The sequence below is a fragment of the Plodia interpunctella genome, chromosome 2 (genome assembly GCF_027563975.2).
Source record: "Plodia interpunctella isolate USDA-ARS_2022_Savannah chromosome 2, ilPloInte3.2, whole genome shotgun sequence".
Lineage (NCBI taxonomy): Eukaryota > Metazoa > Arthropoda > Insecta > Lepidoptera > Pyralidae > Plodia > Plodia interpunctella.
This window is the reverse complement of record NC_071295.1, coordinates 136,065-712,780: the sequence shown is the minus strand read 5'-3', so window position 1 is coordinate 712,780 and position 576,716 is coordinate 136,065. Positions and strand designations below refer to the sequence as shown.

General features: G+C 35.1%; 17 protein-coding genes and 1 long non-coding RNA gene across 28 annotated transcripts; 4 read left to right on the top strand and 14 right to left on the bottom strand.

The window, feature by feature from the left end:
* Positions 1 to 15,612: 15,612 nt before the first annotated feature.
* TppII (Tripeptidyl-peptidase II) lies at positions 15,613 to 40,193 on the bottom strand. Its single transcript, XM_053762095.1, has 26 exons — positions 39,960 to 40,193; positions 39,096 to 39,277; positions 38,882 to 39,013; positions 38,205 to 38,391; positions 37,617 to 37,767; positions 37,073 to 37,236; positions 35,802 to 36,045; positions 34,559 to 34,689; positions 33,458 to 33,620; positions 32,734 to 32,804; positions 32,004 to 32,143; positions 30,981 to 31,158; positions 29,786 to 29,951; positions 29,331 to 29,497; positions 28,619 to 28,797; positions 27,346 to 27,563; positions 26,891 to 27,002; positions 26,416 to 26,538; positions 25,864 to 26,019; positions 25,338 to 25,426; positions 24,468 to 24,685; positions 23,931 to 24,042; positions 22,734 to 22,806; positions 21,917 to 22,002; positions 19,602 to 19,755; positions 15,613 to 19,121 (listed from the first exon to the last, which is right to left on the bottom strand). Exons 1-26 carry the CDS (start codon positions 40,105 to 40,107, stop codon positions 18,912 to 18,914), a joined length of 3,954 nt encoding a protein of 1,317 aa, XP_053618070.1. The 5' UTR covers positions 40,108 to 40,193; the 3' UTR covers positions 15,613 to 18,911.
* On the top strand, positions 39,448 to 40,649 carry LOC128679739 (uncharacterized). Its single transcript, XR_008405779.1, has 2 exons — positions 39,448 to 39,691; positions 40,582 to 40,649. It is a non-coding gene; the product is annotated as an uncharacterized LOC128679739 (long non-coding RNA).
* Positions 40,650 to 42,758: 2,109 nt separating this feature from the next.
* Positions 42,759 to 43,536, top strand: PolZ2 (DNA polymerase zeta subunit 2). Its single transcript, XM_053762148.1, has one exon. The coding sequence runs from the start codon at positions 42,759 to 42,761 to the stop codon at positions 43,347 to 43,349; it is 591 nt and encodes a 196-aa protein (XP_053618123.1). The 3' UTR covers positions 43,350 to 43,536.
* Positions 43,364 to 45,012, bottom strand: LOC128679720 (gamma-butyrobetaine dioxygenase-like). Its single transcript, XM_053762139.2, has one exon. The coding sequence runs from the start codon at positions 44,735 to 44,737 to the stop codon at positions 43,511 to 43,513; it is 1,227 nt and encodes a 408-aa protein (XP_053618114.1). The 5' UTR covers positions 44,738 to 45,012; the 3' UTR covers positions 43,364 to 43,510.
* An 858-nt stretch (positions 45,013 to 45,870) lies between these two features.
* On the bottom strand, positions 45,871 to 61,544 carry shop (shopper). 2 transcript variants are annotated; one of them, XM_053762108.2, is made up of 11 exons: positions 60,545 to 61,544; positions 59,721 to 59,875; positions 58,025 to 58,148; positions 53,347 to 53,525; positions 52,760 to 52,913; positions 51,742 to 51,925; positions 49,799 to 49,933; positions 48,842 to 49,034; positions 47,814 to 48,014; positions 46,981 to 47,153; positions 45,871 to 46,637 (listed from the first exon to the last, which is right to left on the bottom strand). In XM_053762108.2, exons 1-11 carry the CDS (start codon positions 60,568 to 60,570, stop codon positions 46,509 to 46,511), a joined length of 1,653 nt encoding a protein of 550 aa, XP_053618083.1. In that variant the 5' UTR covers positions 60,571 to 61,544; the 3' UTR covers positions 45,871 to 46,508. The 2 variants fall into 2 exon arrangements, with proteins under 2 accessions (XP_053618083.1, XP_053618090.1); XM_053762115.2 differs by having other exon boundaries at positions 49,799 to 49,930.
* Positions 61,545 to 61,681: 137 nt separating this feature from the next.
* LOC128679713 (gastric triacylglycerol lipase-like) lies at positions 61,682 to 63,581 on the bottom strand. The gene is made up of 2 exons (XM_053762128.2): positions 63,404 to 63,581; positions 61,682 to 63,005 (listed from the first exon to the last, which is right to left on the bottom strand). Exon 2 carries the CDS (start codon positions 62,995 to 62,997, stop codon positions 61,708 to 61,710), a length of 1,290 nt encoding a protein of 429 aa, XP_053618103.1. The 5' UTR covers positions 62,998 to 63,005; positions 63,404 to 63,581; the 3' UTR covers positions 61,682 to 61,707.
* A 1,727-nt stretch (positions 63,582 to 65,308) lies between these two features.
* LOC128677637 (uncharacterized) lies at positions 65,309 to 67,857 on the bottom strand. The gene is made up of 2 exons (XM_053758623.1): positions 67,516 to 67,857; positions 65,309 to 67,407 (listed from the first exon to the last, which is right to left on the bottom strand). The coding sequence occupies exons 1-2, from the start codon at positions 67,682 to 67,684 to the stop codon at positions 65,309 to 65,311; spliced, it is 2,268 nt and encodes a 755-aa protein (XP_053614598.1). The 5' UTR covers positions 67,685 to 67,857.
* A 1,120-nt stretch (positions 67,858 to 68,977) lies between these two features.
* LOC128677630 (lipase member K-like) lies at positions 68,978 to 70,767 on the bottom strand. The gene is made up of 2 exons (XM_053758608.1): positions 70,686 to 70,767; positions 68,978 to 70,176 (listed from the first exon to the last, which is right to left on the bottom strand). The coding sequence occupies exons 1-2, from the start codon at positions 70,765 to 70,767 to the stop codon at positions 68,978 to 68,980; spliced, it is 1,281 nt and encodes a 426-aa protein (XP_053614583.1).
* An 880-nt stretch (positions 70,768 to 71,647) lies between these two features.
* LOC128679681 (gastric triacylglycerol lipase-like) lies at positions 71,648 to 73,763 on the bottom strand. 2 transcript variants are annotated; one of them, XM_053762076.2, is made up of 3 exons: positions 73,663 to 73,763; positions 73,044 to 73,251; positions 71,648 to 72,925 (listed from the first exon to the last, which is right to left on the bottom strand). In XM_053762076.2, exons 2-3 carry the CDS (start codon positions 73,060 to 73,062, stop codon positions 71,691 to 71,693), a joined length of 1,254 nt encoding a protein of 417 aa, XP_053618051.1. In that variant the 5' UTR covers positions 73,063 to 73,251; positions 73,663 to 73,763; the 3' UTR covers positions 71,648 to 71,690. The 2 variants fall into 2 exon arrangements, with proteins under 2 accessions (XP_053618051.1, XP_053618058.1); XM_053762083.2 differs by having other exon boundaries at positions 73,055 to 73,251; positions 73,663 to 73,762.
* A 3,385-nt stretch (positions 73,764 to 77,148) lies between these two features.
* On the bottom strand, positions 77,149 to 79,154 carry LOC128676993 (leucine-rich repeat-containing protein 74B-like). The gene has a single exon (XM_053757497.1). The coding sequence runs from the start codon at positions 79,083 to 79,085 to the stop codon at positions 77,400 to 77,402; it is 1,686 nt and encodes a 561-aa protein (XP_053613472.1). The 5' UTR covers positions 79,086 to 79,154; the 3' UTR covers positions 77,149 to 77,399.
* A 6,653-nt stretch (positions 79,155 to 85,807) lies between these two features.
* On the bottom strand, positions 85,808 to 91,526 carry LOC128677222 (peroxidase-like). The gene is made up of 10 exons (XM_053757922.1): positions 91,369 to 91,526; positions 90,883 to 91,073; positions 90,452 to 90,644; positions 89,633 to 89,833; positions 89,314 to 89,458; positions 88,976 to 89,132; positions 88,621 to 88,785; positions 88,022 to 88,220; positions 87,202 to 87,307; positions 85,808 to 86,410 (listed from the first exon to the last, which is right to left on the bottom strand). The coding sequence occupies exons 1-10, from the start codon at positions 91,511 to 91,513 to the stop codon at positions 86,239 to 86,241; spliced, it is 1,674 nt and encodes a 557-aa protein (XP_053613897.1). The 5' UTR covers positions 91,514 to 91,526; the 3' UTR covers positions 85,808 to 86,238.
* Positions 91,527 to 132,894: 41,368 nt separating this feature from the next.
* On the top strand, positions 132,895 to 222,874 carry Corin (corin). Its single transcript, XM_053752947.2, has 17 exons — positions 132,895 to 133,037; positions 143,376 to 143,483; positions 161,006 to 161,087; positions 165,248 to 165,452; positions 165,778 to 166,440; positions 176,420 to 176,560; positions 181,466 to 181,660; positions 186,314 to 186,446; positions 186,926 to 187,078; positions 188,983 to 189,201; positions 190,624 to 190,765; positions 191,147 to 191,331; positions 213,252 to 213,432; positions 213,847 to 214,000; positions 214,326 to 214,449; positions 214,903 to 215,051; positions 217,326 to 222,874. The coding sequence occupies exons 2-17, from the start codon at positions 143,468 to 143,470 to the stop codon at positions 217,524 to 217,526; spliced, it is 2,943 nt and encodes a 980-aa protein (XP_053608922.1). The 5' UTR covers positions 132,895 to 133,037; positions 143,376 to 143,467; the 3' UTR covers positions 217,527 to 222,874.
* Syn2 (Syntrophin-like 2) lies at positions 217,346 to 249,153 on the bottom strand. 2 transcript variants are annotated; one of them, XM_053752965.2, is made up of 14 exons: positions 248,505 to 249,153; positions 248,019 to 248,162; positions 247,576 to 247,735; positions 245,584 to 245,709; positions 244,920 to 245,035; positions 244,500 to 244,602; positions 243,759 to 243,829; positions 243,020 to 243,136; positions 241,942 to 242,142; positions 241,242 to 241,351; positions 236,321 to 236,408; positions 229,998 to 230,113; positions 229,222 to 229,312; positions 217,346 to 217,465 (listed from the first exon to the last, which is right to left on the bottom strand). In XM_053752965.2, the coding sequence occupies exons 1-14, from the start codon at positions 248,538 to 248,540 to the stop codon at positions 217,445 to 217,447; spliced, it is 1,500 nt and encodes a 499-aa protein (XP_053608940.1). In that variant the 5' UTR covers positions 248,541 to 249,153; the 3' UTR covers positions 217,346 to 217,444. The 2 variants fall into 2 exon arrangements, with proteins under 2 accessions (XP_053608940.1, XP_053608934.1); XM_053752959.2 differs by lacking the exon at positions 217,346 to 217,465 and adding an exon at positions 223,505 to 228,794 and having other exon boundaries at positions 248,505 to 249,148.
* Positions 230,072 to 235,956, top strand: LOC128674451 (potassium/sodium hyperpolarization-activated cyclic nucleotide-gated channel 4-like). The gene is made up of 6 exons (XM_053752972.2): positions 230,072 to 230,840; positions 231,592 to 231,752; positions 232,190 to 233,142; positions 233,545 to 233,631; positions 234,267 to 234,373; positions 234,856 to 235,956. Exons 1-6 carry the CDS (start codon positions 230,674 to 230,676, stop codon positions 234,962 to 234,964), a joined length of 1,584 nt encoding a protein of 527 aa, XP_053608947.1. The 5' UTR covers positions 230,072 to 230,673; the 3' UTR covers positions 234,965 to 235,956.
* Positions 249,154 to 250,199: 1,046 nt separating the features above from the next.
* LOC128674921 (cell adhesion molecule Dscam1-like) lies at positions 250,200 to 383,297 on the bottom strand. 4 transcript variants are annotated; one of them, XM_053753924.2, is made up of 39 exons: positions 383,072 to 383,297; positions 367,865 to 367,977; positions 355,308 to 355,479; positions 329,777 to 329,919; positions 311,208 to 311,366; positions 309,163 to 309,312; positions 308,791 to 308,911; positions 277,759 to 277,978; positions 270,852 to 271,098; positions 270,429 to 270,582; positions 269,831 to 269,982; positions 268,941 to 269,031; positions 268,048 to 268,214; positions 267,541 to 267,686; positions 266,887 to 267,022; positions 264,541 to 264,660; positions 263,970 to 264,146; positions 263,346 to 263,490; positions 262,675 to 262,823; positions 261,992 to 262,208; positions 261,265 to 261,410; positions 260,643 to 260,805; positions 259,985 to 260,133; positions 259,346 to 259,492; positions 258,876 to 259,028; positions 258,658 to 258,787; positions 257,874 to 258,049; positions 257,336 to 257,515; positions 256,442 to 256,630; positions 255,784 to 255,972; positions 255,408 to 255,553; positions 254,944 to 255,085; positions 254,401 to 254,545; positions 253,888 to 254,039; positions 253,480 to 253,623; positions 252,551 to 252,685; positions 251,899 to 251,965; positions 251,495 to 251,572; positions 250,200 to 251,348 (listed from the first exon to the last, which is right to left on the bottom strand). In XM_053753924.2, exons 2-39 carry the CDS (start codon positions 367,908 to 367,910, stop codon positions 251,297 to 251,299), a joined length of 5,595 nt encoding a protein of 1,864 aa, XP_053609899.1. In that variant the 5' UTR covers positions 367,911 to 367,977; positions 383,072 to 383,297; the 3' UTR covers positions 250,200 to 251,296. The 4 variants fall into 4 exon arrangements, 3 of the variants coding, with proteins under 3 accessions (XP_053609899.1, XP_053609917.1, XP_053609909.1); XM_053753942.2 differs by having other exon boundaries at positions 252,551 to 252,655; XM_053753934.2 differs by having other exon boundaries at positions 253,480 to 253,620.
* A 3,077-nt stretch (positions 383,298 to 386,374) lies between these two features.
* On the bottom strand, positions 386,375 to 390,862 carry LOC128677310 (glycoprotein-N-acetylgalactosamine 3-beta-galactosyltransferase 1-like). 3 transcript variants are annotated; one of them, XM_053758061.2, is made up of 7 exons: positions 390,708 to 390,862; positions 389,543 to 389,871; positions 389,062 to 389,200; positions 388,364 to 388,463; positions 387,784 to 387,910; positions 387,080 to 387,234; positions 386,375 to 386,649 (listed from the first exon to the last, which is right to left on the bottom strand). In XM_053758061.2, exons 1-7 carry the CDS (start codon positions 390,761 to 390,763, stop codon positions 386,515 to 386,517), a joined length of 1,041 nt encoding a protein of 346 aa, XP_053614036.1. In that variant the 5' UTR covers positions 390,764 to 390,862; the 3' UTR covers positions 386,375 to 386,514. The 3 variants fall into 3 exon arrangements, with proteins under 3 accessions (XP_053614036.1, XP_053614049.1, XP_053614042.1); XM_053758074.2 differs by having other exon boundaries at positions 390,669 to 390,843; XM_053758067.2 differs by having other exon boundaries at positions 390,500 to 390,842.
* A 1,950-nt stretch (positions 390,863 to 392,812) lies between these two features.
* Positions 392,813 to 396,027, bottom strand: LOC128677286 (glycoprotein-N-acetylgalactosamine 3-beta-galactosyltransferase 1-like). Of its 2 annotated transcripts, none has more exons than XM_053758021.2 (7): positions 395,889 to 396,027; positions 395,160 to 395,500; positions 394,512 to 394,650; positions 394,238 to 394,337; positions 393,830 to 393,956; positions 393,426 to 393,580; positions 392,813 to 393,159 (listed from the first exon to the last, which is right to left on the bottom strand). In XM_053758021.2, the coding sequence occupies exons 1-7, from the start codon at positions 395,942 to 395,944 to the stop codon at positions 393,025 to 393,027; spliced, it is 1,053 nt and encodes a 350-aa protein (XP_053613996.1). In that variant the 5' UTR covers positions 395,945 to 396,027; the 3' UTR covers positions 392,813 to 393,024. The 2 variants fall into 2 exon arrangements, with proteins under 2 accessions (XP_053613996.1, XP_053614004.1); XM_053758029.2 differs by lacking the exon at positions 395,889 to 396,027 and adding an exon at positions 395,797 to 395,836.
* Positions 396,028 to 396,634: 607 nt separating this feature from the next.
* On the bottom strand, positions 396,635 to 518,359 carry LOC128679895 (cell adhesion molecule Dscam2-like). Of its 2 annotated transcripts, XM_053762403.1 has the most exons (37): positions 518,229 to 518,359; positions 515,994 to 516,044; positions 461,134 to 461,302; positions 443,870 to 444,012; positions 429,767 to 429,928; positions 423,914 to 424,063; positions 423,307 to 423,424; positions 422,613 to 422,823; positions 419,676 to 419,886; positions 413,476 to 413,629; positions 412,741 to 412,889; positions 411,296 to 411,386; positions 410,500 to 410,681; positions 410,271 to 410,416; positions 410,024 to 410,159; positions 409,718 to 409,837; positions 409,420 to 409,596; positions 408,927 to 409,071; positions 408,163 to 408,311; positions 407,772 to 407,982; positions 407,122 to 407,276; positions 406,940 to 407,010; positions 406,456 to 406,690; positions 406,021 to 406,148; positions 405,503 to 405,671; positions 405,055 to 405,181; positions 404,716 to 404,888; positions 404,118 to 404,300; positions 403,377 to 403,556; positions 402,879 to 403,067; positions 402,311 to 402,598; positions 401,802 to 401,937; positions 400,758 to 400,912; positions 400,205 to 400,399; positions 399,698 to 399,826; positions 399,032 to 399,170; positions 396,635 to 397,816 (listed from the first exon to the last, which is right to left on the bottom strand). In XM_053762403.1, the coding sequence occupies exons 2-37, from the start codon at positions 516,031 to 516,033 to the stop codon at positions 397,765 to 397,767; spliced, it is 5,568 nt and encodes a 1,855-aa protein (XP_053618378.1). In that variant the 5' UTR covers positions 516,034 to 516,044; positions 518,229 to 518,359; the 3' UTR covers positions 396,635 to 397,764. The 2 variants fall into 2 exon arrangements, with proteins under 2 accessions (XP_053618378.1, XP_053618370.1); XM_053762395.1 differs by lacking the exons at positions 429,767 to 429,928; positions 443,870 to 444,012; positions 461,134 to 461,302; positions 515,994 to 516,044; positions 518,229 to 518,359 and having other exon boundaries at positions 399,032 to 399,167; positions 423,914 to 424,044.
* Between the last annotated feature and the right edge of the window lie 58,357 nt (positions 518,360 to 576,716).

The window sequence follows — 576,716 nt, the reverse complement described above, 5'->3', positions numbered from 1 at the left end:
ATAACAGGGTTAAATCTTGCAAGTTATTTTTCCTAGTTAAGCTTAACCTAATGGTGGATCCCAATAAGGCACCCAGGATCGGATCCCAACAAGGGAACTTCGTAACGGTTTACTGCAAGCAGATGATTTTTTTTGTCCCTCATTGAATGACAATGACCCCATTGTACCCCCTTTTGACCCCAAAACTGTTCACGTGTGTAATCTGTCTCTGTTTTTTGTTTATGCCTAACTAACTAACAAATTAACCGAAATCATCGAAGCTTTACGCATTGTTAGACCTAACTTAACCTAATTTCAGACTAAAATCTTTTTTACGGGGTTAAATAATTCGTTCGACAGCCTAAATGAAAAAAAAAATCAAATATAGACACTACGGCACTGTATCAACAAAATATCAGTAATTACGATGAACAAAAAAACTAACTATAATTATCAAATGTATATAAAACAATTTGTAAGAAATATGCAATTGTTTTTTAACTTGTAGTATGATTTCGTAAAAAAGTTTAGGTACGAATAATATGGTCAGTTTGTACAATTCGTGGTAAAATGTTCGACATTATCCTGTTGCAGAAACAAAAGATTTATTCAGCTCTAAAATATAAACAATCATTCATGATATTCGGTTACGAAATACGTGGCTCTTCGGAGAATTTACAACCGTTCTGAAATTCATTGTGTGTATTGAAAAGTATGTGGATTGGAGTGAAATGAAAAGCGATGCGGGAATAAAATAACTGCCAGAGCCAATCGCCTGCGGTGACTTCAAAACATTTCAGAACGGAAAAAATATTCCATGTGTTTCTTTTAAAAATACTAGTGGCCCATTCCGGCTTCTCTCGGATAAAAACAACCTAAATCTTCCTCAGAAATCACACTTTCAATCGGTGAAAACTGCATGAAAATTCGTGCAGTAGTTTTATAGTTTATTGCGAACAGACAGAATGACACGGCAGAGAACTATGTTTTATAATACTTCAGGTGATAAGGAGATATGAGCCGGAACTAGGTATAATGTACGTATTATGGTAAAGATATTAAGCATTACAATGCATAACTTTATTTTTTCTTAAATATTCTCACTTAAAAATTCACTAAGTACTTAATAAAATTCAAAACGAACGGGATCTAATTTGAAAATAGCAGCCACTCCAAATCAAACCCGGTATTAACTAGTATTGTTTTTGTACTCACCAAATAATGCTATTTTCTTTTTCTTCCCTCTCGGCTCCACACCATTCTGGCCAGCAACATAGCAAATTGTCACAGATAAAATAAATAGGATTAGCACTGAAGATCGCAAGTTCATTTTGTATCTGGCTATCTGAGTTTTATTTTTAAATGATTTCGCTCTATTCCGATTTGAAATCCTTGTGTTCTCTTGATTTTATTTTTTACGTAATTTATTATTTTAAGTTTCTTTTGTTTTATTTTTAAAGTAGTGCGTATTGTATCATTGATAAAAACGTTATGAACAATATGTACTGTCGAAGTTTTTCATTGATTTTTGCTAAATATGTTAATGAAACGAAAGTTACAGAGTCCCCTACGCACTTTCGACTAAACCAAGTTGGTTCTAAATATACTAATCAAGTTACGGTGAACTTGACAATGGTGAAAATTGTTATTTGAAAGTATTTTGTTAACTATTTTGTTATTGCGTAACATACTTTCACTGAACATTTCAAGACTTAACACGTAATATGTTATGTATATTTATAATATTTTAACTGAAACCTGTTCATGGGTGAATTTCACGAGCGTTTTGAACGCCGCCGCGGGCTATCATTAGTGTTTGTTAAATTGTACCATACACAGTAATCAATTTAATTATCCTGTTTTATAAATAAGTAAAGTACTGGTACAATGTTAATTTTATAAATGATTAATTAAAAAAAAAAAAAAATTATTTCAAAAAAAGTGTGCGACACTAATGAAACGGCACACGCCGCGCTCTGAAAAGTTTTCAGTAAAAGTACATGACATATTCTGCATAACAAGCTTGTTTGTTATTTTACATCAAGTGGAATCACATACTTTTTCTATGCTTCTAACTGTAAATAAGTTAAAGTATCAAAAATGATTAGGTACTACATGAAATTAATTAGACACAACTTATGGCTATGATAAAAACTAAATAAAAAATTTAAGAGACACTCTAAGTCGCTGGAAGATCTAATCTACTAGAAAAGAGTAGACGATTTCCAAACGACTGAACGCACATTTTCCAAACATATTTAAGAACACTCTTTATTAAATTCTCTTTCAAATAAAATAATAAACTTCAAATAAAAATAATAAAAAAAAGATCAAAATTTCAGGTTGGCTTGGCTTCAGTTCGGCTGCTATGATGACACGGACAGTGAGACAAACATACGTATAGACACACAGACACGTTAAACTTATTGTCCTCCATCCCTCGTCGGGGGTTAAAAAATACAATCAAATTGACATTTAGGTCCAAAATCGTGATTTCCCTAATTCAATAGGAAGAGTCATTCAAAGTGATTCTACAGGAGACGTTTAAAAGGATGAAGCCAACTGTAATGAATTATCTTTTTCACAAAATACCCGCTCCTTGGTGTTAATATTCTTTTCTGTAAAATATATTTCGGGATTCAATGCCTTTTTTGTTCTACTTGTTTAGCGGAAAATAGAATAGGAATACCGCTTATCTTTTTTTTATTTTCTTATCTGCTGTTTTGTTTTTGGAAAAATTATTCATTTTTGTAACAAAGATTTCCTATAATTTACGCCACACATTGTGAAAGTCGTTGAGAGATAGACATAAGAATTCTTATGTATTCTCATAGTGTATGACATAAAGTATTACATATTTGGATCTTTTATATCAAAAAAGCAGGGTGTTTCATTATGAATTCATACACAATACATTCCATACTCCTTATCTATCCATAAGGAAGACCAGTGCCCCAACAGTGGGGCCATAAAATGGTTGATAATGATACGATGTTTCAAACAAATCCAAATTTTCCAATACGAAGCAAACTTACAAACATTTGCTCTTAAATAAAATTTATAATTTTTTTTTAAGAAATCACATCACAATGCGAGCAAGACCTTAATACTAAATAGAGCGTACGTGAGGGGAGCTTACGATATACGTGACAATACCTAGCCATGTTAAATGGTATGTCCGCGCTCTTTATTCTGTAACTGATTTCTTGTAACCACTGTTGAATAGTTAAATGTGTATTTGTTGAATAGTTTTGTGTGTATTTGTTTTATATATCAAAGAAATAATTTTACACGATGTAGGACGTCAATACGGCAGATGATATAGCGATCTTTTATTAAAAGTTTTTTTGTTTGGTTAATTATGTATATATTTAATTATATATTTAATCATATGGTTAATTATATATATATATTTTCCTTTCATCAGCACTTGATCACAATCATAATATGTTTCAGTATACCTTTTGACCATGCACTTTATTGTGTACTTACATGTTATATTACTGATAAAAATTATACATAAATTTATATTTAAAAAATTGTAATATAGGGACCAACACTGTTTGAATGAGTTTCTTTCGGCATTTCTTCTCAGCAGTGGTCGTTCCGAAATGCTAGTAGTTTGTAGCTTTGGTAAACATAATTTAATTTAGAATATGACGTGAAAAAGTGCCTGCGAAGGCCTAATTTCTGAATAAATGATTTGATTCGATTGGAGTGGTCTTATTACCTAAATGGCCATAACAACACAAAAAATAAAAGTATATTTTGATTATTGAGAATTTAGGTAAACGATCTACAACAAAATTAGTTTGGATGTGTACACATAGAAACTACAGGATTTCGATGTGAAGCTTAAATTAGAGATATTTTACTAGTGATAGAGTAGGTACTTTTTATCCCGAAATTAAAATGAGAGCATTAGGAGTGAAGCCCCAAGTTACAAATCTCATTGATCCCAACAAGACGAGTCTAAACAGACTTTGCATTCGAAGCAGCCTGAATTATTAAAACAGCAAGGCACTTGTTGTCTGCTTTATCTTGACGCAAACTTCGCTTGCGCAAAAAGCCATATACGCAGAATGTCACTTTCATAAAAAAACCTTCCGCTCATTTGAGCGCTTTCCCCATTGGTTCCGTTGCTATAGAGTGTCGGAGTCCAGGGTCCGCTTCCACTTCTCCTCCACTCAGCATGGTCTTCAGCATCCCTAGTTATCAGACAATTGGCATGCTTATCATCCTTGATGACATCAAACTTGATGACGTAAAGTGCTTGCCTCTGAACCGAGAGGTCCCGGGTTCGATCCCCGGTCGGGTCATGATGGAAAATGATCTTTTTCTGATTGGCCCGGGTCTTGGATGTTTATCTATATATGTATTTGTTATAAAATATAGTATCGTTGAGTTAGTATCCCATAACACAAGTCTCGAACTTACTTTGGGGCTAACTCAATCTGTGTGATTTGTTTTAATATATTTATATATGTAACTTTGTAATTTATAGTTTTAGTAATGTTATTTAGTAAATATTATGACTCATGGAAATACGTAAATACATTAATATGAAAATGAACTTTTGACATGCGAAAGTGACCAAATTTTTCGCGATGGCATCTTGTGAAAATGACGATCCGCGTTAAGACAGTCTGCATTCGTTGTATTAGGAATAAGGGCCGCTTTAAAGATTTAATAGAATTGCATAATTCATACGATAGAAGTGCCGGTTCCGCGTATAGCTACGTATGGTAATAAGATTTTTCCAATTTATCTTCACGGGGAATAAAATGAGAATTTATCGGTTTTTACCCGCTACGGTGAAGTGTGTTTATGTTAGAGATTGTTGTCGTGTTGTGTATAAATAAGGAATTACGCCTTTTTTTTTCAAATACGGCGTAGATTTTGTAACACCACATTTCATGTATGTATTGTAACTTTTTATTTCTCATAATTTTTCTTCTATACAATGTACAGTCGACACAAGACGAGTTAGCAACTAATTGTTTATAGCTAAATATTTACGGCGGTATTAAGCCCATATTACCGCTGCATAAACATTTAGTTGCTAAGTTTGCAATGGATTTAGGTAGTGATACGCAGTTGACTGTACGTCCAAATTTTAACAGTAACTTGTGGACTTTCCATACTTGAGTCGTGCCAACTATTTTGGTATGCTAAAGCCCAGGCTAAGTTGCCTAAGTAAAATTTCAGACTTGGCGGAGTTTAAGGAACTTAACAATTTTATTACAGTTAAGAGGAGCTTCCCATTTGTGAAATGGTGAGCTTATTTTTCTTTTATTTTGTACTTTACCGACGGTGTCTATTCTGTAAGATAAAATCCTTACTATAAAGTGCAAAAGTGAAGTTCTAGTATCTAATGTCTAACAGGACTTATCACGAACCATTTTACTGACGTTTTAACAACCTTTCAATCGGCTATTTCCCAATTAGTGATCAGAGGGCGAAGTGAGAGTTTGCATTTCACATCTCACCATCGAATCGATTCGAATCGAGACGCAGCGATCCAATCACATTGGGCTGTGGTTGTCCTTAGTCGCACTACGTACATATAGGTACTTTTTTCTAATGTCTAAAACAAAAAAGTTATATGGAGCTTCTATGACAGCCTGTCGTAACAGATTTTGAAGCATTCTTAATGTACCTACTTCAATCAGAACACAAAATAATAAACAATAATTACAATAAAAACAGATGAAGTAAAGCGATATTTAATTGTATAAATACGTTTATTAATACACTGTTACTTTTAAACCGGTCAAATAGCTAATTACTCGTGTGACATATGAAAAAAAGTGCGGAAAATATACAAGAAAGATTTGTATAAAAAATTACAAGTTATAAACCTCATTAACTACCACAAAAAGTCTCGTTTCAGTGCTCATTACGTGACACCGATTCAGGTTACTTCAATTAGATCGTAGCCTGAACCTGAGCAGCACTTTCGTGTATTAATTAAATCAGAATGTCTGAATATTTGAATAAAGGCATTTTGCGCATGAAAACGTTGTGTAGATATTTAGATTATGTCATTTTTATACATACAAAGACTTACTACTTACAGGCGTACAACCAATATTGTACATGTGAAAGTTTTCATATGTATACATTTGTTAGTCAATCCCAAAAAAACTTCTGAATTCAACCCCACTAATATTATACAGGCAAAAGTTGGTGAACGTTACTTCTACACGCCCAAACGGCCGGGCCAATTTTTATGAAATTTGGTATTGAGGTAGTTGATACTTTGGATTAACACATAGGTTACTTTTTATCCAGAAATTCTTATTTGATATCTAAATAGGTATATATCTTTACATATAATAAAACAGTAAAAATATTTTGTCTGTATATTTAGTATCTTTGACCGAAACGGATAGGAGGACACTTAAAAAGAATAATAAAAAGCAAAAAAAAAAAAACAATTTTTTTGGCTGTACGTATGTATGATCACACTAATCTCCGAAAGTACTGGACGGATTCAAATGAAACTTTTTTTGTTATTAAACCTGGTCAACATTAATAGGGTATAAACTATTTTGAAAACTGGAACACCAGACGGAGAACAATGATGGTACATCTAAACTATAGGAAATATGGAAATGACGCCTTCACAAAAGTTTTTCAGCCTGATGAGAATTTCCTGTTGAAGTATAAAAATTTAATTGAAGCCGAGATTCTCACTGGGAGTGGAGCTGGTGAAACTGTACTTATCCCGCGTATACCACCCATAGCGAGTTTATGTGGCTTTCTCCGGGGTGAGTAACTCTACAGGTTTTTTTATATTGGCGACCGAAGAAAATACCCCCAATATTTATAATATATAAAGATTTTTTTTAAATCTCTCTAATAATTTAACTCTTTACCAAAATTGTTCGGCCACGCGAACGAAGTCACGGGCATCAGCTAGTGAGATGCTAATTTTAACCTAAAAACTCGTAGTCAAATTAGTTGTAATTATGTACCTTCCCTTCCTTCAGTAGGTTTCTCGAGAAATGAAAGCGGTTAGTTACTTATACAATTTAATGAATATTACCAAGAAGGAATATTTTAATTAATTAGGAGACCAGATAGGTACAGTCGGTGGTACCGACACAAGGCACAAACGAGCAGACAAAACGCTGATTGAAGGCAATGATAATGTGAAGTTATCAAAGGGAAAAATATTTATTCAGATATCAAATTTCAAATAAAAACATACAACAAAAATAACTAAAAGATGGAGAGATTGCGTACGAAACATTTGTTTTCGTGTTAAAATGGGGAAAAAATTAACGACAGATAAATAAATTCCTATCCCAAACCAGTAACATTTTTGGGATAAATAAAAAGCGCTATATTTAGTTTATTTAATTGTGGTTATAATTTCAAAAAACTTACTTTAAACGAAGCCGTTATGTGCGCAACATCATTATTTTTCAGTTTTCAGAACTAGGATTTTTCAAACGTCACATGAAAAATTCCTAGTTTTGAAACGAATCTAATCGCATTAATTTTTTATCCTATCCCAGGGAAACGGGATTCGTTTTAATAGTCCGTTACTGGATTATATTATGTGGAAAATCTCATAAAATTATATTGCGTGCACAAAAGAAGGGAAATTGATTTCGAAATGAATGTTCGCACTAGGTATTTATTGAGATTATACATAACATATTCCCAGTTTCTTCCTCAGCCGTTAAGCAACGCAGGAACTATATGTTGAATAACGTGACCTATTAACAAAATAATGGATACATAGATATTTGGGTAACTTGATGTGCTGTCGACTGTACATCTCGAATGAAACACTATACTTTACCTCTAGTTAAATACACACTTTTAAATATGACAATTATATACTATTATATACAATTATAATTATATACTATATTTAAACGTGGAATCAATACTTTCAAATCCTCTGCCATCACTTGGGATTCCAGATTTAAAACTATTTCGATGACATTTTGGTAATGGTAACTTGGATTTAAGAATTTAATTTCGCTCTGAAATGGTACCTACACTTAGCCTTAGTATAAATACAAAGAAAAAAAATCAATTAGTGACAGGTTGCTAGACGATGTACTCAATGTACTTTGTGTAATATAATAAGCACCACATCATGTATAGCTAATAAAATATCAGCATGCATAGCTCAGCTGATAATAAAATATCAGTAAATGATATCAAAAACGCTAAATCCCTTCACTTGAGCCTTGCACCGCGGCGTAGCGGAATGGAGGACACAGCGATGGCCACTCTAAAATTTAATTAAACTATTTAATGAATTCCCATACGGGGCCTCGGCTTTTACGTCGTTTTTTATGCTGCAGCTGAGCTTATGGCGGGAATCTTGTTATCTCGGATACAGACTATATAAAGTTGGTCTGAAAGAAAATATTTAATTGACTAAACAAAACATGCAAGTCATATTTGACCAAGTTTTAATACAAGTTTTATTTGCATGGACGCGGACATACTGGTTTCGGATACTCCAATCATTGCTGCAAGCTGCTTCTTCTTCAACCGGGCATCTTCCAATACAAGTTTTTCTACTTTTTCGACGATTTCCGAAGTGGTGGCCTCAATTGGCCGTCCGGTGCGTGGGTCATCTTCGATGGACTCTCTTCCTTGTTTGAAAAGACCATGCCACTTGTAAACCATGGTTTTTCCAGGGGCAGAGTCCCCGTAAATAGCCAACAGCTCTTAAAAAATAATCTGAGCAGATTTTCCTTGCTTGGTAAGGAACTTAATAACGGCGCGGTGTTCAATTTTCTCCATACTGGCTGATTTCTTCCCGATTCAGTTGTTTACAGGTCGATAACACAAAAGTTAACGACCCGATTACGTTCAAACTTGATATATATACTCGTAATGAGGTGCTCAACTTGTAATTACCTGGACGAGTAAACCTACCCCACCAACCCCTCCATTCCGCGAACTTATTGACCTCCCCTCGTAAAATACTAAACACATCTAGTACTTTCTAGCTTTCTAGGAATAGTTTTATAATTGTCATTCTTAAAAGTATGTATTTAATTAGAGGTATTAAAATATTTCCCTGTCTAGCAATTTCCCTTATTATTCGTAGTTTGTCTAGAAGATATTGCTTGCAGTGATAAGGCCACCTTTTGCACAATGTATGTATTTATATTATTTTATAATTATTATGTCATACGATATGTGATAATATATTTTGTACTTATGCGTACTATCGATACGATAAGAGAGAAAAGGGATCACCAAAAAAGTTTTCCTATCTTCGTCGAGACATTTTTTCCAGACAAATATATCTCGGCCATATCTGGCATTAACTAAGTTAATAAATTCATGGTAAATACAATAGATATTTCTGTGAAACTGCCAAAAATTAAGCTGCTCCGGATAAGGCGATATTCGAGCATAAAGTTTTATAAAACGAGTTCAAACACTATTTTCTCTTGGCATTGTGCTAAGATGGATGACGTTCTATTGTGCCGTGATAGCCTGAATGGACCGACACAAAATAACGAGAAAGGAGAAAAATTACTCTCTCTCTCTCTCTCTCTCTTTCATGCCTGCATGTTACCGGTTTCGTTCGGGGCAGTGACGTCGCGAAACCTGGGGTCAGCGTAAAAAAAAAAAAGAAACAATTTAATCTAATGAAAATCTCAAAAGCTGAGATTTTAAACCAACGTTGGCAAAAACAAGGACCGAAAATAATTTGCAACTTCAACGGTAAATCAGTGTCGGATGAAGCGAGGTTAAATTACGATCCAGTTGAAATTTGACTTAGTAATTTGATGTTAGGAGAAAGACAAACCCAAAGCACTGTCTTGATGTCATCAAAGAGGGCATTATGTGTGCCAATGGTGTCACAATGAAGAAAAACAACACCGAAGAATGGCGAAGTCCGTGCGAAGTGGAGAAGAAAACGAATGCTTCCATTCGTTTTCTTCTCCACATCCCAGCAGCCCTGAGGTCTGATACTTATCCTAATACTTTGTAAGTAAGTTCGTTTGTTTGTATGTTACCTCTTCACGGTATATCTACTCAACCAATCTTCTTGAAATTTTGCATACATGTAGTTTTGAAGTGCGAAGAAGGACATAGGGAAATTTTCATCCCGAAAAAATAACTGCATCCATGTGAAATTTACGCAGGCGAAGCCGCGGACGAAAGCTAGTAAGGACTATAACCGGAACAACCACTCTGATTTTCCGTGTTCTCCTTATTGTGTATTTTTGATTTTTTTTTAGATTCCTGTAATAAAGATAAGTTTCTGGCGATAGGGCTTCCACAAAGAAAAATCGATATGCCATTAAGATTATTCTAATAGATTTCCATATTAACTCCATTATTACTGCCAACAATGCGACTTTAGGATTTTATAGGAAAATAGGAAGAAAATCTGGAAGCGACACTGTTTTAGAATAAATTATGAATAATATTGAATTTATATTGAAGCGGTGGTGGTGTAATTGTTAAGACGTATTTGGATCGAAAGGTGCCAAGTTTCAATCCTACTCGTGTCACATGACTTTGTTCACATTTGTGTGCGTTTTTCTGTACACATGATTTTTATATAAATATCTCTATTGCAATCCCTTGCAATAGAGATATTTATATCCCAAATTTAATCCCAAATCCCAATCATTGGAGATCATACTATACTTGTTGAACACAAGTATATGAATAAATAAACACAAGTAAATGATAATGATTATTTATAATTATCCCATATACTTTGTTTTGTGTATATGAATTTGTAAATAAAAGATCAATAAATTTACATACCCACTATATTGTTAGCCGAGTTATTAGTCTAGAGTAAATAATTAGTCGAGTTACATAATTAGTTGAGTTATTAGTTAATAAGTTAGAGTCTTATGTGTTGTTGAGATACTAACTGATCGACACTATATTTCATATTGACTAACCAGACTCAGATCAATCAAAAACAGAGCATTTTCCTGACCTGATCTGGAATCGAACCCTCCTAAGTAGCAGGCATAACGACCGTTAGGCCACAGAGGTCGTCAAAGTTACACCTATTCAAATCAAATCAAATCAAATCATTTTTATTTGCTCAAATAGGGTAGGTTAATACAATATCCACATGATGGTTTAGAACAAGACTATTTAGCCGTTGTCAACACCATGCAAATGTTAATAATGGCATATTTAAAAAACTATTAAATTACATCAGATTAAATTAAGATAAAACGAAACTTACAATCTACATGTATGTTAATTATTAATGTTATTGCAATTCAAAAAATCTTTGATTGTGTAATAACATTTATCAAGTAGCCATTTATTTAATTGTCTTTTAAAATGATTTAATTGCAATTCGTGAATGAATTTTGGAATCTTGTTGAATATCTTTAAAAACCATATTTAAATATTTAAATAATATTTACTGAAAAGTGAACTTGCAGACACCTATACTATTATAATAATTATTAATAATACTTCAAGAAATATGCCCGGATAATTTCATAGAGAAACTCAGGCGAAATGTGGCCGAAGTGAATCTCGGCACATCTCGTACGCCTGCCGAATTTGTAAGAGCAAGATAAAAATACGTGCGGGGAAAATTTGGAAGCCACTACCACATGTTGCACTCGCTCGCACTTATGTACCTAATATACATAGGTATGTTGACGTTAGTATGTTTATTACAAGCTTTTATTTAGTTTATCTGTCTGTAAGAAAATCTTGCAAGTTAAATTTCACCTGTACGTACTTACTTCTGTTGAAATTTCCCAAGTTTTTAAGCAAAGTACCTTAATTAATTCAATTTCAGATTGGGAAAAAACTCAAAATTATTTTTTTTTTAAACTGAGGTTTCCTTTTGTGTGCATTATAATTTTTACTTATTTAAATTACAAATATAATAAGCTAGCTTGGATATTCTATCGAGTACCAATAGTAATAATAATTCTAGCCTATATTTTTCATACATACACGGCTCTCCTAACAGTAAATATATTCAAATCGCAAGCCTGAAATTCGCATATTACCTACTTCCGGTTGGCCATTTTCCCAAGTCCCTACACGTAACACGTACCGCAAAAAATATGCGCCCGCTTTTCTACATTTATGTGCGTTTTTCTGTACTCTTAGCATATTTAAACAAGGGTAATAAAAGACAGTAACTAACTGAACACTGGCTTGGTCTTTTATTGATTGACTTATTATTTACTCGCTGCGCCCCGGGGCTTTACTCCCGTGAGATTTTCATGACAAAAAGGAGGTATGTGTTATTCCAAGTTATATTTTACCCGTGTACCAAATTTCATAACAATCCGTCCAGTAGATTTCGCGTGAAAGAGTAACAAACATCGCATTTCTATTATTGTGGGTTGCATCCATAGATAAAATAAATATATATTGCACCAGTCAACTTTCATAGGTATTAACTTTAACCTGCGTAGAAAAAGTACCTACGCCTAAACGTGCGCGGGTTAAAGTCAACGTCAAAGTTGACTGAAAGGCTCAGCACAGCAGTGGGCAGAAAGTGGCCGAGATTGATGACAATGAAGCTGATACATGTGACTTTGTGTTGCAACATGCAACCTTGTAACCTTCAGAAGAAGTACCTAACCCCTAAAAGTGACTAAAGTACTCGATGTAGTCATTATTTCACAAAAATACAATTTGCAAAAGTACAAAAGGCAGATTTAATGCTAAAAGCATTATCTAACAACAAAACCTTTGGGTCATACAGAAAATATTATGTGATATTAGACTGATAATATAACAAATAAAGATGGCGAAGAGTTTACGAAGTACTTAAAGGAGAAAAGACCCCGATGCTCTGTGACTAAGGAAGTAACCGGAAAAACGCGCAAATGAGAGAGACAGAGCGAAACAAGCATCAACAGAATTGGCCACATATCGGGCCGGTTGCATTTCGTAAAGCAAAACCCCTCACAGAAATAAAATTTACCCGCTGACCTCTTCTGAGCACCGGAAATTTCGTCGCACGTTTTAGGACCCATATGAGTCTGTGGTTGGGCGACCGAGAGATAAAATAGAGTGTGTTTTGATGTCAGATAAGGACGGAAAACATACGAATGTAACCCCCAAATTGCTTTTTTCCTTTTATAAAGAGACATATCGCATTACAAAACAATAAAGGAACGCCTTTTATTTCAGAAATGATATGAAACGATAATTTTGCACTGATACGCCATATTGTTTGTACTTATGAAAATATTTATTTATTTGTTTTGTCAAAATTTAAACTGTATAGGTTTGTAAAACGTTACTGTTGAATATAGGTAAGTATAACAACTTGAGGTTACAAGTGCATGTAAAAGTCTAATTACTAATTTCTAAAAAAATGCTTTGATTTCTAGATGATTTACTTCGTCGGGGATTCGTTTATATTTTGTTCTAGTAATCGCCTTACGCAAGGACGAAACGCAAGGAGTTTCTGGACGGCTTATTCAAAAATCTTAAACTATTTTCTACTCAGGGAAAAAATATATAAAGCTATAAATCCTCTACGCCTTAGGGGATTCATAGATTAACAAAAAGAAAATTTCACCTACCTAGGTCATAGATTAACAAAATGAACACAAATACCTACCTAGGTATAAACCATTTCAAGTTGTCGCGTCGATCTAACACTTAAATCAAATGAAAAGCCATTACCAGCCAAATCGGAACTCGCTCGATGGAAGAACATTGTACTTAATTCTCGCCTCATTAAACCCCAAATCACTGGATGTCACCAGAAAATCAATTAGACATCCCCAAATCCACTTTGCACCCTTGCTTTCTTCGGTCGAGAAGCCAAAGCGTGTAATTCATTAAATTTTGATGGGCTTTCATCGAGTCACAATCGCCGGAATATCGATTCAGATTTGATTTTGGAGACGACGTCCCGTTATTAATAGGGATGTTATGAGCTCGGTAAATGCAGAGCTGCCTACGTTTTCGGATATCCGAAACAATAATAATAACTGGAACTACAGGAAATAACTGAAAGTACAGGATATCCGAATTAATGCAGGTATCTGTTAATAACCTTGAATATACCTACATTTTTCTATGTATGTAAAATGTGTCGAATAATTTCGCTTATTATGAGGTTTATTCCGTTGCTTAGCACTAACAGTGTCGGTAGGTATGTGTTGTTCCTTTGCCTAATTCAACGGAATTAGGTAGTTACTGAAACGTCAATAACTACCAAATTTCTTAGTTACAGCTATAACTTTCTAGGTACTAAAACTGTCTTTCACGCCACTATCCGTAATCGAAACTAGGTAGGTTGTTACACTAACGAAAAATCGATAATAATTTCCTATCTATAAATCTGAAGCCAATAAAATTTAAATCGAGCTATCCAGATCCATAATTTGGTATCCGTAACATCCTTCCTTATTAATCGCATTTTGAAGTTGACTGGACCATTTACACTTACAAGCTCCAAAGCGAATTGTTCATCGACTGCTTTTCAAATTTGTTATGGCAGCTTCACACTGTCGTCAAACTCAGATGCCGACGCGAATGCGCGAACATTGCGTAGGTAGTATGTGCAATCACACGATTGCTTTTATTTACCGCAATGAAAGACCAGCAATGTATAACGAATTCGCTAAAGTTCGGTGAAATTTTAGCGACATTGTGGAGCATTGCTTTTTGTGTGTAGAATAGTACTTAATGTACACTAGTTCTTTTGGAGGTTACTCATCAGTAGACCACCACTTGCTTGCGGTGAAGGAAAACATTATCGTGAGGAAACCTGCACACTGGTTGACAATGTGTATACAAGTAGTCGCACTCGTCACTAGTCGGTAGGTAGTCGTAATTCACATGATGCTTTTAGGCGGCTTGAATAAAATATGACACACTCGATAAGAGAGTAGACTTGCCTTTTCACATGGCTCCAACCCAATTAACATGATACTATGGTGATACCTAACAAAATGCAAAATTTCAGTCCAATCGGACTATGGACGGAAACAGGCTTAAAATTTTAATTCTGTCTAAATTTAGTTCTGTCATTCGCCACATCCATCGATACTCCTTTTCTGTTCATACTATCCTTGACACACTCCATCCATTTCTTCTTAGGTCTTCCTAGGCTTAGGTAAAATTTAATTAGCAAGATTTAATTGCCAGCAAAGGTCAGGATGACTGAAATAATACGTGCAAGCAAAATTAAGTACCTTTCGAGCAAGAGACGTGAAATAATATGTAGCTCGACAATAAAAATTCAACACTTTGCAGGTTTTTTTCGCGGAACTAGATATTTTTGCTAAGAGGTCTCTCCCAAGGAGGTAATAGGGTCCCTCTCAATCAGTTGATGGTCGAAGTACCCTCAACGGGGAGGGTTCTCATCGCACTCTCACGTCACTCAGAGGCACTCTGGACTTATACAGTCTCCATTTATTTATTTTGTGTTTCCACTTTTGTACATCCGTACAAAACCGGCCAAGTGACCGGATTTCTATAAATAAATACAAGTTTGGGTCAGTAGAAATGTTTAAAGAAAATGTACCTATATATTTTTAAATGTATATCAGGTGACGCACACGTAGACAGGAAGTTATAAACACCGTTATAATTCTTCCACTTCGCTAATACAAGAGATTGTAGCATGAGAGAAAACGCACGCTACAAAAATAAGAAAGTCAAAACTCATCAAATAATATTTTATTACCTCGTCGATCAACAATTCGCTTAAAAATATTGCCTTTATCATAATCACGAAGCACGACAGTGTCAATACAAATCAAATGTAGCAGCTTAGTCAACTGCAGGTTTGTGTGCCAACATCGTACACGACACGTACGGCTACGGGGTAAAGTATGATGAAACGAAAACAAAAATATTCTATCAAATTATAATCCCTGAAGTTGAAAGTTTTCAATTATATAAGTTGAAGTTTGAAATTTTAATGACCCACTCTCTGCCACAAGCACATCGTGCACGAAGTTCACAAAGTTTGCTAAAAAAAACTAATATTGATATTACCTAACCTTAAATGCTTTACAATAAATTGCGAATATTTTCAATTGCTTCGCCACCCTCGTGTTTCAATTTTATTTTAATTCGATTATGGCAAGATGCAAAACATATGTAATGAAAACAATTTATATATTTAGTATGATATATTCTAGCGTATTCGTGACACGTCCGCAGTTGACGAAAAAAAATCCTAAAGATAAATTTGACTACAGCCGCTTGGCTAGCTTGACGCACCTGAGATAGTAACACTAATGAGGTCATTTGTTAAGATTTAAAATAAAAATCGTAAATTAACTATATAAAAATACTACACGGCCAAACAAACTATAATAGACATAGGTTTGGTAAAACTTTTAAATGTAGTAGAAATATTTTCTCATTTAAATTAGATGGTCTAACAAATGAGAAAAAAAATTCTCATTCGTTCGACGATCGAACTAATAAGACGAACCAAGGGGTTAAGTGCCGGTTTGCATTACACTTCTCGCCATCGAATCGATTCGAAGTGAGACACAGCGAACCAATCACATTGCAGTGTGGCTATCGTTGCGTCACAATGGCGCAATGTGATTGGTTCGCTGGTGAGAAGTGAAATGAACCCGCACTTCACCCACTAGTAAAACTAATGAACAAACGAGGTCTTTTAACTGAGTCCGCGCGCGGGGTAACGAGAGGCTAGACGAAGGGAATCGGTGTTCAGCATATAATGGATATTTTACGCTGACCCCGGGCTTTGCAGCGTCACAGCCCCGAATGAAACCAGGAACACGCAAGGATTAGAGAATCAATCTTGGGGTTCGCTCTTGATTCACTTTGTTATCAGCCCTCACTCGCCTGTCTCCATGCAAGCAAATACGAGTACCGAGTAAAAGATCTAGTATAAAGATCGGTATCGATAATAATAATTGTACCGAACTAGTGTAACTTTCAAGTATTCACTGTTCGACCTTGGCGATACGTACGTAGCATCAGAGCAATGTTTTCTTTTTATCTGTGTGGCTTAGAAATCGACTATAGCTCTGAATAAATCTAAGCACAAGTTAAAATAGATTCTTTCTCAGTCATTTTATGTTCTGCCATGACCTCGCGCCGACTTTGATACTCGTATCAAATTTATATTTTCAGTTGGAGTGATTCAGTTGGATTGGACAATCTCCATTTTTCGTTATCAATACATGGTTGATCAGACAGTCAGTGGTACGTATTCGTTCACTAAGTTTTCTTAGCACAAATTCAGTCACATATTAAAATATTTCAAACTTATATTAAACTTTTCTTACAATAGATCGAAGAGCATTTGCGCAAATTCATCCTCATCCATTCGTGGAAATTCTAAGAAAAATAAAAATTATATAAATGTTTTCAACTTATTATTGAAAATACAAAATAAATGACCATTCGATTGAGCACACAAAATATGTTTTTGTCACCTCTATCAAATCCGTTGAACGTGAAATCATTCTTACTTAAATTTCTCCGTCCAATGAGAAACGAACTAATATAGCAATGTCTTAAAAGTAATTATGTAATCATTAAAACAATTCGGTACTAAATGTATTAATTATACTATTATTAGTCACGTGTATTTACAGTACAGCTGGTGTACGTTAGGCAATTATAAACCGATCTTACAAAAGAGGTTCTCATATCTTCGGTTATTATTTTTTGTAACAATGAAATGAAGGCATTGTTAAGAAAACCATAAAAGTTAAGTAAAATTTGTTTACTTCCTACGTATTAAAATAAGATACTGTATTCAGATTTATTTGAAAAAAGTCAGGGTCAAACAATAGAAAGTGAAATATTTTAGTTATTATCAATTATTAAGGTAAGAAAGTTTAGCAAAGTCATAACACTCTAGCGTCAACAATCTCACATAATTTTATTATACTCATTTTATTGTAAATAACAAATCTTGTGTGTGTATACTAACAAGAATTTAAAATACTGTAAAAATTTCATACAAAATTTATTGTAATAACATTTAATAAGTGCGCATTTAGATTTGATTATAAATTTGTACGAGCATTTTCCCACTTTGATTTTTCTTACCGATTAGATTATTTGAAAACATTTCACGGTAAAGGCATTTTAACTATGTATATTCAGTCAAGCGAACTATCTAAATGTATTTAAGTTGATTTATTATAATATATAACATCTCTATCGTGTAAATATATTGGTATATATATGTATAACATCTAAACGCGTGATAGGTTGAATAACAAATATTACTTGGGCATAAAACGACCTGTACTATTCTTGAATAAAATATACTAAATAAATGGTACATCGACGAGCGTTAAATGAGTTGTTTTGTTATGATGTTAATGTTTATCCAATTCAAATAACGATACAAATCGATTCACGCTCGAGTAAAATATTGCTTTGACTCTTTACTCTTTCTATTCGAATATATTATGACTGCTTTATGATTGTCATATTTAATTATAAATCTGCACAGTAATCGTATTAAAATAGCGCTGCAAAAAATGCAAATTTTATGAGACTTGAACGTGAGAATTTTGAGAAAAATTAATTTATACAATTTTCTTCTTCTATTTTTAAATTCGTTCTTGTTGAACTCTAATGTGAGTCAACGACACGAATATGAAAACATAAATTAAAAATGTTGTTATTTTACAACGCACGGATGTCGTGATGATGAAATATTATATTTATTTTACTTTGTGTGGAAAATGATTCAAGCATTTAAATTAATGTGCTTTCAAATACTACACGCCAAGAAAGACGAAATCTAGGTGTCCTGCACCCATTGGTATACATAATTCTTGTCACACTATCGTTGGGAGCTTGAAGGATTTAATTTCATTACGATTTGTTGAATATGACCAGATTTCTCAAAATTCCCACGAGCGAGAAACGAACAATAAAACATCTAAATTTCACTGTCAAAATGAAACACCTTATGAAAGAGCAATAAAAACTAAGGCGAAGGACATACGAGTTCAGAAAGGCCTGTATCCACTGGGATACTTGATCGGCATCTGAAGCTGAGCGGAGGCTGCCAGGTGTTTCCATCCCAGCTGTTCGTAGCACTCTATGATGCGTTCTTCTATCTCTTTCGAAGGTCGTTCCTCTTGGATTTTGGTGAGCAGTTTGATGGCGCGACCCCAGTGCTCCATTGTGAAGCAGTGCCATACGCCGTAGTGGATTGCCTGGTTGAAGAAATTAAACTCGATAAATAATCTAATTATGACGTGAAAAAGTGCCTGTGAAGGCCTAATTTCTTAATAAATGAATTTGATTTCCATTTTGATAATCAGATGTTTTATTATATCAACTTAAGATTTAATTCATGATAATAAATATGGTTAATATGTAGACAAGTGTTAGTTGTGTTGAGATACAGGCTCTGCTTGCTGAAAGTTTCTCTTTAATATTTCGCTTTTTGCACAAGTATCATAAGAGTGATTTTTATGAACAAAAAAAAAAGAGCAAACTATCTTCACAGAGCCATTACCAATCAATCTTTATTTATCACGATTACAGACTACCTAAATAAAAGGTAACGAACACAGGTGAAACTAAAAGACTGCAGTTTATAGCCATTAAAAATCAATTTTAATGTCTTAAATAAAAGGTAACGAACATCAGGACAGGTGAAACTGAAAAGACGGCGTGTTGTGTGACAATACCTTAGTGTCGGCGAGGTCGGTGAACTTGAGCAGGTCGGCGAGGTTGCGCTGCAGCGCGGCGTCGAGCGCGGCGCCGAGCGCGCGCAGGCGACACAGCGCCACGCCGCGGTGGCACAGCGCCTCTATCAGGTACCCGCGCAGCTTCTCTTGTTCTCTGTTCGTCATTTTTATATTTCTTCATGTTCGTTGTATTTAAAAAATATATCCATGTATACTATTATTATAGAATGAATTTTCGAGCGTTTCGAACGCAGTCATTATCCTCCTTCAAAATAAAGAACCATTCTAAAATCTAGAGCAATAATAAAATCTTTGATCTTTTTCTGATTGGCCCGCGTCTTGGATGTTTATCTATATATGTATTTGTTATAAAATATAGTAACGTTGGGTTAGTATCCCATAACACAAATCTGGAACTTACTTTGGGGCTAGCTCATGTGTAATTTGTCCTAATTATATTTAGTTATTTATTTAAATGCTATTTAAATTCAAATCATTTATTCAGAAATTAGACCTTCACAGGCACTTTTTCTCGTAATTTTTTATATTTATAGTTATTTCTCACAAGCTACAAACGACTGGCATTTAGGAACGACCACTACTGAGAAGAAATGCCGAAAGAAACTCATTTGAACAGTGTTGGTCCCTATCATGCCAGATCGGCTTACCATTATTGTTTCTTACAATGTTTTTTTTTCTAATAATATATAATGTACATAATGTACATAATCAAAAGGTATATCAAAACAGGTTATGATTGTGATCCGAGTGCTGATTATAATATATATCGATGTGAAACAATCACTTACACTTACATGAAAATATATGAGAAACGAGATGACCAGTTCCCTCTGGCAGCACCCGTTCACGAGTTGAAATTTTAAAATTTACAATACCCTCAATACAGGTTATTATTTATAAATTAGAGAAGTAAAGTTTCTTGTCTTTGTTGAAATTTGAAGAAGGGTAATGACGGCGGTCAAAACGCTCTAAAATTCACCCTATAAAGAGGTAAGCGTTTATGGGTGAATTTCACGAGCGTTTTGAACGCCGTGAGCTATCATTAGTGTCTATTAAATTGTACCATACACAGTAATCAATTTAATCCTATTTTATAAATAAGTAAAGTACTGGTATAAAGTTAATTTTATATATGTTTATTTAAAAAAATATATATTCTTTAAACAAAAAAAAAAATATAGACGCTACACGCCGCGTTCAAACAGTCGTGAAATTCACCCTCGTGAGTTTGTATGTTTGAGGGGAGTAATCTCCGAAACTGCCGAACCCATTTCAAAAATTCTTTCACCATTAGAAAGGTACATTATCCAAGATTGCTATAGGCTATAATTTATCTCAAAATTCCCACAGGAGCGAAGCCCCGGGCAACATCTAATACTAATATAAAGAGAAAAGATCTGTATTTTTGTTTCTTTGTTTGCAACGAACAAAAATAGAAAATTACCGGGCCGATTTCGATGAGATTTGGTACAGAGATGTCAGAGGTTTGTTCTATCAACTTAACCGGCCTATAATAATGTGACATAAGTTTGATTGTAAAGAAAAGCTGTATTGATCATGTCACGATATATGTCTCGATGTAATTTAAAGGAATTCATCACAAACTACTCGTAAGTTACCATAGTACCAGCGTTTAAAGTTTTAAATGCGTTAACTCTGCTTTCGGTTAGTTTTTACAAGAGACAGGAAAAAATCAGGGTTTACATGGTATAATAATTTTTCTGGTGTAATTAATATATGCAATGTTACATAATTTAAACGAAAACTTTTCTGTTGGCTTGTAGGAAAATGTTTGTATACTTTAAGAGATTATCTGGAAAATATACATTAATATTATATGTACAATCATTTAATAATATTGAACTATATAATAATGTGATAAGTTCATAATTAGTTGATCATAAAATCTGATATAATCGTTACAAAACATAAACGTAATTTAAATTAATTTGACAAATTTTACTGTCTGTTGCATGTCAGAAATGGCTTAAAGTGTGAAACCTAAATGTTAAACAATCCACCTATTGCACCACGTTTAAAGCAATAAAGTCATTCATTCATTCATTCATTCTTTCTATTATTTCAATTATGATTTTGCCCGAATCCGGGGCGAGCTGCTAGTTGTAGTGCACACGGCACTACGCTATTTATTTATTTATATATTTATTACAAACAACTACAACTACCATTACAAGTTTGAAGCGAACGCGATTCAAAATTCCTGTGAAAAGGCCTAATTTCTGAATAAATAATTTGATTTTGATAGATTTTGATTGTATAAATAACAAACTTACTGTTTAATTTTATTAGCGTCACTTCTCGTGTCATTCTTCATGCCTATATACGCTAACAATTTCTCCTGGTCGATTGCGTTGATTACCTGGACAAAACAAAAAGGCAAATGTTCACAATAACAAAAATAGTGATTGAATGAAAAGTGAACTTTAAAGCGTTCACAAATGACACACTTTGCGTCGACAACGCGAATGATGTAAGCGTTAACACCGTCAATCTAATGTATGTCTACAGTCGACGCCATAAAGCTCATATTTCAATAAACAACACCCTTTGACGGCTAGAAGCGATGTCATTTAAATCGCTATGAGTAGAGAAAAATTTACTTAAGAAGGTTAATTGATAATAGGGTTGTTAAAGATTTTAATTTTTATTTAATACTAGCTTTTGCCCGCGGCTTCGCCCGCGTTTGAGTGGGTCCGCTCATAATTTATTTTTGTCTATATCTCTGGCTCTAAGTAACGTATCGCGATGAAACCTGTATAGGATTTTAAGTTACCATCCATACGATTGTGAAAACTAAATCAAATTCTATCCAGTAGTTTTTGCTTGTGCGAACAAACGGACAGAAGGATAGGTAAACAAACAGACAATAATAATAAAAAATGTTTTTGCCTCTATTAGTCCCATGAAGTCTCCCCATTAATATTTTTCTTTAATATATCCTATGTGCAGTCAAAGCACCGCTATTACCGTAACTTGATGTGCTGTTGACTGTACAGACATAGCCCACTTATAGTTATATAGGTATTTTATGTATAGACCTTCCTTATAGATATTTAAGTAGTTAAGAAAAAATGAAAAAATATATAGTACCTTGTCTGCTATCGAACTCAATTGTTCACACCAGGCTGTCGTCACATTCGGGATTTCTTTAGCATGAGGTAATCTGGAACAAGTGGTGATGAGAAATCATGCAATTCCAAACATATAATTTCCATTTACTGCAGACCTACCATCAACTTTTACAGAACGATTCCATAGCAAATCAGTACAATTTAGGCACCTAAAATGAATCGCGTTCATACTAAAATTAAGTCGGTGGTACGAATTTGCGATGCAGTTCAGTTTAGGTCGTTAAGTGGATCGCGTTAAGAGGGGGGGTATGATAAGGGGGGGGTGTATATCGACTCGTGGATGTCGTACGACGCTATTAAGGGACACAGCGTAAGCAGCTAATGGACGACAATAGCATTCCCAAGAAGGGCTGACGGCGGCCGGTTGTAAAATCACAGCGTAATCTTAAAAACTTTAAGGTTAATTTGTATCGACAAATCACAACCCCGAAAGCATCCGGGAATATGCAAAAATGAGAGAGAGAAACTGAGAAAACGGCGAGAAATTTACTAAGTGCACAGAAAGTTTCTCAAGATGTTATTCTTAGTTTCTCGTTGTTTTTTAAGCTATTTCATTGAATTATCGGTCAAGAAACGAGAGGCAGGCGGCCGGTTGTAAAATCACAGCCGAGTCTTCATAATAGGGAGCATTACTGCACATTTATCCCGCCAGAGTACAGCACTGTATCGTTAGGTAGCCAGTAAACGGTCGAAAAGAAGCTCGGAACACTTCACACGTGTAGACTTATTAAAATATGGACTTCATACAGGTAAGATCTTCAGTCAAAATCAAGTTTATATCAGTTTATGATCACAGTTGACCAAATAATGCAGAACATAACCTAAAATAGTGTTATTATTTTCAGGATAATCCACTAAATCCTTCCTTTTACCTTTAAACTCGCGCCACAATTGCGTAGAAGGTATTTTGGTCGTAAATCTGCAACAATATTGAAAATTGGCGCTTTTTGCCTCCATTGGCAATGTATGTGTATCTTAGTTGTACCAGTAGCGCCCTCTGCGCTGAGCTTTGCGTAATATGCCCTATTTTAAGACTATTTTTCGCTAACCCCGGGCATCAGGGCTTCACAGCTCGTAACGCAACCGGCAACATGCGAAGACGAGAGAATCTCCCGCTGAATTTTCTGAAAATGACGTTTAGTATCAATCTACTCACTTCTTAGGGTCCGTGGGCGAATCAATGCCGTGTAAGTACGCGATATGCGCGCCGAGGTATCCAGGACATTTGTCTACTAACTCTTCGTATACTTGCTCTAGTTTATCCCCCTCTGCAACAAATGTGTTTGGTTTACAATTTGATTAAAACTAACGTGAGAAACAGACATCATCAATAAAAAATTTAAACATTAATAAATTTTGTCCCCGACTTCGTTACCATGGGAAATCGCACCTAGCGTGTACTCTAATACACGCCAGGCGCGACTTCTCGAATGAACATTTAAAAACGCATTCTTCATAAATATTTAAATAAACTGCTTGATTTGATTGAGTAGCTAACGAAGAAAAGGCAAATAAATCTTTACACACTATCGATGATTACACATTTCGAGTTTTGTAATTTCGTGTATGAGTTTTTGTAAACATTAATTATGTATTACCTGTTAAATCTAATTGTTTATTATGAGTCATACCACCCAAAATATAAGGTTCAATATCTAAAAATTTAGCTATAAATAAGTAAGGCTTAACTTGCCCAATTTCGACAGCCAGTTGGTAGCGAACTCCTTATACGCATCCAAATACTCTTCATGTTTGGGTTTATCCTTATCCTTGGGTTGCGACGGCCGCTTGGGAGGTTCACACGGCACGTAGTGCAGAGTATAGGAGTCCACTTTACGCCCGAGCTCGTCTTTTGCGAAGGTCACTGTGCCCGTTAGTTGGTGACCTATTGTTAGGTTTGAGCGGCTGATCCTGTGTTCAAATGTTACTTTAGGTTCTAAATTATTATTTTAAGAATTTCCAGATAAAGTTACTTAAACTTTATTACACACATTAACATACGTGACTTACAAAAGGTTAATTATTACACACTAATAATTGTGTTTAATTAACCTGATAATTTTATTTATTGATTTATTTAATAAAGCTAATGTTAGCTGTATGTATCTAACTAAGAATATTTAAAAAATATATGTATCTTAAACTCGAATATGACTAGACCAGTGTTTTGACTATGTGAAACCAACCATCCATACTAAAATACTAATATTCACGTCAAAACGGAGCACTGGATTGTGAAGATTTTTGATTTGGAAATAATCGGAGAGCTAGAGAGAGAGAGAGAGATAATATTTTTTATATACATACATAAAGCTAATATTAACACGCCACTCTTCAGTGTCACACTACTTTCGGCAACAGCTAATCTATATTATTATTAAAAAGAGGTAAGCGTTTGTGAGTTTGTATGTACGAGGCGGGTAGTCTCCGAAACTACCGAATCGATTTCAAAATCTCTTTCACCATTAGAAAGTTACATTATCCAAGATTATAGGCTATATGATCTCAAAATTCCTACGGGAGCGAAGTCCCGGGCAACATCTATATAAATACGTCAGCTTACTTGTCGGCGGGCACCGGAGCGAAGTACACAGGTAGTATTGTGCCACTTGGGAGTGAACTTGAGTTGAATTTCTTGCCACCAGTGAGCGCCTAATAATACAGTCCATATTATAAACACAAAACATCACAATATCAACATTGCTTTGATGACAAACAACCGCATCTATAACATAGAAACCACGAGAAATCCTTGCCTGAGCCAACAATCTAAGGATACCTCACACATTTTTTTCAGGCTTGGAATTATTGTGGAACAAATAAAGAGACATAGAACATGCATGAACTCTGAAAGCGATTCTTAAATATGCTAAGTGTTTGTGTGTAAAATGTATGGTTTATTTTTACACAGCTGACTTCACGGCCTCGCAGCCCAAGGGGAACACGCTAGGATGAAAAACAGTTTATATATTTGTACATGGCTCTGCAGAGTCACATTTGAAAATAATCTTTGTTTGTATGATAAACACATTCATATGTAAAGATTTCCAAAACACTACGAGCGAAGATGTGGGGCAGTGTTATAATACCTGAGGCTGAGAACAATAGACGTCCAAGGTGATAGGTTGAGCCAATCGTTGTTGTATTAATACAGGCAACTCTTGTAACCTCTCTAGTAATGAACGGTTATCGTGACGGATGTTCAGACGAAGCACGTAGTCGCCTTTCTCTAGCTTCACTGAGTACTGAAAATAATGCTCTCATTAATACTTAATTTATTATTTTCAGAAAAAATTGTTACTACTATATCTTAATATAAATATGACTACTATTATTACTAAAGACCCGTAACATTTTATGTCATATAAATGATCGTTTTAAATATGGCATAGTAATTTAGACGGATGTTTTCTGAATTGAAAACGTTATTAAAGATTTTATGAGTAATTACTTTTGTCACGCCTCAATCAAAACTCAATTCCCGTTCCAATCAAAACTCGCCTAGCGTATGGAAGACTGCTTTCATACAACACGCTAGGCGAGTTTTGATTGAATCGGGCGTGTTGTTAAAAGATAATATTTGTGGCTAGTGGGAATTAAATTATATTTACCTAGGAAATATGATTTTATAAAATACTCACTTTGGACGGATAAGCGTCGCCGACGGCCATGAGCTGTTTGCAGCTGTTGTACAACATCCACATCTGGGACTCGAACTCAGATTCGTACAGCATGTCGCACAACAACGATACTATTGGGGTCACCTGTATGTAAAATGTTTATTTAGATATTATTAAGAAAATTAAATAATTTAGAGAAGGTGAGTTCACCTTTACGAGAGAAGTCAAACATTGTAATGAAAACTTGCGCACCGGTTGACTATTTAGTTCACTAGTGTGTATGCGACTACTTGTTACTTGCTAGATGGCAGTAGGTAGTCGTTAGTCTTAGAATAGTTGAGTAAAATTGACCAGTGTTAGCAAATAACACACATAATAAAAAGAAAGAGGTTCAAATGTGAAGTTTTTCCCAACAAAAGCATTCGTTTTGAATAAATAAAATATTGTAAACGTTATAAAATACAATATTTAATTATTCATTATTTCAGATTCTTACGTCAGTGCCCTTGGCTATGTGGAAGTTGTACGTGTTGATCAACTGATATATCTGTCTGCTGGGCGGGATCACGTCTCTCGCTGTGAGCGGCATCAGTTTTGATTCCGACGGCCTGAAAAAAATACTGAACTGTCAAACAAGTGACGTTATAGAAATTGAAGTACAATTATTTCACACAGACGACAATCTTTTTTTTTTTCTTTTCTTCTTTGTGGCAATTAAACTTCTTCAATAGAGCTTATTTTTGCCAATGTCGAGTTACATTGTTATTGGACGATAGGATAGGACTTAGGCGGTCGGACGACAATCATCGTAATTTCAAACTTTTTTCAGAGAGATCAGAGAGCAAACACTATAGAAATTGAAGTACCATTATTTCAGACAGACAGAATCATCGTAATTTGAAACAAACTTTTTTCAGAGAGATCAGACACAGCAAACCCTTAGTAGCTGACCTGGCCACAGAGTCGTGGTGCCGCAGACAGGCGCTGGGCGCGAGCTCCTGCAGGCGCAGCGCGAGCACGCGCGCGCCGCGCAGCCCGCCCGCCGCGCGCACCACCAGTCGCGCGCCGAAGTCCGGCTTCAGTCCGTGGAACTCCACGCTGTACTCCACCACCAGCTCGCCTATGTTCGCCCAGTACTTCGCGATCACTATTTCTAGCGTTACGCCGCCCTGATGAGACGGAAATTGATTCATTTCAATGGTTTTGTTATATTCTGGTTATATTACAACTAACGTGAGAAATTATTTCAATGGTTTTGTTATATTCTGGTTATATTACAACTAACGTGAGAAATTATTTCAATGGTTTTGTTATATTCTGGTTATATTACAACTAACGTGAGAAATTATTTCAATGGTTTTGTTATATTCTGGTTATATTACAACTAACGTGAGAAATTATTTCAATGGTTTTGTTATATTCTGGTTATATTACAACTAACGTGAGAAATTATTTCAATGGTTTTGTTATATTCTGGTTATATTACAACTAACGTGAGAAATTATTTCAATGGTTTTGTTATATTCTGGTTATATTACAACTAACGTGAGAAATTATTTCAATGGTTTTGTTATATTCTGGTTATATTACAACTAACGTGAGAAATTATTTCAATGGTTTTGTTATATTCTGGTTATATTACAACTAACGTGAGAAATTATTTCAATGGTTTTGTTATATTCTGGTTATATTACAACTAACGTGAGAAATTATTTCAATGGTTTTGTTATATTCTGGTTATATTACAACTAACGTGAGAAATTATTTCAATGGTTTTGTTATATTCTGGTTATATTACAACTAACGTGAGAAATTATTTCAATGGTTTTGTTATATTCTGGTTATATTACAACTAACGTGAGAAATTATAGCCTTTTATTGACTACACATATGTTTCATTGTACAACAAATCTTACTTCTACTTTAACATTTGGTAGACACCGGTTATTTGTCTTGCGTTCCCGGACGTGACATGACAAATAGACATCTTTACAGAAAAATGGTTTTGTTATACCTCATAAGTTCGATATCGAGTATTGATTTTTTTCATGTCATTATTATTTTCAAAAATAGTTGAAAAATATGTGTGTCACACATCCTTCAAACAATCAATTCATCAACAATCAGAAGCTCAAAGCGAAATAGAATTATTTTTCATAATCATTTGTGGACTCGAATAATAAACCTTACTATTTTGAGGTATTAAGTCGTTGTGAGAACTTACATATAACTGGAAAGGCAGTGTTGTAGGCGCTTCGGCAGTGACATTAATCATTTTCTGCGTCTCGTGGCTGCGACACGACTTCCTGGGCACAATCTGCATCGTGTGGACCAGAAAGCGGCCAATCTTCTCTTTGTCCTGTGTCGATATTCTGAGCACGCCCCACGTAGCTTCGGGTGGCACTGCCGAACAAATTTTATTTTACGCTAGGCGCGTTTTAACATACAAGGCGTATTTTCATAGGAGATTATTTTTGATTTCTGAGTTTTAAATATGATGCCAACAATTACAAATTAATTTCGGCGGTGGTGATACAAATTAACTATTTTAATAACAAATACTTGTAGCAAGTAAACACCTAAGTGCATTGCATGCCGACCCCCATGAGAAACAATCGAGATAATATTGTTATTATTATTCATTTATTAATGTGTAAAATATATACCTACATAAGAATATAATTTTAAAAATAAAAAATCTTAAGTGGGTCATACTGGTCTTTCGTACTTCTTCAAAAGAAAATTTTCCACGCAAAATACGGAAGAGGCATTGGCGACTTCTAGGTCGCCAATGCGTGTTAAAGAGAATAATTATTTTAATTATATATTTCTATTCACAATTTTGTTAAAAAAAAAATGTATTTGCGAGGTCTACGTTCGCGGCGAACAACTAGTTATTTTAATTATATATTTCTTCCAGTTCAGATGTCACTCACCAATAACGAAGTGCCTCTTGATTGTGGCGGGTTTGAACAGAACTTGCGTTTCGTTCAACTGCGGACAAGATGGCGCGGCGAGTTCTAAAGGCTGTGGTTGTAACACTGTAACTGCTACGCGGAACACTGGCCCTTTTTCCGGACAAGCGACGTCATACGCATTTATACTGTTGAAAGAAATATAAATTATCATTGTTAGCGAAAGAAGCGAATCAGCCTACTGAATTTAGGTTCAGGTTTCATATTGACAACTTGTAAACACACAAAAAGATTTCGTAACGTTTTATTTGAAGAAAAAATACATTATGAGAAGTTCCACTTCTGAAGAAATACATTACACGAACATTATTGGACAGTAACACGCGAGGATGTTACTACGCCTAAAATAAAACTGACCTAGCGCATTACGTAAATCCATTTGAATTTTTATCTCGAAATTCTGAGAGCGAACATACCTAGTGAAATGCGCCCCAGGCGATAAGCTAGTGGGGTCGACGCGGATGGAGATGGACCTGGCGGCGTTCATCATGTCGAGGTGCTGCGGGATCGAGAGCCAACCGGCCTCGCACGTGAGCGCCAGCCGCACTGAGAACGAGATCTGCTTCGGAATCATGTCCTTGTCTGAAACCAGCGGGACGCTACATAGATTTTGTTGTATCTGTTCTGTACTAGATGATTCGATGTTACTTATGTAAGAAATGCAAACGCTCAGATGTGTGTGATACTCAATCTAGAAAATGTTATTGGAATTTAGACGTAATTTGGTGCTTGAATAGATTATAACCTGGAATAGCATTTTTATCACCAAAATCTCATAGGACCAAGGCCACCACAAACAAACTTTTTAAAAATAACCCAACATTCATACTCTTACGTCAAAAAGTTCAGTGGTCGGTCGTTACATGAATGTAAGTAGATGGAACAGACGAATTTCCTTGACCCTCTCATACCTTTTTCGTACAATAAAACTAAAATATTATTTTTAATTTCTCCAGAAAAAAAAGCACATAATCATATATTCTAAATATTATTTCATTTGTTTTTGTTAAATACCGATAGATTGATGCCTAACTAAGTCTGAATACAGAAATGCTCACCAACGGACGAGCCCTGTTGTACTATATAATTCTCATTAATCTAATATATAATTCTTATTAATTATTCGTAATTTGTTAACGTTGATCTTAACAAATATAAGTAATTAAATAATAATAGCGTTGTTGAATAACAACAATAAAGTTTGAGAAACATTCGCAAAGCAAATACAAACACAAATAATGTAAAGGATAACGTAAGGAAAATAGTTTTAATTTTCAATAATAAAAATAGGACATTGCAGGAACATAAACAAGAAAAGAAACATGCCTCGTGTGCTCTTGCAATACGCCAGGCGTGTTTTATTAAAAGAAAAATTCATGCTATCAATACATCAGTTAATACAGTTCCGACTATACAAGTCGTTTGTAATCACTTTTGAAAAAAATTGTATCAATAAAAGACTCCATCAAAAGGTTCAAATTTTACATACAATTTTAACGAAACAACCAAATTGAAAAATTGTGAACAGCGCTGTATCTAATCTTTAACATAATTTATGTACAACATAATTATAAAAATACCCACATAAAAAATGTATAGTCAGAAACTTACTCTCAGCATCAAGATGATTTTGCAAGAACTGCGGCTCGACGGTGATCCCAATATCTTTCGGTACATCGTCGATTTTCGGCCGTAGGAATATGCCCTTATCATTACTGGCGCCGCATTGGATGTTGAACGTCACGTCACGGTCGGGTTGGTCGTGGTATAAGCTTAGGATTTCGAATGCCTAAGGAAAAATATATGATATTAAAAACATGTTCATCAACAGTGACAGTTCTCAGTTTAAACTTTAATAACTATATCGTCTAAACTTTTCGCTGTGAAGCGCACCCAATCAGTGAGGCGTTGGGTTGACATCACGTCATAATGCCACATTGTGATTGGGTGGCTGCATTTAACTGCAAAGGTTATATGACTCGTAACTCAAAACTTTTGACGACCTCGGTGGCGCAGTGGTAAGGTTCTTGCCACTGAACCGAGAGGTCCCGGGTTCGATCCCCGGTCGGGTCATGATGGAAAATGATCTTTTTCTGATTGGCCCGGGTCTTGGATGTTTATCTATATATGTATTTGTTATAAAATATAGTATCGTTGAGTTAATATCCTATAACACAAGTCTCGAACTTACTTTGGGGCTAGCTCAATCTGTCTGATTTGTCCTGATATATTTATTTATTTATAACTATTCTATTTTATTACAATGCAAAAACAAACATGTATATGAAACTCGTATGACAGTGATGTCATGATTTTGTAAGTAAAAAATCATTCCCAATATACTTTAATTTGAAAAAAATTACGTATTCAACGAAAATAAACATTTGACATTTACCGTCTTGTGGCTATACACTATAGGAAAACAGTTCGCCAAACATTGACGGATTCGGCATACATGCTGGGTTTTTCATTGCGTTGAATAAAAGCACGCATACAAAGCACACAACATTCGTTCGTTTTCGTCAGCATCTTAGTTCGGCGATAGCGTGCAGCCGGCATTATGTATTTTTTTATTAACGTCGCGAAACTATTGTCACACCATTAGTTTCAAAACATTAAGGTCTTTCAACATACCTTTTCGATGTTAACAAGCCCGTTGCCCTGCGCCCACGGCTCCACGTGATTCAGATACGTAGCAGAATTCTCTAAAGCCCTCTTCACTGAATATGGCGAATAGCTCAAATTCTTTGCCTTCATCCCGGATATTAGTGCGGCTAAAGTGTAAAATATTTATACAATTATATTAATATATATTTTATTTATTTATTAGGCACATAAACAGTTTACAGACAATACAGTACAGAATAATCCAAATATAGTTTCATACAAATCTATAATCCAATACAGATAATACATTTATTAAATAAAAAAGCCTTAAATATATTCTAATATATTATAATACTAATAAATTCAAAATTAATGACATTCGTGATAATCACATATCTAATGGTACAGTTAATGATTATATTCATTAATCCCAACTAATATTAGACATCTGAAAGTAAGTTTGTTTATTTGATACCTTCATCACAATTTATTTACTCATCCAATCTTCTTGAAATATCTCATACATGTATTTAAGAGAGATATAGGCTACATTTCATTACGGAAAAAAGGACATATCTCGTGGGAAATTCACGGTCTGTTTGACTTTTACAATTTACGAGGTAAATGTCCAGTTTATAGTGATGATGCTTCTAAACATCACAGCCTAGTAATAAACCCGGAACAGGGGACAGGACTTATTGCCCGAAAATCATAAAAAATAAGTGCTATATTGACTCAAAAAGAGTTTTAGACATACCAACTACTCCGGCGACGTGTGGAGCGGCCATAGACGTGCCGTTCATCAATTGGCAATTTCTTAGAGTGAATCTGTTAAGAAATTAAAGTTAATTTTTTATGTAATTTGGCACAGATATAGACGGCGAGCCGGCACACACCTCTAGTATTATTATAAAGGGAAAATATTTGTAGGTATTTTTGTTTATCCCATTACAACTAATATTATAAATGCAAAAGTAAGTTTGTTAGTTACTTCTTCACGCATTGTCTACTGGACCGATTGTTATGAAATTTGATACACGTGTAGAAAATAACCTGGAAAAACACATAGGGTACTTTTCATTCAGCAATTCCCTCGGAAGCGAAGCCCAAGATAACATCTAGTAATGAATTAACTCAAAACCTATACAATACAATACTCTTTATTGCACCGAAAGCGAAATATACTAAAATAGAAATAACACCATACAAAATAAAATAAAAAAAGACCCAAAGGCGGACTCATTGCTAAAGCGACCTCTACTGGGTCGATTCCTATGAAATCTATACTATTATTACAACGAGGTAAGCGTTTGTGAGTTGTATGTTTGAGGCGGGTAATATTCGAAACTACCGAACCGATTTCGAAAATTATTAAACAATTAGAAAGTTACATTACCCAAGATTGTTATAGGCTGTATTTTATCTCAAAATTCCCACGGGAGCGAAGCCCGGGGAGCATCTAGTTTTAGCAGTGACATTACCTGGCGACGGAGGCGATGGCGCCGCCCGGCGCGCACACGGCGACGCCGGGCGCGCCGTCGGTCGCGGGCCCGCGCGAGCTCCAGCTGAACGCGCCGCCGCCCAGCTTCGCCCGCATCGAGTACGCCGCTGACATCATTTCCGGGGATACGTATGCGCCTACGCCTGTTGGCCGTTGTTCTTATTGATAACTAGTTGTTCGCGAACGAACTTGGACATCGCGTAACAAAATTTTGAATATTTCAAAAACGATTAAACGATTTTAATGCCCGACGGATTTAAACGATTTTGTTAGACAAACTAAAAAACCCCCCGACTTTCAATATTCATTTAACTACAACTTTTGAAACGGCTGAACAGATTTTCATGAAACATGGCTAAGAACACTCTGGATAAAATTATCTATAACACACAAAAAAAACTAAACGAAAATCGGTTCATCCGTTTGGGAGCTACGATGACACAGACAAATACACAGATAGACACGTTAAACTTATAACATCCCTCTTTTTGCGTCGGAGCTTAAAAATCCTTACCGGTTTCACCACTTTCTGATACGATATACTTACTCTGACAGATAAACTAAATAGCCTACTAGTGCATACTAGTGCAGATGTGATTAAATAGGTAATAGACAACACTCAACGGCCCACACTACGGACAAAACTTGTATCGCAGATCCGAACGACGCAAACACAGAAACGGGCACTAACTAATATATATTGTTTTTTTATTTATTTAGCTATCTGACTGCTGGGCAAAAGCACCGACGAACTGCCCTTTGATAAGGGATGGCAACAAATATCAATCGTAAAAGCAAAAGTTTGTGATTATGTTGGGCCAATTTTTATAAAATTTGATATCCGTTAGATTATCTATCGCACATTTGTCCTGAAAGTATGCGATTCCCGAAGGGCTCGGTCAAAAAATATGATAGTCAATGGCGCTTCATAAAATAGACAGCGATACTGTGCATAAAAACGTTTTCATGCACAGTATCGCTATCTACTTTATGAATGCGATGTTACAACATATCTTTACAAAATAACCACGGCGGGTAACACCGCGGGACGCAGCTAGTAATGGCATAAAGTATATCATACCGATGAGCACGGGCTGCGCGATGTCGGGCGGAGCGCCCACGGTGCACAGCGCGGGCCCGTGGTTGCCGGCCGACACCACCCACGACACCCCGTAGCGGTTCACCACCGAACAGATTATGTCGCCGATACGTCTGCCGGGTTACACTTGGGTGTCAGCGGTTTCGTGCCCGACCTTCCCGACGTTGGCGGGGAGGACGTACCCTTCCCCACGTCTGTCACCCCGCAGGAAGGTCGCGCACGAAATAGCCGGTCTAAAGATACTAGTCTTTTGTAAAACTCAAGATAAATAAAAATATATTTGTTTATAGATTACTTTTTCTACGTCTTTTATCGTGGTCGTTCAAATGAAAAGGGGCCTTATGGCGGCTGGCACTTAGGTCGTAAGTGCCAGCGCACACATTGTCTCAAAAAGCTATAGGGTGGACAATCAACAAGTTTTTGATCTTATATCAAGTAGATACTTAATTTATCATGTACTAAACAATAAATAAGATTTGTAATAACCATCATAATATAGTAAAATTCAATAGTACAATCTACTTTATCAGCCAAGATTGTGCTATTTAGACAAGACTGCAAATAAGTACAACAACACAAATACGACGACATTTTATACAACTACAAATCGACATTTTCCATTTATGATGGAAGTCCTTGTATAACTTATTATATATTTTGCAATCTGCGCAAGAGGAAATATAACTGAAATATTCTGTTGGTCTTTCGAAAATAAAACTTCATTTTCGCAATGGTTGATTGATTCTGTTTGATTGGTTGGTTGGTTCTGAGATCGTATCGACCGCTGCGGCCGCGGTGTCATTGCGATCCATCAATTTTCCCTAGGAATCATTTCCAAAATCAATCACTCATAAAATTGTCATTACAACATTATATTGATGTCAGATAGTTAAACTAATTTATTAATAAATAATTAACATTGTTAAAATTTGAAAAAAATGTAATGACAGCGCGGCCGCGTCGCTCGAAACTCTCTGAGAAACACCCTATTATGCAAATAAATCCCACAAATATTATAAATGCGAATGTAACTTTGTTTGGTGCTTCTTCACATTCTTTCTACTCAACCAATCTTCTTGAAATATTGCATACATTTAGTTTGAAGTACGTCGAAAGACATAAGTTACCGTTCATACCAGAAAAATAACTGTTCCCGTGGGAAATGGAAGCCGCGGGTAATGAGGAAATGTATTAATTAAGAGTTTGAAGAGAGCAATCCACTCACCCAGCGTTAGACCAATGCGCGTGCTCCCCATAGCTCATGTTGATGACGTCGATGTTCATCTTCTTGGAGAGCTCCATGACCTTGATGCAAGCTCTGACGAGCGCAGTGCCGGTCTCCATGGAGCCCAGGCGGCTGTCGCCGATGGTGAGCGACAGCACGCGCGCGCCCGGCGCCACGCCGTTCTTGTCCGGCTCCGAGGGGAAGAAGCCCGCCGCGATCGCTGCTACGTGCGTGCCGTGCGTTGCTGGGTGGAGGTTTTCTTATGTTAAATAATGAAGACATGTCGTCTTGCTAATATCTCGCCTGCATGCGAGTTTAACTCCCCCACATTTACACTCAGGCCACTGCCACTACTCCTGCCGCTGCCGGAAAATATTTCCCTAAATACTTCTGCGGCAATAACGACGCGAGTGAGCGTTTACGCTCAGCCGACACACAGACAGACGTCGATATTGTCGAAGTTGCTGGTTCGACAGCATTATGTCTGATCAGTATAAGTCATCACATATTACCTGCTCAATTTCGTAAAGTTCTAAAAAAAGTTATTGTTTTTTCAATTACTGTGTGTGCCTATGTGCCTATGTGCGCCGGGCAGTGGCAGTGACATTAGCAGGGACAGCGTGAGTAAGTAGTATATACTCACTGAGTGTAAATATGGCATTATGCTAGGGTAGGGCCGCCCTCGCCCAATCACTATATATCATTATCCTTACATATTATAAAACAAAGTCCTTTGCCGCATCTGTCTGTCTGTTCGCGATAAACACAAATACTAATGCACGAATTTTCATGAGGTTTTCACGAATAGCTAGTGTGATTCCTGACGAAGGTTTAGGAGTATAATTTATTGTTTTTCTCCGAACGAAGCCGGGACGGGTCGCTAGTATAGTATAAAACAAAGTCGTCTGTCTATTTCTAAACACCGTTGCTCATAATCATCGGAAGATTATTCAAGCGAGATTTTATTAAAGGTTATTTGTAGCGTGTGTCCTAGAATAGGACAAGACTATATCCTCCCTCGATGGGAGGATATAGTCTTGTCCCATTCTAGGACTGGATTAGGCTGCCAAGGCTTCGAGGTTCATTCTACACTATGAAACTCATAGCATAGGTAATAATAACATTCACAACACAAAATATTTATCTAAAAGTGAATCTTAAGCTCGGAAATAAAATAAAAATGGAGTTAATTTCACAGTAAAATTTTACTCCCGACGATAGTTCGCACACCGATGTCGACCGTACACATGTACATAATCAATGGCACTCACAGCACATGCCGACCACCTCCAGCAGAGCGCCGTCGTCGTGCACGTTGATGCTGACCGTCATCTCGTCCAGCGCCGTGAGGTGCTGGTGCTCGTGCGTCACGCTGTACTCCCCCAGCAGCGGGCCCGACGATAGATCGCCGCACTCCGATGTGTCTATACACGCCCTGTGTTCCAAAATGACATTTTTTTACGTCTTCTTCTTGGCATGTCGACTCGGTGAATCATATTTGTGAAGACTTATAATACACTACTGATACAGCAGTATCTGTGACGTCATACAGATCCATCAGCTTGCAAGTGGTAGGACATGCAGAGCAAGATAGCATCTGTGCCACGGAGTGGGGAATTTTATTTTTACTGGTATAATAAATTTAAATGGCTACTTAAACGAAATTTTATTTTTTTATGTACAATAATAGAGATGTTACAATATCACTACCATCACTACATAGTATAAAAAAAAATCACTTCAATGTAGTTTGAATCCACAATTTAGGAGACAAAAAGCATTTCTACAAATGTTGTATTAGTTATAGTTATTTACCTCCAAACTGTACCGTCGTGGAACAGCACACAATCATATGTAGGCCCGAGATCATTGTATTTCTTCTCTGCATTCTGAAGGACCTCCACTCTTGCCTCTAGTTCCTCTTTTAACAATTTGTCTTCAAGACTAATGTTTGAAGATTTGGACACTGAAACAAACATTTTTTATGAAATGTACTTACTTACACATACTGCTAGCCGTATTTGGCTTATATTATAAAGGCGAAAATTTGTGAGTATAGTCATACTCACAAATTTTCGCCTTCTTCATAACACTCAAATGACTAGGCCAGATTTTTATGAAATTCAGTATTGCAGTTAGGTAGCCTTAGATTAAAACAGGTACTTATATCCTGAAAGTGCACAACTCACGTTGGTGTTGGTCAATCAGGCAATGGCGCTTTATAAGTTTTTTTTATATAATTACAACCATGACAAACAATGTGGGCAAGTAGTAGTATATAATTCAAAATTTGACATGAAAAAGTGCTTGTAAAGACCTAATATCTGAATAAATGCCGCCTAATGGTAGCAATTATCATATTATATTGTTATGTTAAATACAAAACAATTAACTTATACCCACCAACTTCAGATTCAAAGTCCTGCAAGAGTTTGGTAGCCTCAGCCAGTGCGGGTTTGTGGCCGACGTCCCAGGTGTGCTCTTTACGGTGCTCCTGAACTCGCTCCTTAAGTTTAGTCGGGTACAGACTGAAAGGGTGAAGCACACCCACCCTCCAAGATCCAGTGGGATTCTTCCATGATTCTGGTATCTAATCAGTATAAAAAGAGCAAACAATTAAGAGCCTTTTTTACAACTTCTTGATATATCTGATAGTCTATATATAACATACTTACATATTATAAAGTGAAGTAACCCAGAAAACTACTATAACTTAGACAAGATATATTTACATTTTCCACCCACCGACTTCACGATTATTTAGTGTAATCTGTGATTCTTTCCAAAGATTACAAATTTTAATTCTAATTTTTAATTGGTAACCCAATTAATTTTATACCCAACTCTAATAGCCCTAATAAGAACATTCATAAAGAATCGGAAGTAAGCAGTGAAAACACAACACTTGGCACAGTCGGATAAAAACAGCTGTAAATGACATCTGGTCTGAAGTCAATGACCCCGCGTAGCTGTCAGCTGACAATATCTCTATCATGATCAGAACAGACAATCATGAAATCAAATTGCTACTGCATATGATGTCAACAGTTCCACCATTGAGTCATAAATGATGACTTTACCTTCAGTTTGCGACCAGTAACGCCGGTGATGCATCCATCATTCAATTTTTTTATGACTGTACTAGTATCCACATCACCGCAACCACTGCAGTCGAATCTCTCAATTACTTTAGTCTGGCCAGTGGACGTGACCTAGAATAAATAAAAATGCTGAAATCGGTACATAAAGTGGTAAATCATCAACCAAACAAACAGTGACAAGACAGTTTTTTACCTGCAATCCAGACGCCGCAGGGTCCACACCCGAATCAAAAATTGCAATAACAGTGTCTCTGCCATCATAATTTGGATTTTTAGTCAGAAAAGATACAACCCCTGTTTCTTTTTTCGGCAATAATCCCCACACGGGGAAATCACAGTCGATCGGTACGTCTGCCATTTTTGATGATTTTATATCTAATGTTGCAAGCAAACAAAAACATATTTAAAACAATACCCTTCCTTCCTTGGCAGTCGGGTAAAAATATTTAAGTAGGTAGGTACCATGGTCCCGTCAAGGAAAAAGGATTATTTTCTATCTAATCCATGGAATTAGTAGGTACTCCGTACACTAAGTACTTTTTAAATCCATGATCTAATCCTATCACAATACTGGCCAATTGAAGATTTCCCTAAATAAATTTCAAGTTTTGACATTAATTTGTCAAGAAGACAAATCTATACTATTGTTTGCCAAACTTATTTTAATTGCATTGATATAAAATCGAAACTATGTGGTTTAATATTATTCCACCAATGGCAATAATAATTGCCAGTTTGGGACTTCCAGGTGCAGGGCTTTATTGGCTACATTACTTAGTTTTAGGGAATGTAAGTACATAGCCGCAAGTTTTGAACGGCGGATAGAATTTGTTTCTCTAGTTTGTAGTACAAATAATCCACGGAGCACGGATATTGTATATGAAATAACCTCATTTTTCATAAGAGATTTGTTAGTTACCTACATACTTCTCTCTCATATTCAATAATATGGACTATATAACCATATTTTTATAGGTATGTATCTACTTATTTGTATTGTAATATGGATTAAGAAAAAGCTCCCTTATCCTAAGTAAAATGAAACTACTAAAATTACCTGGTTTTTGTTGAAATATTCTTAAATCAGAATCTGGCAACACACAGTTTACTGTCATCCGCTTGATGAAGATATTGAGTGCGAAATTATTTGTGTAATTTATTCGATTAGACAATATGTGGTACGAGATTTTTCCCAGTTTCTTCATAATAACTGCAGCTCTAGGCTTGCCTGGATGGGGACTTTATCACATTCACAACTTAGCCCTAGGAAACGTAAGTACACAAACACAACCTATTAGGTAACACCTTATTATTGCTGGATCTTCTATTTTGATAAAGCATCTTCACCTTAGTCTGTGGAATTAACTACCAGACTACCACAGTGACCACAGACATTTTTTTTTTTGGTTTAGTTCAGTTTAGAGTATAGAGACAAAACATTTTAGTTTAAGAGTATGTTTAAACTTTTTTATGAATACCTAATAGGAATGGAAAGGAACCACAGACAAAGCTTCATTTATTTTATTTCAGTTGCCATTGATTACTAAATGTTTATTTGAAAAAGGTTTATTTGGCAAATATTTTTGTTTGCATTTTAGGAAGGAAAATTTTAGGAAAAGTATTGATTACAAATTCATAAACATAAAAGTCAGTAAAAAAGAAAATTATATTTGTTCCAGCACTTCAGACGCACTATGATTCAACGTTGGGATCGCATTGCATACCAGCGAGATCAAAGAATTACTGGGGATCCTTATAAAGTTGCGGTAAATAATTTGTAAAACTCTTTAATGGTAAAGACAACGAGATAGGTATAGGAATGTAAAATCAAAACATAAAAATTACCCTACCAATGAGCTTTTTAGTTTTTACAGCTTATTATAAAAAATATCTTACCTTTCATCTCATCATACAAAAATAGTTGTTTGAAAGTTACAGAATTGCCCTCATTTTCATAAAAAAGTAAAGCTAAAATATGTTTTGTCTCATTCTGTCAATGTCTAATGTTGTAAAGTGTGATAAAATAAAAAAAGTGTGATATTGTAAGATGGGATAAAATATTCCTTAGCCTTTTTTATGATAAAAGGGTAGGTATATTATTCATAGCTTTTGTTTTCAGGGACTTGAAACAATTCCAGACAAATGAAGCAGTGGTAGGTATATCAATCTCTTAACATCAAATAGCATGGTATTAAATAAAAATGTAAATTATTTGAAGTTTTTCTTAATTCCATTTTCCTTTTAGAATAGACAAGTCTATTCTTTTCTTCCTTGTTATGACACTTCTATTTCGCTCATCACATATCACATATAAATAAATGAAATTGAAGTGTCTGTCTGTAATTTCAATATAGGTAACTACATTTTTTAGATTGTATTGAATTGTTCACCGATTCCATTACCGAAACAATTTTTTTTTAGATTTTTATGTTTGTTTACCAGTTTTGACAGAATACCCAAAAGAAGAATAATAATCATTTGATTATAGAGATTAATTTTTTAAAATAGGGAGTATTACTGCATATTTATCCCACCAGAGTACAGCACTGTATCGTAAGGTACACAAAAGCTTTGCCGCCTTTTGCTATGTCGATTAAAACATTTATTTTAGAGTACTTTATTAATCCTTTCATTATGTAAGCATTCGTTTGTGAAAATATACAATAATGTAGCATATTTTGTTTTAAAATCGTTTTCCATAAGATAAAAAAAACTTCGAAAACTATGGGATACGCTTCACGCTGTAAAATTTTCGAGCCAGTAAACGGTCGAAAAGAAGGTCGGAACACTTCTCACGTGTAGACTTATTAAAATATAGACTTCATACAGGTAAGATCTTCAGTCAAAATCAAGTTTGTCAGTTTATGACCACAGTTCACCAAATAATGCACAACAACCTAAAGTAGTGTTATGTATTGGGGAATTTTCAACAATAAATAAGTTTTGACGTCACTACCGTTGTTAAAAAAAAATAGTGTTATTATTTTCAGGATAATCCACTAAATCCTTCCTTTTTTCTTTAAACTTGCACCATGATTGCGTAGAAGGTATGTGGTCGTAAATCTGCAACAATATTGAAAATTGGCGCTTTTTGCCTCCATTGGCAATGTGTACCTTTAGCGCCTTCGCCATCTGCGCTGAGCTTTGCGTAATATTTGTTGAAAAATGTATCGTTGCTAAACCTAGTTGGATTTCGTCTTAGTCATGGGTCTTCTAGATGACTACACTTCAATACAGATTCCTAAAAATATTCATTTTTCAGAAATCAAAATAAAACTTACTAAAATTTTATAATTGCTACATGAAAATTTGAAGAGAACAGTTCAACATGTGTTAATAATACAAAACCTGTGATACCTTATATAATACAAAATTCAGAGTATGATTCATTATAGATAAAACTAACCAAAAAGGATTAAATCACGATGACGTTTGACTGAAGTTTATATTACTACACACTACATCACGCTCCTGGCAAATCATGTATGTACACCAACGATTAAAATTCGCGCACCAACATATCACGATGTTTCAGTCAATATGAGCGGTCTAGTAGTACCTAGTATGAGTATATTTTCCATTGTACCGAAACGGCTGGCTGGCTGAAAGGTAGGTACCTACTTATGATGGCTGATATGATGATAATGTCATAGTCAAACTGTCACTGTCACGCAGAAAAATTGGAAAATCTAGGTAACCTAGGTAGGTAGGTAGTGAATCTTGTTTGATTCATTTGAAAATTAGATTTTGCGCGGGACCCTTCTAATTGCATTTCGTTTCGGTTTGAAAAACTTTTCAAACGACGTACGGTTGTATTGTAGGTACCTACCTAATTTCAAAACATTTTCAGAATAAAATGGATCCTTGTTTTTCTGAAATAATGGTAGAGTTTCTCGCCGTAGCCTTTCACAACATTTTATATTATGCGTCAGTGTACCCACGAAACATATTCGAGACTAGAAAAAAATACAGTATTGTAATTTATCATTGTGTCCACCCAGAAATCAAACAATACATAGAATTGTGCTTGAAAAGTGCATCCGAGTGCCTGAAGGCTGGTAAACTCCATCGTATATTATTCTCCATAACCAACAATGATTACAAGCCACTGTTGAAGTTTGTGTTCGATTTGAGTAAAAATGAAGAATTTAATGACACGACCGATGCATATTTAGTGCAAGCAGAGCAGAATCTACGGGCTTTCTGTTTAAAATTATCGACCATGTCAGATAAATTCGAAGGTCTTCCTGAGGATGTCAGTTTTGCTATACACCTTCATACCACAGAGTCTACTGCAGTTTCTCTCGCCACAAATCCAGATTTTGAAGAGTTTCCTTTAGTTGAAGTTGATGAGATGGCGAAAGAAACAGATATGATTATACCTATAAGGAGATTTTCAATCAGAAAATTTAAATTGGACACTTATATTGAAGTGCAAGGAACTTGATTAAAAAAGTATTATTTATGTGAACGGCTTTTGAGTGTATTTGGATATAAAACAAAATGTTGCAATACACGTTGCAATCACTAGTAATGAAATTAATACTACTGATTTTTAGACTAAGTTTTATATGTATGAGTTACTTAACGGTAATGCAGAACTGTATACTAATAAATTCCATCCAATTTTTCAAGTTTCACTTTCAAGCAACGCAATCTTGAGTATATCTCATCCCAGTCCATATATGCACCAATCAATTTTCTTACATTATTATTGTTATCTTCATATGCATTCCTGCCATGCAACAGTCTAATATTATCAAATGTGAGAATATCCCCATCAGTTGTTTTAAATTTAGCTGCACAACGGTGGTTTAATTCTAAAAACAATCCATGAGCTTTGTACCATGGCTCTACTATCTCTAACTGCCCAGGGAAGTGGCTCCCACGCTGTGGTATAGAGAAATTTATTCTAGTAATTTCTCCAAGTTTGTTTATGCATATAACAGGCCCTCTGTGGAGTTTGAAGAATTCATTTCCGTGTTCTACACCAATATCACTCCATTCCACTTCTACTTCAGTTAGCAATCTGTATTCTTCTGGATGGTTCTGTTTCATGTAATGGGCTACATAATGACAGTCTGAAAGCAAGTTCTCCCCTCCAGTACTTTTTGTTTGCACTAAGCAATGCAACAAATTTGTACCTGGACAGTATTCATAGTATGGCAAGTCAGTGTGCATCTGCAAGTTACTTGATAGGTATGCAACATTGCTTGTGTTTTCTACATTTTGCACTATGAACTTGATGCCATAATGCGTCCGTTTTGTGAAGCCGACTCTGTCTACAACAGCATCGATTGCTGTCTCAGAATTTGGAGTATTCTTAATTAATGCAACTCCATATTGTGCTAACTTATGCAACCAATCATGCAAGGCTTTATCAGAATGTAGCACCTCATTGTAATCATGTCGACTGCATATCTCTTCAAACTGATGACCGTTCCAAGTAATCTTGCCAGGTTTAAAAATGGCTTGCTTATATTGTTGTTGATGTTCTGGACTGAAATTTCTATACTTGAGCCAATTCATTCCATACTGTGAAATGTGACCATCGGTCCATTCCACTTTCATTGAATCTGAGGTTTCCACCACTTCTTTTGGTTTAACGTTAATGTTAAATTTGCTCCAGTCGAGTATCCTGCTTTTGGCTGATTTGTGGAAGCATTGATCACATTGGCAGTTATCTCTAAGCCAGACATAGGGAAATTTTAGCTGTTCCCCGTTTATTTTCACTTGTAAAACTTTACCTTTCGAATCAAAACTGTGTATTTTTCTTATAAATACGGTAACTTGGTTTAGTATTCGCGCACTTTGGACTCGCTTTGTAACAAACATGATCGCTTCTCTCGCTACACTGGAATACGGCGTATCAGTAATTATTTACGTAAATATGCGATAACATTTGTAGAATTAATTAAAGCTAGTTGTTACATCATTTGTTTTAAATAAACAATTAGATGTGGACAGATGGAAGACAGCGTAGATTTAGAAAGGCCCCGTGCGGCCATTATGTCACAGATAAATAAATAAATATATTAGGACAAATCACACAGATTGAGCTAGCCCCAAAGTAAATTCGAGACTTGTGTTATGGGATACTAACTCAACGATACTGTATTTTATAACAAGTACATATATATATAAACATCCAAGACCCAGGTCAATCAGAAAAAGATCATTTTCCATCATGACCCGATATAACTAGATAACTAGTACAAATTTGTATATGCACAGACCATTTAGCTAAACGGTCTCTGGGTATATGATACGCCACGTTTAAACAAGTTTGTGGGTCGTGATAGGTAGATGTATTAATGGTGTTGCGAAAATTACACGTAGGTATGCAACATAATAGGTACTGGCTTTATATAGACATATTAATACCGGCTATACACTATTGCCGAACTCAGTCAGATGCTGACGCGAATGAATCAACGTTGCTTGTACGAGAACTTTTATTTACCGCAATGAAAAACTAACTATGTAAGTAGCAAAGTTTGAAGAAACTGTCTATACATTTGGCATAAGCATAAACTCCCACCATTTCGTTTTAATCAATTTCATTAAGTATTAGCACTACCTACGTATTATTACATATATTTTTACAGTACATAATTTAGGATTTTATTAGTCAGAAAGTATTATAGTTTTCCATTATACAATTTACGAATCCGAAAATCCGTGGACATCAAAAAGAGCTCAGATTACTTAATTCCTTTTTCGCTAATAAAATAACCGATAAAAATGTTATGGTGGCATTAGTGTGCGAGTTTGCGGAGCCTCAAGGAACTATAGTCTGTCACAAAAGTAAAGAAATTGAATGAGGGCGCTGTCTCCTGTTGGCTGACAACACTGAATGTACAATATATTTGGTATTGCAATAGCAAAAAAATGTAGTTCGTTAAAAACCCATTTTCTCCACTTTCTCGACTGACTATAACTGTTGGGAGTGAAATAAAAAATAGAAGTACATCTCAAAAATATCTATGATATGAGTAATTATATAAATAAGTTAACAGTATATGAATTCGCATTTATCTCTCTTACTTTTGTAAATTTGCTTAAATTGCAATTGTATTGCCTTAAATGCTAGTGTACTTTGGCTTTAAATCTACTGACATTTCGAATAAATGACGCAACAATTTATAATATTTATAGTATAGCACCACAAAAAACTATAATGTCCTAAATTATCATTACAACTCATCATATTAATTGTTTTCATAAGTCGGGCATATCCAAAATATTTTATTCCATATACAATCAATGCATGAAGTAAGAGGTATGTACTATATAGAAAAATATATAATACAAAACGCCTAGTAGTTTCATAATATTTTTTAAATGTAGTAGTCTATTGATTGGTTAGACAGTTGCAACGAAAATAATCTTATTATTTCCAAGCTGCATATTTTTGGAAATCCCAACCCCTACGGAGGTGAGAGTAAATAACAAAAAAAACTTACCTTCCCACCTACGTGCGAGTCCAAGTCGCACTTGACCGGTGTTGTCAATACTAACAGATCAATAATAACAAAACGCACCAAGCCAAAACAATAACCCACAGCGCGGTAAAAGAACCTACACATTACTAAGTAGTTACAATTTAATGTTTTAGTTTCACTTTGATTCTATGATACGCGTTGCTGAGGATGCCTCGAATGTTCCAGATGTCTTCGAACCTCTCCGGTTGAGTGTTGAAGTTGCTATCAGTCGCTTTCACCCATATTTCCATCTGAAAAATATTGTACCTGTAAGTTGTGCAAGCTTCCATGTTAGTCTCTCATCGTCGAAGTCATTCGGAGCTGTGAATCCACGAAGTCCAAGGTCTTTATAAAAAAATAATTTATACATATATAATTCATAATCTATTTCAAGTATATAAAACTCAACAACCCTAAGGTTTATCTCTACATTTCTATAGATAAAAAACCTCAGCAATCCATATAACCCTTCTTTCTTTACCCGAAAATGGCCTTAATTCTCTTGTAGTCTAAATTTGAACGCGATTTGACGTAAGACCGGCCGATGCTTAAACAAAAATGAACCTTATTCCCAGTACATAGAACTCAACCAACCTCGCTTTGGCTTTTGTCTACTGGAACATCCGCAGTCCATAGAGTCCAAGCGTAATGTTCTCTGGGTGGGGCGTCGTCGACTGCGACCGGTGTTGCTTCTAACCAAGTTTTGCCATGGTCTGTGGTGATGTCTACTCTAAGAATTTTCGCCCCACCACCTGAGTAAGCGTAACCTGTTGAATGAAGAAAAGCTTGAGCTAGATGTAAGGAATATAAACGAAGGAATAGGTCTTAAATAGAACAGGAAAAAAACGCAACATTCTTAAAACTATTGAAGGAAAAAGATAGAAAATGATATGTAACATGACACGACACGACGACTATTTAAGCAACAACATTGATGGAGTCGTAAAAGTAAACGTCGTCGTGTCGTATCAAGAAGTAAAACAGTTGGTAATGGAAAGAAATACACAGAAGCCTAACCTAGCATTTAAATTTTGATGATGCTGAGAAGAAAGAAAAGTGGAATATTTTTCTTTTAAACTAAAATATTTCTGGTCTGGATAAATGATCGATTTAGATTTTAATAGATTGTTTCAAGTTGTCATTCGTCATATTGTCATGGAGTGTGATTCCTAGAATAGAACTGCTCCAGTTTGATTTCTGCGCAGGTACATCTGTGTAACACAAAGAGTTGGTATTTTATATGTCAAAATAGGATAATAGGAAAGAGATAGCAATATCTGTATGTTTCATCAAAAAGTTCTTAGTAGTGCTGGCTCCAGAATTACCTACATCTTCATGATATGTAGTTCAGTCTTTCTTTCTTATCGAATATGTATTTCTAACACTGGTGACAGATTTTATTTACATCGCCCATAGTTCATACTAACCTCTGAGCTGTATGCGCCCTTTGACAACCTCGACGGTGTCCCCGTTCTGGGGGTCACAGATGGCCGACGTCACGGGCAGGCTGTATACCGGCGGCGCGGTGCTGAAGTCTGCGGTGTCCCAGGTCTTGGAGGGGTTGAACGCGCGGTAGTCCTTCTGGTGCCAGTGCGAGGGGCTCTCGTCTTCGCCTATCGTTATTGACTCTGTGGAAAGGATTAAGCTTGTGTCGAGGGCGATAGTAATTTGATAGGGTTGACGCTGTCGCGCTAGAATATAGCGAGAATATTGTAAAGGAACGACTACTGAAAAGATGTGATCTTAAGGATTATGGGGAAATATCGAGGGATTCAATAAAATATATTTTGGTTTCGTCGTCTCCGTGTAATGCCAAAAATCATAGACCGTTTTTTCCTTTGACAAATAAAAAGGCGGTATTTTGTTGACATTGACAGCTGTCGTTAGACAATTACTCAAGTTAATATTTATTTAACTAAGTTTACACTCCCGATTTTTGACCTTATGAAACTTTTTGAACCGCCACTAATATCGCTAGTATGGTAATGAAAATTAGGCATAAAAACAATACTATATATAACGGTTGTATTGCTAAATTATTTAATGAGAAATTTAGGGCAAAAGCGCTTCAATTGGTGGTTGTCGTTGACAGTCATAATACAATACCCCCTTAATATTAATAAAAATCAATCATTAATAGTTATTCTAAGAACTTTTTGTCTCGTTCGTTCAATGCGATATACTGAAAAGAGCGAAAGGAACAAAATATAGGACAACTAAGCCTATATAATCAGAGATTTCTTATAAGCTTGTGAGTAATTTCTATTTAATATAAAAATTGACGTGAGAAAGTGCCTGTGAAGGTCTAATTTCTGAATAAATGATTTGAAGATTTAAGAAGAATTTTTAAGAATTTGAGAAGATTTTCAGAAGTTGTTTAAAGTAATTAAATAAACTGCAACAGAAAACAAATTACCTAGAGGTTAATTAACTGCAATAGAAACTTTAAAATTACCTAGCCACTTGACGCTGCGTACGGCAGGCGCTCCTGGCACGATAACCCTCAACGGGCTCCCGTGGTCGCGCGGCAGCGGCTCCCCGTTCATGTGCGTGGCCAGCAGTACCCTGGCCGCCGGATCCACCGCGTGGCTCAGGGGTATCGACGTGCTGAAGTTGACTCCGGTGGCGTCCATGTCGGCGCCCGTGAACTTGGATAATTAATGAAAATAATACGTGCCACGTGTGGTTTACAGCCGTGGAATTGGACCACTCGATATCTTCCCGTGGACGTCGTATGAGGCGACCAAGGGAAGAGGCGACAAAGCCTTGACATGTGTAACAATAGCATTTGTAAAGAGGGTTAACGACAGACAGGCGTCGGTTGTAAAATCATAGCCGAATCTTACATATTTAATGGCGATTTTTTAACCCTACCTCTGGATTAGATTAGCGTAACACTTTTCCGTAGTGTTTTACTTTTACCCGACTGCAAAGAAAGGGTATTGTTTTTAGAGAGAGTACCTAATCATGTACGAAGATATTGATCAGTTTAAAGGAAGCGAGTGAGATTTGTCAGGATTGTGGCAAGTGCCCTACTCCCATGGGAAACAGGCATGATAATATACAGGGATACATCAAAGCAAGCAACTTTTACAACTTTTCGTGATACGTAGTTTTTTTTTCTTATAAAAAAAAAACAATCTAAATTTCGATTCTACACATCTCAACTCTATGTAGGTAATAGCCAAGCAACACGAGACAGTACAGTACCGTTATATGGCGGAATCGAACATAGAGTTAACGTTTTATAGAAACGACATGAAAACAAAAAAAGGAACTATTACATTTAGACAAAAGTCGTAGAACAAAATATGTTACGTCTCCATGAACCATATGCGCCTTTGGAAGTTTATGCGCTAGATACCAGTAACCCTGTACATGTGTGTTTTATATTTTCTACAGAAAGACTCACAATGACATGCTTGCCCCTGGTGTCGGTGAGGTCGACCCCGCAATGCTGCAGCACGAGCCGCAGCGGCACACCGGACCACACGGCGTTGCTGACGGCGCCGCCGGCCCAGCTGATACCCTTCACTGGCTTGACCTGCTATGAACGACGACATTGTTAACGAAACTCCTAATTTTCCAACGCTGCTAGTGTCTTGGGCACGTTGCCTCCCTGTGGCGCGTTGATAGATTATTTTTATTTATAGTTTCCTTTTTCCAACAATTTGATTTTTGTAAGACGATAATTGAATATAGTTTTCAAAGATGTTATTTTCGTTTTGTTCGTTCATTACTGTCGTTCGGCTCTATATATTAGTAGAACTAATCGGAGAATATTATCCGTTAATTTCTGTTAGTTAATATTATTAGAAAAGGCAGACCCAGAACAAGATGGCGGCGGGACGATATTGACAAATTTATTAAAAAAATAATTATATTAGTACAACAGAACAGATAAACTAATCGTTACTTAAATATTACCCTACTTTACTAATTAATAAATCAAACAGCTGCTATATTATGAATGTGAAATTTGTGTTTGTTTGCTCGTCTTTCACGTGAAAACGGAGCAATGGATTAAGGTGATTTTTGGTGTGGAGATAGTTTCAGAGCTGGAGAGAGGGAATAGCCGCGGGCAACAGCTAGTTTTAGCATATACATATACATATATTACAGATACAATACGCTTATTTTTAACTAAGCGAAATTCACTCGGTTTAAGCAGTGAACTAAGTTTAGTAGTTAAATATTATGCTACCTATCAACTTCCTTCCTTAGTAATTCGTTGTCAATGGATTAATAAATTTTATTACATTAAATATGGTTAGTACATTAACATTTAACAAAAGATAAATGTTTGCACTTTTGTAAAGCATGTCTACAACAGCTCTCTTTGAGTTTCAAACTTATAACCAGCGTGCATTACAAGTATTTTCTATTTTGCAAAAACTTTATATCACTACACATAAATAAAGAATATTAATAGGCTTTTAAAGTTAAAACTACTTTTGATTAATTTATTATCAGTTTATATACGCTAAAGCAATAAGGCTTATGGTAAAAAAGCCCATTCGCATACACAACATACCTACACTATAAAATAATAGAGCACTCACTAAAATCAAGAAATCGCAAAGAAACAAAAACTATTAATATAGGTACTATTGTCTACATCATATTTCGCGTAAAAACAATAAATACACACACACAAATTGTTTCTTCTACATCGAAGAGTACTTACTGATACGCACGCAGACGTCGGACCATCACAGAGGAACAAAAAATTACATTAAAATTTATTTTTTACATAGTTACTTTAAAATACGGACCTAAGGTCATTAAACGAACATTCCAAGCTTGAACATACATGGTGTGAGACGCGTTGTGTAAATATATATAAGAAAAATGTATCAACAAACTTACATATTCATAAAAAATACGGGTATTTCACTCACGGAAAAGTCGACCATAGTTTTAGTCTCTTAGTAGACTCACTTCAAGACGAACGCGAATATGTCCGCGCCGCGGCTTAATAATTACTGACAGATAGCTGTGAATATCTATTTCTGATTTTTCATGAATTTTCATTATATTTAAAGTAACGTGAGTTACGTTACTTTACTTCTTTTCCTAAATTTAAAATTTAAAAAACCCTCCGAAGTTTTTGTCATTTATGTGCTATAAAAGAGCTGACGATTTCCAAACGACTGAACATTTACCAAATATTAGGAACATTCTCGATCATATTCTCTTTCAAGTAAAAAAAAGCTAGATCCAAATCCGTTCAGCCGTTTGGCTGCTACGACGCCCCGGACAGACATACACAGACGGACACGTTAAACTTATATCTCCTTTCCTTCGTCGGGGTTGAAAATTAATTTTACTGGTGTTTAAAATATTTATAATTACCTGGTTCATCTCACTCCGGCGATTCCCCGCGCACATGAGCGCCGCCCTGAGGGAGTGCCTCGGGAACTGGTCCAGCTCTCGCAGCGAGAACTGACGGGAGCCCGCGCCCTCGATGTCGACGCGGAGCTTGTGCGTCTGATCCAGCTCCGGCACCGGCATGTGTTGCCGGACGTAGAACAGTTCGCTATACACATTTGAGGTTATGTTTCTTGTTGTAGACGTCAACCGTCAACACATGCTTATTGACTAAATTCTGAATATTTTTTAAACGTCCGTGTCGCTAAAGGGATCGACAGAGCCGAGAGTTGCGAAACCTTATAAAAGTCACAAATGTTTATTGGCTAAATTTGGAAAATGTAATTACATGAAAACAATCGGGAAATGAATTGATAATACAGTATTACGTCTGTATCCGTTACGGGGTAGACAGATTACTCTGCCTATCGGAACGTGAGAAAGAACGAAATAGATGAATACAATTCGGCTACGAGGCCATCGACATTAACGAAAATTGGTTGAGGAGATAAATATTTCTTGACTAGCTTTTGTCCGCGGATTTGCCCGCGTTTGATTCATGTGTCCGCTCATAACTTATCATTATCAACATCTCGGATTCTAAGCAACGTATCGCGATAAAACTTGTACTAGATTTTAATTTAAACCATCCGCTGTATAACTGTGAATATCGCACCAAATTTCATCCAGTATAGTTTTTACGTGATGCGCGAACAAACATTACAGTTTTATTATATAAAATACATATACATAAAATACATAATATAGATATACTAGCTTTTGCCCGCGGCTTCGCCCGCGTGATTTCACACGGAGGCAGTTATTTTTCCGGGATGAAAAGTACCCTATGTCCGTACCAACTTCAAACTCATGCAAAATTTCAAGAAGATTGGTTGAGTAGATAGAGCGTGAAGAGGTAACAAACAACCTTAATATAGTTATTATTATAGTTAGGATATAGAATGATGTAGATTACCAATATATATGTACATATAGTACGTACTTGGGCGTATCGAAGTGGTCCACCTGGTGTCTAGGCGATATCTCAGCATTAAACGGCTTGGCTGTTTTCACTATAAGCCTCTTGTCTCTGAAGGGTTCCTTGACCCATAATTCTTCGTCGCTATGATCTACTATGTCGTCGTCGTGAAGGTTTCCTGGAACAATGGAAAGGACCAATTTAAGTACATATATATTTATATTTAAAAAAATTATAAGTCTTTTTGGCACGATATGGACCAAATGGATGGTGTTGCGTTTTCAACGTTTAATTTTCCATTAAATTCAATTTCGCGCGGCTTATCGATGTATTTGTCAAATCGCACCATTCATATGGTAATGCATTCAATTCTAGCCAATAGGAACGCATGTTCACTTTGCCGATTGTGTTGTACAAATAACCACTGAAGTCGGCATATTGTGAAAAATTTATAGATGTTGACATAGACGTGTAATAAATTAGACTGACGGCTAAATCTAAACTATGTAAAGTACTTACATGGTTTGTTCATACGACCCGGGCTGCTAGGACAAATCTATTATATATATATATATATATATATATTTCTTTTACCTACGGATCAAACTCACCTATTCTAAAAGTTTCTAAGAGCTCAAACACCTCCTTAGTCTTGTGCATGCCATAGACATTCCAGAAGGGCTCTATGCTGAGCCCCGCCGCATTGTAGATCTGCTCCCCGCCGGGGTGGGAGGACACGAACTTCGTGACGTCATACACGCCATGACGGTACGTCACCCAGAAGCTGTTCCTGTAACAATGAGAAAGAGCTGTGGCGCTCAAAAGAATTGGCTATGATTTTACAACCGGCCGCCCGCCTGGCGTCAACCCTCTTTGCGAATTCTATCGTTGCCTATAAACTGTTATGGCTTTGTGTCCCTTAGTCGCCTCATACGACATCCACGGTAGGATATGGAGTGATCGTATTCTAGGGCGGAACTACTCGCCGCACAATTCCTGTAACAATGTGCTTGTTAGAAATTCTTATTAATGGTCTTCACAAATCAGAAGAAGAAATAATTTTAATATTGATGCGTGTTTAACACTAGTGTGTTATCGTACAAATGTTAATTGGCAAGAGCAACTATTCTATATTGATGCAGTATGAATAGTATTCATGCTCGACGGTACTTGGTGTTCGGCCCGACGACCAAAATTGGAAACTTTATCATATTAAATCATTATCTTAACGTTAACTGTTATTGTATTATAATTTTAGCGAATTCTGTGCTCCAATCTGCTTTATGGCTGATAAAAAATGCTCACATGCTTTAAACATATAATAAAGTATTCGTATAACAGCGGATAATAGTAAATAAATAAGGATCCCATTTAAAAAATAATTGCGCTTACGAAACCGCGGGAAAAGCAAACAACAAAAATAGCTCTTTCTAAACATCAATCAGCATTAAGTATTTTTAATTACTGCGTTAATTACGACCACAATTGATACTAAGACGAAGATTTCAAGATTTACTACGTATTGTCTCACTAACTGTAAACAGTTTTATGAAGACATAACTTAGAATACGCAATGAAAATTGACCGACTGATATTGTTCGTCTGAAATGATAAATGTGAAAAACTGGCTGTATCGCGTGGCTAAATGTCTATCTATGACCGCAAAATGTTGACCGCAAATAATAACTTAACATGACTTGACCCGCTTGTGTGTATGGGATAAATTTAGTTGAAATATTTCGAGTATAGTTATACAATGATGATAGATCAATAGTGCATAGGAATGTAAGATATTTCGCTTCCTAGGCCGCAGCCTATTTAGCAAATTCAAATTCAAATTCAAATTCAAATCATTTATTCAGAAATTAGACCTTCACAGGCACTTTTTCTCGTCAATCTTTAAATTTATAGTTATTTCTCACAAGCTAGAAACTACTGGCATTTCGGAACGACCACTGCTGAGAAGAAATGCCGAAAGAAACTCATTTGAACAGTGTTGGTCCCTATCATGCCAGATCGGCTTACCATTATTGTTTCTTACAAAAAAATTTTTTTTTTCTTTTCTTTCTAATAATATATAAAAGTACATAATGTACATAGTCAAAAGGTATATCAAAACAGGTTATGATTGTGATCCGAGTGCTGATTATAATATATATATATATATATATATATCGATGTGAAACACAATTAACTTACATGAAAATATATGAGAAACGAGATGACCAGTTCCCTCTGGCAGCACCCGTTCACGAGTTGACGCATGGGACAGCCATCGCGTAGCTCAACCATAATAGAGGGAACCTCACGACCCGGCCCACGACGCCACCACCAGATTGACCATTTGAGTGAGCATGACACACTCGATTCCCATGACTTCATAATTACAATTCTTATTCGTCGAAATAGAAGTATAATTCAGACACTTGAAGATCACAAATCACGTACATGTTTTACAAATAAAATTTAAATGCCATACGAATTATTATAACAAAATTCAAAATTGTGAATAAAATAATAAAAAACAGTAAAATAAAAATTAGGAGATCATGTGTGGAGTGGCAAAGTTGTCGGGAGGATCCAAGCGTTTTTATCAGTCAAATAGGCGTTAATTGTGTAATACGCTTTATCCATTAAATTTTTCTTAACATAAATTTTAAAATTTTTCATTGGCAGATTAATAGCCTCTGCAGGGAGTTTATTGAATAATTTTACACTTTGACCCACGAAAGACCGCCGAACCTTTTTAAGCCTGAATCTATTCATACAAAGTTTGTGCTTATTTCTAGTGTTTACACTATTTACTTCGTTTAATTTTTTATATAAATGTAAATTTGATTTGACAAAAATAAGCACATCAAAGATATACTGACATACCACAGTGAGGATGTTAATTAATTTGAAGAGTTCTTGAAGAGAATCTCGAGGTTTTAACCCATAAATAAAACGGATAGCTCTTTTCTGTAATACAAAAATTTTTCCTATGTCAGCTGCATTACCCCAAACTAATAGTCCGTAGGACATAATGCTATGAAAGTAGCTGAAATACACAAGTCTAGCTGTATCTATGTTCGTACACTGTCTGATCCTTCTCACTGCAAAAGCTGCCGTACTAAGTTTTTTGGCCGTGATTTCAATATGTTTATCCCACTTTAATTTGTCGTCCACAGTAATGCCCAGGAATTTAGTACTATGTACCCATTCCAGAGCTTTACCATTTACTGTTAAAGGTATAACATTGTGCGAGTTATTTAAGAGAGAAAATTTAATACATTTTGTCTTCTCTGTATTTAGAGCTAAGTTGTTGGTTGTAAACCAGTTAAGCACTACCGACATGCTATTACTTATAAAGTTATAGTTTTCACTTTTTCTATCGACTTTAAATAATAAGGATGTATCGTCTGCAAATAGAACTACTTCGCATAAATGTTGGGCAAGGCATGGGAGGTCGTTAATATAAATCAAAAATAAAAAGGGACCGATAATGGAGCCTTGAGGTACGCCTATGTGAACAGGTGCACTATCGGAAATTGTTTTGTTAATTTCTACTCTCTGTGTTCTATTATCTAGGTAAGACGAAAGAACACTAAGAGCCGCGCCAGTGACACCATAATGTTGAAGTTTATTTTTGAGTATATTATGATCTACACAGTCAAAAGCTTTCGATAAGTCACAGAAAATACCTACGACATCTTGCTTGGATTCCCAAGCTTCATTAATTATTTCGACTAAAGTGGCTGCTGCATCAGTAGTTGAACGACCTTTGGTGAAACCGTATTGACGATTATGTAAAATTTTATTTATATTAAAATACGACACAAGTTGACTGAAAATAATTTTTTCAAATATTTTACTTAGAGTGGGTAATATAGAAATAGGTCTATAGTTTGTGGGATCATGTTTAACGCCTTGTTTAAATAGAGGAATTACTTTACTTATTTTCATTAAGTCTGGGAACACGCCTTCAGATATACATTTATTGAATATTATGGTTAGGTGAGGAGCAATCAGGTCAATAATGCTGCTCAATACTGAGACGGAAAACCCCCACAGGTCCTCAGTGTTTTTAACATTTAGGGCTTTAAAAGCAGATATAATTTCATCTGGTGTAATATGTCTGAATGTAAAAGTGGACTTAGGGTCCGGTAGCCTAAGGGTTATGGTGCCACCGAGTGAATAGATCTGTTTGTTCCTTGTCCTACTCCTAGTGGGGAGAGGCTGGTGTTCTGAGATACAGGCTCTGCTTAGTTCAGACACCAGTTTCTTACTTACATTTCGTATTCATAATAATACTTGTATTAATTATATTTAGGAACACGGTTCTAGAAAGATTGTGGAGATAAATAAAGATTTTTTGAATGTGAACTACTTTTTTTTAACGAGGTGAATATACCTTCGCATATCGTGTTCGTATCTCGCTCCCGACAGGAACCGAAGCGAAATGTGACTTGGACCCACTAAAATCACCCGGGAACCTCTACGTGCCAATACTGAAGAGCTGAGAACGGTGTGTATTAGCTAGTGATGAGATGTTTCATTAGTTTATGTGTCTCTATGTCCGATGACGTGTTGAGTGAGACGTCAGCTTCACCTGCCATATCTATATCTATACTATTATTATAAATAGATAAGCGTTTGTGAGTTTGTATGTTTGAGGCGGGTAATCTCCGAAACTACAGAACCGATTTCGAAAACTCTTTCACCATTAAAAAGGTACATTATCCGAGATTGCTATAGGCTATATTTTATCTCAAAATTCCCAAGGGAGCGAAGCCCCGGGCAACATCTGCCCGGGGCGGCAATAATGAGATTTCGATATCATTTTATCTGTAACAAGCTATAAATTATAACGAAACACTTCGGCAAACTTTGACGGAATCAGCATTGCTGGTTTTTCTTTGCGAGAAATAAAAGCTCTCATACAAACTATACTCAATGTTCGTGTTTTCGCATCGGAATCTGTCCGAGTTCGGCGATAGCGTGCAGACGGCATATTATTTAGGTAAATATATCGGAATTTTTGGTGTGCATAATGTGTCACAAAATACATTATGGGTCACACTTGTGTCAAATTTACGAGCTACCAATAAAATATACCTAAAGCACTTAGGGAGGTAGGTAGGTTAGGCTTAAGGGAGAATCAAAGAGAAATAAAAGTTTTTCAAATTTTGACGGGAATGTAGAAAGGTGGTCACTGGTGATGTCACGTGGATAGAATGCAAACCATAATTAGGGGCATTTATATCTCACATCTACCAGGCTCTGGATAAAAAAAAGTATTGTACTTACTTGCTATCATGTTTGCTGACCTCCTCTACTCTGTACACCGGCAGCCCTGGCTTCTTGTCTCCCGCTACGAAGGTTCCTTCCTTAATGCTTGATTTCTTGTCAAGTTTTTGCACTGGAAACTGATCTGAAAACAAAAGGCAGGACACAAATATAAGATTGTCCGAAGTATTCATAAGGCTTGGGCTGAGGCACGGTCACGTGGGGCAGCATTTAAGATTGCCTCGGGCGAGGCACGATTTGCCAACCGAGGTAACTGCCTCGTTGCTCTCCTCGCCAAGCTCGCTCTGTCACTCGGCTATTCAGAATGTTGTTAAAACCACGAAAATAAGAATATATATTATTGCTGCATGTGCTTCTAAATAAGTACAACATTTAAAAAAGCATGATTAAAACCGGATGGCATGATTGTGTTAACACAAATATACAGTTGAATAATTTACAGCTAAATATAATTAAATCATCTTTCTCTATTATTATTACATAACACTAAAGAACTAAAAAACTATAAAGAACTTTGTATTGTATTCCTAATGGTTAACTGGACCATTTTTTTTTGTTATCCATTTTTTTGTAGTATGTTTTCAATTGAATAAATAAATACACACTACAATACTACTAGCTACTGAAAATGAAAACAAAAAATGAACAATACACACAATAGAAAGACACACTACAAATTCAAATTAAAATCATTTATTCAGAAATTATTAGACCTTCACAGGCACTTTTTCTCGTCAATTTTTATATTTATAGTTATTTCTCACAAGCTACAAACTACTGGCATTTCGGAACGACCACTGCTGAGAAGAAATGCCGACAGAAACTCATAACTACTACAATAATTAAACATGGTAAATTAATATCGATGACGCACAATATGACAGCAAGTTGGGGTTGCCCCACCTGTCAGGTCTCCAAATTGGATATACCTGAATCTTGGGGCTCTCTGGATAGAAGCCATTTTGTTTTTCGTCTATTTGATATAACTGTAAATTAGTAAATAGTTACCTGTGGCATAAATATTGATTAGATTTATTACTTACTATGTCGAAACCTAGATTAAATCCTAGCTGTTGCCAATAAATCTACCTGCTGTTGCATGTTGTTAGAATTCTTGACATTTAACTATATTTATCAAATCTTTTTTATTATTTTTTATATTAGGACAAAACACACAAATTGAGCTAGACCCAAAGTAAGTTTAAGTTACCTAGACTTGTGTTATGGGAGACTAACACAACAATACTATATTTTATAAGAAATACATATATAGATAAACATCCAAGGCCAGGGCCAATCAGAAAAATATCATTTTCCATCATGACCCGACCGGGGACCGAACCCGGGACCTCTTAGTTAAGAGGTAAGCACTTTACCACTGCGCCACAAAGGTCGTCTAAAACAGCCTATGTGATTTAGTTACAAAAGTGTCTCACAGATTAACTTTCGTATTTATAAATTAGTATGGATTCTCAAAACCAGATGCCTTCTATTTGTATTTTAAAATTTAGTTGTTACACCAAAGTACCCAAACAATGTCATTGGACCAGCTCATGTAGACATCAGCTCCATATTAGGAAATAAATTAACCAATCACTCTAATCCTTTATTTGTGACAAACAGATATAGTAAGATGACAGAATTAAGTAGGTACATAGCTCTGTTATTCGCTTTACATGTAAAGAAATTAGCCTACCTTTAATAGCAGTGCCAACCAGCACAGACCCAAATAAAACGGCAGCAATATGTTTGGCCTGTATCTTCTTGCCTCCTCTGTTATTTGTTACATTGTCAGAACTAGCATGCCTGGCCACAGGGGCACTCACCACAAAAACATTCCTTTTCACAGACCTAAAAATTACAGTAAATAAATAATTTTAAAATTACTAACAACTTAATATACAAAAGAATGTAATTTTTTTTTAAAACTCTTCATGTTAGGTAATATTGGTGATTGATTTTATAATAAATTTTAAATGCAATTTACCAGTGATCAACACAGCACCTATTTAAGTTAGATACAAACCACACACAAAATGTGACATGGTAATAAGGTACAGTTAAAGAAAAAGATTTCTTTTTTCTGTTGTAGCAGTTAAGTACTATGATTTTACACATGCAAACATGAGGTTGTGACAGTCAACATAAAATTTATTAACAAGAATTTTCGTGTTTGGGCTATGGACCAGAAAAACTAATTATAATACTTTAAATAAATATATATGTAATACTTTTATTTTTATAATTTTAAATTTAGCAGGAGTGTGACTTAATGGTAAAATTAAAATTATAGAGTATTTTACTAACTACAAATTGTATTTCTTGCAATAAAGCTTAATTAAATAAATATATATTTTTATCGAACTAGCCGCAAATATTGAATTATTTAAATATTAACCATGCAAAATAAAATGACATAATCGCATTATTATTTAATTAATTCATTAAGTACGTACATGTAATGAATTATAATTAACATGTATTTCAGACGAGAATTTAGTATATTATTTGGCAACTTACCCAAATAACAAAGTTCTGAGCGACATGATGTGTTGCACTGATTATAAATAAATGACGAATGCCGAAATTATCATTAAATTTGTTTATATTAACCTTGACGTACATATAAATATAAAGACTTGGATATCTATTACGTTAATATATTTTATCAGTTACAATAACACGTCTACATTGAGAAAGTTATTGAAGATTTTACATCACTCACACACAAACAAATCTCGCCAATGGAAATACTTGAAAGAAACTGTCAAGTCTCTAGGGCATACTTTACCGAACTGACGTTTTATATTGTGTCAGCTTTGACCTTGGCTTTGACAGCGTGTAATTTATAGGAACAGCAAAGATTTTACAATACGTACAGCTATTCATTAAAAACTTTATGATGTTTTGGTAGGTACAACGTAGAATCCACTATAGGAGATCAGATCAATTAGTTAAAGCCTACTATAGATAATAATTCCTTATGAAGAAGGTAGAACAGATAGTAGTTATTTTACAAGCAGTTTAGTACAAGATTGTGACCAATGATAAGTCTAAGGCACAGTCAGCGAGACGCTTTTCCCTGAAACATCTTTATACTTAGTAACTACCTACTTCTACCTAACTGGGAAAAAATGTATAAGTACAACGATATTAGTAGGTACTCCACGGAGTACCTACTAATTCAATGAAATATAACTAAATGTTCTGTTCAAATTGTGCAGCGTACAAAATTCGCAATTTGCAAAAATCTATGTTTCATCTAGAGAGAAGACTCAAGTAGCATGAAATTTAAATTCAATTTGAATAGTAAACGTCTCATGCATGAGGTCTTTAAAAACTCATTACGAGCTACGGGGGCCAACCTTAACGATCTACATTATGCTTTCGGTTCTCTAAAGTAGTATTAATATAGGTACTTAGCTACACTACCTTTTATTATAGGGATAACTAGTATACGTACATGCAGTTCACTTCTTTTTTTTAATAGTCTCCCATTATTTGGGAAAACCTCTCCAAGAATCGGGTCACAGTTATCTGTGTTACAATTTATTATTAGTTACTATTTTTTTAATTTTTTCTTAAAATTATAGAATTTCACGGTAATACCTTAGCTTAGTACTTAGGTACTTTGGATATAACTTTTAGGAAAACTAATTAAAATTGCAATTTATTTTAATGACTCATATAGTACTAGCTAGATCGGTACCACATTTATAAGAGCCAGTCTCAAAATAAGACAGTATTTTGGGGGTAATCAATTCAGGAATGCTATCGGCGTATAGGAAGTCCAGATGACCGAAGAGCTTGTCTTCAAGAATGCACATTTCAGCATTTGAAAGCACATTCACCAACTTCTTCTGATCTCTTGGATCACCAACAAAATCGTTCAAACTAGCCAGGAATACCCATTTCATCGACACTGCACTCAAATCGAATTCTGGAGGAATCTTTTCACCATATTTTACTAGGTTCCCTTTTATCCCGTAGTCATATTTAGTGAATCCATTTTTCCTGATCTGTCCCCAACGGATGAAATCTTTCAAAGATGTACCAGCTGGAACGTGTCCTGGGAGAACTTTTAAAACATCAGGCTTGATATTGAATTTATTGAAACCCAACACCGAAAACAGAAGGAAGGTGCAAAAGGGGTATTCGACGTCGCTGAATCCACATAAGAAATTACCAGCGGTTTGGAAAAGCCCACCATTTGCCAGAATTTCTATATTCGTTGCATTATTGAATTCATCTGCAAAGACGGACAGTACTGCCTCTAGGAAGATGCCTATGAATCGCGAATGATCCAACCAGGCAGTTGTTGACAATCCAAATCCTACATTAATTTTAGTATTATATTTCGGTTGCTCAGCGCAAAGTAGAATCAAATTGGATACTCCTTGGCTGTGACCTATAAACGACAACTGTTCTTTCCCCGTAATGTCTAGAATATAGTCTATAATAGCTGGCAAATCTTTAGTAGCCATGTCGTCCCATGCGAAATTCCAGAACACTGCATCTTTATCCGGGTTGAGAGTTGTGTGATTTCTGCTGTAGCGGTTCCCGCGGTTGTTGGGAACCCAAACGTCGTAACAGTTATCGGCATAGATGTAGCAATGGGCTTTCCCTGGTCCTGGGATAATGCAGTCATCTCCGCTCAAGTAAAGTCCATGAGTGAAGAGAATGGGAAGTTTGCTACTGTTTTGTGGGCATGAATCTTTGAGGGGTATTCTGTAGAGAGCTAAAATATACCCATCGCTTGTTGTTACATAGTGCGATTCGCTTAGGTAGCCGTCGTACTTTACGAGTTCGGTAAAGTTGAGGTTTGTACGTGGGGAGTAGCCAAATAGTTCAGTGAAGTTGACGAGACTACTTTTCGCCGTTTCTGCATTTAGTTTAGATTCCACTACTTGCACTATATTTGCACGTGCCACGTGAAGTGATATCAGTGTTGGAATGATTTGTAATAAAATCATTTTGTTTTCTGAAACATAAGAGGTACTAACATCGTTTTCGAATCCAATCGAATGTGCACGCAAGTGTAATTGGCATGCATGTATTAACACCTCTACCTACAGATATATCACCCTGGGGTCTGCCACTGAAAGTTGTGAATATAATCACCCGAGGTCGATAGGGTCCAGGTTCCAATCCTAGTCGTGAAAAAAAGTCATGAAAATATTACCTGTACTCTAATAGACTGTCTAATAGACTGTTACTTTACATAGTTGGTGCAGTCACAGTCGTACTGCTGGACGGCAATACTAGAGATCCAGTTAGGTCAGTCATATTTCTATGGACAACTTGAGAATAATCTGGCACCGGGGTTAACTAATACAACACGGATCTATAAAAGGAAAGATTGATTTATCTATATCTTACCTAATTAAACCAGACCAATAACAAGATACAATGATGTCAACCATGGAAACCACAAGGAAACTAACTGATTGAAACGTTTCGTATGTGCATTTATACTTTATGTAAAATATTTTTTGAGCAGTGACGAAGTCTGCTATAAATTAAATGATAACGTCGTAACTAAGCACTTGTTTGATCATTGTCATTGTAATTTTAGTAGAATATAAGTATCTATTTGCCAGCATTGGTTTCGCCATTCTGTATATAATTTTCAAGGCCACGGCGTGTCATGAAATCGATAAATACCTAATTTTGATCCACAAAATATATTCTTGTAACCATAAGACAGTTTTAATAACATTGTTACTAACATTTATGTACAATTTTTTTGTTATACTATTTTACTTAATATTGTCCGAAATAAAGAATGAGTTATTATAAAAGCCAATGCTAGATTAATACCTAAGTCTGTGACGCATAGATAGGTACACAGAATAGATACAAGTTTTTAGGAGTTGTTGAACCCTAATAAAGTTGAATTTATTAACAAGTATTGAGTGTATATTGTACACATTTTTTGTATATCGAAACCGGTCTGTCAACCGATTAGAAACAAAGAAATGTTTCAATTTTCTTTTTCGAAAAGAGGATTAGTTCAGACTTTTAACTTCCAAGGGGGGTTCACGTCGGGCAGACGATTGTGTAATCACAGCCGAATCGGCCGAACGGTCTCACAACACCGAACGATACCACGAACATGCGGAGATGAGACATGTTATGTATGTATATATATAAGTCGTCACTGTCGCACTAAATAAGTATTATATATATATATATATATATATATATATATATATATATATATATATATATATATATATATATATATATATATATATATATATATATACTTATTTAGTGCGACAGTGACGACTTATATATATATATATATATATATATATATCGATGGCTCCCACGTATACTATAGTATGTCTAAAAATACAACTTTACAGGACAAGCAATTAAGATGATTATAATGTATAGTTTCTCTGAATTTTAAGCTAGGAATATGATTTTTTAATTACAATTAGTTGAACTATAGCATATAACAATGTAATAACATTCATTTATAAATATATTATAGTTTCCGAGATATTGTTGTTACGATTGTTTACATTGGATAGAAGAAGTTTTAAAGATTGTAACTCAACTATACGACTATTTACTTGGCATGGTTTATCAATCAAAAAATCGTAACTCAGCTATACGATTACTTACTTTGTTTATGTGTCGATAAAAAATGTGGTATGAATTACTTACTGCTTTTTACAGGAATATAAGATATATTTTTCAGTACGTATGTTATGGGATGTTTTAAATGTCTATAAAAAAAAAATACAATGACTATAGGCAGAGTGTAAGGTATTTACTATATACATACTTAATCATAAAATCAATTGATATTTTTGGAATGTTTTATTCATAATAAAAAAATCACCGAATCATTTTATAACAGTATTGTAACAAAACTATTTTGTTTTCTTATAATTATTTTAGAATATAACAATTGTGACATAAATAAACACTTTCTCCAGAGTTTAAACAAATAAACAGTTTCATTCTTATCATCTTGATAAAGTAAAATAATATTTCTTACTATTATCTTAAATCTATGACTTCAGTACTCAGTCTTTATGATTTATGAGTATTATTTATTAATGTGAACTACGCACTTCAAAATGAAATTGGAATAACATAATAAAAATATCTCCCAATCAGCAAATAATATATGAATATCCCTAAATTAACAAATAAAAAGATTAATGAAATAAAGTTCAAACCTTGGTTAAGCTACATATTAACTAAAATTAGTTTTTTTACTAAAAAAATATTTTAAATAAATTCTAATCAATTACAAAAGAATATTTAATCTGAATCAGTATCAGTGTTACGAATAGCATTATGGGAAATTACAGAAAGACTTTGGTAAAAGTTATGATGAACTGCTGGAATGATTCCACTATTGCAAAGACTTATCAGGTCATTCTTTTTAGCTAAAGATATGGGCAGTACATCATCATAAAGAGGGGGAATATTAGTGTTATCTTGCTGTCGTCGTCTAGTATTCGTTCTAGTAACAATAGTCATGTATTGAGACTCATCTAAATTATATTTATAAAGAAGTTTATTGGGATCAGAAGGAAAAACCTTTACTTCTTTTATCTTTGTCCATTGAACTACTTCTCCGTTTGTATTTTTAGCCCAATTTTTAGAGGCTAAAATTGATTTATAATCTAAAAACTTGGTATGATCCATCTCAACAACATTGTACGGTTTTCCGTCTTGCTTAGCCCATCGCACTAATGCAAACCATTCCAAAGGAGTATAGATACATTTATTTTTGGCAGATCTTTCAATTAATGCATGTACACTATCTCCTTCTTGTTGCGTATGTCCTTTTTCCAAAAATGTATGTTTAATGATAACATTATATTTTTGGGCTAGCAACATGTAAGCTGCGAAAACTATTCTATTCCGGTTTTGCCCTGTGGCATTATCTGACCAAAATCTAAATTCAACTGCCCCTGCATCTACTCCTTTAGATATGAAATCTGACAGACAACTTGATACCTCATTCGCACCTCGTTTACCTTCTGCCTCATGCCACATGTAGCAAGTCGCTGTTCTTGGGGCTAAATTGAACACGGTAAAATTCATGGTAGCTAATTTTCGTTTATAATAAAATACGCTTATTTCACCATAAGGGCAAATCAGTACTTTTTGAAAATCAAACGTGGCAGCGACTATTTTGCCACCTGAAGATATAGCCTCCTTTTTATCTGCAGTCTTTAAACCACGTGCCGTATTTTTATTAATAATATGATTGGCATAAGTTTCACGATCCATCTCAGTGCGAGATTCACTGATCTTATATTTGTGACATACGTCACATTGATCCTTCTTAGGTTTAAAAAAACTGAGCTTAAAGCTATCGTTTACAATAGTTTTATATTGACGCTCTGTTTCCGCTTTACATTGGTAAATAATAGGATCAAACCATTCATTGTACATAACGAAGAGCTTATGAAAGTTTAAATCACTATCTAAGTATAATTTAGAGTTATCCTTTCGAGTATAATGGGACTCTACTGGTTGCAAGCATTCAATATGGTCACATACACTTTTCTTGACATCAGCAGACATTTTGCAAGGATGATTTTGGTGCTTGCCTCGATTATCAGTAGTAACAGTACCTGTTGAAGAGTCTGTCTTCTGTATTGCTGTGTAAACAAATTGTTCACTGATTGACAACGTAGATAAGAACTGTTTTTTGCAAACTATCAAGTTATTTTCATCTGAACTATCTGAATCGGGAAGAGGTAATCTATATTTCATGGTATATTTTCGCCGGGACTGGGTATCAACATAAACTCTACGCTTATGATTTTGGCTTACCAGGTTGGATACATAAATCCATTGCTTATGATGATCGCCTAATTTCCAGAAAGCCTCAAAAATTGCTTTTCTTTGGTCAGTTGATATTTTTTCGAAACATTTTAATCGGCATTTACATGGCGATTTTATTTCTTTTTTTGGTTTATATATACCTTTACGAGTCACGTACGCCTTACCGAGATTTATCTTTTTTTTCCTCTTTACATCCATCCACTCATTCTTGTGCTGTCTTCTAATGTTACCCTTGTCTTTTCTTGTTACCTTTTTTCTATCGGGGGTAGATGTAACATCACTAAAGCACGTTAACGGCGTGTTTGCTTGGGGTGTCGAATAACCAGTAAAATTAGATAGTTGAGACAGTGGTTCGCGTATCTCATCACCAATAAAGTACGGGCAAAAATCATTACAACAATCTATATCTAAATGGTTAGTAGTACATTCAGGAGAAGACGGGTAATGTGTGTCTGAAGACCTTGGTGATAAATCGTCAGGTATCTTATGAACAGGTGAATGCTGCGAGAGATCACTTAAAGTTGCGGGCAAATTGTTGTTGTCGCTTAAATCTGTTCCTGAAAAAATAGAAAATGATGTAGTGATATACATACCTATTAAAAAATAAAAATGCAATCATCGTATCAGTAGATGTTAAGTTAGTCGTAAATATTGCATAAAAATACCAGCATCAAAGCTGATCATATTAGAAATTGCCTCAATTTCTAATAAATCTGCTCCTTCCGGCAATGGTGAATCTGAAAAAAATAAAAATAGCAAGTAAGTAATTCCATTAGCATTTAAGTCACGTCTGTTTGTCATGTTTATTTTAATAAAATTATACATAAGATACATCTTTAATTTGCAACTAAGATGTAAACAATCGTAACTAAAAATTACAATCAAATAAATATTATAATTAAACAATGTAAACTACCGTAAGTGTTCATACACTAACGAATATATCAATATAAACCACGTAAATAACCGTATGTATTACATACGATAAAAAAAAAGTTTTGTGGACAATGTAAAAAATGGTATGTGAGAAATACGATACTTTTTTAATTCAAATGAATGACGTAAACTATCGTATGTGATATTTACTATAGTTTAATATTTAGCTAGTGGCAAAAGATAGGCAAAACTTAATAATAATAAAAAACATTGTTATTATACTTACCTAGTACTCTTCCGATTTCTTCTACATCATTAATTAGCAACGCCAAGTCTTCGTTATCAGAAAATGATTCGGAAACAACAGTATCATTTCTTGAAGTTGTCGATTTTAGTGCTATTTCGCATAATTTTCGACCTCTTGAATGTAGTTTTGAATAATCTTTCTTATACTTATTACTCATTTTTAACACACTTCACTTTATTTATCGTATTTCGTATAAATACTGCAGACGCGTTGTACGAAAATCCCGTGCCTCTTTGCAGCGTACCAAACCGCAAGTGACCTTTACTATTCCCAACTCCGCTCCCCGCGCCCCTGTAGACGATCGCACAGGACATTGCGTCTGTATACGGCGCGCGTGTCGGTAACATACGATTGTATACGTGTGAAAACTTTTTTATTTTAAATTATATATTTTTTTTTGTTTGTGGATTCGATAGTATGTAAGAAAATATTTATGAAACACTAATAAAACGAAAATGGCTAATTTGTGGATTACAATAGTATACGTAGGAGCCATCGATATATATATATATATAATACTTATTTAGTGCGTTTATCTTTAATCATTTGTCTGCGACATAGTTTCTTTACACAAGTGTTTAGTACCTTCTTACCTAATAATATTTTCTTTATTATCTGCTCAAACTCCAATATTTGAGGGTGAGTTGCACCAGTCAACTTTGACGTTGAGTTAAAGTTAACCTCCATTGTCGCTGTCCTGTGTTTATTAATGCTTTATGTATCTTCATTTGTTTATTTGTTATTTTTCAGGTGGTATTTTATATCGTAGGTAGGTACCTACTTTGAGATTAGTAGGCATTTATAAAGGTGTTTTGGGTAGGATGTGAACAAAGCTTTGGGTATTGTAAAATTTTCTTATCTTTTGTTTAATAAGGTTTATTATTTATAATTGTTTAGAAATCTTTGATAACGCCATTGCGATGATATACCTACTCATTAAGTAGCTATTGATATTTGTTACATGTGAATTTACCAGTTTTCAAGGTCAGCAGTATCTGAGGGGTGACGTATTTGGTCAATGTATCAGCATAAACGAAATCTAAATGTCCAAAATTTTCTTCTTCAATTACACAAAACTCAGAATTTTCTAATTGAGACGCCAACCTTTGGGCGTCTTTTACATCAGCGACATTGTCTTGTAGTCCAGCTAAAAGTATCCACCTAACTTTCACTGGATTAAGGTTGAATTGAGGAGGCATTTCTTGATTATATTTTTTTAAGTTCCCTTTAGGACCGTGGTTGAATTCACAAAAACCATATTTTTTTATCTGTCCCCAATGGACGAAGTTTTTCAAAGATGTGCCATCTGGTATATGTCCAGGTATAGCTCTCATGGTATCAGGTGTAATCTGGAATTTTTCATAACCTAAAGATGCAAAAAGTATTGATATGCAAACTGGATACTGTATCTCTGAGAATCCACATAGTCCAATAGCAGCCGCCTGTCCTAATCCTCCATGCGGGAAGATCTCTGAATGAGTTTTATTGTTATCTCCATCCAATAGCTTTGCAAGTGCCTTCATGATGCCTAAACCAAACATTTTAGCATCGTACAATGAGGAAACAGGCGACATAGCAAAACCTATCTTAATTTTATCATTATATTCAGGTCTTTTTGCACACATTAGTATGGATATAGTTGAGCCTTGGCTGTGAGCTACAATAATAACCTGCTTCTTATTGGTGACTTCTAAAATGTAATCGATAGCAGCTGGCATATCCAACGAGGCCATTTCATCAATGGAGAAGTTCCAAAATTCCGAGTCCTTATCTGGATTTAGTGTAGTGTGGTTTCTGCTATACCTGTTGCCTCTGTTGTTAATTACCCACATGTCGTAGCAAGCGTCTGCAAGGTTGTAGCAATGAGATTTCCCAGGTCCGGGGAGTATGCAGTCGTCTCCACACAAAAGAAGTCCATGGGTGTAAACTATCGGTTCTCTTTCTGCGCATTCCGACGGACAAGAGTCACTGAGGGGTATTCTATGTATGCCAAGGATGTATCCATCTTCCGTGGTCGCGTGGTGAGTTTCGCAGCGGTATCCGTCAAAATTTGTCAATTCTTGGAAATTGAGATCTCTTCGTGGAGAAGGTCCAAGACTTGTGAAATCAATAAGATCGCTAGAAGCCACCATAATCTGTATAACTGTGATCAGAATAAAAGTCAGTAATTGAAACATTTTATGTACTAAGTTTGGAGATTTTTTCGTACATGTAGTAGGTACGCAGACGGTGCTATATTTCCAGTGATAAAGGCGAACTACAATAATAAGATTATACCAGTTTATATTTAATTCAATGAACTTGTTGACATATTTGTTACAAAACAGACGACATTTCTGTATGTGTTTAACCGCTAAGTGTGTCTCTCTGTCTGTGTACGTAACACGTATAATAAAACGTACAAACAAAAATTCAAACAAAAAAAAAACACACGTACACCACGCGGTACGTAAGTATGTGTTTTTTTTTGTTTAATAGCTTATTTTTATGCGGTGGTAGATATGTTTGATCAAAATCGGTTTAGCCGTTCAAAAGTTGTAGCGAAATGAATATTGAAAGTCGGTATTTATATCAGGGCCGACTAGTCGCTCGTAGACCGGTGTGTTGTCACGGATACCGCTGGAGCGATGTGGCGGAGATGGACCTGCGTACTGGGAACTGGTGACGACTGGTGGCTGAGCTGGCGCAGGACCAGGGACGGGGGCGTGCTCTTATGTTGAAGGTCAAGACTCATTTTAGGTCACTAAGCCTGGATATGAAGAAAGAAAGTAGAAGTAATATCTCTACAGATTAACTTCTGTAACAACAGTTAGGTAAGTACAGAACATGTGTTTTTGTCATTTGTTCCTAGCACATAAATTAAATTAGGCACAGTCTGGTTACATCAGCCAAATGCAAATATTTTTTCCATAGTTTTTTTATATTGGCTTTCATAACAGATAACGAACTTGCGACAGGAGAACCAACTGCTGTGATAGTATTTGTTCGTTGGTATTGGTACTCCGACTGTACCTATCGAGATTATAAAGGTCAAAAATAGTACTTTTAAAATAAAAAAAACCGAACAATTTAACAATCGAGAGATACTTACTCATATAATTTAAGTGAATTTACTTATTATATAAAAGTTCCTATGATTTTTTTCGCCTACCTATGTAATTTACAAATTTATTCCTTCTAAAGATATTTTAACAAGCACCGGTAACCATGCTTGGTCCCCACTCCACACGGCGGCGGGTGCACTCTTCGAGGGTGGACACAGCCCCACATTCATGCAGTTTAACCACTGGCTGGGAGGGCACTGAATTATAAATATATTTTAAAGAGTCTTGACAGAGTGGGGAAGAACAAAGTAATCACAGGAATCGTTTTTTTAGCTATTAAGGTACAGGTATCTAAACAACTGTACCATGTTGTCGAGAAGTTCTTACTCAGTTATCTAAATGTGGAATCTGTAATTATGATAATTCATTAATAAATTCAGAAGCATTCCAACCATCCAACCCACAACCGAAGAGGCACAATGCGTTATGACTCTGTGGTTGTGCATAGACCAGGGGACAGGAGTATCAAACAACTAGTGTAGCAGAGGAGGAGGAAGAAAAAATATGATAGTTATTACATTACATAATTTTATAAGAAATATGCTCATCATTATCAATATAAATTACAAGTAAAGTTACAAGTATCCAAAGTCCTCAATATTTGTGGGTCGAGATACACGGCTAGATTGTCGGCATAGATGAAATCTAAATGGCCCCAGTTCTTGTCCTTAAGCACACAGAGCTCAGCATTCGGCATCGCCGACACCAACTTTTGAACATCTGCCACAGGTGCGACATAGTCATTCAAGCCAGCGAAAAATATCCACTTCGTCGTAACAGAGCTCAAGTTATATGGAGGAGCAGTTTTTTGACCATATATTTCCAAATTTTTCGAAGCACCGAAGTCGTAATGATTAAAACCATTCTTTCTCACTTGACCCCAATGAACGAAATCTTTCATTGACGTACCGGCGAGAAAATGACCAGGTAAAACGTTTATCGTATCAGATTTAATTTGAAATCTGTCGTAGCCCAAAGCAGTGAATAAGAGGGCCATGCAAACTGGATACTGCAGTTCGCTGAGTCCACACAGGAATTTGCCCAAGGCTGACGCTGGACCGATGTGGCGTAATATTTCAAAATTAATGTCATTTTTTCCTTCAAGAGCACCAGCTACCAAGGCCTGAACACCAATAACGAAGAACTTGGAGTGATCTAACCAGCCCGTTGGGGAAAATCCGAATCCATATTTAATTTTGTCATTATATTCGGGCTTTGCAGCACAGAGAAGATAAGTGACAGTCGCACCTTGGCTGTGACTCACGATAACTACTTGAGTTTTCTTAGTCTTTTCCAAAACGTAGTCGATAATTGCGGGCATATCCTTCCTTGCCATTTCATCGAAAGAGAAATCCCAGAATGCTTTATCTTTATCGGGATTCAGTGTGGTGTGGTTTCTGCTATAATGGTTACCTCTGCTATTGGCTATCCATACGTCGTAACAAGCATCAGCAAAATTGTAGCAATGAGATCTGCCTCGTCCCGGGACAATGCAGTCGTCTCCGCTCAAGAAGAGACCGTGGACATAGATAATAGGTTCCCTATCGGCATAATCGCAGGGACACGAGTCATTGTGAGGCGCGGTGTTGATCCGAAACAGGCCAAGGATATAGTGGTCTTCAGTGGTGACGTAGTGGCTTTCGCAGGGATACCCATCGTATTTCACTAGTTCAGGAAAGAGGAGGTCTCTCCGAGGAGAAGGACCAAGCGCTGTGAAGTCGATGTTATCAGTCAACTCCGAAGAAACCAAGCTGAATGTGAACCAGATGAATATGTTGTGCATTTTGCCTGTGAAAAGATATAGGTTTTAAATATTTTTTAGTAACCTAAACAGAATACAAAATATACTTTTTCCTCATAAAAAAAATGTTATTAATTTAGTTAAAAAAAAAACGAAAATGCTCACGTTTTACGTACCTATTCATCGCCCAAGAATTTGCAAGACTAATGTATTTAAATTTCTACTTGTGACAGGAGATTGTTGAAACACTTGAGACAATGTGTGCATAATGTGTTTTATTGATGTGCAAACAGCACATCAATAAAACACATTTGTGTGTACTATTAGTGCCTCAGGGATCCGCCCACAGTACATCACAATTATTATCAAAGTTCTACACAAAAAAAAAAAAACACTTTTGTTATTTAAATATTACGAATTGGGATGTCATGTAACCTAATACTTGAATATGTAAAGTTTGGCTTTCGCCAATCCGCTTTTAGTATCTGTTAAAGTTGACAAAATATTAAAAAAAAATCTCTGTTCAGTTTTATTGGTGGACTGATCATGGAACTAATAGGTACCTACTCCGTACGGAGTGAGTAAGTACCTACTAATTCCATGTGACTGATACCGAATGCCACATAGGCTTTAAGTATACCATTTGAACATTTATGTCGTAATCTTCTAAGAAAAACAATAAAAAACGTTGCACAATGTATCTTTCTTGTATTCATTTTGATTAATGTAGTTATTTATATAATGTATTATTAAGTTATTACAAACAAACAAAAAAGACATGTACACGAAAATATTAGGTTATGAAATAAAATTAAAAATCACCAGCGGACTACGGAATACCTCGTGCAAACTCAACACTCAGACAGCGGGATGACAAATGATGATGAAATCTGTTTACCTGCTCTTCTCAAAGTGATAGATCAGTCCACAAATTTATATATGGAAATCGGTTTTGCTTTCTGTCGTGTCGTCATTCTCTAAAATGTTATCGATGCTCGCTTCACACACACTCTGATTGGAATATTAGGTACACAGAGCGTTTTTTATAATTTTTATAACCTTTAATTTTATTCAATTTCAAGAACCTTAGTCACATTATATGACGGCCATGGGTGGATATGGAGTGGTTCTCTTCTAGGGATCCATAGATAGGTTTAAAGAACTTTATTCTCATAAAGACACATATCCACTTACATGAGAATTAATTTAAAAATACCGTATAATGTTTAAAACGCACTTAAAAAGAACAGATTATTCCGTATATATAACAGTACAGTAATTTTAACTAGGCCTAAAAAAGATAAAAAATAACCCACCCAATTGTTCCGCATTGTAACCAATTAGATAAACATAACTACAACTTTAAAATATACTGAGCTAGTTTTGTTTTAAAAGCACCAAGAGATTGGATATTTTTTTTTATGTCTGTCCGTAGCCTATTATAAATATGTGCTCCCTCAAATGTGAACATTCGCTTACCGTAGTTGGTTGGTTCGGACTTTAGGCAGAATAAGGTAGCTAGCACGTCGTGTGAGTCGCTTTACCACGTGTCTTGTTTGTGTGAGTTTGATTGAGGTATGAATATGGTTTTGTTCAATACGAGCACGAGATAAAAGAATAATGTGCGATCACACGCCACATTTTGTGGGTTGCATCTGAACATATATACTAACCATATCGGGATATCGGTATATAGGTAGGTTAGGTAGATAGGTATATTAGTTCATTGTAGTAAAACGAGATTTCATTCCTAGCATTCTGGACATACTATCGATTCTGCGGAGAAACGGGAGAGCGAAGAGAACGAAGTATCATTGATGCGGCATATTTTTAGGTAGAAATTTAAACAATATTTTGCAATATTAATAAGGACAAATCCCATATATATAGTTAGCCCAAAAGTAAGTTTGAGACTTTTTTTCTACGATACTAACTCGACACTATATTCTTTAACATATACATATAGATAAAGATCCAAGACCCAGGATAATCTGACAAAGATCATTTTCCATCATGACCTGACTATTATTAGGGAACACCAATGAGGGAAGTTTATTGTTAAAATTTTATATTATTACTGTCAAAAGACAGACCCACATAGCATAATGTTGTTTATCACTTGTCTTTGCCACAATTAAATAGGTAACAATTTCTTAAAGAAAAGATACAAATGTTACAAACTGTGAGGAAGCACTTTAAATATGCCACATCCATAAAAAAAATTCTAGACTTGTTCCTCCATGGTCCGAGACCAATATCAGCACACGAAACATTCCTAGTTTGTCGAGCACTACACGACCCGACCTCATATATACTCGTATAGTAATACACTTGCATACATCTTCAACATCGATTCATATCATTCCTCTATTCCATAGCGTTTGCTGTTGAAATTAATCAATTTAGGAACTGGATGGTGTAGTCATGACCAGTTTTTTTTTCTTTTTGTTGATCTATGAGTTAGGGTTTTCCACTAATTCTGTGTGTACACATTCGCCGTATCGATTGATGACAGCGAGCTCAAGCGCTATTTGGAATTGGTCGTTCGGGATCGCATATTTTTGGAGAAGACATGTATTAACAACATACTAGCTACGCAATGCAATTTGGGGATAAAAAGTACCCTATATTCAAATGTTGTTCCAAGTTATATTCTAGCCGTGTACCAAATTTTACAACAATCCGTGTAGATTTTGCGTGAAAGAGTAACAAGTTGAAAAAAAAATTGTATTAGTTTAGTAACATAGTTATTTATTTTTCAAGAGAAGAAAAATATTGTAGACCTCATACGTTACCGTTTACGAGAACTATTGAGATATCCACTCTTTGGTAGCCAATCCCCAGGATTGGTAGCCAATCCTGGGTGCCACAGTCGGCTCAGTAGTCATGAGTATAAGCGAAATTCCCCTCACCCCGCGCAGTGACAGCGTGGTAGGAACAGTGAAAATATAATTCCACTTGTATCTACCAGGACGGACAGCTGGTAGGGACTAGTGGACGAGCTGTTTATACTTGTCTTAATAATGAGCTATGAAAACAGAAGCGACGACGTAGAAAGTTTCCTCTGTAGGACAAGTGTGCAACCAAATTTTGCCAGTTAAATTTCATCTACTTGGTAAAATTTTAACTTGCAAGATTTGATTGCGAACTGACGTGTCAGGTGGAACTAAATAATAAAAGCTTTTAACAAACAGTTAATTTTAAAAGTACTTTGTAATATAACAATGACCGATGACAATCTTACCAGTAGGTCAGAAACAGAAATTAAGACTTTATGATGATATTTTATAGGTATTATTACTTAGGGCAGAGTGGTAGATCATGGAACTTCAATAAGGATGCTTACTACAAGTGTCCTATTAATGGCGAACTCTTAAAGTAAGTAAAATTTCAGAAGAATCTGTTTTCATTTGTACTTTACGAAGCTGTGCTTTAGTTTCACAATTAAAAAACGATATACCTCAAGTCTATTTGAGTGTCGTCTGTAATACGATCGATGGCAGATAGCCAGAACTTAGTACTTTAATTTATATTGTTTTCTCGGGGCATTAAAAGTCGGTTGTTTTCCGCTGGAGTCCCAGACCCCGGTCAATAAAAATATGCGGGATGCGGCGTGACGGGAATACAGCGCGACGTCGCGTGGGGCCGCGGAATCAGCGTGCCTATCAAAATTTTCTTCCAAGGACCTTTTTAATTATATACCAATTACTAATTTTCATGCGAATTTCCATGAAAGAAAATCATAGAATATATCAGCTGCTTCTACTCCCGCGCAGATTGTCATCAAGTCATCAAGGGAAGGCTGTAAAGAGTTTTTTATAGGCGTTGGGCTAGCAACCTGTCACGATTTAATCTAAATTTTACCAATAAGCCCACCATATAGCTAAACGTGGCCTTCTAGTTTCGCAACTCTAGGCTCTGTCTACCCCGTAAGAGATGAAGAAGTGATACTGTATCTGTATGAGTTACCAATTACTTACTTAATAATTAGGTCTATAACCCATGATTTACACGGGCCCTTATCACATCAATCTCGTAATATATCCATGCGGATTTTCCGTAATTAAGTTAAAATTTTACATCTAAATAGTAAACGATAGAATAGTAATTTTGTGATTTATGGACACAGATCATATGTCATTAAGATCTGTTTTTCTTAATGAATATTTATTGCAAAATTTCAAGACAATTTAGTAAAAAAAAATATATCAACTAAACAAATTACACTATTCATTTATTATACAAGTTTTTTTAAAAGAATTATATAGTGATGCATATCCTTGATGTCTGATATGTTTGGCCGTCAGGGATGCATGTACAAAATAAAACTTAATCACAGATACCTAGACAGATAGATAGATAGTTAACTACTCATTTAATAATAAGGCTACAGCATTTTATGATATTACTAACATACAGTACCTAATCTTAGGAAACAAATCTCTTACATGTTCTTCCTATAAGAGGCCACCTAAGTCTTGTTATAGCTTATAAAAAAATAAATATATAAAAATAAATTAATCACTTTTTCTTATTTTTAGTAGTTTTCTTATTTTTAACACCTTTCTTATTTTTCTTCAAATCCGGTACAGGTTCTGGCTCTGGTGGGGGCGTCGGAGGTAGTTTTCGGTCTGGCCACTTGCGTTTGAGATAATCTACTATCGCAGCTAGATTTATCAATTTCATTTTCTGAGATTTTGGTCCAGGAAACCAATTAGCCAATTGTTCAATCAAATCGTCATCTAATTGCGCGCCTCTATCCCTCACTATTCTTGTGAAAAATCTAGTACCAATGGGCGATGGATCATCCCTGTACAATTCTTGAATAAGTAAAGCTATATCAATTGACTTTTTCTTCGACTTGCAAATCGCTTCACATCTGTCAAAGATTATTTCTCTCATGTCTTTGGGATGACATACAAATATCTTATCAACGCTACCATAAGTGATTACAGTGTCGCTTCGAAAATCGCAAGAAAGTATCTCTTCCCGAAGTGTCATGAAGAATTCATTTACAATTACGTTATCAAGTAAAAGTCTCTTTAGTTTCACTCTGCGTTCTTGTAAACGTTCCAACAACTTTATTGCATCATCTCGCGATAGCGGATTATAAGATAAATCTAATGTTTCAAGTTTTTTAGCCTTACGTAAATTCATTCCAATATCCTTAACGGCTTTTCCTGCCAATTTATTATTACTCAAGTTTAACAGGCGAACTTTTGGGTTTGCTAACAATATCTTTATGGCATTGCCCATATGATCACCGTTCAAACTGTTCCAAGACAAATTTAATTCTTCTAATGACAGATTAACCGATAATAGGGTACAAAGAACAAAAAATTCCTTCGGAGAAGACGATATGATATTCCAAGACAAGTCTAAATGAGTTAGTTTGTTATTAGCTTCAAACGCTTCAGATAAAACTAAGAAGCTTCTTCCTGTTATTTTATTGAAACTAAGGTTCAACTTTCTAAGATCAAAACCTTTCAAAAAAACGTTAGCTAATAATTCAACACCTTGATCCCCAAGCTCATTTTTGGACAAATTTAGACTCCTAAGCGTACGATTTAAATGAATATTATTCAAAAGCATCTTAGCTCCCTTAACACCCATTCTACAACCGGCTAAATTTATTTCTGTTAACGTAACATTATCCAATAGCATCTCACCCAAATGGAAACAGCCATCATTACTTATCCAATTATCAGTTAAGTCTAAAATTTTTACAAACGAATTCGTTTTCAAAGCTTTCGCCATAGGTCGGAAACCTTTCGGATTTATACCATAGTATCTTAAATCTATTTTCTCTTGCAACAATCCCCGATGAAATGCCCTCACGGGACAAACATCAATTTCTTTACATAGATCCAAGTACAGGTCGCATCCATCTGAAGGATATTGTAATTTATATTCAGGTTTCAGAAGAGCATCCTCAATTCCTGGGTCCCTGATCCCAGGATAGTTGTAATAGACGTGACGGAGCACAGAGCTGGCCGAGAGAGGAATATATTTAGTGCATATTTCACCACTTCCCGGATCGTAAAGTCCTTCAGCTTGCTTCTGTCGCTTTATATTTTCATCGGGAACTTCATAATCAAGTGAGGACCATTCGTCTATCGGGGGTTCCTCCGAGGAAGACAGCTGTTTCTCAAAAATCACTTCCACAACTGAATTTGTGATTTTATCTAACGAATACTCGCTGGACATATTGAGTTTATTAATGCGCTTAAAATACAGACCTTATTATAATTATTTGCTTATGTATCAAATACTCTTAGCTTATTTGTATACCTACTGAAATAATAAATTTTCAAATTTCAATCAAAATGACATAATTTTGAATGTCATAATTCCTATTTTTTATGAACTAAGTAACAAACGGTCCAAAAAGTTTTATATTATATTGATGTTCAATATTTTATTATAGGGACCTTAAAATTAAGGCGTCTTTATAATGTACAAAGTGGATAGCAGAAAATATGTAACCTTTTAGTTACCAGTCATGCTATACTACGTATACTAATATTATAAAGGAGAAAATCTATCTGTCTATATCTGTCTGTCACGATATGACGGGTAAACCGCGGCTGTGTTGATGAAAATTGACTAGATATAGATATAGTAAATGAATCTTGAGATCTAACATACCACGGGCGGAGCTGCGGGTAATACTACCTAGCTATTTTCTCATAAACTTACATTGTACATGATCTTGTTCTTGAAGTATGAGCCAGGCAAGACTTCCTCTGCACAGGTAGTTGAGGAGTGAATTGTAGCGTCACTGTCAACGTCAAGTAAAACGAGTGAACGTCAAGTAAAACGAGTGAACGATAGCTAAATAGCTAAAGATACAGAGGATGAAGCGTGATTTGCAATTCACTTTTCACTATCGAGTCGATTCGCAGTGAGATGAGCACATAACCAATCACAGTGCGCCATTGTGACGCGGAGACAACCACACCGCAATGTGATTGGTTAGCTGCCTTTCACTGCGAATCGACTTGATAGTGAGAAGTGAAATACATTAATCGCTAGCTTAGTGGCCGTAATAAAAAGGTTTCTCCATTAGTTTCGGAGTTTGTATGACAAGCTACTTCATTTTTGCGAATCCTATTTCTTTATTCCGTTGACTTGGTTAGCTTTTTCCAAATTGTGCAGAGAATTTACGAAAAGCATTATAGTCCAATGCATACTTTGAACTAGCGGCCCGTTGCGGCGTCGCTTAGATAATCTATATAAAATTTAACACCTAAACCTTTTTCAGGAATCCCACATCTATTGGTAATTCATTACAAAATCCAGTCTGGTAATTATTGAGTTTATCGCGTTCACACAGGCGTGACGTGAAATCTATGTTATAACACTCGTATGTAAAGATATCAGATTTAACAAAACAATCCCAAAACATGTATGATGGCGAAAATTCAACCTAAACCCGAATTATAAAAAGGCATTATTAGCCTTAGGAGCCATATCCTTTAGGAGCGGCGGAAAGGCAACAATGACTGGCCTCTTAATAGCTTATAAGAAAAATTTAGGCGATAATATCCATTGAGGGAAAGCAATCGGTGTGAAACGACATCCTCGCATGAGCGACGTGGCGATTAAGGGGATTACACAAAAGCAGAAATTATAATTTTCAACAATTGATGTTGTTTTCAACCCAACTTTTTGTGAAAACCCATCAGCAAACTCATGGGAGGTCTGATCTGGGTAGCCGCATGCTCCTGTTAACAATATGTGCAATACATACAATTCGTTATATCTCATCTCGGGTGTTTTGGACATATTTGACGATAGCTTGAATGTATTTAAACATATTTATATATTTTAATAAAATTTGATCAGTTATTTTGAAATCCATGGTAAACGTTGTGTATGTAATTGGTGTAACCTGTAATTGGTGTTTACATTAGAACTTAATTTTATGTGCTTTGTGTCGAATGTTGTATGTCAATACTGTTGGTGTACCTTAATAAATAAATAACACTGTATCTGATCTGAAGTAGGGAACTACTATTTTAATTTCATACACTTTTTGATTTCAGTTCAGATTAATTTTTACATAGAAGTACACTTAGAAGTTAAAGGTCGGTCGTGACAGCTAGATACAGAATTGATGTTAAATGAGAATTAGGTAGGTACCTACTTATAGGTTTAGCAATAAGTATATATATCAAATAACGTGAATAAAGTTTCGTATAATTTCTACATTAGGTGTTAAATATCTAGGTATGTATTTTAATATATTTCCTAATAATATTCCTATAAGTATAGATAAAACTTGATACACTCTTCTGAAAATAACATTATACGTACATGATAAGCCAGACTTTAGACCAGAATTTTAAATTTACGTTTTGTTTTCTAGTCTTAATAGCGTACCATTATTGGACACTGTTATCAAGTGCAGAATGCTGCTCCAATGCAACGCCTATTAAAACGCGCCTATTAACGCCAACTAAATAATAAAACAACTAAGTATTTATATCTGTAAATAAGTATGCAAGCATCCTAACTATGTTGACCTTTAAACGCGGCAAGAAGCTTTCCTGGAGCTTACAAAAAGCCACGGGCTGTCCAAGAATTCGTGCTTTTTGCTTCGCACGCGGCCTACCCTTGTTATTGTTAAAATATTTTGGGATGTTACATAAAAGGGTTAGTTTTTTGCGTTAGGAAATATAGGATCTTTAAATAATAAATTATGAGGCAATAACTTTTAATATGTCTCTAAAATTTTAGGTGATGTAGCTTGTAGATTTTAGGCATAGGTATCTCTATTATACGAACTGTTTTTTATTTACATTCTATTGAGATATATTTATCGTCGGTAAGAATTTGGTGTAAACAGATATTTATTCCAACTAGTAAGTACCTAAATTAGGATCGTAAAAAATGCTGTATAAATTATTATTGACGATAAACGGATGGAACTATTTTCATATAACTTCTTCACAACATTCACAAATACATTTTGTGTTATCTATTATCGAGAAAAGGTACATACCTTTTATCGAGAAATGGTACATACCTTTTCTCGAATATTTTAGAACATTCTAAAACTATAATTCACAAATACATTTTATGTTATCTAATATCGAGAAAAGGTATGTTCTAAAACTATAATTCACTCGCAGTACCGCAAAAACTCCACATAAGCTGAAATTATTTTCTGCCAAGCTTAATGCACGCTTTAGCTAAACTCATTTAATTAACACCAAGTTCATGATGCGCTTCAACAAACGTTAAACCTATGGTAGTAGGGATTGGAATAGAATATTTTCAAGTTGAGGATGTTTGGTTAAACTTGTTGCATATATCGGTATTACAGGTCTGCCAGTGAAGCTTCCAGATTTGTTTTAATTGCGGGTGTAAGTTGCTTATTAACTGAAGTCTGCTGCGCTTGTGTGGTAGAATAGAATATTTTAATAAGTTGCTGTACCTACCACGTTTTAATTTTACGCCACTGGCAGATATTTTGATAAGAATACATTCATCCCTTACGGGGTAGACAGAGCCTAGAGATTAGTCAAGTATCTAGGTGGATCAGCGCTTATCATGGCACTCTCACATAGAGCTGTTAATGGGAAGAATAAGACAGCTAATGTGGATATTTAAGTAGCAACTAAATCTCTGCTGAGACAGATCTATATAGCGATGGGACAATCGATTCTATTGATATTGTATTATAGTCTGGGGGTGTGCTAAAGACTACATTCTTGGAGTTGAAAGGGCACAAAGATCTCTACTAAAGGTTTTTAACTTTAAGCCCTATCGATTTCCGACTGGTAGTCTTTATAATATTAGTGAGGTTTTATCTGTAAGAAAGTTGTATGTTTTGAAGGCTGTATTAAAAGTACATAGCACATTGATATTTAACCCTAATCTTTTAAATAGACGCAGAAATTATGCTGTAGCTTTAGTACTTAGTGTTAAAAGTGTATACGCCCGAAGGCAATGTACGCACATGTCGCCATATATATATAATCTTATAAATAAATATATATTCTCTGACACCTCGTAAATGTAAAGTAATTGGTTAAATTCTCAAACGTATGAAGACATTGAAGCACTGTTGTGTAGGGTGCAATAATGTAACTTAATTCTGTTAGAATAAAGCAAGTGAGGTAATTATTAAATATATATTTTCAATTAGCTTTAACATAATATTTTTAAATCTTAGGGTACTTGCATGGTAAATGGTATTGGTTTAATTTGTTTTTAATTAGCTAAGCGTTAAATGTACTAGCTTTATACATATCACAAATTATACAAATAAAGAGCGGGCCTCCCTAACACAGGTTATATAACTTGTAGGTAGGCCCAACCTGTGTAAAAGTTTATAAACGTAATGACAACAAAGCATTTAATATTATTTAGAGATGTGAGATTCGAAAGCCACGCTTAGCTGTTTGGTGGGCTTATTGGCGGTATTGATTTTAAGTATTGAGAAATAAGACAGGAAGAAATATTTGCCCATTCTTCTTCTTCGCGTTAACTTTAATGATTAGACTGTATAGCCAATTTTGCCTAACTTATTTTTCTAAAAATGTTTCAGAAAAAAAAAATGTCAGTAAATATAAATCGTCACACCTCCCATCATTTAGGTAGGTATATTTCTATGAGTTAACACTTTTCCTTCGTAAATATAATATTATATATCTCCGTAATATCGAGTTACTTAAAAGAATTTTCAAAATCAAACAAATGATCGCGTTGGAAAGGATTGGGAGCGGAATTATCGACATTAGAAGAGTGGCCTCCGGGTGGTGATGTTCCCACCGTGTGATCACTGATCTATGATAGAATAGAAATCTGAATCTATCTTTTTTGGGTACATAGCAGGGTATTACATGGTCACCAAAGGTAATTAATAAATAATAAATTAATAATTTAAAAGACACTAGAAAAACACGCTTTTACAAGTGCACGTATAAGCCATGAACTGTTTAGTCTTTGATAACGAAATATTATTGTGCCTATCGTCCGGCTTCATCAATAGATCTTGAAATTTCATCGTGGCCAAAGTTAATTATAAGACTTTTCTAACAAGTCCAAACACAGCTATGATACGACGTTTTATCATGAAGTTCCAGTTTCATAATTTCTTACATACATACAGGTTAACTTAATGAAAGCGTGTTAAAATTAATAAACACACTGGTTGAAGAAGCGAGTTTTTAAGAATTAATGTTTGGCTTGAGAATGTTGGTTGCTAGTATATCTATTTTATCAGCTCTGTCATTATTCAGAAGCAACCTAGAGTGTTTGCGAAGGACGAGTGAAAATTCACTGGGTCTTAACTGGGCTGTATATCTACTTGTTGTTGTCCGGAAATCTTCACATCACGTTATAGTACGAAGCAGAATATGAAACGACTATATTACGACTGAGATCTGTCTTATTGTATTGCTGCAACACACACTTAATTTCTTGTGTTTTTTATATAATAATTATCTCTCTCTTGTTGATTTTTTTTACCTCAATTTGTATTTGTTTTTGTAGCTGTCGCAAACAAAGATTGAGACTTCAGAACCCAAGATTTGTCATAGCAAATAATAATCCAAGTTGAATTTTACAAAAATTTAATTAGTACACAACCTGTGAATACAACCTATTGGCTTTGTAGATCTGAATGCCTCAATTAATTAAAGTTCCTTTATATTAAATCATTTTATTTCTCTTCTATTTCTATCAGCTACATTTTAACGTCTTACAAATTTAAACCATTTTTCACAACAACAATGTCACTCTATGAGATAACCATAAGCAATATTATAATAAAATATAATCTTTAAATGTGGTGGCTGTCCACTAACTTACTTATACTCAACACAACTGTATGTTGTAAAATCCAGGGATACCTCACAAAGTATTTAAGCAAGTATTTAGACAACCTCGGTGGCGCAGTGGTAAGATTCTTGCCCCTGAACCGAGAGGTCCCGGGTTCGATCCCCGGTCGGGTCATGATGGAAAATGATCTTTTTCTGATTGGCCCGGGTCTTGGATGTTTATTTATATATGTATTTATTATAAAATATAGTATCGTTGAGTTAGTATCCCATAACACAAGTCTCGAACTTACTTTGGGACTAGCTCAATCTGTGTGATTTGTCCCAATATATTTATTTATTTAACTTCCGTTAGCACACAATGGTAAAAAATGTAGGGTTAGTGGCTTTATTACCATTTTGAAACATAGTTAAACACAATGTTTTATTACAAGACCACGGAAGATGTTGCGTGAAGCGTTATTACGTATCTACAATACATTATTCAAATTTGCAATACAATACCATTGTGATGTCTACAGAAATCCTTTAATCCTTTATACACTTGGTAGGCTCAATCAAGCAATTAGATGATATATTTGTTTGTTTATAATATATATGTAGCAGAAAGACTAAAAAGTTTATTTTTGTTAATGGGTGTTGTTTACGCGTGATTCTAATATAACCTACTATTTTTTTTTTTTGTAATACCTAGTAATCACTGCCTTGTAATCATGGTAGCCACCGTGATATATAAAAAAAGGTCACTGAGCGTTGGAACGTGTTCTCTCTTTTTTACACGTTGCGTATGCTATTTGTGGAAATGAGACAGTATGTGGACGTAAGTAACATATTTCACAACATTTTATTAAGTATTTTCCACTGCGCTCTTATTGCTAACAAATAAATTAATTTAGACAAACTGTTCTTATACTTATCACCGGGTCACCAATACGTTGCCGACTTTTTGAGAAAGCGGATTATCTTTTTTTGAAGGCCTCAAAGTCGAAACTGTTAAGGAACACTGCTGCTGTGGAAAGTTGCTTGGCCGATTTGATAAAAACTGTACGATTGGACAAACAATGATTTAAAAAATGTAAAGCTTCTAAAACGTACATACAAGAAGTGTTGATTGATAATAAAGAACAAACACATAGGTAGTTAACAATTTCGTGTTTTATTTAAGGAGGAACATTGTTATAGTAAGCAATAGTAAATCAATGTTCATTGTAGAATTAAATGAAACAATTATATAGAGGTGGAGAGAGTACAGTACAGCCTGAAATTCACTACGTGTTTTTTTTTGTTTTCACAGTTTGTTTTACACACTAGTATAGTCACGTCTTGCATAAACCAGCAAATCACGTAGGGTGATTTGCTGGTTTGGATAATGTCTGGCTGTACCGTTTACGCCAAGTCCTGCCAGAAGGGGCAGCAAGAGGTGTCGGTTTGATGCCAATAGTCTGCGCACTGATGCCGAAGACCGTGCAAAGTGGAGAAAAGGAAGATAATAGAGTATGCTGAGGAAGAAACCGAAAAAATGCTCGCAAGAGAGAGGATAGAACGATAGGTTCCCACGTCGAAGTCAATTATTTATTTTCGACATAAGCATTCCAACTGTAATCGACATCAGAGTGGGGAGGGTGTTCGTCGATGATATTGTTATGATCTTTGTCATGGTCGTCCTTCTTCTGACACTTCGGATCTCCCCATTTGGTGAGGTCTGCACCAGGAATCTTTTTACAGGATACCAGTTGATTTCTGTAAAAATTAAGTAAGTAAAACTGTAAAATTTTGAAGATAAAAGCACGGATCAGAAATTAATTACAGAATCTTATTATAAATAATCAAAATTAATTAGAATTTGATGAGAAAATGAAACGGTAAAATAATGGTGATGAATAATATAGGTTGAACAATTTATTAAATAGCGAGTTAAATGGAGAAGATACGCTTTCTCCATCTGATCTTCCACTAACTTCAAAACCATTATTTGGATCTTATTATTTTGTTGTTTTGTCTCCAGTGGAACTAGTGACAATGATCTCCAAATCGGATCATTCTCACTAGTTTCACTGGCAAATAGTTTCATGGAAACAGTGAGAATTTTTTTCTAAGTAGTTCCATTGACGCTTCAAACTACTAAGAAAAAAAAAATCTGACGCTTCAAAGTCAATGGAATGTCAAAACTACTGAGAAAAAAATAATTCACTTGTTCCATGGAACTATTTGCCAGGGGAACTAGTGAGAATGATCCTCCAAATCCTTCCGTTGATGTCATACGATGCGACGAAGGGTCACTGTCTGGGTGATAGTCAACAGCATTACCAAGCAAGGATAATTCACGTCACACACAGCCTGATGTACCAGACCTACGATCTGGTCGAATAACCTTGAGAAAATTAAGCATTATTGTCAAGGCTGCCCCCAGGCTTTGTGACATTATGGCCTCACAAATATAACTGGAAAGACGCAAAGTTAAAAGGGAGGTAGCTGCATTTGACAGTGCGGCTTCTATCAATACTCTCTTAATATAATTACTAGCCACTTACTCTTTGTCTATATTAAGTAGAACTTGGGGTTGAATTTGTGTGACTCTGACCGCGCTGTCGCACATCAGACGCGCGTAGCTTGTCTTTCTGATCTCATGTAGCTGAGCTGTAACAACAGACTACCTTAAACAATGTTTACCAAGACGCTGAATTTAAAATGATGTCTTTGATTGCCTGCTGGTATCTTTCTGGCGCCAACTTTCAACCATTTAACCTACAACGAATTAATGCAAATGCTTAGTTGAAATAGTCAGAAAGAGGTAGTAGGTAATGGAAGGTTTTTCAGGAAAGGAAATTGTAGGTCTCGTTTCGGCCTATGAATGGCTTTGGTTATCCCGACGCAAAAAGAGGGTTTTAAGGCTATCTGTGTACGTGGAACCGTACATCATCAACGGGTGAACCAATTTGAATGCGCTTTTTTTATTTGATAGCTAATTTTTATGCGGTGGTTCTTAGATATGTTCTTAGATATAAATATAAATAAATATTTAAATATAAATATGTAAGGACAATTCACACAGATTGAGCTAGCCCCAAAGTAAGTTCGAGACTTGTGTTATGGGATACTAACAAATACATATATAGATAAACATCCCGGACAACAGACCCGGGCCAATCGGAAAGAGATCATTTTCTATCTTCACCTGACCGGGGATCGAACCCTCTCGGGGACCTCTCGGTTCAAACGCAAGCACTTTACCACTGCGCCATGAGGTCGTCAAAATATGTTCTTAGATATGTTATTAGATATGTTGTGTTTTTTTTTACTTTGTCTAAACTTATTGTGCTTAATAGTTTGTTAATTCGGCTTATTACTTACGCAAAGTCAAGGCAGTTGGTATATCTCCATGCTCAAAGAAATGCCTGTCAGATTTCCTCCACTGCACCAAGGTCTGTGTCATGATGCAGAACAGTGTAGGGCCAACGAAAGCATCTTTGAGCCACTTCTCGCTGTAGATTGCGGGCATCAATTCTAAGTCATTTACGTCTTGGTAGAGGCGTTTGAACTGTTCTAATTTCTAAAAACAGGAAACATTTATATTTCTAGATTACGACTGATAGATACATCTTTACATGGGGTTAGTATCAGAAGGTAATGTTTAATCGCCAATATTAAAATTGAATATTTATGTCACTAGATAGCGATATCTAGTTTTAGAACGCGCTATCGTGTGTCGCTCCAGTTTTTTTGGCTTAACTTCTTGATCATTACACGGTTGTCACAATTCTGAAGTTTATATTTCTGTTGGACCTCACGTGTATTTTTGACAATCAGCCGATTGTTCAGTAAATATATCAGAATGGCTAAGTATATCAAAAAGATTACGTATCTAGATCGTCTTTATAAATATAAATATTATAAATAGCATAATGACTAAAGTTCAAAATGCATTAGTAGCAAAATGACTATATAAATACATCAGGAACAATCTCCTTGAAGTCTTCCCATTTGCGGGCAACGGGCAAACCACAGAGCTTCCTGTAAGCATTGTAAGAAGGTACACCATGGTCGCGACCTCTCTTGATGTCTATGGCACTTAAATCTGAAGCTCGTTGTAGACCATCGAAAATGCGCTCTGCCACCTGAAATTTAAAATACTTAATCTTTGCAATTTTTTGTGATTTATTCTTGCGGTGCAGATTTTACAATTATTTGAAAATTTTGCCTGCTATCCATTACGTTTTATGTATGTTTCATATTCGTTCAGTCCATTAACCATGACTTTAAATAGCATAAAATTTAATCAATATTGTTAAGAATTTTGTTACTTACGTCTGGATCTAGGTTGTAATCAAACCGGGCAGCAGGTTGTCTGAACGAACCCTGGTTAAGGTCAGCCTCTGTATTGTTCAACTCGTAAATGCCTGATCGCAATGCATCATCAATGATTGTTCTGGTTCCTAAATACTCTCCTTTGTTATTGTATAGACTGTAAAAATAAAGTATATTAATTCTGACGATTAATGTACCAGTATTTTTGTTTTATCAATGTGCTATAATGCACAAATAACATTATTATAAACATATTATAATAGTCAAATTAAGTTATTGCTTTGTTTGATCTATATAACCTAACTTTTCCCTTTCAATCAAATGAATTCTTTACTTACTCCGATCTTCCCTCCTGGAAAGTGTGGAAGTACCTGCCACCCAAAGCATACTCGTGGTAGACCCCAGGTTTGTATTTCTGGTCAAAGTCATTCACGTAGCCGTCAGTGTTGTAGATTATACCAACTTCTAGTGCATTCTTCGTTCCTATTTATAAGAGATATTCTGTTGTATTTATTTATCTTGTTTGATGTTAAAGAATTTTAATGCTAAATATGATATGAATGGTATACGTAATAGTGGACACATTATGAAAACGTCTTTAACTGTTTCGAATGTAGAATAATTTAAGAAGAGAAATAATACAGAAATGACCCTCACCAAGAATCAAAGGCATCATCTGATAGTATGTCAGGTATTGCCACTGCGCTATGTTGATCTCCCTGGCAGTTTTAAAGAGTTCCTCGTCATTCCAGCATGCGTTGATCTCGGCTAATCTTCGGGCGAGTCGATTGTGCTCTCTGTAGAATATCAAGCTGCTCTGTGCAATACCGGGCAGAGTGTTCCCGTCAAATGAATCACCTTTCATAGATCAACAAAAACAAAAATATTTTCATTTGAAAAAGAAGCAATAGCAAGATGTAATGTTTTGAGATATTCCTCGAAGCGCACTTGTTTTGAGTGCACCCGTCGAAGCACACCAAAATTACTCTTCGAAGCACAACAAATCGTATTTTTAATTCAGTTCGTTGAGGACCCAGAGTCTATATACATACATATATGATATTAATAAGTATCAAATATGTGGACGTCTATGCTGCATTATCTTAAATAAGTTATAAGCATTAAAAAATACCTCTCTTTTCAATTTTTCTTTAATATGGGTAGACTCATGAACTAGTATTTCTATAGAAATTAGTAGTATGTTTGTATTCAGTCCCTATTTGTAAGTTTTATATTTGTATTGTTATGCTTTGTACATAAATTAAAGAAATAAAAATAAAATTTAGACTTTTGCGGTTGCATTAATGTACACACATATGTGACGTTGGCTGCGAAGAAAAATTGACGTAATAATTAATCAAAACTATACACTTTTGTACGATGTCGTTGGACAATATTTGCGTGCGTTAGTAAACTCAATTATAAATTTTGTAGGACTCATTGCAATCTACCTGGTATCAATAAAAATTATTTTACCGAACTCGAAGCAAGCGGTTTCTCTAGGCAGCTTATTAGAAATGCACGTTGGAGCATTGCCGGGGGGTCTCTCTACTCCATCTCTGAACTCCGACCTGAGTAGACCGTTCTGGTAAGTCCTGGTTCTTGCTGACTGCTCGTCTGTGTTCCCGTAGATTATTGACAAGTCTAGCAATGGAGTCGGGACTGATATCTAAAACGAGTAGCAGCAATTTAGTTAAAGATATTTTCACTAGAATGATTCAAACTTCCAGACATAGCCAAAGTTTTTGCTCAAAGAAAATGGAAAATGACCACAGAAGACAGATGATTGGAGATCTAGACAGAATGTTGAAACATAGCTTCTATTAAAACAATTGGATAAATATATAAAGCATGTTCATGAGAAGACCAACAACAATGAACGTATAAAGATCGATAAAATTACGTACTCGTTCAGCTGGCAAGCTGTTCGGTATACATTGGAAGTCTTGGAAGGTGATAAACCTGGTGAGGTTCATGCAGCGTACGCCGCTGCGGCGCAGGAACGGGTCATCCTCGGGGACCGGGATCGCGATGCAATCAGGACTGGCGCGGTTCGGAGTGTTGCCCAAACAACATTCGCTGGCAACGATGTATCTTACTGAAAGAGCACATTGATTTTGTAATGTTTTAATCGAATGATACATAGAATCTAGACAGGCTTATTTATAATTCTTATACAGTAATTGTCATTGCTAAATTCTTTATTCAGACTAGAACGTGCGGTTATATCAGATCTGAAAGACATTCACCATATCATTTTCCTTCTGAAATCAGAGATGAGTAATCAAGTTAAATCTAGAGAAATGTTTTTTAATACTAATGAACAAGCAATCGGGCGTGCGGTCCATATGGAAAGTGGTCACCGCAGCCATGTTAGTATTTGGATTACTTACAAAGGTACAATACGTCTAGAACATCGATAATAGAAAGTAGGAGGAAGTTCGACGCCAGGAGAGTGAAGTGATGTTCAGCGTGGTACCCCTCGCTCAGAATCTTGGTGCGGACGAGACGAGCTGACGGCAGCTCGGAGCCGTTCATAGCTGGTCTCAGGGTGTTCCCTGAGGAACGTTTATTATCCCTTTCAATGTATGTATCAGTCTGATCGAAGTACTTTAGTTTGTTGATTGTTTTCTTATACAAAACCAATATTTAGTAAAAAAGATTTGTTTTCTTGTTTGTATTAGTAACAATATAACAACAAAAAAAAATGCAACAAAGAAACAAACATAGCGATGGTGAACTAGAAGGTTCTTCTAGCCATGTGCAAAAGAAACACATAATCATTATATAGTATAAAACTATGTAGTGATTCTGTGTTTATTATGCTTAGATATTTAAAAGCACGCAAGTGGATTTTGATGCGAGTTTCTTTAATAGATTGTGTGATTTCTGAGAAATATTTAGGTGTATAATTAATTATGGTTTTACCTGAGCGAAGACGTGACAGGTCGCTAGTTCATAATAAAATACATTATATATATAGAGAGGGCAAAAGAAGAAGCATTACAACAACATTAAATATAGTATCATAAGTTTTAAAATATTTTAGTTCCTGATTCATTGAACCGTAACCTCAGAGCTCCGTTTATTAATTGACTTGACTGGTAACTTAAGACAACAAAATCGGTTAACTCGTTTTTGAATTATTCACAATTTTGTAAAAATGTATTGTGTTCGCGAGGTCTAAGTTCGTGGCGAACAACTATTATTATATTATTACCACCAACGTACCAGAACAGAACGTACCAGAATGTAGACATTAAGATACTTGCCCATTCCGAACTTGGCGGGCAGCATCCTGAGCAGGGGCGTGGGGGAGCCATTTCTGGACGGATACTTGGGGTTGACGCAGGTGCCGTCCACGCCCCCCCCGGACAATAGTTATCTGCTATGCAGATGACACAATGGTGGCTGTCCGGGGGGAGCAGTTGGAGAGCACCCTTAGGGCTGCGGCGGTCGCAGCAGACCTGATGCTCACACGCATCAGGATGCTGGGACTAAGGGTGGCCCTTAGCAAGTGCGAGGTCATTGCCTTCGGCAGGAAAAGAAGATGGAGACCGCCCTCGAACGAATGCGTTCCCATCGGCGGGGAGAGAGTCCAGGTGAAGCCGTACATAAAGTACCTGGGCATCATCTTGGACTCACGCTGGGACTTCGGGGAGCACTTTCGTCAACTGGCTCCCCGAGTAATAGGCGCAGCGTCGGCAATGAGCCGTCTGCTGCCCAATGTTGGAGGGCCTGGCGCCTCGTGCCGCCAGCTGTATGCGGGAGTTACCCGCAGCATGGCGCTGTACGGGGCGCCGATCTGGTCGGACAGGCTCTCCACAGCCAATAAGGCCCGGCTGCGTAGGCCACAAAAAGTGGTGGCCAATCGCATCGCCCGGGCCTATGTGACGGTGGCTTGGGCAGCAGCTTGTGCTCTTGCCGGAACCCCGCCATGGGAACTAGAAGCCCAAGTACAAACGGAAGTGTACCGGGAGCGGGCCAGGTGCAGGTCACTTGAAATCAGGCTCGCTCCCAGGGAAATGAGGGCGGTCAGGCAGCTGGCCGTGGACAGATTGCGCGAGCGATGGAAAGTCGAGCTGGAGAACTCCCCATATGGTGTAAGAACCATTGGGGCGCTCCTGCCATCGCTCGCAGACTGGGTCGGAAGAGGCCACGGCCAGCTGACCTACAGGTTGACGCAGGTAATGACCGGACACGGGTGCTTCGGTCATTACCTGCACAGGATTGGGAGAGAGGCGAGTGCGGTCTGCCATGAGTGTGGAGAGCCGGATGATACGGCCCAACACACTCTGGCAGACTGCGAAAAGTGGGCTGAGGAGAGAGTTGTTCTCGTCGTGGAACTGGGAGGAGACGACCTTTCGCTGCACAGCGTCGTAGAAAAGATGCTGTGCAGCGAAAGGTGTTGGGATGCTGTGGCTTCCTTCTGCGAGGCTGTCATGTCGCAGAAGGAGGCCGCCGAGAGGGTGCGTGAGGCGCAAGCCGACGCCCCTCTGAATAGGAGAGGCAGAGGTGGCAGGCGGCGGGCACGATACGCCCGTCGTCTGCTACGGTGAGGACGCCTGGCGAGGCAGAACTGGGGGGCGTCGTGGTGAAATTTCCGCGATCCCATGGCGCCCCCATCAACGGTCGGTTGGAAAACGCCGCAGGAGGTTTTAGTGGGTAGTCTGGGCCGGCAGCGGCCTGGGAGCCCCACACTCCGGGGGAGATGTTCTTCCCCTGGGTCGCCCGTAAATGGGTTTCCTCCTGCGAGAACAAAAAAAAAAAAAGGTGCCGTCCACGCGCCGGCCCTCGTATTTGTTGCATGGGCGCACAAGTATGGTGCATGGACTACAACAATATTATCTACATTAGTGAAAGATCTAACCTTATTCTTCTTGATGTGATTGTTCTTTGATTGATTGTTCTTCTTGGCCTGTCGAAACCATTCCAACTATAATAATAATAATAAATAACTTTTATTTCTTCCTTGTTTATACATTATCTCCTGATTGGGATCACCATTTAAGTTTTAATAAAATTTGTGTTTGGAAATCCAACTCTTACAACGTGGCTTGGCATCTAGCATTCCAACTAGGAATCCCTGAGTAATTTTTACAGCTGAATCAGAACGACATATAAAGGTTTAAGATATTCTAAATGTTACATTTAGGGAGAAATTTCACACTCGGAAAATGTCGTGAGTATAATCTACATGTAGTCAGACTGTGTATTGAGCGTTTTTCTAACTGAGCCAATACAGAATACTGTCCGAGGCAGCTTATTTTGTTACGATATAAAGTTGTTTTGTTGACAATTTTAATTCTTTTAGTCAAGCAAAAACTTCTCCATACATTATAATTTTGTATGTCTTTCTGTCAGTCACGCTTTCACGGTTAAACCGCCGATTTCGAAGTGAAAATTAACATCAATAGTTAAAGACACGAGATCAAACGCAGGCTGTAGACAACAACCAGATACACCTATATATAAAAGAAAATATGACTAACTCCGTACGTTAAATTATGTTTCGACATCGTAGACAAGAAATATGCATCGTAAACGACCTGTGCCCTCACAATCTGTATTAACAACACACAGATCACTTGCTTCAAAATCATGTTTATTTATTGATAAATTTCGTTATACAACAGGTTTTATATTACTTATGCCAAATGAGTCGGGTTATATAATAATTGATAATTAATAACTGATTGATTGTTCTGATGTTAATTAGTAATTGTATGCATAGAAACTTTTAATCATTGCAAATTAAAATGGTAGGTTTATTGGCTGCGTCGATTTATTGATGGATAATATTTTCATGTAAGTTAATTGTGTTTCACATCGATATATATATATATATTATAATCAGCACTCGGATCACAATCATAACCTGTTTTGATATACCTTTTGACTATGTACATTATGTACTTTTATATATTATTAGAAAGAAAAAAAAAACATTGTAAGAAACAATAATGGTAAGCCGATCTGGCATGATAGGGACCAACACTGTTCAAATGAGTTTCTTTCGGCATTTCTTCTCAGCAGTGGTCGTTCCGAAATGCCAGTAGTTTGTAGCTTGTGAGAAATAACTATAAATATAAAGATTGACGAAAAAAGTGCCTGTGAAGGTCTAATTTCTGAATAAATGATTTGAATTTGATAACAAAGGCCTTTTAATTGATGGTCGCATGCATAGAAATATAATTTTTTAAACTCTCATTGATACGTTCCAGATAATCTTAAGGTTATACTCGTATGGTCCTTGTTCCGGACAAATAAACAATCCAATTTTGTTTTTTCATTCAGGGCCTAGAGATCCAATTTCCAAAAATATGGCAGAAAAAAATAACGTCGGAATCATTTTCAATTTGTATTTATTTTCGGTAACCGATACCGACCATTGTTGCACAAAATAAAAAGAGAATTCTCAAATGTTTAGTTTCCTTTTGTAGCACAGGTAGAATAGACAGTATTTTCATAATTCTACGTAATATACTTAATATATAATATTATAAATGCGAAAGTTTTTCACGCAAAATCTACTAGAAGGATTATTATGAAATTTGGTACACGGGTAGAATATAACGTGGAATAACATATAGGGTATTTTTTGTCCCATAATTCCCACAGGAGCGAAGCCCCAGGGCGCAGCTAGGTTTTTATAATAGTAGTATGGACATTACATATATCCATATATGTGTCGGTGGTGGTGTAATGGTTAAGACGCCCGCCTGTGGATCGAAAAGTCCCAGGTTCGCATCCTACTCGTGCCACGTGAGTTTGTATACCAATCTAACTCGTGTATAGTAGTTTTCATCACTACTTGCTTCCGGTGTAGGAAAACATCGTGAGGAAACCTGCACACTGGTTGATTCTTATTAACTTGTGTGTGAAATGGAGAAGGCAATGGCAAACCACTCCATTAATAATGCCAAGAACGTTGTTGTGTGTATTTCATTCCACGTAATGACTACGACCCTCAGCCATGAGGAATACGACTATGAAGAAGAACTACATATATCATAATAAAGCATTATCCGTATCATTGTTGTGTGAATATCGACGGCCGAGTGATTGAACTAAATTATACTTTAATCAATTAATTATTTTATAAATAATTTGAGCTAAAACTACATAAAATTGTTAATAATTCAATTAGTGAGTTAATTTATTGACGTCTATAAATGATTAAACAGTAATAGCTTGTATCCTTTTATTAAGTAATAAATTATAAATATTTGAAAAAACAGGCTTCGATTAAACAGAATGCTAAATTAAGGTGAAATATAATTATTGGCATATTAAAGGTACAAAATGTGAGTTATATACTAAAGTATGTAGCTGTACAACGTCTAGAAGAAGAAGGGCCCAATTCACGGTTTAAATCTGTTGGATAGAACATGATTATCAGCTTTGACATTTTCAAAGTAGGTAGGTATTTACTAGAGGTGAAAATTACCGAAACTTTCCAGTAATGCTTCGAGAAATATTCGCGAAATCTTCCGAAGTTAATTTTGGAAGTTTTCATACCTAATCATTTGATTTTGTTTACAATAACATCAGTAAGAGTATCAATAAATGGTATCAAACTCGTGAACGTAACGTAAAGTAACGTAAGCTTCGATTGGTTAAAACTATAATAAAATATAGCCTATGTCACCTCTAAAGGTTTCATCTATCTCTGTGCCAAATTTCATCATAATCGGTCCAGTAGTTTTTGAGTTTATTCATTGCAAACAAAAATACAAATCTTTTCTCTTTATAATATAAATGTGGATTGTCGAAGATTTTGATATTTTTGTCTCTGCATGGAACTTTATGCCGCGGTTATAAGAGCGAATTTGCAATGAATTTGCATTGCTCGATATTGCTCACTCATGACATGTCGCGTAGTAGGTTATACAAAATCAAAATCAAATCATTTATTCAGAAATTAGGCCTTCACAGGCACTTTTTCACGTCATATTCTAAATTAAATGATGTTTACCAAAGCTACAAACTACTAGCATTTCGGAACGACCACTGCTGAGAAGAAATGCCGAAAGAAACTCATTCAAATAGTGTTGGTCCCTATTATGACAGAAGGGCTTACCATTTTTTAAATATAAATTTATGTATGTAAATACATGAGAATGTTGTCCTTAAAATTACTTCACATTATGTACCTAAATTTGAATGGCTTGTAATTAACATTCAGCGAGTGATCTTGATTAGTAAAAGTAGGTACCTATAAAAAAAAACCAAATCAATTATTTTTAATATTAATTGTTTTAATACCTAGGTTTTGTAAAAAAAATAAACCATGCCATAATTAGTTTTTTTTTTAAACTTTACAAGTAACTTTTAATTCAAATCGATTTCATGAAAAAAATATGTAAATTATGAATTAATTACTTTATTATTGACTATTGCAATAGAAATCAAATTTTTAAGCTGTCAAATTTATGGTCAGAATAGAGAACATAACAAAACACTAGTTTATTTGTTAGTAAAATTAGAAAACCCCCGACTCTCAATCACTTCGCTACAACTTTTGAACACCGATTTTCATGAAACAAGGCTAAGAACACTCGGTATAAAACTACCTATGACACAAAAAAACAACTAAACGAAAATCGGTTCATCCGTTTGGGAGCTACGATGCCACAGACAGATACACAGATACACGACGTTAAACTTATAACAGCCCTATTTTTGCGTCGGGATATTAATAACTAACGGCCCGTCCCGGACTCGCGCGGGTAAAAACATAATAAAGTAGACATCTAAACCTCAGAAAACACCGTTATTCAGTCGATTGAAGACACAAAGGGAAGACTCTTCTTACTTGCAATGGCTCGATATCGTCTGCAGCTTTAGGGTCGTCGACAATTTGTACGACTACTTATCCACGTAGATATTAATCACAATGTGCCTAGACATGGTCAATTCAAAAATCAATCCAGGAAACCAGTGCTAGTTTCTGTGTAGCGAGCCATGTTGAACGATCTTTATAATTCCGTTGTCGTACCCTTGTCATCCGTCCGTCTCCACATTCGAGATTATTCTGTTGACCCTACTGTGAGATTTAGTTGACATTTCTTTAGGTCGTTTAAGATATTATAAGCGCAGTGATGTCGGCAAGAGAATGTTTTAATTTATTTTGTGAAACTCAGATATCATAATGTTTTATTGTACCTTGCGTCTAGTTTACGGAGGCCAAAACACAATTCGATGTGTTTTGTTCAATACATTTTCAGGAAAATTGTGATTGTACTTGTTTAAATGTTTTGTAAGAAATATAAAATAACTAAGTTCTATTGGTTGTGTGAAACTTCGCTCCGTCTCGCTAAACTTTTGTGGAATCCCAGCAATAGATTCAGCGAATAGCGAAGGCCGCAGCCGGAGTGTTTAAAAAATATTACAATATAAGATAAGAAACACTACAAAAGTCCATACTAAAATACTTTATTTGTAGTATCAAAAATACAATACAAGGTATAATAAAAACTAAATTAATCTAAGTTCGGGCATCATCATGATCAACTAATTAATTTAAGAACTTTGTTCTTGTCGGTGGAGCATTTTCCATTTTTTTGTTCTGTACACAGCTATCGATTTCACCTCCCTATACGACACGACAGTTCGTTCGGACAGAAGTGCACAAAATTTCGCAAGAATGCATATTAATGCGACGATTCAGCAGTCACGCGGCATTGCCGTGTGTGTCGTTTCTGCTAGCTCTCCTTTCATCATATTGGCAAAATATAAGAAAGAAAGAAAAATTGTATTTGATAAAAACGTGACTTAAATAAAGCCTAATACCAGTGTTAGCAATAACACACTCGACCTGATGATTCTGCCAGTATTATCTATATAGCCTAGCCTAGCTCCAACTATAACAAGCGCTATGCCAGAGATATCGACAACAAACACAGCACATAAAGTTATGGAGGCGATGAACTGGAAAACTTCGGCAAAGGTCCGAAACAGAGTTGTTTTGGAGCGAAAGTTCAATACTTTTAAGTTAACTTATTACTAGCTTAGTGTCAAACTTGTTCCGAAATCCTGATTTTATACCGTTTTTGACTTTGTATAATGGTATCCTAGGTAATTTTCATAGACACACCTACCTCTCTACTTCGAGCGTACAAAAACGTGAAGTTTTAGTAAGTATAGATACGAGGCTCGAATATACAGAATTTTAAAGTTTTTTACACTGACTAGATTTCGCGGCATTATTACCCTCGGGACCACGCGAAATTGAGAGAGATTGACGAACATAACGTTTTAAATCACAATAAAAAAAGCCAATATCACACAGTCGCGTAAACGCAAACACAACATCCAAGTAAACACAAGAATACGCAAACAATGAAATCGGCCCATCGAGCGGATCGTGTAATAGTGTCGAATGTTTCGCAAATCGAATTCCTGAGGCCCTCGTTGTCCTCTGTAACGGACATTCCTCAGATACAAAATATACAGTGTACAAAATTGTTGAATGTACTTAAGTCCAGATCAGAGTTTTGTTTTAGTTTCAGCCCGTTCCGACTTCGCTCGGGTAAAACCATAATTACCTACCAAAACCTTCCACAGGAATTACACTATTAAAAAGCCCGCATAAAAATCAGTATTGAAGTTCTAATGATCTAAGCATAAAATCTCCTTACGTGTCCCAATGAGAGACACTAGGTATGTTATGATAATGATAACGATGGCCCATTGCTACGTAGCGACGACGCAGACCGTTGTATCTCTGTTGCTTTCAATAAGTTTTGACATTGACGTGTGTGATGTACAACAAATTAAAGTTCAATAGCGTTGATCGAATGAGGCATCCAATTGGCTCTTCCGCTGATGGGACATCAACATGAGCGGAGTATTTTGCATAAAACTGTTTCGTCAAAAAAAGTAAATAAATGGTGAGATTACAAAGACGCATGTCAGTCTACAGCGGAGTTCAGGAGACCAAAATATATTTTATTTCGTAATATTTATGTACCTAGTTAGGTACTATTGTCCGAGAGACCATTAATAACCGGTATGAATCACCTGGAGTTTTGCGAAGTATTTCAGCTCGACCCTTATCTCTTACGGGGTTTACAGAACCTCTGAAAATAGTGTCGAATTGTATCGAGATTATATTCAACGTCGGTTTTATGTTTTTCATCGTTAATAACCACAGACCATTTAACCTATGGTCTGTGTTAATAACACACTCCGGGGCACAGCTAGTATAGATATAACACATGTGAAATACTTTTGTATCACAGTTTTGATACACAAAGTTATTACAAGTAATTTTCCTTATAATCAACATAAATATGCGTTTAATTAAATAAGAACAGAAATTGTCGGAAAAAAAAATACGGTAGATTAGGTTTTGCCCGCGGCTTCACACGTTTTATCCACGTAAGGTAAGTAAGTAAGGATATGCATAGGGTATATCCTTCTCAGTACTTCAAATTACATGTTAGCAAAATTTCAAGAAGATTGGTCGAGCAGATAAAGCCTGAAGAGGTAACAAACAAACTTTCGCATTTATAATATCACTAGCCGCCCGACCCGGCTTCGTTCGGGTACATCATAATGAACCTAATCCTTGCTCAAAAATCACATTATCTATTAAAAAAACCTACATAAAACCCGTTGCGTAGTTTTAAAGATAATAATAATCAAATCATACATATGTACAGACTGACAGCGGGAAGCGACTATGTTTTATACTAAGTATATAAATAATATATATATATATATATATATATATATATATATATATATATATATATATATATATATATATATATATATATATATATATATATATATATATATATATATATATATATATATATATATATATATAAGGACAAATCACACAGATTGAACTAATAAGTTCGAGACTTGTGTTATGGGATGCTAACTCAACGATACTATATTTTATAACATATACATATATAGATAAATATCCATGACCCGACCGGGGATCGAAACCGAGACCTCACGGTTCAGAGGCAAGCACTTTACCACTGCGCCACCGAATTCGACAAAAATATAAAATAATATAAAAAATATATAAAATAAAAGAAAATCTTTGAGATAAACGTGTCATGGACGCCGAGAAAGTAATGGCTGCGTTTCAAAGAGCGGTCACATTCACACATCGAAAAATATCACAATTTTGTAAAAAAAATATCTATTTATAAAACTCCTGTCTATCTGTATGTATGTCTATGTGTACTACACTCGTCAAATAGTCCGAGAAATAACCGGAACGCGGGTAAACAATATGGGTGAGCAGACAAGGGTGAACATTCATTTCCATAAGAAGATGGACGCTCTCTGTAGCACTGTAGTCTTGATACTTGCAAATACTTCAGTGTAGATACTTGCAAATAGTTTTGTGAACGCGAGTTGAATCGAACTGGTCATTTTTCAGCGACTTTGATAGGATAAAGATTGTATGTATGGGTGTCTCTTTCTTTTCTATATCGGTCGCCAAAGTTTGCATTGTTGTGTTTCGGTTTTGAAGGGTGAGAGAGACAGTGTTTGATTTCAATGTGCTGGTAGCAAAAGATCCTAATGATCGATTTATCACATCATAACTGGTAATATATTGCGTTGCGGATGCATAATCGTGCAATAAAATGCATCACTTCCTAATAACACAACTGTAAACAGTTCGTAATTTTTTTTCCTAACGCATTATAATTATTATGTAATAATTGAATGATAATTTACGTTCAATTAGCATATGGACGGTGAAGAATATTTCCTCAATTTTTATCAGTACAGTGCAGTGTACAGTGCAGAGTAACCCAGGACGGAAACTAGTGGCTCCTGAGATATAATTCGAGGAAGGCCAACCCCAAGTACGAGTTATAGGCACAGGCAATGAAAAAATCGTGTATAATATAGAATAATTCAATCGAATAAGTGGATTTAAAAAAAAATACATTATTGACAAAAGCTTTTACTGTCACCAAAAGTGATATTTGTCAAAAATATTTTTTTTAAACATGGTCCGTGCAGTAAACCGTTGTAGAGTTCCCTCGTCGGAAGCCGATCCTGAGTGCACCATATCATAACAATGCATTAGTTATTTTCATATGTTCTGTCGCCCAGGCACTGAATGATGAAACGAAATGAAACGATGAATTGGTCCATTTTTAATTTTCCGATAATTTATTGCATAGCAAAAGTTTTTTAACGATTATTTGCTATGTTGCCACAGTAAAAATTAATTTTCTCGATTCTTTGGGTATGTGTGTGGGCCGCTGAGTGTTGTTTAATCGTCTTCATTATATATATATATATATATATATATATATATATATTTGTATGTAACCAGTTAATAACCAGTAAATGTAAAATTTATTTCTTGCCGAATAATGTAGGTATTTCTTTATGTAAACGTCCACAGCATCTAAAGCAGTTTGCGTTTTAGTAGGAAAGAATCTTACATTTATCAATCGGCAATTAAATAGTCGTGTAAATAAAAAAGCCACATTTTTTTAAATGTAATTACACCCTTTAATTCCGCCAGCAGACTACGATAAAAAACACCGGAGCGCCATTTAACTTTTATTTTGTTCATTTTGCGGCGAGAGCCCTTAAAATAAAAATATAATGAATACCCGCTCCATTTGAATGTCTAGAACAGACAGGATGGCTGTTTCATGTTTTATCAGACTTATATAATAATAAGAAATTTACGTATTGGCAGTGGAATATTCTTCAAAGTGACAGTTACATATTAGAACATAATATACAGCTATATTTTAGAACATACACACGAAATTGGAACCTCCACTTTTTGTTGGAAGTCGGTTGAAAACGGTAAAACAGTTTTCGTTTTTTTAAATGTTGTTACCTACCATTTCGATAATACTAGTTTATAATTCTGAAATCGCATAGTGCCTACTTTTAGGTCATATTTATCTTTTGAAATTCTTTGTTTACTAAATAACACCATATGATTTTTATTTGAAATGTTTGTAAAGGACAAAACTTGAAAACCACTGGGCCGATTTTAATAAAATTAGACATAGACTAGACCCTCATGAAGCGTCTTGCCTATAAAGAGATATAGCACTATACTAAAGTATTTTTGTCTCGTTTTTTCAATGTCAAATATTGTAAAAAGCGATAGTGACAAAACATATTAACCTTAGCTTGAAGTATACTTAACTTTTTTATTCAAATTCAAATTCAAATCATTTATTCAGAAATTAGACCTTCACAGGCACTTTTTCTCGTCAATTTTTATATTTATAGTTATTTCTCACAAGCTACAAACTACTGGCATTTCGGAACAACCACTGCTGAGAAGAAATGCCGAAAGAAACTCATTTGAACAGTGTTGGTCCCTATCATGCCAGATCGGCTTACCATTATCGTTTCTTACAATGTTTTTTTTTTCTAATAATATATAAAAGTACATAATGTACATAGTCAAAAGGTATATATGTACACAATTAACTTACATGAAAATATATGAGAAACGAGATGATCAGTTCCCTCTGGCAGCACCCGTTCACGAGTTGACGCATGGGACAGCCATCGCGTAGCTCAACCATAATAGAGGGAACCTCACGACCCGGCCCACGACGCCACCGCCAGATTGACCATTTGAGTGAGCATGACACACTCGATTCCTATGACCTCACAATTACAAATCTTATTCGTCGAAACAGAAGTACAATTCAGACACTTGAAGATCACAAATCACGTACAGTTAGTTTTACAAATAAAATTAATAATGGGATATTTCAAGACTTTATGAATAATGGGATAGAACTTTTATGTAACCTGAAAAAATAATGGCAATTTATATAAGGATCATAATTTACATAGGTATAATTCATGATTATTCAAATCCATGAAGATTATCGATGACATGTCTGTTTGGAAGCTTCCCAATTATTTAGACAGTTCTCAGACTGTCAGATCGGGCATTATGTGATGGGCCAGATTACAGTGATAGGATTGTATGGTTAGCCGTCCTTCGACTAATGGATATTAACATCGATTTGATAGCCCTTCTCTTGGATGTTTGGACTTTTGGCCTTGTCCCTTAGTCCCTGATTGCCTTGATTATTAGCAATTATTTATTAAATATAAACAGTCGAGCATATAAACTCCTCTTTTTAAGGAAATCGATTAAAAATTAGTAAAAGGACTTGTCGCGCGGCCTAAAATGTTTATGGGTAGATAAACAGTCGTGGCGCCGCCGAGGTCGTCATATGACCTAAAAGTATGAGACCAGCTGGGTCCATTATTTTATATATATTCTAGTCCAGGTCTAGCCATGCTGCGGTGAAGTTTGTTGCGCCGCTTCTTCTTCACCTGCGCTTTGGAAGCCGGCAGTAGACTTAGTTTAAGTAATTTTTTTGACGTCAATAAGTGATGTATATCATCCTAAATTGAATAAAGAATTTTGAATTTTAACTTGAGCCGCACTTCGGAGTTTAGCCGTAACATATATGCTTTTTACTTATAGAAATATATGCATTTTTTATTTCGACTGTGTAGTAGCCCAGATAATGTACTTTACTGTATTAAATATATACATATATTATTAATTTATTTCCTTTGTTACGTTGTGTATTTGTTTAGTTGCAAGCTTCCTTGAATCTCTCATTTTCTCTAGTATACTATCTAATAAAAAGCAATTTATTTCTCGTTACGACGAACTATTACCGAGTATTTATAATATCTAGATCTAGGTCAACAGTTATAGCCCTGAAGGCGCACGTTATTTCTCTTATTAGAGTTCCGTATCAAAAGGGAAAAAACGGAATCCTTCTAAAATCTCTTTATCTCCGAACATAACAGCTTTAATTTGTTATTTGAATTGAAATAGGTATAAACTGTACAAGCCGACGATGAAGACGATTTTTACGAGGCAGTGTACATAGAATCGCCGATTGGGTTCCGCATCAATTGTCCGGTACCGTTTGACGATAAATAATAATTATAATAATTAGCAGTTCTAGAATAAGTTGTATTATATAAAGATTTATTTCTAGGCAAGTGGGGGAGGGATGTTACGTATGTGTAGGTGTGAGTGCTGTGTCACTACCTTATAAATCCAATAAAGTCATTGTAATAATGGCAGCCGTCTGTTTCACTCGTCCCTTTGCTCGCGTCTTCCCTATTTAGTCGTCCCTATTTAACGTCGTCCCTATTTAACGAATTGGAAGGATTTCCAATTATTACATGTGATGAATGTTTGTTTGTTAGTCTGGCTTAAATTCAGCTAGTTCATGTCGTGTAATAACCGCAGAAAAACAGGAATACAGGACTCACACTACCAGTTTGGTGAAAACGGTAAACAAGTCCGTCTGTGATTTTGTGTTCATTAGTATAGTATGCAACGTAAGTACGTACAAATGCTAGAGATACGAGACAGATAATTTATTTTATCAACCTTTATGATTATTCAGTACAATGATTGAAGCGCCGGTGGTGGTCCTGTGGTCAAGACAGTCCACCTGTGATTGAGAGGTTCCAGGTTCTAATCCGTTCTCGGATCACGTGAGTTTGTATACCAATTTGACTCATGTACAGTTAGTTTTCATGGACCACAATTTGCTTCCCGTGAAGGTTAAAGGGAAAATTCAATCTATGAGTTCGATTAAATTATTTCTATTGTGTTGTCATTTCCTGAAAATGAAAACTGTCCAAAATTAAGAATTTAGGGAAAATTTATCATAATAATTCACGATTTATATTTTATGTCATTTAAATTGTTGCATTTGTATTATGTACAAATATTAGCACCTTTAAATTTTAATTATTAATTTCTATTTACACTATTTGATCATTGAATTATGTTTGCTTGCGTCCACGCTTAGGTGACAGCTGAAAATCAGCGGTTGCTCTCCCCGGGCAACATTGAGCTGAGCTGTAGCCTGTTTGTGCGCCTGTGCACACTTATTGCATGTTAGATTTGTAATCTTTAAAATGTTCTTAAGATTGTTATTGTATGTTGGTGTGAAATAGTAGTACGAATAAATGATTTATCTATCTATCTATCTAATAATCCTTCGGTAAAATTTTCGTACGCAAGTTTAGTCGACGGAGCCAATACGCACACGCCACTTCGCCTATACAATCACAAGAAATTTCCAATACGTTAACAGGTAAATACATAAAAGATTTCCTTAAACTTATTCTGAGAAGAACAAAGTGGGTTTTCATGTAACAGCGAAGTTTGCCACTGTAAGTATAATGTTATATGATTTCAACTCTTCATCACCAATTCAACCATTGTCAGGACCAACAATATAAAGATCACTCTCAGTTTCTGTCATTTCTCATTTTGTTCATTTTCATTGTAAAACCATACCACGGAGCTTCATTTGTCGATAGGAAATTTCTCTGGAAGAAATTTTGCGTATCTATATCTCATTATTGCCTAACGCCCCAAATAAAGAAATATTTTTTTCCAAATATCACGTTTATAATTTCATACTTAAAAAGATTTCAAGTGTACAAGAGTTTTATTCTTGAAAAGCTCTTCAGCATCATAGACGGATTATTATTTTTCAAGTAGCTTTAGTTCATAGAATTATTTGCTAAATTATTTGTTCTTGGCACTATTAATGGAGTGGTTTGCCATTGCCTTCTCCATTTCACACACAAGTTAATAATCAACCAGAGTGCAGGTATCTTCACGATGTTTTTCTTCACCGGAAGCAGGTGGTGGTCGATGAAAACTACTATACATTAGTAAGATTGGTATATAAACTCATGTGGCACGACTAGGATTCGAACCTGGGATCTTTAGATCCTCAGGCCGGCCTTAACCATTACACCACCACCGCTTCAATCTAGTAGAAGTAATTAATTATAATTTAAAAGTAATGTAGGGCGTCATAGCTTCAGTTAGTGTAAACAAGCGTTAAGGAAAACAAACTACTCTCATCGCTTTACATTCAATCCCTCAGAGCAAATACAATCTCCAATTGATCTCAGATTTGTTGGAACATTTTGAAGACTACTAACGCCTCATGTTCGCCTGGTACACGTCGAGTGGAAAGAGCAACGTATTGAAAATTTCTGACGTTGGATTTCCTACAATGCTAAGAAAAATATTTTACAATAATCAAGTAGATACCACTCGTTGTGACGTTCCAAGAAATACGGTGCATTGCAAGCTCGATATTGATGTAATATTTGAAAGGCGTGTCGTGTAAGTTTTTTTAATTATTACATTTCATAAGGTACTACTTTTGATTATGTCGACCTCGGTGGCGCGGTGGTTAAGTGCTTGCCTCTGACTGAACCTGCCCGGATTCGATGGAAAATGATCTTTTTCTGATTAACCCGGGTCTTGGATGTTTATCTATGTGTATTTGTTATAAAATATAGTATCGTTGAGTTGGTATCCCATAACATAAGTCTAGATCTTACTTTGGAGATAGCTCAATCTATGTGATTTGTCTTAATATATTTAATATATATTTTATTCTCTGCCTGTGGTAGTTTATGTTTGATCTCATTCAAGGTGATCAAAGTTGGCGCAGCGTTTGGTCGTGAAGGCGCGATGGTTGTGGATATATTTCAAATATAATTAGTTCACTACTTTGATCATCGAAACAGTAAAAATAGCGTTTCTGTATATTGAAGATATTTAAATAAAAAAAAATGAGATCGATAGAGAATCAGTAATAGAATAAGAATTTAAAAAAGTCTTGTCTGTTTGCACACGCTAATCTCTGAATCTACTGAATGGATTTAAATGAAACTTTTTTGTTGTATAGCTATAAAGCCTGGTAAACATATAGGGTATAAATAATTTTGAAAACTGGAACACCTGATGGAGTACTATGATGGTACAGCTAAATAATAGGAAATATTGAAATGACGCCTTAACAAAAGTTATTCAGTCTGATGAACATTTTCTGTTGAGATATAAAAATTGAAGATCTGGAACACCTGAAGAAGAGTCATAATAGTTCAGCTAAACTATAGAAAATATACTTTTTCAGTCTGATTAGCATCTTCTGTATGTATAGGTATCGTTACATTTGTCTGTACAATTAAATTTCTCTAATAATTTTGACTCCTTACCAAAAATTGTTCGGCCACGCGAACGAAGTCGCAGGCGGCATCAGCTTGTTTCAGAATAAATTGATAACGGAAAATATGCTTATATTCTTTTTTTTAACCCATGTTTATGAAGTCAGAGTACTTTTAATCTGTTAATCTGTCGGAGTATATCCTTAAGTGCGTAAGATCTTTGCGAAAATTTAAATTCGAGTGATGCTCGCCTCTCGGGGCCGCCTCAAGGACTGTAACAGTAAACGTGCACAAATTGGACGCTAGGACACTGGTCTCAAGTGTTGAGATACCTGATCGAAATAGATGTTGCTTGCTTTACATTAATTTTCATTTTTTTTTCTTTAGTTCTCCTTAACTAAAGGTCAGATCTATCAGTAATTTTTGACGTTAATTTTAACCTACGCAGAAAAACGCAAAGTACTGATATTAGTCTAAACGTGTTTATTTATATTCAAAAGTAGTTATATTCGCATAACCTATGTTCTTTCTTTTTAATGATCGCGCAAGTTAATGTTATATGTAAAAAATGACTTGTGCAATCCAGTGTAAGTTAATCAAAGCCTCCAGAGAGCAATAAAGGATTGCCCAAATTTGAATTCGAGTTTTGGGTACGTCATCGAACTGCCCTAGTTGCCGGCATTTCACCATTTTTAATTTACTTTTTACCAAATCTTTCAAAATTTTGGTCTTTAAAAAAATACTCTGTAAAATACTGATTTTACATCGAAAGAACGAGACAAGAACAGAAGGAAACCAGATTTGTAAACCAAATCAGAGATTAAATTTTCAACAAAATATTAATCTTAACGGTTGGGTTTATATTACGTGAGAGGGCTTGTTTTTATGGCAACTTAATATTGACGTAGAGAAAACTGAAAAACCTTATGATTTACCGCCATTATAGTATAACACACGTAATGCTACATTGACCTGTTTTAAAGGTCTATTAAAATCGCTTCATCTCGTAACTTGACATAAAACAGACATGAAAAACATACCCTTGACTTGGGCTAGAAATATTTTCTTCAAATGACAGATAAGATAGAAAAATGAAACAGATAAAAAAATCTTATTTAACTTGCCCTGTCTGAGTCGTTGTTAGTGTGGGTCGAACCCATGCTATTGTCGTGCAGAGTGGATTATTTCCACATAGCTTTTGTTGAAGACACCTCAAATATTTTAAGAATATTTATTAAACAAAAGAGAACGTGTATGTGTAATAATAATTATGTTTTGTATTCATATTAATTTATTTAAGTTTCAAATGAAATATTTTTTAAAAAATGGGTAGGTAATACAATATCCGCAATTTAGAACAAGCCTATTTAGCTGTTGTCAACAGCCATGCAAATGTTAATAAATTATTTAAAAAAATATAAAATGACATCTCATTAAAAATTATATACTTACTAAACATTAAGAATAAATTATTCATCATGATGAATAATTTATAATCATAAATAAATTATTAATCATGGTCGGGTCATGATGGAAAATGATCTTTTTCTGATTGGCCCGGGTCTTGGATGTTTATCTATATATGTATTTGTTATAAAATATAGTATCGTTGAGTTAGTATCCCGTAACACAAGTCTCGAACTTACTTTGGGGCTAGCTCAATCTGTGTGATTTGTCCTAATATTATTTATTATTACTTGGTTACTTTATTTAAGCATAGGTACACAATTTCGCATTTCGAAAAAAGGGTTAAGTAAGTAGGTAAATAGAACACCATTTTGAATTATAGTGTGTGAGTGAGTAGGGTACAATCTATCTAAAAATATCTAGAGGATTAATGGCGCTGTTAGTGTTATGTATAATTTAGTCTTTCATCCTAAGTTTCAACGAAGTGGGACACTTATGATTATACCAAACTTTAAGCGAATAAAAACGTCAGCTCGCTAATATCGTGTGACGGCAGCTGTCGCCTGATGGGGGCATCCATCAGCGCGAGGCAGGATATACAGCACAAAGTAAGGAGCTTACGAAAAATACTTCGATTACTCAATTAGAAAGAGATAAGATATGTTTATACAACATAGATCTATCAGTAGGTGGCCAGGGTAAAATATAAATGCAAATAAATACTATATTTCTGAAAGAAACAATAGGAACGTTTGTCAAAACAATATGAATATGAGTAGAAAAGTTGAGATGTCTACTACTACTAATCTGTGAGAATTGGGAGAATAGAAAGGCGACTACGACTCAACTGTATGGCTATGGTAATTAGGTGACAGAAACTATAGTCGACTTTTCCGTCGATAATCACACGCGCGAATGACCTGTATTTTTCATCAATAATTGTGACGAAAGCAGTGTAATTATGATCATATATATAAAGGTAATTTAAGGGGCTTCGACATCGAAACAAAAGGCAAGGCTTATGTTTTTTGCTATATCTCAGTCGTCGTCAGTCTTGGTCCGCGTCTAGTCATGAACTCAGTCCCTTTCTTCTTTCCGTTTTAAGTTATAAATAATAATTGAATCGAATTGAGACAGAACGCCACGGAGTACTTTTTCTGCATTATCGTTGATTTACAACAGGTACCTGTGTCGTGATATATCTTAAAGTGGAATTTAATATTGCTTGCTGGTTTGTACGGGGTACTTGAAATCCAAGTAAGTGGAATGTTTTCATAGAGGCAAAATCCTCCGTTGATTTGACGAAGTCAAGGTGGATTTAGCGAATTGCTAGCCAATAACTGCCTGGAGGAGGGAATATTGTCGGCCTTCTTAGAATTCCTTTGTTAAAGTGAATAAATAAGCAATCGATTGATCCAAATATTTTTCTCTCTTTAATATGATTTTAATACAACACAACACCGCGAAGTACATTCCTGGTTTCTTCCTCAGCCATAGAACGTCGGAGCTCTTGTGAATGAATGATCTTTATTGCATAAAACATGGTGCGTTATATTTTCTAAATCAAAATATTTTTTTATTTATCCGACCGATCGCATGCACAATACATTTTCACTAGTACATATTTTCACAGGCGGAGCTGCGAGAAAGAGAAAAAAAATATTTATTTCAAATTTGCATCCATAATTTTTAGGTTTATATTATCACAAACTTCAGCCCCTCTCCTTTTTTATAAATATAAATATGTACCTCAAATACGTAATTTAACAGATAATTAAAACTTTGAATCATACCGATCAATCTATCTTGAGTACCCTCTGCTTGCATTAAAGCATTTCTTAATTAATCTTTTTCAAGTACATAAAATAACGGATTTGCGACGATAGGTACCACGACCTGGCTCGTCGTCATAGTAACTCTGTTCACCCTTTAAATGTTGTATTAATCTAATACAAACATAATTCCATTTACCTTTAATTAACAAGTTTAACGATTTACCAATTCCTCTAACCAATAAGACAGTTTAAATTATGCAAAATTAATCTAACCTACTCGTACGCTCTGGTGATAAGGATCAATTTTAAGAAAACTCATGCAAATTGTTTGTGTTGTAATGTGCAAGTAATGTTACTCAAAGCCTGTAGTGTCGTGGTTTCGTGTAATTTCGCATGTTTAATAACACTAGGATTTGTTTGACATGATTTGTTTTTGTTTGACATGTTTATTACATATATTTTGACATTTACTTGTAAAACATATACGTGATTTGTGATCTTCAAGTGTCTGAAAGTAACATAGGTATCTATTATATTAGATTATGGAGATCGAGTATGTCATGCACACTCAAATGGTCAAACCGGTGGCGGCGTCGTGGATCGGGTCGGGAGGTTCCCTCTATTGTGGTTGAGCTTCGCGATGGCTGACTCACGCGTCAACTCGTGAACGGGTGCTGCCGGGGGGTAGCTCGATCTTTTATTAAAAGTTTTTTTTTTGTTTGGTTAATTATACACATATATATATATATATATATATATATATATATATATATATATATATATATATATATATATATATATATATATATATATATATATATATATATATATATATAGGTATATATATTTTCCTTTCATCAGCACTTGATCACAATCATAATATGTTTCAGTATACCTTTTGACCAAGTACTTTATTGTGTACTTACATTGTTATATTACTGATAAAAAATTATACATTTATTTATATTTAAAAAATGGTAAGCCCTTCTGGCATAATAGGGACCAACACTGTTTGAATGAGTTTCTTTCGGCATTTCTTCTCAGCAGTGGTCGTTCCGAAATGCTAGTAGTTTGTAGCTTTGGTAAACATCATTTAATTTAGAATATGACGTGAAAAAGTGCCTGTGAAGGCCTAATTTCTGAATAAATGATTTGATTTTGATTTTGACAATAACATTTTCTATAACAAATAAATCAGAAATCTGCGTTTGTGTGGTGTGTTGCAAACAATGGCCCATTTGACTACATGCCCTGTGTGTCCAAACAAATGCACGCAGGCGGACCTAATGACTTCCACCGACAACGCGAATAGGGTGGCTAATTTCTGGGCCGCAACAATTTAGTGTTTACCATCGAAACCCTAAGAAGAAGAAGAACTTCTACCAGAAGACTCTAATGCTGGCTTTACATTATCGCGATACAGTTCACCGAAGTTTCGTGGAATCGGCATACATTGCCGGTATTTCATTGTAACAAGTAACAGCTCTCATACAAAAACTTTTTATACTAAATACTTACTAGCACATAAAATGAAGTTAACTAATAAAAACATTTTGAGCGGTAATCGCAAAAACTCTTTCGAATGTTCCAGAAAACTTGAGAAAGTTCTCGAAGAGACACCTGACAAAGTTTAATTAAAAATGTTGCAAAATTATGTTCAGGAATAGCAGAAAAGTGCCTAATTCAAAAGCCCTTTCTTTAATGTTTGACATAATGCGTTTATAAGCCCTTTCTTTATTCTTTGACATAATGAGTTTATTATTTGAAAAAATAATTGGTATCTGACATTACTTTTACGGCTACCTAACTCATGGCAAGTAATCGCATGTCACACTATTCAAAACCAAATTCAAAATTATTTATTTAACTTTAGGATGATATAAATCAGATAGATATTAAAACTAAGTCTACTGCTGACTTCCAAAGCGCAGGTGAAGAAGAAGAGGCGCAACAAACTTCACCGCAGCCTTTTCTCCAAAGACGTCCAGAGAGGAAGCCGGAACGTACACGAGAAAGCTATTGTTATACAATATCACAAGGAATTCGATTAAAAGGTGTACCGAGAAGATTTAGATCATTAAAGATCAAAACAAGTATTATAGTTAATCCGATCGAGTGGAATCGATATTCGCCGTCTAATGACGACTTGTGGCGAACCCACATCGCCATACGACCTGATGAGGCCACTGGGGACCAATAATATGTAACGTTGCGCTTTTGAAATTCGATATGTAATAGATACAAATTTGTAGGTTATGAATTCCTTTGAGAATTACACACTAAATATTTCTATACTTGTCATTTATTTTATGTTAATCGATCATAAGATGCGTTTCTAATGTAAGGAAAAACAAAATACAAATCCAAAGAAAAAAATACCAAATATTACAACAAAAAAAAAAAATTAAAGAAAAGTACTATTTCAGATAAAAGTAAAACAAGCCTTTCTAAAGAAGCTGTATAAGTTGGACAATAATAAAGAAACAGGAACATAAAATACTATACAAAACATAAATGAGTCCAGGTTATCCGTGAAGATATAGGTTTTCCTAAGGCTTCGGTCTGTCACCAACGGGTTCGATTCTAGCTATAAAGCCTTAATATTTTTAATTTCACTATTTAAAATTATTTTGAATAAAGCATTGTATAACATGTACGCATATACCAATATTAAAAAAAAAAGTAATTCTCGAATGTCATTAGTGTTGAATAAAAAAATATCATTTTAAAATAACTTTTGCAAGTTTCCATTACACGTCGTCACTACCTTCTGAATATATTCGGAAAAAAAATAAAATACTTTCTTTTATCTATATGGAACGGCCACTTTTGAGATAAAAAAAAATATTTAACATTACTTCTAATTAAAGTTAAAGTACTTTTAAGAAAAAATACATTTTCTATGCTATTATTATAAAGAGATAAGCGTTTGTAAGTTTTTATGTTTTAGGCGGGTAATCTCCGAAACTACCGAACCGATTTCAAAAATAATTTTACCACTACATGTTATACGGGGCTTTGCTCCCGTAGAAATCTTGAATAATGCACCTTTGCAATGCCGAAAGAAATTTTTAAATCGGTTCGGTAGTTTCGGAGATTATCCGCCTCAAACATACTTGAAATTCAATAATGTCTCCATCGATGTCTTCAATGCTCTCATCAAAGTTGATAAGAGCATTGAAGAACTTAAGAATAAAGACATTTGATAAAACTACTCCGGTCCCTAGTTGATATACAGTTCGCTCATCGCTTTGAGCCAAACCGCAGCCCAAAAGGGCTATAGCGTAAGAAAAATAAACCGTAGGAGTAATCGCTCTGATAATGGGGGTATTCGAGGAAAATGGACCACATGTTACACGTGTACCACCACTATACTGACGGTTATTTGTTTGGCGATCTCGAGAAATCTTACGATATTCATACGGCTAAGTATTACAAGTTCCCTTTAGCAACAATACAATCGAAAACTTAATAAAATATATGTACAAAGAACCGCACAAGGATTTCCAATATTTTGCTTAGTAAGATTGGGGTTTATGTATACAAAATTGATATAAAATGGGTATTTAATTAAATTTGAGTCATATAATTTTTATTACCTATCCGATTTAATTAATTTTAAGTAAGGAAAATTGAGATGGCAATGGAAAAAATATATATGAAGTTCGTCTTTCTTTAGCTAAATTTACTTTAATTTGGTTTTACAATTTAAACAGCTGGTTTGGTGGAGAATCTCTCTATATTGTAACATCTTCTGTACATATGTTTCTAAAATACAGTGAACTAATATCAATTGATGCAACTGCCACTATATGGCGTATCAATAATTTAATTATCAAGATTTCAAAGATAAATTTAATCGGAATTTTAATCTAGTAAGATTCATCAACTTTGATTGGAATGCATCAAAGACTTGACCCGAGTATTTCACCAATTTCATTCTGATGTTTACATATTTACTTGGCGGTGTTATAAATTCAATGAATTTTATCCGATAAATTACTCTCTTATCACCTCGAATTTAAAGGTTTCCTCGCAATATTTTCTGGTAGTACAGAAATTATTTCTTCCTTTATTTCCTTAATTTTAAGCTGGTGGTGGTCCAGTGGATAAGACTTCCGCTTTGAATGGTCCCAGGTTCATATCCTGCTTGCGCACATTTGTATACCAATCTGACTCATATATTAGTAGTTCTTACTTACTTTCGGTGAAGGAAAACATCGTGAGAAAACGTGCACAATGGTTGACAGTTTAAATTCACTATAGCGTGTGAGTTTTTGCCAAGTCTGTCATCACGTCGGTAGGTCGTTGTAAAAAGTAATGTCAGATGCTTTTATGATGCGATGCGACAATCTGACGCTGGTGTTAGCAAAGACACTCGAAAAAACCGAGACAGCTGCTTATCGTGCCTTCTGAAACACGGAGGAGTACGAGAAAATACATTTTTGGTCACCCATCCAATGACCGACGTTTGGCCGAGCACGCTAACTACTCCGCTATAAAGCTCCTTGAATATATAAAAAGTTAGTGACAACCCATTTTCTCGGAAAACCCGTGCAAATTGAATGCACAAAACTAAGTGCTTAAGCCGTTTAAAAAGTTAAACTCAGACCACAGAATGCAGACTTCGCTGAGTGGAAACGACGGGAGTTTCGAATAGCGTGAAAATGTGCTAGTTCCTCCATTAAGAATAGTTAAGAATTCTACTTAATATTCTTTTTGTGGTATCCTGGGAAGTTTAAATAACTTTTTTTGATACTTTTTTTACGTAGTTCTCAGGTCCCACTGCTGGGACCTACTTTCCAACTCATTTAAATTAGATACTCTAGTCGGCGTAGTCAGAAACGTATAATATAATAATTATAATCCCACGTATGTTTATTTCTTTTTAAATATTAAATGGCGGCAAATTCTTGTTTTCTTGGTTAATTTGGTGGTTGCAATTCGATACGTCTATTCAAATTGTAACGAATAAATTTCAATTGACAACAAGATACTAAAATTGAAGAAAAGTAATTTACACAATAAAAAGTCCTTACAAAGGTAATTAAAGTTAATTTGAAGTATTATTATAGGACTAGCTTTTGCCCGCGGCTTCGCCCGCGTGAATTGCATAGCAAAATCTCAGTATTTTTTTTATTGCGTACCTGCTCTGTAAGACTGGTAAACATATATATGATTTAAATTCGCATTTTTTCTCATGTTTAGTTCAATTTCCTATTTCCCGCTGCATGTCTCGTCCCGCAAACTTGTCCAATCCCGCTTCCTGCTATGTAATGTAAAGTAGATATCCCGTACTGTTTCCTACATATTGTGCCATCATGTTTTTCGCAATGTGTCCCGTCCCGTTTCCCACTACGTGTCTCCTTCCCATTTCCCGCTCCGACTACCACTCCCGCTTTCTGCAACGCGTGCCGTCCCATTTTTCATGACGTTTTACGTCCCGGTTTTTTATTAACCACAAACGTAAATTAAACATTTTTGTATTTACTTACTGCTATTTACTACAAAAAGTAAGTGTCAGTAAGAATTTTCAGCTATTTATCTTGAAAATTGTATTAAGTCCCATACAATCTTTCACCGCCCATTTGAAAGTTGAGGGTTAATTATCAGAAAAATCTGAAACACGTATTAATTAATTTGTCAACTAAAATCCAAATTTTCAAATCACTGACTTCAACGGTGTAGAACTTTCATATTAACAGTTTTTCATCCCTTTTTCTTTCTTTTATTTTTTTTACGGGAACCTGTCCATTTACCGGCATGAAATGTATCTAATTTTCCTACAGGACCCTCCTCGTTTTTCGGGATGAAATATCCATAAGATGTTAACCCGGGATTCTGAGGCATTTTTGATTCATAATTAGTTTTTCAATTATCCTACGGGAACCTGACCATTTACCGGGATGAAATGTATCTAAGATGTTAACCCGGTATATAAGGTACCTACATACCAAATTTCAAGCAAATCGGTCCAGTAGATTTCGAGTGATGCGCGATCAGACAGACAGACAAAAATTTCCAAAACTATATTTTCGTCATCTATATCAGTAACTAAGTATATTCCATGAAGAATTAAAAAAAAAAATCCAATGTACAAATTTGACCTTTCTTCAATTTTATTATATGTATTGATTTCCACGTAATCGAAGTGAAAAGCAGAGTATAGGTAAACCTCGATCGTGTATTTTATTTGTCATTTTCCCTCGGCCTAACTATCTCGGATGTAAAAGCCTCATGCAAAATGTTTCGCCTTACGATTTAGGTGTATAAATTCACGTTTTTTCATGTGATGAAACATTTTAAAGAGAATAATATGTTTATCATTCCAAAATACCCTATAAGAAAGAGACACGATAAAGCTTGTCGGAAACAACCGGAGACACGAACCCATTCGTTCAGCGTATGTAGTTTCGATTTTGACATTTGACACGTGTTCATAGCGTCTTGACGTTTGAATTGACATGTGTATTGTAAGACATTTCAAAGGTAAATGGAGACCAACTGTTAACTTTAGTTTGGGCACGTTTCTTATTTTATCATTGGTATATTTTCATATGCGTATTCTTTCCTAGATTTTTCCTGAGCAGATTATGCAAGGAAGGCCTTCTTCTAATAAGCGATAGTATACTGTCTTCTTGTCTTCTCATAAACTCAGTAGATTCCGCAACATTTGTCTCTGTCTATCCTGTAAGAGATAAAGTCTTATCAATGTATCTTTGTAACTAAGGAAAAAAAATCTCGAAAAAAATTTGTCTCAAGTATTTCTTAATATTTTTTATTAAGAATATATTTTATAGCGTTTCTATCTACTAAGCTAACCAGACGCTTTTCATCTTATTTATTTGAAAATCACGATCGTGTGTAATATAATAAATCTCCAAGCTCCTACAATGCAAGTGAGACTACACGTGGTGGTATTACCACAATATCTTTACACTTCAAATAACCTCTATCACGTAAATATAGACATCAAAATTGGTTGTTTCATAGACTTTTATAAGAAAGTCACTATCGCAGATTTCCACGCTCGAATGACCCTTATTACCTGGTATTAAAGTTGATATTGCGAGAGACCTTGGAGGTAACAAGTGTGCCGTAGAAAATTTATTTTATGCTTTCAATATTAGTCTACTTTCCCGGTAACAATTGTCGTGGTTTAATACATTTTCAGTCATAAAACTAACATATTATACACAAGCCAAATGGCGAAAAATTGACCTGTTCAAAATTGGTTAATAAATTAACTAACAGAACCTTTATATGTTTCGGGTTTCAAACCTTGTAAATTCACGGTGGCAAAAGTTTTTCTGTCCATTCGCTATCTGGAGGACTTCGGTTCGATTTCCAGTTGTTTACTGATATTGTGTGTCCATCTGACCCGTGATGGAAACTCAGTGTGGGCCGTTGATCCACATATTATTTGCTTATTAAAGACTGGCTGCGCCCCGGGGCTTCGCACCCGTGGGAATTTCGGGAGAAAAAGTATCCTATGTGTTATTCCGGGTTATATTGAACCCGTGTACCTAATATTAAATTTCATAACAATCCGTCCAGTAGATTTTGCTAACAAACATACACACAAACTTTCGTATTTATAATATCAGGGGATTAGCCTGTTTTAGAGGATTTTGACAGGAGTGCATTACAAAATATATTTAAATAATTACTGGTATGAAACACATGCTTTTAAAATTCAATTTAAATAATGAGATGAACAATGAAACACTAGAAATGAAATGTAGAAATTACAGATTCGTTTCTCGTTCGAATCCTTAATTTTGTCATCACGTTATTTAAATTTTCCAACATGTTATTGAATTTCGATGAATATTGATGCACATACCTGTGTAAAACCTATAGCACATTTTTCTTTTACCGGCTTATTCCTCAGTCGTTAAGCGTCGAAGCCACACGTTCATACTTATTTGGCTCGCATATACTTGACATCAAGCCGTATTGGCTTGTTGTCTTACATTGGATTCCCTTTCTGTCAGGGCCAGACGGGAACCAGACCACTTGTTCCCTACGTAATTTGCCGGTCCCCAAGGCGTGGCCGACCTAGTGCAGGCGAAGATTGTCTGCTATCCTACAGCACATACTCGTATAGTAATTTTACCACAATATTCCTGCCGGGGTATAACTTTAGCGCAGTTAATAAAAAGCGAAGCTGTCAACATCTTACGCGCTATTTTACGGCCGACGGCGAATAGTAATAAAAAAAATGCGCTAAATAATATTACAGGAATGCGAACATGTTCCAGTTTTACGATACATTTTACGACGACATGTCTATTCGATTCGATAAAACGAAGGCTGGACATTTAATGGTCTCTGATACAAATGGGGTATCGATCGGCAACGAGCGCTGAACGCAACAGGAAAATAAAATGGTCAAGCGTGAACTGCACTTCGAATTGCCACAGGAATCTCAACCTAATAATTGATTAATCAACAGCCATTGAGCTCCTCCATAAATGATTCCTGGTTGAAATTTTGATATCCTGAAAACCAACTAAAACTATGTACCAATAGAGTAGGTGCGCGTCTACAGATATAAAGCGAGAGCACGCATATGAACAACTTCAAAGTAGCAGGACCAGCGACACAAGGTCAAAATGTTTATTGAAAATGACATATCCGAATTCCGGATCTAAATGTGACTCCTGCGAAACGATAAATATATATAAATATATTAGGACAAATCACACAGATTGAGCTAGAGCCCCAAAGTAAGTTCGAGACTTGTGTTATTGGATACTAACTCAACAATACTATATTTTATAACAAAGACATATATATAGATGAATATCCAAGACCCGGTCCAATCATTTTCCATCATGACCCGACCAGGGATCGAACCCGGGACCTCTCGGTTCAGTGGTAAGAACTGTACCACTGCGCCATTGCGTGACGCGATTGCATATTACTATTGACAGCTACACATCTATATATACAATTTATAGAACAGTTGCTTCGCTCCGCACAAAGGCGGAACTGCAATACTAGCGCTCTGTTTGTACATATTTATACTCTTAGAACTCAGGTAAAGTGCTCCTAGGCCGAGGTAGTCTAAAATCCTGGCCCCTTTTCCTAAAGACAAAGACAAAGATTATTTATTTGCAAAAACATGAGTTTACATATTTTTTACAATGTGGTGTTAAAAGAAAAACTTAATTCTACATGTTTCACCGTCCACGGGTATGCAAATTTAAATGGAGAGCATACTGTCATCCCGCAAAACAAAATCGAATAAATAAAAGTAACTAAATTAACTACATTTTTATCTAAATCTATCATTTAAAAAATCGTTCCAATTATAATAACATTTATTAATGAGCAAGGACATGAGGTGCTTTTTAAATAAATTTACATTCTGATCTTCAACTTGTTGAGGAATTTTGTTATAAATTTTAGGTGTCATACATACAATACTTTTACTGAGTGATGCCGTTTTAGAAAAGTGTAAACATAGTCTATAATTATCCCGATGATTTCTGAACACAACATCACAAAGGCGTGGGAATAAATGAGCATTACATTTGACAAATATTGTATATAGTGAAGGAAGTGTTAGAATTTATGTTGTTTAAAAAGCGGCTGACAACTATCAATATTTATACCTATGTATTTATTTATAAAAACTGCTTTTACTCATTATCCTTGTGATCTAGGATCTAGTAGGTAGGTCCGATGTTCAAGATTTGTTTGTTCTTAACCTAGCACCGTCTTGTATATCGTACTTTTGTATGGAACCTTTATAACTAGTATGATATGTAGAATGAATCTCTTCGCTTTATTCGGAGTTGCTCGTGTTTTTATATATTTATTTTACATTTAATCCAATTATCTTAATGTGTGTAGATCCTTTGCCAAAGTCAATTGATTTATTAATTCAGAAATCTGAACAAACTTTCACATTTATAATATTAGTATGAAGTAAGACAACGCCGAAATATTTAAGTGAGATTTTTGGCCAACAGTGAAACACAATTACATCATACATAACTTAAACTGTCATTAGACTATGTAGCTATATGGTGTAATACAAATGAGCGTGTCAACAGCGGGTCGTATCCATCATAATGAGATGCGGAGACCAATCCATTACGGGGCTTGAGTCTCGAGTCGACTCTAGTCGAGGGCCTGTTGTATAACATGGCGTTTGAAACGTGTTCTGACCCCTTCTTACTTCAAGGCTGCACCATCTTACGTCAGAAATGTTTCACTTGCAAAAATATTATTATTAATACTAGTTGTTCGCCACGAACTTAAACCTCGCGAACACATTATTTTTTTGAAGAGTTTTTACAAAATTGTGAATATTTCAAAAACGATTTAACCGATTTTAATGCCTCGCGAACTTAAAAATTCCATTGACAGATCCTATATACCTTTTAAATGTCATCAAAATCGGACCAACGGTTCGAAAGTTATCGCTTACAAACATACATACATACAAAAAATGTTTGTCCCAAGTAGAATGTAAGACTTCGTTCGCTTCGCTCGCTCGGTTAATTAATTAAGGGCATTGGGTTAGCTCTGACAGAAATTTCTAAGAGATGACTAGGGGTGTCTATGTTTCGGTTAATTATTCGAAGTCATTTTATATTTACTGTCATTATCGTTTCACCTCTGTGTGCTCAAATGATGTATAACTAATTGTATTAGAATCTTAAACATTTCTTCAAATCAAGCATTTCAAATGTCGAATCATATTTTTTCGTGTAGTAACTACGAACTATCTTCCGGATATTATGGAAATAAATAAATTGCGCGAAAAACACTTGAAGCAGCGTGGAAGTATCGCTCAGATTTGTAGATTTTATTTTAATTTCAGAATATACTATATTCAGAATTACCCAATGCACTATATTTAAAATATTTTTACTAAAAGAGATATGTGATGAAGTCTATTTTATTGCGGGTTATAATTTTTTTCCATGCTGTGAGCTAAAATAAAACAAGAACGTTTCGGCTGCTTCCTTTCACTATGGAATAAAGGGTAAGGGATATATTGTTTAAAATATGATAGTCATATTCATTAAATTAGACCTTCACAACACTTTATACGTAAGTAAAAAGTGCTTGTGAATGTAAGTTCTGAACAAGTAAATGTTCTGATTTTGCCATCCACTGAAGATGCTTCTATAGGGCTAGTAACTAATGATTATTAATTATCGTGTCTCCAATAAGCCAGACAAACAGCCAAATATAGCCTTTGACCCGTAAGGGATAAACAGGGTACTGTACCTACCTATGTATTAACGTTATAGATAGATAAATTATTTATTTGTTCTGCTGTAATACACAATTTACATAATAATAATTTAAAGAAGAAACGAACCATACTAAACACGTAATAAAACTGACATGCATTTGTGTGGCACAGTGCACAAATTACCATGTTATCTTGTACATACAAGACGACTGTTTAATCATTAGGGAACTTTTGTCTAAATGCTCAGTCCATGGTACTGACACTGGACAACTTATAGCATGGCAAGCAACACCGAAATCGCGAAAAGAAATTCAGGTGAGCCATAAATTTTTCTCAAGTTAGGTATTTGATTTTGAACGTACGGGACATCTGATTTTTTTTGTTGAAAATGTCAAACTTTAGGTCCCACACAATTTTAAGACATGTGAACATGAAGACGTGAATATGAATGCCCACGATACTTCGATCGTAAAACTTAAAAAGCAATTTCATACCGCTCAGTTCCTAGCGTCTATACTTCAAGCCACATATTGCATTTTTTACGAGCGCAATTTGGAGAATACTCGGTGTTTTAATGGGCGTCTTTCATACTTCGCCAAATACCTATCTCTATTGGATTTCGAAGTTCTGAATCGCCAGCGTTCGAATATAATGCAGTTAGTTCCAAGAGGTTGTTTATGATAAACGACACGATTTGAACACGATCTAAGCAGCTTTCGAGTACTGATTTTTCAATATGAAAAGAAAAATATCTTAGAAAAATAGGTAACAATTTGTCTGAGAAAAAATTTCCATTTTAAATTTGTTCGAGAAATCACACTCGATTCTCTGTTACAATATTTTGTTAGACTGATGTGACACAGAAGAGCCACACTAGTAGCAATAATAATAATTTCTTATTTTATTTTCGCGGTAATAAAGTGTTTCTACTTACCACATTACTAGTAAGTAACAAAACATTTTTTTCCTTCACAATCACATTAAGTGAAGGCCAATCCTGATTCATTATAGCAAGATTGATCAAGTCGCGACAAGCGTAATGATAATCATTGATAAACCCGTCCATCTGGTCTGGCGTAACTAAGTAACAAACATTCACACTTTCGTATTTATAATTAACTGGAGTAACTGGAGTCCAGGCGAACGAAGTCGCGGGGATCAGCGAGCTTGATAATATTTGTTTTTATTTATTTATTTATGTACATAATATAACAGTGTAAATATAAAACTTACAAATAGGTACTTACTACCTATTTGTAGAAATAAGTAGTACCTATGTACTTACATAGGTACTACTTATTTCTATAGAAATTTCTTCGCGAATGAAAAATGAAAGTAGAGGCATTGGAGTGTACAAGATAAAACTTATTTAAATAGTTTAAGTAATGAAAATATATGTTAAAAGTCCTCAAAAGTCGTGTACAGTGAACAAGCCTCTATTTTCCGGTGTATTGGGGACGGGATTAAGTTTTAATCGCTGCAACTGCGCCTCCGATTTACAATGCTAATAGATTGCCATTGTTATCCACACGCGACCAAACGATTGATCTAAATATATTTTTTGTTTCAATATTTGCCTTGTGGTTCCGTCCTAGAATTGGACCTAGAATTGGCGATCAAGGGACATTCAACTTAGATCACAAATAGTGTATCAGCGTAGCTCAATAAAACAAAACAACTCAATTGTTTATTTTTAAACAGAAGAGAGACATTCTGAGTGTCCGAGAATGTTCTGTGACTTTTAACCTCAGTTTCGAAGAAAATTCATTCCATTAAGAATGCGAAAGAGATACCAGCTGGACGAGCATAGAACCGAAGAGAACAATCACAATATTAATCTATATATATAAAAGCGAAAAACACTCACTCACTCACTCACGTCACGAAATCTCGAAAACTACTGAGCCCATGAAGATGATATTTGGCTGAAAGGTAGATTGTGACTAGGAGACGTCCGCTAAGAAAGGATATTTCGAAATTCCAACCCTAAGGGGGTGAAATAGGAGTTGCCAGTTTGTATGAAACTTTGTTATTTTTGAAATGAGACACATGAAATTTTTGATTGAAATTTGTTGTTGGTAATAAATAATAATGCTTTAGTTCGATTTTGAAAATTACATCCCTATAGGCGTGAAATAGGGATTGCAAGTTTGTATGAAACTTCGTCATTTTTGAAGTGAGACACATGAAATAGATTTTGAAAATTGCATCTCTAGGGAAATGATGTAGTGTTGGAAATTTATCCGAAACTTTATTATTTTTGAAGAGAGGTCCATGAAATGTTCGACACGCGTCGGTTACGGGAAGCGGGAGTGGGACACGTAGCGGGAAATGGGATGGGGAACGACGCGGGAAAAGACATTGCAAGACAAGTTTCGGAACGAGACACGTAGCGGAAATCGTAGCGGGAAACGGTGAATTAAACTAAAGATTATAAAAATACAAATTTGAATCATAGTAATAAATACATTTTACCAGTTTTAGAATACGCGATAAAAGAATAACTGAAATTTTACTTAGATTCCTTTTAAGAACTGAAAATCAGGCGTGCGAAGCCGCGGGCAAAAGCGTTGAAGTCCCCATTTACAAGTGAATTCAACGTGAATTCTACCACGAATGTTTGTCAAAGATAGCATTTGTTCTTCATTTAGATGCTAACTCCATAAGTTCTGAGCTCCACGGGCTCTCAGCTATCCACCGATCTTAATGAACGATTCCATTTCTAGCTGGCCGCTCACAATTTTGCATTGGGATGATTTAAGTAGAAATCAAAGAAGTTTCGTTATGTCGGTTAGAGATGCATGTTGGAGCGTCCGTGGTGTGGTGACAAAAAGGCATAGTCACAGTATCACAGTGCTTTTATTTATTTATTTATTTTAATGTACGCTCTGTGGCTGCTCAACGCAATATGAGCTCCGTGCGGTCGCGCACGCCTTTTTATAGGGCGTAAACAACAGACAGGTGGTCGCTTCGAGAAAAACACAACGTGTTGTTTATAATTTACATAATTAGGAACTATCGTACAATTGTGACTTAAATTATTATAATAATATTATTTAATAATGTAATTCAAACTTAAATCATTTTCAATTTAATCATATTAATTAAACTATTGTTTACAAACTATTATTAAATCAGTATAAAAAATCAATAAATAGTGAGTTATATCAATTATATTAATTTATATGTATTATATGAAACTAAAAATAATTCAATCGCCTTGGCTATATATATATATATATATTTAACATAACATAATATAATATTTATTACATAAGTTTGCACGAACACGCAAAATACAAACGCAAAAATTGTTGAGTCAAAAGATACAGCGGAAGAACAAAAAAGGTTAACAACGTAATCACAGTTTATAGTATTACTTACGGAACACCCTTTTTACAACCATAATACCGTCTTTAATATCTCGCTGTCTAGGGCTTCCACATCGATAACGGATAAAGGTCTATATCCACTAAATTGTTGCCAGGTCGAACACGCGTTTGTCCTTACATATTATAAAAATATGACCCTGTCGCTAATAACTATTTACATACACAATTTGATAAAACATATATAGAATCTTGAATTGATTCTAAATTCTACATTTAAATTCTACATTTTGAAGTATCTGGTAACATAAATTGTGGAGATAATAAAGAATTTTGAATTGAATATGAATATATGTATATCTGAAATCTATGGATGCCGTCGACCGTGCACGTCTCCACTTGGAGAAAAGTAGGAAACCAGACCCTGGGCTCCGACGCTCAACAACTGAGGTAGAAACCGGGAAAACGCTCAGATTATAAGAGAGATGTATACCAAAATTGGTTCAGCATTTTAAAGGCGTGACATACTAATAATATTAGTATTAATAAAATAATCATTGTGTAGTGTAAAAAATCTTCTGATATTGTGCAGTGGGCAGTCAGCTTAAGGGATCAAAAGTGTTGTGTCCCTTTATGACAGTGCTGTCCTTTACGTTCGGCCGGCGTCAAGTAACGTTATCAGTTTTTTGACCGCTTACATAAAACCTAAAGGTTTTTGTAATACATAATAGTTTTTATCGCGTACCACGTGGCAGGTTGCTATTATATTATATTAACTAGTCACCATCGCTCACGTTTCTATTGTTCCACAGACCATTTAACCTTAAGACCACGCTTAGATACATTTTAGTATGAAAACGCAATCGCTAAATTGTGGTGGGGTGCGGGGGAAGGTAGCTTAGCTCTCATTGGAGCGTTCAAAAATACGTCAAAATTGACGAGGTTTTGACAACTTACTAGTGTTGGGAATTTCTAAGGCCAGACACACATGTCCACATTAGAAAGAAAAAATAATCTTGTCTCGAACAGAGTACGGGAGTCTTAAGGTTAAATGGTCTGTGTATCGTTCATATATGATTAATGTCACTATTTCGGAATCTAAGCATTTTATTGCGAAGAAATCTTTACAAAATTTTAAGCGCTTTACAACTGTGACTGTACTGTGCTGATAATCCGCTATACAACTGTAAAAAGCGCTTCATATCTCATCTAATAGTTTTTTTGTGAAGTACCCACAAACATACAGAGAGGAAGTGAGACATACAGACGAAAATTCAATATTTTTTTTTTGCTATTATTCCCATAATCAGTACCTTTTTAACATATTTTCTATTAAGAAATGTAAAAAAATATTCTTCATCTAAAAATATGAGAATAAAAGGATATTTGAGATTCGTTTCATGGCCGAAAAATTAAATAAATATATTAGGACAAATCACACAGATTGAGCTAGCCCCAAAGTAAGTTCGAAACTTGTGTTATGGGATGCTAACTCAACGATACTATATTTTATAACAAATATATATATAGATAAACATACAAGACCCGGGCTAATCAGAAAAAGATCGTTTTCCATCATGACCCGACCGGGTATCGAACCCGGGACCTCTCGGTTCAGTGACAAGAACTTTACCACTGCGCCACCGAGGTCGTCATTTGGTTTAGAAAGATTTTTTTTTCTGAAATGTGACTTCATTTATACTCGAAGGCATAAAATAAACATATCAATCGGTGATTCATGAACACGAGCACAACCTACAATAGACTCGCATCGAAAAGAGATCAGTGGCTTGAAAATAATACAGATTTATTGAGTAACACACCCGTGAAGTCTTCATGATACCGCTGCGAACCAATCGTATAGAGTCGACGTTTGAACGTGACCAGGTTTTTCATATAATCCACTGAATTTTAAGTTTGTGACAATTTACACTGTACTAGCGGTCCGACCCGGCTTTGCTCGTATATGATTAAATTAATTCCAACTATGTGAGTCTGGCCTTAGGTTCTGTATCCCGGGGCTTCGCTCCCGTGAAATTTACGGGATAAAAAGTACCCTATGTTTTATGCCAGGTTATATTTTACCCGCGTTCGAAATTTAATTACAATCGGTCCAGTAGATTTTGCGTGAAAGACTAACAAACATATATACATCATCGCAAACTATGATATTGCGGTTCGCGCTTGCCTTCAAGTTTCGCGACTTTTGTCTATCTCTACCCCATATGGAACAAGGACAAGATTTTATTGCACAAGACAGGACAAGGACAAGACTGTATTTTTATACCGTATACAAGATAAATATTTATAGCAGCTTAATCATATATTTCAATACCTACTTCTAGAATATCAAAGAGCGATGTTAACAGTGCCTTTAAGTCCTCTGTGAGAGCGCTGTGTATAAGCCGATATTGTAAAGCACAAATTGTGCAAGGACGGCGGTAAGACGGTCGTGAATGCCAGGCTTTATGTTGTGTGGAGCGTGACGATAGGTAGATATACTGTTGGTTTATTGCAGTCACTATTATATCTATATATATAATATAACTGTTATTGGATTATGTCTGTACAGAAGAATTATTATGGCAGGTCATTAGGGGACAAATAGGCGCCAAAATATAGTTTTTTTTTAATTTTTGTTTTTTATGTATGTACTAGCTTTTGCCCACAACTTCGTATGTGAGTAAAAATCCGTTTCCCGTGGGAATTTCAGGAAATCTCTTCTTAGTGCTCCCCTACACTGTTCTAGGAACTTACACACCAAATTTCAGATTTGTACGCCCAGTAGTTTCGTCTTTGCGTTGTCTGTCAGTCAGTCATTCAGTAACGCAAGAGTTTTATATATGTATTTAGATTTTTGTTCAGTTAACACGTAAAAAAATATTAAATTGAACTTGATGCGGTTTATAGCAGTTTGTAGCACTTAAAATCTGGTATAGGTTTCATCGCGATATGTTGCTTAGAACCCGAGATGTTGACAATAATAAGTTATTAGCTAACGTACGTTATAAACGCGGGCGAAACCACGGGTAAAAGCTAATCTTTGCACTTATTATTGATACCAAGAATACATGGATACATGGTGAGAGAATCAAAATTTTGGAAGTTCTAGATCGTCGCTTCCAAATCAAACTTCGTTTTGACAACCGGCGGCGGGCTACATAACGTCAAGCCTTTTTGGGAATGCTGTTGGCTACTATCCGTTAACAAACTTTAACGACTAATACGAACATCCTTCAGAAATCAAAGTTAAAGCATTCATTCATATACTAGACCTGCACAGGCACATTTTCGCGTCAAATTTTATAGTACCTATATAGTTTTTATCTAAGATTTGAAGTGCTCCTATAGTAGTAAGATGCATTGCATATATGTAAATTTACACCTTACACATATCCATTTACTAAATACATAAAATAAAAAATACTTTTGCAGTACCTATCTAAAAATACCTATAATCATTGCAAAATTCGTAATTATCAAAAACAACGATAAGATTACACGACTATCGACACAAATTTCTTCTTATTAAATCAAAAATTTTAAGTAGGTTAAATTCACTATAGAAACCAAACTTCAATAATGTTCGAATAATTGGGAGCCGCTACGAGAGTGCTACGGTGCTACGCGTGGGCGTAGACGCGCTACGCCGTAGTACGTTGACGGGTGGGCGTATTTTGACGCGGTGTGACGTCATGCACAGCTGACTGGTTTGTTTTGGCGAATGTGCTGTGGCGTTTAGTGCCATAATTTTGTCGCATCAGTGAGAATATTATGCAATTTTTTCAATATATAGAACTAATATTGATCGCTTGTACTTTTTAATTTAATTCGGTGGTGATACGACATGAAATTTTTAAAAGTTTTTTTTTTAATTAATTAATATTATATTAAGTATATATGACACATATTGCTATGATAAAGTGACTAAGTCCGATATTTACATTTTCACTTAATTACTATTATTCAAAAGTTCTATGGATTCAAGTTTAAAACTATTGGATGGTTCGGATTTTTTTTTAATAAACTAGCGAACCGTTCCGGCTTCGCTCGTATATCATCATATTTTTTAAAAATCCGCAAATTCCGTTGCATAGTTTTGAAGATTTAATTAAACACACACAGCGGAAAATGACTTCGTCTTATACCGATGTAATGATTAAAAAAAAATATAACTTAAAATCTGGAATAAAACAAATGTTTATACAATGATCAAAGTCGCTTCTTACAAATATTAGGCAATTAATGATAAATATCCGATACAATTGATGTTCTCAGAATTGGCGTAACAACACACTTTCGGAAATGAGATATACAAAAAGGGATCAAATCATTTAACAGATATTTGTCTGCGGTACTGTGTTGTGTTTTTGTTGTCTTTGTTTTGTTTCCCGATACATTTAGATATTGGAGTGAGAAAACGAAATAATTATATTCTTCTCTGTTATAATACTAGCTATCGCCCGCGGCATCGCCCGAGTTCATGCGTCATCATCGTGCGTTCGTGCGTTCGTGCGTCCGCTCATAACATTTTATTATTGTACAATATCTCGAGTTCTAAGCGATGAAACCTATACCAGATTTTGAGTTGGACTATGCGCTATACAACTATCAAAACCACATCAAATTACATGCAATAGTTATTGCGTAATGCGCGTACAAACATACATACAGACAGACAGAAATATAAATTGTGTCCTCGGAAGACCAGCGTTGTTACTCACACCGCCATATTACGCTGAGACGAGGCCTTTTTGGTATACACAAATACGCCCAGGATGTTAATTCCTATAGATTTAAATATAGATTTAAGTTTGTGATAACAAATAAACAATTTTTATTTCTTCCTTTCGAAATAGAAAGATAGATGGACAAAAATATAGTTTATTGGCTTCGACATCTCCTATGTACAGACAGACTTAGCCCACTTACAGTTTTATTATATGTTTAGAATATGTATAGATTATTCTTTAAGTTCCTGTGGAGCAGTTTCACGCTCGGCCTCACTATAGGCGGATAAGCTCCTTGTACAATAGTTTAAAAATATCTTAAACTCATTCTTATTTTGGTAGGCATGTCTTGGCTATATTTCAGTCGTTGACATCCACCAATTCGCACTGATCATCATATCGAGTGTGTTATTGATAATACTGGGGGGCTACCATCATCTATTAACGCGATCCCTTTTACGATCTAAACTGAACTGCATCGAAAATTCGTACCATCAACTTACTTTTTAGTATGAATGCGATTCATTTTAGGTTCCTAAATTGAACTGAGTTGCATTGGAATCGTTCTGTAAAAGTTTATGATAGGCCTGCTGGTGTCAGATTATATTTCAAGTCGCCTAAAGGCATCTGAGATTACTTTTACGACCATTTACCGACATTCGATTTACGACCAATCAATCCACATTGGACCCGTAATGACCGATCAGGTTTCAGTTCTTGCTTTTTGAGGAATGGAGTTTTAAAAATTATCAATAGTTTTATTCATATATCGGTTTTATTAATATACTAGCTTTTGCACGCGGCTTCGCCTGCGTAAATTTCATTTCCACGGGAACATTTAATTTTCCGGGATGAAAGGCACCCTATGTCATTGTGAACTTCTTGAAATTTCGCATACATATACGCATAATATGGAGGACACTCCACATTTAAAGGTACCAAAGGATATGTATGCGAAATTTCAAGAAGTTGGTTGATTAGATAGAGCGTGAGAAGATAACAAACAAATTTACCTATTTGAGGTTTTACACTATTCCCTACCAAATTATTGAAAACCTGTATAGGGTATTCAAGTTTTTTAACAAGTAGTCACTAATTAATAAAAGTATTTTTTATTAAAATTATTCCGAAGACCCAAATATTTCATTAAGGCAAGTTAATTATAATTTTAACCTTCAAGTGATAACTTAAGACGTTGAACCCAACCTTACCGTGTTCAAAAGAAATGCAGATTAATTTTGTATTATATATATTAACGACCTCGGGGGCGCAGTGGTAAAGTGCTTGTCTCTGAACCGAGAGGTCCCGGGTTCGATCCCCGGTCGGGTCATGATGGAAAATGATCTTTTTCTGATTGGCCCGGGTCTTGGATGTTTATCTATATATGTATTTGTTATAAAATATAGTATCGTTGAGTTGGTATCCCATAACACAAGACTTGAACTTACTTTGGCGCTAACTCAATCTGGGTGATTTGTCCTGATATATATTTATTTTATTTATATATTTATTAGTTCTTAAAAGTATTCCGTGGCCTTTACTCACAAAGCAGGCACAATTCAGGAGTCCAAGCTAATAATAAAGTTTCGACAACCCCAGTACAATTTTATTGATATTTTTATGAAAGAAAAAGTTTTGATTTGTAATTTTCTCTGTAGTTGTAAAATAGTTGAGCGTCCTTTGCTTATTCGCTTTGCTATATCTCATCTGTAGCCTTGGGATTTATTATCAATACATATGTATGGTAATATAATAATAAGCTCTTTAGGTCTCTAATTAAGCAGACACTGTTTTTAGAATAATTGTTATTGGACATCACGTCGGAAACGGTGATTTTGTTTATTACCATTTTAACACAAATGGTATGAACAGATAGATTCTGAATCCATACTTCCATTTCCATAATGTTTATAGTAATAATATTATAAAGAGAAATATTTGTATTTTTATTTTATTTGTAAATGAATAAACTCAAAAATGTACTGGACCGATTTTTATGAAATTTAGAGATAGATGAACTACTTTTTATGGTTTTATCCGAGCAAAGCCGGAACGGCCTGCTCGGAGTGCCACATTGGTATGAGATATTTCTTAATTTTTATTTTGTTTTACAATTCATATCAATTTTACAACGACATTACTTACATAGCCAGTGAATATTCGTATGAAAATTATGATTAGTGAATTTACAGGAGATCAATCAAAAGGGATCTGCAAGAATCGTACCAAGTGGAAATCTATATTTTAAGGAATATTAATATGGGTTACAATAAGATGGTTAGTCGAAACTAAATCATCGATTACATACATCACAGTTTCAGAACAGCGGTTAAAATTTCTACTAATTACACAAAGGGATTAAACTCTTTCGCAAAAATCCGTCGGCGGGTAACCTGGGAGGCGTCGGGGCGGGGGAGGGGGACGCGGGGCTCGCCCAGACGACCGCCTACGCGCGTTTGAGCGGACGTGTTTACATCGGCCCCGCGTCGCCCGCCGCCACTGCCTCGCCCGCTGCAGGGCCGCGCGCCCGGCGCGCTCAGCGCGTTCCAAAATTCAAATTTTATTATTTTTTTTTCTAGTCAACCTGACGTCGAATGGGTAAGTTGACAGTTCGTTTTTTCGGCTTGCTTGTGTTTTTTTTTAACTCATTTATGAGGCTTTGGCGTGAAATGTTATTATTTGATTTTGTCGCTTTTACTATGCGATTAGTTGCTTTTTGAATATTTTGCGAGAACCTTTATTCACTAGTTTTGTGTCTTTGTTGTTCTTATTATTTTTATTTGAAAACTTGTGTGTAGCGTAACCTATAACAAATATTATTGAAATTATTTATTGCAAAATATGATTACATTATCAACCCGGTACGTACCATTTATTAAAATTTTTATAGGGTTAAAAAGTAGTCGTTTATTTGTAAGTATTTTTTTCAAATCTTGTACAGCCTATAGTCGTTAAAATGTTTACTTTTTCGTCATAACTTATTAAATACCTACCTACATACAATATAGTTTACCTAATTTTTTATTTTAATACATTTTATTTATTTATTCATTACAAATAATTTCTTTTATAAGCTTATTGAACATAAAATGAATACCTATCTAATTTTATGCAATGTGATTTAAAGTATTTTTTTAAAAGTTGAATAAATTTTGGATAAGTCTATTAACAAAAGACTAGAGCAAAAGCCGAGAGAGTTGCTAGTATTTAATACATTGACAGACAAACAATCAAAGAAGCAAACTCGATATAAAGAATAGTTTAAACAGGAAAAAAGAACGGTGCCATGAAGTAATTTTTCTAAATACCCAATCAACATTTTCCCGCGGCTCAAGCGACATCTTAAACGAAAATTCCTAAGGCGTTATTGATTCCATTATCAGAAAAGAAATAAAAAATATATTATCGCTAAGATCGCCAGTTTGCAATTTGTCTCTGGCTTGGCAGAAAAATTATGATATTTGCCGAATGTACAGTTAGCTACAGGTAAAAAGTTATTTAAAAATATATTTTTTTAAACTAAACTTTACCTATCTCATTTTTATCTTTGCGTGTTCTCGGTTGTATTCGGGGCTGTAAAGCGTAAGAGTAAAGCCCGGGATCAGCGTCAAAAGAACTATTTTAAAATATTGAAAATTCTACTTTGATTTTAGTACCAGCCTGAAGTCGACCCTCCTCGGGAGAGCTATTACTACCTATCAGCAATGATTGTAAATTATAGCTGAATCTTCAAAATATAAGGGTTTTTTACGCTGATCCCGAGCTTCAGGGTATCACAACCCTCATCACGTAACCATGAACAAGAGAGAGGCTTAAACGCTGTAAACTGTACCAAAAGGAAGGTAATCTCTAAAACTTTCCTTAATAAGGAACTCGTAAAGTAAATTGAGGAGGTATAAAAAATCTGCCGTTTTACGAAATGTAATTTCGGATTATAATTTCCGTAAAACATGGCCCTTTACCTGGGTCATGCGAAAAGTAAATAGTATTTTCTTTTATTTAGATATAGCACCTATTACGTCTTTATATCACTTACGGGATAGACAGAGCCAAGAGGCCACGCACGCTCCAGTTTTGTGTTAAGTTTGTATTAGTAAAATGTTTGTTGGGTATGTGTATGCAAAAAACTTACTCTAATCAAATAGTTGTTTAAACTCGAAAGCCACGGTTTCTGTATAGCGAACCACTTCCAGTCAGGTGGGCCAAGAGCCTGTCTGCCTGATTAACAGTAAAAAAAAAATTATGTGTCTAGTTTCTGAATAAATGATTTTTACACCATAACTCATATAAAGCCTTCACTTTCTGTTAAATGAGTTTGGAAAGTGACAAAAACGTCGTCGCGTTCATTTATCACCAATATGGCGGCGATGAGTCGCGGTATCTACTCTCGAACGGCTATGAATAAAAAATTGGTTCTTCTGTAGAAATAGTTGGTAAAATATGAAACGTGGTACAGCAACGTGGTACCAATTGAAACGTGGTACAGGTAGAAATCATAGAGACTGGTACATGTATTTAATTCAAGAATAGCGTAATAAGTATATAGCACAGTCCTTAATCAGGTTTACATAAATCATTTAATTCTTAAATATTCTTTGATTTCATTATTAAATTTAAACACATTTATTATATTTTTTTTTTACACAAATGGTAAATGTCAAATTTAATTTAATTTCAATTTCATTTCATTTCAATAAAATTGTATACGTAAATAAATATAATACCTACACTTTATTATGAAAGTGTTAAATTCGATTTAAATTTATAAAAATAAATACCAAATTGACATAAAGCTAACTGGATTTTAATATTAACTTATGACAAGAATATAAATGCTTTCTTTATATAAGAATTGATAAATATTTTTTATATTTGTATGCCATCACAGGTTGAATGATTGGATCTAAATGAAGACTATTTGTACCCAATGAAAATAAAGATATTCTTATTCTTTAGAACAGTTAATTGTGAGGGTGAGGGATGACAGCCAGGTCGGTAACAAAATTACTTACACGTAATAAACACGGTAAGGTAATTAAGGTAATCAAAGTGTTTCTAATCTTTTATAATAACAATTTACCAAACAAATCCCCACAATGTAAATAATCAAATCAAGGAATTACAAGAGAGACGGCAAAATATTACGCCCATTTTCCAGAGTAACAGAGCGAGAAAAACATATATTTCACGGTGCCCACTTGATGACGAAGTCCTGCGATTTATTCTGTTAAGCAAATCCCGTGGAATTGTTTTCCGTTGGTAAACCGGACCCAATGTCAAACGTCGAAGCTCAACCTTACTCTATCGACATAAAGTTTCTTTTAAAATATCTAAATCACGTCTCCTCGATGAGCATTTACTTTTTAAATGAGTATTTTGTTAAACAACAGCTATCTTGGAATAGAAGAGATTAAAATCCGCGATTATTTGAGAAGTCATTTATCATTTTATTTTCAAAGTGGGATTTTTATTTAAAATTGTAACTTAGTAGAATTATAAATAAACTCGATAAAATGTTGAAAAGAATTTGGACTTTTTAAATTTTAATCCATATTTCCTCCTTTTATAAAAAACTAAAAAAATATTTTTTATTTAGAGTAATAGGTGTTTTAAAGAAAAATGCTTTCTTTTCGCTAAGATATTACTCTATTGTGACGTCACTTTAAAGTTTGGAGCGTTTGGACGAGTACAAAAATGTGTGATTTTATTTTTGTCAGTATCTTTGAAAGTATTATCATTATCACGGTAAACTTTTCTCTTGTTTTTAATAATATAAAGGCCTTCGAATAGTCACAAAAATAAAAAAATATAACTTTGAATATAATAACGAGATGAAAATTTTATGGAAGAAATGAGTTAAAGAAGCATGTCTAACAAATCCACTTAAAAATTTATAGTCTACCCTATTACGTTAACAAATGTTGGGTCCTTATGTACAGCCAACACATATCTAACTATACCATCTAACAATCATACTAACACAAGTGGGTTAGATTTAATTGCCCTCGACTGTACTTCACATCACACCGTAATAATCAGCAATGAAAAGTTTGAAGAGGTACAAGAATTTCAATGCCATTCAAGTTTATCATATCTCCCACTATATCTACGCGAAACAGGTATGATAAATATGTACAAATTATGTACATGTATCACTGAGGTACACTATGTGTCCAGAAAAGATATAAAAAAATGACAACAAAATCCGTTTCGTTCTTAGACCTTCATGAAATACATTAGAAAGGTTTACGGTGCTTCCAGTTTTGTTTCTTTCTCTTTCTTATTCTACTCGAAAGAGCAAGATGGGAAGCTCGCCCGCGACCCCCAAATTAGGTCAAGTTCAGGCAACATCTGTAGAATTTAGGCTTTGGACACACTTTCTTGGCTTCTGAGTTAGATAACAATTACAGCGAAATTTAATAAGCGTGTTAATTTGATTGATTCTATAATAAGACGAAACATAAGTACATTTACGGCATAACATAAGTTACCATTTTAGATGTGATGTACTTAGTACTAATAGTAGTAGAAACAAATAAACTTAAAATAAGTAAACTTGGAAATATATTTCAATAATAACATGTCCATACATAATTCATAGTAAATAAATCTCCACAACTGAATTTATAACTGGGAAAGGACGCATACGCGTATGCAGTATGTGTTGGTTGAGACCAAAGATTTAACAAGTACTAAAGGTCGAGGATAGTTGGTAGTAAAGTGAGAACCAGCTCTAAAATACGCTTTTCTCATATTCACCGGGAATCTAATTTTATTAATATGCGAAAGTTGAGAAGGAGGACAAATGTGTGTATGTATGTTAAAATTTGTACATGGGTAGAATATAATCTGGAATAGTATATAGGTTACTATTTATCCCGAAATAACCACGGGAGCGAAGCCCCGGGCCGCAGCAATATAAATTTAACTGCATCAAATACTTCTGCCGGTATGGACTTATGACAAAATGAACGTTTTTACATTGCTGTCGTATATAAAATGAATACCAAACATTTCTGTTTACTGTATCTTTGTGTTTTCTATAAAGTTATATTAAACAAAACAAACTTTTTTTATAATAGAAGACAAACCCATGTCCGCAGCCTTACGGTCGTTAGTAGGCGAAGTTAACCAATAAATATTGGCTTGTTGGCTGTGTCCCACCTCGCAGAAGTTTCTGTAATTGATGACACGTATCAAGCTATTCGTTTCGATTAGGTGAGGCCTATTAGTCTACTTACGAAGTTTTTGAGGTTCTAGTAATGATTCGAAAATTGGCAGACGATTAACCAAAATACATCAAAATATCAAGTGAAAGTTTTTTGAAAAAACTATTGATTATTCCTAAGATTACCTACTATAAATTCACAAAAGCTTCCTCTTTATAACATATAATGACAATATTGATTGACGCTGAGTTCGACATTCGGAGTAAACTGGTTGGATTTCCAATCAATGGAAGTTGGTACAGATGTGGTTAAACAAATCCGTCTTGTATATAACAAAGGCATTAGACCGAACCTTTCACCGGAATCTTCTGGTGTAGTTCCTATCTTGTTTACAGGATGTTACAGATTATGAACATTAATTGCCCATACGTTACTAGTTAAGAGAATTATACGTACTTGTTGTCAAGTTAATTGAATTATTTACCAGAAGATCCTGGAGTCCCGCAAGGCTATTTTACTACGAATAATTCTGTTATTGGTGTAATTATTTTCCTCTTGGTCAGATTCTTTATCATCATAATTATGTGGAATGAAATGTGTACTTTCTTGGTATCACTATAGAACTGGTTTGCTTATTATGTTCTTCATCTAGGTGTGTACCTAGCTGATATAATCATCGATGAGAGATCCGGTTTATTGACGATGTTATTTTTCTACGGAAGCAATGGAATTCCAGCAAGTTGAAAGAAAGAATTCAAGTATTCAGGAAATTTTATTCGATTAAAACAACTAAATACACGATCAGATTGAATGAAAATTCATACAAAATGAGTAGTATTCAAACTTAGGACCTTTTAGTTCACATGCGAGTGACAAGTGACTGATATCATCAATTTTATGATGCACTTTTAATAAACACCTTACTTTTAAACCAAGATTACTTAAAAACATTTGGCACAGATCAGGAAGGTTATGAAGAAATACTTATTGTTCTTTTATAGGTGTAATCTGCGGTGATTCAAATCGATTGCGTAACGTGTAATGGATTCGAACGTGGCCCGGATAGGTTTCTGCATCAACTAACTTTTATTGTTTTCCCGAAAAACGTTAGAAAAGAAATCTGGAATTGATCGTTTTTGCTTGGGGTTCAAGAAAAGAAGCCAAAGTTTTGGTCATAAATAGGCAGATTGTAGCAATGAGATTTTGAAACTACGATAATAGTAGTCAGTATTACAGAATTGTAGATTGCAGTTATGAATTTATTTTGAACGATAAGATTGACTGTGATCTTATGCGCGGCTATTTTTTGACCAGTTCTTTGGAAGTCAGTAGTAGACTAAGCCTCAATTAAAGTTTTGATATCAATAAGTGATGTTTCATCCTAAGTTATATTAAGAATTATAAATTGCGATTAGCTACGACTCATACAAAAGAATATATATCCTATCTATCGATATATATTATCTGTGGTTCAGTTCGACGCACCTGCCCGACTGAACAATAATCCTTCTGTTACTACATACTATGTCTATTATGTAATGGCATAATGCGAATGTGATGTCGGGATTTAGGTATTAGGGGTTTACTCGACATGTTAATTGTATGTTTATAGAATGAATATAAATTGTTTAATGAAATATCAATTACATTAATTTTATTCTTAGGCAATGTGTACAAAAATGTAATTATATCTAAGTCTACCGCCGATTTTCAAAGCATATAGCATAGATTAGAAAAAAGTCGAAAAATTGATCCCAGATGTTTTTGCAGTCGTTAAATCTCACCCACGGGGTGGGTAACGGCTCATGCTCCTTATCCATTCAATAGAAAGGCCTGTGAGTAGCAGAGAAGAAGTTTAAATAGCTAATGATGATGATGACGGGGCATATGTAGATAATCATCCAAAACCCAGGTTAATCTAAAAAATATAATTTTTCCATCTTGATCTGACCAGGAATCGATCCTGGACCTCCAGTGTAGCGGTCCGGCATGATGACCGTTATGCTACAGAGGTCGTTGATCACTTCGTATGTGTATTGTCTACGATAGCATGTCTACCACTAGCCATTTCGATTCTATAAGTCATTACAATCCTTATCTATCTTATTGTTATACTATACAATTACATTTGTAATCGCACGGTATATCCGTAATCTGAGATTACTGTGATTGGATTACATGAAGCTTTGTGTATTGTGCTCACCTCAGATTAATTGTCACATAGTATATAATATATTGTCATGTAATTTTGAAACAGACGACGGGTTAGTTGGCAATTGGTACTTGACACATAAGAGCATGTTCCTAATCACATAAGTGTCTCCATTTTATGTTGCGACTAATTTCAACAACATATTTTTACCAAACTTTCGTTCAACATGCAATGTGTGTATGAATATCTATGCTCGGGTGGAATTTAGCAACTCAGTTGTGAAGCATATATCTTCAACAGATTGAGTTGCAATTTCATTTACACGTTTAGTTTAGGTGACAATATATGATTTGATGGTGCACTCAGGATTGGCTTCTGACATGGTAACTTCTCAACGGTATCCTGCACAAACATGATTTTTTTATGTTGAATACGATCTGATGACAAGAAAAGGTAAAGTAAGTTAAGGAGAAAAGGCTGCGGTGAAGTTTGTTGCGCCGCTTCTTCTTCACCTGCGCTTTGGAAGCCGGCAGTAGACTTGGTTTAAGTAATTTTTTTGACGTCAATAAGTGATGTATATCATCCTAAATTGAATAAAGAATTTTGAATTTGAATTTAAGTCAAAAATTAATGTTACAGGAAAACTATTTTTAAATATGACATTTTGTATTGTTATCACATTACTACACGTGATTTTTACTTTTACTTTTATGTCCACTCGGACATTATGTAAAAATGGATTCGCGCGGTTCGAGAAAATATTTTATCAGCTTCAAATTGCTCTCGGTTGTAATAAATCAGTTTTATGGTCGAACCCAGGTGTATGAGCACACACATGGATGTTTTCATTAATTCTTCAATGAATAAATGCCATTTTTTTATTTCTTTCTTTACTAGGTACCAGATTTTAAATTAAATAAGTTATTTTTGGTACATGCCCACTGTGATTAAGGCATGTGATCGAAGGGCTCCAGGTTCGAATCCTAGTCGTGCCACATGAGTTTGTATACCAGTCTAATTCATATTTAGGAGTTTTCACCACTTTCTTCTGGTGAAGAAAACATTGCGATGAAACGTGCATATTGGTTGACAGTTCAGTGTTTACAACTAGATAGGAAAGTCATGCCTTTAAGCGAAGAATAGAATTTGACACCAGTGTAAGCAATAACATATTCCCTAAGATTTAAATCCATTCGTCCATTTCCATTGGCTGCGGTTTTTACTTTCCATCAGGTAATCTGCATACTCATTTTCCCACAATACTACAAAAATAAAAATATTGAGGGTACACAGTACTACCACTTTTATAAGTTACACCGATGTACCTGCGCAGAATTAATTTTCTTTCATCTGCGCCAATCGCTATTGGCTAATGCGTACGCGCCATGTCTGGAGTTGCCCTCAAGTGTATTATTGTACAATTATTATGAGCGAGATAGCACGACTCCTGTTGTTTTTGGATTAAAAATCTTATGTAGTAGCAATAAGTTTGTTATTTCACTAATTCGGTCAGAGTTGGCGGTCGGTTGTACTGTTCTGCGCCGTCGAACAATGCCGAGGTTACTTATAAACGTGGTAGTACTGAACCATATGTTACAACGTGGAATGGCGTTGCAAGTATTAATGGATTTTCAATCATCGACTCCATCAGAGATTCCATTACTCTGTTGACATCCTTTTAATTAGTAAAATGCAAAATCGCCGACGCTCTTATAATTGACAATGGCGAATTGTACAGTTAATGCATTTATGGTCGTCTATATAGCAATTTGAATGAAACAAGTTGTGTGGTCGTTACTGGCATTAAATAATATTTTTGATAGATAATGTTACACAAGTACTTTTATTCAAAATCCATCTATTCATCTTAAGGCACTATCTAGCCGCACACTAGTGCCACCGTCACATTTTAATCAATTTCTTTTATTTCTTGCCATACGATATGACACAAATGATCTTGATGAATGGAACTATAGTAGACAAACAGGATAACAATTTAGAAAATATTACAGTTTTCTATTACAAAATGTAGTCACAGTTGACTAAATCGAAAACGGTAACCACTAAAATCTGTGTAGTCTACGTTTAGTATTTTTTTATTATCGATGTTGTCTTTCCTGGGCAATGCTATGATTAAATGATATTTTATTTAATCATAGCATTGCCCAGGAAAGACAGAAGAGTATGCGCAGTCTAAACATTAACAAATTTTATTAAATTTGTTAATGTTTAGACTGCGCGTACTCTTCTCATAATTTTCACAAGCCGATGCCCTCGCGTTGGCAAAAACCGGAGAGTATTTGGAATCGTTTCACGGCGAGTCGCAGGAAATGAATTTCAGAGGCGTCGGCAAACACGACCGAACGTTTTTTCGTCAATTTATTATTTTGTATTCGTTTTATGTTGGTGCAAAATTTTAACAGGTTTTTCTCTGTGTAATAATATTCATTTCTGCTATTTTTAATAGGTGTTTTTAATTTTTAACTTTATTTTAATGGTTTGCTATTGTACGAGTTAATACTCGTATAATAGCAAACCATTATATGATATATTTTAATATTGCAGTAATTAAGATGATTTTCACCGTATCTAAATGCATTCGTGTCAGTGCAAATTTCAGGTACATGATTGCATCTTTTGTCTTATAAGTGAAAATGTGGATCAATTTTTCAAATGTATTATTTCCAACTTCCTTATTTAAGAGAAAACAATTACGGATAGGATATTTAGGGATTTACTCTGTAAATTTTGATAGAGCAAGCTAATGGCGTCGCGGCGACTGTCCGTGGAAATAATCTGGCTTTGAGATTAGCCTTCGCTTTTTAGGCTTCGGCACCCAAATATTAGAAACAGAACTGATATAAAATTACTCATTTATCTGTTTGTCTGTCCATTATTTATGATACATACCTACTATGTTATGATTTTTGACGAAGTAAAAAACGAGTACATGTAGTATTGTACAAAAAAACTATGATAAAGTATGCTAATTATGTATGCTTTATTTTAATTAAAAAAATATATAAAATTTCACATTTTTGGATAGGTACGTACGTAGTTAATTTACTTTTTGTATGGCGACCGATGTAATCGCGGTGATGGTTATAGCAAGGACATGTTCTAAAAGAAGCCGAAGTATACGTGCTTCGTTTCAATAGCTTGTTTGTGAGCCTCAGCGTCCAAGCACCGTGTTTAACTTGGAGAGTTGGAGACGATATTGCTCGCGACCCACATCTCAAGTGGCCATTTATTGAAAAGCCATCGTCTTTTACGTTTATTGCAACTGCGGTGCAGAGAATTGTATCCGTTTTTCTGTCGTCAACCATCAATACTCCATCGGGTCTTTTCAACTTTTGTGAATTGAATACATAACTAGTTACGTTATATTTTATCGATATTTAGCATGAAACTTTATAATTTAATATTGATATTCTATCATCATAATCACATAAAGTTAGACGTGTATTATAAATGTTATAGAGTTAATCAAGGAACTTAAATATTATATAGCTATTTACAAAAAAAAATGATAATGAAAAATACTTTATACTTTGGCAGCTTATGTTTGGCAGCTTTGTAAACTTATTAATAAACAAACAATTAATATTGTTACAGGTAATCGCTTCAACTCCAGTTGACTGGGAAGCCTGCAACTGCTGATATAACTTCAAAATAAATGAGCGGCGGCGACGCGCCCCCCATACATCATGGCCTCTTTCAAAGGTAAGTCTTCTGCTTTTGAAAGTAATATTATACTGTAAAAAATAAGTCTTACAATATTTTCAGTAATATAGCAGATATTAGAGGTTGTGTATACAGTCGCCAATCAAGCACTTTTTATATAGACGTTGAAAGGTATATCATCTAAATAAAAATAATGTTCAAAAATGTTCACATGTAATAGTGATAACTGGATAAAATTGATTAAATTTGATATCCTAATATCAAAAATAAGCAAAAATGAAAAGGATCAGATAAGAAATTGTCGTTAATAAGCACTTGCGTAATGGTAACAGCAGCAATGGGATGAGACGTAACTCTTCTCACACATCGAGCCTCCTTGTAACGCATACATGCGCGAGTATTTAGTGAATGTCACATTCATCGTCTGTAAATTGGATGATATTTGCCCGGGCCCGAATCCTGGCTGCTTAATTCATTATTACACATCCCTATTTATAATCCTCACGTTGTAGGCTATTCAAGTAACGCGGCTTTGTGTCGACTGACGCGTGGATAATTTGAAAGTGTTTTGTCACATTTTAATTTTTTTGTAGTTGAAAATGATATTTTGTAGTGGGCAGTAGAGTAGACATTTTCGTTTTAAAGAATATAATGACATAAAAGGAAATAAATCAACGGAGGACCTCAAGAAAACTCATCTCCTATTCATTGTGCTTTAAATTTCACGATAAATTATATGCAACATAATTTAATTTGCTGTATTCACGATAGCTGATTAATTTAACAATTTACGGCTGATGAGCTGGAACCACCTGGGAACCGGTACCGTGATCGATTGAGACAAGGTTGTCTGTTTGCATTTTGTATATTGATTAATTCTATATTAGCTATTACCAAAATACGGAATAATTCAACATATTTCTTTCAGAAAGAAATACATGCATATATTAATGACCATCAATTTATTACATGTTATTAAATAACAAATCATGTGTGATATGTATAATAACAAATTCATTTAAATAGATGTTTGATTTAAAGGAACATAATTTCTTACCTGTAACAGTGAGGTATGTTGATTAGTTAAGAGTACCTACTACTCTCTAATGAAAATACTGTGTACATCAGCGTAAGACGTAAAGAGATTAATTAATTCGGTCGAACTGGCATGGTCTCTATAGCTCAGTGGTTAAGAGCATACAGGGGTATGGGTTCGACTTCTCTTTCCAGATTTGTATTATTATTTTCAATATTAAGAAATTTGATATTTTAAGGTACATTTAGATCATTAACTTCTATCCTTTGGATAAGGATAAAACTACTAACACATAGCATAAGTGGTGAACTATAAATCTAGAATTCTAGACTGAAATGAAGCGTATGCATTCCCTAGTGGCTAGACCTTTTCAGCTATATCTGAAAGCGATTCAACTTTCAAAGACTTAGGCTTTAGCCTAAGTCTTTTGTTTCCTAGTAATTTAGAAATATTGTGAACATATCAAAAAATACGAGTCAAAATTAAGAAAGTAGCAAATTTGATGTTTTATTAATAATTCTGTATCAGTATCAGTAAATAACTATTCTGTATCAGTTATGCAAAGCAAAATACTTTTTATGACTAAATTATGCAATAATATCAGTCGCATTTCACACCAACCCGTCAAGGAACAAAATAAATTCAGACAAATTCAGAATTAAACGTAAACATTAGATGTCTGAAGTCACGAGATATCTGGCTTACGTTTATCAGACCGCATTCCAGGTGGCTCAGAAACTTTCCAACTTAGCTTCATTACCATCTTGGAAAGTCGGGAGATGGAAAAACGTCGTCCATTCTAGCTGTAGTTTGTCTTTGCTGTCTCATACTTCGAATTTTTAATGATACTTCATGTTTGCTTTGACAAGTTTCTTTTTTCTTTCGTTTAAAGTTTCAGATTCCAATTTAACTCATGCCTTGTGAATTTGTATATAAAATGTAGGTTGTTATTTGTTTAGTTATATCAATAAATCTCGACCTCACTTTTAGGTCAATTAATTTTCTTGCATAGATGGATTTCGTCTCAAAAATTCCGGTGCAAATCCTACTCTACTATAACATTGCACTAGTCATTTTGGGATTTATTTAGAAATATTATTAATAAAAATTAGAATACTAGAAGAATTACCTACTTATTGGAAACCACTTGATCAATTTTGCAAGAAGGTCATTATGTGTTTCATATTTCTCTTCTCTTTTCTAAGCAATGAAACCCAGGATCTGATAATCATTGTCAAATTTTAACCTGGACTATCATAAACAAGAAATTCATAATCGCGTTATTAACACAGTAAAATTAGTTTCACAATTCGCCGAACATATAGTCTTCCATGATAACCATAATCTGACAACAAACTCTTGCAAAGTACCTACCCTTGGAGCAAATATTTGCCGCAAACATTTGACGAACATCGTTGACTGTTCCCGCCAGAACAAATTTTTAATATCCCGTTAAGTAGCAAAGCTGACTCAAAGTTTTTCAAACTTCTCCCCTCTCCGCCATGTTTTGTAATCTTTATTATCTGCATCGAGTGTTTTGTTTCTACCTAATAATATTGAAACACGGCGTACAGAAGCAGCAACTTCAAAAGAAATGTAAGGCATAGTGTACGTATATATTATACACAACGAGATAGCATCGTTCTGTCAGCATATAACGTTATGTCTTATCTCATCCATTGTCATAACCGTTCCCCACACTGAAGTAAATATTTTTGAATTGAAATGAAAACCCAATGTGTATAAAAAAGAAAATTTTGATCTAACCGAAGTTAATTTAGGGTAAGGATATTTATATTTACGTAGAGCGCCATCAACTCTGCCTCGATATTCAAATATGCGACCTATTCGACCGTAAACATCTGCACGAACCCTTTTAGAGGCAAATCATGAAGCCAAAAGGTTTATTTTTTATGCTTTTTGACCCAAAAGATCCATATTCATGCGGCTACATGGATAAGCAATGATACAGGACTTGTACAAATGACATTGCTTTTATCTCCATTCGTTTCGATTGTGTTGGCTTCCAAACCGATGTTAGATTCGTTTCGATTATGTACTTTTGCCAAAAATGGAATAAATTATAAAAATCTCTTACAGATCTCAAAAAGTGTGAGTTCTTTATCGAGTAATTTCACCGGGCAATGCTATTTTTCTATGTTCTTTAGAAGAGTGGCCGAATATGATAAACATGGTTTATTATTATCTCTTTTGTGTATATTTACTTATTGACTTTGAATTTTAATAATAAATATTTGCCGATATTTTCAAATCATACACATTCAACATTTGACTCTAGCATCGTCAAACAAATTCAAATTAAGTAATTATAAACAAGATATTTCACATGTTAGGGTTCCAATTTCATACGAAACTGTATCCACGCATTTAACATTTCTTCGAAACTCGCCCAAAAATCGAATAACAAACAAGCATCCTTAAATTTCAAAACATATAATGATAGTTGGTAAAACGTAAGCGTAAGGAAATACACGTCCCAGTATCTTATAAACTTGAATACCAGCTACCGGTACGTGTACATGCTAGCTGTTTTCCCGTTTTACTTGCAGGCGTGTCTTGCCTTGCCCCATTGCTCAGTTGCATTGCGACGAAGCAGCACGTTGTAGCTTCGTTGTTTTCCATAGGTTTTGACACTGACGTGCATTGATGTACGTCGAAACTTCATAAAATTTCTACGTTGATCTGTTTACGAACGTCAAAACGACGAAGCGCTACTGAGCAATGACATGGCTCCAATTCTCTTGCGAACGATGAAAACGCATTCCACTCGAAATGAACCGAAGCGATGTTCGCGCCTTGCCGAAGTTCATGACCACACTTGAGATACTAGTAGATGTTTGAGTTGGAACAAACAACAGTAATTAAGGACTGACTAATGGCTCCCTCTCCCGGCACAGAGCAACGTCTGTGCAGACCAAGGATTTATTTATTTGTGGAGAATAAACAATTTGAAGTCAATCGAAAATGAACTGATAATATGTCGTTGTGGAGAAAAATAAAATGATTATTATGTTTCTCCAATTAAATTCACGGCACTAAGTCCGGTCCTTTGAGAAGCTTGCGTGGGGATACAGATCCAATACCTAGAGGCCCTTTGGAGAGTTTTGATGTTGTGTAGGTCTCCCGCCAATTATTATTATTAATCTGGATGTTGACTCTGTGTCACACAGATTTTTTCTTCGCTGTCACACTATCTCGTTCTGAAATCTGATGCATCTAGATAATACTTTAAGAAGTGTTTGACCTTGTAGTATTGCCGTTCATCATCATCAACAACAAGGTGTAATGCCAAGAAGAAAATTAAATTATTGAAAACTAACTTTGCCTAGCCTGTGTCACTCTCCACTCTTCTAACTATATATCTGCACACAAAAAATATTGCTCCGTTTTAATATGAATGAAGGATAAATGAACACAATTTCGCATTCATTAATATGAAGCTTCAATACTAATCAGTTTTTTCTCTTTGCTCACGGACATTGCAAGACGACTTTCTCCACAAGGAATTTTCTAACTACACTACAGCTGAGACTCTGTAAACGTATCTACTCCACACTCCGACCGAGTATTTATATGAGGGTAGAGACGTTCAATATTTACTTTGAAAACATCTCAACCGGACAATCAAAGTGAATCAAGTACACCTGAAAAATGTATGGAGGGTAGTACTACTTTTTAGTAGACAACAGTGAAATGAATCAAATGAAACACTTTTATCAAATGGAAGCGACAATTAGTGTAAATTCACATAAAAAAAAACATATATTATTGCCGTAATATTAGATCTGATGTCCCCTTTTTAAATTTGCCGGACTTCAAAGCATCACGGCCACGAATGAAACCGGGAAACATAAGGATGAAATACCGACAGTTGAGCGAATGAACGATTGAGACACAACACACGTAAAGTTAGTATATAATAAATGTTATACTTTAATTAGGTGATAAATATTAGTATAACGATGCTACTTATTTTAAAAGAAATAACTTCGAGTAGTGAGGTGGAGGACATTAAAATGGAACTGGGCGGGGCACCTGGCTAGAAGGAATGAAGCTGTAACTGAGTGGTACCCCAGAACTGGAAAACGGAGCGTAGGACATCCGGAAGTTAGATGGGTCGATGATGTTTTAAATTGCTGGCAACAACTAGATGAGGATGGCCCAAAATAGAGATGGTTGGTGTAGAGAAGAATGCCTATGCCCAGTGGGTCACGCAGATGATGATGATAATGACAGAGGTGGTACTTTGATTAGATACTATATACATGGAATTGTTACTAAGTTGTGTATTAAAACTAACTTAATACGTTTTGTAAAAGCCCAGGACACAGATAATTTAATACTAAACCACTCCGGGCAGCACGTACATCGAATAGAGTACCTATCGGTCCAAGGTTATCTCCCGGACGGACGGACGTGACCAAAAATTCCCGATGTTCATAATGAGGTTAGAAAAACCCAGCCAATTTTCTTGCCTCTTAATCAAGGGCACTTGATGGAAGGCTGTATTATGATACTGGCTTTGAATTTCTGGAGGAAAAATATAGTTAATTATGTTATCATGTTTATACTTAATATCTGACTAAAATGGTGAATGTGTTTATTGGTAATATAGTTTCTTGGGAATATTCTCGGTAAAAAAGGCATATTAATTGAGATTCATACACAAAATCTTACAATGTTCTCTTTCGCGATTCTTTTCCTATATATTTTCGCAATAAAGAGTTCACAAACCAACAAATTAAAATAACAATATTAGAATCGAAACGTGAGGTAGATTTGTTGATTCCTGATTGATCTAATGAAAAAGTAATAGGTTATCGGCTAAAAGACGAAAGGAGATAAAATAATCACCAAATTGGCATAATCTCGACAGATTTCTGATTGAGAGTAGATACTATAAATATACTAGGACAAATTACACAAATTGAGCTAGCCCCAAAGTAAGTTCGAGACTTGTGTTATGGGATACTAACTCAACGATACTATATTTTATAATAAATACATATATAGATGAACATCCAAGACCCGGGCCAATCAGAAAAAGATCATTTTCCATCATGACCCGACCGGGGATCGAACCCGGGACCTCTCGGTTCAGTGGCAAGAATCTTACCACTGCGCCACCGAGGTCGTCAAAGAGATACTATAATGTCTGGGCTGGGACATTGTTTCGATTCCCGCTCGATCCATTAACTTTGAAATAAAAAAAATCGCTATTTCTTTACACATTACTCTTGCAGCTCTCAACCCCAAACTCCACAATTTGTTATGAAACTATCAAGGCTAAACATTTGTTTTGTCTAATTAAAATCCCCTATAATTAATAACTTCCCAACAATACACACACACTATCACTGGGAATTTTGGGCTTCGAAAGGCAATATTAGGAATTTTGTTCCCTAAATTCTTGATTAGATATTATGTTTAATGGATAGCTAGCTCATTATATGTTTCAGTACAATACATACATATATGAATAACAATATTAAAATATTATCACGCTATCATAGCATATAATAAAATGATCTGGAAAATAATAATAGGACAAATACCTCGCTGCTGCCAAGCGTTGTATAGGTCTGTATTCGTGTAGTTGGAGTCTATAAGGCAGCACACTAAATGGAACAGTGAACAGCGTCCTTGCTAAAACCCAATTTCTCCATATTCTGCTTGCTTTAACCCGCATGTGGTGTTCTTGGAATTAGTAGGTGCTCCGTAGTACTTACTAATTCCATGAGCTTGTTATGTATGTGGCATGCCATTTTGTCTAAACGTCAGCGCCGGTTAAAGTCAACGTCAAATTTGACGGTGCAACTCACCCGTAGACTTCAATATTGAAATGACAATTTACACTCATGAGGAATTGTACTGAAATCCCTTTGAAATGAAAACTAATATCTCTAATTGTGTTCGTAAGTAATCCATTGTCTTGGAAAGCCAATATATTTGAGTCGAGCTGCAATGAATATTGAATAGTAGGTGCGATGGGTCCACTAATAGGGCAAAGTCAAGGCCCTTTGTAATTGACCCGATCTCGATTCAATATAGTTCGGTCGTGGATGACAGACCTATAGCGATGGAAGTGCTCAGTCTTTGGAAAATATAGAATTTGTTCATCGTGATAAATATTATTACAATAAAATCAGTCACTAGTGCCTAATTGTTAAATTGACAAGAAAGAATACAGTTAATACTGAATATGTCACGCAGGAAATCATTAACCTATCCAGTAAGATATTGCTTTTTGTTCTTTTTAACTTAACGTCATCAATATAAAGGAAATAGGGTAGGTAGCTTTTTGCGAACATATTACCATGGATTTAGTAAGTACTACGTTGTACGTAGTACTTACTAATGCATGTTTTTTTAAATTCTTTAATACAGATATAATCGTGCCTTTATCTCTTACGGGGTAGACAGAGCCAAGGCGTCTGAATACGTGTTATATCCAGTGTTTTAACTCTTCAGACTTGAGTAATAAATCTAAGGAGAGAGAGGCCCGACCGCTGTCCCTTTCGTAGCAATTAAGTTTGCAATCTTCTGAAGTTCTCTGTTATAACTGTGGTTATAAAGGACGTAGACTTGTACAATTAGACTAGCCTAGGCTGAAACCTCTCTCTCAGCTTGTCGTGTTCGTGGGTGAACTGACAACTTTGAATCAGATATTACATTTAGCGCAAGGCCGCCATTGACACTAGTAAACTTTATAAGGTAAGTTTTACTTCTATGAGCGACTTTTGCAAACGTAAACAAACATTTAATAGAGTTGAAAGTAATTAAGACAAGAGTTAAGGTATATTACCACTCTGTTTTATGCTTATTATTATACTTATTATTAACGGCAAAGTTTATTTAAATTGACATAAAATTTGAATTTACATTTTATCAATAAATAAAACTAAATAAATATAATGAAAACTATAATTAAATTAAACTTATACTGAAGCTTACAAATTCAATATTTACAAACATGCCATGGGACTGGCATTTTTCTAAATTTCGAAGTAAACAAGTTTTATAATATCGTCGTGTCTGTCCGTCTGTCATCGGTTTATGTCATATGTCAGCGACTATTGGGGCTAGAAAACAATAATTTGGTAGATAACATATTTATTAATCAATTGCTTATAACTGTAGAATAAGAAAATCGACAACTTTATTTATACAGTACTTGCATTTTAATAAAGAACATCATCAGTAAAACCATTCACACCAATATCTCTTTTATTAAACGGTCACAAATTTCCAAGCGTAGTTTACGTCGTCCAAGTTTGCTTGTCTTGCCGAGAGCACGCACCAAACTTAAACAAAAAGACATTACCTTTGAAGGAGCACTCTTCTACAACAAATCACCTCCACGTATAAAAAATACAGACTCCCTACAATCTTTTAAATCCGAGTTACGTGACTATATTATTAAAAACTGCTCACTCTATGAGAATTAATTTTTGGTATGACATATTCTTATTTTTGTTTGTTCTTTGCATTATTCTTTGTGCTTGTTATCGGCATTTTTCAACTTAAGAAATGTTTAGTATGACGACCTCGGTGGCGCAGTGGTAAAATGCTTGCCACTGTACCAAGAGGTCCCGGGTTCGATCCCCGGTCGGGTCATGATGGAAAATGATCTTTTTCTGAATGACCCGGGTCTTGGATGTTTATCTATATATGTATATGTTATAAAATATAGTATCGTTGAGTTAGTATTCCATAACACAAGTTTCGAACTTACTTTGGGGCTGACTCAATCTGTGCGATTTGTCCTACTTAGTGTATTTATTTATTTAGTATACCCTAGATATTACCCTTAATTAAATACGGGGCTGCTGTCTAGTTTTAAAAACCTTTATCTTTTTTGTTCTCATGTAAGTGGATTTATTGTAATCTTTTATGAGAATAAATTCTTTAAACCTTAATTCGTCTGATATATCCTCTAGAAGTAAGTTATCGTAATTTCTTTAAGCAAAATTTAACATAACGTAACCAAATTGCTGATCTTCCTTGCAAGATTATCTATCTCCCTTAGATCACCCGAATAGCATGTTATAATATATTGATGATGGTGGAAATCCATAGTCTCTGAATACACTCTAGAGAAACAGCCGTGATAATATGTGTGTAACATTTGACTGCCCGTAAGTTGGTGCACAAATTTGGGAAATAACTTTCAAATTCAAAGGTGGTATATGTACAAAATTTATTTTTGAGAAGTCTATGACAACACGCTATAGATGTCGGTTGTACCTACACCAAGTTGTTATTGTGCCCGTCGGTACCCAGGGCTTTGTGTAAATTTATTGGATTAATTCGATTGCGGAAACGAATCTTATCTCGTTAATATTAAATGCAAATGATTGGTTGTTTGTCATTGATGCCTCGACTGTTGTGTGGTTCTGATCCTTTCATATCAGAAGCTGTGTTCATGAGCAGAAGTATCATTGATCATTTCGACTGAAGGTATCCTGTAATTCCTGTCGATGGCAGCCTGTTGCCGCCCGCAGAAACCCATCAATATCTGGTTATCAATTTCATATTAAAATAAATGCGCTAAAAGTTTTCTTGGAATATTGTAATTCATAATTTTGTATAACTGAATACGAGTGATTTTGCACTACCTACGTACTATTATAAAATGTTTATACATACATACAACACACAGCATAGAGATAGGCAACGGGACTAAATTCTTGATTTTAGTAAAGAATCACTTTGATGGCATTAACAAATGTATAGTAAAAATTGCGAGAAAAATTGTCTGTGACGGCCTAATTTTTAAATGAAAGCTTTGACTTTATTATCCAACGTCTTTCCCAAGATATAACAAAAAACAATTTACATATTTTTGGCGATTGGCAAAGAATTAGAAAGGCAAACCCCTGTCTCGACGCTTTTATGTTCGCTGTGGCTGGAAAAACAAAACTTATGATAATAATATGAATGTTGAAAATTTATTTATCCAACTTAGCATTGGTATATGTGAAGTTTAATAGAGTCGGCGACACTCCAAATACTTCCAAATAGATCCCTGAAGAAAGTTAACCCTGGGTTCCGACGTTCAGTAGATGAGAGAGGGATGATGATCGAATTTGATAATTTTTTTTAATAGAAAGTTGAAGGTAATTGCAACCAATTGAACCCTCATTTTAGTCGTCTCTTTGGAGGTTTTTCTTAGGCATAAACGTTAATTTTCTACCCTCAATATAGTTATAAATTGGCTTATGTCGCGGTTTAATAGGCAAGCTTTACGAGCTCAGCTCGCAGTATTGCATACCGGTGAATACATTATAGTAGATCGTTTATCAGGACCTGAGGGGACAATGACACGAGTTAGGGCTGTGACTAGTACAGTGGCGCCCTCCCTTGATCGAAAACAAACAACGTTGATGGGTTATCATTTTTATTTTATCTAGCCGGTCGATGTGTCCCACTGATGGGCCTTTGCCTCGCCTTCCTTCTTCCACAAATTCCTGTCGATGGCAGCCTGTTACCGCCCGCAGAATCCCATCAATATCTGGTTATCAATTTCAAATTAAAATAAATGCGCTAAAAGTTTTCTTGGAATATTTTACTTCATAATTTCGTATACCTGAATACAAGTGATTTTGCAATACCTACGTACTATTATACAATGTTTATACATACATACGACTACCTAGCTGTTGTGGAAAATTAATTCAATCAAACATAAAATGATTATGGATGACGATTTTTACTATAAAACTTTATTGTTCCTAGTAAAACATTCATTTGCACTGATTTTGCACTCACAGCCGCGTCCATTTCAAGGGATAGAGAGAGAGAGAAGCAGAAAAACAAATTGTCGATGTTACTCGAGCAGACTGATGTCACTTGATATTTTTCCAACATCGGCGTGAACAGCGCGAGTTTAATTTAATCCAATTCAATTCAATCCCATTTCATTGCTCAATGTAGCGGACGGCGTTAAAACGAAGTGGTTTACCTACCGAAGGGACTGCCGCCGACATGTTTAATACTACGTACTTTGCTGGACAGTCTACGGAATAATATTCTTTTTCAGTCACCACCTGTGCGAATACTCTAGTATGATTTACTCTGTACTCTGTACTACGATGTGTGTCACAGAAATGCGACAAATAATACGCACAGGACCTCACAGTCTGGACCTATCCCAGAATTCAGTCCATACTGAAAGTTCTTTAAGAAAACCTCTGATATTCAGAGTAGGTTAGGTTCATAGGTCGCCAGCACAACCTGCTCAACACTAGTAGTCAGTGTTAATTTTGAAAGTCCTACGTTTAAACTCAACTCTCTTTCGACAACCTCTTTGGCGCAGTGGTAAGGTTCTTGCCACTGAACCGAGAGGTCCCGGGTTCGATCCTCGGTCGGGTCATAATGGAAAATGATCTTTTTCTGATTGGCCCGGGTCTTGGATGTTTATTTATATATGTATTTATTATATAAATATAGTATCGTTGAGTTAGTATCCCATAATACAAGTCTCGAACTTACTTTGGGGCTAGCTCAATCTGTGTGATTCGTCTCAATATATTTATTTATTTATTTATCTCTCTCTTTCTGTGCGTGTTATAAAAAAGGTATTTCTTTAATTTTGAAGATTCGACTGTGTTTTTATGATTGGCCGTCTGCCTGACGTCAACCCGCTAACTAATTAACAGGTATGAAACGCGCACATAACTTTTCTATTTCACAGACGTTAAAATAATTTTGATTAAACTTTATTATTCCAACTATTTGGAAGAAAAGAGAAAGGAAATTTTGCGGCGCTTCAAAGCAGACAATGAAGATTACTGGACAGTACACAATTTAATACACAGTATGTTTTACTTTCATAATTATTAATTTATAATGTGAACATTATATGACTATGGGCTGTTGTTGAGAAATGCCGAGAAAACAAAAGTATAGGTAAAAAATAAGGTTTTTTTCCGGTTACCTTGTCCTCTAATCTGCTTCTTCTGTAGTTCATAGAGGATCAGAATAGAAGACAAGATCTTACAAACACGAGCCGATAAATCTGATACTACACTACATCATCGAATCGTCAGCAGTTATATTTCAATCCAGTAAATTTATGTAATGAGGTCAGTGGAATTTTCTGTCACAGGATATAAAGTGGTCTCCCGGTGAGCAGGGCACGTGGTTTAAATTAATAGACTTTTTATGGGTACTGCCGCCCTAGTATAAGACCACTCCATTTGTTCAGCTAGATGTCGTACGAAACTACTAATAAAACAATAGTATTCCCAAAGAGGGTTAACGTCAAGCTAGCGTCTGGTCGTAATTTCAAAACGGCAAATGCAATGCAAAGAAACACGGGAGCTTGAGTGGGTATATATATTTTCTAGTTGAATGAATATCCAATCCTCATTATACCTAATCACACGCCTCAAATAAAAATAGTAATATCTACTATCGTTGCATAATTAAACAAAAAAAATGTTTATTTTTCGTGCAGACGCATTTCGTTTCATCAAAGAGGCTTTTCCTTTTTGACAGGATTCTGACAAGAACCCTCCAAAATATTCTTTTTTCTAACGCGATCCCATGGTATCTTCATCTGACCCTCTTCAAATCTTCGTATCTTGCAAATCGAATAGAGCCGAAACTGGGACGCTTTACAAAAAGTCCGCTTTTTATTTTTCATTGTACGAAAAATTTAAAACATGTTTTGCATAGAGATTAAGTTGTGGTATCGATGTAATGTTATATTTTAGTAATTACCTTATTACCTATATCATAGTAATTATCGTATTTTGTGAACTATTAGAACAGAAAGGAGACATTTTGACAAATCGGTCGTTTTCCCATCGCAGCTTGCATAATGTCCAGACGATTTTCATAAAAGCATTGGAAAGGTTTATACGGATTTATTTTTTAAGAATATGTTACGGGGTTTTTACGAGTGTTGGATTATTGTATTGTCCGTAAAATTGTTCGCGTGCTTTTAATGTGTATATATTGTGTATCGTCTTGTTTTTTTCTCTTTTAATTACACTTTTGAAGAAGCTGTCGGTTAAAATAGTTTAAAACCATGGTTATTCTATATGATATTATAAAAATCAAATTATTTTTACCTAGCGGTCCGTCCCGGCTTGGCTCGGGTAAAAACTTAATAAATTATACACCTGAACCTTCCTCAGAAATCACACTATCTAATGGTGAAAACCGCATGAAAATCTGTTCAGTATTTTTCGAGTCGAATCGTCGAATCGCGAACATACAGTATGTAAGGATTTTAACTGAATGTAATATAGTTTCATAAGCCAGAGTCCGTACATATGTAGATGTATGTGGTTATTCTGATTAACCCCACAGACATCGGAATGTAGGCTACTCTGGCCTATATAAGAGACACATTCGGCATTCAGGCCACACCATATCCTCCCGCAGATGTCGTACGAGGTGAGAAAGGAGCGTTGATGTCAGGAAGCCGGTTGAAAATCACAGCCAAATCTTTCAAAATTTTAAATTATATTTTTTAAAATTTGAAAGTTTTTTTTTAAGCTGACCCCGTGCTTCAGGCGTCACAGCTCCGAATATAACCGGTGACTTAAAAATGTATTCAAAGAGAGACCGAGCATTATTATTTATTTTAATTTATGGAGATTCTTAAAATAAGTCATTTATTTACCTCTCAATAATAAAAGAGTAAGTTTGAGAGTATTCAAACTTAACGAGCCATATTTTTTATAGTCAGCCATATTTTTTACAGAAGAGCATTAAAGATACCAATGAAGCATTTTATTTCGTGTTTTCGCCAAAATAATTTAATTTAACTTGGAAAATATTTATTTGGACCACAATGGGTGTTGCCATGGCGCCGATTGAGATTTGATCCCTTGTGTTAAAGCCCTTTTTAATTAATTTAATTGGGTATTTGGCTATTGTGTGTTTGATAATGCAAATGAAAACAAAAGGCAACGTAAAAGCAAATAGAAATAAAAAAAATCATTTTGAAATTTACAAATTAATTATAATTAAAAGTGACTCGCGTCTGTTATTTTGAATACAAATATGGAAGTGCGATGCTTTATTCCGTATCGTTGTCGGCTATTCATTGTTATCTCTGTTTCAAAAATAGACCACCAAGAATCACCTAAAACAAACTATTATCCTATATGCATATTTGTTAACAATAGAAGAAAACAAAAAATGCTCTTGATGCGCAGATCTGCGCAAGAATGTAAGTATTGCTTAAGTATTGTTGTGTGGTGTTCCAGTATTACGAGGCGTTAAGCCATTTTATACCTTAGTCGTGTATAGTATACAATATCCACATGAGGAAATGGAGATGTACCACCACCGCAATGAAACTTAAAGGCGATATTTACATCAAATAAGAAGTCTTATTAACTATCTTCCGAATCTGCTCGTGAAAAGTCAAAAATGATTTTCATTCGATATAATTTTCCCGCGTCAATCCGTCATCGGTTTTCGGCCGGTCAGACATTTTCAAAATGGCGCCTCAGGTGATTTTTTATTCGTATCGGGATTACATAACACTCATTCATTGATTTATTTAACGGGTGTACGATTTCGTTAGCAACCAAAGTTGAGGACACCTATCCACCAAAAGCTATACTGCGTAGCTATAAAAATGGCGACGTTCGTTGAAAAATGAAAATTACCGTCATTGGATTTATTTTTCGAAGTGGCAGTGACATTCAAAGAATATTTTATTGAGGCAAATGGTATCAATCTAAATGTGTACACAGCTTCTAAGTAAAAATATTCATATTAGCCGAACACTACGCGAGAAAAGCTGGGAGAACTAATACATGGGCAGAAAGGTTCTCCAATGGCGACTTCGAATGAGCATGCGCAGAATACAACACCCACCAACCAGGTGGTCTGGTGACCTGAACAAAGTTGTGGATGCAGGCTGCTTTCAACCAGACATTTACAAATCCTTGGTATATAGCTAATAAATATCTTGCCGTTCATCGATAGATTTTTAGGTGAATATCCGACAAGGAAATTATGGTTGACACCCAGATATATCAGCTTTATATTGTAACGCAGCTATGCTTTGTTTGGAATCTCTTTCGATGTATTTCGCCTGTGCTGGCACATTTGGATCGACTGTCATAAATTTTAAAATTCTAAATCCGCTCGAACACTTTGACGCGTAAACATTACGATCAAGCTGCTAGCTGTCCGATCAAGCTAGCAAGGCAAGAGGGTGGCCGTGATAAATTTATAATTATTAAATAAAATATTAAGAACAGACCCAATAAGGGTAAGTGCTCCATTTATTGTGAATATATACAATGTATCATCAATCTCTATTTTTGGGTTTTTAATTTATATTTAATTATTCTAGGTCTTACCTTATGTTTTATAATAAACTGACTTTACTACCTACTGCCTAGTGCCTATTTACTATCCAACCCATGATAAAACCCCGACAATATGGCACTAGATGTTGCCCGGGGCTTCGCTCCCGTGGGAATTTTGAGATAAAATATACCAAAATTCATACGCGAATTGCCATTAAATCGTTTTAAAAGACAATTAAATTAATGGCTTCTTGATAATTGTTTTTACACAATCAAAGATTTTTTGGATTGCAATGACATTAATTAACATACATGTAGAATGTAAGTGACATTTTATCTTAATCTGATGTCATTTTATAGTTTTTTAAATATGCCATTATTAACATTTGCATGGTGTTGACAACGGCTAAATAGGCTTGTTCTAAACCATCATGTGGATATTGTATTAACCTACCCTATTTAAGCAATTAAAAATGATTTGATTTTGATTGTTTTTTTATTTAGCCTATAGCAATCTTGGATAATGTACCTTTCTAATGGTGAAATAATTTTTGAAATCGGTTCAGTAGTTTCGGAGATTACCCACCTCGAACGTACAAAGTCACAAACTCACAAACGCTTTATAATAATAGTATGATTAGAATAAAAAATATAGCGTAGCGGACGCTGGTTAGCTGTCCTAACCGGCCCTTTGTGTGATATCATACACGCCTTAACTCGGAACTCCCATTTATTACGTCGACAATAACTCAAAATTCTTAACAAGATGTCAGGAACAGCTCTAGGATCCAACTGAATACACGTGGAGGGCAATGGGTGGGACTGTGTGTGAGAGATGTTTTAACTTTCAAGATTTATTCGGTAAAGAGATAAATGTTAAATAACACCTAACTCTCATAACTAGAAAACTGATATCATGAACAGAAAAGTGGGTTATATGAGTTTAACTCAAGTTTATTTGTTAGACAAATCAAAACCCCGACTTTTAGTATTCATTTCGCTATAACTTTTCAACGGCTGAACCGATTTTGACCGAACATACCAAAACCAAACATATCTAAGAATCACCGCATAAAAATTTGCCATCAAATAAAAAAAAACCGTATTCAAATTGGTACACCCGTCGATGAGCTACGGTGCCACGTACACAGACAGACACACTTAGCGGTCAAACTTATAACACCCCTCTTTTTGCGTCGGGAGTTAAAAGTGAGTTATACGAGTTTTAACATGAACAAAATTACATAAGATGAATTAGATTTTATTATTTTTCAATGTCCTGCCCTTACATTTTTTGCCATTTCCAATTCTTCTCCAACACACACAAGCACACAACGCGCATTAAGTTTATATTTAAATCCATACATACATTAAAACTGAAGGTGAGCAATGTTACAAACATTGCATTGAAAAATAACTATGGGAGATCTTTAATACTACTACTAATAGAAGCTAAAATATATATTTTTTAGAATTTTTGTCTGTCTGTTGTTTGTTCGCGCATTACGCAAAAACTACTGGTTGGTTTTTGATGCGCTTTTCACAGATGTATAGCGGATGATCTAACTTAAAATCTGTTATAGGTTTTCTCACGACACGTGGCTTAGAACCTCAGATATCGACAATAATAAGTTACGAGCAGACGAACCAACAAAGTTACGTGGGCGAAGCCCCTGGCAAAAGCTAGTAACCAATAACGAAGGGTGAGTTGCACCAGTCAACTTTAACGTTGATTTTAACATGCGCGCCGCCGACGTATAGAATGAAAAAATGGCGTACTTTGCGTATATCTGTAACAGGTTAATATCAAAATTGACTAGTTCGACCAACTGTAACAAATATTTTTAATACACATTCGATATACTTACGACACAACATTGGGCGAGTTTAGGAAAATATGAAATATGCAGACTTTTATCAGCTTTTCCCCGGAACTCTGTAGGGAAATCGGTGTCCGCGGAGATTTCCATGTGAGGGAATATATTTAGCTAGGTACTCGTAGATTTAGAAAGGTCCCGTAGACATTGTTAAAGGTCTGAGTAATATGTTTCCTTCTTTGGTTATGAGTAACAGGAGAAATAGGTCTATTATTTGTTTTTAATTATAATTTTTGACACAAGTAAGCTATTATTGTCAGAATAAAGAATGCATTTAGCCGATTTTATTTATTTATTTTTTTCAATAAAAATTGTTTTATTTTAAATGTTGTCTTGTTCCAGACTGGCTGACAGTGACGTGGGCCCAAGGCGGCATGCAGCTGCAGCCGGACTCTGCAGACGACATCGACCCTGGGAAGGGAAGGTTTGTTCTTTTCTTGTCTTCTTGTGGGCTGTGGACTTCTAGAGCGGTTATCAATTTGTGAACGCCAGCTGAGCTGGTCTATCATCAATTCTTGTGGAACTATTCAATAGCAGTTCGTTCTGAAATCGTGATAAAAGTTGATTTGATGGTACGAATTTGCGATGTAGATGAATTTAGGACCTGGATGGCATTAAGAGATGTACGTAAAAGATGGCGGTTGCCTGGTAGCGACTTGAGGCGTATCGTTCAACCCTTCGAATAATAGCTGAAGTTCACTCCATATTCTCCTGTGGCTGTTGTACGAAGCGACTAAGGGGTCTTGACAGCTGATATAATTCTCAATGAGGGTTAAAGTCAAGGAAGTTGCCGGTTTCAAATCGGCCAGCTGAATCTTCGATATTTCGGTATGTTTTTACGGTGACTGAACTGAACTGAAACCCAAAAGAAACACGCAAAACTTAGAGAGACATCATTACAAATTATTACACTTTGTAAGATCGTACAACTTACTTTATTCAATAGTACAATTCACACTCAGCCGATTTTTATTGTTTCAAATCCTATATAATGTATTCATAATCCGTCGGAACTCCAAACTTTATACTTCCACGAGTAGGTACAAGTTCTGAGTAAAATTTAATTGGGAAATTCCCTTAACAAACTTCCCAGATTCATTGTTACTTTCTTCGGAGACAGTTCGAAAAGTGTGGATTGGAATATGATCAAGGTTTTCTCGTGTCGATGACTTAGATTAATTGAAAGCTTTATTTGTTTAAATGCAGCTAGGTTAGTGCAGGGAATTGTAAAGGTTCAACTTTGACGTTAAGATTAACTTGCGCATCAGAAAAGTGCTGCAAAGTACACCATTTTGTATAAACATCAGCAGCACGCAGATTAAAGTCAACGTCAAATTTGACTGGTGCAATTGACCCTGTGACAATTGCCGGCGACAAAAGAACTTCACGCAAAGTCACAGAAATAAATCCAGCAAATAACAACATTGCGGCAATTAAATGAGCAATATCACTGTGTCACTCCGCAAATTTGTCCGATGACATTACCAATGATTAATAGCCAAAGTTCCGCAGAAAGTTGCCTACAATGTGGGGGAACTTGGAACTCGTGTGTGTGTGTGTGTTATGTGAGTGTGTAGCGTTAGCAGTTCTTGTTGTATGTTTATATGGCCAAGTTCTGGAAATATTTTGAAAATAATAATGAGATGAACAAAATCTGGAATCGAGCGGAAATCGAACCCGGCGTGGGTTCGATTTCCGCTCGATTTTACCCTTAACCACTGAGCTATCGAGATCATACCAGTTTGGCCGAAGATTTCATCTTACGCCGATAAACAGTATTTTCATTACCAAGTAACAGTGTTAGACAAGCATCAGCTTACCTAAATCTTGTTCGAGGCTAATTTCACCGAGCTCGGAAGATCATAATAGTGAAACCACGAGTAAGTTGCAGACGTATTCTCAAAAATTATCAAATGTTTGAGGGTTGCAAAACCCTGGAAAAAAATGTCGATTAGAAAGGTAGGCAGAGGAGCCGAAGGACGGCAAAATTAATTTGGAAATATCTGTAGTTTCTACCACTAAAGTATCAGTAAAAGGTATATAGGTACAAAGGTAACCAGTAAGGACAAAAGATTGCAAAAGACCCTAGGCTACTATATGTATAAAGCGAGTGTGACACCCCTAGTTTAAAAGTACCTTAGGTTGCGGTGACGCCACGTGTCAGGTGGGCTGGACGCCAGCTTGCCCACTTTGTTGTATAAAAACCATCACTCAACCGAACAATATTGTAACATAATTAGTGCCACAACACAACACCTGTGTCTAATTTATTAGGTTTCCAAGTACAGGATCATCTGTAGCTATGTATATGGGATTGTTTGTGATTTCCTAAAGTGCCGGTGACAGTTTATTAATCTCGCGTCAGTTGCCGAGACGAGCGAGATCTTAGATACGCTGTGTTTACATAGTCACCAGTTTGCTTATGACAATACTTACAAGACTTGTATTACTGGAATTGAAAATTATGATTCTGTACAACACAAATGGAGACTTTAGCTGATTCAACAACTTCTTCTTGTAGAGTCTAATATATAAGAACAATAAATGGCTACGCTTATGGTTCTATCGATGGCCTCGTTTAGTGCCTCCATTGTAAAAATAAATAAATAAATATATTAGGACAAATCACACAGTTTGAGCTAGCCCCAAAATAAGTTCGAAACTTGTGTTATGGGATACTAACTCAACGATACTATATTTAATAACAAATACATATATAGACAAACATCCAAAACTCGGGCCAATCAGAAAAAGATCATTTTCCATCATGACCATGGATCGTACCCGGGACCTTTCGGTTCAGAGGCATGCACTTTACCACTGCGCCACCGAGGTCGTCACCGTACAAGACAACTACAAGTTTTAGTATGGAATTCAGTAGTAGGTAGTAGGTATTAGGTATTCAATGCTGCAAATTATTTAGATATACGTGTCAATGGTCCGACAACATTAGAACATGTGAAGTGGATGTCAAAACATAGGAGAGCAAGCTCAGGACCGGCGCCGGTGCTCTATGGCAGTGGAAGAACCATGAAAACGCTCCAATGAAATATAGATTCAATGTTACAAAGCATTACGTCCTTATTATATAGGTAGCATGGCAACAATTTCAAAGCTTAAATGCTTCGCAACTCATCTTCTTTTTAGCAAGTCGACTCTGGTCTTTTAGTATCTCGCCACTGCTTTTCTTTGAAAAGCTCAGGGAAGTACAATGTGACTATCGGTTGCAATAGAATTAGGCTTCAAATCCTATTCGCCACAATTTATTTTCACATTACATTGCAATTCTAAAGTGTATATAGTATAGTGAATGTACAGGATATTCCGGATGATGAGTCTACCATAGTGACCGCACAATCACAGTTGACGGTAATAACGTCCACGACATTCATTACACCGGTGAGTGTGGTTCAATGAATGGGAAATGTGGCTACTGTCTGATGGGTGCTCGTCCACCAGATGTGTTATCTAGCTATGCTGTGATTAAGTATGTGATATAGCTCTTTGGACAAAGCTTACCTGTTTCGTTTTGAATATATAGTAAGATAAAACTTACTTAGGATGAGTTGCACCAGTCAACTTCAAAGTGGACTTTAACTTGCGCGCCGCCGACGTTTACACAAAATAGCGTATCTTCCGTTTTTCTGCACAGGTTAAAGTCAATGTCAAAATTTACTGGTGTAACCCCCTCATAGAATTCAGCTAATAGCATGGACATCAAAAATGGCTCTTCTTGATGACCTCAATTTCGGAGAAACCTAAATATATTTTTTAAAAGATTTCTCTAAAAAACTTCGTAAAACCTACAGACAGACAAAAAAAACAGTGGCAGTGACAAGGGCCCGTCCCTTAAAAGACTGTAAAAAGCAACATAAAATAGGTATCTATCTAAAAAGGGTACTCTAAAGAATAATTTTCTTGTCTCATCCAACATGCCTACAGGGTAATCGTCCTACATATTCGCGTAATTTAAAGCCCTTTAGGCTGTTATCTCAAACAACTGATACAGAAACAAAACTCATATGTAATGATGTGTAAATGTGAGCGGAATTTTGTACAGGATTCAATGTACTGGAAATATAGCGAAAGGTTACAGAAATTCACACGATTATCGAGTTTATGGATCATAATGATTCTGCAGATTGCCTCCATTCATAACATTTTAAGATGATGCTCTTAGTCTATAGATAAACAGATACTTCTTAAAGAATTAAAGACCCAATTTCCGGCCCCATGCATTGGATATAATCGAAACTAGAAACTGAATAGAGCAGTTAGACCACCAGTTCAGAATTCAACAATCAATTGTTTCCCGCAACAATAACTAAAGTCAATTCAAAAGCAAACTTGGATTCGCTATTTCTTATTCAAAACATTGCGCAGAGCAGAACCCCTTTATCTCTCCCTCGCATTGGCATGTTCCAGGTTACATTCAGAAGTGTGACGCCACAAAGCGCAAGGTTTAAATAAAAAAAGAATCACTACATTTCGGAATTGGGCAATGATTTTACAACTGCCTCACTGAATATGTGATGTATGTAAATAATTATATTTTCAAAATTAATTTAAATTTATTTGTCCTAGATGCGGTCGCGCCGGCAGTCTAGCAGCGACTCCCGGTGAGAAACTCCTGGAACTACTCCGGCCGAGCGCGGGCACGCCTCGCCGACATTCCACCGCTGCCTGCGCACCGCAGCCCCAGCGACCTTCGGGCTTCGTCTACTGTCCATCAGACGCGCTACCGTACTGTCCACCGTCTAGACTAGCGCCACCAAGGCCCATATTGAAGGTAACGGGCTATCCTTACTGGTAGAAAAAGCCAGATATTAAAATGTCCACCATTTATATTTTACTAAAGTTAATTTATTGAACATATGTTAAGGACTTAACTCCTACTAAAGCAAAAAATTTAAACAGGTGATAAAAGTCACATTACAAAGAGTGTCAGCTTCTTTGTGAAATATATATGAAAAACTTTAATCGTCCCATGTTGCAAAGAAAGTCATTATTGCAAAACAACGCACGGCAACCCTAAGAAAAGAAGAGCAATTGTTTATTTTTCATTTAAAATCTTGAATACCACTATTGGATATTAACTTCCAAAGTTGTTACAGCTGCAGCCGCCACCGCAACAGATCCAGCCACAAATCGTGCCGCCTCCAATCCAGACGCAACCGCCTCCCGTCCCGCAACGCACGGCACCCGTCACCCCCGCACCACTACCAGTACCACCACCCGCGCCACCCCGCAGATCCTCCCCACAACCACCCAGAAGGGTGCCCCCTCCGACTCCACCCAGACCAGCCGCTACAAGCCCTGCGACTGATCCAAACGGCAACCGACGCACAGTGGTCCCAGTACCGCCACAACCACGACTGGATTGCAACAAAAACCCACAACCGCCAGTCCCAAGAAGACCTCCTCAAAAAATACCTGATACTCCGTTCACTCCAGCTCCGTTGCCCCAAAGCGCAATGAAACAATCACCAAGTTCCAGCTCAAATATTAGCGTGAGACAAGATTCAAACGTTTCGTCTGACTCGTTTAGTCAGACATCTTCTCCCTCTTACACGACAAAGACAATGGAAGCCCCGTTGCTTCCACATCAGCACGTGAACAAAAGTCTAAATGCTAAGATAGCACGAGGATTACTCCTAAAAGAACAACAGGAGAAGGAAGCCGGCAACTCGTCCATTACGAAGAGCATGTCGACGCCGGCGTCATTGCAGACCATCGTAAGGTTCCAGAATGGAAGCAACATGTCTCTTCATCACAGGGTAAGTGGATAAAATTATTCATTTACTAGTGTAAGTCTTGCATACTCCTTGCTTATGCTGACTTACTCTTATAAATGACTTACATACACGAGCCTTTACTGAATAAATGACTATTACTTTGCTTATTTTAAACAAATAAAAATAATTTAGATTGAAACGGTTGAAAAATAAAACTTCTATTTAATTTTTTTAACTTAAAAATAACCTATCTAAAAATTAGTTAAAACGAATAGAACAGAAGTACAACTTAAGAACATTTTTCTCCGTTTGAAGCTGCGCCTGTCGCTTAAGAAAAACCATTTACTTAGCGCTAAAAGTTTATGTATTCGTAAACAAGTTCAACTTAGCCAACTGCGATTTCCTAGCGAATTCACCGAACAGAATTTAGTTTAATAGTGCAACAAAAGAACTGAGGAAATAAAACTACTATAAAATTTGGCCGCACTAAACGTTTGCTATCAAGCCGAAACAGAATAAATATTACTGCAGTGCAACCTGGTACACAACACTGGCAATAAATTTTATAGGTAAGCTTTGATTTAGTGTAATGTTTTCTTTTAGTAAATATTTAAAGGTTAGTTATATACACGTATATTTTTATTTGAAAAATAAGTTGTATTAAATAAGACAATAAGAAAATTTTGACCGTAGACAAGATTGCCTTCTCAGCAAACCTTGAAATCCTTTTGCAGCTTTACGAAATCTATAATCAGAATTGGGGAGAAAATAAAAGCAATTTATTTTTAATCAACATTTTACTACCACACCTGTAATACCAGGCGTACCAGTGGCATTGCATTACAATTATACACTAACAATACAATTTACTGATATTCCTTTGGTCTGCATCAACATTGAAATGGATTAGGAATGTCAACTTTTATAAAATTCCGCTGCGTTAATCTGCACTTTGCTTCATTCGCTTCTGTATTTTAGAGCCGCAATGAAACCGTAGTGCAATGTTTGCTGCACGTGCGCAAATAAAATGGCGCGCGCTGGAAGCACTTTGTTAGAATTGTGGCTTGTTTCTGACGACATTAATTACGCAGTAGATGAAATGGATGTATCCTACTAATGTTATAAATGCGAAAGTAATTTTGTGTGTTACCTCTTAATTTGCTTTATCTACTCAAGCAATTGTCTTAAAATTTTGTGTACATGTAGTGTGAAGTACGGAAAAGGACATAGGGTGCCTTTCATCCCGGAAAAAATAATATTCCCGTGGGAAATCTCTCTGGCGAAGACGCCAGCATAAGCTAGTTGAATATATACTAATTTATGAGATAAACCATTGGACCAAGTAAATACTATGGTATAGCTAATATTTTATATCCCATCAGAAATATTGACATAAATATTAAGTTTAAAAAAATATATAAATTATGTAAAAAATATTTTATCATTTGGACAATCTCTTGTTTTGTGGATTAAAAAAAATATTGGATCCAAGGGTCCACTATTACCTCCTTTTGCGCCTCAAATATGAAAATATTTCGTAATGTTTATCTTTAATCTTTATTTTACGTTTGAACTCGCTTCGTATGTCTATTTTTTAATTTCGCGTCGAATTCAAATCGTAGTAAAAGAGTCTGGCAATTATTGGCTTCGTCTCGTCTGGGCCAGTTACGTACAAAACTGAGTTAGGTATAAAATAGTAATGAAAATGTTCTGTGTAAATTTCAAACTTTAATTGGAATCCTTGATCGTACATGTCAGGTGTTTGTGAAGCTTGTTACTCGTATGACTTAACGTGAATATCATTTGTTGGATAAAAATAAATACAAAGCATAGGCCCACTAAATCATAAACGTTATATAATGGATAATACGTGGATATTTCTTACAGTTTCACGAAAAAACTATTAGACGGAATTAATTATGGAACAGTGCCATAGGATTTTAAATCAAGACAGAAACCAAGAGGCACTCTTCCATTACATTAATGGGTTTAGGTACAATGTATATATTGTTTTGTCTTAAAATATATCTTGTTACATAAAAACCTTTCAACGCTTTTAAGGTTTCACTTAAAGGGTCCTATTGATATCTGTTACAGCACATTTTAATCTGTAATTCTGTAAAAAATTTTATTCAGTACATAAAATGTAATCTTTAAAGGAAAATGAAAGGAAATTGAAAAGAAAAATCGAGTAATCAAATGGTTTTGCTAACATTTATTTTTAAAATACCTCAAAAGAATATCCCATTCTAAAAAGACTAATCTATCGAAGATAATTAAAACTTATTTCCTTTGCAACAGTTGATTGGTCAAGAATGTAATTAATGAAGATGGAGAAACTCAGATCAACTGAGCTTGTAAGGGGAACGTATCCACAGAGTAAACACTGCTTTAATCAAAGAGCCACAGTCATAAGACAAAGGGAATAGACTACTGGTAGTCCTGTCTATGAGTTCAGCGGGTTTACCGATGCGCAGTCGAGCGGAGTGTATTAGATTCCTTGACATCGCGTCTGTTAGAACAGATGAGACACACGGAAACATTGTCAGAATATAAATATTTAAGTTTTCTTAAATATGCATATCATATATGTTAATTGCAGAGCCTAGGGATCTATCCTACAAAATTTCTCAATATTTTATTATTTTGTCGATAGTTATGTGCCATTGTAGACAATTTTTCAAAACATCAAACAGAACAACTAATTTCTGAAGTCAGTCAATACGCTAGTCAATAAAGAAATTTACGCACTGCACGAATTACGAAAATTATGTACCTATAGTTTTTTTTAGTACAGCCAAGTACCTACTTACGTTATAAGTTCGCTAGTACCTCGTCTTTTTTATTTAATTAAAGTCCTGGGACGTCCAAATTCCAAGCAGAATCGAAGTAAGAACAGCGATTTGAAGGCAGTAAAACGTTTAATTTGCTTGAAGAAGTTCCATTACACAGTTGCGATAATGCCACTCAAGCGAGCCCTTCAGAAAGGAGTGAAACTTTCAAGACGAAAGTTTTAAATCCCTTATAATGAATGTGACAAACCAATCTTGCGACTGACTGGCTACTTGCCATGACTCCATTTCTAGCTATGTTTTCTTCAGATTTGTATCAAGCAAGCAGTGCCAATGACAATATTTAGGATTAGTGGATTGTAGCGGTCAACTTTGTCGTAACCGTTAACATTAACCTGCGCATTTACGCTAGTTTTCGAAGCTATAGAAAAAACATAAATGTATAAACAACAAAATTAGAAGAAATAGAAAATATATAAAAGTAGGCAGCTAGCTGCATCTCTCATGCAGTTTGTAAAATAATACAATCTATGGTTATAATACAATATTCGCAAATCTTGGTGATGACTAACGTCATACTATATATAATATATTGTTAGAAGTTTTATTCTGCGAAATTATCGCAAAGTAAATGTTCTCTCAGTAAATCTTCTCCTACAAAATTTAACTTTTATTATATTTATTGTTTTGGATGGAAATAAAATACATAACTTGTGGATTAATTTACGAAAAGAAGAAAGTGACGTGGAAACGTAGGTATGCAATTTTATTTTGCGTCATTTGGTAACATACAGAAAGATCTGGACAGGGACAACAAAACGAACATATTTTCCCTTCTTAAAATACAAGGTGGCAGCAAAGTAACCTGACAGACAGACTAACGGCCAAATTCATAAGGATTCCAGCTACTGTGAGTACTGAAGTACTCTGTGTTGCTGAGGAATTGCCAGACCTTAACTGTTCTTTGTTAAAATGCTGATCAGGGGGGCTGCCAAGAAGAAGTTAGTGTGGTGTGGTGGTATAGTGGTTATGTTTTGTCGTAGGCCTTCAGGCTAAATAATCTACAAAGAAGTAAACTACAAGAGCTAAAATATCAACCAAAAACACTGTTCATTGAAATAAAAATAAGTCTTCAGTCATTTTAGATAATTTTCTTGGTTTCTTGAACATAGAGGATTGGAGTCCAGGGTTGGTTTCCTACTTTTTCTCCTCCAATTCTTCGGCATCCAACTCAAGATCGAGCTAAATCTACACTATAATGGGCAAGTTATTTTGATATGTTGATTTAAGCGATTGTAGGTACATTTACTTCAGCTAAAAAAAAAACTTTAGGTCCGCTTTCCTGTTTCTCTTTGTTGGCTATTTCCTTGTAGTCTGGAAAAATTGGCGCAACTAGACGAGATTCTAATAAGAAACTTTATAAAACTTGTTCTTTCTAAAGTACTTGATAAATCTTTCACCTGAAATTGGATTGTTTCGAAAATTTCAGTTCTATTCCCTTCTATACTCATAGCAAATGGGTGCTAAGCCTTGGGAGATTAAGCTGAGTCTACACTCGGGGTCGACGAACTTAGTTGTGTTTGTCTTTACTCTAATGGTCTCATCTCGGAAACTATGATGTTGTAATTTTGAAAACTAGTATGAGTTGGGACTCGTTCGTTTGAATTTCTAATCATAAAATCTTATTTATGCGAACTTTGCTCTTAACGAAGTGTTTTCTTTAAGCCTACTGAGCGGTTGAAACCTTATTGTAATATGCATTGATGATGTTTCTACTTTTGTCATGATCATTTGGTGATCAATCACTTTTTGAAAAGACTTCTTCATCTTCATAGTCATCGTATTCCTCTTAGCTGAGGGTCGTGGTTATTACGTGGAATGAAACACACACAACAACTTTCTTGGCATTATTAATGGAGTGGCCATTGCCTTTTCCATTTCACACACAAGTTAATAAGAATAAACAAGTGTGCAGGTTTCCTCACGATGTTTTCCTTCACAGGAAGCAATTGGTGGTCGATGAAAACTACTATACATGAGTCACATTGGTATACAAACTCGTGTGGCATGAGTAGGATTCGAACCTGGGACCTTTCGATCTTAACCATTACACCACCACCGCTTCGATTTAGATACCAATTTTTTTGGCTTTCTGTGGAGAAAAAAGAAAGTAAGAAAAAATACCTTCAACGTTCAGAGTGATATACTCAAAAACAGTAAGAATATTGTGAAAAAATATGATTTAAAAGCAAATTCTTTAAAATGATTACTACCTGAGATAGATAAAAATCAGACTCGTGTTGGCTGTTAGCTCAAGTCCAAGTGCAATACCAGTCGAAGACGAACAACAGTATTGATGCAATAGATGCACTTGCTACTGCAAAATAGCAACGGTGCAGAAATTAAACTTGTTTGAAAATTATTTTTTTTTAATCTGTCAAGTAATGGGCTAGAATGCCCCAAATACTCCCATTATAAAAAAAAAACTAAATTATTTTTTGCATAATCGAATAGGTATTCTAGAACTCTTCTATGGGTAGGTCTAATTAGATATTAATAGAATATTTCTAGAAGGAAATATTATTGAAATATTCTATAATTGACTCTTGTATTGTGAAAAATTGGCCATAAACATTTCATTAGCGGGACTCACCAGATACAGGTTTTATTAACTTAAATGTTGAGACCCTGCTAACCTACCTGTACCGAAATCTTTTGTAATGAATAAATGAATAAATTAAAGACGAGATTGGAAAGTAGTCAATTAAATAAACTGTAGTCAGTTTAGGTCAATAAAAAATCTGTATTCAGTTTATTTCATGGACTTTCTATCCAACTAACCTATTTTTCTAATGTCAACAACAAAAAAATATATGGTGCTTGTTTGACAGTGATGTGCTATGACGTCACGATTTTTGGAGTGAAACTGCGTTCTTTACTTTAATGAGAACAAAAACATAGTAAAATGATCAATTAAAGGGGCATTTAATTATTTGTATTTGGTTATCATCTGTAGGGAATATACGATTTAAAGAGAATACTCGTTAAAACAATTTATTGAAAAAGTGCAACTTAAGTACAGAAAGTGACATTTGCGCGCAATAGACAAAAAGTTCCACGAGCGGGCCATAAATTATAGAATATTTTTTTTTTTAAATGCTTAGGCGTTGTTTATATTCTTCCTAACATCATCAATCAATACATATAATAAAACAGTAAAAAAAAGTTTTTCTGTACATTGAAGATATTTAAATAAAAAAAATGAGATCGATAGAGAATCAGTAATAGAATAAGAATTTAAAAAAAAGTCTCTTCGTCTGTTTGTTTGCACACGCTAATCTTCCAGAGATTAGCGTGTGTAAACAAATCTACTGGATCTACTACTGGACTGATTTGAATGAAACTTTTTTGTTGTATAGCTATAAAGCCTGGTCAACATATAGGGTATAAATAATTTTGAAAACTGGAACACCTGATGGAGTACTATGATGGTACAGCTAAACTATAGGAAATATTGAAATGACGTCTTCACAAAAGTTAATCAGCCTGATGAGCATTTCCTGTTGAGATATAAAAATCGTAGATCTGGAACACTTGAAGAAGAGTCATAATAGTTCAGCTAAACTATAGAAAATATACTTTTTCAGTCTGATTAGCATCTTCTGTATGTATAGGTATCGTTACATTTGTCTGTACAATTAAATTTCTCTAATAATTTTGACTCCTTACCAAAAATTGTGCGGCCACGCGAACGAAGTCGCAGGCATCAGCTAGTTTATATACATTTACGTATTTATTTTTTACGTATTCAAGTAGATATAACTATTTATATTTTTTATCCCTTACTAGATGCTGCCCGGGGCTTCGCTCCCATGGGAATCTCACTAACGCACCTCATTATAATAATAGTATAGATGAATGCAGAAGAACCCAGTATTGCGAAGTGTTTTTGTTGGAATAGAATATAATTGTCTTAATTGTGAACATGCACACTAATGTATAAAGAAAACTCAAAGTATTATATACCTGAAGTTAAGGTTAGTTTTGGTGGGTTCGAGTCCCACGTACCTGTCCGGCTCCCCGTCGCTGTATGGACGAGACGAGGGTCTTTCCACACGTTAAAAAAAGGTTGGTCTAGTCGGCCAAATTAAGATTCCAAATAGTGTTCAAAATGATTTCCATTAAAAAAAAAAGTAAAGAGCTTTTAGAGCTTTTCTCCGGTTGACACAAATGCCGCCCGAACGAACTGGAAATGTTGACGTGGAACGGGATCGTGAAATGGAAAGCTCCGACAGCTTTCAGATACACATATGACGTCTGTAACTACTATTTGCTAGCTTTTATTTTGTTAGCTTATTTAATTTTATATATTAAAATTCTTCGTGTCTAAACGATTCTGGATACATATGTTATTATTGTATAGATACTTATTATTAGAGGTCATATTTAGCGTGTAAGTGAAAAACGGAATATGAATAGTGAAAAACACGAGATATCAAAATGGCGATATTTTGCATGGTTTATTCGGGTTAGCTTGTAGCGTGACCCTCAACATTTCAAAGAAGTAGCAGCCGTGTTAAAAACACTAAGTTTTCGAACGATATCGTTAAGTTTTCGAACACTTCACTATCAAAAATATGCGTGCAAATTAGGGTAATTATAATTTTAAATATTAATATTACATAGACCGAAGCTTTGCGCTGCGCTGTTGCGAATATCCGATTTTACTGTCATTTTTCCTTCGCACATAATATGTGACAGGTGTTCCCGGCCTTCACACTAGTGACAGTTGGTAAATTAAACTCCCAATTTTCTGGTATTCGATTGTAGAACTTAAAAGTAACTTTTGCAATAGTTCCCTACATAGTATCCCTGAACACAGCCAGTCTCGAACGCTGAAGATATGCTGACAATGCGGGCGGTATCCCGGATGTAACCAATCTAACACAAACATCTTGTTACATTTCATAACTGAGATACGTAGGGTTGCTTAATTTCAAGACTTGTACTATTGGAGGCGAATTTCGAAATAACATTATGTATATTTCACGTCATATTTCATACATATATTACAGAATACAGTAAAAATTTTGACTTTAACATGCGCGCCGCCGTTGTTTAGATAAAAAGGCGTGCTTCGCGTTTTTCTGCATGGGTTTGTTAACGTCAATGTTGACAGGTAAAGCACCTTTTACAATACATAAATTTTACTATTGAATGCCTCGTTTATATCTTTGTATATCTCGCGAGGTTTTCTTGATGACGACAATGACAAATGTTAAGTTGATAGTAAAACGCTTGCCTCAGAACCGAGAGGTCCCGGGTGCGATGCCCGGTCGGGTCATGATGGAAAATCTTTTCTGATTGGCCCGGGTCTTGGATGTTTATCTATATGTGTATTTGTTATAAAATGTAGAACGTTGAGTTAGTATCCCATAACACAAGTCTCGAACTTACTTTGGCGCTAGCTCAATCTGTGTGATTTGTCAATCTGTGTATTTATTTTATTCTTAGATGATGAGCTACTTAATTAAGTGGTTCTTTGTAATCTATACGAAATATAAATCATGTATACCAAAAAGAAATAGCAGTTGCTACAATAATAAATAGTTAATGCCATTCCCGATGTAGTCAGACATACAATGTAGTCATACAATTTTATATAACAGCACCGGCTGGACCCAACTTCGCTCGTATTAAACCATAATTAATTTTACACTTAAACATTCCTCAGGAACCACACCCATGTATATTGGTGAAAATTGTACAAAAATCCGCCTGGTCGTTTTTGAGTTTACCGCGTACAGACGCGACAGGGGCACTTCTTTTTAAATTATGTAAGGATAAGGATAATTTCCAGTATTTATTATGAACCTATTCACAACTCAGGAGATATACAAATGCGCGATTAGCTGTTATCAAACAGCATTATTCCCGTTGGAACTGCATTCAGTCTTAGATCTCATCGTTCCCAATTGATTCGTATACAGAATAGTCACAAGAATTACTTGATTCCAAATCCTAGCTACAGTGTTTACCACTGCCTCAGAGACTAGACTTCAAAGGAGATTTTGATTGAGTCCCAAATGTCTGAGGGGATCGCGCGCTCACACAGTTTGCTTACCGAGGTAATTCCCGCTCAGAGCAACTGATTTCAACGTTGTTATCGACTAACTTCTCTTTCACAGTTCACTGGATTAAATCCGATGTACTTTTACGTAAATCCACAATACTGTTAGCATTTTCAGAGTCCTCATAAGCGTATTTTTCTTTATCATTATCTATAAACATTTAAACTTTATTACACAACTTAAAAACTAACATTAGGAACTTAAATCTTTAAAGCATTGTCTACTAGTCAGACCTTTGGATTGTGCTAAATCCAATTTTTTTCAAAATCCATCTCATAGATTTGGAGTTCATTGCGTTAGTCTGTATGAATGATAAACTAAAAAACTAGGTACTTGATGGATTGGTCGGCCGTGTTAGTATGTACAAAGGCGACAGAAATGTCGTAATATAAGACATTTCTTTATAATGTGTAAAGTCGTATCAAATAACATACTCGCATCGTCGAGCTTCAATAAATCAGACAACACGACTCCCCTCTGCAAACAGAAACACGATGCATCCACATAACGACTTGTATCTTGTTCTAGTCAGATCGATAGCCGCCGCAAATTGTCTGCTGGTGGATCGAGAACATTTTATAATCTTGATGTACTTATTCGAATAGTTTTGATCAAAGTATTCTCATCAATTTTCACAGCGGATTAGATTTATGTTTGCCTGAGGCTAGTAGAATAAAATAATACCTTTTATGTACTTATTTTTCGGATGTTTTGAGTATGATGTCTTTAGCTGAGCAAAGTTCTTTTGCTTGCAATCGTCTTTCTCCATTGCCGGCTCCGGAATTTTTAGAATTCAGTTTCATTTCCATAGATCTGTTTATCGATTAATCAATTTCACTTGGTGATTTGTGAAATTTCTAAAGAAAACAAATAAGGTTAAGAAACGATTCAATGGTTTTGAAAATTAAATGTTACATAAAAATCTAATCATGTACTTACCTAATGAAGCTATTAATAACTTTGAGTCCTATGTGATTGTTTAGGAATTGTTGTCAATTAGTAACTTTGGTTTGAAGAAAATGAATATCAGTGTCCAGTTTTTCGTTTACCATAGACACGCAAAGAAGTTCAAAATATAAAGCAGACAATCTTCCACAGATGCTCCGAGATATGCGCGGCGCCGGCAACGAAGGCTCCCCGCACAAATTCAGGGTGCTCCAACTGGCTCTCAATGCAGTCGCTCTTCTGGCGATTACTGGAGCGCTATTCGCGTACTTCCGAGCCAACCCTGCGGTCCAGGTGAGGGAGAACAATGCTAATGCTATCACAATCGGAACTCTATTATGAATAGATGAGTCTCATCCGTTGTCAACGCGGTCGTGTCGCTTTCACTCAAAGTCAAATCATTTATTCAGAAATTAGACGTTCACAGAAACTTTTTATCGTCAAATTTTAAATTAAATAGTAGGTATTTCTCAATTCACTTTTCACGTTCTTTCAAGCTCACTCTGGTAACATCCATGCCTCAGCATGCCATTTTGTTAAAGGGTCTGGGGAGTCACAAAATGGTATTGTAACCGCACAGTTCTTTTTGACATGGGTAGGATAGTAAGTAGATAAACGTTTCTTATTATCGTGGACTGAATCATCAATATAATTTTTGAAATGACTGTAGATATTTGTAACAATTACCTTTAGTCTCTCCTGAGATTTGAATACGAAGGGAGTTTCGGATAAAACTTTACAAAACAATTGTCCACAATTAGGTATAAACGTTGTCAAATTGTCAAACACAAAACCGTAATTAGCCAACGTCAAATAAAGGAGTAATTCAGAAACAAACTCGTGAAACACAAGAAAATTCACAGTCATTTTCCGTTCTCGCTTCACATTCACACGTACGATCCTCAAGATCTTATTGCTTTGGTGATAGCGGCGAATTTCCCTTGCATTTGTATAGATTTATATGTTGACTGTACACAAAGGGCGTTTGTCCCACGGCTTCAAAGTTCCAATTCATTTTCGCAGAGCCGCAGTTAAAAACAATCGCGCTAACCTGACGAATTTGTACGAATTCCGTCCTTAGAAAATTTTATTGTGCCGTGTTTTATTGTTCCATTGCCGTCTTTGTGTAATTTGCTTTTGTGAAAAGTTGAAAAAAATATGGTCGTAACCTGCGAGACACCTTTGTAGATTCGTTTACAGAGGTTGTTTTATTTCAATGTTTTTGTTGCAAGTTGAAAGAATAAGAAGAATATCAATTTATGTTAGCTGGTTAGCTGGGAGAGAATGCTTATAGCACTAAGTTCGCCATTTGTTTATAAGTATGTTATTACTTGGAAAAATAAAGTCTTATAAATAAATAAAAATATACATTTCAATGTACAACATAATTTAATATAAACGTCTTCTACTTTACAAATGACTTAGGTATTATTATTTGTCAATATTTTCAGTTAGACTTTTACAAAATTATTATTTTGATCAAGGTATCCAATTTATAGTATTGCCAACAAACGCAATTATAAAAACTGAATTCAATCTTAAACTTAGTCAAGTCTTTTTTGTTTTAAATAATATAACATCAAAGTTGATAATAACACACTAGATAAGAAAGTGAGAAAAGAAAGAAAATGGCCTTTTTACGATAATTGGTTTAAACACGCAGAAGATACTTTCAAGTGTATGTTATTCAGATGCAATTCCACTAAGCCACGTATTACCAGCCGTAGCGTAGAAACTTAAGCTGTTATTATATAGTTCTAATACAGCTGCGACTCATGAGGAAACTTCTTTAATCTCATGAAGCACTGTTTACTGTAAAACATTGGTTTCATTATGAACAGAATAATACTCTGAGTAACATATTATTGCATTAATATCACCCATATTCTCTTCATAATAGATTTACAAATTTTTGGTACCTAGTAATGTTAGTAATCTTTTAAAGGTATAAAAGTTTTACTAAAGGTTTCGACGTGCGTTTCGTTTTATCAAAACTGTATCGAAACCACGGCTAAGACTGCATCTAAAATATATGCAACCTCTCCAAGAGAAGCAGCTGTTGTGTTTTGACACAGCCCAAGTCAACTCCTGTGAAGTATTGTGCGATGGATCCGCCCGCCATCATCTTGAAGCTCTGGAAGCTATAGACAGATGTGCCAGAAGACTCGTAGATGATGAAACACTTACGACAGAACGGCTTCAGAGCCTCGATCATCACTGACTAGTCGCTACTGGTTTGCGTGTCTACAGGCTGCACGGAGTGTGCTCAGGAATCACATACTTAGTTTGATTATCTATGCAACGTGCCTTTATCGAAGGCGATGACTGTCAGGTCATGGTTTTCATCCACATATGGTCAAGAAATACGATGGAGAAGATTTCTCCATATCAATTTGCTTCCTTCGGGAAGTAAAAAACGTATAGGACAACTTTTTAGCCGTCTAGAGGTTCTGTTATAAAATAAACTGTTTCAGTAGGAAGGTTGTTCTCGATTCAGTGAGTGTATGGTAAAACGACTCTACTTTGATCCTCTTAACTTTTCAACTCCGCATAGGCCCACTTTCTATTCTAATCACCTAAACACAAAATAGCGAAATCATAGAGTGTGTGTGTGCGCAAACCCTCTTTTAATTTTAAGATGGTTATTTATAGTTATTGCCAATAATAAAATTAATCTTATGGAATTCATTCTCTTGCCTTTCGCCGGTATAATCAAATCATATCAATCACTTTGTTTGACATCACTTTCATATCTTGATATTGGATTAGAGTATACTTGACTTGAATTGGAAATCCAATTTTTATTATTCAAGAATCAAAGAATCAGAAACTCATAGTGTGCGTGTGATAATAACGTTTGTTTAATATAACTTTGATGCACAATGGATCTTTCTCATGGTACCGGTCTCTTCCAATCAACTAACTAGCAACTAAAAATACAGAGGGCAAAAGAAGAAGCAATACAACAAAAAGAAATTAAGTGAAAATTAAGCATAATGCGTGTGTCTTTCTGTGGCGTCTTTATTTTATGACACATTCTAAGCCAAATCCCACTAAGGTGGACCGCTCTCAGCGGGACATTATATTCCGGACCCTTTGAATCAGGATTTCTCGAACATTAAGATTTGGGCGCACCTTTTTATTTTTTTTACTTTATCACTCGTTCGCTGGAGCGGCCCGCATTCAGTGTTAATGTTCGCGGACCGTAGATCACCGTTATCTTGGAGATTTCCGCTTATGTTGCATACTATATAATATTTCTTTTTATCAAGATACTATTTAAGTTTACTTGACCAAATGCTAATCGTTTCATATTCTCTTTCATTTTACACACATCAAACGTTGCTAAGAATTCACAGAAAGTTTGACAACGTATAAATCAATGTATTTATTATATAATAATTATAAGAAACAGAAAATACAACTACGTAAGTAAAGTTGTCGGTCTTATAGATAAGACCGTATTCTTCCAGACAACCGACGCATGACAATGAAAAACTATTTCAGGATCAGGATTTTATAATTAAGTTCGAAATTCGAAATAAAGTAAAATAAAAATGAAAAAATAGAGATGATTACAAGCATAATATATTATTAAGTCATTTAAGATACTTCGTAGCAGATAAGTTAAATCAAATCATCTTAATCCATGTCATCTTAGTCCATTAAGTAGACAAGAAGAAAATAACATCTTGATTAAAAATATGAAATAATAATTAAATTTTATATATATTTCTTATAGTATTATAAATCAGAGTTAATTAGGTACACGTTTTTTGTTAATCTGTTTTTCCGTCTTGTTAAGGAAACTCTGTCGCCAAATGGAAAACATTTTTAAACCGAGTAAGTTTAATTACTGGCATATCTTGCAAAATATGCGTCAGGGGAAAGCAATTTCACTGCAAGAATGCCAGGTATTATACAAACATTTCATTCAAAAGTTAATTTTAGCCAGAGGCTTCTTTTATCACTGCTTTATAGTATTGTGGCTTTATATCTGATTCTACTGACAGTTGAATGTTTTGATTTTGTCTATGCGATTGTCTTTATTTCTTAAAGTCCTATTTGTTGTCTGTAATCTCTCCTCATGATTAATTTGTTTGTTATTATTACGTTTTCTCTTCGATATGTAACGGAAAGAAATATCAACATAGCTAAGTTCTATCTTTGGCAAGCAATCACACACATCTACGAATTTAAGCATATATTTACATTCAAATATTGCCGACATTGTCATACACATTTACTCAAGGAAACTTCCCGAGGCCCAGAATTATCCACATCTTATATTAGATGCTCATGTTGGATCTGTTATAAATGGAATCATCGTCTTTACAAGCATTTATGTTGTTTTTTTGCGACTAATAATATTTTTAAACAATAAAGAAGACAATTTTATCGAAATACCTATTATGTATATAATTATATAACAGCCGTTCAATGACATTGTATAGGCAAGTCACGGTAAAGCGATGGATGAGTCAGTCATAGGGCTGTAGGAAGTAACACAGAAAAAGGGAGACGCAGCAGTAGTTTGAAGTAGGCTAGAAATAATGAGCGACCTCAAATTCAGTCTGCGATTTTATTATTCAAATTCAACGCCACCGTATTATATTTCAGACGTGTCTTAAGTCGTAATGGTTCGTAGTTTAATAATTGCGAAGCAATACATTGTGCTCACTCTAACTCTTGTATACTATCATGATAATAGATTATCATACTTATCTAAAAGTAACATATTAAGGTATACATTAAAATTTCTACTTAGGCATAGTTGCAAATGTAATTAGACTAATCTATACTTATGACTGGACTATGTCTGTATATAGGAGATATTTACGAAAAACAAATAAAAACAAATAGGAGAGGACTATTTAGGGTCAATAGAGCCAAAACATTTTTTTTCAGAATGATTTTTCGCATCACACAAAATCTACTGAACGGATCTGTATAAAATTCGTCACAGGGATAGAATGTGGACTGGATTAGAATATAGGCTACTTTGTATCCCGAAATATTTATCCCGAAGGGGAAGAAATTGGGAGTAGAAATTTGTATGAAACTTTTGTTATTTTCGAAGTGAGATACGTACAATTTTAGATTTACGTTCATCTTTAGGCTGAAGTTTCAAAAACAAGTTTGTAATTATTTATTTTATAAGTAATTATTTCGAAATAAATTGTAATATGTATCCACCAGTACGTGTCCCAAGTGGTGAACCGCTCGTCGGTGGTGACGTGGCCGGCGCCCACCGACCCCCCCGCGGCCCGCAACCCCGCCCCCGGCGTCTGCCTGCCGGTCATCGTCAGCTTCTGTCAACAGCACCGCATCTCGTACAACTTCACCGTCTTCCCCAACTACATCGGACATTTTGGACAGAGAGACGCGCAACAAGTAAGTACCACAAATTATTCCTTTTTTATTTGGCCAAAAGGTCACCGAAATCTGAAAAACCCGTACCTTGACGGTTTTCCCAGCTTTCCCGGTTTCTTCCTTAGCCATTGAGCATCGGAGCCCAGGGTCTGCTTTCCTACTTTTTTGCCTATTACTGATAAAAAATTATACATAAATTTATATTTAAAAAATGGTAAGCCCTTCTGGCATAATAGGGACCAACACTGTTTGAATGAGTTTCTTTCGGTATTTCTTCTCAGCGGTGGTCTTTCCGAAGTGTTAGTAGTTTGTAGCTTTGGTAAACATCATTTAATTTAGAATATGATGTGAAAAAGCGCCTGTGAATGCCTAATTTCTGAATAAATGATTTGATTTTGATTTGATTGCCTCCACTTTGCGCGGTCTTCGGCATCCCTAGTTGTCAGACAATTAATTTGTGATATGTTGTTGTTTCAATTGTAGCCTAGTGGATAGTGTGGATACGATGATTCTTATTAGAAATTCACATTAGTGTACTTCCCGTCTTTGATTCAAAGGTCACTGGTATCTAACCTATGACTTTTAAATAGCAAACGGATGTACCAACCCACGCCGTCCAACGCCTGTCTCATGAGATTGTTAATAATTCTGGAGTGTTGATTGAACCATCACTTCCCGTGAAGGAAACAAATAATCTTGCAACCATGAAATGAAATAAGTAACACAAATTCTCTTGTTGTTCTTTCTTCTTAGCTCTGTTTGCTGTTTCTTATATTATTCGATTGTCGCCAATTGACTATGCGTGCGCATGCTCCTTTCGAATTACGACAAAAACAAGTAAGCGGGAACTTTAGTCCGACGCCTTATAACTGAAGAAACAAGGAAGAGGTACAGATGAGAAACTATTCCCATAGGTATTCCGCGCAAATTACTTATTAATTTAGTTATTAAACTTTATTATTCCAAGTAAAATATACTTGATACGTACAACATATGGCGAAGTTCATACGCATAAAAGCAATCTCTCCCAAAAACTGAGAATTTTGTGCAACGCAAAAAAGTAACACAATATTGCTAGGTATATTATAATAAATTAAATGAGTTATATAGAAAACAAAATTAACAACATTTAAAACCCCAATTAATTACCTAGGTATTCCAGTTAGATTTTATTTTGTTTATAACAAAAGTAGCGGCGTAGAAATTGTACTGACCGGCAGACCATCGGTCAGGTCGTTAGTCGGTGATTGCTTTCTAAGGTGACTCGTTAAAATATCATTAACAGGGAATTCGCCGACATGGCCGCCTTTCTTACTAAAGTAAGGGTAATTAAAACGTCGATAAATAGCGTGAATGGCGGTGATGGATTTAATGAAATGTTAGCTGTGCTGATCGAATGCTTTCAGAATTTCTTGCAACTTTTTAAAATTTCGATTCATTGATTATAGCACTGTGGGTTTCTCATTTTGTTAAGTCTGTGAGTAAATCGGCGGCTTTTTCATTTCCTCTTCATTTTATGAAATATAATCTAGATTCTGTGTTGAAATGTCTTCAGTGTGCGCTCTCTTTGGAGTTGATTTCTCTCTCGAGATAAAGTCTATTTATAGAACTCCCCCGGAGCCGAAAATACTTAATATAGGCACAAGTTATTTTATTGATTTGTAAGATCGTACAAGAAACATAGAACAAGAACAAGATGCCATGAAAAATTCTCTCGCGTTCAACGGATATAGGTACATAATTTGCGAAAAAGAAATTCTAGTACTCAGATCGTTTTTTTATGTTTATGTTTTATGCAAGGGTGGGTCAGAAGATATTGTGGAAAAATGGAAACGTTTTTTAAAGGAATTCTAGTGAAACAGTGGTGCTTAATAGGAAACAGTGGAAATTTCTAGTATCTGAGGCCAAGACCCTCTTTGAGACGCTGAGTCATCGAAGTGAGTAGGTAAGTTAAATATTTAGGATTTGGTATTAAGTAAACTGATAAACGTAACGTTGATGTAAATATTCTTCTCTCAAAGAATAATAATAATAAACAAAGATCTAACATTAAAGCTAGGTTTATTACCTATCTAGCCTGATACTAATGCCGTCCTAAACTCGTCAAGCCGACATGTTTCGTATCTTCGGCAGGATCTCGGCCTACGCAACAATATCGTTAGGCTATTGCGTGCCGAGCCATTCGATAGATAGATTAGTAGGCCTCTAAGCACACAACTTAATTGGGTTCACATTTAAGCAAAACGCCCGGAAATAATCGGATTTTTGCACAACCTTTGAAGACGGACTGAAAAAGTATTTTTTTCTCTCTCCGATTGATCTGAAGCTCGCTGATCTTCGTGTTATTCTTTTACCTATTTTCCTACAGACCGCTCAATCGAAACGGATTTGATTAACCTGTGTTAGCAAGATTTGTCAAATCAACTCAATATATATGTGCATGTGTGTAAATGTGATTTGATAATTTCAAACATATTTTATTTATGCAGTTTGAAAATTTAACGGCCGCTAAAAATAAAGAAGATGAAAAAATAAATTTTAAAAAAGGGATTATTCACAAAGCTGGTCCCGGGAAACATGTAAAAGTTTCGCTTACATCACGTGTTGCGAGGGGCGTGAACGCGTCAACATAAAGTGAGCGTGCGTGCCTTGCTGACTAACCAACATTCGCAACATAACCAACATGTAGGTAACTATATACTATACTAAGTATATCGTGTAACTCTTCATAAGCGCGGCCACACAATTAGGTTACCGAATCCGGAAACCCAATATAAAAAAGCGAACGTCTGCGCTAGTATCACAGAACTTCGAATCTGAAAACGTAATGCTAAATTATTATTCTAAATCATAGTAAATTGTCCAAACCATGATTGAACCACGAAAGAAAATATTATATATGCCTGGCAGAAAACCGTATAACCCACTAGACAGTAGTTCTAGACTTGATTGGTACACGACGCGTGACCTTTGGAATAATGGCAGAATACAACATGCTCTGAAAATAAAACACTCCCTTATTGAGCAGTCATGTACACGCGGATGTGAGGTTACCATCCACTGAACCTAGTAGACAGGAGGGACGTCACGCTGACGCAACACCAATCATTACCAGGCTTTCAGCGGCAGAATCAATCATTGTCACTACACAATGCACGTTTAAAATATACAGCCGTGCTGAACATTATTTATTGACTTGTTCACACTGGGAACAGTCGGTGTCCTATCTTCTTTTCAAGTTTCTTCTGCAATTTAAACAAATGAATATATATGTGAATCATTAACCTTCACTGTCAGACAAACCTTATACTGTCTTCTATAATATTCCTGATTAACAAGGATTCACACTGCATTTTCCATGTCTTACACAAACTGTGTTGAGCTAGAATGCTTGTTTCCATTCATTATTTTCCATCATCGAAATCGGTACATTGAAGGTGCCAAGTTCTACTTGTTAGTGCATAACTTCTCAACTTCTTCCTAGCAACTACTATAATATAGTGGTTGCTAGGAAATTGGTGTTAGGAGTCATATTGTTGCCTCTCAATTCCAATTCTCAAGATTCTAATTTCCTTGTAACATTATCTACAAAGCGCGTCTTTTCTGCTAAAATTAATTAATTCCTGCACGATACTTCACAATAAATATTAGTTAAATGCTGTGTAAGTATTAAATATGACTTTAACGCTTTCTTAAAAAGAACGCGACGCATCGATGACTCGTGTCGGGTTGCTGGTGTCCATGAGCTGCGGTATTTGTTTAACATCAAACTATACTCGTTTATCCACCAAAACTAATTTGTACTTCACTTGACAGGCACGTGTATCAGTGCCCACTGCCAACATCATTGGGCATTAGGATCTCTGACCACAGCCATCAGAACACTGCCATTAAACTGGCTCATTCCACTCGCTGCGTGTAAATTTATCCTAAATTATAAAATCGCATCTTTCACTCGTTAATGAGCGTGCCGGTGGGCCTATTGTTGCTTTAATGTATTCTATTTAGAAAATCTGCTTGGTAATGGAGATATAATGCATTAGATTGTTCAGATCGACTCGATTTATTTCAGCTGAAGAACAATGAATTTAAATATTTTATTTTATTTAAATGTCTAAAGAAAACACCTAAGGTACCTAATAGAAAACATTAGGTACCCTCGGAAATTTTTATGGGTCTAATCTGAACAGATCACTGGGAATTACGCGCGTGCTCTTTTGAATCCGTTATTCTGAAGTTAAGCTCAAGATAGCAGTCTCAGTTAGCACATTATGGTTGAACGAGCCAAGTTTCAGTGGACATATGTTTACACTATCGATACGCAAATTCTCGTTTGCGTTCCTCAAATGTTTGTCCAAACGATAACTTGAGTGCCGTCAATATTATTATCATAAATTTTAGAAAACTCAGAGATAGAAGCATAATATTTTTAGTTTTTGATCTCGTATTTTTCAACATTAGTTCTATGTTGTAATTTTTTTAAGCTTGCTAGTCATTTAAGTTGAAATTTTGTACTCTATGGAATCGGTCATACTGACAGATATTTGGCGAATAACCCTTTGGATGGCTCCATAATGCACAAAATAAAAATAGATTCTCTTAAGGTAATACCTTATAATGTTTCTTCTTTCTATTCCAAATACCACCTTGTTCATATTAGTTGTTCTTGTCCAGGACCTAGAAATCTACGACGCAGTAGTGGACGTGCGCTGTTACGAGCTGACGGCGCTGTTCCTCTGCTCTCTCTTCGTGCCCAAGTGCGGTCCGCTCGGACACATGGTTCGGCCCTGCAGGAGCTTGTGTCAAGGTGAGACCAGCTAAGACCTGTGAAATACTGGTGAAATGCTCGGTTATGTCACGCTTATTCGATAGCTTACTTTGTGTGAGGCTACACTACTTACTTTAACTTTGATTTTAAACACGTGTTTTTTGACTTTTTATATTCGCTTGTTCTGTTATCTAAAGACGACTGGAATTACTTCAAATGCACTTTATGAATATTTTTCTCATAAACCATTTACTTATTAGATAAAATAAAGATTAGTTTTTGAACCCACGTAGGGTTCAAAAACTAATCTTTATTTTGGATCGGTGACTTTGAGCGCGAGCCTTTCGAATTGACAAAGCAAATTGAAGTTTTTGAAATTCGCAAATTACAATTAACCGTTTTGCCTATTGATATAACATATTATATTCCGTGTCAATCTCAACCTTGGCGTTGGCAAAATAATCATTTTGGCGAACAATGGAGCCATGAAACTTAAAAAAAAACCGTTTTACCAACAGAGACGATGCGGCGATGCGGTTTCTTTCTGGAAGTGTTCGGCCTGTCGATGCCAGACTACTTGCAATGCGAGATATTCCCGGAGTCTACGGACACCGACGTCTGCCTCGGGAACAGGGAGGTCAAAGAGGCCAGATTCAGAGCTGCCAAACCTGGTAAGTTTTTTAAGTAAGTACATACCTAAGTGCATGTTTAACATTGAGTTGAAATAAGAATTGTTTAATTTTGAATTGAATTGACGATAAGGAGAAATTAAAATTCATAAACTCAATCGATTTTTTTTAATCCAATTTATTATTAATTATCCATTTATATACATCATTCATTGACATCAAAAATTACTTAAAACCTTTATATATATTTCTTTTATCTATGTCTAAGCTAAGTCTCCTGCCATCTTTCAAAACGCAGGTGAAGAAGCGGCGCAACAAATTTTACAACATCCTATTATTGAAAGAAGTCTATCAACAAATTTGATTTTATAAGAGTAATTAATATTTATAAATAATTAACTATTTGCTGTTTATTTCGAAAACTGGGTATACAATTTATTGGAAAACTCCGATGCAGCTGACACTGTATATAGATGCAATTTTCCCCGTCTCGTATCTCAATGCAGTAATTACGCGCAAGTCGCAAGGAAACTTCATTACGTCGATTTAATTTGTCTTCATACTTGGTGTTATTACGTAGAAATAGGGTTGCCACTTCTCTAGAATTTGAGCGACAATTTAATCTTCCAAAAAACATGGACAAAATAAGTAAACAAGCTTATTGCTAGATTGATGAAAGTGACAATAACTGTTTGGAGTTATCAGCGCCCACGCGCGCGTATGTTCTCAATTTCATTTCATTTCTTCAGTTTATACGAATGTACTTTTTCAAATTCAAATTTCAATCTTCTTCATAAACGTATTCCCCATGGCTGAATTACGTGGAATGAAACATATACAACGACTTTTTTGGCACTGTTAAGTGGTTTGCCATTGTTTCCTCTATGGAAACAATGGCAAACCACTTCACACTTTAATCAATCAAAGTGCAGGTTTTATATAAGTAAGTTATAAGTCGTTGAAAAGTAATTCATGAGTAAGATTGGTATACAAACTCATGTGTCACGAGTAGGATTCAAATCTGGGACCATTTGGTTCACAGGCGGGCGTGGCGTCTTAACCATCGCTTCAAGCTTAGCCAACATATAGATGTGTGTTGGCTATGTCAACATATATTAAAATTTGAGTACGCAGCCCTACGCAGAACACGGTATTGTGAACTGAACCCTTACAGTCGTGTCGTGAAACAGAGACTAATTGGCGTGAATGGCAGACACGCGTGCCATTGGCTAAATTATATATTTGATTAATTTCATTAAATCACAATGGTATTTGTCTACTGACATGTTCTTCTATGAGATGTATTTTGTCAAGGTCGATTAATGTTAGTCTTTAGGCAATAATTGACGTAATTTTTTATATGAAAATATCTGCCGATTCGAAGATTTGTGGCTAATTTTGAGAGTATGATCTAATTCTTAAGTGCACAATAAATTATGAAATTGATTATTAAATAAATAAATTATCAAATATAGTTATCTCCTGCCATCAGCAATGTCCGCAAAGTATCACGCAAATATATTTTCATTAAATTTCATTAAAAATGTGTAATTCTACATGTCTATCAAGATGTCACGCCTAAACCGCATAGTATCATATAACGTCTTTTTCTTAGTATGCATGCATTTCTTCTCAGCAGTGGTCGTTCCGAAATGCTAGTAGTTTGCAGCTTTGGTAAATATAATTCAATATATAATATGACGTTAAAAAGTGACTGTGAAGGCTTAATTTTTGAATAAATGATTTGATTTGATATGAGTCAATGCCCCTTTATCCTTAATGGAAGAATTTCTACAGAGAACTGGTCCCTTTGTACTTCATTTCCTATTTGAAATATTTATATTTACACTGTTATATTCTGTACAGTTGGTGATAGATAAAGTGGAGAGTTAAATTTATTGGCACCAACTGTACATAATTAATTAATAACATTAATTCCCTCTCAGTGTGCCCAACTGGCTTCCAATGCGACGTGAAGCGCTGCATCCCCCACGACTGGCGGTGCGACGGGCACGTGGACTGCCAGGACAGGTCTGATGAGCTGAACTGCAATCCTTGCAAGAAAAGCGGGGACGTCCACTGCGGGAACCGCCAGTGCATATCCCAGTCTCACATGTGCGACGGGAAGATCGACTGCCCTTGGGGACAGGACGAGAGGAATTGTTGTAAGTATGCAATACAATGTTCATCATCATCATTACTTATCTTATACCGTTATCTGTGTTCGGTGCAATATGTCTTTCCATAACTCCCTATATCTTGTTGTATTTAGAGCCTCCCACAACATGCTTATGTCTCCATAAAAGAATCTATCCATCTATTTTTATAACCATCCACTTTCATAGTTAATGCCTTTTCATATTTAATGCCTTTTTATAGTTAATTCTCTCATCATCACGTGTCCAAATCAACTCAATCTAATACTTATAATCTTATTATCACGGTGTCCTGTCCATTCTGGTCACCCCGCATATTTCCGCATATACAATACAATGCCATGTGCGGATTCATTGTGTAAGCAGTCGACAAGTGGCCTGCTGCTTTCAAATTTATTTGGACTGTAACCTAAGTAGCTTACAGTCTGAGGAAAATGCTAAATATACTTATATTTGACGACCTCGGTGGCGCAGTGGTAAGGTTCTTGCCACTGAACCGAGAGGTTCCGGGTTCGATCCCCGGTCGGGTCATGATGGAAAATGATCTTTTCTGATTGGCCCGGGTCTTGGATGTTTATCTATATATGTATTTGTTATAAAATATAATATCGTTGAGTTAGTATCCCATAACACAAGTCTCGAACTTACTTTGGGGCTAGCTCAATCTGTGTGATTTGTCCTAATATATTTATTTAGTAAGTCTCAGTCCATTGAAACCTACGCTGCTCTTACTTGGCTGGCTTTTTTCTTTGTACCGACCATTACATCAACTGCAGGATATACCTAACCCTCCTCTAATGCACTCCAGCTATTTCGATATTTTGCCTTTCTCCTCCAAATCGATGTCATCAGTGTCAGCTAGTGGCTTTCCTCGGGTTTTGTGTCCCATCCTTGGTCTCAAATCGAGTAATTTTTAAGCTCATTTCCCACTTTCATTTCCAAATAGCCTAACTGCTATATCAGAATTTAGGAAACAGAATAACTTCCACATTTATTTATGTTCTTTGGTTAATACCAAGAGAACAGTTGATCACATTAATATGTGATCAACTTTCAAAGTACGTTTGACTAATAACAGTATGACTAATCTCCGAGCCCTTATTAAATCTGGTGATCTTTTAGCATTACAGTGCTCTTGACATTCAGATTAATTAGTTGCTAACCTGTTTATTATGTTTAGTAATAACATCGAACCCGTACAATCTAAGCATGCGATTTATTAATACTTCATAAACTTTTGGTGAGCTTTTATACGCGTAAAATGTTGTTAAAATGTGGGTCCTGTTAATTTACAAAACTTTTATTTTTGATTTTATTATATGTCGCTGAGTCTTAGATATCTGCCACTAATCCAATCATTTACCTATTATATAAATCAAGAATAGATTACAAGAGAGAGAAGGATTAAAATAATAATTTTGTTGACGATAGTGAGACTAAGTGTAGCCAACGGTGACGTCGGGAGCGGCGTGCTGCAGGTGTACCGCGCGGCCAACCAGTCCTGGTTCCCGGCCTGCCTCACTCATTTGGACGACAAAACTGCGCTGAAGCTATGCTCCTTGCTGGGATACTCGTGAGTTTCTGCAGACTTGTTTATTTGTTTTCTTTGCAATAACTTTATTGTACAAAAAATAATTTGGTACATTAAAATTAACACAAGAAGGGTATACGTACGCCGTTGTCAAACAAGACATCCCTATTTTTAAAGTCAACCGGCGATACGTGATAATTATATTTTAAGATTTCAACTTCGTAACTTGCACTTCATTTTGTGGTGGCAGCAGTGGGATCCTGTTAGATTCGATCAATATTGTAAGTAATTCCATAAGCATTACGATTAGCAGATGAAAGGATTTATATATTATCTCCTTAATATATAATGGTTATAACATTATCCCACAACACAAGTCTTGAATTTACTTTAAACTCAATGTCAATGTTGTCTACACACCAGGCAGGTGAACAAGAGCACTGCCCTTGGCGGTTACAACACCGGTGTGTTCTCCCGAGCTGGCCACACGCTCATTGGAGCGGCGCAGTCATACAGGGACTTCTTACGAGGAGAAGGCGGACTGTTGGCGGAGCTGAAGCAATGCCGTAGCGACACTGTCCGGGTCGAGCTCAAGTGCACTAATTATGGTGAGTCTATTTTTTTATACTATCAAGTAGGGAAAAATACTTGCGGTCCACTTGGTGAGATGTGAACACCACAGCCTATGTAAGCTTGTGATGCATGAGGTGTGACACGCGAGTTTCCGACTTTGTGGTCTAGGGTCTTTGCGACACTACCCTGTAAGTATACTGTCTTATTACCTTCGAACCGGAACACAAGCATTGGCTTAAGGCGTGAAATAAAGCTATTTTTCTTTATTTTACAATAATGCAATCAGTTTTCTGTTATTGCGATCCTAATTATCGAGCTGATTAATAAGCGAAAGAAAGCGATAAATAAATAATTAGTATTCTATTTTTGGAATAGAGATGGACGCCTCGACCATTCCTAAGGACGAGGAGGTCATAATTCTGTTTGTTAGTGGTCAGAAATATTTTCTGAAAAGCGGTTACTTAGTTTGATTTCATGAAGAAGTTGACACGTAAAATTACGTGAATGGTCAAATAGGGTACCCATTTTTTTGCAGCTATAGTGAATATACACGTACACATATACCGACGAATATCAACGTAAACGCAACCGTAACCAAATCCACAGAAAATAGTGCGTCAATATCGAATCTGGAAGTTTATTACAGCGGCTCGGGAACCGAAGTCGAGAGCCGTGAAATTACCGACAAGGCTTCGTTGCACCGAGCTTCTAGCTAATAACTCTTTCTGCGTATTTTCCTCTCGATCAGATATGATTGGCAATTAGAATGTAGGTATACTTTTAGACAAGAGGCTTGCGTGTGCTCCAGACCTAATTTTAGCTTCCCGTAATGTGTGTAGATTGGGTTTAAACGTACTGAAGTTAATTTTAAAAATCTATTTATTTTATGCAGTAAAATGCCTAGATACAAGTGGAAATAGTTGTCCATGATTTAACTTGGTGGAAATTATAACTTCACAAAAATATTACACTAGAAACATTATTAGGATACAGGATTTATGAAGTTTAGTCATATTCTAGATCTACGATTGTGTTAAAATTAACACCCAAAAAGAGAAAATAAGGAAACTGATTTTTATCTTACTTTCTTTACGAGTGTGATAATTGAATGAATGAATGAATGAATGAATGAATGAATGAATGAATGAATGAATGAATGATTGAATGAATATTTATGCCATAAAAATAAACACCACTGGTGTCAGATTTTATTCAAGTCGCCTAAATGTTTGACATGACTTTAACGACTTCTCGGAGCTTCCTGTCACAAGCATTTTTGCTCAAAAGGAGGCCCCAACTACTTATATTTAATGTATAAATTTGCTACCCAATAAAAACTTTTTTTTTTTTATTTACCGCGTCTAGTGGCAAGTAATCTCTTACACACTTCTGTACTTAAACTGTCAATCAGTGTGCACGTTTCCTCATGATGTTTTCCTTCACCTTTTTTCCTTCACGGATTTATGTAAATATTTTGATATATTTAATGACATTTTAATTGCGTAATTCCTGTTGGAAGTCTGATGATTAATGAGTCAGTCATGTCACCTGAACACCATTAATAATGCCAACTTTATTTATCCTATCAAAACTTTATCATTTACAGAATTATGTAGGTGTTACCGCCCTTTACTGAGTATAGGCGTCTCTTTCTTTTATACGCCAACCTTCTCTATACTGTGCTGATCTATTACACACGATTGTGATGGAATGTGAGACGAATAACCGTTAACAATTCATATTTTTTTTAACGTAACTTTCTTATGATTATCATCACGATGTTATTGGTTAGCTTCCATATAATAAATACAGACGTTCACCAATAAGAATGGCTACGTAAGCCATATACCACACCGGCGTGTTCACAATCTCTGAAGTTGTCGCCACGACCGAAGTTAGTCGGGCGTCAACATTATCATCACATCAAATAGACTCAGTACGCTCATCTGACCATTTTCCTAGTAAGATAGTGATGAATCACTTTCGTATGTCGTCGTAACTGTGTTACAGCATAGCATTTCCCTAGGGATGTAATGTAATTGCGGCTTTTTCTACCAAAATCAAAAATCAAAATCAAATCATTTATTCAGAAATTAGGCCTTCACAGGCACTTTTTCACGTCATATTTTCATATTAAATGATGTTTACCAAAGCTACAAACTACTAGCATTTCGGAACGACCACTGCTGAGAAGAAATGCCGAAAGAAACTCATTCAAACAGTGTTGGTCCCTATTATGCCAGAAGGGCTTACCATTTTTTATCAGTAATATAACATGTAAGTACACAATAAAGTACATGGTCAAAAGGTATACTGAAACATATTATGATTGTGATCAAGTGCTGATGAAAGGAAAATATATATACTTATATATATATATATATATATATATATATATATATATATATATATATATATATATATATATATATATATATATATATATATATATATATATATATATATATATATATATATATATACATATATATATATGTATAATTAACCAAACAAAAAACACTTTTAATAAAAGATCGAGCTGACCAGTTTCCCCGGCAGCACCCGTTCACGAGTTGACGCGTGAGTCAGCCATCGCGAAGCTCAACCACAATAGAGGGAACCTCCCGACCCGATCCACGACGCCGCTACCGGTTTGACCATTTGAATGTCCATCACATACTCGATCTCCATAATCTAACATAATAGATACCTATGTTACTTTCAGACACTTGAAGATCACAAATCACGTATATGTTTTACAAGTAAATGTCAAAATATATGTAATAAACATGTCAAGAAAATATATAAATAATAATAAAAAAATTAAAATCAAGTGTGAGAGGTGGAAGTTTTAGGAAGGGTCCAAGGTTTTTTATCATTTACCTTACAGCGACATATACTATGTAGATGTTTGTCTCTGAGCTCAGATTAACTGTTTATCCCATTAGAACAGAACATTTTAAAATTCATAGTCAGATACAAAATGCAACTGAGTTAGCAAGATACCCAAATTAATTTTGCAAATTTTGAAAATTATATTGAGATGAAAATATTTTAGGAATCGAGCGGGAATTGAAGCTACGCCCCTGTTATCTATAATTGTTATTTTAAAAATTAGTTAAAAAGCAACAAAACTATTTAGATAATTGCAATTTGGTTGCTATCAGCACTCGCTATCACCACGACATAAAGATCCTTGCAGCAACTGTACTCTCTGTACTCTCGTCCCATATTATGCGATATGAACCCATAAACATGTACAATAAAGCAGCAAACGCCATAACACAGTTGTATCTAAACATAAAGTTAAGAGATAAAACATATCTGTGCGGTTTCAGAGTGGCAGAAAATACTTGGATTCAATTTTACAACCTTATACAAATATTATCACAAACGTGGAAGGTAACACTCACTTCTTATTAGGTAAAATATATATATATCCAATTTTCCTTTACGTGTTCCTGGTTTCTGCCAGAATCGTGCACTCGTTGGGAACCGATCCAGGGTGCACAATCAACTCTTGCTTGAATTGTCATGGAAATTGAAACGATGTGGAAAATTTAAATGTATGTAAATTGTAAACTAACGTCGTGTAAAGGTAAAGGTGTATAATTATTATGGTTTTACCGGAGCAAAGCCGGGCCGGGCGATTAGTACTTCTTAAAGCATAGTCTGGTTTTAATTTTTTTAACTTATTTTAAGTATTTTAAATATATAAAGGCATATACTAATTATATCAAGGCACGGCTAAACTTCCTTCCAGACTGAAAATCTACGATTGTGCATCGAATTTTTTCATTATTTCATTTTGACCTTTCCAAAAGCTGCACAAATTTTAATTCAACCGGAGAAAAATCAGCTGAGAAAATCCTGCGATTCCTTAAATCAAATAAGGCAAAACTTATTTGATAACTTAGTTGTAATTAATCACAGAAGTTGAAATCATAAAGCGAACAGAAGTCTGAGTGAGTGGGCTGAATAAAAAGACGTGTTATTTGTTTACTTTTAACAACGTATATCACAAAGTGATGAAATCTATCTTGATCTAGTATTTTAAAGCCTTGACGGCTAAGACAACAATGGCATTCCAAGAAGGGGTTTTGCCAGACGAGTCGATGGTAGTAAAATCACAGCGTAATTTTCATAAAGATTTTTTATTAAGCGAAATCTAGGCACGCTCAGATGAAATAAATAGGGAGAGAGGGAATTAGATTCTTAAAGACCGGCCCAATTGGTACGTTGCGCTCTGTCGGATTCCTTGACGGACGTCAACGCAGAAATTGTATGGAGTTGCGACATACGTCGACGCACGCCGCCTGACGTACTTCAGGACTTGCGTCAGACGGCGACAAAATATTGCATCTTTACGACATTTCTACTGTCTTGTTATTCCTAATTTTGTGTAATTAATTCTACAAGAGAATGCCTGTAACTTTTAATTTCTCGACAAAAATGTTCGCTAACTTTACCAATAAGAGGCCGAACACTGGAAATTTCGAATGATTTATTTTACATAAATTCTAATGAGATGTTTCTTTCAACTTCTTAGCATTGAAGATTTAATTTGTCACAATTAATTCAATTTGTGTAATTCAATGACATTAAGGATGAGTTGTGCCAGTCAACTTTGACGTTGATTTTACCTGTTGGTAAGTTTAGACAAAATACCTTGCATACCTTTCGTTTTTCTGCGCAGGTTAAAGTTAATATCAAACATAACTGGTGCAACCCACTCTACTCGTATATGTGTGATTTGAAATGTTAGGTAACGCCTACCTTACCACAATCATTCTAGTAATTTTTACTTTTATTATACATGAAAAATAGAGCTAACCTTACGATACCGGTTTAATGACATACCCTTGTATTGATTGATATACTACCATATTTCATAACAATCAGTCCAGTAGATTTTGCGTGAAAGAGTAACAAACAACTTACACACATCCAACCTCACAAACCTATGCTAACCTAAATCCTAGAGGCTATTATCACTATTATAACTATTATCCGACTAAATCATTAGTAACCGAGACACTATAATATATGTTAAATAAAAGACTGTCAACGCGCCCAAGTTATTAATGCAATTGAGACTACACTACACGACATCCTCATACGCGCCCGCTGGTTGCGTCCGGTGCGTACATTTAAAAAAAAATCACAAACGCTTCATTTTATGTAAGCAAAATAATTAATAATAATATTTGCAATCTATACTATTGTTATAAAGGGGTAAGCGTTTGTGAGTTTGTGTGTTTGGGGCGGGTAATCTTCGAAATTACCGAACCGACTTAAAAATTATTTCACCATTAGAAAAGTACATTATCCAAGATATATAGGCTATATTTCATCTCAAAATTTCCAAGGGAGCGAAGCCCCGGTCAACATCTAGTCTCGAATGAAATTATTTAGGTCGAATCATCTCATATACAACTTACAAAGAATGTGCCGTTATTTCAAAAGGAATTTATTCAATCCCTAATATTATTTTGCTATCGAAATCTTATTCAGCTTATTCATTTAACAAAATAACGAAAGCAATTCCAAAATGTAGGCACCTACTGCCATAAAATACAGTAGCAAAAACAAAATTTCAAATAAATCTTTTTATAAAGCCCTCTCGAGTAGCTCGTTAAAAGTGCTAATTAACAAGATGATACGATACAATACGTTCACGTACCTACATCAAAGTAAATTTAATTTCTATGTTGTATATGATTTTCGCCGTTTTAAGGTATAACTAGAAGTACTCATTATCCATCTGTGGATGTCGTACGAGGCGATTAAGGAATAACAACAGCTTTGACAACTAATGGGCGAGGGCGACAAATTCATCATTACCTATTATATAATATTATATTATTATGCTGGATGTACGCATTCTTCTACCATTTTCATATTATGTTATATAACATTACCTATATTTAAATATAATGTAGTTACTGGGAGCAAAATACTCAGTGACGGTGTGATAAACGTTTGATAGTCATTAGGTACATTACTATGTAAAACAAAGTGATCGCTGTTTCTATGTATCAATTTTTAAAACTACCTAACGGATTTTGATGCGGGATCTTTTAATAACTTGGCGTGCGAATGAATTTAATTTTAATATACCTAACATGTGCGCATCAAGTAAAGTGTAAAACAAAACTTTTGCTTTTGTCCTGGTAGAAACCGCTGTTTATTGAATTTCGTTATAGACACAATTCCACTGGCTACGTTCACTGGCTTTGTATTATGTCTATTCTGTCTGTTTTATGTAGTTTTAATGTATAGTAATGAACAAGTTTGTTTGGGCTAGCCTGTGGTTGGGACCACAGGAATAGGAAAATTATATGTAGAAGAAGGATCGAATGCGTTTACAAGCTTTTGAAATGTGGTGCTGGAGGCGCATACAGAGAATTAATTGGACAGATAAGAAAACAAATGAAGAAGTACTAGACAAGATCAAAGAGAGAAGAACGTTATTGAAAGCAATAGAGACAAGAAGGGGAAAGATGTTTGACCACCTTATACGTCACGACAACTTTATGAAATATCTGATTGAAAGAAAAATTGAAGCAAGAAGAGGAAATTGAAAGCCAAGAAGGGCATTCCTAGACGAAATAAAAGAGAAGGCAGAGCTCGTGTCGTATAGGGAGGTGAAATCGGTGGCTGAGGACAGAATTAGATGGAAAGTGCTCCACCGACAAGACCAAAGTTTCTTAAATTAATTGATGATATGCGAAATTATATATGCTTCTTCTACATATATCAGAAGAAGCATAGATCATTTCACAACCACTTAGTTTAATATGAAGCCCCTAAAATCACTCCATATTTTTTTGGAGTGATCGACTAAGAACCCACTAAAAAATCATCTTAAGAAATCTTTTTTCCTTTTGATCTAGAGAAACATAAAGGCCAGATATGAAAAGGTAAACAAAAATTATTAATTTTCCCAACTTTTCAAATATAAAGGGAGCTTTAAGAGGATTTATGTAGGTGTACGTCCTGAGGAATTGAAGATTTCTTTTCAGTTTTAAGGAAACCTCCACATGGAAAATTTCAGGCTCGTCGCAGACAAAGATACGAGTAACATTTTAACTTCTCTTTATAGGTCAATTAAAAAAAACCTTTTTGTAATGCTAGTTTTCTTTAATCTAAGCTGTTTGAATTGTCGCTTATTAGAGGATTTTGCAGAATATCAGTTCACGTTTTTTTCAGCTGTGAAAAGTTACACGGTCAGAGTTTTCTCAAATGCTGAATTTATAGTTCGATTAAAATTTAGCACTACTCATATAACTCGTAACAAAAAGACCCCCAAAAATGCGGTAACGGAAAAATATACGCAAACGTAGGTACTTACGTAATTTATTTCGAGGCCTTTAAAAATACCACGTGTTTTTCTGCCGTCATACGGAGAAATGACGTTTCTGCACTAACTTGAAAACGGAGAAAAAAAATAGTTTGTGATTTTCAATTTAAAAAGTTTGCTGCGCGAAAGAGGTTAAGATATTATATACTTTTACGGTTGTAAAATGTGTAAATAAGTGAGATCTATGGGTATACGTATTTATTATATTTATTTTTTATTTAATATCGTTAATAATTAAAATTTTATTTTTCTTCTTAGTAAAAAAAATATAGAAAAATCTTGAATACTGTATTGAAAAGACGTATATGGCTATATGTGTCTTTTCAACTCAGAAACTTTAAGAGCCGTCTTTACTACTTAGTAAGAATGTAAAAATTAATTGTAATTTACTATTTAACAAACACATTTTTAGCCATTAGCTGCTGTTCAAGTTATTATTACTATTATTAAAGAAATGTATTATATTAAAATTTTTCGTTTTTCATCTTTGAATTGGAGTTTAAAACAAAATGAAAAAAAAACACGTTACGAAATAATTTATTTTATATTGACATAATAATTAAACATCACAAAAGTCTAATAAGAAATTATACTTATACTGAAAGTTTGCAAATTTTAAAAATTTACAGTACTAAAACGACAATCACAGCTTTGGTAGCTCAATAAATTCAGAGTATTAGTATACATATGTTCCTGAGAGCCCACTTCTTGAAATTCTATGAAATTATGCTTGGGATTTAGTGAACATTCCAAAAGAATTGTTTGAGATCACTCCAATTGAAATCAAATCAACTACATAAAAAACTTATTCTATTACTTCTTCTTTCTAATTAAATAAATGTTTTCATGGCTGCTTAATCCCTATTAATCTTGACTTAGTAATCATATTACATCCAGGTTTTAACTGATACTTATTTTCCATATTTGCAATTTTTTCCATTTGTTTCCTCTGTGCTGGTGTCTTGTCATACTTTTTACGTTTCCTAACTTGCCCTTTCTTCATTAGATTTTCCAAACTATCTTGATCAGACTCTTCGGGTGACTCCGGAATGATAATATTAATCGGCTGAGAGTTAGGAATGATGTCCATTGAGCAGTCTGAATCTTCGGAACTTTTTTGCAGTTCTAAACTTGAAGGTATAAAATCTTTATCAAAAATTGAATCGTCTGAATCAAAATCCAATTAAATCAATTTTTATTTTAAAATCTCGTCATTCAAAATCTCGTTATTCAAAATCTGGCTATTCAAAATCTCAAAAGTATCATTATTCAACATTTGGTTATCCATAGCATCGTTATTCAAAATTTCGTTATTCAAGTAATTAGTTTCACTGGAACTAGTTGGTTGTACTAACGAAATTATTTTTGAGCACCTCGAAGATCTCGCTTGATTAGACTGTAACAATTATAACCAAAACCTAAATTTTTAACTGGGAACCAGGCCAAAGCCAGGATGCGTATACTTATGCATAATAATAAAATAAATATAAAGTAAAATATAACCTATAGTGGGATTACTTATGCGTAAATATTCATACATATCACCATCACCACCACCACATTCAGACATACCACCCATCTAAACCCGTGGCGTGCCGAGGCAATTTGTTTTATTAGCAATTATTACTTTTTTAGGTTAATGTTGGATAGGCAGTAACGTTTGCAATGTCATAAATTTTATAAATTGAATATTACACATGAAAATATCGTGCATATACTTACCATATTTCCGTAAAAAACACGGAGACGAGCGTCGCATAGACGTCGTCTTTCGCCTCGGCTGCCTAGGCGCAACTGATTGTGCGGACAACGTGCCACGAACTCCTCCTTTACCCCGCAGTCCCCGCACATCAAACGATACTACGAAAAAAGGACGCTACTGCCACTTGCGTCTAGGTAGTTTTACGCCTGGTATACATAAGTGAACAATGCTAACATAAAGAGGCACATCTTCGCCAATCCGACTTTTCTTTTTATTACAATATAGAAATGCCTTTTCATTATATGACACATTACAAAAACTGTGTTAAAAAAAGACATTTCTATTTAAATATGTCTTTTCAATTTATTATAGAACAGAAAGGTCCATCCAAATTAGTATCATTAGTGAAATATTGCAGATACGTCCTATTTTGCAGTCAGATTTTATAGGTTGCGTTTGTTTTAGCAAACTTTAAAAATACTAGCAGATGCGTCTTATTCTCCTGATTCCGAATCAGTATGAAACTCATTTTCGATAAAAACGTCAGATGCGTCCTTTTTCCGTATGACGGCAGTTTTATGAACTACTAGCAAATGTATAAAAGGCCAAGTTACAGCTGCTCTGTTGAACTTCATTGGAAACATTGAAAATTTCTATTTTTCCCGGACCTTTTCCCATAACAGTGTGAGCGATGGTGCGATTGAATTAAATAGCAAAATTACGATGGTAGTTACCTGTAATGAGGTGGTTCCCGACATAAAGGAATTTGAACCCCATTGCAAAGATCACAAAGCTTCTTTTGCGACGTATTTCTAAAGACTTATATTTATGACAGCTTATGAAAGTCTGACGCAGGCGTTTAATGGTTAAATTAAGTAGTTTATTTTTTTTAATTATGTGGGTAGACGAGGAGTTTTACAAGATTGGTTTGGTTTTTTTTTTTGTTTGATTGACATATTCATAAAATAAACGTACATTGAAACTATTTGTACAACATAACCAATTAGGTATGTCAAAACTGCCTTATCTTGATTTTATGTGAATTAAAAGGCAATTTTACTAAAAGCAAGCTTCATGTCAACAAAAACTGATAAATATTAACTTAGTATAAAATGCTTACGATTATTACTATGTATTGTTTATTTTTTTAGGGTTCCGTACCTCAAAAAGTAAAATGGGAACTCATAAATTCACTATATTCAATTGTCCGACTCAAATACTCACTCGCTAACTAGCTTTTAGTTGCGATAACTAATTCGTACTAAACAAATGTTTGTATTCAACTTCGAATGACATGCTTACATCACTTATTGTTGTGAAAAATTTACTTCTAAGTTAGTTAAAAAGTATACCTATGTTATATTTGTTTTTGCTCAAGTGCTGGTAAAACGCTGGTAAAATGGTTATGTGATTAACCGAACAAAATATATAGGAATCGAGCCGTTCTTTTTCTTGTCAGCACCCGTTCACGAGTTGACGCGTCAGCCATCCCAAAGGTCTACCATAAAATAATCCTACTAAATGATATTGCTAGCGTAATGCAATTTCCAGCGCTGTACAAATTGTGTTTGCAACTTGTTTAAGTTATATTTTCCACTGTATTGCCACAACCGAGAGCTGTAATTTTATTTTATTTTTCATTAGTGTTGAAACTAGACATTGTAATTTTTATTACCCATAACATTCTTGTACTTTTCTTTGTTTTCTTTCATTACACGTAGCGGTTATTCCATTATGGCGCTATGGAGTCGCGCACTAGAGCCACCATTGCATTTTTATCAATTTATTTTATTTCTTAGCATAAAATTGAAAAATCTGTTATAGAATACAAATTCAACGATATGACAAGAAAATTCATTGTGACTGGTGCAACCTACTCTATGTAATATAATACTTATTTATTACAATCGTCGAGAAATAGCTGAGCCCAAGTGTATGACGAAGGTACTGTCTGTGGAAAGCCAATAACAACGTTAAGAACGCATCTCGGCTCCCGCCATTTGTAACGGCCGCATCTGACGGGGAAATATTACGGCTTGTTCAGTCGTTTCGCGACGCAGACGGATAGATATGCCCTTGAGTCGTTGAAGTTTGTTTTTTATGTCGCTTATTACTTTATCGCGAAACAGTAGTTCTTTATTGTGGTAAATAAAAACTCCTACTACCTATACTGTTAATATTAAAAACGCGAAAATTTAGATGTATGCGTGTATGTTTGTCATTCTTTCACGCGAAATCTACTGGACGGATTATTAAGATTTGGTATACCTAACCTGGAATAATATATATAATTATTTTTATCACGAAATTTCCACAAGAGCGAAGCTCCGGGGCGCAGCTAGTATCTTATATGTCTGGATATCTTGTAGACTTTGTGGTGTGAATCCAAGACATGATATTAATGCTCAGTATAACCCGATTAAATTACCTCAACAACCTTTAACATCAACAACGATAACATTAAACGAATAAATATTCAATCAAACCAACCAAACATTTTGGAAAGTTATCAATACAAATTTATGCAGTGGCTACATGGGTATTACTTCATATATTGTGGGCATGTCATGGAGATCGTCTGTCAAGTTATCAGATTAGTATAATCCGGAGCTGCGTTGATCACCCTATTTTCCCATCAGCCGTCAAATGACATAGGTTAATGAAAAGGTAAGAAGGACCCTCTTGCCGAGATATCTGCTCTGTTCACTTAGGTCTATTAACGAGATTATTTAAATAAGTACCTATAAGTAGTTATATTGGGATAGGTACGTAGACAATATGATTTGTTTGCTTGCGACCAACAAAAATAAACAAGTGCAGACTTTTTTTCCCACGTAGGTACATTGAAAAAATAAACAAGAACGAATTATAATCTTAATATCAATCAATCAATATCATCATCAATACATATAATATACATATTATAATAAAACAGTAAAAAAAAGTGTTTCTGTACATGTAAATAAAAAATATTGAGATCGATAGAGAATCAGTAATAGAATAAGAATTAAAAACAAAGTCTGCACACGCTAATCTCTGGATGTACTGGACGGATTTGAATGAAACTTTTTTGTTGTATAGCTACATATAGGGTATAAATAATTTTGAAAACTGTAACACCTGATGGAGTACTATGATGGTACAGCTAAACTATAGGAAATATTAAAATGACGCCTTAACAAAAGTTGTTCAGCCTGATGAGCATTTCCTGTTGAGATATAAAAATCGAAGATCTGGAACACCTGAAGAAGAGTCATAATAGTTCAGCTAAACTATAGAAAATATACTTTTTCAGTCTGATTAGCATCTTCTGTATGTATAGGTATCGTTACATTTGTCTGTACAATTAAATTTCTCTAATAATTTTTACTCCTTACCAAAAATGTACGGCCACGCGAACGAAGTCGCAGGCATCAGCAAGTTTAATACTAAGCTAATAAACATGAATAAAGACAAGAAGTTCAACGAAAATGGTCACATACAGGTCTGAATCCCACTCGACAAGAAGACGTGAAGTCGGCTATTTGTGAAATTTGCGTGGTAGAGAAGTCTCCAGAGTCCAGACACGCCAGTGAAATGATTATTTAAAGAAGCTCCAAATACCTAAGCGACTAAAACCATATTTTCATAAATGAAATGCGTAGGATTTTAGGATTAATCAAGCCCTAAATCTAAAGCGGTTGATTGATCGGTTTGAAAACATCGTTAACAGGCTCTTGGGATAAATTATTTCAGCCTTTTGTCCCGTGGAATTTAATAAAAATTGATATTAATCTCGCGCAAGACTGAAGGTTTATGTACGGGGAGACACGTTACCTGGATAATTTTAATATGAACCGGTGGAATTTCAATAAAACTACATTGTTTGGTGTTGAACTATTGTTTTTAGTAACAGCACTCAATATTCCGGTAGGGTATGGTCCATTTACCTCATAGGGTTTTATAGTAGGTAGTTAGATGGCCGTGTACCTACGCTAATTGACAAAATCCTACAGAGCCCGTTTCTACTGGTTGTTACGCACTTTCGTCCCATTTTCCTGCCACACAAATTGCAAGAGGAAAAACGAATATGTCAGTCTTCATAGAGTTGCATTGTAGGTGAAGATACTGATTTATCGGTTGGTAAATAAAACAGATGTAAATGTACCTAAATGGTACATTTATTCCAATTCCAATTCCAGTATTAATTTCCAAAAAAAGAATTTACGTTTGTTGCATAAACATACATTTTCGATACTAATGACATATATGGGTCGAAAATATTAATTAAATTATCTCTTGTGTTATCGAGTGTTGCACACGTGTTAGACATTAGTACAGCTGTTTTGACTATAAACTAAGAGAGCCTTTGCTCTCTTAGCTTATAGTCAAAACACACACACAATTAATACAACAGTTAATACAATTGCAAGTTAATACAACAGTTAATACAACTTTTTGTATTATATTAACTTTTCAACAGTTATTATACCTAATACAAACGCGTGCTTAACACCCGTGTCGAAGTTTCGCAATAACCTGAGCAGTTTGCCTTATTCCAATCTAGTAAACACCATAACCATATGTACTTAGCAACCTACTAATATGATAAATGCGAAAGTGTGTGAGGATGTATGTTCGTTACTCTTACACGCAAAATTTACGGGACCGATTTTTATAAAATTTGGTACACGTAGGTAGGTACGTATTATCCAGAAATTCCAACGAGAGCAAAGCCCCGTTGCGCAGCTAGTTCACAATAATTATACTTTTCGTTTCATGCATTTCTATCAAGAATGCGTTGTGCCTACTTTGATGAAGTCTTCGAAAGTATCACTGCAAGAAAGCCTGAAAGTGTCGATTTAGACCAGCTTTCTTGGCACTAGTAATGAAGTGGTTCAAAGAATATATATGTACTTAATTCACTACGTTTTAGAATGGTTTGCCATTGCCTTCTTCGTTTCAGACACAGGTTAATCAACCAAAGTGCAGATTTCCTCACGATGTTTTCCTTCACCGAAAGCAATTGGTGGTCAATGAAAATTACTATACATGAGTCGTTATGGTATACAAACTTACGTGGCACGAGTAGGATTCGAACCTAGGACCTTTCGGGCCACAGGCGGGCGTTTTAACCATGCCACCACCGCTTCTAACTACCTAATAGTCTACCTACTCTTTATTAAACTGTGGCATACCACAGTTACCAGTTACCTACCTAATAGTATCTTCGAGAAGAGCAGAGTATCAAAATCAGAGTATCAAATAAAACATGTGCGTGTGCTCTGAGGGCCACTCTCTCGAATTTCTTTGAAAACATGTTCAGGATTTAGTGAAGATTCCCAAAGAATTGTGAAAGTTGGAACCAGATTTTGTGAAAATCAAATAAGGGAATTATGGGCTTTAAAGTTGGACCCTCAATCCGCACATAGAGGATTGAGGGTCCACTTGTACCGGATAAACTAAGGGCACTAAAGAAAAAGTCTTTACGCCAAAATGTAAGATAATGCCAAGCAAAAATTGCGGACACAAGAAATTACAAGAAAAACATTGTATTATTTTCCATACCTGCGTTCAAAATGGACCCTCACGTGGAAAGATTATTACGCTTATAATAACAAAACCATTAACTTTTGGCTACTCTTTGAAACCCTATATTATAGTATATAAATTGTGACATTTTGTGAAAGAAATAACAGATCACGATATCATGTTGGTTAAAAATTATCACCTAGTTAAAATTCGGACCCTCAGTCGTCCACTTTTTGGTTTTCGTTTTGTTTCGCTTAACGTATGATAGCTAACAAAAACACAAAATTGTCTCCTTTTGTGGAAAAAAATGTGCTACAAATACAGTACCATTGGTTAATAAAAACATCTTTTATTGTATAAGAAAATCAATTTTAATTTAGTATGAAAATAATGAAATAGGGTGACAACATTTTGCATAACTTACTAAAAATTATTACTAAAAATAGCTTTTTCAGAATGTTTTTTTTTAAATGTCTAAAATTTGTAATGGAAGCAGCGTTGGACTTCATTTACCCTTTTAAATAATTGATATAATTTGTTAATAATAATAATAACGTTAAAACAACAAATTTTAATTTACACTGAATTGACTATTAATGTATGTGGGTAGGGTGACATTAATTTTGTTTTTGCCCACCTTTAATTTTTAATGTAGGTAGTGTTAATTCTGAGTGATGTTTTTGTGTTGCACAATAGTCGCTATTAGTTTAGTAAGCAATATCGTTTATGTGAGTGCATCGGAAGTGATTGGTGATAAGGATTTGTTGCGAGTTCTATGAAACAGTGATAATTACGTTAATGCATTTATAAATATTTAATGTGCAATCGTATCTTTGTACAAGCAAGACACTCGCGTTCAAGGAAATCAAACTTTTGATTTAAAGTAAGTCTGATTTCGATATGTACCTACCTAGTCTTATAATTTAACAACTACTATTAGGTACACACTAATTAAATTTCTCCTAAAGTTGAATATACTGCTATGATATTGATTTTTTTCACGTGTATATCTGACCTACACTGATGTCAGATTTTTCTCGCCCAGGTATCTATAATGTTTTAACGCATAAGTGCCTGTTATAGTGTACTATTGTAATTTACCAGATGTATGATGTCTTTATTATGAAATTTGATTAAAATCTTCTCTAAATTATTGATAACGTATATTTTATTTAATAATATAATAGGGATTTTTCTCAACAGACCTATAACCATGCCAAGAGGACGCATACCATCTGTTCCAATAGAAGAACAAATATCATTATTTACAAAATATATAGCTAATCTGCAAGATGTACACATTAAATATAACAATCCAATATTTTTAAAAATGTCTCAAGAAATTAATGGAAGAATGTCTAGTAAAGCTCTGCACATGTCATTCTTGCGGCATCGCTGTTCTATAAGTACAGAAAACCTGTCCAGCGATGTTATCGACACCAACCCTTCAATAGACACCACAACAACTGCTGATTCTGTGTCTGCTAAAGAGTCGGTCAATAATTCTTCATCATTCTCGTTTGATATTGATGTACATGAGTGGGAAAAAATTAAACCCGTTCGATCTATCAAGAAACGGTGTGATTCTAACCGCTACAGGACTTATTTAACTTTACCTAAATTTAAATGGTCGACAATGCTAAAAGAAAATATTTGGCTGAATTCAAAATTACCGTGCACATGGGTTCTAAAGACGAGCAAAATTTCAAGTGAACAAGTCGTAGTTAAAGGCCACTGTTCTCAGTGCAATGCACAAATCAATGTTAATATTTTTAAAAGGACTCACAATTTTCATACAGCCTCCTGCAGTGTATCGAACTTTTGTCTCGAAAACAAACACAATGTCTTAAAAAAATCTAAGCTGAGCCCGTATAAGCGACAAAAGTTAGCGAAGATATTAAAACACAGACCGGCTATCGCAGTGCACAAAGATTTAGCTTCTGAGCTATTATCTGAGGGACCTGATGATTTAAAAAATGTATCATCTCCACCGGTATTACCAACTATTAGTGCCCTACGGAAAATTAAGTCAGATGAAAGGATTGGCCGGCAATTTCACAATGATGTCGTTTTATCTTTGTTGACTATGTCTCATGACGACAAATACAAAAATTTATTTCGCCAAATTATTACATTTCCAAATGTTACTGTCCACTTTTGGAGCCAACAACAAGTTGATTTCTACAAAGTGTACTGTGAAACAACAAATAGGTCAACAATAACTATTGATGCTACAGGCTCAATTTTTAAAGCAGTTTCTCTTCCAAATGGTGCAACTATTACCAAACGTCTGTTTTTGTACCAAGGACTAATCACGTGCGATAAAAATTTGCGTTCCGTCCCAATTTTTCAGATGGTAACTGATTCTCATAGCCATGTATCTATTTGTAATTGGTTAAGGATCTGGAATTATAGTGTAGATGGGATGAAGCCTCAAGAAGTCATAACTGATGATTGTGCAGCATTAATATCAGCTGTGATCACAACTTTTACTGAATTCACTTCTACTAAAACATACATTGAACATTTATTTTATATTTTGAGTGGAACCAATCTAGAAATGCCACCTGTTTATGTTAGACTCGATACGAGCCACTTCATCAAAACGTTGCACAATTTACCATGTCTACAAGGAATTGACAATGAAATCAAATTATTCTATATTAGATGCATATATTATTTAAAAAAATGTGAAGATTTTGATAATTTGAAAAGTACTATTAAGGACATATTAGACGTGTGCTACAGTAAAAAAATATCTTTTACAAAAAGAAAACTCGACAGCATTTTAAAAAATAAAGACGTTTGTTCTCCACCATTAGATGATAATGAACACACCGAGAGTATAGATTTTGTAATTGAGGAACATGAAGTTAATAACGATTTCTTTTCTTGGTTTGATAAAGAAGTTCTTTTAAAAAAAAACAATAACGATAATCACGATACTGATGCTAGAGAAGACAATCCATTCTATTTGCCGACAATTGCGGCTACACTGCGTAGGATATTATTCAAACTTCCACTATGGTCTAATATATTAGTTTCTCATTTTAAATCTGACAATCTGACTCCATCGTCTGCGGGTGTGGAAAGCTTTTTTAAAACAATTAAACATTTAATCTTCAAAACTAAAACACAGAAATACAGAATAGATGAATTCATTCAGATTTTTGCACAATATATAGAAGGTGACCTTAAGTCCTCAAAAGTTGACCTAGAAAATGGAGTTACCAATAAAGTTGTGAAGAAAACAGGTGTTAATAGAAGAAAAAGGAAACATTCTCAGAAAAAACAAATTATAAAAAAGGCCAAGTTAGTTAAAGTACTTAATGAGGACTCCGTTTTTTCAGATAAGCCTTCATTAGTTGAAAATTGGAGAGGAGAAGGTACAGATGACGATACAGCTACTAAAATACTTAAACAAATTAAACATATGCAAAACGGTAACTTATGTTCTACTGTTGAAGTTAATAATAGACAAACAAAAATTATAAATACGTGCGGACTAGATTCAACATTTTTTCTTTTGTGTTTCGGTTATATTCAAAATCAATATATACATGATTTGATTAACATGTTCAGCTCTGAATTAATCTCAATGTACATTAAATGTTTGGCAGGTACAACAATAAGTTACGATCCATACAAAATCCGAGCAGATTTAGCACTTAAACATTACTTTAAAGAATCTTTACTAAAATTAAATAACGACGTCGTTATTGTTGATTGCCAAAGTAATGTGGCAAGTTTTCATGAAACTGTTCTTTTGAATCATTTTTATAGTGCCTTATTTTCAAAACGATGTGTTAACGAGTTTTGTACATCGATTTCAATTGAAAGACAATTTGCTTTCTTACCACTCAATTTGGATATGTTATCCGTTTTTGGGATTGAGTCTTTGGAGGACGCGATTTGTTTTGACGAATCATCGAAGTTATGTCTTCATTGTGGCTCTAACGTATCTGTAAATTACGAATTACACGTTATAATTACAGTTGACTTAAACGGTACCGGTGAGCATTGCTTATTGAATATTCCATATACAATAAGAATAAAATCAAAGGTATATGAACTCATCGGAGCTATTCAATTTGTTCCTCCACCCTTTTCAGATAGTATTGGTCATTACAAATGTCATGTTTTAATAAATAGTAATTTCCAATGTTATGATGATAATAAGAGAAAAATCGAACCAAGTTTATTAATACCGATAACTCTACATTTATTAATCTATGCTGCAATTTAAAAGGGTAAATGAAGTCCAACGCTGCTTCCATTACAAATTTTAGACATTTAAAAAAAAACATTCTGAAAAAGCTATTTTTAGTAATAATTTTTAGTAAGTTATGCAAAATGTTGTCACCCTATTTCATTATTTTCATACTAAATTAAAATTGATTTTCTTATACAATAAAAGATGTTTTTATTAACCAATGGTACTGTATTTGTAGCACATTTTTTTCCACAAAAGGAGACAATTTTGTGTTTTTGTTAGCTATCATACGTTAAGCGAAACAAAACGAAAACCAAAAAGTGGACGACTGAGGGTCCGAATTTTAACTAGGTGATAATTTTTAACCAACATGATATCGTGATCTGTTATTTCTTTCACAAAATGTCACAATTTATATACTATAATATAGGGTTTCAAAGAGTAGCCAAAAGTTAATGGTTTTGTTATTATAAGCGTAATAATCTTTCCACGTGAGGGTCCATTTTGAACGCAGGTATGGAAAATAATACAATGTTTTTCTTGTAATTTCTTGTGTCCGCAATTTTTGCTTGGCATTATCTTACATTTTGGCGTAAAGACTTTTTCTTTAGTGCCCTTAGTTTATCCGGTACAAGTGGACCCTCAATCCTCTATGTGCGGATTGAGGGTCCAACTTTAAAGCCCATAATTCCCTTATTTGATTTTCACAAAATCTGGTTCCAACTTTCACAATTCTTTGGGAATCTTCACTAAATCCTGAACATGTTTTCAAAGAAATTCGAGAGAGTGGCCCTCAGAGCACACGCACATAATAATAAAACATACGAGATACCTAGTTGCTTACAACGTGGTGGTCTACCTGTAATTGTCCCTGTCATAATCTAATCTAAATGATTGTATCCTGATTTTTACCCATCTGAAAAGTTTTATCCATCGAAGGTCCAATTAAGAAATTAGTCCTAAATGTACCTAATATGTGTTTACATAATGTACCGGGTAAGTAGGTACCTAGTTTAATTAGGTAATGTTTTGAAGTGTCCATTGTAATGTAAGTACCCATCTTATTGACAGCTCCCACTAAATTGTTTCGAAAACCCCATTAAATAAGTATTTCTCGTTTTTAAAAGCATTCCTCAAAAGATTTCTATATAAAACCTTTGCAAATAAATATAAAATTTCGCAGACATTTTCGCAAACAAACCGGGTAGGTATATTGGGTGCGAGTGACTAATACATTCACTGCTCAGGTGAGATATCGGATCCTTTTTCCATTTATCAAATATAATTCAGAACTTAAGTAATGGAATTTGTGATCTTAGAATATCAAGCGATTGTATCTTAGCAGATTTTTCTCTTGCTTTTACGAGCAATCAGACTTTTTACTTTGTTTTCCATCGTACCTATTTCATATTTCTTTTTGAGTTTTTTTTTGACGTGACAACGTCTTAAATTAGGTTGCGGCTGGGAGTCACTTATGAAAAAGTGTAACGCCCGGTAACGTTACGATGAGTCACCGAACGAGAGAGAGGCCCGCCGAATGCCTTGCGTCTCTCTCCCACTCAACTATGATCGGTCTGCCGCGCGCGTAAAAAGACGTTGTCACGTAAAATCTTCGCCCGTAAAACCGACTTTACAGGCAACCATTTTTTTATTATCAGATTTCATTCAAGTCGCCTAAAGGCAAAACATCCTTCGACCCAACCTCGGGAATCGCACAGATAATATAGCGGGCGGTTGTGTAGTGTTTGTGACTGCCGAAACTTTCATTAATGTTTTTGTGAAGGACCGACATTAAGGCGGCAGGTGGGCTCTGTTTGGTTGTGGTACAAGCCATGAACGTTAGGTGGAATTAAGAGAAATTTTAATAAAATAAATATTTTCTGCGATTTATGTCAATAAAATCCTTCACTGTCTTTTGTACGCGACTCTTCTACATATTATTAGAAAATATGTTTATTTTTAAAGCCGAATTGAAACCCAACGCCTTCCTAAATTAGACCTTCAAGAGCACCTTTCTATATAAAATTTAAAAATAACAAAATATATATTTTTTTTCTAATTTAGCTTCAAATTGAACTGATTATGAGCTTTAAATCAAGTGAAAAACTATAACAATAGTATAAATGTACAGTCTGTATACAACTTATGATTCTCCGGCTCCATTTTGACCCAATCTAAAGTTTAAAACAATGTCGGAACTATGTCTCGGGCACAAACAAATTTGGTGCCTACCTGTTTACTTTACCTTAACAACTTTGTTGGTGAATTCAAACGGGCAATGTGACAGGTTTCTCTTTGGAAAATATCATTAAGTACATTGTTTATTAACAACGAAAACATTGGAGATTTAATAACAAAAATTAATACTTATCTGTATAAATTGTTAGTTTAATCTTTCGTGTTTTAATTAAATTCTACATCCAATACTTTCTTACATCCAAGACGTTTCGAGTTGTGTTATAACGATCCGTGGTCCTCACTGAGGGACTGATGCTACTGCACCGACTGCCAAGTAGGCACCGTTACAAAACACACTTAAGTACATAACTTTGCTGTCACCAACAAAATAAGTTTGTGCAACTTTGTAGGAACGAGTGAATTGCTCTAGAAACAAAAGCGAATGCTGAAAGAAACAAAGATGAAGTTTCTATACTTATCGCTATTTCCTCGTAATTTATACCACAATATCAACATTTTGTTTACCGACATCCTGAAAAGGGTTTTTGCTTAATTTTCAATTTGCGTTTCAGTCGTCGGTCGTCAAGGTGAAATGTATAACTAAAGAAGTAATTTTAACTTAATTAGCTTAGCTCCGACTAATTTGGAACTAAATTAATCTAGTTAATTAAATAGCATTTTAAATCATAATTTAATTGAGGTTTGAAAATTCTTACACGATGTCGCTTATAAGAACAAATCTACTTACAATATAGGTAATATTATGGACTTTTATTAAATTTTACTTTGATTTGTAGAGGTAGAATATTCATCCAGTTAGAATATTCAGTACATATGAGCTCGCCCTACAGTAGAACCACTGTAGGTATCTCCTTCTTCTGGTTCTTCCTCCAGTCTCTTTCCAAGAAAGAGACACTGAAACACTGAGAGTGATCCCTTCTGTGGCTACAGCAAGTCTGTTCAGATGACAATAAGCAATGTATTACAGAATGCGGCAAGCGTCGAACAAGAGGGGGAGCATCGAAGCGAATAGTGGGTGGAGTGGAAGCGTCTCCTGGCGACTGGCCGTTCTTGGCTGCTATCCTCGGTGGGCCTGAGGAGGTGTTCTACTGCGCAGGCGTGCTGGTCGCTGATCAGTGGGTGCTGACTGCCTCGCACTGCGTTGGCAAGTTAGTGGAAGCTCATCATCGATTATCTAAGAATTCAAAAACTAGGTCCTGTCTGTAGAGTATGGTACCCGTAATATTGTACGGCTGGAGTATTCTCCACAGACAAGTTTTTCAATTAGGTGTTTAGTTACCGGTAAGCAGGAGAACGGAGTCTATGTTTATCATTCTCTTCTTTGGATAACAATCCCACCGCTGTCACCTTTAATTGGTAAAATTGGTAGAAAAAGCACTGGCGACTGGCTGCTCCTAGTTGCAATTCTCAAATAGGCACGCCAAAATTCTGTATGAGATGATGATAGTCTAGACCTAATAATTATCATCAGTCGGTTGCAGCTTAAGCGCTTGAATGTTGTAAGACTACTGAAATAAAAGACATAATAACAGTTAAACTGTAATCTAATATTTTCTTCCTAGTCACTCAGATGTGAATGGCTGGACCATACAACTGGGCATCACCCGGCGTCGCTCGCATGCCTACTACGGCCAGAAGGTGAAGGTCCGGCGTGTGGTGCCGCATCCACTGTACAACGTCGGCGTCGCACATGACAACGACATCGCGCTTTTTCAGGTATATTTACTTCGCTGGGTCAATAATGAAAAGATCTTGGCTTCCGATATAGAGTGTTCCATTATTTTCCTTACATATTATATAATATAGTCTTCTGCTGCGTCTGTCTGTTCGAGATATACGCAAAAACTGCTGCAGGGATTTTGATGCTGTTTTCACAACTACGATGAAGAAATAAATATTAATAATTATAATTCGACAAAGGTGTTTCCGCTTCTGTTATCCCCAACAATAATTAGTTGGAGATAACGCTGATTTTCAAGTAATATGAACGGTGTAATTATGTTTTCACGAGTTCTTTCAGTCAACAGTTGTTATTTTCCAGCTGGCTGTAAAAGTGCGATACCACGAGCAGTTGTCGCCAGTCTGCTTGCCGCCGTCCAATCGTATACTCCCCCCAGGAACTCTGTGCACTGTCATCGGGTGGGGCAAGCGGGATGATAAGGATAGTGAGTATTTGATTGTATCACGACATGCCTGATGATGTGGCGTAGACACACATATTTCGCTATCTTGGCATTGATTATATTAACCAATTTCTACAGAAATGTGAGTTTAAATCCCACAGCTGCTAGTTATTTTATTTATAAAGAAAAAAAATCATTGCAAATTCCAGATAATTTCACTGTCAAGATTAAAACGTCAAACTATAAATATATCCACTAGGTGTTGGGATAATAGCTAAAATCATATTATTATTATTTTTGACGACCTCTGTGGCCGTGTGACGATCATACTGGACAAAGGGACTGCTACATTAGTCACGATGTAATATGATCTCTTTCAGATTGACCTAAGTTTTGAATGTTAAATATATTTATTTATATAACAATATGTCTCGGACTTACTTTGGGGCTAACTCAATCTGTGTGATTTGTCATATATATTTATTTATTGTTTAGTGAGCGAATACGAGCCAGCTGTGAACGAGGTGGAAGTGCCAGTCTTGAACCGGGACCTCTGCAACCAGTGGCTGGAACACCGCGACCTGAACGTCACTGAGGGTATGATCTGCGCTGGATATCCTGAGGGAGGGAAGGACGCTTGTCAGGTACCTATTACTTCTAGATCTTAGATACAGACATATTTAGTTAATAATTCAATTCTCACCGGGAACAGTTTTCCGGAATGAAACCACTTACCCTTTGTCCTTTACCGTATTGCAAATTATACGTGTATGCGAAATTTCATGAAGATTGGTTGAGTGGATAACCCAGGAATGCCTTTTACACATTTCTATATAATTACCTATATTAGTGGACGTCTCACATCAAGTTTAAGAGGTAGAAAATATCTCTAAACTTTAACTTTACGAACTCGAACGATTGAGTATATCTCTATATGTATTGGAGGGTTACAAGCATACATCCTTAAATGAAGTTAAAAAAGTCCCCCTGTCATGTCTGTCTGTATGACCGTGATAAACTCGAATGTATTATTATCAATTAATTAATTGAACTTTGTTCTTGTCGGTGGGGAATTTTCCATCTAATTCTGTCCTCCCTCAGCCATCGATTTCACCTCCGTATACGACACGACCTCGAAACTACTGGACGGATTTTTATACGGCTTTCATCAAGAGATAGTGTAATTCATAAGAATTTATTAAGCGAAGACGGCGTCGCTAGTAAATGATAAAGTGTGGGTTGAACTTATGCGAAATGACATGATTTATTTTACTTGGACTGGAGACAACGTCCAGGTCTCATTTTTCATCGGACAAGGAACGTACCTATATTCTTGCGTGGGATTGAAATCTCTCCTTATAAAAGCGGATCAAACTCCCAGAATTATTTGAGACGCCTACAGAATGATCTATCGTCAATTGGAAATTTAGTTGAACTATACCTACGAAAATCGAAGAAGTTATACAAAAAAAAAACAACCTTGTTAATTAATCTCAATTTCTTTTACCGCATCGATCATGTAAGTAGATTTGCAAGAAATTTGGTCTCGAAGAAAACCTAAGTGGAGGAGAAATTAAGAGGTTGGATACTTACAAGATAAGATAATTTGTTCCCGCCTAATTAAATTTGCAGCAAAGCGAAGTTCTTAAACGATTTGTTGAGAGAGGGGATGTTTATCTGTTTTCTTCGGAACTCAGTCAAATAAACGATTATGAGTTGGGTGGTAAAGTCAACACTGCTCGAGACGAGCTAAGCGATCCCATTTTTCAGAGCTTCGCGAGTTACGTTTTATGGTAATTTCGGCACAATATAGATGCTCGAATAACGTTTACACAGCGTCCTGTTTGCATTCATTATCTGAAAAAAGAAATCGTTATGTGCCAATATGACCAAAAAGTTTAAATCATATCGTCGATCAACTGGAACAAGTCCACCGTGCTATCCCTGTTTGTATTCCTTGTGTTTATGTGGTTTCTTTTATAATAAAGTTATATCAAACAAACAAATAAACATGTACCTAAAACATGAATACTAAATCAATGAACATGATTTGATGTTATTGAAGAATGAATCTGCTTTTATTCAGTTTATTAAATTCTTGGTACAATAATAGGTACCTACATAAAGTACATAGGTAGGTAATCTTTGTGAACGAACAATAGATAAAAACAAAAGAAAGTATATAGAAGTAAATTTCGTTGTACGAAAAATAGGTAGGTATCTAATGAAACAAAATTTTGACTACATAAAACGGGATCTCGAAAGGAAAAATCTGTTCGATTGGTTTCTCCTCGAGTTTATTGGATAGCAGGAGATGGGACGAGTTGTGTATTGTCGGGTTATTAGTGGATCTTATTGGATCCAGACGGTACACACATATTTGAACAGTGGGTTTTGCAGCCTTTAATTTGTTGCGAACGATATTAGAGTGTATGTTAATCCTTTATTTTTAAATATTCAGTACGATTACAGCATACGTGACTATGATTTTGACAAAAACATTATTAGGTACTATTTAATCTAACTTCTAAAAACAGAATAATTGATTAGAACAATAAAATATATATTTTAGAATTCGTGTTTTCGAACATTATAAACAATTTAAGTTTAAAAATATCATCTGTGAGTGAGTTATCATTTGTTTATTGATTTTATTTACTCATGTTTATATACCTTTTTAACGAAGCTTGTTGTGGATGTATTGTATAAGTAAAATTAATTTTATGAACACAGTTTGACTTGTTATAAATAAATAAATATTTTGTCCTAAAGAAAAAACTTATGAGAGTAAAATAATTTACTATACAGATATCAAAAAAAAAAAAAAGTCTTGACTTGATCTAACGCCCACACGATAAGAAACCCCATTATCAGTTTCTTATATCCGACTTTTAAATTTGCTTCATTTGAATTTCCAGGGCGATTCGGGTGGTCCTCTCCTCTGCAAAGATCCTGAAGACCAAACCCGATGGTACGTCGGCGGCATCGTCTCTTGGGGCATCAAGTGTGCCCACCCTCGGCTACCAGGGGTCTACGCTTACGTGCCCAAGTACATATCCTGGATTCAGAAGCAGATCGATCTGTTCAATGATGATGATGCGAAGTCTGAAGACATCTGAGGATACCCCATCCTCTGGGAGAAGAGGCGGAGGCAAGGATACGGCAATGATATATAGGAGCTGTCGCGTTGAGTTCTCTGGTTTTAGTATCGAAATAGTAATTGACAAATTTTACGAATTTATCAATTACAATTTCGATATGACTGAACATATTGCTTGGATTCCAATTGATTTTCTACAATTGCCAAGATATTATAATAGTTTTTTTTAGTTGTAAATTCCAGATAACCTCCGCGACAGATTGCTGTATGCTAAATAAAATATACAAAATTATTAAAATTTCTGACAATATTCTCGATTGAGACAATAAATATATCGACAATAATACAAATGACGATGGCTAAATATTTTTACATAGGTATCACACGATTTTCGTGTGAGAATTGTAAAACTGTGATATACGAAACACGTTTTGTGAAGCGACTACGCCGTTTAAAGGTCATACCTCAATATAATCTCACCGATTTAAGAAGTTAGAGGAGAGCTTGCGCTGGCTGGTGGTAAACCAAGATTTCTAAGAGTTTTTAGGTGTTGCGGTGCCTTTATAATGAGTGGTGACCACAAAGGTTGGCTTTCAATCTTTGACGTTTATTTCATAATTAATATACTTTTCTCGAATACTCGAGATATAACTGTTAAATGTGTAATATAAGCAGCTTAATATAAGAGAGTAGGGTTCCCAAGCTTTAGTCTAACTTTTAGGGAATTTTTATATCAATCCTTGATTTAATTTCTATTCTGTGTTGTTGGACGTTTAGTGTCATTAGTTCTAAGTGTATGTTTGTTTGATGTTTGGTGTTAGTAGTATAGGCGAAAGTGCTTTTATAGAGTAATATTTATTTGAGCAGGACGCCTGTAAACTCGATTTTTTTAGATTTAAGAGCCTGTTGTCTAAGAGGTTTCGATATCGTATTCACGGGATTCAGATTCAGCGTTTTACGCCAAAGTAATATGACCCTACGATGATTGACACAGATCCTACTTTTGTTTGACATCGTGATGCCGGTTGAAAAATAATGACGATTTCGGAATTTTAAGATTACGGGCCAAGATTTCTTCCCGAAAGACAAAAAATTTTTAACTTATATGACAATATTCTACATGTAAAATTGTATAAAATGAATAATGTTATACACGTCGCAAGTGACAATAATTGTTATGAAAAAAAAAATAGATTGTAATTTTCAATGTTAGTTGTCACGAACGGAAATATAAGTATACATAACGGTTAAAAATCACGTGACACATGACAATAATTAATTAATTTTTGACAATATTTATACATATATAGAGAGTAAGCTTTGTTAAAGATTACTCAACTATACAATTTTAATGATGTATCTTTTTGATTTACAAATTCTGTTTTCTGTAATTAGGTACCTAGATAGCGGATTCCAACTTATACTAATTGTGAAATTAGTAAAATAGCTTTAATAGAATGTAAGGTAGGTAATTAATAGGTATCTTATCTAGAGGGTTGTTAGGGGTAGCTATTATATAAATTCAATTTAGAGTTTTAATGTACTACGATCATCGACAATCATTATTCACAGTAAATTTAATCGTGAATAGACTATGTATTTAAAAGAATTATATTTATTTAAAACAATTATTATATGATATAAAATATCACAAAAAATTAACCTATATTTTAAAAGATGTCTTTTTTTCTTTTTGAATATATAAGTATCAAATGTGCTCAAAGACAACATAAGGAAATCATTAACAAATCAATGTCGCGTTTAGGTTAGAACAAGAAAATATGGTTGTCGACTTCTTGTGAGTCCCCTTCTTATCTCGAGCTTTCTATTAGTATTAGTAGAAATATATAATTATATAAGTATCTTATATTAAAATGTATGTCTGTTTTGTTTTGTAATGATTGAAATTTTATGGTGTGAAGGGTTAGATGTTCTATATTATGTAAAGGATAATTATATTAGCAGTAATCACTACGTCTTAGCAATACTGTCCTTATCAGAGTACCTAGGTATTTCATGTCTGTAGCATTTAGGTATAAGGAACTGATTTTTTCAAACTTGATACACTTCGTTTAATCATACTGAATAATTGTTATTTTGCTAATAATTACACTTATTATGAAAAAAGTAAATTTCAATTGTTACAAGGACAGTTGACAATATTAAATTTAATGGTTTAATCCATTTCGGATAACTTTTATAAATTATTTTTGACACAATATTGCTAAGATGGTAAGTTAAAAAAATCGCTAAAAAAAAAAAGAAACGGCTTAAATTTCTTTAAAAGACCCCTGAAATGTGTGTAGTAAATAATATATTCATAAAGAATGGTAACTATTTATATTACATTCGAGAAAATATCTCTGAAAAAAAAAAAAATTGTGTTACAATATTTAAGTAGATATACAATCAAATATTTGTAGGTTATAGATTAAATATAGGTTATATTTAGTCCTAATGTCTAGTCCTTCGGTGATATTTTTGGCATATTTCTATTATTGACTTTGTATTTTAAATTATATCCCTATTTCCCAAGCTATCTTTTTATATATTTTTTTAATTAAACCCAAAATTTGGCTAGTCCATATATCAGTACACGATATAATATAAGGATAGTTAGGAAGTCCAAAGGCTGATTAAAGAGGAAATGTAAAAGAATAAAGGAAGCTTGACTGGGTGATTATTTTATGTTGTATGAAAGCTATCGAGTCCAGAAACGATTTTTATACATTTATCACAATATAATACCTATAGGTAACATTATATAAGTATATAGGGTTACTTTTCAAACATCGACCCCACAGAACTAGAAGACTGACATCATAAACAACACTCTTTGTGATAAGAATTTTGAAATAACTTACCTAATAACATTAGATAAAAATGATTTTTCAAATTGAAATGTTTTTGTTATACGAATACATGTAACATGTGCTTTTTTTTTTAAACAATAATGAAGGGGGAAAACATCTGGAATTAGATTTTACGAATCATATTTTCAAAATTATTTTTGATATTGGTTATTATTGTCCTGTGCTTACGCACGACCCTGTGTTTGGTCGCGTCGACGGGTAATGAAATAACGATTTATTTTTGTTTTGAAACTAAAATTTTACAAATTATCTTTGAATTTATTGTTGTTTATGATGTGACGTCAGCCACATAGTTTTCCGATATCATGTTTAAAAACAAACCTTAACTATATTTTACTCATATAAATTACAAAATTTATAAGTATTCACTCGATTCAAAAATTATGCTTTATTATGAAATATTAAAATTTCCGTATTATTTGATTATGAAGTTTCACTTCAACTGGACTCGGGCGACGTGTGAGTACTTTTCTTATTAAGCGCTATCGTCCTGTGTTAGATTAATTTATACCCCATCAACTTTATTTTCTATCGTAGAGTGCTTGAGTAGTGACAAAATAGATTCAGATATAATTTACGACGATACCTAAAGATTATATATAAAGAAATGCATTGGTATTTGGCTTTATATAGAACGTGTAGAAATACATGTTCAGCTAAACGTTACATTGTAGGTGTTACATTGACGTAACAACAGTAACGAAACATATGTGTAAAAGTGTATAATTATATCGTATACCGTATTAAAATTTGTAGATATTATTGCTGTTTGAAAACTCTAATAAAGTAGAAAATATTCGTGTTCAAGACTTCTGCGAGTCTCCGTCGACTCTTGCTCATAGAATAGGACAGATTATAATAGGTAATTGTAAATTATACTAGCAATTATTGTAATTAGCGACAATAAAAATATTTTGATATTAATGAAAGATGAAATATCATTCTAAACTTTATACTTTGTAATAAGTGAAGCTTGATAGTAAATTCGTACCTATCCTGTTGCTTTCATGTCCCCTGAAAATGATATTTAAGATATTTTTTTGTAAACAAAGATATTTGCATACTGTATATAAAGACAGATAAAAAGGAATTAATGTGCAATGTGCATCGTTAGGTAATATGATCACGTTTATAATGAATGAAAAGAAAAAATTAAATCAATGCAGTGAACATTTATTCCTTCACAGTCTGCTAATATTCCAAACATATAACAGGCTACATAAAGGTTGTGTACTGTGTGTTTAGTGTAACACTTCTGTAGAGGTCACTGTTAGCGCTGAAGTCATTCTGGACGTTAAATGTTGATCGTTGTAGTTATTTATTCTTAGTGATATATTTATTTGCTTGTCACTAATCAGGTAAAATACTTAGTCTGCCTAACTATAAAAGTGGTGAAAAATATGTTAGAATTTTACAAGAATATATCAAACGAATATCAAATAATTAATCATATTTAAAATTTATAGTCAATTTTACTGTCATTGAAGTTAAAATATAAATTATTGAAAATTCAATTATAACATATCGTATTTCAAAATTTATAATATGGACGACAATAAGTGACCAGACAATATACTTGACAATAAATGTCAAAAAATGCACCATGTTCAAGTTTGTATTTTTTCAACATTTAGGCTCGACAGCACTGGCTGTAATGTAGTTTAGCAAATCGTCAGTAAGTAAAAGTTAGGTGTTCGTATACGGGATACAATATTTTATTTCACATGAATGTTAGAATGAATGATTTCAATGAATGAAATCATTCATTCATTCATTCACATAGAAATAATGATAATAGAATTAAGTAAACAAGAAAATTGTAATCGAAGGTTCATTGGAAATTAAGTTATGAAAGTATCATATTAATTGTTATGAAAGTAGTGTCCAATTTCGGTATCATTTAATTATACGTTGCGTTAAGAAATTGAGTCAGTTTCAGTTCATAATTACCATAATTCATAAATTGTTTCAAATTTCACAGATAAATTATATGTGAACTAGAAGAATAACGTAATATCCCGTATATAACGCTAGCTGTCTGTCTGTAAATGTAGCCACGTAATAGATACGCACAAAATCTGTACTGTACTCGTAAAACCATAGATCCTGTTTGTACGCCGGGAGGCAACTGTGACATCGGTGTTACTTACGTGTTGTAGGACGGTGCTTTCTCTGCTTTTTGTACTCCTATGCGATTTACTTGAGCTGTATATTTTTCATTATACTTAAATATTCATTGTCAAAAATGTATACTATTACAATGAAATTTTTTACAAATAGTTTTTTATTTATATTTTAGTGCAAACACATATTAAAATAGATATTTGTTCGGTTTTGTAATCTAATAATAATAATATGACAAATCACAAAAAAAGTCTATTTTTATATCCGATTGTACATGCTGAAGCTTCACGTTAATGTGTTTAGTTTTTATGTTTCTGGAATTTGGTGTACTTTATCAGGCTAGACAAAGACAGTTGATTTTATTCACTTCTGTTCTTCAAAAATATTTAAATTGATCAAACGCAATCTTAAATCATAATCATTTGATTATTTTATTATAAAAATTTATGTCGTAAAAATGAACACATTAATGAAGCATTATTCAAAAATTTAATGTATTATTAATTGGCAAACATCATTTAAACATAGTTTTGTATGAAAAAGGTGAGAAACCGCTTTTCAATAGTCTCCTTTGTAGTCTTTCTGTTTGCTTGCATTAAATATTACAGTAATTAACTTAGTTTTATTTAAAATAACCACAGAATATTATATTTAAATTAACCAGAATATTTTGACAGTTCAATTTTGGTTTTATCCATGGAATTAGTAAGTACTCCGTACTTACTAAATCCATGGTATTATATTCTATTAAACATCCATAATGGCTGTTTAGATATTTATGGAATATTCGGTGTTCACATCACACCGAAGATTCCATAAATAAATTTCTTCCCTCTGCACGTCGAACACATTAATTTATTGTTCACCATATATAGTTTCAGAACACATTAACAGAATGTTCCAAATAGAAAATTATAATTTTTGTGTGAAATATTTTTGTGTTATAATAATAAAATAAAGACAAATTAATGTAAACAGAGAAAGGAAGGAATAAAAATAATTTCATAATTATTGCATGTTATATTTCACTAATGGATACAATTTAGTTACATTAATCAACAATAGGTATAAATAACTAGGTTAACCGATAACTAGTACAAGACGTGGTTACATGTTCGTTGCGTCGATTCGACACATACCTCATAGCTTATTTTAGCCTTTTTTTTAGGTAATTATTGTTTATCTACACCCAAATACATTCCACAATGGACAGGTTACACAACAGTTGGTCTTTGTAATTCTTTAAAATACCATAATTTTCTAATTTTTTAAAGTATAAAATTTTACAAAAAAAGAAAGGCTAAACTAAGCTATTGAAATAGCATTTTGTTCAGAGAGAAATCTTTATCAGAAAGGGATTTAAAGAGAGTGCCTAGGCTCATGTTGTCAATCTCATTATTGCCAGTTTTCAAGGCACTCCCTTTTTCAAAGAGAGACAGATTAAGCCAGGATATATTTGCAGATTCGTACACAACATCCATATCAGTCTTGAGTATTTCTAAATTGACTAAATGTTTGAACAATTTCATTATTTCCAAAGTATGAAAAGGACGTTTGGGGATTTATTACTATTCTGGATATTTTTTAATCAAATGCTAAAGCTACACTTCTGCGATAAAGTCACTAAACTATATTTTATTATTTAAGTATTTGCTTCGTAATTTTTTGTCTATTTATGTAAATGTTACTGCAAATTTGAAATAAAAATAATTGAAGGAGACCGACAAATAGTCACCTAGTCTAACCAGTATTCATTTAATGGCATAATTTGATTCTTAATATGTCTTCGCATATGAATAATGAAAACATATTTTAGCGACTTATCACTACACCGTAATTTATATATATATATAAATTACTCAATATATTTACCCGTATTTTGAATAAATTACAACCAAGATTATCTCCCGACTTCACACGTTGGAAACAATTTCTAATGCAACATGTAATTTATATAGTGGGAGAGAATACGCAAGCTCTATAAGCGAATAAATTTACAAATATTTGTAAATTGGTAGCAAAGGACGGGATTGTGCGACAATTAGAGCGAGAAAATTTCACTTTGTTAAATTTAATTGGTGTGAGTTCACATTAATTTTTTATATTATATTAATAATTCGTTGCAGTAATTTATCTCCCATGGAGTCGATGCAAATCTAGACAAACAAAAGTTGAAACATATGTGATAATATTCCGATTTTCAATGGTTGTTGTTTTTTTTTAATTCGATTGATAATAGAATAAAATGAAATGATGATTATAATACACTGTCAACAATCCAACAACACGACAAAAATCACACCATATGCTATATACTTTATACTATTTAAGTAAAATGTGGTACTACGTATCCATGCACTAGAACACACGAATTCAAACACAGAACCGAAGCACAATCCCAAAAAATCTTCTTGTTAAATTAAAATGCGTTTTGCAACTTTCTTGATTGTGATTAATTTTAATTTTTCTCCGTGTTAGTTATATCGAATAATACAATATTTAAACAAATGTTCATATTCATAGGCAAACCTAGTCACGTTAAATATCTGAACATAGAAAATTTGTTAAATATACTTTATTTCGAATCCTCTGACACGCACTGGCTATTAAATAATATTATATTCAATAATTTGTTTTTGAAATTAAAAACACAACCACAATTTAGTTAACTATGAGAATAGCAAAACAGTTATAATACCATTGAAATAATATCTAGCAGCAAAATATTTCAAAGATCTAATTCAAACAAGTTTATTCTTACCGTTAAATATTTTATTTCAATACTACGTAGTAAAGAAACAATACCTACGTGTGAAGCCCTGTTGCTTTTTTCCTGGATTTCAAAGCCATATTCTCAGTATTTTATTTATCCTATAATATAATAATATTTATCTATTAACCGTTATTTTCTGGATCAGTTTTTATAATATTTTACATCATTATTGTACTTAAATATTAAAATATACAACATGAATAAAGCAACAAAGCGCCACACGAATTAGAATATTATGTATAATTAATAATTTAAAGTATTACAAGTACATTACAAATTGACGCACAAGGCAACTATTCAATCTACAAATACCAATAAAAATTAACAGCCGAAACAGCTAATTTTAACAATATTACATCACTTCTAAACAGTCAAATAAATATATTTTTTATAATATTAAATATTAGGATTATCTTTTGTGTACACAAAACTTCAAATTAGTTTTAAATTATATTTTAATGTTCTATTTCATAATTGTTTCTTAACCAATTCGATGTTTCTTTTGTGATTCGAGTACCTAAATAAAATAATTATAACTTTGATTATAAAATGAAATACCATTCGAGATATTCATAAATTTGTTAGTATTTCATAGACAATTTGAAATTAGTCGTACACAAGAATAATCATTTTGTTTAATTACAGTCTGAAGAGTATATTCTGATCAGATCTAATATAGTCTAAAAATAAAACAAGTTGATTTTTTCATAATACAACGACTATAGACAAAAATATATTAAGGCAATCTAGCGGAAAATCCAATTGTAATAAGTTAATGTTGTTATTATGTATAAAATATGTCGACGGTTTATGAAATGGCTTTTCAAAAAGCTAGCAAACAAAAAAAATACTACTTTGAATATCAATCAAATATAAAAATAAAATTGATAATGAGACACGCTTGCGGGTGTCATGACAACGATAGAAATCATTTTCTTGGTTTTAAAAATAATATTTTCATAAGCCACATGCTATAATAAACATTATCAGTACTCCGTCCATTAAGTTTAACTTTGAATTAATTTCGGTATATATTTTTTGCCATTTTGCATCGGGCAGATCCAAGATAAAATATGAAACTCGTGTCAACAAACACAATCCACATTTCAACACAATAATATATCGATATAATATATTCATATATTCCACTTAAATATAATGATATGACGCAAGCGCAAAGTTGCATATAACATATACGCTACTATTTTTTTTATACTTCGTTTCAGTTTGATATGAAACATTTTCCAAACGAAACTCTTTTCCTTTTGTTTTTTTTTTTAAATATAACATTTATGAATAAAAATTCCTGTTTTTCATTTTGATAATAATGTCAGACAAAAAATGTGTTTACACTTATGAATATATTTTTGTTTTTCGTGTTTTATTTTTAGTTAATAATAAATAAATAAATATATTAGGACAAATCACACAGATTGAGCTAGCCCCAAAGTAAGTTCGAGACTTGTGTTATGGGAACTCAACGATACTATATTTTATAATAAATACATATATAGATAAACATCCAAGACCCGGGCCAATCAGAAAAAGATCATTTTCCATCATGACCCGACCGGGGATCGAACCCGGGACCTCTCGGTTCAGTGGCAAGAATCTTACCACTGCGCCACCGAGGTCGTCAAAATAAGGCCAGACATAAAAAGAAATGCGTATAGAATAGTTGTAAGTGGTAAGTTTCAGTTTCACTCCACACAAGCACTTCGATTTAGTAACAATGAGATTATACAGGCGTTCGATTTGAGTATTACATGTCAAAATCTTTGGTAAGTTCAGTGATGTATTCTGGAATCGAATCCAGATATCATTTTCATCCGATATTCATCAACATAATTGATTGATGACACGGGCAGGCGGTATGTTTGAAAAAAATATATATTAACCTTGCAACGATTTATAACATTTAAAAAAATATTAATATGAACACAATATTGCACTATTTGTAAAAAAATATAATATTGAGAACGTATGAATATTTATTTCACATACAATAAAAGAAACAGTTTTGAATTGTAGGTTCTTAAAGCGACAATCTGCTACATATCTACTATGATTAATAAAATATAAAACTTACGAGATAAGCCTCTAAATTGATTCAGTATAAATAAAGTGATTTAAGGCAATTTGTTCGCACGTCAAAGCAATAAGGTTGTTTCAATATAAACCTTTTATGGTTTTATTTTCGGATTATAGGACATTAGCGACTGTAAAATATGCTTAACATTATTCATTTAATTTATTTAATTTGCAAGGACAAACATGCAACTTGGCTGCCGAAAGGACATAAGTCTACTTGAAAAATTACTAGTTAAAGTTAGTTATTTGTCGTTCATTTGTTCACAGTGATTAAATCCACTCTCAATCCACTAAGGCTTCGATAATTTTCTGATTCCCTAATTTTACTTCCCCAATGCGTTTCGTTTTTAAACTATTCAAGCGAAACGCAATAATAGTAATTAAATATTTTCAAAAAAAAATAAAATACTAAACTAATTCCCGGTTTTTATCCCTCTAATCTGATTTTCTAATCAACCTTAGTGAACAGCGCAATTTGCAATTTACCGATCGAAATACGAAGTTAAGATTCAGAATAGTAAATCCAAGAAAGTCTAATATTACAAATAGAAGTATAGTAAGGAAGACGTTATGAGCGGTGCGTTAGAGTCATCATATACTACGACTGACGTCGATAAGTTTACTTCGTATAAATTAAATTATATCTTTTACCGATGTAATAAGTGACTTCTGTGTTAGGAAGACCTATAAGTAACACAAAGTACATTTTTATTTTATTGCACAATTAAATAAAGCTGTTTATATTCAATGCCTAAAATATTTCGTTCTGAAGTATCGCGTTATAATTACTTATTTTAAAATTAATTAAACATTTCCATCACGTCAGCAATAGAACTATGAGCTTTATAACAACGGGATAAGATTAAAAAATAGATCTGTAGAGAAGTAACAGTGAAACACTAAAATCTAAAGTCTTCAACATTCGCTGTATTCTTCATTCATAGGCCATTGAGATTCTTTACTGCAATTTTTTTTATAGATTATCAGTTGTTTTTAAAGCCACATTGCCTAATAAACAACGTATCTAATAATATTTCGTTACAGAACCATGCGAGAGCGATTAATCATATAGTCGTTAAAATTGAAAATCATTGCCATTATACCTCAAAATCGTGCATACGACGATAGACAAAATATAGTCAGAGGAAACTATGGGAGAGATATTTTTCCGCATGATTCTGTAACGTAATATAAAATTACACATTTACAATTCAATTACATAACCAGTGAAACCTATACTCGATACTTTCACAGCCGCACGACCAGCGTATCGTACGAATATTACAACATATTGGTAAGTACGTGTATGTATTTAGTTGTTCTGATGAATAGAGGCGAGGAAGGCCGGGTCGACGGAAGCTACCTTCGCGGTGAGGAAGGCGTGCATACAGAACAGCAGGCTTTGGAGAATCTGACACTCCAACTCCTAAAATATATTTTTTAAAAGTCAGATTAATTAATTGACTATTTTAGAACAAGAAAAATTAAAATTTATAAGTTTATTGAATTTATAGATAGAACTTTTGCGATAGTGGTGTCCTCTCGGAGTCAAAAAATCATGCGTCATTTTAAAGTAAATTACATATGATTTCGACGTGCTTAATTATTAAAATTAAGTAATTAGTGTCATTAAATTATGTAATGATACAGTTAATGTAATTATCAGGCTTTTGCCTGATAATGACATTAACATATGATTGCACCAGTTTTAGCAATTAACACATTAGAAAAGAAAGAAAATGTATGTATTTTATTTCTTACCCCGTCGTATGATATAAGTTCTGCATGTTATTGCTTACCCCGTCGTATGATATAAGTTCTGCATTGTAAAATTAACAAGTAATGAAGCTTACCTTAGTTTCTATGACCTTGGTTTCCGCATCTTGAAAATGCAGCTTCAATTTCGATTTCCCGTCGTCACTGGACCCTCTTAATTGTGAAAATCTATGATAAAATTAAACACATTTATTAATTTATCGTATCAGAATTATGGAGACCGGTCGATGTAGTTATTTAAAAAGCACCTCAGGTCCTTACTGATTGATAAATGTTATTATAAATTGAACGATTTATTTAATGATAGATTTAGATTAAAATGTAGTTAATTTAGTTACTTTTATTTATTCGATTTTGTTTTGTGGGATGACAGCATGCTCTGCATTTAAATTTGCATACCCGTGGACGGTGAAACGTGTAGGATTAAGCTTTTCTTTCAACACCACATTGTAAAAAAATGTAAACTCATGTTTTTGCAAATAAATAATCCTTGCCTTTGTCTTTGAAAGTACGAAAACCACTCAAAAACCTAAGGGTGGGTGGCAACAGTCAATTTGGACGTTAGATTTAACGTGTGCAGAAAAACGCAAATTACGCGTAGAAATTGGAGAATGACTAGTTTAACAATTATCAAACCCACTAATAATATAAATGGAAAAGTTTGTATGCGAGAATATTTGTTTGTCAATCACGTCGATTTGAAAAGTAGTGTAAATCGATTAAACGCTTTTCGACGTGATTTAATATTTATTAATTTCCTATAAATTTACTAAGTAAATTCCGGTGCGAAACCCCGTTGCGCACCTAGATAGATTGTAGCTGTTTGGTTGGATACAAGGCAGTGTACAGTTACCTGTAGCTCCAGACCGGCGGCTGCGCGGGCGTGCCCTCGCTGAGGCTGAACCCGGCCGTCCAGTCCAGCGTGAGCCCCGCCGCGCGCCCCAGGTGCACTACCGTGAAGGTCTTCTTCTGCAAGCCAGGACAATTTTAATTTTAGAAAATGACATGTCTAATTATTTTGGAGTTGTTTTCGTTGTGGAAATTTATTTAAGCGCGCAAGTAACTTTATTTATTCGTTCACTTCCACATAAATTGTAATAAAACTGCAGCAATAAGTTACCTATATCGGGTTTTTTTTCGATGCACGCTGCAAATGACTTATTTTTCATGACATTTGTCTAGCTTTTACTCAAATCTCCTATATAGCAGTCACATATCAAATATCTACCTATAATTTTTATTTACTCTCCCCTATATCCGTATGTATATATAATATATTTATATACTATTATATTTTAGGTTACACAGTGAGCCGTGTGTTGATATTATAACATATTACATTCCGTGTCAATCTCAACCTTGACGTTGGCAAAATCATCGTTTTGGCGAACGATGGAGCCATGAACCTTAAAAAAAAAAGATTGTTATTTCAAAAATAATAATTTTCTAAATCGCTCTTTTGGAATCTCTCCGAGTGTTTTCGCGGTGTCTTCCTCGGCCGTTGAGCCTGCCTAGAATATTGTCTCAAAATGTCATTGAACCAAAAATATGGTCGTCATGTGTGCATGTTGCCGGTGGAGGCGCGGCAGTTCGAGCTGCCGCCGGTCTCCTCGAACTGCTGCAAGTCCGTGCTGGGCAAGCTGCGTGAGTTGACCATGCCGGTGATGTGGCATCATGGCTCCACGAGATTTATCAGGTACAGTCAACATTGCCCAAAATTATTGTAAATTATTGCCGTCGTATAGAGTTCCACAGGCTAACTTGTGGTTGATTTTACAATGGCAGCGTGAGACCGAAACATGTGGGCAAAGTTTCGCTAGGATTTTCTGAGTTTTTCAAATTTCTCTTTTATATTAGTGTGTCATATGAAGGAAATGTACGTGTATAACGAGGCCCAGAGGAGTTTCTCGAATTTTTAGCTCAGCAAATGATAATGAACGCGTATTTTTGCGAATTAACTTTGGGTATAAAAAAACCTTGTGGTGCGCGAGGTCTTTCGGACCGCGATCAACATCTTCCACAGCCCACGCTCTCTGCCGCCTATACTACTACCTTTTACGTCGTTAGGCACCCAAGCACACGATATATGTACCAAGGTCTACCTCAGGTAATGATTGAAGAATTTTGAGTCCTCTAATTTTCTCTGGGGCTAAGTTTTACTGCCTACTGTTTCTCAGTACGCAGCGACTGTAACTATATTTGCACACCACTCTATGGTAAAGCATGTTGATTCTAAGTGTTTAACGCTCCACACTATCCGCGAACAGTTCGCCAAACTTTAGCGGATTCAATATTCATTGCTGATTTTTCATTACGGTAAATAAAAGCACTAATACTAACTACGCGATGTTCATGGATTCGCGTCGGCATCTATCTGTTCAAAGGCGATAGTGTGGAGCCTAAATAACAATTTACAAGTGTTTCTCAAATAAAATATGTTTTATAAGGTCAAACAAGAGCATGAACAAGGAGCGTTGCCGCCAGGTAGCGGCCGGCAACTGGTTCGTGTGGCATCCGTACAGCCCCATCAAGTTCTTTTGGGACTGCTTCTTGATGACTCTCAACTTCGCCGTCTTTCTTTATATGCCACTGCAAGTGTTTTATGAATGTATGTATTGTTCCGTCTAGTTTACCTTATGCTGAAGACTTTGCGAAGTCTAAAAGAAGTTTAGAAGATTGACACAGAAAGTGCTCAAATGTTCATAGTATTAGAAATAAAATTTTCCATTAATATCATAGAAGTGACTACGTGAATTGATCATGAAACTGTCAACGGTGCTTGCGTGTGTCTATGTACATCAGCTAAAAAAAGCTACCTGTCTAATATTCTATTGAATATTAGCCAGGTAGCTTTTTTTACCTAATAATCCCTAATGACAGTCGTAAAGGTAGCAATGGGAATTATTTACATTCACACAAGCTGATAAATTCATAAGTTTCCCACACGAGTTATAATTTAGATTGGTTACCAACCCATGTTAATATGTTCGAATTTATTTATAGTATATTTCCTTAACGTTAATCATAAAAAATTGCATCACACAGGTCCGAACCCATACGACCCTATCATACTCGTCAGCGACGTGTTCGCGTTCCTCTTCGTCATCAGCAAGTTCATCACCGGTTACGACGACGAAACTACCAAGAAGGTCGTCCTCGAACCGCGCAAAATCATCCACAACTACCTTTTCGGCAGTTTCATCTTCGACCTAATCGGCGCCTTGCCGCTACAGCTCATAACGTTCTACGAAAACTGCACATACCCTACCCACACGACAATGTTTCTCTTCAAACTGTTGAGGGCTAGCGCCCTTCAGAAACAACGGAGAAACTTACTTCAGCAACTCGACCTGTCCTACATCACAGCAGAGGCTGCTGGCGTTTTAATACGTACAGTTTTGTTCTTCCACTGGGTGACCTACATTCATTACCAAGTGCCAGTAATCTGCGCTCAACACCACGACCGTAAAGGAGATTACTTCGAATGGCTGAACAGTGTTGGCAACAAAGAAAGCGTATTCACCAAATACGTTATCAATTTATACAACGTTGCATGCCTCTGCATAGGAGCGGGATACACGAAACGAAACTTCGAGAATAAAATCCCGAAATTGCTTCTGACTTCTAGCATTGGTTTGATCGGACTGATGTATTTCACTTATACTTTCACAGCGATAATTCGTTTGATCGTTTATTTGAGGTTGGAGCCGTATTTGTACAGTGGGCGATTGAAGGCATTAGAATCGTATATGACATTGAAACGATTGCCGAAATTTCTTCAGCACAAGATAAATTTGTTTTTGAACTACAAATTCTCGAAGAACTACTTCAATGAAGCGGCTATAATGGACACGATAAATGAGCAGATAAAGCAGGACATAAACATGTACTGTTGCAAGAAACACGTGGTTAATGTGCCGCTGTTTCAAGATATGCCGCCTGCGCTGATCAATTCTATCATATTCAACTTATCTCCGATACTGTTCATGCCCGGCCAGGTAGACAAACCACAAATATTAAGCAATTAACATTTTTGTGAAATCTTCCTTATCCTTACATTCTTACATATTATAAAACAAAACCCTCTACCGCTTGCGATAACTCATAAACTACTGCATGTATTTCCATACGGCTTTCACCATTAGATATTAGATAGTGTGCCGTGAAACATAATAAATTTTACACCTAAGTGAATAATTTAAAGAAAGCCAAGACTAAGACGAATCCCAACTAATATTATAAATGCGAAAGTGACTTGTGTTAACTCTTCGCGCTTTATTTGCTCAACAAATCTTCTTTTTCATCGAAAAAAGTACTGTTTCAGTAAAAACTTCACGCGGGCGGGAGTATATACGTATGTAATATATCTGCAAATACTGCAGATATTTATGTGATTTCAGGTAATTGTTAAATACGGCACTATCGAGGGTGCCATTTATCTAATTTTCACGGGGACCGTTGCGGTCATGGACGCCAAAGGACGGGAGGTTAGTCTAAGGATTTCCATTACATACTTCTTAAAAGGTTGAACGTGAACGAGTGTGTAATGTTTGTCCTAAATCCCGCAAAATCTACTGGAAGGATTTTGCTCAAATTTGGTAAACGGGTAGAATATAGCCTGGAATAGCACACATGGTACTTTTTATCCCGCAATTTCTACGGAAATGAAACCCCGGGGCGCAGGCAGTTAAGATTTTAAAACTATTTATGGACATATCACACAACTCCAAAGTAAGTTCGAGACTTGTATTATGGGATAGTAACTCATCTGTCGTAGCCGTATAAAATAAATTGATAAAAGTGTTCGGATAGACACAATATTGACCATAATATTTAGTATTGCAATGGCAAAAAACCGTAGTTCGTTAAAAATCTGTTTCTTTATTGACAGACTGTATCTCTCTCATATCTATATATGTATAAAACTGTTCGGTTACTGAGTGACTGACTGACAGAACGTACAGCCGCCGAAACTACTAGGCGTGGAAAGAATAAAATTTGGTGTTTAGGTTCCTAGGACAGTGTGGAGGAGCACTAAGAAGGATTTCCTGATATTCCCACGGGAAACGGATTTTTACTCACGAAGTTGTGGGCAAAAGCTAGTCAAAAATATGTTTTACAGGTAGCACATCTGCGCGACGGGGCATATTTCGGCGAGCACACACTACTCGACCCCGAAACTCCCCACACGGTCACAATCATAGCGCTCGAAATAACGGAAATATTCCAGTGAGTTGACGTATCCACACTTACATACTAATATTATAAATGCGAAAGTATGTCTGTCTGTCCCACTTTCAAACCACTGGACCTAGAAATTTGATAGACCCTAGGTCAAACATACGCGGGCGCAGCCGTTGGCAATAGCTAGTTAGTCAATATTTGTTTTGTCTTCAAACAATTCATACACATTATTCAAACCACAATTAGGGAGATTTTAAATTTTAAAATGATTAATATCGTGATCGAGTGATTTAATAAGTGATGTATTATGGACACTGATTAACTTGTTTAAAACTAGGCTTTAATCCGCGGTTTTGTCTACGTTTCGCCAGATAACACATTAAGTAAATATGTATCTTCAGCGATAACTCCCGCACTACGGCCCCAAACCAAACATGTTTGAATTAGAATAACAATACCATCCAGTAATGTTTACAAATGGTATACTTCTTGGTATAATGGGGTGATAACACTTGTTTTTGTTCCAGTCTAAGCTACAAATCGTTCCAGCTATGTCTACAGCCGTACCCTCACGTGAAACGTCGATTAGACGATCTTACGGCGGCTAATATAATTTCTCGCTCATTCAGAAAGTGAATTGGGAATATCACTGTGGTGTAATAACCGCTATTATTATAATATCGTTTGTCGCTTTCGCTTTATAGCGCTAGAGCGCAGCACTGGCATAAGGTGTAATAGCCATGTCCCATTGCTCAGTCGCGCTCCGTCATTATGAAGTCCGTCGATAGACAAGGAATAATAATGCTGAAATTGTATGAAGATTCAATACATCAACGCACATCAGTGTCGAAACCTATAGTATACAACGGAATAGGACAGAGACAGTGGTGCGTCGTCGTAACGGGGCACGACTCTAATGAGTATATTTTGACAGCCCGTGGACATTCATTGATTGATATCAAACCATGATGACGACCTCAGTGGCGCAGTGGTAAAGTGCTTGCCTCTGAACCGAGAGGTCCCGGGTTCGATCCCCGGTCGGGTCATGATGGAAAATGATCTTTTTCTGATTGGCCCGGGTCTGGATGTTTATCTATATATTTATATGTTATAAAATATAGTATCATTAAGCTAGTATCCAATAACACAAGTCTAGAACTTACTTTGGGGCTAGCACAATCTGTGTGATTTGTCCTAATATATTTATTTATTTTTATGTTAAACCATTAATCCCACGGGAAACATGCGTTATAATAATTATATTTATAAATTTATAAAGTATGTTTTGTCACTATCGCATTTTGCAAAATTTGGTATTGACAGAACGAGACAAAACACACTTTAGCTTAAAATTTGCTTTTCTATGAATAACAACGGTTTCGCACTGGTAACGATTTTCTATAAGTTCAATGAGTTAATGTTTTAAGAATAATTATGTTAAGCGTTGGATGAAATAGATTTGTTATTACATTGTTAGTAACACTCAGGTGTTTTATTCAACTTTTTATTACACTTAACAACAATTTAATAATAAATAATAATAAATTTTTTAACAAAAAAATCTCTTTGAATTATTTTCAAAGATAATTTCACTACACTAACGCCCCTAGCGACGGAATCAGTCTCATTAGCCGTTATTTGTTGAGATTTTTACATGGTGTTAGTAGGTACTCCGTTCTATAAATTCCATGCAATATATATAAATTTATTTTAACATGGTCGGTCACCCTCGTCAGAAAGGGACGCATGATTTCGATGATCTCTTTCAGCACGCACATTTCTAGTAACAGTGAGCCTTACAGAAAGTATTTATTGAATGGGTACAAAATTGTTGTTTTGTGTTTTAAAAGTTCCATACATTTAACCTATATATAGACGAGGGTGACCATGTTAAAATAACTTTATTATTGTTTGTCAGGTATTTCGTAGTAATGTACTTCCCTGTTGTACAGAGACCTACAAATTCCATGGGTTTTTGTGATGAGCACTCACCCCTAGTCGTATGACAGAGTTGACTATGTTGGCAGTCCACGCGGCTTCCACCCGCAACAGTTCCTGTCTCGTTTCCGCACTGAAGTATCTGTAACACGAAGAAACATCACAACATTATAGTTATCACCATCACCATTTAAGAACGTCGTTCTTGTCGATGGAGTTCCTTCCATCTCTTTCTATCCTCAGTCAAAATTGGTTTAGTAATTAGTTATTATAGTATATAAAATAAAGTCGCTTTCCGCTGTCTCTCTGTCCCTGTGTACGCTTAGATCTTTAAAGCTACGCAATGGATTTTGATGCGGAATATTTAAATATATAGTGTGATTGCAGGATGACGATAATGATGATATATGATAACTACAGGATAAGGATTGTGTATATTGTGTGTGTTTATGGTTTTATCCGAGCAAAGCCGGTGTGAGCCGTTATTATACGACTAGTGGATATAATATATATATATATATATAATAGGGCCCAATACTGTTCAAATGAGTTTCTTTCGGCATTTCTTCTCAGCAGTGGTCGTTCCGAAATGCCAGTAGTTTGTAGCTTGTGAGAAATAACTATAAATATAAAAATTGACGAGAAAAAGTGCCTGTGAAGGTCTAATTTCTGAATAAATTATTTGAATTTGAATTTAATATAGAGTCTTCTTTCTTTCCGAGTGTGCTATTGCTAACACTGGTGTCAGATTTTATTCAAGTCGCCTAAAGGGACCATGTAATAAAAATGGACAACCTCCAGACGATATCATGTTATACTAGAAATTGCATGATATAAATATCTACACCATAAATTTAAACGATCGAATCAATCACAGTGTCCGTGCAAAAATTAAACTTCCGTGGTCAAAAATTAAACTTCCGAAAATTCACTTTCGCTTGCTAACGGAATATGTACTAGTTTTGTGGGTGTGTCTGATTGCTTGTATCTCCAAACAATTAACGTGTTTCTCACGTCTGGGACAATAAGGTCAGTCGTGAGTCCACTAATGATGCTAATTAAAATGTTTCTGATATGACCGATGGAAAAATAGGTATCGCAAATCGTTTGCTAATTGTACCTAATCACTTCATGTTAAAGCCGAGAAACATTTTGTTTTGTCACTTTTATTCCTACACTGTAGTGTCGCTGGGATTTTATTTCACGAATAATTTTGCATTTTTCTGCTATGCATGACATTGAACATAAATTTTGACAGATATTTAGATACAAATTAGCAAATTTGCTAAATAATAAAAATAAAATTATCCGCAACGAAACCTTTTCACCTCAATAATATAGAATAAAACATTTAAAAAACTAGCTATCTCGTACGTTTACATCACAATGTGTGCAAGTCCAAAGTGTTATGTAATGACGCATACGAAAATTACGATTCAAAACCTGTTTAAGGTTTAAAATCAAAACAAATGCAATGCAACCGTATACTGAACCATTGGTTACGAATAATGCTAAGGCTGGTGGTTGACCTCCCCACCTCCCGTACTATCAACCTTGCCTTGCCATTCGTGCGCTCAGTACGTAAACAACTTCAAACCAGTTGACACTTTAAAAGACCTTTTAAAAAATAACTCATGAAAAAGTTTCAGTTTACCAAACCGGGACATTTTAGACAAGTAAATATATTTAGAAAAAATTGTGTTCGTCGTTTGAAAAAATAATAAAAATATATCGTGACAAATCTTCAAAATCTAGAAAAATGCTGCCGTCAGCGGCTGCTAGATTGTCGCAATGTGTTACAATGCCCAAAATACGACGAGTGATCGGAAATGGATGCATTGCCGACCAGCAACTGACTGCAAATTCCAACAATGTTAGAGCTGGTAAGTTTTCTATAATCACATTTGTACTGGTGAAATAATATTACAGTCTTGGGATTGGCGGGCTTATGGGGATATGAAAAAAAATATTTTTATATGGCATAATAACACAGAAGATTTTAAATAGAATTTTCGAATAAGAACTATAAGACTAGATGGAAACAGAAAGCGGAATTTGAATATGGTGTTTATTTACATAGTATATGTGAATTATTACAGGTTTTTGTTTAGTTTCACCTGTGCCAATATTTATTTCTAAGCAAATTTGCAAGTTAAATTTCACCTACTTCTGTGTTCATGATAATGCACTATTATGATAAGCACGTTACACACTCTGACATTTTATCAAGTTAATGTGGATTCAAGGCTTAGAAAAACATCTGTCATTTAACATGTTTATAACATTAGTATATTTGTCAGTATAAGATATCATAGGTATCTATAAAGATTATGAAGTGAAGAAGGTTTTGATTCAATTCAATTCTCGACTTCCTGCAGTCGGGTAAGGTACACTATATAAAAATGTCCAGTGTCAACGTCCACTAATCTATCAAAATAATCACTTACTCGTGCCAGTATTAATTTCTTATCAAGTCGGAATGGCTTTAAATGATAACTAATTGCTCATTCGTTGGCCTCGTTTAACTCCTCTACTGCAGGTCTACTCTAGGTCATAGTGCACATGATACAACGTCATGTGACCCATTCATTGTAGCTAGATTGTACGTAAGAGTAATCTTGTAAGGACTAATTATTATGTACGCAACATTTCAACACAATGTACATTTATGTGTCTGGAATCTGCCGGAAAATTTTGTTCTCAACGGCCAACTTAGAAATCCACGGAAAGCGGTTTGGAAAGGAATGTTAACTGGCTGCATTTGCAGTCGTTAAAATCCGTCTATCCGCATTGGGCGTGCGTCGTAGACACGGACAAGGCCTATACGCCTTATCGGTCCATGAAGAAGGGAGAACTGGGCCCTGCAATGGCAACAACCCGCAACGGCTGAAGTAATTCATTGCAGTTGAAAAATATTATTTAATATAGGACATTATAAACGGTTAACGAAGATAAAGTACTCAATAATCAAGGATTAACGATATTTTTATTTTTTTTTTCAGAAAAGTCAAAGGAATCGTTACCAAAGGAAAAAAAGCCGGTGGACCAATACGCAGACGCCGAGACCGCGGTGTGGCGCGACCGTATCACGGCTAAAATCAAAATGGCCGCCACCCCTGAAGCCAGGAGCCTTAACAGCTTGTAAAGCTAAAACTATGTGACTGAGTTTACGATGAATCTCTTGTTTAGTTAACGTCCAGGGTGGGCAAAATTAGGTTTTAAACTCACGTGTTTTTTGTGCTAAATGGACTCAGAAAAGTAAACTATGTATACGTTTATTGTAAATATAATGTTTAGCCAATGGTCATGAAAGTGAACAAAATAAAATTAGGTCCCAAGTACCCTTTTGTTTACCTAAATGGGCTAGTATGAAAAAGTTAACTATATTTTTCTTCTCAATCAATCAATCAATTTAAGAACTTTGTTCTTGTCGGTGGAGCGCCGCATTTTCCATCTAATACTGTCCTCAGCCACCGATTTCACCTCCCATACGACACGAGCTCTGCCTTCTCTTTTATTTCATCTAGGAATGCCCTTCTTGGCTTTCCTTTTCCCCTTCTTGCTTCGATTTTGGACATATGTTTTTATGAAACATATGTTTGGAGTATTGCAGTGAGGCGTGGACTCAAGAAGGATCGAATGCGTTTACAAGCTTTTGAAATGTGGTGCTGGAGGCGCATACAGAGAATTAATTGGACAGATAAGAAAACAAATGAAGAAGTACTAGACAAGATCAAAGAGAGAAGAACGTTATTGAAAGCAATAGAGACAAGAAGGGGAAAGATGTTTGACCACCTTAAACGTTACGACAACTTTTTTCTTCTGTTCTTTTTGTTTTTTTTTTCGTTTCTTTTTTTATATTTAATTTCTTGATTTTCCAGAGCGGGTAGAGTTGTGTATGTAAATTTTCAACAATGTTTTCTATTCATTATATCATCGGCTTTGTTATATTAGTGTAGTCCGCTTTCCTTTCCCACTATATTAGTACAGTAAGTTGCATAATTCTAATATTTCTATGTTAGCGCAGACAGATGGTGTTTTAATTTGAATAAATACAGTTGTGATTTTGACTTAGTGATGTTTGTATTTGGTTGGATTCCGGACAAGAATTTAGGGATTTTGACGGCAAAAGTAAAATATGTGGGCTTGCGTATTGCTAATTTTTTTTACCCGAGGCAAGGCAACCAACTCCTTGGGAATGCTTTTACACTGTCATAACTATAAATAGCTAATTACAAATACCTACCTATTTAAATATCGAGAAGAAAACTTGTTACCATGGGAAATAGCCGCGGGCGAAGTCGCGGGTGAAGACTATTTGTTTTAAGAACATTGAACCATTGGAGCAAACTAGAGAGCCCTACGTCCACTCAAATCCATCTTGAAGATCCATTGATGGATCTTATTCCACTTTCATGTCCACTTTAATCCATGATTCAGGTTTTTTTAACAAATTGATTTTTTAGAACTAAATTTGTGTCTAAAGATCTAATGGGTGACACATGCAATCTCTTTTATGAAGCACTTCATAATTTCCTGGCTGAATCATGCGTGTGTGTGTGTGTGTGTGCGTGTGCGTGTGTGTGTGTGTGCGTGTGCGTGCGCGTGTGTGTGTGTGTGCGTGTGTGCGTGTGCGTGTGCGTGTGCGTGTGTGTGTGTGTGCGTGTGCGTGTGCCTGTGTGTGTGTGTGTGCGTGTGCGTGTGCGTGTGCGTGTGCGTGTGTGTGTGCGCGTGTGCGTGTGCGTGTGCGTGTGTGTGTGTGCGTGTGTGCGTGTGCGTGTGCGTGTGTGCGTGTGTGCGTGTGCGTGTGCGTGTGTGCGTGTGTGTGCGTGTGTGTGTGTGTGTGCGTGTGTGTGTGTGTGTGTGCGTGTGTGTGTGTGTGTGTGTGTGTGTGTGTGTGTGTGTGTGTGTGTGTGTGTGTGTGTGTGTGTGTGCGTGCGTGCGTGCGTGTGTGTGTGTGTGCGCGCGCACTGACCTGGGCCCGGGCGCGGCGGGCCCGGGCGCGCCGCTCTGCACGAGGAAGCAGTGCTGGCGCCAGTCCACCGTCTCGCTCTCCTTCACCGTGCGGAACATGGTCTGGTACACCTGCACATTGCACAACCGTACTGTGTTACGACCGTCTATTAGCAGTAGTTCGGTTGTTACTTCGGTTGACGGGACTAGGGTACCTTTTGGGTAGCAGGTATGACTGCGACCTTACAATTATACGCGCGAAATCCTAATTAATACACGAAACACGCTCTGAGTGTTTGTCCATGGTGCCTGTGATAGTCACTGGAAGGTACCACGGGGCTCTATCTACTCCAGAGGAATCATGGGTAAACGGAAATTAGCCGTGGACCCACTGATGGGTGAACGGGTCGCGGCTCTACTCGACCATTTTATCACCTTAAAATTTTGCAAATTTGCAATGTGCAGAAAGACATGGGGTAACTTTCTTCCCGGAAAAAGTAACTGTTGCCGTGGAAGGAATTTAATAGTATATTATAGTAATTTTCTAAGAAACTCCTTAACAAAATCGAGTCTACCTCTTGGAAGATCGGCAACGTTCTGGTATTACAATTGTTCCTGAACAGCTACGGTTATTTACCATCAGATGACCCGCATGCTCATTTGCCGTCCTTCGTGTCGAGTCAATCAAGTAATAAATTCACCGTCGTCTACGATGAGCTCACCTTGAGCACTTCAGGACACTTGGTCAGATCGGCCAGCGTGGCCGGCGGCTGCGAGAACAGCAACACATCCGTCCCCTTCAGCACGAGGAACTTGGCGCGGTAGGTCTGCCAGGGCTGCGGCGCCGCGACCTCGCCCTCGTGCACCCAGCCCATGTACTCGATGCGCTCGCCGCCCGACAGGTGGCGGTTGAATAGCTTCATCTGACGCAGACAGAGACAGAAATACCTTTTGGTTGTTTTCTGTGATCGAATTGTACCTAATTACAGTTTTGTTGTAACCGTATAAACGATGGTTTTTTTTTTTTCATATTATCGGATAGAATTTAGGGCTAGTATAAGTACATTATAATTCATGTTTTGTTTTGGATTTGTAGTGGATAGCAAGCTCCTCTTTATTTATTTATATTTGCATACCTATATTCGGTAAAACGTGTAGGTCTAATTCATTTTGACTATTTGTACTCATGTTTTTGGCAAATAAATGTTCTCTCTCTCTCTCTCTCTCTCTCTCTCTCTCTCTCTCTCTCTCTTTCTTTCTTTCTATTGTGTTTATTATTGAGACATAAGTTGGTAATTGAACTAAGTTGTGTCTCATTAATATGTATCACCAATAGACGTAAGAAAGAAATGTCTGGATTTTTTTAATCTTTCTAAGTCTGAAACGGTGAGAACCCTTCGCCGACAGAATAGAGGAGACATTTTGTCGGCGAATCATACGAAGGGTTCTGTCGTTCAAACGTCCGATGTCTGTCGAAACATTCTGTCGACAAAACGTTTGTAGACGGAGCAACTGTCGGACCGTTCCAGACTCTTCTAATTTGATTCCGTGGTCAGTGTAGTGAGTGTAAATTATTATTTTGGCTGAAAAATGCTACTACTAATCGATTTAGATTATTACAAAGTGAAATTTCTGAACTTTGATTTTTTAAGCTTTTGTCGATGAAATAAGGTATGGGGACCACGGGTAAAATAATTCCCGTGGCACCTCCTATCATCACTCACGATGCCGTTTATTGCACACTTCTTACAATTAATAGATATTACAAAACTTGAAAATTGTATTGATGGATAAAGTTACCTGTAAGTTGGTGAGGCCCACGATATTGTCCGAGATGGACTTGAGCCACTGCGACAGAGCGGCGGGCTCGTCCAGATGTATGACGCCCGTGGTCTGCTGCGCCCGCGCGCCGCGGACCTATATATACATCGCATTCACTTTAGATAAATATTGGTATTGATATTGGAATTATTACGTACAAATACTTATTAAATCCATGATATAGGTATATAAACTCTTTAATTGCACCGTTCACAAGGGAGTTATAAGTTACAACAAGACATTCGAACATAATGAGTGCAAAGGCGGACTTATCGCTAATGCAATTTCTTCCAGCCAACCTTAATTCGTGAATAAAAAGTTATTCGTTATTAAAGTTGTTCACATTTTAAACGTACTTGAATTAAAATACTTTAAATCCTTATTACTTTTTAATTTAAAAATTAAAAAATTAGACATATTTTACCTAAAATACATTTAATGGTGGGTCATTATTTTGTTTATGCAAACATTATTGCACTACTTAAAAGGTTATAATAGGTGGAGTTTATGTCATAAATCATGTTCTCTGCCAGTCAAACCTTAGGACCAAATAGAAAATGGCTAAAGTGGATTACAAAATGATAAATACATTATTAGAATATCAAACTATTTCTCATGTAAAAAGTAGCATATACTTAATGGAAATTATGGTAATAACGGTTCTATTTATGGGGAAAAGTTTAGTAATATGATGTTATGTTCTACGTTCGAAACTCACCTCAAAAGCGCCCGGTCTAAGTTTGTCCGTCCCCAAAACGTATCTCGTCACGTAGCCCATCATCAGAGGCACTGAAAACAAATGTAAGCAATGCAAATAATTGCACAACACTTTAACCTTCAATGTAATGTTTTTATATGTGTGCCTGTAACACACAAAACCTAAGTTGAAAGCACAGGCAACAACACATCTAACCTAACCAAATTCATTGTAAACTCGTGGCTATTACCGCGTCTTAAAGTTTCATGCGGGGTAACTTGATGTGCTGTTGACTGTACGTACATAGTTTGAATCCAATCAAAATCCATACATATTAATAATATATGTGTACCTAATATATGTGAAAGTTGGTTTGTTTGTCCTTCTTCCACGTCAAATCTGAGATATAAATTAATGTGATTTTTTGATTGAAGATAGTTGAAATTGTCTGTGAAAGTATAATGTGTGAATTAATGCTTTGACTTTGTATATGTGTGAAAGGGAGACCGTTGGTGATTGGTTCCGTCCTAGAAATGTCCCATGTCCTCCCGAGGATATCGTACGAGGCGATTAGGGGACATATAGAGCTGGCGTCAGGCGGGCAAGTTTTAAAATTACATTCGAGTTTTTGAAATTATAAGGTTGTTTTTACGCTGAAACCGGGTTTCATGGCGTCACAAATCTAACCGAAATAGCTTGAGGAGATGAGAAAGAGAGAGAGAGAGAGAGAGAGAGAGAGAGAGAGAGAGAGAGAGTAGTCACCAGAAACAAGGTCCCGCCAGGCGGTGTGCGAGTGGATGTGGTCGTCCGCGACGGAGAGCGGCCGCGACCCCGCGCTGCCGTCCTCCGGGGAGCCCCACGCGCTCTGCACATGTCGTCAAATACAAAACAAACAAACGATGTACCTTCGGAGGCAGATCATCCTGACCCCCTAAAGTAGCCAGCAGGTGAGATTTATATACAAAATGACTAAGGTAAAATTTGGAATCGAACGATTTCTCACGACATATCACGACGCGTCGCGCCCGGACATTTTTGAGAAACATGGTAATTTAGGTTTTTCTCAAAAATGTTCAGACACGACAGATTTTTATAATACATAATATGAATTTGACGTGAAACGTATCTGTGAAGACCTAATTTCATTACATGTCAAAGCATGAATTGATAGACCCCGCTTACCTGCCAGCCGCCATTGGTCTGCTCGACCGACTTCTCATTGCAGTTGTCATCTACTGTATTGTTGTGTAAAGATGGGTGGTCGTCCCCTGTACTACTATCCGTGTCGGAGGCGTCAGCTAAAAGTACACACCAAGTTCAAGAGTGCTAATTATCTTAAATAATTCCTTTCTCCTTCGTCTTATATACTCGCATTCCTCGTAAACTAATCGTGTTGATTACGATTCGAGCTTGGGACCTATGATGTACAGTCCCTCCTTGTATATTTATTTTTTCAGATCGAAATGTGGGTGTGCAAGTGTGAATTTCAATTCGCAGTGAGACGCAACTAATCAAGTACAGTCACAATGGCGCACTGTGATTGGTTAGCTGCGTCTCACTCTGAATAGATAGTGAGAAGTGACATTCAAACTCACATTACGTCCGTATATGCGTCGATGTGTGCGGACCTGTGTAATGAGTGCGGTGGAACATCAGTGAGTCTAGCTGCGACAGTAGTACAGTTACTTGCGGAGGGGCTTGTAACCTTGCCGTAAATCATTATTACTTGTTGGAATTATTCACGAGGTCACAATTACACCACCACCGCTTCATTTAAGCTCCCACAAACAAAATTATTGTAATTTCAATATACTTATTATGTATTGCAGGCGAATTTCCACTGTACCTTGTTTCTGTAGGAAAGGCGTGGCAGCTCGGTAATGCTTCACGGTCAATACGACTATGTCTCCCGCGTTCCTTAGGATATTGACTGCATCATCGTGATTGCATGCTGTTATGTATTCGCCGTTGACTGGAATAAAATAATAAATACCATAAAGAAGCCCCGTTTCCCAGCAGTGGGACGTTGACGATTTAAGTTCCATGGGCACAATAAGATAATATTAACTGAGTTTCATGAGGAAACACAGCATTTAATATGCGATTTAATTGGCGGACAAAAACTTAGTAATCCGAGTTTAACAAATTAAAAAATATCACTTAACATTTAAACGCTTTCTCTTTCTAGCTGTGTATAGTCGCCAATGTTCTATCATTGTCTAATATATGGCATTTCACACGGCTAATTAACTCAGTCTATCTCACAATGTTTATACAATCATCTCGATAGCTATGGGGCGATCTCACGGTCGCTACGCCATGTGAATTTATTATCAATCAGTACAGAGACGTCGTTATGTTATCAGGAAACAGCCATCGTTATGTAAACACATACGTTTGACGCCTTATGAATCAGACATTTAAAACATTCTGTTTGTTTCTTTAGTGAGGGCTATAGTACACTGTCGTCAAACTCAAACAACACATTGCTGGTTTTCCGTTGCGGTGAACAAAAGCTCTCATAGAAACTGCGCAATGTTCTGTGTAATGTATTATTACAAGGGCAGGGCAATTTCTAAACGACATGTGAATGGATTATGGGATTACACCATGTCATGTTTTATTCCTCATCAGGTACCTCAAAACATAGTCAAATAATTTTGTATATCAAATTGTGTATATTTTCAGACCTCTATATATAAGTACTATAATATTGCCGCTTATATCATTTTGACGCTGGCTGTCAGAAATATCTATCAGAAATAGCACCTACTAGTATAATCGAGCTATTGAAAAATACCCACCGAATGGAACCATAAAGGCACGTGCACACCTAACGCGTACAGCACACCCAAAACCAGTACAGCAAAATTGACTGAAATCTTAACGCACGTAACCACTAACCAAGCGTTACAATTCCATTATATAATCGTGTTGCAAATGTGCTGCATAGGAATTCGGTGTGCACGGCCCTTAAGACGCAGCAATAATAGCTAACTACCTATATATATATATATATATATATATATATATATATATATATATATATATATATTATCTCTTACTGCAACAATACAGCTAGTTGTGAACGCAAATGCATCCTATCTCGGGACCAATCAACCGGACTCGTTTCAGTACAGTTGACATTTGAACAAAGTTGCTCTGTGAAATTGCTATTAGGAAATAGGACGCTGAAATGTTGAGGGAACTCCACATTCAAATATATTTAGATTATTTAGGTACTTAATTTTTTTTTCCATGCAACACAAACTAGGGCTGAAAATCGAGGGGCCATGAGGAGAGAAGCCATCAATCCACTTTTGAGCAACACAGTCGGCTTCGTGGATACTACTACTATTAATATTATAAATACGAAAGGATATGTGTGTGTGAAAGAGGTAAAGCAGTTGCTCAATCAGGCAAAATCTACTGAATGGAATTCGTCAAAATTTGGTACAAGACTATGAAAATATCTTCACTGTACCTAGATACAGTCAACAGTTTAAAAAACAGATTAGATAAACTTTCAACTTTCAAGACACACATGCAACAGTTGTTAGAGTACTACAAATAAACCAGAGATAGATAAAAATCATACAGTATCTCTTGTTTTACTACTTAACTTACTGTGAGAATACAAGTTCAGTGGTTAAGTTGCTAACTACTAAAGATAATTACAGTCATTAAGTTTAAAGTACATAAAGACTTTGGTTTAATGGACATACCAAACAATAAACATTGGTTGTACTACACAGTAATTTTTTCACTGGTGTATGTATTAATATAAGTGCCTTTAAATAGTTTCAAAACAAAAAAATTGTCATCTAGCCTTACTTACCTTTGATTACAGCGTCCCCAACAAACAACTGGCCTGTCTGATCTGCGGCCTGGTCCTTGTAAATCTTAGAAATGAGTATTGGAAGCTTGTGTTCCGCACCGCCTTTTATACTGAGTCCGAGCCCGCCGACCTTCTGTCTGGTTATTTGCACCATTCTCTCCTGGAAATAATGTTTCAGTGTTAATAAAGAACAAGCTTGTATTGCCGGACACAGGTATAAAAATTTGATTGTTCTAGGAATCCAAAACTTGGACCTCCAGGACAGGCACGGTGGCCATTATGTCAAGGAGATCATCATCATGGTGTCAGATTGACATGATATATAGATTGACACACTAGTGACTGGTGACAGAACAAAATGGAAAGAAATTATATACTGTCCCGACGCTGCACTGCATATGAGAAAAAAGTCAAAGAGAAAATTTACATATCGTGATGCTCACCCTAGCATGCGGCACATTCTTATCCTTGAGTTGAATGGGGACCGCAACCTCGATCTGCACGGTCACCGCATCCATGGTAAGAACCAGCCGTGCTGGACGCGGACGGGACTTGCCGTCCGACACCTGCACCATGCCTGTGCGTATCTGAAATATTATGCAATGCATAAGTATACTATAACATATCAATATTGTTTAAGTCTTGGGATAAAAGACATAAGAAAGGTGCAAGTAACTGAGTATTAAAATGATATAATACAGGTTCTCCTTGAAAATACATACTTTGGGGTTGGGGTTTAACTTTGTGATGACTGAATAAATATGAAAGTAAAGGATACATCACTGCACCTTTACTTCAATCTTCAAGACACATGCATCAGCTTAAATTAGCTGCTTAGTGTGTGATAAAACAAAATAATTTGTATTAAAACAAATAATTATATCATTTTACAAATTTATTTATCAATAAAAAATTTCACACATACTTACCTTTTCATCTTTCTTCTCCTCAATAGGCGTCATCATTGTGAAACATACACACCATAACGAAATAACAATTTTCCAACCTTATAATCAACACATCACAATAATCTTATTGTACTGTGCAATATTACTATCTTTTCCATGGCACTACACAGTAGGAATCACGGATTTCTCAACTCTCATCAGATGTCCATCTTAATAAATCTGCACAGTCCAGTGTAATGATTTTATTAAATATTTACGAGTTACATATTAGGTACAAACACGAAAAACAGGTCACTGGCTTATGATAAATCAATATAGGTGAATAGCACCAAAACAATCATAAAACACTTGTTAATCCTGGGAATCTTTACATTGACTTGCGGAAATTATATTCTATGGAACTTAATGCTATTCATAACATCATTATTGAACTATTACACGAAAGGTTTCGACGCACAAATTGGAATTTTAATTATTTTTCTTTCGTGTCGCTAAAAACTTCTACCCTCCCCAAAGTTAATGTGAAGTAACTAGTGATTCACATTAGTAGAATCGTATACATTCGAAATCGATCGATTATATTAGAGCTCCATGGTGATAACTAACACGACAACACGTAGCGATTATTATCCTGTTTGGTAACTAATACGAGCGAGAGCGAGCATTTCGAGTGTAACCAACTCTGTGATCCCTCCGCTGCCGACAGATTTTCAAATCATGCAAAAATATGCTCAGCCTAAAAGAATTAGTTCTTTACTTTCCTCAGAGAGAAATGCCAATGTCTTATGTACTGTCAAGTGTCAAATGAAATGACGATGAAAAATTCGCTCATTGCGTAAAGGTAAGTCGCTAGTGGAAGTGGAATACCTACTGCAAACTCGTTAGGATGGAAAAAACATAATATCGTCGTCGAAAAAACATTTTGGCTCGACTTCGACACGGAATTTTAATTCGGTTTCAGATTAGTGTTGCCAGTACGTACAACGATTTAAAATTCGATTTTATCGCGATTACGATATTTTTTGTTTGTCACATTCGATACTTACTTAAGTGACTATAGATTGTTTTATTATTCACTAAAATAGTTTTACCGATAATACATTTTAGACAATCGCTGTTGAAACTTAAAACTCCCCAAATCTAGCGAAAAAGTAGTTAAAGTAGCTAAGTGGAAATTGCACTGCTAAAAGAAAATTCCATGTTTTTTTATATTACAAATTCGCGGATTACGTTCTTTTTTTCATTTACTTGCATTATAAAAGACGACTATACTACTACCGACATCCAATGTCAAATAGGCGAGTACATACTAGTCAACTAGTGTGCCAGCTTCTTCATGATGTTTTTAGTTCACAGGAAGCAAGTGGTGGTAGGTATATAAAAAATCTGAGTCAGTTTGGTATATACAAATTTGGCACGAGTAGTATTCGAATCGGGCACCTTTCGTTCATAGGCGGACGTCTTAACCACTGGACCACCACCAATTCAACTCAGACTCCAAGGGGCATTTCGGGAAAGGGGCATTTTAGGGAAGGGACATTATGGACCTAAACGTCCACCGCTTCGCTTTGTTATGGCGATAATATGAGATTTATGTCCAAGTTTTTGGTTAGGAATTCTACAAAGGAGAAAACAAGAAGGTTAAATTTGATAAGATGTATAATTTGAGGTACATAACTCACTCTAAATATGTATCTATGATAAATAAAGCTTCAATACCACAACACACATCTTTATTCCTTTTTTCCATCCTAATTTTAATAATTTTATTATTACACAATATGTATATAGAAAGACTTTTATACAATAGTGTATAATTAATATCTAATTTAACTATATTAATCAACAATACATTAAAAAGAATTATGAATCACTTAAATATTGGCAGTCTATTTTAATGATATGTATCCTTTGCAGTTTGGAACAGCCGTTAATATTACTTACATAATATCATAATTTTCATTAAATTCTACACTATAATGCTAAGAAAATATGCAATCAATGCACCTGCTAAATGCATAATATTTTCTGGCGTTTAGCATTAGATGCATGAATTAATATTTTGCCAGCGATTTAATACTTTCACTTGCTGTGAGACTACATTACGAATGAATATTTTTTTTTTAATAATTTTTATTTCAAGTAACCATAATTATACAAATAATTTTATAGAATTCAAAATCATTTCTGCCGTCACAAAGAAAAGTGAAGACAAATTGGAAACAATTTTGTGTTGGTAGTTATAGAATGAGCGAAAATTGTATTTAGTTACTAAAAGGTAGGCACCTACTTTAAAAAAAACGTTATCAAGTCAAATAATAGGTACCAAAATAGATTTGAAATATATTTATGAGTGTATTGACTTTACAATGTGGTATAGTTTTGAGGCCACTTTTTGCATTATATTTATAGCCATTATATGGCTTTATTTTATTCAAAAGCACATAAAATGTATCTAGCAATACCCCCACAGCAATTTGATTGTATTTTTGTAATGAAGCTTACATTGGACTAATATTTACAACTTTATTGAAATCTATACTGTTATAAATTAACAGCGTTGGAATAAATCACATTACAATTATTTTACAAATACATGTATAACAATATTGTTAACATTAAATAAATAAGGAGTCACAATACGTGACATCATCACAAAACCATTTAAGCCCTTTAGTGTTTGTATTTTATGGCCTGATAGCAACCTTTTCTTACAAAGCATGGAGAGGAAACCGTATTATAAAATGGAATAGAGCCTTTTCGAGTTTTTAAACTAATACTAGTTTTATAAACTACAAATGGACCTTGGAATGTTATACGTGTATGGTACATTCCCGACGTTCTTGTTCTTTTCTTTGTTGATATCTGAAAATAAGAAATATTAAAAATTCGTATTAGGTTTTTATTGTTAATTCATGTTACATAAACAATATACAACGATAAACAAAATAAATTTTGTTTACGGCCTATAATAATTTACAAAAAAACTCAACAGCTATTTACGAACTCACTTGTCTATTAATGAAGAAATATCAGCAGGGACCGGAGCGAAGCTACCTGAATGTCCATCGCTCCCATTTAGGCCTCCACTGTAAAATTTACGAAAACTGTTTGAATTGTTGCAAAATACGAATATAGACTACTGTGGCAGGTAGCAAGGCTTAGCTAACGTGGTTTGAAGCGTTTATGGAACTACATTATTTTAATTATGAAAATTTTTGTACTCAAAAGAGATAAACTTATTTTGAAAATAAAATAGATATTTTAACAACGGTTTATTCGTACATTTAAAAATTCAAACTCAAAATTTTTAAGCAATGAAAAATATTTATGTCCGACAAAGTTGACTACAGTGCCACGGCAGCGGAAGTGCGAGGCGTGAGCGGAGTGGGCGGGGGAGGTACCTGAGGTCTACCTGCTGGTGGTGCGCGCGCTGCGCCGTCCACTGCCGTATGTGCTGCCACACGGCGATCCACCTGAACCTGATACATAAGAAAATAATTTTAATTGTCATTTAAATATATGCAAGATGAGCATCAAGTTAGTTTTTCTTACGAATTTCATCATGTAAACAATCTTCAAAGTAGGTACTCAATGTTAAATGTTATTGAAATTTCATCATATTAGGATACATTTAATATTAGAATTTAATAAAAAATATTAACGACATAACTTCCTGAAAAGTCTTACAGGTTTGTAAGAAAATAGGAAACATACCAAAGTTATTTTCCTAAAATAAAATGATTTTTTTGGTCTTTGTAAATGAAATTTTATGGTTTATAATTATTTTTATGTCAAATAATCTAAAAATTTACTATTTGACAGACACAAACAATCGAATTACACAATTACATAATCAAACATTGTACAACACTAAACTTCACATTAAACGACATGACATTGACAAATGGCGGAAGCGGGAAAATATGAAAACTTTGTTGCAGTCTATATTTTTGCTACGTGTCGGGTGTTGATCATAATCATAAGAATCAGTGAATAGGTAAAATTGGGAATAGGCCAAATATACATTTAGAAATGAAATTAATATGAGTGCATAAAAATCCTACCTTTAGTGGTAGTATTAGCAGCACTGTCGCTGTTGTCGTCAGAGTCCGTGTGGTCGCGGTCGCGCCAGGCGGGCGGCGCCGCGCGCAGCCGGTGGCGCGCCTCCACTGTCGAGCATTTAGACAGGCTCGATTCCTCTGCGGAATACACCACTGAGGAAACGGCGGGCTTTTGCCCTATATTAGTTAATACTTAGGTGAGACAGTAAAAAATTACATTGAAATGTGTGATCCTACACTGCCACAGCAATGTATAAACAAACATTGTGGCCACTATTATGTTGTACTGAATTGGTGTTTAATAGTAGGTATTTTGTTTATAAAAAGTACTTCAAATATCTACAACACTGGAAATATAATCGTATAAATTCCTACTCCGATTGGTAAACTAACGTTTAAAAAACTTTTTGCTATGAGTTTTTGCATAGGAGTTTGAATTGATAGTGTATTAAATTTATATTATTAGTATGATTGAGAAACATCATATTCTCCACAAAATTAGGTTGGTTCTATGTTGTCAAAATCGTACCTAGTATATATATCAATGCGTTTTGGAAATACACAAAAAAGGAACAGAAATTTACGGGAGGTCTACCGTAAATTTTACGAAACAATAATACAAGATAATAGTTAACTACCTATCATAATTCCATGGATTTAGTAAGTAGGTACTTCGTACTAATTCCATGCATAATTCAGACCGCTAATTTCTTTTGTCATTTACCGTGTACCCGATTTTACAACGCCCAATGCTGCTTTGTATTAAAAGGACCGGGAAGTTGTATGGAAATGCGCTAGGTAGGTATCTCTTTTTGTGCGTATGTTAGTTGATCAGCGCTGACGAATAGTAAAATGATTTACAAAAGGTCTTAGTTTACAAATACAGAAATAACTAAGGGCTTGCAATGGAAGAAGGGCTACGCATTTTTTACCGTATCGATAATGTTCGCACGCTCGATGCCGACGACGGTGAGGCGGCGCGGCCTCGTCGTCGCGTCGCGCGAGCGTGCGGAACTGCAGCGAGTGCGCCGCCGACACGCCGAACGTCGCGTACGGACTTATCTCGTATAGTTCTGCTGTGGGAGATAATGTTTCTTAACATTTTTAACATTGTTGTTTAACTTCCTGGTTTCGAGATATTTAATGTAAAAGCACTGACTCTTTAAGGATGGACAAGAGGTTGATTTGACATAACATTAAAATATCTGATCATTATATCATTCAAATTATGACTCACCAATTTTCATTGTAATAAGTACCTAATGTATTAATTTATTAACTAGATTTTGATCTTACTACAGATTTCAGACACAATGGTCCCGTATTACTACATAACTGACCTGAAGAGTCATCATTCGATTTCTCGTTTCCATTGATAGAGGAAGATGAATACAGTTTCTGTCCTTCCCTTAGCTTCTCTCTTTCTGGTTCATTACTTTCACTTAGCTTTCTGTCGTCTCTCATATAGTGATCGCTTGAAATGCAGAAAAACCTGAAAAAACATGATATGGTGTGGTGCTAACACATCGAAAACCATCGGTCAATATTTTATTATTACTAATTGTAATCAATTAATTAATTACTTTTAATTAATTGAATTTAATGAATTAAATACTTTTAAGTAATTAAATACTTTTAATTAATTGATTACAATTCTGCATCTGAATACAACCTCTGTTTTTACACAGATTATATTGATATTACAATTTGTACTATTTCCATAATTAATCGAAATTAAAAGAAAAAACGTATGAGTTTATAACCGACCAATACCAATCTTGTATTAATTAATAAGGAATACTGCAAGGCTCTACATTAGGTCCCTCATTATTATCGAATAACAAAATAGTAACTTGCGCTTCCCGTGCAGCAGACAGAGCAGCGCCGCGAGCGCGAGCAGCACGAGCGCGGCGCCGGCGGCGGCGGCGGCCCACAGCAGCCGCGACGGCCGCGCGTCGCCCGCCCACGCCGGCGACGGCTTCAGCGGCGGGATGCGGCCTGCGAAAAATAAAATAAAAATGTTGCCATTAAAATAACAGTAATAAAAATTGATTGCGATGTGTTTTGACATTGATTTCAAAATTATAGTCTGGAAGATTTTGAAACGTGATTTAAAAAATATATTCGAAAATGTTTCGTTCGTACTGGCATTCTTAATAAAGATACAGTTATTATATTTTATCTATGTCAAAAACAATGTTAAAATGAAGGGTCGCTTCTGACTGGCTGAATACAAAAATATATCTAGAGAACATCTAAATAAAGACATACGAAAAATACCTACTCTTAGAAATGTCAAAAATTGGGTAGCTGTACTTAATTTAAAACTAGGTTGAGAATGTTTCAGCATTAAGTCCGCCCTAGTTAGTATCTAAAAGAGAGTGCAGATGGTATACCCCCCGCCAGAGTGCGCGTGTCGACGCGGAGAGTGACGCTCTGGTCGCCCGCGTCGCTGCGCGCGCGCACGGCCAGCTCGTACCACGCGCCCGGCGACAGCGCGCCCACCACGTGGCTGGCCGCGCTCAGCCCGTCTCCCACCTGACCATTCATTATATAATCTATCTACAGACCATTATAAAATAATAGAAACATTGTTTTAAATGTTTTAAATGAAGTTTTCTTTTTACTTCATCTTCTTATGACGTTTCAATCGAAATTAAAAAACTTTTGGATAATTTTTTTACACATCAAACTGGATGAGAATGTACGATTAGTACACGTTTTGGCGAGCTCGAATAATATTTGAATGGTTATTAATGTGATCCTTTCAATAATTCTATGTTTGAGTGATTCCATAAAATGGCATTAAAAGATTGTCCAGTTGCCTTTCTTAAACAAGTTTCTATAAACAAGAATTTACTTTGATCCAGTGTTCAGTGCCTACTCTTCGGTACGACACGCGGAAGCCAAGTATGGGACAGCCGCTGTCGCGCCACGCGTAAAAATTGATTTTAATGGCGGTCGAGTTCATGTAGACATGGTCTTCTGGCTTTGGGGGCTTTGGACCTGAAATCAATAAATATCGAATCTAATTAGATTTTGTGATACATTAAAATTTTTAAATAATATTCAAGATTTTAAAGTACATAACTACTTTCCGTCTTGAAATCCCTGGAACAAGTATGGACTTACGACATGGGAACAACACATGCACAACCCATTGGTTCTGGTCGAAAAAATCTCAAGCTATAAGTCCGCCTTTTACATGTTTTTGTAATAAAATATATATTACTTACGTCCTCCCCTAGTGTTCACAGTGAGCACCACGCTCGGAGGTCCTATAGAAATCCTGTTCCTCGCTTGTATCTTCGCGTTGTAGGCGGTCCCGCACTTGAGCATGTCCATGGTGTAGGACGTGGCCTCCGGAGACAGCTCCACAGTGTGCCAGTCGGCGTCTGTCGCCGGCTTGTAGTGGAGAAGGTAACCTGAAAACGTAAATCATCCTCTTAGCTTTTAACGTTGGAAATATAACAAGATTTGACTAATACTAATGTCACTGAACTTATTCTAAAGTATTCTCTTCGTAAAGAAATCTCTTCTAGTAGACCCGAGGGAGAAAATATGAAAACTGGAGTAATGAGCAGAGCATGTACTTACTTAGCATAAAACAAAAAGTTTATTCTAATAAAACCTAAATATATTCTTGCCAGAAACGAGCCACTTCGATGGCTTCATCAGAAGCTGCCATTAAGTCAGCCCGAGTACAGGTATTTGGACACTCGGGACAGGCGAGGAGATGAGCCATCGATTGCGGGGAGAAGCCACAATCGCACATGTTCTGAGACTGGTCAAGCATACCCCATCTAGCCAGATTGTCTTTGGACTAAAAGTTGTTTTTTTTTTACTTATAGAATCAGATGTGAAATTCAACATAAGCAATGTTCTTGTTATTACCTAATATGGGGTCTGTAGTATCCGAAGGCATCTGCCAATGCAGTTTGATGCTGGAAGCAGTGGTGTACTGAAGAGATAACGCTGGCGCTGGAGGAGGTAGAACAGCAGAGACGACGTAGACGATGGAATCTTCCCCGATAGTGTTGCTAGCCGTACATGTGAAGTTGCCTGATGATTCCGCGTTTACCTCTGGAATTTGAAACCAAAGAATTAGGTATAAACTTATTTTATTTGGCAAATACTACATTTTATGAATTGATGATTTAGTGACAAGTCGAGATAGTATGTACATTAGTTTTTAATTTATCATACCATTAAAGAAGCGAGGACAATGATGATTGACTACTCAAATAACTTGTGTATACCTAACACGGCTGCTTTCTTAATTATGGTTTCAGATCGGCGACCCCATACACACAACACGTTTTCTCGACCAAGCTTCTTCAAAGGTATGGGCTGAAATTCAGCTATTATACCATGGCATAGCCTTTTTGTATACCATGGCACAATCTTATTGTTAGTTTTATGTATTTTTGCTTTTGTATTTCTTTCGTTTAGAGAGAGCTACTTCAGGCAAATAAAAGAAAAAGCGGGCGTCGTGTCGTATCAAGAAGTGACGCCACAGAGTGATGCGATCAGCTATGGAAAAAGAACAATGGAAGGATCTTCATCGATAAGAGCCTCGGTCGATGACTTATTAAATAGTCTATAACTATCTATACTATTATTATAAAGAGGTAAGCGTTTGTGAGTTTGTATGTTTGAGGAGGGTAATCTCCGAAACTATCGAACCGATTTCAAAAATTATTAGAAAGGTACATTATCCAAGATTGCTATAGGCTATATTTTATCTCAAAATTTAGTATCAAATAACGTTGTTATCTATCTATGTACCTCTGATGCGGAGATGGCCGGCCTGCGTGACCTGGTAGTAGTCGTGGTGCGTGACGGGCAGCCGGCCGTGCGCCCAGCGCGAGCGCGGGGTCGGTGACCCCACGCACTGGCAGGCGAGCTCTGCGCCGCGTCCCGCGCCCACTCGCACGTGGCGTCCGAACGATGATATTCTAGCTGGAACTTAATGACGATGAGCGTTCATTTATTTGAGATCTCAAAAGAACTTGCTGCGACTCTCTTGGAAATTTCAGGATAGCTATAAATTGCCCGAACTCTAAACGTTTACTCAGGAGTTTACTACATACGAACATAATAGTATTAATAGCAGTCGAAATCATGTCGTCGAAAAAGTGTTTTTAAATCTCTCCCTCATCTGAACATTTTGCGGGTTTCTTCAGCCGTTGAGCGTCGGCGCTCTGGATCCGCTTACCTACTTTTTCGTCCCCATTTTGCGCGGTCATCGACATCCCTCGTTGTCCGACTTTTGACAGGCAAAAGGTAACTTCAAATTTAATCTTTAAACAAAATTTCTACTCACTTCTGGCACTCGGTCCTTGGCCCACAACCAAAGTGGACTCTCCTTCCCCTGATCCAGTGGTGGCTGACACCCAAAATTCATAAAGTTGGTTCTCCATTAGGTTCCTCACTTGAAACCTGAATTCCATGTCCGTTCTTTTGTCTGCTGTGACTGTAAAACTTGAGTGTTTGCCTAACCTGCAACGTAAACCGGACTAGTTTAAAATTCAGAAAATACACTTACTTCTATAAGGGGTAATGTTATTCCCGCTGGTAGAATTACTTAATGCTATAGAAAATAAATTCTTTTCTAAAAATCTTTCCCTAGTTAATAAGACAAAAATGGAATGGATGTACAAGATAAATAGAAAATAATGATGAAATCAACAATACTTAACTTGACTACTAAGGCTAACTTATACCAAACGAGCGAATGCTCATTCTGGTGGTCTAGTAGCTATGGCCAGCCATCGGGTGGACTGCCAGAGTGATGATAGTTTAGATGCTCGCTGGGTGGGTATAAATGAACCTTTATAAAAACTGTTTTACCTAATAAATAAATGAGGACAAACCACACATATTGAGCTAGCCCCAAAGTAAGTTCGAGACTTGTGTTATGGGAACTCAACGATACTATATTTTATAACAAATACATATATAGATAAACATCCAAGACCCGGGCCAATCAGAAAAAGATCGTTTTCCATCATGACCCGACCGGGGTTCGAACCCGGGACCTCTCGGTTCAGTGGCAAGAACTTTACTGCGCCACCGAGGTCGTCAAAATACCTAAGCATGTTAATTACCTGCCAGCTTCCCGATAGTAGACAGTATAGTGTGATATAACCCCGTTGGGATGCAGCGGAGGCAGCCAGCTGACCAGCACAGAGTCGCTGGAGAACGGAAGAGCCTTGATCTTCTCTGGCGCAGATGGAACTGGAATGTAGATCGAATAATAGTGACTACCCAGCCCACTTGCAATCATAGTCAGTGGTATTAAAAAAGTGTGTGTCAAACATCTTACCATCTTCCTCAGTCATGCAGAAGACCGGTTGACTTCTCTTTCCATCTCCTGCGTTGGTGAAGGCCAGCACTTGAATGGAATAGTTGGTGTACTTCCTCAGAGTGAGCAGGTACGTGTCTGTTGTTGTTACGCGCTTGACTTCGCCTACGTCTGCTGGAAAAGTTTGAGTTTATGTTCAGCATTGTTGTGTATATTACCTACTCTAATTTTGGAAGTAGACAAAGTTTCGTTAATGTTGATAGCCAACAAATACATTATATTACTAGCTGAGCCTGCAACTTTGTGTGCAGTTTGAAATAGGTTCAAAAATATTTTAAGTACTTTAAAATCTAGTTTAATTCCAATTTCCTCTGGAAGTATCCAGAGGAACTAAACCATTTCTATAAATTTAATCATAACATCGAAAGTTTGATCTTCTATAAATTTTGTAGATTTTTTTGGTCGTATGATTAGCGATTGTTTTTATTCACCATGATCGGTAGTCAGCGGTGAGTAGATGACCTTATACCCCTGTATCAAGCCGCCGTGTTGGCCGACGGGCGGCGGGCTCCACGTCACCTTCACGCTGGAGCAAGACAGGGGGAAGCACGACACGCTGCTCGGGGGAGCCTCGGGCACTGAATGTAGGTGTCACAAGTTTGTTAGTCATTTAAATTTATGGAACAAGTTTTTCTTGTCGAGTATGTTACGTATAAAGGTGACTGTGTGTCTGAAAACTGTTTTTTATGACCACATACTTACATCTACATGTAAGTTTTATTGATGGTGGAATGTTTGTCTCTCCTGTCCTTTTTAAGACGAATGAAGGTCGTTCAGGAAAAACGAGAATTACTATATAACATAGTTCAATAAAGGTAGTTTAATATGAATCATCGTCAAAATCACTCGTCTCGTCTTTACATGATTAACTTTCGATCACCGTTAAATTACATGACAAGGAAATATGAAATTGAAACATACATCACTTGGAATAGATCCTGCCGGTGGACTGGAAGAAACCCTTCCATGGGATGAGACCGGCATTTGCTATGACCATTTCTGTTATTTTCCTTTTGTGATAAAAATTAAAGTGGTATAATTAAGTAAATAAAAATAAGTAAAACACATACCTCCTTCTAAAGTAGTAGCAGAGACAGGGGCAGACTGTGGCCCCGCAGCGACGCCATTGAACGCTCGTACTCTGATCTCGTAGCGGGTGAACTTTCTGAGAGCCGACAGGTTCAACTCGTTTGCAGACCATCCATTTACAGTTAAGGTCCTGAAAAGGAAGATCGACGACATTTTTGAAAAAAATCTTTATTCGTAAGCTAACTATAAGTTTGTTGGCAAGGTCATTCAAGATTTATTCACTATATTTTATATATATATAGGTTAGTAGGTCTAGTCTAGTGGGTATGTCACTATCAAGTATGAGGACACCGAGTTGATATTACCCATAAAGACTCGGTATTCTAATGAAATTTTTATTCTCTCCGATCTAAATCTATTTTGGTCTTTCTTATATGTCGATTGAAATGGTCTTGTCCCTTTTAAATGGCCTTGCGTTGGTCTCCATCCGAATATTTTCAGGCTTCATATAATATCAGTCTCATTCCTTTTTCTTTTTTATCCACCCCATATGCACGCTTCTTCTATACACAATATGTAGGTCCTTCAACAACCTTCCTACCAGCGTCAGATGATGGTCCATCCTAGGTTCTATCTTCGCATCATTCCTTTTGCCATTATTCTCATCATATGCCATTGTGTTCCAAGCTGCCAACGTACCTGGTATCATTCCTGCCGACGCCGGGCCCCAGCTCCGCGCAGGTGACGGAGTACCCCAGCAGCTCGCCGTGCCAGGCGTCGCGCGGCGGCGGCCGCCACGACACGTGCAGCTCCCCGGGCCCGCCAGCCGTCACTTGCACGTTCGTTGGTGCCTCTGATGGCGCTGTGGATAAATTAAACCATGTTATCACCACGATTTGGCCTTTATATTCCTTAGTATAACTATTAAAAGTAAACTTAAGATCACAAATAACATAATTAGAAGGCGAATTTGTGATAGATTTGGCTGGTTGATGTTTTGTTAAATTAAGGAACATTTTGATAAAGCTTGTATTAAACACTTACTAATTTATGTACATAACACGTACAAAGTTATACTAGTTATTTCAACAGAAATAAACAAAATTTCTTCCAGTAGCAGTAGTAAGATAACGCGATAAATAGTGGTCGCGCCACTACGTCACATCGTCGGTCGTCATTGAGGAAGTACGGTTACGATAGGAGAAGGAGATAGGTAGATGATTGATGGTAGATAATTAGGCAAATGATAATTTTTTTTTCGAAATTGTACCGGTATCATATAAAATAGAGGCTTAAAAGACATGTTGAAGTAAAGAGTTACCATCTTCCTGTGTCTTCACAACGACCGGCTCAGTGAACGGGCTCCTGTCGATCTGGTTGATGGCGGCGATGCGGATCATGTACGCGGTATGGGGCTTCAAACTGCTCAGAAGGGCTTCGTAGTGGATGTCGGCCTTTTTTGTGAGTCTGTCGTATAAAGAGTTGTAGAAGTTAGTGAAAACCTTGAAATATCTTCAGACGTCGTCTACGGCTAACAATCTAGTACCGGATTAAAATTGTTTAGGCATTATGTCTTATAGAGAGTATAATCAGGCCACATATAGAGTTTCAAGCGTTTATGCTAAAAGGTCTAAAATAAAGCGAAGAATATGTGTTTTAAAACTAAAAAAAATACTATTTTGGAAAATTTTAATAGGGCTTCAAGAAAACTTATCTCTCACATAGGTTTCCTTGAAGCCCTATTAAAGTAGTATCTGAGCAGTTTTCAAGTTCCTTCTTGTCCAGTTGTAAAGTGTCAGAGCCTAGGGTTAAAATCAATGCGTTACTCTCAGAGCAACATTATCTTTGAGTTATGACCACGTTGTATTGTTAGAGCACATACAGTACACACTGCATGATATACTCATATCTATTACAATAGTGAGATACTCGTAACGTGTATCATTCAGATATAAATAAAGATCTTATATCGCCATATCTACTTTATCTTCTCTTTCAAAAAAAATCTATAATTTCGAAAAAATTCATAAAAGTACATCAAAACTCACGTGACGTGTGGATGAGCGGCGCCATGGACGGACACATTAAGAGTGGTGGCCGACTCCCACTGGTTCCCCTTGACGGCGGCCTGAGCGGCGAGCGCGCAGTACTGCAGGGTGTAGCCGACCAGCGGGGAGTTGCCGTCGAAGCCCTGGCTCCACGACAGGCGCACGTGGCGGCTGAGGAGCTCCGTCACCGACAGCGAGTGGGGCGTGTCGGGCGATTCTGTTAGTGTGGAATTACGTCACTAAATACATATATACAACTGTAAATAGGCAATGTTACAGACATAGACGTATATAAGAGATATTAAACAAAAATATTTAATTATGAGCGTCTTCATTGGACTATGTAATAGAATCCAAATTTTATTTTTTATCTCACTTCCAGTTTTTCTATCTCAGATTCCGTGCGGATCCGCTGACTTTTTTAACAGATTTTTAGGACAGTCGACAACAAAATTGTTTGCAGGATCTTTTTTTGTTAGTATTGAAGAAAATAATTTGCATTGCTGTTTAAAATAGTGAAGTACAGATAGGCTCGTTCGTTCCTCGAATCAAACTATGCATTGTATAGCTACCCTATTTTATACAGACAACAAAGAATTTAATTGAAATGACCTTTTGAAAATAATTTGTAAGTATGGGTTGCACCATCATCGTTGACGTCAACTGTTAAAGTTAGGGTGTACCTTGGACGGATAGATAAATATAATGGTCGCTATGGCCGTATGCGTTGACGGCTTGGCACTTGTACACGCCGGAGTCTTGCCGGTCGGCGCGGCTGATATACAGCTGGGACCTTAAACCACTATCAGTCTTTGCTTCGGAGATGCTTAACCTGGAAACAAAGTATGTTACAACTTCTAACTTGCCTGTTACACATGCGCTCTCAACTGTCGTTGTACTGTGTTTATGTTTCTTGTATTATGTATTTATTTACGTGCAATGAAGTTATTACGAACGGACGGATGGACGGATGGACGGATGGACGGACGGACGACCGAACGAACGAACTAAAGCTAAGAGAATCATTCCGATCCTGAACCGAATCCCTTCATAGTGTACAACAAAGTCGCTTTCCGATCTGTTTCTAAGCTTTCTTCTTTTAAAAGACGCAACGATTTTGATGCAGTTTTCACAATATTATTTTGTAAGACGTACAGGTAAGTAGCAAGTAAAAAATAAAAGTATTAAATAAAGTCTCAGTTACAACAAAAATTAAAAAATTGAGAAATTTAATCAGATCAGAAAATTCCTACAAAAGTATGCGGAGACTTCGCATCGCACGCACAGGGCCCATATAAGAGACTTATATTTAATAGTCGATAGTCCCCGGGAGAAATAAGAATGTAGTAATTACCTATAAGTATTAAGATCTAAATGGTTCATGTTATGCGCCCAGGTGACGCGTATAGGGCTGTCGCCGCGGACGTCGCACACGAGCGTGGCGGGCGCGTCGCGGCGCGCGGTCATGTTGTGCGAGGTCAGCTCGAACCGTGCTGGCTCTGGAAAACGAGGGAAAACGCCATTATACAGTGCGAGTATCTCCCTTGAACATACGATTTTCAAAAGAGAGAAAAAATCACCTCGCCTTTGAATACTGCATGGCTTTGTGTAAACAAAACTTGAAAGCGAAAATCGAATTTTGAGTTCATAACTGTGAAACAAACCGCAGACCGCAGAACTGCAGACAAATATCTGGGATCAGAATTAAAATATTGGCTCGCAATGGGAAACAAACCCTTCAGATAGCGGAGGTCTATTGGAGCCGCGGAGGTCGTCAATCTAAACAATGTGATGATTACTCTTCAATAACTAAAGATATGAGATGAGAGAGTAAGGGGTTGTACAAATCAACCATCACGATGACTTTAATCGGATAATAAAGCGGCGCGCAGGTCAAAGTCTAGGTCAAATTGACTGGTGCAACTTGCAACAACGTGCAACAGTACAATAATGTTGCTTTACCTTTAAAAGCTCTTACCATTGACAGCTACAGCGACGGTCTTGGTGAGGGGCGACCCAACTCCGTTCTCAGCCTTGCACATGTAATGCCCCTCGTCGTACGGCAACGCTGACTCGATCCAAAGGGTCCCGTTGGAGAGCACTTGGAATCTCCCGCCGAGGTTTACCAGAGGAGTGTAGTCGGCGGAAGTTGCTCCTGGTGGAAGAGGGGAGAATTTAAAAATAAATGTTTGTACATTTTTCGAAAGCCATGTCCTACTCACTGGCAGCACATTTATTTTTGATTTAAGAAATTAAAAAAGAAATATTAAATCATAAGATTTTACTCACCTTCTTACATCTGATCTCAAGTAATTATTCAGAACATAAAATGAAATAATTAAATAAGCCTTTATTGCTGCTTTTTAGGTTAAATAAATGATACATGTTTTACTCAACATTTCAATGAACAGCTTGTCGAAAAGAGGCCTATTTACCTAATACATGTTTTAACATTCATTGCAAAACTGCTATCAATTAAGAAGTGATGGAAAATATATATGTATCTAATGAGAATTAAAGGATCAAAAGTAAAAAAAAGTGCTGACAACCTCTTTGTTTGAGCCATGCAACTTGTGGCGTAGGGGATCCGGTAGTCTGACAGTGTAATGCCAGGGGTTCCCCCGCTAACACCGCTTCGTCCTTTGGCTCCGTCACCCATTTTGGGGACACTGCAGCGTGAAAATTGCAATTGAGAAATTTAGATTTTTAAAATGTGAATTGGTTATGTTACATATAAAAATCATTAGTATTTTATGGCCTATTCTACAATTTATTTCATCAGAAAATCTGCTGACGTGTGTTTTAATTTTTCCGTATGACGCTCATAACTTTCATACTACCTGTATCGCTCTTCTTATGACTAATAGAGACATCCGAAATTATTCTGTACTGGTCTTTGTAGTGTGATCATTGTCATGCATTGTGTGAACAACAGCGGAGCTTTGACCCCACAGAAATAACTGCTCGCATTTTTATTAAAATCACACATCAGTCTATAGCGGTAGTTTACGTTGTAAATGTAACTTAGACCTGAAAGTTTGTAACAAAGATTTAATTAACACTTATCGACATAGATTCACCACAAGCTAAAGTTTGTTATTGTTCCAATTAATATCAAACTTAGTTCGTAACTCACACACAAGACGGGAGTTGTATTGTATCTAACAAAACTTCCCGCAATTTTGTTGAAAACACAATTGTTTTCCAAGGAAATTAATATATAACGGTGTTGAGCAACTACATATAATTTAAGTGTTAACTGTTACAGTTTTATGTACTATAATATAATATTTATGTAGTACTATACTATATGACTACCAAACACTATAAGTATAGGCAATGCGAATCAACATAGGCACTTGTGAGGTTCGCAATATTATTATTATGTAGTGCCAACAAGTGTCCCACTGCTGGGCAAACGCTTCCTTTATTCCCAAGATGATATGGACAGATGATAATTCGATTCCGCACGATTTGGGGAACACTTCGCTGATAGTGTATAAAATATACACTTTTAAAGGTTTTTCTTAAATACAACATTATACATTACGATACATATTGATAGTATGAAATATACCTAAATCGTTACCTTATCCAGCAGCGCTAAATATAATTATTAATTTAATTCTATTAAAAGTGTATAAAATATAACAACAGGTACATTTAATTTGCTTTTATCTCGTTTGGATAATTTAATATCGAATAAGAAATATTGGTATCTATATTTTTTTATCAGTTACATTACTTATAAAACTGTTTTTTTTTCAAGCTAAATAAAGCTTTGTACTAACACTTGACCCTGGACACATAAATCAACGCTAGATATAACAAAATTCATAGAAAATATTGATTGTAAAAAAATTACCAGTATCCCTAGCTATCTGTAATCCAACGCTTTGCGAAAACAAATAAATAAATTTGAATTTATTTAAAATAGATTATTTTTTTATAAATAGGTCAAATTCAACACTTCCTTATTATTGATATATCTGAGTAATTATAAAATTACTTTTATTGATCAAGTAAATAAACTACATCTCTTAAAAATATCAATTATTGACGATACTTAAATTTAGCCATTAAATTGGTCATACGCAAAATACATTTATTATTATTCAATAAATTTCGCTACAGTCGTAGAAACATAAATTCTCTCAATATTTGATGATGCCTAGACACTTTAACGTGTATAAGTGCAATACGAATTTATCTATGCTCAGTGATCATTTGTGCAATAATTAAAAGGGTGGTGCATTGTGCATGTTACGTGCTTTATCTACGGAATTTACATTATGATGTGACGAATTCGAGTAAACTTAAATTGAAATAAAAATTGAAGCTAAGATCAAAGAAAGTCTGAGAGATGTTTGGGTGTAAATTATTTCGTAAAAATAATCTTTCGTGAAACCACCTGTTAATCTATGACACTTCTAAACTAATACTCGATAAAATACTATGATAGTTTTATTTTTATTTTAATAAAAACATGTTTATCAGAAAATGTTACAACACAGGTAAGTATGATTAACATCGGCTCCCAAACTAGAAAAGCCCAGTAACTAATTTTCCCGATTGGCGTGGCTCTTTGGTGCCGCCATGTCCGACCCTATTAGTATCAAATATATAACAATTTTACCATTGAAAGGCACCAATACTTTGAGACGGTGAACTGATCAAGACTTTGCATCTAATAAATAAATTATACAAAGTTCTTTATCAATTTTCAGGATATATTTTAAGCAAAACTATACTTTGTGTCAAATATTAATATAAATTGACCGATGATTTCTGATTTCGCAAAACAAATTCAGCTGAGTAAAGTCAAAGGTTTAGTGGTGAGTGCAAGCCGGTGCAGATGTTCAGTGCAAAGTGCTTCAGTGCTTGTACTATTTTACCTTTAACAACGAGTTCCGCCGTATAATTAACTTTGGCGGCCGAATTGGAGGCCACGCAAGTATAGAGCCCACTGTGCCGAGCGAACACCTCTTTGAAAACTAAGTTGCTGAAAAAATCAGCCGTCCTCTCTTCCACCTACGCAAGGATATGTGTTTTCAAAACTGTGTTAATTAATAATAAGTGAAAAAAACTGTATCATAGCTAATATTGTTCTGATTGAGAATTTATACTATCTATTTAGTACCAGTAATATATAATTAGAGAAAAAAAGTCAAGTGAATCGCTATCCTCGAGAAATACTTAATTCGCTATGACTGTCATTCGTTATTTGTTTCTGTGGTGAAGTCACATTTGTGATCAATACAAAAATAAATAACATTATTAGGTACCCTACGAGTACTTTATATTAACAAATAATATCGTGGCCACAGAAGGGAACTTTCGTCTCTTGAATCGCTATCGATTTTTGACCATTATCTTAAAAAAACGTCAGATAAATTTTTATTCACGTTGCTTCCGAAACTCGTATGCCATGTTTAGCTGTATCGCGGGCTTATTGCTGTTTGCTAGGCTATGGAAAGAATCTCAAGTTTGTAGCCATTTTACAAGCATTTTTATTTCGTTTTCAGACCAGCATAGAATGCAATGGTTACCTGTAAAGCAGAGGATATGGGTGCGTTGTCCTTCAGCCATGTGAAGTGTACGGGCATGTCGCCTGAGGTGACGCTGCAGCCGACCTGGGCGCGCTTGCCTTCTTGGAGGTTGGCCGAGAAGGAAAATGGCTCGATTTCTGGTGGATCTGGACGATAAAGAAATAAAGCATTTTAAAAGATCCACGTTCAGTCAAGAAATTCAGTTTGGATTTCTTGAAAATGCATTATCATGTAAAATGATATTTTGTTACGCGGAGAATTTAAAATATAACAAAAACACTTTGACGGAAATACTAACCCATAGCAAAAACGACACTTTTGTAAAAAAGAAGTGTGGAACCAGAGTGTACTCTGAAAGACTACGCCGTAGACTGTCTACGACGTATTTCGTAGACCCTCTACGAGTATTGCTCCATATTGTACTTCAACACACTACACCGTACAGTATCTACGACATAGCTTCATGGGCCCACTACAGTTAATTAAATAAGAACATAAAGAACTTACTGCTCACAACCAACTGCAGCTCCTTCCTGGCTATCTCCCCGTGGGATCCCATCACCATGCAGGTGTACTCTCCAGCGTGAGACGGGTCTACCCTAGATATTCTTAACGCTCCGTCTATGCTGTTGTCCCACTCTATTGGATTGCCGTTGCGCTGCCATTTCACTGAACTGAGAATGAATATTTGAAAACTTAAAAAAAATACATTGAATTTGACGTTAGTCTGCAGATTGGATGTAAAAAATATCACATTAAATCAATTGGATTCGGCTGTGATTTTACAAGCGTCTGGTGTTCTTGGGAATGTTGCCCATCAGCTGTCAAGCTTATGTTCTCCTCTCTATGACATCCATGCAGATTAGGACAAATAGAAACTTCTAGTATATCCATAATTATCTAACTAAAAATATTGAATCTAAATTATAAGGCATGATTAGATTTTTGATTAGATTTGATTGAGCGAAGCGAGCGAGTAGGTCTAACATTCTACTTGGGGCTAAAAAAATTTATGTATGTTTGTAACGCGATAACTTTAGAACTGTTGGTCAGATTTTGATGAAATTTAAAAGTTATGTAGGATCTGTCAATAATTTTTTTTTAATTTGTTGGGCATCAAAATCGGTTAAGTCGTTATTGTGTAAAAACTTATCAAAAATTTAATGTGTTCGCGAGGTCTAAGATCGTGGCGAACTACTAGTAATGTGGACAATAACTAATTAAAGGCGTGGCCGGCTTCTGATAAAATAACATATTGTAATCAGACAGATAAACTAACTACTAGAGATTGTCCTATTATCCGGCACTTGTGAAATACAATTTTTTACGATAGGTTTGATATAAATTCTCTAAAAAATTCGATTGAAGCGGATTCATATTAAAATAAACTCCCGGCTCACCTGATTGGGTATCCCGAGTAAGGGCAATAGAGCACCAATTCCCGGCCAGCAACGGCCCTTACGGGACCTATCGATCTTACGTAGGGCGGCCCTGCGAACGTTTATAAGGAGTTATGATCAAGGAAACGGGATACGCTAGGATAGCTTTTATTTATCCTTGAAATACTAAAACTAGCCACTGATTAGTTCCTAATTGACATGGTATCTAAAAATATATGTAATGTTTAAAATGTGTACAGTATGTGTATAAGAACATCATATAAACAAATCTCACAAAATTAACATTTGTAACATTGGAATTATTTAAGAAAACATTTGAGCTTCTACACAATCCAAGAATTTATTTTTATATTTATTTTATATTTTCATGTTACTCGTATCTAGATCTGTTTTTGTTAAACGATCTACGAATATTATTATGTGTGGGTCTTTGATAGCAAATAAAGAGATTTACATATACAAATATACAAAACAAATTTATATATACACGTATAATTCATTTATATGAGTCCAGTGTGATGAAGTCTTTGACATTTTTATATATAAGTAAAATATTGGAATGATTTAAATAAAATAATAATTATATTATAATTATTATTTTATTTAAATATTGAAACAGATTTTTTAACGTCTTTAACGAATTGCTTAAAAACATCGTGAAGAAACCTGTACTCTAGATGATGATTAATATTTTCCAGGAAGTTGTGTGCGTGTTTTATTCCACACAATGCCTCTGCTACGAAGAATACCTAACACCATACCGCAAAAAATGGATTCTTTTAAGTTTACGAACGAATATATTTCATAATTTTGACACACTGAACATAAAATTCATACGAAAAACCAAAGTCAGAAGTGATCAAAGATTGTCATATAGCGGGTATTCTTACCATAGATATTAAGTCTTGAAGTATGCGACACTTCCCCGAGAGAATTAGCAGCTCTGCAAGTGTACAGCCCTCCATCATCAGACCTTACCGCGGAGATGTTCAGGTAGCTCACCACGTCGTTAGTCTTGGTTGCGAATTGTTCTACGCTGTACCTGTTCAAAAGAAATGTCGAATTAACATTGAAAAAAATTAAGAAAAATAATAATTTATCGAAAAACCGTGGACCACTTTCATACAAGTGACAGTATTCGAAGTTCGACCACTGTGGTTGTAGTTACGTCACCATGGCGCAATGTGATTGGTTCGCTGTGTCTCATTTCGAATCGATTGGATGGTGACAAGTGAAATGCTAAAACGCACTTCGCACACCGCTGCATGATAATAACACATGAAAACACACACTATGAGATTATAACCGAAAACCTTGCTAATATAGAAATTTATGCACCAACGATTTTAATTGGTTGTTAATATAGGTCAAATGAGGCGGTATGCAGTTCGCCACATGAACTTATCGAAATAATTGAACAACGCAGTTTAGTAAAAGGCTACCATTTCATTAATTAGGCATATTTCAACCAGGAATAACCGTCCATACCTGTGTCCCATGGCAATGGTGTTCAAAGGCAGCCCGTCCAGCTGCCATGTGAATTGCGGAGGAGGGGAGCCGACGGCAGAACACTTGAGGGTCACGATCTGCCCTGGTCTTAGAACCTGCTCTATGAATGTGTATTGGAGCTCTGGTGCTGTGTCTGTTGTATGAAAAGGCATTTTGATAATATTGGTTGGTAAATAGCAGAGGAGTATAATAAAGGGAAGCACACAATCTCAGAACAGATCATCTATAGAGATATGCGTTTTTTATGAAAAACGATTCCTCGTGGTACGGGCAGTATCAAGTGTAGTGAGAAAAGATCTGTCTATGACAGGTAAATGAGTAAGTATCTTATTATTGTATAAATAAAAATATACACAGTTAGCTCTGCAGCTATCTTTCGTGTGTTAAGCTATAAAACCTCACCTCCAAGCTTCAACTCAGCACTGGCTTGAGCCGAGTCCCTCTCATTCCTGGCCATGCACTGGTACACTCCTTTATCCGCACGATGTACTGACGTAATAACCAGTTGTTCTCCGCTGTTCTGGACTCGCACTCTCCCTCCAGCTACACCAGAGCCCAGCGGAATCCCGTTGTGAAGCCACTCCAGACGAGGTGCTGGCCAGCCGCCCCATGTGCAGTTGATGGTGGCAGTCCCACCGCTGTTTACCACCTACGAAAAATATACTTTTATATCAGCTGTTCAAGTTTCATTAGCAATGTCCAATATCAAGTCGTTGAAGTCAAAATGAAATTATTGTGAACATGGCTTGAGATGGTCCCGAACAGAGGTATACCAAAAGATAATAGAATGAAAGTAAGGTATAATAGTGGAAATTATTCGAGCGAATTGAATAAAGATCTATTATAACTTAAGAAGGATAAGGTCAGGGTTTATTAACAAAAGGGTCATTTACTTATTAAAAAGAAATAATTCATTCTTTGAAACTATAAATATCGGTCTTGTCAGAAGGAAGAAATCCAAAAGCCAAGGAAGATAATAATTATGCATGCCGGGCTGCCGAAGACTATGCAAAGTGTAGAAGACAATCTATGATACTAAGCTCTGACAATAAACAGCTGAAGAAGAAACCAGGAAACCACTCAAATTAATAGAGAAATAAAAAACTTCTAAGATATTTTCTGCAGGTTAACTTCGTGCTATTCAGAAATTAAAACTCCGAGCCATTTATTCAACCAAAGTCGAAGTTTACAAGAGCACGGCAAGAGTTGAAAGTTTTAAGCATAGTTGCTGCAAGTTAAATTTGTTTCTGATTTTGCTTGCAACTATTGGAGATTGGAGTTGACGACGTGGCTGGCCCGTTTGGGAATATCTGACTTATAAATTCCACAAATTTATGCATCATTATATTTATCACTAGCTTTTACCTGCGGTTTTGCCTGCGTGAATTTATCTGCGAAAGCGGAACGGATACATTTTCATACAAACTTTCACCCCTTTTATATAGTCATTTGGGGGCATTGATTTTATGAATGAAGAACAAATTTGTGATACATCAGTAAGAAATAGTAGATTATGTTAATACATCCAATATCACGTTCTCATACCTTACGGGGTAGATAGAGCCAGGAGGAAATTGCAGTAATCAACAATGTTGAAATGAGTTTGTTTCGGCATTTCATCTCGGCAGTTTATATTTAGAAATACTATTTATATGTACAGTTTAAAATTTGACATAATCTCTGATCTGTTGTTCTTTTTAGTGTGAATGCGATTCATTTTAGGTTCCTAAATTGAACTGGAATCGTTCCCTAAAAGTAAATAATATAAACAATTCAATTGAACATTTTCCTTTATTGAAAAATACGATTTACTCGGATGTCGTAAACGTTCACAAATATTCAGGGGATTTTTAAGCCTTAAACCAGTCCGGGAAAAGTAGGGTCCGATCTGCAAAACAGTCTTCTTGATTGTAACGCATTTGCAAACATTCACTTGTTAGTGCGACCCTTCGTCCTTTGGAGGGATTGAATGACATTGTTTTTACTAGATTTTTATTTTTTTGTACGTCTTTGGTAAACACTATTTTGTATAGTGTTTGTTATAGTTATTATTAGCAGTGCAATAGAATGCAAATCCTGTGATACGAAATCTTAATGAAATTTTTTTACAGTATTGTATATATTCAATATATGTGGCAGTCCAAATCAAAATGGACCTTATGGCAGCTGGCAGTTAGGTCTTTGTTGCCGTTGTTCGAATACAAAACAACGGCAATAATGGCGTAAGTGATTTTGATTTGGACGGCCAGATATTTTTTTTATTTTGACGTCATTATTATCTGTGTTAAGGACATGAAAATAACATATTTCTTATAATGTCAATTTCATATTTTAAGAAGAAAGGAAATTGAAAATGTCTGTCATAGCGTCGAATGATGAGCTCGTTTCTCTTTTCAAATTAAACAGACCTCGCCTACAAGGAACTCATTACCTAATACAAGTATGTATTGTCTTTGTCTACGTAACAACACTGGACTAACAAGATTATAGCAACAATGTTTAACATGACAGAGGGCACTATCCCGCAGCTCGCTGAAGTAGTAAATAGCTTTGATCAATCGGGTCGGAAATACAAGGGCACAATATGTCAGTAATGATGGAAAGGAGATGACCCGCTTTCTTTAAAGGTTACGGGTAAGTAGCGTATTTAAATTTCATTAAAATCGGTCTGGTAGTTTTTAAGTTTATTCATTGCAAACAAAAAACAAATAAATAAATAAAAATACAAATATTTTCTCTTTATAATATTAGTATTGAAATGAGTGATGATGGTTTTAAATGATGTCATATCATTGATTGCCGTATCAGTGGCGTCGTCTTTGTAAGTAACAAGAAGATTATAAAAGTAAGGTAATTTTTAAATCTATATATATAATGGCTAATTACATGATACTCGCACATCCAAAATTGTTGTGAGGTTAAATCAACTGGGTACTTCCCCATTTCGTGTATGCATCGTGTAAAAAAGAGAGAGAACATATGGACGCAACAAATGACGTACGTGACGTGTTCTATGTGGGATCCCTTTTTTTCGCATAGATTTTTTATCCTAATTTAATTTAGCATAACATGTTAGGCATATATTTTTTTGACATAATTATAATTTGACATACTTGTTTTTTGGCATACCTTTTCAATTAGCATAACTATAGTTTAGGCATTAGCCTAAAATAAATTAGTATTTTACCATAATTTTGATTCGCATAAAGCTATAGTGTAGCAGTAGGTTAGGGTGCGGCGGGGTGGCCCTTATAAAGCCGCCAATATGCTTTGGAATATTATTCTTAAAAAATGTTATGCTTATGGTAGGTATGCGTAAAAAATTGTGCCTAAAACATGCCAAATTAATATTGTGCGTGACAATTATCATGATAAGTAAAAATATGCCATGTTAAAATAGGACATAAAAATAGGGAACCATTTTATGTTGCATGGTATTAGGTTCCTTGGACTTTACAGATATTATAGTATTGTAATTTCTGAGCTAATTTTGGATGTCGTTTTACTTATTTAAAATTATACAATATCATTAATTTAAAACTCGCGATATTGGGAATATTACAATCCTATTACCAAAAGGTCGCTTACAAACAAAATCGGTTTACAAAATCAAACGACGTACAAATAATGCCTAGCGGGAGGCAGAAAAATATAGAAATATCACAACAATGGAAGTTGTATCTATTATTAGACTCCGAGGCTGATTGGAGAATATTGGCAGAGAAGAGACTCATATTCTATTTTAAGGCTGATAGTTTCACGAATTCGTATATATGGGTGTAGTAACATATGAAATGTATGAAGGTATTTAAATAATCAAACACGATAATTAAATGTCACTTTAATTGATCAGTTTTATTAATTTGACGACAGTTTAAAAAAATTGACGACCTCGGTGGCGCAGTGGTAAAGTGCTTGCCTCTGAACTGAGAGGTCCCGGGTTCGATCCCCGGTCGGGTCATGATGGAAAAGGATATTTTTCTGATTGGCCCGGATCTTGGATGTTTATCTATATATGTATTTGTTGTAAAATATAGTATCGTTGAGCTAGTATCCCATAACACAAGTCTTGAATTTACTTTGGAGCTAGCTCAATCTGTGTGATTTGTCCTAATATATTTATATTTATTTATATAATATTAAGATTTGGGGCCGCATCCCATGGAAATTATTCAAGTTTTATTATAATGAAACTAGCTTTTGCTCACGGCTTTGCCCGCGTCATTTCCCACGTTCCCTATGTCCTTCTCCTTACTCCTAATGATAATCTGAAATGTTAAGCAGGAATTGACGTGTTGTGCACATATAATTAGGAAGTTAGGGGTGATGATGATGAGCGTATGTTGAAAAAAAATGGTCGTTATTATAATGTGGGCCCCGTGATCTTGGGGTTCCCAAGGCATAGCTCCACGTCGACTTCGATAGCTCCGCCACTACCCTACATTGCCATGAATATTTGATTGGCGTTAAATCACATAGGCAGTTTTCGACGGTCATTTAAATTATTTACTTAGGATTTTCTGTTGAAGGGTTGGACGAATTGATGTCTCGGTTCGGAACTTCACTCATTTAGTAAAATGTGAGCTGTTGAGTGAGTTTACGAGATTTCTTTCTTAAAAAAAATATTAAAAAAGAGACTTTGTTATCAGTTCTCAATTAAAATATTAAATTCTGAGAGGTTATTTAGAGAAAATTGAAGTTGAAAGATAGGCGATTTTATAAGTTCATAGTTTACATACGAGTAGCTTCCTACTTCTTGTTGAATTGGAATGGTCATCCAAACTTAATCTCAAAAATTTTTAATAAGCATTTTATTTTTTGTGATTCACAAAATTTTTTGTATAAAATCAAAATAATCAGCAAAACTAACACGAATCATTAACTATATCTATTATAAATTTGATTAATATCATCAGTTTAGTCGTGAAAGCATCAGGTGTAGACGGTTACATTTATAATATAAAAAAACAAAAACAAAAATTTTCAATTTAAAACAACTATATAAATATAAAATGTGCATTCTTGTAAAAAAAATTCTTGAAAAGAAAATTCAAACACAAATCACTTTTACGATAAATAAATATAAACACCATTTAAGAAACACAAATAAAATAAAATTACCCACACCTAGAACTAAATATGGAAAGAGTGATATATTATACGAAGGAGCTAAAATGTTTAATGACTTACCTAAAGACTTAAAAAACATAAAATCTTTGACTTTGTTTAAAGGAAGACTAAAAAATCATATCTACACCAAAGTTTTGTAAATAGCATAACTCTTCGAAAACTACACTGTTTATTTGCGTCATATATTTTTTACAAATTATTTATAAATTAGTTTTAGACTCATTATAAGTGAATTATTGTATTCTTTATGAGTCAATAAATATCTATAAACCGATATTAATATGGAAGTACGGATATCGGATATGTATAAAAATATTAAGGTTGCTTACAATACAAGGCTCTTATGAGTGAACCTTTGCAAAGTGTCCCGATTTCACACAACACACAATACAATAAATACATCATACATAAAATGTATGAGCCGTGTATGAAATAGCTATCCATTAAGTTCCGCCGCACTAATGGATGTTGAATGCTATGCGGTTTCCAAACATGAGTAAGGATTTTTGACAAAAAATAATCACGTTATTTCAAAAAAGTTATTTTTATCTTATTTGTCTGGAAAATTGATAATGTACAAAAATAGCAACTAAAAGTCATTTTCAAATCTTATCTAATAGAACTGACATATTAACTACATGTTATCCTTAATGTACCCGGTTTTGTCGATTTTGTTACATCGTATAAGTAATAATATAAATTGATATAATAACCCAATCTTTCTCTTCAAACTTCCGCATTTAAATTTCACCTATTGGTTTAAGAAATTGAAGGCTTCCCTCTTTTTCTCCCGTTCGTCTCTTATTTAGCATTAACACACATACACAATAAGTAACTTTGATATTGAATTACATTTAATTTTTGAAAATTTACCTCTCAAATTTTTATCGCGGTTTACCGCCCGTCCGACAACCCTCTTGGGAATGTTATTGTTGCCAAAACTAGTCGCCAAAACTTTATATCCCTTATTGCGACATCTACAAGAGGTGTGCAGTGCTCTGTTTTTTATCGTGAGGCATGTGGTTCGCGCCATAGAATAGGAATTCTAGGGCGCGAACCACATGCCTCACGATAAAAAAAACAGAGAAGTTGTAATCACAAATATGTTGTATTCACTCTTGCGTTTGCGGTGAATCGCGAATGACGTCACTATTGCCATAACGGATGGCTGGAAATTATTGCAATATTTGTGGGATGTGCATATACTATGTTACCTTTGTGGATCGGGTTGATATGTACAGTGTAGTTTGGTAGATAAATATAAAGTCTTGAAATGGTAATTAAATAAGTGTTTATTGTTTAAGACAAATAAACATGAAACTAGACAAAACACAACTAATTTAACTATGAGTTTAAAATCTAGTAAAGAGAATTAAATGGTAAAAATTTTGGTAAAGTTAAGATAAAATGAAAATGGTTAAATGGTATGGTTAGCGAGAACACGCGAATATGGTTACATGGTTAATCATGAACTGACTGTGAAAATGAATTATAAAATACAGTGTACAGTCGGGCGCGGCGTCAATATGCAGACGGCGTATTTGCGCGTATTAAACCGTACACTTATAAAGAATGCAATTTGAAATCTAGCTTCATTTACAGAGCAATAACTACTACTTGATACTTACATTGTATTAGGCAATTATAAAGGTTTAAGTGGAAACGAGTGGCCTCTCATGTAAATTCGTTTTAATATAAATTATCAGGAGCTTCTAGTTAAGGCAGTGTCAATCTTGGCGCCGGAGGCTGTCTCGTTAATATAAAAGCTGATAATACTTAATAAATCTTTTCACGCCCAAAGTCAAAGGCTTATTCCATTCTAATCCACTGAACAAATCCAATATTGTATTAGTTTCCTTAAGAATTAAGTCCCAAATTAAACACTTTTTTGTTATTCGCCAAAATTTTAAATTAAAGAATTTCACGTAGGTAATCTATTTGTTGTACAATCCAGGCAAGACTCGATTTATCATTAAATACATAAATAAATGGTCAATATTCAACAGCCCATACTAAGCACTTATCTTGTATCGCACGACACAAACACAAAAACAGGCACAACACACCCAGAACTACAGATAATTATTTGTGATCACAGGTACAAATATTTGCCCGCTCTGGAAATAAAACTCAGGACCTGTAAATAGCGGGCGGGCATGGTGACCACCCCAAAACCCACCTGCGTATGAGGCTGGGCGTGTACAGTCAGATGCGCATGGACAGCCAGGTGGAGCCTCAAGGTCAGATGGCCGTGCGAGTTCGCAGCTCTGCACACCCAGCGACCCCCATCGGGTATTTCTGCTCGTCTGATGCCGATGCTGTCGTGCAAGCGACTGTACCGGCCACCACCCTCGGTGTCGCGCAGGTCTCGGAGTCCACCGGCGTTTTCACGGTACCATCTGAAACAAGATGGTATACAAATTACTTTATCTCAAATTGTTTATTTTTTGGACCATGAAGGTCCAATTAGGATTATTTTGGTTTTAGTTTCGAGCCAACTAGCTGTGAAGGTCGAACAGACACAAAAAAACGTTACGTGATATAATTATCAAGGCACATAATTCTCTACACCCGAGTCCAACTTGCGTTATATAAAATCACAGATTTGTATACACTACAGGTTTGTATATAGATAGATTTTGGTGGTAGTGTAATGGTTAAGCTCGCCCGTGGATCGAAAGGTCTCAGGTTCGAATCCTACTCTCGCCACATGAGTTTGTTGCCGCCTCGCCACATCAATGTGATTCATGTATAGTAGTTTTCATCGACCACCACCTGATTCCGGTGAATCAAAACATCGTGAGGAAACCTGCACAATGGTAGATTATTGACTTATGTGTGAAACGGAGAAGGCATTGGCAAACTATTTCATTAATAGTGTCAAGAAAGTTGTTGTGTGTGTTCCACGTAATGACCATGACCTTCAGCCATGAGGAAATACGACTATGAAGATGAAGACTTTTGAACGCCTGGATGAACATTTTAGTAAATAATAATAATATATTTATATTTCATTCAGACAAATTTCAGTAGACTAGTTACATAAATTGATACCATACTAGAATGAATAAACAAACACCCACGTTTGACATGAAAGTTGTTTAAAATAAACGCGAATTCCAGTAATTAACGAGTTTTCGAAAATTAATTTAACATTTTAAATAACAACACGTCAAAACTAGACTTCGGCACTTAGCAAAATGTTAACAACGAAAACATAACTTGAGAATTCGTCTTTCAACGTTGGAGATTTTCTTGTCAAGACTTTTTGTTCTCAAAGGAGTCACTTAGTTTCTGCGGAGAGTATAATTCTAGAAAATTTGTTGGAGTGCGGCTGGCAACGATGATTGCTCCGGAAGCACCCGCTACAGTTATAACTCGAAGTTCCACAAAAGATCCAGCGCATTTATTTTATGCGAGTTTTTTGAGGTTTCATCCCACATAGGAAGTACCCCTTTAAAATGCCCTGAAGTCAGTTAACGCTATATGTTAAAATTACAATATGGAAATTATTAAATGGGATTAATACGAATAATCACAACTTATAATAAAATAAAAATACAATATTCGTTAATTCAATTTTTACTGTGAAACTGCCGGCAAAAAACCCTATCATCTTCGCCACAGACAAGCATTTAATTATAACATAACTTCAATGAGTGTTTAACATAACTATCCAGAGATCATTAACGTATTCCTGACGTGCACAGAGTACCTGGGTATACAGAGACTTGGTTGCCTGGCGACGGCACGCGGGCTCTCATTAAGGTCGCTCCACAAAGGAAAAGCTGTGAAGAGTTCTGACTTATAAGAAATTGCAAAAATTACTCATTGTTTCAAACAAGAAAATTAATGTTTGCAGGCATCTTGTTCTGATCTCTCTAATCTCTGCATGTTGCATGCATGTGTTCGGGGCTGTGACGTCGCAAAGTTCGGGGTCAGCGTTAAATAGTTTTAAACATTAAAATTTTAAAGATTCGATCGTCATTTTTCAACCTACTACGTCAACCCTTTTTGGAAATGTTATTGTTGCCTGCCTAGACTATGTGTTTCTGTCATCTTGTATGATATCCAAATGGAGGATATAGTGGTCACCGCGGCCGTTCGTCTCTTCCAGAGGTCCTGGGTTCGTTGCCTCGTCTGGAGGCCCTAGGTGCGATTCCCAGCGGGAGTAAATATTTGTACTTGTGATCACAGATATTTGTCTGCAGTTCTAGGTGTGTTGTGCTCGTTTCTGTGTTTGTGTTCATCGGACCCACGTTGTAAGCTTAGCGCTTTATATGAACCCTGGTATGTTGACCATTAAAAAAAATTAACAATATAATTATGAATATTCTTCGGGATTTTGGTCAAGACGTGTCCGCATTGTGTTTGTATAAAGGGCTCCCGGCTTAATCTCCAATTAGAAGGCTGACTCTTGACATTTCATGGAATAGATTCGACGGATGATTGGGTTGACGGGACTTCACCTTGGAAGTAACATGTATTGTACTAGATATGACAATACGTTAGAACATCTGACAGTCGAGCTCAGTATGTGATTAAGCAACTATTGCATATACAATTTAAGTATTTAAACTGCCTACAAAAACTTCAGCGAGTTTTCGGAGAATTATGAAATCAGGCAAAATTATTTATACAACCATGTCAATTATTTCCCGTACTTGCTACACGTGTGAATAAATAATTTTAATTAATTGTTAGCGAGTCGATGCTTTAATTAATGAACCAAACGTATAATACGTTTGGTTCATTAATTAAAATAATTCACAATCGCGTGATTGACAATAAAGTGACTCACATTTTTTTATAATTTTGGTGCCCGGTGCAGTCAGCTCAAGTTTGTTCGTCGAACTAACTACATATACCGTACCTATATCTATAATATAATTATAAAGAGGTAAGCGTTTGTAAGTTTGTATGTTTGAGGCGGGTAATCTCCGAATCTACTGAACTGATTTCAAAAATTCTTTCACCATTAGAAAGGCACATTATCCAAGATTGCTATAGGCTATATTTTATCTCAAAATTCCCACGGGAGCGAAGCCCCGGGCAACATCTAGTATGTTAGATAGTGAAAGAATTTCGTCTACGATACAGACAATCGTTTCCAATGTTATGGAAAGGGCAAAGCTCAACATACAGATAACCCAAGACAGAAAGTACTGGCGCCTGAGAACGAGGAGGGCCAACCTCATGTGGACAAGAGACTGATAGAATATCGAAACTTGTTTACCGCCCGCTCCAAACCGTCCGTTCTAAACTTTATTCAAGTGTCAAAGTCGAAGAATTCATTTAGAAATTAGACCTTCACAGGCATTTTTCCACGTCAAATTTTAATTATAATATGGATATATTATAGTTTTTGTATATTATATAATCATATTATATATTTTTTTATATAATATTATATATATTTTTTATAATATATATTATTATATATATACAAAAAGCTACAACTACTTTTATTTCGGGACGACCATTGCTGAGAAGGTATGCCGAAAGAAACTAATTTAAACAGTGTTGGTCCCTATCATGGTACATAAGGAAGTGTTCTCGTTTGCGTATAATTAAAACCTTACACAGAGCTGCCAACATCGGCCCTCTGTAGTTTGTCTAATAGTTTTAGCGGTCAGACGAAGGGTTAATTAGTTACTATGTTTATAACCCTGTTGAGACCCATTCTCGTTTAATGACATGGCCTCGGTCTAAAATACTCTGATAACTTTAGTGTATGGATGGCGTAGGCCAAAAGTTAATACTGGTTGAGCCGTCTTAAAAAACTAACTTGACATTACATTAGTTTCGCCTACATTTTTTGGGTTCCGTAACTTGCATATAATGTACATAAATTTCTAGAATAATTATAGGGAAATGGGATATGTCTTGCATATTATGCGTCCACGATTCTGCATAATGCCTCGCATCTCGACTGAATAGAGTACTATTCAATGTATCTTTTTTAAAAAAATCATTTCATTGTCGTGTATCAGTCGAGACGCGAGGCATTATGCAGAATCGTGGAGGCACAATATACAAGATATATCCCATCCCCCTATAATCATTCTAGAAATCAATTCGAATAGTGCCAACCCTTACTTTGACAACTAATGTCAATTGAAATGAATTGAATGATTTGAAAAATAAAGATTGTCTTATCGACGAATTTGGCCTAGTGCTATAAGCGTTCCAGGATCTAGGGTTTGGTGTAGATGAAAAATGTATATCATACTGATCTTGGGTTATCGATGTTTATGTATATATTTGACGACCTCGGTGGCGCAGTGGTAAGGTTCTTGCCACTGAACCGAGAGGTCCCGGGTTCGATCCCCGGTCGGGTCATTATGGAAAATGATCTTTTCCTGATTGGCCCGGGTCTTGGATGTTTATCTATATATGTATTTGTTATAAAATATAGTATCGTTGAGTTAGTATCCCATAACACAAGTCTTGAACTTACTTTGGGGCTAGCTCAATCTGTGTGATTTGTCCTAAGATATTTATTTATTTATTTGTTTAAACTTTTGAGCAGCTAACTCAATTTGTTTCTTTTTGACAACCCTATGAAAGATCTATGTAGAAACATATCTTTTTTAGGGTTGTCAAAAAGAAACAAGGCGTGAGTGATTCAACAGCGAATCTGTGTTTATCTTGAAGATATGGAACCCTAAAAAACACGCAAAGGTTAGCTATTTCAGTAATGTGTACCCCCGGATAATATCATGGTCGTTGATTCTCACGGGATAGTAATAAGATTCTCAGATAGGGAATGTAATGTGGTAAAAACAGTGTAGGAATGTTCAGGATTATGTGTTGGTAAGACTTTTTTAATTCGTCGTTTAATTCCATGCATTAATAGTAAGCTTTTAGCACTAGGTGATGATACGCATAATATTAAGTGCTTGGAATAGTAACACCTTGAAAAATAAAGATATGTTTTCGACTTTCAACCATCTGATCGGTCAAAATCTGTAGAATTTAAAATTTCATGAAATGAATAAAAAATTCAGTACTCGATCGGAAATTGAAACCATGCCCTCCCTATATATTGAATTGTATGCGTACAAGAGAAATTCCTGATCATTGGCGTTAGACGAGAGATATATTAATTCAGCCGAACGGTCATCTGGCCCGATAAATCAGTAGTAAAAGCGCAGCCCCATACAGGCAGAGGGGGAGTGACTTTTTTTTCCATACAATTTGAAATGTACATAAAATTATTATGTAATATGTGTTATAAGTAAAATCAGCTGAATTAAACACGACAAAACTTGGCATTGGCAAGCTGTAAGGATAATATTGACTTACGTACAATGTTGTAAGGAACTGCGCGTGTCGGCATTCGACGCACGCCCTAAGTAATGTTTGCTATACGTAAACAACCGTGCAAGTCAGTTCAGCCCTCAAATAGTACTTTATGTCGTGGTGGTAAAGGCCAAATTGCAATGAATTTGGAAAGCGTGATATGTTGTTAACTATACAAGACACGCGTGACAAGACAACGGTGTGTAGGTACACATAAGCCTGCATGTGAAACCTCAAATGGAATAGAGAAAAGTCCGATCAAAATTTTGAGGTCAGCCCCTTTATAATATTAGCAAGAATGTCTTCTTGTGTAGATATCGCAGACACTGCTACGAGAAGTGACGAGTTGTAGACATAGCTGCGCTACGAAAGCTCTACGAATTGTAGATCACGTACACAGGAACGAGATTGTATTGTTTTCAATTTTTTTAATACTAAAATATTAATGTGATTTTAATTATGTATTTATTAAAATAATATAAATATTTGGTCAAATATTTATTTGACCAAATTGTATTTACCAACAATAAGAAGGAAAGGAAAAACATTGAATGCTGACGTATCTGCTTCTCTTTCCGCGCCGATTGTAAAAGTCAAGGAAAAACGCTATAAGACTATAAATTATCTAATTAAAAGGAATCTTTCAGTATCACGTCATATCCCTTACGGGGAAGGGATATGACGTGATACTGAAAAAAATAATCCCAATGAACAAAAATTCAATATATTAAAACCTACACACTAGACCTGTAAAACCTATCTAGAAAAGTTAGACTCGCAGACTCAGAAAAAGGATAACTATGGCAATAAAATCGGTCGTTCCGCGAAGTTGCCGAGCCGCGAACCTGCGCGATACCGGCTAAACCTAATTATGCGAACAAAAAGGTTGCCCCGGACGAATGTTAAAGAGATAGCGTGAATGTGTTTGGTTTCTTTTTCTATTGAATTAATTAGAAAGGAAAGTTTTGCTATCTTTTCTATATTTTTCACATTTGTAGTTTTGCCATTTAATCTGATTGAGACTTTGAATTGATTCATTTAAAATCCGTGCATATCGGATCGGAGCTATCGAATATAACGCACGATAAAAAAAGATCCTACGATCTATCGATTAGGAGGAGCTAAAACAGATTTTATTGAAGTCCTATAACGTACATATACAAAATCCTATGAAAATTGTAATTGTAAGATTGGATTGCAGCGTCAAATTTAACGTACCTACGCAGAAAAACTAAAAGTACACTATTATGTCTAAACGTCAGCGGCGCGCACGTTAAAACATTAAAATAAACGTCAAAGTTGAGGGTGCACGTCAATTTTGACGTTCATTTTAATGTTGATTCACCCTTAGCAGATCAAATTATTCACTTTTTAGAGTCTAGCAATCCCCTAAGGCTTTTTTGTGCAATTGGACATAATTTAGAATTTGTCCATTTATTAATTGACTTAGCTATATTATACTGAACTTTCTCCTCGTGTTTTTTGCAAAACATACGACATAAATAAGACTTATGCAATAGAAGGGGTATGTTTTTACGGTGTAAGTACTGTAGGTATATTTGCAATCCAACAATACCCCCTTCAGATGTCTCATAAGCGATGACAAAGACAGATGTTGGCGGGAATCGTCTAAAATAATACGTTTCTGGTTTTTTTTTTTTTGTAAACGCCTAAAATGGATATCGTGTTTTCGTAAATGCTTGATTGGAAAGGCTTTTTGTATTAAAATGAGACCAGTAATGTACTCCTGACGAATATAAATAACTAAACATAGAATACCTTGTCTATATTTTAATATTTTGTACTCCTATTGAATCACTTTAAGGCCTGGTGTCCTGTGTGACAGGTTCCATTGGATACCTAGTTCAGGCACCAGTTCTCCACAGCAGATCAATTACAATGTTTTAATTCTGTTATAGTCTAGAAATCTGTATTGTTGTGGAGATAAAATAAAGTTTTTTTTAGTAAGAATGTCGAATGTCATCGTTTGGATAAGTAGATTAACTGGAAAAGTTACGTGTTCGATAGACGAATGACAAAAATAAAACAATCGTTCTTGTTCTGTTGACACATGCGCCAAATGTGTCTATCATATGGTTATTTTTCTGTTTTGTTCTATGTTAAATTATAATAACTTATAATTTTACGCTGGGTCCACCTGTGGTCCTACTCGTGCTGAATGAGTTTGTATACTAATCTGCCTCAAGTTTAACAGATTCTTTAGGCGACTTGAATAAAATCTGATACCAGTGTTAGCAATAACACACTCGATAAGATAGAAATAGAGTGTAATTCCATGTATTACAAATCATTTGTTTATCGTGAGGATAAATTAAAAACAAGTTACAGAAATTATTCTGAGTAATGAAGTAAATTATTTAACAAACCTTTATTTGATTGGTTATTTGATTTTTGTTATTTAAATTTGTAATAGTGGAATTAAAATGATGTTATTTTCACAAAATTTGTATCCTCCGGTGTAAACACCATGAATTGGCACCAAACAACCCAACAATTAGTTCCGACGCAAACAAGCCCTTCTTGGAAGGTAAGCTGAATTAGGAGTTTCGAAGGGTCAGACCATTGTGTACGTCTATTCAGAGATAATTTACTTTTATTTCATAATAGTCTACGTCAATTTATAGCGGAAGAAATGTATTTTTAAGTAAATAAATATTTTCAATTTCTTATTATTAGCTAAACTACATTTTATGTTGGAATAATGTAAGCTTCGTTGATCGTATTGTATCCCTCGTTCACACGGGCGGTGATTCAACGTATGTAATAAATACGTTGAAATATTGATGTCTCAGAGTTCAGCTCAGCAATGCTTTTTAATCGCGAATGTTTTTATCACATTTTGCGAGTTGTTCATTGGACGGTAGTTTAAAAGGTCGAATACCAAAAATATCAGGAAATGAGCAAAACTAATCAAAAATGGTGTTATATCTACATTATATATACACTGTTCTTGAAGTTAATTTGAATAAGTAGAACAATTCTGAACAAAGCAAAAAGAAATTATGACTTTTAATTCGACAAAATGTCGATCATCTCACCAGATTTTGGTGAGTATTCCAAACGTATGTACTGTAAAAATTTCAATTTATGAACTAGACCAACTGTGCTCGTTAGGACTTCAGGCGAACACAATATTGTATTTGTTTTGCTGAACTAGGACTCGGGTTCGGCTCCGGATGAATAATATTTATTTTTAACTCAGTTTTCAGATGAAATCCACATTAATTTAAATCAATGTAGGTTATAGATCCTATGCTCTGCCTGAGGAGAATTGCAATAATAGTACTGGTAAATTGCCTAAATTGTATGTTTAATTGTACTCCCATTTTGAAAACAAGGATGCTGTTTAGTGTTTATCCAGTGTAACGCTATGTTTTTATGGGAATGCAAACTTAAAGTAACTTAAACATAAAGCGGCCCATAGCTGTGCAAAGGTAACACAGGGAAAACCACAAAACGTATCTAAAGCTAGATCCGCAACGAGTCAGGCTGCATATTAACAACAGTCATAAATCATAATTTATTTTCATCAAAGTAAAAATTTGGAGTAATTTGTTCATTGAATCATTCTAATTCCCAAATTTCCCTTCCGCTCGTATGCGCATCACATATTTTCGCTAAAAAATTGTGAAATGAAACGTGAAATCGTATCCTGATTCGATTGAACTCGTAAATATTTAAGATTATATTGGTTTACATCTGGCTAATATTATTGTTGCATTATGTATGAAAATAATTGTGACTAAGGGTTTTATATACATGCATGTTTCTTACAATTTTAGAGTTTGATCAATTATATTGATTGTGATTATAATGAATTAATAAATAATTGCTGATGATAGTAATATTTGTATTTTACGCATAGATTTATATTTTATTAGAATAATCACAAAATCATAACAATATTGAGGCTGATAATTACACTATTCGCAGCGGATACCAGATCTCAGAATATAGTTCAGATATCAATGTCCTGGCTAATCAGATTCAGAATATCAGTCATATGCCCCCGGGGCAATCGTGTGCAGATCGCACTGATATTCGTGTTTGCTATACACTGAGAAAAACCACTTAATGTTAGTTTATTTATGAAATAAAAATACATTTAAAAAAATCTAATTTTAGGTGGCAAGGTAGTTCTTTATAGCAAAACTTAGTTTCGTAATAAAATATTTACAATATTAGTATGATGACTGCTACTAATCATTTGACTGTGCCCAAACTTTTAGTAAACCTCGCAAATGTTTGAAAATTTATTTTATGAATGTTATAAAACAATTCTCAACCAAATATCGTAAATATAAAAAATGAGCATAACATTATTTTTATTCTACCATTTATAGAACAATGGATATAATTTATAGACTACTAACCTTTTTACGCCCGACATAAATTGTGCATTTGAAACCGCAAACACTGGCATAAATTCTCGTTAATTTAGTAATTGTATAAAAGAGAAAAAAGAAAAAAAAAAAAGAGTACCTTTTAAAAAGTTTTTTCTGCTTGGTTCTAAGGTTTGACTGACAGAGAATGCCTAATATTGTTATTATTTGCAACATAGTTTAAATAAATATAAGTACCTACTTTTTATAAATACATGGGTAATTAAAGTGTAATTTTTTACATGCGCTTTAGTTTTTTGGTGTAAATATGTTGACAATAAAATGCCAAACAATGCTTGATTTAGAAATAAATATTACTAAACTAGACCTAAATGAGAAATCCATTCCAAATTCATTACCGCTGTATCCCTTGTCCTCCCTCAGCCTACAAATAATATTTAATTTATCCCATCCCAATTTTCCCTCAAGACCCATCGTATAGACATCTAGGGAAGCCAAGAGACATGAAAATACGGTTTTTGTATCGAGTTTCTCCGGAAATCCTTCCAATACAATCAGACTTGCAAATGACAGGACAGTTTTGAAGCAACGAGGTTGCGATACAAAGTTTGATGCAAAATACTGCAATTTGCATGTAACTTTGCGAATATCTTTTGTTCTTTGAGGAACTTTGTTAGTTCTTCCTTAGAGTTTGTGTGAGAACTAAAAACATGACAAATTTTGATATAATATTATCACTTGGGCATGATGGTGAAATGTCAAATGAAAGAGATCTGGACTTTAGGAAGTACAAATGCAGGAAATAGACATAAATTACCTAGAGACAATCAAGGTTATTTTAACAATTATTTTTCCTCACGAAAACAAACATTGATGATGCAAAATTGAAGCATCTCAAAAAGGCTGCTGTATTTTAACCGGCTTCCCTCGAAAACCGGTAATATTCCGGTATAAACCGGTAATATCCGCTCATCCGGGAAGCAGTTACCGACCGGTAATGGAGACAGTCTCGCGAGAACGCGCGTGATTGTGTCTGGACCACACGTGAGATATTTGTGGCTGCGGGAATCCCAAAATAATGGGTGTGGTTTTAGAATTTTGAACAGCAATTATTTACGATGAGAAATGAGAAACAACATTATTCCCGGTCGGTCTTTGGCTTACATTTAGGTACTTCTATCAGTCACTGAATTTTTCATTACTTTCATTATTTATTTATATGCAAACGAAGATATCGGTGCAAATAAATAATGAAAACTCTTTCCGGCTATACACCGAATTCATCAAATTGTTTATTCGTAAGAAATTCTAACGAACGAATTCTTTCCATGCCAACCACCAATTAAATAAGCCCAAAATACATTTTGTGAATGTAATAAAGATGAAATATTTTTTACAGACAGACATAATCAGGTGAAATGGCTACATTGTGATAACAATTGAAAAATATGTACCTAACAGAAAGTAACAATACATTATCCACCACGAAACACATTGGGATTCACCTCGCGTCGCGAACCGTTCAAATTGTAAAGGAGACGCTCAGCACACCTTTCTGCCAATCATGCTTATTCTCACAATTGGGCAGCTCCGAGCGACCATCCCTCTTGTCTGATACGTATTGGGAAATTTATAAAATGTATTGGAATTGAAAAGGATATGAAAAGGATAAACCCGAAGGTTGCCTGTCGATGCTTCTTGTCCACCGTTTGTAATAAATATTATTATAAATATGTTGGATGGCAACATTAGGAAGAGAGAGAGATAAGGTTAGAGAGAGATAGAGCTAGAAGTTAAGATGGCGATTCTACATATATTTTGTGCAATAAAGTTTATAAATAAAATACATAGCATACAAAGCAAGGCACTAGAGTGGGTTGCGTCGGTTAACTTTAACTTTGATTTTAACCTGCGTGTCGCCGTGTCGTTTAGATAAAATGGCGTACTTTGTCGCAAAATCAAAATGTCTATTGACATTTATATTATTAGGCACACTATATAGTTTGGTACAATATGAACGCAATCGCGAACATGCAGATATGCGAGAGAGAGAGAGAGAGAATAGAAGTACGTATATAATGTGTACATTAACACCCATATAATGTAAGCAATAAGGTTGAGTGAGGACAACAAATACAAGTAGTACAAGCGGAATTCACCACTATTCTGAAAAATAGCCTAATACGTCGTAATACTATGAGAACTGCAATATTCTCTCGCCCCAAGGGTCGCACACAGATCTAGGATTTATCGAAGTCGCACCTATATCAGAAAATTAATCTTTTAGGTGAATATTTCGCCCTGTTAGGTACATTTGATTTATTTTATGAAACATGAAGCATATAAAGTAAAATATAAAAAATATATGGTTATAATTGGTTTTGACATTTTGCCCTGTCACAGATCAAGAAACAAATATTTACTGATACAAAACAAAATATTAATATTGTACAATAAAAGAGTTAAATTATTTATGATTTCAGATAGATAAAAATATATGACATTTGTTTGAAAAAACAAACAATTCGTATAAATCCCAAATAGTAAAGAGAAGAGGCAATGCAAAGATCACATTGATAAAACTATCACTCGGTTCTTGCTGTACCTTGACTTTCTAGCTGTTTGTCAAATGTTTCAAAGTAGTTCAACGGTTCACCTCTCGTGGGGCCATCGATGCTTTTTGCTAAGAAATCATCCTAATTTAGCTGATCTTCCACCGTCCTCTCTAGTTCTGCGGCAGAGTACATTTTTTACGCCATCATAACTCGGGGCGGCCACAGCACTCGGAATGTATAAATCTCGTCGCTTCCCCCCCTCCCGTCCCCTTCTCTTCCTGGTTTTATTTGGGACCATTGTACTTGTCCAGGATGCTCGTCACCCATATTTTTGTATTACTTTTTACGTTTTAGATGGCGCCGTTATGATTTAGTAATTTTACTTTTTGGGTTCTATAACTTTGTATGAAAATTACTCGTATTTATTGGATTTCTTATTCAGCTCGTCTGTAACTAAATACTAATAGATGAAAGTAATTTTATTGTTCTAGAATCTATAAAAGTCCCAAGCAAAATATGACTAAATGAGCTTTCCATTGACTTATACGAAATTGATTCGATTAAATTTCTTTTCATCGTCATTATTCACAGGGTTGTCATAACAACCTCTGTGGTCAAATGGTCAAGAGACCAAAATTAAATGGACGAATGGTAATCATGCTGGACTTCCACATAAAATGTGGAATCTGGTCTGATCCTGAATCCAGGTTAAGATAAAAGGTGGAATTTTTCCGATTGACCCGTGTCTTGGATGTTTTTCAAGAGTTATGCTTTCGAATGTCCCAACGTTTCGCTTGCGATTTATATATTTTACACATACTTTACATTATTTATAAATAGATGAACGACCTCGGTGGCTCAGTGGCCTCTGAACCGAGAGGTCCCGGGTTCGATCCCCGGTCGGGTCAAGATGGAAAACGATCTTTTCATGATTGGCCCGGGTCTTGGATGTTTATCTATATATGTATTTGTTATAAAAATATAGTATCGTTGAGTTAGTACGTATACAACTTGTGTACAACAAGTCTCAAACTTACTATGGGGCTAGCTCAATCTGTGTGATTTGTCCTAATATATTTATTTATTTAAGATACCAGATACACACCACACAACACAGGTTGTTAGTCGTTTCAAAAGGTGTGAAGATGTGATTGTGAGAGTGAGCGTGACTGGCAGAAAGGTATAAAGTATTGCTGGAGCCGTCTCCTTTACAATTTGAAAGGTTCGCTAACGTGAGAGGAATTTTAATGGCGTTGGATAATATCATGTTCAATTGGCGAATTTAAGTTATTGATTGGCCTTGATAGACCGGTGTTATGACTGTTAACTGCCATCAACGTGCCCAGACTAGCAAATTCGACGCAAGTATAATCACAATCTTTTTCAGTGTGACCTTGGTTTTGTTTTAGGTTTAAAAATAAACTATACAGTTTTTTGAAGTTTCCATGTGCATTTACGACCGCCTGCGTGATGACAACCCACTTCGGGAATGCGTATTCAGTAAGCAAGACTATAGTCTTGCTAAACTAGGCCAAAAATCACAGCAGACATGATATTAAAAATTAAACCTGAGATTCAGTATAAATGACTAGAATGAGAAGAGCTAGTAGTTAGCCGCTTTGAGAAAAATAATATATGTGTATATTAAAATTATTAATTGTACCAATTTTTTTACTTACTTTGACTTCGAGAAAGCTGGGGATCTACTTACGCTGTACTAACATTGTGTAGACGTCTATGTAGCAGGCGTAGATCCTACCTAATGTTATAATGTCTACCTATTCTATGATCATCACGTCTGTGATGACGTTTTTGACCTAGTTTAGCAAGACTATAGTCTTGCTTACTAAATACTAAGGTAACAAGCACATTCCCGAAGTGGGTTGACATCAGGCAGGCGGTCGTAAATGCAAAAGTGTCAAAATATGAACGTCACCGTGATGATCATATTTTGACTAGGCAGATTAAAAAAAATATATATTTAGGTGGAGAAATTAATCTTTAACTATGTCTCCAATACTCGTTGAATTTACGATACGAAGTCATTATTGTGATAAACCATACAATAAATGTCTACGAACAAACTTGTCGCATCAACAATTTCCAAGTTTGCTGTTGTTGTCTTTGAATCGAGTTCGCAATAAACATAAATTGAGAAATATTGAGTATCTGTAGTTAACTTTTAAGTTTGTTCTGAATAATGTCGTCAATATGCGTCTAAACTCACGTGGTGTGGTCTAAGTAATGAGATTGAGTAGAAATGTAATAATTGCAACAAAATATTACAAGAAAACGAAAAGAAAGTCATATCATATTTGCGACCACGAAATAGATCAAATAAGCCTATAGTATCATTTCTTTGAAAATTTTCCGCCTACGATATTATAGAGAATTCACCTCAACTTTGTGAAAAATTTGAAAATATATGGCAAAGTTTATTTTTCATTCACGTAGATCGATCCTAACTAATTGTAATGAAATTTGGTCCACTACTTTTATACTAAATTTTGCAGTGGTACAAAGCTCAGTTAGTCTGAAAAATATCTGAAGTATACGGTTTTGTTTGGTTGACGTGTCCTAGCGTTGACGAGCAATAACTATTATTATTCAGGTACCAAGACGTTTAAAATTCGAATATATGACCTGATCCAAGCGTTAGCTTCAAATGATATTTATAGCAAATAAAGAAGGAATACACGAAATGGGTTCCTTTAATCACAAGAAAACGCTGGACGCAAGTTGCCTTTAATCAGTCGTGGATGTCTTTGGGAGGGGCCATGTCGAGCAGTGGACTTCTTGTGGCTGAGATAAAACCGGGCAAAATTCGAAGCAAGATGTTTAATAAATTTTTATAGAGTAAATTTATGTTATGTAAAATGTTTAAGTTTAATAAAGAAATAATTGTTTTTTTTTTCAAATTTAATAAAGTATTATTAGATCAAAGAGTATACTTTAAAGTATTACTGATAAAGTCCGCTTCAGCTCACATTTCACGCCACACAATCTGGAAACATGTGAAGCAGAAAACGCCGGGAAGTTTCTGCGATAAATCGCAACAAATTCCAAACGTTCGCTCATGACGCTCCGGCTCGATAAGCTTGAAGTGTGCATTTGTTTGCCAACTATAATTTGCGATGGAATGCGCATTTAAAGCTTAGTTAGCAGGTTGTTTTGTGTTTTAGCTAATAAAGTACTGGCTTTCAAATTGAACAAGGAAAGATACGGAAAGCGCAAATGGTATTAGGACTATATATATATATATATATATATATATATATATATATATATATATAACTATCTATTAAGAGTGGGTTGCACCTGTCAATGTTAACCTTAACCTGTGCAGAAAAACACTAAATACGCCATTTTATTAAACGACGGCTGTGCGAAGGTTAAACTTAAGGTCGAAGTTGACTGGTGCAGCCTCTTAAAATGTTTCAGTGAAAATATATTATTCTGGTTATCAAAATGAACGCATGGCAGCTACAGCTTTTACTTGATATCAATCTCATCGCGCTCCGTCGATAAAAAACAGATCCTGGGAAAATAAACACAACCACTAATATCTAAGTTTCGTGTTCGCTAAGTGATGTAAGGTACAAAAGTTTTGTCGGTTCGTTTGGGAGCGAGCACAGAATTGAATGGAATATTTATGGAAACAAAAATGTTGTTGTTTTAGATTTTAAAACTTATATTTCTTATCATGTTATTACTGTTAATCTTTACATTGGGGTGTTAGACAGATTTAGTAAGTATAAAATATCTGGTGTAAAGTATAAAAGATCTATTAATGTTGTCAGAAGTCATATAACATAACTTTTCTTAATAGCACCATCTAGTGGGAGTAGTCGTATAGATACTAATGAATTTAACAGTCTACCTACAGTTTTTCTTCATCGGAAGCAAATGATGCAACAATGCGTTATTACGATTAGGATGATCTCATGGTATAATCAGGATCGGTTCCCGACCTGGGAAACCCTTCTATGTTCACCCTGAACATAATAAAAGCTCGTATTAAAAATGACATTTGTAAAATCATCAATTTTATAAAAGATCGTATTAACTTAAATTTATATTCGTCTTTCAACGTCGCGTATCGCTTCTAACCTCCGTGGTAACATGACAGGATCTTGATGTTATTTCGAGCGCCATTACGGAGCCTCTGACACGTGACAAACTACGTGATATACTGACTTGTGTTAGCTGGAGGTCTGTCTGATGTCTCAGGATAAAAAATAACTATCACATTAAGTATATGAGATGAGGATCAAGGATCTATAGGCGCCATGTTTAATGCTGTAATCGGTGGCGTCTTATTGGTCTTCACAAATATGATTCGTCGAGTCGACACGCTGAGAAGGAATATACGAGAAGAAATATAGGTCATGTGTTATGTGCACTGATGTACTCCGCCCACGGCGTAGGCCATATAAAGTACCCTATGGCCATTAAATTATCTAACCCTTTAAGGTTGGGTATATATGTACATACCGATCGTATTTTGACGACCTCGGTGGAGCAATGGTAAAGTTCTTGCCACTGAACCGAGAGGTCCCGGGTTCGATCCCCGGTCGGGTCATGATGGAAAAATGATCTTTTTCTGATTGGTCCAGGTCTCGGGAACTTACTTTGGGGCTAGCTCAAGCTGTGTGATTTGTCCTGATTTATTTATTTATTTATAGCAATAAACTTTTGAACAGATATCTGTATGGTTTTCACAAATACGTATGCTCGTTATGAAAGTTTGTGTGTAATTTATTATGGTTTTACACGGGCGAAGCCAAGATGCTTGGGTTGTAAAATTTTAAATCACTATTCGTGTTATAAATAACAATTAATTGTTTATTCATTTTCAGACTCAACTGACTACTGAATTGACTGAACCAGTCTTATTTCAATACGTTCTTATAATTAAATTTAAAACAATATCTTACAACAAAAACAAATGGCCAGGAAAAAATCGATGATATTTTCTCATCATCTTTTCTCTCGGTCGAAATGCGAAAACTTCTTCAATATTCAGCTATTCTTCCAGGAAAATGATAAACTGCCGTCTCACATTTTACAATAACATGTTCCGTTGTTCGTGCCGTAAAGTGTATGAAAATTCATTTAGGAAATGCGCTCACTTCACGTAATGTGGTTTATGGTGCGCGAATTAGGGCGAGTTTTGGGAAATTATTACGTAAGTATTTTATGGCGGGTGCTTTTGAAAGTTGTTTTATGTATCCGAGATCGAGTGTAGAGTGTAGAGTTGTCAAATCAGTGTATTTATGTTGGACTTGTATAAAGTATAAATATCTTAGACTTGTATAAATATCTTGGATAAATTTGAACTTATAAGTAAATCACGGATCTTAATTTCGACACCATTGAAGCACGAATAAATAAATTCATGACGACCTCGGTGGCGCAGTGGTAAAATGCTTGCCTCTGAACTGAGAGGTTCCGGGTTCGATGCCCGATCGGGTCATAATGGAAAATGATATTTTCTGATTGGCCCGGGTCTTGGATGTTTATTTATATATGTATTTGTTATAAAATATAGTATCGTTGAGTTAGTATCCCATACATAACACAAGTCTCTAACTTACTTTGGGGCTTGCTCAATCTGTGTGATTTGTCCTAATATATTTATTTATTTATATGTATATGTATAACTATTGACTGGCTTAAAAATCTCTGTGCGATTTCCAAATTTTTATTTGTTTTTGTTTTGTGGCTAACTTACTGCTTCCCTTCGGCGACTGAGTGCGTGATTGGCGTCACAATAAATGTAAGAAAATAATACTCTTTTAATTTAGACTATCATAAAAATACACAGGAAAATGATTCGTATGTCTAATTCCAGCCAGTAGTAATTATAGCTATATATATATAGATATAGTTCTATATAGTAAGATTTTACTATTCGAAATCGATTGTAAGTTTTCGAAATGAAACGCAGCGAACCAATCGCAATGCGGCCGCGTCACAATGTCCTGTTGTGATTGGTTTGCTGCAACTTTGAAAATCGATATCGAATAACAAAGTCTTATTAGGATCTCTAATCTTATTTTAATTGGTCGAATTATTTAATTTTTATTGTTAAGACAAACAGAATACAGATAATATAAAAACGCAATAAAACATTATTACAAACCTGCAATCCATTGAGCACCAAATATTATGACAAAATTGAATATATCTCAATCTATCTGGTTGACTGGAAGAAATTCTTTTATGGGATACGTTCGCTATTGTATATTTAGCTTCCTGTAGTAGGTACCTTCGGGTTGTGTATATAGTTTACTTTGTACAACATAGAGATATTACAAACAAAACATCATATTAGAGTCCAGTGAAGCTATTTCAGCATTCCGACAGCAACTCCCGCCAATTTCCACCGTAATAACGTCATACGGTGCCTTTTCCTCTCGCATACAAAATAAAAGTCAGCTTGCACTTTGCGACCCCGATCACAGAGCAGGCCAATGTATGGAGCACACTCAATGGTTAATAACACGGAACGCTCACGGTAAAACTTGTCGAGTGAGTACGTTAAACATACACCTGAAATGAAATCAGTATAATTCAGACTAACAGAATATTTGTATGTAATGTAAATCTTCTGTCCTGTTGTAAATTTGGTATAAACAAATTATATTATATTTGAAATCAAAATTCTTACAATAAATGTCTATTATTTTTTGTAATCTGGCACTTATGTAAATTAGTGCTACAGCTTGTCATAGATATTTAAGTCTTTAAAGACTAGGCGGGCCATATTTGTGGTGCGGAGGAGGAAAGATGGACAAAATACGTCTGATTTCGGAATAGAAATGCTTCAGATATTCAGAAATCAGAGTTCCTCGTGCCCTTTTGTAGTCAAATATTTTATTTAATATATTAAAAATGTTCAAAATTACTGCCGAGTAGAAATAATCAGAAAAATATTTTCTGCAAGTACCTAAATTTTTCGCGCACAAGACTCTGTAGTTGTTTCTACTTTGCACCCAACTTCCCCCGTATGACCCCGTGTATTCGCCGACAGAATTGGGTTATTCCGAGACTGAGACTGAATTTAGTTAATTACTATACGATTACTGGAACATCATGATTGACAGTTGCTCATCTAAACAGGCTGATCCCAAATGGATAGGCGCATACGTTATCACATACTTTTAGTCAAAATATAATACAACATTTTGTAGATACAAAACAGTGATAATCGGTAATAAATATATGTTTATTTACCAATCAATTGTCAAATCGGTGTCAACCAATATAACTTTATTATTATATTGTATATACCTATATACTTATTTGTATTCTGCGATACAAGCGTCGCTTAGTGCAGAGTCCACAGTCCAACTAACTTATAAATTGTAAATCTACCTTCTAAAATAATTCTGTCAATTATTGTACTTTTTTCTTTGGTGAATAAAGTTATTATTATACTATGTCGACATTCGACAGCTAGAGAGGTTGTGGATATAAAGGAAATTGCTGGCAACAACTGAGGACAGAGTTGGTCGGTTGGCGTAGTCGGAAGTCTACCCAGTAGCAGTGGGTCACTTAGGTCGACAGATGAGATGATTCTTTGTAAGTTTTGGTGCAATAAAGTAATTGTATTGTCTTGTACAAAAAAGAAAATCAATTTTACATAGCGACGATACAGACAGACATACTATCGAACATTAACCCTCTGATAATCTAGTTGGGGGGGGTTAAAAATTCAAGTCAATAATTCAAAACTAAACCATTGGTAACCAAAATGAACATTGATAACAAGCCATCATCCCGAAGAATTAAAACGGTAATCTAAAGCTCTTTAGATATCCTCAGATTTAATAAAAGACGGGGAGCATTGGACTGGGAACAGCGTTTTGGCAAAGAGCTCGTAGTCTAAAAACATCCATTTGGTTAACGACTCAGGTCGACTGTTATTTTCGTTGGTGTAAAATCTTATCACTTTTATATATTCTTTCACGAGAATTTAGGTTTATTTTCATTCCAGGAAAAACAATTTAATACTTTTATTTCTGGCAATATTTGTTTCCTTTGGCAGTCATGTATTTTTATTGTTCTATTTAAAACTACGTGGCTTATTATTTTGTTAACTAAAAATAAACAAAAGTATTAAGTTGAACAATCAAAACATGTTCAAATCCATTACCTAATTGTATAATTATTATAAAAAGCCTATATAGATAGTAAATAGGTATTCAGGCATTTAATTACTTTACCCCTCTCTCTGCCCGGTGGAGTGACATAACCAGACATTATTCATTTATTTACACTTCTTTAACTATTTATACTTGATATACAATGAATTCCATTTACAAACACATATGTACACAATTGTCACAGTCATCACAATTTTATTTGTCAGCATTAAATAATCAATTGAAAATATTATACAAGTTTTCCATTACCATTAGCAGTTAACAATAAATTTTCAAAGTTCGACATTTCTGTCTCCATTCCAGTATTCCTCCCTAGTCAAAGTATATTTGCAGAGGTTGCCAGGTATAGTATAAGTCAATATAGCTCGGTGTTCGTATAATGCAATTGCTGAATAGTCGGGTCCGTGACCAAATCAATGGGAGCTCCACTCGATGTCGTGTTTATACCGGAATTTAGAGGGAATCTATATCGAGCGACCAACGACTTAAATAGCTACCTATAACCTATAACAAAACTGAATATATATTCAGTTTTTTATAGTTATTCTAGAATTAAAACTAAGAGCATTGCGGTAAATAAAATCACTCGTACCAATGAAGTCTGCATGTGTTTGAGTTCGGCGACAGTGTGAAGCCGGCATCATAAGGTAACATGGACAGTTTTTTCCTTTGGTGACGATAGAATCAAAAGTTAATTGACAGATTAAGACATGCACAGCACATACACACGTACGTGTAGTACGTAATGTATGTTTCTATGTGTATGTTTTTATCTGTCAATTTTGACCGTCCAAAGTCTACAGGACTTAGATCGAAATATCAGGCAAATGATCAGTATTCACGATCCTAGTTGACCAGTTTGAAATCCTGGAAATAGGAATGCGCCCGGACAAGATTTGGCCGACGTCGGCGACAGAATTGGGTCGCAGCGACCGGACCGCGCTATCTGGCTAATTACTTTGAGATTACTAGCTGACAGCACGACACAGTTAGTTGGGTGGTGTGTATGTGCTTAGCAGTTCTAAAATTTATAATTACTACTAGCTTTTGCCTGAGGTTTCGCCGGCGCGATTTTCAATTCAGTGAAATATTTTGACTCTAACTAATCTGGTTTCACCATACAAACTTTGAACCATCTTGGCCTAAGTGAAATGGATTAAGGAATGGGCTTCGCCCGCGTGAATTTCATAATAAAATCTCGGTCATTCTTTAAGAAAAAAAATATGAAGAGTATGTTTACCAATTTTCAGCTTTTTATTTTGACAATTGTATTAACTTTCATACAATTTTTCACCCCCCTTTTGAAGGGGTTGAAGGTTTATTTTCAAAAAAATATGAAACGATTACATTAATTTGTTATAAACAACCAAAATCCAAATTTTCAAGTGACTAACTCCAACGGTGTAGAACTTTCATATAAAAGTTTTTCATCCCTTTCACCCCCATTGGGGTGGAATTTTCAAAAATCCTCTCTTAGTGCTCACGTCCTACACTCCCCAGGGAACCTACTTGCCAAATTTCAGCTTCCTACGCCCAGTAGTTTCGGCTGTACGTTGTCTGTCAGTCAGTAAGTCAGTCAGTCACTCACTCACTCAGTAACGGAAGAGTTTTATATAATATATTCATAATGATAATAGTCGTAATAGTACTGATTTGTTAATCTGTTGAATTTATAACAGTTAAATTACAACATTTATTAATTTGTGGTACGCCAAGGACGATCGCATTAAAACATTTGAAAGAAATGGAGGGAAAAGACCAAAGATGTATAGAAAAAATATGGGAGATTTCTGCCGCATAATTTTATATTAGTGGTGATGTATTAACTTATACTGATCATAGTTATAGTGTTCGTTCATCACACTTAAAACGTCATCAAAACTTGGCACTCACTCAGAAACTTCGCGAAACTTGGCCGAGTTGTAAAAGTCTTTATGTTGTGTGCATTTAAGGACTGCATTTGATGTAATTTTTTTATGTTATCAACTAACTACTTAGACAAGTAGACATTTATCAGAAACTGGCAATTATCTGCAGCTCCGTCCACGGTAGCCTCATCAAAAAGCGTAACAGACATACTCTCGTATTTATAATATTAATATGGATAATGTTCATACTGCGTGTCTCCTCGTATACTTATTTGTTCTAGAAGTCTCCTCGGGATCAATCCCCAGCCTGTCTTTCTTTCATAAATCTTTTTTCCATATTCAGTCATATTATAATGGTCTGCTTTGTATTTTTAAATTTTTATCCAAAACAAATTCGTAAAATAATTTAATTGCTTTCCATTCCTAATGAAAGGGGATGTTCCAACTTTTAATAGCCCCCACATAAACGTAATATTCAGGATATCTTTGGTTACGTTCAGCAATTAAATGGGTCCGGAGGGCTTCAAATAATTTTACTGCGAGCCGCGAAAGTATATCTGGAAAACTGCTGTTTCCGGCGGTGAGGAAACATACGACCGATTGTCACTAACATTGGCCGTGCTATCACTTTTTCATTTCTTATTTGATAGAGTATATTAAACAAGCAGACTTTTCTGTTTGGACTTTGACAATCAGCTGAAAGGGCTACGTACTACGTAAGTCGTATTCTTCATGGCTGAGGATCTTGGCCGTTATTTGACATGAAACACGCGCAACGACTTTCTTGGCAATATTAATGACGAGATCTTCATTCTTTCATTTTACACAGTAGCTGATAAAACATCAACTACAGTACAGGTTTGTTCATGATGTATTCCTTCATCGGAAATAAGTGGTGGATGAATTAATGTGATACAGATACAGCACCAAGTCCCCCCCGCAAAGGACAAAGGTCCCGAACAGGGAAGACAGTAACAAGATTCGCGAAACTCAAAGGCCACGTTTTGCTTTATAGTGTGCTTATTAGTAGGTATAATAATGAATAACATCCGCAAAAATTGAGTTCCTATCCAGTACTCATTACTAAATGTTTCTAAAATCGCATAGTTTCCTTTCCAAATTACGTACGACACACAAACACAGTTAGGACACAAACGAGCAGAGCCTATCTCGTAACTAGATCACCAAAACTATACTGATTTGAAATTCTATCTTTTTCGGGAAACATTTGCATAGAGAGCAATAGCAACAAGCACCTAACACATTTTATGATACTGTTATAATTTACCACGTACCAGCGATGTTTGTGCAATGGTTAAGACCGTGAATCGAATGGTACTAGGTTAGAATACCACTTATGCCAATGTGAGTTTATATACCAATCAGACTCATGTATTGTAGTTTTCATCTACCACCACTTCTTTCCCATAATTTATCAATTAATGTGTGAAATGGAGAAGCTAGGCAACCTCTCTGTTAACATTCCCAAGAATGTCGTTGTGTGTGTTTCATTCCACTTAATGATCGCAACATTCAGCCATGAGTAATGCAATTTTAGGGAAAAAGGAAGGAACCGGCGAGCATGTACAATGGACAATATAATTACGTGTTGTGATTTAATTTTGGTAATTTATTCTCTCTCTCTCTTAAACTCGTTTTTACTGGCTGTGACGCCCAAAAGCCCGGGTATGTAAGACTTAAAATTATGAAGCTGCGGCTCGACTATTATTGCTGCTTGTCAACTTATTTAATTGGTCGAATTGGTACACAGAAAAATGTATACGTTGTTGTAATGAAATTTTTTCATTAATATTTGTGTAACATAAAGATTTGTGGCTTTGATCAAAAGCGTCGCTTATTGTGTTTTATTGACGTGGACGGGAAATGGGTTAGCGTAAGTGCCAATAAAGTTAAGGTCGAGCAAGTAAAAGCAAAAAGATTTGATGTTTCCACGCAAGACATACGCATGTACTAAATTATCATACACAAAATCATACATCTAATAGGTTAACTTGAATTCCATCGCAACTATAAAAACTTTATATAAAAAAATATGTTTTTTTTTTGTGAAATACATAAATATTAATCTTGCATATCCACTCTTTTCTGCCACATTGCTGGCGGAAACAAAAGTAGGTAGAATAAACAAAATTCTTTAATGAAATTCTTCCGCATAGCAAATTAAATAAAGCAATGCTAACACAAATAAAAGCTGTAAAACAGTTGTAAAGAGGCTGCGGTTCTGCGTGCTGGGGAAGGAGCGTAACGTGGAAAACACAGGTTTTATATACGCTGTATAATAATTTTAAATAATAATACTTACTCTTGTTTATTACTTTTGTCAGTGTAAGATTTTTTAAGTGAAAACTGCTTTAGCGGCGTTGTGCACTTTTTATGATGAGTAAAAAAATGTTAAACTCGCGTCAGGACACGTGACCCTGATCGAAAACTCTTAAGACGTCAAAAGTGCACAACGTTAATATTATTCCAGTTTTCGCTTCTGCCGGCACTCCCGGAGTGCTACCCGTTACTTTTTTTTCTATCGCTATTAGTGACCATGAAGTATTCAGGTTTCTTTAAAATGTTTTTCGTGTCTATTTATAGATAAAGGCTGATGTCAAAACTCAAACAATTGCTCGTGTGTGACTGGAGAGTATCAACCGGTTACTCGCTCGGGCGCACTTCGCTCGGCGAGATGCGTATCACTCACTTTACGTTGCGAAGTTATGCTCGCGGAATTACTAATGTGTAAACTTGTTTGGTAACAGGTGTATATTTTTATGTTTTTTGGACAGATTTTGTTTCCCTAAGGTATTTAAATAACAGACTTTTATATCAGTTTGAAAGATTATTATAAAATGTTCTATGTAATTTTTTTGTGGCTCTTTTGTTCTGTGTTAATAACTGCACTCGGGTTGACCTGATGACGGCGAAGACATGATTTTGACATGTTCTCGCGGTCCAAAGCCGTCTACATGCAAAAAAGAAGTAGCTAGTACATTATTTTGATGAGACAGTTGTATTGTCACAACACAAACACAGACCGGCGATACGGAGTTCTAACTTTACATAAATTCACCTCCACCACTTTTATAAACCACCACTTTTAATTTAGAGTTGGTTAAAATACACCTACATTCCCGATCTCTCGTCTAATTATCCGGGCATTGTACCCACACGAGGCATTTCATCCGGAGAGCGTCCCGGGTTTTTGTGTCGTCGGCACGAACGCGTGTTGAATCTCAACAGTTTCACTTGTAAACTTACGCTCAAGTTCCTTTATAAATCGGTATTTGTTATTTAACATACGATAGGTAAAATAAGCCCTTTCACTCGATATGTCACACAATGTTTTTATATACGATTTTTTTTTTAATTTTTATTTACCCCGAAGTAGCCCAAAAATTAAAAATAAATTGTTTGAATACTCGTAGTAGTCACAAACTGCTTAGAGTGGCTCAGATTAAATTAGTTGTGATAGTGGGATAGACATACAGACGCACGAAAAAAGAACCTAATGTTGTACATATAATTAAATCACACCCTTTTCACAGTTCAACTCGAACTTGACTGATTTTTAATTCCTTGTATTTCCAAATGTAACTACCTGCTACTATAGCCATAATAAAGTAGTTACACTCGGACCACTATTTATAATGAAAACCATAATATTTACATCTATTTGTACCTGTATTGATATTTGAACCCACTTGAGGCAGGAAAAATAGTTAGGATACCTTTAAAATTAAATACATATAGAACTCTTAAACAGCATAGTACTCAACGAAGTAGTAGAGTTGATTGAAACACTGCAAAGAAAATCACAATATCATGCAACAACGCTTTTCTTCAAAAGACTTTGTTCTAAGAAGAAGGCTTACAAAATAATCCAATCAATATCAAAGTTAGCGTATCAAATCCCAGCTCTAAAATTAATCTGAAAGTGGCGATCTCTGGGACCCAAGTTTAGTACACAAGGGCCAAAATAATATTTTAAAGTTATTTCAGTGATATGTTATAGAAATTCGGAACGTTGTATTCATTTCCATATAATATTTATTTTAAAACCTTGTATGTATGTTCTTGTATTATGTCCTGTTGGAATTGCGTTACGTTTGTTTACGTTCAAGTATCTTATCCAAATCTCCGTAAATATTGTTTATAGAAGTTGGATTTAATACGTGCTTGAAACTTCACAGCAGTGCGGTTATGATTAACTTCACTAAAAAGGTACGCCTGACAATTTATTAAGAGTACGAGAGTACAAGAAACAAACAAAATTTCTATTTTTTGTATTTATTTGAACAATACCAACTGAAATCATATATACATACAATATTTCATAGATCGACCAGAAGAACTTGGGGATCGGACTACGGCTGACAAAGGGAAATTTTGTACGCTGTTTCAACCAAAGTAAAAATATATTAATGATATGATATGTATTTTAAAGCGACATAACGAGCAAAATACAGAATGAATTTAGGTTATTATTATACAACGTAACTATCAAAAAATTCAACAACAAATCTATCTTATTTTCAGTTAATTTTGTTACCTATTATATTGTGTGGTATTTTAATGAACTCTTGGTGTATTAGACTCAGTGCCCTGATCGCTTGCGTTATATATCGAAGCAGATCGTTCAATACGTGCTTGAAACTTTACTGCTTGTGTGCGCTTGTGATTAAACTCCGCTAAGAAGGAAACCAGACGTGCGCCGGGGATATAATTAACGTTGCGTTGTTTTACTACTAAATAATTATATGTTATAGTAGTACCGATAACAGAAAAGTTAAGGAAGTTAAGAAAAAAAGTGAAAAGAAAGATCTGACTTATGTCTTCATAGACCACCGCTTGCTTCCGGCAAAGGACAATACGGTGAGGAAACCTAGAACTTTATTTGTCAATCAATGTGCGCTGATTGACAATTTCAGTTCTACTCACTAGACACTACACGCGGTTGGTAGTTGTAGAAGTCATGTCAGATGCCTTTAGATGACTTTCAAAATGTGACACCAATTAGCGTACGACACGTTAGCAATAAATACATTCAAAGAAAAAGAAGAAAATTAGAGTTGAAATGATGGTGCTGAGTAACGAATCCTATTGATGGATTTGAGTGATTGATAAACAAATCTAAATGGTAGTTAATAAAGAAAACGTGTATGAAATTAGCTTATATTTAATAAAAAAGCTTACAATAATCGTAGATTTTGATAGGTTTAAAATAAATAATTATGTAGGTGGTTATATTCGTTAAAAAATTCCTCCAACAGTATTACTCTTGTCTTAGACCACCGCATTTAAACAACATATCTAGAACGACAGGGTTTTATAGCGGCATTACCGGGGCAAACAGCGGGAATAGTGCAAAACACACTATTAACTGCACACGGCGTCGGCGAATGTGCAATAAACGTAGCACAAGATTTTTAGTTTAGATGGCCACAAAAAGAATATGGTTTAAGGTGGATTGGGCAACTTGGAATAGTGTTAGAGAATAACGAAAGACAGTGCCTCTTTTTTAAAAATTTTATCCAAACTATTAATATTTTTTCGCGGGTCTACTGGAAGAAATTTATATAGAAACAAGTAGTAAGTAGTTTGTATCTAGTTTCCTATTTGTAACTTTTATTATATACACTGTTAAGTTGTGTACATAAATGAAGAAATAAAACATAGCAAGTTAAATACCTAAAATATTGTATGAATGACCATAAATAGAAAAGTAAATTAAAACTTTTAATGAAAAAAAATATGTAATGTGTTCTATTTTCGTATGTGGCGTGCCTAATTAAGGTTTTACAGCTCTCTTTATGGAGCCATAAGTTCGACCCCCCTTAAGTAAAGACTTAAGGCGCCGCATGTAATTGATGGTGTATTCAGGAATAAGAGTGTTTATTTTATAGCAATGCAAGAGCTAAATTATACTATTTTGGTACATTTGTTAAGTTGCATACACCTTTATATAATTTTGAGATAATGGTTTATTAATGGTCTGACTAGAAAGTCAAATCTCATTTTAAGTGGGGTCAGCGCTTAACACTCTTTTCCTACCATAACTGTCTGATTCCTGTCATACTTTCTTTAATTTTAAGATTTTTCATATTATATCATCACTCCTTCCATATTTTCTTCGGTCTTCCTCTTCTTCTCCAAAAAGACGATGAATATTAATATAGACGGATGTCTATATTAATATTCATCGTCTTTTTGGCACATGCGTCTCTTCTCGAGTGCTTTTATTTACTGCAATAAAAACAGCAATGTATGCCGAATCCGTAAATTACGGCGAACTTTCCGCGACAGTTTGAAGCCGGCGTAACGATATAGTAAACTATATATATATGTATATAACAACGAGATAGTGTAAGTACCTACCTATTAATTAATACCGTTACCAACGACTTCCACATAGGCTGAGGCCATTTTAAGGGGAAAAATGTTTATTTACTTCCCGGTTTTTTTAGAAAATAAAATAATGGTTGTATTTAAAAAAAAATAATTAAAACAGCAACGATAATACCTACTGTATTATATCTTGTCGTAACATCCTCGTATCAGTCATATGTCCGTCCGTCACGTCCAGTTTGTTACGTATATTCCTGACGAGCTCATCGAGCCCAGTAATTTCCTAATTTAATGCTGGTCGTGTAGTTTGGACGAGAAACACATGCGTACAAACTAGTAGGGAGTAATACATTCAATTTTATTTAATTACTTTATGAACTCAGTCGACCCGATCGACACTAAAAGTAATATGTCACTCTCACCCTCACAACTACATCCACACAACAGATGAATAATGAATGAAAGACAATGAATCAAACTTTCACATTTATATTATTAATTATTGTGTATATTGATTGAAACCAACCAACGGCTTTGTCGTTAGACTATCGAAATAGTAAATGGATAAATTCTTACGTTTGACAAGTAAAAAGTTTTAAAAGTATATATTACTTTAACTTTGATTATCAATTGAAACGAAATCCGATTATTCTTCACGGCGTTTCTTTTTTATATTTATTATAATAAATAAATCAAGAACATTTAACATATACTTACTTATAACTCAATTATTCGCAGTTGATTAGGAGAGAACACAAATAAAATTTGCACCTTTTTAAATGTACGTAATAAGAATTTTTAATTCTTTATTAAAACAATGGCTGGCTCCACAGATTTTTATGAATTATTTTTTTATAAAATATGCTACAATATCCACAATAGACCTGGCCAAATGAAATTCGCTTCCAATATCCAATACACAGATCAATAATAAAAGTGGTGTATATTAGAAATGGTCGTCTTTACATTCGGTAATTTCCCCCGACGACTGTAGGCCACGAAGGTGGGATCTCTTGTGGCGCGCAGTATTACTTGCTTTGATACAATAGGTATTTGCTGGTAGGGTTCGCAGTAAGAAAAAAATACTTACACATACTTTAACAATGATAGAATATTATTAATTTTTAAAGCTGTTAAAGTACAATAGCAGGCGGACTTCACTGATTTGATCCGTTGAGCAAAGTTGTAACAATTTTGAAAGTTAATTTTCATGTCAAACTTGTCAGTAGAAAGCGACGTGGTTAAGGAAAATATTTATTTATTTACAAGTGAAAATAATTTATATACAGTGGTGTTTAAACTATATTCATTTTATCTTAAAAATTAATAAGATCCTAACATAGTTGAGCGAAGCCTGTGGAGAAACAATCTATGTTTCCCCACAGGCTTCGCTCAACTAAGTTTATTTTGAACGGAAGTAAGAAAATGTACAATTGGTAATAATATTTATCTTACTAATACATAGAAATAGGTAACTCTAACAAACTTTCAGCATAATAATGTGACATTAGGACGGCCAAGCGCAACCCAGAGTGCGTCAGTGGGCGGACTTAAGTGGAAAAAGTAACTAAGGTAATGAGTTCCATTGCCGGGATTTGATGGGACCATTTGTTTTTACCAAAACAAAGAAATTCGCATCTTAATCCGTACTTCCAGAGAATGGTAGTACCTGGATAGAGGAGTAGCATTAACACATGTGTGCCGAATAAATTGGAGTTGAAGCATTTGTATTCCTTCTTTTATATGTGTAAATGTGTGTACGATAATGCTCATGGAATGAAATTGTGAAATCTCATAAGTAGTTGCATAAATAAAATTATTGTTAGCAGTTGATTGTTGATAAAAGTGTTGGATGGTGAATTAAAAATATATTTTAAAAAATTTAAGAATATTTTTTTTTTTTCAGAAACACAACCTCTTGGACAGAGGCAGATTTTCATTTTATTCCGAAAATGGGGTTTGTCCAGCAGTGAAATAGAATAGGATTTATTTTTTACATGTTACCTATCTTAGTTTAATTAAATAAAATACTATAAATAAGACCGTAGGAATTTAGTTTTAAAATTAAACGTCATCGTGTTTGAGCAAGATGGCTACATAATTTAAACTAAGTACGCTGATTCTGATTTTGGATGACAAATATCTTATAAACATCAAGTTGGTTAAGGATAAATAAAACTTCAAAAGGTTGATGTTACCAACAATAATACACACCGTTTTATCATCTGTTTGTATTACATCAGACAAATCCTGCCAGGGCTGCCAACACTACGACACAGAAATCTACTTACTGCCATCGTCTTATGTTTACTTTGGCGCCACTTGAAAAGGATTTCAATAATGCGCAAGTTTTTTTCACATTCGTGCATCTTTTTTTTGCAATATATGCGCGAATATATATTTAATTGTTACTTAGCTATAAGTCTTTCTAAATAGTAACAAACAAACAATTCGAAATTGTGGAAAATTTGAGGAAATAGGTACGCCAAGAAAAGATTGGAACAGCGAGTTCAACTAGACAAAGAAACAAACGATCTGTGTAACATTTGTGCGAATAAATAATATGAATATGATTTCAGTAAAAATAATCTTACGTGATGGTGGGCGGTGGGTTGCTGTGGACAAGGCAAGGCAAGACAACATCGCTGCCTCGCCTCACGCTGGCCTCCCACGGCCCGTGAGTCAGCGCCCGAGGTGATGATGGAAGGCTTGTGGCTGGAACAGGAAATTCAATTGTTTAATGGGAGACATTATGGGATACGGTGGGGCATTACAATTTATTGTTAACAATACTTTAGGCGCAAAACAGCGATCCCATTCAGGGTATGACGCAGGACAAAAAGCTACACACTCGCGTCGCATCCACAGCACGTAATTAACACATTCATCATTAGCGCTTATTATTGATTCAAGATGAGGTTATGTTAGGTCTCGTTCATCTCAGAAGAAAACATTAAAATACTCACGAGATACATCCAGTCCTATGGGCGCGCTCTGTCGCCGCTCGCCAGTGAGCGAGTCCAGAACTGAGCAGGAATATTGAGCACGCGAGTCTTCTATTGCCACAGACCGGACTATGAGCTTCCAACCGTCATCGACTAGGATTGTTGGACCGGCTGTAAAAGAAAATGTAAATGTTAAATGATGAAAAGCATTAATCATTTCTGAAATGAAATTAATAGTATATTAATTTAAAAGTTTGACGACCTCGGTGGCGCAGTGGTAAAGTTCTTGCCACTGAACCGAGAGGTCCCGGGTTCGATCCCCGGTCGGGTCATGATGGAAAATGATCTTTTTCTGATTGGCCCGGGTCTTGGATGTCTATTTATATATGTATCTATTCATAAAATATAGTATCGTTGAGTTAGTATCCCATAACACAAGTCTCGAACTTACTTTGGGGCTAGCTCAATCTGTGTGATTTGTCCTAATATATTTATTTATTTATTTATTAATTGTAGATGGTATGCATTCAAAGATAAATTCTTTGTACAACAAATCATGAAGTTGTTATTTAAGATAGTTGATTTGTAGCTCCATTATCTGATCGGCTGATTGATATAGATTGATTGATTGACTGATTGATAGTAATTTTGGAATTTACTAAAGATCATGATGTGATTTAAACGTCTCCTTGAATCGTCCTGAATTGCTGGCACAGGTTCTTCCTTGTGATGGATAAGCAGTTTGGGATTCGCAGGTATTCGACTGCGGATCGGCGGGTATATTTTATAGTCTATTTCAGTTACAAACTATAAGAACCAAAAAATGAAGATCTTGTTTATGTAAACACATATTTGATGCGTTTACATAAACATGTAGAAAACTTAATGAACGTAAAACAAAGTTAAACAAAATTGTTCAAGTTTTCCATACATATAATTGGCCATAGATATTCATATAGCAATGTCGGGAGCAGCAATTCGGGAACATTTATCAAGCTTAGTTGCAGCTCACATCTAGAACTAATATCGTTGTCTGTGTTTCTGTACAGCTTTACTGAGATCGTATATCACGTATTACATGACTGTGTATTTACATAATAGAAGTTATGTAACCGTAATTGAACCTTACTAAAAGCAAATTATATCTAACTAACGGCCTTATATATCCTTCTGGTTTATTAAAAATAAATATAGTTTAGAATTTGCTAACTAAAATGCTTTATTAAGAACTTCTTAGAGCCATTTGACCCCTTTTATCAAATGTTATTCTGTCTCTAAAGCAACGTCTGATATCTCGTATCACCCTATTTACGGCTTCCTATCCCATCGCATGTCCTTATGATAGGTACACGTAAAACTGTTTAGGCATGTATGCTATGAAGGAGTCTACACATCATAATATACCTGCCTTTATCTCTGTTACTTGGTTACTATATTATTTATATAAACCACCCCACAAATCTATAAAACCATTATTAAGAATATGAACCACACACACACACAATCTTTACTTATTGTGATATACGAGTATCTATACAGAATTGTGATATATGCATAACAAATTACAGCATTCTAGTATTAATAGTTACGGAGCTTATTCATGACGAAACTATATAGGTACTTACCTAAGGGATTTTTTAAATCGGTACCTAGATAGAAACAAAAACCTATCAAGTTTAACTAATACTTGTGTAACAATACATAAAGAAGAGATATTTGTATACATAGTTTCTTCCTCGCACCTTTGCACATAATTATACAAATCTGTACAACTTAGACAAGGGTCGTTCTGAGGAGACCACTAATAGAGCCTAAACCCTTCTCAGGCTTATCATACAGATGAAAGCCCTGCAATGAATACAAATGTCGTGGCGGAACACTCTAGACATAGACCCTAATTTTGTTGTCTGACACACAGATTTGTATAAAGTGTGGTCAGGAAAAAATGTTTATACAGTTAGATAATATACTTTAAAGAAGTTTAATTTAGTCTGATTGGGCCGGGAATTTTTATGGAAATCATCCTAATATAGTAGTTTTCTTGATCTCTGTATTTTAGGGCTTACCTAAATGATCAGTGGCTGGCAACACGGCGTCGTTTCTGTACCACGCCGCCACTGACGAGTGCTCCCTGATACTGGCCGGCGCGACGCAAGTGAGGAGCGCCGGGCCGCCCGCTTCGGCTGGGGTGGCGGTGACGCGGACGCTCCAGTCTTGCCAGACCACTGCGAAAGAAATTATATTTTCAGAATATATTTAAGTTTTGAAGTTAGCCGTGTTTAGAGATGCAGTCATGGATAACCTCATTGCAATCTTACGCGTGAAGTCTCTAGGAGTTGTACGCAGGGTCAAGGGGAGTGGAACAGTACTGATGATAATATCGGAGAGGATGCTGGGGTCTGCAGGCTTCTGAAAATCTTACTAATTTTAATTTAATTCTAATCTTAATTTTTAGGAAAGTATAATTATTTTCATATGAATCTGTAAATATCTGGAATAAAAGGATTATAATTAATTCATTTATTAGGATAACATACAGAAACGCCGCTCATTTCAAATGAAATTTCTTCCAGCAGATCTATGAAAGGAATATTGAAAATAAAGACAGATAAGCGTGATACAGAAAAAAAATATAAGAGTGTTTTATTGTTTGACAATTTTTTCCGCTCGAGAAAAATGAAGAAGTGGTACACCAAGTATAATTTTTAGTATTATGTACCAGATTGTATAGAAATCCTATACATCAGAGTCTTCAGAGAGCTACATCATTAACATTAATTACTTTAAACTAGTCATATTGAAGTTTTCTCACACAAAATGTTATAGTTTTTAATAAGACTTAAAAGTAAATCATTACTATGATATATTTACAACATCGCGAGTTATAGGTCTAAGATTACCCAATCTGGTGGGTAAGTTCCAGTATAATTTCGCACAACGATATAATTCCCGCGAATTACTCGCCAAGGAATACATCATTAATGTATCGTGTTCGTAAATTATCGCATAAATACAGAGAATAGTACCCCGGAGGAAGCGCGTCACGTAAATAATCATAATGTGATTTATTATACAGCACACTATCGCGCAACGTCTGAAATACGCAGTTTAAAAGATTTATTTTAATGCGTCGTTCATAAACTTGCACGTTTTTGAAAATAATGGTCGTGGTACAAATTAAGAATATAGTTTCTAGGGGAATTATAAAGAATAATTGAAACTTAAAGTACTTTTTATAACTTCATCAATGTCATCATGTCTATCATCTATCTCTCTTATCTCGGCATGTTCCCGGTTCGCCTCGTAAGACATCCACGGGAGGATATGTAGTGGTTCTATTCTAGGGCGGAACCACACGCCATGTGTCTCTTTATGTCTATAATGAGATCATCGTCATTGATTCTATGTTTGTCGCTTCCCTACTTCTTACAAAGAAATGTATATGAATATTCTGAAATATTGTGAGATCAGGAACACGGAAATATTCCAGTATCGGCACTGAGTATACGCAATAAAGCCGATAAAACAGCGATATCCGAAAATTGAAGCTCTAGCCGTAACAACTACATTAAAAAGTAAAGACGTCGCGCCAACCATTGAGCGATTAGCGAGCTGTAATTTTATTGTATGCCGTGATTGATTCGCGAGTGATTCCGCTCTGACCACTTAATTTGATTTAAACTTTGTTGCATAATTTAAAGAATAAATATAAGTGGACTTAATGCTATAAGGCTTCTCTCCCAGGGAGAAACCTCAAACCTTGGCACCAAACAGGAAAAGGCATGAAAATAAGAAGATAATATTACATATCACCACCGATTCATATAATAATTATGCTTTCGTGGATGTTGTATGAAGCAACTAAGGGTCACATAGTCTAGGCAACTAAAGCGTTCCTAAGAATGGTTGTCGTCAGACATGCCGGCAGGCCAGTTGTATCTAAAATTAAGTTTATTTTTACGCTGACCGTAGGCTGCGTGGCGTCATCACGACCTCGGTGGCGAAGTGGTAAAGTGGTTGCCTCTGAACCGAGAGATCACGTGTTCGATCCCTGGTCGGGTCATGATGGAAAATGATCTTTTTCTGATTGGCCCGGGTCTTGGATGTTTATCTATATATGTATAGAATTTTAGAACTATTAGAACTTTGGGGCTAGCTCAATCTGTGTGATTTGTCCTAATTATATTTAATTATTTATTTATATTCACATGTATCGGTTTCATTCGGATCTGTGTCGCCTCAAAATTATCACATTAAAATACACACACAATAACGATATTTTACGTTTTCTTTGTAACAGAAATAGGGCTTTACTTTTTTATTCAGTTTATCCATTCCATGTTGCCTGAAGCGACACACTCTCTTAACATAAACCAGGAGAAGCTTTGGAAGCTTTGTGCGATACGAGATGCGATGGATTTTGAAAGCTCACAAAATGCTGACGCATTTTTTTTACAAAATAAATATTGGTACTTACAACTTATATAAAAAAGTGTTTGCTTTTGTTGCGATTATGTTTTGACTTACAAACAATATTTTAAACATATTTTCACTCGAAAGTAACAAATAATTTGAAAAAATAAAAGGTATTTTTACGTACTTTAGTAGAGTAGTTTTAAAAGTTATTCCAAATACATACTTTAAGTATTATTTGTTATTATACACAGAAAAATGCTTTATTGTCATTTCATTTATCAGCATTTCATTTAAATTATGATGATAATAAGTATAAATTTACCTATAGTTCTATTTGTTTAAGTCACGACTTTTTTGCGACTAGAATAAAGTCTGACACTAGTGTTAGCAATACAAGGAATTCACTCGATAAGAAATTACTTCAAATTATGTATAAGTCATATTAAAACAAGAATTATTTAAGAACATACATATATTATTCTTGCGATCTGATGGCAATCCAATCGCCTATAACGATTATTCCTCAATAGCTGCCACAAGGAAGCCAGTAGCATATCATAAGACATCATAAATACGACATATATAAATACAAAAAAAGTATAAATTACTTCATGTTTCATCTTTAGGCATAATCTATTATCAGTCATACATTTTTGATAAGTCAATAATAATAATAATATTAATAAAATTAAAAAAAATTAATGTCAAAAGTTCATCCTCAAGTAAGTATTTTAATTATTTGAATTAATTTTTATTGTGTAAATTTATCTTCTAAATATTCATTAATTGTGTAATAACATTTATTAATCAAGATTTCCTTAACTTTTTGTATAAACGTTTTGATATTTTCTATTTCTCTAACGGCGTTTGGGAGTTGATTATAGATTTTTATAGACATTACTAGGGGGCTAGTTGAGTGGAGTCGGAGGCGTGAAATGGCGTAGTTATAGTATCACTATGTTTTGTCTCCAATATGGCGTACAAATTTAAATTTAGAATAACATTATATACATATTATTAATTATTGTCATTAAAATTTATTGAACACATAGTTTGTCAAAAAGTAGGCAATGAAATATTGTCATTAAAATTATAATTTAAGGTCTGTGTGCCAATTATTTACAAGTCATATAAAGTTAAGTTACGTCAATTTATTATTATGAAATTCGGTTACATAGTAATAGCAATAAACTTATAAATGTCAATTTGACACCTATATATACATCATAATATAATTGTTAAATTAATTTGAGAAGGCTCAACTAAGCGGAAACAATAAACTAATGAATGTTTTCACAATTCCCAAATTCTGAATTAAGTTTTGAATAAATGAAATGACCCTATATACCGCCCCTCCGAGCCGCGGTCGACGAATTCAATTAAGTCGAGCCCTTAGCCCTTTCCACCTAAATGTTATTGTAAAAATTGTTATTCTAGCTTAAAATTCATAGCCCACAGACAAAGGATTATGTTTTAATTAAGCCTCGAATGTCAGAGGGAAATTGAGAATGTTTAAAGTCGACGTGGATGATATTACGTGTTGACTGAAAATTCCTATGAAAAGTTAATTTAAGCTATTCTTTTACAAAGTTAAAACGTTTTGTTTGTTTAGTGAAATTTTACAGCGTATAAAAGATCTGTTTTATACCGAATCTTCATTAAACTAAAACTGGTATCACTGTTACCTTTAAATAACAATAGGGTAATGGAAAAACCAAATCTTCAATTTTTTTTTCTTACCAGGTGACTGGAAAAGATCGCTTTAAATTACTCTTATGTAGGTATTATGTTATGGTATGAAATAAAATTACTTTAAACAAACAAGCGCGCAACTTATTTATTTGTTAAACTTTATTGTTTAATGTAAAACATACATAGGTACATTATAATTAAATGGTAAATTCAAGCTCATGAATCGATTTCAACATTACAGGATTTTAGCACAGATATCAGGTAGATGAAACAAAATAACACCTTGTTAAATAAATCTTAACAAAAGACACATACACATCTGTAACATTAGAACCAACGACCTAATTAGAGCCATTAAGACAAACAAATGCCGAAAATAAAACGACTGCTTAGTCGCATTAGGCAGCACCAAAAACGAGTACAAATATACTCGATTAGAGAATCGATTGGACAGATCGAGTGTCCTGGCACGACCACAGACGAATGAGTTTAATTATAGTCACTGGAGTACTGGAAATTGAGTTGCTACGTAATCGAGAAAACAAAATCACTGACAGAAAAAAATATGATATGAAACGTTGAATTGATGCCTACACGATGGGAAAGCTAATAAATTTAAAATCGAAAAAAAAAAACTAAATAACTAAAGCTAATTAAAATAAATCTAATTTATTACCTCTCTATCTAAATATATACCTTATCTAATTTAAATGTAGACAATGTAAAAAGCTTTGCACTAAATCCCATGTTACAATTTCAGGTGAGTTATTATCTGCATAGATTTATGAACATGTCGATATTGATGATTTATACCTTGTTCGGTGTGAAACGAACTACGAATATAACACGTTTCGTAACGAACGTTATCATACCCTGCAATAGCAAAGAAAGAAATTTGTACAATGTCTAGCTGCGTCACTCAGAAATTTATGAAAATCTTTAATTTATTTATTTTTTATGCAAGTAGGCTTAGAGGCATACGGTCCTCATCATAGTAAGAGGTCACCACAATCTATCAACTCTTGCAACATCACCTGTCACACGCGTGTTGCCTACTTTGTGGTTTATCTTTTACCACAATACTCTGTAATTACACTGCCTCTTCACTCTTCAGAATCGGAACACAACAATGCAAACTGAAAAACAACCAGTAAATGTCAATGAAAGCCAAATAATGACAAATAGACGAGAGTAACCCATCCACACGACCTTTGTGACTTTGTTTATCTCCGGGAACATTTTGGGAATCGGTTGGTAGTTCCGAATATTATCCACTACGAATATTTTATTTATAAAATAATTATACTTGTGCTTGAAATGGATTTGTTATACTTGTCACACATGCTTTTTAACTTATTTTTGAAAATAATAGTGAGATCAAGAACACTGTCCCGGATAGACAGGGGCGCGGTGTCAATTCCCGCTCGATTCCAGATTTTTTCGTCTCATTATTATTTATACGTTGTGCGTTAATATGCATATACTCGCTAAACATCAAAATCAATTAAGTAAATTTGGTATTACTTATGGAGTCCCATTAATCATTCATTGGTAAACATAAGTTTTCTCTCTCTATTCATGCCAAATTAGGGTTGTTGCAGCCCAGTTTCTAGTTTCTAGGGTTATACCAGCAATAGGTATGTGTGTCTTCCTACAAATAACCAGAATACCTAATGCAGTTGTCCGAATTATCAGCGGAACGGACTAATGGTTTGTCGGTAGATATCTCCTGATTTATAGCCGGAGATGAATGGTCCGGACTGTTTCCAAAACGCCCAGTTTCATCCAATCGAACAGATTGCCTGTGTCCTAAAAATATGTACGAATTGTAAATTGAAGCTCAAGAGTCCATTTCGATCTCGAGGATTTTTGAGATAAATAGTACTCTAATTAAAAATTAAGTTTTTCATTTTTACACTACATAAATTAATATTTCCTTTATTTATTATTATTTTTATTTAATATTTAATTGTGTTATAGCACAATGGGTGCCCAATTCATGGAAATTTGTCCTGTAGATTTTCATTAACTTACACTTCCGAATTTGTTCGGAGCCCCTGGGGTCCGAACCTCACCGGCCAGGTGACGCTAGAAAACTAAAAAAGGTCGGATCGTTTGCCCAAGTCTGTTTATGGTCGATGTTGACCCGGAAACTAGAAATCGTCAATTCATGTGTATGCTTGTTTTGTGTAGTACAACCCTTTACAAGTCTTCGTTGTTATTGACTGTGTAATTGCTAAAAATGGTGGCAGATTTTATTCAGGTCGCCTAAAGGCTTCTGACATGTCTTTTACGATCTTCTCTTTAGTGGAAAATAGTCGTATACACATAGTTACTAATGATGTTATCCGTCACCGGATGAGTCATCTTTGAAAACTTGATATACAGACTCATTCCATTCATTTTCATTCAATCATCTGATTTCAGATTTGAAACAAGTACCTTACGATTACTTCCTCAAAGCATCACTTTTTACACGCTTTTTACCCTTTAAGCTAGATTTTGCTCCCGACCTTATCTATGAGTTAAGAGAAATCTGTTGGCACGGCAGTACCGCCCCAAGTCGACCAAAAAAGCGGCCGTACCATCCTTTTCTCGAAGCAATTCAGGCCAATTTCGAACCCCAATAACTTCGTTGTGGATAAAACAGGAAGCCTGAATTTTCAGCAACTAAGCAGGTATTGTTGATCTGTTTACTTAAAACGTAAAATATTTTCAATATTGATATCATAATAACTAAAACAGAAGGTCCCTTAAGTAAGGACTAAATAAATTAACCGATTTGGTATTACATGGATCTCACAACTTTTTACGGTAGAAAAGCTGAGTTGCGAGACTTGGTGCTTTTTACAGCATATTTTTGATGGCTTCCTGTTTACAGGAATCCTCCTTACAGGGGTTAGGAATTATATTTGCTTATCAATTATTTTTTGTGATAAAATTTAAAATACACTAATTAATTCTGACACAGGCTGTCCTTAGAGACCTGTTGACTTGGGCTTATTTATATTGACATGACAAGGACAACGGGTAGCACTCCGGGAGTGCCGGCAGAAGTGAAAACTTGAATAATATGCATTTTTGACGTCTTACGAATTTCCGATAAGGGTCACGTGTCCTGACGCGAGTTCAACATTTTCTACCCATCACAAAAAGTGTACAATGCCACTAAAGAAGTTTTCAGTTCCAAACTTTACCGAAAAAATATTTTCTTGGAAATTCAAAATTCACAAATTTATTTGTTATTAAAATTATTTCAATAATCGATATTGAAAATATTGATAAGTCAATATAAAGTTCAAATTGAATCAAATACAATTTTATTTATAAACCAAAAAATCAAAATTTTTGAAATATCTTTGCATAGTTTAATGTAGCTTGTAGTCCGCTCTAGAATTCCTATCCTATTCTTTTTGACAACTCCATATACTCTCCTGGATATCGTACAAGAATGCATACGTAGCCTTGGGATCAAACGAAACAATCCCAAGGAGAGTTGTAAAAGAACAATCGAATTTAAAAAAAAAGATTTTTATATTACGCTAGCCCTGAAATTCGTGGCATCACAGCCCCAATTGGAGCAGAAAACACGCGAAAATGAGGGAGAGTTTATCTACCTAGAGGGTTTAAGAGTTAATTTATTTTTTGCATATAAATAAATAAATATATTAGGACAAATCACACAGATTTAGCTAGCCCCAAAACAAGTTCGAGACTTGTGTTATGGGATACTAACTCAACGATACTATATTTTATAACAAATACATTCATATACATACACATATCCAAGACCCGGATCAATCAGAAAAAGATCATTTTCCATTATGACCCGACCGGGGATCGAACCCTCGGTTCTTCGGGACCTCTCGGTTCAGTGGCAAGAACTTTACCACTGCGCCACCGAGGTCGTCATATAATGTCATAGACTGCAAAAAATAAATGTGTCAATGTGATTTCTAGAATACACTATCGAAACACGTGTACGTAGAACATAACCAAGTGATCACTGCCTCTAATGAAGCATTCATTAATGCCAGCTGTGTATATATTTTTGATGAGTATGAGTCGATTTTGTATGAATACATCCTTCTTCTCAGAAATTATCATGATCGTCTGCAATGTAATATTTCGACATGAATAATCTAAATTACTAATAAAAATTGGTTAACATTGTGAAACAAAAAATATTTCTCCAAACTAGTCAAATATTATGAGTACGTTTTTGTGTTAATGATACTGTATTTTATGTACTTGTATGTTTATTTGTTTGTATTATTAGTATAGATTAAGTGAGAGAGTTTTCTATTTATTAGATGCAATTTATCGCTCCAATATGCTGTTTCTGTTTGGTCTTATGGTTGACTGGTAGCGAATGCCATATGGCGTAATTTCTTTCTGTACATTTTATGTAATTTTGTGCAATAATCTTTATATCAAATCAAATCATTTATTTCGAATTGAGACCTTCACAAGCACATTTCACGTTAAATTTTATATTATATAGTAATTTCTTACCAGCTACAACCTATTACCTACACTGTTATAAATCAATGTTTAAAACTCTTCCGTAGTTGAATGACAGAAAATGCACAGCCAAAACTAACTCACGTTTAAAGGACAACATTTTGTATGTTGCATTAAGAAGATTAGGGGAACATCAACACGATTTTTTTTATTAGAGAATAGGATTTTTAATAATATAATTCGTTATGGAACGAACGTTTGGCCACACATTAACGCACGACAAGTTGTTTTTTTCAGGCAGGTCTCATTTTTGTATCAAGCTTTTATTTTAATGTGTGACAAAAAAAATAATATCTATGCAGTAAACTGTCGAGGAGTTCCCTAGTTGGAAGCCACCATCAGGTCATGCATTTCATAATGTTATTGCCTTAACATTTAACTAGTAAGATTTAATTACAGACAAACATAAGGTCTGATAGAACTATAAACTAAATAAGAGCTTAAAAAAAATCTAACAGTATCAAACACTGGCCACCATAATGGATTAACCTCAAAACCACATCGATATTACAACCGACCGAAACTCAAATGTGGAGGACATTTGAGTTTCGGTCGGTTGTACCGGTAGAATTGATGACAATCGTTCATTTTGACATTCAATATATTAACATGATACTTCCTAATTGTCTATATTATTTTAGACTACGATATTACATGATATAACAAGTTTATTTGTTAGACAAATCAAAAAACCCCGACTTTCAATATTCATTTCGCTACAACTTTTGAACGGCTGAACCGATTTTCATGCAACATGGCTAAGAACACAGGGATAAAATTATCTATGAAACAGAAAAACAAACGAAAATGGGTTCATCCGTCCGGACGGAGCTACGATGCCACACAGACAGATACACAGATTCACAGACAGACACGTTAAACTTACAATACCCCTCTTTTTTCGTCGGGAGTTAAACATAAATAAATCGGTAAAGCATCAATACCGATTTCTTTATTTTTATTCGTATTCCCGCGTGTTCTCACCTCATTCCTCCACTTATACCTCAAACTTTAGTTACAAATAAAGTTTGAAATCTGCTAAGTCGGGTCGTTGAATCAATCGTTTATTTATTTCATCAGACATACTCGTAAGTGGTACACGATTATACGAGTAGTACGGTCAAACCAGTCGCATTTACATTAGTGGGAAAGATTGGATGGAAATTAACTTACTTAAAAAATATATAAAGTAAACGTATTTATTTAATAACGTAATGCTCATCAATAAACGTCAGCAAAAAAGAGATGAAAGCGCTTTCATTTGATCAATTAGCCAGATTGCACTCTGTACCGTGTTTAACTTTTACTCCTATATCTGTATGAAAATTAAATGTATCAACATTCAGTAGTAGAATGTTCAGCACAGAGTTCTCTCTTTTCCCATGTTCCCCGTTGCTCTGTGTGATATATCGCATCCCGGGGAATGCATGAAAAAATTAACCGTTTTAATTTTGAAAATTAAGATTGAATTTGAAATTTAATTTGAAGACCGGCCGCTTGCTTGACGTCAACCTTCTTCGGAAATGCTATTGATGCTCAGATAGGCTTTTAAGGAGATCCGTAACCTTAAAAAAATAACGTTTTATTTTTTTCCCGCCATAAGTTGTACCTAAGAGGATACACACGTCGTGTCGAGTTACAAAGAAAATGATTACAACGATTGATGACCACTGTCACTATTTTTTTGAAGTAGTTATTTATTCTTTTAGAATTGTTTCTTGCATGAGTAAATCCAAAGATTTCTTCTTATTAAACAATATATCAATATATTAACAAATTAACATTTTATAAAAAAGCCATTCATGCATTACGAGTGGCTCATTACGATATCTAGCTTACACGAGTACCCTCGCCTTTATTAATAGGACTATTAACGGTCTCAATTTGATCATTTGTCAAAAATGTCTCGTATTTTATGTATCGACTAAGTTATTCTGATATTGATGTTTTCATGTTAAACGAATTACGATATCGTACACGACGAACAGACAAATTTCCCCTACGTCTACTAAAACCCACTTTGGAGAACCATTGATTCAGTTCACTGTCAATGTCCAAATTCATTGTCAGTCCAAGGCCACTAAACGATAACTCATCTGTCACAAAATAAGTGTTTTGTTCTGCGCGATTAGGACAATCGATGTAAATGTTAATATTCAGTGTTTTGTTAATGGCAACACTTGTTTCTAGCGATGATTGCGTGTTTTCAGAGAATTACTAGTTGTTTTTAGAAATGATAATGTGGAATATTTTAGTAGGAATTATTTTATTCAATTTTCTTTTATGCACTGTTCCACCATAATTCCTATATGCTTTGACTGATTTGTATATAATATGAATAGTCTCCGGAAATCTGTAAGCATTTTGGGTAGGGACTTAAACAGGTATGTAGAATATAATTTGTTATCCCGAAGGACATGCCATTTTTTTTTTTTTGTACGCATTGTATAGTGAGAAAAGGCGAAGTCGAACGACAGGCCTTTAACGAAACTAAACACAATAGTAATATTTAATTTCTAAAACGAATATATTTTTTTAAATAAAGCCCAACTTTTTCTAAAACAAGGAAATAAATAATACCGGCTGTACATTATCGTATTATATTAAATTCGAGGTTAAATGCTCTCATTTATTTAACGTCCTTCAACTAATTACCAATTTGTTGAAGTGTGTAACTAATTTACGAGATTCTTATCTTAAAAATATTAAGGTGTGAGCACACTGCTGTACTGAAGACTACCTAGTTATATTCTATCTATATTGTAAAAAGTATTTGAAATATATAAAACATATACATGATATTAGCTGTTGCCCGCGCCTCTGACCAAACCCTCATTATATATTCGAAATTGAAACTGGTGTTCAATTTGGCTGATATCATCAATTGCTTCTTGGTGGCTGTTGGGCCCATACCACAAAAATAAACACGTTGTAACAGAAAGCAATGGACACAGAGTAATTTATTTATAATAAATACCACAGATAACATTTATAAACACCAAAAAGGCTAGTAACCTATATTTTGATATTTATAACAGATTACTTATACAACTTTTAGACTTGAATTGATTCCATTCAAATTTTTTAACATTAAATTTTAAATGTACTCTTAAAATCTTTCGTTTGAGTCCCCTAACATGAAATCCACCCCTAAGTGGTGATAAGTGGTTGTCACGAGAGCGTCGCCGTGGTGCGGCACTGCTACACAAGTTTTTACCCCTTGGAGAGGACGTTGACCTGTGTATCTTACTTTTTTATTAATTACTAGACCCGCTGCGTGGTTTTACCGTATAATTTGCCCTGCGTAATTGAAATGTCACATTTTAGCCTTTAGTATGAAATAACAGAGAAATATTTTGAATGTTGTACGAGGCGACTAAGGGACACAGGTCAGGCAACTGATAGGCAAAAATATTAGTGTAACATTTGACAACAAATCTGACGCTTTGTGAAATAGAGGGTAATATTGTAACACATTAATGATTAATGCATGTCGGCATACTATTTGCTTACATTGTAATAGATTTATTATTTACAATTCCAACCGACATTTACTTTAAAACCGTAACAATATTAATAAAACTGAAATAATATATTCACGCGCAATGTTTTATTAACACCAATCCTGTTATATCTGTAATAAAATAATTCATGAACAAACAAAGTGTTTTATTATTTATATCAAGTATTATACGCATAAATTTATGATTGTAATTCACATAAAATAATATTATACAAAACATTGCCAACTGAAAATATTCCGAATGAAAATATGAAAATATACTTCATTTTTTACTTTTTTGTTTAACCTATATAAACACTAAGTGTATTCTCAACATTATTTTCTTCTGAAAACGTTTGTCACTCGAACAATTGTCTCATACAAATGTACATTGGTGTGCAGTGCATGCGTCACTAAACGCTTTTACAAAGAAAACAGAGCGCCCGTGTAATTCTATTATATTGATTCGTATATAAACTCCACAAGCCGCCGCTTCTTCAGTTCATTACTTCCAAACCAGTGAACACATCACCATGATTTCATCAGTCTTTTTATTGTCAACTTGCGTTTTGGCCGTAGCAGTCGCTCAGCCATTCAGCTACGCTTGGAGTCAACCGTCTTTTGGCTTTCAACCTGGTTACCCTTTCGCCAATTTCGGCAACAATTACCAACCTTGGTTCCCGGTGCCACAAAACAATGGACCTTGGATCAGTACTGAGAATGGAGTCTACCAGATTGTAATCAAAGCTGAGGGTTACGCGGTAGATGACATGAGGGTGAAGATCAAGGATGGAACTATTGGTTTAAGAGGTGATGTACTGGGAAACAACAGCAAATCGTTCTCCTACAGTTACTCTCTGCCACAAGATGGCAATGCTAATACGGCGACTGCAGTGCTGACCAGCAATGGCTACCTGATTGTTAAGGTTCCTCTCACTGGCTCAGTCGGCAATGTGGAGCGTGTCGTTCCAATAACAACCTCTGAAGAAACTTACACCAGGGATTAATTTGTTCGGTATGATTTGTAATTATTTATATTAACGTTCCGGGATTTTTTGATTATTTTAAAAGCGATTTGTTGTTATTAGTCACAATAATAAAAATTTCAATCCATTTAAGATAATTATTTTATTCAAAACCTGTGAGTTGAAATTGAAGAAACCGTACCGTGCTACTCGTATCATTCAACAAATTGCAAAGTAATTCGCGTATTGACTAAAATATTAAACCTAACTTTTTTCTTGTAAGTTTTTTAAATAGACAGGTAGGTAGGTATTTTGATTTTATTTATAGGAAATTGTAAAATTAAAAGAAATTTCTTAAACCAAAAGATCACTTGTGAGTATAATAAATCTATAAAATTTTCATTCTATAATAATTTAATGTTAAAATATTATCCCCACTAATATTATAAAAGCGAAAGTATGTTTGTTTGTTACCTCTTCACTATTCAGCTAATCTTCTTAAAATTTGGCATACATGTTGTTTGAATTATGAAAAAGGACATAGGGTACCTTTCATCCCGGAAAAATTTACACATGTGAAGCCGCAGGCAAGAGCTAATTTTCAATAAAGGAAAAATTTTGAAGGCTTAATCACATGCGCTGCAAAGAGCAATAACAGTATTTGATTAATGATAGAATTATATCGATGAATCATTTGGCAAAATTTCAATAATTCATATTTCAATGAAATATGAATTTAATTGTAGGTAAATCAAATTAAAAGAATAATTAAAATTTACAAACAAAATATACCTTATTGTTGTTGAAATGGTCATAGTATTTACACAAAAGGGTGCATACACGTATGTGTTAACAATTGACGCCGACGTTAATTTTTCTTTTGTTCGTTTTATGTCAATAACTATTGATTGTATATACTGATTACAAAAAATATTAAATTAATTATTATTGAAGTATGTCGTATTTATAAAGATGACTCAGGGCAGATATGATTGGTGTTGATGGAAGGAGAGTCTATTTACACCCAGCCCTGGATCACGGAGGCCTTCCGATGATGATGTGGACACAGGCAGCCAAATTTTTATAAAAGTGGATCTCACATATTGAATTTATGGTTTTCCATTTTTTGAATTTGAGTTTTAGCGAAGAATAAGAAGATAACAAGGCATATTTTTTATATTAACGACGACCTCGGTGGCGCAGTGGTAAAGTGCTTGCTCTGGACCGAGAAAATATCGTTGTGTTAGTATCCCGTAACACAAGTTTCGAACTTACTTACTTATATATATATATATTTTAACCGGATGTAGATTTCTCGGAAAAAATATTCATAGGTCGCATTAAAAAAAATTCTTTCTTCTATCAGACTAACAACATAATATAGCTATGAAATAATCAATTTATGTATTAAAGTGAAACGGTCCATCCATTCTATTGTTATGTTAGGTACTGCTCGCTTAATTACATATAATTCATAGTTACTTGGACAATAACAGTCACTAATTACTAGACGAGCTCTGACACTTACCCGGGTGCTGTGTCATTATGTGCTTGTCATACATTATTAAACTCTTTTCGATCGACGGAAAAAAAAGGATTATTCAAGTTGCTTTATTTATTATTATCACGTTATCTTACATATTATATAACAGAGAGCTCTGCCTCGTCTGTCTGACTGTTTGTTATAAACTGAAAAACTACTACATGGATTTTCATGAGGTTTTTACCAATACGTAATGTGATTTCTTAGGAAATTTTTTATATATAATTTATTACGTTTTAAGCCGAGCGAAGCTCAGCGGACTGCTATGTTATGTACAAGTGGCTTGCTCGTAAACTATGTACATATGAGTTATAAAGAATTTTTTTCATTAAATTTATTTATTTATTCACACAACAATGTAAAAAAAACTTTTAAAAAGAAAAACTGAGTACAAAGTTAACATTTATTTCTATGGGTTTTTAATGTCATTGTTGTTCTTGTGGATAATAAATAGGTTAAGGCAAGTCTCATAAAATATTGAACAATAATTTGATGGGTTTGGCTATTACAACATTAAGCGACAATTGGTCGCGAATACGTAATAGTACCTACTTATTACAACCAAAAGAATATTTTTAATTTCAAAAATATTAGTGTAACATTTGAAATACATTAACCAAAATGCATTTTAAATAAATAGTAGAGCAATTTTCCCTTTCAACACGAAGTCAAACTCGTAAAGTAGAAGCAATTACTTGCAAGTCTGTGGTTTTGACTTTTGCTGAAACTAGAACATCGCTTGTGGAAAATGACCCTTATTGCTTGACATTTTGAGATATCATAATATATATCTATACATATATTAAAGGTGAAAGTGACCTATGTCTGTACTGTCTGTACTCTGTAGGAGATATTAAAGAAAAAGGGGGTATTTAAGGGACGAATAGGAGCCAAAACATTTTTTTTTCATTTATGTCCATCTGTCTGTCTGTATGTTTGTTCGTGCATCACTCAAAAAATTGGAATGTGATGTGGTTTTCACAGTTATCTAGCCCATGGTTTAACTTAAAATATGGTCTAGTTTCCGACGCGATAAGTTGCATATAACCAGAGATATTGACAATAATGAGTTATGAGCTGGGCTCCGACGCTCAACGGCTGAGGGAAAAGCCTCAAGTCATCTAGAAGCATCTGACATGGTTTTTTACAACAACTTACTAACGTAAATGTGGCTAGTCGCATAGACTTTAGCGAACTTAAACTGTCAACCAGTGTGCAGGCAAAAATTAAATTAAACATTTAAGACTCCGAAGTTGCATCCTCTCATATGCTAGAAAAAGCTGGCGATTTGAAAACGGTTGAACACACATAACTAAGAAGACTCTTGATTAAATTATCTTTTAAATATAAATAAACTAGATCAAAATCGATTGATGATAAAAGAAGACCAAGTTGTTGAAGGCCAAAGTCTGTGGCCCAACGGTAGTTCCGTGTTTTTCACACGAGTACTTATAATTTTTTGCTGTCAGTCACGAAGAAATAATACCCGTTTAAAAATCTGAACCAATATACCCACAGTCAAACTGCCAAAAATGACAAAAATCATGCATCCCTCCCAAATGTTGCATTGTTTATTTGTGCCGTCAGTCACATCTCTGCCCAGTGACTGTGTTCATATTAGTGCCTATAACTAGATATAAAACAAATGTATCGACCCACTGGACATTGAAGAAAAATGACAGTAAGGCTATTTGTTCTTTCTCCTTCCATCCTTTCGTCTTCCGATAAAAAATGGACTGAAAAAGCGGAGTATCAACTAGTGCACAGCTATAACCAAAGGCGCACATATAACACGTAAAAGGGCGGGGTTCATTTCGATTTCCCTTTAACACGTCCACTCGTCTGCCTTTGCGCCGCGTATCGTCACACAACTTTTGTCAGAAAAATGGTAATAATACGTCTCCTCTTTTTTTCGCTACTGGAGGTCTAGAGATAAATAAAATAATTATCATGCAGTAGTAAAAGTCCAATCTATATTTTTCATATGCCTAGTAAGAATTTACACGTCAGAGACAGAGTCTCGTGACGTTGTAAAGTTAGAGTGAAGTAATTATTAGAAGTAGTGGCAAGAACAACATGGAGCGTGGGAGCAAGGGATTGGTTCAAATGCCGTGTCAAATAAAGTGTTATAAAACCATGTCGGTCTTCGCTGCTCCACACTTCTGAATGCAATAGGGGATAGGCGAAGATTATATAGAGAGAGAGCACGATATTGCCGATGGCGTGGTTAATGCATGCATCTCAGTATATGGTTCAAAACGTAGCATTGTTTGTTTGCGCCGTCAGTGACATCTCCCGGTTGTATTAATTATTCCGCAACGCCGCACCCTCGTCTCTTGACCGCAACACAAATACGCAGGGGACAGAGGTGCACCTCGTGTACAAATTGAGTAACTCACAATTTACTTCTTTCTGTGTTATTTTTTCAATGAAAATATGTATGGGATTTTTTGTCATATACCTAATTATATGCCTTTTTTTCTGTCTGTCCGTTCAGGGCTGTTATAGTGAATAGACAGATATAAGGAAAGGATAAAAGGACAGGCCTTATGATGTTTTTTTTCCTATTAAAGGTTATAGCTACTGGACTATTATTGATGAGTTCTGGTACTCAGACAGGATATGAATTTTATATATTACAAAATTTATATTCTGTCTATTCAGACAGGATATGATTTTGAATGTAACTAGGATCACGCAAAGAGAGAGAAACGTTGTATTAAATATGATGTGATGATTGTGATAATACTAATTAGGGTACGGTGCATCAGTCAACTTTGGTTTTAACTTTCACCTGCTGAAAAACACAAAGTTTATCTGAACGTCAGATGCGCAGGTCAAAGTTGATTGGTACAGACCACCCTTGTATTATCATAACCATAGGCGTTTACAGGTAGCAAACGCGTCGTAATTTGTTTTGCCTCAGCGAAAATACCTGTGTGTATATTTTCGTATGAATACGATACGATGAGTAAAAAATAAAAGAGTTTAAGCTTGTTTAATTCATAAAGTTATCTGTTATATACGTAACTAGACATAGTTATATTTTGTATGGCTTTTCTGCGAATTAATTAGGTTTAACAAAGGTAAAATTTTAATGAAGCAAAAAAGCAATAGGTATAAAGGATGTCAGAAATCTACAAAAAAAACAGACATATATATCACTTCAAAATAAAATTGTTCTTTTGTATCAGTTAAAATTTATATTGTCAATAATTTTCATACATTTAGCATTTTACATTAGAAAATGTATAGCTTTTTTTATACGGATCAGTTGTCTTAAGGTAACGTTTATACTGAAGGTAAATATTTCACCTAAATTACTTAGTTAAAACGAAAACTTTTCAACGCAAAACAACCGAATAAAATAATATTAATTACGATTTAGCAAGAAGCTCTCAAAAAATTTAGTATAATAACGTTAGCTCGCTTCATTTCGACGAAACGCTCGTCAGTCTAATTAGTCGGAGTTATACTGTGTCGCCGTTACAAGCACCAATTTCATATTAATTTAACGTGCATTCCGAGTTGAAATAATTTTCATTAATATCTAACTAAAGCTGGCTTGCAAAAGTATGTAATAACGGAGGACTTCGAATACGAAATTTATTTTAATATGTACAAATTTTGAAATAATTAGGTGCTCCGTCTGTGATTCAAATTCAAAATCAAAACTTTATTCATATTTTTACTGACTTCCGAAGTGCAAGTGAAGATAAAGCGGCGCCACAAACTTCACCGCAGTCTGTTCTCCAGGAGGTCAATTAACAAGGATCTAATAATTGATTGCAAAGGTCAAGTTCTCATCAAACATATTTTAATGAATTATAGCAGTGCCAAAATATCTTCGCGTCGATATTCGCTATACTATCGATAATACATCAATAGATGCTTCATTGGGAGCTATCATTACTATCGATATTGATCTAATTTAATGTTGAGGTGAACTGCCGATAGTTCGGCATAACTATTGGTAAGTATACTTGAGCTTACCTGCTTGCGTGCGCATGTCCCTGGACACAATGGCGCCGTGCGCGTTGTGTGCGCGGCAACGGTATACCGTCGCGTGGATGTCTGGACGGTACTGTATCGCCGCGAACGGTAACAACACTAGTGTCCCGTTGTCCAGGACTTGTCTGAAATAAAAATAGAATTTAGAAATTTTCATTTATCGTGAAAATTCTTTTAAGTTGTTAAAATTTGTGAGTAGAAGGGTGTACACTCACGACTTACGAGAAACAATGTAGAATAATTTTTGTACATATTATCAATAACGTTACACAAATCAGGAAGGATTTGATTTGATTGACGACCTCGGTGGCGCAGTGGTAAAGTGCCAGGGGATCGAAACTCTCGGTTCGATTCCCGGTCAGGTCATGATGGAAAATGATCTTTTCTGATTGGCCCGGGTCTTGGATGTTTATCTATATATATCTATAAGTGCGCAGAATTTATGTCAATTTGGCATTTAATTCTTTGAAAATTCAGTTTTTTTCCTGTCCCGTGGAAATCGCCTTAATTTTGTAAATGTTTAATGAGATGAAAGAATCAGAACACGGGTGAATTTATTTTATTTATCTCATTAAAAAAGTTGTATAACTTTTTTAGTCAGCAATAAATAAAAAGTATTGTGAAATAATCAATTTCACATTACAAATTGTCGATGGGAATTTTTATAGCTGTCCGTGTGAAATAATATTCAAATTAAGAATACAATAATTTTATTTCTGTAAGCCATACCATGAATATTGCTTATTTGAATAAAACATTTTTGACTTTTTGCGCCTAAAGTACAAAAACAGCTAAAGCCAACGCAGTCGATTCTCGTGGAATTATTCCCGGGTTCGGCTTTAATTTCCTCTGGAGGGCAAAAAGATGAGACAGGATAAGGTGGAGTACTCACGGAGGGGCGGAGAGGGCTAAAAGATATAATACTTTCCATTAAAAATAAAAGTTATTGTACATGTCATTTCCTTATATTAAATTGCCAAAGTAAATAAAAATGCACCCTAACTGTTGCCCTAAATATGAGAATTTCTTACAGTAACTTGAAATCCCATTCATTTTGAAGGTTAATGAGATAAATCTAGGTAGTTAAAAATACGAAATCTTAGTTGAGAATGAATTAATTTAAATTGATATTCTAACGGAATAATAGGCAAACGGTAGTAACTACAAACACACACTAATAATAATACGAACACAGGAATAATTCCGCGAATATCGACTGCATTGGCTTTTCATCTTTCCAGAATTGAGGCGCAAAAATTTAATAATGTTTTATTCAAATAAGCAATATTCATAGTATGGCTCACAGAAATAAAGTACATACTTTACTACCGTTTGTCTATTATTCTGTGCTCAGAATATCAATTTAAATTCATTCATTCTAAACTAAGATTTCGTATTTTTAACTACCGAGATTTATCTCATTACTTATCACATGGTAAGTAAACGAGAAAGCTTGCTCGAGACGGTAAGCAAATATAGCAGTATATGGACACCGAAAAGCCAACAAGAGTTATTGATACGTTGTCGTTTTTTTAACAAAGTCATAAACTAATTTCTTGAATGCCCAGTGTCGAGTTAATTTATAGGAACTAATCGATTAATGATAAATAATGGGTATTAAATTCAAGTTAATGAGTGAGAACTCAGCTTTATACTTGAATCGTATGCTTTTTGCGGTAAAAAAAACGGAAAAATCTTCGTAATTGGCGCTCGGAGCTACGACGCGGCATCCCCGGGAGAGACGAGTAAGGGAACCGGTGCATACATTAGCCGGGTTCTGTGGGATTGCCCCGGAGGCTGGTCAAAGCTGAATAAGGCTTGTATTTACCCTCACTATGAGAAATGCGCTCTATTATTCTTTCAGAAATAAGGAGTTGAAATCCCTAAAATGTATTATCAATTTTATAATATTTATAACCTAATCTATGTATCTAGGGGAACTGAATTCACTGATTATTTCATTTCATCTACCAGTTTGGATGAGACACCAAAAAAAATTTCGGTGAAGAATGTCTGTCTGTGCTATTGTAGCGGACCGTTCAGTTTTAATGTTTATGTAAGTAAAACGAACTAACAAAAAAGGTAACAAACTTCGAAATAAAACATTTAACAGACTAAAACATTGAAATTATCAGAATTTTAGCCGCAACGTGGCTACGATAAAAAGGAAATTGCAAAAATTGCTCTCTTTGATTATAATTGATTTAAAATTAGATGAACGAATCTGTTTGCAGAATTTCCGGGGCAATTTTCTTGGGTTTTTCTATGAAATTTAATAACTGAACAAGGTAATTTTATTTCAGTTAGGCTTTAAGAGATTTTCTTTATATCACTATTGAGCGTATAAAGATAGGGATATGGGTAGATTGTGTTGTCATTTAAGCCAAAAGCCTTTTTGTGTGTTTGCATCACATTTTAGAATATGATTTCAACTTAATTTGAATTTGTTGGAATAAATTTGACTCCTATGCAAAAATAAGCTGTTAAAATTTGTGAGTAGAAGGGTGTACACTCACGACTCACGAGAAACAATGTAGAATAATTTTTGTACATATTATCAATAACGTTACACAAATCTGAAAGGATTTGATTTGATTGACGACCTCGGTGGTGCCGTGGTAAAGTGCCAGGGGATCGAACCTCTCGGTTCGATTCCCGGTCAGGTCATGATGGAAAATGATCTTTTCTGATTGGCCCGGGTCTTGGATGTTTATCTATATATGTACTTGTTATATAATATAGTATCGTTGAGTTAGTATCCACAAGTTTCGAACTTACATTGGTGCTAGCTCAATCTGTGTCATATTCATATTCATTTACTATTTTGATGATCTTGTTGAAATTATATATCTAAGTATATAAGTTTATATATCTATCTCTATCTAATTCCATGCATATCCTTTCCGTGTTATTTTGTTAACATACAATACAACTGCTGGTGAGTGTTCAGAGCACTCCTAGTTCCAACTCTCGCGTCCTCCCACTGCCGGCGGACTTAGCCAGTTAACATTCACTTTACCCTATTGTATCTGGATGTTTTCTTCTTTCACACTACCCTAGCAATACTTTGTGACTTTCAAACGTTAAAATAAATACGTTATTTCTTTATCTACCTTAAAAATATATAAATTTTGCCTTATATCAATCGTGATTTATAACGACATCAGGAAATTGAAAATATTTTTAATATTCAACAGTTATGGTAGAATATAGAACAGAACCTGTCGTAGCTGATGAATGGATTTAGATCGAAATAATTAAAAGGAAAGGTAATAGTGTAATTCATAATCCGAATTTTCCCAGTAATTAAGCAATAAGGCTCGTGTACGTTATACATAGGCACTAGCGTTACCATCATATATTAATTTCTTTCATCTATAACATAATTATTTCTAATAAATGAAATAATAATAAATTATTATTTCTAATAAATAAAATAAATTTTGAAAAGGGGGATGGTGGCGGTAAACTTAATTTACCGCCACCATCGTCAATAGGTGATGTATGTAAGTGTGCGGTTAGATACTATCTTAAACACACTTTATTGACTTAAGTATAATGTGCTCAGTAAGTGCTCAACAGCTTATGTCGCTCTGTATTATAATTCAAAGTAAGTTTCATCTCGAAATATCACAAATAGCGCTCCGACGCAGTCTTTCAATATTTCATTCAACTACACTACATTTTTGTAAGTTCTACCCCGGAAACCGATCCCAAGAGATCCGGCGAGCGGGTCACTGACCTCAGCAACTTTCAACTGTTTCAATTGCACAGGTCCTCGATTCTGCTAACGTTGAGTCATAATCGTTTCTCAATAGTAGTTTACCGTGCCACTACTGATAACGCGTCTAGTCGTGTCACGGTCAAACCTTGTTATCATACTTCTTTTCCTTTATCGCATCGACTTATTGGAATATAAAATATATGTTGGAATAAACATTTGTAACGACCAGCGCTTATTTGTTACCTTCATTAAGTCCCCCAAGACGATAGATGCACTAACTAGGGCAAAAAGGCAATTACAAAGACAATCAAGCAAGTGAAGCATTGATATTACCGTAGCACTACTCGTGCCGCTGTTAAAAATAAATTTACCTAGTTGTTCTTCTTATGTCGGTGCCATTACGTAGAAGTTACGTACGCAAAGACTTTTGGTGATGATGTTGGAGCGAGTTCGCCATCCAAATTTCACACACTAGTTGACTCTTCTCACGTTATTTGGATTTATTTTGTAGTTAATAAATGAACAACTAGTGATTTGTCGATTATTGGTAATAAATACAATATGCTAGTCGATGTTGCCACAATATTAATAAGTACAAAAAATATACACACATAAAAACAAAGGTGGACTTTTCGATAGCAGAATTGACGCCCTGGTTCTCCTATAAAGATTACTAAGGAAAATTCTCTGTGAAAAATGCTGGTCCAAAGAGAATGGCTGATTTTCTGCAGATTTAAGTTGACAATGATATCAAGCGGCTGTGGTTTTCATAGCAGAGAGATGATATCGGTAAACATTGTTTCACCCGTGTACCCCTAAATTGTCTATAGAACCAAAATTCTAATAGTTTTTACGGTAGCTGAATTAGTAAAAGTAAATTTATAGTTGATTGAATCAGTTTACTTTAACGTTAACTTTAACCTGTTCAGAAAAAAGACCTACGGCATTTTGTTTAAACATTGGCGGAACGCATGTTAAAGTCAACGTCAAAGTTGACGTATGTTATTGAAATTTCAGACTAAAATTTGGAACACTGATTATAAAAAAATAAAAAATGATAAAATCCAATGAATCTTGTCTAGCTTAATTATTATTTTCATTAAGTCCATTAAATCTTGAAACAAAAATGAACCCATTGATAATACGAGCCAACATACATGCCAATACAGAAACATGTATTATATATATATAATAGGAATATCTTCCATTCATAGACACGCGTGTATAAGACACGCCACGTTGTGCAAGAGTTGAAAAGCTATTGTTCTCAAATACAATACGAAATTACATTGTCCATGTTCGGAAGCAGAATAATATTTACGATATAAATATGAATAGAAACAAAAGAAAGGCAACTGGATATTTTTTTATTGTGATGAAACTATGCGGAAATAATCGGATTGCAACGTTTGTGGAGATTTTGATTAATGATTGAAAAAATATCAAATCATTCGCGATTATGTGCAAAGTGAAATAAAACAAGTGAACAATTTTATTATTATGGCATAACATTCAATTCAAATATTCAAGTTATTGACAGTTTATTTACGGATTTATTTTTCAAATTCATATGTGATGTTGACATGTATTTAAGAAGCTTTCAAGCTTATTTTTTATGTCATTTCGGTAACAAGACTTGACTGCAAGCTTTCTAGGAATACCTACTTTGTAAAATCGTGCTTATTTTATTTCCATTGAACGTTATTACTTTTTAAAAATAACTTTGGTCTTGTAATATTATTTGTAATACTTTATTATTAAAGGTACAGACTGAGAATAGGTTGCTATCTATTTTTTTATATCAACCGAGCGAACGAACGGCCGGTATTATTCATATAAAATTAAAAAAATAGCACAGTTCCAAATTAAAACTTTAACTACTTAATTTCTTGGCATACATGAAAATGACGTAAATGTTACCACTTTTAATCTGCATACAGAAATGTTGTTAACATTTATGGGTGTGTCGTTCCATCGCCACAGTTTATGTGCCCGCCGTGGCACTAAACAACGACCATGAATCATTCGCGGCGAGAGCCACAGGAAAACTGTGTACAAATGTTTATTTTATTTTCACAATTGCTTACATTCTTTCACGTCCATCAATTAATGAATATATGCAAACAAAAAGTAATTAATAAGATGTGTTGTACATTATTAAATTTATTATTAAACTAAGGTAAAAATAAAAATTTTAGTTCAGCCAGGATTGGGTGGTGCAGGTGTACGAGGAGTGAGAGAATTGAAATGGGATAAGAGATGAAGAAGAAGAGCTGAACGTTAATGTAAAACTAAAAATATTGTATACCTACTGTATTCAAAAGGATCGAGTGTCTCTTTGACACTAAAGCGGATTCTTGGAAGCATGTTTTTATATTAAAGCACTTTGAAAACGTTTATTTGCAGTATTTTCTGTGAATTCCAGTATGCTTTGCTTACTGTTTGCGATGAGCTTTCACTAGAAACGAAAAAATATTGGTTTATTATATCTAGTCTAGTCAATTACCTCCAGGTTGTGTTTTGTCTTTTTTGAGTGCGCTTCTCATCGAAAACGGCCATCACGACTATCCAAATTTTTGAAGCTGCTATACGGGAGAGCGAAATTAGTATCTTAGATTCTTCAGCCAAATACAACGTTAGGGCTGGCCGTCCCTACTCCCAACACGTAGAGATGAAGTATGAGCCTTGATCTACAGCGCGGTCTCAGACCAAAAAGACGCAAACATTATAAAAACTTACGATACTTAACTACACATACAACGTTACACTTTCATATTTAAACTTTTCATAACTATTAAGATAGTTTGTCCTCAATACCTTTATTAAGATAGTTTGTCCTCAATAAGACAATAAAAAGATATTTTAAGTACATATTTGTGAAGTAGATCGATTTACTAAGCAAATTGATAGTTCGATTCGCATGTCTAAATAGTTGTAATACATTAGTTTCCGTGATTAGTTCGTGTTTGATTTGAAATAGATGGCGACATATCGGAGCTGTAGTTTAATGGCATTCACCAGTTTACAGGATTTGGTATTTTATCGTCAACATAATAAGGGTGAAAATCAAGAGAAGCGGTGCGTTTTACCGAAATACTGCACAAATTACACTAGTGCTAAAGGAAACCATAACAACTATGTGTGTTTGTTTGTTAATTACGCCTTAATCGAATTCAGGTGAAACTTGGAATACAGATATTAACAGAAGTGGCATAGATTTGTTATAAAATGAATGATTATTAATTCAAAAACAGTCTCCGGCCCTGTAATGGCAAATGACTCTCTCCCATTCCCTTTGTTTAAACGAAAATCATTTTAAAGTATGAAGTTCTATGTAACACGAAATTGTTGGTCAACGAATATTTAACCAGTTTTACTCCAATAGACATAAGATTCCAAAAACATATGAGCAGAAAATTCACAAATAAATATACGGTCCATTCGCAGAAGCACTCCATAAAATAACTTTTTATCGAGTGAAGCCCTCGCCTCGCCAAGACAATTTGACAAAGCCCTTCATCCCTCAGAATTATGTTTTCTTAAATGAGAAAATGAACGACAAAAATTTATGTGCGAAGTTATACGCCCGTCTTAAACTTTTGTTTTCTGCCCAAATGAGATTCAAACTTCTTGCGATTATTGAGGCTTCTTGTTCTATATTTGAATGCCGTACTTTTATTTACGAGATTCTTATATCTCGGAGTCTGTTCTCACGACATAGCAATTTAATCAGCCAATGAAAACGATTGTTATAGGAAATAAAATCTCCTTTAACAGCGGCCGACAACTGGCGGCGACAACTGGCGGCGACAACTGGCGGCAACAACTGGCAGCGACAACTGGCGGCGACAACTGGCGGACAACCGATAGGTACGAGGACATCTTTGGTCAAACAATTTTTTTTGCAAAGCCTTCTTCATATTTTTTCAGTAACAGGCTAAAGTCCATAGGACTTAAATGAGTTATTTTTAAAGACACGAGTAGATGGATAACGAGTTGTAGACGGCATGACCATTGTTACATAGGATTATCGTATATCGATATACGATAATCCTATGTAACAATTCGTCAACAATTGGTTACCCGGGGCTACGCTCCCGTGAGAATTTTGAGATAAAAAATAGCATAGAAATACGATCCAGTGATTTTTGAATTTATTCTATAGTATAGATGTATTTTGATGTTTAATACACCAAGTTGTAACAAGTATTAGAATGTGTAAACGGACAGAACACCAATTTAGCGAGAATCAACATATTATGCAAAAGATATACCTACTTGTATTTAATTTCCCGGTAATCGTTTAATAATTGATACAAATGAACTAGACCCTTCATGGGTCCATGGTTACATCCACATTGTTACAAAGAACCATGAAGTTACAAAGGATAAGTCGAGCAGAAATTTGCAGGTTGGGAATAAAAACAATAATTATCCTATAAGCAATATCTTTCGTTGCCTCTTCAAGGATCGTGCTTGGTCCAAGTTTTGCGTTAATTCAGTAGGCTTATGCCCTCGTCTCCAATCACGGCAAAAGGAGTCTATGTCACTCTCCACCTTTCTATCTCTATATAAAAACATTATAATTGATTGATCCGTTTTAACTTTGAAGAAGAACAAAAAATCACTTTCACAATGGAATTCAAATTCATCAATTAGCAAAAAATTGCATTTTTGACGACAGAAATCCGTGTTAAATGGATACAAAATTGAATCGCGTATTATTTATATTAAAAAAAATGTTCTTGTTGTTACCGCTACCTCTTGTGCTAACACCACAAGTCGTCCCTCTAGAAATTTTCGCGGGCCAGTGCTCAAAGGGTGGGATCATTACGAGGTTCCCGAGGGCTACAGTCTGTGTGCCGCTTCTCGGAAAGTGTTTTAAATTCCCGCTCTGAATTGAAACTGAAGGGTATGAATTTTGAAAGGTTACTTAGAAAGTCAGGAATTAAAATACACCTATGATTATAGCAGCAACTGAATTTTAACTGACAAAAGGGAAAAGTGGCGGGAACTGAAGGAGACCATATATTTTGTTGAACGAGGTTGAATTACTTATTAACTTAGATTAATAAAAGATTACATACTCGTAACTGTACATAAAAAAAATATCTATCAAATTATTGGTTAGGTATCGATTACTTAATCTTCTAGTATGAATATTATATTAGTATAGGGTGAGGTCGCAACCAGGAATACGTCACAAGAATGACACTTGTTTAGTATAGTATAATTATTCTTTACTCACTTATGATAATATACATCACTTATGGACGTCAAAAGTGCACATAAAACTAAGTCTACTGACGACTTCTAAAGCGCAGGAAGAGACAATTAAATTCACTGCAGCTTTTCTTTCAAATACGTTAACTAGCAATGTATGGTATAGTAAGATATATCGGAAAACTTACAAGTTTTTTTTAAATAAGAAACCTAGAAATAGCAGCGATTCCACACAATTTTAAACTCTCATCCCAATTGTTTAGGTATTTACGATATCGGGCGAGCAAGCAATTAAACTTTAACAGAGTTTCAAAAACTTTTATTTTCGGTTCAGAAATTAATGAATAAATAATTACTTAATTTTCAGTTGTTTCGGAATCGGATTAGGAAAGTGTCTTGGAGCTTGAAAGAAGATTGCCTTTTAGTTGACTGTACCTATCTTATTTTATGTAAATATACCGTCCAATAACACTTTATTGCCCAAATTAGTTACATAGTTATACGTATGTTATAAATACTCTCTATTATAAAATAAATTGTGTAAAAGGCGGCCTAAAATAGCATTTTTTTTTCAGAGAACTATTCGAAAAATTGCTAGAGACGATAAAAATATAATAACAGGGGTTGAATTAAATTGAAAATAGTTACAAATATCAAATATGAAAAACGATCTATGGATCGTGAAGCATTACTTTTGTTTCTGGGGCAACTTATCTTTCTGTTAGGTACGAAACCTGGAATGGAAAGATAAGGGACCTTTCTTTATGCTACATCTCTGGCTTGTATTATCATCATCCATCTCACTCTGGCAAAGTTCTCCAGATATTACTGGCATTTATCAAGGAAGTCCTCGCCGTCACTCGCTGTTGAATTAAACTCAATGCTTACCATTTCACGTGTTTACATCGTGGCCCTGAAAATATATGTCTCACAGACGTGAACTATATTACAACTATTCAAGAAGACAATAATTGTCAATGTTAAAGTATTTAAAGCTTAAGTTTTACCTTTTACATTGTTATACTTTTTACAACAGCAAATAACATTTTTTAAAAATCATAAAATAGCATAAATTGATAACATAAATATTTGTTGATTGATTAAAAAAATTCATAAAATAGCATAAATTGATAAATATTTGTTGATTGATTTGACTAATTAAAGGTTACGGTTATACACAAGTTATAAAGGTTGATGAAATTCAAATGTAAAAATAAAAATAAGCGAAGTTAAAAATGACATTATAGTAGAGGATGTCAGAATCGGGCCAAGATATTACGGGCCAGGAAGCAAATAAACAACTTCATCTCTTTTTTGTATGGACAGCGTTTACATTTTGGCTTTGTTTCATACAATACTTTGTATTTTTGCCTTATATGTTTCATCATTGGGAAAATACGATCTTCAAATATTGGGTTCCTAAAATGGGAATTCATGTTTATTTTTTTTTTAATTTTAAGGAAGATTATCGAAAAAATTCAAATTTTATGTGAGTTTTATGTCAGAAATTAACAAATAACCTAGTTGCTGCTGTTAGTCAAGACTATCTTTTCTGGCAATCCCATAGAACTGAACTCCCAGGACACTAGTTAATGTAATAAAGTGTACATCTTACTTTGTATTATACTCAACCACAGACGAAATCCTCCGGGATCTCAGTCCAGAAATAACATATTTATGGTCTTATTACATGCGAGTGTACTGCTCGTATAAATAAGTGATGAAGCCACAAACTCCAAGTCTCGCTGAATTTGTACCATAGACTAATCGATCGAGAACACTTGAATTCAAAGGTGTGATTTACATAGAATTAGAGCATGAATTATATCGTTTTACGTTTTTTTATCTCTCAAGATTATCATATTTCACATTGGTCTACGACTAAGGTTGACGCGTCGGAGATCCTTGCTCGATCGGGGTTGCTAGATAAACCCTCAACTAAAAAATTTGATGATGATTTTGTAGAACTACTGATAAAATACTCTTTTCATTTGAAAAGATCTAGTGCTCTTGTATTTTTTGGAATAGGAGCAAGAGGACTATATATTTTTTTTCGAATTACATACAGTCAACAACTTGAAAGCGATCTATTCTCGAACAGAACATAATAAAATAAGTAACACATGAGTAAGAGACGACAGAAATTGTTAACCGCGCAATGTTTAAGCATTCGTCTGAGTATCTGCATCTGTCCGAGTTCGGCGATCGCGTGTAGCCTGCATAAGACAATCAGTCAACTTTATGCCCTTATTATGCTGTGTTGTATAAATATGTAATGAGCCAAGCTCAGCATTGGCCAGGGTTGTAACCGCAGTCGTAAATCTCGTGTGACGTTTGATTTGTCCGGGCCGGGCCGAGAAAACGATCAATTCATGTACATACTTACTAAATGAAGCTATGTTCATATTAAAATAGAAATCCACCTGTCGGGTTTGTCTGTCTGTATGAACGAGATGAGCTCGAAATTACTGAACGAAGTACGACGTATGAGGAAGGTTTAGGTGTGTAATTTATTATGATTTCACCCGAGCGCAGCCGGGATGGGCCACTAGCTTATGTAGTATAGGCTATTTTTGTCTATTAAAGAAATACTTGATGTATAAGACAGACCAGGTAATGTAAAATTTTGTGTAAAAGTCTTAAAGAGTTTAAAAAAATATATTTATTGAAAAAAAAACTGGCTTCGTTACGTGAAGGAAGTTACTTTAGCCGGCGGTGTACGTATTATTAACAAAAAATCTGTGATTTTAAAGCCAGGGCTAGTATATAATTTTTTAACAATATATTCCTATTTGTGATATATGTATTAATAGGTACGTCCCTGGGCTTTCCTCCCGTGGGTACTTCGGGATAAAAAGTAACCTATGTTATTCCAGGCTATATTCTACCTTTGTACCAAATTTTATAATTGCGTGAAAGAGTAACAAACAAACATTAAGCTCACAAACTTTCCCATTTACAATATTAGTAAGACTAGTTATAATATACACAAAATATACTCGCTAATGCTGCTCCCAGTGGGATACATCTTGCATATTCATGTTGAATAACACTAGATATTATGACAATGCCACCTCGAGCTTCCTGTCTTTACATATTCATGTTAAATGTGTAACGTGTATGAAATGATAGATTATGTTATATAATATAGAATTAGTATAATTACGTAATGAATGAATAAATATTGAATTAGTAAATTAATTATTGTGAAGAGAATGTAATGAGTTTTTTAATGAATTGCACCATGTTACGTCAGTTTTGAAATTTAATATAATTATTTTTGAGAAATATTGTAAAACCATATTCATACTTAATCCGCACTTCATTTTATTTATAACTGTTCTATAAAAGTGCAAGTCTGTCTGACTTTGATTTGGATTAAATTTAGAATAAAAAAAAATGTTACCGCGGGCGAAGCTACGAGCCACAGCCGGTTCAAAATTCAAAAATTCAAATTCAAAAAATCTTTATTTATCTCCACAATTTTTCTAGAACAATGTTCCTAAATATAATTAATACAAAGCAATATCATGAATACGAAATACTATTGTGAGAGACTGTGTCTGAACTAAGCAGAGCCTGCATCTCAGAACACCAGCCTCTCCTCACTAGGAGTAGGAAGGACAACTAAACTTGTCTAAATATTTACAATATTTGTTATTATTATGAATTAAATGTAAGTTTCATACAAAAATATGTAAATAAATATAAATATGCTATAACAGTATATACTGAATATAGATAAAATATGTTTGTTATAAATATAAATTACGAAATATATCAACTCGAGTGTTCTCCATTGTCGTCGGAATTGGATATCGTTTGAATAAGCGAGTAACGGCCCCGCAACCCACAAGCGACGCAAATGTATGCAGTCCTCAAAATTCTCTTTATTTTTTGTTATTTGATATGGAACATGGAAACGATATTGGCAATATTATGTAATTTAATTGGTTTGTTTGCATAACATTGTTACAGTTAAACTTTTTCGTTCTTCCGGATTTTTCCAAAATATTTTTACATCTCTGGATTTCAAGCGCAATATCTACGCAATATCTACAAATGAATGGCAAAAGTCTATGTAATGTGTACGAAATTCCATTAGCATATACGAGCGTGTATGTTTTTCTGCTTGGTGGTATACAATAATAATAATCAAATATGTTATATTGTAAGGTCATGAGTCGACGTTCTGAAATTAATTATGTGTTCTTTCATAAAATATTATGACCTAAAATTGTTGAATTTTCTAAATAAATAATGTACTATGTAAATACACAGCTACCAAAAGATCCCAAACTGTATCTTGATAAGTTACCGGAAAAACGGAATAATTGATAATAAACAATATTAGCCTTAAGAATATTCAACGGGTAAATATTATATTAATGAGGTCAGAATTTTGTATAGCTGCCTACTTTGTATCACAATACAGAGTAACAAGACAACAAGGGTGGGTTGCAACAACAACTATGACGTTAACTTTAACGTACGCAGAAAAACGCAAAGTAGCCATTTTGTCTAAACGTCAACGACGCCCGGCTGCCTGCTTGGCGTCACAGCCCTGAATAAAACCATGAATATGCATAAGAGAATGAGAGAATTCGTTTTAATATTTGGATGCTAAATCTAATAACATCGATTGTGTTTTATATTTTTTTTCCAAAAGCAGTTCTTGATCGATGTTATCATAACCCTAGATAGTTATATCTAGGGTTATGGTATAGTTATATATAGGGTTATGATTATAAATCCGGTGTAGTTATATAGTGTAGTGATTTTTAAGTTGGAGCAAACGAGCCAGACAAAAATACCGTTGTTGTGCGCAAGTTAAAGTTAACGTCAAAATTGACAAAACGTCAAAGTTACCAATCCTTAGTATATATCTATACCAGCTTTCCAGATCTCTCTAAGGGGAATTCATCAGCTTTCAATTTTATTTTTATCGTCTAAATTCAGAACGCAACCGAAACGCGTATTAAATCTCGTAGATTGGCGCAATCGGAGCGTTTCATTAAAAATGCGGGCGTGATTCGGGTTAATTTTCAATATTCCTCACGTAATCTAATCTTCCTTACATTTTGTTATCCAAAAATGTCACGGTATTTTTCATAGCTAGTACGGTTGTTGAGGAATGTGTTAGTTATCTATTTTTTATATTATGTTTAGCTCTGAACATACGAAAACAATATTAAATGATTTTATATTTAAATGGCAACCACCAATAACTTTGTTTGCGTTAACTAAATCTACAACACAACAATCTACAACTTCTTTTATCTTTATAATAATAGTAAATAAAATAATAGAAGTAGGTCATTAATTGCATGGTAAGTCAAGAGCTGTCGGTCTACGAGTTCTTTGGTACTGGTAACATTTCAGGAATCTCTACTTGTAGTACAAGAGTAGAGGGCTAACAATCTCAAGGCAAATCTGTGATCCATTGGACAGACACCTTCAATAGTGACCCATTCATCCATATCCAGTGCAACAGGAATGCAAGCAACAGACAAGTGGAGAGTCATTGCGACGACGTCGAACGGACGCGGGCAGTGCAGAAAATATGCCTGTCTAGAGTGACTGTCTACAACGAATGAACGCTGAACAATGAATGTTTTTACAATGTAGGTACATATTTAGTATACCTATCTATTATGAGAAAACATACTAACAATTTTAAATAAAATGAAAAATTATTTTTTAATTACGAATTATATTCGACTTACAAATAAAAAATTCAAAGCGTGTTCAACGTCAGCTATAAAACTTTAAATGTTTAAAGCAAAAGTTGCGCACTTGGCAACTTCGCCGACGATACTACAAAAAATACATAATGCTCCCTCGAGAGCATGCAATAATACGCTGCTCTGAGTTAAGAGGACATTCACCGAAGTGAAGAGTGACGCAACGTTTCTATTTCACAATCCTTACAATAAAAGTGCGCCTGTCTATACTATGAACGCGATAAACTCAAAAAGAACCGGACGGATCTTTGTACAGTTTTCACCAATAGACCGGTGATTCCTAAGAAAGGTTTATTTTAACCATCATCAAGTCTCATTTAATACATTTTACGATTAATAAGTGTCACAAATTTTACGTATATTGAATTTATCCGATACAAGCCACAGGGACGACACATAACAAACTTTACTCAAACACTCGAAGAGCAAGTTCGAATGCAGTTCCAAGAAAGTAGATACAAGCAATGGTTATTCCTTCTTCAGCGACTTGCAATGGAATTATTATTCTCATGGGAATATTTTTCATAAACTTAAACGTGTATTATATTTTTCATAAACTTAAACGTGTATTATGTTGGCGTAAACTCGGCAAGGAACAATTATGAAAAAACAAATATTATGTTCATTACTCTGTGCATCACATCTTGGTTTACTGTTAAAAAAAATTCACACTTTAACCGCCTTTAACATGGTTTTGTAACAAAGTTCATTATATGCCTAGTTAAAACCGCGATGTCTAAACAGATTCGCGTACCTGTACAATTTTCGCAAATTCTTAACGCGGCTTGCGGCAGTGAGTCTATTTGGGGATAATGCTCCAGTTATACCTATTTGCGAACACCACGATTGAGAATGTCGCAATAACGAAAGAAAGCTTACAATGCTTTGCGGTGTCTGTAAAACATCCACATTAATAGCTTTGGTAATAATGCTAGCGTCAGTTGATAATATATCATTTAGTCACAGAAAACCCACATAAAACAACATATCATATTTAAGTCTTGTAATAAGATTACGATAACCTGGAAATGTATCTGAATATTATAAAAATGCGAAAGCTCGTTCCCATTACTTAACGCAATTAGAAGAAAATCATTAGTAGGCAAAAAATAAAGCTCAGCTCCTTGTAAAAGTTTGGGACTCAACGGGAGCTTCGGGATTAAAAGTCTTTGTGATGCTTTAAGCTTGATGTAATGACAAGAATTTAAATGAATGAATTAGTAAGGTTATCAAGATGTTAGCAGTAAAAAATGGAATGTATTTTTGAAATAATATTTCTTCATGTTTTAAAGTTAAATATAAGTCAGTAAAAAATAATTTCAGACACAACGATACTTCAACATCTCCTATCAGTGCAGTATACACAAAAGCCACCCACTCAAAAACCTACAAGTTGAGGTTCATGCTGGGTGAGTAGATCTGCAGTTGAGTTTACACGGAACATAAAATGCACGCGTCATTTTTTCTATAATATCAGTTGTGGATATAAACTGAATATACTAAGAGCAAATGTTTGAGTTTTAAAAAAAGTAATATGAGAATTGAAGTCAAAACGAGGAACATTTATTCAGAAATTAACCTTTATAGGCATTTTATTTGCATCATAATTCTGTATTCAATAGTATTTTTTAAAGCTACAAATGCATTTCGGACCGGCCACTGCTTAAAAATTACGGAAAGAAACACATTTAAGCAGAGCTGGTCCTCAACCGTTTACGAGAGATAATATGAGGTCATATCTTTCAGTTAGTGTTTTTAAGTTCACATGTTGTACATGTGAATAAACCTGTGTGTAATCTGTGATATGTGTGAGAAATTGGTCAGGTTTTCTATAATGTGAGGTTTACGATACAAGTAGACATGTGATTGGTAAAGGAGTTAAATATATGTCACACTAATATAATTTGTATGCACTCAACGAGAGGTAAGAAAGACGCAGAGGCGTGCGCTTATTTAGATTCACGAAGGGAGTACGACAGACACTTTGAATCCTTTCCTATCCTTTGTATACTCCTCCCTAGGGTACAGGAAGGGACCTTTCATCCAGAAAGCGGACTGGACTCGGGGGATATATTAACAGGAAGCGAGATTGCGGAAAATTTACCTTTTTTGTTTAACTTTCTAATACTATTTCAGGAATTAGAAGAAAAAGAATTTACATTTTTTTTTTCTAATTATATTTAATTAATTAGTCTTTTTGACAAAGATATATATATCTGATTTCGTAATATTATAACTTAATCTATTAAACAGATCAATCAAAAGGTTAAAGAAACGACTAATATTGTAAAAGTTATTGTAATATTATTGTAAAACTTATTAAAACTTTTCGACGTAAAACGGTGGATTGAAAATAATACATTTTATGACAACATAGCTTAAATGAGTTTCTTCCGGCATTGAAAATACTCATCGACAAGAACCTCATTCTTAAATTGATTGATGATGACAGGATTTATATTTATTCGAAATTGCGAAATACACCAAAACCGATAGCAAAAAATGCAATCTACGTAGAATACAGCACTGCATTTCAAACAACAATAAACTTTGCACTATCGCTCAGTGCAATTCAAAAAGTGAACAATGCTTTTTGTCGTAATCCAATATGGCCGAACACAGCTGAAAATAAGAGAAGCATCGATTTTGTGGTGCAATTTCTAAAATTAGAACATTTTTCATTGATCTCTTTATAACTATTTTTACATATTTGCTTCAAATAATAAAGTTTATTGACTCAAAAGTGTATAATATATGGTGTCTGACAGTTTACTTTTGGGACACGACATTTTTTAAAAGACAGCATGCAAGATACAAAGATAGAAAAGTACTTGTAATCCGTTCAACGGTTTTGGAGATATGAGGTAATAAAGAAAATCACATACAATGAAACGCGCATAAAACAATACTCTTCCTTTGCAGTAGAGTAAAAAGAATTGCATGGAATTCATTCCCAATATCCGAGGGAGGAAATTATTTTCTCCTTTCTTACCCAGAGACCGTATTATAAACAAAGTTATAGCCGTGAGTTGGGATGATACGTTCCTAACGTGCCACGTCCGGCGCTGGAGGGGGCGCGTGAGGAACTAAACTCCGTCCACGAAACGCTACGTAGGAAGCATTTATACAGGAGTTCTATTATATGTATTTAACTTAAATTTCTTTTCAAATTTTTGTACCAGTATGGAGTAAAATTTTTCAGTGACAGTTTTATGAATTTTGTATGTGCAATGTGCATGCTGTGTTCACATCAAGAAGACTTGTCACTTTTGTATGTTTATTTCAAGCTAATATCTCATGCATGTTTCTGTGTCATGTAAGTTTAGTGAACTTACATTTTATATACCATAAGTAGTATTTCTTATTAGTAACAACTGGCAAGGAATAGAAGTAATCGGAAACAGAAAGTAGAGATTTTTACCCAGCAGTGGGAAAGTATTACTCAAAAAGCTACTAACTCCGTTTCATTTGTCTGAAACACTAATCGATACTAAGCTAAATCCGAACTGTGAAGCCGCTGCCCGCGCTGCATTTAACTTCTTCGCATATCGATATTGGAATGTTCAAATGTTAATGGGAAAATTTTTACTGTTTTTTTTTTTTAATTTATATAATAATAATAAATATTTATTTTTATTTTTATTATTATTATTTATATCTCTTTTTGGGATTCACGGCACATAGTCCGGTCCTTTGAGAGGCTTGCGTGGGGATATGGATCCAACACGTAGAGAATTTTGATGTTGTGTAGGTCTCCCGCCAAGACCCGCTCCCGGATATACCAATGAAATAATATGCCCATGAGCAGGTCTCGGCGGGAGTGTGAACTATTGCAGAATTATGAATAGAAGTATTGGTCTATAGAATGACATTTGGATGGACTGAAGACGGGCTATTGTAAAAGGTTCGGACACCTGCCATAATCATGCTTGCTGATTATTAAACGGCAGGTGGTGACTCGACGCTCACTGGATGGGCCCCTCAAATCAGTCGCCGTGATTGGCCACAAAGGGGCAACATTGACGTGGGCGGCTAAGGGTGTAGAGAGGTGAGTCTGCGGGGCGCGAAATCATGGTGATCCAGTCAGACGCCCCCGGCGTTATGACATTTTACACTTCCACCCTTCGAGCATATAGCTCTCGCGACGCCACTCTGGCCGGCCGATGAAGGCAAGCCAGAGGTAGGGGTCCTGTTACCTCTCGGTTTCCACTCCGACCTTGGGGAAGGAAGTTCGGAGGTGAGGAATAGGGGCCTTCCCTGGGAGCACTCAGGTCCGTGGGGTCGCTACTCCCCAACAGCTCGCCACAAGCGGGCTTATTATTATTATTATATGAATTCATTATAGGGACAAATCACACAGACTGAGTTAGCCCCAAAGTAAGTTTGAAATTTGTATTATGGGATACTAACTCAGCCTAAATCACTCTCCAGCTCTTCAACTATCTTCAACTTCAATCATGTCAATCCAATACTTTGTTTTGACGCAAAAAAGGACAAACACACACTTTGTATGTAGAATTTCAAGAAGTGAGCCCACAGAGCGTGACCTGACACCATTTCACATTAATTATAATATTAAGTATGGATTGTTCTTAAAACATGGGATCTTAAACTATAATTCGTATCTCTATTTTGTCATATACGCTCGCGTAAGATTTTCCGATATCTGAAATGTAAAAAAAAAACATATATAAAAAATACCGGTAATCAGAAAAACAAACATCGTCAATAATTCCCGTTCGGCTGTTTACATAGACATTGTAAATACACAGATCTGGCAGAGAATGTAATTACGCCCAATCTGTGCCATTAGCCTCTTTGAAGTTTTGCGAAAAAACGTTAGCTTTTAACTCAATAAATAGGCGGAGCCTGTTGGCACATAATTAGGTGATTTGAAAACGCAAAACTTTTAGATTTATTATAATCTAAAAATTTGTTTTATAAATATATAAATATAAATACATTTACAACATTATTAACACATGGTTTGGTAAATATAATCAATTGAAATTAATTACTTTTATTAGTTATTATTAATAATTCGCTACACAGGTTAGTAAAAGTAATAAATAAAGTAAGACCCAAGGTTTTAGTACAACAGACGGATGGTGGACGGTCCCCTCGGTAGTACTGCCATTGGCTGCTGACTCGCCACCAGCCTTTGGATGTGGAAACTAGAGGGGATCAGAGGTGGGGTCGCGGGGTTTTGTCCTCCGCGACCACAGCGCGGCCGTGGCGCTGAACACGGTGCGGTGGGGCCGCAGGGGAAGTGGAGAGTCAGTATGTCTCTCGACGATCCCCCTGTCCTCTGCGGCCGAAGGGTGGCTGCCTCTGTATCGGGCGCAATGTGTGGGTGTCACCTGCCTATCACCTCTTGCGCCCGTACAGAGGCAGACTTGGGTGCCCTGTGGCACCCAGGATTTTGTTGTGTGTGTCCTATGTGTGTTGTGACCGCTGGTCCCTTCAGGACCAGTGGTCGGTGATGCCCGCTCCCCCCGTCATCTTTCTGACTGGTGTGCGGAGTGGGATTGATGGTCCGCGCCACGCTCGCGTGGCGTAAGGGGCGGATGGTTAGCACTTGTGCTTGCTGCCCGCCCAGGTCGGGGCCGAAAGGCCGGCCGGGGGGGCGTCGCGGTGAAATGCCTAGCGACCCCGTGACGTCCCCCATAACGGCAGCGTGAAAACGCCCCAGAGGTTTAGTAGGTAGGCTGGGCTGACTAGCGGCCCAGGAGTCCCACACTCAGTGCGTAAAAAGCATTCCCCTGGGTAAACAAAAAAAAAGGTTAGTATTGTGACCAAACAAAGGAGCGAGCGAAGCGAGCGTAGCTTCCAACTATTACAATATGAAATGTATATATATATATATATATATATATATATACATATATATATATATATAATGTTCAATAAATCCATTAAAATATAATCTTTGTTGCAATGTTTATATTGTCAATGATGTAAATAGGTGAAATTAGAATTTTAAATGTCAATATTCTAATTTCACCTATTTACATCATTACCCTCAGTTGACATTGTCCTCTATACACAAATAATATTGCCGCCTCTATATTTTCTATACCTCTGCGTCCACTCTTCGCCTGTCTTCAATTACGATGGACGTACAGATCCGAATTGACGTTGGATTTGGTCCGCAGCATAGAGGCATTCACAACTGACTGTTCGACCTTTCGAGTTCTGATTGAAATTGATTTCGGATAAATTTAGTCTACACTTTAATTGCTGTGCGATTGTATGATGATGAAAAGTTAAATGCCAGCTCAGACTATGTGCTACATTTATTGTTTTAAGTAAATTGTATGTTACAGAACTAATAAATCAATTATCTATCAATATACATGTATTTATGAAACTATTGACATTTTAAGCGTATAAATACTATACGAGTATTTAATGAAGGTATGTACTATTTAGTAAAAAGAAAATATCATTATTACTTCACCTAGTAATATGTCGTACTATTTAAATTCAGCAATAACTCATGCAGGAATTCGAAATGGAGAATCCGCCTATGAATCGATCCAACGCGGATTCAAGACGAGCATCTGTTTAAATTGTAATTTAAATGTAGAATACATATTTCATACATTTGCCAACAAAGAAGCGACGATTTCAAATGTAACGGGATTCAAAGAAAGGATATTACAATAGCTTTTATTTAGACTTAGCTGCCAGTATGTTATTGGGAAAGGTGCTAATAAAAAAAGGTATGATTTAGTTTCCATAATATTATGGTGTACACTCATTTTGTAATGGTAACAAATCTTACAAGAAAAAAATATTACAGTATGTGTATTAATGGGAATATTGCATAACTGATTTATTTTGATACTTCTTTCCAAATATGGTTTATTTGGTTAACTATAATTTTTAATTTATTTTAAAATATTACATCATTATTTTCATTTGTTCAGTAATTTACGACAAACTTATGCAGAAATCTAACCTCTAAATAATATACTTCGAACTTAGAATTCAGGAAATAATACAGTGTACGTTAACATCTCGCAGGTCGCCGGAGACTTGTCGATTAGCAAACTTAAATTGTATTACAATAGTTGTAAACTTGCGTCGCCTCTGCAGCGACCTACTCTGTGCTGTTATTTAGTTACAATTCTGGAATATTATCGTTTCGCTCGGTGATTCTTGGAAATTATGTCTCGTCTCCGCATGTTCCCGAATGCGTTCGGGGGTGTGACGCCGCAAAGCCCAGCGTACAATATTAGAGTACATTTTTAAAGATTTGGTAGTAATTATACGAAAGGTCGCCTGTCTGACGTCAACCCTTCTTGGGAATAGGTACTATTGTTTGCCTTTCTACTACCTAGTCCTTTAGTCGTCTCGTACGACATCCACGGCAGGATATGGAATGGTCCTATTTTAGGGCGGAATCACACGCCACATATTGATGTTTCTTGAAAATTATTGTCGTGAATTCCAATAATGAACAGAAAAGATATCGTATCCAATACTGTATGTTATTGTGACGCACTCGGGTCAGATATAATATTGAAAATACATAAACGAGCTTTAAAAAAATATGTACATTTTTTAATTTGATGTTTTTTCAATGTCATTCGCTGGACTATTTATTTTAAAGCTTATTCATAAAAGTATAAGGCATGCCTGCTAAAGCATGTTTTGTTTCTTTTTGTCAATGCCAAATTTTGTAATGTGTGATAGTGACAAAACATACATGTACTCTAGCTAAAAGTTTTTTATAAATGCTATCATTTACTGTCAAGTCTTTTGGCGTTTATTGATATTTATTTTCTATACATATGAAAGAATGATGATCAAAAATTAAATAGTATTAAAGATTTTCCTAAAATTTCTTACACCGAAGGCTCGCTTAACATAATTATATTCAGCCTAAAATATTTTTATCCCGCGAAAGAGAGTTCTAAAATTGTATTAAAATATAAACCCGAGCATGAATATAAATAAACATCAAAAACGTTGCTGCCGACGACGAATGTATGAAATATGTAAAAGAAGACGTGGGTCTTATCCGGCGTCCTAGGTGAGCGGTGGAAGGCTGTAAGACGCTGAGCCGAAGAGTGCTGATCATATAACAACTTAGTCCTACATGTAAGCACTTTTGAAATTGACGCATATCGCTGTATCATACTACCTTGTTGATGCTGACGCTCATAGGATGTCTGCTGTCGGGTGGGGTGTCGCTGTTCATTATTAAGATGCCGAATGCGAGCTGCTCAGTTTTGTAGTACCTAATGCTACATTTTGCTTTTGCTATTTTTAGTGTTCCGTACCCGAAGGTTAATCAGGACTCTATTAAAAAAAGGTTAGGCGGTCTTTCGTGGGTCAAAGTGTAAAATTGTTCAATAAACTTCCTGTAGAGGCTATTAACTTGCCAATGCCAAAATTTAAATCATATATTAAAGCATTTTAAATGGCTAATGCTTATTACACGATTAGCGACTATTTAAATGACAAAAAACCTTGGACCCTTCCTAAAACTTCCACCTCTCACACTTGATTTTAATTTTTTTATTATTATTTATATATTTTCTTGATATGTTTATTACATATATTTTGACATTTACTTGTAAAACATATACGTTTTACAAGTAAATGATTTGTGATCTTCAAGTGTCTGAAAGTAACATAGGTATCTATTATGTTAGATTATGGAGATCGAGTATGTATTTATTAAAAGTTTTTTTTGTTTGGTTAATTATACATATATATATATAAGTATATATATTTTCCTTTCACCAGCACTTGATCACAATCATAATATGTTTCAGTATACCTTTTGACCATGTACTTCATTGTGTACATACATGTTATATTACTGATAAAAAATTATACATAAATTTATATTTAAAAAATGGTAAGCCCTTCTGGCATAATAGGGACCAACACTGTTTGAGTTTCTTTCGGCATTTCTTCTCAGCAGTGGTCGTTCCGAAATGCTAGTAGTTTGTAGCTTTGGTAAACATCATTTAATTTAGAATATGACGTGAAAAAGTGCCTGTGAAGGCCTAATTTCTGAATAAATGATTTGATTTTGATTTTGATTTATTACTAGGGCACTGCTGTCCGTCCATCAGTATGTACGTCTATTATCAGGATATCAGAATGTATCTCACAAACCGTGATAGATCATACATCACAAATTTCAAATATCTAAATATTTGAAATTTGTGATGATGATGTATTTCTGTTGCAGCTATTACAAGAAATACTTTAAAATCACAATGTATTAAATATGTACAAACTTGATTTATTGGCTCGTTTTTTTGTTTCAGAGTCCAACTCGCACTTGGCCAGTTTTTATTATTTAGAAATGGTGCATATTTAAGTTGGCGATTTTATTTTTGCGGTCAACCTCGTCTTTGTCAATTGAGTTGAGTTAAAATTGTCACATATAGCTGAATTTTATCCATCGAGCAACGAATCAGCTTGACTCGAACAAACAGTCCCCTGGGAAGCCATTGATACGTTAATCCTGTCCTTTGTCCGTGATTGGTGGGAATGCCGGCTCTGTGATCTGCATTACTCTGTGCTAACGTCATTACTATCGACACGTCAGCGATTTGCTATATATAGTTCCTTGACTCATGTATGGTTATATATGATCAGTTGTATCGGCACGCACTCATAGACCAGTAGAGTTATTAAAAGATCTTCAGTTTATATTATGGGAAATCATCTTATTAGCAATGCTGTTGTTGTCTATTAGCTTTTAAGATTTATTAACCCTGGTGTCTAATTTTCATTAATATTATTGGAATTTTTTAAATCAATATAACTAAACATAGGACAATATTTTGGTATGTTCTTAGGTAGGAATCGATTATACTTATATATAAATTCACACAAAACATCACTTGATTCGCGTCTCTTGTGGAAAAGTAAGATATTTTCGGCGTCCCATCGAAAACACATTATCGTTATTACCTAAAACTTTTCCCATCGCTGTGTGTTAAACAAAGTATAAGAAGGCGCTTGCCATTACAGAGAGCACTGACAAACACAATATCTAGATACCGTATCTTTGTTCCTGTCTGTGAAATATTGCTAAAGTGTCGTATATTTAAACTTTTCCCCAGAACACTTTGAAATGTTATAAATTTTGTATATATATATATATATAAATTCATATTATTATATAGAAGTGAGGCAAAAATATATTAGAATCACGTACAATTTTTTTCAAGTATGTTGATGTTAGATATGATACATATAATTATATATATTAATTACAAATAAACTATTATATAGAGATATATAATGAGAACAAAAAAATAGTAAATCACATAACTATAAAAGAAATTATCGTATTTGTTATCTAAATACTTCGTTCTCTTTACTTGTGATATCTAAAAATTAATATATCTAAGTCATAGGCAGGCGTATATTCTGGTTTGCAGAGTACATAATATGATAAACCAATATGGCGTGCGAGGGAACCCACCTGATGCAATGCAAAGCGTAACATTTTGTAAGAACTCAAAAAAAAAACTTCGACACACGAACGCAGCGTTTGTAAAGTTATTTTTAAAATCCACATGAAAACACGATTCGTTTTACCGGGCTTTATTCGACTGAACTCTTATGTACTTGTATACTCGTATCTAATCTTGCGAGTTAAATTTTATACGCGTTTCGTTTGGCGAAATCAGTTGGATTTGCCAACTGATTTCAGTGCACTTGATTTGTTATTCACAGGTGAATAATGGTGGCGATGGTGGTGTAATGGTAAAGACTGAAATGTGAATCGAAAGGTCCCAGGTTCGATCCCTAATCGTACCACATAAATAGTTCTGAGACTTACCGCAGTCCAGGTACGTCGTCCAACTGGCCGCCGTCATGGTGCTGCCAGGCCAGCTGCGGGGACGGGAAGCCGTGCGCTGCGCACGACACCCTGGCGCCGGTGCCGTTGGAGAACACCAGCCGAGGCGGTGGCTCCATCAGGAACACCGGCCCGTGCTCCTGGCCCTCGCCACCTGGGAAGCCAGCGCTTGTGTCAGTTTGGACTGTGTCCCAATGTCAAGTCAGCTTGCAAAGATCTTTATGCCGCGGCGATTGATGGATTCGCGATGAAATTTGGGTAAATCGATGTGCTATAGTTAACTTGTATAAAATCACAAGTTTTGTACATTTTATTAAATGAAGCTAACTACGTAAGAACGTAGTGCGGTATAGATCAACAAGCAATATAGGACTGATAGAGATTTTTTACTCATTCCCTCTCTCTCTCTTTCTCTCTCTCTCTCTCTGAATGTCTTCCCGGTTTCTTCTCGAGTCGTTGAGCGTCTGAGTCCAGGGCTACGCTACTTGCATATTCTTGTCAATTGTTTTTTCTGTCAATCATTGAACAAATAATGGAAGACCTAGATAGGCTTATAATTCAGATAAAATAGTACAACACACCGCTCCAAGTTGTCCTATAATATGTGCAGTATACAGTTATGGAAACCGACCATATGTAAGCCATATTCCTCTCTCAGATTCACGTGGCGTAGACAAACAAAGCCAAAGGAAGGTCCAGCAATTAGCATACTAAAATCATATGCCGATATAGCTTTCGACATAAAACAACATGTGAATTATATTCTGAGGTCATTTTGCTATAATGAAAGGCTTTTCTCCAACCAAAGATATTTATTATTCGTAATTATAACCTAGAAAAATATGGCTGCAAATGAAAAGTAGGAAGATCGTTATTATTTAAATATGTTGTAACATAGTCATTACCCACATACACAGTATATTGCCTACATACTAGGTATACTGCTATATTAGCGCAATATTGCCCCAATTCGAGCTATCTCAACCTCCACAATTAATCCCAGCACTGAGGCGCAGCTTGGCTGAATCTAATTACGTCCTCACGTCGTGACGTCACGCCACCGAATGAAATTAATCTCACAACGGATACTCTTCAAATTAGTCGCATGTGACATATGCTAGACTGGAATTTTTAAAAGTGTAAACAAATGTATACATGATTTGGAATTTAATCTATTCTGCTCTGTTTGGACATTTAAAGTCATTTTTTTTCTGCCATGAATTTGAACCTTAACCTTGACTAATTAATTTAGTAGGTAAAACTCGAAGAGGTAAAGTCACTTGTAAGCACTTACTTTCGCATTTATAATATTAGTTAGGATATAATGTGGTTTGGCACGATATGCAAGAGGTGGATTGTAGGACTGAGCATTATATAACATAATATTGCAAATAAGTACTTTAAAGCTATACAAATAACATCAATAAACAAGTATTAGAACCTAAATAAACATAGTATACTTCGTTCCAATATACATAAATAAATTGTGTTAAATCATGGAACATATTACTCCCGCAAGACCACCAATCAACCGAGCATTAGCAGAGATTCGTCAATTAGATCGTAACTGATTCAATTAAAGGGCGGAGACATGATTATCTATCCCTGGAACATATCGACGACCTTCTATCCCTTCCACTTCCGCTTCTTCTTCACATGCCCTAAAGTCGGCAGTTGAAGTTTTTGATGGGTGATGTAAGTTATCATAATTAGAAATAGATTTTTTACAAAAATGAAATTTTCGACACAAGTTTTTACTGTTGTCAGTGAGATATTATTGCATTCAATGCGTGTTAATAAATTATAAATTGCAGTAAACAGTTGAGGAGGACTCGCCGAGGAGGAACCTCGCCAGGAGTTGTTTCTGGGTACATTCACAAGTCATGCTTACTATAATAATGCATTGTCATCCAAACTAAAGGTGTGTACAAAATATTAGCTCAATCGGCTGAAGATATCGGTTGAAGGTTCCGAAATTGAGTTGCAAGATTCCCGAACGGAAAAAATATAAAGACTTGATGATAATAAAGATTTTTTATAAAAACATTATACCATTTGTTTACATACTTGACTTTGTTGGGTGAGTTGTGTAGCTAATCCCAGTCACAAATTAGTTATAGTTATAGCTCCCACAACTTCTACCATAGACTTACCATATAAATGGCTGATTTATTACCAAACATACTCAAAGGCATATGAAACCAGTCCGGAAAGAGAAAAATATGACTTATCGCAACGAAGCCAATTTATACGAGTTAATAGCCAAGTTTTATAAAAACGTTACGTTATTGTAAGCCACAAAGTCTTTGGAAAAAAAAAGGAAATGGGAATTAAAAAGATACTTTTTACGAGCTCTTAATGTTTTTATCTTGTCCCTCGCATCCTTTGTCCCGTTTAGCGGGAATTTCCACAAAAATGGAATTCTGGTGGAGGCTTTTCTCGTTTTTTGTTCCTTTGTGAACGTAAACGGAGAATTTGTAGAGAACTCTCCCGATTGCATCAATCGGTTTATGAAAACTTTTGTGTTCTGCGAACCTTGTCTGCTGACAATTATTGCCGCTAGACAAGGTTCGCCGCTAGTTTAAAATGTACACTATATTGTAGTGTACAGGACGCACAAAGGATTATTCAAGAAAAGTAGAATCAAATCAAATCAAAAATATTTATTTGTAAATACAGGTATAAAAGTGTTGTTAATAAACATAGAAAGTGCTCTGTATTCTGCCTAGTGGCGTACAAAATATAAAAGACAACATTATTTAAAATAATCAAGTTAAATGTAATGTACTCAGAAACTTAGAGCTTGTCCTCCAAGAAATCCTCTAGTTTGTAATAACATTTCTCAACAAGTAGCTTATGAAGGTCTTTCTTAAATATTTTTAAACTTGCTGATTTTAAAGAGTTAGGTAAGTTATTGTATATTTCAGGTGCTCTTCTAAATACGCTTTTATGCATCAAAGCTGTATTACAGACAGCTAACGCTATTTTGGTTGAATTATTACGAGCCCGCGTATAAAACGAGAATTTATCTTTGTGTGTATGCACAAAAACAGCACACTCAAATATATACATGCAGGGTAATGTTAATAACTTAAATTTTTTAAAAAATGGCACGCACGTGTCTGTTTGTTGGAGTTGGAAAATAGATCGGATGCAACGTTTTTGAGCCTTGAAAATAAATTCTTTTTCAGTGGCATTACCCCAGAACATAACACCATATCGTAATGTTGAATTGACGTAGGCGTGATAAGCCGTAAGAACAGTATTAAGATTAACTATTTTTTGAAGTCTAAAGAGAGCATAAGAGAATTGTCTCAAACGTTTGCACAGATAATCGATTTGTGATTTCCAATTTAATTTATTGTCAATATACAGTCCTAGGAATTTGGTAACTTCAATTTCAGAGATATTTTGATTAAGGAATGGAATGTCAATTTTTTTATTATTCTTATGTCTCTGTTTAAAATTTATTAATTTAGTCTTGTTAATATTTAATTTTAATTTATTATTATTCAGCCAATTAGTTATTAATGTCAAGGTATGTATGATTTCCGAATTTGTGCTTTCAATACTATCACTTTTAAATAATATAGTGCTATCGTCCGCAAAGAGTGTAACATGGTGTTTTGTTATTAGAGGGAGATCATTGATATAAATCAAAAACAGCAATGGGCCCAAAACACTACCCTGTGGGACACCTCTAGGAGCCTTTCTGCAATCAGAGTAATATTTTGACTCCGTTTTTGTCCTCACACAAATTCTGTCAATTTGCGTTATTTGTTGTCTATCTGTGAGATAAGATTTGATAAGTTGGTAAGCATTGCCTCTAATACCATAATGATATAACTTATCCAACAGAATACTATGGTCGACACGATCGAACGCCAATGACATGTCCATAAACAATCCTATACAGGGCCTCCTTTTATCAACTTCAGTCATTGTTTTGTATAAAAAGTCGTAAATAGCAAGGTTTATAGATTTATTAGGTCTAAACCCATATTGCTGCTGTGAGAATACATCATTCGACTCAAAAAAATCATAAAATTGCTTGTTTATTACCTTTTCAATAATTTTGGAAAAGATCGATCCTAAAGCTAATGGTCTATAATTGCTTACCAGATATTTTTCATTTTTCTTAAATAAAGGTCTTACTAATGATATTTTTAGTTTATTTGGAAATTCACCTTTTTGTATAATAATATTGATAACGTGGCTTAGTACTGCGCTAATGATGTGAGCGACATCTTTGATAACCATGGTACATATCTGGTCGAATCCGGTACAATTAGTATTTTTTAATGTCATAATTATTTCATAAATATCAATCGGAATTGTTGGAGTCAAAAAAATTGTATTTAAATTGTTAAATTTTATACTTGTATTATTATAATTATTACCCATATTTTCATCCGGTTTTGTTACATTAATAAAGTAATCATTGAATGCATTTGCTATTAGCATGGGATCCGTAATTATTTTGTTGTCTACGTGTATTTCCTCAATATTCTCTTTCGGGAAGTTAGTTTTATTCTGATTTATAATGTTCCAAGTGGCTTTACTTTTATTTTTCGATTGTCGTATATAATAATCATTTTGAGATTTTTGTGTCAACATAATTATACGTTTAAAACGTTTTGTATAGGCTCGTAGAACGGTTGCATTCTCTCTTGTTGGATTCTTTCTATAATTCCACAGTAAACTTCGTTTACGTTTGCTACAAATCTTAATACCTTTACTTATCCATCTAGGTCGCTTTTGGGTACATTGTTTCATTCGAATCAGTGGGAAACAAAGGTCATATATTAATTTAAATAAGTCATAAAATTCGTTGAATGCTACATTTGGGTCGTTTGACTCGTAAGTACTCAAAAAGCTTAATTGACCGATGTATTTAATAAAAATTGACCGATTATATTTAGAAAAATCTCGTTTTATTCTATACCAGATTTTAAAGCAACAACTTTTTCCGATAGAAAACTTCAATATCTGAGCTGAATGGTCTGATAATGCAAAATCACGTAACTCACTCTTGGAGCGATTTGTATTATGTATAATATTATCTATACACTTTCCACTAGATAAACGAGTAGCTTCTTCAAATTCAAATTTGAGGTCATGGGAGTATATTAAATTACGAAAAGTATTTGTTTGTTTATTTCTTTGCAATACGTCTATATTAAAGTCACCACATATAATGACCTTGCATTTCTGTTTACGCTTTTCCAGAATTGAATTGAATTTATCAAAAAAAGTATCCAATATATGGTTCTTATTATCTGGACTCCTGTAGATACAGATTATAATTGTATTGTGATCAAGCAATTCTATCGCAGAACATTCAAATATATTTGGAATTGAGATATTTATAAATTCTTTGATTTCTGAATATCTATGTGAGCCCCTGACTAGTATACAAGAACCACCATCTCGAGATTTTCTCATAAAACTTGATGCTAACTTAAAATCACTTAATACTAGACTGAGTTCATCCCCTTTAATCATATTATGTTCAGTTATACATAGTATATCAATATATTTACCTTCACAAGCTAGCTCATCCAAACAAACTAGTAATAAATCAGATTTACTGATCAACCCATTCAAATTTTGGTGCATAATATATAAATAATTAGTCACGAAATAAATTATTATTATTACAATTAAGTTTATCACCAGAAGATATGTCATTTATTTTATTATTATTATTGGAATTGTCATTGTTAATATTTAGATCATTATTATCAATCATATTAGAATTATTAGAAGATATATTGTAACATTTGTCAATCTTATTAACTAAGTCAGTCTGAGTCATTTGATTCTTATACATTTTTCTGTGGCAACTACAAGGAATATTTTCCTGTGAGATCACCTTTTTATTATACATTTCTATGTTTGCTTTATAACCCATGCGTAATATTTCTCTGAGTAAAGATCTAGAAAGATTTAAGGCAAAATGCTTTCTACTAGGTAATATTCTACTATAGTCCATATCCATAAACACTACATTTCTATTATTTTTACAAATAAATTGCAATGTATAGTTAATTTTCTTTTCATTTAAGTGGAAGTTATAAGGAATTTCACTAATAATTACATTTGTATTGGATAAAGAATTAAGCCATTTACTTATATCTAACTGTAAATTAAATGGGTTTTTGTTGTGTTTAGAATTATGTGGACATTTTAAAAAGGTTAGGTCAAATAAATCTTATTTTAAACTAGCGGCACGTCCCGGTTTTCCTCGGGTAAAACAATTATTAACCTAAATGTCACTAAGGAAATATATATATATATATGTATATATATATTGGTGAAAACCGCATGAAAATCGTCTTTGTTCTTATAATGTTGATATATCTAAGGTGAAGTTCAATAACAGAATTACAGTGGCGAAAAAACAATAAGGATACAATTTAGTAAGTTATGTTTTCGTTAAAATATAGTTTTGTATAGAACCTACGTAAATACTGAAATTTGTCAACAAATCGGTTCTACCTATTGTAGACTGTTAAATACTCAAAATAGTAAAAAGGGATCAGTACATACCCTTTACTGCGTTACTGAGCCGTTTTCCTCCATCCTTACGAATCGAAAACCAAGTTAAAATGAAAGAATTATACAAACAAAGGGTTACGTCATACAAAGTAGACCCGGTCTCGGCGATGGAAGGCACCAGCGTAACTCACAACCCAAGTTGTAAACTTACCTAACTTATTCAGCGCTCGGTCTTCTGAGAGCCGCTCTTTTATGATATTTCTTTAGCGACAGATTTTGTACTATTTTTGTGTGTTTTAAAGCAATATTTGCTGGATTTAACTCATAATTTCCGTCGCTACCGCAATCACATTTGTAGACAAATGGTGGTCCTACTTCTAGTGGGCAGAGGCTCTGCTTAGTTCAGATACCAGTTTTTCGAAGTAATTGCGAGCATACAAAAACAGTTTGAAGAATACCTAGTGACGTATGTAAAATAACGATGTAATTTAGTGTTTTAGTGAACGACGAGCATTATAATTGTGTAATAATTCATGTGGCCATGTCGTTCGTCAGGCCGGCGTGATAGCACTGTGTCATGCTCGGATGGCGCTGATAACGAAGGTTTTAACCTAGATGTGGAATACGACTCATTTTATGAAATACTAAACCTGCTGTGATCAAATATATCTTATATATCTTCTTGTCCCTTAGCAAATACCAATTTTGGTGCGGTCACGGTGTCTATATCTTGTCATGCTTTCGATTTTTATAATTTTCCTAATACACACTTTCTATATTCTTAATTGCATAATTATAAGTTCTATTTGAGTTAAATTTAATAGGAATTATCAATTTACCTACAAAAAATACTTTTAAACGTAGACGTTTATGTAGTATTTTGAAACAACTTTCTATTGTTTGTTTTTTAATCATAAGAGAATTTCGAGACCAAAAAAAAATTTTGTATTCACGTGGGGATTTTAAAATATTCTTCGTTGAAATTATTTTAAAATGTTATACTTTAAATTATTGAGAGAAAAAAAAAACATAACAATGATGTTACAAGGAAAACTGGAAATGTAATGTGGTGACTATAAAGATTAGGAAGATTTTTTGTTACTGTGATGATAAAAAGAATCGAACATCTAGCTTTAGAGGAACGTCTGCAACTAATAACTCAAAGGAGTTGTCTCTCGGAGACAGATTACAGTTTTTCTCGTCTGGCCTGATGTTTGTCATGATATGGGCCAGGGGAATCGCAGATAGTAAATCAAATGTGATGAAAAGAGAAAAAATATTGTAGAAAATGTATAGACATTGAAAGATTTTAAACATGCACGACTGGCTATATGATTATAATTTTTTGAAGGCTTATGCCTAGTATCAGCCGCTTGGCTTAAACTTAGATATCGCAATCCAATTCTTGTCAGCTATCATCAAAAACATTTAAATATATTTTTAAAAGTATACTTATGTGTAAGTATACGTAGAGGATACGTATCTCTAGCCGATAGTAGGCATTGTCCTACAAAATCCATCTATCTATTACTTGGAATAAGCTTCCATTTGGTTACGACCAATTCTGTAATGTAATCACATCTCTTCAATAACATTCTTAAAAATCTTATTTCAAGTTTTCGATGTAGCTGACACCAAACAGTAATAGCTATAATTAACATATTTCGTTCGTCATCGTATTATCTAAAACACGTGTCATTTCACCTTCAGACGAATTCTGTAGAGTTGTATGTGAAAATAAACTCCAGTTAGTGGGTTCGTGAATATGATCTTGGATTTGAACCTCGTCGACGAGGGTCCGGGGTGATATTTCACTCCCGAGGACTTTGTATGTTGTTGATAAGTCTACTTTGTAATTTTCTGGGAATTTGTTTGAGCTAGCGACTATTTATGTTACGTTGGTATTATGGTCTGCTGTGATGCTTTTGTATCGTGAAATTAGATATGACTTCAATAACTAAATTGGTAATAAATAAAAAGTGAAAATACGGGATTTAATGAAACAATATAATTAAATCAATGGGAAAGAATATATCATTGAGTTTTATGCATTGCATGAACGGTCGTGTATATTGCAATTTTACATTAAATTATAAATTTTTCATGGCAAAATCACACAAAACGTTAATTAAGACGAAGCACCAATACAGAACGAGGTAACGAGATTAAAATAAAAAATAATTCGCCGGACGTCATTCATTATTTTCTCCCGTTTACATTTAATTCAGCCATACTAATTAATTTAATGTGCTACCAATTACGTGCTCGCATGTGTACGCCAGTTACATAATTGATACATTTTCGTACATTACACTGTTGAACAAGTTGGTCACGTGAAGGAGCAGTTTAGGTTAGGAGTAACACGTTTTAGTTTCTTTAATATTTCTTGTTAGTTACTTAGGTACAAGGTTTGTATGCGGGCCAACGGTCTGACAACTAGGGATGCCAACGACCGCGCGAAGTGGCGACGAAATTGTAGCAAAGCGGAACCTAGGCTCCGTCACTTAACGGCTGACGAAGGAACAGGGATTACACTCAGGTCAGGGAGACTTAAGTATACGTTTGTATATTATTGTATATAAAATTCTTGCACTGGTTGATTGGTTCATTGGTTCTCTCCATCTGGGAGAATTTCGATTTATCGAATTTTATATAATGCAATTAATTTGTTAAATCTTAATGTTTAAACGATTAAAATATAAAATATAAATAAATTGACGTTTAGCTTAATGTTTGTTGGTGTACTTCAAAAGTACCAGAACGTTATATTGTGTATTTACATGTAAACAGTTTCAATTGCGATCCAGCTAAACTTAAAAGCGCGATTGGGGACCAATCTTCCATAGCCGGCAGAAATTAGGTATTTCCACTTGACATAATTCTTACAAATATCTGTTGCTTCCTCTAAACTCATAAATCGTATATTAAATATTTAATCACATACCGCTATAAGACCACCATTCGACTCTACTGACACTTTATTAAAACGTAATGAGCCCACAAACACGTTCATTAAGGCAGACTCCATAAAAGGCTCAAAGTTGTCTTCGCTTCTTGTTTATATGCTAATGCGTTTTCCGTGCACGACATTGTACACAGCCATCATGAAATTTTAGACCTTAAAGAGTTAAATTATGGTTCAAAGTTGAATAACTGCCGTCGGTTGAAATATGAGGTGTTATCTAAAGGGATTTCTTTTATTACACCCTTCTTGTTTTTTCAGGAGTTAGATGAAGTTTAGCTTTCGTATGAATATATTTTAATCCTATAACAATTTCGTATGGGGTTTTCAGGAATGTTATGTTTGATAAGCTTTTAGCATAAAATCATCGAAGAATGGATGATTATGATATGACAGAAAGTCGCAGTATGGACGAGAATTGACATTTTACATAGATTATTTCTTTCTTTTCGAGTGTGTTAATTACTAACACTGGCGTCATATTTTGTTAAAGTCGTCTCAAGGCACCTGACATGACTTACGACTACCTACCACGTCCCTTTACACTAGTAAACTTAAATAGACAACCATATTTTCTATTTATATTATTATACTGTGATGAAGCCAAAAAAGATGTAAAGTGTCTGTGTTTTTGACAGCTTATTCAATATGTATTTAGGTAGTTGTGAAAGTAAATTATGTTTATATCGAACAAATAGATAAACACATTTTTATTAATTGTGTTATAACTGGATTATATTTTATTGCGATAGTTATGGCTATTGTATAATAAGATTATTATAATTTCAAAATTAGCTTTAAATTTAGTAATAATGTAAGTACTTAATTATTGTATTTAAAAAACAAATTCGAACAAGTTCATATAGAAAATATAGTATATGTATTTCTAAATTTGGAAAATTCCACGCGCCACAGTATATTACTATATTTTTAACAATATTATTTACGATTTTCCACTGCAGAAGAAAACTTTCAGTGTACACGTCCGTGCAAATAAAGTGGTACATATAAAAAACTCAATTCGTGAAATTAATTAAACTGCGTGTGGCGTACTGAATACCTCCTGTCTGTTATTTTATTAAACAAATCCGCACGTATTTTATACAATACATAGGTACATTGCATTGGTCATCAAACAGTGTTGTTCAATTTACATATTAATTGACGGACCCCGATGAAAAATAACGCAACCTTTTCGCTAGTCAGTGTTTTATGGAGTTGAGGTTTAACATGAAAGGTTATTAATTAACGGTCAGATTTCACGAATGTTTTTATTGAAGTATGGGCTTATAGGTAATAAAAAATATTGTATTTTTTTAAAAATTTCAATCGCAACGTCACTGGACATCATTCTATTGTGCATAACGACATTGTATTCAATCAATAACCAGCTCTCGCTCGAGGTTGTTTGGTCCGTTTAAACTTTAACATAACTTACTCAAATCCGGTCCATTTACAAAACTATGTAAAAATATAAACTGTTTGTTTTTATAAGAGAGACAATAAGAAGCTGTTATTAAAGCAACGTAAAGATCGTATAAAACCCCTGTATTCTTTTATCATTTCTAAGAAAGAATGAGTGAAAAAAGCTTAAGTCTACATATTTTACCGGCTTCAATCGGTACACATAAATAAATAATTGAGCCGCAGTTTGAATCTATACTTACATACAAATTCTGTAAATAATATACTTCGCGAACTTGTTTACTCAATGAAAACAGAGTGAATTATATCCACTTTGTTATCGACAACAATTACATTGTAACATTAAAACGTTCTTAATCATATTTTGAAAGTACCCCACATATTCAATTTCATATAACCTCCCCCCTTAGCACCCCTCTTACCCCTGCCTCGCCTGTATTTTCATCTTTACGCGTTTCATTTCGTTTTGTTTCCAAATAAAGACGAAGGTTGTTTCGCGCATTATTATATTTAATATTGCATTTCAATATTCGTAGCTAATATTACTGTCGCTAAGCTTAATATTATCCTGAAGCGGTGGTGGTGTAATGGTTAAGACGCCCGCCTGTAGATCAAAAGGTCCAAGGTTCGAATCCTACTCGTACCACATGACTTTATATACAAATCTGACTCATATATAGTAGTTTTCATCGACCACCACTTACTTCCGATGAAGGAAAACATCCTGAGGAAACCTGCACACTGGTTGATTATTATTAACTTGTGTGTGAAATGGAGAAGGTAATGGTAAACCACTCCATTAATAATGTAGTAATTAATTAATAGTAATTAATAATGCCATGAAAGTTGTTGTGTATGTTTCATTCTACGTAATGACCACGACCCTCAGCCATGAGGAATACGACTATGAAGAAGGAAGAAAAATTTGTCTTATATTATCTTATAAGAATTATAAGGAAACCTCTCTTTTTTTTATACTACTAAGTAGGCAAACAGGCATGCGGCCCACCTGATGGAAAGCGGTCACCGTAGCCTATGGACGCCTGCAACACCAAGGGCATCACGTGCGCTTGCCGACCATGAAGAAATCAAATTGTCTAATCTGTTTGTCATGTCAGCTAGGCTTTTGTTGAACTTTAGTAGGCGAATGAAAGGGAAACTTAAAATTGCTTATAACACGACACGATTGTTACTTTTAACGTGAAATCCTGGCATAACTGGTTAACTTTTGGGCTCAGATGTTGAAGGATAAGTAATAGGTACAGTCCATATTGTTCATTATTCGTGGACTCAAAACTCAAAAGCTTTATTCAACTGAGGATATACATCACATATTTATTGATGTAAACAGTTACTTAAAACTTTGTTATTCATAAAAAAGAAAATATAAGTTAAAGTATGTTTTGTCACTATCGTGCTCTATAAAATTTGGAATTGACAGAACGAGAAATAACACAATTTTGCTTAAAGTATACGTAGGTATATACTTATTTTTCATGATTAACAGGTAACTAGTCTACTGCCGACTGTCAAAGCGCAGGTGAAGAAGAAGAAACGCAACATACTTCACCGCAGATATTTCTCAAAGGACGTCAATTAAAAATTTTGGGTCTAATAAGTATATCACATTTATGTGGACGAATGTACTCACCCATGGCGTAGAGGATGCAGAGCGCCGACACCACCCGGGAGCACATGTTGGCGGGTGCACGCGACCGCTCACATCGTTTGGTCGGCGCCTGCTGTCAGCCAGTCAGAAACCGCCTGCAACAATAAATGTAAGCCACTAATTCATTCGAATGTTGTATATTTATGAAACGAGACGCATTGATAGCTTTCTTTCTTTTATCTCACCATTCTATAACATATTTTTTGTTACTGGAATTATCAGATTTTATTCAAATCTATTACATGAATTTATTATTGTTAAAAATTAAAACTAAAACGATAAATATTAAATTAATTTAATATTTTATTCAAGTTGTAAAATTTAAAATGATATTTTTCCAATTGACTTAGGTAGTGAATGTATGTATGTATAATGTGTATGGTAAAAATTATAGACACCATCAAATAAACAAAAAAGAATGCCTAAAATATAAACAAAGTTAAATAAGTATCTATATCTTGTTATAAAAAAGTTCACAAATGTAATAACGCAGTTACATTAAAAAGTTGAATGCGACAGGTAATACAAATGTATCGCAGAGAAAGACAAAAGTTCCCACTTAACTTAATTTGGTGGGGGTGGGGATGACCCCACTCGCCCCTGTGGCCGAGGTCACACCAGCCGAGTAGAATGCTTTAGTATAAGTCTAAAGTTCATGACACTGCTATTGTGTTGCATTGATGCAGCTGCTCATTTATATTTTCAGGGATTATTTATTAACGTTAAAGAGATGTAATACTTTTTAACTATTACATCTATTTGTGGTAAAATAGGCTTTATGATTTTGATATTATGTAAGACCTACATTTGTTAATTGACGTCCTTGGAGAAAAGGTTGCGGTGAAGTTTGTTGCGCCGCTTCTTCTTCACCTGCGCTTTGGAAGCCGGCAGTAGACTTAGTTTAAGTAATTTTTTGACGTCAATAAGTGATGTATATCATGCTAAATTGAATAAAAAATTTTGAATTTGAATTTGATAAACAAACTGAATTTTAGAATTAAAATAAAAATGAATTATAATTAAAATTAGAATTAAAATGAATTAAAAAATATCGAAGTTCTTAAAATGATATTCAACTATCATTTTTAGAAATTTAACACATCACTGAGTTGTCACAGTGTGAACTATACGTAATTATAAGGTTATTCTATTTCGAAAGCAGTAGCGTGGAGTTTCGCTTAAAATTTTGTTTTCGCTGGGGTCGAAACGGACATTTAAGAAATAAGTTTTGCTTTAAATTAAGTAATCACGATTTGCTAAAACTTGTGATTTAAAATATTGTTCTTCGTTTATTGTAATTTACTCCAATTGAGTATACAATTGAGTTTAATTATGAGCTTAGCGTAAAAGTTCGCAGCGATTCAATGCTCATACATAAAAAAAAAATATAAAAAGAACATATTTTTTTCTGTTATTATGGATACTAATGTTTTACCTGTACACTTTTTTGTGACTTTATGCAATCGCAAAGAGAATATATGAGTCTTATGAAGAAACTTTTTTTTTTTCAAATTCGACCCTCTTTCCTGTTAGCGGTTCTGCACTCGAGCTATCCTAAGTGAAGCCATTAAATAGCTCAGATTTCGATAAAACATATTTTGTCTCTTTTCTTCTCTGTTCGATGTCAATTATTGTTGACGCCCGTGAAGAAAAGCGTTCAAACATATACAGAAAACAATTTTTCAATAACAGCTTTAAAAGCTCCATGTTAGACTAACACTCGTTCAGCGCTTTCAAATGATTTATTTGCTACAATACCTAGTACTGAATCGGGGTTAAATCGCAACTGTATCGAGTAATGTTTATACAATGCTCGGTTCCAGTAAATCGATGTCTTGTTCGAGTCGAGGGTGTGATACGATTGCCTTTTATAGAAACGGGGAGATTTGAATGAATTGTCGTCGAAATTATCAACCTTAAGAGAATAGAGAGAGAAGAGATTATTAACCGTATCCATACTGTGAAAGTTCTAGTAATGTTACTTATTACCTAATTCACATACGTAATGCAATTCTAAAACAGAAATTTGAAAACAGTTTTTAGTCATTTACCAAGGATATTCTCCAAAAGTCCAACATTTACCGTCTCCAGTTGAAACTAATTATTTTATCTCGCCCGTTTCGTAAAATGGTACAGACAACATCATTCTACGTCTACCAGATGCAATGAGAATTCGTCACTATTACTTTCATATAGAGGCTGGATCTGGATAGCTTCTGGAATATGTACGGTTTGCAGTTGTTCGAGCTTAATTTTGTGAATATTCAAATTGAGCCGCGAATTTTAGACTTGAGAGGGAATTTTGAGTATAAAAAAATGTTCAGATTTTATTTTGGTTTTAACAAATTATTGGACTTGTTTATGCCTTTATAGAACTACGAACTACGTTACTAATCATACTAATATGATAACTGCAAAAGTATGTCTGCCTGTGTGTTTGTCACGGTTTCACAGTTAAATCGCTTTGATATTAATGAAATATAGAATAGGTATAGTGAAAAAATCTAGGTCAAACAAGGGTTTTACGTCAGTAAATGATATATATATATTTCTCCTAAGTAATAAAATGTTTGAATTTGTAACATAAACTAACTCGGGGAACAACGGGAAATAGATTGTATCTGTATAAATTAATATTCTACCTTTAAAAACGTATATTTTTTTTATTAAACTTGTTTACAAGAAGACCCGACGCGAGCACCGATAATACCTCAATATAATTGAACTGAGACAGTTCCAATGAAGTAAGACCACAATTCCGGAATATTGGTTAGCAGTTGGCAGAGCCAGCGAACCAACTGTTGACTACAAGTCGAAATGAGCTTCTAATACCTCACTGCAGCCACATACAGGTCTTCAGAATGATCTCATTTTATGTTACGCTACTATTATTATACTACAAGATTAGTTTTTAAAAAGATATACAATTAGTTCCTTTCTTCATAATTTTAGTTTCAATAACTCAAACAAGCCTTTACAACGTACACGAGTGACTTTCATATCACGCGACTCTCGAAGTCGACTATAATCCCGTATAAATAAAAATATATAGAATTGAATCTCTAAATAATTACTATTATCTTCTTTTTGAGACGAAATAGAAACCGATCTATCACTGTCTCAAAAAGTCGGTAATGCACCGGTGACTCGTATCGAGTTGTCCATGGGCTGTGGTTATATATACTATATAAACATATAGTACATAAATATAAAATATAAGTGCTTATATATACGGCTTCATAGCTCAAAATAATATCATTGTTATTTCTGGTTACAATAACGGGAAAACAATATATTAACATCGAAGCCGATGCCAAATGAGATTCTAACATCCAATTATTTTGTGAATATGTTCGGTGACGTCACGAGATCGACGACGATTCAATTTGGCAAATTGGCTCCCGCTAATAGTCGCGCAGGTAATGGCTGCTATTCTTGGAACTTTCTACAATTTGTTTCTTTTTCTTTACCTCTCTTCCCTTTTATCTAGTTTCTTCGTAATACAATTTTTCCCGTCAATTATATTTAGCAAATTAAATTATATATATATTTTTTATCAATTTATGTACACAAGAAACTAAAAATATAAATTATATTATATTATAAAAATGAGTACAAGTGCTACTTATTAGTATTAGGGAGTGGTGAGATTATACGAAGTATAGATTGATTTGTTTAACAATTTTAAACTTCTTTTTATTGAACTACAATTCAAAACTGAATCGATTCTACTATTTACATTTAAACAAAATAAAATACATAAAATACCTAATATAAGTGAATATTTGTAATAGTAATTTTCACTATAGGTATTAATTTTAAGTTCTATTCATAATAAAGATACAAGAGTAGACATAATAGAGAAACAAGAGTCAGATGATAGAGTGTGCGGGTAAACATCTACATCCACCTGTAAAAATTATCGAGCCCCATCAGATTTCATAAATATTAACGCAGTGCAGTTAAGACGAATAAACGGAACCTTATCATAACGCCATAGTAAAAAAATACGTGCAACTAGGTATATAGACTAAATAAATAATCCTGCATATTGGTTTATGTTGACAATGAATGTGTATGCGTTGCGATCGCGTAAAAGTAATCTCAGATGTCTGCGACTTGAATAAAATCTGACACCGATATTAGCAATAACACACTCGAGAGAATTAAGAAGTAAACATTGACATGAAGAGAATCAACTACCTATTTTCCATTATTATGTATAAATTATTATAAAATATTTTTGTATACGTGCAAGTTTATAAATAAATCATTCATTCATTCGTCCAGAAAAAAAATTGTCGATGGCGATACGACATTTTGTGATAACACTGATCTCGTCGGGGTCAACTGAGTTCATGTGTGCCCAAAAATAAAATACAGCACTGATTAATTATTGAAACTCATTCTGAATGGAAGCCAAGGCTCATTAGTGCGGAATCAGATTGAATAATAGCACGCACAGAATCAGACCACCACGGACGGTCACGATCACCCTCTTTTATTATTAACTGCGAATCCATCGCATAAATTTCACAGAGACTGTGGAATTCACAGACACATATCTAAATAGACAGCCCTAGTCTCATCTAATACCTGTTTTTACGTGATTACAATTAGTTATCAACGTTAGGTTTTTACGTATATACGTACTATTTAAATTTAAAACTTTAAAGATCCTGTGACGCGGTATACTATGTTTAACCTCAAGGTACTTTTCTATCACGTTAATACGAGTTGTCTTGTCTTAGTTAAAATTTAAAAAATGGCAATGACAGCGCGGCCGCAGCGCGACGCTCTGAGAACCACCCACTAACAAGCTTACTTCCGTATTCATTATAATAGTTGGGATTAGTATATTACAATTTTCTATTACCAATAACGCATACCATATTTTTAGGGTGGTTTAGTAACTAAAAAGATAAAAACTAAACGGAACCTTTATAAGATTTTAACTAAAATATAAGTGAAATACGTATAATGTAAAACAAGATTACAGTGTCTAGAGGGATGTTGGTCTATAACATGATTCAGATGATAACGGACCTTACTTAACAAACAAATAAAGTGCAATTTCGGTTGTAGCATAAACATGAATGGCTAAATAGTGAAAGAAAAAAGTAGAATGCTTTTCAGACGACCACTGCCTAGATTTATGTAGGCGCGAGTCTAGACGCCGGAGTCCACTGTTCGTTGAACTTCAGTGGATATTTTTAGTGGAAACTGGATTTAAAATGTTTTAGATCCTGTATAATTTTACCCGCACACTAGCGCCACCAACACACACCTTCATCAGTTTCTTTTATTTCTTAGTGGAAATTAAAAAAAATATTTTAACAGATTATGCCACACTGGATTAAGAATTTTATTAGAAAATATTATAGTTTTCTATTGCACAATGTTGTCACAGTTGACTAAATTGCAAAAAAATATGGCCATCCAAATCCGTTTACATAATAAATTTCCTTCGAGTAAAAACACAAAAAATTATACACCAAAACGAACGAATTGAAATCCGTGCTGTAGTTTTCGAGTTTTATCGCGAACAGAAAGATTCGCTTTATAATTTGTAAGGATAAAGATAAAAATACTTTAACAAATTAGTCAAACGTGATAAAAAGACTAAATCTATATTTTCTTTTTTGCTTGTTAATGGCATTTCACAACGAAAACAGGTCAAATTTAAAAAAATACTTCCCGAATCTGTCCGAGTGCTGATAATATTTAAAAAGAGTTTTTATAGCTTCTAAGTCCCTGCGACATTGAAATCATAGTAAGCAATTTGATGAAGCAATTATATAAATGGAAATACTGGACCCAGTGTAAGCCCTCCCCTCTCCCACCCCAGGGCAGACACAAATATGAAACGTAAAGTTTTTTAATTATGCCCTGTATTAATTTATCGTTATGAAGTGTAACTTTTTGTAAAGCTTGTCGGGGAGGCACACAGCTGTCTATTATTAAATTGTTTCAGTGCTACAGGAAACTTACATAATATGTTGTAATATAATGATTATTTTATCTATAAAAGTAATAAAACTAAATAAATATTAATTAATACTAACTAATTAAAGTTATACATTTTCGAGGTTTAATTTACAAACGCACAAAAATCTGTATATTCAGTGAAAACGAAGGTAACTAGAGCTGTTTCGGATTATTTTTTTTCACATATTCTTGAAACGCTTGTAAATATTACTAATTATCTGTCACTTCAATTTAACTTAATTCCAAAGACAACTTTCAAAAGCAGACTTGAAATGCAAACTTAGGTTTCATAGAACTAGATGTATTTATGTGATACAAATTTAATAAAAACACTTCGAACTGAACTTAATTATTACTAATTAGAATAATAAGTTATTTTCTCTTTTCAGAAATTATTGTAATTTGTGCGAAGAAAGTGCGACATAGTACAAACAAAAACCTTTTGACGCTACGCCGCAGAACTTGTACCTCGTAGAGGGTCTACGACGCTACGTCGTAGCATGTCTACGCGCACCGCTATTAGATAAACTTTACTGCTAGTAAATGTCACTGAGGATAATATATAGTTTTATTTCATGATACGGAAATACGAGATTGGCTTGAAATAGAACGGAACAGATATAAATTCGTCAGCCCAGTCAGACGGGGCAGTTAATTTTGTTGCTCGAGTGTTATCAGTACACAAAAGAATTTTATGCATTTTTATTTTCTTATCAAGGTGTTCATAAAGCAGACTTGTTAAGTGGCTAAGTGTGTTTTTTTAGGCAGTTTTACATAGCGTAGCCTGAAAGTTTTGAAAACATCATATTTTGTTACATAAAAGGACTGCTATGTGTGTATGTATTTGTTTCCTCTTCCCCCCGGACCGCCGTACGGTGTACTCGTGTTTTAGACCTTTAATAACTTAAAAAAAGAGTATAATTTAAATTTCTACAAAAATAAATCAGTGCAAAAAAAAATAGGAGAGCATAAGCCACAAGAAGTCTAAACATCTCTGCGCGCACACAAGGAAGAATCATACGCGGCCGACCCACCTTTACTCCATCTGCATATCGGTACGTGTGCATGTTATCATCTCTGTTGGACAACAGTAAAACCGTATTAGCTACGCTTCTGCCGTCCTGCTTGCACACGCATCAACGAAGTTAAGACACCGCCTACCATATCAGTGCTAACTACTAGCGCTACTTGCGGCGGTATATCCTTCTCACCTGTGCATCGCGAGGACCCGCTGCGCCAGCGCATCTGCTGTCTCACTTACACGATCTGGGCGTTGCTGGTATTTTGACGTTGTCCGGCCTTCTTATATCATCTTCTCACTCACCGTATATTCCCGTCTCGCACAACAGCGCTCTTTGTGTTTACGCTGCGTATTTTATGTTGTCCTGGTACTTCGGTTTCTGTTTCGCACCGAGTCAAGAGAATTAATAAGTATGGATACTTCCGACAAAGTAAATACAAGCTTAGATAAATCCTTCTCAGATCCAGAAATTAATCGTGTTGGTCTGCAACCTAAAGGTACACCTCCGAATTTCGTATCGGTCAGAAATAAAAGACCGCGGGAAGATGACTATAGTAACGAATTTTCCCGGCTACGAGAAGAGATGCATAACATGTTTCAGGACATGATGAAGACACAGGCGCAAGAATTCGCAAGGAGTGCTGCCGCCTTGCAAGTCATCCAAAGCTCTAACAACAACATAGAAAGTTCTATTGCATTTCTTATGGCTCAGCATGAAGAATATCAAAAAAGAATTATAACTTTAGAGGAAAAAGCTAAGGAGGACAAAAAATATATTGCAATTTTAGAGGAAAGATTGGAAATAATTCAACAGGACAGCAGGAAAACAAATATAGAAATAAAAAATGTACCAAAAAAGAACAATGAAACAAAAGAAGATTTGGTGGAAATGGTATTAAAGCTCTCAGACTCTGTTGGCTGCAAGATGGAGAGGCCTGTCATTCGGGACATTTACAGAATAAAAGCTAAGAAGAACTCGACAGAAAATACACCTGTCATAGTGGAGTTAAACTCTACCTTGGTGAAGAATGATGTGCTCAGGTCTTGTAAGTCGTACAATATAAAACAGAAGACGAAGCTTTGTGCCCGACACCTGGGCATGCGTACCCAGGAAGACACCCCTATATTTGTATCTGAGCAGCTTACACCCAGAGCAGCTCGACTACATTTTTTGGCTCGCGATCTTGTTAAATCAAAAATCTATAAATACTGCTGGACTGCCTATGGAAGAGTATACTTAAGAAAATATGATAACACCCCCGTTATTAACATAAAGAGCGAGGCACAAATTCAACAGCTAATTACTGATAAATGACTAGTTATAGTCAACTTGTATAATTGCTGTTTTTTTCATATACTCTTGTTATCTAAACTAACAAACAATTTTGTATATCCCTATCTAAGGCTTATTTTTAACATTATTACATTTGTCATTATATATTTATATATGTTCATATATTATATGGATATCACAACAATATCTACACGCTTTTTTGTCATTAATTTAATCCAAGCTTCTATTTTTATGTTTATACTTTACTTTGAATATGGATTCAACATAAGTAATACACAACTAATGAAAATATTGCTACAATTTATGTATTTATTCATAAGCTTAAAGTCTACACTAATTACTGAAATAAATACCTACTACTGTTATTCTTCGCTCTTGCAAAATAAAAGAAAACTATCCTATGATAAAACAACTCCACCTAATTATATAAATAACATAATGAAGTATAAAATCTTTATTCCTGGTGCTCATTATCTAACCAGGGGAAAAAAAATAAATAACAAGTCATTTCAATTCTTGGTGTTCTCACATAGCACTCCAGTTAGATCACAACTCATTTCCAAAATTTCAAAATGGGTGACACAATAAATAGTATAAACGAAACAGACAATTTTCATGTTGCAGATTCGATTCAGTGTGACACTGTGGACCTTCCCAAATACTATCGGGTACAAAAAAGTGACCTCACTGTAATCTCTCAGAATATCCGGAGCGTATACTTTAATTTTGATGATTTTATGGTTAATATGTCATCCTTGAATTTCGAAGCGGATGTTATTATACTTACTGAATCCCATCTCGATGTAAATAAACCTATACCTAAATTAAATAACTATTCATCAAGTCAGACTACGTTACATTTAAATCAGAAGGACGGTGTTGTCGTTTATGCAAAAGAAAAGCTGAATCCAAAATTCAAAGAAGTAAAATTAATGCAAGCGTCATGTTTACAAATCGAGGTTCTTAATCATACGATTCTTGGAATATACCGTTCACCATCTAACAGAAACGTTGATGGTTTTATTAGCTCCCTCTCTGAATACATAACTAGTCTAAATTCAACTTCCAATATAATTATTACTGGTGACATAAATATTAATATTCGACCAAAAGAGAAAGATGACTTGCAAAAAATACAAAATAGACACGCCTATCTAAATACGCTTGCGGCTCATGGTGTTTTGGCTGGACACTTATTCCCTACAAGAGAATTAAGCTGTCTCGATCACTTTATGTTGAGAATGAATAACAAGAAGCACTCGGCATTCGTTGCTATTTTGAACACTACAATTACAGACCATGCTACTACTGTATTATTCATTAGAAAAGTAAAAAATAATGAATCTGTACAAAAAACTACTACTAAAATTCACTTTGACAAAGCTCTAAACTACCTTAAACAGCAAAATGTCTCAAATTTATTATTTTGTGAGGACCCTGATGAAATAACTAGAATTCTTACAGATACTCTTATGAATTCACTGGAGCAAAATACTTCTATCATAAATATTCCTAAGAGTCAACGCTCTATTAAACCCTGGATGACTAAGGGTATTCTTAAATGTATTCAGAATCGCAATAATCTACAAAAACTGTCACGTAATGACCCTGATAGCATTATAAAAAAAACAACTTATACCAGGTATAGAAACTTCTGCAATAAACTTATTAGAAAAGTCAAGAGAAATTATGAAAGGAACTTAATTAATAGCGCAATCAAAAACAATAAACTCTTATGGAAAAATATTAAAACAATAACATATACTAATAATAATAAAAACCTAAAACCAGAATTATTTGACTTAAAGCCTACACCTATTGAATCTGCTAACTATATCAATAACTTTTTTGCAAATATCGGTAATCAAATCGCAAACCATATACAATTAGCTACATCCACCGATAATATAAATAAGTATTTAAAAGAGCTACCTAGTCAGCCCCAATCATTTGTTTTATTAAGCACTGATAATGAGGAGGTTGACAGCGTCGTAAAAGGCCTGAAATCTGGCAGTGCACCGGGTTGGGATGGCATACCCACTCGCTATATACAATACGTGAAGGATGAAATTATACCCATTATAACTCATTTAACTAACTTATGTTTCGCTAAAGGTGTATTTCCTTCTTTACTAAAACAGTCTATCATTACTCCAATACACAAGGGTGGGATTGGAGATGATATTAATAATTATCGACCCATATCAGTTATCTCAGTTTTGGCAAAAATTATAGAGAAATTACTAAATACCAGACTTCTAAATTACCTTGAAGTGCATAACATACTCTCGGAGTCTCAATTTGGTTTCAGAAAGGGAATATCCACTGAAGATGCAGTGACTTCGCTTACTGAGACAATAACTGAAAATTTAGACAAAGGTGTTAAATGCCTCTCCTTATTCATTGATCTTAGAAAGGCGTTCGACACAGTCTCTATACCCATTTTATTAGCTAAATTAGAAAAAATAGGAATAAGAAGTAAACAATTAGATATATTTAAAGATTATTTATCGAACCGGATTCAAAAGGTAAAGCTTAAGAACTGTGTTAGTGAAGGATGTAACGTAAGCTACGGAGTACCTCAGGGCAGCGTGCTGGGCCCAACCCTATTTCTAATTTACATCAATGATTTATGTAGCATGAAACTTAAGAATGCAAAAATATTATCTTATGCAGACGACACTGCTATAATCTTTACCGGTCGAAATTGGGAGGGCACTCGTAAAAATGCTGAAAGAGGAATAGCCACAATAAATGCGTGGCTCAAACATAATCTTCTCGATTTAAATACCTCGAAAACCAACTTCATCTGTTATAGTATTTATAACAGTACCCAACCCCCCAATAACTTCGTTATAAAAATACATTCTTGTGATGAAACTTCGAAACATAACTGTAACTGTCCTTCTATTGCCAAGGTGAAATATACAAAATACTTAGGTGTAATCATAGATCAGAACCTATCGTGGTATCATCAAATTGAGAAGCTCTCTGGTAGGATACGTAAATTCATCTGGTTGTTCAAGACACTAAGACATATAGTTCCAGGCACCCTTCTCAACAATATATATATATCTTTGGTTCGATCTGTAATTGCATACTGTATTCCAGTCTGGGGTGGAGCTCGGAAAACTAGGTTTTTGGAGCTCGAGAGATCGCAGCGTTCACTATTAAAGGTTATGTACTTTAAAAAAAGGACCTTCTCAACTGAAACACTATACCAAATCTGTGATCTATTGTCAGTTAGGAAGTTATATGTCCTACACCTCCTATTAAAAAAACACAAGACCCTACCTAAAACTCCCCCAGCCACAGGAAGAAGGAGAAAAGTTGCTGTACGCACACACATGGTTAGAACTGAATTTGCAAGATTACAATACAGTAAACGCTCTGCTTACTTATATAATAAAGTAGACAAAAAAATTGAAATTCGTAATACACCACTTTACAAATGTAAAAAGCTCTTGAAGATCTGGCTGAAAGAATTAAACTATGACGAACTAGAGACGTTCATAGATTACCCACACCTATAGATCTAGATGCTTGGAATCATTTTGTATACAAATTCTTTAATATATATATTGTTTCACCGGAATTTATGCTTATCTCTATATATTTATGTGTGTATGTATATGTATGAGTAGATGTGCACCTATATGTATATGCCCATGTCTTATGTATATGTAAGGTATATGTAGTATATGTATGTGTAATGTGTATGTATGTGTAATGTATGTGTATAATAACTAATTATAGATTTATATGTTTAAATAGTTCGTAATAATAATATGTAATTCATATAGTTTGCCAATCTGTTATGATAAGAAATTATACTTACCTGCTGCATATAAAAAAAAAAAAAAAAAATATTGAAATGTACATTCTATATTGTTAGTGATATGGAAGAGCGGGGTCTGCTGGCACAAGCATTTTTATGCTTAAAAGTAGATCCCAACAATGTAATTGTGTAAAGAATTGTACTTACTGAATAAAATATTTTGTATTTTGTATTTACACAAGCTTTGTAATCTGATAGTAATCTTTTCAGTCTTATATAACACATATGTAACGATACTATATTTTTATAACATATACATATATAGATAAACATCCAAGACCCGGGCCAATCAGAAAAAGATCATTTTCCATCATGACCCGACCGGGGATCGAACCCGGACCTCTCGGTTTTAGTGGCAAGAACTTTACCACTGCGCCACCGAGGTCGTCAAATCTCTAAATCTCCGATTTCAACTAAACGAAATAACAAGTCTAGCATCGAAGCTCGTGGTTAAAATGCCTATAATCCAAGTTGTGCTGCAATTCAATACAGCCTCGGACGAGTTCTAAACAGCCGGGAAAGAGCTCGTTCTTGTAGTTTCAACGAAGACTTTTTGGGATTCCGTAGTCCTACAGAGAAAGAACCCTTATAGTTTCGGCGGATCGCGGTCTTGCTCAAAAAATATTATTACTACAATGATGTAATTACGTATGAATACGCACAATAATTACGCCGACAAAGTGTTCAAATAAAATCTTGAAAAACAAAACAATTGTAGGGTAGGTACCTCACCTGCTCGTGAAGTAGGAATGAATTTATTTTTTTATCTGGGATGTTGTTGGATAGGTGTCTAAAAATATTGGAGTTGTAGGAAGACGGTTTTTGGATTTAGTAAACCGTAAACGTATTTGATTTTATAACGGCAACACACATCATCTAAAACTTTAAATTGTCTGGCTATAGAGGTCCATGAGATACAGTGTGGTGAAAGACAGTCGGATGGACAGTGGAGTCTTAATAATAGGGTTTCATTTTACCCTTTGGAACGAACTCCTAAAATCAACCTTATGAACCCTACGAACGATAGTTAAATCAATCAAGTTGCATAACTTAATTTACTACTTCCTCAACTTTAGTCCATTCAAATCAGGGCAAAACTACAAAACAATTTACAGCCCACAAAATGAAGTTAAAACGCAGTTGGCATCTTATCGGAAGCGGATTGGACAAGCCCGGGGTTGGTTAAAATATGCATTAGGCAGATAATATCACGCCTGTGTAAGACGATGTATAACATCGCAATATATATATATACATATATATATATATATATATATATATATATATATATATATATATATATATATATATATATATATATATATATATATATATATATATATATAGCAGTACTAAGTTTAGTTTTTAAGTTTAAGTTTAGAATAATTTATTTCAAAAGAATATAGTTTCTAGTTGTGGTACCTATACGAGTTTGAAATATAAATACTAACGTTACTATAAGGTATATAAATAACCGGCGTGCCGTTGGCGTTATGACAAAATCGCGTTCTATGCGAGTTAGCGTCAAAGTTGACGGTGCAACCTATCCTAAGATGTATAATGAATTATTAAACATCTTAAGATGAAAAATATGGCGTCTGGTGAAATGTCAAATTTTGTGATAGTAAAATTTTTGTTGTGAACAGAAACAAAATGATCCTATAGGGGTTTAGTTTTTACGTTTTCAGGTTACGAACCCTAAAAGTACGGTTGCGATCATTATTAGCATTTCGACGTAGGTATCCGTTATTGAGAAATATTAGACCCTCTACGAATTTACGATAAAAATATACAGAAATAACTAACTCCTTCCAAACAAATCCGAAAATTACATGACAAAATCCAATTATAATCACGTAAACACTTATATCCACAAGGTTGTTATTTTGCGTGGATTACACTCAAGTTGGGACCGTGGCATCTTAAGTTGGTAATCCCCCTAGGTCGGCTCAGGACACGTATTATGTATCCGAGTCGGCATTAATCGATTACTAGAAACTTCTTAATCTGACAAAGTTTTGGACCTTATTAAACTTGAGCTCTCAGATATCAAAGATTACACGAAATGATAGAAAGGTTATATAAGATTTTGATCGCTTTTGCTCGCATTTGTAGCAAAATACACTAGCGCGTCCTAGGTAAACGATAAACGTGACAAGGGCAGCGTGACGCTTCGCGATGCGACCGTGACAGATGTACTCGTATGTATTGGGCTATAATTATCATCATACTCGCGTTTCACTGAGTTGTGTCACAAGAATTCCGTCGCTTACCTAGGCGGTGTCCTAGGCGTTTTACGAGGTCTCATTTTGTTTGTCACAATTGTGTTTTTATATTCACTTTCCATTTTTACATGCGTATGGAAATTGAAGGTAACAATATGCAGTCATTACCATATTGACCATAACACATGACAGTTTAAAAACAAAAGCAGTGAGTACCTACCCTCAAATCTAAAAAAAAAAAATACCTTCTACCGATGGGTAGAAGGAATATTTTTTTTTAGGTTTATGATGATACAAAAAAAAATTTGTTTTCACAATAAACTAGAAAACGTTAACAAAACAATTGACTGACACGTGATTAAAATTTAATTGTGTTTTTGATCTCTCATCTCCGATGTTCCCCCAATGGCGTTCGGCGCTATGACGCCGCGAAGTCAGCGTAAAACATAACCTCAAAATTTTGAAGATACGGCTGTGATTTTACAAGCGTCCTGACATCAACCTCCCTTAGGAATGCTAATGTTGCCTGTCAAGGCTATTTGTCAAGATTGACTGGTCTAGTTTTAGGGCGGAACCACACGGCACAGCATATTTCAAGAAACTGCACATTAGATAGAAAACATACAACAACACAGTTGATTTTTTTGAATTATCTTATTAATCCCCCATCTTATAATTATCCCCAAATAGAATAATTCATTTAATTCGTCCCTAATAGAATGAAAACAAAACACAGCTAACATCAAAGTACCCGATGACAGCGCTTATTCAATAATTTTGACAGACACAACAGCTGACAGACCCGCAATATCGGGAGACCTACCACGAAACGCAGCCTCCGACCCGCCACATCAATTAGCCACCACTGCAAAATGCTTTAACCCCGCAATCCACGGCACCTTTAATTAATACCAAGTTTTCAACGCGTTTTTTCGATTCTCTTTCGCACGTACCCTACTTTCGGCTGGTTGGAACGGGACGGCGATAGGGGTGCGTCGCGCGCGTACAACCTCCCGCGATGCCGGAGGGAGACTGACTAAATCTGTGCTTGCTCTCAACCCAGGTCAGGTCAGCCTTGGGCCGCGTCCAGAACAACTGAATGTTTGCACGCCTCGCGCCCCTGTGCTCGCCAATTTACGGCGACATTGCGCGTTACAATGAAATTTTGTGGGCGATTTAATTTTGGAACGTCCTTTTTTGTATTTTAATTAATGCTGGCCAAACAAATGCAAATTAGCGGTAAATTGGTGAACATAATAAACCTTTCTGGATTTATGGAGTGGTACGTTTGATGTTAAAGGATTTTTTAAAGAACTTGCGATGATTGACTTCATTGCAATATTACTCGTTCCATAAATGCTTTGAATTTAACATAAGTTACATAATGATTTAATGTAGATAACAAAAATCCCGTATCGTACATAATTGCTGAAATAATATAACAGAAGAAAGGATCAACAGAGGGCAAAAAATACGCCAAGCATATCAGATGTTCATTATTCAAATTCATTTATTTTGCCTTAAAACATGATAACAAAAAAAATTACTCACAGCCACAGCAGCCCTTTATGCTACTCATTGAAATCCATATTATTAATGTATAACCATTTTCGATACCATAAACCTTTCACAAAAATATTGTTAATTCACCAAGTTGAAGTAGCATTTCCTCACAGATCCTCCTTCAAAATTTCTAACGATCAAATGAACCAAACTCAACATAATGTTCAGTATGAAACAGGCTTTACACAGCATCTACACAGCACACACACACGCACACATCAGCATCCCGAACGATTTGATACACTTTGCATGTGTGTGAGCTGTCGACTCCATACGCAGGTTTTATTTGTGTTAACTCCTGAAAATGGCCGCCGATGGCGCGCATGCGTAGTGAAAAAACAAAATTTTGCGGCCATATCTGTAATTCTTTTTTCGAAATTTCAATTCTATGTCTATTAAAATAAGGGTTATCAAGATTTGAGTGATTGGTCTTGTAAGTTGTGAAATGTGGCGGGATTTTGAAGTTTTGGACTTGGGGAAGGTAAATGACGCTCGTGAAAGGCGAATTAAAAATAAAAGCTATGTAGGCCTTTGCTTTGATACAAAGTTGTGTCGCATATAGTTTTTTGAGTTTATTTAGTGTGATTGTAACTCTCTTCTTTTAGATCATCATCTTTTAGACAGGCTTTTATTGTATAACTGTATAGGAAAATGTCTGCAGTGATTTCAATCTTGAAAAATGTGGAAATGCGCCAGCGTTATAAGATGTACCTGATTAACTTCTTCTTCAGCTTCTTCTTCAACCCTTCTGTACCAATTTACTAATAGACAACAGATTAACTCGCAAATCAGGTACATATGAGCAATCTCTTATAGGTAACAAAACTCCTTTTAAACTCACCAAAATGTCACCCATACCTGTACTTGACATTTTCTCATCATTCGCACATGTCACAACATTGTTATCAGTAACCTTAAAGTCTCTAAACCAGTGCTTTTGAAAACTCATGTGATTTGAAACATTTTAGCCGGCCTGCTATCCGGTTTGTCTTCATCGTCATTTGTTATTACGTCAATAAAGTAACACAATAAATATATGAAATGGTGCAAAATAACTTGTCCATCACATTATATTTTCAAAAGACCAAATAGGTATGTTCAGAAAAATGAATTACTCTGAGGCGATATTATATTATGTGAGCGTTACGGCTAGGCCCCGTTGTTGCTACATTTCGTCGCGCAGCTCCGTTGTTTTCTCTAGGTTTTGACGGTAATGTGAGTTGACGTACGTACATAAAATTTCTTTCATCGTCTGTTATTGGATGTCAAGACACGACTGAGCAATAGGGTTACGTTCTTATCTTATCGCCATCGACAAAATTTATATTGAAAATCAACCATTCCTTTTACGTGCTATACACGCACTGTTCGTTTTCCGTAATATTGTGTTACGGTAATATTTTCTGTCTCCGAAGGTTACCTAGCCCTACCTAAAATCATTCTAAAATTTAAAAAATACTCACCTGTCACCTAGCCGCCATTTTCATCTAGTACGTGCGAAAATATCTGAATAGGGACCAGCATTTCCTCGCCTCGTGCGAGGTTGAACGTAAATTTTTACAGTCCAATTGAACGCGATCGGACTTTTTATTTTTATTTTAATATCTGTTTATGCGAACTGTGTAGACTGTTCAATTTTTTTTTGTTAATAATTCGGATTTATGCGTCCAATACTCTCGATTCTTACGAATTAGAAGATAGTAAATGTCAGTTACAATTAGTTAAAAGAAAAAGTTTGATAATATTTTAAACACGGGTGGAGTATATCCTGAAAATAAATGGCAAATATTTATTTAAGACTACAGCGCTGCACCTCGCGTCGCCGTTGCTCGTTATTTATCGTTTGCTTTAATTAGTATTTCAAAAAATACTTATGTACAGTAACGCCATCTACTTTATATAAGTATTACCCATACCCCCATACCATAACCCCATTGACTATCAGACTTTTAGAACGAATCCTACGGGAATCGCGGACTTTCGAGATGAAGAGTACCCTCTGTGTTAATCCAAGATATAAGATCCAGCTACCTCAATACAAAATTTCATACAAATTGGCCCAACCGTTTGAGCGTGAAAAAGTAACACACACAAACTTTCGCTTTTATAATATTTGTGAGAATTTGTAAAAGGTACAGTCCATTTTGACCCTGCATATACCTATTTCCAATAAGTAATTGGCATGCAGGGTTGTATAATTTTATGCATCAGCTTCGGCGTGGCACCAATCTAAATAAACTATGGCATTATACTGCTCTCGATACGTTGGTATATATAAGTTCCATGCATTTTGAACAGTGATCAAGTGTGGAAGTTTTAGCTTCTTTCAAATTCGTTGCATAAATACATTACCATGTCAATTATCTTTTACGGGGTAAACAGAGCCAAGATTTGCGAAATCGAAGGCTTATAGCCGTGTTAAAAATATATATTTATTTTATTTTTTATTTCTTTTTAATAAATGTCTTTGACTCATCGAGGGTGGGGAATTTGTGGCTGAAATCTGTGAAATGTGTGAAATTATGATGTAGAAATTACCAAGAACTTTATTTAAAACTTCAGCGTATCGTCAAACTTTTTTACATTGATCTTTTTATGAAACATTTCAAAATGTTAACAGATTTATCACAGGTATAGTATTTCAAATTTAAACGAATTTGTAATTATCGAAGAATTGACGTGTTGGCATTAGGTCTATGTAATTCAATTGTACATTTGATAGTATTCGTAGCTGATGCCGTAGGGTCTGAGGTGGTACGTGAAGTACTCCATCGCGTACATCATATGACTGTCTATTTGATGAAAGGAAATGGCGAATTCCGAACAGCAATCACGGCCCTGGAATCAATTTTATTTAATATAATCTCTCTTTAATCTGAGCGTATGGTTTCTTATTCAGTATCAGAGCCCAGGGTTCGCTTTCCTACTTTTTCGTCTCGACTTCGCATGGTCGTCGGCATACCTTTTTGAGTTTATCGCGAACATATAGACAGACAGACAGACGCGGCAGCAGACTTTGTTTTATAGTGTATAAATATAAGTATACTTTTTCTATTTATATAAATGAAAATCCAAGACGAACATCAAAGACAAGTAATTCGTTGAGGAAATTGGGGAAGGATTTTACCCAACAGTGGGACTTCAGCGTCAGTCAATCAGTGGAACAACAGCTAGAAAAGAAGTACATGTACGAACTTGCATTGGGACTTTTAAACAATAACTTATAACAATAAGATATATTTTGTAATACAAATATAGCTTCACTTACCGCTGAGAACGGATAATAATTGTATATCCAAAACCAAACGTTTTTATTTGTTTCTGCATTAATATGTTGATTTGGAAGAAATGGAAAGAATCGACCCGTCTTGTACTTGTCCCTCGTGTCCATAAGTATTACTCCAAGTTTTTCTAGACAATTGGCTGAAAGATTACTTTATTAAAAAATTATTACAGAAGCGCTGGTGATCCAGCAGTTTAAATCCTACTCATAACCACTTTAGTTTTGATATTAATCTTTTCGTAGACCACTACTTGCTTCCAGTGAAATCACGAGAAAATCTGCACACAAGTTAGCTAATTTAGTTCTCTAGTACTATACGACTACTTCAATCATCCTACGCCTGTGATCGGATATCATAACCTAGTATAGCAATTTGTGAGGGCACAGCAACGTATATTACCCTGATTCAAGACATGTACGATTGTATCAAGGCACAAGTGAGTAGCCTGGCTGGACTTAATGAGCTGTTCAAGCTGTTAAGATTGGAATATACCAAATATCCGAACTCAACCTATACTATATTTAAACTGACACTGAATAAGTAAGTGATAGTTAATAATTGTTCTACTTGTTAAAAGGTGTAAACTTGCTATTTCTAAACACTATCGGGATCAATCTAAAAAAGATAAATCTCAAAAACTTTGCGCATTTATTATGCGATTTTTTTTTATTAACATGTTAAAACTTACTCAAATCCTTGATTTCCGTGTATCCTAATGGTGATGTACTGCATAATCGAGGTATTAACCCCGTAGATACTAAGAGGGTGAGTGCCTCCCTACTCAGTACGTAACTAGCTCGACCATTGAAGAATTCCTGTTCAGAAATAACACATTTAATTAAGCCGTTTCCATAAGTAAATCAAATGATACAAAACTAAACAGCGGCATCTATCTATAATTATATACCTAAATGCCGCTAACTACACAAACCTATACAATTATGTAGTTAGTATAATCTACGATGATTCGACTTATAATCGTAATCATATAATTTAGAATATGATGTGAAAAATTGACTGTGAAGGCCTAATTTCTGAATAAATGATTTGATTTTGATGTAATTGCAGGCAATAAATCGTTAACACTTTAGTATAGAATAATTTCTCACTCAAGAATTTCAAGTCACAGAATTTATAAAAGCTCAGGCTGAGATGATAATCTGTGAAACTATTTATTGTGTTTCAAGTTTCTGTATTCAAAATCATCGTAAAGATGTCACAGTGAGAAAACCTAATTGACAAATTAATAGATCGATTTCGTGACTTACATCTTTTGCTGGGTTCAATTTTATTCTGAATCCAAAGTATATTGGGTCGTTGGTATTGTAATCATTCAACATGTATTTTAGATTTTCTACGATGACGTATCTGAAACAGTTGGGAAAATATTTATCAGGAATATCTGTGATATTTTGACATAATTAAAGCTTTTGAAATATTTTTATTATATGGGCCACATATGCTTTTTAACTAATTTTGAAAATAATAACGAGATAAAAAAACTCATTCAATCAGGAATGGAGCGGGAGTTGAACTCACACCCTATCGAGGCCATGCCAATTCGGCCAAATTAATTCAAGCTTTTATCATTACGATTATTTATTCCATAGACAGTAAGGATCGGAGCAATCAAAGACTTTAGTATCATTGGCTAACTAAATTACTTAGCTTTAATCAGTACAATAAGATCAGGTCAATGTGGAATATTATATTTTTCAGATTGACTTGGATCTTGACTGTTTAAATATATTTGTTGCAAAATTTAGTATCGTTGAGTTAGTAATTAGTAACCCCTAAAACAAGTCTCAAACTTTGGGGCTGACTCAGTCGGAGTGATTTGTCTTTATTGGTGTAATCCAAGATATCAGATACCTCAATACCAAATTGTATTAAAATTAGCCCATCGCCTTTTTAATATTAGTGGAATTTATATTAATAAGCGAAATTGTCGATAGAAATTACTTACGTCTCATCGTCCGCCTTCAAAAACCATTCTGCCTGGTTCAAATAGTTTTTGTAGATATACATCAAAGCTTCTTGGGTCTTGCCCCATATCAAGCTTTTGTTTTCTTTTGATCCCAAATTCACCGTTGGCAATCGATTATCTATATTAGGATAATAGTATATAAAATTATTATAAACTTCTTTATCACATTACCTCGACATTATGAATACTCTCGTGGTGGTAGGGTTCTAGTTTTAATGTATGCTCGTCGCTTTTCTTGTACCTATATTTTTTTTTTCTGGCACGTCCTTGGCTAAATGCAAGGTATTTATTTTTAACCAGTTTAGTCTTGTTTTAGTCAAAATAATAAAAAAAATGTTAGGAGTATGCTGTAGCTGATGAGTCCAGGTGATACGCGATAGTCGATTTGATTATTTCTATAGTTGTTATTGTTATGTACCTACGTCATTTACCAAATTTGTCTTCGTCCAAAATTACTCACCATATTTAGTACTCATAAATAACAATTTATCATATCTCTTGCCCCATGTCTCTTTGACGTGTATCGCTTTTGTCATATGATTCTGTGGTAAAGTCATAATCCAACACAGCACGCTGACTCTAGTCCGCATGTCATCAGCAACAGTTCTATTTTCTTCTTTCCACAGCAACTTTTCTTTAATAGAGATCGTATTTTCACTGCCGATTTGCAAACTATCTTTAGAGATATCAAATTGAAAGCTTACATTTTCTTTAAGTGAATTCAGATGACGCCGTGTGGGGTAAAATAACTCTTCTAGATTTTTCCATTCCTCATCGTCAGCCATGATACTGAAAACCAAACAGAATTTGATGGTCACGCTTGATGCTACACCTCGTTTGCTTGAGTACTGACTAACAGGTAAACAATGTTGATTATATATCTAATTATCCATATCATACACAATATCTATTGCTTTACAGTTTGTATTTAATTAATATACTATACTTACCTTAAAAATTTAAAAATTTGCTAAATACGATAATCTACATTATTATATTAATCATTTTTTCAGAAAAGTGTTTTTTTTTTAATTTCATTAGCTTCCCGTATTGTTGTTTGTGATAATGACGGTCAGAAATTATTAATTTTGGCTAATGAAGTTCGATTGCACTATTAGATCGTCAAAACATTAGGTATAAAAAATATAAACGTTCTAGCAATATAATCATACATGCAATGAATTCGAATTCAAAGCGCGAAAGCTTAAGAAATACTACCATTAATTCAGCAAATACAGAAAAACGATTCGAAAAAATTTGTCTTAATTATCTGTATTACGTCTGTATACTTTTTTGTCACTATCCACAGAAATAGTAATGTTACCTCTGAGCAAAGTATATATATATTGTAACTCATTCACTCAAAATTTTTATAAAAGGCAGTAGTAGGCATTTTTAATTGCTTTCTCTCTCTCACCTGAGGTTAGTCCCCTGCTGTTAAGCATCGGAGTCCAGGGTCCGCTTTCCTACTTTTTCGGCTACACTAGCCATCAGACCACTGGCACGCAGATCAATCTTTACGACATCAAGCCAGCATTTCTTGGGTTCATAACTATTACGTTGTTGTACCACAAACTCTAACACACCTGAGATGCACGAATAATAAAAATAAAATAACTCAGTACATGTCAATATAAGCTGATATAAACCCAATCGTGAACATCGCCACACGTATATCCATTGATTATGATTAGGTATTTCAAAAATTTCACACAATTCGTGTGTGCTTGAGCAATTTAGCTTGTAGATTAGATTTCATGATGAGTAACTGTTCAATGAATTGTCTTATAGACTGTGTTATTATAAAATTGTATATGAAATCACACACATCATGTTTTATAGAATCATAATCATAATACTTAGATTTTCCTACATTTTGTTTATAAAAAGAATCTGAGCTTCCGCGATTGTTCTTCGTGGAACAAAACACTCAATAGTTTTATATAATCACTTGGAGTTCGTCTGTAATATTTAATTCATTATACAACAAATCACACTTTATCACGTTTAACCAATATAACACTACATCGTTATTATTATTGATAAATCAGGGTTTATAACCTGTGTCATCTCTTTTTATTTTTATCAAAATGATTTTGCGATATTTCTTTCAGACTTGCGAATGCATAAAGTCGGAAAATATTTTGCTAGCCGCAATCCGAAGGGCGAAATATCCTCTCAACATATACGGCTGCGGGTCTGGCCATCGGAAACATGTTCTTCAAGAAAAATACGAGCACCTAATCACCTAAAACGCTTGCATGGTATCCTAATTGATTTCCTACTGACCAGATATTAAAACACGTGCAACATCAGCAAACAACTGCAAAGCCATACCCGGTGACAGCTTTACTGCATCATCGCCGTCTCCAGTCCAAAAGTTCGCAATGATAATAGTGACAATTGCGGTGTTGTTGATGACGAATCCATTTCCCTCGGACAGGATCCAAGCTGCAACTGTTTTGTTGAAAACGGAAAATTATTCGTAAATATATGTATTTTTGGTCTATCCAAAAGAAGACAAAAGAGGTAATACAGATAGTGTACGTACATCGTAACGAGGTTAGACGGAGCGTATCATGCAATTGTTATACTTGAAAGCCAAGCTTGAAACCTTGATAGCAAGTTTTTAGTAAAATTGATATTTTGTAATCATATTCGAGTATGCTTGCTAATTGTATATTTACCTAGTCTCTTTTTCTTGTGTATGTTATGTATTTAGTAAGCTAATATTTTGACATTTATTTATAACATTATAAATAATATGCATTTCTCCATATAGTTGTACATTTACATGTACAACTATATCCACTTTTTTTAATTGACGTCCTTGGAGAAAAGGCTGCAGTGACGCCGCTTCTTCACCTGCACTTTGGGAACCGGCGGTATACTAAGTTTTATGTAAATTTGCCTATGAGAGAGAATTCCCCTATTTTAAAGCCTTGTCTCTTGATAAATTTTTCAATCTGTACGTGAGAAGTGGCAATTGGCACATTGTTAGCTTTTGCTCCTAAATAAGTATAGTATTAAACTTGAGGCATTGTTCTGAAAGTAGTAAGTAGAAATCACAATTTGTGCACCAGGGTTATACATACTTAACTGGAACGCTGCGTCGTCAGCAACTATCCAAACATACAGATCGGCGATCCTAACTAAGATAGTCTATTTTAATCGACGTCTTCTGGACTCCAGCCAGGATCTATTGAAAGGATTTGGAACTACGTCAGAGAACGCCATCTTTCTTCCGATATCCGTTTCCTTTGCCAAGGAAAACAGTGACCCGTATGAATTATTGCCGCTGGTGGGCACAGTTTAATAAATGTTGCAACAAGTTTTGGTGATGGTCTAATAATTTTGATGTCCGCCTGTGATCAAAAAGTCTCGGTTCGAATTCTCGTATTTCTTGACTTAGCATACCAGTCTGGCTAATTTATTATAATAGTTTTTTATAGTTAAGTTAACTGAACCGTAGTAGTTTTACTATTTCGTCGATAATATTTTTATTTCTGTGGTAAACTTTGTGTTATTCACAAAAAATTTCGTTTTAATAACACAAAGTTTACCACAGAAACTTTTACCATTTCTTAATCAATGTGGATAAAAGCGACGTGAAAAACGTCAACTCTGCAGGAAGGAGGTAACACTCACAGGAATTGTTTACCAACAGATGAGAGGAGCGAAAGGCTTGCAATAAACAATAATAGACAGATTATTTTAATAAAAATTTGTTTATTTGAATTATAAAGTATTACAGTAATAAGGTTTTCACTGAAAACTTAAATACAGCTTAAAAACCAAAATTTTGGGTAATTTTCAAAATGAAATTCATGTCAACATTTATTTTAAGAGTGCTTCATCATAATGCAAATAGTTTGATATCACTGAAACACAACAAAACTACGTGATTATTTTAAGCTGATGGTGATTAATAAGATAAGCTCCTCAATTATAAATTTGATGATATTCGTAGACGACGCCGAAGGGCCTGAGATGGTACACAAAGTACTCCAACACGTACATCATATTTCTGTTTATGTAGTGAAAGGAAATGGTGAATTCCGAACAGCAATCACGTCCCTGGAATCGATTTTCACTAAGAATCACAAAAAAAATTAAATATGAATAAATTGCAAGATTATAAGTATCTCTACTAATTGTACATATTTTCAGATCGGGGTCGGTTAATTTACTATCGGAACGCGACCTCGTTGCGATAGTAAATTAACCGAGTTAGTTTAATTTACACAATTATTTAAAAAATAAACAATCTGTAGCCATATTTGCTTTTAACCGATTGACAAAATTTTGTTTATTACGGTAGTAATATAAATATGTACTATTACCGTTGAGAGTGGATAGTAATTGTATACCCAAAACCAATAGTCTTTTTTAATTGTAGCATCAACATGGTGATTTGGAACAAATGGAAAGAATCGACCTCTCTCGTACTCGTCCCTCGAGTCCATAGGTGTTACTCCAAGTTTATCTAGACATAGGGCTGAAACATTGGTTTAATCAATATTTATTGAAGTAGTGGTCAGGTTCAGGGTTATGAAATATATAAATTGATAGACATTGTTTAGGTCCAAGAAATGTCGGCATAAAAGAAAGAAAATGTGATCCCAGTACACATGCAAAAGAAGTTATGGGTCAATCAGCCCAGCTAGTAGTAATAATTCTCGTACTTAATATGACCTCTATGAATTCCTAACCTGATATGATTTTTATATTACCATGTAAAACTTACTCAAATCCAGGTCTTCTGCATATCCGATCGGTGAAGTATTACATAACTTGGGGTCCAAACCCTTGGACACTAAGCGGGTTAGTGCCTCTCTACTCAATACGTAACTTGCTCCACCACTGAAGTAGCCCTGTCGAGAATTAATTTATACTTTGCAGTTTCTCTTAGTACTATAACTAAGAGAGCTTGTTGCATTCACCGCGTGATCAAAAATTATATTAATTGTACATTAAACCATTGAGGATCTTGGGTACACCATTAGGTCGTACTTATTTAAAACAGGAAACTAAAAGGACGTAGAAAATTTCAATTTTACGGTGACGATATATATGACTATATATACGACAAGCGAAACTAGGTGAAACTTGCAGCATTTAATTACAAATAGATACACAGATAGACAGGGCATACATTTTTCGTGGAGCCCAATCTTATTTTGTATCCAAAGTATATTGGGTCGTTGGTATTGTAATCATTCAACATGTATTTTAGATTTTCGACGATGACATATCTGAAACAGTTTTTTTTTATTATTATTTAATGAATATCTATAAGAAAGTTGCATTGTATTAGGAACTAAAGCCTTCCATTGAAATGGAATCAAACTTTGTGTCATTGGCACAAGTCATTGAGCCAAAATCTGTCCAATAAGCGGAAGCAAGAGCAAATAAAAGCAATAACTCACGTGTCATCATCAGCCTTCAAAAACCATTCCGCCTGGTTCAGATAATTTGTGTAGATATACCGCATAGCCGCCTGGGTCTTGCCCCATAACATAAATTTACCTTCATGTGTTTGCAGTTTCACCGTTGGCAATCGCTGATCTAATATAAATAAAATTACATATTTCCTAAATTATCACATTATCGCATTACCACCATTGACCCGAATGGTTGTATTATACGAGTATATTTGCACCACAAATATTGCAAGATATATCATTTAAAAAAATATTAATTAGGTACTAATTAAATTTGATCTCTCTAATTTTACAGCAGAAAGCTGATTCAGTTTTCTGCTGATGACATAATCAGTATTACACTACTGATTATTAATTCACGCGGTCGACTTAGTCTAGCTAGGAATCATAGTACACATTATTTTATTACTGGCATAGCTATTGGCCTCTCCAATCCAGTATCCACTTAATGGGTTTGCCACAGGTAACAAGCCGGCCTCATATGACTAGGGACTCACGATGGTTATAGTAATACCCGTTTTTTTATATGGTATAAAGTGTGTAAGTGATAATTTTGTCGTCCTATGAGTACCACGAATAAGGGCTACAGAACACATAGATTCACTCGATTTCAATTTATTCGACACTACTCACCATTCCCGGTACTCATAAAAAGCAATATATCGCATCTTTTGCCCCATGTCCTTTTGATGTGTATCGCTTGTCTCATGTGATTCCGTGGATAAGTCATAATCCAACAGAGCAAGCTTACTCTAATTCGTATGTCATCAGCCACAGTTCTGTTCTCGTTCCTCCAAAGCAAGTTATCGTATTCTACAGTCATGTTTAAATCTTTTTCTTCGATATCAGATTCAAATCTATCATTTTCTTTGTTTTCGTCACGTAGATACAATTTAAATCCTATGTTGTACAATATCTGATTTAAAAACTGCGAAATACGAGTACCTAGGTTTTTCCATTCTATGGCCGTGACACTGAAAACCGAACAGAATGTATAGTCACGCTCGATGCCATGCCACGTTTGTTTAGGTATCTAAACAAAGGGTTAGGTCACCGCTCAAATGTTAGGTTAACTTCGTGAAGACGAGAGATAGTAAAATCACAACTAAATCTTCAAAATATTATTGAGAGCTCAGTACATACGACTGATTTGAATATACTTCAAACTCGTAGTTATTAGACCCTTATGCAATATAACTAATTCATTCAACATTTCTATAGAAAGCCGCAACTATTTGCCTTATATTTTCATTACAATCTCGTATTATACTTGTGACTTGGCAGATTTTTCTACAACAAATCCTTCCTCTATCGTACCCGAGATGCACGAATTATAAAATATAAAAAAGAACAACTCAGTACGTATCAATACAAGCTGATATAAACCCGATCGCGAATATCACCACACGTATATCCATTGAATTGATGATTTCCAGAATTTCACTAAAGTAGTGTGTACTTGGACAATTTAGCTTGTCGATTAAATATTATAGTGAGTTATCTTGAATAATGTATATTATAATATGACGAAATCCCACACATGTTGTGATTTTGCTAGATTTTGTTTATAATAGAAATCTCATCTCCCGTGATTGTTCTTCATGAAACAAAACACCCGATAGCTTCGTTATAATTGTTAATCCGTGAAGTACCTAAAATAATTACTTGAAGATAATCTGAATATTCTCTAAATCTGATGTATGATGCACAATCAACAATTTAGAAATAATATTGATCAATTACAACTAAACATTACTATAAACTTTAAAATATTACATGTAATACAGATTCATCGGGTACAGTCAACGGCACATCAACATACCCAAATTCACTACAAACTCGTCGCTATTACCGCGCCATAGAGGTTCATGCAGGGTAACTTGATATGCTGTTGACTGTACATCAGGTGCATCCGTAATACAAATTAGAAAATTTATTGTAGTTTACGTGTTCAATACCCGTAAACAACAAAAAAATCATATCAAAGAATTCATAATATTGTGGTGAGCTTAAATTGAATTTGAAGCATGTGATTATTTTTTGTTAATGTTCAAGGGTAAATAATAATGAAAAGCAGTGTAAACAATAAACTTTTATAATATTTACAATTTTAGAAAAAAAAAGTCACTACAAACAAAATAAATGACTAAACAACCTTTAGGTACTTCACAAAGTAATACCTTGACATAGGATATAAACTTGCAATTTTACTTTCTTCTGAAAGAAGAATAAGTAAATTTAAAACTATCAAAGTACCACATTACAATGATTCGATAAAAAAAAAACAACATATCACATTTCATCAACAAATAGTAGTTAAACATTGTATACCATTCCACTGGAAATCGTAAACCAGAACCGTTTTGCGCTATTCATTGTCTATTAACGTGATTGGACCAATTCCTTATTGAGTTCCAATCTGCACGATCAGTTGATCAGTTTGGTTGGTCGTAGTGTAAATCTTACGATTTTACCACAAAATAATAATAACTAAATGTCAAATTTCGTTGTTAAAATACACTTTTTATATAATTTCTTGGCAAATTTCTTGAAAAAGCATTTATTATTTTCTTCCTCAGAAAACAGTTTTATATCAACATCAATTTCAGATCTCGATTTCCTTGGCTCAGCCCACTCTATAATAATCAGTTGTACTTACTTCTTAGTACTAAACATACTTCTACACTTTATACAATGTTCGATATGACACAATGCTTTAACATTATTGTTAGAATTATTTAAATCATTGTCAGTGGTATACAATACAAAAAGTCAAGAAACACGATAAGTTACACTTCATAATAAAACGGCAGTGATAGTTTTTACAAATTGACGACAAACAAATTCCAATTTTGTACAACAAGTACTAAAAAATATAATATTCTAATTTTTCACTTATTAAAAACGTTTAAACTGTTGCTAGGAATAACTAGATAATTAGGGTTTTGGCACTCGAATTAACGGTTTTTTTTTTAATTCGCGAATATTTAATGATATATCTAATATATAGTAATCCAGTTGTGTAAAAGATCTGAAATCACAAAAAAAATAAATATCCAAATATGAATTTTCAATATTTTAATTTTGAATTTTACAATTCCTAGGCCCCGACGCGTCCGAATGTACAAAACCTATATATCAATAATTAACTATTTACAATTAATTTAATATAATTCATTCTAAAGTTAGATAACGTTAATAAAGTTCGCTTGCTTACAGCAGTCTTTTATTGTCTTGTTTAAACGTGAATCGTAAAATCTCTTCTCTCCTGCTCTTGTCTTTGCTGATACCTGAAACAGTTAATTACAAGTAAAATTTGAGAGTTCCGTATCAAATGTATTGTTCTATTTTAGATGCAGTAGGTGATCCATCGTGATGAAGGTCCATTCATCACGATGGATCACCTACTGCTGCTCTTGCAGCAGACCATTTTAATTTTTTTATATTTTTGTAATTCTGGACGGAACAAAATAATATTCGATCCATGTTCCGTCACGTTGAGATTCGTCGACGGACAACGCAGAAATTGTATCATAGATTTTGAAGGGCTCCCAATTGTATAAAAGTTTGACGTACGTCAACGCACGTCTGTGTGGAGCCTAGGAACGATAATTAAATATTTTTGTTCCCAGGTTTTGTTTTGCTATTGTTTGTTTGTTCATTTTTAGCAATTGATAACGCCATCTTCTGGATAGGGTTTTGATCTGCAATTTATCGCAAAAAAAACCAGCAATGAATGTCGAGTTCGCCAGAGTATGACGAACTGTTCGCCGATAGTGTATAGCCAGTTTTTGGGTGAAGAAGTGAGCTGGAGTTCATATTTTCGGCGGCGCTAAAACGTTCATTGTTTTTACGCTAGATGGTGTTAACAGGAGCTAGAAATTACTTGCTACGGATTGTAGGGTCTATCTATCGCCGAACTCGATAGATGCCAATGTGAATGCATAAAAACTGTGTAGTTTGTATGAGTACTGTAATGAAAAAGCAGCATCCGCCAAAGTTTGGCGAACTCTTTGCGGATAGTGTGGAGCCGGCAGAGCACTCTGATGCCGACTACCGCGAAACATTGCAAGTATTTATTGCGGCTTTGGTTTGTCAACGTAGTATTGTTTATTCAACTACCGATCCAATATAATAAGCCATGGAATTGGTTCGGTTCTAGCTAGAAAATATTTAATAGTCAGTCATGGTGTAGCGTTTTCTGATTTGCCATAAAGAAGATGCGTCGTAGTTAACTCGCTTTTACAATGTGCCTGGAGTTGTGTCCCTTAGTCGCCTCGCACGAAATCCACGGAGGATTTGCAGTGGTCTCCGTCTTGGATCTATCTACTAGCGGCTACGTGCCGGCCTCGCTCGTATAAAAACATAATAAATTTTATACCTAAACATTCCCAAGGGCACCATTGATGAATACCGCATGAAACCATGCAGTCGTTATTGAGTTTGAACAGACAGACGCGGCAGCGTTAGTGTTAATAATATGCAATGATAATGATCACCATCACCTGGAGTTGGTAGGCGTGTGGTGTCGGCGCGGGCGGCGGCGCGCCTTGTCGTGCGAGCGCGCGCGCGCGTCGCCGGCCGACGCGGACTCCGCGCTCGAGTCCGTCACCGCGCGGAACACCTCCTCCCCCACGCTGCCTGCTGGAACACTGTCTCTATTATATTTTGTTCATTTGCTATGCTAACTACGTACCACACGAAATATGGCAATCGCCCAAAGTTTGGCTAGAAGAAATTGTTTTGCGATAAGTTCGCCTTTGCGCACGTTTATGTTTGTATAATTAGTTAAAACATATATGTTTATTCTGTTAATGATGCTAATAAAAGTGTACCTATCTTTTTGAAGTAGGCTATGTTGCACCAATCTACGGCATCTAGATGTATCTATTAATGTATTCCTAGTTATACTTCTGTCAATTGGCATCACTGGCAAGGCGATATATTGAAGAAAGTAGCTGAAAGCTGTACTTAAAGAGGGCATCCATTTGTCTGTTCAAGGATGGGAACATACATGAGATTGACTTGATGCCGTCAAGAATGATCCATGCAAATGGTCTAATAGCTAAGAATACTGAAAACCATGTGAAGTGTAGAGGATAAAAAGCAGTAGTGTGATATCTGGGCTCCAAGGCAAAAGAAACGAGAAAGAGAGACATTAAAAAGTATACCTTTATTAGCTGCTATAGGCATCCTGTAAGACACGCTGGTACATTCAGCGCACGGCGACCCACTCGAATCCGAATCTGATTCGGAGCGCCGCACCATTAGAGTCATCGCTCGAGATAGCGTATATTCATCTGAAAGATAATATAGAAGTTTTGATTTTATGAGTTTGTTTGCAGTCGTACCAGCAGCGTCGAGAAAGCAATAGATCCACTGCATGGGCAATGTGATATTTAGTCAATAGCAGTCACCTACTGTCATGCCCGGTCTCATATTTGTACCATGGAGGACCTCTACAGGCTAACGACAAAGCGATGAAAGTGACCACATACTGGTCTCTCTCTCATCTGAATGTTTTCTTGGTTTCTTTTACAGCCATCAAGCGTCGGAGCCGGAGGACTGAGGATCACGTCACATTGCCGTGTGGTTGTTGTTGTGTCAGAATGGCACGATGTGATCGGTTAGCTGCGTCTCTGCGTCTGTAAATAACAAATAATACTACACTAACTGACCAGAGTTGACGGGTGAGCGGTGTTTGTGCGAGTGGCTGGGCGGAGCCGCGGCCAGCGGCGCGGGCTCGGCGCGGCCGAACGTGCGCAGCGTGCCCGTGCCGCCCGGCGCCGACAGCAGCGGCTCCTCGCCGCGCTCCGTCGACGTCGCGCCGCCCGACATGCTGAACGTGGCGTACGGACTGATCTCGTACATTTCTGACAATTATGGTTTCTTTTTATTTGGAAATTTGAGAGCTATAGCTGCCTTCGAATCTAAGATGTTACACACGAGCTCAAATTATGCCTATTCACTCTTGCCTTAAAGATCCCCAATTAATAATTGTGGAGTCGAAAATTATATCGATGAGGTTTTTATGTATTTTGATTTGTATATAGTTTTTGAGTAGCAGATTACAGAAATGTGACCTGCAACCTAATAGTATATACAATTTTGAATTTTTCCGAGATGTTTAGTACCTAGGTACTTTGACAAACATCCAGTAATTTAACAAATACCTATGTGACAAAATTAAAGATGTTTTTGATATAACTTAGGCAAAATGAGATACTATACCTTGCTGCTCCTTTTTACTCAGTGGGTGTTTGATCGGCGAAGAAGTGTACACCTGCTGACAGTTCCGGCGGTTGTCTCGCTTCTCCACCGACTTCTCTTCTTCCTCGGACACGTCTCCTTGCTCGTAGCCCTTCCTGAAGCATGATGTCGATGTTCTGTCAAATGTGAGTGATATTTTATTATATTATATATATTTCTAAGACTTATCGTTAATTAATTCATTATATTGGATAACTCTTAATACGACTGATCTGATAAAATACAATGACAGTGGGAGTTATAATTTAAATAAATGAATGGACATCGATCAATGGCCTACAAACACGGATCGGACACAATACATCCTGATCCACTGACAAATAAATATACAAATATTCGACCGCGTTGGGAATAGAACCCAGGATTTCCAGATAGCGGACATCATTTCAGTCGCAGAGAGTCCACAGCTAAACATAGGGATTTCCAAGATGATCGGTCGGAAGCAACTTGCATTCAGCGTTTCTCTGATTTAAATAAAATAAATAAATAATAATCTTTATTATCGGACAACTTAATCTATTTTTGTTAGTAAACTTTATAGAGATTTAAGTAGATTTGGTCAAGTCATCCGATCAAATGGAGAGTTAGTGCCTAGCGGATTCGCCATTCGATAGCATTTCCATGCTATCGGCTATAGGTTCTGCGCGTTATGTACTATAATAATAACAACATCAAAATTCTCCAAAGGGCCTCTACGTGTTGGATCCATATCCCCACGCAAGCCTCTCAAAGGACCGGACTATGTGCCGTGAATCCCAAAAGGAGATACAAATAATAATAATAATAATTGTTTATTTCGGCAATAAATTAATACCATATTAAGTGTTAGTAACTATGTTCTTAAAACTATGTTAGTTACTTATTTAAGTGGATATGGGTCCAGTGTTTAAAAAAGGGCCCATCTACCCTGCCAGCGATAATAGTGAGGTATATTATGTCGGTAGCTTTTATCAGACACGAAGGAAGGTAATTTATTTCTATTTACTTATACATATTCAAGCATACCTTTTCCTATAAGCAAGTGCGGCCAGCAGGAACAGCGCGGCGAGGCTCGCGCAGCCCGCGGCGGCGAGCACGGCCGCGCGCGGCGCCGCCTCGCCCTCGCCGCCCGGCGGGAACTGCGCCGGCGCAGGGATGCGCTCTGTGGGTGCCCAAATAATGTTGGCTTTACTGAAATTTATTTATACGTATGCGAACGGGATAATTGGACAAACATTCACAAATCTCCTTAGTAGCGGTCCGTCTAACGGGATTCTTGAATAAGCCGGTTTTTTTTTCTTCTTTACAAAATTATCTTATAAAATATTACCTTCATTACAAAAATTTTGATAAAAGTATTTTATTAATTCAGCGAAAATTTTAAGTCAAAATAAAAACTGGTCACAAAACCAAACCAATTAGTGAGTATTACTGTGTTCCAATTAAAATATACATACTTGTTTGAACGAAAACGATACGAAAATTCTAATTTAGCATCAATCAAATTCTTAATGTTAGGTCAGGGTAATACTCGCCTCCATCCTCAGTTAGAGTAGCGAAGTAGTACTTCCCGGTCGTAGTTCCAGCTGAACTAGCGGCCACAACCTTCAAATGATACCACGTGGCTGGGGTTAGCCCACATATGGCCACGGGCTGAGCCGCCGCGGGCACGGTCTGCTGTCGCCAGGAGTTGTCTTCGAATGCTCGCACGGAGACTAAGAACTGGCTGAGGGGGCATCCGTTGCTGTCCCAAGTGAGGAGGTTCACTTTCACGCATGTGCTGTTCGCGGAGATTAGGTCCTTTTCTGAGGCGGCTCGAGGTGCTGAAAATGTATGAAAATTAATTAATACATTTTTGAGCCTAGAAGAATACAAGCTTACTACCATTCCTCTAATAAAATTTATGTGACTACACCTGAGGCTAGGGAAGACGAGAGCGTAAGTGATGGCCCCTAATCATCTACTCACTCTGTCCACAGATAAACCGAAAACTTAAGATGGCCCCACCCATGCCTCGTCTCACAAGCTGACACAACTGGTTCTTCTTTATATTTTTAAGGTCTCTTTGTATGACGCAATCAAATATAATACAAAAGTACTTACGCCCTCCTTTCGTAGACACAAGAAGCTCATCACTTGGGGGAGAAGCACCGACCGCATTGTTAGCTATGAGTCGCACTCGATACGATGTGCCACAAGACAACCGCTCTAGCACATGTGAGCGAGACTCACTCGGCAACCGTGTCGACGTCCAGAGACCGGATTCGGCTCTGCAGTGCTCCACCATATAGCCTAGAAAGAGAATCAATCTTAATAACCATTAGCTTAGGTTTTATCTACTTTATAAAGCGCCATTGACCGTCATACTTTTTAACCAAATCTTACGGAAATCGCGAACTTTAAGATAAAAAAATACCCGATGCGTTAATCTAAGATTCCAGCTACCACAATAATACCTCAATGTTAATAAAAAAAATTCCGAGGGCTTTGAGCGTGAAGAAGTAACAAACATAATCACAAACTTTTTCCTTTTTATTATTAGTGGGATGGAAGTTCTCTACTGGCACAAAGCTTCAAACCACCAACTTCAAAACCACGTACTATGTATAGATCCAGCGACGGCATCCCACGAGAGGTGCAATCGTGAAGGCGCGGCCGCGGTGAGCCGCAGCCGCGGCCGCGCCGGCGCGGACAGCGCCACCACCTCGAAGTTGCCGCGGTCTGAGCCGTATGGGTTCCGGACCGTACACGTGTAGTTGTCCGATAGACTGCGGTCTAAACCTGGAAATATTTAGATATACACAGGGGATATACATATAACATTTATTTTCTAACTAGACAGGCTTATTATTATAAGCCTGTCTGACTTGCCAAATGAATAGACAGAACTCAAATTAGAAAAGATTGCTTAACTTACTACAAAGTTTCAAAGCTGTTATGTAACGAATCGTAGTCATAGATTATGAATGGAATAATAGTATTACAACTAAGAACATTAGTAAAATTAATAATTTTACTAATGGTAAAATAAGCTTCTTGTTCCATTACAAGATCAACTTAATTTCCAGAAATTTGAGGTAATTTAGAATGATTTCGTAAATCATTTCTTCAAATTATCGAACCAAATTCTCGAAAGGATTGGATTTCAATTGGGTATTTACTAACCTCTGTCTCATCTGAAAATTTTCTCGGATTCTTCCTCAGTCCGCTTTCCTACTTTTTCGTGGCCACGTTGTTCGGACGCGACGGCATCCATAGTTGTCAGACCATTGGCACGCATAGTATATACTTGACGACATCATCGATAGATATAATCTCAACCTGAATAAATTGTATACTCACTGAGAATGACTAGGTATTGTGCGTCTAGAAGGAATCTATTGTCAGCGTGTACGGGCGGCGCGGGTCTCCGGCGGCCCCATATCCGCAGCGGCGCGGGCGAGCCGGCCGCCGCGCACGGCAGCCGGACACGGGAACCGGACGCGGCTTGGATGCGGCGGCTGAAGGAAGCTAACATGGCTGGAGCTGAAACAAAATGTAGTTCATAATATGCTATTATGCTGGATGTTTTATGGTGCATATTCAGCTGTGAACTATGTCAAACAACTAAAACACTTTGAACGTGGTCTGTTTTTATGGCTTTTTTAATATATTTACGCTGTGTAAGAATCTTGAGGTTCGTGTCCCGAATATAACGCTATTACATCGAAATCCCTCAAAAACATTAGATTATTTAACTTATATGGCATTCTTTCACTATTATCTACACTATGGTTTCATTATAAATCCCGTCAAATTTCAAATAGTATAACATCAAAATTATAAATCTGACCACTGCATTTATTATAACTGTTGAATTCTATAGCAGTTGGTTTCTTAACATTTTCCTCTAATATGGTATAATGCTCTCCATCTGAAATATCTCCTCAGTAGGTCTTACCTCTAGCAGTGGGTTTCTTGGCCACAATAGCACTCATCTCCCCTTCCCCCGAGGCAGTGGCGGCGGTCACCCAGAACTCGTACACCTGGTGCTCCGACAGTCCTCGCACTGCCAAATGGTACTCGTCTTCATCGTCCTTGTGTTGCACTGTTTGCTGAGAGTGCTGTCCTGTCCTGTCGAGATGGTAGTTATATTTGCTTGTTGTTTGAAAAATAATGATATTTATGATAAAATACCCCACTCTCTTGAAAGAAAGTACCACTATGGGATACATTTTCAGGTGAAACTTATATTACATGTATGTTCATATATTCTAGTTTAATATAAAATGTAACCTACCTTTGTGGCCTATTGTAAACTGTGTAGTGTTTGATCTTCCCATTCTTTTGAATCGGGCTTAGCCAGCTGACTATCACTGAGTCTTCGGAGTTGGCCAGGGCTTTCACATCAGCTGGAGGTCCTGGTACTATAATAAACATTATTTTTTATACAAATTGTAAAATTAAAAGTACCTATTATAAGTAAATAAACATAAACTAAGACTGTGACGTATATGATGTAGCAAATAATTTAACACCCAGAACTGCACACAAGTATTTATTGTGACCACATGTACAAATATTTGCCAGAATGACCTGTGCTTGGTTAGCTGCATCTCACTGCGAATCGATCAGATGGTGCGATATAAATATAGCAAATCGCACTACGCACACACATAGCAGACAGGTGTGGTGAACACTACACCACGGAGATCGTCATATGAATGAATGGATACCGCAGCACGTACTGTCTTCGCTGGTGGCGCAGTAGACGGGCGCGGAGGCGGGCCCGGGCCCGGCGGCGGTGCGCGCGCGGACCGCCAGCGAGTAGTTGGCGGCGCGCCGCAGCCCGCCCACGACGCTCTCCGGCCCGCCCGCGCGACGAGACTCTGTCTGGCTTTCCAGGTCATCAGCCACCTGAAACCAGCGATGGAGAGACTAGCTCTACTCGGGTCGTTAGCATATGTTCCAAAATTCATCAAATCGGCCCAAAGGTATGACAGACAGGGAGAATTTGTATTATATGTATTTATAATATTAGTATAGACAAGCATTGATGCTATGCACAGTATGGAAATGCTGATTCTGTATTTTTATATAATTAACTTACAACCTTTTCCTTTCCGTTTTCAACCATTTTCTAAATCTAATTTTTTTACGGTCAATAAATGTGAATGGAACTGTAGGACAACGTTGTAGCTTTATTATCCTAGCAAAGAATGTAGTAGAAAAAAAATTGGACGTAAGAGACAAATATGAAACTAACCTCATACAACAACTCATAGCCCAGCAACACGCCGCCCCTGGTGGCCGGCGGCGGCGGCTCCCACCACACGCGCAGCGACTGCGAGGAGATCGGCTCGCAGCGGACGCGCTCGGGAGGCGCTTCGGGTACTGGAAATCAACATACATTGTCGATTGAGACAGTCAATGAAATGATCATAGGAATACCATTAAATGTCATTATAGAAATATAGTAACACGGAAATAGTAACATTAGTTTTCTCGAAATTAATAGCTGTCAAAAACTTCAACAACAATAAAGGTACCTATATAACTTTGTCAAACACATGCGCGTATAGCATGAATGACATATTCTAGTGCATACATAGCATAAGCTTTTAAAGTATCGAAAAACCCTGAGCTCTGTTTCTGTTCTCAGTGCTATTAACTGCAGTTATAGAATTATCATCATATTTACCATTCTCAAGCGTAGTCGCAGTCAAAGGTGTACAAGGAGGACCAGCTCCAACAGCATTAAATGCCTTTACTCTAACTTCATAATGGGCGTGGGCTCGTAAAGCGGCTAACAGCGCTTGAGTCGCGCCCCAACCGTGAGCTGTAAGCGCTTGGGTACTGTTTTCAGCAGAGCCAGCTTCACGCCAAGTCACTACGTAGCCGAGAAGCTCACCGTTCCAGGTTTCTTGAGGCGGGGGCTGAAATAGAAAATATTATTTCAATAACATCTGTCAACTAAGAAATTATCAATCAACAGGCTTTATTTTGGAAAATGTCTAATGGTGGTTTCATATTATGATGAATTAGTTAAGAAAGAAAGACTATTTCTTGTTTTTATTTAAAACATATATTCTATATTATGTTGTACTCGTATATACTTATAGTTCTAATTGGATTTGATATAAAATAGATATCGATTATGATACAATAATATAATAAAAACTGACCTGCCATTTTACCAATAATTCTCCAGGAGCAGTGGCTTGAACTTGGACATTATGTGGAGGCTCTGATGGTGCTAAAATAGATGCAGACAAAGAAATGTCGTTAATTTATGACGTCACATTTTACACAATGTCAACGTCTAAATGATATCAAGTTAATAAAAAAAAACTTAAATTAAAGGTACCTTCTTCCAAAGTTTGTACGATGATAGAATCAGAATACTCGCTGTCTCCGATAGCATTCACAGCTGCTAGTCGCAAAGCATATGCAGTGGCAGGTCGTAGACCTTCCACATTGTACTCTAGTAATACATCTGCGCTCGGGTCTGTTGACTCATGTCTGAAAATTGTTCAGTTTGATGAGCATTTTCTTTTGAGATTTAAAACTCTAAGATCCGGAACACCTGAAGAAGAGTCATAATGGTCCAGATAAAGTATAGAAAATATAGTTTTCAGTCTGATGAGCATCTTCTCTTAGGTATCGTTACGCATTATCTGTACAGTTAAATTTCCCTAATAATTTTGACTTCTTGCCAAAAATTTTTCGGCCACGCGAACGAAGTCGCGGGCATCAGCTAGTTTAAAATAAAAATAACTTTACATATATATATATCGAAGATAAAGGCCTAAGAAAGGGTATCAGCATTTGTTTCGTGTAGGAGTCTTGAGTGGAGACTCCATGCCTCCTAGTGCCTCCTTGGGCCAATGTGGAAAACTAAAGAAGGAAGTATTTACCATTATTCCTGCAGAAGATAAAGAGTCTGTTATTCTCTAAGAAGTCAAGGTTTGGAGCAACCTTCACGAGTTTCAAATTAAATTAAGATAAAATCCTCACCTCTCAATAACCCTGTCAGCCGGCACATCCCTCACAGGAGCGTCGCTCCAATCATCCCCCTCTCTATGTCTCTCTCTGTCTCCCACCACTCTATACTGCAACCGGTACAATCGCACGCGAGCATTGCCATCGTAACCTTTCTGCCAGGAGATGGTGGAGCCGCGGGCCTCGTGACGGGAGACGTGGAGGCCGCGAGGTGATTCGGGAAACTCTGATGAAGATTATAAATAAAACTGCTGGAAAATACCTCACATTTTTAATATCAATCTCTGTTTCCAAAAAAACAATATTAACTTTTTGTGTGTTGAAAAGAATGGGTAGTGCTCTTCCAGTTCACTTAGGGTACTTATAGTAAAGCTATTGAAAATCACCGATATTAAAGTCAACTTACCCTGCACAGCCAAGTATATCAGCAGCTCGTCCCTCCCGTACGAGTTCTCCGCGCGGCACCGGTACACACCTGAGTCTCGACGCTCCGCGTGTGCTATATTGAGTTGCGAACTCATACCGCTTTCAGATCGCTGCTCTTTCACTGATACCCTGAAAAAATAATTGAAACTTGGTACTAAAGAGGTATAATTCGCTGCCAACGTAATCTGATGAATAATAAAGTTGTTACTAAAAGAGAGTTGAAAGTAAAGTACAAACTCATGCTAAAGAAGACGAATTTTTACCACAGTCTAACTTTCTAATTATCTATCCTTTTAAACATTTATATACTATCAATACTGTGACCCATTCATCTATAGTCTAATGCACCAAGAATGCAAGCAATACACAGAAGTGGAGAGCCATGGTGAAAGAAAGAACCTTCGCCCGCCAGGGAACTGCAGCACAGAAGATCCCATGTTAGCAACTTCGGCACTATCAAGACCAACTGACCACAAAGCCATATGAGTTTGTGTACCAATCTGACTCATAATAGTTTTCATAGATCACCACTTGCTTCCAGTGAAGACAAAACATCGTGAGGAAACCTGCACACTGGTTGACAGTTTACTTCCCTAGTGTGTATGCGACTACCCCTAGGTGGAGGTAAGTAGCTGTAAAAGTTATGTCAGATGCCTTCAGGCGACTTAACTTAACGAATAAAATCTGACACCAGTGTTAGCAATAACACACTCGATATGATAATAAAGACCGATGATGATCTACCTATAAGTAGACAAGTCAACGAGCTGCATGTTGTGTGTCCACTGCAGCTGTATGGGCGGGTCGCCGCGAGCGTCGCACATCAGAGACGCTGCGGCGGTTCTCTTCACTGTCATGTTGCGAGAGGAGAACTCGAAGTGGGCTGGTTCTAGGATAGATATTTCATGTTTTTGGTTATTAAAGATTTTAGTTTCATCATCATTAAAGACTGCACCAGCAAGATTTAGTTATGGTCAAGCCATTTCTTCGTTCAAGCAACTCTAGCCTTTATTTCTCTCTTGTTTTCGAGAGCTTAATTGTGTTTTAAAGTTCAAAATCACTTGATAATAAGATATCTACATTATTGTGTTAATTTTCTTGAATAGTTTTTCTTCAGCATGTTTTTGTTGTTTCATTGGAATCATTCAAAACATAGTAATATTATAAATACATCTATCAATGAGCATTTATAATGAAATCCTTAAAGTCAATCAATTAGTTCGATTAAATAGCTTACCATTAACAGAAATGGTAATGATCTTAGATAGTCCTCTCCCAATGCCGTTTTCAGCCCTACACATGTACTGCCCCTCGTGATGATGGGCCGCCGGAGCGATACTAAGGGACCCATTGCCCAGAACAGAGAACTGTAGGTCCAGGTGCGACACGGGTCTGAAGTCATTAATACCAGTACCTGGGAATAGATTCACGAGTATATCAATATTATGGAAAGAAGAGTAAATCTTATTTAAATGAACACGTAGATATTTTCTATCGTAAAATTAAATTAAAGTCATCACATATTCGAATCCTACCATGTCCTTTGTGCCAAGTAATCCTGGGTTCAGGATAGCCTTTAGTGGCACAGTTCACTAAGATCTGTGTTCCCAAAAGAGCAGACACGTCTTGCGGCTCGAAGACCCAGGAAGGTGCCACTGAAAAAGGAAATAATAAATTTCTGATTATAATACAACTAACAGTTGGGACTTATTCTCCCACAAAGAAGAACTTAGCAGTCTAAACATAGTAAACTAACTTTGTGTCTTGGTCTCATTTTAATCCTTTGTGATTATTAACAGAGATTACAGAGACAATAAACAGAGATTGGTCATGGAACATACCTTTGACAGCCAACCTCGCAGTGTGGTTGACCTCAGCAGCTGAATTGCTGGCAACGCAAGTGTACTCCCCACTGTGCTTTGAGCTCACGTGAGAGAATATAAGAAAACTGAACTCATCCAAGGACTTCTCTTGGACCTACAAAAGACAAATTAATTAATCATCTTTAAATCGACATAAAAGTTTGAGTGTGATGCTAACTAGACACAGTTCTCATTAAAATAAGAAATTGCAAATAATAGTGTTAACCTGTAAACTTGATGGGATGTGTTGCCCGTCTTTTAGCCATGAGAAATAAACGGGTTTGTCTCCAGATGTGATGCCGCATAGCACTTGTATAGAACTGCCCTCCACCAGGTCTGTCGGGAACCCAAATCCAGCTATTCTGGGTGGATCTAAAACGTTATGAAATTGTTTTGAAACTTATTTGTTTATTGTGTCTCGATTCTCTGCGATCGAAGAGTTAAGGTACACTAACTTCTAACAAAGATTTGCACGTCCTTTTGTACGTATTGTCCCGAAGGCGCTGTGACCCTGCACGTGTACACTCCAGCATCAGTTGGCTCCGCCGGCCAAAGCAGAAGTTCGCCGTTGATGCCGGTGAGGGCGCGGCCGCCGGAGGAACCCAGGTCGAGTCCGCCACGCTGCCAGCGGATTTCACTGTGAGCAATTGCAATGTATGATAAGATTTTTATTTACATGTTATTATTATTTTGTGTTGTGGTGATTAATTTTTGACAATAAATGTTCATTTGTTCAATGAATGCATTTTTGGTGATAACTTTCATAGTCTAGACATGTTTAATACAATAATTCTGTAAGGATGCATGTCATGATAAAATTCTAGATAAACAAATAAACATCAGGGTAGAAAAAATAAATAATTATGGTGATATATTGCTTTCCTAGTCATGTATACCGGATTTTTTTTGTAGATTCTGTTATAACTAACCATTTTTTGATTGAGATTTAAATAACTATATATCTATTTAATATCATTAATGCTGTCTTTGGACGTCTTTTCGTTTCATTCCCTTGAATACAATACTTGAGTTCTGATCTAATTTAAATTGTTTGATACTGGCTTTTTATTCAAATAAGTTATATACATTGTTTTTATTATTTTTTAACATTAGACTAGAAATCACTTAGTTACCATGAATATATTTTACAACAGTTTATCTGTTCTGTTATTAATAAACTAAAAATAACGAATCTAAAAACCAGAACAGAAAGAAACTTATAATTTACTAAGCAAATGCACCTCCATCAACCTGATTGGAAATCCGGAGTAGGGGCAGTGCACGGTGGTGTTGACGCCGGCCACCACGCGCACCGGCCCGACGCTGCGGATTGACGGCGGACCTGGACAGACATACACACACATACCTACAAACAATTTAAAACAAAGTTTATTGACGATAACGTTGTTTTAGGGAGGGGCAATCAACTTATCAAAGAAGTAACCATGGAAAATATTAATTTTTCGTGGTACGGTTGATCGAATATCTGACTGAGTAATGGAAAAATGAGAAAAATTTGATAAATGGTAACCATTTTAATCAAAAAACTTTCGTCCATTCAAAATGAAGAACAATCAAAAAGTCAAAGGATTGATTTTTGTACACACCTGATAGAAAATGGTCACCGCTACCTACTTGATTTATTATTTATGTGCGAGAAAATACATTTTTTCAGCGGAAAATTACAACAATTTTAATTTTTCAAGTACTTAACTGAATATGATTTCATTAATACGAAACCACGGACTAAGGATTAAACTAAAATTGTGTTACGAGTAGGAAATTGCATCACGTTATGTAAGTTGTCTAGATTTGCATAATAGCATGGAGATTGTTCCATAACTTAGCCGTAAGCTCTTCCGAAATACTTAAACATGTTACAGGAACAATGCTAGTTTGTAAATTTATGTTTCTATTATATTGAATCTGTTAGTATTTTTGTATTTCTAAAATTACTCAGTGAGTATTTGCATGTTCTTCGTATATGTTTAATTATTTTTACCAATAAATATAACAGTAATTATAACCTAGTACAAGTACTAGGTTCTCACGAAATGGTTTTCTACCTGATTTCGTCAAATTATTATATCTATTTGTTATCTGTGAACTTTTGTGAGAGAAAATAAATAAAAGCTATCATGTTAGGTTGTGCTTTTAGCATTAGGTCCACATGTTAAGATAAGGCAAAATAAAAGTAAACGATATGTCGTCAACGTATGACGACCTCGGTGGCGCAGTGGTAAAGTTCTTGTCACTGAACCGAGAGGTCCCGGGTTCGATCCCCGGTCGGGTCATGATGGAAAATGATCTTTTTCTGATTGGCCCGGGTCTTGGATGTTTATCTATATATGTATATGTTATAAAAATATAGTATCGTTGAGTTAGTATCCCATAACACAAGTCTCGAACTTACTTTGGGGCTAGCTCAATCTGTGTGATTTGTCCTAATATATTTAATATATTTAATTAATATATTTAATATTTAATTTAATATTTAATATTTAATTTAATATATTTAATTTAATATATTTAATATATTTAATATGCGGGCCATTACACCTCCGTTTGATATCAGTGCAGGATGTCAGTATCGAAAAGAGCTTTCTCACATTAGAAGAAATATTCAGTACTGACGAGAAATATGGAATACAGGATGTTGTTTGAGTTATGGAGCTTTGGCAGTTCTTTGAACCTACCATAGACGTTGAGCCTGGTGGAATGCTCAGCAACTCCTCGCGAGTTGTGCGCGCGACACGAGTAGCGGCCGCCGTCTTCTGGCCGCACCGATGTGATATTCAGATAGCTGACTACGTCCCCCGCTGAATTTATGAACTGGGATATGGATCTTGAAAAATAAGAAAACCAAGTCATATCAATTTTATATACATTACTCAGACTTGATTTTGCAATGGCAACAATGGGTGCTCTGATGCAAATTAATGTTTAAGACGACGCGCCTCGCGGCGGTAGCAAGACATTTCTCTCAGCGGGTCAGCCTCGGGATTCAGCAAGGAAATGTTGCCAGTGTCTTAAACATGCCTCCTGTTAATATATATATATAAAACTCTTGCATTACTGAGTGACTGGCTAACAGACAACGCACAGCCAAAACTACTGGGCGTAGAAAACTGAAATTTGGTTGTAGAAGGGATTTCCTGAAATTCCCACGGGAAACGGACTTTTACTCACATACGAAGTTGTGTGCAAAAGCCATTTTTATATACTTATATACATATTTATAATAAAACTTTATTTGGAAATGTCACATACTTTAGAAATTGCTCATGATGTTTTCTTTCATAAGAAGCAAAGCTGTTGACTGATATTGCGGTATAAGAACAAGACTTTCACGTCATTTAAGCACTTTTACTGCCAGCTAGAACCAGAGAGCTCAAAAAAAAAACAGGTTGGTATCATAGTCCATAGATTACCTTTGAGCAGTGTTATGTTCTTCCACAGGCTGGCCATCCAATAGCCACGTAAACCGAGGGTGGGGTGACCCGGCCGCGGCGCAGTGGAGCGCCAGAGCTGGGCCCGGGTGCAGCGCCTGTTCTATGAACGTGTAGTGCAGTTCTGGTGCTGTGTCTGACACAGAAAAAAAATACAGAAGATAAGAGAATTTGAAATCGTTTTTTAAATGTAGAATTTGTGATTACATCCTGCTTGCATTTGTGATTATAGTTTTAAACGCATCGAAGCACTGAGTGATAGGTACACAAACATATAATGTGCCAGCTGCTTCTACACCCACGCAGACTGTGAAAGTATAGACGATTTACGAGTACTAGCAACTTGTCACTATTTCTGAATCTCGTTTAAGTTTAACCTAACCAGCTAAAAGTGACCTTGGGGTTTCACTAATTTTGGTTTTACCTGCCCTTTGAGAGAATAAGGTATAACATCTCTGTATCCCACTGTTGGTTAAAACAAGGTTAATGTTTTGATTTTTATCTACACAGGTTTTATGTGATGAAGTTGATGTTGGCAGTTCTGATGGTGTATCTGGACCATATCTAATAAAACTTGATTAAATAACTAAACCTATGAAACCAACCACGAAGATCACATCACAAATACGCTGAAATAGCTGTCCAATAAAGTGCACGATACATAACTGTCACGTGACGCGGTGACTGATGACGTCATAAGCGCGCGTGATGAATCAGACGCGTCACAACAGAATCCAATCAGCGGGACTTCCGCAAACAGATGACGTGGAAAGTATAGTGCCACATTTGTTAAGGGCTCGATTTATGTTCTAGTCGTTTAGCAATTGTGGTCGAATGGCTATCGTGCCTATTTATGGTCGAAAAGTTGTTCTGTTATCTTGAAAGGTGGTTTAGGATGATATACATCATCTATTGACGTCAAAAAATTACTTAAATTAAGTCTACTACCAACTTCAAAGCACAGGTGAAGAAGAAGCGGCGCACAAACTTCACCACAGCCTTTTCTCCAAGGACGGATTCACCAAGGAAATGAAAAAACGGAACCCTTATAGGATCACACTATACATCCGTCTGTCACAGCCAATTTGCTCAGTCAAACTCAAATCAGGTGAAATTTGGTAAGATGTGTGTGTGTGTGTGGTAAGATGTCCTATGACCTACACAAAGAGCAAATTAAATAAATATTTTTCATAAATAAGGATAATTTTCGGACGTAAATGAGGAAATAAAAAAATAAAGGTTTGCGCACCTTATAGTGCCATATATATCAAATGAAAAGGCTCGTTACGGAACTCTCGAGTTCAACTCGCACTTGCCGGTTTTTTCTTTATAATATATTCACTTCTATTCAGTGATAAAAAAGGCTTTATGAAAAAACTACAGTCTACTGTTTATGATTTAGAAGTATAAGGTTAAAAATACGAACAAAATAATAAAATGGATAGTAGAAATATTTAAATTCATTTTCCAGCAGCCATTTTCAAAAACAGTTTTCATGAAAATAAGTCGACATCAAATAACAGCAAAATAACCACCATGAAATTTATTCACATTAAATTTACTTACTCTGAGTTTAAGCCCCACAAAAATGATACAATGGCGTCGGTACCTAGATGGTCGTGTTGGTGTAAATACTGAATGTTGGTGTAAATACTGAACACTAGCGGTTATTGTACAGTTTTATAAATTTCCAGTTACATATTCATGGTTTCTATTTTTTCTTGTACATTAGAATTACTTATAATGTTAAGTCCATCAATTGTACACTTAGTTGACAAATAAATTAATATGAATACTCTCGTATTTCTCACATACAGAGCACGTTGTACAGGCGTATTATTGAGCAAGCGGTTACAATGTGAGCCATATTTTGTCTCCATATCACTTTTTCAATAAACAGCTGCAATCATTATATAAGATGCTGATATAGCAAATTATGACTCATACCATATACCGTAGAGGAATGAGGATGATTTTCCAATATGTAACATGGCTATAATGAAATACATTGGGGCCCGTGCTGTAAGTTGAAAATAGTTACTACGATCCAGGAGATTTGCTCATATAGCAATATTGGAATAAAATTTTGAACATCAGTCGAGTAGTCGAGGATGTTAGTTCATAAACACATCATCCCTTTATGATAATGGTGATACCTAGATAGGTACCGAGGATTGTGCTTCAGAATTGTACCACACTCCATTTGGCTCGCTGCCTGCTCGCAACGTTAACTCTTATGTAAACGACGCACCGTTCTGCTAATTTATTATCTGTGTCATCCGCGTTGATTGTATAATTGCCGCTATATAACAGCTCAATCAAATATTAAATGTATTGAACGCAAAATAATTATGGTTAAATAAAGTAATTATCGTCGTTTTGAATTTTTTAAAATAATTTTATACTATTTGTAACATATCATGATAATACAAAACCATAAAAAAATCAAAACAGCCAAAGAGATTGAAGAAATCCGAAAATCTAACTAAATCTTATTTTAAAAAGTCGGACTAATGCGAATTGAACTCGTGTATTATATATGTTATTATTTTTCACACATTAGTAGATCCTAAAAGAAATACAAAAACAACACAAAGACATGAAATTTATCACACATTGTGCATGCACAGGGCGGGAGTCAGTGCCAGCTTACACCGTCAGCCCGGGCTTGGCGGCTCGTTGCTAAATCCATGTTTGCATTCAAGCTGCTTACGGTTGTAATGAGAAGAGAAAACATACTGTACTAATCTCTGTTTTTTTTAAATACGCTTCGATTATGTAGCTAAACAAAATATACAGTTTTGTTAAGGATCAATCGGAACTTTAAGTTCTACAAGATTTGGATTCAGGGCAAAATTAGCGACCATTTTATTAAGAATAGCATTTATATTATCAAAAATTAATAAAGAAAAGAAGAATTAATGGTTGCGTCATGTACTGTACAAGTCTATTGAGTGCATAACAGACTGACATATTACTTTTGATTCGAGCTTTGCAATGGAACGGCTGCTTGAATTGACCCCTACGTATCTGTTGTCCCAAGGTTTAGTCCGATGATTCGACTGATGTGACGTTGAGATCGATTTAGATCGTTTTCCATGTATATCTACTTACATCCGGGAATCACCGCATGTTATGTTACATCCTTCTTCTTAGCGTGTTGACTCGGCGTAACATTGAAACAATCATGAAGGGAATTGTGCGGCCAGCTTAAAACTTAATTTCATCCCAGGCGGGAAAATCCAAGGATTGTAGCTTTAATAATATGACTTTAATCAGAACTGAAGTCGTATTTTGTATTTGTGCAATGTAAGTGATTATTTTTCATGTTATCTAACTACATACAATATATTTTGTCCCACAATTTTTAATTTAGCAAAACCACTAGCCCTGTAAAAAAAAACTCCGATATACTTTTTCGGATATAATAACTTTGTAAAAGACATTCTCAAATTTTGATTCAACACAAATTAACAATTTAGCTTGTGAAATGCCGTGGCCCCTTTCGGAAATGCAGTTTGGTACTAACCGACATCGATCAACGTCCGCGCTGCTGTTACCGCAGCGGGTGCACTAATTCACCGACAAACGATGAATGAAATTTGACTCGAATTGAATTATAATCAGTGTGTCGCTTCGATTCTGCAGCTATGAAATGTGATTTGTAATCATTATGTGTCATTTCCTTGTAATGTGAAATATTTATTAACATACATTTATGATCCTGTAAAATATTATTGAACTTCTTTTGCCCGCGACTTCGCCTGCGTTTTCTTATTATTCCTTCTCCTTCTAAGCAATATATCGCAAGGAAACCTGTATCAGATTTTAAGATAGACCATCCGCTATAGGTATAACTGTGAAAACCGCATCAAATCCGCATCATCTAGTAGTTTTTGCGTGATAAAACGGTAAACTATAAGTTGCGGACCCAAACTGTAAAAATAATTATAGCTCTAAAATTACTATATTTGAGGAATGGTCTGTACCATTCCTCAAAGTAATTTAAAGTTGACAGCCAAAAGAAAGCACGAAAATTTGTGTGAAACAAATTTATTTCAATACTAGATGTAGCCCGGGGCTTCGTTCCCGTCGGAATTCTGAGATAAAATATAGCCTGTAGTAAACTTGGATAATGTACCTTTCTAATGGTGAAATATTTTTTAAATCAGTTCGGTAGTTTAAACATATAAACTCACAAACGCTTTCCTCTTCATTATCATAGTATAGATGATTATCTCATTCAACTTGTAGCATACCAGATAATATCTAATTTAATTTTAACCAAGTACAAAATACATTATCATGTAGTAAAAGTATAATGTAGTAAAGTATATACATATTTTTCTAAAATAATCCTCTTAACGAAATCTGGACTTCCGAATTTGTAAAGTTCCTCCTTTTCATAACAAGTATGAGCCCAAAGATTACCGATTAACAGAGCGGAAGCTTTTCTGATTGTCTCAGGGAATACTTAAGCCCTGCTTTGGGACGTCACGTCGATAATGCTCAACAACAATTCGCCAAGGGCCGGGGTTTCAATTTCGGTGGCGATCATTATTGGGAAAACGGCCGGCTCATATTGACTTTCAAAATGGTAATTTTTCAATCGTTACTACTAATACTCACTTTTTATTATTTCATTAAATAAATAAATATATAAGGATAAATCACACAGATTGAGCTAGCTCCAAAGTAAGTTCCAGACTTGTGTTATGGGATACTAACTCAACGATACTATATTTTATAACATATACATATATAGATAAACATCCAAGAAAAAGATCATTTCCATCATGACCCGACCAACCCGGGACCTCTCGGTTCAGAGGCAAGCACTTTACCACTGCGCCATCGAGGTCTGGTCAAGTTTTTTTTTCAATTGTTGATCACTTGTTATTTTATATGATACGCCTCTTCTATTCTTATTTTTATACTTTCTTCCTATCTGTTGATTTATTTAGCCTTGCTATATGTTGGAAACTCTTCATTAACTCACTATACTGCATCTGAACGGCACACATTGTTTGCTATAGTTTATTTTGTGCACACAACCATGAGTAATAACTCAATCACTTTGATTTAGTAAGGCTAAAATAAAACGCAAGTGACGTAGGATAAGGATTGCGGCGTTTTAAAAAGAGTCCAGTTTTCAGTTTTGGTCGGCTCGGTCGCAATTTCTGCGATCGGAATCCTACGCAAACATAGCGGGTTCATTAAATCGGGACCGGCCCTTAGTTCCCGGGGGATCAATTAAAGGGACACGGCTATAGCCTGTTTTGCATGCAAGTTACCTTTTTTACAAGGTTTTATTAGTTTCAGTGGTTTCTGTGTCCTTTTGTAATCAAACTTTGTAATTTACATGTTAAAACATGTAAATTACAAAGCCGTTTATAATTTTGAACTGAATTTTACACATTCACGTAAATCGATAAGATGACAATGTAATATTATTATGATTATGATCTGAAGATAAATGATTGCCAGAGGAACTAATAAATTAATTATACTTTTATGCAATTTTATTACATAAAATATCGTAAATAAATATTAAAATATGATATTTTTGTTTGGTTATTAATATCTCTGGATGCAGTTTCTTGTATTGATTTCAATTTTTGTTTTCAAATATGGAGAATTTAAAATTGTTTTATTTAGATTCTAGTAATGGCGCGAATATATCAGTTGTGTGGGTTGATATTTTATAGCCACAACGTGACCCGAAATCTATAAACTGAACGCTTTCGCCTCATATAATGTGTTTACACAGATTTGTAAACGAAAGATGTGTTTTTATTTAAATCGTTTTCATTTACGATCATTTTATGATCTGGCAAACAATGATGGTGAAGTGGAAAATAATGAAAAATGTCTACTTTACTTTAATTTATCAATAGAAAGAACCAAAGGTATGTTAGAAAATATGTTTTTAGTATAGTATTATGACATCTGTTGTTGTCAGCATCATCATTAGCCTTCTGTGACCCACTGCTGGGTATACCCAGCAAAAAAAACAAGAATTATATTTTGTTTGAGGTCTCGATAAATTTATTCATAATATATTATTTTATTTATATCATATATTTTTTGTTGACAAAAGGTCTGAATAATTTGATATCATCTGTAGCAAGTTTTATTTTACCTGTTAAAGTTCGTTTGTATCTCGGTCTTATGACACTCACCTCCCAATCTTAATTCAGCCGCAGCTTGTGCTGAATCCAGGTCTCTCTCAGCAAAGCATTGGTACATGCCTTTATGGACCCTCAGCACAGAATGAATCCTCAGCACTCTTTCTGCTCCTCCAACTGGGACGCCATCGTGCAGCCATCTGATGCGAGCGTCACCGCCTTCTACCGAGCAGTTGAAGGTCACTGAACTGCCAGAGTTTGCCACCTAGTAATTTAAATAAGGCTATATAAGATTTATGAATGCAGAAGGTTTAGTAAACGAAGAATATTGTTCAGCATTAGTTACGCTCCACTACAGAAACAGATGTTAGCTCAGGTTAATTTTTTTCTTTTTTAAATATTCATACATCGGAGATACAATCATATTAAGACATGTTATTTCGAAGAGGATAAGTTTATTGGTATTAACAAAAATTTTATGTGGTTTCCGAATATTTATCACTACAACTCTTTCATCAAATTCATTCTTTCATTGAACTCCGAAACGGATACAAAAGGCCCGTCCTAATATCGATTCAAAATGTCAGCCGTCGCTGAATTCGATTAGCCGATGAGAGAAGTGGCACTTCGCCGGAGACAATTGAGCTGGCCTCATGAATAATTCAGGTTTCGGGTAGCAGCCGGCTGGCGGGTCTCTCGAATGAAGCAAAGACGTGGTGGCTACATCCTGGCTGTGTATGACGTCGGACTCCTAGTGTTTGCTTTAGTATACCTAACTAAATAATGTCATGTAGCTATGTCACGTAACTTTTTGCTCCGTGCCATTTTTTGCCCTTTATATGAAATAATCTGGTCGAATAAACTTTGTTAGGATATAATCGATAGGAATGCTTTTTATGTGAAAATTAATTACCACAAAGATTACGAGATCAATTTAGATCGTAAATACAATTTCAATACTTAAACTTGGTTGCTCCAGTCGAATTTGACGTTGACTATAACCTGAACACCGCCGTCAATTAGATAGACTGGCTTACTTTGCGTTTTTCTGAATATTTCGTTGTTTATTCAACTAAATCCAATTCAACAATTTTCATATCAGAATAAAACTTTATTAATTAGATCATATTACTTATTCCCGTTAATTCTGTGATATCTATTTACAAAGATATGGAAAGTTTCGATGTACAGTGTACTCAGAAGATTGCTCTCAGGCTCATAATGAAATCAGGAGAGAACAACATTTAATTTGGAATTAAATCAAAGTTTAGTGCCTCTGTTATATTTGCGAGGATTACGGAGATAAACAGCTGGAGTGGATTAATGCCAAGATCAGATTTTGATCAAATTAAATTGCTTTTATTTTCAGGACCTAAAAGATTAGGGCATTCATTACTGCTATGTTTATATTTGAAATATAATAAGTACAATGTAAATGAGAGAAAACTGAAAAAAGCGTATGTGTGAAAAATTTTGTTTAGTTTTCCTCTCATTGAGTAGTAATTAATTAGTAATTAAGCGCTAACAAATACACCGTATTTTTCTATTCCTAGTTTAGAAATTTCTATCAAAAGTAAAATTGATTAACAGTACACTGTATAAAATAATGAAACTGATTTGAAAGCAGATACATCTGTTAATGCTATAAATACAATGTTTACTCTTTTTAGAGGTAACTTGTCTTCTCCATGCGTTATTAAATCTACGCTGGTTAGATTTCGCTCGCTTTTGTAAACGTTGGAAATTGAAACTTTGATGTTTATTATATTTATCAAACTTAAAGAACAAATTACTCACCTAAAAATTAATTTACATAAAGTACATGTACAGATTTTTAGGAATATTTAGACGAAAATATCTAGTATTTTTAAACGTTTTCGTTTTGAACACATAACTACATAATATTTAATATTTTCCTAATTAGGAAAAGCATTTCTAAAAGGCTTAAGATCTAGTAGGATCGTACAAGGAGGTTTAAATCAATTAACTTAACACTCTTCAGTTATTTATTTAATGTAAAAAATAATTCTACCGAGTTGGTCTCTGTACCCCCAAATTATCACAAAACATTTATTGCTATAAAAATGAGCTATAGGTTTTCGATAACTTCGTAAAATTGTTAACATTCATACGACACGTGTCGCTCGCCACATCTGTAGTCTGATCAAGTCGAGAAAGCAAATTGAAAAATAAATATTCAGTCAGCGAAGGCTCTGCGCGTTTAATTTTGAAAAGAAGTTGCTCCTATAATGGTGGTACCTTTATGAATTTTTGGCAGCGTGAAAATTTGCTAGCTTGATGTCGTCAATATGTTTGCCGATGGTTTGCCAACCAGGGATGCCGATGACTGTACAAAGTGAAGTCGAAAATGTAGGAAAGCGGACCCTGGGCTCCGACGCTCAACGGCTGATGAAATAACCGGAAAAACGCTCAGATGAAAGAGAGGTAGCGTGAAAATTTCTTTTCTTTCAGGACTTTTTGATTTCCAAACAAAAGTACCCAGCGTAGCGATAGACCTTCTAAGAATTTTCATTACATCAATGAAACCATTTCAGTAAATTCATCACAATCAAATAAAATAATAAAACGAATATTTTATGTCGAAACTCCTTGAAACTCTAGAACAAAATGTTATGCAATAATAAAAAAGAAGCAACAAAAGTTATACTAATTTATTCTAATTTAATCTTAAACTTAAGAACTTTTCAATTTTAAGATTAAGAGAAAATTTTAAATTTAAACTGTGATTATTCGGAAATAAAAATGTTTATGAAACTTTAATCAAATGGCTTCTCAGGTCAACTAGGAAAGACAAAAGAAAGATTATTATAAATATTAATCAACTTTTCGATCCTAATAAATCCTGCAGCTGAGGTTCTGATATCAATTTATATTGATTGTTAGACATACGAGTAGAACTTTCAATCTTATTGCTTGGTTACAAGGTCAAATATAGAATCAAAAGGATCTAAATGAATATAGTTTTATCACCTGTAACTGCGGCTGAACATTCACTAGCAGTCTGGATCGCACTCTCAGTCTCGCGTCTCTTCTCTGTTCGCCATACTGGTTGTGAGCTCTGCAAGTCCACACGCCTCCGTCCGAGAGCTGGGCTCGTCTGATGATCAGAACTTGTTCCGATACCGAAATTCTGATGCTGTTGGAGACAGGGCTGAGGCGGCCATTGGAGTGGCGAAACCAACTGTAATACAACGCAGTTATTGAAGAAGAAATGAATGATCAGAAAAATATAGGTATGTATATTTTTCTAAAGATATAATAAAATTGATGATAGAATAAGACGACGTAAAAACGAGAGATACCTGAGTTAGACCTTAGTACAAACGTAGTCTACATAGTACCTCAGTACAATATGTTGCAGCTAAAACAGTAGCGCTTGCGCATTGTTATGTTCCGGTTGAATATTGAGAGAGGCAGTATAATTACGGGCTTAGATATTTGCCTACCTTAGATAAGAAAAAGATATATCACTACAGATATTACATTACATTATATGTGTGGGCCTACTCAGAAATAAAAAAAAAGTACTTTTATGTGATCATTAATCAATTACTAGAAGATATATTAGCAAAGGCAAATAAATTAGACTCACACTTGCCCTACGTATGCAGTTGGTTTGGTTTACCAGCTCTCGTCTGTAGAGTCCTGATCAGAAGATTCATACCTGTAAGTAGGTGAAGGACTTCCGATAGCGCAGCACACCAGTCGTATATCGCCTCCTTGCGGAACCACTTCATCTTCGGATATCGACAGCATCCGCGGCGCCAAGCTTCCTGTGGTATCTGTTTATGAAAATGGCGGTCATTGTGTTGTGGCGTTATTTTGCATAATTTGACTCTAAATGGACATCATGACAGACTGTCACATCGGAAGCTAGGATTTGATCACGCCTTTTGAGTCAAGACAGAAAAAGAGCCATTCAGATTGTCCTTTATAATGTTTTCTAAATAGTGTTACGAAGACATGCATTGATATGTCTTACTTAAGTACTTTTCTAGACAGGGATCTAGAAAAATACCCAATAGTTCTAGAAAAAGCTTCGCGAACTACTAATTCATTATAGAACCAATGATGCGTGCAAACAATAATAAACTTTAAAATACTTCTTTAAAAACTGTATACATAAGGTCCTTACTCTTTTGCTCTATTAAAGACAGATACGTTACTGTAGAATACAAATATTCTAGATTATTCGACAGCGTATACTCGGGAATATTCTAGAATTCCAGTATCTACCAATATCTCGTAACAATTATAAATACAATGCTTACGTGTGACAGAGACAACAGCAGGCTGGCTCCTTCTCTTCTCTCCTGTCAGAGCGTGCTGCACCTCGCACGAGTAGGTAGTCCCGTCATCAGGCCTCGCGTCCCGCACCACTAGAATATCTCCGCGGCTTCCACCTATTATGTATCTGCCTCCTAAAACGAGGGAAATAATTGACATTTGAAATAAGAATTATAAGATGAAGAAGACTATTTTTAATATATAGAGGCATTTAACAAATTTACAATAAATTTTAACAAAGTAAAACAGGTTTAGTAATATGGAGGTATGATTATCACAAACACATTGCTTAATTAACAATAAACGACATAGCAAAAGACTGGTTTATGTGAGTGAATAAAATATTATATATTTTCAAAATAGATATTTTATGCGATTCCGCTTTCTTTTATTTTTTTTTAATAACTAAACGAACTAAACAGACGATCAGTCACTTTTTTCAATTTATTGGAATAAATATTTTAAACAAATATTTATGTGGCCATAAAAAATAGTTACAATATTTTCGTAAATTTTTTAACCATTCTTTTAATGTATTTGTGTATGTAGCTAGTTTTTTTTTAAAAACTTATAATAATTTTGTTATAGGTAAGTATTGATACGAATACAGGTAGGTACTGTAGACGTACTCACATATACTATAGCGTAATTGCCTATTTAAAACAAATATGTATTCCATTGTTCTCGTACAATATAATCCAAGAATTGCTATTCGGAACCCATCCGATAGTGTAATCCAATTAATCCACTTGCCTGGTCATCCCTGCCTTCGGCAAAGGATTCCTTTGCGTATCGTTGTCTTTGAATTGTTTGGAGTCTCAGCAACTATTGCTGAATACGAATGGATACGAAACGAACTGTTACATCTCACTGAATCTCGCTACGCTTGCTTGATATTGTCAGCTGGTATGTGTAAGTAAGCCAAAGCTTTGTTTTTGCCAAATCCTCCATTTTGAGTGTGATATTGACGTTGTCAGGTTTGTACCGAAACTGAGTACAATATTCGAATTGCATGAATGTTTAGAAATGTCTACAAACTGCCATCACATTCTTTATTAAACTTAGGATGATATATCACTTATTGATGTCAAACCAATTGCTTAAAATGTAAGTCAACCGCCGACTTCCAAGGCGCAGGCGAAGAAAAAGCGGCGCAATAAACTTCTTTGCAGCCTGTTCTCTAAAGACGTCAAACAAATGCAAGTTTTACGAATCGTCAAGGTCAAAACGTATTTTGTAAATCAATTGTATATATTTCATAGCCATAACTAAATTATACATTAGGCATTAAATACAATATTATTATAGTTTGTTGCACTTTGACAGTTAAACCAGTAAACCTACTTGATAAAATGTGGTATGTTATAACTATATAGACCAACGATGGACCCAACTTCAAATATTAGGATAAGTACTTTCGTTTTTTAAATTTCTATCCAAACAGACCAGTATAATTTCTGAACGCCGTCGTAGTAAAAAATCTACAGGAATTTTTTCTTATAATCGGTTGAAATTTGCAAAACAACGCCGAAGAAACTTGTACTGTATTTTTCGCGCCGCCTTCCGGCGAACTCCGAACGGTTAGCGGCAAATAGATTCAGATTTAAAACTTTCGATAGAGTTGCCGCTAATGCAAGTTTAATGTCCGTCTTTGTGCACTTCCGGCATTACCAACAGCATAGAGCTCGTAGGGTCATAGAGGCGGCATACTTATCTCAATTTATGCATTCACACAAAAACGATTAATCACGTCATGTTAATCAGCCCAGCCAATTTAATTACTCCACTGCTGGGGTTTCTTTAAGGATCGATGATGACACAGAAATAGGTTATTTAAAGTGTTGAGGATGAAACAACATACGAGATACCCGATGCAGTTTCGTCGGTTTTATCTGACTTACGAATACAACCAAGGATTTACCTATCCTATGCGTTTCGAAGCACAAAGGAGCTTATGGTAAATACATTTTTGGACACCGTATATTCCATCCTAATATTTGTAAAAGTGAAAGTGTTATTGTTTGTGCGTGTGCGTTATTCACGTCAAAGTAGACTATTGGATTGAGAAGATTTTTAGTGCGATCACGTTAGAAAGTTGATGAGTAATATAGCTGGTTGAATATAAAATCCTTTACCTCACTGACAATCTTTTATGAAGTCGCGACATCTATAAAGTTAACTCGCGGGCGCAATAAAGAGTTAGCATACAAACTTATGACGTCATCAAATAGCCTGAAGGAAGATCGTAAATGTGTATCGTCGCTCGTCAGCTGGCGAACGCTCCGATGTATAAACACGCAAGAAGGTTAACTTTTTTCATCTTCGTGGTCCTATTATCATTGCTAAGTCGTGTCCATGATCACTAGGAGATGCGACCTGGGAGCTCCATGCGGCTGATAGAATAATGTCTAAAATGAAATATCTTTGAATGAAAATTTTACTCCATCAACCAACTGTGTAAAGACGCCGATTGTTTGACGAGACAAAAGAAGAACAGAATATAATCGATTGATTATTTACAAAAAAATGTGATTGTTAAAAATGCTAAAGCGTCGTGCATCCGCCGGAAAACTGTTAAATGTTTTAAATCTGCATTAAGGCTTATCAACTTGTTAGAAAACTGTTAGTTTACTACATATTTCATTTTTCCTGTATTGTAAATAAAGTGTTTTTATGGTGGATGGAGTTAAACTTCTGTTAAATATTAATATACCATGATACTAAACGTTTTGGCAATGAGTCAATACAACTGTAAAGGTACATTTCTGTAAGTTTTAGAACAGTGACAGGTAAAAGAAACAAAACAAGTCATTCATTTTTCTAGAATAATTTTTACTATATCACTAATAATAAAACTAAATATAGCCAATGGATAAATATTTTATGTGAGTCAACTCACTCAAATCATGATTTATTTTGATAACCGAAAAAGTTCAGTTTATTAAAACATCTTGTTTCTCGTTCCCAAACCATATGTTCATAATAGTTATTTTGTGACGAAAAACGTCAGTCTACACGTTTTTGCACTTTATGTACCTATACCCGAGATAAAATCTTACGGGTTCTTATGGAAAAGCGAATAATCGGCTCTGCCATAGCCTGAACACTTCGCATTCCCTTCCGCTCCCGCTCGCTGCTTCAGGTCATACCTTAGTTTACTAAAGCCGCAGGAAAAGCTAGTAAATTAATTATTATACGTTATAAAGATTAACGTAAAGTAAGAGATAGATGAATCTTTCCGACGAAGTGGGGAATTTTATTTGCCTCACCTTCGCACACAAATCCGATTATGAGATTATTGTGTTACAGCCATAATGGGCGGCGGGAAGTGATGTAGTAACTCAGTTAATGGATATTTCTCATCGCGACTCAAGTTAAAAGATGAAAGTGTGGACATGCGTTACTAGGGTCATAGATATGCGCCAGTTATGTAGTTTATTCCACTATCGATGCATTTTGATTAAATTATTGTTAGAAATTTATATATATTTTTTTTTGAAATGAGAATTTTTTAATATACAAAGTTAACAATCTTAAACCCGAGAAACGGCCTTATAAGTTATTTTGCAATGAAAGTTTGAATACATTGATTACATTCTTATAACGTTGAATATTTGGCATTTGGCATGATCAAAATATTATACTATTAACTTAACTTTTTATTGTGTTTGCTAAACTGTCAAAACTGTGTATGTATAATAGTCATGGAATTAGTAGGTACTCCGTCGAAGTACTTACTAAATCCATGATAATAGTATCAACTTCTTTACATTGTCGTTTAAAATGGCAAGTTCGGATAATTTTATCCTGACCAACATTCATTTTAATCTCGGAAAAAAACGTCAGCCGCGCAAAGTCAACGCCAAAGATGACTGTTGCAGCTCATCTTGCATGTCTCCATCAAATTATTAGTAGGTTTAGCTATTTAAATTGACATACAAACGGTCACGTAATGAAACTTTATAAATATAAACCTGTCCAGCAAACTAAACGCCGTGACTGTTTGTCCTCTCATCATTATTTAAGGTTCGGCGCCTCCCGGCTCATCCCGGGTTACGATCTGATAACTTTCCACCGCGACTTTTTCAATGAATTCTAAATGCGACATCTGCCCTCTCCCTCTCTCTGCCTTTGTCTCTGTCTCGTCAGATTGATGCTAACTGATAGCCAGTGAAAAGACTTTTTATTACTTACGCCTACCTCATTGACACAGAACAATGTTCAGCTTTTATTATTACATGCGAGGAACTGTTACGGGATAATAGAATAGAATTTTGTACATTGTTTTATCTAGCTTTGTAAATAAAAGCCTAAAAAAATATTTATCTTTGAAAAATTTCATAAATGGCTTCTAATAACTACATTCAAGCTCCACTTGCGTGAAGGTTCCTTGCGCGAAAAGACACATGCGAGAAAGACACATTGGCGAAAGACATTTGCGTAAAGAATAAAATATACCTGTAAACGTTAATCATTTAATTCAAGCACAAATAAATAAAAAACAATATTCAAAATTACTCATAAAGCGATTCTTAATTTTGGACCTGTTTTCTCGACACCTTACTTGATACTAGTTTTATATTAGTCTGGACTTTGGAAACGCGCCAGAAGAAAACTTATAAAATCGAAATTAATTTCTTGGTCCAGGCTTGTCGATTTCGTTTTGTGAAAACGACTTGTAAGTCCTACTATTTTCTTTCATTTTCATTATTTTTCCTATTTGCAAATGGACAACACTCAACGACCCACACTAAGATTGTTTGGTCACAAACACAGAAATGGGCACAACACACCCAGAAACGCAGACAAATATTTGTTATTACAGGTACAAATATTTGTGCGTAACAAAAATTTCCAAATTCGAGAATATTTTATTCGCTCGTTGTGCTGTGATGACAAACCAATATCGAGATCAGAATAAAAAACTATGTAAAACATTTATAGTCAACCTTTTGAATGCAATTCATCAAATTCAAAGTTTTACGTATTCGGAAGGGAAAAGAAAGAAATTTTATTTCCCATCCAAGTTACTATTAAAATAAGTTTTAGATGGTCACTTGAAAATAGTTTCCCAGATAATCATGGAACGATCAATATTTAATGTGAGAAAATAAAAGTAGTTTAATAAATCTTGAAGATATATAGTGTTATTTTACTTATTTGGAAAATAAAGAAAAAACCTATTGCTAAGGTAAAATAAATATACTAAAATAAGAAAATCGGTGCAAAGTAAGGGTTTCATGTACAGTCAACGGCACATCTACCTGCCCAAATTCATTCCAAATTCGTCATTATTATCACAGTTTAGAGCTTCATTTTGCCGACGCAGTCGACTGTACTTAAATAAAATTTTCTGCGAGTGACGCGTTCTAATCCTAATGCGCTTTACCTTCAGTAAGAGGGTACTACATGTTATATTAACGTTTACGCATATCTCTTTTCCTTAATAGTACCTGAGAGGCCGGCTGCGCTAATTTTGTTAAATATATCAATGAAAATAAGAAAAAATATTGCCCCCACAAACGCCTATTATTTTTATAGTTCAGCTTTATAAGCATACAGATCATGGCATGAAATTGTTTTCCATATTACACTATTATAAAATTTATTGTCAATATTTATTCTGCCAGAGTAACTAAATAATAAATGTATACTATAACAACAAAAATCAACAAAAGAGAGAAAAAAACAACAACAATTATTACGTTTCGTGGCTAAAGTTACTTATTGGACAGTTTTATTTCTGTATTTATTTTATTGTCAAAAAAATATTCAGTCGTAATGCGCGGTGATGGACGATATTAAGGTATTTTTACCCGTTGCAAATAGTAACTTGCCTGCTTCAGCAGCCATCGGAGCTAGGACGGACCCGTCCTTGAACCACCGTGTGACAGTAATGTGACTCCTCACTATGGCAGGCACGGAGCAGGTCAGCAGCGCTGCTCCGCCCGACACGCCGTGGCTCGGCTGCACGTGCACCTCCCAGGACACGTCCATCACTGGAACAAAGTTACCGTTTCAATTTTGTATCAAAGGCACTACTTTGTTTGGAATATATTAATTGTAGAAAGGAAAAATATACATACACGACAAGAAAGTATTATATAATACTAGATGTTGCCCGGGACTTCGCTCCCGTATTTATTTTGAGATAAAATATAACCTATAGCAATCTTGGATAAGTACTTTTCTAATAGTGAGTGAATTTCTTTTCGAAGATAACTCGCCTCAAACTTACAAATTCACAAACTCTTACCTCTTTATAATAATAGTATAATACAATGAAGAGATCTCTACTAGTCAACCAGCGATTTATGCAGAAATTAGACCTTTACAGGTCTAATTTAAAATTAAAATAGTCTTTTCGAAACCGCTACTAAGCAATATCGCACATTTAGAATTAAAGAGACCTAATGGAAAAACAAAACTTTTAGGAAAATAGCGAATAAAGATTTCACAGGTGCTAATATTTTTAAGTAAACTGATGACAATTGGATACGGCCTAAAATAATTGCTCTTTGACGATTGGATTTCATAGTACGCTTATTTATCTACATATTTTTTAGTAAAATATATAAATAATATTTATTGTTAAATTTATATATTTTTTTAAAAAATACGGTAGCAATTTAGGTCTTTGTTTGATTAAATTCATATATTTTTTAAAAGACCTTTTCTTGTTTAGGTCTTTCTTATTCTAAATATCAAAGCGTAACCTCGCTTTATTTATAACTAAGTCTGTATATTTATGAGATTATCATTATTTAAATGGTATTATTATGTAATAGGTTGTATACCCTACCATATTTAAATAATAAGAAATTATATTTACTATAAAATAATGTTCGAAACTATCTTGAAATATAAATATTTATTAGAAAAAAACCTTCTACAACATAAAATCTAAACAGTGTGTTTACTTAAAGTAGGTATTAAAAAAAGTATGTTTACTTCTATTCAGTCCTTTGGTTTGTAGGAACCTTCATAAAATCACATTATGACTTAAAACTATATAAAAATTACGTAATAATATAAGAAATAACAAAGTTAAACTTTGGTTAATAAGTAACTGAAACTTTTGTACTTAAAGAATAGTACTGTAAAAATTTGCATAATAACTAGGAATTAAATTTTTATTAATGAGATCGCGTAAGTCTTTTCTTTTATGTTCACCTAACTGTAGTCTTTGTGGGAATGCTTTGGTAAGCGTTATTTCTCCTGCGTTTGGCATTTTTTTTCGTTTATTTCTCACATTGACCATTGTAAATTCCTTTTGACTGTATGAAGTTTTATAATAGAATGCAAATGGTTCCATCTCACAAAATTTCAGAACCTTCACGTCGTTCAGTGGAACATTGTTTTTATGTTCATCTTCATTATAATTGTATCCCCAACTTTCTTGTAAAGCTTTCAAGTCGAAAAAAAAATCGTGTGTCAGCTCAATTACAGTGAATGGTTTACCATTTTTACGGGCATTTTTAATTAACGTAACATATTGATACGGTGCGTATATAGGTCCAGATTTTTTATTTCTTTTTATTTCCTTTTCTATAAGGCTGTGGACGTTATCTCCTTCATTTTGAGTGTGCCCTTTTATTAAAAATTTGTGAGTGATAGTATGGATACTAGCTAGATTAGTTACAGCGTAACAGTATAAACTTGTGATATACTTATTTTTATTTTGAGAATAGGTATTGTCCGAGTAAAATGTAATGTTCAGTTTTTTGTATGGGTTTTGCTCATTTAATCTTCGTAGGTAATCTAAAACACATGACCCAATCTCATTAGCGCCTCTTTTTCCTTGAACCTCATCCCAGAAATAACTGTACACATTTCCATACGCCCCTATCTCATTGTCTGTTTCTTCTCCATGTTTGTTTCGCTTTTTAACTGTCTCTGTTTTTTTAAGCAGTTCTACAATGGTGAAATTAAGACAATTAAGTTTGGATTTATAATAGAAGGACGAAATTTCTCCAGTAGGACACTGCATAACTGCTTGTAAATCGTACACCGCGCAAATATTTACCTCATTTATATTCTGACGGTCCACACGTTTTTCTTGTCGGCATAAGTTCTTTTCTGCAAGGTGATCTTCGTATTTCTTTTTAATTTCTATATTACGGTTCGGTGTAGCCATTTCAAAATCTAAGCACAAGTCACATCTGTCTTTTTTTGGTTGAAAGAAACTAATATTAAATTCTTTGTTAAAAATATCATAATATAACCAATACTCACAAGAAGATTTTCCTTGAATTTTTCGCATATTATCAAAATCCCTCCAAATGTCCATTATTGTTTTATCACCGCTGATGTACTCCCTGCTAGTATTTGCTCTTAAATAATGCGATTCTATTCTTGGGATTGAATCAATATGTTGTCTTATGCTTTCGATGAGTGTAGGATCTGTGGGTTTTCTTGACGCGTGCTTTCCTCTAATGTCTTTACTAATGAAACCTTGTGGATCTGTTTTCTTTTTTACAGTTCTGATTTGACGATCACAAATATCTAATGTATTTATAAAGAACGTTTTGCAGACACGAATCTTTAAATTATTTACTGTGAAATAGAATGCGTTATTAGGCAATCTTGGTTTATCTGCATTGGTATACTTGTATCTAGGTTTAATTTCCATCATACAAGATCTTATATAGGATCTCTGAAGCTCAATGTTTCCTATTGACCAATATGATTGAAACAATGTAGTCCTATCGGTATCGTTTATGTTTTCAGGACACTTTAGTCTACATTTACAAGGACCTTTAACAGATCGGGCAGGTATTTCCTTTTTAGTAGTACATGAAACATAAGCTTTACCAGAATTCCTCAATGTTTTAGCTACATTTTGCTTCCATTTTGATGGATTTCGCTGACGTTTTCTTGATTTTCTATTTGTTTCTGGATCACAATTAATATCATTACTTTCTTCAAAGGATGAAGGTGAAGAATTAATGCTTGAGCGAGATCTATGCACAGTAAATGTTGGGTCTGAGTCACTTAGATCCACGTCGCTTTCATTCGAGTTTATAGGAGATACACGATAATTCTTTTTAGCTCTCCATGTGACTTTCCCGGCAGACGAAGTGGAAGGTCCATTAATGACGGGATTTGACTTATTACTTTTGTCTGAAGAACTTGATGATGAGGTACTCGAACAAGATGAACTACTGGAGCTTGACGATGAAACGCGTGTTCTATTGGATTGTTCTTTTTCTAATTCACCTGTCGTAATAATCTTCTTGGAAGTTAGTTCAGGCTCTAGTTCTATTCCACATTTATGCAGGACTTTTTTTCCGCTATGCTGAAGGAACGACTTTGGATCATTATATAGAATGGATCTATCAGGAGAATTTTCTATTACCGAAGGACTTGATGACATGATTTTTTCATTTTCAGGCGTACTCTGAAACACAAAAATTAAATCAAAATGCTATTCTAAGGAAACAAACCAAAATCCACGACTGGTCCAGGCATTTACGACTTTTAAATGTTATAACAAATACGACTTAAATTAAGGGTGAGTTGCACCAGACAAATTTGACGATGACCTTAACCTGCGCACTGCCGTCGTTGGCTTTGTGTTTTTCTGTGCAGGTTTAAGGTACACAACATCAAAGTTGACTGATGTAACCAATTCTAAGAAGATGAATAATAGTGATGATTACTTAATCACTATTATTTATCTTCTTACTTCAGGAATATTTTGGTTACTTCACCTGATCTACTTACCTCAGAAATATTTTGGTCCATTAAGTTTATAGTATCCGTCTCAGCCATTTCATAACGATTAGATGGTACAACATTTTCTTTATTGACATTATCCTGAAAATATTTTAAGATTCATAAAAATGCTTACATATAATTTAATAACATCGCAATATTTTCATATAAAAGGTATACCTACACTCAAAATATTATCATAGCGAATAATACATAATATTGAACTAAAATTACTTATTATCTTTACGTAATAGTTATGTATTAAAAGTCATTTCATTTAATCTTACCCGATGTACACCAATTTTTTCTAATATTAAATCTGCCCTCTTCTTCATTTTGTATTTTGAAACCTATATCATAAAAAAACAATCAATATATTGCATGTTCAATGATACGAGCCGGCGACTTGAATTCGCCAAACAACATACCATATTTATGTTATAACAGACCCATTGCTAAAACAGTCACGGGAATTGCGATATATTTATTACAAGAGAGACGTATCTCTAAATACATTATAATATAAATAATTCTTTATAACACAATACAGACCAAATCGCTATTGGGTCTTCTTTTTGTATAATATGTTCAGTATTAGAGTGACTTAAAGACAAATACGTCAAAGTTAATATGAAAATTTTTGCTATAAAATAGACTCAACAAGCAATAGGTCGTTATTTTAATAAAAAAAGTTTTTCCAACTTACCTAATGTTTAGCACTGCGCCGACACAATACAGATTAGGTCTTTACGGAAATAAACTAGCAGCGACCTGCTCGGAGCTCTCGCGGCGCACCACTGCTTACGTCACTCTCAAACCGAACGAACATTGGGCGAAACGGTGGTGTGAAAGAGACCGAAATATATGCGTAGCTCTTCGCACGCAAAAATAAGCCTATGTTTTATTATAGGTCGATAGACATGGTTGTTTTATGTCATTCTATGAGTAAAAGTCGAAAGCCCAAAATTTTGAGTTAGGTCCCTGTAATTCTAAAGGTGCGATATATATTTATTCACCTTTAAAGATTTGCTATGCGGGATTAGGCGGCTCTGGATAGTCTATATTCTTACGGTATTGTTTTATTTAACTTTATTACAAAAATATTGGTAGTATTCAGAAATAGACCTTGGATAACTAGAAACGCGGTTCAAGTTTATTAACACAACTATACAATTTATTATTGCGATGCAAGTGGCCCAACGACCTCAATTATCAAACACGTCACAAATAGGTATCCGAACCGTTCCACCTGAATCGAGAAGTTTCCATCATTAGCGCCGGCTGGCCGCACGGGCGACTAGGGAAATCACGCCGTGTTGTTATTCCGCGGCGCCACTGTCGCGCCCGGGAACCGCCTCTGTCGCTTTATTAACTCTACAGGTTTTAAATTCCTGTATTTGTTAAATTTCAAACCTATTTTTCTAACATTATTTAATTGTAAAAATAATACACACTTTTAGTTATATAATTCACTCAAAAACTTCAAAAAATTCACTCAATGAAATTAACTAAATATATAAGAATTATTTCTTTTTAGTTTACTTTTATTTAAATTTGTATATACGTATATTGTCAATTAAATTAAATTTTACTATAGATTATGTCATGAATTCAAAATTTGCAAAAATACTCCTAAAATAATCAAAAAAAGTTTTGTTTGTGTAATACTTATTAATTTATTGTTGAACACGGCATAAATTAATTAAAATTACGCAAAACTATATTCGAAATATACGTTTCGTTACATTCTTTATTACTTTTCAAACAATCCGAAAGTTTTGTTCCCAAAACATCCTTTGTAAGGGAGCCAAAAACATTGTTGTACAAAAATGCAGACAATTTAGTTGGTGTTCCATACACATGTATTGCAACAATGCCTCGCTTCGCTACGTGCCTCGGCTGCACTGAAAAATGGTAGCCATCTTTATGTCTGGGGCTTTGTAAAAAATAACTTACTGTTGGGGAACATATCATTTACTTACTGGTTGTTCTTCGAGGCTTCTGTTCTTGTAGCTTAATGGAGTATTTTTACTAAAAATAAATAAAATCGATAAAATTGTATGTTTGCTGGTAACTTTCGATGTCAAGTTTTTGGTACATTTTACTAAGATATGGTTAATTTCCTACATGTATAACTTTAAATCACATTATTATTTCACAAAAGTGTATTAGCCCACCAAAAATCTACCTTCATCCTACAAAAGGCACCCTACCCCCACACACGTCCATATAACCACTCAGAGCGAACTTCACAAAGCCGAAACTTTTTGTTGTACCCGAGCTTAGCTGCGAGCTTTCGATAAAAAGTTCCGATTGTTGACCAAGTCTGTAATGGGAGCATTCAGCTTTCGATTTTATTTCGGAACCTACTTTTTCTGTGATTTTATTTTCATCACTTTTGAAGGGGCTTAAGTTAAATTCTATAACTGGAGCCAATAGACTTGGGATCCTGAATTATCCCGTATCTATCAACGCCTACAACACCATGAGTGAAGGGGATGAAGCGGTGGTGGTAATGGTTAAGACCGTCCACATGTGTTCGAAAGGTCCTAGGTTCGAATCCTACTCATGCCAAATGAGTTCGTATAGTACTTTTCACAGACCACTACAAGCTTCCGGTGATGGAAAGCATTACTCTTGGACTATAACAGCTTTTTTGTCAAACGTACCAAAAATTGTTTTTATTCAAAACAACCACAAACCAGAATACATATCGGCAGCTGTAGAGAAATAAACCGAGGGTTTTTACCGGGCCTGTTGGCTAATTACTCAGTAAGGGGCCCACCGGCTGCGCGTTATTGCTCGCTTGCGTATGTAAATACTGGAACTTTGCCTTGCCTTTTCTGATTACCGAAACCAGTAAAATATTTTTTTTGGCAATTTATATACATATTATTAAAATAAAAGTGTAAGTGGGCTCTATGGCAATTAGGTCCGTGACTTTGTGGCTTCATCCGCTTATAATTTATTATAGCCAATGTCTCGGGTTCTAAGCAATGTGTTGACATTAAATCTATATACAAGATTTTAAGTTAGACCATCCTCTGTACAACTGTGCAAACGACATCAATTTTCATCGAGTAGTTTTAGCGTGTTGCACGGAATTTGAAAACAAAATGATTTGCTTCCAATTAGTCCCTTATAGATTCCTCATCTATATAATTTTAATATGTTCCATGTACAAATATATCTCACTTAGAGTCTGAAGTACATCTAACAGTCAACCGTTGGTTCATAGAAACATTGCCATGTAATGAATCGAATTTGTATCAATTATATGTATCATCAACCGCATTAAACAATTGTTCCTTTGGAAATCTTCGCAATGTCGCTTCAAACACGTTTTTAATTTGCGCCTCAAACATTTGGGCGAAAAGTAATTATTGCGCGGTCGCATCAGCGAAACTCGACCGCTCGTAAATTAAAAGCTATTGGTGAATTTTGCGATCGAAAATAATTTGCGTTATCGCTCCAAGTTTGATTGAATTGGGATTGGACTGAGGATTATTGGAAAGTTACGATTTTTTTCAGTATGCAATGGATTTTTGGGTGTTTCTTCTTATTATTTTTTTACAATAAATATAAGATATAATTGAGCATTATAGGCGAGTACAAGTTCCAGCGACTTCGCTGGCTCGGCCATGTTTTGAGGATGAAGGATGATCGTACAGTGAGGAAGTCTATCTGGGCTGACCATTTTGACCCAGATACCGCTGGAGATGGACTTGCGAGTTGGTGACAACTGGCGTGCGACTGTATGGGTAAGAAAGTAACCATGTTTTACTGAGCTGATATTATTGAGTTGGTATTAAATTAAATTAAATTAAATTGAATCGAATCGAATCGAATCGAATCGAATCAATCGAATCGAATCGAATCGAATCGAATCGAATCGAATCGAATCGAATCGAATCGAATCGAATCGAATCGAATCGTATCGAATCGAATCTAATCTAATCGAATCGAATCGAATCGAATCGAATCGAATCGAATCGAATCGAATCGAATCGAATCGAATCGAATCGAATCGAATCGAATCGAATCGAATCGAATCGAATCGAATTGAATTAAATTAAATTAATTTAATTTACAGGTATACTATATATTACAGGTATTAGGCTATATAAAATGACTTTGAGGTAAAACAAATACTACTGGGCTTCTTATTGGTACCTATACTAGACCAAAATAAATAAGAATAATTTATTTATATAAAATAATTACATGCTTATTACAGTAGATATTAAATTATGCTGCATTAGTGTATCGCGGGCATCAAGTATAAAAAGTTTTAAACTACAAAAACAAAATCTTTGCTACATCAAAAAAAAAAACGCTGGTTGCGTTTTTTTTTTCACATGTCGTTGTCAACCCCAGCGATCAGAAAACGGGGATGATATTCGACATCGCCACATCACCGTCTCAAATAGAGATGGAACTCGCGATAATAATACACGACGCCTTTTTGCAACTTGAAATATTGGACACTTGTTGCGAGCAAACCTACGAAATATAATCTCGAAGTCCCGCCACGAGATTTCTGTAAGAAATTCAGTTTTGTATTTATTTACCAATGTAGTAGGACCCATGAAGCCGACAATGTTGTCCAAAAATGGATTGATGGCTCGCATCTCGATTTTTAGTCCTAGTTTGTGTTGTATGGGGAAAAAGAACCATTCGCAAATAAATAAATAAATGTAGTGATGGCGGGCACTGCAGTGTTATAGCAGTACTAATTAATAGTTATTCTACGTTTCCTCGAGTGTCTGCTAATATAACTAGTAATAAATATAATTTATGTATTCGTTTGTCTTTGTAGAAAGCTTTATTGCATTTTGATAAGCAAACCAATATATGAACTGCATCATGGTAAGCGAACACCGCAGTCCGAGGACACAAGCAAACCCGTAGGAATGACTACTGCGTTGCGGACTTTTTTTCGACGGACGGAGAATTTTCATCTTACTAAATGGATTAGCAGTGGGTGGGCTCAAATATCAATTTTCCTCAAAGAAGTCACTTTCAGTTCAATGTACGTAAACAAAAATATAAATGAGACAAGCTATTTCCGGGCACACAGTCTGGCCAACACAAAACCCTGTATGCCCTACGCTGAGTTAGCAATTTGCGCACTTCCAGCTCAACAATAGCCCTTTTGTAAAACTCTAGAGCTATTACCGCGTATAGTTAGGGACTTGAAAAATTGTGCAATTAACTGGCAGCTTGTAAGGGGTTTTGTAGTTGAGTTTTAGAATATTCGTTTTGAAGTGAGCTACTCCGTGTGAGAAACGCAAGAAACTAGTGACGGTGATGTGTCGCGAGCTTTGACATAAATTATTGTAGGTTGTTGATATTTTATTGAACGCATTGTAATAGAAAACAAAATGAAGCACATAACGACCACACGTTAGTTTAACTGTATCATAGATCTCAGCAGGTATATTACGTTATGTCAACGTGTAAATGATCAATTTAAAGTAATTAGTTCAAACAAAAACATACAAGTAACATAATAACTCGCAAATTCTGCTTACATCATCATATTCTCGCAAACAACTTTTTACCGGACGGTACAAAACAAAAAGGCTTACGGTCTTTGTATCCATTGTTCGGAGGCGATTGCGCGGCAGTGTACTCGAGAACAGTCGAGAACAATCTAGAAGGTTCTAGGAGGGTCTGAAATGCTCCAGATAAGTCGAGAGGCGATCGCGATACAGACGCGTGCTAAACGCTTTGAAAATAGTCCTTGTTCTTCATTCTATTAGAGTGAATGGCCCGATTACCGACGTTGTTAAGTAGCCGTTTTAAGACTTTGAAGTGATGCTTCAAAATCAGGTTATTATCGATATTTGAAGTGATATTGCGAGAATAGATGTTGTGAAGATTGAGAGAAGCTAAAACATACTCAAGAAATATTAATCTTGACATAAATATTTCTAGAAATTAGCAGCAGTTCTATGTAACAGTAATAACTGTATTTTTAAAAATATTTTTGAAATCAGCAAAATACCTACTTAATGAAAATGAAAACATAAATTTAAGAAATATACAACCTAACAGAACATCTATTTAAGTACACTGTTATTGCCTGTACGAGTTGACTGGATGGAATCTCTAAACATGATTCACAATCATAATTGGAAATGTGCAGTCATCTGTCAAATCCATTCACGTTCATTTTCCATGCTTGAGTCCAATTTCGATACCGGATTCCGTGGAATCTGTGAATCTCATCAATCCGGCACACATCACGCCGACGTTCCACCAGTAGATGCCGATCCGTGCGAATGCCTTCCATTAGCATCCTTTCCACAAAGGTTATTGACACGGCCCTCAATCTCGAAGGTCTTACCTCCAACATAAAGAAATGTATTTGCATTCCTCATCTAGATTGATCCCAACTTACATCGTCGTAAATGTCAATACGTTAGGTCAAGAGATTCCATCAGTTTCTTGTTACCAACAAAACTGATTCTTATTTTTTAAACTTTAAAGTTTATTTTTGAAGATTGTGTAGTAGGGTGGGGTGGCGAGTAGATGGCTGTGTTAGAAGTGGGCCGTTGCTCGGACAACTGAAATCGCTGGCTCTGCGACTTCAAAGGGAACAAGTTAACTGGCTGCTTGTTTGATCTTTTACTTTTGTGACTATTGGTCTCTAACGGTGCGGTCTGTTGTGGTGCAATGCCATATTATTTTAGTTATAAAAGTTTGAAAATGTATTAATGAATATTGCTTTTGTAAATTCCAATGAATAAAATTATATAAAGCGAGATTTCATTACGGATTCCAAGATTCCGGTTCTATTTATCTACAGCATTATTATGTTTATAGATAGTTACGTAAAAAATCAGCAATTAAGCTGTGCAAACTCACTTTTTGCCGAACACTTCTCGCGTTAAACGCCCCGGCTAAAATTAATTGGACGGACTCGTGTTTCAAAACGTTCACCGTGATGCGACTTTTTAATATTGCCGCGTCGTACAGCGATGTCGAATATTTTTGGATAGGTAGCTCACTTTTCAAAATTTTAAATCAAACGTGGGTAAAAAGTTATATAATAAGTACTCGCATCGGAATTTGTTCATTTCAAATTTGTTTTTACGCCTGCCAAAATTAAAGGAGTGTTAGGATTAGCAGAGCTTAGGTATTTGAGTAGGTAAGCATGACTGCGACATCTATAGAACAAGTTACTACTACCATAGCACAGCGACCAAAGTGGATTTATTCATTTAAATTTTATTTATCAATTCAGTCAACCATATTATTTTACGGTCTTTCAATTTTATTTACCAATTAGAGCTTCAAAGTCATATTCCACATTAAATAATTTTAACAAAGCTACCAACTACTAGCAATTCGGATGGCCAGTCGGTGGACCATGTTGGTTGGGCGTTTGCATCTGTTAAAGTTCTTTTATATCACTACCAGATCCGATTAGATTTAAACAAATAATATGTTTATGTAATAATATTTAAATAAATAATGTGTAATTATTGTTTTTAATGATAATGAGGCAAAAGATCGCAGCCTACAAGTAATACGATCTGTAACTATACAAAGAAAATGAATAGTCTGTAAATAATAATAAAAATAATGGCGTCGCTATAAGAAGTGTCATTTGCAGTCACGTGTGATTCTATCAACCTTTTTGTTCTTCGTGGAACAATTTGGGGCATCCATTAGACCCTTTATGTACCTATAACTACTTACTTGGTTTTGATGTCTTTGGTATTTGCTGGCTAAAATATGCTATTGTTATGCTGTGATATAATATTTTCGATCCATGTCAAAAATTTATCACAAAAATATACATTTTTAGTATAATATTTTTTTTACAGGTTATTTGTCAAAAAAATCGAAAATATACTGTTTCTGTCTGTCTGTATCGATATAAAGCCGAGAAAATAAAGCGTAGACATTATCATTATCAGAACTTCAGACATATACGAAATCAATGGGAGATCTTTCGTTAAATTGACTTTACAATATTCCTGGTGTGACTCAAGGAAATAATAATACAATGTGGACGTGCCTCCTTCAAATAGCAGTATTTTTAGTCCGGGCACACGACAGCAGAAGATTGAAAGTCAAAACGCAGCTCACGTACGCAGCCGTCAGGAGACAGACACGAATATACGGAACCATGGATATAGGGCTGTAAATATCCAACGTAACATAAATTAAAAAAAAAAAACAAGACTATAATCCTTTGAGCATCCTTTTCATGACCGTTTTCATTCAATACGTTCATTTCAATTTTAAATTTGAATCCCACTTGAAATTTTACTTCAGTTTTGAGGTTTGCTGATTTTTACTGATATTTAAATACCGCATCAACCATAGATAAAAAAATATACGTAATACCTGCCAATTTTAAACAAGCATTATACTACCTGCTATTGATTTGCAGAAAAATAACAAATATTCTCGTGTAATTTTTGATATTATACTTTATAGTAAATAGTATCGACGTATATTTATAACATAGTATAACTTATATTTCTACGTTTTTGTGGTATAGTAGCATGCTCTCCATTAGATTTGCTTCTCTACCCGTATCTGGTGAAACATGTTGGATTAAGTTTTTATTTTTAACACCACATTGAAAGTAATATATACTCACGTTTATCGAAATATATTATCTTTGTCTTTAAGATAATCATATTCAATTAGCGTTACTTGTAGAACAATGAGTTATTGTCAAGTTATTGTTGTTGTAAGTAACGCTAATTGAATATGGTTATCTTATCGACAAAGATAATATATGAATATTGCTTCGCTCCCGTGGGTCTTTCAAGATAAAAAGTACCCTATTTCCTTCTCCGTACTTTAAACTTTGAGTATGCAAAATTTCAAGAAGAATGGTTGAGCTTGGAAAGCGTGAAGAGGTAACACACAAATCAATCTGACTTTCGCATATAATATTATTTAGGATTTAATTTTTTGGAAGAACATATATTATGGCAGAAGCCGAAACTTAAGATTGACACAAATGCACGCTATTAAAAAGTTAAACGCTGTAGAATATCACACAACTTGGCATACAAGAATACCGTCACATATCTGAGTCTGGGGAATTAATTCCGGCCGACTGTCTGTCACCGGCAGACCGAGCGTTGCGGTTCCACCCATATTACACCACAATCCAAATAGCCTCCAGTCCAGACGAGAACTGGGCCAAGAGGTATAACTATTTATCTATCTTATACGACAATGTGATGATTTCAACCTTCTGAAAAGCCTTTGCTAAGGGTAGCCGGTAATGCTACGGTTGATAGTAATGACACTGGTGTGAATATTCCTGATCTCACAGAAAGTGATGCAGTTAAAATATCGGTGCTAATGTTGTGTATAATAAAATGTGAAATTAATTAAGAATCTTATGGCAAATCAAACTCGCAGATAGGTATTTATATACACAAATAATGCCATACATCTCAGTCTGCGAAATTAATCCTATCCAGACGACCGTCGCCTGTTATCAGCAGAATCCGATCCTTGTGGTTAAGACTGATATACAAATACAGAACTATAAACATTATACATACCTATAATAAAACTGAAGAAGGATTAGAATAGTTTATTGCGGAAAAATCTAAAATTCTAATAGTGAACTATTGAGCTGATTTACATGATAATAACGAAGACTTGATAATAATGAAATATATTTTTGAATCAGACCACTATTCCTGTCTTCCAGAGATAACTTCGAACAAACTCTTTTGCTTTATGTAATTGAAGATACTGTTTAGGGATTCCATGTTAAAGAAAATGCTCTTTATTGATTGCTCTTTAATTATTTATACGCGGACACAGATGCGTGATAAAAAAAACAAATTTATTGATTTTATTTAAAGAGAATTGTGTTTAAAATCGGTAATGTCAAGCAAGAAGTATCCGTAAGTTCTGGCTAACAAACAGAGGATAATGACAAAGGACTTTGTTTTATAATATGTAAGGAAATGAACTAGTTGTGCTAGAATGTAATGTAGTTTATAGGATACCAAGAAGATTACAAAAAAGTACACTGGCCTTTTGTGACCCAGGTCACAAAAGGCCAGTGTACTACCCAGTACACTGTACCAGTGTAATGTACCCAGGCAGATCATAGTAGTGATAGAATCTGTTCTCACCCGCCTCAAGAAGTATGTTCCAGGTCAGTTTATATAGATTACTATTTGGAAAAGAAAGAGCCAAAAGAGAGAGAGCAAGGATATACCAACCTGCTTCGAGCCGCATATCTCTCGACAGTATAGCACCAACGGCGCTGGCTGCGCGGCAGCGGTATACTGCTGCATGGACGTCGCTTCTATACTGAGCTGCCGGGAATGGGCCCAGCCACAGGGTACCGTTCGGGAGCGCCTCTCTACAACAATACAGAAGAATATTATGTAAGTTTGAATCTCAGCTTATAAACTTCCTTCAATGATGCAGTTGCATGTGTAATGAAGTTTCCAGATTTGATGCGATATGGAAAAACTTTTTGTTCGCAAACTACAAAACCGAGCTTATTTTTTGAAACAAAGTATTAGCTACAACATTTAGACCTATTACTAAGTCAATTATTATTCTTAACTTTTGTGACATTTTGTTTGTTATTCGACCCGAACAAAAGATTTTATAACAGTGGTGAAAGACCGAAAAAGAAAGATATTATATTAGAAAAATGCAACTCAGCAGTTAAATCTTATACTTGTAGATTATTTAATGCAGCTTTTGAAGAACAAAATTGATGATCGATAAATCCCTCGTGTAATCCACTTAGCATAACCCGCAGTTCGGTCATTCCTCATTCTCTAAACTTACATATATTAACGACCGCCCGACCCGATGTTTCCATCATTTTTTATTCTTTTCTGAATCAAAAATCACTCATCATTAATCTTATTCACCAACCGGAAATGTATAAAACGATTTGTATTCAAAAATGGCACAGAATTCAATAGGAACGAAAGAAGTTTTGATTAATTACAGAACACACCGTCTTGGAATGACTGTTTTTGTTAAAAATAAATCCAAAGATGTCCCAGTGAAAGGGCACAATGAACCCTTTTAAATCCTCAAAATTATGTAACAATTTTGCGAGAATAACAAATTGTTTTGACAGCGTGAAAAGATTTTCCAGTTAACGTTTCGGAGCTTGGATTTTTGGATTTACTCATGAATAAATTTCAATTATCATTCCTTTTAGAATACAAAATAGATTTTATATTTTTGACAGTTCGTTATGAATTTATATTTTTAACTACATTTTGATACATTAGGTAGATATGCTACTATGTTTTTACTGTATGTGTCCCTACACAGCTTTATTCTGAAGCGAACACGAATATCACTGAAAACATGTCCAATTGTTTTTTTATTAATTACGCATTTATTTGACAACATCAAATTATTTAACCGACATTTAAAAAAAAAAGAGTACGTGCAATTTCACCTGAATGTGTAATATTGTAATCCTCAAGATTCTCCTGACACAGTTAATACGAGCGTGTTATGACAGCAAACATACGGTAACTGCGATGTATTTGCACCATTTAGTTTGCAGACTTACTCCAATTAATTCGATATCGTATGTATATTAATTTGTTTTGTGAACTTATACTTGCTATACGTTCCCAAAACAAATGAATATACATTATATATCGAACAACTGATAAACGCGTGGCGTGTAATTCCGCCCTAGAATAAGACCATTCCATAAACTCCTGTTGATGTGGAACAAGGCGACTAAGGGACACATGGCTTTAGCAAATCAGGTAACAATAACACTTCCAAGGAAGGTTGTCATCAAGCAGGTGGGCCAGTTGAAAAACAACAGCTGAATCTAATTTATTTTTAAATATTTTTTATATTGAAGGCATCACAGCTCCGAATGCAACCGGGAACTCGCAATCATGAGAACGATAAAGCTAGTAATATACAGAGTAAATAGCTGATGGTGACTTGACGATATAATCAGATACTACTAGTAAAAGTAGCATGCACGAATATAATGAAAATAGACTCACAACTTAAACAAAATAATTACAAACGCAAATAACTATTTCTGAACAAATAGCAAATTCTGAACAGGTGTCCTTTCTTTCATTCAATAGGCACAATATGCTGTATAATAATTATATTATGAATGACACTGCCGTTTTTTAATTATACATGGATAAAAATGGTCATAATTTAATGAATTCGCGCCAGAAAATCAGACCTTAATAATGAAACATAACGCGTGCACGATATTACAGCTAGACTTTACAGCGTCATAAATACAATTCCAGGAATCCCTTTTGAAGCAAGTTTTCCCTCGTTGCCGGGTTAAGTTTAATATTACCAGTGTGGAAGATGCGTAAATTTTCTTTCTTATTGAAATGAAATACTTTCTTCCCAACATTGGACACAAAACATCGCTTATTGAGGTCATCACCACTACCTGTAAAGTACAATTGAAGCATTCAACTATTTATTTCTTATTATTTATGAACTAAATTTATCAGGAGGTAAGAAAATGTTCTTTATTTTAAGTTTATTTGTTTAATACAGTTGAATTGAATAGATACAATTAGTTTCACAACGTTGGACTTATCCCATATTATCTTCTAGTCAACCGGCAGTTTTTAAACTGCTTTTGACAGATCGTATAAAATTATAAACAACACATCACCAATCTTATTCTGACCTCTGTCTCTCCCTTGTACCAAATTTAAATTTATCAAATTTAAATTTAGTATAACTTTTGTTACGAAGTCAATTTTCTGTACATTTCCTGCTTTATCAAAGCAAACTAGATTCCCCTCCGATCTCATGTTGAGTACACGCAGATCCGAGATCTCTACTTCAAACAGCCTAACGAAGACCACATCATTAAGGAGTAATGACGCCGTAATCAAGCCTGTTTGCTCCGTTTAATTAATATAATTAGTAAGTCTCTAATTTAATGTTCGCCTTTAGCGGTTTCACAGACGACATGACCCTTTGGGAAGACGAATTTTTACTTAGACTAATTACTTACCGAATCTATAAAATTAACAAAAATATATAAAATCACATTGTGATTACAAAATGCCACAAAAACTATCACATAAAGTGAGTATAAGAAGATAACCATAACATAATTTATTGAACTAAGTAAAATGTTATTACAATATTTATAAATTAAGACATCTCTAAAAGTAAATCTTTTGTTTAGGTACACTTACCAGCCGAATATTATTATTCTCGTAATTTTATCCGACAAGCGATGGATATTTCTTATTCGATTAGTCAGAGAAACGTAAGGGAAAACGTAAGACAAATTATATCACATGATATTCATTCGGATATTGGCGATGAATTCAGCCGAGCGGTTCGGGCGACGTCAGCTATAGTTGTTATCTATTATTTCCATAAAACTCTGAATATCGTATTGCGGAATGTAATAAGAATTGACTTAGAATCAGCGATATAGGGATGGTCGAATCTGGCTTCCTACGTACAGGATAAGATTACATGCATTGAGAGAGGCGAAGACCTCTCGGCAGGTGTATCCCACTGCTGATGTGGATTCTGCAGTGGGATATACAAGGCTGCTGATGATGAAAACGACAAACGAACTATTATTCTAATAAATAGGTATATATTTGGAAAAAAATGTGAAACAGTGTTTATCTCTAGAAGTTCTGGGATTCAAAAATATTTTTGAAAATAATCAATCGAAAATCTTCAAGTTACACTAAAATCACCACAACATTGCACTGGCGTACAGTAAATGCTATATTCCAATTAATATTGGAACTACTAGTCTAGTCTTGTTACTAGTCTCTCATGGTAATCCATGAGAGACTAGTAACAAATCTATGCTGAACAGAGAATATAGAAGCGATTTAGATTTAGGAAAGCAATCGCTGGCAGAAACAAAATCTCGGCGAACGTTATAACATAATCATACATGAATTATTCAGGTCGGATATTGAATTATCCGAAGGTGCTCAGCTGAAGCATATAGACTGGCGGCGGCAAACAGGAGTCGAGTTTTGGGTTGCTACACATTCTGCTGGTTGTGGTTAAGATATAGGTTTTGATGAACACGTTTATTGTGTCTATAAACAATATTAAGTTAAAAAATATTGTATGTGTATATAGTGGAATGAGAGTTTTTAGGATACAATAACTTTTTTATAATAATATGAGCCCTTAAATGTGATAACAAAACTCGATTATGGAAAACTAGGTTCTAGGTTAAATATCAATAAAGTTGAATCATTGAAGAGTTAAGACGTCATGCGCTTGAACAGAATTTCCTTATTTCATCTTTATAACTACATTTTTACTGAAAAAACGAGAACCACGAAACTAGTAAAAATATGAACCGCAAACACATCTTTTTTTCTCATATCATCAGTCTAGACATTAATCAAAATCCACATCCATCAGCCAATATTCACACCCAGTTGCGTTCGGCTGTGTTCCGGCGTCGTGCTAATCCCAGGGGTGGAAGGAGACCCTCCTAGCCAGCTCCCCCCCCCTCACCCCCATCGAGAGCCAATGACGTGGAAGGGTCAGTAACGAGCTATAAATTTTGGGTTTAAACTTTGGACTGACGCCGATACGTTGGACCAAATTCCTTGGAAGACTTAGTAGCTACAAATTGCTTCGTTTGAGAGATAATTTGCGATCACTGTTTTGCAAAAAATTGCAAAAAAAAGTAGCTCACTAACATTTAAAACTACAAGTGAGCTCTTTATTTGAAATGGTGAAACAATGGTCTTAAAAAATTTTATGCATGAAACCAATAACTACCAAGTTCGATTAGAGAATTATGAGACTGGCACACAAGAAAAAAAAAACTTGTCTTCAAAATCTATAAGAATGCTGAGAAGTTGAGAAAGAAGAGAAAGCTGAGAAGCTCGTTCCAACTTTAAATAAGAATCGAAAAGTTAAAAATTCTTAATACCTCGGTGAATAATAGGATTTATTATTATCAAGCAGCGGTATTTAGTGTGGTAGGATTTGGAACGTTGGTTCTTTTGGTCGCAGCTCAGCTCAGCCGGGAGTTATGAAGAACAATGCGAGAATATTCCGTGGTGCAAATTTCCTGTACTTTTTCCACCAGTAAATGTCGGTAAAACTATGTTTTAAATATTGAACTTGAGAGTTCTACTACGTGTACAAATATTACTACATAATATTATTATCAAGAACATAATACAAACAAGAAACAGGTTACATCGCGTGCTCAGACACTCAAGGCTGCAACTCAAAGTGAGAATGTTGTGAGGCAGTTTCTCGGGACCCTTTGTGAGTCCCGGCCTCTATTGCACCTAGCGGACCTATTATTGGGTTTCCTCGTACACGGTCCAAGTAATAGCCAATCACGTAAGGCTTAAAGATGACACTTTTAAACTTAAAACCTATTTGTTCGGTGTAACCGAACACCTATGACGTCGGCCGATCGGTCGACGCTCTATTACTCAATTTTACTTACTTTTAGTGCACATTTGCAACTCCACGGAGCGGGTGAATTCTTTAACATAATTATTATAATTAATTGCTTCGTGTAAATAAAGTGAAGTGCTTTACACCGGCCTTTACTCTCAACATCAACATCCAACAACACCTCACTCCCCGATTATCTCTCGACTCGACTCTATTACATTAATGTTAAGTAAATTTTTTTTATCAATGTTATGAGCTTGTTTAATGACACGCCAAGTCATATCTTAACTTTTCGGATCAAATACAAATAAAACTAAGTATAATAGTTAAATTTGCCTTATAAAGTACAATGAAGCCCTAAGATAAATTTCAATCACCTATGTCATGGCCGTATAAAGATTTTAACAGTCACTATCGCAGGTGGATCGCACAATCTATGACATCACTGATAGCAGGCTCAGCAAATTAGCACGATTAATTTTAAATCGATTTGGTGACTAGTAAATTACGGTCATTTGTTGGATGTATCACTGAAGGACAAAAAAGACAGGTGTGGTGATAACACAATTACAGCTCCTTGGAACGGGAGCCATAAAACGGAACTCCATAATTGAATAGAACAGTTACATGCTGGTAACGTGTCCCGTCCGACCGCGGCGGGATCCTAATCTGATCAGATGTTTCTAGTTTTGGGAGCCGTTGTAATTACATTACCCAATGTGTGAGACATGGTGTGTTCTGCAAGAAACATGATAGCTTTTGTAAAATTTACTACATGTCCTTTGACATGATTTAATTCTGATTTGAAGTTTTTATTGTCGATGCTATTTTATGTTGTTATCATCACGATACTCCTTGAAACCAGTCAAATCAAATGCAAATCAAATAAATGCTAAACCAAATGAAAGAGAAATTGGCATTCATTTGTCTGTACTATTATTATCAGTTTATTGTCAAATACCATCACTAACATATAATATATGGTACGTATTCATCACTAACATATTTTTAAAATTTATTCGGTGCATGTTGATCACATCTCGTAAGTTATTTAACTGCTATTGATATCACTAGAAATAATTATAGTATTTACTGTACTCGTAACATGCAAACGTTTATAAGTATGACCAACATAACGAATAGTTACCAACACATTGAACATACACATGACTTTGTCGACACTCAAACACGAATCCGCTGTGTCTTATGTCTTGGGCGTAACAAATATTCAGGCCAAGAGCGGCTAGTTTGAATTTCAACGAGCCGACCTCGTTAGAGCTGGATTGATACCAGCCTGATGAATTTATGTAGAGGTAGACCCTTCATTATGACGCAGTATCGTCTTACGTACTTGAAAGGGCTTATTTTACATACTTTGTCTAATTGATTTTGATCAAATAAATATGTTCCAAGGGAGAAAAAGTGAAAAAGTTAGTGCTTTCTTAATTTTCAAACAATAATAATACCTATTTTAAGTGTAGCCAAAATTATAATCAAATGTATTTCAAACCATCAAAGTCTGATATTGAAGATGCCGCAAAATATATAAAACCTAGTTTTAATGGCTTTTTGAAATCTGTGTCACTTAATACAAAAATAAATTTCAATTGATTAAAGCAATTTTAAAGATTACATCGTCGGTGATGGAAGGATATGGAAGAAAACAAGCCTTAAAGGATAAGGGTAAGAAAATATGTAAATAAATATAAGATAAAGTTGATGACACGATCCAACCTGACCATCATGACCAGGGCTTGAAGATTAACAAGGGTTATGAATAATTTCCCCATTGCACGGAGCGGAATCGTGCCCAGTGGAATACTTCGATCATACCCGGTATGTTAAGTAATGCTTAATAATTCATGGCTATGGAACTAATGTGTTTTTACACAGAGTGGATAGTCGTTACCATCAAAATTAAATGTTTGATAATAGCCTGCTGTCCACGTCTTTTATTGGGTATAGATACTGTAGGTTTATGTTTCTTAAATACTACAAGGCATAGTTACATAGTTTAAAACAACAAAACGAAAATTGGATAGTCAAGCTTTACCCACAATTTTTGTTTCTTTTTATATTTTCTTATGGGAAATGTTTAAACAATTGGCGATAATGACCAAATATAATAACTGAGTCTTCTAAACGGGATAAAGTAATGTTTGGTTACTGATATCTACCTAGACTGTTTATATTAAGCATTTTAGATGAAATTTTCACGTTATAGGTAAATGTTTTGGTTCAATCTGTGAAATAAGATTTTATTTCGAATTTCCTTGGCTTAGCTAAATAATTAGCACAATAGATCAGATTCACTGAATGATACATTTACTCGGGATGCAGTAACTAATTGGTATGACGCGATGACAACGTCACGGTTGCCGATAATTGTGCACACGGCTCGGCGCACGCGGCTGATCCGGGGTGGGCCCGGTAATCAGCCTGAGCAGAAATAATTACGAATATAATATCATATCCCATTTTATGACAGGCTATCGACTGGATTTTAGTTGGGAAATAACAAATTGTTGATATAAAACACGCAAAACTATTCGCTAATAAATAAGTAAATTCACCTAAAACATTATAGTTGCACCGAGAAATTCATACGATTTTTTTTTAAATCATTCCAAATTTAGTGAATTAGATTAATTTATGCTATACATTGGAGTGGCGTCAAAATTCTTCTTATTTTTGGACGCAAAAAAGTTTAGATAGATGGGCCGCCGCCGAATCAATTTCCATGAATGCAAAATTAAAACCGATTGATTATTGATAACCGATTGATTTGAATATACCTAAGTATAGAAATCGGGTAACAAGCCTTTATTTATACATGTATAGCTAGGTGGTAATACATCGTGTGGGATCGTTAATATCGCCCGCCGGCGCATGTCTGAATAACTCGCGCCGTTTAACTGATGGCTCACTTTATTACACTTTGCATACGGCGCAAATATATTACGTAGGTATGATTTTTGATGCCAGAGCCAGGAATTACGAATTACTTTTATTTGTATAGTGACTTTTTATAAAATACTAGAGGCCCGCCCCGGCTTCGCTCGAGTAAATCCATAAAAATAAAGTTGCCTATGTTACGTCGTTTATATATGTGCCAAATGTCGGCAAGATCGCCATTTTGAATTTCTCCATTACAAATAAACAAAACTGCTAATTTAGAATTCAGGGCTAAGTTTACAATGCAATATAATTTTTCGTATTTTCTACAATAAATGACTATCTATCCCTTAAAACAACAAATACGTGTTGTATTACTATAACCCAAGCTCCATGGTATTTCCTAAACGATGTGCGATGTTCGGCCTTCGTCCGGGCAATACTGGTTATTTCTAATATTGGCACCGACGAAATTGCTGAAAAATGTTATAATTGTAACCCGGCTCAACCTAAACTTTTTGCTATTATATAGTGGGACACTAATGTTGACTACAAAAATATGCTCAGTTATTAATTTCGCGAGTATTATGGAACTAGGTACTCCTATCTCATTCAAATAAATGGTTATTCGATTATTCTTGAAATAATCAAGTAGTTATATTGTTATAATAATTCGTACCATTCACTCATACATAATTTCGTACAAATTCACACTTCAATAGCATGCGAATGTTAATAGCAATTTATTGGTGCTTATTGTTTTTTGGTTTATTTATATGTTTTATAGCTTCATATGTATGTACTAGGTGTGTAGTTCTTCTTCATAGTCGTATTTCTCATAACTGAGGGGTCGTGGTCATTACGTGGAATTATACACACAACAACTTTTTTGGCATTAGTAATGGAGTGGTTTGCCATTGCCTTCTCCATTTCACACACAAGTTAATAATCAACCAGTGTGCAGGTTTCCTCACGATGTTTTCCTTCACTGGAAGCAAGTGGTGGTCGATGAAAACTATACACGAGTCAGTTTGGTATACAAACTCATGTGACATGAGTAGGATTCGAACCTGGGCCCTTACGATCAGGCGGGCGTCTTAACTATTACACCACCACCGCTTCGGTATGTAGCTAGATGGCGATAAATTACGTCAAATTTGACGTTGATTTTAAATGGCGCGCAACTGACTTTTGCGCACGTAGTTGACGGTGCAATCCACCCTAAACTGAGTGTTAATTGCGGTATTTTGAACCACTATTTTGAACCACCAATTTCACTTTACTGGCCTCGCTAACTCGCCTAAAGTGATATTTCTGCCAACTTTGGTTGTACTTAATTGTATTGTTAGGAATTTCCATCTGCTCGTATATTAGCAAAGTTGGTGCGGTGAGCGGGTGCGCAACTATTTAAATATTAACGGATTACTTCCTCGATTGCGTGCCAAATTCCAGACAAAGTAAGGTAATTAAATTTCTGTTTTTGAGTACATAATTAGCGCAATAATCTAATGTATGTGTTTCTTCTCTATATGAGCATACATCGAAACAATTCAGACCAATTAATATGAAATACTTGTAAAATACGAATAGCGAGACTGAAATAATTGTGACACCTTGTTTTGTAATATTTTTAATATACACTTTACTTGTTTGGTCCACATTTGAAGAATTTTAAAAGACAATAATTATGCGCGTATTCCAATTTGCTTAGAAGTAGCCAACCAATAGCCCGGCATTATTTACAAGATAAGGTACAAGTTAACCATCACATTAATTAAAGATATCCTGAAAATAGAATACCAAGTCCATTAATTAATCCATTGCAAAAGTTCCCAACCATAAAGCAGTCTACTATCAACCACGCAATTACCTCTCTCCAGGTGATACAGGCCAATTATTTGATTACCCTGACTTTTCATCAGTCACAAAAAGTTCGACGCCAAATAACAGAGCGCGCCCATTTCATGGCTCGGTGCCTGCGACTCGCATTAACGAGCAAACTGAATAAAAGTTAAACTGAAGGACTCAAGGTGGCGGTAGTATCATCGGGGCTTTGTGTTTTATTTTTATTTAGATAAGTGTCCTCTGCTCTGTGGTTATCGGTATTTTTTCCTACAAATTTCTCTCTTTCCCTTCTCTAGGTTCTAAAGTGGACTTTTCAAGATTAAAAGAAACGAAACGAAAATTTTTTGTTCAACTCGATGTACCCACAGGTACATCAGTCAATGACGTCAAAAATTTACTTAAAGCTAAAGTAGTTTGTATGGAATATATCTTCTTTTACAGAAAAGTACAGTGTGTACTTTTAGTACATACCAAAGAATGAGGTTTTTGTAAACCGTTGCAAGCTTATTGATAAAAATAAATAAAAATAGTTTTAGACAGTGATATATTCTTATGTTTCGTATTTCCCTTCATATTTGTATATTTGATAAACAAATAATTTTAAGATATTAACTAAATTTATTCCAAAATTACGGATGACTTTTTTTACTTTCAAATATTGTGGATTTTTTTATCAAAAAAAATTAAAAATTGTTTCGGAGAGTTTAGCGAGGATTCATTTTCAACTAATGATAAGGTTCTCGTTGAGATTACAAACCCTGAAAGTGTATTATTAAAGCAGCAATAGGTCGTAACCACACAAAAGGCCACACCTGTTACCGCGAAAAGCAATTTCCAAAGAGAATCGCGAAGGACCATAAACCGTTACAACCTTCTTTTGTCCAAACGGCCACCACGCAATTCTGAAGAACACCTCCCGAGAATTCACCGCCATTATGAAAGAACACTGGCAGGAAATATTTTAATGTATTTCGCCATTTTTTTTTTAAAAAGAACAAGATTTTCGCCGTCAAGGTTTAATGGAGTGCGGTAACTCGCTTAATTTTAATATTAGATTCGCTTTTGCGAACTTGCTTTAGTATGGGTTGCTTTTGCGTTACTTTTTTCTTTTCTATTTTAATCTCTTTTTAGAAGGAGTTCGTTGATGTGATTATAATAATTTAATATTTATTTGTTTATATATCGCAGTAAAGTTTTTTTCTATATGTTTCGATTGTTTTGATTTAAGATATCTACTATTTTAAAATTTAAACTGGCTACGAATATGTTTTAATTAATCTTTGCAAAAGAATAAAACTGGAAATTGAACTACAGATGAGAAAATTTGCGAATTTGATTCATATAATGTTTACCAGTCTTACAGAGTACGTGATAAAAATATTACTGAGATTTTTAAGCCGCGGGCAAAAGCTAGTAAGTAACACAGTCAGTTTGGGTTCAAGTGTAATAAAAGGAGCAAAAGAAAATACCTGCGAGCCCCCAGCATTAAATTATTATACGGTGTATGAATACGACAAAAGCCGCGGTGACGACGCGCTCCCTTTAATTTAAACTTTTATTTTGCCCCTAACTATACCGCTTCGTACACACCACTGCATATCAAAGCAACAATATTCATTGAAAAGTAGTCACTACTTTCACCGTCGCATAAGGGTCATTATATAGTGAGTTTGACGTGTGCTTGATCGTACTACGTACGGGCTCTCTGTTGTTTCAACTAATATTCGCTTTCGGTTGAAAAAATATCCATCAACTATAGTGATGTAATTTTGTGATACCCTTGTCATCAGAAAATCAATGTTAAATATATAATTTAGATAATATTTAACTAGTTATTATATTTTAGTAAGATATTGGAATTACGCTTGTATTAAAGTTATGCGAGTGAACAATATTTATTTATCCGAATTCTTAGAACATATTCCCACTTCGCAATATTTCTCCGAGACGTCTAGTCACTCCTCAGGGAACTCACCCTCTATTCGAGATCTGCCTAATTCGAGTTGGGAGGAAACATTTTGCACATTGTAGCCATTCTGTGTTGTTGAAATGATTCAGGATAATTTACTTTCGATGCTAATCATTGGGAAATTTAGTAGCACAAGTACTATAGTTTTAATATGAAATTGATTTTTTTTACTAGTAAAAGAAATAAAAAGTGTTTCGTATATATATTTCGATATTTTAATGCAGCAGTTCTAGTTTACAAACAAATAAATAAGATCTTGAGCCCTAAATCGAGTTACGGTAACAAGTCTCGAACATCCCCGACGCCGTGTGACAATATTCTAGCGCTAACGAACACATATTCTCAAATATTAGGAAATTTCTGCTACAAACTTCTGCTTAGTTCAAAAGCCGGTCAAGTGCGAGTTGGATTCGTGCACCGAAACCTAAAGCGAATTATATGTTGAGAAAATGAGCTTATAAAATTAATCGTCTAAAAAATTAAGTATGTTTGTTGCAAGCTTATTGATAAAAATAAATAAAAATAGTTTTAGACAGTGATATATTCTTATGTTTCGTATTTCCCTTCATATTTGTATATTTGATAAACAAATAATTTTAAGATATTAACAATTAAGAAATATCTTAATGCATGGGTGAAATGATACCTAGTATGAAAGGACTGATCACCAGTCCGGTGCTCGAACTGGCGTTCCCAAATTATATTCATAATAATAAATGCATTGCATTATGTTTGTCGAGGTATGTTTTTGTCTAGTCTAATCCTCGTGTATCAATTGATAATATTGTCTGACTGATGCAATACAACCGTGCTTTAATAATTTATAATATAATTTTTGACACTCCATATGTAGAATATGACATCGACATAATGTAATGTTTGCGTTAGGGCGTTAATTATAATGTTTATCTATCACATTTGCTTCACGCGATGAAGAAGACTAGACTAATTATGAAGAATCGTAGAGGTTACCATCACAAGCACCGCAAACGAAGACAAACTGTGAGCAGCACGACGCGAATATGAAATGTTTGGTCTAAACCGTGGGATACAGCGATGCGAATTTGATAACAATCTATTGTGAAATAGGATAACTATCCTATTTCACAATAGATTGTTATCAAATTCAAATTCAAAATTCTTTATTCAATTTAGGATGATATACATCACTTATTGACGTCAAAAATTACTTAAACTAAGTCTACTGCCGGCTTCCAAAGCGCAGGTGAAGAAGAAGCGGCGCAACAAACTTCACCGCAGCCTTTTCTCCAAGGACGTCAATTAACAAATATAGGTCTTATATATTTATTAAAAATTAGGAGGACGAATTTACATCATTATTATATCATTAAAAGTAGGTACTTTTAATGATATAATAATGATGTAAATTTAATTTTTTACCATAATAAAGCCTTTTATTAAAGTCTTGAACTAGAAATATATAGACATTCTCAGTTACTGCTGACAATGTTCACTACATCCTCATAATTTGGACGTCTTGAAGCGGTAAATGATTGATAAATATGAATGTGAAGACGGCGTGGTGGAAGAGTACTTCCGTATAAGGTATTTTGGGAATGATAATTGATATAAATCAAAAAAGATTTATTCCCACACGAGTATAGTACCACAAATTCAATAGTTTCACTAGTCCTGTCTATTTATGAGCTTTCTATATATATATTATTATTTTCCTCTAGCTCTTAAACTCTAGTTTGAATAAATTTATCTTAAATAAACTATCGCGTCTCTGTCGGTACAGAATTCAGATTCTAATTAAACGTCACAGATTTCACATAACTTCAGTGTATCACTCATCGAAGTCAATAATTACTACCAAGTAAGTAAGTTTACCTCCGCCGGCGTAACTGAAGATTAGTGTGTTGCTCAGGATCTTCGATACCTATAAACTACAAGTTATCAGGGATTTGAGGATTGATCATAACAATGTTACTATAAACTTACTAATTGTATCGTAACATTGTTAAGCCTCCGGAGATTAATTTGCAAATTAGATTATTAACGAAACTTGGGATGAAATACTATTAATATGCATCACTCGAATAACTAACATCGAATTATAAATCAGGCTTTAATTAAAACAAGTTCGAGGATAAACTCGCGGATCTTAATGAACAGAGTATAGTATAGTTTTCCTCAAATAGTTATCTAGTATAGTTATCGAGAAAAACTATATTATAACAAGCACACAATGCCTTTGGCGATGTTTTAAGTATATTCCGTTTATTGCTGTATTTGGCAATAGTCAACTAAATACCGGTTAAACGAAATAAAGAACCAAAAAAACGCACAAATAGTCTCGAACTTCTCACAATGCCGAAACCATATGGAACAGCTAGTCCTATATATATTTGAACGTAAAACATCTCGGTTTAATAATAGACAATTCTGTGCTGCCGGCGAGACGCGTCGTTTGTCTTCGTTACGACAACCGCTCACGCCAATTATATATGTGATGCTGAGTGAGTTTTTAACCTTCAATATAAAAGGAAGGTGTTAGAATTAAGGTGTTAAGAACTGTGTATTTTTGTTTGCTTATAGTCAACGATTCAAAAGTTTATGGTAAGAGAAAATTTTAATCACAGACAAAATAGATCTAAAGTTCTTTTACTAATCAAAAACATAAATTCTTGTAGATGGATGTCTACTTTTGAACTTTCAACTAGCACCAATCAACTTTAACGTTAACTTTAACCTACGCAGAAAAACGCAAAGTACACCATTATGTTAACGTCGAAGCTGGCTGATGCAACTCACCTTTATAATGATAATGTTAATGCCAGAAAGGTACTCCAAAGCTTTAAAACATTACCACTTTATAATTCCTAAGAAATGAGCTGCTATCTTCCTGGTGTATAAAGTATGCAGTGAACGTATATCATACAATAATTGGCGGGCTGTGCCTTAACGAAGACAAACGACGCAGCTACGTGTTCCACCTCCCGGAGACGTCGGCCTGTCTGGGTTACGCTCGTGTTGGGGACGAATAAAAGTGTCATGTTGCGTCAGTTGATTTTGATCTTCCCAGCTGTTTCGTGAGATACGAAGTTAGAAAAAAAACTCAGTTCATTTTGTTGTCTTCTTCATTGAAGATTAACCAAGTGTTTGATTAATTATATTTAAGTAAGGTTATTTTGCCAACAATGCCTATACATGTAGTTTATTCAACGAAAACTTCAATTTTCCATCTGTAATAAACGTAATCCGGTGAAGGAAAACATCGTTAGGAAACCTGCACACTGGTTATTTCTTATTAACTTGTGTGTGAAATGGAGAAGGCAATGGCAAACCACTCCATTAATAAAGCCAAGAAAGTTGTTGTGTGTGTTTCATTCCACGTAATAAGCCATGAGGAATACGACTATGAATGCAATGGCAAACCACTCCATTAATAAAGCCAAGAAAGTTGTTGTGTGTGTTTCATTCCACGTAATAAGCCATGAGGGATACGACTATGAAGAGAAGATAATAAACGTAAAAGATACGTTAATGATAAAAATAATGACACCAACTGGATACGGATGGCCAGGACAGAGAATGTTGCTGTAGATGGAAGGACGCCTGTACATTTAATACCATGGAATCATACAAGGAATAATAATAAAGGCATAATCTTATCACCCCGTTGATATTCCCGTCGTACTCTCTAATTAATTCAAACGGGTAAACATCAAAATGATGGCAGAAACAAATGACTCGATTCAGTTGTTCGTGTAACGATTAGACTCGCAATGTGAATGGGCCCTTAGAGTGCTGTATGTGGTATCAAAATAAACTAGTTTGGACGTCGTAAAGTCAACTATATGATGTGATAATAAACGTGCTCACCAGTGATCTGAAACAACACATTTATGAAATTAAATACCATTTGGTTTGTTTTTTTCTTTTGATTTATTTGGTTGTACAAATCGTATCACACTATGCAATGATAACAAATATAAATGAGTAAGCAAATGTGAAAGCAACAACGTGAACTACAGCTTACAAAAAGAATAATGTTAAAAGAAAAAAAGGAGATTATCTATCCGTGAAAAGAGCTAACGATACGATACGGACTAGATACGAATGCTACGTGTGGAGAACAAATCTATACTATTGATATATTATTTTATGAATATTAAACTTTAAACAGGTATTATGTCACCAGTCTTTCATGAAAACGAAAGGTAAATATATTTTTTGGTTTTCTGTTTGACGAAACAATCAAAATATTTCATTATTCAATTACAATTTTAAACTAAAACAGGCCATGTATTTTACGAGTTATTTTATCCTTAAACTTTCATGAATACCAAAGTATTATATATTGTTTCCTTTCAGTTGTTATTCAGTTCTCCAAAACAAACAAAATATTAAATTTTGCAGTTACAGGCAAGCAATTAAACAATTAAAACACGACGCATTAATAATTTTAAACAATGTCAATAACCACTCACAAATTATTCAGCACATCGATATTTGTGGCCTTTGTTATTTATATGCATCGCAGCACTGACTGCGGCTCAATGCATGCGATGAATACAATTTTTCATGGTACAATTTTATTGCTATTTATGTATGTTTTGGCCTATTTGCATATTCGCATAAAAAATAGGAAGTAGAAGTCGGATATACTACCGGCCTATTTTACTGGTTGTGTAAAAGTATTTACCCATTATACTACCGACAGATAGTGATGTACGGCCATTAACTGTACTTATTAATAAGTATACATTTATTACAAAATTATTATTTTCATTTATAACAATAGTTTGCCAAACGTGATGATCCATCTATTTCGTAATTCCAATTTTTGTGCAACCAATTAAAGCAAAAACCAGTAAGATTGACCGATTAGACGCCGCCTGAGCAACTCTATCATTAGTGCTACATCGCTCATACGAACCTAGTTCAGTTGATTCCGTTCATTCATTCTTTTCTGCTCTGTCGGGCTAAGCGAATGAGTGATGGGTTTTATACACGGACCAAATAATTTTCGTTTTTTGATGAAATAACAAAATATTATTTTTCAGTACTATTTATTTTGAAAAACACAGAATTTCCCGAAATTTTAATGCATGAAAAAAATATTTTGTTTTCAATAATATATTGAAAACTGTTTTATAAATGTCATTACTTCTTACCCGTGACTTTGCTCGCGTTAATTTCTTACGAGTTCAGTAATTTTCTAAATGGAAGGCTTTTCCGCGCTTCTACTTCATTGGAGGTATTCCTATATAATCTTAAAGGGCTAGGCTTCGAAACACGACAAGTAAGGACTTATATGTGTTTACATGATGGTTTGTCGCATAGCGAGCGTTACATCAGGTCGTGTAGTTCATGAATTATAATGATGAAATATTATCTAACCTGAGTGTGGGCACGTCGGTGACCGGCGCGCCATCTTCCGTCAGCCAGGTTATAGTGGGCGGGGGTGAGCCGTGCGCTGCGCACGACACTCTCGCGCCGGAGCTGTTCGAGAACCGCAGTCTGGGCGGCGGCTCCATCAGGAAGATCAGCTGGCTGAGCGCCGGGGATGCTGTGGACAAACATTTTTGTTGTCAGTGTGTTTACGACTGCTTGCCACCACTATCGTCAGAGTTATGTCAGGTGCCTCGAAAGAATCTACACTAATGTTAGCATAACACACACAGAAATAAAACTTGTGTAAGATCCCGGCTCCATTACTGTAAAAACGTCGTGCTCCGCTGCGTCGACGCAGAGTGTTACCGCTTCGTCGTACTCCGTTGTTTGTTTGTACAGTGCGTCAAAGTTCAATTATTATGGAAAAATGATTGAACTTTTACGCACAGTACAATGCTGCGTAATCCTTCACGCAGAAACGGGTAACAGAGCAATGAGGCCAGGCCCTGAATCTTTATCAATAACGTCAGTACTTTAGAATATGAAAATAGTGTATGTTAATGTTACTATAAATAAAAGTGACTTCAGTGATATATATATATATGATATATAAAAATTTTAGTAAGAGAACTAGGAGAAATATTCATATTCATACACTTTAAGAATAAAGAGAACGACAGAATAATAAATCAAAGCAACATTTTTGTGAATTGTATAATGAATGTGTGTTTCAGGATGGAGGCTCAAAGAAAATACTTTGATCTTTTTATCCAACGTCAAACATGTTTATGAGAGTGTAAGTGCTAACAACGTTTCAATTTAGCACTTACAATAGCTATAAAATATTGGCACCTGGACGTCGTCGCATTCGTGCATTTTACGCGCCACTAACACGGCGGAACGCTGTTTTTATAGTCCGGGAGGCAGTAAATTTGAGTGCCTCCCGAAGCTCCCCGTCTAAGCTCTCCTAAGCTGCGCGCGTAATTTCGTTTTATTAAGTTCGCTGCTCATACAGGATATTAAAGTCGCTGTTTGATAGAAAAAATGGGGTAATATCGGTTCCCGGTGGCGCGGACCACCTGCGGAGTTTCGCGAATTTTCTGATAATATTGGATCATTTTGAAGTATCAAAGGAGTGTGGAAAGTCAAGTTTGTATGAATTTTCATACAGTTTGCGGAATAAATAACTTCTTGTTGCTTTTGTTGCTTATCAAATAAAAATATGAGGTAATTTATTATTTTTTTAGATTATATACGAAATACTGCAATGATCAAATTTGATTTTTATGACACAAAAAAAAGCCTAACCACTGCATGGCTTTTGATTGATGCTACTCGGCCGTATCTATTACATGCATTTTATTAAATTGTATATAGATATAAAAGTATATGAAAAAAAACAACCAAATTAAAAATATTAGAAAACCCCAATCCAGAAGTTCTGGCATCATCTCATCTTATAGAAAAGAGCAGATGGTCCCCAAACATCTGAATGCACATTTTCCAAATATAGCTAAGAATACTATCGGTTAAATTATCTTTCATAAAAATCTTTGTGTTACACAAAGATTTCAACAAAATAATTTATTTATTAATTAATTTTAACCTTTAACAAAATTTAACACCTATTGTAGCATTAACGAAATTGATAAAATTAGAAGAAGAGTTTTCTTTCAACGTAATCTTTTACAATGATCCCTAAAATCTATTATTTTGTAGCTTATCAATATTAATATTATTATCCAAATTAAAAATATTCCAGTATATTAAACGTAAACGTAGCTCAATTATATTTGTTAGCTTTTCGCTTTACGAGCTGTAGCACACGCTACGAAGCTGTAGAACACGCTACAAAGCTGTAAAACACGCTACGAAGCTGTAAAACACGCTACGAAGCTGTAAAACACGCTACGAAGCTGTAAAACACGCTACGAAGCTGTAGCACACGCTACGAAGCTGTAGCACACGCTACGAGGCTGTAGCACACGCTACGAAGCTGTAGCACACGCTACGAAGCTGTAAAACACGCTACGAAGCTGTAAAACACGCTACGAAGCTGTAGCACACGCTACGAAGCTGTAGCACACGCTACGAGGCTGTAGCACACGCTACGAAGCTGTAGCACACGCTACGAAGCTGTAGCACACGCTAGGAAGCTGTAGCACACGCTACGAAGCTGTAGCACACGCTACGAAGCTGTAGCACACGCTACGAAGCTGTAGCACACGCTATGAAGTCGTAGCATATACTATTTAGTTTCGATTCGTAGCACCAGCTGTATTGTTTGTCTAATCCAGCTAGATATAATCCAATGTTATCGGCCTAAGCCCATTATAACTGGATTAACTGTAATTAACTATTTAATTTATTTTATGATACGTAAATTATTAATACATTAAGTTATACATAAAAGATTATGGGATAGTGATATAGTCTGAATTCGCGTTGTGTATTACATATGATTAAGTTTAAAGGGACTGTTTGATTGTCACTATAATATCAAAGGCTAGATTTACCAAAGAATATGTTATAGTTTTCAAAATGTTATTATTTATATGACGCTGTGCTTGTAGGAGAGATGAATACAAACAAACATACATTTTATATTATTACATCACATATTTTACCAAACAATTAAGAAAATTAGTAATCGCCAATCGATTTAGAGAGCAATCTGTAGGGATTAGTTCTTTCAACAATCGAATCAGCTAAGTTTACATGATTCCGACTAGGCCCGACTATACGCGCAAACTTCATTAATAACAACCTAATCTGACCGTTAACCCTTTTTGACCCTAAACAAGGCCGTAACTTTGAACAGTTCCGACAAACGACTGGTCGAGTTACAAGCGAGAAGCGGATCAACATTCAAAGCATTTACTGTTTACAGAAAACGGTGTAGAACTTTATCTAAAAAAGCCAACGGACATTCTAAGTATGGATTTTAAGTCAATTTATATATAAAAATATATGCCTTATTCTCTTTAAATAGATTCTTTTACATCCATACCAATATTGTAAAAAGAAAAATCTTTCTGTCTGTAACTTGTGGCAAGCCTGGCCCAGTCTTTGATATGCCAATATGCATGCACGACATGTTTCTCGGAGACCCAAATTGAAATTTACCCAGTTTCATACCACCTTCCGAGGGTCATGCGTGCCTGCTACCACTCTCTAAAATCCTTTACGACTACTTACAAACTTCAGTATACATTGCCTGTTCTATGTGAAAACTTGGGCAAAGTATTACGGATTTAAAGCAATGAATTTAGAGTTTAATGTTAATTTCGCAGGTATTTCGCAAGAGAGACGGTGGAATGACGGTCGAATAGTTTGTGTAAATTTAATATTTCATTTTATTGGACGGGTCGCTTCGTTGGGCCTTAATTGAATTTTCCAGGAATACATCAACATTACATTAAATTGCAATATTTACTATTTTATAGTAAAATATTGCAAAACAGTTTATAGAGCATTCCGAGTACACGGAAATTTTGGTAAATTCGTTATTACGCTATTTTAAAATAATATTATCCGATATGGAAGCTTTTTATTTAACTCATTTCATCTCATTTAAATATCTAAATTGAAATTTCACTCAGCTGAGCGTCGAAGTTCAGCATAAACTCTCATCATTATCATCTACAGCCCTCCGTGAGTTACTGACTGGGAAAGGCAATATTAATAAAAACTAAACTTAATGTTGCTAGCCGCAACAATAGGCCTCCTTCCGTCTACGCCAACGATCTCTGTCCTGGACAATTTCCTTAACATCGTCGACCCATCCAGTTGCCGGATGTCCTATGCTCCATTTTCTGTTTCTGAGGTACCACTCGGTTACAAGTTTACTCCAACTTCCATCGTTCTTTCTAGCATAGTGCCGCCCAGTTCCATTTTAATGCTGCGACCCTGGTGACCACGTCTTGAATTTTCGTTCGACGACGCATCTCTTTAAGTTAAACTCTCATATAAATTCGTAATATATAATATATTTAATTACGTTCGTAATTATATTTAATTAATAAAATCGTATAAATTTAGGAAATAGTTTCTTTATAAAGTTCCAAATTACATTAGTTTTGCTTTAACTTTGAGCACACTTTTTTGTTCCGAATTCCCACGAACTAAGCGAACGTTTATTTTTGCGACGGTCTGAGCTCAGTCATTAAGAAATACTTAAGAGCTTTTAAGCTGCTGTCACTCCTCATGACCAGAGCTTTCAGTCTTAAGTTTAAGAATGTTGCCAACTTAGGCGACAGTTTAATTGGATATTGTAGGACAGATTACAGTTGAAATCAGATTTAGACTATAAAGTATTTTAATACTTCAAATTTTCCCTAATATAGAATTTATATTGCTCTGTGGTTTGATGAAGCAGAGCCAAGGCACAAATATTTAGTACTTTTTCCCATTACAACATGTCACAGTCGTAAAAATCAGTAAGTCATTAAAACACTCAATAACGTATGGGGGCGAGCGTTGAAGCGTCGCCATCACTGATAATACATTTTACGGAGTAATTCAATAACGACAGTTTGGTGTGTTTGACCGACGTCGTAAAAGGGTGTTATGAGTTTGGTGTGAAATGAAAATGTTTCGATGGCCCAATAAGGATGATGATACATCGTCATTATGATGTAAAAAGTATTCTTTATGGAATAGAATGGTAAATTTCATAAATATCGCATGATGTTGAGCAAATGCATTACCAGATGCTGACGACCGTTTGAAGTGGAGACGAAAAAGTGGGAAAGTGGACCCTGGGTTCAGACGCTCAATGGCTGAGGAAGAAACCGGGAAAACTCTTAGAGGAGAAAGAGAGATGTAAATTTTGAAATAAATAAGTTCGAAGTTAGCAACGATTTTAAGCAAAAATAAAAAGTACAATGTAGGAATGCAAGGTTCAGCTTTTCAAATTCCGAGCTCCGGAACAGAGGCCAATATTTTGCGGCAATATTCTGTATGTGATATTTTCAAGAGGGATCGAGAAAATCGGTTACGCTGCACAAAAGGCCAGAGATGTAATCCCGTGCATGAGTGCGTGTCCCGGGTGTATATTCTATATAAAGTATATTCTTATGAAATGGAGACACGAGCTACCATGTCTGGCTGCGAGATCGTGGACTGCTTTATACCTTACTAGTGCAAATAAATTTACTTTAATAAAATATAATCAAATACAAAGATTGTATAGAATTTTCAAAGCACAGTTTTTTGATAACATGAATCATAATAACGTCAATGTATTCTGATATTGAAAAAGTTAATTATCGCAGTTAAAAATATAGATAATGGCCCAAATATTTATCTTTTCAGCTTAAATACAGCGTACTGACATTGATGAAGCCGATACTGGATTCATCAGTGTAGGTAGGTACTTAATTATGCAAAAATGCACCAACATAATTTAATATATTTACAAATCAATTTTACGTCTGTTTTGTGCACGTAAGTGAATAAAGTAAAAATCTATTTTTCTCTGGTGAGAAAGATAAATAGGTGTATATTCTCATATACAAAAAAAATGTAATTATTCAGTCGATTTCCATACAAAGTCTTCTCTTTGACCGTATTCAGCATACGGCCGTAAAACCAGCAACCATCAAAAGTCCCTCAAATCAGGATCGGGACGGGAAATAAGGCGCAGTAGACGCTTTATATGCCCGTGGTCATAAAATTTACTGAGACTACAAATTGAGTTTTATTCATAAATAGTTCCTTTTATTCTAATAGAAAATCTACATATCAAAAACGGATTTACGAATTTGTGATTACTAGAATAGCATGGATAAATAGTATTTTGATTTTAATTTAAATTAGGCTACAATTATGATAAGCCACAAGGTTTTTGTCTATTATAATAGATTTAGGGTAACTTGCATCACCCAAGTTACCGATAACTTTAACCAATGCGCTGCTGCTGATAAGGAAAATGGCTTTGCGTTATTCTGCGCAGGTTAAAATTAACGTGAAATTTAACGGGTGCAACCAACCTAAAAATTATGCGTTATATGGAACTTTTGTATGTTTCAAATGAGAACAAGTAAAGTACTTTATATAAGTTACTTTATATACCTCAATGTATACAATTAAACCTGGCTGCATCATAAATATCAATATTTAGGGTGTTTTTGTTCACTTCCCCCCAATTACCGTAGGTGACAGTGCCTCGGGCCTAGTTTCAAAGGACGTTTAATGAGGCTGCACCGTTAAGGACACCACATACAAATTCATTAATATACGTCTAATTATAACCGTAGGGCTCACTTGAGTAAAAGGATTTCGTTTGTAGTTTTATTTCTTTTAACCTGAAATTGAAAATGAAACAGTATTTTTAGCTTTATTTGTATTTTGTTATGTCAAATATTATCAAAAGAAGTGCCCTTGTCGTGTCAGATTCAAATTCGTTTATTGCAATGTCGTAAGTGGAAATGTTAGAAATGGATAAACTCAAAAATAGAGGACGGATTTTGTACGCTTTGTACTGTGATTCTTGAGGTAGGTTTAGTTTAATAATTCATTATGGTTTTAATAACTAGCGGTCCGTCCCGAGCGAAGTCGGGGCGGGCCGCTAGTTTATTTTATACGTTGAAGGAATGATGAAAAAATACGTGTATATAGCGTTCTATTAGGAAAATCAAGAAATAAAAAAATATTGATAGGTCTTTTTATTATTTGTCAAAGATTTTGTCGTCCATACCCATCTGTAAACGTACTAATGAATAAAAGTTCATGTTCCCCACATGCAAATAAAAGATTACAAAATTAAAAATAACCAAAAATATGTTGAACAATTTGTTTGTTCATTCGGCTGGAACTCTTATGTCGGCCGGTAATAACTCCGGCCCCCTGGGACCTGGGCCGGATCTCCACTCGCCGCTTGTCCGGCGTTCAATTTACCAATTATTTACCCTGACGAATATTTGCTACTCGATTGCGAATTTGAAATGGAGTGTTATGTTATTGAGTTTATGCTAAGAGTAATGTTACGAAGTGCAGGTTGAAATTAACATCAAAGTTGACTAGTGCAACGCACCCTAACTAAGTAAGAACAAAACGTTAATCTTTAAAATGCTTGTCCGACGTGTAAGTATTAGATGTTTCATATCATTTTGTCATGTTGATTGTGACATAACTCCAGAGAATTGATTCTGAATAAAGTTTATGTGATAACAAACGTTCATATAAATAATATAATATTAAAAATATTTGTTGATAAGAACGCTACGTCCGCTGTGTGTTTCTGTGTTTATTTACTAATGTGTCTTTCGTTGGACAATGAATAATTTATATTGCAGTAACAGCTGCATTATCACATATCTATTTACCACACATTAACCAACAAACAGCACGGGTAATATTGATCACACGCCCGTATTGAATACATTACACACGAGCTCCGCGCACACATCATACACACGGGATGCAGGCAGGGGCAGCGACCCGGAAACGCCCGGGCGAGCGTAATTACACATTAATTTAATGCACTGCCGGTGACAGGGGATATCTGTCTCTAATTTTCTTGTTCATTTTACTAGCTTCTCTCTCATCTCCGTGTGTTCTCGGTTGGGTTTAGGGCTGTGACGCCGCGAAATCCGGGGTCAGCGCAAAAGTGTAAATACACGGGAGTATATTATTATGTAGGTAGTTGTTCTATTCTAGGACGAAACTACAAACCACGACATTTATTTATGTAACTTATGCCCTAGAAATCAATTTGTCTTGAGTGTGCATATCCCTTTTAATGATTGGTCAACGACGTACATATATTCTGACCTGCCATAGAACATTCTTTGCAAGAGTTGTTTAAAAGGGACTGGACACATAAAACGTTTTTCCATAGATTTGCTAACCGACAGCATCACCCATCCCACCTTCACTAAATCATGCTTACTCCGTTTACTCCGACAATAAGCTGCGGAAATAAAAATTCAGAGTAAATACCTTCGTAAACGTACGAGAGATTTTAAATGAGAAGAGTAGAGTAAAATACACATAAAATAGAAAAGAAAATTTAAAGAAATAAACCAGTTATAGCTTCGCTAAAAATGCATTAATTTTAGATGGGAAATTTTATTTTCAGAAATGTTCTGTTTTAATAAAATTTAATTAAAATTTAAAATTGTAATTATTATTTTTGTACACGACAATTAAGTATTCTCAGCATAACCTCGTATCTCAACCCGTATAGTTCGCATCCGAGAGTTTTATCACTGTAGCAGAAACAAACAAGTTTCGGTAGTTTCGGCAGTCCGCGCGTCATCAAAGAGAGAGACGTGGATGCATGCGGGATGCAAAGCATATCTGATGTTGGGACAATGGGCTTGTATAAACTTGGAATTCGGCAGTAGATTAAGAGTGGGTTGCACCTACTATGACGTTGAATTTAACCTGGGCAGAAAAACGCAAAGTACGCCATTTGATGGCGCAATGTCTAAGTTGACTGGTGCAACTTACCCTTAGTATTTTTTTGATTTCCATAAGTGACGTATATAATAAAGAATAAATAATTTCGTTTAATTTTTAGTGTGAGTTGCACAGTTAACTTTGATGTTAACTTTAACTTGCGCAGAGAAACGCAAATAACGCCATTTTGTCTAAACGTCAGCGGCGCGCAGGTTAAAGTTAACGTTAATGCTGACGGTGCAACTTAACCTAAATACCTATTTAAGTTTATTCCAAAAATTAATGGGACACATTGTCCTCATACACTAGTGGAACAAATTTAAAAATATTAAGTTTTGATTTCTATCTCAATGTCTATCAGACCCATATTAATATATGTTATTTGGTAGTCGGATTGTACCTAGTTATTATGGTTAATTAATTAAAAGTCTAATTGAATAATTTCTCAAATCATTACGCTTCAGGTCGTCGTGTAACACGCACATTACCGTAAATTTATCTCCACAATAATAGTAAATAACCGGCCCCAAACGTCCAGAACATTCGTTCCATCGCCGGAAGCACTGAATTGTGTGATACACCGACACACAATATTCATATGTATATATTTCCCCCAAATGAAATTATCGCCGTATCGTTGGACGCGTTGGGTGTAATGTGATGCTTGTTTACGAAATTTCAGATAAACGATATCATTTTGTGTGAATGGTTATAAATAATAGCTATATTTATTTCTCTTCCGCGCTTATTCGCTATTTCATTCGCGGCGGCGAAACATAAAGACCACCGTCCGGTGTCCGCGTATTGTTGCCCTCTAGCTGCCAAAACTTTTATTATTTTTACACTTTTATCCCTGCGACGATATCCACACGAGGATATGGTCAAAATGAAGGGGTCCTTTTCGAAGGGCAACACACATTGCGCACATTTCACAGACATTGCAGACTATATTATCTTGTAGATGTATTACATACACATCTTATCCTGCTTGTTGGTGGGTATCTATATAAGGGATATATAGCCTGGCAGCTCAAAGGCATAGCATTCCCAAGGAGGGCTATGATTGATGTGGCAGGCAGTTGTAAAATCACAGATTTTTTAAAGATTTAATTTTTTCGCTGCGTTGCAGCTCCTAATGAAACTGGGATCACGCGGGGTTGAGAGAGAGATAGAGAGAGTCTATGAAATGTACATAAGGTCTGTTTTCGTGCACCCAATGCAAAACATGGCGCTTCACTGTCAGCTCCCAACTCCACTTCGCAATATTTACAAAGCAAACAATGTACAAACCGAGTTAGTGGAGTCCCCATTAGCATTGCTAACGGTCTCACTCACGACTACACTCGACTATGACATTTATGTAGTTCTTACTCAATATTATATACTAGCTTTGCGTACAGTTTCATCCACGTCACTTCACTGGAACTATTCCTATTTTCCTTTAATTTTTAAATAAATAATTAAGTTTGTGAAAATTAAAATAACACGACTGCTGTCCTCTACGCGGTTGAGTTTCTTTTTTTTATTTCGTTTAATAATACGTATAACATTTAACGAATTTCTCATAAATTGTGTTAAAAGCTAGAAACGTCAAGAAGTTTTCCTAAATGTTTGTTATGATAACATTTTAATGATCTTATAATTACTTTATGAGGTATTTTAATCGAGGTTCCTCATGTCGTCACCCTCACAGTTGAGTAGCGGAAGGCTAGGCACGGTACAAACAAGTTCGTGTCGAAGCGACGCGCTGCGTTTGTCGCTCAGGTTGGTCAGGAAACTTGTAAGTAGTTCCAAACTCAGAGAGTACTTGATGTTCGAGTGTTCAGGGGAGCAAAACACACGCCGTTCATATTCCGTGAAGCAATAGATACATTAAGGGTGGGGCAATGTTGTCATCAGTCAATTTTGTCGATGATTTTAACTTGTGTGCCGCCGACATTTAGACAAAACGGCGTACTTTTTATTTCTGCACAGGTTAACTGTTCTGTTAACGTCAAACTTTCGACTGATACAACCCACTAAGTTAATCGAAAATTTAAAGCTAACTGATTCTGAGAAATGAGTGACAGAAATTGTCTGTTTTATATTAAAATTTATAGAATTGAATTATAATTAAATTCTCTGACCAACTCCATCGCAGCACTTTCTCTGGAAATTTCAATTCATAATGATATCAACATATTTGGACCACACAAATCTGCTTAACGTACATAACGCAATGTAGATAAATATTATAGAGGTGGATTGCACCAGTTAACTTTGACTTTAACTTCGACTTGCATGCTGCTAATGTTTAGATAAAATTGTGTCTTGCGTTTTTCGCGCAGGTTGAAGTTAACGTCAAAGTTGACTGATACAATCCAACTATATAATATTTATCTATATTGCATTATATCAATCAGATTTAAGTGGTTGATATAACGCATCCTAAGATGACAAAATACAGAATACTGCGATGTTATCACACCTAAATCCAGCACTAGCATTAGCTGCGCAAACGTATTTTGACATTGATATATCTTCCGTAGCTTGACCAATAACAATGACTTGTACACCATGGTAACGAACGCTTTTTTTGTGAGTGAAGCACCATCTGCAATATTATAGAATGTATGCTTATTATGTAAAATATTTCAATACAACATTTTATTGCCTTATTATTGTATTTCTTTAATGAAATGCGACAAATAAAGCGCGGGTGAAAGGCATTCTGTACGTAAACTAAAACTTTTAATTAACTTGCCGGAACAATGGAACTAATGACTTTAGTTCCACTAGTTCCGAATTGAAAATAAATGTAGCAAGTTCTTCTGATTAATTACAGTAAGTTTGCATTGAGGACGTATTTAGAGGGCTGAGTCTTGGTGCTAATTAGTTTAGAGAATCGTGAACTCCTCGTCACCGGGACGAGGCAGTCAGGTGGGCAGTCAAATTGAGTCGTTTTTATAAGTTTTACTTTTAAATCTATTGTTTTTCATTCGGTGTCTATCTAAAATCAAACCTATAAATACATAGGAATCAGTTCTTATAAAAAATATTATATTATTATAATGTGTGAACAGTAACAACTTAACAAATAATTAATAATTAAAAATAATGAATTAATAATAGCGCAGGAGAGAAGTATATAGCGCTGTCTCGTTTCAGAGGCCAAGATCCTCTTTGAGGTCACTGGGTCAGATAAGTAAGCAAGTATTATAGTTAATCTGGTTCGTACTTCTGAAATAAATTCGAATATGTATGTGAACCTTCAAAATTTATTAAAACGGAAGTATTTCATAATGTTAACGGGCAAGTTACGACTTAAACTTAATGCAGATGAGCAGGAGCACAACATTAGAATCTCGAGAGATTGAGCGAGTTAGTAGTTCTCTACTTACTTAGCCCAAGTTAGAGGCTGCTTTTAAGGTATCTGACGCTGAAACTAGAAATGTGAGTAATCGTAAGTTTTTGTTTGTATTACCTTTATTACTTAAATAGAATGACTTCGTTTCAATATATATAGTATTATAGGTTAATTTTTCTGCATTTCTTCTCTGTTTATTTATGTATATATTAAATAGTATATAAAGAGATAACATGTTAAAAACTTCAATACTAATGATATGCCTAATTTCAATTTTTTTTTGCACACCTTTGAGTAAATTTTAGAAAAGCGGTTTCGCCGGTCAACTGTAGGAAATCCCTACATGGGATAATTCCGCCGGTGTACATGTGTCTTTCTCATACTAATTTTAATCTTTGTATATATTTTCGCACAATAAATTTATTACAAACAAACAAACATTTTATCATAACGACAACAACAACAGAGCTGTGTGAGTGCCTCTGTAAACATACATCCATCATTATTAATGACAAGGACATCACACTGGCTACTCCCAGTGCCCGGGATCGCACTGACAAAGTTGACAATCTTGCTCGAGGTTTAGCCCAGAATAACCTAAGGTTGGGCGGAACTAATACTGAACTGCTAGGTGCCTTGCACCAACTCTGATGTCAACTTTGACATTAACTTTAATAAGAATAGAAAAAGCAAAGTACGCCATTTTATCTAATTGACAGCGAAGCGAAGGTTAAAGTTAACGTCAAATTAACCGGTGCAACCCAATCAATATATTAGGTATGCTGGTTAACACAAGTTTAGCTATAAGATATTTTACTATTTAGCATGATTATATTTTGAGTATTTCAATTTTCTGACCAAAGCCTAATAAAATAAATAAAATACCACTTGTACAATATTTTTATTTCGCGTAACTGCTCAGTTAATAACGGGATTTACCGAACTTCTTAACGTAGTGTGTTCACTCCTTCAGCTCATACACTTCCCCGGCTTACACTTTAAGGAAGTAAACATATCGGAGCTTCCGAACAAACTTGTTGTTTTTTAGATTTTACCCTGTTGTCCATAAAAAAGATAAAGCATACTTTAAACTTAAGTATGTTTCGTCTCTTTCTGTTAATAACAAATTTTGTAAAGTACGACAATGATAAAACATACTTTAGCTTAAAGTATGCTTTATCTTTTTTATGAATAATGAACGGTGTAAAAGTCTTACAGTTTTTAATATTATTCAAATTCAATTTTAAAATTGGGACAAATTTTGACATAAAACAAATGTGATGTAAATATTGTCTGAAATGAATCGGTCGATTATAATAAAATGGACACGACTGTGTACAGGTCAATATATCAGTCTGCTCGATATTTCATATATTATAGTAGGCAAATAAGTTTGCAGGTCGATGGTGAGCAAACACCACAGACCATGTACATTGGCGGATTGATTCATCCAAAATTAGCTCAACTAATGAATGACTGAAAATCGCCAATTGGCCATTTTCATCACAGGATTTTAGTTGTTAATCTGTGTCAGTACAATACAAATAGCGTCCAAAGTTCCGTGGCTTGTTTCGAGTTGGCAACACAAACGAGGACGGTAAATACGGGAGCAAGTTGCGAGTGGTCTCGATGGTCGAGTGACGCGATATGAGATATTACTGCTGGTACTCTTTCTTATATTGTGTTCATTATTTGGATGTGGAGTTTGGGCAAGTGTTGTATAAATATGAGATTATAAGAGTGAAAATCTATAACATACTTGTAGAGTAAAATGATTATTTCGCAACCGATCAATTTGTACGAACGTAATACGAGAAAAACTTTTTTATCTTATGTTTAACGTGATTTCAGTAATCATGTGTCCAATCAGCATTTGAATCACAACGAAGTTCACAAAACTGCAGTGCATTAGAAATTCTGTCGACGTGTGAATGCCGCTTGTTGAAAAATGCAGAGAGTTCGCCACCTAGGACTAACACGGAGCAGCCTAACTGAGCAGCTGAATGCTGTGCAATGCGATGCCACGCTGTTGTTCGCATTTGAAAGAATAATACGACGACAAACAAAACACACGTAAATACATACATTTGGAATTGTCTCATCGTGCCGTGTCACATTGACTTGTCGCGTTTGTAAGTACCTAGGACGCCGGCCGCCGGCTAACGTACAGTTAACTTCATCATGTTTCCAGCATAGACTTTAATCTAGTGGTAATGAGGACAAATTTTCAATGAATTTGAACTAAATTGTTGTTGGCCGTACTAACCCCGCAGGCTATGAATAGTTATGTGAATCAAATCGGAAAACTTCATTAGGAGCTGCATAGCGGGAAAGTAAACTTGGAACATTCCCTTCTTGCACGTTTTGTAATGCGACAAATTCTAGTATATGTGTGTTACCAGATGGATCAAATCGGAAACTTTGTTAAGTATTAATTTCGCCCCCGAATTTATTGAGTAGGTACTCTCTAAACACTCTCTGTCAGTCTGTTTAGACAGACAAGTGGTGAAAAAATATTCCTAGCTTCCTGCTATGTGAGTATATACTTATATAGCAGGAAGCGGGATTGGACATATTGCGGGACGAGACACGTAGCGGGAAACAGAAAATTTGAAGTAAAGATAAGAAAAAATATGAATTTGAATATTAAGATTCAAATTTTACGGAATACGCGATAAAAATTACTGAGATTTTGTTATGAAATTCACGCGGGTGAAGTCGCGGGCAAAAATTAGTATTACATATAAAAAACCTATTAATTAATTTTAAATTTTTCTTCAAATTTTCAATATACCATTCAGCTGCTTCATTCATTGTCAATTAAAACTACTTAACCTACTTTTTGTCTATATATTGAAATCATTAAATACGAGAAATCTTTTTGACCCATCGGGAAAAAAATAGGTTAGTTTTTTCATTAAATTGAAAAAGTTACATAACGTTCTATGAAACCTGGTCTAGAATATACAGTGCACCCTTTTTTCTCCTTGTTGTTGTAGCAAATACGTACCTTTTCAATTTGCTTCACAAAGCTTAGGACGATTCGGGATCCTTTGTGACGAATCAGAATAGGTTGATTGTAGTCTGCCGAGATGAAATTCCATTGCATTTGTTTACTTATGTTAACAAACAGTTACGTGGGATTTATTTTGCAAATTAAAAATATTTCAAATTCTTAACAATAAATTGAATAGAAAATTAAATATTTCTGCTAAAATTACACCGTCAAATAGAAAAATAGATAATTACAATACGATACACGTAACGACACCAGGCTGAGTTGCCAGCTCAAAAATATCAATTCAATTGATTTATGCATAGCAAAGAATATATATAAGTGATAAAGGATTGTCAAATATTTTTTATAAGTATATTCTTCCAAGATCACCATCACGTTTTGCTTAATTGCAAATTACGTAGGGAACAATGTCTGGCAGCTTCCGCCCCGCACTAGGAGGGACACACTGAAGAGGTGCTGGCTCGATGCTCGATGTTGTCAAGATACAAGCGTGCCAATCAATGATCTAACTACTATGAATTCTGAAAATGATCTTTTTCTGATTGGACCGAGTCTTGGATGTTTATCTATATATGTATTTGTTATAAAATATAGTATCGTTGAGTTAGTATCCTATAACACAAGTCTCGAACTTACTTTGGGGCTAGCTCAATCTGTGTGATTTGTCCTAATTCTATATATATATATTTATTTAAAAGGTACCTTATAGGATCACCTCGTTGTCCGTCTGTCTGTTATTTGTAATATAGCTATAAATTTTAAAATAATATCTGCTTTTAAATATATTTATAAAAAGTTATTTATTTTGAATGAATTTATCTCACTGTTTTGCTATTTAGTTTGACTGAAATTAAATAGTTAAACGATTCGTTAGGCGCGCCAGCAATCGAAATATACTAAATAAAGAATTCCCAATATTTGAACAATTGGAACACACAGCAGTATTGTGACAAAAAAAAAACTTTTAATTTCATCGAAGCTCCGTCAATATTGGCCCTGGCGCTGTGGACACCCAATTTGTAGGCCTAAACAAATACATGGCGCAAATACGAAAGAAAATGATCACATGTAGGAAAAAAAATATGATGCAAGTATTTTATCTTTTAGTTCGTAAATATAGAATGATAACTTGTAATTTTTGTCTGTCTGTCTGTCTGAACGCGCATCATTCGAAATCTACTGGACCGATTTGCTTGATATTTGATATGTAGGTACCTTATATACCGGGTTAATATCTTAGATACGTTTCATCCCGGTAAATGGTCAGGTTCCCGTAGGATAATTGAAAAACTAATTATGAATAAAAAATGCTTCAGAATCCCGGGTTAACATCTTGTAGACATTTCGTCCCGGAAAACGAGGAGGGTCCTGTAGGAAAATTAGATACATTTCATCTCGGTAAATGGTCAAGTTCCCGTAGGATATTTGAAAAACTAATTATTGATCAAAAATTCTTCGGAATCCAGGGTTAATATTCTATAGACATTTCATCCCGGAAAATGAGGGGGGTCCAGGAAAATTAAAATAACAATCCACGGAGCTGATTTACATTAACATTTTGCAGAAAGCTGTAAACAGAATATAAACAAATTTTTATCGATTAAAGTCTGATATAGATATAATGGGCGCAGTATGTATCTATTATATATCAGACTGACTGACTGAGTAACTGACTGATTCACTGACTGACTGACTGACAGACAACATACACCCGAAACTGCTGGGCGGGAAGCTGAAATTTGGCATGTAGGTGAGCACTAAGAGACGATTTTTGGAAATTCTACACCGAAGGGGGTGAAAGGGATGAAAAACTGTAAATATGCAAGTTCTACACCGTTGAAGTTAATGACTTGAAAATTTGGATTTTGGTTGTTTACAACGAAGTAATGAATACGTGTTTCAGATTTTTCTGATAAGATAAGAGGGGTGAAAGATTGTATGGGACTTAATACAATTTTCAAGATAAAAAGGTGTAAATTGCCACACTTACTTTTTGTAGTAAATAACAATAGTAGTCAATACAAAAAATGTTTAATTTACGTTTGTGGTTAATAAAAAACCGGGACATAAAACGTCATGGAAAATAGGACGGCACGCGTTGCAGAAAGCGGGAATGGGAGTAGGTGCGGGTAATGGGAAGGAGACACATAGTGGGAAACAGGACGGGACACATTGCAAAAAACATGATGGCACAATATGTAGGAACCGGTACGGGATATATACTTTACATTACATAGCAGGACGCGGGATTGGACAAGTTTGTGAGACGAAACACGGAGCGGGAAACAGAAAATTGAACTAAAGATGAGAAAAAATGCGAATTTGAATAATATATGTTTACCAGTCTTAGAGAGTACGCTATAAAAAAATTACTGAGATTTTGCTATGAAATTCACGCGGGCGAAACCGCGGGCAAAAGCTAGTAAAAAAATAAATTTGTTGTTGTGATTTCTGACGATTCAATTAACTGAATTTATGTTTTATGTTGTTAATAATGGATAGAATTGGTTTAATATTTATTTTTTGATTGCATTTGTATTAACTGAAGAGTGTTTATTTTAGTTTACAGTTCGTGAAAACAACAGAGTTTTTATTGAATCATATTATTTCAATTTAAATTTTTCTAACACTCAATACATTGCTCTCTTTGAAAAGATATAACCGTTATTTTATTTTATGAAACCCCTAACAGAAATGTGAAGTTCCAAGGGTGAATTGCACCATCAAATTTGACATTGACAAGTTGAAAGTTTAGATAAAATAGCGTATTTTGCTTATTTCTGCGTAAGTTACAGTTAACTTCAAAGTTGACTGGCACGCACCACAAATTTGTCATAAAATAAACATTGTCACTGCGACTCATTCTCAAATTAACTGCCAAGCCATAACCGACGAGATTAAAACTAACCGAAGCACCGACAGTTAACTGCTAACTGTGTGTTTACATTGTGTCGGTTATAAAACCGGTAATCATTGACGTTAATTTTTACTGTGCGCTGGCTGCACTTTGTTGCTTTAACTTTAAAAATGCTTATTTTTTCTTTTGTTTCCATGTATGTGATTAATCAATTTCATATTTATTTTTCGTTGGTCGTCACGGTCGTCGTGATCATCGATAAAGTATAAAAAAAATATACTAAATCTCTCAATAGATCTCAACCCATCGGAAAACTCCAAACCTAAAGCTAACACCTTCTGGTGGACTAGTATGGAAGAGGAGATCCAGACAAAATATAGACCTTGTTAAATTATACCGGTTAGACGTTACTACATGTTGATGTTACGTTTTTATTTTGATAAATTAAAATTTTGCCTAATGTCATAGATCGAGAATGTATACAGTATTTTTTGTAGTAAAAAAAAACTAGAGGAAAAATATAACATTAACCTTTTTAAAAGTTAAAGTTTTGAATTTAAAAAGTTTTGAATTTATTCGTAATTCTAGCTTATCACCTTCGTTTTACATGTAGCTATTACTTACAGTATTAGTATTATCATTACGATATTTAAACCATACTAAAATTATAATAATAGGATTCCTCAAAACATAAACAAATATCTACCCACTTGTATACAAAACTCGACCTAATATCAGACCAGCAAGCATTAGCTCGTATTATCAAAACTATGCAAATTCTCGCAGCTCTCCCGAAGTTCACCGCGTGATTCGGGACGGATATTGCGCACGGAACTAAGGCGAGGGAGTTATGACAGCTAATAATTTGAACATACCAGCGTGTAGCGGCCATGAATGCTCGCCATCAGAAGATCCTGGCTTTGATTTTTGTAGCGGGCAATGTAATCAAGTAATTAACTGGTATGCTAAGTCATTGTTGTTAGATAACTTAGTTGTTGTTTTAAACGGAGATAGTAGTTAGATATAAAATTTACAAATGTGAAGTATTTCTTTGTTATAAAATGAAGTAATACGAATGAAAACAATTAAGAATGTATTATGACAGATTTTATTATAATACTTAAATGGATTGGATATACATGTCACACATGCTTTTATTTTATTTTTGAAAATAATACTTTTAAAAAATCATTATAAAACCGAAAAATCATTATATAGACCGATTTCCATGAATTACTTATTAAAACTCCTCGCAAGGAATCTGCGCAGATCATTAGTCCCATCAAAAGTTCCCGGTTAATTAAACTTGGCGCTGCGGATTATTAAAAACAAACATTTTAACGCCAAGTTGTGTGCTGTCACTGAAAGTTGGCGGGAAAGTTTTTCATGGCGCATTTTATGATTATTTATATAAATTGGGTTCTCCAAACTTGAGTAAAATTCAAAAAGACATTAATTCTAAATTTTAGCTCATATTTTTGCACTTATTATATATATTCATAACATCTATTTGTACTATGTTTCAAGTTAATAAACAATTCATTCATTCATATACAAAACGAGTTCGAACGTTTTTCATTTTCTAAAATCTTGTATAGTAGTAACTTTTATTAAAATGTTAATTTTATAGTTGGTTGTGTAAAGAGCAAAAAAAAAGTATGAAATACCAACTTTAAATCAATTTAAACAATGAGTTACGCACGAACTCTCATTGGTTAAAAAATAGAACAAATACATCCTAAAACTCCCATAAGTACTGAACACCTAATACGAGTTCGTCTGTGCTCGGCGTTTACGACTGCACTCGGAGAGCTCTCGCGATGAGAGCTGACGCTTGCAAGTGTTGCACCATGCAGCTGGCAGGGTCGACGCCCTGTATTAGTCAGAGAGATTCGACATAGATTTCGTCGAAATTAGATTTTAGAGATTACTAGATTGAAAATAATCATCATTAATTGATTTAAAAGAATCTATCGCTTTAAAAAAATAACTGCAATGCATCGGTTCGGCGGCCCGTATCGGGTTGCTGGTGTGAAAAATATAATTATTTTTATCTAGTAATATTTTTTTACCTATTTCACTTTTTCATAAATACTTACAGTGTTTCAATGGAATTAAAACAAGTAAACTATTGTAACTTGATTTAAATAAGTTAGAAATATTTTATTTTCATTTCTAAAATGTCTAAAAATGACACTTGTCAAAATTAAGTGGAGTTAACAATTCGGGTTACGGAACCAGTTACATACAAGTCGCGATGGGTATGAGACATCCTTTAACAGTAGAATAATTTGAAAATATTTTCTAAAAGATAACTCTCAAAAATCGCGCTTCTAATTACTTGGAGAGCTTACAGCACGATGCATACAGACTCGTAGTCTAATGAGGCCCTAACGAACCCGCAGCTCGTGTGTGAAACACTTTAATTATTGCGCATGTCATGGAATTGTCCTTTCTTTCCGGGACGCAAAAATCGGAGATGTGGGTTATTGGAGAATACTTTGTTGGAGAAAATTGTGATAGTTGAAAAACTCTAAACAAAGTTCTGCATTACTTGTACAATGATACCGTTGTCTACCTACTGCATTTAGTATAGTTAATATAAGTGGATATTATGCCTGGTTTGAAAATTAAAACTAAAACTTGCATTACAAAATAGACACTTGTTTTTAACTAGAAAATAAAATAAAATAACAACTATCGTTTTCTAGTACGAGGCTAAATAAACTAGTGTACACACGGTCGGCAAGTGCGTCGTTTGCTCTTTCCGCGCCATTCGGCTGCGACCCGAATTAGTCCAGCCGTCGAGTGGCTCACATTACCCGGCCGTGTACAGGAGGGCCGCAGTTACCCGACCACGTGCAATTTACAGGCAGGTAATTGATATTACTTACGCACTGTTAACGGAAAAGGGTAGTTGTTATAAAGTAAAATCAGATACTTTTTCCATGTGTCAAAAACAAAAATTATACTTGGCTTTAAAATTATATTAGGGGCTTGTATACCATTGGGTACAAATGACGTCATAAATCTTGAAATCAGAAAGCTTTTCACTGGATTTAATATGCTTGTGCATAGTATGCACAAGCATTATACTGAGAAAAATACTAAATCTTAGTAATTTAGTAATAAAGTGATATTTGATTATCGTGTTTAATTATGTCAATGCAATGTATATTTTATTTATACCCAGGCGACCGCAGGCAACTATTCAATTACAACTATGAAAATACTATGTCGGCATACTTCAACTTACTTGAAACTTTAACTTACTTGAAACTTCTTGTATGAATTATTTTTTGTTATAAACAAAAAAAAGATATTTCAAGTAAATATTTATGTAAATTACTTTTATCATTCAATTACTATTCAATATCCTCCATTCTTAATAATATTCAAGCTATTTCGTAATTCAGTTAATAGTTAACGGGGAAGATAATTCAGTGGACGGTAACTACGTTAGGGTTGTCAGTGGGACGTGAATAGTGGGCTCTCTTCATAGCCAATGGAGTGGAACGACGCGCCATTATAGGGTTAGCCCGACAAAGTGCCGAGGTAACGAACTGAACTCAACTTGGGAATGTTTTGGCCCTCCGTGACATTTTAATACAGAACTAAATAAAACCATAAAAAATCACTCAGATGTGAGTTGCTCATTAATATGTCGTCTAGGTATACGAGGGTGTGACAATTGGATATTGTTCGTAATTGAAAACTTGGAAATAATAACAACTCCGGAAGAGCTCTAATCAAATTGTATATTATAGAGAGAGAGGTCTCGACTTGACCATTAGTATATGTTAATATACATATAGGGTTGACAGTAACATTAGATGATATATTGTGACAATATGCGACTGGCATGTCTAGTTAGGTAATATCAATATATTTTTAAATCTCAACAAATTCTGATGACAATGATTTTCTATAAAGCTTTTCTATACGAAAGAAGCAACCAGGAAAACACTCCGATGAGAAATAATTATTTTCTTTGCTAAGTTGGTCACTTGTATAAATTTAAAACACAAACATTAAATTTATTCTCCAAACTATATTTGTTTTATTTTCTGCTTCAGTTTTCCAATATAAATCCCTTAATTTACGAAGGCTTTTAGTTGAAGTTTATGTTACCGATTGTACGGCGCATAAACACGTGCTAACGAATTTATCGACGTAATTATATGAAGGTAGCAGCGAAATATGGCGCAGGCCTTATTAAACCATTCGCATTAGGCCGGAACACATTCTAGCAATGTAAGATATAAAATTGGGTTTTTAAAAAACTTTTAGATCTAATGTGATCTGCAAGATATATTTCCTGGTTTTTCACAACACAGTGTAATACCATAAGAACAACAAGATGTTGGTGTACAACAGTTGTGAATTTCGAAGGTCGCGTTGTTAATCTTTGGCCGTTGGTCGCGTTGTTAATTTATTTTTTTTGGCCTCGGAACATAGTTGAAAACCAGCCTTATAATATGCGTGAATCTGGGAAATCGAATGGCCTCGCTGAGAAAACACGCTTCGGCTGCTAACATAATTTGGCTAAGGCTTTTAGGCTCAGAAAATATTGCATAATAATTTTAGAAGGTAGTAACAAGCTGGGATGGTTACAAGGGGTAGTGAAGATGGAAGATATTGCTACATTTATTTAATAATTTTAAGTAAGAAATACAAGGAAGCGCAAAGAGATTTGCTTTATAGTCTCGGTTTAAATAATTACGATATACCTATAATGTAAAAATAAATGTACAGATTCATAAATGTATGATGAATACATTGATTTTATTACTACGTTCGATGTTTAAACATAATTGATTGAATTATTTTTTGTTTTAATTTTACAAACATAGTAACATCTAACTAGTAACATCTAAAACATAAATCTAAATAGGTTAATTAAAAGTGTTTGATTGTTTAAACTAAGTTGAGACAGGTAAGAAAACACTCTCTGCAACAACATCAGACAGAAGTCTTTAGAAACAAGATGAGATAGGTTATTTAAATTGTGTAGTCAGAGCCAGCTGTCGGAAACTGAGATATCCCGGTACAGGTTATTGAGCTAAGATACAAGCGATGGCGGCTTTATCTCACAATAAATGAGAATCCGATAAATTAAACAAGATAAACAAAAATGTAAAATCTATAGCATCTGAAAGTCCCTTTGCAAGAAATGCAATGAAAAGGCAAACATTATTTTACATAATATAGTTATAACTATATAATAGTTATTTTTCTTTCTTTAAACTTTTTTGTCTCCACAAACGACTGCTATAGCAATAATTATAAATGTCTGTTCTTTTCTGACAAAAAGATCACATGAGTATTGTCGGCATTTCAGGCAATTCAAAAATATGTACAAACTCTTTTTTATAATATTCTAATGTAATATAGGAAGTAGTTATGCGATCTCTAACAATATCAATAAAATAATAATTTCACGTCTTTAATAGTCGCTTATAGCTTGCGCCAATGCAAGTAGGTACAAAACCGTACCTTCATTCGGAAAACGCCTTGAGTACTCTCAAGTGATTATCATTAATAGAATCAGTTGTCATTTTATCGTCTGATCATTTCACTAGCTTCTGATTCACTCTGTGTTGTTACATGTTCATTGTTCACGGCTTCAAATATTGTCACGAATATTACTATAACATTGATAGGTGATAAAACTATTAACATTAACTCTCTATCGTAAAATAAAATGAATTAATTTGCCAACCAAATTTTGAATTCGACGAAGAATCGAATATTCTAGATCAGTGAACTGGCCGATGTGGAATTAAACATATGCACCCGTATTGGCATTCCAATTTATTAGTTGGCTGAGCCTAGGGCTGTCAATGAATATATCACATTTTCCACTGGCATGATCAATCAATATTTCAGTTTCAGCTAGTATAACGAGTTAGAATACTGTTAACTGCCCGCCACTTTATTTATAGTCATCCTTAAAGATCCATACAGTTTTTAAAAGATGTAAAATTTTGCTTATATAAATAATGATTTCTATAACCTAGGTACTAATTAATATTACAAATGCGAGAGTAAGTTTCGTTTTGATATTTCGCATATATGTCATATATTAAAAGTAACGAAATGTATTATATTAGTTTCTATCGTCCCCTAAAAAAGTAGTGCTCATGTAGTGAGATGATGTAGGCAAAGCCGTGGGGAAAAGGTAGTTTACATTAATTGAGAAAAAAACATTATCATTTTTATCAACCCTAAATGGATAACATAAATTCTATGCGTTCTAATAATGTAGGTTAAATCGGACATGTTCACTGCAGATAACACAGGCGAGATAAATTAGCTTAGTTAGTATTCCTTTTTGCGCAGAAATTAATTTAGTATAAACGTAATAATTACATTTTACGTTTATAACAAATAAATTATATTTGTTATTATCATACACAAATAAGAATCATAAGGTTCTATTGGAAATTGGACTAAATGTTATTTGGGATAATAAAATTTTTATGACGGTGAAATAATGATTCGAAAGTTCACCTACTATTTTGTTTTCTTTTTATTTAAACATTTCTCAAAATAGTTTTATATCCTTAAACGACGAGTTTCTATTACGAGGATAAATTATTCTCATAACCCGTAACTGGAAATCAGTCAACCCTAAAAAACTGGAAAAAATGTACCCTCATTACATTTTTATCCTTAAGCCATTTGCTCAGTATTTGCGGGTCTCGACACGTCGTCTATTGCGGCCTTCCGCCATCGGCCAGGATCCAATATCCATGGTATCCTCGTAAATTTATCTCGCAGCATTCGTGAGGTTACGACACGTTATTTTTATTGGTTTTATTGCAGGATATATTAAACTACGTGACATTTGTTTTCAATGCTATAAATAGAAATATACTTTTAAAAGTAAATAAATATGAACATAGTTTGTGTATCTTGGAGACGAAATGGATATACTTAAATGTGTTACACGAAAAAGTCTTGATAATTGTTATCATCAAAAAATGTTAACAGTTTTTTTTTAGGATCCTTATGATTTAAATGATTTACAAATAAATATACCCAATCTGAGTATTTTACAAAACCATTTTCGCATTACTATCACAGACGAACAAAGCAAATTATGTGTTCATAATCTTCATATTCAATTTCATGAAGATACCAAATATGCGTAAACAGAACCGAACATAGCTGTCAAACGCATGACTGTGGTGCCGCCAGGTTAGGCTGGATGTAGGATGCAAATTCGCCTTTTGAACTGTGGAGAGCGGCTTGAACCAGCCTCGCTTGTGTGTCATATGAACTCCATCTAGAGGGACATTTAAATGTTAACAGTTCGTACTAGACATATACGAACTGTTGTAACATTTAAATGTATGAAATAAAAAAAATATTCCGACTCTTGAATGATTCCGGGCTTTGGAATATCCGAATATCGGGACAATAAATACCATGAGAATGATGAATATGAAAAGAAGTTTTTTCAAAGATTGCTGATGATTATGTAAGATAAGATAATGAAGTAGAATTATGTGTTTTCTATATCACTGAATCAAATATTAAAAGTTTCTGCCTGAAAGATTTATAAACAAAAATATTAACAAAATGTAAAATAAATATAGTGGAAAATTGTTAAGATCTAATGTTAATACGTATTTTAAAAATTAAATAAATGAAGTAGACCTTTAACACTATAAATTCCTAAAACAAAGATAGAAGCCACATAACTGTAATAGATTCTTACAGTTTCTGTGAGAAATATTTCACTCCGAATCGTTCATAAACAGACAACAGATTGGTACAAACGGAGAGTTCCGAGCCACTTTGTAAACTATCTCCGGAGAGTCGTAAAGACTTAGCGGCTGTAAAATGATTCAGATGGTTTATGACGTCATAGCTCACTTGATATTTGTAGCAAACGTCACTACTACTGAAATTATAAAGATGTTTTAATGACTTCTTTATGGCACTGTTAGATTGATATTACAATTCTTATATACGATTAAATTATAACTATTATCTATACCCATAAGAGACGACACCTTTATGAAATTTTTGATTGAAAGAAAAGTGCAACCTCAGGAAGAAGACAGGTTTGTATCGTATAAGGAGGTAATAAAAGCGATAGCAGAGGATAGATGTTTATGGAGGCAGCTCCACCGACAAGAACAGTGTTTTATTGATCATCTATAGAAAAAAAATGAATAAAACCATTTGTAGATGAATAACGTTAGTAGTAGTAGTCTTTGCTGAGTTAAAAGTAGAATCGAATTAATTGAAAAATCATCACCAACGATGACTATTTTGTAAGATTGATAATTGTGTAGACAGCATACAATTATTTTTTATCTCTTTTACATTATCCAGTTCACTGCCAAGTTAACGAAACCCTAGTAAGGTCCCTACGGTATGGTTACGGTGGATCTCAACGGTAATAACAGTCTAACGATTGGTCACACTAGAACTATATTATGCTCTCCGCATAATGTACATTGACGACCTCGGTGGCGCAATGGCAAAGTTCTTGCCACTGAACCGAGAGGTCCCGGGTTCGATCCCCGGTCGGGTCAATGATGGAAAATGATCTTTTTCTGATTGACCCGGGTCTTGGATGTTTATCTATATATGTATTTGTTATAAAATATAGTATCGTTGAGTTAGTATCCCATAACACAAGTCTCGAACTTACTTTGGGGCTAGCTCAATCTGTGTGATTTGTCCTAATATATTTATTTATATTTATTTACATAATTCTATACATGCTTGAATTATAGACACAACAAACAAGGACCAGCATCAGCACATATTGCCTCTCGTCTAAGAGCCCTCGAGGGCAGACGCGGCATCTGAATTGCTAATTTTACTACACGCGAGTGCAACACACTGTCTGCCATGCAGCGGTATTGGGAGAGTGCCAGTGACAAGTACAGAGATGTTAAAAGGTTGCCTCACCGCGTTGTTGAATTTCTAATGAGAAATAGGCCATGATTAAGAAAATTTTGTCATCTCGGAAAAAAAGTGTTTTGACTAAATTCAATCAACGAAAATCAATCAAAAATCAATAAAAGGATGATAAAGTCTAAACAAGTTATAATGAAATATTTATAATAAACTAAATTAAACATACTCTTGGAACGATCAGTAATTCAATATTTCTTAGAACATTGTCAAACAAGTAACATTTGAAAATAAAGCCTCAGGAAGCTTCCATGTGCCTCAATATTGTTACTTACATCAAAGCACAAAAGCTCGCTAATTAAGCTACTAATTTAGAGTATGTTATTACAGAAATACACTTTAATTCTAGGGAATCACTGTAATTTGACTCTCTGTATTGATTTAGCGATGTTGACTTTGTATTGTAAATAACGCTTTCCAAGCGTTTCATTTGCAAATAGTTATTAGTTATTATTACAGGATGGGAAATTGAACATCATTATACATAAATCACTAATTACAATGAATTAATTGTGTAATGAATGTAAAAGAGATTTTATTTGGAACTTCTTAATGAAATTTCTTAATGGATAAAATCAAATTAGTCAAATTTTCATGGCATTCTTTTATTATAAATATTTTATGATCAAAATCACACTTACTGACTTATTTATCAAATACTAGCTTTTTAACCGCGGCTTCGCCCGCTTCAATTCCCTTGGAAACAGTTTTCTCTTCATCTTCTTCTATGGGTGGCTCTTCAACTAGTGAAGGTCAGCGATTAGCATGGTGAACTCCTTCTTGTCCTTAGCTCGGCAGAACAGCTCAGTTGCTATCCCGATCTATTCTCGGATGTTCCGCAGCCAAGTCCCTGGGAAGAGAAAGGTTGGAGGAAGGATTTTTCCTTCCTCCAACCTTTCTTTTCCCAGCGAATTTACCCATCATTATTAGTTGTAGGAGGTTGTATTGTTGATACCTAAGAACATGACCCAAATACGAGACTTTACGATGTTTTACAGTGGACATGAGTGTGCGATCTTGGCCAATTCGCTGTAAGACTCTGTCATTGGTCACTTTCTCGGATTTTCTTCATATGAGATTGGGATAGTTGAAGTATAATATCCATAGCTCATTTAAAATACACACAGCGCCATCGATTGTTTAATTACAATTTTTTTATTAGCATTTAACACCACCTTAAAATACACACAGCGCCATCTAGTGTTTTTATATTTGGCGCCACTTATAATAGAATATAGGCTATTTGCAAATCCCACGGGAACAATTGTTTATTCCGGGTTGAAAAATACCCTATGTACTTTTCCATACTCTTAATATGCGAACTTTTAATCTTCTTGAAATTTCAAATCTTCTTGAAATTTCATATCTTCTTGAAATTGGGAAACGAGTGAACTTGAAACGAGTTGGGTAGATAACGCGTGAAGGGGTAACAAATAAACTTACCAATATTATAAATGCGAAAGCATTTATAATATTAGTTGGGATCAGTTCTAGTTAAACTCTGCTATTACTATGTTCATCATATGCTATCGAATTTGATCAAAATGTAGATACAATATGTTTTCTTGTATATTCTAGCAATAGTTGTGGAATGTGCTTGTAGAATAAGCAACAAAACACCTGATACATGCTGATAAAATTTTCAAATGACGTCACTCCACTTTACCTAAAAAGAAAATATTTAGGTCGGCACGAATTCGCCACACCGAAGTTTGTCCTAGTTTTTTCCTCATGAATTGTGCAGGAGAACAGGTGTGGTCTGGCTATTGTCGGGGCCGGACCGGTGGACCTTCGGTTTGCAAAATTGATGTCTCGTCAGGGGGTACCCACTACAAACATAGGTACAATCGGCGGCGATCGGACCCCTTCGAGGGGTATGAAAATCGAACTATATTTAGGATTCATTAGAGTAAACGAGCAATCGATACGTCATGTCCCATGTCCCATGTAGCTGTGCATACATATTATTGTTTCGGTAAGTTTTAACTATTATAGCCTGAATATACCTATATTTCGTGGTACAATTTGATTTCAAACGTATAATTTCACAAAACATTTGTAAACGTAATCAAAATTAAGTATTAGTGGGCGTGTTTAATAAAACTGCCAAATTCTGTGGGGTGGCCATAATTTAAAATTTAATATGCTTCCATTTCGTACAAATTCTGCTTGAGAGTGGACCAGGCAGGGCATTCTGTACATTTGGACTGTTATATATATACTCTGAGGTATCTTGTAGTCGGACGACATGGTCGGCAGGTCTATTGCAAAATTGATGCGTCGAGGCTGCACCGCTGATGGCCCACGCCTGAATATTGTAGTGCTTCTATAATTTATTTCATTCGTGTACTACTGTTACACTTTTAAGAATTTGTAAATTTGGTTGCGCTGGTTTGTTAGTTGTTGAATGTACCAAATGAATTGAGTCACGTAGATAAAACTGTTTGCTTGATTTTAATATGCCAGATTATATTTTTCAAACAATACTCCTATAAATAAATATTTATATAGAATATATTATGTACTGTGTAGTGTAACTTGACATATGGTCTGCTGTACGCACATAGAGGTAGATGTATCACAAACGCAGTGGAGAGCGGAAAGCAATTAGTGCGGAGAGTGTAATGAGCGGCGCGACCGGCGGCGGAGGGGAGCGGGGCAGCGGGGCAGGACTCCAGGACCTGCACTGAAGACTCATTATTAATAAAAAAATATATTTTAACACACTAAAATAAAAAATATAACAAGCATTATCTATTGGAACAGTACAGTTTCATTATCGTTCAAAAATAATATTAATCGAGCCAGATGTTAATTAAATAAGCATAAAATTATGGCCAAGTCATACCAATCGAATTAGCCCCAAAATATGTTCAAGATTTTGCTATTTTCTGTTATATCAGAAAGTGACTCGATTTGCTAAATCGAGTAAAGATCTACCGAACTAATTTATATGAAATTTATATTTTGCTAACTGTGTGCTAAGCAGGTAGCACATAACTTAGATAAGACAACATTTAACCCAAAATTCGTACGGGAGTAAAACAAGTTAATATAACATGAGACGAGCCAGACATCCATATTCTTCACTGCACTTTACCCGGACAAGCTACTTATTACTCGTAGGTACTTGTATGAAAAATTGCCACGCTTATGCACTTCAGTGGAGGGTGCATTGTGGGGATCTTCGGCTAGCACTGGTGGAGGCAGATGTGAGGGCACTTGCGACACCCGATCTTTAGCTGCTGAAATATATTTAACTTGTGTATAACGCTTATTCTGAACTTATTGTATGAGTAATTGCTAAGGAAGATTATGTGGTTCATATATCGACGTTGTTATACGCATAGGTACATATTTTATTTTGTACTACTACTTACTATAGACTGGTTAAAAAGTGTTTTAATCTAGAATTTAATCATACAATATTTACAACCAAATAAATAGGTAGGTACTACTTATTTGATGGAGTATGATGGCCGATTTTACATTACAGTTCCGGCCAAAACACAGTTGGGTTTGTTATTATCCACTAGCTTTTACCCGCGTTAATGTTCAACGGAAATAGAAATTATATGAATGGAAAGAAATTAATGTCCTTCTACGTACAAACTATATATACCATGAGAAATTTCAGGAAGATTAGTTGAGTAGATAAATGTGAAGAGTGATACTTGTTTTCGAATATATTTGTTTGGGAAGTTGTCATTTAGGACTGTAGGAGCGAGTCAAGGATTAAATTACACATAATAAATTGCACTAATGCATCCCACAGTGGACTCTCGAGCATCGAGTGCGTTTCATCAGAACCGCATTAGAGTGGATCGCAGAACACGTGTAAGTAACTTAAGGCAATTAGAATCGCGCGCCGCATTCATATTCTGTATGTATTTGTGATGTTGTTCGCTATGCTTTGTATTTGTCAATATTGGATTAAACACTTTTAAAATATACAATATATGTAATATAAGTACTATAGTTACACTAGTTTATTCCCGCGCCTGCATTTTTACAATGGGTTTCGGAATGAATTATATCTATCTACACACTCTGAAATTGATGTATGCTAAATTTAAACAATTTAGATAAAAGAAGCACATATTTTCAATAACAATTATCAAGAATCATTAATTAAATGACACTGAAGCCAAAACCATTGATATATTGCATGATATTTATTTGAAAACAAGACAAAATATCCAGTTTTCTTCTTGGATCAATCTGTTTGAAAGTGAAATGCATTACAACGCAATGGCGCTCGACGCCGCCGCGCGCCGTGCCGCAGTGGGGACACTTCAAAGCAATTAGACGCACTCAAACGGAACGCCACTTGTTGGTGGTTACTGACAAGTTTTCTTGTCAGTAACCACCAACCTATATTTGCTATAGTTGCCTATATCTACGATATTTTACAATTATTATTTTGAATTTTCTTTAAAGTCGTCATGATTGTCATACTGGAGTAACTTTTCGCATAGTAGGGACCTGGCGACTGGTTCTCTGGACTAATTTCATTAATAAGCTACTGTTTAAGTATAGCATGTACCGAATTTTGTTCAAAATAGATTTAATATTTCTCATCATCCTTGTCAAAAGTAGTCACAAATAATACAAACCATATTGATACAGCAAGAAGGGAGAAGGAAAGAATGTAAAATGTTGAAGAGCTTCACAAAACAGTTCTTTTAGTTAAAATTACAAAAGAATCTTCTACACGAAAATTGCGTCCATGTCACGATAAAGCTCTTATCATTTTAAACATAACAAAGTAAGTAATTTCTTGAACGACCAACAACGCTGCAGCCATGCCTCTGCTAGTACTGTTTCTGAGTAGAAGTGATTATTTGCTAATAAAAAGTAATTAGAATTAAAAAGAGCTCTTGGAAAAGTTTGAATTACGAACCACACTAACGCCATTTGTTTCCCCATGATATAACTTTTCGCCTTATGAAAGACTGACTAAATTAGTGACTACTTCACGTGAACTACACTCTCTGAACAAACTAGTTCAGACTTAAGAATCAACAATAAAAACTATGATATATTCGGTTTCAGTTGCAAGGATATCGTGTCTAGAAAACTTAGCGATTCGAGAAACTTCTGAAATATTACTGTGAACTTTATAATCAATGACGACTTATCCAAGAAGTTTAAAACACATTCTTCATAATTCAAAGCATTTCTAAAGTTACTGCAAATGTTTTTCAAAACGCAAATATTGGTAGTGTGTCTTGGGTTTCTTCAATGTCTATACCTACTCGTATTGTAAAATGTATTTTTGAGAAAAGTTGTATCTTTATCGCTCGTTTATGTGAAGTTAGAAATAAGTTATTAACGATATCCTGATAAAGAGTGCCGTAACTATTTTTTATTTTCTATGTATTACGAAAGCCAGGGTACTATAAGGTATGGTGCATTTGTATATAGTGAATGATAACAAAATTGGATTGTTTTTTATTCAAAATTATTTGTTTCTTTACATGACATTATAATTTCTAAAATGAGTCAATTAATTATTACGAATGTTCGAGCACAATATTTTTACGAAATGTTTATGATGTATGATTTCTTGTTTCAAAGACATGACATGTGATGTGATGTGATGAAACAAAATTTAAATAGTTCACTTAAATACTTAAACAAAAATAAATTCTGTAACACTATTGACCCTACATATCTGCATGTTTCTTTCTTTTTTTCATTCATTTCGAGTAGGGTTTGTATGTTTTATTTTAAAAAAGATTAGGTACGACCCTACGTGAATTGAATAAAAATGTCAAAAAATGTCATACTTACGCAACGTAGACGCAAGCCCTAAACACATAACACCTTTTTAAGCGCTTTTGTAAAAAAAAAATTAGTCCGTTTTCCTTCCGCTTAACTAAATTCGCGCACTTACCGCGAACAAAGAAATTGAATAAGCGAGCCCTCGTCGACCGTTGAAAACATTAAAAACATTAAAAGTTGGTTAATTAAGGCGCGATTATTTCGAGAGACCGTCTGATTTATAGAGGAAGTCTGGCGAATCTGCATAACGCCCGCTTTTATATGCTTTTTATGAAAACTGAATTATTCAAGGTGTTTGGAGATTCAGTTACGTTATTTAAGCTTAGGAGATAATAATGTTAGCGGAAGCACAGTTAAGTTTTATCAAAGAATCAAAATGCAAAAAAATATTATGCAATATTATTCTGCGCGATTTTATATAATTATGCTTATTATCATTCCGAAAAATGGCTTATCTGAAACTATATTCTAATTTATATAAATTGATTAAATAATTTATTTGCCTAAAAATATATACACGACAAAAATTGTATAATTTTCACGTTAACGCTAGAGTTAACTTTTTAATAATAAATATAAGTACCGCATCAAATACATTACATTCATACATAATAAACTTTTATTAGCGCTCATATACAGTTAATCTAGAAATTACAGTTAAAGCTAAACACAGAGCGTTAGAACTAAACCCGGTTAATATTTTCCGGTTAATCGGGACGGTCAAATGGTACGGTAATTGTGCCGTCTCATTGCCGTTAGGACGTGATGCTATTTGCAGAGAAACTGGGGTCTGTGTAGCACTTCAGGTCAAATCTTACGAGCTTAGAGTGGGTCGCACGATTCACCTTTGATGTTAACCTTAATCTGCGCGCCGTTGGTTGTATTAAATGGCGTACATATCACTTTTTTGGGCAAGTTAAATTTAACGTCAAAGTTTACTGGTACAACTCCCTTAATTAGATCTACCGACACCTGCCTGAGCAATATACAAATTTCAACTCAGATTATACTATAATATGATATTACTATTAGTAGCCATATTTTCAAGACACAACCTTCATCACTCTCCACGTTGCATGGCCTCAACTCAATTAACAATTTTTCAAGACCCCTACTCCAATTCTATCTTAGTTTCTTAAACAGCAATTTATCGGGAATCCAATAATTTGAGATGTCGATGGAGATTTAAGATTTCCGGGCACTTTATTATTTATCGCGTCGGCTGTCATCTCGAGACTCAATCGAGCCGGGAAATTGAATCAGAAAGATTTCCGTATTTATCGCTGAGATAGCTTTCAAATAGCAATTTGGTGTTTACAGGACAACATGATTTTCACAGTAATGTAACTTGTTTCAACAAGTTTTCTTTTACTATAAAGTTCTATTGAAAGCAGGGAGAAAATATGTAGGTAAGATCTTGTCTTGAAAAAATTTTATGTATATAAGGTTGCGTCGTTTTGTGACAAAGTTCCACTTAGAAATAACGTGTACTTACGTATCTTCAGGATGATCTGTGGCTCAGTATCTGTAATAAGGCACCGTCAATTTATTTATATAACCACTGGCTGCGCCCTGGATCTTCGATTCCGTGGGAATTTCGAGATAAAAAGTGTCCTTTATGTTATTCCAGATTATATTCTACCCGTGTACCAAATTTTATAACAATCCGTACAGTAGATTTTGTGTGAAAAAGGTACATAATACACAATATCCTCACAAATTTTCGCATTTATAATATTAGTTGGATAGGATTAGTAAGATTTATGCTGTGAAAGTAATATAAATTTTGTTATTTTTTTAAAGCGAAATAGGAGCATTATTTGAAAATATACATGGAAGTAGGTTTAAATCCGGTAAAAATAATTTAATAATTACTTCAAAAAGTGAACACCCATTACGAAAATGTATTCAATAAATAAATTGCAAGAGATACAAATGGAAGAACTTTCAATCAACTCAGCCTTCTTTGTTTCTGAAATCAGAAGATTAGCAAACTCCTGATACCATCGCCGTGATAAATGAATATTTAGTGAAGGCGTCGACCTTTCATTATTTTGTGAGCAGTTGAATTTGTGAACGCGTTCAAATTGTTCTCGCCAAGGCCAGGCAATCCTGCAGTTCAGTTCATTAGATTTGCAACACAAATAACTTTGAAAGTAATAATAAACTACATAATAATAATATAACTTATACCACATAATACTATAGGGGTATATAATATTATACTTAATATAGGGGCGAAAATTTGTACGAAATTAAAATATTATCAAAAATTATTAAACGAGCTGTTTACGATTTTAATAATGGCAAATTTTCTTGTTTAGTTTGTCTGTCCGTCAGCTGTTTAATTTCGCTTTTTACACTTCGAAGTTTGACTGGATGTAACTGAAGACTAAATTAAGATTATGAAATATACTTTTAAAGTATATATAAGTGTCTTGAAATAAATTATTTGTTGTTAATGAGAAAGATGGTAAATAAAATCATATATTATATTATAACACAATCTTTATTATGTAGTGGCCATGAAGCGGGTCTTAACTCATCTGACTCCTTATACATCCCTTGAGGAAGGTCAGCACCCCAGCGGTGGAGACATTAAAATATAGAATTTTTAAATAAATGACAAAATAGTTCATATAATTTACTTTTAAAGTAAATAATCAACCAGTGTGCAGGTTTCCTCACAATGTTTTCCTTCACCGTAAGCAAGTGGTGGTCGATGAAAACTACTATACATGAGTCAGATTGGTATACAAACTCATATGGCACGAGCGAGACCTTTCGATTCAGGCAATCCCGCCGCTTCAGTTTGATCTTGTGTAGTCGTATTAAAATTTTGCATATCCATTTATGTTCAATGTTTATCTATATTTATATTTTCATTCAAAAATAAAATTGAGCGCATTAACGAATCAGACATATCATTTTGTCAATCAATATTCCAAAAAAGGAACTAACAATGAAATGTACAATGATTCAACCACATTTCCGTGTTGCGGATTACGAGGCACGCGCACCGGGACACGCGTGTCAATGAGGATTTCAATCCAAGCCGTGTGATATGAATAATTCAACGGAAATATGGTCGTCATTTGGATGAGAATTTAATGAGTTTTAATGCGACTTGTCCCAGCAGTGGGGCACAAATTAGGAAAACAAAAGCTAGGACAATATAGCTATCAAACTATTTTGAAATGATGTATGTATAGATAGCCGTCAGGTAATGTTATAGTGTCGACACGAGTCAGTCGAGTGCGGTATTGTACAATAAGTTGCTGCTCGCATTGCCGATTGTCTGGCACAAGTCAAACGTTGAGGGGACTTTGTTGAAAGTTAAAGTTTACTAAAATTACTTACATACAAATGTAACAAATATTTATTTAATGTACATAATTACTATATAAATAGTTATTCACGGCAAAGTAAATAGATATAGATGAAATAAAACATAGAACAGCACTTACATATACATTGTGCCTCATATTGCCTTTAGGAAGCAAAATCTTGTATCTCAAAATCACATGAAATGGAACCAAGTTTATAAAAACAGGCCGAAATACAAACAAACCATTACATTGCTAAAATAGTATATGTCATAATCACTACCTAACTAGTTCCCCTCTGCTCAATCTTAGAGCTAGCTATTCTCATTAAAGCGGTCATGATGTTCAGATTTATATATATTTTTAATCACACCAATGTTTCTAAACACTAAAAAGAAAGAAATTCGATAAAGTTCTCAAGATACAGTTTCGACTTGGGCCGCCGCCTAAACGTGAAAGCGGGCCACATTCCTCCGGAGCCTTTGTGCGACAGTCGCGCAGTTTCATATCCCGAATATTTGGGAATTTTGGGATACATTTCATTGGACAGAGGAGATGGGCGCAAAATTATAGCTCAGTTTGTGAAGCTAGTTGCTGTTGCTGGGTTTTCTCCTTGGGGATTTTTTTATTTTTTAAATGTTTTAAAAACGTCGCATTATTTCATTTGATTTAATGGTTTTTAAATTATTTGATTTTAAGTTATTTACTTACATACATCATATATTTTTATTACAAGCGAAGCTGGGTCGGGCCGCTAGTAAAGTCTAATACCAATGTTAGCTAGAAAAGAAAGAATAGATGCGAAAGTGAGAGGAAATTGAGTCATGAGGGAAAATGTAAGAGTCCTGACTAAAGATGTCCAGGCGATGTAAATCGATTTCCCAATTCAGGAAATATTACGCCATTTGACCTTTTATCTAAAGCATTGTGGGCGTGAATTACTGTTCCTTGATAAATTAATGTAAATGTTTTAGTAAGTAGGTACTGTCTTAAAAGTAGAAATTATCTGTTCAAAAATTTCTTATATTTATAATGTTGTAACGTGAAGGGAGGACGATTGAGGCTCGGTTGCCTACTCTGACGTTAACTTTAACTAGAGTACAAAAACGCGAAATACGCCATTTTGTCTTAGTAGTTCGTAGTTTAAAGTCAACTGGAGCAACCAAGTCAATTTTTGTTATGTAACAGGAAAATATTATATATTAAATTATATATCTACAGTTTGTTTTGTACCCAGCGGAATCTAACTCAACACAGTTGGCTGAGCGACGGAAGGATGCGTCCACCCGGGCCAAAGATAAATGAATCGGGATCAAACAAAACCGGGCTCGCTGTCCATTATTCACAACGTATTCTTAGGAAATAGTTTAAAATACTGGCTATTTTGTGATTTTTGTTTTTCATAAAGTGAAAGTAATGTTCAGGCAAAGCTATTCTGCTCCGATAGTCATATTGCTCATAACTGAGTGCCGTGGATTTTACGTGACAAATGATTTCAATAAACTACATAAACCCTAGAATCCGAATAATAACTTGCCATTTATTTGTAAAAAAAAATTCAAGCATACTTTAAGCTAAAGTGTGTTTGGTCTCGTCCTGGTAATGTCAAATATTGTAAACAGCGATAGTGACAAACTTTATATCGACTTTAGTGTAAAGTATTCTGTAATGTTGTTGTTAAACATGCTATAAAGAATAAGGAAATTTGTTATTTATATTTGCGATGAACACGAACAAAAAATACAATTTTGATTAAATTCCAAATAAAGAAGTATGAAAATTAATCTAACCCCACTTTGCATTGAATGGCTACTTGATAATTCTCAAAGACGTGCCAGATCTTATAATATTGAGTCAAGTTTTTGTCCGAACGAAAAATAATTGGAAAACTGAAGAAGGGAAACATCCAAGCGATTTAATGAGTTCGCAGCCCAATGGTTCATTGATCAATTTAGTCATATCCGGTTTTCTAGGAGAACGACATAACTTTTATATGATTTTTAGTATTATTTTTAGTATAAATTTAGTATGCAGTACAAAGTGATGATAAGATTAGATAATGTTTTATTTTTTAACACTACAATTTTTAGAGTGTGTGTAAGTGTGATAAACTAGTAAGTAAATTACGTCGTGTGGCCAAATTTCATCAAAATGTAAAATTCTATGATGGAAAACATTAACTAGTGTGGTAATGTAACAAATGTTACATTCGTACATGAGAGTAAAAGTGACAAGTCTAAAACGACTTATGAGTGAGGTGGGCCAGTCAAGTTCGACGTTGACTTTATGGTTTGCAAAAAAACGTAAAGAAAATGGCACGCAGGTCAATGACACCTTCAAAGTAGACCGGTGCAACTCACCCTTTATGATTTAACTCCCAGACACTGCTAATAACAAATAATTCAGCAGATAAGGATCACTATAAAATCACACACATCGTTAGTCTGAGATCTAAGTGCATCCTTACCTCCTGAGGACTGAAGCACATGTGCTTAGACCGCAAGGATTCTCCTTCTGTCTGTTAATTAAATCTGTATCCAATCCTTTGACAGTTCACTAATGATGCGACTCTCCTTGGACGCTCGGTAACGATGCAGTTTGAATGTGACGGTGTCGTACTTGGAAAGGCTTAGTTCGTGTTATTTGAATTAGACTTAACTATTAATTAGATTTTTATTTTTTTAATCTAATATATTAGTTAAATTATTTAAGAGAATTCTTATTTTAAATTACCTACGTAGTGTCTCCGTTACTGCTGGGATGACATCACTTTCTTTTTCTTTAAAAGCCTAAAGAATATTTATTTGAAGTTACTCAAATTTATTGTATCGTTTATAATTTCATATTGATTTGTAAATTTGAAAATATTAAAATTGAAATTATCAAGAAGACTTTATTGAAAAAACTAAAAAGAAATCATTTTAAACCCCGTACCATCGGGCAGAATCAACTTTATCTCCGCACCTAGTGAAGCCATCCGAATTCTCTAATATAATATTTTACTCTACGTGATGAAAGATTTACGGGGTTAGGGTGACCAAGCTATCGACGCAGAGACAAACATTTGTCCTTATCTTTTGTTCTATATTCTGCCTCTGTAGTTGTAACTTTTAGGAGTACAATGTTTCCGTGTAACGAAAAACAAGTTTTATATATGTTTTTTCAATAATATAGGACGACAAACGAGCGAACGTGTCACCTGATAGTTAAGAGAACCTAGAAACAACTGCAATATCGGGTGTTTAATAAGAGCGTTTATAGACTATAATACGTTTGATATTTTAAAAAAAAGAATTAGTTCTTTTTTTTTAAAGAATAAGAAACATATACAGTTAAATAAAAGCACGTAATATATGCAGGCCTCGCTCCTGGTATTAATGAAGCCTCGCGGAGCCCGTAATAAAGAGATTACAGTCATTGTAAAGCCGATTTGGAGCTCGGCGGGATCCGAACTCCCTGTTATGAGTATAGAGGCGATTACTCTAACTATTAAATCTTAGAGGGCTGTATCATCTAGGTCATGGTCGTGTTCAAAATTAGCTAACTGTAGACGATGCATTTCTTTGATACGACTTCAATAATATATCCATATTTTAATGTCTGTAATTGATACATTATCACTATGTAAAGTATTTGCTGAAGCCGGATTCCACTTCTGCCTCCACACGTTAGGCTTTTATATAAGATGTAGTAAGTACATAGCATTAGTTTGAGTGGTCGTATGTATGTGAAAATAATATTTTATATCATCAGATTGATTTTCAAGCTTGGATATTAAGACGTTATTAAGTTGGAATGGAGAAAGTTAGTTTTTTTTTGTACCAACATTGTTAACGTCGTAATAATTAATAGCGACATATTTTGCTGTTAAAAACCAATACGTGTACAAATTCAATAAAATCGTCTCTTTTTTACACAAAAACAAATGAAAAATTCCTGCCATTTCTCCCGCTGACCCGCGGCCGTGCGAGCGAGACGGACGAACCACATTGTCGGTTGTGCTGTTCGCACAGTTGGAGAACAGCCAAATCTCACATTGGCCTATAAAGGCTAGGCCCATTGTCGCTAATAGCTTTAATGCTTTAATAGCCAGACATATGTAAATATTCGGTACAATTTATATTTCCGCACGTTTGAGAGCCATTAGTTTATTACTTAATTTTGTTAATTTTGAATAGCAATTCGTAGTATTAGTTAATTTTGCATATAGCTTCCAGAAGATTTTAAAAGGTTTGCAAAAGAAAATAAATCAGTGCACTGAAAATTAAATAGTTTTATCTACAGATAAAACTACAACCTAGTCACCGGGTACACCCAGTGAGGGAATAATAAATGTCACATCAACTTTTGTAAAAATTGTGAGTCCTTGACATTTTTTTTCTAAAATTGCTACAAGTATAGATTTCCGCGGTACGAGTATTATTTTGTATAATAATAATTGTTCCACATGAGTTTCAAAACCAAGACACAATACTGTGTGTTCGTCCGCCACACCGAGTTTCTCAAACTGGGGTACAACCTGCCGCTTCGACGTTTATTTTTCAGGCCTCAAAACTTGTGCCTTCTTTTGCTGGTATGATTTTCAACATGTATTGTTATGCTTCAGACCGACATAAATTGTTTTGTATTGTATTGTGTTATAGTAGCTATTGCTTAATTTTATAGTCTTTCGTTAATTTTAAAGGCGTCGACGTCGTGGTTCGAATTTTGAAATCGTAATAATTACAATGTTATAAATTAATTATTGTTCGTTAATACTACACGCCGAGTGCTGTGTCTGACTATTTTCATAATTATGAAATAAAACTTTTCCAACAAAATAAATGAACCAAACGAACAAAGTACTGATTGGAGCTGCAGACAGAGCCAAATGGAAATAATACAATAATTGATTTGATTTGTTTGCACCGCGCGGCGGGTTTTAAATAATTTCAATCAACACCCGGTAGGTGCGGGGCGGCGAGCGGCGCGTGTGGCGGTACACAGCTTTAGGCACTTTGACTTCTACCTGCAATATATACTAGATCTTATACATATCAATACAATGACCATTTTTCTGGTAAATCTCAATCGTCAATCTGACGTGTTTCTTTTATTCAAGCGAACACAACATAGTCATTTGGTGTTTTAATGTCTATTAACTTCAATTCGAAATATTTTTAATTTATATCGTTTTAAATGTAATCCACCTGCTTTTCCCACGGTTCTGGTTTAATACTTTATCACCAAGAGTCTGCTCATCATTATATGTTCTCTCTATGCTCTTACTATGGTGAAAACTGTTAGAAAGTTACTTTCTCTATTTCATTTGAGCGTTTTCCCGGTTGCTTCCACAGCCATTTAGCATCGAAGTCTGGAATATGAAAAATTGATCTATCTGTGAGTTTATTTGATATTCTAATGATAATAAAGTAACTATATTGGTTAATTAAATTACCTTCTATAATATGATTCTTGCCCACGGATTTTCAGCTTCTTTCATTAAGCACCTCGTATTTTTTGCAAACAAGTGGCCAAATTTATCGCGCAGAATTAACGTCGGAATAGCTCAATGAATTCCTTATTGTTTTAATTAAATCCAAATGAGAAATGGCCAGATTTCCGAACGAGGTCGGAATTCAATATTCAGGAATTTAGGCTCGTTTTTTTTTTTGTTAAATTTTAATTTGAATTTGAAATATGTAAACCTAGTAAAATATATTTATAGGTTACGGGGTGCTTTTATATATAAGACCTGTATTATATGTATAACATTTAAATTTAGATTATCAATTACACAATTCCTACGAAAGTAAATATCTGAGGTGAAGCAATATTAAATGCAATTGATTTTACTAGTTTTACAACTTATTAGGTAAAATATATCGTATAGCAAAATTCAATAGTCGTATTTCCAATAATAAAGAAAAAGCACGCTCTTGCAGCTGCTGGCAACAGAGAAAGAGTGAACAACAAAACGTTCGCGTATCGACAAAGTAGACATCGAGAGTGTTCCAGCTGGCATTTCGGGCCTTTGTGTCTACGGGTGACTAAATGTAGCACCGTAGGACGGAAATACGGTTAGCTATTCTAATAATATTTTAAAAAATATATCATTATTTAAAGAGTCATTATCTTTGCTATGAGAAATAAGCGTTTTTATTTGTCTGTTGTCTGTTTTCCAATGTTCTAACAGATGAGATTAAATACGGAATCGCGATACGGCAATTTTCGAAATTAGATTGTTTTAAATTTCATTAAATAGTTTTTAAAAAGTATATGGGACTGGGTAGGACACGTCGTCGCATGCGGCCGACGGTGGGCCAGTGAAATAATAAAAAGTATTACATGTAACAAATACAATGAACACATTACATACACACTAATAGTAGTGCACTAGATTGCTGCATATTATATTGAGAGCCTGCTTACGCGGAAACAGCCAATAGTACATGTACTGTTTGCTGTTAGTTTATGTATAATTGATGGGCCGGCAGCTGGAAATGCAACGTAAGATCAAATCTGGGCCAATATTCTGGACCAAGGATTGAACCCAACAATGTATTTCTTTATTTACTAGCTTTTGACCGCGGTTTCACAAGCGTTTATTTCGTTCGTCTGCTCATAACTTATGATTGTCAATGTTTCGGGTTCTCAGCAACTTACCCCGATGAAACCGCTATACAACTGTGAAAACCACATCATACAAACAGCCCAAATTGTATGTATAGATTGTTTATTTATGTATACAACATAATTAGCGTAAATATAACATTTACAAATATATTAAATTAGGTGGAAAGGTACCTACTTATTTCTATATAAATTTCTTACTAGTATACCCGCGAAAGAAAAATGGAAAAAGAAGGAAGCACGTGACGTTGAAGTGTACAAGAAAGGGAGTAACAATGTTACAGTCTGTTTCGGAAACGCACTGAAATTGCATTGAAGCATTGTACCGTATGTTAGTACGTGTCGCCGCAGTACACGGCCCAATGCCGCCAATCTTCTTCATTGCTTAGTTTGAATGTGCGCCGAGCGTTGACACAAAACGTTGATTGGCCGCAATATTGGGCCAATTAATTATACATACCATCAATCATGTATTGTAAAATATATATACAGATTTTCATCGAACAAAACCACACTTCTTCTAAGGAATGTTTCAATACTCGAATATCAGCGACTTGAAATATCAGCCAGCTCACTAGAGAAGAGAATTTAGCTACCAATTTTCTGTTAAATAAAACGTGCAGGCCAATCTGCATCAAATTGATGTGCCTCAAAGGGTGAGTGCTGACCTATATCGGGTTTAATGGCTCCAGATCATCCTCTGTTGTGCGGTCTGTCATCATATGCATATTTCTGTGTTTTTCCTCTATTTAATTACATTATTGTAATAAAGTTTATCATTGAGCAGATCTAGCAGAATAATTGTTTTATAAAAATCACTTTACATTCCAGAATCTTCAAAATGAGCCTGATCCAATCAATACTTTTTAAACTAAAGAATTACAAACCCTAAATTTCTAACAATAGGTAACAGTTTAGAAACTATTAATATCGTAGAAATTTCATTGTGTACAATGTAGAATTATGTACAATTTTTGGTTATATTCTATACGTCCACCAAATTTTATCAAAATTCCAGATGATTATCAGGAATCGAGTATCGCACAAGGATACAAAATTTCATTTATAACATTAGTTTTGTAGAATAATATGGATTTATAGAATCTAGCTAATTCCAGAAATGTTACTCAACCGTCAACAATTCTCAGGCTCTCCGCGCAATGTCCGCTTGTTCCCAGACAATGGGGTAAATCCCAGATAAGGCCTAGCTTTGGGACAGGAGTCAAAGGCATTTAGGGACCGGGGTCGATAGAGCAAGCAATAAATAGGTGATCCTCGTGTTCCGAGGTAAACCTCTTAACTGACTTTAGTTATTTAGTGGTTTGGCTACATATGATAATTATGTATACTTTTGCATAACTAACGTTAATAAATTCGTTATCAATTATAATTGTTTTCATAATGCAATAGGTGGTATTGACGAAAATCTCACGAAGTTTTATTTTAAAACCAATACTATTTAAACCAACTAATGCACATGTAATGTGTTACACATTGTTTTGATTATTGCAATTTCGTCACACCACTTCAACGGAAAACAAAGTGTCAAATCGGCTAAAATAGGCAGCTGTATGCAGCTGTCTTTATATATGTTATGATTGAAAAAGTAACAAAACATACATATTTCACAAATAAACAAATGTAATAAAACATTACATTCGACATAGTAACTCGTCGGGATTCGATGAATTCGATATCGACAAATTTCCATTCGGGTTTCATACCGAGCCGTGCCCGAGAGCGCCGTGATAACGTTTGATTGCTTTTACACTGCGATAGATTGGTGTTTTAGTTTTTGTACCATAGTTTTGTACCTGTTATTGATAGGTACAAGTTTACGTCTCCCAATATTGACGTTAACTTTAACCTGCGCGCCGCCGTTGTTTAAATAAAGTGGTGTACTTTGAGTTCTGCTGCTTAGGTTAAATTTACTTAGATTAGATCAAAAATGTTCTGTTTCAATATAATAGACAAGCTTTATGAAATACAAATATATTTTACACTGGAAATTAAATTAAAATCTTCTTCTTCAAATATCTTAATAATAATATCACATCTCGCATCTCAGCTACAAGTCATGTCACATCTATTCCAAATTTTATCACAGACAGACAAACAGATTTTAGCATTTATAATATTAGTATGCATGCATGTTCACAACTTCGTCATTAACGACACGAACTGTCTCAATCTCAATATTGGCCAGTGCTCCAACTAGCTTCTAATAAAAGCCACACTGATTCCTCGAACTTTGCCGCCCAAACTAGTGAGTTATGTAACAATACATTCATCTCGTATGCAAACTCCGGCTTGGTTTAATCTGCCAATACATAGTTTGCGGGGGGCTTATAGGAGAGAACTATTAATCCGAAATCAATAACGGACGCCACTCGCGGCAACATGGATATGAAGGTAGAAGGAGACGGAAATATCTTATTGTCCTCTGTGAGATTGTACAACAATGATTATTGAAACGTTTCCGCAATGTCATTGAGCATTATCATTATTGGTTTACTGACTCAAAATGGTTATAATCGATTTTAATTACAAATTAAAAGTTCAAAGCTTTTTTCGCTTATTTTTTTATTTTCAGTTTAATAGGGATACTGTAGTCTAATTTCCGAGAACCTAAGGACTAAAAGCAATTACATGGATATCGTACTTCTTCCATTAAAAATATATATAAATATATAATTTGATTATATAATATCAACAGAGACAGGTATTCGCTAATCTAAGTATTAAAAAATGAGATTTCCCACGCGGTTGAACGCCAAACTTGCGGCAGTAAACATATAAATTCTGGGCTTCATAGAGCGCGCTTCATGCCGTCAACTGCAGACGCTCTCACAATCACGCCACTCGTCATAGCTCTTAGTCAGCATTCATCTGATCCGCATTTGATTGCGGGCCGGGACTCATAGACAGTTATAGATGAGCCACTAAAAACTTTAAAGAGAAAAAGCGGGGGCACACACTTGTTAATAAATCTTTTAAACCTATTATTTTAAGGACATAGGACCGCACTGTCCGATGTCGAATATATACCAATAATAATAAATAAATACTAAAGATTTGTATTTCTTTGTAATTAATAATTTCAAAAACTACTGGACCAATTTTGATGAATTTTGGTACAGAATCAGACTAAACCTTCAAGAGTAACATTGAGCTACTTTTTTATTATGGTTTTGCGGATGATCGGATCGTGAACCTATTTTTGTTAAGTTGCTTTATTGTCTTCGAGATCATCAATCACTGACAAAGCTTATTTGTGAGTGACAGCTTGGAAGTTCAGATCTAAATAAAAATTCAAAAGTGTAGTCAGCACAAACGAAGTAGTACTGAAAGAATCTGGATGTTAATAAGTCAATGATTCGTAGCAATCAAGTCCGGATCAGTCGCGCTGACAACGGCAGCCGACGGCAGCGGCCTGCGCGGACGGGGTCGCTGCAACTTTGATTGTCACTATGAACCGGATACTCTTTGTCCCATAGTGTCAGGATTCCAATAAACCAATGATAATAGTACTGACACATCTTTGTCACCTAGTAGGTACCGTTTATGTAACTTATAACAATACAATGCAATGCCACATCCTTAGTTAGCGATACAGGATTGCATCCCTTATAAAAAGTATCGTTAATAAGTATCACCTGGCTTTTCAGTGGTCTGTCATAATGACAGCGTTAGGATGAGTTGCACCATCAAATTTGACGGTGATTTAAATCACCGTCAAATTTGATTTTGCGCGCTGGTTTAAACCGGCGCGCCGCTGTTGTTCATACATAATAGCATTTTTCGGTGCACGTACAAGTTAACGCCAAAGTTGACCGTATAAAGCAGCCGTAATAAGTAAAATTTAGTACTTTTCGTTTTAATGATATAAAGATATATCAATCAAATTCATCATTTTACTAATTTTAAGGAAAAAAATTGGCTGATTTCTTCTTGTTTAGCTTCGCAGGTAACGCGTTGTATCGCTGTGGACACATTCCGAAGTTCGGGATAAATGGTATCGTTGGTAAAGAGGCGCAATGGTGACTCGTTGCAAGAATATATTATTCTATATTCCACACAACATGCCACAAAATAAAATGCACATCTGTCCCCGCCATCCGCGAATATAAATGTGAGTGCAGCTATATGAAAACGGCGACATTCTGAAGTCCGACCATTGTTGCGCTGTAATGAGCCCGCATATTGTTGCACGAAACATGAGGAGACTGTGTAGTGCGCGGAAAGATTTCAGATAAATTTTTGACATCATATTTTACTAGTAAATAAAGAAAGCTAACTTTTTTACTTATTATGTGCTTATACCTTAATATCCCAAAAATGGCATTTTGAAAATTGCAATTCCCGAATGGTGTGTTGCGATTTGTTCAAAAAACAGTAAGCTTGTATGGAAGGAATTATGGAAAATTCTTTGGATGTCTCCGATAGTAAACATGTTTGCTTTTCGGGCTGCTGACGAAACATGACAATACGACACATTGTCCACACGAGGTTCACTATAGTTTATCCACCATCTCTACCTTTGTATAGAATCGAATTTTCACTAAAATCTATTTTATTTGCGGAAGCCAGGTTGGCGCGTGCGTCGTCTCTATGAAGTATAGAGATCATTTTTCTCACTCGTACATGTATTAAGTACGAATATTTACTGTAGAAAATGCATGATATTTTTATAATCCTTTATAACGGTGTAGTATAGTAGTAGTCGCCAAATACTTAAACCACTCCTACATTACATAATCTAAATGAAAATAAAATAAATTAGGCATACAATACAAAATCAGTACGTATTTATGAAAGTTGAAAAATAAATTTCAAGTTAGTCGAGTCGAGGCGTTCTTGGCAAGTCGATAACAAGTTGAATCGGGTGTCGCGGGGACTCGCTAATCTCAACTCGCGACTGTTGTAGTTCTACTCAGATAGTGACAACGCGTTGTTCACTTCACAACTCTCCAAGTTTTCTTTGGTATATTTATCTCACTCCTGCCAACAACTTCTTGTATGCGCTGTTCTCCGAACCGGGCCGATGTGAACAGTTTTTGTGAATTATTACTCTATTGACGTAAAGGTTGTTTTTCTGACTGGCTAAAGCCGATTCCGCGTCGATAAAATAGATAAGTGTGATGAGTCTTATATTCAACAAAAATCTCAACCAGTATAAAGGAGCTTCAAGTTCTTTTAATAAATAGAATAGACTGTACGCTACGCAGTTATTAAAAAAACACTCGACATAAAACAACGCTCTTTTCAAGAGAAGCTTACATCTTTACCCGACAAACATCAGATTTGATTACCAACTCGTGTTTCTATGAACATGAGAGCAAATACGTTCCTTTCCCGCTCATTGTGTTTCGTTTTACGGAGTCATTAATTTTGCAATTTGTTTTTACGTCAAACAATCTAACTCATGAATTTTTTATTCCTAAATTGCTACAAACGAGATTTTTAATGAACAGAAATGTTTACTTCGCAATATAACTTTTATTTACATTGAAATTCAAAAAACTGTTTTTGATTTCGCATTGTGTTTATTGTTCCTCCGACGAAAAGGGGAGTGCTATTTTTGAGATACCTATATTCATGGTTTTTAATTTAAAAGTACAAATGAAAATGAAACATTATAATCAAATTTTGCGACGCTTTTAAAATAGGTAGGTCTGTAGGGTTTTGGCCACAGGTTCGAAAAAAAAACAGAACGGAAATAGACTTTGAATGTATAAAATAAAGCGTTATTGTTTGTAAGTGATTCCGCCGCTATCGGAGAATCTGAAAGTTAAGCGACGAAGCCCCTCGTTGGCAGTCTGGTCACGTGTCCCCGGAATTTGTAATTAATCTACTGGATAAGACGGATTTCCTCCTTTTTAGACTCTCCTCGTGCCTTTGCAGTGGTGCGACCAAATTCGAGAGTGATTTTATGCAATAAATTTAAATTCTTTTGGTAGAGCTAAAAAAATAAAAATTAAAAAATATATACATAATACTTTAAAAACTAGTAAAAGAATACACAATACAATTAGCTTTTTCATGCATTGCAATATTAAGCATCAATAAAACGTTATTCATTACAATAAATAATGTGGAAACAAAAATGTGTTATAGCTTTATATTTTTATGTACTTGTTTTTATGTACTATTTCCGATCACCCAGTAATCATAAATTAAATTAAATTCAAAACTATCAAAATCATAAATTTTGTGAGTATTTATTTACTCTTATTTGAAAGACAGCTGAAAAGTTTTAGCTTCATCTCCTAGTCCGTGTAGATGTTGTTATAATAACTGCGTAACTATCACAACCACATCAACCAGTATTATAAATACATCTATTATTGTATATCTAAATACGTTTAGCTTTTGTTAATCTAGAATATTATTCCTCCATATAAATAGATCGCTAGACTTTGGTGAGTAAAGCATTATATGAGCTTGCGTGCAACACCTTAGACCAAATATTTTCTCCCCATCAAGTGCATACTATTACATTCAAATGGCCTCAAATGTATGTTATTTGTTTTATAATAGGCCCTCTATAAAACCCTCTATTTTAGGAGAGAAGCGGTGCAACCCACCCTTGCTATATAATTTTGTCATGTAATAAGTATCGCGCTCGCCGCATAGCGCTCAATTGTTGAGATTACTCAAATTTTACTTTTACTATGAGAGCGTGTCGACTCGGCGAATCAATCACCTTCGTATTGCTCATACCGGGTGATAATGATCATTTTGTCTAAGTTAACTAAAGATCTTGACCTCAAAAACTGTCGGGAGATGAAAGGTATTTACTCGCTCGCTCGTAAAAAAATGTTTGAACTCGTCTGTTTGAGTGGAATATGGAAATTAAAAAAAATCAAAAAATTGCTTTGTCTTAAACAAGTTGAAAATATAGACATGGAAGAAATATCCTTGGATTAATTTGAAAAATTCTATCAACAAATATACATATATTATTTATTCCACTATTCACACACACATTCGCGTCAGATTTCACTTTCATGGTAACATCAAAACAAAATACTAACCTTTGTCCTTGAAATAATTTTGTTTCCTATTGGTGAAACAATTTCGAACCAATTTCGAAAATCGGTTAAGTAGTTCCAAAAATTACATAAACTTCCCCTTTATTAGAGAAGATTTTACGTAATTATATTAAACCTTTTATGATAATATCTGAATTAACAACAAATATGTTACATGATCACTCGCAAGTATTTCTTACGCAATCTCGTCACACATTCATTTGGAAAATACGTTTCTCTTATAACAAAACTGATACAATCCTAGTTGATGGCTGTCGGGGAACGAGCGACCGAACACACGTCAATACACAGTATATCTCAAAAGATCGTATCAGAAATATAAAAAATGGCAGAGCCGTATTTGGCGAATGAGCGGCGATCCGACAGGCGACCCTGGCACAAACAAATGGCATCACAGAAGATGACATCACTATAAATATAAAGTAGAAGAACAGAAGGTACCATTAAAAGTGTACTCAAATCGATACCATAGCATTTGATCTTCGGATATAGTACGAAAATTCTAATAAAATTGCCCATGAGATTTATGTAATACAAGAATATTCGTCTTGTGTGTTGATAAACTAATAAAATCTCTTAACTAAATCTTTAAACAAATAATTCGCGTCACGTCAATTGTTTCCATGGTTCAACTCCATTAAATTGTTCTGTCATACATACACGAATCATTAAAGGAACATTTTTTTTTTCTATTAATGTAGGTTTGTACCCATCTATGAACTCCATATTTTCTGACCTTCGTCAGGCGATCGTGACTCGATACATTGAGATATTGACACAATACATCGAAGAGATCGAAGATACCAATATTAAATACGGCATTTAAACATCTCAAATTTCTAATCGAAATAAACAAACACCGGAGGGACTGCAAATTTAAGTTTTTCAATGTTTCAAATGATTTATTTATAATCTTTTGCATCGCGCCGGCCATTGTTACATTGAAATAGTAAATTCTTATGGATTAGTTAATGAGCCTTCTTAGGTAATAATAAATATATTTAGCTCGTAAAGTTTTACGCAAGTTTCTTTTTGAACATTTAAGACATTATTGATTTTTTTTAAATTTTACTCCTGCCTGTGTTAATACATGAACTAGGTGCAAACATTTCATGGTAGTAAAAACATTTATTTGTTCGGGCGTTATTATCGAAAGGGTGAAATGTGAACCAGGTTAGTTTCACTAGTCTTTATAAACACTTACCGAGCCTACGCAATTCAATGAAATTGGATTTTTTCTAAAGCTTTAGCTCAAACACAGGGTTATGTCAACGAGTTAATGAAACTCCCAGAAAAGTCAAATTCAATCCCCGCGCGCAAATATTTGGAGGTGACCGACGCGAGCCCACCCGCCGCCATATTGGAAATTAATCATCCATAGGCGGGATGTGTCAGCGACGCACAAATTTAAAGATTATTTTATTCCCACGTTTTTTTTTGCCAATCGACTAAATAAAAAGGCTTTAAGCAGTTGACCATAGTGCGAGTTTTCAATTCGAATTCAATTGCGTTTACTATTCGCAACCGAACACAACCAATCAATAACAGTGTGACGTTGTGACATTATGTGAAGTCAAAATGCCATAATGGGATTGGTTGGCTATGTCCGACTGCGAAACGTATAGCGCGATGGGATGGGACACAAATTGAAAATTAATGCAAGAGTAAACAATGACGAGGAATACATAAATAAAATGGGAAGTTTTTAGTTACAACAAATTCCATACTCTTCCATTAAAATCTTCACTTTTCTATATTAAAATGTACTTTAATGTGTTGAGTAAATTTTATTCGAAGTCTAATGACAAGTCACTCGTCCCAACGGTATTTTGTGAGTATATTGTTGAAAAATAGCTCCGCTCAGTTTAGAACTCTATTCAATTACTATTGAATAAAACGGCCGACTCTAAAAAAATAATTTCGATTATTTCCCACAATATATATTTTTGTTGTGAAACCTTCAAACCAAAGACAAAGCAAAGGAAACTATTTTTCAAGCAAATAAAGGACCGCACTGTGCGATGCACAAAACCACAAAATCCTTTTTGAAATTGCACTCGGCTCGTATGATGCATATAATTAAAAAGTGGGGCAATGGTTTTCGCTTCCCAATATATCCTGACCTCCCGCTTTATCCATTACGCCCTTGTAAAGTTGGTTTACAGAGGTGGAGGAGAGGTCATGTATTGCTGGTGTTAGTGGTGGTGGGGGTTCTATGAAACCACATCAGTGATATGCATCTGCGGTAGATATGTTTCAGAGAAATTAAAATTTATGGCATCGCGAGCGGCCGCCGAAGCCTGGTATTACTTCATGTCAATATTGTTCGAGTCGGTAGGGATTCACTTTTTTCCAACTGTCCAATAATGTGAGTTATACTCTGGACCAGCCGCTTTACTTTTAAGATTGTAATATTATGTGGTTGTCATTTGGTCGCTTTTACACGAATTCACAACTTTTTGATATTTAATTTAGGCCCCAAAAATATATTTTCTAAGGGATATTTTGTTTTCAGAAACGAATATCGAGAATATTGAAAAAATATAAAATTACGCTTACAAATAGGTACTAACAAAGTTTAGTTTTTTTTCTATAACCACTAAAGTCTTTCTAGTACTAGTTCAACATGAATTCAACGAATCCATTGCAGTAATGAACCAATCAACAAGCGCCATCAATGCAATCCCAGCTCTGATTGGTTGACGACTGACAGACATCTCCATTACACAATAGTCTTCATGAGTGTTATCTGAACACCGGAGCATACGGGTCGATGTACTGCGATATATATGTCAAGTGATGTCGGACATTTAATATTTTCAGCTCTTGCTCACAATATGTTTGAATACTACATTTTGGACGAGTACATATAACTTGGGTAACTCCTTGGGCACGATAGGCAGCAACTCTTTTTAAATATGTTTCAAATGTAGATGCAACAAGAGGGTTATATATATAACATTTAAAATTTCAAATGTAGATGCAACAAGAGGGTTATATATTAACAAAATTATAAATGTATAACGTTTTTTAAATAACAAACAGCAATAATGTATTGTCAATATAAGAATTTGTATCAGTGGCAAGTAAAATCACTATAAAAAAGGCTGTCAGTCCCCATGTCCCACGTACACTTAGACCTTTAAAACTATTCCTGAGGAGATTTTACTCGAGCGAAGCCAGGATAGACCGCTAATACACAATAAATGTACATATCTTGATGTATGAAGATATTTTTTTAGGATAAGATTTTTACTAAGTCCCATTACTCTGATTTTAATTAGGATATTTTTCTTCACAAACAATTTCAAGCTAAAATGGATAGACAACATCTTACAAATTGTCGTTCAAAAGTACCTAATTATACCTTTTATACGAAATTTTAAGATTTGTTTCAAATAGTTTCAGTACTAAATAAACTTTTCATTCATTCACTCAAACAGCCATTTGGAATGCAAAGCGCAGTGTCACGCCAGTTCGGTTAATATTAAGAGGCAATATCCGCGAGTGCAGTCGCTTCGGGATGACTTATAGCCTTGTAACGTGTAACCTTTTATACAGTTGCGGTATTTTTAAACTACATTATAATTATTTTTAGTAGGTACCAAAAAATGTCATTAGTAAAATTATATTTATGAATACAGTAGTTTTTGGAATTGGAATTTTTATTGCTTTTTAATTTTTCAAGATCGCGTTTCAAAATCTCCAAGCCTTATTATAATTTTGTTTCAATTTTACTTAAACTGATGACGTCACTAAATTAAATTTGACATTTGTCTTTGAAAGATACATTTATATTTGTAAAGATGATTTTAATTCTATAATACGCTTAATGTAATTAAACCTAAGAGTACATTATACTCAGAAATTTCGACGATGATAGCGTCGCCCAAAAACTTAATATTTTTCGGCAAAAATTACATAAATGCTTTGATAAACCACAGTGCAGTATTTTTAATTCTTGTCTCTCTCAAAATAAGGTTTATTTTCCGATGTTTTAGTGTAAATATTAACGCTCGCTCAGGTGTGTCGGACGTGATCGGATAGCCGATACATAAATCAGTATTGATGAATGAATTTGTTGGATGCGACTGATGTATTTGCCGGATTCGCTCGTTCTTGTTGGCTCTTAGTTGTTTTCCCCACTTAACAAAATCGATAAATGTTGTAGTAAATATTCGTTTGAAGAGATCAGCGTAAGTTTTGTCATTTGCAATAATATTGGTGACAAATCATAGTATATGAGAAAACTTTACAAGTGAGATCAAAGCGAAAAATCTAGTAAAATAAGCTTCAGTCATGTTTGAATTTAAGTTGTAATTAAATAAAAGATCTCCCGAAGCGAAATTAATGTTAAAAAAATTAAAAAAGAATGTATTAATCTATTATTGTTAGATATTATAAGTAGGTACCTAGTATATTTTTATTAATTTATTTAAATTTTTGCTTATAAGGATTTTTTCTGAAACAAATTGTTATTATTTTGTATCTGCTTCGAATTTAACGACACATAATTAATAGATATCAAATTATCAGCATCTAATCTTGCCATAAGTTTCGAAAAGTTTTATCTACTAGAGGTACGATCTCACAGAATTGGTCACGTACACTAGTAGTAAGTACACGATCAAGCAAAGTTGCCAATTTTTGGTAGTTCCTTTGTTTTTTCCGATGATTTCATGAATAGTGTGAATAGTGAAAAAACACAAAGTTACAACGGGAACAGACGCCCTGTATTCGGGATTCATCTATTTGGTAGTACCATGTTTAAATGGTAACATTAATGGTAATGATATATACGAGTGTGTAATGAATTTGTGAATAGTAATTAAAACGATATCGCTTGAGTGGACGCGATCCATCGATAGCGTCAAATAAAGTGATTGCGTTCGTTGTCGGCTGTGCCTAAACCTGAAATACGAAATGAAATGTTGGTATTACGTAATATGTTATACACTCACTTTTCAAAAGTTTAATTAGAGTCAATGTTGGCTTCATACAATTTAACTAAATATAAATTTATAAATATCATCCAAAGGTTCATACGCAGTACATATTGTCGAGATAAATACTCTTAATTTTTTTTATTTCAATTCTTCAAATTCTTAAAGCTTATTAGAAACCTATGTTAGGCACGTAGGCAGATATTACATAACTAATAAATCATCCATATACACATTTACATCCATAAACTATGTGCAGTAATGGCCGACATTTGGATTTGTCGAGCTCGGCTTGACACATGACGTAACATATAGATTCCGCTACATAGTCATTTACAAAGTCATACAGTATTCTGTAGGTGAAATGCAAACCCGCACTAATCCTCTGACCATTCCATTACAATCGTCAAAAGTACTCGAAAATATAATATATTTTACACTATTTTAGAGAGATCAGATCTGAATAATAGATGCAGATTTATTGAACCGTCAGTCACCGCCAAATCAATAACTTAAAGAGTACCTCTTAGTTCTGTTAGTATATTTATGCTGAGTGATGAAAGTGCACGACTGACCTGCCAGCACCAGCAACACGGCCACTCCTGGCGCGCTCATCGCCACACCTCCTGGGAAATAAAACATTAGGTGTTAGTTATTAATCATGATTAACTGCGCCCCATTATACAACCATACTATGAAAAGAAGTCCGTGCGACAGGGTCGCATGGGTCTGTCAGGACCTGCTGTGTAGAATAATTTCTTTTGTTTATCTCTTATCCCTTCTTTCTTCCCTCTACCTCCTTCTTCTCCACCTTCAGTTTTAGTCCAATTGCAAATTAGAACATGCGATGATAAGATATATGTGTTTTGAACACAATGGATAAATTGGAAACGCACCATAAAATTTATGCATATTTGTGATATTAGAAATAGTCTCCATTATTTTGTGTTTTTTCATCTAATAGTTTTGTTAAAAAAGCCATTAAGTAACAGTTTGAGTCTCAATGTAGTAATGCCACGAAATCCCATTTACAGCGTGACAGAAGACGAACAATAATCGTAACCCTGATAAGCTGAACGCCGTTACTGATTCCAATCGGCTAGTGGGGGAAGAGCCAGGGATTCCGGGAAATCAGTGGACGAATGAATTCCTATCTGTAATCTCTTTATTCGAGATCTTTACTATTGACCATGATCGTGGCAAATCGAAGTACATTGCTTAGTTTTAATGTGAGCTTTGTATCACGCAACGATAAACAAGCAATGTACCTCAATTTATTACACCATGAGCATGACCTGCTCAAAATTTTAGGACAACAAAAAATAACAATGATATGACCCAATTTGAAGTGAGATTACATTTAGATCAATATTTTGATTTTAAATTATTTGTAAAGAATTATGAGAGTAACTACGAGCAGAGAATTAAATAAAAGCCTCCCGAATATGAGATTTAATAAAATCGTCAAAATATATAAAGACGAAAAACATTCATTTATCACGAAATTTTGAAATCTACTAAACCAAAATTTGGCAGGAATACAGATTGTGACTAAGAGATGTCGAAGATGATAAAGAGATTGTACCATCCCTAAGGGGGTGAATGCAGATTCCAACAAGCTACAAGTTGGCTCTATGAGAGTAAATATTATGGTAATCGGAGTTAACAAAGCGGGGATGTACGCAAGTGTGAAAGAGGCCGATAAGCGCCGGCACAATTCTATTTATCCGTGTTATAGGCATCAAGACGTCTGTAGCAGCGATCGTTTCTTCATATTCTGATATGAACTTTATACTATTCAAATTAGAAATCACATTTGCGTAACAAAGCAAAATAATATAGGCTTGAAGATGTTAAACCAGATTATTGCTGCTCATAGTAATGTCAACTCTATAACTTGCGAAATAGAATTCAAACTTGTGCAGTGAAACAAAATATTTTGTGCGTACTGTGAAGTGATCGTAACGATCTGAGAATAGCTTTGTTGTAATAATAGGAATGGAATTACAAGATCTCCAGGATTTCCGCCAATTGGTAAATAATATAATTTATCGGTACCCGCTTTACAGATTTCATTTTTATATGTTTGACGTTGCTTGTAGATGTATTATGTATTTCTCAATTTTTTGTCGTCATTGTAAAAAACACACAAACAATGTAAAAAACATGCCAAATGCCTTTAGGCGAAGTCGCCTAAAGGCATTTGGCATTAGAATAAAATCTGGCAAAAAATTCTCGATAACAAAAACAAACAATGAATCTTCCACCGGTAAGACGATTTTAACAAGTAAATAGAAATTGATAAATTATATTCTGATAATTTACATTTAACAATATTATTAGTTTTAAATAGTATAAAAAATATAGAAGCAATAATATCATAATTATTCTACTCAGCAATAAAGTCAATCAATATAAAAGAATTATAATCATTATTATTACTAGGTACATAGTATAAAACAAAGTCATTTCCCACTGTCTGTTTGTCCTTGCCTGTATGCTTAAATCATTAAAACTACGCAACGGATTTTGATGATTTAAAAAAAATAGATAGTGTGATTCAAGAGGAGGGTGTATAACTTATTATAATTTTACCCGAGAAAAGCCGGGACGTGCCGCTAGTATGCCATAAAAAATCTTTCATTTACATCAATACCAATTGCAATCCAAACATGTATCAAAGCATTAATTACTATTTACGTAAAATAATTTAATCAAATAAATATACTTTCTTAGTTTTATTTCAACTAAATATTAATCCGTCATAAAACATATGACGTACAATATAGATAGGTTTATGTTATACTTACAATGAACTCGCTCAACAGAATCACTCAGCATCAATCAACACTTCACAAACTTTTTCCACGCGCGAAATACTTTTCGTCGTAGCACCGTCGCCCGTAGCGCACGCGGCGTAGCGACCGCTCGCGTAGCACTTTACCGCGCGAATGCGCTACGAGCCAGAAACCACAGTATCGCCAAATCCTTTGTAGAGCACTCAGTAGGGTAATGACTGTACTGAAATTTGCGTAATGTTATATATAACTGGATATTGTATACGCGATTGTATTGTATATTGTATATTCACTTGTTTTGAACATAATTGAATATGAGGCCGTGTTTTGCGCAGATTAATGCTCTTTGTTAAAAGGCCTTTGTATGTCGATTATATTTTAATGGAGTGGCAATTGTTGAAGTAAGCCGAAGATGTGGTTTTAAGGATTAAATGTGTTGAATAAATTAACGCGTTATGAATTAATTTACGGGTTTGGAACAGTTTAAAGCAGATTTATAATGAATCGACCAATATTATAACGTTAGTTATCTGCTAACTTTTGTTCCATATTTATTTCATCATAAGCTATGCCCGCAACTCTGATTGCGTGTGGTATGAAATAATAAAAAAATCTTGTACTTAAAATTTAACAATCACTGTCAATTTAATTTGTAATATTGAGTAGAAGCTACTTCCTACTCCTTCCTTCTTGGTAATTCCTACTTGTACTAAGTTTTTCCCTATTGCTTAGTCAAAATTTGATTATGAAGTTAAATATTTACCCTAAATACTGACTTTAATAAACTATATTTAATATTTTTTGTTTGCAATATATATTTGCTATATATAAATATGAATGTGTATCTCTCAAAATGAAAATAGCACACAATGAAACGGCAATTCTCTCACGTAAGATCAATCGCGAGAGTTGCCAACAAGTAGGAACAAAGTTAGAGTTGCCAACTGTGTCAATAAAAAGCTAATCGACTCGACGCGGCGAAATGGCGGGAAAGCGGCAACACGGCAATATGGCGCCTTCCAATAACAGTCAAAAGAAAATAATTACTTATTTCGAAAACATTTATTTATTTACATTATTCTGAAATTGTTATTCTTATTAATGAATTTCAACAGTATTTGTAACCCCTTTGAATTGAACAGAAAAGTTCGTGTGGCAGCTAAATTATAAATATAGTTATTTTGCTTAGGGCCTGATTCGCCGCTTGCCGTCATACGGATGGCGTCCATAGTGGTATTTCACGAGTGTTGGACAGGGACAGCGCTACTCCAGGCAGATTTATCTTGAAGTTTGTGTATTTGTCAGTTTACATTATGATATTTTATTTGGTATATAATTAGGTAGGTTCAGATGATTAGTTTAAAAATCTTTACATATTATAAAACAACGCCCTCTACCACGTCTATCTGTCAATCTGTTTGCGATAAACTTAAAATCTATTACACGGATTTTCATGCGAGTTTCCCCAATAGATAGCGAGGTTCCTGAGGAAGGTTCAGGTGTATGATTAATTATGTTTTTACCTGTGCGACTTTAAATAACTAAATCACTAATCCCATCCCTATACAGCCAAAGTAGTGAAACAACAGTAGTTTATTTGCCGCACTGTAACTAGTCCCCAGTATTTGTGTAAGACGACCGCAAGCGAGCTGAATATTCATGTCCGCCTCGACCCGGCTAGGGGACGCTTTGGACATTGGTTTGTTGATCTTACATATACACGTTATTATTGTATTATATTAAGAAAATATTAAATAATAATGTTGCACTATGTTTACATGATAGGGCCATGTAGACGTCTACCCTGAGTGCTGAGCGAGTGGCAGGAAGTTGTACGATGCGCGATATTACTTTTTGCTGTGTGTGTAGAATAGCGAAAAACAGAGGTCTTAATAATATACCTACATTAATTGATATTTTAATTTTAGTCATTCTTATTAATTTAATCGCCATAATTTGTACGTATACATTTCTATGATATGTCACAAATCTTAAAAACTATATACAAACTAGCCTATTATAGACATTGGGAATAAATGAATAATGAAATATTCATTGTTGTGTGGATTGTCAAAAGGTATCTCACGATATATTTTTGATTCCATGAATGAATATATTTATATGGGTTGTGATATTTTCTGATCCCATTTTCTTATTCATCCAAAATTAGTAATGTAAACCCCTAAACCTACGTAACAACATTTCACCTTAACAAAATCATTCAGACAAAAAGTTAGATAAATAATTTTTGACCATAGCTATCAATCAAAATGCCATAAACCTTAACATCTCAACTCCCTGGTAAAAGTTTAACTCTGGAATGAATACAAACGGTTATGAGGCGGGTTTTAAATCGTCGGTGCTTTGATTGGCTTCCATCTCTGGGATTAAACTGGATGACTGGCAGAAAAGTTATACATTATTATTACTTGTAAGAATAGACCGCGAGAACACCACAACATACGTAGAATTAAAATAATTTAGGTCGAAATAAACGACATTATCTTTAGTAGATTAGACGCCGATAATAAAATGAGGACAATGATCGAGGTGGATACACTGCTTTTCATTTCGATGGCGCGGAAATCCAACAATAATATTGCAAAATGAAAGTTAATTTAGTTTTCTTGCTTTTTGCAAAGGCTGAATAATTTTGTTTTGTACAATTTTCTTCTATTTTAATATCATTATTACTTTTTTTTTAATATTAAATCACTATTTTAAATTCCTACTTTCATAGCTGCAGTTTAGATGCCTGTTAGTCTTGACACATACTCGTAATTATTGGCTAGCGAATGATTTTACTTTACGTTCTAGCGCATGAAATCGGATTTCACGTCGCCTACACGCAAGTAAAATAAGTACTCGACCAAGAGGAATGAAAATTATATTTGATTGTAATACAATAAATAAAAGAAAATTTCGAATAAAACTGACGGAAACAAAATACCCGCGAACAAAGTTTAAATTGAAGTTAATTCAGCGTGAGGCGATTGGCAGCCAACTTCGGGACGCGGCGAATACTTGCTCGGTTTCTTACACTATACATCTTAGCACTTTATTCATCGTTATTGTATAATATTAAAGTAATAAGTTTATTTGGAATTAACTCCTAAGAGAATGCATTTTAATATATATTATTCGTTTATCCAAAAGTAAATACAAAACCAGATCACTGCAATTTCTTGGCAATACTTTTATATATATTTAGTATATTATCTGTAAGAAGTCAGAAGTCAATTCTTACTACCACTACTTCTATTCATAGCAGTTAGGTATAACTTCATGACGAACAAAGTACCATTTCTTCGTAAAGTTTAATATGATTTCAAGTGTAAATAACAAATCTCAAACATTTGGCCACAGCATAGAAATTTATCCTAAACCCCTTTAAATTTATTTCGAAAAGATTAAAACTTTCCGCTGATCCGTCTCCCTAGACCCTGTCTTCAAGTCATGAGATACGAATCTTATTAACTAACTTGTTAGATGAGAACGCGTAAACAATGCTGCTTGCTGTCTCGCTCGCACTCTAATAAATTTAACCCAGTTTTGGCATAAATCTACTAAGCAATAGTCGATCTGCAGGTATTCTATGTAAGTATTGTTTCTCTGAATTTGTATGAGGTTATGTAAAACTCGAAAAAAGTGAAAAAGTGACTCAGCGACGCAGTGGTTTGCGTACTCGATGATCGGTCTCTATCTGTCTGTAGTAGCCTTCACAGTGTAGTAGACACATAATAATGTAGTCCGACTACTATCCTTCATATATTAGATATATATTTTATCAATATGGCTCCGACTTGGATTTTCAAATTAAGCTCTCTGTGTGATGTTTAATTTTCACGTAGTTGTATAAAACAATTTTTCCGTGATAGAATAGTCAAAGTTCATACTTATAATTTTAGTTGTTTTATGTAAATTGAGTCTTACAAAATGTTTGTTTACTTAAACGAAAAACAAAGCAAATTCCAACAAAAGAAGAGGCTCCAGTAACAACAGTATGAATTAGACAAACATTTACATTCACTTTGGAGATCAAGCGCTTCCCAATAAATTTAATATAGAAATTTAAAAGTTTATTATAACTGACAAACAACGAAATAGCTCAGAAATTCTGAACAAGTTTTATTCTTGAACGCGACATATTTGAAAGAAACATTGATCTCTCAAGGGATCGACTAACCAAAGACTTTTTATTCGAAATTTAAATATAGTAATATTTACTAAGGACCGTTCCATCTCCGTGGCGTAGAAGAGAAGGGCTAGATCATAAAGGATCTCGATATTTTCCACACCAGCAAACCTGGTTTAGCTAAGCAATAGGTTAAATTTGACTCACTTTATATTTCCAGACTCAGCGACACAAAACGAGGCTTGTCACAGTCCATAAAACTGATACAGTCGCACTGGCGCGTCCTGGTCCCTCGCCAGCTCCTGCCAGTGTTCACCGGCTTGCATCTCGCAGATCCATCTGCTGCTACGTTTTATTTATATTTTTTTAGGTAAGTAATGAAATCAAACAACTACTACCAAAATGATTTAAACATTCCAATATTAATGTAAAAGTTACTTTCGCATTAAACTTAGTCATTACCAACAGCTAAAGTCCAATGACCTAACAAGTCTTTGTGAGCGATCCAACGTGTCTTATTTCGAGCATTCGTCAAATATTTGAGAAACAAATGACGATTGTTCTGAGGGCCTCCACTCTCCTCATCCACTAGAGGGACCCACTTCGTAGGAGAGCCCTTTGTGTTGAGAAATTATCGAGGGTAGTGTTAAAATGTACTTTCATACTTTTAGTGGAAATAAAAATATTTAAGAACACACACTCCGCATGGCTTAATTTTCTTAATGAAGTAGCGTTCCCTGAGTCACAATATTAACCAAATATAACATTGATTTAAATTTTAATTTATTGGAAAGTAAAATCAAAGGTTCAGATTTAAAACATTAGCAAGAAACATACTTAGTTTTTATTATATTTATATATTTTGGGTGAGGGTCGATGTGCTAGATGTAACATCTCCCTACGAGGGGTTCCTAGCAAATGGAATCTCATTCCGCAGACTTGTCGCGGTGTACGATCAGATGAATGGTCAAATATATCCGAATATTATATATGCTGTGTTTTAACAAGCTTAACAAACAAATTCTATATTTTTCCGATCTGTACAGCACATAGTGAGAAATAATTATGAATTTTCCTCATTGTACGATAACACACCACAGACACAGAAGTCAAAGCCAGACAGCATAACTGAACGGACAAACCTCAAAAACAGTGCTGTAATGGCTCACCTTCTCGTCTCCTCTTCATTCCAGCAGAGACACATCCTAACCGCCGGAGGCCACACCGGTCGCCGTCCGGTCGCCTCAATTAAATTGTTCCGAATTTCCCTAGAGCCGTTTGCTGTAAGTGGAGGCTTGACTTCACTCTAAAGCCTCACGTCTCAAAATGTAGCCTTTGTACGAAAGTCGATAGGTTCAATATCGGAAAAATTAGGGAATTGTATGCGTTAATAGTATATAAGTATAAAGGACGCTGTATAAAATATTGCATTGGTTACAAACCAAACGCAGGATTAATTCCTGATACCATAGTGCAAATTGCAACACATGTCCATATTTAGCTGAATTTGAAACTTAAGATTTAAATTGATTTTTATTGATGACATGATTCTTAACTTTGATGTCTTTAAAAAAATTTCAGTTTCCACAACTCCGTCTGCGTAAAAATTGACTTATTTGCAAAGTTATACGTGAATATACGTATAACTTTGGCGTCTTAATCGTATAGAATGAATATTCTATATGATTAAGACGCCAAAGTAGGTATATAACATAATATGTAATATAACTACTCCTCGTTATATATGTTTATTATATAATACATTTTATTTTATGAAACACGCAGCAGGAAACCTTATAAACGGATTTTGAAAATCTCATTTCCTGTAACAAACCGGACAGGAAATCGAACCCGGATCTCACGTATTGGGTGAAGATTATTCTGCGTTATCCGTGATATTGGTGGTTATAATCAAATGCTCAATAAATACGAATAGTAATTATACGAAGTTTGTTGATCTCCAACTGATAGTAGGGGTTTTAGTTGGGATAGTTTAATTTAACTTAATTTAAAGGTATATTTTTGGCTGTCTGTGGTATTATTACTCCAATACCAACAAAAGTACCTACCTACTATTGAAATTGAAAGTTGTATAACAAAAGGGTGTCCCACAAATTTATGAAACTTATAAACATATAAATCTTTCCTCTTAATAGTATAGTGTAGAAGAAAAGATAGTGTAAAGTTGAAAAGACAAATTGAACCCTTGAAAAATCATAAAGACATTTTATTTTTGGAATTCAGTTTACATAACGATAAGGCTATCGTGTAACAACTATTTATAATTGTCTAATGTGGAGATTTTATATCATAGTTCCCATGATATAAATAGTTCTGATAATAACTTAGATTCGGAGGTCAATGCCTCCGGATTGTCTGTCACTTGTGACCTATGACCGTCCAACCAAACTTTCTTGAGTACTGTGTATTCCCTTTGGGCCTAGGGTTAATAAACAAGTTTGTCAGTTTGAAATTGATTGATGAACAAATCTATGTAGGTTATATTTTGGTGTGAGCTTATAATGGACTATAAGTCTCGTAAAATATGCTTTTCTTAGCACCAGGTGGAATAGGCTGGGATGATAAAATTATTGGTATTTTTTTTGTGCAGATTTTTAATTTTTAATTCCTACAAAGTCATGTGGTCAGCTAGTACGGTGCTATCACTTTGCGTTTCAACAAGCGTGCTCTGTTTAACGGACAAACAAAGAGATTGGCTATGAATATGGAGATGGCGTCACTCGATATTCGGCTCGTCGTAAAATCACCGAACAATGGAACAAAAAAATAGTAACTTTTATAATATCTAAAACTCCCACACAATAAGGCATAGCCATGGTTACTAATTACTTATTAACGTTATAGAATTAAAACCAATAAAATCCAAGTGGACATTCGCTATGCATGTCATAATTCGAAATTAATTAAAACTTGTTCATTTCTAATAAAGGTCGGGTTTCATGTTTACAACGACAAGGTTGACGAGGGTCTATATCAAATTGGAAGTTGACAACATGATTGTTATGTTGTGTTTCATACATTGTATGAGATGCTGAGCAGCAATGAACCTATACAATCAAAAAACGGAAAAAATCATACATTCGGAATAATGTCTAGTCAACAAGAGCGTGCGACGATAAAATAAGACAAAAATTATGAATTTCATCGCAAGTGATTATTTTGAAGTTTTTTAGAAACTTATTGTAATTTTTTAATCTCTCATTTTCATGTGTTCCTAGTTCATCCTCGACAGAGACACCGATGGTCGGTCACCGACATTTTCCGACGATCACCAGCTTGACAATAACCCTCATGCCACATATTGCCATTCTTATCCAATACAAAATAAAACCACATACGGCCGGTTCTATACATCCCCTCGGTATAATTGGATCGTGCTGGCATGCGCCTGGAAAGGCTTTGACGGAAGATACCTTCTATTTGAGACCGGTCTCGAAACACAATCACTTGTTGGTTCAGTTTCCGAAGCCTACATAAACGTTGTAAGGTATAAGATTCAGGTTATACCTATGTACTAATACATCTTTAAAGTTAAACAAATTCAAAATTTATGATGTTCAACTGATATCTACATAATATAAAGATGTCAAAATTTGCAGTGAAGAAGAAGCGGCACAACAAACTTCACTGTACTTTTCGATACAAAAGACGATCCAGACAAGTTTGTGCAGATGAATTTTAGAAGAATAATGAATTTTAGAGAATAAACCAAATTCATAGTGATCATAGTCATTCATACACATATAATTAGTTTGCAATGTACAGTCAACTGCAAAATACTACTAACCCTATGCTGTTGTAATAATAACGTGGTGGTGTAATGGTTCGTTCTTCATGACCACGACCCTCAGCCCTGAAGAATACGACTGAAGGAAGAGATTAAGCTGTAGAAACTACATATTTTATCAAAATACATAGGTATGCATTTTCTTGTTGTAATAACGTCATATAATTCAGATCTTATGCAAATATCAACTAACATCGATTTAATAATGTTATTCATTTTGTAAAACTCACCATTTTAAATACATTTCTCACCTTTTACTTTTTCATTTATTATATAATTTGTGTGTGTAATTTTCTTATAAATAGTATCATATTTAATTAAAAATTATAGTGTAAATTGAGGATCATGCAAGCAAGAGTTCATGGATTAACTTCGAGACAGTATCCCGTGTCGCTATTGATCTGGATAGCCGTATAAGTGCAAACTACCAGAGTCTATGTTTACAGGTACTATTTGTTATGTATAACAAATAGTACCTGTAAACATAGACTCTGGTAGTTCCCTTAGATATGTATATCTAAGAGATAACAACAAAGCATTCCGCATTGCTAAAGGGGTTTGGTTTCTGGAAGGCGGCTGTCAAAAAAAACAATTAAATCCACAACATTAATAATGTATAGGTTTGTTTTTAAGCACACCCTGAAATTCGACGCATCACAGCTGACAGGGAAACCGGTACCTTAAGTTCGATAAAAGATATTTTATTTGCAAGAATACGTGTAAATTCATATATAAAATCTTAAAACACTTAGACTCAACATGCCTTACCATAGAATGATGTGCAAATATAGTTACAATCGCTACTTAAGTAAAAAGAAAAAACAATTTAAAAAAGGTAAACACTAATGATTCTGAATTTAAATGTCTGGTTTAGATAAAAGAGAGACACATAATATATTTATGGCTCTCAGAAGCTACTAAACTGATTATTACTTGAATGAATGCTGCGGCGGCACTGTGTCTTCCTTGAAAAATATATGAATTTCATGAAATTTCCAAAACCAAATTACATACTTACTTACGTATGTAAATAATGTAACGATTGGAAACGATGTAAATGAGATCTCGTAGTAAATAGTCTCTACACATAATAAATAATTAACTCAAGATCTTATGTGCTTATTACACACTGTATATGAAAATTTAATAACAACACTTGTAATTTGTAAACAATTAGCACCCTTTGTGCACACGACTCGATATGAAACTCCAGTAATTAACGTGCCTTTTTGATTCGCAATCTTACTGAAATTTGAAGTTTGGTGTTGATGCTACTAAAGTTATACTCCACAATCACATCCATACTTCCAAACTATCCCCCTCCATATCAATGTTTAACTTATACCCATAAAAAGTTGGTTTGTATAATATTATTATTTTATTTCGAAACATAGCATTCAAGTGATTTTTAGAATGGAGATGGTGAGCTGGGGACATTGGCATTTAGCAAGAAGACAATATAGCAAGTAATTAAACAGGGTAAAGCGAGAAAAATCTTTTTTAATACATCGACCTGTTTCTGTTATATTTTATTAAAGGGAACGCAACAAAATTTGTGATAACTTGTGCGCTAATCGATGGCTGTCGATACGTCAGTGTCGAGCCAAAAATACGGTGACTATGCGATGTTGCTCAATAAATGTAAGTAGTAGGTTTTCGCAAATCGAGTTACGTTCGAGCGTCGTCGGACGAAATGATAGGTAGTAATGACATTAGCTGTCAGGTGACAGTAGTACAGTCGGCGATAGAAGTCTAACATAATTCAACATTTTATTATATTGTGTGAAGATGTTTGTTATTAAGGAAGTTAATTACTTTATTGTAAAAAGTAGAGAAATTAAAATTAATACAACAAAAATACATTAGCAACTGCGATATGATTTTTTCTTTTCTTTATAAACTTCATTCGCTTCTATCTATCTTTGGAACGATGATCTACGGAGCTCAGAATGTATAATGGTTTCATTTTGCCTGATCTGTTCGATGGATACAAATACTGAAACGAGCACAACACACCCAGAGCCACAGAGAAATATCACAAGTACACATTTTTGCCCGCGTTGGGAATCGAAAATAAGATCTTCAGATAGCGGGTGGACGTGTTGACCAAGAACCACGGAGTTCGTCTAATACTAGCGGCCCATCCCTGCTTCACTTTAGAGAAGTAAGTAATACTGGAATGCGTTCAAAATATTACAACAACATATCATCAAAAACTAGTAGGTAATAAAAACAAACTATTGATTTTTGCTGCTGTCGTGGGCAGCGTATCGAGCCACAAGTATCAATGTATAATGATCGCTAGAAGCTATCTGGTCATTGCAGCTCGCAAGCTAATGTAATATCCTGCCGACGATGGCACTCACACAGCCTTTGAGGCACTCTTGGACCTTCCATGTTGACCCCCGCTAACACAGTTTTGCTCTCCACTGCTCAACTGTGTACCACAGTGCGGTCATTGACTGGTTTCTACTATGTTACGTGTACTGTTCAAGAGCAAAACTTACCAGCTCATACGCATAAGCTTGTATTGTGAATCTGTTGGACATCAATACTGTAATAAGCATACCTTCAACTGCGACTAATATTTGTGAATAACTAGCACTGGGATACGGGAGGCGGGATTGTATCATCCCGCCTTATAAAAAGACTAATCTATGTCTTCCCATTAATGTTGTACGAGATGACTAAGATCTCTTAGTCTTTGTCGACACAGCCTGACTTATCAGTCAGGCTGTGTCGACAAAGACCTATCGGTAACAATAGCGTTTCCAAAGAGGATTGACGTCAGACATTAAATTATGAATGGTGTTATTTTTACCTGAACCCTGGGTTGTGGGGTGTCATAGTTCCAAATGTAAACGAAATCACGCAAAAATTAGAGAAAGCTAGTACTTGGAATGGAATCCAGAACCTTATGGGGTTATGGCGATCCATAGATCAACCTAATATACGGGTAGCACGATAAAAGCCCACTTGAGCCTAATTAAGTGAATGAATAAACCATGACGAAAGTTTTATTTTAAACAAAACGTCATTAATTTATAATTTCAATTTTCAAACATATTTGAAATAGATCTCACAAAGTTTGATTAGCAAACTATGGAGTCACTACATTAATCTTAATCCGAGAGTCGGCCAGCTTCTCCACAATACCAACTTATTTCCCTTGTTGTCAAGAGCCGTAATAAATAATGATCAAAAGTCGAAACTTAGCGAGTTACCAACTTAAACATTAGTTCTCAGTCGGGTATAAACTTTTGAAGAATGTGTTAAGTTAGCATAAACAAAACAGGTAACTTTTTGATGTGCGTGTGGTCTGAGGGCCCACTTCTTAAAATTCTATGAAATTATGCTTGGGATTTAGTGAACATTACAAATGAATTGTGAAAGTTGGAATTAGTGGGATATTATGACCATTTTGAGGCATCAATACATTTCACGAGCATATGACATTAATATTGGTTTGATAAAATCATTAAATTGATTAAGGTGCAGGATCATTAACATACGCTTAAACTTATTGTCGTCAGAGAGTTCTTGTTTCATTCAACGTGTGACAATAAAACATGTTTGTGCCTTGAGGATTTCCTTCGTTACTAGCCGATTCTTAGCTACCATTTGGTTGCTTGTAATTGTAAAATAATGCATTGAGTGTCATGACCATGCTATTATTCGAGAGCCGGTTTTGGGTGCTGGTATGATATGCACTACTTATCTGTTGTCATGCATATCACAATAATGAACTGTCATCCTACTCACATTATAAATGCGAAAGTTTCTGAGGATGTTTGTTACTCTTTTTGGCAAATTCTACTAGACGGATTGTGAGAAAATTTGCTACATGGGTAGAATATAACCTAGAATAAACATAAGGTACTTTTATCCTGAAGTTCACAGCAGCGGGGCACAGCTAGCCGGGACTTCGCTCCTGTGAGAATTTCTCGTTTAAATATAAAGCTAAAATGTATTACACTTATAATAAATCACGAACTGTCTGTTAAGTAAAGCATTTAGAGATCTGTGGCCACCTGGTGTAGCGGTTACCGACCCGCTTTGACCGGCGGTGTGTGAAATTGCGGGCTAATGTGTAATCGAAATCATTGTACATCAGCGGAGGTACACACTCGCCGAGTGTAGGGCGATGATGCGCAGACCAGTGTGGAAGTAGGTTTTAATTTAATACTTTTATCATTGTTCATACAATACAAGTATTTGATTTTAAGTTACCTTGTGTATCCCAAGAATAACACTACACCATATCAACATATGGATGTCATACGAGACGACAAATAGAATTGCTGAATGGACGATGTTACTAAACTGAACATATTATATACTTTTTGACTTATCATGATGTTAATTTAATTAGTAATTTTATTTAAATGATAATTTAATTTATATAATAATTTAATTGACTTCATTTAACTCAATAATATTTTGCAGTTTGTTTTGTTTGGTTATTTGTATGATTAATAAATAGTAGTATCAAATGACAATATAATTGCAACGCCCTTGCAGGGCTCATCTGCGCACTTCATTGTATTTCATAAGATCAACTGTATACCAAATGAAAGCAATAAAGAATTATGAACTATATAATCTTGCCAGCCGATAACCAACAATAACATTCCCAAAGGGGCCGTCAGGCAAGCGTACGGTTGTAAAATCATAGCTAAATCTTCAAAATTGTAAGGTTTATGTTTTACGCTGACGTCGAGCTCAGTGGCCTCACAGCCGAAAATGCAACCGATAACTGGTGAAAATGCGAGTCCAGAAGTGATGCTACTCTATAGTCAACAGAGTGTACAGTATTTCACACACGCGTGAGTTTTAATATTTATTATGTAAATAATGTTTTTGAAGTTAATTTTTAATTCTGATTTAATGATGCTGCTCCTGTGTGTGGATTATGGTTGTGTTATGACATAATATGCGATTAACAGAAACAGACTAATTAGATATCACAGCCGTGGCTGTGTTGATTGTATTCGGTAATCAATACGTTCTTTTATCAGAAAACCCGATCCATTTGTTTGTGTTTATCGTAAATGTGTATTGTGTTCTTTACCTTAACATTATATATATTGTATATTTATTAACATTATAAAAACATGGCATTCCATTAAGTTCAATCATTTATATATATTATTACTGAACAAGCAAACAGGCATACAGCCCACCGGTTGGGACGCCTGCAGCAGCAGAAGTAACACACGTGCGTTACCGATCCTGAATGAACTTTTTCATGCGCTTTTAGAAGAACCCAAGTTCCAATCTACCAAGCTCATGTTATATAGTCTCTAGTAAAAACAAAGGCCACTTCATTAAAGAAGTATTCACCTTTGATAAACGTCAATTTACCTATATATAATCACCGACATATCACATATGAATCATAATGAGCAGTAAATTACCTAACATTTTCATAAAAAAGAAACACAAAATAAATTGTATACAGTAAATAATTTGCTATGGAAAAATATACAAATAGTAATTCAGCGGAACTGGGGGCCGGTGGCGGGCGTCGGCGGGGATGGAAGCGGCCCCGGGACAGTAACGCAGGTTCTAACGACGGCTGTTAAGCTGCCGGAGACCGCGAAACGTTTGCTGTGCGCGGACGCAAGGTACAGGCTGATGGACAGGTCACTTACATGCTGGTTATGAAAGCCGATGCTAAATGCTTTACTTAACCCATTAATTCTCGGCGCATTTTTCGTATGTCCATTGTCAATAACAAAAAAACTCTAGTACAAAATGGAAGAAATATTTTTTGTGAAGTAACAGCGAGAGGGTTACAAGCGCATAAAGAAATTACGATTTAAGGACTGTTAGACATTGACAAACAAAACCGTCATATTATAAAGAATAAACTCGTACTAAAAAGACATAAGGCTGGTGCTTCCGTCCACGTGAAGTGAAAATTTGTAGCGCTAATTTACGTCTCTTTGATCACCTCTCCCCAGCAGAGCCTCTTGACGCTGTGGAGCGCTGTTCTATACTCACTATGTAAAAAGTGTATAGGTAATCTCCTGTGCCTCACCCGAGCTCTCGCGGTCCGCATGTCATAACAATAAAACGGACGTACGGACGCGGCCGGCAACCGTTACGATTATTTCATCGCCGCGTGTCATTGTGCGCGTCGTTTGTTCGTCTCCTCCATAATATGGTTATTGCTCTGAGCCACATCTTTTATTTGCTCTTACTGTTGAATTATATGGTTCTCGAGAAAACAATAAATGTTTTGATGGCTTCGTATTTTGTTATATTAAGATCTGCCATGTCATTGGTCATATTAGCTTATTATGCTATGAGATACATCTAATTTCGTTTAGTAACTACACGGAATTTCCATATATATTACACAAACGCCCCAATTCTTGCCATGCCTTTGATCAGGGATTAACATTGCTAATATAAATTTCTTTGCATAAGCTGAAATGCTAATAACCAAATAGCTTTAAGAAGCAATACTTGGATTTGACATGGAATAGAGCGGCTTGGAAATACTTGGAGTAGACCTTTGCCCAGCAGTGGGACGGAACAGGTTAAAAAAAGGCTAAAATGATCGTACAACATTCGCAAAGACGTCCTTCCAAATAGAGGTATCGTACTTTGCAATGAGAATTAGATTAGAAGAAACATTCCAAGATTATTAGCGGAAGAAGATGAGTCTTTTGTAAGTCTTCACATATTTTAAGCTAAGCAAAGACATGTCCTCACTGATCCTTATTCACGGCCAAGGCTTTTACTACAATGTAAACAAATAGTTACAAGTCACACTGGTAACAACTTAGAAGATTAATAATATTGTCTACTACTATGCTATGCATTGAGTATTTTAACGGTCCCCGAAAAGTTTACCTAAGCCCCTCAGGCACGTTGTCATTGTATGTCTATTTGTTCCCGTATATCGCAGTGAATTTTCCCTTTAGTGCATTTCGTGTTTACTTCAATATAATAAGTGTTTCCAGTGCAGTTTTGTTGATAATTTCTCTTTTAAAAATTCATTTAGCTTCCATGAACGCCATACTTAGGCGCTAGCATATAAATAATTCTCTCTAATTTTTTCTCGCTATCCCTTGATCGGCTTCGATTGTAGTTCTCTATTGTCGATATGTACCTACATTTCCTTAACCAATAATGTCTTATTGCAAGTATCGGCTGCTTGAAATAAGATTCGGTGAGGTTCCATCTCATGTCCACATTTCCATAGCCAATGTTTGCATGTGTGGTGTGGCAGACCGAGTCATCAATTAGATATGCTTTTACTGATGTTCTGCTATATCTCCACATTTCTCTGACCAACGGTGTCGCATGTGGCCGAGTGGCTGTCCAATTAGATCAATATTTACCTGCAACGATAATACGCAGGTTTGCTACAAACAGGATTCGGGCGGCGGCTAATATGAAGCTACGGGTAGCGCCAAATTCCAATATTCATGGGCTTGAATATTAGAATTTGGCACTTTTAAACATAGTTTATTATCATTAGATTTAATTTTCGTTATATTAAACTTGCGACTTTTTAAATTGGTTATCTTTCTCTCATCGGAGCGTCTTGACCAGGGTCTATTTTCTTAATTTTTCGTCTTCACTTCGCGCTAACATTGGCCTCTCTAGATTTCAGACCAAGTTTCAAAATTGTTATAAGTTATATGTAACGTAAATATCAATTCACAACTTTAAAACATACAACAACTACATAAAAACTATATTGTATACGTACAATATTTATTTTAATTTTAAATAACACACTTCATTCATTAATTCAACGTAAAATATATGAGTACCAGCATTTTGAAATAATTGCACAGCAGTTCCAAGCAGTTGACTTCGACATCAATACCGAAGACAATCCCTGGACTCGCGGCCAGTGACGCCGCAGCACACGAGCGCGGTGACAGCGCGCGACCATGCGGGTTATTGGGAGCTGCACTGCGTCGGCGATGCTCTCGTACTCTACTTTGCTTTAAAATACTCCAATGTAATGGTTGTTAATACATATTGACCCTAAGCACCTTAAAATTTTAAAATATAATCTTAAGTATATATCATACTTGTTTACCGTAATTTTTTAAATTATATAATAGCAATTTATGTAATTTAGGCGTTAATGATAATTTTATCAACAAAATTTATCTTTTTCTTCTTTTAGAGTGGAAATATCAGACAAGTACGCACTTCTTGAAATTCAATGAGTATATGCTTGGGGTTTAAGAAACACTCAAAAATAATTGTGACAGTTGGAATTAATTATATTTTTTAAAACCAGTAAAGAACCACAAAAATTGTCTTGTCATTGGCCTCTTATAAGTATTCTATTAAGCAGCAGGCCGAACTGTTTAGGCAAGACGACAGATGAGCCATGGATTGGCCCACTCCATAGTAAAGTTACACCATAAGTCATGCTTTTTGGTTGTCATTTTTCACGCGGTAATGGTTATAGCATGAAAATATACCTTACTTAAGGAACATTTCGAAAATTCTAAAGGGTTAAATTCTAAATCCGCACGTGATTCCCTGTAATAGCTTCCAGGAACACATCCCGGCGTGTCGCTCGCAGAGACAGTGAGTAATGGTGGCCAGCACAAACTGCCGGACATACCGACGCTATATTAATAGTCCGCGCTACGCAATCGGCTATTCATTATATGTGGATCTTTTGGTAGATATTTTACAAAATTTTCAATCCTATTGCTCTTTAAAGTAAATGTAGACTATATACAGTTTTATATAATCACACAATAAAAACAGAGAATCTTGCCATAGAAGTTCCTGTTAAAATACACATTCTTTTAACGTGTTGTGATTCCACAATATTTAAATTTCCTCAAGGTTGGGGTACCTATTCGGACTATAACTTATGCCACGTGTACGAAACATGCCTAACAGGTAGTCCCCATTGTTACGTCATGCACCGACGACGTACCGAATTTTGATGTACCTACGTCACCGCTCGTCGTCACAACGAAGCGCAACTTAGCAATGGGACTGACTCTAATTTAGTCATTATGTATGTTTAGTAAAATGTGACGTTTTAATATTTACACTTTAATTTGAAATTAAGTGTACAATAATAAGTTCTCAATGGCACAAAAAGTTTTCTTTTAAGACCTAAATACTTTCCGTAAAATTCATAAAATTATTAGTTTTTGCAAAGCAAATCAAAGCCATAGCAATGACATGCTCTTAACAAACTTCCTCAATTCATTGGCAATCGGGATCAATCGTGATGCTCGCATGACAAACGCATTCTAAATGTGAGCACCAATTAAACTGAGAATTTCATTAGCGTGTATTGTCGGGCGGGGGAGAGAGGGGCGGGCTAGGGCTGGCACAATGGTAAGACTGGTGGTTTTAGATGATAACATAAATTAGACATTAACTAAGTTTACATCAGACACATAACTAATGTGTGACAATAAATAAAATATTTTGACAGCTAAATCATAGGACTCCAAACAACGATAAATAAAAAAATGTTTGTATGTAAAGAAAAATCTCTAGGATTGACCGATTCCTTTAATTATCGGTTATGATTTGTGCAAGACAAAAAGCAGTTAGGGTTTTTTTAAGGTTTCATTCATAATAAACTGAATGTTCGAGCACGAAATTTGCCGATGTTGATGATGAATCATAAAATTAGCTATTAGTTTATTTTTGAATTACAAAAACTATCAACCCTATTGTTCTGGGGCGCAGGTTGTGGGAGGTCGTTTGTCATTGTCGATACTGAGCGCTGTCAAACGAATTGGTTTAATTAAAATTTATTTGTTTGCGCTAGCCGAGGGTGTTAAATCAGGTTGTGTGATACTATCCTATTGTTTATGCGATAGTTATTCGTTGTACTAGTAATCATTGCAATATTTTATGAAGTGCATATTTAAATTTTGACTTTTGCATTTGTAATTTAGCGTGGAAGTATGGATATCAAAGTTATTTTTAGAAAGTTTAAAGAAAAAAAAAGTTTTTAAGATTATTTTTGGATAATATTATATAGTTATGGATCTTATAGTTTTAGATCAACAGGAATTTAAATTATTCAATGATTTAAAATCTATCGTTGACCAAATTAAGCAATCGCCATCTATCGTACACCTGTTGTACCAAACACAGGACCCGTATCAATAACAATATCGTAGGACCTCCCCTACTCCTTCCTTCTGCTTCCTCCCTTCGGGAACCCCCGACCCTCGGGAACGGTAAAATGCCTGAGTTTTCAAATAGATGGCAACACTAACGCAAGCGCATTTTGTTGAAATTTTCTCGTATAATTAGTAGATGTCTCTATTTCGTTCATGAGGCAAAACGGTGTCTGCTATTTTTCTAAATTTGTTTAAAAGTGGTTAGAAACATGGATAGATATCCGTATTTCAACAAAACGTGTTAGACTCGCCGTACGCTATCGGCAAACAGTTCGCCCAACTTTGGCAGTTTCGACGTACAATATTGGATTTTCCTTGCGGTAAAAAGCTCCCATATAATCTACATAATGTTTGTGCACTCTTTCGACTTCGACATGTATCTAAATTCACCGGTAGTATGTAGGAGCTATTACAATAACTATTCGCCGAAATATACACTATATTATTATTTGTTTAGGATTCCAAAAATAATTTAAAAAATGTGGTGTTAACATGCTTTTCAGTGTCTATCTTCATATAATTGATCACATGAATTTTCTCTCTTGCCAAATTAACTTTGTAGAATAAATTAAATTTCGACCCACTTCCAAGATGACGTCGGAAGGCTTATAATTATGAGTGACGGCTTCAACTGTGGAGCGATTATTAACTTTTAGATGATAGGTCGCCTTTGATAAACTCTCTCATTTTAATGACTGCAAAAATGGTATTTAATTGAGTTATTGTCGGCGCATAGGCCTGAATATAGGTTGTGACTGGACTGTATTTATAAGGCGATGAGTTAGTAGATTAGAATTTATTCTATGGATAATGGTGCGTACAAGTTGTAAGTTAGTATAAAATGGCGAGCGACGGAAGCCTGTCGCGGTGCCTCCCTTCCTTGTGTTGCCAGGCTTTGGCCGCAACAGTTATGTTTCAACGGAAGATCCTTCTGTAATAAAATAACGCAGCAGTTCGTATAAAATGATATAGGTATACGGTACAACAATCTTTGTGTATTTATTTTTATAATACGTTAGACATACAATACTTGGTATGAAATTATCAACAACGTCTTCATTTCGTGCTTTATATATGAAATTTACTTTATTTTTACATTTACACTTTCACAAGCAATTTTTTGCTATAAACTGTATTTAATTTAACCAATCATTTGTTGTTATAGTTATAGCTTAGTATAGATTATTTTTTATTTAGATTTTAGACATAGCAGCCGCATCACATAAATCCCGGCGACCCCTGCCAGCCGACCCCCAATAATTGTGAGTTACCCGATACCCTTATCAATTAGTGCGCCGTCCCGTGTCCACGGTGCTTTATTTTAGATTGCTGACCTTTGCCAAATACGAAATAATTAATTACATTCAAATCCTTGTCAAAAACATGTTACTAATATTAACATTGAGGCTTTCGATCTCAATTCAATTTTACTCAAATTTAAATAATAGTACGCAAGCAAAACTGCGAACAATAACTCGTATGAAAGTAGTAACGTTGGAGGTTCATTAATATCAAACTAGGTCAGGTCGAGATTATGCTAATTGCTACCTACAGTTGATGTATTGGCAGCTTACATTAATCTACGACGGTGCTACGAGTTCGTAGCACCCTGCTACGGCGTAGCGTCGTAGACTGAGACTGGCGGATTTTTGTGCTCACTATTTGTATACGTAGTTATTTGTTTGTATTATGTTTATCATGCAGTGGGCAAAAAAGCTGATATGTTGAGATGATTATCGTGCAAGATGAATAATTATAATATGGCCTTAAGAAAATGTGAAAAACTTTGTTTCATTGCATTTGTGTCCGAAAGCAATGACATGCACAGTGAAGTTTTTCATGAATATAGCACAACCAACATATGTTTCTTGTGGATTAGTTATAAGCAAGATTAAAATGAGCATTGTACACATAGAAATGAGTACAACGCATAGTTAAACAGCGTTCGTGTATGAGAATCATACCGGACATACACACGGTTGCAGTCAACCGTTAACTTCTCCGCAGTAACTCCGGTTACGTCTTATTTAATTATTGAGTTTACGACTCGCAGTAATTCTCGACCGCTGTTACAGTTATAAACTCAAGTTTGGAAATTAACTTCCACTGGAAGTGAAGTCCCTGTGTATCTTTGTCAAAATAGTTTTTTATTTATTACCGTGCGTTTTCTTTTTTAAAACTACTTCTATACAATTTTAGGTTGAAATAGCTGTGCATGCTATAAATGGCGTCATACCTTTCTCTTTGTCGTCTAAGCGTTCTCCCGGTTGCTTCGTAAGCAATTTGGCTTTGGAGGTCTTGGAGAGAGTGAGTAACAAATATCCTGATAATTATCTTAACTTTTGTGAATACAAATAGCAGTAGCATGCATACATATGCATCCTGCAAATAATGCATTTGCATTTTCATTATTTGCAGGATGCATACATGCTACTTAATTTTGATGAAATAAAATGAAATTTAACGTGCGCAGAAAAACGGAAAGTACGCTATTTCGTCTAAACATCAGCGGTGCGTCGGTTAAAATCAACATATGATTTGATAGACACAAATAAAATTCATATAGAACTTAAACTACAACATATAGAACTTAAATTGTATATTAAATCTGTTTAAAAAGACGAAAATACAATATCTTTCCCAGTGGAAAATATCTAAATTCATTATTTTGCTTAAAAGTGAGAAAAAAAAACAAAAACTCTAAAGCTGATTGCGCGAATTTTCATTACTCTAAAAGTTTAGAGCGACGAGATGCATTTGAATATATTCCCAGTCGAGTTGGTGTTTTTTACACCAAACTTTTTTGATTTTTATTTTCAGTACTAGGTAAATGGGTTTTTGTATTTATCAAGTATACTGTTCCTTTTTGATATATTTAATTTTGTTAGTATCCTTTATCGAAGGATAAAAACTACTACAGATACGTACGTTCGTTACTCATTTGAATCCATAATTCCATACTAATATTATAATTTAAAATATTGTATCAATTATTTCATTAAAGACGAAGAGTAGATGTCGAATCCACATTATTTTTGTTTCAATTTTAGTACAATACTGATTTTATTAGTAATTTTTATATTATATGGCCAATACTCCAGAAAGGTTAGACTATAGTACAAGGATATTTTTTTGGAGATTCGATACATTACAAACCACGAGATTTTTTTATGTTTTCCCTCCAATTCCGGACTAGGCGGAGCAGCGAGCACTCGCCGTAACAAATCAACTTGCTTTATTTCGTTTCGTCCGGGATAATAATATTTCCTCCATTCCATTAAAGATGGGATCACATTTTTTCAACGTAATTTACGAGAGCCCGTGACGTCACTGCCCTGATACGCTTCAATGGAATTTTTGTCTGTCTCTATGGAAGCAAGAAAACATTATTATAATTATAAGTAGTTTTGCTAGTTTTTAGTGAATGAAACAAATTATATTTACGACCGTTATTGAATTTAGAAAATTGTATTGAATTAGATTCTGTTAACGTATAAATCATAGACTTTACTTTTGTTATATATTATTTGAAGTAAACGGAAAGGCGTATACTTATAAACTACTGAATTTAATTAAATATGTCTCTATAAATATTTAATTAAAATATTGTATGTCGTGATGAATAGCACGTACTAAGTTTCACCAAATGCCGTGAGCACAAACATTTTTCACACTGCATTGACAGTTATCACAATCTCTCGCACAGCGACATATTAACCTAACAAACAGAATTGAGTGCTTAATTTGTCCCTACTCGAGTTCCATCGTATAAAATCAACAACGCGAGGTGTATCACATACCCACCTGCGGTAAAATGTCGGGGACTCTCGTGTTGAGAGCGCTTCATCGTGTGCGTCATTTCCAAACCATACTTTGTTTTATTATACCCTTTCTATATGTTCCTAATTCATATAATAATAATAACAATTGATCTGAAAATTTAAAGTAGTGTATAGTAGTTCAATAATGGGGATAATTTTAGTAAGACACAAAATACCATTATGTAACAATATCGTGACGGAAACATAATAACAACTTGTTTGCACTATCAACTTTGACGTTAATTTTAAACTGCGGATAAAAACGCAAAGTACACCATTTTATCTAATCGTCAGCGGCACGCCGGTTTAATCAACGTCAAAGTTGACTGGTGCAACTCACTCTAGGTATCAATCAAAAATTAGGACTGTTCTTGTTCCTTCCATATTTTTTCCTTCAAAGTAGAACGTTCTAAGTTCTAGAACTTAGAAATGTGATTTTAGGATATCGTATGTATCATTATCATGTATACATTTTTGTTTGAACTTTATTAAAACCAAAATAAAAGCAAGTAAGAATATAGAGTGTAAATTATCTCTTTCATGGTGATATCTACGTATCTGCTCCACGCACGGTACGTTCCCACCTGTAGCCATTTTAATTTGCCGCGGGCTGAACTCGAGGGTCCTTCAGCGCCGCTACGCCGCCATTTTCCTGCCGGGGACAATCGCGAGCGACAGTTTTAATTTCATTTACTTCAGAATTTATATTACATCAGCTTCGTTTGAAAGTTGGTAAGGGAAATATGGCATTATTATGCGTTAAGATAGTGATTCCGTTTTATTCTTAAAAGCATAAAAACCTGAAATATTGTAGATGAAAAAAAAGAAGACTTTTTAAATGAAATAGAGAATTATGTGAGGAAAAATGACTGGCCACTTATTACAATGCCCAAAAGAAAGATAAGGCAGGCGTTATCGGGACCTAAAATGTGAAACTGAAAACTGGGAGGTATGATAAATACTTCACCATGAAGAGCGCTTCGATAAGAAATATAATCGATGTAGTGATTTAAATCGCATAATAGTAACTTATATTAAAAATAACGATAAAGTGTGTTGATCAAATAATATTCTTTTCCTGGGCAACCCCGTAAGGAACCACTAATGCAGTAGTTACCTGAGTAGGTCTCAATTTCGCAATAAACTTTAATAATTCCTACTTTATTTGGACCTACAATAATATAATCCGTTAAATATAATTTTAATTTATATGGCAACTCACGGTGATATATTAAATTACTGCTTGTTTTTGTTAACATAATACCCGGTTTTTCGATACAGCTATGACCAACTAATATATAATACTTGACCACTGTGTCATCGACTAATATATCAACAAATTCCGTAATATCATGGATATTAATTTCTACAGTTGTCTTTCCTAGTGGTAGTACAACATTATTACCAATATATACAATACCACGCATTACTGGTAGTCTTCAGTTGTCCAATTAATTCCTAATTGTTTGGCTATACTTTGACGCATGAGAGTACACTGGCTACCTAAATTTACATAACCTTGAATTAAGTGTCCATTTACTTTCATATTCACAAGATACTTTTGATCACTACTAACATAAGAGTCTAATTTCTTTACGGTCTTTTCTTTGTTTAAGGCATTTTTACTGTGGTCGAGTAGTATTTTGGTCAACTAGTTGTTAAACGACCTAATTTGTGATAAATACTACATTTTAGTGTGAACAACAAGTTTCGGGCGCGACTGTCCGCCGCGCGTTGTCTCAGCAGCGGAGGCAGATAGTGTTGGTTTTGCTGCGAGTTCCGAACAAATACCCTTTGCAGCCGCAGTCTACCACCACTAGGTATCATATTTTCACCATCTATGTAACAAAAGTGATATTATTTAAATGAAAGTTACTGTTTTTCCAGCTTCAATCTACATAATTTACACAGATTGGTTTAATAGCCATTAAACTGGATGTTGTTCAAATTCTACGATTTCATACATTTTTTTTTTCAACTAGACGCAGTTATTGAATTCGACACGAAGCAAAGTCAAATTGATATAAATTTATCTTGAATCAAAAATACCTGGATAACCATTTTCTCACACAGTTTCAGATATAGTTACATAAAAAACAACAAATACAGGACTTGGAAAAATAGCTTTCCTTATTATTATTTTCGCTTTCCAAGCTTTTACTCGCACATTCGCGAAATAAAAACGGAGCCAACGCGCAGTGAAGTTTATAAACACTCGACGGAATTAAAAACAGGGTTCGCAGGCTTACAATAATGATCCATGAAAGTAAATTCGGCCTTTGATCCGAGTCCATTCACCCTTTGCAAAGAGAATAGTGAGGTGCTGGGATGAGGTCGATAGATAGAGATATAGATATAGATATTTTTATTCAAATCGAAAATGTTAAGTTCAAGTGAATGAGTTCATTTATTCCTAAACTAATAAAGATCAGCTAACGCTCAATGCTCATATCAGATCTTTTGAAAGAATTAGAATCAATTATTCTTTGATAAATATGGTTATAAGACGTCTTATCTAGTTTCAATGTATCATAGATATTCTAGCTTTGCTGGCTTCGCAATTAAATTAGTCATACAAATTCGTTATGAGACTAATTACAGAATTATTCACACTATTTCGTTACGTTAATTATAACTTAATATCTCTATTACATGTACATTGACACATTATAGAAGCCGCCTTTAGAATGCTATTATGAACAGCAATGTATCGAGTGGCAAAATATACAGACGGCCATAAATCGCAGAGATCTCCAGTTCTCCGTCCTTGCGATGACATTCTTGTGACGCGGTGTAGACTAAGCGCTGGACAGAAATACTTAGTAATTGTAGGGGCAAATGGGTTCATTATGAGGAATCACACTATTTATTACTGGAAACTGTTTGAAGTTGTATGAACTGTTTGAGTTTATTGTTTTTATACAGAATACGCGACAAGAGTCACTCCTTTTCATAAGGATCTTTTGTTTTTATTGTATTATATATGTACCATTGCTACCTTATACGCAACTTCACTACATAGTACAAAACAAAGTCGCTTCCCGCTATCTGTATGTCCCTATGTATTTTTAGATCTATAAAACAACGCAAGGGATTTTAATGCAAGTTTTTTTAATTGACCGAGCGAGCGAAAGGAGTGAGGCCAAAATTGCTTTCGTAATTCTATTTATATATAAAGTGATTCAAGAGCATGTTATATGCATAACAATATAGTATAGTGTTACGAAGCCGAGTGAAGCCGGGATGCGCCGTTAGTCTCATATAACATTTTCATATGGACTAGGACCATTAAGTTTTCAAATATTGGCGTAACTAGCCATATTTCTACCAGATATTTAGTTTTCGTTGTTTCTGAAAGCGCTGGTTTCAGCGACTGTCACGCTAAGTACACCTTCTACACTTCTATAATCTTTGCCTCTCGCACGGAATTCAATTATATCATCGCGAGTCGCCGGCGCTGGCCGCCGATCGGAGGCGCTATTTGTTGTGTGCTCAATTGTTCAATTTGTTCAGTCGCTCTACACTTATCTATGGTAAAATAACGCGCGCCACTGTACCAGTAACATTTTATACTCTGAAAATAAATAAATTCATTAATTCATTTTCTTTAATGATGTATGGTTGTGGGCAGAGAACACTGTTCCACCGCCTCATCAACTGACTAACACAAATGGGTCAGGTATATTCTGCCGCTGACTGTTCTCAAGTTGCAATAGTGGCGCGCGTCATTCAAGCCTTGACGAGCTATATTGCGATGAAATTTGAATCCGCTGTCGTCGCCGTCTCCCATTTCATTACTGCTTCCATTGCGATGGCTTCCGTCGCTCTGTTTGCTGCTTTTATATCAAGTATCATTACTTCTATGGCTTCTCAGGAGTGGCACGTGAGAGGTAATTGAGAATATTTGAGGTTTTGTAGACGATACTGGTATATTATTGCAGTAGAAACGAGAAACGAATGTAACTCATGAATATTTTAGAAAAGGTAGGGCATTATATAATCATCAAATGTATCAGTATCCTGAGTCTGAAATTGACAAAACTCCGGCAGCAACATCGAGACTAGCAACTTGAAAAATAGACTATTGTAGAAAATCGATATGAATAGCGAAAGATATGGATATGGACAAACAAATCCATACTCCATTATCTCTCATTTAGTGTGTGAAACTGAAATAAAATAAGATCTTGTCAAATTAGAAAGTACATTGAACTAAGAACAATTGCGTTGGAGTAGACGTCACAATCGCACAAAGGACATTAGAGTAAATGAAAGGTTTAACGCAGCGGAGTGCAGCGACGGCTGGATGCTTGCTCTAATTGAATTCGTTGCAGCTCGCGCGCGGCGCGACTCACTGGACGCAGCGGGAAAACAAGTTTTTACAAATTGTACCCTTCTGCTAAAAGCTTTTGCTATCGTTAAAAAACTTGTTACACTCAATGCGTGACAAAAAATCGTATTTTCGTCATAACAAAAATTGTGTACACTAAATCGTATTTTGATTATAATTTTATAGTCCTGAAAATATCAGAGCTCCGAGCCGCGGCTGTTTTATTTCTCTTGTGTACAAATATTGCTTTGCGAAGTCTAAAGAGAATTTATAGAGTAGCTGCATGTTGAGAAAAGCTATTTAAAAGATTATAAAAAGAAAAGTTTTGAATTTTTGTTTGTAATAAAGGCTCTAGGATGACTTTGACACAGATATTACGAGTAAACATATACTACTTTTTGATTATGCTTTTACCCGAGCAAAGCCGGGGTGGACCGTCAGTATATAATTATTCATTAACGCTCTTGCCTTCTGATTCTCAGCACGCCGCTACTAATAACTTATTTTACAATAGTAGAGGAGTCATTTCTCCCGAAGTCGTAAGGAAGCCAAGCTTAATGTGAGTCCGCTGATTCCCGCAAACCGTACCACACGCTCCTAGATCCGAAGCGCGCCGCACTAATACCTTTGTATACAGTTTTAGTGGAGTTATTCCGCCCACAGTAGCGACTAACTTTCGCCGTATTTCGTCCGAGCCGTAATTCATTGTTTCTTTTCTGACGTCAGCCGACGATTAGAGATTTATTTACTACAAATCGCTGAAAGCATCCTGGAGTAATATAGGAATTAGATTCTTTTTATTGAACCTGTTGGTCAGTTTGAGATTAAAGATCAAAATTTTGACAATACATATATTTTTATTATATACCAAGCAGGCAAACAAGCACGCAGCCCACCTGATGGTAAGTGGTCTCCGGAGCCTATTAACGTGAACAACATCAGGAAGGTTACACGTGTGTTTATCCTGAATTACATAATAAATAAATAATTAATTTTATGAGTTGCTTCAAAGCTACCTACTCTGTCAAAGAGAAACCTTCTAAATTTGCAGTAATTCGTTTTCCCGAGGATATTGCAAAGAAACGTAAAATAATTTATACGAGTATATATCTAAACCGATATAAAAGCCGACAGTAACTAAATCTGACTTTAAAATTTTAATAAGGTGATTAATAATATACTTTTTTTATATTAGGACAAATCACACAGATTGAGCTAGCCCCAAAGTAAGTTCGAGACTTGTGTTATGGGATGCTAACTCAACGATACTATATTTTATAACAAATACATATATAGATAAACATCCAAGACCCGGGCCAATCAGAAAAAGATCATTTTCCATCATGACCCGAATAATAATAATAATGAATAATGAAGTCTTATTTATAATTAAATTATAAGGGTTTCGTTTATTCTTCTTTTTATACGTAACCCTAAAAATCAACATTGAAATATTGATATTTGCGCGGTAATATTAACGTTTGTCAAATCTGTTTGAACGGCCAGTGTCGGGCTTCACAAAGGGCTGGCATCGCTTCGACCTCTGCGTACGGCAGACATTTTTCATGTGAAATGTGTGACAGCGCTGTTGGCTATTGTGCCAAATGCTGCGAGCCGCTCTCGTGTTTCATATGTATTTTTTCAGCGCCGTGATTTTATCGACGTGTTACTTTACACGAACATTAGCTACGCCACTTTTCAAATTTTATCGTATCCAATTCGGAAAAATATACGTCCGAATAACTAATTGCACTTGTATAAAATTTCAATGAAATTAATCTATTAGAATTTGCAACATTGGGCAACAAGCGTCCTCACAAACTCAGTCATTCACGCCCTAACATTCACATTATATATTTAAGATTCATAAGTTGTCACACCTTATAAATAGGAGTCCTGCTATAAGTATCGCTAATTTCCTTGTCGGAGACACTCGAACTACTTGGAAATTGCATTGTCTACAACGCAACAGTGTCCTGTTGCAAAGTTTGTAAGTGAGGGACTTTCCCAACTTATTTATCTTTCACTGCGACACTACAACTTCAAGTTTTTAATATTCTTTTATAAAATATGAAGAAACTGTGGCTGATGTAATTTTTAAACAGCATTTATATGATTTTGTACCATTTTTAAAATTTTCCCACCAAATTCCAATTGAAACTAGAAAGTTTCAATTTGAGCAGTTTTAATGAATAAGATCATCAATGAAAAGTGATAACTGCTCATGCAGAATTATTGAAAGATTTTACATTACTTAAGACTGTCGATGAAAATAATATTTATTTTCAATGAAATTGACCTTAAACCTCGTTGAATTAATTTTGATGATCTTACAGCTGCTTGCAAAATCTTTTAGAAATAATATTCTTAAAATACGTAATTTCTCGCACTAGCGCTGAAAGTATCAGCTTCTATCGCATTCGCAGTTTGAGTAAACTCATCAGCGAGTGTTCGCCGCAACTCGAACGAGTCAGAGTTTCCCAAACTGGCGCTGCACTATCTTGCTCTAAGCCCGCAATAACTTACTGCTTAATCTGCGACAGTGGCGCTCAAACTTTTAAATCGACCTAAGCTCTACCTAAACTCTTGAGATCAAAGACAGCGACGATATGTGTATTAGTTTCATGGTTTTTGCCGAAAATAAAAAGGATATTTACACTGTGTGTGTGTGTGTGTGTGTGTGTGTGTGATAAGAGCTTAAACTTTTATTTAACAACAGCCAAAGTTAATTGTCGATATCATACTTTATCAAAAACTAGCTACGCTCCGGGATTTCTCTCACGTAACTATTTTGGAATAAAAAGTAGCCTATGTGCTACTCCAATTATTTTAGCCTTGTGCCTGATATCATCGAGTTCCATACAGTAGTGAACTGAATTTGCGAGATTGAAAAACAAACATATTCACATCCGAATGTTCCCATATCATATTAGTGGGATGATAATTGATGACTGGTGTATGAATTATGTTGAAATTGAATACTGGACGACTGGACTAAACACTATTCGTACATTTTTATATTTCGCTCAAATTTATTTTTTTTACGTATTATCTCCCTATAACTGTGATCTAAAATCCACCCGCTCCTTTGTGGCCGATATTCCTCATCCTGATACGGCCTTTGTCTCCTTTCATAACTTTCGATCGACTCGATTTGGCCATCGACTCCCATACAGTTCCTTTTGTTCGACTCGATTCGGCTCCTCTCATGCACTTTCTTTTGTTCGGACTCTTTAATTACTTTCCATCGAAAGCAGCAACAACGCCAGCAAAATTTTTAGTATTATCTTTTGAAAGGGATCGCTTTGGCAAGTTTTGGATTATTTTTTCCATCGACCTTAAGATGTTATATCTTTTCAGATTTTTATCAACCGCACACGTCACACAAATTGGACAAGGTGTTTTCTTGGTAATCTTCTTGCTCTTTCGGATTTTATATAATTGAAGTGTTTGATGTTAATCTACTAAAATGCGTGACTTATCGATGATTTTAGTACTATCTACATTACCCCAATCTACCGAATTTGTTTGCAAATTAATACGTGATATATCACTCTCTAATCATGATAAAATAATATCTTGGAAACATCCTCAAATTCATTAGTAAAGATAAACAATATAACTTGCTTATTTACTGATATAGGATTAGTGAAACATGTTAGTGAGATTAGCAGCAAACCTATCACGGAAAGCCGTGTACTGTACCATCACAATAACCGAACACCGCGAAAGATGAATGGCTCCCGTCTCGGCGCTGCCTCGGAGATGTAATCAAATTCTCGAGTCTCTTAAATATTTTAATATACTACTTCTAAATTTTCTTTATGTATGAATCAGATATTTTTATTAAACAAAATTTTATTTTATTATTTTTCAGACATTTACATAAAGCAAATAAAATTTACGTGAAAACAAATCGCTGAACTATAATTACTTAAGAATTTGAAAGCCACAACCAACTTATTTACTTATGGTACTGTTAAATATCCAATGCACGTGAAATTGAGATGATAAGCGCAAATAAATACATTAGTATTACGAAAAAAGTTTTAACATAATAGGCTACAATATTATCTAATAGTTTAGAAACTGCTGGATTTCAAAAGTATCTTGAAATTCAATATTTCAAAATTATGATAAACGAGCTTCGAAATATCTCGGAATTAATTTTCTAATTATTAAATAACTTTGTTACTGAATTTTCTTTGAAAAGATAAAATATATTTTTCGTTCCATCCTCCGCTCCCTCACGCTGCAAACCGCACACGATTAATGAGTGCGACGCGGTATAACCCAACACATGATCTAATTTCGAAGAAGCATTAAAAAGGATCCATATAAATGCTAAAATTCGTAGTACAATATAATTTCTTGTCATAAAGCAAGAGCACAACAAACGCAGAGCTATTGTGTCCCGGTATCAACAGCACGATTTATTCCCCTTTGTTTGTGGCAAAGCAAATTAGTTTTTCTCGTATGAACGCGGCGAAAGAAGAATATTTTTCTGCTAATGGAGATCAGACGACCCGTACGATTGCCGGCTGCGTATTTACAACATATTGAAATGTTAGAACTTTACCTAGGTATGAGGTATGTGTATATAATATCTCTATAGAGTTTTGATAACATTTGCGAAAAGATGACATGATTGTTGAGTTTAATAAAATTACGTAGATTACTATTATATTATAAACATTGATAGATTTAACATCCATTCATACTTGAAAGATTATTAATTACCGAGTTGGTTTTCTCGCCGGAATGAACTGAGCAGGGCTTTGTATTTTTCCGGGAACATGTTTTGTAACTTCGCGTCCTTGCCGGTCCGATTCTCATATGGATCTCATATGGCTAAGGACGACATAAGGCACACTTGCCGTTAATGGGTCTTGTAATTATGTTGTGTTTGTGGAGTGTAATGTTCTCTTATTGCTGCTGTGAAGGGCCGGGATTTTACATGAGCTATTTTCGGTTTTAATTAAATTGAAACATGTGCTTGAGATTAATTGTTATTATGTTAGTTTTTATTACCAAACCCACATAAAGGCTATATGAATAGGGTATAATTTTCCTACGTAGGTGTAAATGACATAAACACTTATAAAAACTACACTAAAAATTTAAGGAACCTCGCACCGCAGTTGCTTTAATCATCTCATCTGCTTGAAAAAACCTGATGATTTCCAAACGGCTGAACGCACATTTTCTAAACATAGCTAAGAACATACTTTCGGTTAAATTCACTTGTTTCAAAAAAAACTGGATCAAAACCGATTCGGCACTTTGACTGCCACGACGCCACGCACAGACACATTACACTTCTTACTCTTGCAGTTGATGCGGGTAACAATACAGTCGCACGGTAAACACATCTGAAATAGATTGTCATATTTGAGTAAGCATAATCTGAATATGTATCCGATACATTTATCTTGTATAAATACCGCGAGCGATGGAAATGGTTTGACATCTCAACGCACCCCTTCAGCGGCACGCCCGGGCTGTCATCGCTTGGCGGGAAAATTAATTTGTTCCGTCTTCAGGCTCTGTCAACAGCGTTTCTGTGTCATTAGAAATTGGAATTATACGGTGATATTCGTGTAGAGTTATATAGCAGTTACCTAGTTGAGTATATTTGTTTTTGTGTACTAATATCGCATATTGTTCAAATTCTCCTCGCATCTCGAAATAGAACTTGGGCCAAACCGTAAACTGTAGAAATCCTATACCGTAATATACAGTGTACGATTCCTGCAACATTATAATAATCTATCATTCAGGATTCGGTTTCAGGTAGCGCTCAACACTGACATCAATGATGTTATTGTAACAGATTACTAGCCACATCTGTAGAGTAATAGCGATTGATGATCAGCCACTCGCAAAATGGACGGACCTGGAAACGCTTCATATACAGTGATGTACTCGAATACTTTGTTTGTTCAGGAACTGATCAAAAGCAACCACATGTTAATGATTAAAGCAGAAGGAAGAATACTTTTAAAGAAGCGTTGAATGGGCAAATCTAAATAATGATTTTACTAATTAAAACATTTTTTTATATATAGCCCCTGCACTTATTAATCAACAATTGATACATATAATAATACAGTTTATGTTAGAAGTTTATCAAAATTTATTTAGCAATATTTACGTCTGCTTCACATTCAATCGGCCATAATCACGGCAAATGGAATTTTTCCTTGCATTGATAGAAACACATCAAAACTATTCATCGGTTTATCTCGAACATAACCGACGATATAGAGCAGGCATTGATATAAATATGAGCAAATGATTATCTTTATCATTATCTGTATTTTCACGGAAAAAATCTTTCGCAAATATTATTATGATTGGAGTTACAAGTGAGTCCAGTTCGCTCCTGGCGCGTATCGACCAGCCCTGACCTACATGGAGATCGGATCAGCCTGATTGCACTGCACAATAGGCATATCATTAATATCAGCGATCGCTCGACCCAACGCTTTGTCAGAGTAGGTACGATAATACCGGCATACACATTTTACAGCTACCCATAAAATAAATATATTTTTTAATGTTATGTATGTAAGTATATCTGTACTTATTTCTCTTAGACAGACTTTTTTTCAATCTGCAACCTCCATTTTCTTTTTTGATTTAACCTTTATTTTATTATGTTATAAATAGGATCAGAAAGTTTGAATAAAGTTGCATTGTCAAATTATCCTTGCTTTGAGAAATATATTCTACTACGATACACTCTCTATGAAACGACCTAACAAATGACAATCTCGGGGCAACTATGAGAGAGTGAGAGAGATGGAATAATAAATTAGACACATCCATCAGGAAGCGTTGACGACAAAGGCTTGCCACGTAAACCTTTGAATCTATTCCTCTTCTAGACCCATGCAAAAATACACTTTAAAACCTAAACTACAAGAATCATATTCGCAATGACGTGTGTTGCATTACGAATACAGTAATGAGACATAAGAGGCACAAGCAAGCACTGTCATTTCAATATTCAAGCATAAATAGCTTTACATTTTTCAGGCAGAATGCGCACATTTGTCATAAAACCCACTCACGCTGTAATATACTTTAGTATGCAATACTTTTGTTGCACCTGGTGTCGTAGAAAACGGTACCAATGAGAAACAAAGACGGTAATATTTTATTTCAATTTATTTTCAACACAGGATTCTAAAGGTATAATAAATCGTTTTTAACTTAACTAACAAACTTAAACTTAAAAACACACTGTCTTTGATAAATATTTTAGATATAGACACATATCAGTAGGATTATGGTATCAAACAAGCTACTTCGTAGTAGAGATAGTCAAGTATTATAACATTACTGGGTGAGTGATCAAAGTTATCTCAGAAGGCCACCTAGAAAAAAAATTGTTCATGCGTTTCTGAAAAAAGTGTCAAGGGAAACTTGATGAACTAGTCGTTATGAATCGCTTCCGCCTGCGACTTGCGCCCCGCACAATCGCAATCACGCGAGTAATTAGCGTCCGATACGTGAACGGAATCGCTCGCATTGTTGTTGATACCTGCGCCTGCGCCGTACCGAGACAACTAATGACGATGTTAAACCTTAATTAGCCGGGCTAGCTGATTGAAATGTTACTGCTGTTTTGTTCGGGGAGGTTCGGTAGTTTTACAATATTGGCGGCGTTTGTGACTCTAACGACAATGCTTATAATGAGAGATGAAAGGATTATGTGTAGGCAACAACACAGGTATGTAGACAGAACTGCCGCTTCCACTATATTTGTATGGTAAGAAGATTTAACTGTCTGTAAATATTTTATAGCTTAAATTCAAATACCTTAAATGTAAAATTCACAAGGTTTAATACCACCGTCGCATAAATAATTAATTCATTGTTAAGACATTGTTTCTTGCATAATTACTCCTTGATGAAGTACATAGGTAATATGATATATGGAAGCGCTATGCTTTAATAGATTATTAGTAAAAAAAATCTTCAATTACACAATACAGACAAGACTCAAAAATCTAGTCAGCACACTGTAAAATATTACTCACGCCGCACCACCCTTTCATTACGACAACTCCTCGCAAGTACCTGTCTTCATTATTCCGTAACGTTCGCTTCTAATTCACGCGACGTGCGGCACATTCCTCAGCTGTAGCGTGTTAAATATTCTTCAAGAGAGAAATGCCAGGAGAGATATTTCATCTACGTAAATTTCGAGGCTTAAACACGTATTTAAATACCAAAGTTTATAGAAGACTCTTTTAAGAAAATTATCTCCGTTGATAACGGGACATGAAACGTAATTTGAAGTTGTCAGCCAATCTCTTAACTGTATTTTAATATTTAATGATCTATCAGCATTTATTCATAGTGAAACATAGCAAAGTATTTTCGAAAATTCATATGTCAATTTTCACGTAAACATCAAATTTTCCGCATATATTTTACGTCAACACCGCGTGAATCATAAATACAGGAACAAAACAACACATTCGTTATAATTTTGAGCAGAAAATTACATCGCTTTTTGTTACACGAATTACATAAAAGAGGCTGTATAGCGGGCGATAAACAAATATTACATGTGATTCATGAAACCGCATCAAGAAGGGAATTTGGTGGTTTGAAATTGTATTTTAAAGTCATATTTTGTGTTGTATCTAAACTGTACATTTAGAAAAACTTTCACTTTCAATTTTTCAGGGAAATGAAAGTTAGTCTATATGATATAAATTCATTGTCATTACAATTCCTACCTCTCTGCCAGTAACCAATACAATTAAGTTACGCTCAGAACAAGGATAAAGGCATAGTAATATCACGGAACGTAGGAAAAGATATCATCAAGCGTATCTCACGCATCGAATAAATAAATGAACGCAATTTATTACGGTACAATTGTATTTATTGTTCTCGTACAAAAGATTCGGCGATGCGTACAATACACGAACAACTAGATCAAAAACAGGCCTTTTTCAAACCGGCCAGTCACAGTACGATCATAGAATAAGTTTAAGTAGTACAGAAGGTTTACTTTAGAATATTTGTCAAACAAAATTCAAAACATATCGCATTCTACAAGCGTTTTGCGTTGGCGCCTCGCTCTCACTTTTACTGTTAGTGGCGTTGCATCTGGTTGTCTGGAATCCAACCAGTGTTATTTATACTCTATATTGTGAATTAGATATTAATTTTAAAAGTTCTGATAATCCACTCGGGAAGCATTTTGAATGGCAAGTGCTCTTAGTAAACATCAGTCGCAATTTAATTATGTTTTCAAACCCCATTCTCATAGATGGTAGTTTGTTGTCCATTCCCCAGAGTTGTATTAAAAATATCTAGTCGGCTGATATCATACTTAAACTTTGAAATGACTCTCCATGCGTATGTAAAGCCGCTAGACGCTTTGGAAATGTTCAGGTCGGCCCGGGCGCGCGCCCGGACGGCGGACAAGGGATATCTCATTAACTTTTCTTTGATACTGCGCCATTGTTTGGCAGTAATGCGCCCACACTCCCGTATACCTTTGTTTTGTGACAGCCCTTATATGAGTTGGGAATTTATCGTTTTTGTATTTTGAGTAGGTAATTTACAGTTTTCAAAAGGACGATACGTTGTAAGAAACTGAGCTTTATTATCAAATTGCATAAGTTGATTTTGAAACCACAATAATGTTACTTAAATAATAAAGATCTTAAAATAGACATCTTGAATTATATATAAATCACAGCTGAAAATTATTGGTTGTTCAGGGAAATGTTAAACCTAGCTCTGAAGCTATTGTAGCCCACATAATTCATGTTTGAATTAAATATTTAGCTATTTTCTGTATAACACGTGTTACAGAAAAACAACAATATCTCTAAAAATTTTTGAAATTTAGATAATCTCCCATCACATAGATACTCGTGATTGAACCTATAAAGCACATGAGTGGTTACCCTCATATAACAACATCGTTTGACAGTAGCGCCATCGCGGGAAACGGCGGTACTTTACGCCGAACTGAATCCGTTCAGTAATTACGATCTTTCACGAGTATTTGTTGTGAATAGCAGTTGATTGCCACGCGGCTCGTCAGCCCATTCAGAATCAGGCCAATTTGGCTCTTGTTGCCCGGCAATAGGGGCATTTGAAGGGTAATTCGATTGGTTGATTGTACGTTCACACGGTATACAGAGGCCAAACGAAGCTAATGATATTTTCATTGTGTGATCTATATTTTGTTTATTAGATTTTGTTCTATTATAGTGAATCAAACATTATTTTTAATGTTCGCTACGAGCTTTCGCACTATGATATTGGTTAGGGTAGTGTTTACTGTGTATATTTTGTATCTTTATTGCTTTAGAAGTTTTTACACATCTATGACATGCATGCATAATCATATATAGCAAGACTTGTGATGGATTAGCGATGAAATATGCCTATATTTCATCGCTAATCCATCAGAAGTATTTGTTGCCGCCGCTTGGCTCCGACAAAACCAGCTATCGTAGTTCACAAGTTTGCTAGCTAAAGTACAACAGAAATAGACTCGCATACGCAACACACATTCATATTAAACGTTATAATTATAAGTTTAATACGGAATGAATTATAAATAAAGAGGAGAATTATAATTCTCCTTTTTGGATCACAGGTTAACAAAATAATCATTACGCAAAACACTTCTGTAGCAGCGCCGGTATTGAGGTGTTGTATCGCCGATGGAAACAACAGTATGGAGCTGCATAATGCCCGGATGTTTGGAACTCCTCGCCGGGGGGTGTTTGCGAGCACTGCTCTAAAACTATTGCTTCCGTTATTATTGCCTTCCGAAGATCAGGAAGCTAAAGAAATATGGCTTTATTTATTAAACTTGTCTTATCCTTCTTCTAGGAAGAGTCTATCTCCATTCAAAGTTTTCTTCGCAGTAAAATATTATATTATACAAACATTTGACACTCCAAATTCTTAGATATTTTGGGGGTTTCTCGTTTTTATCATTATGAAGTACTTCGGTGTGCTTCGGGATAATACTGGACCATTATTTTATCGTTTTATTAAAAGTTTATAAAGTAATTAAGTTTGTGGTAAACAAATTCTATATTTATTGTATTCGAGAGGAGGAATTCGAAACTGGGGTCTGGTCAGCACGAATTTTGCAGCCATCGGGTTCTATGTGAAGGCCTTTGTGAATTGTGAATTTTGGGACATTGTAATAAAGTTTTAGAATCTTTTATTCTGTTATCTAAGGAGCCAAAGTTACTGCAGTGTCTCGCTCGCAACATCTGCGCGGTTCGCGTTTATTTTTATAGTCGCGTTTGGCGGAGGGCCACGGACCTGCTTCAATGGTGTTTAAATCTACACAAACATGTCGCTTTCAAGGAAATGGCTACATACATCTTGGAATTTGAACCGCTTGAAATTTTATTTGGGTTGATTGTTCTAAACATTTATTTGATTTTGATCGTTTGCTATTTTTAGTAAAACAGTTAAATATGATGTTTTACGAGTAGATTACAACATTAATTTATTGCTCAATGTCATCAATTAAAATCTAAAGAGCCCGAACTTCTAGCTAGATGATCATAGTGGGGGGATCCACTCGACCGCAAAGAGTATTTTCAGAGAGAATATAATATGTAATAATAAGAATCGTTTTACAAAGATATTACTTTAAATATCGTAGAAGCTATATCTATGGTGATCCGATTATGTCATCATTGACAAAATCTACAGTATTTGCATGACATTCAAACAGAATTATGAAAGTCAAAATATGAAACAGATTTTTTAACTGAGATAATTAAAAAAAACAAAACAGAACAACAATAATATCCAACGGGACGGGCCGCGCGCGCGCTGGATGTTAATGACAAATTAAACTTCGCTTACCTGTGCTCTGTTTGCCCTACACTGACTGCACGTGCGCCGCGCGCGGGACATAATCCTCTGGAAATTGAGCTGGAGGCAGGATATTGAAGCGCCATTGTTGCCGATACTGCGCTGCTCGATGTGTCTGTGTGCCGCGTAACTGCACTTGCACGCCCGTGAGTGTTCCCGATTATATTGTATTCACTATAGTTCGACACATTAAAGGTTGTCTACCCCACATCAAGACGTGTCTTACGTGTTTTACTTTACATTTTTTTAGTTATTGCCCGAAATATTCTTAATAATTTCTATAATTGTAATTGAAACATTTTACAAAGTACATATTTTCGAGAGCTTATAACTATTAGATGTATCGTTTTGGATATAAGTTTTCATACAATTTGCTTGATGATGAATGTGAATGAATCCTATTTATGGATAGCTCTACAAGTAAAATACATCTTTACTTTAATTTTTTTTTCACCCACAAAGCTCATTTTAAACATTCTTAATGAGCCATCGCGCCGTCCCAAACGCTCCGTTACTCTCATAATATCCGCACCCGGGTATTAATATCCGGGAGGATCGCATGAATTTCGGTCAAAATCAACGACCACACGACCGGTAGACGACGCATGTGAGTGCATTGCTTCATTTTAATGAAAACTATGCATTATAACTCAACCAAACTAAGCGACAATTATAAACGTACAATGGTGACTCAAGACAAACTATGTAAAAGCAGTGATAAAAGACATCAACGCGCTCTATCAATATTAAAAATAAATACATTTCTGTATTGAATTATTTTTAGGGATCTCTTTTACTACGGCATCGAATTCTTTTTAAATTGACTCAATCAGAAAATGTTTTTATAACCGCTGTCCATTGTGATAATATTACTTTCAAGTAGACACCAAACATTAGGCGTCTACGTGCAGTTATATCTTTGTTTAACAAACTCCTCCCCCCGGCTACCCTGCCGCAGGTTTAAAACATTTATTCTGGAAACTGGACATCAATTCGCTTTCAGAAGCAGTTATTTATGCAGGCGCCTGTTTATTCGAATCACTTGAAGGGTTAACGCGATAAATTAAGCCGTAGCGACAGGCGGCATTCAACTTTAGATTTATATGGGATTTTGGGAGCTCAATATTTTGCCTCGAAGATGCTCCCGATAACATTAAAAAGTTCACGAGAAGAAAATGTTACTTTAAATTGATTTTCCTTGTGAAGATATTGACAAATATACCTAGCGTTATGCATCGCGATCGCTGGGTTTTTATACAGTTAGGTGACTTATGTTAAATACGAATAGTGGCTAGGTATAATACTAGGATTATACCCGTATTTTAAAATACTAACCGCCCATATATTCATTTTATAAAATTGCTTACTTCATGTAGACATGAGGATTAAATAAGTTCTCCTCCGAGCGCTGACGCCTCGGGAGGGACCTCTTGGCTTCACAATGACTCGCAACACCCGCTAACTCCAACACAGGTTTTGGACTCAAGAAATTTATAATAATAATATTTGATTATTTAATTCAATACAATTTAGGTATTGCATGTTATTACTTTCACATGATTCTAAGGAAGTGATGAGGTCACTGGCGCCTAATATTCTTTTGTTTGAAACTAATATCTATCTCAATTTCCTTTTCATTTCGATATGAAAAAATATAATAGATAACTTTTATTAAATGCTTTTAGTATTCTAATACTTATAATGTACTTATACGACGTACGTAATGTAAAATTTAAATAAAGAAATAAAACAATATTAAGTATAAAATACAAATCGAATCGGAATAACAAAAGGTAAAAAAAATATTTCCGCCTGTCACCACCATACACTTTATTTGCAGAACGTTAACGGTATTTTTTTTAACACCAACTTAATATTGCGGCTACGACCGCGATAAAAAATTGCCTGACTAGTGAAAAGAATCAGAAAAGCGCTCAAATGATCTCTCTCTCTCTCAACGGATCGACGCTCAACGGCCGAAGAAGAATATGTTCCAGGACCACCAGGAATATGCTCAGACGAGGGAACTTATATCAACAGCTGCAACAACAGTCTGTTACTCTGTTTTGATGAAAAAAAGAGAAAAACACACACTTTTACAAACATGGATTCACAAAAAGTATTATCAGATTGTCATTAAAATGTTAATTCCCTCGCGAGCAGATCTCCGATATATAGCTTGATTTGTAGTCATATTATTCTAATTAATGATTTATATAATTTAAACATCTTTTAAATACGTAAAACATCCGGCTTTACTCAAATTCCGAACGTTTATAATATCGAGCCGGCCATTACGATGCTATCGGCTTGGACCCGCTCCAGAAAGTTTAATGGCGGTTTAAACCCGTGACGTTATCGTGTGACCGATAGCTAGTGTAATTGCTCTTTCTGAGGGCGATTCCGACTCCCGACTTTATTGTAAACTTGTTAGGTTGAAAAGTGATCGTATAATTTACCAGGAGATTAATACTTGGAGTCAATAAGATAAAAGATAAAACCATCGAATTACGCACGCGCGCAATCACGCGCCGAAGCACGCGCGGATGCACGCGCCGAAGATCATGCGAAGTGGAGGAGAAAGAATAAGAAAGTGGGTTCTTGTGGTCTCTGGCGCTCCACAGTGTCGGGAATAACAAGAAATAACTCAGATTAGGGTGGGGTTTAGCCATCATAAATGATGAATTCGTCGAGACAATTGCCGATGTAGGCAAGCAGAGTAACCACAGAGCGTCACTAAAAGTCCTCTTAATTGTTACCGGAGAAAACGCTAATGTAAAAGAGCACACATACGGTGTAAAACTATTGATATATTTGGCAATGAAATTATGTTTCTCGACAATCGTCGACCAAACTGGCTTCTACTTTGTGTGTCAAGAAGAAGACAAAGAAGTGGCAAATATTAGGTCATTCAGAGTTCAGGCATTAGGGCACAGGGCCAGTTAGTACATGTTATATTATTAAGAAAGGGGTACACTTACAATATTAGCTAAATAGACCCCGACTGATGCTCGGTGAGACTGACTTTACACCGGCCTGCTTGGGATTCTATTGAACGTCCACCATAGTAAGATGAGATAAACTGCCACTTTGATACAGAGTGACAGGCCTTGAGAAATTAAAACAAATATGTGAATAATTTGCGAAGTGTAAAGGAGAGTTGCACCGTTAACCTTAACGTGCGCATAGAAACGCAAAATACTCTATTTTGTCTAATGTCCATGTCTGGTTAAAGTCATCGTCAAATTTGACGGTGCAATTCACCCTAAATAGGCTTATATCTATAACAGGACTACTACAATAGGATCATAACTACAACTGTCGCAAACACAATGATAAACACCACAAAGGAAATCAACCAGGATATAATGGTTTGAGTATCAGTTCGGCGTTGGTCTATCAAGACGGTAGTGCTCTGCGAGTTTTGGAACGACTCCAAAGAAACTCGATTGTTCGCACGAGGCGCCGAACTACATTATAGGCAGTTTTTTGAAAATGATTTAAGTTCAGTGAAACAAAATTGCGAGTATACTATCTCGTAGGTCATCTGGACATCTCGTAAAAAGCTCCTAAAGCTCGAATAAAAGTTAAGAGTTATGACTGCGCCGACATTTTTCACCTCCGAGAGGATTAAAGTTTTATAGGAGTAAGTAAGCCTATAATCATTAAGTTCAGGCTCAAAAGCTCTCAGAGCTTTAAGTAGCAGTAAAGTGGGGTTCGCGAGATGGATCTGGGCTGCACTTGGCATAAAAAGTGGGCACGGACTCGTCGCGACGCGCAGTGGGCACGCTGCTGTCTCTGGCGACACGGCGACCATGACGCTACAATCATCAACATTTATTATCAGCTTGCATTTCCTTTATTTTTCCGTATTGTCATCATGTTTGTTATTTGGAATAAAATACTATTATTATCATTCCAAAACCAAAAACTGATTAAGTAATAAATAATTAAAATCAAAAGCCTTTTATTGGTTAATAAGACTGATTAAGCGAGCTTTATATCACGCAACGTCTGGTATCAGTCGTGTATGGTAAGATTAAATTCCTTTTTAATTTATTATATTATTTGTCTTTAATATTTAAATTAAAAAGGAATTTTATTCCTTTGGGGAACATAATTTGTAGTATAGTAATAATAATTACAGTAAAAATATGAACTCAAGGGCGCTATTATTTCTTAACATCTGTAATACACACATGTTAATTTCATCAGAAGCCATTTTAATTTCCCAAACGATACAAAGCGAAAAATAAACTAATTTCAACAATGGAGCGTACACCGGCCTCGTAAGGCTTCCTGTTCTTTGTGAACGAAACTCATCGCCGACAGACTCACAGGATTCTGATATGAGCGTTTAAAGTATGCGTATCGTCTCAGAGGAATATTGCATCTCATCAAATCTTACAATTTCAAGTAATATTATTATCTAAGTATATCTTAACTGGAATTACCAGAGATTTTATAAATATTTTCCTTTGCGATGGACATAGAACAGTTTGCCAGACTGACAGCAAACCCACTGTGGGTCACCGTGGGTCACCGTGAGTTTGCCGTCAGCTTGGCAAACTGTTCTATATGGAGCGATTAGACATGTAAGAAGAAAAAAAGTTTTTTTTTTGCCTTACGAAATGTTTTGCAACTTTTGTTTTGAACATACAAAACGAAGCGTCGAAATCATCTAGTTACATGTTTCGTAGGTAATTTACTATTTCGACGCTCTTAAACATTTCTAAATCCCAAAACTGTTGGCGTACCTGCCAATCAGTGCGCAATACCGCAAATGAAAGGCTAGCTCGGCCAACACAACGCAATCGGCACCACGGGGCGCAACAATGCTCCAATCACGCTGATTTGCGGCGGCTCGTCACTGTCTCGCTAGTGACGTGCTTTCATTTACTTTCAACTGGAACCAATACAGATATTTCAACGTACAAGTATTGAAATGGATTTGCGAGACATCTAATTAAATATAAGGGTCACACAGGGTTTGTCTATAACTACTTTATGTACAAAGAAAATACATTTGTATTCGGCTCGTCAAAATATTTGTGGAGTGAAGAATTTGTGTTAAAAATGTATGGATTTATAGTCATAAACCCATATATAAAATGCGAAATAAATAATTTTAATAATTTCATTTTACATTTTTACCACAAATTCATCTACGTAAACTAATATAATTTCATACAAAAATATGACACGCATTGAGCATATTACGCAGTCTATGTGCACTGGCCTACCAGCAAAATTGAACTACACAAGTAGTATTATAGCCCCGGGCGCGGCGGCGTGTAATCAGTCAACACGCCGTGATTACACTAACCGCGCTGTGACGTCACGCGATGATGTCACAGGCTTGCACTACCGTAAACATTGGACAGATTTAATATGGTTTATGTTGCTGCTGGCGTGTTTTAGTCATTGCATTATTGTTGTCCCAGGTATTCGCAAACTTTAGTAAATAAATGCTCCAATCTAATTTTGAAACATCTCTAATATCAACTTGTAATTATGCACTTTAAGATTTAACGCACTAGAAATAACTTTAATTATTATTTACCGAATTCATTTCGGCATATTAGGCGAAAGAGCTTAGCTCTCGTCCATTAAAACGCTCCGGAACATTATATTATACAGCGCCGTTTCCACCGGCGCCTGATGATTTAAGCCGCTTATGAAAATAGCGTTTTCTAGCGAATGCGCTACATTACATTCTGCATCATATTATACTATACTATTTAAGGCAATATCTGTTTTACAACTTCATGTAATCCAATTTTGCATTTCGATTGAGCTAATGTTCATAGAATTTCGAGAAGTGAGTGCTCAGACCACACGCACTAATAAATTACACACGTGATAAGCCTGCTGTCCATTTATCTATTGTTACAATCTAGATATAGAAACCCAATCATAGTCTGCTATGAAATGTTATATTCCCCCTTTACTATCCATATCCAATCCATACTAATATTATAAAGATAAAAGATTTGTATTTTCGTTTTTTTTTTGTTTAAAATGAAAAAAACTCAGAAACTATTGGGCTGATTTTGATGGACTTTGGCACAGATATAGAAAACACCTTCAGATAAACATAGGCTTTTTTATGATTTTACCCGAGCGAAGCCGGGGCGGGACGCTAGTTTAATATTTAACAATAATGTATGTTATTTACATTTAAAGTGTACGAGTATAATGTGGTGCTTGTCGAACTTCACATAAAATCTGTAATATGCGTCAATGCAATTAAGAGGAAAGGAGAATAACATTTCTATTTGTCTCGTTATGCCAGTTCCCGCGCCAGGACCGCCATCACCGAGGGCCGCACATTTACTAACAACCCTTATCAATTAGTACGTGACCGGACCCACGTCGAAACCGGTTCGTAGCCATTGCTTCTGATCTGTAGCCATATCGATATGTTTTGTAGGTCATGCTCATTTCCTATTAATACTTACTTATTCGGTCGGAATTTATAATTAAGTCAACCGTTCATCTGAACATTGTAATTATAATGAAAAGATTATACAATAAATCAATACTTAAAACTGCCTCACGTCCCGCCCTATGTAGAGGACCTGAGGCCAACGACGACAGACTGATCAGCGCGGCCACGCGCTGTCGAACACCGTCTGTATACCCATTCCGACTCGACAAGAATACTATAAAATAAACATATGCGTCATTCGGACACCATGAGTAAAGTATATTCTTGGTATGTAATGATTATGACAAAAACAAATTTGTTAATACATATTGTTCGCTTTTCACAAGCTACTCATATCAGATTATCTAGTGTGAAGAATACACGCTTAGTAGTATATTCCAATGATACGAGGCTCAGTCTGATTAGCAGCTGAACCTCGCACGGACCTCTAATGAGGGCGTGTTTGCTCGGACTCAGCCTAACAACGTTATTAGCGCGAGTGGTCGCTACTCGCTATTTTTTGTGCGCTTGTACAGTCAGCAACAGAATTATCTACACTATTTTATTGCAAAATGACATGGTTTTCATTGATGTATGTGCAGGGCAATTATACATGTACTAATAATTGTATTGTTTATGCGTATTTTTTTTTTGTTTTTGTTAAAACCATTCCAAAAACCGTACCATTGGACTTGGACCACTAGGTATTGGACGGCAATAAAGTTATGTAACGAAGATGATCTTTTAGCGAAGACAGAAATTAGCACCTCAGTCTAATTTAAGACGTATTTAATACACTTTATCCAAACATACGTGTGCGGACAACAAGCTAACAAGAAAAACCAATAAAATAAAATCAAGGAATTTTTTGTAACTACGAGTACTTCATAATAAGAGTTATTTTTCCAATAAATAAATTCAATACCTATTTCCTGGGATCTACGTTCAAATGAGTAGTGGGGACCTGCGTGCGTTCGAGTGGAGAAATTAATATCCGGCCGGAGCCGCATCGTTTCCGGGTCACCGCGTATCTCTCCCCTCTCCCCCCCGTTCCCGCCACTGTTCAGCTTCCTCCCCCCTCTCACCTCGACACCGCTGACCGAAGGTGGGCAATTAAACAGTTTCATGACGTCTCGCAGACGTCGATCAGAGGAAGCTAAGGAAATTACTTTCGTTTGAGATATTGTCAATTTGCTCTGGAGTGAAGTTGGGTTGATGGCTTTTAGAACATAATGTATATTGTCTTTTTGTCATTTGACAAGCAGACATTACTGTGAATGAAGATATAAATTTATATGAAGACCATTGAAGTTTGCACCATTCATTTTGTGGTTAGAGAAACTGAAATGCTGAATATAGAGTTCGTTGAATTGGTGTTGTACGAGTCTTTTATTCCTTCTAATATTGTATAAGAATCTTATTATTCACAGCCCGGCATCACAAAATATAGAATTAAATTATGGAAATGTGTTGGTCGGCTCACCTGGATCCATTTAGCTCATTAGTATTTAGTGCGGGTCTCGCGCTGAGTTATGAGGGACTGACAGCCCCGCGACCTGAATGAGGGCTCGGATCCACTGGAGTGGGAGAGGATCATGCCTAAGGAGCGATCACCTCAGTGGAGGTAGATCCTAAGACATTATGCTATTATTACTAACTAGTAATAGAAATAAAATACGTGATACTATATTACGGGCATAGTCGGCGTAGGCAGAGACAAAGGTCGTAATACTTACTAATTTTTGGCTGTTATGAATCCAAGATAAAAGCTAGATTAATTTATACGTGTGGGGCATGAAACAACTGGCAAATGCCTCTCCTCTTCTCTTTATTTTGTAACTCTAAGTTTTAAGTAATTTGAAGAATATCAGTATTACGGCCATTCTTTCAGATTATTAGTTGTTTTCATGGTGAAAAATAAATTGATTTACCCCTGCTCTAATTACTGCATCCTCTCAACGAAATCTGAGTGTTTCGTAAATACTTGAAATCTAATTTACACTGGGGCAGTGATTGGTGCTTCCCTGTAATGTTAAATTGTACTCCAAGCCGATTTATCTTGACGTAAAATCGAAATTTAATCAAACATTGTGCTGTTTTTCTTTATTACTAGTTGTTTATAATCTGCACATATTTTGTTATTACAAAATAATAAGTGGAATTGATTATATCATAAAATAATATAACAAAGTGCTCTGCAGCGTATGTCTGCCTGTTCGCGATAAACTGTAAAACTCTGCACCGATTTTGATATGGTTTTCACCGATAGAAAGTGTGATTCCTGAGGAAGGTTTAGATGTATAATTTATTATGTTTTACCCGAGCGAAGCCGGGGCGGACCGCTAGTTTAAATCTAAATAGGTATGATTAAATACAGTTTCACGCCACAAAGCCTATAAAAATAAATTAGATTCCTCTTTGTTTTACGATAATAATTGTCGTAATAATATTTAGAGATCACTGCAGACCTATGACCTGATACCGATCTTACTATGGATCTAATAAATTTAATAATTTGAAGACAAATTAACTGAGCGGCCTGGTCCAGCTGCGAGCCAATCAGGGCGCCAGCGCAGTCACGTGCCGGAGCCTCGTCCGGAGAGCCGGGCAGCACGTCCACTCCACCTATTGACAGCGAGTCAAACTTCACAATCTAATCGCGGTTCCGATTGGAAGAAATTTACTAAAAACTTAATAATACAGTTAAAAGTTATGACATGCTCCTACAATAATTTTCTCGTCCTAGATAGATTTTCCAAATTATTTTCATGGCATGGCGGTTGAAAATTATCCCATTTCCCATTTAATTATATTTCCTTAAAAATATATATGAATTTTACATCTGGAAATCCACTTATGGTACCTAGTTCGTAGTTACCAAAATACTAAAAACGTTGTATATCGAAAGGAATTACTATTTTGATAGACAGATACCAACACTGTATGCCCACCGTTAGGTTTGAAACACTTACATGCAAGGTAAAACCTAATTTTGTCCTGTGTTTATTTTATTTATTTAGTTCTTGTTTATTTTATTTACTTCTTGCAGAAGCAGACTACAATCGAGGAAATAATTTAAGTTTATGAAGATGCATATCTAATTTATAACCCAATAATTAGTGCCTCTTAATTTTGATTAATTTATAATATTATACTAGATTCTAATCAAATTATATAATTGACTAGAGTAAGCAGTCTGCAATACAATTTAAATTATAAATAAAAAATATCGGGATACAAAAAATTTAATTAAATGTTTTTAAAAATAATCTCCGGCGTCAGTATCGCGCGCGATACCAGATGCTCTCTGCTCCAATTTTATTTTTTCTTACCGCGCGCCGAGCGCCGGCGCCGAGCTCGCGGGTAACAAATCAGCTCGCTTTATTTCGTCCGCGAGCAACACTCATAATATTTCTTGCTATGTAATAAAGATAAGATCACTTTTTCAGAAATAGAGCTAATAAAACGTGAGCTGGGGTTGAGATTTAATAGATATAGGCTACTACATGTACATCAGAAACCTACTCAAATATTCAAAGGTAACTTTGAGCAAGGATGTCATTAAATTTGGAACAGTCCAATATGTTAATTATTTAGTCACTAGGTCTAAACAGAAGTATTATCACGTAAAAAAAAACACAATTAAAAAACTTCATCGTCTGAAAAGATGGTTCGAAACGAACGAATATCTAAGCTTGGATCGTATTCTGCTCATAACAGACAGCTCCATAGAGTGCAGTGTACATTATTATTGCACCTTTATGTCACATATGGCACCTGCATTTATGCACCATTCTCTTTTATATTTAATTTCAAGATGCTCCGCTACTACGTCGGCTTTATAATTCTATGTTTCTGAAAAGTCAGAGTATTTAGCTGCTATAATTTGTTAAAGTTATGTGTGAACACAAACAACACTATGCAGTAAAAGTAAGGTTTAGCACGGGGCGGCAGGTGGCGATCGCGGTCTGAATCAAACGAGCGAACTTTATTACTGCGCGATAATCCTCGCGGGACTCGCTGCTGAGGACGCGGGACTTTTCATTTGCTTTTACGTGACCTGCCGCTTTGTATAATAAAATGATAACTACCATCTTACGACTCACTAGAGTGCACTAACGATTTAAAAACACTTTAAAATTTGTAGATATTTCTGTAAAATATCGGGATTAACTTTAATAGTAATTAATAGTAATATGCTTTTTTTAACTTTCAGTTTATAATAATGATAAATAATAACTATCTCAACAAATGTTTAAAACTTTTACTTCTTTTTGTCTTCTTTGTTATATACATAATGGTAAAATTACATCACTCGACATAATAACAACTATTTTTGTGTATATATAAACTTAAATTACATTATAACAATATGCACGTTGTTTGTTTTAGTGTTAAGTGATAATTATATATTATTTTGATAGAAGATATAAGTGTTAAAGTTATATAATAAAAAAATACAAAACTAAACACGTTAATTATTTCTGTTAGAGCTTTTCTAATTTAATATCTTAATATTTGAAGTAGCAAAGTCAATCCCGATTCTGACGGATTGCCATTTCTACAATTTGATTTTTTGTAATTTATCCTTGCGATGTTTTTAGAGGTATTTTTTATTTCTCTATTTCTTAGAACGTTCCGTTGTCTATTAATTTTCAACTCCTTAATATTTAACACAATCTCCACAAAGTCATAACGACACTCTGGGCTTCTGGCGAGAGTCCAAATTGTGTAATATTACCTCTTTCGTCGCGAAGCCTATCTCGAGAGTTTGTGAAGTCGGCGGCTAACGTCCAGGGACTGTAGCGGAGAATGCTCTTACATTCACGATGTAAGGCACTTCCCACGATGTACAGTATACATCCGGACAGAAAACTTGAGTCATAAAATTGATGAACACTTTTTAACTTTATATAGCTAGATGGACATTACATTGCTATTTTTGTAATAAAACCAAATAGTTGGCAAATATCTCACAGTTTGCTCGTGTCTGATATTTGCCAACGGGGCTGTGCCGTGTCACGTATACCCAACCCCATATAATATAGTTCGCTTATTTAGCCTTAACTGATAGATCCAATTGAATGTGAGGAATGTCTTCCTCGCAGCCACTGCATTACAGCCGGGTAAACTTTGTTATCTCATTCATAAATTATCGCGGGTCGCTCCACCAGCGCCGCCGAACTGGGGTTCGTCGATACTGGGATAAGGTCTATTTTTAGGAAGATAATATTTGTTTGTTTTTTAATAAAGAATAAATCTTATTTTTCCATTGTAGCAATTATGTAATCCTTCACATCCCAAACTAATATTATAAATGCGAAAGTAAGTTTGTTTGTTACCTCATCACGCGTTATCTACTCAACCAATATTCTTGAAATTTCGCATATACCTATATAATCAAAAGTATAGAAAAGGACATTTTCAACTCGGAATAAACTATTGTTCCCGTGGGATTGCGAAATACCTATATTCGTGAGTGGCGTCAAATATAAAACACTAGATGGCGCTGTGTGTATTTAAAATGCGCGTTGGATATTTTAATTCCAATCGCATTTTAAAACGAAGAAACAGTTCCCGAGGGAATTTAAGCGGGCGACGCCGCGGGTAAACAGCTAGTTAGTAGATAAGTGAGATTTTTTATAACTCTAATAATTAAATCAATAATAACACACTTATTCAATGCTCATATGTCATACTAATTATGTTGTGCGATGTGTTCATTTATACAAGGGTTTAATGTTCGAGTTGCTGGAACGCACGTAAAGCAGTGCAGTAAGGTGAAAATGTATTTTCTCTTCAAAACTTGCCATCAAGTAACAATATTAAAATACTAATGTCTCCGTATTGTTCAAGAATAATGAATTTTCCTTGTGATCCGTAATTAAATTCGCGGCAACAATTTGCGTCGAGTGATTAAGTAAATTAAACGCTCGTCGAGTTTGTTACTTTAATAAGCGTCATCAATTCTATTATGATAGCTCGTACATAATGCGAGCACCTCTGTCTGTATGTATGATAAAATTATGAAAAAGTCAACATGTTGTCTCTTGGTCCAGGTACCGAGGCTGTAAAAGAAAAATGGACTTAAAAGACTATAAATGATGTGTAGATTACTGAAAAACTGTTTATAAAATAAAAACCTTAGAGTTTAAACCTTAGACAGCTGGTAGGATACTTAATATATAAAATGAAAGAATGCGTTTTTTAACCCATTGCATTTAATGTCTAGCGAGCGTGTGAAAAGGTGTCGTTTTTCCTAGCAATTAGCTAATGGTTGATGGAGCCGGGGCGGCATCCAGCCAGTGGGCCCGGGCGCCGGACGAGAGATCACACAATGTACTAGATAAAAAGTTTTACCTCCGCTTAAACTAAGCGCGATGTAAGTACAATAATATTTCACTATTTTATGTAAAAGCGTAAACATTAAATTTAAGACATATTTTATTATTTTTTTAAAATATCAGTATACCATCTTTCTCAATAACTAATAACAATATACATGGAATATCTATGCATGTTACTCATCATTATAGTACTCATTCAAATTCAAATGAATAACTTGTTTAATGAAGAAATCGCATTTTATAAAATATTATATTAAGCTGACCTTTTTGAAGTTTTGCTTTCTCAGCATAGATTTAAAAGACATACAACGGTTTCAGTAGTACATCTCAACTGCACGCGGGCCCGCCTGCCGCCGGCCCTGCCGCTGCAATCCTTTAATCTTAATAATGCACCGCGTCGCTCGTACCTGTCTGTCCGTTGTCGCGCTACTCGCTCGGCAAATTGTTTCGCACAGACTCTCCCATATTGTTTTAGCTCGACGAGCGAGCGCTTTGTTTTGCTTAGTTCTTCCCTGGTGTTTTATACTGAGATTGAAATACTATTGGAGGGAAGTAATATAGTTTACGGGCACGGAAATCTAACTAAGTGCTTTTTTCTTTTCATACGCTTGACAGCGAAATTGGAATGGGATCGAAGCTCTATCGAAGATACAGATAAGGGTGTTTGTCATTTATAAGGATGACGATGCAATGCTAATCAATTAATAATAAATTAAACAATTTACCATTTATTTTCATGAGTTTTTTGGCTCCGCAGTATTAAGCCATACGTCAAAACTATAATATTTAGTCGCTCTAGAAACATATAGCACATAACATTTAGTCAAAACAAGGTCCCCAACGATGTGTTATTTTACAGTAACCGCCTCCATAACATCACGTAACATGGGTTGACATCAGGCCCGTAGCTACAAGGGCCCGCAGACCGGAGTTTATTGCGAGTGCGGGCCGGAGTTACGCACGGCTGATATTGAATTCTACGGTTTGCCGATGAAGACTACGAAAGTGAATAGACAGATTCCGGCATTATTTTTTGTATCTAGAGTTCATTAGATGAATCATTTCATTAGATGAATCATTTATTGCCAATAGGCATTGTAAATGTAGGCAATATTAAGGTTACGTCCACTTTCATTAGAATTTTTCAGCTGTAATATAGCATGACTTTTATTGAAAGACCGGAATTTGTATTTGTTCGCTCGCAATCTATCAAAATTGTATTGAATTTTCCTAGGATTTTTATTAATAATCATTTGCTCGTGACATCTTTCCGTCACGAGGTCTATGTTAGCAATATGATACAGAAACTGCTCGCGATGCCGCTGTTATTTCCGTCGCAATAAAAATAACGCGAAACGAATCAAATGAGACATCTCAGCTCCGACTCACTTTGCGGGCTCGGGATTCTGGGGGAATCTAACTGTCACATGAAATGAAATATTTCTAATACATAACAAACACTCTTGCCTTAAAGGTTAATCTGAAGAATCTTTTCAGTTTGGTTAATGAAAAGATTTTTCCAATTAATTTACCCTCGCTTCTTCTTCCATTCTAAAAAGCCATGTAATCATGTCAATCTGAATATCCAAAAAACATCTTAAATTTCCAATTAAATAAAATAAATCAAAAACAATATAAAATAAATAAATTGAAAACAATAGGATTACTCTATGAACACACAACGTCCGATCGTTTTGTAAGAAAATTGCCTTTTCCGAGCGGTCGCGCCGCGACCTGGCGCTGGCGCGCTTCCAGCTGCTGATTCAGCTGCAGTCATTCGATAGCCTTTACACTGAGGTGAATGTCGTGTTACGAAACAAACTATGGACAATAATTTATTTGATCAAGTAAAGAAATTACCTTCCTTGAGCGGTCACAGTGATTCAGGAGCTACGGTCAATTGATATGTCGCGTGTATAAACAAGTGTTAGACAATACGTCTTTTCGACATGTCTGAATAAAACTAGATTTTTGGTTTGATTTTTTTAAAACGTGACTGATTTCACGGGGACGCATCATTCATTTCCTTTTATCACATGCCTTTAACTTGAGATAATAGATCGCCTGTGGCTCTTTTAATTTGGCGCAATTTCCGGTGACCCTTAGCGTACGGAAATACCCTGATATAGCCATTGAACATCAACCACGTAAGACTAATTAAGGAAGTCACTTTTACCAATAACTACTAATTATCCTCATAACATATGTAATTGATTTATGACACTATTACGTACGTTTTGTATATTTAGCTTTTTATTTATATATATATTTTGTGTGACAATTTTCAATAATTTTATTGGAAATACAACATTTATTTTATTTATTTTTTCAAATTTTGACATTTTTAATAATGATGTAAATTCGTCCTCCTAATTTTTAATATATATATAAGACCTATATTTGTTAATTGACGTCCTTGGAGAAAAGGCTGCGGTGAAGTTTGTTGCGCCGCTTCTTCTTCACCTGCGCTTTGGAAGCCGGCAGTAGACTTAGTTTAAGTAATTTTTTGACGTCAATAAGTGATGTATATCATCCTAAATTGAATAAAGAATTTTGAATTTGAATTTATGATATAATTCTAATATATTTTTATGGGAATTGAATAAGGATAAATATTCTACGTAACATTCATTAAAGTCGACAGCAGAACCTATCGCCTTGGTAAAGTTTCCACCTCTGTTGTGTTTCTTATTTTTTCTTTAACTAAAGTTTATTTAGTAATTCCATTTTAAAGTCATGGAATATTTGTTTAAACATTTTCCATTTTGTCTAGGATGTGTCCACATTCTCAATATCTCCTAGTATTGGCGACCGGCCAAGTTCGAACCGTTTCCGAGGAGCCGCGTAAGGAAATACCCTGTTACGAAGTTCGACTATCGACTCTGATAGAGGCTTGAGATACTGCTAATTAATTGGTTTGAAACAGACTTCATTATACTTGCTTAATTATATCAAGATTCTGCAAACCGGTTGTGCTACTTGAGATACAGCTAGTTGTGTACCATTTGGTCTGAGTGGGAATGGGGATGCTATATTTAAGGAAGCGCTAAGTTTGGTTTATCAAAAACAATACTTATACATACTGCTAATGGATTAAAAACTTCTCTAATCTTTTTTTTTATTTCAAAACTCAATCATGGAAATTCAATGACAACTACTTTTGCAATAGTTTTAAAAAATATTTTATTGTAATATCTTCTTTTTAAAAAAATGTTTTGTTTTTGTTTATGAATAAAAGATTTACACACCTCACGCTCGCATTCGTCTCAGCTTTATGAATTCTATCTCATCATATCTTTACAGTGAGATTCAATAGAGAACTGGCTGTAAAATTTTATAACCTATATAACTGTTTTACCGTCCGATGCAGTGCTGTAACTGCGAATATTAACTGGGGCAGCACTAACTTTTTATTGTTTTCGTGTAATGAAAATTGTTTCTGCTCTGTATTTATGCACAATACAGACAGATCCGTGATTCAGTTTTGAAAGAATGGCATAATTTTTATCTCGATGTTCAAAAGATCTTTGTTTTTTTCGTATACGAAGATTACTTTATATGTTACGGGCTCTCGTTCACGTCGTAATGGACCCTTTGTCCTATACGTTTATTTAAGTATAACGGGAAACCTTAATAATGGTTATTTCACCATATAGGCATATTAAACAACACTTCGAGCAATTTAGATAACTAACAAACAAAACGTCTACCTATTAAAACTTAAATTATAAGCAAAAGTTTAAAATGTTAACAATAACCTTCCTGGTTAATTGTTAACATACCAATGTCTGGCTAAACCATTACAAAAAAGACCTTAGTACAGATCTATCTATCGAGTCTGCGCTGAAGCTATACATCAAAAGCTGCACACAAAGTAGCAAGATAAGTTATCACGCGGCCGGCCGAGAAATGAGTGAGATCACATGCGGATTGGCGGCGCGCCATCAGCTCGTGTGACAAACGCGATGCGGAATACTCGCTAGGTACTCTATGTACCTATATGCAGTTTGAGTACAAGCCTATTAGTTTTCTCTTATTTATGAATCTTTGTTTAGTTTCATCTGACCTGGAGTCTGTTGTAACCATATTTTGCCTACTTCTATTATGTTATTAACAAATACAATAATCTTTCATAGAGTTATCCTCTGATGATAAAGTGGAACCATGTGATTCGGCAATCGTATTGAGCTAACTAGTTCATTAGGTTAGTGTGGACAAGTGCATCGATTTCAGATTGAAATACCAACTAAAGTCTTAAAGTAAACTTTCAAATAACTTCCCACAAACATCTGCCATTTAAGTATTTTTTTACATGTTCCATTAGCGTAGCTCAAATGTAAATGGTTGACGTGAGATTCGAATCTCACATGGACGAAATATTTGAATTGAATACAACATCGCATGGAGAGCTGTATTCGGAATGGATTCGCTCGCAATTACGGATTTAATCAAATGGAAACGCAGTGGAGAGCTCATTTTATTTACACCCGCCTCCACTTTATTATTATATTGCTCCAAGTTTCTCCAATTTCGTACATAATTGAGCATATTTTATTACATCATCAAGCAATACAATGCTTTATCAAATTCTTTGTTTATTTGTAGTGCGAATATGTTCGTATTTGTATTCAATGAAATAAATCTTGTTTAATTAAGATTTCGAAATCCACGAAAAACGTAAAGTTTAAAGATTGCCCCTTTTCCTTGCCAATGGTCTTTGATCAATGGCAAATTAATTTTCCTAAACTTATCTCGTAACTCTTAAATTCAGTCTCATTATCAAATCTGTCTCTATGCACGTCGCCAAAAACTATGAAATTTGAATAAATATAATTTCTTTATTTCCATCTCCTTTGTCGTTCTGTAGATATCTCGTATTCCATTTACGCCAATATCTGAGTGAGTGACGGTGCGGGCTTCGACAGCGCAATTAGGATTCAAACATCACTCTGCCAATAGTGGTCGGCGCCCACTGCCGCCTGAGGAGTCGCACCCGCTCCAGGCTGACAAACTCATAACTAGAAATTACTATTGGAATTGTGGGGATACGTGAACACAAGTACCTGTGACACTGACATAGCATTATCGACAAGAAATATTTATCGTGGACAAGGGAGCCAGCAAATAAGTTTTGAAGCAACTTTTAAAATTACATTTATAGAAAATGTTATATAAACATTGTTCTAGTGGGTAGGTAGCAGTTAGGTAATAAATTTTCGTTTTAAGTTTGATCTCAATCCAATTGGCAGTGATGATCCAATGAACTTGTCATTAGTATCGCTGGGTATTAGTGATGAGGCGGTATGATTGGGTGCGCGCCCTCCCCGAGGTGCGTCGGGCCGTGACGTCCCTATCAGATGCCGCAGCCGTCTCCAGGGTCCAGAAGACAATGCAGCACCATTATAGAAGATTGTGTACCTCGGAGCCGGCTTGATGAAGAGCCAGCGCCTGATTGATAGGCACAGATAACATCGACATGATGGTTATTATTCGGAAACATTGCCTTTAAATTTATTTACTTCAACTTTTCCATATGGAAAATTATGTTCATTACCATATATGTATAAGATATAATGTACATAATTTGTCACAAAGAAATATTCAGTCATATACAGGGTTATATCTATATTTCTTTTATCTATGGTTATATCAGTGTCATACTCAGATTTTATTTTTGTGTTTGATGACAAAACCGAATTCAGATTTATTTTAAGAAATCCGTTGTTAACTAGTTATTACACAAAAAAAAATGTTTGTTTGTATGTGCAACTACTTGTCACTAGATGGCGGTAGGTTCTCTCAAAAGTCATTTGAGATGCCTTTGGGAGACTTGAATAAAATCAAGACACCAGTGTTGCATTCAATAAGAAAAAATCAAAGTTTACACACTTGTTTGTTTTATCTGTTTAAGATAGTTTGACTTCTATCATCAAGATTGTTCAATGAATGAATAAAGTCAGGTTGAAAGCATCTAACTGGCCAATTGAAACTCCACAATCGTGCACAAACTTGCAACTTCGCGACTCTCACTAATCGAGACTAGAAGTTTGCAACTAATTGAAGCTACCTATCAGTATGAGATATCTTATGAGCATTAGAAAACCAAGAATTTTGTACCATTAAAACAGCATTGAATTTCCCGTGAGTTATATTCTCATTTCGAGTAATTGAGAGTTCAATGTCAACAGCTCGTCTGCGTGAATCCCGCAATCGCTCGATAGAGGCAACCGCGCCCGGCTTCAAAATTACTTATCGTGTTTGCCAGACTTGACTAGGCTAACCTCATCTGCTCGATTCATTGCCAGTCCAAAACACAAGAATTCTTCTCTTTCGTCAATTTGAGTATAATCAAATATCATTGGTATGAATCATCATAATTACCATCTGATAATCTTACAAAACCAATTATATTCGTAAGAACAAATTTCATTAATTAAGTCACATGCATTTCATCAGTTATTATATTTAGTCCCGGGACTAGAACGGATTGTGTGATAAGGAGCATAGACAATATGAGGTATAAAATAATGAAATGAAAGAGCAAAGGCACACAATGTTGAGGTTAAATTTCTACCGTATTGGCTTCCTGCCTGTATTGAAATTTCATGGTGTCTGCCGACGAAACCTAATACTCGATTGTGCAATCAATTACTAATCAATATTATTACTGATTTTATTATTAAAACTTTTGAGGTATCGCTAGTCGCTCATGACATAATCGGGTCGTACGTTCGACGTCGCGTCGCGTTGAGATTGAATGCGGTGCCTGCGGATGCAACCCAATTCTCGATCTATACTAGGCGAGACGGTCGCGATTACCTAACAAAGGCTCTTCGACTATTCAGCTTCTTATCTTGACTATCTATTGCTATATTTCGAGAAAATATCCTCGTGAATGCAATTATTTATTATCGTCTCGTTGCTTGTGACATAAAAGTTTGTATAAAATCATATATTGGTTTATTTGCCACATTTTGTACTCAGTTTTATTATATGTCGAGCTACAGTGTACTAGCAGTGTTCTTTGATTAATAAATTAAATGAGTACCCTATTAATTTGTCACCGGAGATATCACTGGCCTTAGAAACAGTACCTCACCTCCATCCCCTTGACCCGTGTCGTTGACCCCTGAGTGTCAGGTCCATTGGTAGACTATGATGTGTTTATTACACTGGTAATAAAATAAACCATAATGTTAATAGGTATAACTTTAAATCCACACAAAGAAAGTTTCATTATCAGTCGGAAAGCAGAAGAGTGACAGTGCAATTTGGCGATCAGTATTCAACTACGTCAGTTAACTTAACTGTTGTTGTGTTAACTGTTAGTCTGAAATAACAAAATATAAGAACCGGTTGACTGGCTTCCTATCGGCCATCGCGCCGCAGAGGTCGTCACAATAGTTGTAATCAATACGCTGGCTGCGTCAACATCACTGAATAGACAGGTGCACTCGAATAGTGCGGGAGCTTGTGCATAACTGGTTTAGAGTTAGAGGGAGTGTATTTTGACGCCTCTTTCTATATAGTAACTGACTTATAAATGATCAAACTCTCGTTGTCTTCTCCTATCGAATATGATATCAGTAATA

Bases quoted from the DNA above. Each gene is read 5' to 3' on its own strand.
- PolZ2 (XM_053762148.1), top strand. From the start codon at position 42,759: ATGGATCCTTGTTTTTCTGAAATAATGGTAGAGTTTCTCGCCGTAGCC.
- LOC128674451 (XM_053752972.2), top strand. From the start codon at position 230,674: ATGTCATTGAACCAAAAATATGGTCGTCATGTGTGCATGTTGCCGGTG. The intron at 233,632-234,266 runs GTTAGTCTAAGG...TATGTTTTACAG, and splicing joins TGGACGCCAAAGGACGGGAG to GTAGCACATCTGCGCGACGG. The intron at 234,374-234,855 runs GTGAGTTGACGT...TTTTTGTTCCAG, and splicing joins GAAATAACGGAAATATTCCA to TCTAAGCTACAAATCGTTCC.
- LOC128679713 (XM_053762128.2), bottom strand. From the start codon at position 62,997: ATGATTTTATTACAAATCATTCCAACACTGATATCACTTCACGTGGCA.
- LOC128677310 (XM_053758061.2), bottom strand. From the start codon at position 390,763: ATGGATATACGTGTGGCGATGTTCACGATTGGGTTTATATCAGCTTAT. The intron at 389,872-390,707 runs GTACTGAGTTAT...TTTGGTTTTCAG, and splicing joins ATATCAGCTTATATTGACAT to TATCATGGCTGACGATGAGG. The intron at 389,201-389,542 runs GTGAGTAATTTT...ATCCTAATATAG, and splicing joins ATTTATGAGTACTAAATATG to ATAATCGATTGCCAACGGTG.
- shop (XM_053762108.2), bottom strand. From the start codon at position 60,570: ATGTCGCTCAGAACTTTGTTATTTGG. The intron at 58,149-59,720 runs GTAGGCTAATTT...TTTTGTTTTCAG, and splicing joins GGTTGGCACTGCTATTAAAG to ATCAGTTTCCAGTGCAAAAA. The intron at 48,015-48,841 runs GTAATTTTAAAG...TCCTTTCCACAG, and splicing joins ACGCAGCGTCAAGTGGCTAG to AGTCAATAACGATAGGCGAA.
- LOC128674921 (XM_053753924.2), bottom strand. From the start codon at position 367,910: ATGTGCTCCCGGGTGGTGTCGGCGCTCTGCATCCTCTACGCCATGG. The intron at 269,983-270,428 runs GTATGGACGGTT...TCTTTTGAACAG, and splicing joins ACCATTGCCATGGGACACAG to GTACAGCGTAGAACAATTCG. The intron at 258,050-258,657 runs GTAATTAACATG...TTTACGTTGCAG, and splicing joins TACTATCGGGAAGCTGGCAG to GTTAGGCAAACACTCAAGTT.
- Syn2 (XM_053752959.2), bottom strand. From the start codon at position 248,540: ATGATGACGCCTATTGAGGAGAAGAAAGATGAAAAG. The intron at 236,409-241,241 runs GTCAGTGCGCGC...TTCGTGTTACAG, and splicing joins CCCGCCGCGCCCGGGCCCAG to ATACTTCAGTGCGGAAACGA. The intron at 229,313-229,997 runs GTAACTGTACAC...ATTTTATCATAG, and splicing joins CCGCCGGTCTGGAGCTACAG to ATTTTCACAATTAAGAGGGT.
- LOC128677637 (XM_053758623.1), bottom strand. From the start codon at position 67,684: ATGTATCTTATGTATAATTTTATTAAAATAAACATGACAAACAGACGT. The intron at 67,408-67,515 runs GTATTTTTATGC...CTATTTTTTCAG, and splicing joins TATGATCAGCTTTGATGCTG to GAACAGATTTAAGCGACAAC.
- Corin (XM_053752947.2), top strand. The intron at 166,441-176,419 runs GTAAGTGGATAA...AATCTTCCACAG, and splicing joins ACATGTCTCTTCATCACAGG to ATGCTCCGAGATATGCGCGG. The intron at 181,661-186,313 runs GTAAGTACCACA...GTTCTTGTCCAG, and splicing joins GACAGAGAGACGCGCAACAA to GACCTAGAAATCTACGACGC.
- LOC128677630 (XM_053758608.1), bottom strand. From the start codon at position 70,767: ATGAGTCTTGACCTTCAACATAAGAGCACGCCCCCGTCCCTGGTCCTG. The intron at 70,177-70,685 runs GTACGCAGGTCC...TTCTGATCACAG, and splicing joins CCAGTCGTCACCAGTTCCCA to TTATACAGATTATGGTGGCT.
- LOC128679720 (XM_053762139.2), bottom strand. From the start codon at position 44,737: ATGTTTGTTACAAAGCGAGTCCAAAGTGCGCGAATACTAAACCAAGTT.
- LOC128676993 (XM_053757497.1), bottom strand. From the start codon at position 79,085: ATGTCCAGCGAGTATTCGTTAGATAAAATCACAAATTCAGTTGTGGAA.
- LOC128677222 (XM_053757922.1), bottom strand. From the start codon at position 91,513: ATGAACGGCTCCGAGCTGCCGTCAGCTCGTCTCGTCCGCACCAAGATT. The intron at 91,074-91,368 runs GTAAGTAATCCA...GTGCTCTTTCAG, and splicing joins TCTAGACGTATTGTACCTTT to TAAGATACATCGTTGCCAGC. The intron at 86,411-87,201 runs GTAAGTGGCTAG...TAATTTTTACAG, and splicing joins CTACTTAATATAGACAAAGA to AAATCAACTGGTATCCTGTA.
- TppII (XM_053762095.1), bottom strand. From the start codon at position 40,107: ATGAAGAAACTGGGAAAAATCTCGTACCACATATTGTCTAATCGAATA. The intron at 29,498-29,785 runs GTATGTTCGCTC...TTCTTTCAACAG, and splicing joins CCTGGGGCGCATTTCACTAG to TATAAATGCGTATGACGTCG. The intron at 22,807-23,930 runs GTGAGTAGATTG...CACTTGTTCCAG, and splicing joins TCGCCCACGGACCCTAAGAA to ATTACCTCATGCTAAAGAAA.
- LOC128677286 (XM_053758021.2), bottom strand. From the start codon at position 395,944: ATGGATATACGTGTGGTGATATTCGCGATCGGGTTTATATCAGCTTGT. The intron at 394,338-394,511 runs GTGAGTTATTGC...AAACTGTTTCAG, and splicing joins TTGAAGGCTGATGATGACAC to ATATGTCATCGTCGAAAATC. The intron at 393,957-394,237 runs GTATGCCCTGTC...AATTCTCGACAG, and splicing joins GATTGGGCTCCACGAAAAAT to GGCTACTTCAGTGGTGGAGC.
- LOC128679895 (XM_053762403.1), bottom strand. From the start codon at position 516,033: ATGAGCGCGCCAGGAGTGGCCGTGTTGCTGGTGCTGGCAG. The intron at 406,149-406,455 runs GTAAATATGATG...GTTGATTTCCAG, and splicing joins TGCGACTACGCTTGAGAATG to TACCCGAAGCGCCTCCCGAG. The intron at 405,672-406,020 runs GTTAGTTTCATA...CGCTGGTTTCAG, and splicing joins GCTATGAGTTGTTGTATGAG to GTGGCTGATGACCTGGAAAG.